The 421,844-nt window shown below is 38.7% G+C and overlaps 1 protein-coding gene across 9 annotated transcripts; it reads right to left on the bottom strand.

The window, feature by feature from the left end:
* Positions 1 to 4,360: 4,360 nt before the first annotated feature.
* DLC1 (DLC1 Rho GTPase activating protein) lies at positions 4,361 to 407,152 on the bottom strand. Of its 9 annotated transcripts, none has more exons than XM_033848777.2 (18): positions 406,865 to 407,152; positions 393,938 to 395,080; positions 307,644 to 307,793; positions 300,240 to 300,380; positions 212,837 to 212,870; positions 32,904 to 32,975; positions 27,670 to 27,751; positions 21,805 to 21,868; positions 18,672 to 20,092; positions 18,031 to 18,207; positions 15,430 to 15,589; positions 15,123 to 15,321; positions 13,248 to 13,461; positions 11,367 to 11,481; positions 9,572 to 9,790; positions 8,552 to 8,769; positions 7,657 to 7,830; positions 4,361 to 6,918 (listed from the first exon to the last, which is right to left on the bottom strand). In XM_033848777.2, exons 2-18 carry the CDS (start codon positions 394,958 to 394,960, stop codon positions 6,798 to 6,800), a joined length of 4,584 nt encoding a protein of 1,527 aa, XP_033704668.1. In that variant the 5' UTR covers positions 394,961 to 395,080; positions 406,865 to 407,152; the 3' UTR covers positions 4,361 to 6,797. The 9 variants fall into 9 exon arrangements, 8 of the variants coding, with proteins under 8 accessions (XP_033704668.1, XP_033704667.1, XP_073654741.1 ...); XM_033848776.1 differs by lacking the exon at positions 406,865 to 407,152 and adding an exon at positions 406,145 to 406,430; XM_073798640.1 differs by lacking the exons at positions 212,837 to 212,870; positions 300,240 to 300,380; positions 307,644 to 307,793; positions 393,938 to 395,080; positions 406,865 to 407,152 and adding an exon at positions 181,271 to 181,424.
* Positions 407,153 to 421,844: the final 14,692 nt, after the last annotated feature.

Below are 421,844 nucleotides of genomic sequence, written 5' to 3'. Positions count from 1 at the left end.
TCTTCTTGCTTTAATAATCTTTACAGTCTGTGTGAACTCTTCATTTCCTGCTTTCCTGGAATGATATTAATGACCTATTCATATATTTACATTTTAAAATACTGCAACAAAATAGAGCTTGCCTTATGTTTGTTGTTGAAAAAAATACATCCTATCGGCCAGCCTTGGAAGTCAAGAAAACTAGTTTCTCTGGAGCATGACATTAAATCCCCCTTTTCCTTGATTAATTATCTGAGTATCAGGGCTAGGAACCATCACTCAGCTACAGACTGGTGATTGGGAGGAGTCTATGGCCTTTGGATGGTCTTCAGCTTAAAAGCCTTCATAAGCTATTTTTCATTAAGAAAACTCTCAAATCATGTGCCAATAAAAGTTAGTTCACACTTATTTCTAAGATGCCTCTAGACTTGATCAGCAGTTTTAAATAATACGTATCTATATTGAAAATTTTAAAAAACACATTACTTTTTTTTTTTTTTTTTTTTTTGAGGTACATGGGACTCTCACTGTTGTGGCCTCTCCCGTTGCGGAGCACAGGCTCCGGACGCGCAGGCTCAGCGGCCATGGCTCACGGGCCCAGCCGCTCCGCGGCATGTGGGGTCTTCCCGGACCGGGGCACGAACCTGTGTCCCCTGCATCGGCAGGTGGACTCTCAACCACTGCGCCACCAGGGAAGCCCAAAAAACACATTACTTCTTAGTAAGCTCTACTGTTTAATACCACAAATATTTGACAACTTTGAAAAAGACTGGAAGGTGTTAAGAAGTATAGTGAAGAGTCCTTGGAAGCAAAAAGCTAGGACCCCGTGTGGAATATGTACCTTTACCTTAGAGCTGTTACCACTGACTTTTAAGTTCAGACACCTCACCAAGAACTCTTATCAGTGAAGGATACCTTGGGCTCTGACAGCTGCTGCCGGGTAGCTGGTCTCACCAGCCTGCAAGAAGGCCTGGACACCAGCGACAAGGAAACCGAGGGCACAGGAGCCGACCATGAAGGGACCGCTGTGGTTGCTGGGACCGCAGCATCTGTGAGGATGCCGTGGCTTGCAGCAAGCCGAGGAGAATATTTTGAATTACAGAACGTTCTTTCAGATCAGCTACAGCATTATCTGTGGTTTGGTGATGTACAAATACTCTAGCAGCAAAGAAAAGAGATCATCCAACTCAAGCTTGTGAAGTGCGGGAGCTGGCCACAGGCTGGGGGAGACACAGTTTTAGTCTTGTGGCTGGTGGAATGTTGAGTGGGTATTATCTGAACCGAAATACGGATTTTTACAACTATTTACTATATTTCTTTTTCCTTCCTTCCTCCCTCCCCCGTCTTTCTTTCCTTCCTTCCTTCCTCTCTTTCTTTTCTTCCTTCCTTCCTTTCTTTCCTTTCTTTTTCTTTCTTTTTCTTCCTTTCCTTTCCTTTTCTCTCTCTCTTTTCCTCCCTCCCTCCTTTCTTTCTTTCCTCTTCCTTCCTTCCTTCCTTGGAGGATTATTATAGGTGGAAGAGAGAGAGAAGAATTGGATTGCTTGGAATTATCCTCAGATCTTTGGAACAAAATTTATACTGTCCAGCCCAGTAGCCACTAGCTACCTAGAACTGTTTAAATCTAACTTAATAAAAATTAAATAGAATGAAACATCCAGATCCTTTGTCTCATTTGCCACATTTCAACAAGAGCCGCGTGCACTAGAGCAGGGTGCTCTGCCATGCAGTGCTGTTCTCAAATTTCTTGAGTCCCTTTGCAAATACTACATAGCTACTTTATGTCTTTAAGCGTTCCTGCCTCTTTAAACTTTTTCATTTATAAAACGAGGCTAATAAGTTCTCCTTCAAAGGAATGCTATGGGATTTAAATGTAATATTAATTGAATAAGGCATATATTTCAGTACCTAGCACATTATTAGGCTTAATAAATGGTAGCTCAACAGCAAGTCCTCTCAGATGTGAGCCAAACACGTTTGTATTTGTCAAGTACCTGTAACCTACAGAGCTTTTAACAACAATTTTCCTCAGGAATCAGACTATTTTTATGGGAACAAGTCACTATTTTTGTGGGAACAACATCACCAAATCATGGCTGATGATGAGTCATAAAAAGAGTAAGGCTCTTGCTTTCCACAGTGCTTTGTATCTTGATAGGAAAAGAGAAAGAAATGAAAATCCCCTATGAGGAACAACATTTCTTGCCCTCATTTTTTTTTTTTTTTTAAGTCTAATGAGATGAAAAATCTCTGCAAAGAGGTGTTTATACTACAGTTGTCAACACAGCCTTGGGTCCAGACAGGCAAACCGGCTGCTCTAATGGGAACTGTGTATACACAGAGAGGGTAATTACTTTGGGCTACAGCTGCCAACATGATTTAGCAAACTCCCAGCCTGAAAAAAACTGATCATTCCCTGCAGAATGGGCCCAATTTCACTGCAACTGCACAGACCTACCTGAGCTTTCCCTGCCACAGGCTCTTTGAGGTTTTTTGTAATTTGCATTCCTTAGGCAAATGGAATTTAAATTCCGTAGGCAAATTTCATCCTGATGGAACACCAAGATGACATGCATTGCCATGATCTCATGGTTTAGGATTTCTGCTTTATAATCACTTATGTATGCTTCAACAGGCAGGTGGGGAAAAGCATTTGGGCTAAATTCCACTTTGCTTTCATGAAGGCTCCTTTACCTTTCAATAGCTCTTGGTTTTCAAAGCACCTTCACAGATATGTCAGTTGCACGTCATGATATTCTTGTGTGGTGGGCAGCACGACGAATTGCAGAAAGGCACAGGACCGGCCTTCTGGTCCTGGGCTGCAGATTAAGAAGCCTGTAAGTAGTTATGCCCCTTGTATCCATGAAGCAATGCAAGCTCAGAGGGGTTGGGTGGGTTGCAATCTGACCACACGTCAGATCGTTCTGCGCTTGCAGGTGGGGAGGAGCAGGTCCTATGCCTCACAGGGAGGCATCCCTGGAGTCTCGGTACACTGCAAATCACGTATTCAATTTGCAAACAGAACTACAAATTCTTTCAACCTGAAACAACACTTTGGCCTCACCTTTATCTTGACCTCCTTAATTTCTCCTTAAGCATCTCAGTAATCGGGTGACAGAATAATTTCTTGGCAACCTTGACTAATGTGGTTATTTTGCCATGGATCCTCCTTTTCCTTGCATTCTTCCCAATTCTGATGCAACGTGAGTGAATCGGCCCTTACTGTGAGTTTGCCTCCGGATTAGAGAAAGATCGGCAGATGGGAGACGGTCTGGGGTAGAGGTACTGAGCTGGAATTTCAGCTCCTCTTTCTGGCTCTGGGCACCTTAATTCGTCACTAAGTCAAGGCCATAGTCCTTAGAAGGATGATACCTATGCTTTGTGGGGTGCGTATGAAAAGTGGACAAAGGTGGCATAAAGACCCGTGAGCGTAACGATAACATCCCACACACCTCTCTACTGCCTTTGTTTTCCCCTGGACACACACACACCCCTAACCAGGGGTGTTGGAAAAGCACCGATATGGATTACCTTCCCTAGTTTTTCCTCAGTTTTTACTTACCCAAAATCTCAGCTGTTCCCCTTAGCCCTGGGAGGGGGAAAAAAAAAACAAACAAACCCTCTTAAGAATCCATTTAATTTTGTTAGAATCTTCCAAGTTATGCCGTCTGTAAATTGGTAGGCAGGATGCGATAGGGCGTTATCATTTCTATCTTAGTATCTCTGAGGGCAGATTTTCAGGACTTTGGAATCTTCAGGTCTGAGCACTGTGTGAGCTAAATATAAATAGGTGTTGGAATAACTGACTAAATGAGGTAAATAGGAAAATGGGTCGTGACCAAAGCAATCTGAATCTACCTGGGTGCCCGTGAGAGCATCTCTTCCATCCTGGTAAACACATGTAGCCTATTACTAACTCATGACTCCAGAGCTGTGCAAACAACTGAATTATTAGGTATTTCAGACATTTTGATTTTCCATTTTATATGGCTCTGAGGAAACCAGGACTGGAGGCAGAAGTAAATAAAAAGGCTTCGGTCCGTGTGTGTCTTTTAAAAAATTATATTGAGATTGGTTTTTCTCCTTTACTACGCCCAGAGTGAGTATTTGTCAAAATCAAATCTAAGATGCATATCACATTGTATCGGAGGAATGAGACTGGTTGAAATTCCAGCACAAAGAACTCTCTAATTTAGAATCCAGAGCAACTCTGTAGAATATCTATGTCATCTTCGCCAGTTTTTGAACTTTAAGATTTCACTAGGTTTAACAAGTTCCAGTCTCTGCCATCTCAAAATGGCATTGATGAACCAAAGTGAGGACTTAAGACAGACAGCATCCTAGCTTCTCTTCCTTTTCAAATAACAGACGCTGATTCAATCAATTCCATTTGGCAAATAATAAATTTATTAGGTGCCTACAAGTACAAAACACTGAAAGCTGCTGTAGGGGATTATAAAGATGTGTAGAAGAGCCCTGCTCTCAGAGAGCTTACAACCTAGGCAATTAGTCACAATTAGTAAGTTGTGGCAATACCACTTTAGGTGGCTTAAAGCAGAGTTCTTGAAAATGTTCACATCCTTCACATTCTCCTCTGGTCAAATATGTAAGGAATCCTTTCAACAGGAAAGCCAAACAGTGGGAAAGAGACCTTTTGTGGAATGAATCGGTGACCTTGGCTTTGCTCATGAGCATCTTTCGGTTGCTGTTGCTTATTCTTGTAACTTTCTCAGTATCGTTTCCTCGAGACCTTTGTTTGGAGAGCATCTCTGTGCTTCCTGAACCTTCACCAGGGTTTCCTGTTTGTTAGTGAGTGGCTCAGTTGCAGTTTGGCCTTGGAATGATTTGCAGTCCGATTTTTCCTGTAGCAAATCTGTATTTTCATTTTAGTTGATGCTAGGATGGTATGCCTTGCCGTCTGTGGCTTTACGGGTGGGAGTGAGATGTGATACAGTGGAAAGCAGGCCAGACGTTTCCCTTACTTTAAACATTTAATAGTGCACTTATTGATTATATTCTGTACAGATATAGAGCAAGTTATAAACCTCTTATTTACTTTTTTTTCACTTAGACTGTATTCATGTAAAGTGTATTTACATTAGCAAAAAACAAACGAAAAAAAAAACAAACCAAAAAAGCCTTGAGGTACAAAATCCAAAAGAATATCTGAGGTATAAATACAAGTATATTTTAAATAATAATCTTTATCATGCTTTATCTGTGTTGGAAAGCACAGTGGACAGGTAGGCGTACATGTTTCTTAATAGAATGGTATATACAACATATACTCTTACAAATCTCAAAGCCATTAAAGTTGAATATACAAGTATATCTTCATGAGGCACGCTAATATCCAAAATACTCAAATTAAACTCTGATCTGTCCCCTGCCCCCTAATTCTTCAAAGAACCTTTGAAATAACACTGACAATGGTAACTAAATTATAACAAAATAAAAGTCCTTCTTACAACTCTCATTCATACATTATTCACTTTTGATCCATATAAAATAAATTCACTAATACTGTCTTTTGAGCCAACCTTTACCGTTACAGTAAAACCTGTATAAAGACCACCCTTCCAAAGCCCTGCACTAGTGTGTTTTTGATTGTTTGTTTTTTACTGTGATTACTACTTTCCATTACTACTAAAATATATTTCCAGGGGCTTCATAAAGGAGAAGAAAAAGAAATGTAGGAAAAACAAAATTTTAAAAAACCCCTATTTGCTGAGAAGGACAAATCCAATTAACATGTGCAGCTTTCAAAAATGCTGTTAATAACCATAACAACAAGCAACTTTTGTGGTTGGGTTAAATTTACAAGGGTTTCCTTGGGACACAGTTTCCTGTGTTCCCATACATAGTGCCTTAAAGAGTTTCTCCTAACATGGAAATGCAAAGAATCTGCGGACACGTAAAAGGTGTTGATATTTGATTCAGGAGTAGATGTTAAGAGTGCTCAGTTTTCACATCTCAACTTAAAAACCAAAAAACAGAACTGTGCTTTGGAGCTAGCAAGGGGGAATTTCCATCCCTGAATTCACCTGTACTGGATAAAAACAACTTTGCTATCTGCAATCAGGTCTAGAGACAAACTGTGTTTAAAATGGGCCATCCAAGCAAATTTATTACAATCACTTTTAAGGTAAAGAAGAGGTTGGTGGGGACGGAAAGTGTTTACTAACTCAGGAAAAAAAAAAAAACCAGACAAGGGTGGGTTGTCTGACACCCCAAAATAAATGGGTTCACTTTCTGGATAATTCCATGGGTATTAACCTGATGCATCAAGATCCTTCTTGGAGGTGTCTCAGTGTGCCAGACACTGTAGCCCAACTTACACATCTACGCCATTCGACCAGCAACAAACACACATACACACACCCCTCTGTGCAAACCTTTCTTTGCTCTTCTCAGCGAGAAAATATGTCAAAGAGGACCAACTATTCCAGTGGATACACCAGTTCCTCCACACACTGCAAAGAAAATGACATAGGTACACGTACACAGACACCGACGTCGCAAGAGAATGACGTCTCTTCATTATCTTCCCTAATGTATTTATAGTTTTGCTTCTCAGAAGCAATTCGAATAGGAATACTTTTTTTTTTTTTTTTTTTTGCACAGTCATATATTCCAGTCAAGGTCCATAATACAGACCTTAAACGAATAGAAAGCAGCTTTAAAAATGTATCAAATCACTATAGTCAATTCCCACACTCCATCTTGTAGTTTTGTTTCAGGATCAGACACTGAACCCAATCTTCCAAGGACTGGCAAGGGTTCTAGAAACAAAGGCCCAGATAATGGACATGCTTCGGGAATCACCTAGATTTGGTGTCTTTGGTTTCAGTGCTCTGATTACTGAAGGAGTCTCGGATCTTGACAACTTCAGCTGCACACAAATGTCCAAAAGATTTCGTGTACCACTCTGGCATGTGGCCCCTACGACAGACAGGAAAGGAAACGCAAATAAATTATTCGAGTTGGAAAACCCTGAATCAGTTGAAGGGAGTTCTGAACATACTTCTATTTCTTGATCAGCAAAATGTGCGAGCAAAGATCCCTATTATTATTCCAAAGTAATCTGCTGGCATCTCCATTACACTTTTGGAACCAGAAGCTTCTCAAGGAACAACATATTGAGTGCAGATACTGAGTGAAACTGTTCAGGAAAGAAAGCTCTGGCGTGTAGAACAAAAACAGACCATACAGATACTTGCAGTACGGAGCTGTAAAGACTTCAAATGAGGACTTATTTAACAGGAGAGCCACTTTGGAAAGTTTTTAGAGGTTTGTTTTTTTCTTGTTGGTATTGCTGCATTTCGTTCATTTTCTGATAAGAATTCGCACTGATCTATGGCACAAAGTATAGGTCTAATTAATTACTAAAAGGGCACGTCACATTATTCAAACGTCTTTGAATATACAATGAGAAACATCTGACTGCTAATTCGAACTCTCATTTCCTGTGGCTTTGAGTTCGTGGCAGAACCACCACATCCACATTGCTTTAGTACCATATTCTCTAAGGGGTGGAAATTAGTAAGTGGTACCCAGAGGACCAAGAAACATGAAGGAGTTACTTTATAAGCACCGCTCTTCACAGAGCATCCAAGATGCAGGGATGTATTCACTCAAGATGTCAAAAAAAAAAAAAAAAAAATCAGCACTAGAACATACCTTAAGTCAGCTCTGCACATGTAGGTGAGTTTGGATTTCCCTGACCCGCAGGGTTCGATTAGATACCTGGCCAGGAGCACATTGACCCTCACTCCCACCACAGGGGCCCGGTCGTGGTCCACGGAGGTGAGTAAAAGGGCACAAGCTCCCTTGGGTAAATTAGTCCTCCATGTTCTGTAGGGACAAAACGAGAGGGGAAAAAAATGGAGTTTCCTGGAAGCCGAGTTTAAAACGGGGCCTCACTCTTAGAGAAGGCAGCTGAAGGGCAGGATGGGGGCCACGCCGTGCATCCATCCTTGTGCAAGGACTCCTGAACGACTAACTTCAACAGAGCCCCTTCTGCAGCGGTATTTAAGCTCACACAGTCAGTTCTTGGAAAGAGGACCAATCTGAAGTGGGTCTGAAAACCCTTTTTATATTTCACAAATGTAGTAGAACATGGACATCCAAATGTTAGTCCGTTGGAGAAGTTCTGGACTAATGATGTGACATTTCCTCAAAGATTTTTGGAATTCTTCTTTCAATGATATCTTCAGAGAATTTATGAATCACATATGAATCAGCCTTAACCACAGCTCACTTGGGACCCAAATGTTACTTCCTGGCTTCTGCTGTTTCTAACGAGAAAATCTATCCTAAAGGGGGCAAAAATCAGCTACCACTGAACACGTTCAATGGAATGTGCCTCTCTTTCTGAGTTCGGTTCCAAAAGAGCTCAAACCATTTTCAGGGACGGACACACTGTTGGAATAAACGAGGATATATTTTTCATAGTTGGAAGGGTTCAACGCTTTTCTGGAAGCAAACGTTCTATTTTAAATAATGCTGGCATCTTATAACATTCAGTGCCACAGAGGCTCACCCTTGCCGCAGCAATCAACCCGGAAGCTCTCACCTCAGAACAACGTAGTCCCGAGCAGGGTGGGGCGCCATACTGTTTTGCACATACTGGTAAATTTCAGTTCGGCTGTCCAGGATCTCAATCACTTTTGAATCCAACAAGTCCACGTCCCAGAGGTGCTGCTCTTTAAGTAGGCGCTTTAAGATTTCCTCAGGCGATGCAGGGACTTCAATGGTTGCCCTCCAAAGCCTTAGAGGTGGTCCTTCACTCACCTGAAAAGAGGATGTACTCGTCAGTGCTGAGACCATTCCCACACACCTAGTCTCTGAAGGCAAACTACTAGCTGGGTACGTCGTCCTAATGTTTATTTCTGGCTTTAATAGGCTGCTGACTGCAAGTACATTCACGATCAGGCCAGAAAGCAAATAGTACTGCTGGCGTCACCTCCTGTTATATCTGTTTTCCTGGGACCCATATTAGGGTCAATGTAATAAAACTAACATTTATCTGCACTCCCAAGCCTGCATGGCCATTCGACTGCTCTCATTGTTTCTACTCAAGGTGGTAGAGACAAATCAACAAATACCTCCAAGCACCTATCATGCAAAGCAATACAGGATGCCTCTGCCCTTAAGGGGCTTTCAGGTTAACCACCCACCCACCCAGCACTCCCTGCTCATTAAAGGGCCAAGAGAAGAGTGACTGAGAACAGGAGAGAGCCCAAGGGGATTCCAATCAAATGATGGAAATATCTAGGCACGTCACAAAATGCCCAAAGGCCCCATACCATTAGTAAAACATTCCAGGGAATTCTAGTGTGTTTCTGTGGAACCAAAGGATTTCACTAGATATTTTGATTCCCCTGACACGTGTTCAATGAGCGCTATTCCTCACTGAACTGGTTTCCACTCTTACCCGGGGAATATGGATCACCTGGCTGCCTAGCTCTAGAAGGAAGGGAATGGGTGACAGATCCCCATGGAGAACTGTGTTGGCAAAAGGGTATCTCGTCTCTGATGAACCCAAGTCCTGACCACTAGAATTCAAATGGCTAACAAGGGGGAGATGACATACCTTCTTATAGGATAGCTCAGCCTGCTCAGATGTAGAGTAGCTGACCCAGCCTTTGAATTTCTCTTTGACCTCTTTAAACAGGCTGTCCACACAGTCCTGGAGGAAGTGTTGGTAGCTGGCTGACTCATCATTACAAAGGCGTCCTAACGCTTCTAGGGTAAGTGGCTTCAGCTCTTGTTCGGTGTAGGAATTTCGACATCGGCTCATTTCCTCAGGAACCTGGGAGGGACACGAGAGACATAAAGGAGGTTTGTTGCCCATCAGAGGAAGCGGCAAGATTCTCAAGGCAGTGCAAGCAGTCCAGTCCCCCTGCTTCCAACAGATGGAGGAGTGTCCCTGCCGACCTCATGTGGTATCATGACGACGCAAGCAGATCACCTTCATAAAGGTACCTAGAAAGCTTATTTTTGTCTGAGGTCCTCTTCTTTAGAAAGTTACAGTAGGAGAGTAAGTGATTAAAATAGGGTGTACGTTGACGAAGACAGATTGTTTTTTAATTGAAGTACAGTTAGTTGATTTACAATAGTTTCAAGTGTACAACATAGTGATCCAAAAACTTTATAGATTATGCTCCATTTAAAGTTATTGTAAAATATGGGCTATATTCCCTATGCTGTACAATATATCCTGTCGCTTATTTATTTTATACACAGTAGTCTGTACCTCTTACTCCCCTTGCCCCCCACACCCCTCTTACCTTTCAAGCCACTAGTTTGTTCTCTATTCCTGTGAGTCTGTTTCTGTTTTGTTATATTCATTCTTTGTCTTATTTTTTTAGATTCCACATGAATGCAATAACATACAATACTTGTTTTCCCCTGCCCGACTTATTTCACTAAGCATAATACCCTCCAGGTCCGTCCCTATTGTTGCAAATTCAAAATTTCATTCTTTTATTTTTTTTAAATTAAATTAATTAATTAATTAATTTATTTTTGCGATATGCGGGCACTGTTGTGGCCTCTCCCGTTGCGGAGCACAGGCTCCGGACGCGCAGGCTCAGTGGCCATGGCTCATGGGCCCAGCCGCTCCACGGCATGTGGGATCTTCCCGGACCGGGGCACGAACCCATGTCCCCTGCATCGGCAGGCAGACTCTCAACCACTGCGCCACCAGGGGAGCCCCTCATTCTTTTATTTTAATGGCTGAGTAGTATTTCATTTTATACACACACACCCCCTCCCCACCACATCTTCTTTATCCATTAATCTGTTGATGGATACTTAGGTTGCTTCCACTGGCTACTGTAAATAATGCTATGACCATTGGGGTGCATGTATCTTTTTGAATTAGTGCTTTTGTATTCTTTGGATATACTCAGGAATGGAATTGCTGGATCCTAAGGTAGTTCTATTTTTAATTTTTTAAGGAATGGTCATACTGTTTTCCATAGCGGCTGCATCTCAGATACAGAATTTATTTCAGATAATTTGTTACTTCTGCTTTCTAAGTAAAGGGGTATGGAGGTAGGCAAGTTCATTAACATATTAGCTCTAATGAGCTTATACATTATAAAATATATAAATAAGACATTCTCAGACTACATATATAACCTTCAGCTGTGGAAAAGACCTTTTGGTTAAGATGTGAACAAGTTGGGACTTCCCTGGCAGTCCAGTGGTTAAGACTCCACTCTCTCAATGCAGGTGGCACAGGTTCAGTCCTTGGTTGGGGAACTAAGATTCCGCATGCCGCACAGTGCGGCCAAAAAAAAGATGTGAACAAGTATGGTGCCCAAGATTTTGTCCTCATTTACATCATCCTTGACAAATAACAAAACTTCCCATCTCCTTACCTGGAAAAGCTTCTTGCACTCAGCAATCATATGGGCTAGCCCTTGAGTGGCAGCAAGATTTTCATTCAAATCTTTCTGATCTGGTTTTCCCAAGCTTTGTTTTCTTTGCATTACCCTAGAGAGAGAAATAAGGGAAGGGAAAGATTCAAATATATATATATATATATATATATATATATATATTTTTTTTTTTTTTTTTTTGCGGTCCGCGGGCCTCTCACTGCTGTGGCCTCTCCCATTGGGGAGCACAGGCTCCGGACGCACAGGCCCAGCGGCCATGGCTCATGGGCCCAGCCGCTCCGTGACATGTGGGATCCTCCTGGACCGGGGCACGAACCCATGTCCCCTGCATCGGCAGGCAGACTCTCAACCACTGCGCCACCAGGGAAGCCCCGAAGTATTTATATATTTTTAATCAATGTGTTATTCGAGGAAACCTAAAGGAGAGAAAAAGACTTTCACTGGAGGCTACTTGTCATTAAGTGGTTAAGGAGAGCTTTACTTTGGTGCACAGAAAACATGGACGGGACTGTCTCCGATGAAATCTAGGTTATTTAAAACCATCACGTTAAATAGGTTCCTATTTAAACAGGGCAGCTTGTAAGGTCTATACGGTGTGGGGTGGCAGGAAGGAGAGGCAGCTTCGAGGAGTATGTGGGCGGCAGGCACTTGTCAAGGGGCTAAACAGGATCATTCTTTCCAGTGTAAATAAACAGAAGCCCCTCCTGTCAGTGAGAGAAAAGTCTATTGTTTCCTAGAGCTTTTGTCTTAATCTTATCTAATCTCTCTCTTCTGCTCACCTCTAGCTCTCTATCCCATTAAACACAGAACTAGTTAATTAAGCATTGTATGGCTTTCAGAAGCAAAGCTAACTTCACTAGCACAACCAGGCCTCACCCTACAGCTGAGAAATATTTGTCAAGTTCCTTCACAGCTGAGGAAAAGGATCAGCAGGATGAATTTAGTAGAAAGGGGTTAGCGACACTTCACCATGAGGCCTGTATACGAAATATTCATATAAGTAAGATGATCCAACTGGTTCTGCCATTTTTTCCTATCAGCATAGGCGAGTTATTCAATACTTACTCAAGTGACCTGCCCTGCAGTCTTGCCTCATGTGTAAAATAGATACTAACAGGAGCTTCACCTCCTACGATTGTTATGAGGATTAAAGAAGATAATCAATGTCCAGGGTGTAGCCCCATGCTGCGGACAGAGTAAGTGCTGAGCAAAAGAGCCTTTGTTATGTTCCAGATTCCTGGACCTCCACAGTCACTTCGATCTTGTCTACATCTAAGGAGAAACTTTGCAACAATGGGCTCAGCTGACTCTTAACTTTGAGGCTCAACGTCATCCTTAGTCATTTCAGATCCAGCTCCTTTCAACTTTCCCACACAGGCCGGCAGCTTGGTTCTACTGAAGAAGCCAAGGCAGCTTGGTTTTATTTATGCAGAAGCCAAGGCAGCAGGGCTCTCCTTCCCCACCCAGTTTTTGAGGTCTGTAAACTCTCTTGTCTGTTTGCCGGCAGAAAGTATGATGACAATGTTACAGAGAGCACTGGGGGGAGGATCAGGGGACACACCTGCCACGGCCAAGCAGTAATGCACATCGCTCTCAAAACCTGGTTGAAACTAGATTGTCTAGGAAGTCACGCCCCCAGGGCCGAGAAGAAAGAATGGAAGCAGCACAAGGGAGAAACTCCTTTTTTCTGGATTCGGGTATGAACCCAACAAAAACACAGGGACAGCCCTCCAAGGAAACGGAGGCTTCTTCTGTCTAAAGAACGGAGCATGCGCGTGCGTGTCTCACCATGCACGTGTGCGTCTCAACACCACGCGTGCGCGTCTCACCGTGCACGTGCGCACCTCACTGGACCCGTACCTTGGAGAGGAATTCTCTCTCTTGAGGGTGTTGAGGTGGAAGAGGGAAGGCGCCAAGCACACGGCTAAGTTGGTGGGAGTCATCTGGTTCTCCTTCACAGCTGCTGTGACATCGCTCAGGAAGTAGAGGAGCGTCTGCAGGACCTCCCTGTTCTCGTCAGGCAGGAGCATGATGGCGGCCTTGATCGCCTGGAGGCGCTGGTCCTTGGGCACATCTGCACGACACCCGCATTTACCCCAGTGATTTTCCATGTACGCTCGCAAGGAAACGTCCCAAAGCAAATAGCGGCATCAAAGACCTCAGCCCAGCACTGAACAAGCACTTGCAAAAAGTGTACTTGAGGTTAATACGGAAGAAATTAGGGATGGCCACCAGCGTCACTACCCTCAAGTGCTTCCTGCCTGTGGAGGAGTTACAAGTTTTAAAAACCCACAACGCCAATATACTCCTGAATCCACCTCAGAGTGCAGCTCCAGATGATGCCTGCTCTTCTCTTTTACTTTACAGTTCTTTACGGTTCTTTCTTTTCTAAGTACTTTTTTGAAACTCCTAGTTTACCATTCTTAATTACTGAACATTATAGGCTATACTTTAGTTTCAACGAGAAATCCTATCAAAGACATACAAGAGGATGAGAACCGAGATTTCTTCACCTTGACTACAAAATGTTCAGCATCTCAGCGGACTCTCCCAATTTCAACTGATCTGTTCATTCTTTAAATGGGGAAAGGAAGCTGCTAATATATTCCATTTAAACAACAGATATGTTTACCTAGTAATTTCTTTAAGTTTTAGAAAGCCCTACTGAGAGGCTACTATAAAAATACACGCTTGAGAAATAAACCCATAAAAATATATAACAATATAATGTAATGTATTATAACATTATATAATATATATGTATAATACAATTATAATGTATTATATATAAATGAATAAAATAATACACGTAGAAAATGTGGAACACAACTTTCAGGTCTCCTTTACTAGGCAAATTTTTCTTTTAAAAGGCGTGCGGTGGAAAACTGAAGTCACTCAAATGCAGCTCCATAGGACAAACTGATTAAACAGCTCCATGGTTACAATACATAACAAATACCTTGGTGGGGGAAATGTGACCTGTGTTTTCATAAAATCTGAAAGGACGAAGCAAATAATGAAATAATCCAGACCAACTCCATTTCTCATAAAATAAAGTCCCACGTGCCAGTTCTAAAGACAATTCAAGCACTGAGAGAAGCTGCTTTTAAATTACATTGCTGTAATAACACACTGAGCCAAGAAAAACACAAGGCTGTAGGAGCTATAATCCTGATCTTGATCATTAATTCAGACCACTGTTTGCTTTAAGCTTTACTTAAAAGTGAGATGGGCATGGGTATTGTTTTCCCAAGTATTTCTGGTAGAAGCTGAGATGAATAGCAGAAAAAGATTATTTATTCGTTTTACAGCAAGATAAAACACACAGACACCTGTGAAACTTTAAACACAACAGGCCCTGCTAGAGAAATGTGAAGCAACTGAAATGCCTACAGACAAGGCGGAGAGAGAGATCTCGGAATCTGCTCTTTTAAGTATCTTAGATAACACTGTTCTGGAAACGAATGAAAAAAACGAGCTCCTGGATCAGAATGTAAAAATGCATAGTTGCTTCGGTAATTAGAGAATGATGACGAGGGCAATTTATTTTTGCATTATTCAACAGGTACACAGAAACCTGTTCCACAAACAAGAAGGCAAGGAAGAAAGAAATCGATGACGTATTTCTAAGAGATCATCATGTAGGTCCAAGAGAATGACATCAAAGGAGGTACAGGTTTCAGCTGACCCCACTTTTCCCCACTGCCAACAACGTCAAGATCAAAGAACACTTACATTGGTAGATCTGCAGAAAGGTTTCCGAGAGTTTGTTCGTCATTAGTGGCTCAGGAAGATCTCGAAAATACTGCTTCAACATGTCTGCCACATCATAAGCAGACTGCCCCTCATAGTTGACACAATCTATGGTGCTTTCATTCATCTGGCGCAGAGCCTGAATCCGGGATTTGACACCTGATTTTCTGAAGAGTCCAACCTATTGTAAAAAAAAAAACATTAAGCGTTTTTTCACTGCAAAACTAGAAGAAGATGCATGCATCTGGACTCCCATGATTAAGCGGGACCTGCAGGCAGCGGCTCTCACCTGATCCAGACAGTGGTTGCGGAGGTAGCGCATGGCCTGCTGAATGCTCTGGGGGAGGGGCTGTCCTGTGCGCTGCACGTTGACCGTCAGAGGGACCCCGAATACATGCCGGTCCTTGTAGTCTGGAACCTTGATCCTTTTCATAAACTTGGGCACAGCCCTATTGAAACAATATTGGGGGTTGGAGGGATATGTTTACTTGTCTATGTTCCCGTCCATCTGTGCAGTTAAACCCTGTGGGCTCTAGATCTGTGCTAGTAAGGTAGCTATTTAAATTTAAATCAAACAGAACTACAAATTCAGTTCCTCAGTTGTATCAGCCACATTTTAAGCACTCGCTAGCCATTTGTGGCCAGTAGTTACCATACTGGACTGGGCAAATATAGAACATTGCTACCACCACAGAGAGTTCCATTGGACAGTGATGTTCTACATCCTCTAAGGGTTGGGGCTGTGAGGCCCAGTAACAGCTCCTCAGTTGGGGATTCTCCTTCCACTGGTAACTCTGAGAACTGGGTTTGTGTTCCTAAGGGAGGTGATGGGCTTCCTTACAGAACGGCGGCACAGGAAGGAACAGAAGGAGAAAAGAACAGTCAAGACCCTACGTAGGAGCTTCAGGACAGAGTTGAAAAACAAGTTCCTATTTGTCCTGAAAATGGACAAGAATCATTTCTAGGTTCTCGATGAGATCCAAAGTATTTAGGGTAAAAAAAAGATCAGGATGAGAAAACAGCAGATGCATGATGTTGGTCTGACATAATGAGAACCAACTCCGGAGCTCAACAGTGGGGGCCAAGCTAATGACCCGGAGTCAAAATAAATTCTCCTGCTGATGACCCCAGAGAATATGACATCTTTAGCTTTCTAAAGGAAGCCGGAGAAGAACAATGAGGGTTTTGTGAGCCTACGCCAGGCTCCCTGGAGTCCTGACACCAGGTCCAGCCGGAGCAGTATATGCAGCAGCAGGAAACCAATGTCATGCATTTAATGCTGTGAAGCAGAAATTTCAGCTCTACAAATGACCTCTCTAAATGGGACAAGAAAGGGCAAGGCCGAACAGGAAGAGAACTTTGTGTAGAATTTCTCCTCACTCCGTGGATTCCCACAGTGCGAGGCTTTAACATTTGGTTTGGACTCACTGGAAAAACTGCCCAGAACCCAGGAGGTATTATGGACTTTCAGATTCTTGAGGGTTCGGTGGTGCTGGTGGGGGCAACCCAGAAATGAGAGCGTAAAGTATGCAGTTTTAAATAGCCAGCCGGGAAACCCTGACTCGAAGCACAGAGGAACACGGCGCGAGGCAGACTGCCTTGACTTTCGAGTGCTTACACCACAGCCATGGCGCGTTACTGTTTATAGCTCTAGGAAAGGTGAAACTGAAGCACACAGCCAAATTTGTGTTTCCATACAGTTAAGTGTATGGTATCACGGCTATAAGTGTGCATAATACTCGCTTTGTCGGGGGAGAAAAGCCCAGCGGCGGAATGTGCAAGGAACACATTACGATCTCCACCGAGAATCTGAAGCATGTGGGGATAAACCAGTCAATACTTATTTCTGTCATTCAGAACAAACAACTTCTGTATTTAGCAGGGCTCCCATAATAACAGCCTTTGAACAGGAGATGCTTTGATGCCCAAGTTAACCTCACTATGAGTCCCAAGGAGGGGAGGAGCTGGAGAGAGAAGGGTTACATTGCTCCGCTGACTCTCTGGTTTGCTACCGAGCGCTACTCATGAATTGGGCCACTTCTCCATTTTTATAAAGAGCGGTAATTGTGCAACTGGATAATGAACACTTGGACTGGTGAAAAGACTTCAGGATACGCAGCTGACAGTGCAGAATGCGCTGGGATGTCAATGTAGAGACATTTCTCTGCTTTGCACTCAGTAGGAAAATTAAAATATGCACATAATGGGTCCTATCCATGACCCATCCAGCCCGACAGTCTGCATCTCACACCATACACACCAAGGGCCATACTTCTGAAAGTATGGGCAGCTCAGTGAATTTTATCTTCGTATATTATTTTAGTCTATGATATCTTAGAGTGGTGAATTCCTTAAAATGATTATCCACTGCTTAAGAGTCTGTTGGAAAAAACAAAACTAAACTCTTTAGTTCAGGTAGATTCTTGTGATGCTGCGAATACTCACATCAAAAATGATTTCTAAAAATGTGCACAAAGAGGGGTACAAAACCAGGTACTGTACATGGAGCATTTCAAAGTTGGTCTCATAACACCTTCTGACCTAAACAGTTTTCTTCCCTTCCTTCCCAGTTATGATCTGATCCTGTACGTGTATTTGCCTGTGGTGGGCTATTCCCACCACTGGGAAGGAAGCGCCTGGACAATGAGATGGAAGAGTCGAGCATGCTCATCCCATCAACTGGCACTGAGAACTCAACCAGCCCTGATGGAAACTCCCTAAAGCTAGATTGGCTTAAGCAGGGTCAAAGGTAGCCTCAAGAGTGCAGAAACTGATGGCATTAGGATGATGGACTAAAGATCCAGGATGCAACTGTCACATCCTCAGTGTTGGGAGAGCACTGGTTGAGAACATTTCCAAATACAGTTCACTGGACAGTTTAAACCCTTACCAGCTAAAACCGTGCTTATTAGAAGGCGTGTATTTCTCCAGCAGGGCGGTCAACTTCAGGAGGGAGTATTTCTGCAGCAGGTTCATCTGGGCCACAGACTGGCAGTTAATCTGCAGCGATACAGAGTTTAAGCTCGGCCGATGAGAGCTCTGGAAACTGTGCCATCTCAGCCTGTGCCTGCGAGAGGAGGCGGGGAATGTGAGTGAGTACGAAAGCTTTTTACTGTGTTGATGCAGAGTCAGCAGTGGGCCGCTCACCGGCCTCTTATCTTAGGAACTGAGAAGACTCAACTTCCATTCCAGTCTTTTTTCCCCCCTGTGGTAAAATATATATAACATAAAATTTACTGTCAACCACTTGGAGTGCACAGTTAAATACATTAAGTACTAAGTACATCCACAGTGTGGTACAACCATCCGTACCATCCATCCACAGAACCTACTTCATTCGTCTTCCCAAACTGAAGCTCTGGTACCCACTGAACAGTGCTCACTCTTTTAGGGTGGTAGGATTTCCCCATCTGTCACTTTCCTTAGCAACTTTCGTGGCTGTGAATGTCGGACTTATTCCCACCTCCCTACGCAACAAGCAGAAGCAGCCTCCTCCTCAAACTGGGTGGAGAAGGGAAGAAAAGCTCTTACCTGCTGGACCTAGTCAGGGAGGCCCCGACCCCAGAATCCCTCCTTTCCGGGATGTCTGAGGGCTCCTCGGGTTCGTTCAGTGAGTTGCCCGTGCTGTCCAGGTCGCTGGGAGTGGCTCGGTCATTGTCGACGTCCAGGTGTATCTGCTTGGGTGAGGACGGGCATGGAGAGACCGAGTCCAGGGCCGAGTCTGAGTCTCCCTCGTCTGAAAATTTCTCCGACCACTGGTTGACTATCCTCTGCATCCCCTTCACGTGGTAGAGGATGTCGTCCAGCTCCGGGAAGATGTCCTCGTTCTCCAGGTCGGCCAGGTCACCGGAACTGGAATAGAGGATGGAGCCGGGCACGTTGTCATAGATACTCAGGCGGCTGGTCATGGAGCTTGAGGAATTGCGTCTCTTAAGCTCCTTGGGGCTGTCGCTGCTGTTTTCCCTCCTCAGGCTGATATGGCCAGGGCCGTGGAAGCTTCCAGTCCTCCAGTTCACAGAGCTGCTATTCCCTGAGGGAGAGAAGTTGCCGTTGGAGAGGGCTTTGGGGAAAGTGCCAGGCTTGTGATCTTCTGGGATGTAAAACACCGCGTCCTCTGGGTAGCTCTCGCAGTTTTTAAAGTTCTGTTCCATAACGTTGTTGAATGTGGACTGATTGAACGGATCGAAGCCCTCTAGGTACATGCCTCCTCGCTTGTTGCAGGCACTGAGGCTCCGGGTCCTGGTGACGGGACTGGGCGTGCTGACGTTGCTGCTGGTCTCGGACTGGCTGCTGCTGCTGCTCGTCTGTGTGGAGTTGGAGACGCTCCTCTTCCGCACCGCGGGGACGTTGATGCGGTTGCCGTTGAGGGCGGAGATCTCCACGCAGTTCAGCTGCTTGAGCTTCTCCTCGTCCACGCCCTCCTGCAGGATGGGCCCGCTGATGATCAGCCCCAGCTTGGACGGCACCTTGTGCTTGCTGTGGTGGGAGCCCCTGAGCTTCAGGCTCTCCATGCGTTTCAGCAGGCTGTGCGTCTTGGACTTGGTGTTCTTCTCTTGGCCTTTCACGCTGAAGCTGAAGCTGGACAGTTCCTTAGAGGGCAGGCTGCAGAAAGAGTCATCGTTGCCTACGAAGGTGCCGGAGGAGCAGACGCTGGTGACGGAGTTAGTCCGGGCCGTCGCCGCGCCCCCGAGGTGGGTCGCTTGCGTGGCGAGGCTGCTGGTGCTGCTGAGGCTGCGGACAGAAGCCACCTCCTGGCGCTCGCTGAGGTCCGTCAGCACGCTTTCACGGCTGGGGGCGCTCTTCAGGTGGGGATCGTCTGGGGACCCAGGGATGGGGTCCTGCTTTGGAGAAAAGACATCGAACTCTTCAAGCCGGGACCACCTCTTGCTGTCCCTCTGGAAAGTCCATTTGGCACTTATCGCGCAAGGCTCATCCTCGTCCGAATCCTCACTCTGCAGACACAGAACAGAACCGCTCATGCCCTGGGACTGGCAGGCCGCAGGGGGAAGTATGTGCGCCAAGGGCCAGGGGCCAGGAGACTGATCATAACGCCAGCCGTGTCACTTCCCCCTTGCATCTTTATTTTATTATTTTTTAAAAATAACCAAGATGTATGTAAAGAATGTAACAGGAAGAAGCCTGACCATGTGTTTCAAGCGAAATAGGAGTTATTTAATGGAGACACTGGGATCTATAGGCTGCTCTTTAATTGCTCACAGAGGAAACCTCTGAGATCTGTGAAAATTCCAGGCATGTAAAATATTTTGAACTGGAGTTAGCAATGGGTAGGACTCCCTCTGGTCTGCCTTTAATTTTGCTGTCTGTTGATAGTATGTGTTTATATTCCCTTTTGCAATTAAAATGGTGGTTTTCAAACACTTTAAGAAGAGGGGTCACCGAAATCTCTAGCTACCCTAAAAGTACACAAGATCTCCTCTAACAGATTAACGGAGACACAAAGCAAGGTGAGCCATCCCATCTCTTCAGTGGGTCAGTGGGTACTTCTCAGCCTCTTACCTGTTCCTTTTCGTTCCCTCCCCCACCAACACGGGAACCAGAGTTAATGCCACAAGTGTCTTGTGATGTTTCAACCTCAGACATGCTCCAGCCTTTTAACAAGGCTTCACAAGTACCCAGTCCTGACAGCACGTAACATTCACAAACACGAAGTAACATCCCCGCTGCTGATGCCTGATTTACCGGTGGGACTCAGGGTTACCGTGTGACAGACTACTGCGTCAAAGCCCTTGAGGCGGGATATCAAAAGGCACAGTTCAGCGTGAAGCATGTCCTTCCCACTGGTGTGGAGAATCTCCTGTGACCAGAGTTTCCCAGGACAGTGAGTGGAGAGCATTAAACGCTGACTCGCAGGCTCCCCTCCACAGCTCAGCGGGTGTGAGGTTCCAGCTCATTTGTTTAAAAGGTTTAACTCCCCCAAGAAGGCAGCTTGCTGTAGGTTAGATAATTAAAATGGGTACTCTGAACAGTCAGAAATATGTTCTTTGACCAAACTTACTCCTGTTTACTCTAATTTGTGACACTCACTCCCACTACTACACCCACCTCTTCTCCTAAGATCTCGTAAGACGTCCTCACATTTCATACGCAGAAGAAAATACCATCTGAATCAGTTACGTGCCACCATTTCACTAGAATGTGTGGGATTTCCTGTCCTCCGTCTTCCTCCTCTCATTCCTTTTCTCCCTCCAAATCTCTATTATTCTTCCATATCCTACCAGCCAGCCTTCACTGCCATCCCTACGGCTTCAAAACACAGTTACTGTTACATATGGGAAGACAGAGTTCCCAAGAACTTCCGCTTTCATTTCTGGAAGGAGGCAATGCAAAAGCCACCGGAATTCCTTAAGCCTCATCCGTTTAATATGTCATAGGCATTGAGCTAATGGGGCAAAAATCACAGATGATCTTTTCAGATCAAAAACAGCAGGCAAGACACAATTTACTGGCTGGCCGCAGCTCTTGGTTTCCACTACATAAGGCCACACAGCTTTTGGTAAACCTGACTGGATTATAACATTTAAAATGTCGATAGTTTTGGACCACGGAAGTAAGAGTTTGAGAGACAAAATCTATCACAAAATTCAGAACCCAGTTGTTGATCTGCCCCTTTCCTCCCACCACGCTATCCATGTTATACACTCACTCTCTTCCGATGAGGACTAATTTCCAGCTTCATCACCGCGCATTTGTTTAAAGTATTCAGACGCCTACAGAGCAAAGAAATAACATTAGCAGAGACAGGAAACCACTGATGGGTGGATAAATATTTTTTCCAAACAGCTGACGTGTTTAATCGAGCTTCTTTGAATCCATTAATATCTATAATATAGAAGAGTACTTGAAACTTCTTTAAAAAGTGAATAGTTTAAAAATATTTATGTTTCACAAGTTTTCTCATTTAAATTTAATATTACTATTTTATAGTAAAATGGTACACTGTGGTGGTTCTGTCCGGTGCCTCTTATTCCTCACAGAACAAGCGACCCTCAATGAGGACAGTTATTCTTTCAACAACCCCTAGGTTGAGTCATTAGGTATCTCCACCCAGTGCCAAGAAATAAAAGGCAGTGATGTCTTCTTTCACAGAAAAAGAAACATGAACAAGGAACCAAGCAGAGTTGCTCGTAAATAAAGTGTATTCTATCTCAAATCAAAATTCAAATATAAAAATAATCTCTGACAAATAATAACCTTAGACAGCCTGTTAAAAAATGCAGTAAGTTCTGTATAGAAGTGTGAGCCCTCTTTAACACCCAATTCTTTTTTACAACTTCCCACACAGGACAGGATAATGCGTGGTACAGCCGCAGCAACAGCACAAATGACTGATTTAAAAACCTGTATACTTCAGCTTCAAGGGTCAACATCTTTAAGAGTTCAAACATAAGCACTTGAATCAGATTCTTCTTTGGAAAAGGAGTCACATTTTTACTCTGAATATTTTTTACCCCTGCCAAAGAGTAATAATTTAAAATGAGGAAAGTAATTTAGCTTCACTGAAAATGAAGTACTTAAACAAAACAAAACAAAACCCACCTCAATGGTAAGTAATGAAATAGCTGAAAAAAAGAAGCCCTTTACACGTGCAGGAATAAATGGCACGTAAAAGTCTGCAGGACAGCTTTTCAAGCCCCAGTTCTTTCTAACATCTTCCAGATGATCATCGCTTAGTCTTCCTCAAACGGACCTTTAACCTATCTGCCGTCTGGTACCATCAGTTTTCCAATTTTTCCTAAGACTGCAATTCTTCCACTTCCACAGGACAAGCGCATTTAATTCACACAAACTCAAACTGACCATGAGTCCTCTTCAAGGCTCTATCTTTCTGATCCTGTTCTTGCAGCCTGTCTAACAACTTGGATGCAGGAGGGTAGAAAGTATTTTTGCCTGCTGATAAGACTGCCTTTGATTTCACAGATTATGTGGTAGCCTGCTTATAGGATAAACAAAGATAACCCAGAGCACCTATGTTCAGGAAAATTCTCTCTCATGATGGAAAGGGAAAGAAAACAAAATAACTAAAAAAAAATCCACAGACATTAAAACGAGTGGATATAAAGTCCCTCTCTAAGGGGCATCCATTACTTAAATGACTTCTACCCACAGTGTTTTAGTTCTCCAATGTTTTTAAGATTTAAAGAATCGGGAGGGTCACAGCTAGTCTTAGGTCTGGGTTTCATTAATCAGACCTGTTAATCAAATACCCACTTGACATCATTTGGGTTGTAATGGTTGAGGGGTGTTTATAACCCAGTTTACTAGGCGTGGATGCCTGTAGGGGTGGGGGAGGGACTTGCTTCACAAGCTCCAGACTTGAGTCAAACGGAAAGGGCCAAGGGGGTCATTTTTGTAAAGGTCAGTGTTACCTTTTTCTCTCCGTAGCGCCCAGCTAATGGCGCTTCGAGACTGAAGCCCAGAAGTTATTCCCCGAGGTCTCCGTGGGATTCATTTGACCCCTAGGAACCTCCAAAGTGGTGGGGTGTTACCGATTTAGAGACGTTACGGACACGAGGTAGTAGTTCTGGCTTGCCGAATCGGGGCCGCGTTCTAGGTCAGGCATTGCGCCTGAAGCCTCATGTGTGTTATTTCGCCTTGATCCTCACAACAACCCTATGGTAGAGATATTACTATTTATCTTCATTTTATAGATGAGGAAATGGGGGCTTGGAGTGGACACAAACCTTGTCCAAGGCCACATGACTAAAACATGGTGACTCTGGCCCTCAAAAACAATACCTTCTGCATTCCTTTCTAAAATAAATGTTAATCATGATGATACATGGGAGCAGCTTCTATCCTAAGTACGGCTCCCTCCAGTGAGTGGCAGAGCACTGGTATCTCCCACTGTCTGTCCAGAAGCCCTGGCCTTTCCCACCCCACAGGGCCCTCACTGGCTCAGCTCCTCAGGAATGTGTCAGTCTTATCTGCTGGGCAACTTGTACTCTGCTCTGAGCGGGGAGGGAGTACAGGGTGAGCCATCAAAGGTTCAAGAGCTCTTTGCTGGAGGGAGCCGCAAGCGCCCTGATAAAAGCATGGCAGGCAGGGATCTGGGCCTCAAGTATTCCAAGTGAAAACAGGGAAAGCAGAAGAGAAGTGAGAAAGGAAAAAGGAATGATTTCCCAAGTAGACCTGACAAATAAAAATCGTTCCAATCCTCTCTTGGCAATAATGCAATTGCTTTTCTTTTAATAGGACCAAAACAGTAACGTAGTTGAAATCTACTACGCGGCCAGCTGTTTCACAGAGCTTAGGCACTTCAAGGGCTGTTTTACAATAAAGTGCAGACTGGAGATGATACTACGGATATCTATTTGTCATTACATGATTATCACCTTATTTGCATAATTCTTTGCTGTACTCATAGGAGTCAGTTGTAATCCCAAAGGAAGATAGCGAGATGGGATATTTTTCAGAAGCTATAAAGAGAAAGAATATTTCATAAAAGGTATTGTAAGAGTAGGTCACAGTTTGCATTATCACCTGTATACGCGTCAAGACAAGCGAATTACTCCTCCAGTATTGATACTGAATGTGATACTCTCAGAATCTGGGCCTTATCATCAGGGTTGGATTATACAGCAAAGCTAGCAAGATTGGGACAAAAGGCAATCTCTCCAAGGAAACAAGTACGTTTATCCCTTACAAGTGTGTGTGTAAGAATGCTGGTTAGCAATCTATACCCCAAAAATCTAGTGGTTGCATACTTACAACTTTTGGTCATTACAAACTATTGAAGACAGTATCATTAACATTCTCAAGAAAACATTAAGCTACAAGTTTTCTGCTCTAAGTAGACTATTTTAAGAGATCAGCTCCTACCAGATTTTTGACCAAAAGAGCTTTAAGATCTGCAAAAGTTATAAGTACATGAATGTTTATAATAATCATTAAGCAGAACATGGGAGTGTATACTAGTGTGTACATGGGAGTACTCCATCCGTGTGTGTGGGGGGGGGGCTGGGGTAGGGGGGCGGCAGGAAAGAGAAACCATGTAACAATTATTTCGTTCAAAACAAATCTAAAAATGTTTTACTTAAAGTAAAAATATTAAATATTTAATAATATTTTATTAAGGTAAAACTTTTCAGCTGCGTTTTTGTAACTAATTACCGTATATATTTAAAATCAACTGCTCAAAATATTTCAACAAGGCAAAAGATGGAGGTCTACAAAAAAGTCCGTCCGTCTAGAAAAAAACTTGACAAATGACAAGGCAAAATTTCAAACAACACTGTAGATTCAAGATTTGCTGGCCCTTTGAATTTCACGGGCTGAGAGAGTACATGGAAGAGGCCAGTCTAGCAGATGAGATGAATATCACATCATCAGTTAAACAAGTATCCTCAACTACTCTGCTGACAGCTCAGGACCTGTAGTGCATTTTCAAGGAAGATGCCTGTCCCCACCTTTTTCTTCAGAACATTTGTTTAGCCCTCTCGAAGGAAAATCATTTGCCATGAGAAGTCTATTTATGCGAACACGTGGACAAGAGACCTTGGGTTTTCCATTACAAACAAGCTGATGACTGTTCCTGTGAATTCTGACCCCAACCTCAAGCCTTTCTCCACATACTCAACTCTGGGTGTCGGTTTTAGGCCTAATAATTTTTAAAGCACTTGACATCCATCACTGCATTTCCTTCTTACATTTAACCTATGAGATATTAATTCTACACATGAGAGAAACTGAAGCCGAATCAGAATACACTTGCAGAATCCAAAGAGATCAAGGTCTAGTTGTTTTCAGGCTCTTCTTTTCGCAAAAGATCTAAGAGTATAGATTTACTCCTTTTAAAGGGAGGCAGCTTCTCTGATGGCGTTAAGAGCCAGTGTAGCCAGTGTGAATCACAAAGTACGGAGGATGCCCTTATCCCCAGAAGAGGGTAACTACGTTTCAAACTGATATTTAAAAAAAAGAAAAAGAAATTCAAGAATCTAATCACGATCCTTTGGGCTGCAATGCTGCAGTGATATTTTTATGACCCAGGAATTCCTAAGCTGTGGCTGCTGTTCAGAGGGCACGCTCACTAAGTAGCCTGAAATGTGTGAAATGCATGATCTGACGCAGTAACCTAGTAAATATTTCCTAGGTTACATCTTAGGAGTGATGTCATCTCTATGCATTATCACCCATGATGAACTGAAAAGAAATTAATTCTGCTCCACAGCTAAGCATTCAAACATTTCAAAAATGTCTGGAGTAGTTTATATTCCAGATGCAGACTCTTTCTCTCCTAAACTGTGTTGGTGAAATTTTTTCATTCCAGATGACATAGCTATGATATTACACTCTAGGGAGTGGGGTGGGGAGTTGGAATTAAGTTTCTTCCAGAAAAAGTGTACAAACCCTGGACATTTCTAAGCAATCATTCCATTGGATTTGAAAAGTGACAGTATTTCTGTGGTTAATGTGACATTTTTTTCTTTCTTAAGCCAGGAGAACTAGTCTATTACTCCATTTTAAACATCCTACCTATCTTCCCCTAAAACCCTGCTTAACTTAAGTGCTTCAGAAAACACTGTATTACATAAGAGAGGCAAAAATAGTACTTTCACAAAGCTACAACTGCATTCTTTGCCTATAAAGGGGAAATAAATCCCGGGTGCCATTCAACCTTAATGATGTTTTTCCAAGTTAAAATTAATATTGAAATTAAAAGAAAATTGTTTTAATTTTACGATCAAATCGACAAGTGAATTTTGTCCGTGTATAATTTTTTTTCTCCAGAGTTCAGCTTTGATGGTTTATAGGCTTTGAGAAAAATTCAAAGGATGATTAACTTAAAATGAATAATATGTCACGAAGAGTCAGAGAGGAGTATCAGTGTCCTGTCATTTTCTGCTGCGTGTTTTATTACTTCCATTTCGTTAAACCCTGCGAGCTGCTCCTCCGCCTGAAGATCCACCAGCACCACGAACATGGGTTTCTGAACAGTTTTGTTCACATTTCCCATCAATGCTCCTTTGCTGCCTGTCTACTTTATGTTAAAGGCTGTGCTGAGTTACTTTACAGCCTTAGTTAACCCTACTGTTAGGACGGTGTGCCTGGGGAAGCTGAGGAGTTGCGGAAATGCTTTCCTGGAATTCAAGCAACGGCCCTCCTGCCTCTAGTCTGCCACAGCCCCTACTTCCATCTGTCCCTCTGAGCGTCATTTCCATTCAATACAACAGCGGCTCTGAGTTGGCGAGGGTACCTGGCTGGGACTGCACAGTCAACTGCACTGCCTTAACCCCCCTATTCCAAGTTTCCAAACTTCCTGGACATTGTCTGCTCTAGCAGTCGTATGAGCACATTCCAGGACAGTGCTATTTGAATGGCAATACTAAACGACAGGAAGTTATTTATTCTAATCAAAAGGCCTATGATTTATAATGAAGTAAATCACTATATCCATTTACGGATCAAAACCTTGACATATTTAGAACAAAAGCAGTCTCATCAGTGATAAGTACTATGTTCTTTAAAAAGAAGAAAAGAGAAAGAAAACACTCAAAGTATTTCCTTTTACCTGCACAAAGCCTCAATAGCATCTCTGTCCAAAAAATCATGCTCTCTCTTGACCAAGGAAATATCAATGGGGAACAGGAGATCTATAAGAAAAATAAAAACAAATACGTTTATTGAGCACCCAAGCTCTTGCCAATCCAGCCCAGTTTAGCAGAGGGAAGAAAACAAGGTAATTTATTGAATACTTACTGTTTGCAGGACACTTCACTCCCTATCAAGTGCTGTGGGTATGTAAAGCAGCTTAAGACAATTTCATCAGTGTCCTAAAGGAGCTTGGAATACAGTGGTCTGCAGACTCAGACTGTCTGTTGTCAAAGATAAGTGGTTCCAAACACTGTTCCACCTTTAAACACATCAGCAGGCAACAGACCTCTGCCATGAAAATTATAATTTAAACCAGAATGAATACCAGAAGGATGTTCACGGTAATGTGGCTGTTTTTTCCCTCCCATGTGTGTCTTTGCTCACATTTGATCAGGGAAGAGGCCACAGAGAACCGGGCCAAGGAAAGATCTAGAGAACTATGGTAGTTGTCAATGGAATCCAACCATTTGCATGACATCAAAAGCTAATGAGAATTAAGGATGTGCTATTTTTAAACAAATACTAGCACTTCCATATGGCTTTCCAGGAGTTTATATAACTCCCACTAAAACAAAAGGCCAGCTCTAAAGCAGCTGTAGAACAATAGAATCCCAAATCCTTTCATCCTTGGAAGAGTTCACTACTCTAAGAACACGTAAGTTCTATTAAAATCGAAAAGCAAAAAGGGGGGAAAAGTCAACTCCATGAAAGAATTCCCTTCTCTGTCCCTTGTTGATAAATACACTCCAGGAAGAGCAGGGAGGAAGAAGACCAGCAGCCCCTCTGCGGAAATTTGCAACAGCTCTGGAATTGCCACTAGATAAAAGCAAGTTATCCCTCTTTGGTGTTCCAAGCACTTACGGTAAATAATGGGCCTTCCTAGTAAAACGCTTATAAAATATCATGAGGGAGAGTCCTGCTATGCAACTCTGTGGGTCAGGAATAGGCAAAATAAGAGCACTGCAGGACACCAGGATTAACAGAACCCAAAACTCGCTTTGGCCCCCCAAATGGCTAATGCTGCATACTGAAACAGACATGGCTGTTGGTAGTTTGGGAGATGCAAGTAGCTAACAATGTTCTACTTCTGGGGTTGACTAGGGAGCACATCACTGTTCCTTACGTTTTTATGGTTCTAACTTAGGATCATTGGTTTTACAGGATGGTATGGAGCTCCTTATTCTTGGTCATCTATATTCCAGAGACTACACTTATGAGTACCTTTTTTTTTTTTTTTTTAAATAATGTTGGAAACTAACATAATGAGTATTTGGTCTATTCTTTTTTCTGAAGGCTAGCATTAGATTAGTGATCCTGTTCTCTGAATGGTAAGACAGGCAGACCAATGAAGTAGCTAGAGCCTAAAGATTTATGAAGAAATTCATAAAATTCAGTATCACAGGATTTATCTCTTCATTACCTTATAGACCGAGTCTCTCAGGCAAATGATTAGTGGCACCACTATAGTGGCAATAGAAGAGAAGACTTAAAGTGAACGTGAACTATTAGTAAATACAAGCAAGCCAGACTGTAAAGCTGTTTGAAGGTTCTGGCAACTGTATTTCACTTTGAACAGATAACCTGCACTCTAAGTATTAAAGAACAGAGCTGATATTAAAAAATATATTTTTAATCCTTAATAAATGTAAATCGTAAAGTTCACATGCCTGTTACATGCATCTGAGAAAGCAACTCTGTTATTTTAGCAATTCCTAACTCAGTGTACCCAGAGCTGTATTTCACTTTCCTGATCCAAATTAACTTTAAAATTCTGTTTAAAAAAAAAAAAATTCTAGGATAGGTAGGGACTAAATTCAAGAGAAGAGTGAAATAATTACATCTTTTTTTTTTTTCAGTATTTCTCAGAGTTCTTCAGGTTAGGATTTAATCTTTCAGCTTGGGTTTAAGGGCAGGATGTTTATATTGTCAAGGACCGAAATAAAGGTAAACAGGAATCAAGGAATGAGTGGGATGGCCTGTGGTGTGTGTGTACCCACCCTGCACACAGGGGTAGGATGAAGGGGAGAGATTATAAATGCTCAGAACAATGTACAGTATAACTTCAAAAGTAGGTTTATGCTTCAAAAGACTTATAATGTCAAGGGACCCCAAAATGTAACTTGTGAAAATACAGTCTGCATTTTAGGATTTGGAAAGATGTAAGACACAGACCGGAACTGGATCTTAGCAAACATACACATCACAAGAAAGGGCTTCTTGGCAGCAAATCAACACCAAAACTTGACATAATTGAAGGAAATTTAATTTCAAAACACAAGAACAAAAGGACAGCATGTTACTACCACTGCAAATGTAATTATCCTTCCTTATCTCCAGTAGAGCTGTGAACTGAAAATCCAATAGAATGCTGATCCGCACCCCACCGCCACCAAAGCTCTACTGAGAGACAGAGATGCTGTAAACGGCAACAGGTCAAAACTTCTCCCAAAGGAAGGATAAGCAACTCCACCATAATAAACATGCAGGTTAACCAAACACCTTAAAAAAAAAAAGAAAGACGAAAGAAAAAAATAAAAAGGAATTGGAGATATTCTCTGAAATGGAGGAAGAGTAAGATATTCTACATAGTCTAACTATAAAATAATTTTAAACCCATCTTCATGGAGAAATATCTTACGTTCAGTCTGGGCTACAATGAGGAAGGGCAGGCATTATAAACGAGGTAAGGAATTAAACAAGCCGAGTGAGCCAGGGAAGTAAAACGACCTCTGTGGTCTCGCCCCAGTTTGCTTCCGGGGAGCACCCCCACCCCCTCTATATCCCTGCCGACCACGCTAGCATTTCCAAGCTGAAAACCTGTGTCCGTTCTTAGTACGGGTTCATGGCGTTTTGCTCGTGTGTTAAAGAAGGATGCTGGTGACCACCAGCTCCAATTGAGAGCCCACTGCCATTGCTACAGGAAGCAGCCTGCTTGTTGTCATCCTAGAAGGACGGAAGAGCAAAAGACACGTTTTAAAATCACTATTTATCGTGAGAAGAGCTGAACATCCCTGGTGAAAAGACTGAAGAGACATCATTTAACCTGGATCTTTCAGCAGTTTTGTCACATCATGGCTAAATGTCTCCCAGCATCTCCTTCCTCTTAAGTGATAATAAAAAAGATGTATTCTTTAAATGTAAATTAACCAATATTACGCTTGCTTTTTGAGATTTTTGGCAATTTCTTTGAGGTATGAACTGTTTTATTTCTATAAAATATGAAGCGTCTACCACAGTGGTGGGTATCCCTGTTGGTGCAGAATTAATACTGGCTTGTTGATTAGCTGAATGGATGGCTGGATGGCTGGAGGGATGAATGGATGAATGGATAGATGGAGGGATGGATGAATGAGAGACACCAGGTGCTGTCGTCTCGGTAGAGTTAAGGAAACAAAGAATGCTCAAGTTGGAAGAGGCCTTAGAAGTCATTTATTCTCAAGGTAGGAGTCACTTCACTATCCACCCAACCTTGGCTTGCAAATCACCCATAAAATAGAGCTCACGAGTTCACAACTGTAGCTTTTTTTTTAATGATTTCATATAGAAAACAATAAGCCTCCCTTTTAAATAAACAGCCTCTTCCCCTCACCTTGCACCCTGGGCAGCCTGAGGCTCAGGGCATGAGCGAGACTCAACACGCGCATCGTCCTCAGCCTCAGCATCTGAGCGATGCCCAGAGCGCTAACGAGAAAACGAAGAACTAGTGAAAAGTCAGCCTAGGTCTTGATTTAAAAAAAAAGTCCATTTTTCTTAATTAAAAAATCGAATAACATAGGAGAAATAATAATCATCAAATGGAAATCTATGGAAAGTGAAAAGCCTAATGACAAAGCGGAGAAAGATATCTATGACACATGACCAACAAAGCCTTAGTATTTAGAATAAAGAGCTCTTATAAATCATCAAAAAAAGCACAATCAACTCAGGGGAAAAATGGGCAACAGATATTTCACAGAAGAGCAAACATGTATGGCCAAATGACACAAAGAAATGTGCCTTATCATTAAAAATCAGGAAAATGGCAGTCAAAATCCGTAAGATATCATTTTATATCCATTTGATTGGCAAAAATTAAAGTCTGACAATATCAAGGGTTGAGAGCATGTGGATAGACAGGATCTTTATATATTACAGGGAGGAGTGAAAGTTGGTACAGGAACTTTTGAAAAACTTGCATTATAAAGTTGAACATACATCTCTATCACCCAGTAATGCTACTCTTAGGCATACATGCAAGATAAATTATTTCACGTGTACTGAAAGAGTGCAAGAATATTCCCAACAGTACAGTTTATAAAAGCAAAACAAAAAACCCCCAAAATGCCCACCAATCAGTGTGGATGTGATAAACTGTGGCATATCCACACAATGGAGTATTACACAGCAGTCAAAGGTGATGAACTATGAGGACACACAGTATGGAAGAACCTTAACAATAATAAATGAAAAAATTAAATCGTACAAGATTACATAGAGCATGATACCCTTTTTATAAAGATAAACAACTTTATAAAAATATTTATTTTAGGGAAATGCAATAAAGCTATATAAAAGGAAAGCAAGGAAATGATAAACCAAGGTTTCAGAATGATGGTTACTGTGGCTAGGGGGTGGCAGAGGGATGGGAGACAGGTGGGTGTGTTATTATCAAGGTCCTAGCTGTTTTGGGTGGTTGCCACACCGTTCCTTAATGAAATATTTAAGTAAATAATAAAATGTCTGAAAATAAATCATAGATCAATAATAATCATGAGGGACTTCCCTGGTGGCACAGCGGTTAAAAATCCGCCTGCCAACGCAGGGAACACGGGTCTGAGCCCTGGTCCAAGAAGATTCCACATGCCGCGGAGCAACTAAGCCCGTGTGTCATAACTACTGAGCCCACGTGCTGCAACTACTGAAGCCCACTCGCCTAGAGCCTGTGCTCCACAACAAGAGAAGCCACCGCAATGAGAAGCCTGTGCACCGCAATGAAGAGTAGTCCCCGCTCGCCACAACTAGAGAAAGCCTGCGCACAGCAACGAAGACCCAGTGCAGCCAAAAATTTAAAAATAAAACTTTTAAAAAAAGTGCAAAGCTTATAAAAAAATTATAATCATGAACCAAGGATATGATTTTGCCCATTAAAAAAGAATGGCATTCCCGGCTCACCTTCATACAACTGGGCGTACTGGGGGAATCCTGCCGCCCGTAGCCAATCACAAGCTTCTTTGGCTTCAATTTCTAGAATAGAACAGAGGACAGACAAACATGTTAGTCATGTGTAACTCAGCGTACTTCTTCTTCCTTAATAAACTCTGGTTTTGTTATATAAGCAAAAGACGACATCTGTTGAAAAAGGATAAGCAAAAAGCGAAAAAGAAAATCCATTTATTCAAATGGTTTCGATTTTTGTGCATCTTTTCAGACTTTAAAAAATATATGTAATTATCCATCTTCCCTTTAAAAACAAAAAACAAAAATGGAGTCCCAGCAGTAAGTTACTCTGTGCTGCTTCTGTGTTCTGGTTATAAATGATTAAAAAAATAGGGCTTAATGAGAAAGTTGAAGAAGGGTTAAATAATTATTAATTTTAGGCCTAGATGGACTAACTTGCTTTACTTTTCACATCAATAAAAGGCCACCAAGTACATCTGACACCCTGGAAGAGCACTAAGTTGACCAAAGGGACTGAGCTTCTGCCACCCAGTGGGATGCGTGTAACTGCCCAGGGGCTGTGAAGGTGTGCCTTCGGGTGCATCAGGCAGTAAGGGAGGCCTGGGCAGTCAGGGGCCCTGGAGGGCACTAAGTCAATAAACCCCACAATCTTGGCAGGCTGAGATGCCTAATAAAGCTTCTACTTCCCCGTGGTTAACATCTTGTAGATACTATTGATAAACAGAAAGGCCAAGAGCAACTAACACACCTGCGTTCAAATTCACTCAAGCACTTATTCACAATCCCGTTAGCACAGAGGAGGTCGGCACAGTCATTAGTTTCTCAGTTTGCACAAAGAATATTCTTTCAACCCTCTTCCCACCTTCCTCAGACCATTAGAGTACTTAAGGTATGTAAGGCTATTCACTCATTTATAAATGTCTCAACATTGCTTAATTTATTCCAGATTCAAATCTTCATTATGCATCTCTCCTCTGAGGCAGATAGGAGGTTGACAGTCCATCACGGAGAAGTATGTATATACCACTTTTGTCTAGTAACTTTATAGTTTCAGAGCATTTTTTAAACTATTATTTTATGAGTTCCTTGGGTCTTTAAAGAAAAAAGAATTAAGAACACTCAAATTCATTAAAGCAAGTAGGAATGTCCTGATTGAACCGACATGCCAAAGATAAAAGCCTGCTGCTACCTTCTGATGAGCTAGTTAATACCCAAACAGAAACAATTACGGCAGCAGAGAAGCAATAGATGACACGGCAAGGTTTGTTACTTTCATGAATCTTTTCAGTGTGGCGATGAAAGTAGCATCATAAAACACAAGATTCAGGACTGAATTCGGGGAAGAAGGATAGAGTGACATGAATGTGTAAGAATCTCGATGTTTGTACTAAATCATAGCATTGTCCAATGTGAATTACCTGCGCTAACATTTTTTCATGTATTTATAACCATACCTTGTTTCAGAAAGGAATTAATGAAGATTTATATGAAATCATAAAATAAACATTTTCCAGAGAACTATATTGCTGGAAAAACATATAAAAGCTCAACATTTTATTTTAAAGGATGTGGAAACTACTTTTTTCTCTATTCCCGTGGCCCTCGCTCAAAGATAGATATGGAAAGGAAAAAAAGCTAAGTGTTTTGTTTTTTAAAAATATTTTAAATATCTCACTTCTTCTGACTATCTGTAGGTTATTTCCACCGAATACATTGTTAGACATCGAACAACAGATTGCTAAAAAGTAAATGTATTCGCTTTCTAAATATTTTACTTAATAAGTGGTGAGTAGCCAGAAATTCTCAACGTCCACCCTTTCTGTGGACACCCTTTCTGTGTGTCATACTCAGATATGACAACAGATCAGTGCACATGCGCATGTGCACACACACACACACACACACACACACACAGACACACAGACACACAGACACACACACACACCTTAACTGGACACAATTCTCCAGCCAGTATCAGCACCTACTTAGAGAACGTTCCTGATTTCTTATTAAAATGGCTTCATGCCAAGAGGCACGAAAGATATAAGGTATTATTTTTCTAAAAAACCTTTAAATTTATATAATACTTTACAAATCACAAAGTGTTTTCACATATATTACTCACTTAAGGCCCCACGTAACTTCAGGAACACATAAATGCCTACTGCTGTGTTGTCATCCTTATTCATTTTCCACCACTACAAAAAGAAATGCCCCCAAATGACCAAAATCGATCAAAAAAGCTGTGTTCAAACAGCCACTCTTCTTAGGGCCACTTGGTTAGAAAGAAATGATGTGAACAGGCCAAGGTTTGCTTCTTCAGCAGATAATTTAATGAAAGGTCTACAATGGCTAAAAAGCAGCACTTCCAAGAACTACAGAGACTAGTAATTTTACCTGCCTTTTCCTTTCCCTAAAATAGATGAGAATGTCTTTCTTTTAGATATGAAACCATGGGAAACAGACAAGCCTGTACATTTAACAAAGTCCATTCATGAAAACTTAGGCTGCATAATAATAAATGAGAACTTAAACCCACTGTTTCTATAGAAATCAGAATTAGAAAATTGTAAAAATTGTAAAAAGCTGTCACTGATTTTTTTTTTTTTTTTTTTTTTGTGGTACGCGGGCCTCTCACTGTTGTGGTCTCCCCCGTTGCGCAGCACAGGCTCCGGACGCGCAGGCTCAGCAGCCATGGCTCACGGGCCCAGCCACTCCATGCCACGTGGGATCCTCCCGGACCGGGGCACGAACCCATGTCCCCTGCGTCGGCAGGCGGACTCTCAACCACTGCGCCACCAGGGAAGCCCAACTGTCACTGATTTTTTAATAAATGAGACAGTTACTGACTTCACTCCCACCCCTTTCCAGTTACCAAGTGAAAATGATAACGATCTAAGTACTGATTTTTAAAAAAATCAGTATTTCCATTTTATTTAACATGAAATGAACCTATGTCTACATCCAGGTCAGGTAGGGATTTACCCCTTCTAGTTCCCTGGATCCAGGCCACAACTTTGACTCTTATCCTAACTGAAACTCCAAGTTTCCAATTCTCTCCTCTCTGAGACTCCAGCCACCAACCCTGCCTCATCAAACTTCCTGCATTACAGTTTTGATCTTGTCTCTCCTGCAGAAACTTCCCTGGAGCTCCACTGCTTAGAAAATCAGTCTAAATATCTCCCTAGGTTTCCAAGGTTCTCCATGTGGCATCCAAATGAATCGTTCAGCTCCCTGTACTCCCTCCATACCCCAGCCAAAGTAAACCTGGCCCTTCCTCATCTCCCCACACATCCCTGGCTGGAAGTTCTCTCCTATCCCCTCATTATCCTTCAAGGCCTAGTCCAAGCGCCACCTCCTCTAGGAAGTCTTCCCAGATGCCTCCTGACAATTCTGTCAATGGCTAACTTTTCTTGAGCGCTGACTGTGCACAAGGCCCAGTTTAAGTACTTAAGGCATATGAATTCCTTGACTCCTCATACTGATCCTAACACGTGGGTTGCAAATATCATCCCACATGGGTTGGGAATATCATCCCTAAGATATGCAGATGGAGAAACAAGTGGAGAAACAACCAGCTCTCCTCGAAAACAAGCTTCCTTTCCATTCAAATGCCCTAGTGAACAGGAGAGCTAAGGCTTGCAGACATGAGCAACACCGGATTTTCCTGAAAACATATGCAACAGTGAACAACATGTAAAATATTAAACAAAACCAGGTAAACATCGCATTACTGCTGTCACTTTAACTCCCCATGCCTGTTTTTGGAGGCCTCTAACCAGTTCTCAGGGTGTGACTTTTCCTTCAGTGGTCGAATGAAAAACTATCAGCACGATTTTTAAAAAACATTCCCCACCAGGCAGAGGCGCCATCAGAAACTGGAAACACAGTGGAAACACAAGGACACTTTTAGACTTGGGTTTTCTCTTAGCAAACAACAGACAAATGTGTGAAGGAGGAAACAGGAAATTTTTATTGGCGCCACCTTTAATAATTAGTTGTATTAGATGAATGAGGTTCAGGACACCTTTGGTGTAAGGCTTGGGAACCATTAGGCCATATTTGCATGCTTCCTGGCATGATGGGATGACCCTATCTTCCCCTTACCTCTCAACAGTAAGTTAAACAGAAATTCCCCAACACCGTCATCATTCCGCTGAACTCGCTGATCTTAGCGGCTGAGCAATGGTAATCGGGTCGAAGCAGGATGTGATTACTTCCATCTTCCCTTTCCTCTACCTTCACAGTGCGAACCCGCGTGCTTGCTTCCTGCCTTCTTTGCAATGTGCTCCTGAAATCAGGGCTCAAGGCAAATGCTCCGTGGACTTTACCTCTTAAATAAAATTCTAAGGAATTGGAGGAATGTAAGAAAATTCAAACATTTTCTAGATTCCTTGGATTCCCCCAACTATGGCAGACTTGCAGGCAAAGATCCATGGAAATGTTGATGTTCTTACAGCCATGGAGAAGCACATCAGCTGTGTTAAGGCAGGCAGTGCTTTCTGATCTAAACCAAGATGCCTGCCCTGGTCACAAAAATTCCTTCAAATGGAGGAGTAATTACTTCAAATGATCAGTTCTCTCGCCTCCGTTAAGGTGGCCAATTTTACAGGACTGCCGTACAGCTGGGCACCAACAGCTTAACCTCCCCGGGCACAGGGTTTCACAGGGCAGAGAAGCAAACCACAGCCTCAGACACTTGATCTCAGTGGCTCTGAGCCTTGGATCCTAGTAGGCATCACCTTGGGGAGCTTTCTAAAACCACCCACCACTATCCACTCCCAGGTATTCTGATTTTCTCCATCTAGGGAGGGCCCAAACAACATCTTTTTTAAACAGCTCCTAAGTAAATGTAAAGGTAGCCAGGATTGGGAACCACTGAACCAGACAACATTTCTTTGCATGCCTTTATCCCAGACTCTTTCTTCCCCAATTATCCTAACAGCCTTCCAACTGAACTCTCTGATAACCCCTGCCCCCAAGAAATGTATCCTAGTCCAAAGGGTTCCTGAGCCCTGGATTGATTTGTATGAAATACATAATTCATCACGTCACTCCTCTGCTTAGAATTCTTCCATGACTCTCCACTGCCTTTCACATACAATACAGTCCCGACTCCTCAGCAGACCCACAGCCGTCTTAACTCGGCCTCTGCCCAGCCATTCCGCTCCTGGAAGGTCTCCAAATGCAAGCTCTGCTCCCGTCTTCCTGAATTCCTTGGGGTTCGCAGGATGCATATGCTCTCTTAACACTTCAAGTTCTTATCTCTTCTCTCTCCTGCCGCAAACAAATTCCCCCTCTGCACCCCATCAACCCCTCTCCCCCACCCTCCTCGTATGGTGAGGTGCAAATACCAGAAGCTTCTTAATTCATTTGTATATCCTGAAAGACTACTTTTTCCACATTGGAAGCACACATACATTTGTTTGAAGGAAAAGAACCCATTAAAATTTCCCTTTCTTCAAAGACAGACTTAGAAGACTACAACTTAAACCCCTGTCTCTTTGCAATAAATAAAAATAAATGTTCAACACATACACTGTCCAAGACTGGTTATCGGGAGTTACCTACGTAAAGTGAATTCCTGGTTGGGCTAAGTCAGATAGCACAACATATATATTAATATTTATTAAACTCTTCTGTTATCTAATCACAGCAAAGATTATGACTAGCCACTAGCAACATTCCTACCCTCAGAAGCCTAAAAAAATTCTAAACATTTGCTGTGCCTATTCTGAAAGAAACCAGTTAGGAAGCTTTTGGAAGACCGGTCAATACTAATTCAGTTTCTAGGCCATTTGGCCTCACAGGAGCTGACCCCAATCCACCTTCGGATACATTCTAGTACAGCCACACATTTACGTGAAGCCAATCACCCTTCATTTCCCCCCTTAACTCAATATTTATTTATTGAACATCCACCGTCTGTGCTGCCAGCTGTGCTCAGGGACAATCAAAGGCACAGGTTCCTGCCCCGAAGCTGGAAGCCAAAGGGAAAGGTAATTCACAGTTGAGGGCATGATGTCAGATGATCCTCTACTTAGGAATGAACTGGTTTCCTAAGGGCTCTTCTGAGATCCCTGTATTTAAGTCCCAAGGGACCCTGTCTGGGCAGCACCAAAGAGTCCCCACTTCACAGGTGAGAGCCAGAGGTCTAACGACGGCCCACCCATCCCAGCTCCTTCCTCTACCCCTTCTGTCACCCCATCTACCTCCGGCTAACTGATCCAGCCTTACTGATCTCACACACCCCATGCCCCCTTTCCTGCTTTATTTTTTCTTCTTCCAAAACGTTTATTGTGTTTATTTTGTCTCACCCCTCTGCAAACTCGCAAGAGGCCAGTTTCTTTGCCTGTTTTACTCTTTGTTATACCCCAAGCACTGCCAACAGTGTAGCGCACATAGTAGTTACTCGACAAATAAGTATTACATAAATAAATAAACTGCAATGTGATTTTCTTCCAGTGAAGTTGTCTTAATTTCTCAGACCAGGATCCACCATAAGAAACACGTTTTACATTGTAACCTGGCACACACATATATGCATATGTGTATACATGCACCCATTCATGTACACAAACACACGTGTGTGTATAAGCATATACAAAACTGAAACAAGTTTCCCCAAATAACACTTACAATAAGTAATGCAGTCTTACATTTTCCCACTCTATTTTAAAAAATACTATTTGTTACCTCCCAAAGCAACCCATTTGAAATACACTATTCTCACACAGTTTTTTCTTAATGAGAAAGGAAGGAAGGAAGGAAGGAAGGAGGAAGGAGGAAGGAAGGAAGGAAGGAAGGGAGGGAGGGAGGGAAGGAAGAAAGGAGAGGAGAAAAAAAAGAAAGAAAAAGAAAACATCAAACTAAAACACTTCTGTATAGTACAGAGGAGATTGTGATGTGACAAAGACACGTATGAATTCAGAGGTGGGAGGGGGAGAGAGGGAGGGGGCTGCTTGGGCACTCACTTTAATGCTCAGCCTCTATTTAAGGAGGCCTTATGATATTTTATATAAGATTGGATTGCAGGAGAGGAGATTTGGAATAAAAGAAAATAAGCTAAGCGGAGAGCTGGCAAAGCACAGGTGTGTGTGAAGGAATGGTACGTAGTCTCAATTTACTGTAACAGAGAACAAAGGAAGGGGAGGCATGCAGTGGAAAGCGGGTTATGCCACAGAGCAGATATAAGCGTCTGCTTAGCCTGGTTACCCAATGAGCAACCAACACTATTTCCTCAGATGTAAAAGAGCTTTGCATCTGAGTTTCCCAAGTTCCTTCTAATAATCCATCACAGAAAGGGGGCAAAGTATGACCTGTAACAGCTCAGGAAAATAGGTCCAGGAAAGAATCCATTGCTTAGTTAAGCAGCCTTAAGAAAATAATCTCTCTGGACCGGTTTCCTCATCTGTAAAATGTGGGATTGCTATAGGCTTCGTAAATTCCCTGTTTCTGACTCTAAGAATTCCTTTATGCCCATTTCCCTTGCTCTCTAAGACAACCTTTAGACTAGGTTCCATTTCTGTTAATTTTCCAGATTTATCATCAATTACATGGAGACATCCTTCTTCCTTCAAAAAGTTAGATCAATAGTAACTACTTTGAGTTCCCCAATTTTGAAAATTTACTGGTTTATTGCTGAAGTATCTAATTTGCTTCTTAATAGATCAATTTCTTTATTTGTCCTATGAAGCCAATGTTCATATTACAGAGAATTCAAAACCCTAGGTGTTTTTGCTTATGTATATCTACAACCCTCAAACTAAAATTAGTTTTTATAGGAAGAAAACACTTCAATCCATAGAAAACTTTGAGTTTTACTTTGTTTATTGATCCTGTACATTTGTGTTTCAGTTAATAGCACCATCCTGGCATCTACCTAACCAGTGAATTGGGGGCTGGAAAGCATCTTGGAACTTTTCATGTTTTCTCTTTACAAATGAGGCAGCTGGTCCAAAGTTTAGGTAATTTGCTTAAGGTCCAGAGCCACCCAGGCCTCACTCCTGTTTAGAGAACTTCCTGCACACTGCAGTCTTGCCTACAAAGACCACCCTCACTTTTAAATCACTAGACTGTTTTCCAGTACAAGTAAGAACTGGGAGTTTTGAGGGAGTTCTCTTCTTAAGTTTTTTTCCCCTCTCCTGCTTGAGATCTGGAGGCAGATATGTCGCTATCTAGTGAAGAACATTCCTAGAAATAACATAAAGGGGGAAAAAAGGACCTATTTCCCCCAATGATATGATGACAACTTAATAAATGGCTCTGCATCGAAAAACGGAAATCTTGGGACACACAAGGCAAACCTACACCTGAGATTCTGCGCAGGAGGCCACACTCTAGCAATGCAGAGTTAAGTGAATTGAAATCCCCTTTGGGGATGATTTAGGTCAAGTGTTTGCAAAACACAGTTTTTAACACACAAACCGGGAAAAAGCAAGTAGCTCATATCAAAAAATATATGCCCTTCCCTTGCAAAGGCAAACAGCTCTGTATTCGTTTAAGCCCAGGCATGACCAGGCACCTTCAGGCACTCCAGGCTTGAGTTGATCTAGTTATTTCCAGGAACAGAAAACATCTCCCAATGAATCAAACATTGGCACTTACTACCCAACACAAAATAGTCAAACTGAAATGAAAATAAACGATTAAGGAAATGGATACTGCGTCATCACATCTTTCTACTTCATTTCAATCTGGGGTGGGGCAAAAAAACCTTCCATTTACACACACATACACACACACACACTTCTAGTATTTTGCATCAAATATTTATGCATTTCAAACCATGCATTACTAAGAAAAGTGATTTGAAATAGCTCTTTAAATACCAAGTCCTTTAAAGATGATAATTGTGTAGATTAAGAAAATAATTTCAAGAAAGGAAACCATCTTAAACCAACTTTAAGGGCCTTATTTTTCTGAGCCTCATTTTTTTCATTAAGTGAAGTACATGGTTTACGATTATATAATCCACTTCCTTTTAAACTTATTTTTCAAGGCAAAAATACCTGGTCACAAACCTAAAATAACAACTACCTCCCTATCTTCACCATTAAAGACTGACAGGCTCATCAAGTCTTTCTTTTACCTATGTTAGCAAAGCTTATTCTACTAAACAACCCCTCCCCAATCTTTGGCCTTTTCCCTAAGTTCTACAGCGTTATAGCACAGGAGAGAGAAAATATTGTGCAAATTGTAGTGTTACAAAAACCTTAAGTTAGAAATAAAGAGAATAGTGAGAGATTCTAAAGAAACTGTTCACTCATATTTCAGTGCATCCTGACAGAGAAAAAAGATCTAGAATTGAATGAAACATCAAGTTGCCTTATCAAAGACCAATGAAAATAAAAACATGGCAGATACTGGTTAATACAAGCAGCTTTTAGCCACTCCTACGTCTAACCTCAAACAGGAAACACTACAGGCAGATCTCATGTTACTGTACTTTGTAGATACTGCAGTTTTTACAAATGGAAGGTTTGTGGCAACCCTGTGTTGATCAAATCTATTATTGGGGCCACTTTTCCAACAGCATTAAAAAATGCTGTTGGAAAAATGCTAAACAGCATTATGTTTAGACATAATCTTTTAGACATCACTTTTTTTTTTGCGGTATGCGGGCCTCTCACTGTTGTGGCCTCTCCTGTTGCGGAGCACAGGCTCCGGACGTGCAGGCCCAGCGGCCATGGCTCACGGGCCCAGCTGCTCCGCGGCACGTGGGATCTTCCCGGACCAGGGCACGAACCCGTGTCCCCTGCATCGGCAGGCGGACTCTCAACCACTGCGCCACCAGGGAAGCCCCAAACATCACTTTTATACGCAATGGGAAACCGAAAAAGTTCATGTGACTTGCTTTACTCTTGTGGTCTGGAACCGAACCTGCAATACCTCCAAGGTATGCCTGTGTTCAATGTGACTTTCTCAGTTTGGTGCGAAAGGTGTAAGAAAAATAAGTATTACTGTTTTCTAGGTGAGCTAAAGAATCATTTTCATCAAAATCGCTCGTGACACCCAGCCCCCCAAACACACAAAATCTACTGGTCAAAATGTGACTCAGGTCCATCTGTTTAGTTTAAGAACATTACTGGTTTTATAACATACATTTTTCCTCAAACACATTAAGATCCTTATTTTGTTGTTTCCCCGTTTTGTTTACAAATGGGGGCAGGAAGGGGTCTGAAGTTCCATTCAACTCACATATGACCTTGGACTAGTCACTGAACGTCCAGGCAACTCAGCAGCCCCCAGTAGGGAAGAGGCAATGTTTTTCCAGGCTGCCTTTGCAAAGTTCTGTAATTTCACATGGAATGACTTTTACAAATGCATAAGCACAATACAAGATCCCTTTTTGGTGCCACACAGTTTGAAAAGGGGAGTTGTGAGGAGATGTCCTTTTATGAGTTGATGACTTCTCCAAACTCAGGAGGGCAGGTGAAGATGATTTCAGAATTTCTGCATCTTCTATCTACTTCGTCACCTGAGTGTGACAACGGGCATAGCAAGGCTGGACTGCACCTCCCAGGTCCCTTCCTCTCTGGCTTCCTAAGTGCTGCAGCCTGGGAAATGCTACAAACTCAGGGTGTGGAAAACTTTTGTCCCTCAGACATCCTCTAGAGACTCCTACAAGGAGGAGGAAGGCGCCTTTCTGTCGAGCTGCAGGAAGCAGCCTCCAGCCCTCTCCACAGGACACTCAGAGGTGGGGCAGGGAAGAGAACAAAATGTGGATGGGAGGTGTCAAAGGCATCTGAGGACTCCATGCACTGACCTCAGCCTTCAGTTCGCCTTTGATTTTTCTCCTGGAGGTGGGAGGGGGTAAGACGTGAGAAGGCCATCAAGTTGAGGTATGTGTGGACAGAAAAGGAGCTTACTTTCCACTATGAAACTCACTCTAGTAGCAGCATTTTAAAAAACAAGGATGAAGGATTAGAGAGAATGATTCCCATTGTGTGTTGGCTTGACTTTAGTGAGGAATAATATTTTACCTTTTGGTGCCCAAGAACACTATTTCCTGGTAGGTAAGCCTTTTCAAGGTGCCATTCAAAATGTTTTCAGTGACGGCTGGGAGAAAACTTTCCCTTAGAAATATTATTTTGGAATACTTTCACTGAATTTCACTGAAGAAGGCTCTGTTCAGTACAGTCAATAGGGGCTAGAAAATGGTGTCCCAACCCCCTTCCCCAAATATTAAAGACAGAGGCTCGAGTTCTCCATTCATGAGGCCCCTGAGACAGGACGCAGAAACCACTCATTTGTCAACCTGGGACCCTAACATTTCAGCTCTCTACCTACCAGCACAAGCCCCCTAGGAAACTGCAAAGTAATTGCAAGGTTCTATTTGGCCACCAAATATTGTTTCCTCAATTGAATCAACTCCTGCCAAATATATGTCCATAATTGGAATCTACGGCCACACACACCTGGATGAAATCCTAGCTATCATGTACAGTAGGTGATCTCAGGCAAGGTATTGAACTCCCCCAAGCCTCAGATTCCTCATCTGTAAAATGGGAATAATTATATCTACTTTGTGAGGTTGCCGTGAAGATTACATGTGACAATGAAAGCAAACTTCACAATAAATTTTAGCTTCTATAATGTTATTACTATTCTGTCAAAAGTCTGTGGATTTTTAATAAAAATTAAAAAGGAGTATCCACACTAGAGAAGGATGACTATTGTTTATGTGTGTATCTATCTATCTATCTATCTACATACATATGGGCTAAAAACTCAAGACTTTCTTCCTACCCATTGTTAATTATGATGGCAAGAAGGGAATAGCTAGTGAAAAAAATGTTAAGACACAGTAGACCTAATTAAAGAAGCTCCAGCAGGACTACACCCTACTTATCATTGATCATGATAATCCTTAACAACAACACAGGCTCCCACAAGGAAAAGTACAAACAGACAGGAAGAGCCTTTCTCATCTGGGAATCTTACCCCTTTTACATTAATGAGATTTCTGACTAATTTGAGGCGACAAGAAAACACCACTGATTGTACTCACTCCAGCCATCCATTCTTATAAAACATATTTTAACCCTATAGCACTGTCCTTCTTAAAAGAGTAAGAATTACCGTCAAGTCCTGGAACTCCTCCCTACACAATGGCCACACGGTCAGATACACAGACAATTGTGAAAATCCACTGCAGAAGAGCATTTTCCTCCTAATTTCACAGCCACGGAAAAGAGGCACTTGGGACTGTGCTTTTTAGGACACAGTGCTGGATATTTATACTTTATGGTTGAGTATAAGTTCCCCCTGACCACCAGCAAAGAGGACAATTTTTGATGTCTTGAACGCTGTATAGATTACTCCTTTGTGTTGTAGCCCCCAATGCCAAAGTAAGCATCTTAGAGGTAAACCCAGCTAAAATGAACACTCAGAGAAACTCAAGAGAAATGACTAAGTTTAGAAATTAAATTCTCTCTCCTCCACTGGATTCTAACTCATATAATTCTAAGCATTAGACTAACCCAACTTTAAAAATGAAAATCACCCTTCTCCCCGGGTCTGCTTTATAATGTCAACAGGCTTGGCATGACGTGAGCCTCCCTGACAGTTGTACCATGGGCCAGCTTGTGCTATAATGTTCTAAAGCACTGAGAATTCGGTCTGTAGCGATTTGGCAATGTCCAGGGAGGAAGGGGAAACATCTGAAGTTATTTTTACTTTTGCAAGTCCTCTGGTTGTACAGGGTGAATGCTAGGGTGGGTCAAGTATTGTCTGGAACCTTCAGGGTCTTTTTTTTTTTTTTTTTTTTGCATGGCCTCATTTCCGTCTTCCTGTTGCTAGGAAGGAGAGCTAAGCATGAGAAACGCGTGTTTACAATACTGAACCATCCTGTCCAGCACAAGGCTCTCTTCAGAAAAGTACGATTCACTTCACCCACTGTACTTTGGATGCCCCCATTCTTCTGAACCAAATCACCCTCCCCTGAATATTTTCAAATTGCATATTTACCCACCTAAGTCATAAAAATACCACTCTCATTTGAACGTTGCATCATGGCTTAAAATCTCCATGGGGACACCAAGGGAAACCCAAGTACTTATTTTTCTATTTAAAACCACCTCTTGGAATCCCACCAAGCTTCTCATTGCAAGGCATCTCACTGGGGCCTCCCATACCCTCTTTAAAGCCCCACACCAGTTTTACAAGGAAGAGTTTAAGTACTATCTACATTTTTCACCGACTTCACAGGGATAAATTGTTTAATCATAACAAGCTTTTCTATTAATATGGTATATTTTCCAGAAGCAATCAAACATCCCCCTTTAATGTAAAAACACCCTTAAACTTTGCTTGGTCTTTGGTTTTTGAACTACAATATAGAACAATAACAAAATAAAGAAAAAAAGGCTTTAGTTTTAAAGGGGCATCCGGTCTCTCAGAACCTTTGCTCCAAAACTATAGGAAAATCCTTTGATTAGTCCAGTGTATTAAAACTTGGAACACCGCCTTCACTTAGCCATAGTTAATTGCTTAACAGTGTAACATTTTCATTCTTTAAGGAGGTAAATGGTGTTTCTCATAAGATCCACAATTAGGAAGTTAATACATAAGTAAGTCACTGAAATGACGTTTCTCATCCACTCTTGGGAAAGATCAAGTTGGAAGCTACTTAATCTCATTCTGTGGAGTAGGGAAACCATGTCAGCCCCCTTTCTTGAGCTTCCAGCAAGTTTGGTGTAAGGCGGGGGTCCCCAACCTTTTTGGCACCACGACCGGTTTCGTGGAAGGCAATTTTTCCACAGACCGGGGTGGGGGGATGGTTCCGGCAGTAACGCGAGTGATGAAGAGCGATGGGCGGCAGCAGACGCAGCTTCGCTCGCTCCCCAACCACTCACCTCCTGCTGTGCGGCCAGGTTCCTAACAGGCCACGGACCGGTATGGGTCCGCGGGCCCGGGGTTGCGGCCCCCTGGTGTAAGGTGGCTTGAAATAAAATAAAATCTGGTTTTGTCAAAAGCAAACTTTTAAAAACAGCTGGGAGAGAAAGTCTGCTGTGCTTCATTTTAAACTCTGAACAGTAGTGCTAATGAAAAAAATATGCACCTAGGATTGGACCACGCTGTAAATCTGGCAGGCCACAATAAAAATTAATACACACAATCGCCAACATTTTCTCAGAAAACGTCTCGAAATAACGTCTGAATGCACATCTGCTAACTATTTGACACTCATTTCCCAGGACTTTAGTTCTATTAGGGGGGCTGTTGACTTACAGGGCACCCCTCGGACCATCTGCTGCAGGCTGCAAGCCAAGATGGCACTGGGTGCCTGCATTAATTCCACACTTATGCTCGGCAAATTATCTCTGCGGAGGACCAGCCTGCAGTCCAGATGGATGCTGAATTAGTCAACCTCTTGGAGCTGCTGATAGATTTACATCCAGAGTTCTGCTGGGCTATTATTTTCCCTCATCCCTTCAGCAAACAGAGTTTTGCAAAAAAAAAAAAAAAAAATGTAATTTGAGACTCAGTATTCTGCCTTCTCCATAGCTGTGATTTTTTTCCATCCAAATGCGTCATATATTCCGCCCTCACGCATCTTTGCATAACGGATGGCTCTGCCTGGACTGCATTCCTCCATCTCACCGGCAATCACTGAGGCAGCTTCTGAATCCTAAGAATGTACCCATTTGCTAACCAAGTTGAGTGTAACATGACTCAGTCAACGCAAGCATGAGGAAAGGTTTTCTTCTCCACAGTACAGATTAATGACTATATGCAGGGGCTTACTTCTACACTAATTAGCATAAATTGGGTACTGAACATCAGTCCCAGACACTGGGCTAAGCCCTTGTATTAGCTCGTTTGATCCTCAACACCTCCCCACGCAGTAAACACAGTTATTACCCCCATGTTGCAGATGAAGGAGGTACAGAGAGGTCCTGTCAATTCCCAGATTCGCCCAGCAAGCAGGCTGCAGACCCAGGATTCCCTCCCCGCCGGCCTCACTCCGGGCTCGCTCTGACTCCCCTCGAGACAGGGGCTGTGCGCTGGGGAAGTGGCGCAGAGACAGTAAGTTACACGTGGCGGCGTCGGTTTGCCGTGGCCAGAGGTGTAACTCCTCTCGAAGGATCAAAGGCTCGGCCCGCGACGCTGGAGGTGGGGACAGGGACACAGAGGGGGGTAGGGGTCCAAAAGGCCGTCGCCTCGCTACGGAAAAAGCCGGATCGCGCAGTGCGCTTCCTTCCTTTCGCCGGCCCCGGGACTCTCGGCGCGCGGGCGCCTCCTCCGGAGCCAAGGGCGTGGGCGTCTCCATGGGGCATTTTAGGAAACCCAATCCAACGCCCCAGCACGTGAAGGCATAGCCTTCCAGCAGGCGCCCCACATGTTGGACTGGCTAAACACCTCCAACATTCTCCAGAGGCCGGCAGCCACCAAAGCGAGACTTTCCTGGCTAAGCCTGAGTTATTTTCCAGCGTCTAAAATACTTGAACAAAGACGTCTGGAAATTAAAACAATTTTTTGGTGAATTTACTTTAAAGTAGTTAAAAAAAAAAACTTTCCAAGGGTCACTACGGTCTAAACATCCCTAAATAAGATTCTCAAGAGAGTCAACGTTGATTTTGGACTTGTATGGTGAAGGACAGCAAGTACGGAGCCCGGAACGGTCCTCGAAGGGAAGAGAGTAGAAAGAAGATCGCGCCGCGACCCTCAGAGCCAGAGGCCACCGCCTGGGATTTAGAAAAGAATAGAAGGGCCGCCAGCGCAGCTGGGCAGGAAGCCAACGGGTCCTGCGATCCCGGACCGGCCCTGCGCCCCCAGCCCGGGCGGGAAGTTATTGTGGGTTTCACTTCATCAGTCACGGTCTGCTTCCAGCCCGCAGCCCTTCCCGGAGCCCACCGGGCGTGCCGGCCCGCGGCCCCCAGGGGTCATTACCCGAGATTAAGACCTCCCTCCCCGAACTACGACCCTTGTTTTCCCCACACTCCACCTCCTCCACTCCAAGAAACTCGGGCGACTCGGTTCCGAGCCTCCTCGGAAAGCGCTTCAAAAGCACAGAACGTCAGGCACCGACTTGACAAGGCAGGGTGACATTTCCTCCGCGGCGGGTCCCCTCCGCAGCTGGCTCTTGCGGCCGGCCTGACGGCAAGGCACAAGTCTAGCTTACGTGTTAGGATCATGGTGTCCGGCTTCTCTCTGCACATCAAGTGCGGCGGGGGACGGCGGGCGCGCAGTGGGGAAATCGAGGCAGCCCCACGCAGCTCGGCTCCGGCGCCCGGACCCACGGCGGCACCCGAGACGCGCGACCCAGCGGTCCTCAGCGCATCCTTACTCGCCACTCCGGAAAGAACTTGGTGTCTGCCCGAGATCGAAAAGGGAGAGCGCTCAGGGAGCTGGGCGAGAAGCCTGGGAGCGCTGGCTTCCCGGGAGTACGGCCATGGCCAGGACCAGAGCGAAGCGCCCTCGCACTAGCCGCTTGAGCGCTCTGCCTCCCGCGTAGCCAGCCGGCCGCGCCCTCCCGCACCGCCCACCCCTGAGTGGAGGGACCAGGCCCTGCGCGTCGCCTCCCCGCTGCCAGGGTAGCCAGCAGCAGCCTCTAGCAGGCCTCAGGCCCCACCCCGCTCTCCCGGCCCCGCCCCACCTCGAGCTCAGACACCTCCCCTCCCCTCCTCCCTGCGGCCCGACTTGCCCACCGCCGCCTCAGGCAGTTCCCTGGCCCCGCCCCTCCTAGCTCCGCTCCGCCCGGCTCCTCCTCCGCCAGGGTCTGGAATGCTTTCCTCCGGCCCGCGAGTCTGCAGGGGGAAGCCCCTAAAATTCTCCCAACTATTGGCAAGACAAAGGCTGGACCCAGGAGGCATTTACTTGCTGGGGAGGTCTGGGCTCCACGCTGGGACACCACGCACTTTCCCCCTCATCTTTTTCTTGGTAGCTTTGCACACTTTTTTTTTTTTTTTAACCTCTGTTATTCTGCCTCTCTTCCTGATGGGAACCGCATAAATTCCTGGGAACGGAGGCGAAGTGGGGAGGTAGGGGTGAGTCAGTGTTTCGCCATGTGTAAAATGGGGAGAAGAGGACCTGTCCCTGGGACATTCATCATTCATTGCTAAGGTGCACAGGGGTACAGAGCAAAAGTAAATAACTGACACTGTGGTAGAGAGGGACAACTTATACTCAGCACGTGCTGACTCTGCAGTGTGCAGTCAGAACCAGTGTTTTCCAAACCAAGGCCCTTGGGCCACAACCCAGTGCGGCTCCTGGAACTGGTAGAGTGGACTCTAGGCTGCAGAATTAGAATCTCTGATGTTGAGAACCTGCATTTTTTACAAGCCCTCAGGTGATTCTGGTGCACTTTAATTTGAGGACCCCTGATATAAAAGGAAGCCTCATTTTAAAAGATCACAATTGACTATAATCTTTGTAAGATTTTTAAAAACTCAGACCAGGATTGCATGAAAATTTCCTTTGGGGCTAATTGATGCTTTCTGCCTATTACCGCTGCGCAAAGAAAACTACTAACCTAAACTCATTCATTCAACAAATATATCCAGAGCATTTATTTACCATGTGCCAAACACTGTTCTAGGCTCTGGAGATATAGCAGGGAACAAAAAATATAAACATCCCTTCCCTTCTGGAGTTTACTTCCTAGTGGGGAAGATGCACAGTAAACAAAATAAATAAGTGAAATATATATAGTGTCTTAGATGGAGATACATAAAGGGTAGGGGATATGGAAGCTTGGAGCAGAGTCTTTTTAAGTGGGGTTAAATACAAATGGGAGAATTTAGTCTCTTGATTATAGTTTAAAATGTATTGATTTCATAGCTGTGTCTTAGTTGACATATGCAAGACTCTTTTTCACCCCATTTTTTCAAAAACAAAATAAAAACACTCATTTCACCACCGACTTCCTTAGTTACCCAAACCAGAATTGGGCTCTGAAGAGTGGCATCTCTGGAGGGCGAGGGGTTCCTTTACTTCACAGGTATTTCCAGGGCTTTTACCTACTTAGAACTGCTGGGGACACCAAAATAAGCAAGGGCAGGCCCACCTCTGCCTGCTCAGAGTTTAATCTGCTGAGGAAGCAACAGGGGCTTATGAAAAAGAGGTGCTGTGAGGGCCCCAGGAAGTGGGGACCTGACCTGGCCCAGAAAGACAAGAAGAGGGAGCTTCCCTCTGAAATTCGTAAGCTGCAGGAACTGTCAAAACACCCACAGTGGGCTTCCCTGGTGGCGCAGTGGTTGAGAGTCCGCCTGCCGATGCAGGGGACATGGGTTCGTGCCCTGGTCTGGGAGGATCCCACATGCCGTGGAGCGGCTGGGCCCGTGAGCCATGGCCGCTGAGCCTGCGCGTCCGGAGCCTGTGATCCGCAACCGGAGAGGCCACAACAGTGAGAGGCCCGCGTACCGCAAAAACAAAACAAAACAAACAAAAAAAACCACCCACAGTTGCCAGCAAGGGGGAATGTGATTCAGGGGATACTGGAAAAGTAAAGGCAAGAACTTTCAATTCCCTGCATGACTGTGTTGAGGAGTTTTAAAAATCCTTAACAGCAATAAACAGTGAGAAGCCATTGTAAAGGAAGAAGGCATCCCAGGATCAGATTTGCATTTTGAAATCTTCGTTCAGGCTGCAGTGCGTACTTCGAACTTAGGAAATAGGAGTATACCACCTAAACTTCTCTTATACACTAACTTCCCTTATTTATTAACAATCCAAACCTCAAAGTTACAGATATTCTAAGCATCTCCTCCAAAGCATATCAATTCTCAGAATAAATTCTTAATATGTATTATTAGCTGGGTGAAGTTGTGGGGTTTTTTTTTTGCGGTACGCGGGCCTCTCACTGCTGTGGCCTCTCCCGTTGTGGAGCACAGGCTCCGGACGCGCAGGCTCAGCGGCCATGGCTCACAGGCCCAGCTGCTCCGTGGCATGTGGGATCTTCCCGGACCAGGGCACGAACCCGTGTTCCCTGCATCGGCAGGCGGACTCTCAACCACTGCGCCACCAGGGAAGCCCTGAAGTTGTGTTTTAAGTGAATTGGGTTTCTAGGGTCTGTGCAATCTTGATGTACCACCTGCCACTAAGTATTCATCTTCCCAGAATAGAACCTGCTAATCTTTTTGTCTCTTCTTGTTCAAACCTCATTCCTTTTTCCTTGATCACTGATGTTGTCTCCTCTGGATCTTCTCTCATTTCATTCCCTCTCTCTGGAGGTTTGTGAGATATGGATTGCTCATCACCTAGTAGTATTAATAATTCCCGACACATTTTCCTTGGTGATGCATTGGTCTGCATTTGACCTTCCCTGAATCTCATCATTTTCTTCCATTCTTTGGTTTATTGACACAGCCTGTGACCTGGGCCAAATCCCAAATTTTATTTTTTAAATTCTTACTCCTGTTAGAAATGGACATGCTACATTTTGAAAACTGCTACACTTGTAGAATATGGTTGAAAGCAGGACTCTTGGAAAAGGCCACTTATCAGCTGTGTGATGAGTATATTATTTAGCCTCCCAAACTTCGGTTTCTTCATCCTTGAAAAAAGAGGTTTAAACAATGCATATCTCATGAGGTTTTTAATGAGGATTGAAAAAGCTCAGGAACATTAGTGCTTGGCACATAATAAGCACTCGACAAGGCTAGACATTATTATTATATATTACTAAGTGTTCACATCAAACTAAGCCATGCAATTAGTATTTAAATAATCATCTAGGAGAAGATGAAAACAAAACAAGACCTTGACTTCAACCTTTGGGAATCTGAGGAGCCTTTACAAACTGGGGGAAGGAAGAAGTGAAAAGTCATTAAGAGTTAAACAAACAGTGGTCCTTTCCAGATGAAAGAGGGTCCCCAGGACAGAGCAGAGTCCTTCCTCTCCATGTAACCTTCAACTCATCACCCATGGTGTCATTTGTCTGTCATTGGAAGATGCCATTAGACTGGGTTTGTTAGCTGACGAATGACATGAGATTTGGGTATTGAAACACTGGACTGTAAGAGGCAGAGATTAATGTAGCACATTTCCCAGCCCGCAGTATATATGGTCTTCTGGTACCCCTTCAATACATGAGAATAAAAAGCCGTCACAAATTACACCAAGTTTTTTTGCTACCGTTGTTGCTGCTGTTAAGTATTTGCTCTCAATGGAGGTTAAAACAAACAACAGCAAAAGCTTTGACATGAGGACCTGCGCTGCTGCTGTTCACTTCCTGCCACGCTGTTCTCAGTTGGAGCATCAGTTTCAGGAAGCTATTCACAGGGATAGCTGTGCCCTGTCATCTACATGGATGTTTCCACATTCAAGTGTTGTATTACCAAGGCCACAAAAATCACAGAGCGAACTCCTAAGCTGCATGACAGAAGGCTGAGTGGCTAAGTGGGCTACTCTCTGGTTCCTACTCTATTTTAATGATTACTATTAGATATCATTGATATTGTCCAAGGGCATTTGTCCTCTTGCATTTTTTCCCACATTTTTTCCATTAAAGAAAAAAGAATAAAACTTAGGTGTCTACAGGCACTCAGGCAGGTAATGCTGGTGAGGGAAGCAAGTCACAGTGGGATGGTGAAAAGTGAGGAACCCAGAAGCCCTCCAAGAAGCACTGCCACTCAGGCTCACTTGGTTGTTGGCTGTGTTAACACAGCAACCCATTGTTCTGGGTTTAGAGATTGTTTTTCAAGAGCCCATAGATTTCTAAATTTTTATACCACACGTCCCAGTTTTTAGATGCTGGCACTAATTAAAAAAAAATTGAAACACATGCCAAGTAATTTCAACTTTGGGCTTCATTTAGCCCTGGGGCAACTAGTTTAAACCTCTGCTCTAGTGATAGGAGCCAAGCAATCTCTTTGGAAATTTATTTCTCTCCCACAGGAACTAAAAGACTGATGCTTGGAAAATGTAATATAATTTGTGTTCAATGGAGCATTGTGAAATGAGTGCGGAAAATAGTTTTTTATTTGTAATGTTCGAAGGAAATATGACAAATAGTAGAAAGTTGTTAAAATAATTTGTAAACAGTATCCAATTCAGAGAAATAATTAAATTTGAAATTTAATGGTTGTCCTTAAAACATTCATTTATGGTTAAGCTTCCATGAACCAAGTCTGGGTTCTTTCCCCACCATCTACCCTGGTATTTAGCCTTTTCAAAAATATCTGAAACCCAGATGCCAGGGGTGTAGGATGGTGAAAGAGGAGAAAAAGCAAGCGTTTAGGAGGTGAGATAAATTAGCCTTCTTTTAATTCTACCTAGAATAGCTCTCTTATTCAGTCAGACCTTTTTTTGACTACATCTTTTGAACAAGTGAAGTTAAAAATATGGGAAAGGTTAACTTAATCTGTCAGTGATAGTTTTAGTTCAGAGCGGGGAGACCCTTGTTCCTGCATAAGTGTGATATAAATCTACTTTCTGAATAATCACTTAAGCCCCAAATACGATCTAGCCTGGCACAGAACTTTTATCATTCAACAACAATTTATTAAATCCTAGAAAGGCAGTGTGCTGATGAAACAAAATTGAACAGGAATAAATAAATCCTGAGATGTCATGTAGAGCATAGTAACTATAGTTAATAACACCGTGTTGCATATTTGAAAGTTGCTAAGAGGGTAGATCTTAAAAGCTCTAACCATAAGAAAGAAAATTTTTTGCAATGATGTGTGGTGATGGATGTTAATTAGACTTATTCTAGACTTACTGTGGTGATCATTTTGCAATATATACATATATTGAATCGTTACGTTTTACACCTGAAACGGATGTAATGTTATATGTCAATTATACCTCAGTTAAAAAAAAAACTTCGGCAAATGACCAAAAAAAGAATATAAAAAGAGGGCTTGGAGAAGAAAGCTCTTAGGTAGAAAGTAGAAATAGATACAGTTCTGTCATAGTTCACTGGTGGGTTGGACATAATCCTGATTTGGTAAATCAGTGGGCATGCTTTCCTGAGATAATTACAATATTTACAGTAGAATCTCCTTTGAAAGGCTATTTCATTTAATAGCTTAGATAGCTGATCAGCCCAAGGCTTCACAGCTCAAAATGAAAGAGAAGGGACCCCGGGACACCTAGTCAGTGCCTCTGCCACCTCCAACTGCCATCTGAGCTTCACCAAGGACTGCTCTGAGTCTTTCAAGTGGCTTCTGACAACACAAATGTCAGGCCAGAGAAAAGTAAAAATCGCGATCCTTTTTGAATCCACAAAAGAAACTGGGCTACTTTCCCACTGAATTAGTCAATTTTAATGGCATGCTTTTGATTCTTTGTTTATTCTGACATTATCCTCAATAGTACAGTTTTTTTTTTAGTCTGTAGCACATAATTTATTGAAAGCTGAACAACATTATTTTATAAGAACTAATAATATTTAATATTTTGCTTTCTTATTATTTAACTTTTATGATTATAAAGTATTTATTGTTAAAAAGTTTAGGAAATAGGGAAAGTATAAAGAAAGAAACAAAACTCATAATCACACTACCAGAGACAACTGCAGATGATTTACATTTTTATGTCTCTCTTCTCAGTCTTTTTTTAAAAAATAAATAAGTAAATAAATTTATTTATTTATTTATTTTTGGCTGCGTTGGGTCTTCGTTGCTGCACACGGGCTTTCTCTAGTTGTGGCGAGCGGGGGCTACTCTTTGTTGCGGTGCGTGGGCTTCTCATTGCAGTGGCTTTTTTCTCGTTGTGGAGCACGGTCTCTAGGCAGGCGGGCTTTAGTAGTTGCGGCACGCAGGCTCAGTAGTTGTGGCTCGCCGGCTCTAGAACGCAGGCTCAGTAGCTGTGGCGCACGGGCTTAGTTGCTCCAGCAGCATGTGGGATCTTACCAGACCAGGGCTCGAACCTGTGTCCCCTGCATTGGTAGGAGGATTCTTAACCACTGCATCACCAGGGAAGCCCTCAGTCCGTTTTTTAGGACAGATACTTTTATTGTACAGCATTGGGATCATAGAATATATTGTTTGTAATATTTTATTGCACTTAAAATATTGCTGTATTGAAGAATAGAGGTTTTTATAGTTGCTTCGTATACCTTCTTATGGATACGCAACAAATAAGTTAAATGTTGAACTTTAAATTTTTCACCATTTTTCCTTTAGTGAACATCCTTGTATAATAAATTTTAAAGAGCAAGAATGGTAATTTCCGGGACTTCCCAGGTGGCACAGTGGTTAAGAATCCGCCTGCCAATGCAGGGGACACGGGTTCAAGCCCTGTTCCAGGAAGATCCCGCATGCCGCAGAGCAACTAAGCATGTGCGCCACAACTACTGAGCCTGCACGCCACAACTACTGAAGCCCATGTGCCACAACTACTGAAGCCTGCGTGCCTAGAGCCCGTGCTCTGCAGCAAGAGAAGCCACCACAATGAGAAGCCTGTGCAACGCAACAAAGAGTAGCACCCGCTCACTGCAACTAGAGAAAGCCCGCGCGCAGCAGCGAAGACCAAACAGCCAAAAATAAATACATTTTAAAAAGAAATTAAAAAAAAAGAATGATAATTTCTTTAGGCAAATTCACTTACTTTGACTTAAGAGGTCAAAGGGTATTAGGACGTTTGATATATGTTTCTGAACTAGAAAGTAATTACCTATTTTACATTTTTACCAGTGTTTGAATGTACCTATTTCTCTTCATGTTAAGTATTGCCAGCATTATAATTTCCATTTCTTTTGCTAATTTAATAAGCAAAAATATATTATCTCATTATTGTTTAAGTCTATGTTTGAATACTAAATGGGATAAATTTTTTATTGTAGTAAAACATACATAACAAAATTTATTTTAACCATTTTTATGTGTACATTTCAATGGCATTAAGTACATTTATATCATCGTGTAGCTATCACCACTATCCATCTCCAAAACTTTTTCATCTTCCCCAGCTGAAGCTCTGTTTCTATTTAATAATAATTCCCCATTCTTCTCTTCCCCAGTCCCTGGTAACCACTGTTCTTCTTGCTGTCTCTAGGAATTTAACTATTCTATGTACCTCATATAACTGGAATCATACAGTATTTGTCCTTTTGTGTCCATTCCTTTTGTTATACTGGTTGAGTATTTTCATATTTATTAACCAGTGGTAATTTTAGGATTTGCCTATTTAATCTCATAGCATTTTTTTGATGCAGCATTTTGTCTTTTCTTAGCAATATTAACCATTTGTCATTTATTATAAAAATATTTTTACTAGTTTGTTATCTGCCTTTTAAGATTGTTTATTTATGATACTAAAAAATTAACAAGATTCAAACAAAATTCAAAGATCTTATTTGTTTTTTTTAATGATTAACTCGGTAGTTTTCTCTATGTGGTTTGAAGCCAAAAATGCTAAGACACAAAATCAATTTGCAAAACAAGGTCACTTAACAGGTAGGATTTTTTGCTTTAGTTATAGGTTTCATTATTTACTCAAAGAAATATTCTAGGTGTCTTATTTGATTTTTCTATCTACTCTAGCATCACATACAGGTGCCGTATATAGAGTAAGCCCTCCGTAAAGATTGCAAAAGGCTGGCAGGGTCAGTCTAAAAGTTGGAGACCTAGGGGCATTGAGTTTCCATAGTTTTGAAAATCTGTGTGAAATCACTCATGAGTTTGTTTTTACTAAGGAGATGTTTTGTGTTCACTTGAGTTGTAATGTGTTGCTTTTCTTCATAGCAGATTGGGTCCTAAAATAAAAATACTATGGCATGGGTTTGGGCGACTGCCTGAAAAATAATAAACAATTCTCTTTCTCAGCTGCTAATACAGCATGTTGGCCATTATAGTGTTATTTCTGGAAACCCCTACACAGCTCCAGATCATCAACTTACTTTAATGGCCAACAGGAGAATGAAGCCGCAGTAAGTTGTCAAGCTTGGCTTTTCATGAATAACTAATTCAGTCAATTATCTCTCATGGATTCAGCTGAATTAAGCTGTACAGGGGGGAACTGCAAGGCACCAACTTAGACATTTTAAAAATAGCCCCGGCAAGAAGAATCATGAATTGTGAAAGACTGGCGATTGAAGATTTATCAGAAGACAGAGTAGATTGGCTCTCTCCTATACAAATATTCTACTGTTGGACTCACAGCTACTTCTGTACTGATTATTGTTATCTTTTTGATGGGTTGACAAAACAAACATATAATAAAGGTAAATTTCATAACTGGGTTTTCCGGGTCTGAGTTAGAAAAATGAATCTTTGAGGGTCTGTAAGTCTATGCATGTGTAGAAGAAAGAATGCTGATATAAATCATGTTCCTGACCTGGTCACACATATTATCAGTGACCTTGAGTTGCTCACATAATAATATCGCTTGTTTCTTGGTTTATATTTAAAATTATATATATTAGATATATATGATATATCAGTATTATACTTTATTACATATAAATAAAAATAGATATAATTTATATGACAAAACAAGGATACTGGATCATTTAGCTAAGGATTTTAGGTTGAAGACATAATATAATTTGGAGGTAAACATTATCACAGGTAAGGTATTTAACTCAGAGAGGTTACTTAGTAGCTTGCTTGATTTCACACTGCTAATAACTGAGGAAGCAAGGACTTGAATCTGGGTCTCTCTGCAATGATAATCATGACCAGGGCTTTAAAGTCAAACTATGTGAGCTTGGAGCAGGATTTCAGGTCTCGCCTTTACTAGAATGTAAAATGAGGGGATTGGACCAGATGTTCTCTCCGGTCCCCTCAGCCATCTATAGGTTCTCGTTTGTCCGGATTTACAGTGTAAACCTGAACTTATATTCACATTCACTTCCTTGTATAGGGCTCTAACATATCCAACCTTCAAAAACTCTACTAATTAAAAAAAATGGTGGAAAGAAAGAAGCATCCACTCTGTCGGCCACCATGCCTCATACCAATTCAAAACAGAACATGGTGGGCTTCCCTGGTGGCGCAGTGGTCGGGAGTCCGCCTGCCGATGCAGGGGACATGGGTTCGTGCCCCGGTCTGGGAGGATCCCACAGCCGCAGAGCGGCTGGCCCCGTGAGCCATGGCCACTAAGCCTGCGCGTCCGGAGCCTGTGCTCTGCAACGGGAGAGGCCACGGCAGTGAGAGGCCCGCGTACCACAAAAATAAAATAAAATAATAATAATAACAAAACAGAACATGGTGCCCCACTGAGCATGCTGCTGCAAAACCCAGGGCTGCATCTGCTGTGTTAGAACTCTTTTCCCATGAGAGCTGGTTTCTCTAATTAAAAAAAATTAGAATGATAATTTCCGGGACTTCCCCGGTGGAGCAATGGTTAAGAATCCGCCTGCTTGTTCTCGGAAATCCAGAAGTAAAGCTTTTCTCCTTCTTGGACAACTCTCTTGACTATCACTGAGGCCTCACGAGGTATGTGGTGTGGTCCCTATACTTGCTCATGAAATTCAGGCCATGCAGTTTAGTTTGGTAGACTTTCAAGGCGCTGCACACAAATGACCTTCTTAAAAACCTCTTCCTTTTCCGTTTCTTCTGTGTCATTCCTCTAATTTGCCAATCATATTTTGATTTTAATCTTCCCATCCAGATTTTTATTTTTTTTAAGATTTATTATTTATTTATTTTACTTTAGTTTTATTTTTGGCTGCGTCGGGTCTTAGTTGCAGCAATCAGGATCTTCGTTGAGGTATGTGGGATCTTATGTTGCGGCACATGGGCTCCAGGGTGCGTGGGCTCTGTAGTTTGTGGCACACACAGGCTCTCTAGTTGAGGAACGAGAAATCAGTAGTTGTGATGCGTGGGCTTAATTGCCCCATGGTATGTGGGATCTTAGTTCCCTGACCAGGGATCAAACATGCGTCCCCTGCGCTGTAAGGTGGATTCTTTACCACTGGACCACCAGGGAAGTCCCCCACCCGGAGTTTTAAATGGAATGTTTCTATTTGTGTGATTTCTTTCACACTTTTCACTAAGAGTAATTTTCCACTTTTCATACACTTAGTCACTCTTCTAAAGTTATTCTCCCTTCCAAGAAACCTATTGTGATTATTATAAAAGAATACAAAACCACCATCCCAAACTATTACTGATAGAATATTTTGGACCCATGCCTTTCCTCACAGTGACACAAACAGTTTTAAAACAACTACCAAACAAATAAAAAGATGACAATGCGTGTGCTGGCTGTCTTGTTTTTATGCACTACAACCTGCTACATCTGAGCCGTTATCTAATCTGTTTGGTATGTAACAATACTCTTCATTTGCCTAGTACTCTTAAATATAAATTTCATTTCCCATAACATTCAGTAACTGAGCAAGATATTTTGTTGTATTTTCTTCTTATCTTTTTCTTCTCTCACCTTCCTTCTCCCACCTCCCAAACATGTTTTTTCCCTTTTATAGCCCAACTATTTTACATTCTGGAAAAGGCAAAACTATGAAAACAGTAAAAAGATCAGTAGTTGCCAGGGGATAGAAGGGAAGGAGGAATGAACAGGTGAAGTATAGAAGACTTTTAGGGCAATAAAACTACTCTGTTTGATACTATAATGGTGGATACAGTTGTCTAAACCCATGGTATGTACAACACCGAGAGTGAACCCCAATGTTAACTATGGACACTGGGTGATAATGATGTGTCAATGTAGGTTCATCAGTTGCTATAAATGTACCACTCTGGTGAGGGGTGTGGATAAAGGGGGAGGCTATACATGTGGGGAGGGGTTGGAGTTATATGAGAAATCTCTTCCCCTTCCTCTCAATTTTATTGTGACCCTACATCTGCTGGAAAATATGAAGCCTATTAAAAAATATAAAAGAGGCTTTAGGTGAACATGGAATATGAAATGATAAGGTCACACATAAGTGTTTTGGTGTCCCAGAAGAAGTGAATATAGAGAATGGAGCACAGAGGCAATGTCTGAGTTCATAGTGACTGAGGATTTTTCAGGACTGATGAAAGACATGAATTCATAAGCACAGGAGGCACACAGTATACCAAGCAGAATAAATAGAAAGAAATCCACACCCAGACACCATTTAGTGAACCTACAGAATAGTATAAGAAGAAGCAATCTTAAAAGCACTTGAGAGAAAAGAGAGGTCACCTACAGAAAATGGCAATTAGTTTGATGGCATACTTCACGACAGCAAAAATGCAAGTCAGAGAACACTGGAATATGTTCAAGTTGAGAAACACATAGCGAGAAAGAGAGAGAGAGAGAAGTTAACTATGAAGTATGTGCCCAGAAAAACAATCTTTTAAGAATGAAGATAAAAAACGTTTTCAGATAAATAAGAATAGAGGCAGTTAACAACGAATACAACTTTACTAATGGAGATTTGGAAAGATATACTTAAAGAAAAGGGGGGGCTTCCCTGGTGGCGCAGTGGTTGAGAGTCAGCCTGCCGATGCAGGGGACACGGGTTCGTGCCCTGGTCCAGGAAGATCCCACATGCTGTGGAGCGGCTGGGCCCGTGAGCCATGGCCGCTGAGCCTGCGCGTCCAGAGCCTGTTGTTCCGCAACGGGAGAGGCCACAACAGTGAGAGGCCCGCGTACCGCAAAAAAAAAAAAAAAAGGGAAAATGACCTTAAAATCTGAGATTCAAGAAAGAATGGAGAGCAAAGAAAATGGTAAAATGCAGGTAAACTGGGAAAAAAAACCCTTCTATGGAAAATAAAAATATTATTATTAATAATAACAAGTTTAATTTGTGGATCTTAAAGAAAGACAATTCTAGAGACAACAATAAGTCAGGAAGGAATAACTGGAGTAGAGTATTCTAAGGTCCTTGTGTGTATTTACTGAGTATGCATAGCAAAATTTCAAGAACAATCTCTAGATTAGAAATGGTCCATTACTTCTAAATTAGTATAGGGAAAAACTAGAATATGAAAACAAAGATTTTTAAATGTTTTGAGGCAAAAAAGGCAGAGCATAAAGACATAGGAGAGAGCAGGTCAAATGAAAAACACAAAATAAGGGGGCATATGTGTTCAAATATGTCAGTATTTATCAGTAATAATAATAATAAATATAAACGGTCTCAAGTTGCCACTTAAAAGCTGAAACTTACAGATTACACTGGTCTCCTAAAAATAAAAATCCAGCTATATATTGTTTATTTGAGCTACATTAAAAATTTTGGGACATGGAAAGGCTTAAAGTAAAAGCATAGAAAAGAATATACCAACCAAATACTAAGCAAAAAAAAAATTAGGGTAGCTACATAAATAGAAATAAAAGGCTTTAATCCAAAAAGGACTCTAAAAGGTGAAGAGTTACTGCATAGCACTAAAAAGCTCATTTAATGAGGAAAATAAAGCGATTCTGAAGTTGTGTGCCTCTAGTAAAATAACCTCAAAATTTACAAAGCAAATATTGGTAGAATTAGAGGGAGAAACTGACAAATATCACATTGGTGAGAGATTTCAACAGACTTGAAACCTATTCCGGATAGGTTGAGCAGACAAAAAAAAAAAAAAAAGTAAAATAAGAAAGTTTTAATGACCACATATAGATATATCTGTACCCATCAATAAGAACATATACATTCTCAACATTGCAATATTAAGACCAAACAAGCAAAACAAAACCACTGACCATATAAATACTAAGCCATAATGCAAATCTCACATTTTAAAGAAGTGGTATCATATCAACTCCTGTGGTGGTTTTAAAACATGCCACAAAACCTTTTGCAATCCTCTCATCAGATGATGGAATCAGTGTCTCCTCTCCTGGAACCCAGGCAGTCCTTGTGACCTTCAATGACTAGAATGTGGCACAAGGGCTTCTCCTTTACTTCCAAGGTGGGTTAGAGAAGGTCATATAGCTTCAGCAAGTTTTTCTTGGACAGTTGCTCCCTCTGGAGTCTTCCACATAAGAAGTTTGGCTACCCTGAGTCCCTAGAGCCTCCAAATGGAAAGGCCAGAGAGTGAGAGATGCCAGAGGAAATCCAGCTGTTTCAGCCCACAGCTGTTTTGAGTTTTCCCAGCCCAGGCACCAGTCATGTGAATGGAGATCCTAATTCCAGCTACCATCTGACTACAACTGCCCGACAGACCCTGAGGAATGCCTAGGAATGCCTAGCTGAGTCCAGTCAACTCCCAGATCCATGAGGAAAATGCATAAGTGATTGTCATTATTCTATGCCCCTGTCTTGGGATAGTTTGTTATACAGAAATAGATAACCAGGACAGCCACATTCTCTGGCCAAAATGCAATTAAGTTAGAAATCAGTAATGTCAATACATATTTTAAATATTTTTACTTATAATTTAAAAAACTACTAAATATCTCATGATTCAAGAAGAAATTATACTAAAAAAATTTAATACTGAATGATAGTGAAAGTAATGCATATTTAAAAATGTGAAATATAATGGAAACCAGTATTTGATGAAATATATAGCTAAATTATTTATATTAGCAAAGAAGAAAGGCTAAATATTAATTAAGCACCCAGTTTATTTTTTTATTTAATAAATTTATTTATTTTATTTTATTTTTGGCTGCGTTGGGTGTTTGTTGTTGCGCATAGGCTTTCTCTAGTTGCAGCGAGCAGGGGGCTACTCTTTGTTGCGGTTCACAGGCTTCTCATTGTGGTGGCTTCTCTTGTTGCAGAGCACGGGCTCTAGGTGCGCGGGTTTCAGTAGTTGCGGCACGCAGGCTCAGTAGTTGTGGCTTGCGGGCTCAGTAGTTGCCATGCGAGGGCTCTAGAGAGCAGGCTCAGTAGTTGTGTTGCACAGGGCTTAGTTGCTCTGTGGCATGTGGGTTCTTCCCGGACCAGGGCTCGAACCCGTGTCCCCTTTATTGGCAGGCGGATTCTTAACCACTGCACCACCAGGGAAGTCCCAAGCACCCAGTTTATAAAAAGAACAAAAGAATGAACTCAAAGAAGGCAAAACAAAGGAATTAATAAAGAAAAGAGCACAAATTAATCAAATTAGAAGATATGAAAGGCACGGAAAACAAATAGTGAATAAACACATGACAAAATGCTTAAAGTAGTTAGCAATAAAAAAATGCAAGTCAAGACCATAATTAGCTACCACTTTACATGTACTAGATTTACAATGGAAAAGTCTGGCAATGCCAAGTGTTGGAAAGATGAGAACCCATATATATTGCTGGTTCAATCTCCTAGGAAAGCAATTTTACATTCATTTTAAAGCTGAATACTGACTATGCTATGATCCAGTAATTCTTCTGCTCTGAGATTTGTTCCCTAGAGAAACTCTTGCATCTGTGCATCTAGAAAACTCAAGAATGCTTACAGTAACATTGTATTAGGAAAAGCTGGGAATAACCTAAATGTCCATCAACTGGAGAAGAGATCTTTTAAAATGGCGTATTTATACAGTGGAATATTACACAGCAGTGAAAACGAGTGAGCCGTAGCTACATGCAACAACACGGACAAATCTTTGAAACAATGTTGGGTAAAATATCAACATTAAAAATAAAGTGCTTACATGGTAAAAAAATTTCATAAAATATGAAGGGAATAATAAATTCAGCATTCGGGACTGTGATAGCCTCTGGGGTAAGGCAAGGAGATGAGCTAGGGAAGAGTGTATGGGTAGCTTTAACAGGAAAGGTAATTCTAGTTATTCAGTTGGGTTTTGGGTTAGTGGCTGCTATCTTATTATACTTCATAATTTATATTCACATATATTTTCTTGTTGGTATTAAATATTATGTAACTAAGATTTTAAAAGTGAAATAATCCTGGAGAAAGTTTGCTTATTATAACGATAAGAAAATCAACTTTAGAGTCAAGGTCCAGATTTGAATCCTGAAGGTGCCATTTATTTGCTGCTTTACCTTTTGGAAAAGTTACTTTATTTTCAAATCTTATTTTCCTTGTCCATGACATGGCAATAATAATACCTCCTTCGGTAGTTGCGAGGATTGAAATAGATTATGTTTATAAAGGGCTCAATATTTACTTATATATGAACTTATTAAGAAATAGGAACTGAAACCTTAACTCAAAATCTGTTTTGGGGGTATCTGTGTGTGTGTGTTTTATCTGTTCAAGCTTCTCAACCTACTATGATATTATTGTACTAGTTATCCTCTGTTGTAGTGTTATTATCGAAAAGTTCCAGAACTAGTGAATTAGTGATACTGAAAATAAAAACCATTAACTTTATAATATCTGAATTTATGTCATTCAAAGCAATCCCCTACACCTATTTCCTCCTTTTACCTTCATTTGCATTATGAAAAGGTAAATAATATTAATAATAACGATAATGATAATAGTACTAACAGTAATTTGACTCTGTAAAGGAACATCTACTTTCCAACGTTAAAATTTATTCCTATTACACAGCGTCTAAGACATGGGACTTGCATGCATGTTTATTTCAGTTCTATGTTTTTTTTAAAAAAATGTGTCATATTTCTATTGCTCATACTATTAGAATGTTTAAAGTTGGGAGGATAAAGTCCAAGATAGGGTTATGGAAAGGTTTCTAATACTCCTTAGCCCAGAGGTCCAGAGGGAAAAGCAAACCAGGAAATTGAATCTGGAAGTGACAGGACATTCCTGGTTAGTTTTGACTTAACCTGGTCCTAATCTATCCCTGCTCCGAAATGACACTTTGAAATCTGAATTGAATTTAGAAAGAATGAAAGAACACGATCAATGTGGTATAAATTTTAAATCTCTCTGGGATGATCAGTCTCATGCTAGGCGAAATGAGGGCAAGAGCTTTTATTAGCATCCTCTAAACAGTGTTAAATATGAATCTACCAGCTCGCAATTTATATATTTTTTCTTTATTTGTCTCTTAGGGTGGGTTTGCGTGTCTGTGTCTAGGAGCTACACTTCAGTCAAAAAAATGTTTTTCCTCATGAGGTTATAATAGAAACTGAACACATCAGTCGAATCTCTGGGATTCTTGCTCAGAACTGAGCTTTTAAATAACAGTCTCAGTCTCCTGGGGGAGTGAGAGATCTAACCAAAAACCCTGACCTAAATAAATCTCCAGGGCAGAACTGAAGAATGGCAAACTTAGGGAAGCTAAATTAGTATGCATGGATTTTCTTTTCCCCTTTTCAAAATGAATGTAGTGCTTCTTGGTACTAACAGCTTTGTGACCCAAATTGTTCTATCCACACAGCTTTTATTCCATCACCAACCTCAAATCTTGGAATCAGAAACGGAAGTTCTTTCATGCTGATTTTCAGATCTTGTGGCTCATGCTGACAATGTTTCATCTGGATATTCCACAACTAGGAAGAGGCAGGAGCCTTTACCTGAAAATTGCATGTGCGAAGGAGCAGATCTACTGCAACTGAGGCTAACGTTTAAATGGCGTTTGCTGGGATCCTCTGTGACTGAGAAAAGGAGGGTGTCAGGGATGCAGCACATCCACCTTAGGTTTCTAGGCCACTAACAGCCAAGCAGGGACTATAAGGAGAAACTTCAACTAAACCCTGAGTGTGTGTGTTTGTGTGCAGGTGACATGATACATAAATGGGGCACACACACGCTGGCATTTCTTCATAAAGGACTTAAGAGGGCTTTTCCTAAAGACTTAACCTTAAGCTTTTAGCCCTGATGCTCTCATTTCTCACTCTTCCAGGCATTTCCTGGAGAGCAAACACCCAGTTTGATCAGTAATAATGCGAATAATATTTTTTTATGATGCTGATTGGAAATCTCTCAGCAGAAACAAAGTACAGAAGGCACAGTCTTAATTCCTAGTCTCCTGACAAAGCTTAACTCAAACAAACTTTCAAAGCCCCTCCATTTGCACTTCCTCATTCATATCCCACCCAGGAATCAAGCTCTTTTTTCCCTAGCTTCTTGCTCATATATGAACCCTATTCTTTTCCTTTAATTGCCCTGAAATTCCAAAACAGTGCGACTAAGCTGACCCATTACAGTCTAAGCATTAATAATCGCCTCATTTCCTACTCCCAGAACTCGCTCTGAAACAACCTCTTTCTTTCCTAGGGACAAACTATCTGACTCAACTTCTTCTCTTGCCTCCTAGCCCTTTATTGAGGCAAAGACCAGATGACCGTTAGTTCGTAAAAATATTCATATTTGTCCTCTCTCCGTCTACTCCTCACCTCGTTCTACACAATCTGATCTGTGTCCTGCTTCCTGGCTCTATGCAGACCCAACTACAACTTCACTCTCCCCAGACAAACACAGACAACAGTAATGTTACTCTAGTGCTCTTTGATGGTGGATGACTTTTTCCTGCATCTTCAGAAAGGCAAAGAGATATGTAAACTCGGTCAGCCTTCCCACCAGCTGGAAGAACATCTGTAAGTAGGAAGGAATGAGATATAAACAAACTTACATTCCGACTGGCTGGGGCTGGAATAAAACAGGTGACTGTGAGGCCAAAGGCTCCATTAACAGTCACCAGGGTCATCGGGCCTCTTGTTTGCACTTGGTTTGGGAAGGCTTGCCTAAGTGAATTACTCGAAAAGTCTGAAATTGAGACTCCATGCTGGTGGTAACCACAACGCTTGTTTATAGAACTCTTCCAAAGGATGTAACAGGCATTTCCCAAGATCTGTCAGCACTGGGCCAGGATTAGATCAGCCATTTGTCTCTGAAGGGTGTAGTATTGGCCATGAGACCAACACCACCTAAATGTCTTTTGCAGTCTGGGGTGTATACATGTATGTACAGTAAGTCCCCTACATATGAACCTTCAAGTTGTGAACTTTCAAAGATGCGAGAGTGCGTTTGCATGTCCAATCACGTAAGTTAGTTCACGTGTCTGGCGTACACTGTCACGTGCGTGCATCCTCTACAAGTGGTTGTGCTTTTGTGTACTGTACTGTACAGTACTGTATAGAGTACAGTAGTACAGTATCCTTATAAACAGTACTGAATCCAGCAAGGAACCAGAACCTGTGCCATCCGCGTCAGGCGTGAGGGAAATGGCAGCTCGCCCTCCGTCTCCTGTTGCTGATGATCCTTCAGCTCTACCATCCCCCACCTCCTCTCCCTCCTCCAGTCAGTAACTCTTCTTGCCTGTTCACTCGATGCCAGCCCCTGTATGCCAGCTGCTGTACTGTACTACTGTACTTTTCGAGGTACTGTACTGTAAGATTAAAAACGTTTTCTTTATTTTTTGTGTGTTTGTTTTTTATGTATTATTTGGGTGAATAGAATTATAAACCTATTACATTACAGTACTATATAGCCGAATGTGTTAGTTGGGTACTTAGGCTGACTTTGTTGGACTTACGAACAAACTGGACTTACAAATGTGCTCTTGGAACAGAGCTCGTTTGTATGTAGGGGACTTTGTGTGTGTGTGTGTGTGTGTGTGTGTGTGTATGTGTGTGAATATATATCCCCCCAACCCTCTTAGCAGCTTAAGAGAAACATATAGGAAAGACAGGACTATGGGTTGGGTCTGGGGAGGATCTTCTTTTATTACATACCATCTATTTTCAACAAACATTTTTTTTTAATTAGAAAAAGTTTAATTAATGAGTGTTTTCTTTTAAAATTCATCTCACCCTACATGTAATCAAGGAGTCATAACCAAGGAGAACTGACAGAGAATAATAATTGTAATGGCTTGTCCAGCAGGCCCAATTATTCCTTTAAAGGTATGTTTCTTTCTTCTAATTACATTAGACAGTGATTGGAAGGATGGTAACTAATAATAAGGGTTTCATTGTCTCTCTTTTTTTCTTGGTCGCCCCTACTAATGACTTACTATATGGTCCTTTACAAGGAGCTCTGGAGGAACCCTGGTGTGGAACCCTGGTCATGTGGCTCACTGGGACAGACATGAGATTGTCAGACACAGGACTGGCTGTAAACGAAAGGAGCCTGGGATGGCTTTAATATCCTGTGAGACAGAAGCATGACAGATTAGTGGGGAGCTCCTTCCTTCTCAGGAAACCAGGCCTCTGGCTATAGCTTTGTCTTAGCTCAGTCTTAGATCTTTATAAACACTTTCCCCTGAACTTTAAAGGACCCATGCTTTTCAGTAACAGTTTAATGCCCATGAAACAAAAACTCAGATAAAGGGTTCAAGCATAAAATCATATTGAAAGGTCTGATTTCTCAAGATACTTTCTATAAACTCAGACTTCACATCCAGAAAAAGATTTCAATAGCGAACTTTTTCACTAGAGAAAACGCCAGTCTTAAAAATGCTTGAGCCTTGGTGCATGATTTTGAATCTCAATCGTTTTAAAGAAATACAAAAACTTGCTCCACTAGGGACTGGTAGTCAAGGCCCTCTGTTAAGAGTCCTGGATAAGGGATGTTTAAAGATGGAGCAAGGCGGTTGTGAGGTAATAACTAGAATTCCAGGGGTTGGAATCATATGATGATGAAATATCCAGGGAAGATGAATTGTAGAGAGGGGAATGTGAATCCTTATAAAACACGGATAAAGATCTGTGGGTATATGTCTGACACAAAAGAAGACTTGAATATATAAAAACAAGCACATGATATTTACTTGGGGAGACTCAATATTTACATGTCAGTTCTCCCTTAATTAATCCATCAATTTAATGAAGTACCAATAAAAACAACAACAGTATGTTTTAAGAGTAATGATCACTAATATGTATTACATGTTATGTCAAGTACTTTGTACTTTCTGAGTGTTACATTTCTTAAATAGTTCAATCCCTCAATAATCTTATGATTATTCGTTTCCTTATTTTATAAATGAAGAATTTAGGCAGAGTTTAAGCAACTTGCCTAAGGTCACACAGCCAGTAAGCAGTAGAACCGAGATTCTTAACCCAAGGGTTCAGGCTCTAGAACTTAACTGTCATCCATACTTTCAAGTCAATGGAACTGAATAGTGAGTCTAGAAATTGACTCAAATACAGGAATTTAGATGGTATTAAATGTAGCACTTCATAACAGGGGAGGAAACGATGGATGATCATTCAATACCTAAAGTTGAGGTAAGTAGTCATCTGGAAACAAATAAAGTTGAAACCTAGCCCACTCTTTACTCCAAAGTATTTTTCAAATGTATCGAAGATTTTAAAATGTAAAATGAAAAGAAAACCATCTGAAGAAAATCCGGGTGACTGAATGACAGGAGTCGGGGGAAGACGCTTAAATTTTATACTATTGGCATTTATTGTCCGTTAAAATTAATTACTTTAAAAGAGAAAGAAAAGAAAGTGGTAGGGCTGCCTAACTGTGTGTGTTTGTGTGTGTGTGTGTGTGTGTGTGTGTGTGTGTGTGTGTGTGTGTGTGTGTGTGGTGTGTATTAATGCTAGTGCTATTCAGACCTGCTCCTGAAGGAATAGATCTCTGGAGGTTTACCCAGAAAAAGCTGACTGTGTAATAATAAGTAATATTACTTAGTGTAATAATAAGTAATAGTCTTGTGTCTATTCCTATGGGATGTTATAGATGGCTCACTTTTTATACTTTCTTATTAATTGAACAGGATGAACTTTTCCTCCAGGTTACTGAATACAGTGTGTGAGTTGCTTTGACTGAGAGACAGTGCTAGAATTTGAGGCATGCTTTGGAGAAGTGCGGTGCCTATAAAAAGTGGCAATTATGCCAGATTTTCTGCAGTATACATCCTGGTCCCCAAGACGTACTCTCAAAAGGCAGATAGTAGTCAGTCATTGCTAATCATAGTTGACAAGTTTGTGTGCTTTTCCTGACAGGCACTAATCATTCTTTTGGGTTCATTTGCAAGTTTTTCGGATAGAACACAACAATTCTGAGTTTATAAATATATATCCAAAAGAAATGACTCAGTAAATTCGATGGGTTTTAATGATGTCTCAAATAAACCTTAATTAAAGAATCTTCATTTAATGAAGTTACAGGTTGTTCTCGGTAAAGGAAGCAACGGTTTTAATTTGCATGGGATACGGAGGCAGCAGTGGGAAACAAGCTGAACTGTTCCCAGTCAAATATCAGTTTTTTAAAAATCGGATTGATTGTAAGCTCTGATATGAAATGAAATGAATGTTGTATCTTTATTATGCGTAAGAAATGGCTGTATGCAACCACTTGGGGCCTCTTCATCAATTATCTGAAAAGCTTCTGCCATTTTTGCTGTGGGGAATTAGCTGGTAAGAGGAATTTGCTTTAAGCTTATGACCTAATCATAAGGCTTGGAACTATGGGGCACTACACACTCAGGAATTTTCCTTCCCACTCTGTTGCCTTTGTACATTTTCCCTCTGCTGGGAATGTTCTGTTCTCTGCTTTAGCATTTTTAAAATTAATTCTTTATTACACAGTTACACGTACAGAGTGTGGAAAAAATAAACAATACAAATGATCAACAAAGAAAAATATAGAGAAGTAAGCACTATTAATATTTTAATACGTAGATAAGGGAACCCTATTACATTGTATCAATCTCTTTTCTGCAAATTGAAAAAAGGTGCATATACTATATGCTCCCATTTAGAAAATCAAATACAGAATCAAGTGAACTCAAAAGTGAAACTCCCCCATTATTGAGGTAGCTAATATGGTTATTCAAATAATTTTCTATGCAATTACTAGTATGTTTTATATATTCTCTCTATATTTACATAAACACATTATTTTTTGTTCACAAATTTCTATGTGAACTGTTCCACAACTTGCTTAAAAATATACATATACATATATATAATGTACATGTCTTCATGTCAATGGATATAGATGTACCCAATTTCTTTTAAAGTTTGTATAGAATTCTGTTATATGGCTATATCCTAATCATTTAACTAGCCCTTTTTAACTTATTTGGCTGCAGCGGGTCTTAGTTGCAGCACGCTGGATCTTTCATTGCAGCACCCGGCTCAGTAGTTGCAGCACAGGCTTAGTTGCTCTGTGGCATGTGGAATCTTAGTTCCTGGACCAGGGATCGAACCCGTGTCCCCTGCATTGGAAGGTGGATTTTTAACCACCTTCCAAAAAGGGAAGTCCCCCAAAATGAAACATTTTTGAGTAGATGAAATGGAGACTAATCCTGTTTAATTTTTCATTCTGAATTCTAATTTTTAAGATTTAAAAAAAAGTAATATGCGCTCTAGATTTATTCTGAATATGGCATCCCTCCATTTTTGACTTTTCAAATTTGAGAAATGTAATAATTTATTCTCCTGTTGCTTTGCTTAATCAGCAAGGAGAATCAACTCAGCAATCTAGCAAAGACGTGGCTACACTATTTAAGATGAATAATCTCTAAAATACAGTACTATTCTTTTCTACTGGAAAGTTAGTTTCAATGAACATATTGTTAAGCTCATTGGTGACCAACCACTCCAACCCTTACCTCAAGCTGTGTCTGAGAGCAAGTTCCTACCATCAATATGATGCCCCAAAGGCCATCCCGAAGGATCCAAGTTACAGTCACACAAAGGATACTGAGTGCATAGTTTTGTTCTGAATGTCTTCCCACTGTGCCCAATGATTACAAGGTTAGGAGGTTAAAGTGTGCTGGATGCACCAGAGGCTTTTTATATATTAGGTCTAACTTTGCCTTACATTGTTCTGCCTTGTGAGACGCCCTGAGGAAAACTCTTCTCTTCCTTCCCACCACAGCCTAGAAAAACCCATCAGATATTTTCTCTCGGAAATTCTGACTCTTGAGTCATTGGTGGGCTATGTACTCACACACTTCCCATCCCTTCCTTCCAGGGTTTAATCATAGTTGTTGGTTTGAAGGAGGAAAGGGTGGGTTCCCACATTTATAAACTCTAGAATGAGAGGTTATGAAAAGTCCAAATGTCGGTGTATCTGCTCTGGCTAAAGAGAATGTTTGCAACTCCAAAGTCAGGGATTTTAGGTGAAACGCTTGCTGAGAGAGCATCCCTGGGCAGGATGCTGCCAGCATGTAATAACTATTACAAGATCTACTCAGGAGCAACCTGATGCTTCTCTCCCTTTGAAAGTGAAAACCTGGCTGAAGTCAATGTGTATTTTCAGAGAATACATTAGAGAGAGAAAGAATAGTTTCCTCCTATTGCCTTTCTGAGGGAATAACGAAAATGTCAGGATTCACTGCAGTGACTGGAATTTGATTCCGAGACAGGAAGTGTAAACAATTGTGTGAATGTTGTTCACGCAGAACCTTCAGACTGATTTACTGGGAGCTCTTTGGGACTTCTCAGGCATGTCACACTGACCTTACAAGCTCAATTCCTAAGTCAGAAGAGGCAGGGTGCTTCTCCACACTGTTACTTGCAAATTAAGTGCAGCTGCCCACTGCAACTACTTTCCCGGTTTTGGTAGAAACCATCCAGTAAGTTTGCAACACTTTGACACATTAAGAACTCAGAGACTTAAGACTCTTTGGAGGTAAAAGAAAAAATGAAAACTTACATGCAACTTGAGGATGTGGGGTTAGGGAAAGTGCATGAGTGGAAAGTGAAATTGAGCCTGGAGGAGTGCGGGAAAAGAAAATTCACCACTGAGAAGAAGGACATGTGTTTTTGCAGGACAGCCTGCTAGTAGTTAGCTCCAGAGGGAACAATAGGAATAAGTAGAGCTATGAAAAAAAAAGTAAAAAAAAAGTAAAAAAAAAAAGAGGAGGCCTTGATTAAAGGTAATTTAGCATTTGAAAAATAACAAAGCATCGGTAGGTAATCACCACATAGCTATTTATTGGCTTCCAAATCATAGGCTAAAGGAGCTTAATCTAGGCAGGCTGAGTGAGGAAAGGTCAGACCGTCTGTCCCTTCACAAAAATAATATATTACAGGGGCTGCGATCTAAAGACGGAACTTCAAAAATGATGTTCTGAGCTCTAGAATCTAAACGTCTAAATGTCTAAATCTATATTTAAAGTCGATCTAAATGTAAAACCTTGGAGATTCTCTGGTATACTTTTCACTGAGAGTGGGAACCTAGCTTTTATAATTTTTACTACATTTGGATCACGATGATATTCTTTTTCCTTTCCCACCAGAGCAATTCACATTCTTCCTCTCAACTTTTACTTGTCACACATACTACTTTATATCAAAAATAAAGCAAATTTTTAAAAAAGAAAAATCTCTTACCAGTTTAGTTTGTCCACTAGTTTACAGCAGTAGCATTCTTTGAAACTAGATACCATGGGAATATTTCAGGGTTTAGAACTTGTGCATATAAACCAGCTGGGCTTTGTTGAAAATTTTAAAGCCTTCAAATATTTCACTGAAAGAAACCCAAGATATCTTTTTTTATGGATGTCAAGAGGTCACATTTTTATTGGTTCATCTGTGTGTCATATAAAAAGTCCTCAATATTTTTAACCATAGTAGGTCTCTAGGTTCTCTGCCCAATCACTCCATATCATCAAGACGGGTTAATTGTGAGTCTAATTTTTGCTAAAATACAGTACTAATTTGTGGAAGCCACATTTAGCCAGACTTGTTCATCTTTCTATTATTAAAAGGAATGGAAGAGGGCTTCCCTGGTGGCGCAGTGGTTAAGAAGCCTCCTGCCAATGCAGGGGACACGGGCTCAAGCCCTGGTCAGAGAAGATCCCACATGCCGTGGAGCAACTAAGCCCATGTGCCCCAACTACTGAGCCCACGTTCTAGAGCCCGCGAGCCACAACTACTGAGCCCACATGCCACAACTACTGAAGCCCGCGCGCCTAGAGCCCGTGCTCCGCAACGAGAGAAGCCACCGCAATGAGAAGCCCGTGCACCGCAACAAAGAGTAGCCCCCTCTCGCCGCAACTAGAGAAAGCCCACGTGCAGCAACGGAGACCCAATACAGCCAACAATAAATAAATAAAATAAATAAATTTATTTTAGAAAAGAAAGGAATGCAAGAAACAAAAGAAGCAAAATTTTACAGAGCACTTGCTCTTCGTGGGGGTAACCAGGTTACACTTCAATTTAGAAACAGTTGTGCGGAAATAATTTGCATATTTTGGGGAAAGTCATGGTTATTCAGCTAAATCTTTCCCCTAACTTCTTTGTTCTCCATGAGATCTAAGATGGACATTGTTGTCAGATAGGCAGGTGAGGTTCTGGGTCAGATAAGAGAGGGGGAAATGCATCCCATAATAACAGGTTGTTCTTCCCCAGGTCAAACAGTTTATAAGGGGGGGGATATCTGTGAAGCTTGATGATCCTTCCCATAGTGAAATCTGGAACATTCTAAAAGAAGCTGCATATATACTTATTTTCAGCTATAGCCCTATTTCTCTTCCAATGCCCTCTGTAAGGGTTCTGCACTTAACCTTTATTGCTAGTTCCTATTCACAACCAATACACACACACACATACCACACACCTTTCTGTCTGTCTCATTCTTCTTTGATACCTCTGTATCATAGGGCAGTGATTAGCTTCATTTTATGAAAGCATGAAATGAATCCAGGGTCGCCTAGCATCGTCAACAGAAATAAGACCAGTACTTAAGAGTCTGAGTTCCAGACCAGGCATGAGTGCCCTGTGCCCCTTGATGAGAGGTGCTACTTCTGGGAACCAGATCTGTATTCATAGAAACAGCTGCAGAATCTAGCAAGGAAATTTATGTAATTAGCGAAGCAGGCAGAGATAGGATTTTTGGCTTCAGATTCAAATTCCACTTCATGATTCCAAGGTGGAGAGTGTTTTGTTATCTACCCACGTGGGACTGATTTCCCTCTTAGGCCTCTAACTCAAATACCAGGACTGTGGCAGGAGCCCAAGAAACTGTAAGAGATCGAGGCAGAAAATTCTCGTGCGTCCAGTCCACGAATCTTTGGATTCGCAGTTGCAAGTGAAATTCAAGCAAGGGAAGCAAGGCTGAGCATTTCACACTATTCCCCTTGTTAGGCAGTGGTGTTAGCGCCCCCAGAGGCCCAGGACTGGGTCACTCAGGATGACTCCAGAGCAGTGTCCTTTATCACGGGATCGGGACTCAGCTGCACATTCTTGCTTTGAGGTCGTTCTAGGAGTGGGGAAGGGACTTGATTGGCTCTCCTTGTTCTGTGCCCAGACATGAAGCCTGAGAACCCTCTCCCTTGCTTGAGGCACCATGGCATTCAACATTCCCTCTGTAACCTATAGGCGTATCGCCTCAAATATAAACCCAGACAGGGGCTATCCCCTCCCCACGCCCCCATCCCCTGTCGCCTAAATAGTTCTCCTTGGGTGAGCGGGCACAGGTCCTGTGGAACAGATCCCACACATGTCCACCGTCTTTCCAGGTGGCATCCAGGGCAATGTCTGCCTCCATCCTGGAGCCCTTAGTGGGTTAGCTGATGCATGGTCCTCGGAATTGTGAATCTGAAGGGCAAACAGCAAAGAGGAAGAAAGGAGGGGACACGGGGGAGGAGTGGAAACCTGGCAAGAAAAGGGTAACGGGAAGGACCACAAGCACTGTAGTGCCAGCTTTAAGTCATGAACATTTGAGTCATAAAGAATGACTGATGAGTGGATCAAACGCTGTTTGACTCAGAGAGTATTCCAGTACCTGTCCCAGCTTGATTTAAAACCTTGACGTGAGGGACTTCCCTGGTGGAGCAGTAGTTAAGAATCCACCTGCCAATGCAGGGGACATAGGTTCGAGCCCTGGTCCAGGAAGATCCCACATGCCACAGAGCAACTAAGCCCGTGCGCCACAACTACTGAGCCCGCATGCTACAACTATTGAAGCCTGAACGCCTAGAGCCCGTGCTCTGCAACAAGAGAAGCCACAGCAATGAGAAACCTGCGCACTGCAACAAAGAGTAGCCCCCCTTCGCTGCAACTAGAGAAAGCCCACGCGCAGCAACGAAGACCCAACATAGCCAAAAATAAATAAATAAATAAAATCTATTAAAAAAAACAAAAAAAGACGTGTTTCTCATCATCTGCACATGGCTTTCGGGGGTGCTGCCCTCCTGGACTTGGTGGCTAGGCGGTCCCATCTCCATTTCACCTCACTCAGAGGGCGAGGGCCCTGGACCCATCTCCCTACTTTCTACCTCTTTTCCTCTCTCTCTCTCTCTTACTTGGCATCGCCTAAACCTCCAGAATGATTTGGCTTTGAAACCACACAAAGCTTACTGCATACTCTAACTCTCTGTCAAAAGAGAGGACTTTTACCAGGGAGGAGAGGGGAGAGGTAATGATTGTCAACGCCCCTCACTGTTTTGGGGAAACACTATGTGAAGGAGGAGGGGTGTTGGCAGTGGGGGAGATAAGCCTATAAGAGACTATTCTCTATCTAACCTAACCTAATCTAGTTTCTCCTCACCTCAAAGGTACCACCTATGTGTACATGAAACAGGACTGAAACCTCGATGAATACATTCATTCACAATACTAACATAAATAGCTACAACAACAACAAAGCTAGACATTGTAAGAGCAGTCTTCAATGGAGCACAGAGGGGTGGGGGTCTTTTAGGATAACCTGTGCGGGTTTCTTTCAAAGAAAAGTCCTCATCCTGATCCTAAATTATCCCACACTCCCCATCTCTGCTCCTTCTGGAGTGAGACTGACTGGTTTGTGTGCCTCTGTCACTTATGGAAATGTAACACATCCCTTAGAGAGAACAGCCCCTGGCCGGTATCCCTTCTGAGATACAGAACATATAGAACACATCAAACAATAGAACGGAATGGGGACCCACACTAGGAGCCTCACACTTCATGTAAAAGGTCCATAAATCAATATCTGTAGTATTTACAGACTGAAGGGACAAACTATTTCATTCTGATATGTACCTTGTTATTAAAATACACGTAGAGGCTTTCGTGATGAATAAAACACAAATTCATTTCAAAGTGTACTAAATTTATAGCAGCTTTTTTTTTTGGTACCACATTCCAATCAACAGGAAATAAAAAGAAAGATAAAATTATGCAGGTATTTGCAAAAGTTTTTTCCTTTAATAAAGAATGTATATCTGAAAGGTTAGGAAGCAAGACTAAAGAGTGCCTACCTAGATAAGGGAGACTTCTGATAAAAGAAACACTGTCATTACTGTTACTGGAATAGCTTTACTGCTTAATAGAAACATCATAAGAAGGACTTCAGGAAAAGATAAACAAGTGTAGGGCCCTGGCAGAGGAACTGAAACAATTCTGGAGATTGAAAAGTATCAACGTTAAAGCAATTATTATCTTGGCAACTAAATGTTGGTAGATTATAGTTTTACATAACTGGGTTTGGGGATGCTTAAATGATTATCAAATTGGCAGAAGATCTCCCTCAGAGCCATTGTCTGCACTGGTGTGTGAGGTTGACACCACATAGCCTCCACAAGTAAGACTGAGCCTCCCTAAGTCATCACCAGATATTATTAGTAGTACAGGCATACTCATTACGTGCATACACAAACAGCTGACGGACAGCCAGGTAGCATATGATCTTAGACCCAACCCTATATGTGTGTTACCTGGCTAGTTGTCCATCCTTTTTTACCACACTTCCTTAATATAACTTAAAACTGCAATATAGCACAAATATTAATTCATACCTTTATAGCACATTTTACCTGCATTCTATTAGTATTGGATTGTTTGATTGGTGAATTGCATGATTAGCTGATCAACTTTGGGAGAAAGGAACATAATTCACTTTGTGTTCAGCACCACCTGCGAGACCTCCCAGAAAGTACCCAGGACCAAGAAATGATTCTGAAAATGAATGGCAAGCTCCTTAGTCTAGGGTTGGCAGACATTAAGGTGGAGGAAAAGTGGCTCCTCCAATCTCACGTAAGGGATTAATTCAGCCAGATGAACAAGGTGCCTGTGGCAGCACCAACTGGGATGGTTCTGCCCCTTGTGTGTGTGGAGCGGGGTAGGGAGGTCATGGGTGGTGGTGCATTGTGGTGGGTGAAATAGTGGGAGGCAGAGGAAAGGTTCTTACTGCTTCTAGAACAAGGTGGCTAAAAGTATTCAGTAAGGCAGTCTGGGGAGAAGGAGCTAGCAAGATCAGGATGGTATTCATCATCTCAATGTGGTGAGATAATATTCATCCAATCAAAGCAACTGGGCTGGTCTTTGGGCATTATGGCCTCACCTCTTCCCTTGGTTTCTTAGCATCTTCCTGTAACATCTCACCTCCTGATGTTCCCTTTGAAGACTTTCTGTGGCATTGACTTCAACCCAATCTTATCTCTATGAAAATGTTAACTGGGGACCATAGGTATGGGACACAGGGTGCGGCTTGGTCTAAAAACTTCACCCCTCTGGAGCTAGCAAGGCATACCTGGAGCAGACCCTCATACACCAGGAGAAAACTCTTTTCATAATTATGTTCCATTCCAGAGACTTCTCCTTCAAAGATTTTGCAAATGTTCTACAAAGAAACTTGACTGTGTTGGACCAGGACTAAAATTGTTTGTCAGCTTGGATAATTCAGTAGAATAACTTGTAAAACTATGTTAGTGAAGAGGGAGCTACGATGACTGTGAAATTAAATCCAAATCTGAAGAGACTGTGAGCTGGGATTTTCCACTTCCTGGTGGGTTTTGCTGTGTTTTTGAGCACAAGTTTACACGCATGTGATAGCCCTGGAGATCAGTAAGGACACTATCAGAACAGGTAAGTTGCAGAATGGAGACAGAGCTGGTTCTGGGATTGGTTCTCAAGTTGTTTTCTCTTTATAGTTGAGCTGCAAGATAAAATGCAGGATGCCTAGTGGCACTGGAATTTCAGATATATATCAAGTAATTTTTTAGCATAAGTATGTTCCATGTGATATTTGGGATATACTTATACTAACCCTCCCCCCCCCCCCCAAACTTCATTGTTTATCTGAAATCCAAATTTCACTGGGTGTTTGGTATCTTTATTTGCTAGATCTAGCAACATTACTTTATACTGTGGTCTTAATGGATTCTCAACGTTAAGTTAAAAAAAGTAGACGAAAGAAAGATAAGTGGCCTCATTCAGAGGGCAAAGAACTTGAAGTGGTTTGGGCATGATGCACTGAAAAGGCAGCTGCTAGATAGACGGCATATGGACTGAGAAGCAGTATTTCCATATTTCCAGAGAGATTCTACCTTGTCACAAAGTACTCCAGTTCTGAGCGCTCAGTTTCAACTGCCAGCGAGTGGTCTCTCCCTCAATGTTCTGTTGGCACTTCTAACACAGCACTGTTAGTTGTGAAGGTGGAAGCAAGGCCAGGATTTCTGTTTGCCGTGGCTCTTTTGGAAGGAAAGACTTGGCCCGGATCCCTGAAACTTAAACAGCTGCTACTTCAGCTACATTTTCCTGAAGAGTATAGCCAAAGCAGTGGAAGCTCCAGTGAAAACATTAGCCTCCATACCTCCGTGGATTCCCCTACCCTGGCGAAATGGGCTGACCACACATGGGTGGCAGCGATTCTCTTTCCACTCAGTGTTGTGGCCTTGACTAGAAGTAGGGTGAATGGCCTCCTTGGGTCCATTTCCTTAAGGACACATCGTTATATTGGCTCATCTGGGTCACTCAGATGGTTAGGTGAGTTCAGAGAGCAAACCCAGGAAAAAATGTTTAATCCAGGTCCGTTGCTATTACTCCCCCTAGTGGTATAGACAGATACTATATCACTAATTATGCCACTGAGTCGGGCAGTTTCCTTAGAGGTGGGAAGGGTGCTATGGAGACTGTGAAGACGTTGTACCTCTGCATCTTAAAATGTATGGCCAAATAACATTTTTTTTTTTTTTTCGATACGCGGGGCTCTCGCTGTTGTGGCCTCTCCCGCTGTGGAGCACAGGCTCCGGATGGGCAGGCTCAGCGGCCATGGCTCACGGGCCCAGCCGCTCCGCGGCATGTGAGATCTTCCCGGACCGGGGCACGAACCCGTGTTCCCTGCATCGGCAGGCGGACTCGCAACCACGGCGCCACCAGGGAAGCCCCCAAACAACATCTTCTTAACTAAACTTAACCATCTTTCCTCTCAGTCTTTCCTTAATGGCATGATATCATACAAGTCACACAGGCTCAGGGCCCTGGCAACTTTTTTGACCACCTACCCCTGCATGTTATTCTCTTCCCGCACAGCTGACGAGTTATTAACCCCAACACATTTTATCTCTGCAGTGCATCTCCCATTGTTATTGCTACTACCCTCATTCAGGCCATCATTACTTTTCACCAGGACCATTGACCATTAACTAGTCTCCTTGTATCTTATTTCTCTCTCTTTTAAGTCATCATATTTGAACTGATTAAATAAGCCAACTTTAGACTGCTGACTAATTTTTCTCAAACACACCTCTGATTATGAGCTTGGCTATTTAAAATCCTCCAAAGACTTCCCATCTCATACTAAGTCCCCCTATGGAAGAGGAAGCAGGTGGGGGATGACAGGTGAGTTCAGGGGCTACTGGGAATTTGCTGCCCTGTGGCCCTTGAGAGAATTCCTTATTTGTCAGAACTGGCAGGAAAGCAGGCAGCCTTCCTGAGCCATGAACCCACTTCCATATGATGAAAATGAAGAGAGTTAGGGAAATTTTGTCCAGTTCATCTCCTTTCAAAGGAAACAAAACCCCGAAAATGGATTGAATTCTGAATGAACAATCAGAAGGCTCCACGTGAGCTGAACTACACAACTAGGAGGAAATGAACAGAAGACCTTTTCTAGTGGAAGGAATCTGTGTACATTCTAGGGTAAACACTCAGCAAGAAGATAATTTGGAAAATGGTTACAAAGGGAGTTAAGGGGGTAAAAGGTACAAAAGCTAACAGAAGCAGACTTTGCTAAACCGCCCTTTGTCTTAACATTTCCTATGTTCTTAAGTCTAATTGGTCAAGACTTTTTCTGAAGGTTGCAAGGGAATTTAATCTTTATGTTAGGGATTTGGGGACCCTTTAGTAAGCGACTCTGATTACACAGAATTACATATATCATGTGTGTGACCTGGACCACAGCTCCCCTTGGGTTTACCTGGAGTTCTTACACTCATTTCCCTGAGGATTACGGATTAAAACTGAATGGCTTCTCAGTGGGGAAAGTTGGGTATTTTATTTAATGGGTCTTGGCTCTGTTATTTGTGGCCTGATTGACGATGCCTGAAATCAGAGTCCAGCTCCCGAGGAGAGCACAGCTTTTCACGTGAGCCTTGCTATGTGAGAACTCACCATGGCAGCTACGAAAATCATTTTCTAATAACAACTGCCATTGGATCAGTGACTTAACTACAGAGGAACCCCACTAAACAGTATTTCTTGGGTCCAGCAGTCCTGCCTACGGCATCACCTGCATGGATTATTTTAGCTGTTAAATCTCCAGCTGGGCATTTCATAAAACCATGATTTAAAACAAAAGCAAAAACTAAACTTATTTTTAGACCACTCAATCCAACAAACTGGTCTTCTAGGACTCACAATATCACTGAGTACCATTTACTTAGTCCATGCAGAATCTTATTTTGTTTTCTAAAAAAAAATATAACAAATCCAACTTTTCTCTTCATTTTTTCTGGTTTAAGGGAAATTAAGCTTCTGAAAATGAGGATCAGGCTAGAAGTTGTCACAGATAAGGCCTCTCTATGCCACAGTGACAACATTTCTAGTATTGCTGCCACACTGGACTCAATCTCCATTTCTTATTTCTTAGAGCTCACATCTAAGACAAAAACTGTGTCATTAAGGCTTTTCTTAAAAAAGCAAAGCAGCACAAATAGTTTTTAGTTTAGAGTTGCTCCTCTATAAGAAAATTTACTCATATGAATATTAGATGGCTTGCCGAAATTCCAATAGTTGGCCAAGCTAATATTACTTCCCAGGTGAAACTCTTCTTCTCAGAGGTCTAATCTGCATGTAGATATTGTCCCAGATACACTTCAATTCACTGTATCATCAGGTACCAGATAGGAAAATCTAACAGGGTTTTAAAAAAACCTCTTTTGGGCTTCCCTGGTGGCGCAGTGGTTGGGAGTCCGCCTGCCGATGCAGGGGACGCGGGTTCGTGCCCCGGTCCGGGAAAATGCCACGTGCCGCGGAGCGGCTGGGCCCGTGAGCCACGCCGCTGAGCCTGCGCTTCCGGAGCCTGTGCTCCGCAATGGGAGGGGCCACAACAGTGAGAGGCCCGCGTACAGAAAAAAAAAAAAAAAAAAAAAAAAACCTCTTTTACCCCCAACAGCAGCATGATACCATTCCTATTGTCCGTGTCATGAAAATAAATGAGACAAGTCTTCGAAATTGATTTTTATGCTAAAAATACATAGATTAACGGTCAGGATATTATTGCCAATCAGGAAGGGGAGGGGAGAGGAACAGAGGAACCTCAAAGGAAAGGAAAAGACACGGTATCTTTTGTCTTTTGTTCTGAGATGGAAATAAACCTCTCCAGTCTTGATAAGCCTCCTTTTGATCTTCCTCTCGGAATAAGGAGAGGTAAACAACTGGATGCTTTACAGTTGCTCTTATAATTCAAAGTGAAGTCCACACCAAACCAACTGCTGGTGGGCATTATTTACACCAGTGACCTTCTCGTTGTTCTATCTATCTGCTTTCCTAAGGACCCTCCCCGAACCTCCACAGCAGTCAGGAAATGGACTTGATGATTAGAGGGCTGCTTTTCCTGATAGCGACCCTGCAGTTACGACTGCTGGATGGAAGACTCTAATTTATGGTCATAATGTTAGGGGGAGCTCATACCCCTCTTCGCATTGCAGCAAAGGTCATGGGTATAGGAAATAGGATTTAGAATTTTCTGTGAAGTTTATTATTAGTCCAGAAATAGTACATAGGCAAATATCTTTTTTTTAAAGTCTTTATTGAAGCTGTTACAATATTGCTTCTGTTTTATGTTTATTTTTTGTTGTTGTTGCAAGGCATGTGGGATCTTAGCTCCCCAACTAGGACTGAACCTGCACCCCCTGCATTGGAAGGCAAAGTCTTAACCACTGGACCCCCGGGGAAGTCCCGGCATATATCCTTATCTTCATCATTTTATGGGTCAGAAGGAAATGTGACGTGTAGTACTTGGACATTTGGGGGCTTTACTTCTAGATAGCTCAAGGTTAGAACCTAACAACACTGCTCATTTTTAAGTTTTGATGTGTTTGTTTCTCATAGATCAACGACATCCAATGAGACACTGTTTTCAGAATATTTAGGTTTTAATATCTAAGAACTAGAAAGAAAAGCACTGGAATGCAATACTTTTTTTTTTTTTTTTTGCTTTGCAGTTTGAATATACAGGGATTTAAACCTTGGCTCTGTTGTTGAAATACTTATGAGAACTTTGGCAAATTACTTAATCCCCCAGACTTGAGTGTTTTTGTAAAATGGGGAAATAATCACTACCTTGTAGGGGTTTATTGCTTTTAAATTGAGAGCTAATATGTGTAAAATACCTTGGAATATTGCCTGGATTTTAGTAGAAATGCAGTAATGAATAGCTCTTCTTACTTATAAAAATCACAACTGGTCAGGTGTCAGAGTACCTAGGTTTCAGTCCCTACTTGGGTCCTAGAACTTGCTTGTGGCTTTGGTCAAGTCTTCACCTATGGAACCTCAGCTGCCTTCCCCAAAAAAAGAAAGAGGTGGTCTAAATCAGGATTTTTTTTAAAAGCCTGTTGTTATTATTGCCTTTCACCAAATTCTCCAAGAGATTAAGAACATGGAAGAACATTTTATGATTTAGATAACTTAAGCACTGAAATCCTGTGATTTATACAACAAAGGTGATTTCAGTAAGTTGAAATCTGATTTCAATAAAGCTTATTTAGCATAAAATTTTAATTTTTGCTCATTGTTGTTAGGCCATGCCATGCTAGACAAGGCTATTGATGTATATAAAATTCTTTAGAGATAAAAGATATGATAGATGCATTTCTGCATGTTCCCTAATATTTGAAGAGCCAACGGTTCTCAGATGATGAGTCAAACATAGTAGAATGTCTCATTTAAAATGTAGTCATAGTCACTGGGAAGAAATTTTATTGAACAGTCTTTCACAGTTAGAAATCAATAGAAGTCTTATGACTTGAGAGTTACTTAAGATGTAAATGGGCATGTACTATTGATTCCAGAAGACCGATGTGAAAATATTTCTACATCTTACAGAACGCATGGGCTAACTATTTTGCAGACATCTAATGCTAGAGGAAACCATCATTTAGAGTCTGTGAAAAAAAATGTAGCCTAGGGGTTTTAGCCTATGGGCCCAACCTTTTATATACCGGCTCAAGAGGTGTGAGATCCACAGGAGACCACATTGTGGCTGAGGGTCCCCTACAGCTCCCAAATTCTGTGAGGTACAAAATACAACTCAGTGTTTAACAGAGCATGTTAATTTCACTGTTCTTTACTGGTTATTAGAACATGCTGTGGGTAGCTATCTCAGGAGCTGCTGAAACAATGGGAGAAAGTAAATTGCTAAGCTTATCAAAGATTTAGAAATCCTTCAATGGTGTAGGGTGAAAAAGAGAACACCCTTCCCCCCTCTAGTTACAATTGAGGATGAAGGCAAGAAAGGAAGAAATAAGGAGCTGCTATGAAACTATCATCTCTTCCCAATAGGGTTTTTTATGAAGGACTAAGTGAAAATTTCCAGAATGGTATGATTTATGCCATTTAATTATTTAATTATTCTCAATTCATGTGATTTTTAGATTTTTTGTTTGTTTTTTTGCGGTACGCAGGCCTCTCACTGCTGTGGCCTCTCCCGTTGCGGAGCACAGGCTCCGGACGCACAGGCTCAGCGGCCATGGCTCACGGGCCCAGCCGCTCCGCGGCATGTGGGATCTTCCCGGACCGGGGCACGAACCCGTGTCCCCTGCATCGGCAGGCAGACTCTCAACCGCTGCGCCACCAGGGAAGCCCCATGTGGCTTTTAAAAAGTTTCTAATAGATGTGAAGTCCGTGGGGACGGAGCATTCACTGAGCTTTCACACGTGCTCCATTTCCTCTTCAAACATCGTCACGTACCGGAGAAAGCGGGTTCCTATGTAAGGTCTAGCACAGAGCATCTAATTAAGTCCTTCCAAAGGGCACTGCTCAAGATTACTTTCAGGCTCAGATCCCTTGAGGGAAGTCAGTGTTTCCAGCGAAGGTGATGGTCCAGATGAGGACTTTTTGTGGACGAGAGAAAGGAAGAAGTTTGGGTCCAAAGTGAATTCCTAATGAATCCTACTGCTGCAGCTAGAGGGATGGCTGACCTTAGGAGCCAGCTTACATCCATCATAGAGCAGAACTCAGAATTAGTTTACGGGCTCAGGAGTAAGTCTGAGATCAGAAAGTCTAGATGCAATCACCCCCATAAAACAGCTGATCCTAATACCATCAACCCAATAGGAACAATAGTTATGCTTCCTCTATATGGCGCCACGCTTCTGAGAAAAATGTATTTTGTATAGACACTATTCGGGTGCTATTTTTATATCTAATTTATAGAGTCTGGGGAGTTAAAGATGTAATTATTTAAGAGTTAAGTTCTTAGCCTTGTAAGACACTTACACAAATATTTCAGTAATACACTTTCAACCTCACTAACAGACCCAGACAGACTGTGGCCAGCGGATCCTTAAACCAAAATCCCTGCTAGGAAAGTATTTGAATCAGAGAAACTGAAGGAAGGAAATCAACAGTTACTTAGTACCTAGTATGTTCCAAACACAAAGGGTTGCGTTTCTTTTTAACATTTTGTAGCTCAGTTATTCCTCACATTTAATCATTTAAATGATTAAATGTGAGATAAGTAGTAGTATTTTAGTATTATTGTTATAGTAGGATTAAATGAGGCCATATGTATAAAGAATTTAGATCTGACTTGGAAAATAGCAGTTCCTCAATAAATGTCAACCATTATTATGATTCTCTTTTATAGATGATGCAATTTAGACTCAGTTTGTTTTAGAGATTTCCCCAACTCACATAGTTAGCAAGTGACAAAACAGGGATTTGAACCTGCCTCACTTCAGCTGGTCAGGAATAGGTACTATTTCGAGCAAACTTCTGATATAGATTTATTTATATTTATTTTTGGCTGAGTTGGGTCTCGCTGGTGAGCAGGGGCTACTCTTCATTGTGGTGTGTGGCCTTCTCAATGCGGTGGCTTCTCTTGTTGTGGAGCACGGGCTCTAGGTGCGCAGGCTTCAATAGTTGCGGCATGCGGGCTCAGTAGTTGTGGCTCACAGGCTTAGTTGCTCGGCGGCATGAGGGTTCTTCCTGGACCAGGGCTCGAACCCACGTCCCCCGCATTGGCCAGGGGACACTTAACCACTGTGCCACCAGGGAAGTCCTGATATAGATCTGTATGATTGTTCAAAAATCAGAAAATGTAAGTTCTATTCTTTGGTAGCTTAACTGATCTAACAGGAGTTTCCTAATCCCCTATTAAAAGGAACACAGGAATCAGCTACCAGAATCATCCAGAGACAGCAAGATTCAATTTAACAAACCTCAGATTACTTTCATCCTGAGTTCAGTTTCTCTTGTTAATTTCTTCTACTTCTCTAACTTTGTCAAATTGATGTTGCTGCTTCTCTGATTTCAGACCCTCACCAGGTCACCCAAAAACCAATATACAACATTTCCTTTTCTCTGTATGTTTAGTGATCATTGATACTAAACATTTCTTCCCAGCACAGCTAGGATGATTGTTTTGAAATGTTCTGAACTTTGAATAAACACACACATTTGAAAAATCAACATATTTTTGAAAGATGCATTCTGGAATTGTCTTGAATATATCAAAGCGAACAAGATTGGAGCCATATTTTTAAAGGTCCCCATCAGAGGTCTGGCTTCTTGCAAACCGGTGGGGGAACCTCTTTCTGGACACACTCCATTATTCCCTCAGAGCTCATGTGGGACGGGAATTTAAGCACTCCACGTCGTCTCCTTTTTCAGACCACTCTGATTAGTTAACTTTTGGTGCTTCTAAAGAAACCAAATAACATTTCTTTTTCTTTCTTCTGTCTCTCTCTCTCTCTCTTTTTTATTTTAAGCTACTGGATTAAGGATAGAACTATTTAGTATATTGAATTTAAAGTACATATGAGACTAGAGATTTGGAATGATTTGAGAATTAGAATGCATTTTGGAACCTGTATTCATTTAGCTGGTCCATGTCTCCACCAAATGTTAAACCATAAATAAAGTCCACTTTTTCTAATTTAAACATTGCAGACAGATGTTTAAGTGCTTATCTTCAACCTTTAACCATCTGCCCACACTCTCACTTCTGTTTTATAAACATGCATTTTAAAAAGGTCAACATATGTGTGAAATAATTATAGACTCACAAGAAGTTGCAAAAATAGTTACAAACATCACTCAGCTTTTCACAATGTGCATTATCAAAACCAGGAAATTGACTGGCCTAATAAAATTAACTAGACTACAGACTTTAGTCAAATTTCACAATTTTTGCATACCTTCATTTTAAAAAAAGTCTTTGTGTGTAATTCTATGACCCTTCATCACATATATGTATAGATTCCTATAACCATCACCACAATCAAGATACACCACTGTTTTGTCACAAGGGAATTCTCTCCAGCTGCTCCTTGAAAGCCACACCCTCTCTCCTCTTTCCTAACCCCTGCAAGCACTTATCTAGTCCCCATTTCTATAATTTTGTCTTTCCACAGAATGTTATATACATGGAGTCATACAGTTTGTATTGCTTTTTCATTATGAATAGAGAATAAACTTAGCCACTTTTTAGACATGAATCTGTAAAACTCAAACTTCCCTTGGTCTTATTTTGTTAAATTATATTTCTAGCTTTCTGCTTTGTTTTTCTGGATACAGACTTTCTTATTGTATTTCATAAAAAGTAAAATGTATTACAGTCAGGTTAGGACCTGGTTTGGTTATGGCTTCTGAAGCAAGATGTTAATATGCTTTCCATTCGTTCTCCATTTCCTCTAGGGGAAAAAAAATGGAACAAGAAGTTTTAAATTGCCAAGAGAAGGATGAAAATTGCCTACAAATAAGAACTTTCTTTGTTGTAGAAAAGACGGCTGTGGTAGGAAGATTAATGCCTCCCTCCTCCCCTGCCTCCAATTCCATGTCCTAATCCTAGGAACCTATGAAGATGTTATGTTACTTGGCAACAGAGAATTAAACTACAGATAGAAGTAAGTTTGCTAATCTGTTGCTCTTCAAAGGGGGACATTATCCTGGATTATCCAGGTGGGCCCAGTGTAATCACCAGGGTCCTTACATTCAAGGGACATAGAAGGTTGGAAAGATGCAATTTGAGAAGAGCTCGCTGGCTGTTGCTGGCTTTGAAGATGAAGAAAGGGGCTGTGAGCTAACGAATGTGGGGCAGCCTCTAGAAGGTGGGAAATGCAAGGAGTCTTCCCTGGAGCCTCCAGGAAGGAATGCAGCACTGCCAACACCTTGAATGGGGCCCAGTGAGACCCCTTTTGGACTTCTGCTTTCTAGAACTATAAGATGATAAATTTGTGGTTTTGAAAGTTTGTGGTAATTTTTTATACAAATAATAAATTCATTTTGGTTTGAGTCCTAGAAATATTAAGTAATATGAAGTTAGAAAACTAACACAATGGTCAACCTTAAAACAATTAGAGGAGACATTTTGTACAAATATTTCTCCATGATCTTTAAGAACAGAATAAAGTTTTGCCTGTTTAGACTGGTGGTGAGTTGGCATAGGGAGTTAGATCAATTATTGTTCAATAACCTAAATGGAATGTAGGCTGCAAAAATACTGAATCACTATGCTATACACCTGAAGCTAACACAATATTGTAAATCAACTATACTTCAATAAAAAAATCTATTTCCTGCAAAAATGAATTCCTAGTTGAACCACTAAAACAATAAACATTTCTATTGTGTCAGTGCACCTTTGCTGTGTCTGTGCATTTATACACATATATAAATAAATGGATGTATGATTTCATATGTGAAGTATGCATACATATGCATGCAATGTTGTTATTTTTATTTTTAAATTAGATAGAACAACTTTCCAAAGTGAAACAGCATACCCCTGTGCCAATTTTCAGAAGACAGGTATGTATGTAAGAGACACTGGTAGAACCCAGGAAAAGCATTAAATAGTAGTTCAAGTAAAAATACCAAAAATGGGGAAGAGTTACTGCCTCAGCATATTAATGAGTATCAGAAATAAAATATTTTGAAACTGATTATGGAAAAATTCAAACATAAACAAAAACAGAGAAAAATAATATAATCAATTTCTATGTACCAAACAGTCAGCTTTAACAATGATCAGTCAATTCACTGTCAGTCTTGTTTTGTCCAAATCCCGCTCACTCCATCCCAACTTGAATGGCTTATTGTGAAGTAAACTCCAAACTTCACATCATTTCATCCATAAGTATTTCAGAATGTATCTCTGAAAGCTAAATTTAAGTTTTAAAAAACTTAACAATAAACACACCTAAAAAATTTAATGATAGTTTATCATAATATCTATTAAACGTTCAAATTTCTTAACTCTCCCACAATTTTTAAATTTTATTTTTTACAGTTGAGTATCAGAGGGGAACAAAATATTTTTATGTGACAATAATGTATTAGACATTGAGTCTACTGACTCTGAGGGTTTCAAGTCTAAATTTTGTTTTAGGTACAAATTTTGTTGGATACTTGGGTTGTATGAAACTTCATAATATATTTCCCACCTTTCCTGTTATTCTCTGAAAGTCTTTTTATAAGAAGAGCTGGATAGTGGATGATATTGCCATCAAATCTTCTATGTATCATCTGTTTACTTTGAGAAGTAAAAATTTTCATTGTCTTCATAATTAAAAGAACTATAAAGAACTAAAATGCACATATAAGTTATTTAAATATAGCAGCTCTCAGCAAACTGAGTGTATTGCTTATAGAATTTAATAAGTGCAGTAGTCTCTAACCATACTTCCCTCAAATTCCTGCATGAGAGATGTGGTAACACACTTGAGGTTTAGAGGCTTATTGGTATATAAATTACAAAGCAATCACTCTTTCAAATGGAATTTGAAGGAAATAATGCACAGTGATAGCAAGGGCTGCAAATGAAATTGTGGTGGTCTAGAGCAGAAGTGCCAACATTCCTGTCCACTTTGCTATTTTATATTTCAGATGTTTTTCCAATCATTAGTGTAACCAGGAGAAATTCTGGTTCTTGGACTGAGGAGCACATAAAAACCACGTGCTATTTCTGGACAGAATGGAAAATGCAGAATCACAGTGGAACTACTCCAATTTAATATCTGTAAGATAGATTTATAGTAGTGAAATTAACTTATTCCTTCTCTAATTTCCTCCCTACTATTTGCTGGAAATTTGAGTTAGTCAAACACACACACACACAAATGCCCCTGACACTTAAACTAAGATTTCAGATGACAGAAAACATTTAAGATGATAGCATATAATTGATTCTTACTCATTTCAGTGGATATAAAACAACTTAACTGAATTTAAATAATTGCCTATTTTAATAAAATGGTTCTGAGTCATCTGGATATCCATACAGGATAAAAACTTATCTCAACCCTGATCTTATAGCAATTAAAAAAAAAAATCAATTCCATGAACTGCAGATCTAGGCCTGAAAAGTAAACAATATGGCTTTTGGAGAAAAAGTAGAACTTCCTCCTGACCTGGAAGTAGGCAGACTTCATAGATAACCCCAAAACTGCCCACTAATGATAGAAGAAAAGTGATAGATGTTTTATATTAAAATTAAGATCTGTTCATCAGAAGACAGCATTAAGAGAATGAGAGAAGATTTTTCACTATATGCACATCCAACAATGGTTTTTATACCCAGGATGTATAAAGAATCCTAAAAATCAGTAAGAAAGAGACAGACAATGCTCTACACATCCACCAGGATGGCTAAAATGAAACGGATGGGAAATATCAAGTGTTGGATGTGTAGCAAATGAAACTCTCATAAACTGCTGGTAGGAGGATAAAGTGGTACAGTTTGGAAAACTATTTGGTAGTATTAATCAGCTGTGATACAGCAATTCTACCAAATATATACCAAATAGAAATGTACACATTTGTTCACCAAAACGCAAGCATTAGAACATTTATAGCAGCATTGTCTGTAATAGCCCCAAACTGGAAACCACCTAAATGCACATGAATAGTAGAATAGATAAACAAATTGTTCACCTTTGGACAACATGGGGGTTAGTGGCGCCAAACCTTCACACACAGTCAAAAATTCACATATAATTTATAGTCAGTCCTGCATATCCCGGGTTCCTCATCAGAGGATTCAGCTAACCTAGGATAGTGTAGTACTCTAGTATTTACTACCGAAAAAAATCCTGCGCAGTTCAAACCCAAGTTGTTCAAGGGTCAACTGTACATCTACACAACGGAATGCCACAGAGCAATGAGAACTAATTACAATGACGCACAGCAGTACTGGACGAATCTTAGAAGCATGGCTCTGAGTGAGGGAAGCCAGACGCAAAATAGTGCAGACTGTGTGACTATGTTACATGAAAGCAATCTAAGCTCTACTGTTAGAAACCAGGAACCTTGGTAGTGGGTAGTGGTGGTGACTGGAAGCGGGTGTGAGGTGTCTCCTGCAAAGCTGGGGATGTTTCGTCTTCTTGGAGTGGCTTCTCAATAAACAGGTGTGTTCAGTTTTTAAGAGTTACCAAGCGCAACACTAACACATGCATTTTTCTGCGTCTATATTATCGTTTAATAAAAAGCTAAAAAGGCAATAATTACTTTGCATGCGTGCTTGGTGTGCCTATTTGGATTGATTCTCTTTACATAAACACGTCCTTTGTGATACTGGATTTGCTGTGGATTACTGGATATCAGTGGCAGCCCCAGATGTAAACCGTGAGTTTGCAGTGAGTTCATATAGACTATTAGTAATCCAGGTACTTATCAAATGCAGATTCTGTTTGCAAACATTCCTATACCTCCTAAACTCACATTTCAAAGTATCCACTAAAGGCTGTCTCTTTCCTGAAGCTGCCCTATTGCCTTCAGCCCAGTAAAACTCATTGTCCTTTGCTCTGGCTTCCATTGTTCTTGGTTTGTACTTCTGTTATAGCACCTACTCTGTTGCCTATGAAGTTGAACTTAGTTGTTTATGCATCTAAGCTTACCCACTAGATTGTTAGCCTCCCCGAGGGGAAGTACCTTTTCTGAGTCACAGAGCACAGTGGCTTATACATACCAGATATGAAATAGATGTTAGATTGTCTTTAGGACTCCAGAGTTGTAGTCTTTTGAAGCCAGGCATTGCTAAAAAGCAAACCTAAGTTTAACCTTCAGAATTGCTGCACTGTATTTTTTTATGAGATCCATAACAAAATGTCAGCAAAATACATATCATATAAGCAAATAAGGAGCTACAGATTCTGTGCAGAAGGAAGGACAGGAGGAGGGTTTGCTTTGCTTGTTCTGGTTGTGTTCCTGATGCTCGTCTTAAGAAATGTACAGACCAATGTCATAAGCCAATAAATAATTCAGATAAAGGACCCCTGCTGAAACTGACATTTGCTTTAGGCATAACCAGATTGTGCATTTTATTGACACAATCACATCAACAATTTATGACTTATTTATGAATATTAGAATCTATTGAAGCAGGGAATGTGGTAGACTGACAAATCTGTAGATACAGGGGTCAGAACACAAATTCTGAACACAGATTGAAATGCTTCTCAACTATGTTTTTCAGTGCCTCATCTTGCATGAAAGATCATGCTTCCACATGGCAAAAGTCTAAAGTTTTAAACAGCTTTGGAATAAGGAATTGATCTGAAAAAGATTTTAGCAGAATGCACTTAAACTGAGCACTTTCTCGAAGTTTTTCACTCATTCAAATGATATTAAGACATATTTACATAAATATCTATGAATCATCCATCCATCCATCCATCCATCCATGACCCCGCTTTATTCCTAAATAATGACCTTGTTAAAAAAAGTCCATTTAATTATTTTGGATAAAAGGAACCAAAAGAAGCATTTTGATAATCTTCAACGGATAATTCTTACTTTTTCCTTTTCTCTTTCGCACAATCTCTCCCTACAGAATTCTTTAATGATAAATTATTGTTAGATGTAAGAGGTTAAATTGTAACACCTAAAGGAAAATAACCTTCATACACTTTGCTTAACTTTACAGAGGAAATGTAATTTAAACTAAATTTGAAAATTCTTCAATAGCTGCTGAAGATTAACTAACCAAATAAATGCTTTGCTGTTTTCCAAGTGTACAATGAGGTAAGCCCGCCTTTTAAATTGTTCTCCATCATGACTAGACTCCAAAAGCCTTACGTGGCTTTCAGAATTCAAACTGAAGTTACCTTTGGTTTTCAAGACTTTCTGTTTTGTGGCCATAGCATGTGTTCTATAGAAGAGGGTCCTAAGATTTCCACAAGGGTATAAACTTAGGCTAATTATTTAAACTCAGGGAGTTTCACTTTAAAATGATAAAAACAATCTTCCTACAGAAATGTTGTGAGGCCAACTACCTCAGGAAAGGGTAACTATTATAGTTATGAACTCCAAACTAAGCACTTTGGGGGCCATTGTTCAACAGACCATGAATAGAAAGAGTGCAATTTTGGCAATTCAAGTTAAATTAAGATGTTCCTAAAGTGAATTATGTGGGACTGGTCACTAAATCAAGTCAATCATATATAGATACCTGCTATACCTTCTATATTCATTGTACAGTTTACTTCAGTTCTTAGGCTTATATAATGCTATATTGACCAATTTCTCATTAAGAATCCTGTTAAAACCAAACAATCACATGAAATTAACTTTCTGAAATTAGAACATTTGCTGCATTTAAACCCTGAAAATGGTCAGTTGCCCCATGTGGGTAAATCCAAACTTTTACTATCAGATATAAAATGTAGATAAAGAATCAATTTTATTTTCTCATTCAGAATTTCTACATATTATTAATTGATAATTTTTTGCTGTTGAAGATATGTATCTCTTTTATATGTGTACATACGTATACACATATAAAATTTATCAGCAGTAAGGTCCCATTTTAGCTGAAATATATTATTATTATCAATGTCTAGTATGGGATTCCTTAGCGGTACAAATAATCAATGGGAACAACACGAAGTTTTAAAAGGTAAGATGTAAGTCCAAATGTCTTTTTTGTGCGAAGTGGAGCTGAGAGAGGGAAACACTTCAGTCTGATAATTTCCTACTGTCTTCATCTCTTTCATCTGTGCTTATTTGCCAGGTTGTCATTAATCTCATCTCTACATTCATCTAAGAGTAAGCATAGACTGGCCCCCCCCTTCTCTTGCCCACTCAAGGGCTCCAGAGATCCTCCCTCTTTCTTTTCTCCTGCATCACCACATTCTCTCTTTCTTCTAAGTCATTCCCATCAGCATAAAAACCCTCTCTTGAATTTGCTTCCCACTTCAGGGAATCAATTCATCTGCTTGTTGCCTTTACTGTAAAACTCTGGAGAGTCTTCTACACTCAACTGTCGATTCCCTCCTTCCTGTCTCTTGTGAACCCACTCTACATCTCCACCAGAACCGCTCATCTGGAGGTCACCACTGACTCTCATGTTACCGGATCCAATGGTTAATTCTCAAGTCTGCATCTTCTTGACCTACCACCATTATTTGATAAGTTAATCACTTTCAGTCATCCTTGAAAAACTTGTTTCCCTTGGATTCCAGAGCACTACCCTCTCCTAGTTTTCTTCTTACCTCACTGGCCGTGCCTTTTCAGTCTCTTGCTGGGTTTTACTTTCCCAGACTTTTCATGCTGGAGTGCCTGAAGCTCAGACAACTTTGGCATCTTCTCTAGTTAAACTCTCTCTTTGGTGAGCTCATCCAGTCCCATGGCCTTAATACCATCTACACGCTAATAACTCCTAAATACATATCTTTACTCCAAACATCTCCCCTGAATTCTACTGAACGGCACAAACACTTGGATGTCAAATAGGCACGTAAAACTTAATTACTGAACCAATAATGAACTCCTGATCTCCCCCTCAAAACCTGCTTCTCCCTCAGTCTTGTCCATCTTGGTTCCTGATAACTCCATTTTCTTTTTAAAATGTCTTCTAATTATTCTCACCTCCTCTCTTTCTCTTATCCCCACCCTCATCCATCAGTAAATCTTATTGGCTCAACCTTTAGCCACGGCTAAACCCTTCTCACCATCTCCACTGCTGTCAACTTGGTCTAGGCCAGTATCATCACTTGCCCCGACTGTTCCAATAGCTTCTTAGTTTCCTTCCTTCTACTCTTGTCCCCTTTGAGTCTATTACAGTATAACAGGGTGATTCTATTAGAATTTAAGTTAACTAACATCACTCCTCTTATAATCCTCCACTGGCTTCTTATCTTAGAGTAAAAACCAAAGTCCTTCCAATATCCTACCAGGTCCTTCCTTCTGTTACCTCTCTGACCTTTTCTTCTACACCCTTTCCTTCGCCACTCTAATTCCCATACTGGCCTCCTTGATGTTTCTTAAGAAAAAACCTTGGGGAGAAAAAGGGACCTGAGGCTTGCTCTCACTTCAAGAACTTTGCACTTACTCTTTTCTCTGCTTGGAAAGCTTTCCCCCAAGACCCACAAGGCTGCTGCCCCACCCTTCGTGTCTTCACTTAAATGTCACTTTCTCAGAGGGTCCTTCTCTGACCACCTTGTTTCAAATGCCACTCACATTCTCCTTACCCTCACCAGCTCTGTACTCTTACTTTTTCTCTGTTTTATTTTTTTCCCCATAGCACTTTTTACCTACCAACATAATAATATATACACAATATATAATTTACTTATTTATTCTCTCCTTGATTTGCCTCTCACCAGTAGAATGTAAGCTCCATGACAACAGAAATATTGTTTCAGTCATTGATGTGTCCCCAGAGCCTAAGGGCATTTGACACATAATAGGGGCTCAATAAATATTTGTTGAATGAAAGAGTCTCTTTAACCTCTCTGCTTTTCTCACTAGAATAAACATAAATTGCTTTCGGGCAGGGATCATGTCATGTTCATCCTTCTGTCTTCAGAGTTTAATATGGTATCTGGCAAAGGGTAGGTGGCCATTAGTATTGAAGTGAACTGTTGAAGAAAAAACACACTCTATGATTCTTTGAGTACTGCGTTCCAAGATGGACAGAAGGACTGGATACATGATAGAGAGGAGAGACAGAGAAAGTCTCAGTTAACCAACAAATACACAGATATTAAGTTTTACATTACATAAAAATGTAGACAGAATTTGGGAAATAAATTGAGGCTAGGGAGATTCCGGACTTTTACTATCAGGAGAGTAGGGAGTGAGGATATTAATCATAATTACCTGGGAATATTTGAGGGATTTAACATCACTACCTCTTCGGGAGAGCCACTAACATTTATGGAATATTTATTATGTGCCAGACTTTTGGATGCGATTTCCAGTGGCTGCCCACTGGTGTTTTCTTGGCCCTCACCCCTCTAGCCCCAGCCTGAATAATTGCATTTCTCTATGTGGTGACACTTCCTTATACAAGAAGTAAGATCATAAAAGTTAGTAATATTTTTTCTCTTGCCCCCTTTCCTCCTCCTCCTTCTCCTTAATGGAAAAGTATTCATAAAAATAGAATAGTTGCTTTTGGAGTTTAAGTTGCCATATAGAATCCAGTATAATTATTTTAAGCAGGTCCATACAACAGAGGCAGCTTTTAAATGGCTAAACCAGCTTTTAAAGCAGCTCCATTGGCAGTAAAATTTTTACTAAAAGGGAAGTAATGATAAACATGAAATTTAGACTAGTGGTTACTTCTGGAAGGTGAGAGGAACGTTCTAAGGCATTGGAGACACTTAGTTTCTTAAGCTGGATAGTGAGTATATGCTATTACTTTTTAATATATTTCTAGGAGACATATTTTATGAAATATTAAAAAAAGGAACTGCTCCTCTGGACCACGACTTTTCTCGAACAATCATTTAAAGATCCTTAATGCATATTAGAATTAAACTCACCAAAGTCACTTCAATAGCATAAAAAGTTTCCACAGTAAAATAATTGTAAGCATTTCAGCTCTCCCTGTGGAAAGCTTTTATGAAACAGTCTTTCAACAATAGAATCTAAAATAGCCTCTTCTGGGCTTCCCTGGTGGCGCAGTGGTTGGGAGTCCGCCTGCCGATGCAGGGGACACGGGTTCGTGCCCCGGTCCGGGAAGATCCCACATGCCGCGGAGCGGCTGGGCCCGTGAGCACTGGCTGCTGAGCCTGCGCGTCCGGAGTCTGTGCTCTGCAACGGGAGAGGCCACAACAGTGAGAGGCCCGCGTATGGTAAAAATAAAATAAAATAAAATAAAATAAAATAGCCTCTTCCTGTGAAGCTTGTATACAGATTCCTTTTGTTTGTTTGTTTATAAGTCATTTGTTTTAAACTCTAAGTATTCTTCTCTTAGTGCCAATATAATTGGAATTGCAGCCAAGAGAGAAAAAGCCTATTTAACTCAAAGAACTCTAGTGATGGGCTTCCCTGGTGGCGCAATGGTTAAGAATCCGCCTGTCAATGCAGGGGACACGGGTTCAAGCCCCGGTCGGGGAAGATCCCACATGCTGCGGAGCAACTGAGCCCGTGCACCACAGCTGCTGAGCCTGCGCTCTAGAGCCCACGAGCCACAACTACTGATCCCGCGCGCCATGACTACTGAAGCCCCCGTGCCTGGAGCCCATACTCCGCAACAAGAGAAGCCACCACAATGAGAGGCCCATGCACCACAACAAAGAGTAGCCCCCGCTCGCTGCAACTAGAGAAAGCCAGTGCGCAGCAACGAAGACCCAACACAGCCAAAAATAAATTAAAAAAAAAAAAAAAAAAGAACTCTAGTGATGATCCTCAGGCTCTAACTACTAAATGTAACTATAATTAAATAAAAATGCATTCAGATCCAAGCTGGGAACACAACTAGCACAGGGGCAAAGGAATACGGGACTCTTGGGCTTTGCTTCCCTACAAACTCCAGGCTTTAGCAGGGCAGGAGAGAAGCATGTGGCCTGACATAGGTGTGTTACAAGAACCTGGAGCATTAGGAATATGAGGTAGCTACCTTTGTCATTTAAAATTTTCTAGGAAACACTTTAAGAAAAGAAACAGGTGAAATTAATCTTAATAATACATAGTTTATTTAACCCAATATATCCAAAATATCATCATTTCCACAAGCGATCAATATAAAGATTATTAATGAGGGATTTTACATTCTTTATCTCACAGTAAGTCTTTGAAATCTGGTGTGTATTTTACATGTCAAAGAGTGGATCCATTTGTGAGACCTACTGCTTTGCAGTTTTGGATGACGCCCTGTTTAACAAGAGGATGACCACATTACTAATACAAAATTAGATATGAAAGTGAATATCAATTTAGAATGAAAAAAGATATCACAAGGAGTTACTGGAGATTTGAAGTTTCAGGCCCTTTTCTTTTGATATCTCTCTTGGCAATTTACCAGACACACTTACACAGAACTGTTTCCTGATTCCAACCTGGCTTCCCCTCCCCAACTTGACCAGTACAACTCCTAGCACTCACAGGGGCCCATCTAAGTCAGGGTGTCTGAAGTGTTTAAGTTTCATTAGTGTAATGGGCGAAATTATGTCTTTGCAAATTCACATGTTGAAGTCTTCATCCCTAGTACCTTAAAATGTAACTGCATTTGGAGATAAGGTCTTTAAAGAGGTGACTGAGTTAAAACGAGGTCATCAGGGTGGGCCCTAATCCAATATGACTGGTGTCCTTATAAGAAGAGGAAGAGACACGGAGAGGACAGGGCACAGAGGTACGACTGTGTGAGGACAAAGCAGTGAGAAGGTGACTGCAAGCCAGGGAGGGAGACCGCAGGAGAAACCAACCCTGCCGGCACCTTGATCTTGGACTTTCCACCTCCAGAACCATGAGAAAATAAATTTCTGTTGTTTAAGCCACCCAGTCTGGGGTACTTTGTTACGGCAGCCAGAGCAAACTAATACAATTAGCTTCTTTTTTTTTTTTTAACATCTTTATTAGACTATAATTGCTTTAGAATGTTGTGTTGGTTCCACCGTAAAACTAAGTGAATCAGTATTTGTTATACCTATATCTCCTCCCTCTTGGGCCTTCCTTCCACCCTCCCCATCCCACCCCTCTAGGTGGTCACAAAGCACCGAGCTGATCTCCCTGTGCTATGCAGCAGCTTCCCACTAGCTATCGATTTTACACATGGTAGTGTACATACGTCAATGCTACTCTCTCAATTCATCCCACCCTCCCCTTCCCCCTCTGTGTCCACAAGTCCGTTCTCTACGTCTGTGTCTCTATTCCTGCCCTGCCACTAGGTTCATCAGTACCATTTTTCTAGATTCCATATATATGTGTTAATATACGGTATTTGTTTTTTGCTTTCTGACTTCTCTCTGTATGACAGACTCTAGGTCCATCCACATCACTATAAATGACTCAATTTCATTCCTTTTTATGCCTGAGTAATATTCCATTGTGTATATGTACCACATCCCTCCTGCACTGTTGGTGGGAATGTAAATTGATACAGCCGCTACAGAGAACCGTATGGAGGGTCCTTAAAAAACTAAAAATAGAACTACCATATGACCCAGCAATCCCACTACTGGGCATATACCCTGAGAAAACCATAATTCAAAAAGAGTAATGTACCCCAATGTTCATTGCAGCACTATTTACAATAGCCAGGACATGGAAGCAACCTAAATGTCCATTGACAGATGAATGGATAAAGAAGATGTGGTGCAATTAGCTTCTTGATAAGCTTCCTCTGCTTATGGACTTTGCTCTTTCCTGCCTCATCCCCTTGCTAACCAGCACCCTCCTCCTCTCGGTCTGTTCCGATCCAACACAACCTGAGCCTTCTCTCCTTCAAGTCTTCCTAACGGAGAGACCTCACGGGCTCAGAGTGCACTCGCACTTACTGGCCCTCATCATTTGCCTGGGGAATGTGAATTTCCATGTGACTGCTCCTATATTAGTCCCATGCAGTGTTACTTTGACTTTTCAATACATCTCTTTTCTCCCTTATGAGATGAGCCTTTTGAAGACTATCAGGGACAATGTCTTATATCAAATCGGAACATTAGAAACATTTCTTTTTTTTTTTTTGGCCTCGCCGCGTGACCTGTGGGACCTCAGTTTCTTGACCAGGGACTGAACCTGGGCCATGGCAGTGAAAGTGACAAATCCTAACCACTACACCACCAGGGAACTCCCTCAAACATTTCTTGAATAATCTTTTTTGAATTAGGAGGGAGGAGGCCCATCTAATGCTGTGGATGATACAACAAAAAAAAAGGGGGCTTTTAAAAAATGTTACTTTCAAAGTTAAAGGAGAATGGAATCTACCATATTTGCTGATAGTTTAGTGCTATATCTGCACTAAACAGATAGAAACAGCATAACAACTGTTATGGCTGAAGTCCCCTAATCCCTCCCACTGCTTCCTACTAATGCAGTGGGTCAGGGGCATTTATCTTTGTTTCTGCTGCAGCCACCCAATCCTGGTTGTTGCCTTCTGTTTTTCCACTGCTTACAACAGTAACGGAAGCTCACAAGAATATCTTCCAAAGGGCTTTGGCCAGAACCAAAGGAAGTGAGTACATTCAAGGGTGAAAGGATGATTCAACCTCTTTGAGTGCTTAATTCTTGGTTTGGTATCCCTTCTGAAATTGCTGAAAAGAATGCCAACAAGTTGTAATTACCATGGTGCTCCCTGGGATGTGGAAATCTGCCAATATTCATTGGATTTCAACCAACAAATCCATTTTAAGTAAGTCTTCAAAGGAAATGAGTATCTATTTTGGTTATTTATAGGGAATACTTGTGGCCCTTCCGAAGTTCACAAGCATGCTTGATTTATGCTTCTTATCAGCACTGTTCTGGGTGCAGGTTTAAATGTGCACTAAATATAATATAGTAGTTCATTAAAGGGTTGATAAAAGAGAGTGGCCAGTACTTAGTCCCAGAATAACAGCACCCCCAAATCTGCATTAGCTACTCATAGAGAAACTGCACACTTACTCTCCTAGTAAGAAAACATATCTGGGTTCAAAATATTTATCAAATGCCATATTTTTCCAGTGAACCAAGGTCCTCTAGGGGAGACATCCATCACCAACCTCAGGAAAGTGAAAGGCCTGCTTTTGCAATCAGAACAGCTTTCCAAGGCCCTCGTGCCAATTGCTGCGTGGAATGATTCCACCTCAGCTTTGGAAACTTCCAGGGGAGCTGAGTGGGCAGCCATGAATCATCTCTCACCCTTTACACTTATCATTACTGATTTCCTTGGAATATTATATGAAAATAATACTTTGCATTTTTGTAAAGAATGCTTTTCCTGATGGCATTAGACAGTCCCAGAGTAAAAAAAGCAGGCCCTGGTGAGCTGTGTACCCTGAAATTGGATATATTCCAAAAATGTTTGCAAATGCTATTCTGAGTCTGAGTCAACACACCTGATCTGGAGGGCTGCCTGTCACAGGCAGAGGCTGGTGGTGCTGGCAAAAGCCCAAGGACTCCGTTTTGGGAATGAAAAACAAAAATCAAAACAAAACGAAAACTAATTTTAACCCCTTCATAGGCAACTTGAAAGAGCACTGTGATCTTGAATTGTCTCATTTTGTTATGGATAAGAAAGTAGACCTAAGAAAACAACCTCTCCTTTAAAAAATGCTATGCATACACTGAGAAAAATACTGAGAGTGGTTTTTCTAGCTACTTCTCATTTATTTGGCCAAAGCTGATGTCATAATATCCTATGATGTGGGAAGGAATAGCTGGAACCTCGAAATCTTTGGGTGCTAATGCCAAACTCATCACCAGTTTGCCTTGTTGTTTTGGAGTTGCACAGACTCCCTGGGATACCTGACGAAGTTGACTAATATAGTTTGTAGCAATTGGAGATGGCAGTCATTCTGTTGCAAGATCAAAAGCAGATGAGTCTTCTCATCAAAATGTTCTTACAAGTAGCAACAGCTGCAATGGCGTTTCTGAACCTTCATAGATAAATAAAGAGCTCCTGTCAGTGGTGAACATCAAGCTGAAGGGATTGTGAATGCAGCTTGTTGCTACTGAAACCATGTCCCATGAAGAACAGTTGATGGAAATGAGGATACTTAATTTGTAAAAAAGAAGAGTCAGAGAAAATCTAGTAGTTTCTCTGTGTGATTGAAGGACTTCTGTGAAGAAGGAGAATTAAATCTCAAAATATAGAACATGGCCAACAGCAGAAGCCATGTGGAAACAGATTCTAGACCAACTCAAGGATTATTTTGTAACACAGCTCCTTAAAGATGATGCCACAGTACCAAATGACATGCCCTTTCCTGGAGGTGTCCAAGTAAGATGTTACGGGAAAAAATCTGAACGAACCCTTTGGCCAGCCCAGTAGCTGCTTGATGGTCATGTGGCAGAAACACTGTGATTTAACTACAGAAGTATTCCCCTTTTCCTAGATTTCAAGGAGCATCTAAAAATAAGCAAAGGGTCATTATAGAAATATAGGCTGCAGCTTTTTAATTTTGCCACTTAAGGATATTTTAATTGCTATTTATTACTACCACCGTTTAACAGGATAAAGGATAAAGCCAAGAAGAATAGGAAAGAAATAATCTAAGAACAAAGAATAGTTTTTGAGTAGTAAATAAATTCAGCTCTATGAAAGATGTACCATCTATGTAACTGTAAACACACAACAACCAATACTGTACATTCTATGTTGACACACACACACACACACATACACACACATACACACACACACAAATGGGGATGGAAGAAGAAATGTCAACTCATGAGAGTGGAAGAGGGGAGAAAATGGGACTAGAGTGGTGTTTAAAAAGGACGTCAACTTTATCTACACTATCTTACTTCTTTATGTAAAAAATAACACAAATATGATAAAATGTCCACATTTGTCAATTCTGGGTGCAAGAAGCAAGAACGTTTGTTATCTTTTTCTTTTGTATTTTTCTGTATTAAAATAATCACCCTCTCTTCCCAAACAAAACAGAACACCAAGCTTTACTGCATTGTCTGCATTTTTTCTCATTTCAACATGCACTAACGTAAATGAAATTCTCTATTACTACTGATCCACAGGTCATTATTTGGGAGATAGGAGTCTTCATTTATCAACTGTATCTTACAGCCTACTGCAGGCCAGGCACTGTGTCTGTGCATCCTCTAGTCCCGTGAGTCTGCGGTTCTACGATTCTTAATTTTCAGCAGATACACCTTTTACAGTTTCTTTCAGATCTTACATTTCCTCTGAAATCAGGAAAAAACTGCAATTATATCAACGTAGTTTGTTAACAGCAGCTATCCTATGCTGATCAGACTCCCTAATTGTAGCTATTTAAGCCCTTGATTTATTTTAAAAAGAGGGAGTGAGATTGAAGAAAAAAGGTTTTCAAGAAAAAAAAAGATTGAAGAAATCTCCTAGACGCTAAGGTCAGTCTTAGAAGAAACTCACAATCAGGAATAATAATTATTATTAATTATATAACATATAATATATTAGTAATTATATAAAAGTATATGATGATATATAATAATTATAGCTATATTAATTTTAAAAAGAGTGTTGGGAGAGGACAAAGAAAAAAATGTTCACTCCTCAAATTAACGTCAGGAAGTCTCGATATCATAGCTCTGCCATTTGCTTTGAATCGGTACCGTTTATAAGGCAGCGTAGAGATGGTGCACCTGGTTTTAGATGTTACTTCGTCCCAACTGATCAACACCTCAGATAAAGCCGCAACTCCTCGGCATGGCATTGGCATCATGAAGCTCAACCAACCTATACAACTAATAGCAGTTTACAGCTTATAATGAACTTTTACACATAAACTCATCCCTAGCCACTCATCACCAAACGTGACTTTTTTTTTATGCCACTGAATACACTGACTAGCAAATTTCTCCTCGTTCCTTAGAATACCACTGAAACATCACCTCCCCGGGAGCTTTTCTTCCTGCTCCGCTAGTCCACGCTTGGTGCTCTCTTCTTTTCGTTCTCACTGTTTTGTACATACTTTTATTAAATAGTTCTCACTTTATATTAAAAAGCATTCTTTTTTTATTAAAAATAGTTCTTATTTTATATTAAAATTATATTTTATAAAAGTCTTCCACACAAGACAGTGAGGAGAGGATGTCATTTCTATGGATTTATGGATGATGACATAGAGGTTAGGGAAATGAGTAAAACCACAGAGCTGGTCAGTTTAAGAGCCTGAGTTTGAAACTAGGTCTTCTGTCTCCAACTCATGCTCTTTCTACTCTGCAGCACTACTCTTTTTTTTTTTTTTTTTGCTGTACGCGGGCCTCTCACTGTTGTGGCCTCTCCTGTTGCGGAGCACAGGCTCCGGACGCGCAGGCTCAGCGGCCATGGCTCACGGGCCCAGCCGCTCTGCGGCATGTGGGATCCTCCCTGACCGGGGCACGAATGCGTGTCCCCTGCATCGGCAGGCGGACTCTCAACCACTGCGCCACCAGGGAAGCCCAGCACTACTCTTTATAGCATGGTAGGATGCTCAATTTCGCTAAGTATTACAAGTATCACCATTGTTTTTGTTTCTTAAAATTGTAGTAATTAAAAATTTTAAGATAAGTAACAATGATTCTAACAGTCTACATTTATTGAGGGTTTATAATATGCCCACAATGGTCTAAGAGATTTAGATTATTAATTCATTTAATCCTCATAAAGATCCTATAAGTACTATTAATATCTTTATTTTACAGGTCAGGAATTTGAGATGCTGAATGGTGAGATAACTTGCTTGAAGTCACCCAGCTAAAGAGTGGCAGAATTGAAATTCACACCCAGGTGGTCTGGCTTGGGCACCCATATTCTTAACGGAAGTAGACTTAACTACTGGTGTTTTCTCTCCTCAATGGAATTTTGGCCATGAACACTGTCTACAAGATTGGTTTCAATTTTGATTCTATACTTACTATGGAACCAAGATTTGGCTCTGGTTTTCCATTTATAGCCTCAACTATAATTATATAGCACAAAAGAGAGATGGAGTTGATTCAGATGATTGAGTACATTGCGTTTCATGTGGATAGTTATTATGAAACAAGTTGGTTTTTTATTTTTGAATTTTTCCCCCTCCTACCCTACAAATAATAAAGGAAACTGGCAATTGAGGGAGAAAAAGAAAAAAGAGAAAACAAAGCAGACAGTCTATTTCTGATTTGTTTGGGACTCCATTCAAGGTTGTAGGAATCATTCAGAATTGCATTTCGAGTGTCCAAAGCAACTGTTCTCCTTTGAAATATCTTTGAGATGAAAAATAAAATTGTAAAACATGTTGTGACAAGCTGCCATATGAAAGACTCTTTACATGTAGAACAATAAAGAGTGGAGTAAACATCTTCATTACAGTTTACCTTGTAAAGACTACCCGAGTATAAAACCTAAATAACAACAAACTAAAAGCACAAATAAGAACAAATCTTCATAAATATTTTGTGCCATTTGATAGTAATCAGAACTTACTTTATTAAGAAAGTAAATTTAATAAGGCAATATTGAACAACAATGAGAACCATAAAATATAGCTGAGAATGTGTCCAGGAAGAAAAACTTCTCATTTCTAACATATTAAAATAAAATTCACAATCACTATTACAGTTATTTAAATACTACTGTAGTTCAGTAATTAAGAAGGAAAAACAATTTATGCTGCTGAGATTTTTGGAGTCTCCAAAATCCCTGACATATATTCTGGACATTCTCATCTATACTTTAACAATACTGAATATACATACATCTCTCATTGTTTCCCTAAAACACATCTTGAATGTTATACATAAAGTTTTATTCCTAGACATTTAGGCCAAATGACCTCGTTCTTTATTCTCCAAACTTTCTTAAATTACTTTTCTGTCCCTACATTTTTATTAACTTGCCTATCTCCTTCACTTCTCCATCTTTTCCCCCCTTATTAATTCACCCATTCATTCAATATTTATTTCACTTCCTACACCATGACTTTGTATTTATCAAAATCAAAGCTTCCCCCTTTTAACACGTTACATTCGTTATCTTTTTCTAGGACAGCTTGAGATTTCAGTTACAGAGTCAGTCTTTTCTGAGAAATGAATAGTGGAAAAGTAGGATCCACTCCTATGCCTCTCCTGAACACTCATCTCACTCACTTTACCTTTGACCTTCCTTAAACCTAAGATCATGTGGACCTCATAGTTAGTTAGGTGATGTTCACGTACATACTGTCCTATTACTAATTTCTGTGTTTTCTGTTTCAGGTTGTAAGATACTAGAGGAACTCAGCATGAAGTGTCAATACTCATCATGCTTACTTCTTTTAAAATTTTTATTGGGTGATTTTTTTAAAAAAACAATACCCGGGCTCTACTCAGCCAAGATAACGAGTAGGGAATTTCACTCAGAAATGAGAAACAAGGAAGATAAGTAAGAGGTGAGAAGAAGTGTCTAGATTGCTTCTGTTGGCTTTGGAATTATGCTGGGATGAGTATTTGTAACTTTGGACAATTCCCAAAAGGGACATGAAGAATGAATTTTCTATGAAAAGGAAGAAAGTGAACAAACCTGAAGTTGTGTATAACCCTGTCTAAACGAGTCAGCTGTCTGTGTGGCCTGATAGAGTGAACTGGTGTCCCATCCGTTTTTTTGGCTGGTTTTACGCTAAGAATATCTTTTCTCTCCTGCTGTACTTAGTTGTAAACACAGGGCCCTGCTTTTTAAGGTTAGTGTTCCTCAGGGTTATGGACAGAAGAGGAAATTCCTTTTAAAAGAGCTTTGTGATAGGACTTTTGTCCTTTACACGAAATAAACCTTTTGGGAAACAAAAGAGAATGGATGGGAAATAACATGATAAGAAAAGAGCTCTGTAGTTTTGTGTTAATTTTAAATCCAACCTCTTCACCAGAGGAGTTGTTAAAAGCCTGTTGCTGACTCATTTCCCTGCCTGGGCTGTTACCCTGCGGGGAGACACCATTATAAGTCTCGCACATACTCATAAGCATTAGTAAATTCTTGGGTCTTTGATGTGTTTTGGGTCAACAGAATCATTGCAGCGCACCTATCATGGGAGTGGCTTTGAAGAGAGTCTTGAGGCTTGTAGAGGCAAAAACACTCAGGGAGAAAAACTCCTGTTAAGAAACATATTTCTGTAAAGCCAGAAATATTTCTGAAGCCTTCATTCAGTCTGGGGAACTCCAAGGACAAATGGACCCATGGACTAATAAACTCTGCTGGGTGTGGGCTAGGGGGTTGGAAAACAGAGGGCCTGTGGGCAGTGCTGAACTCTGACAGTAGTAAATGTCGCGTTACAAAGTTCACTTTCAGATATTTGAAGGTCAAGGTAATGAGAACCCCCAGCACAAGTTAAGGTTAAATACACTATTTCCCTCAGACTTCAAAGATAGCTTTAGTATTCTGTTGATAAGTATTGATATGGGTAAAGCTCAAATTCCAGATTTAAAAAAACATTTCTATGTAGAAATAAATAATTACTGTAGATCTAGAAAATCTCAGGGTAATTTATATATATACATATATATGCACATATATATACACACACATATACTCACAGGTTTTAGAAGCAATAAAATATTTTATTAAGCTAAAGTCATGGCTATTTCATTTTATTATGAGTAGGATACTTTACAAATAAAATAAATCATCAGCAAATAAAATGCTGCACTTTAATGATCTTAAAACAACATCTTTTTAAATGGTCACTAGATATTTTGCCGATTTCGCCAATTACTTGTCACACTCTGGCCGGAAATTCTCAACCATTCCATTCATTTATTAACTCAGCCAGGGAACTGTTTTTAAAATTTATGAGAATGCTTGTGGTCAAATTCCTCCATTGCCTTTACCTATGACTCAGTGAAGAGAATGCTTTTCAATTGGTTACTGGTACAAGCACCTGTCTTGCATTTTGGACCGTAACTGTAACTATGACACTAATTGGTTTGCTCCTTAGCACCTTCTTGATCATACTGCCTGAATCGGGCCAGTCTTGTAATGGAGCATTCTGTGATCACATGTTAAAATGAAACTATTATAGACCAGATGGCATTACTGAGAGGTCACACTAGGAAAAACAAAACGGCACTGCAAGTTTTAATTTTCTATAGGAAAACAGAGTTCCTTTCAGTCTGCAATGCAGTCTAGTATACATCATTTGCACCTCTAAGAATAGCTAGTACTTATTGTAAGGCAGGGGTCCTGAAAGGCAGGGGCCCAGTGAGTGTGCAAGATGATTCTTTGGGGTCTGGGAAGAAAACACGATTAACTTCTACTTCTATTTTATTAATTTTTTTGATTAACGGAGAATGACATTAGGCTTTGCTAATATTTAATACATAGATTGATGTTGATTCCCACCTTCATCCACCTGTCATGTGTCACTTACAATACTCAGAGTCTACTCTGGGAAGACTGTGAATTTCATGTCTTGGATGGGTTATCAGTCTCCGTTACTCATCGGCTTTCATCATATACATATACATTTCAATTTACCTATGAATAAACATAGGTAATCTTAAGAGATTTAAAAGATATCTTATCTCACCTGAGAAGAAATTTGACTGAAAATAATGCTAATCAGTCAATACCTAATGAAAAACAAGATGAAGTTGATATTTCTTCTACTCCTAATATAAACTCTTGATATGTTGGCAATCTGATCAGATTTGGCAAAATGTCGGCCTCCACCTGCCTCCACCATGAAATTATCAAGAAGACTACCAACATATTGATATTCATGATTTTTCAGAATGAAGCCTGACCTGGGAGAAAACTGTGCCTTGAGATATCAGATAAGGATAGAATAAAGCTATAATAATTAGCATGATGTATCCATCCTATGCATCCAAAGTATACTCTTTTGATTACTTCCATGATGATTGGTTATGTGATACTCAATTTAATGTTTAATTTTAAATGTTTAGAAGCCACACTTGAAAATTTTCACTTAATAGCCAATAACCTAAAGACACATTAAGGAAACACTTGCTCTTCTTGCCATGATAAAAATGCTTAAAATAATCCTAGAAAAATAATATGATGTCAAGTTAGATTACATTCCTTTGATAGTAAAAACTAATAAAAATGCACAGTAAATATTATTAAAATTTGAAGAAACAAGTTTTATAGCAAATTATGTAGTGTAAGAGATGTGGTATCGTTAAATGAAAGTACAGATGTTTCTAATAGGTCTCAGCTTATATAGTATTTGCTAAATTTTATTGCAATGATGGAATATGAACGATTACCTTTTCACTTTTATTATGAGTCACTAAAGGAAAGAAAAACCAATGAGGTGATATTCTCAATAATAAATGGCTCTTTCAGTAAAAATAATATTTTTCAAAAAAGCTGTTAATTTAACCACAGAAAGTATTCTAGGCTAAGTTTACAGAGATAACATTGCAAAATTAATAGATGAACTATTTTAGCAAAGAAGTAAAAGCCAAAAGTGTACAAAATGCTACAGGATGATAGTGACATTCTAGTATTTTAATTTAAAAATCTAATAAAGTGTAGTGAATTCTTTACAATATTTGAAATGAGGTAGGCAGTGACCACAAAAATCATTCTTTACCATACAGTGGTTCATTGGTTATTTCATAGGAAAGAACTTGAACCTGAAGATGAGTTATTCATCTTTCTTTTAAAAAAAAGTATACATTTCAAATTTGCTAACATTTCTGTGATGGGAGAAGTTGCTGTTATTATTATGTTACCTGAGCATACATTTAAAAAAAATCCTATATGATTTGTTCTCAAAGATAAAGGTGACATTTGAACAATGAGGGAGGAAGTAACTGCTTTTAAAAGCAGGCAAACAACAACTTGTGTTATCTACAAAGCATTCTGAAAATATTTTGGTGTGCATTGGTATGTGAATTTATTATTGAAAATGGTGTGTATGTGTCACCTATTAAAACTCCCATAGCAAACTTAAAAAAAAACAACAACCTGAATACAGTTTTGTAACCAGCTAAAATTTTTTTCTAAATGAACAGTTGCAGTAATTTCAAACATACATGTTAAAAATATAAAAATGCAATTTCTTATTTAATCTTAAAACATCAACACAAAGATGTTTTATTAATAAAATTTCAGCAAAATCCTTTTGTTAGACTGAATGGACAATTTTGTATCATGATAGAGTTAAAAAGTTGCATTTCGTCCAACTGAAGTTACCTATCTTTTTCTACCTTTATGGCCTTTAAATTCAAGTACTGAAATAAACTGAAGTTTGAATCAGGATGCCACCTCTTGTGAAATTAAGATTTAAAAAACAAGTTGAAGCACTTTCTGTCACATTTCTTTCCCTAAAAATTATTAATGATAACATTTATATAGAAAGCAAAAAAAAAAGATGTTTAGCACTACTAAAAAGTAAAACTCAACCTTAAAACCAGATATTTTTCATGTTCGCTTTACATAATATATTAGTATTATTGCCTATAGAATTACATGTAGGTGATTTAGAGTAGCGGTTCTCAATTGGGGCAGTTTTGCTCCCCAGAAAACATTTGGCAGTGTCCAGAGATGGTTTTTGGCTGTCATAACTGAGGAAGGTGCTTTGACGTCTAGTCAGTAGAGCCCAGGGATGCTGCTAAATATCCTAACGATGCACGGGACAACCTGCCATGACGAGAATTATCTGGTCCAAAATGCCAATAGTGCACAGGCTAAGAAACCCTACTTTAGAGATCTAGAAATATATATAATACATAGTATGTACTCAAAAATATTTTACTCATGTGTGTACTCAATTTAAAAAGTTTGCAGACCACTGTGAGTTATGACTTCTCAGAGGCTGAATTATGAGTTGAGATGCTGTTTGGTTTAAAGTGCAAAATATCTCGTATTTGCTTCAATTCACCGTAATATTTTTCTTCAAAATTCACCTAATTTTTACCCCTGTGAATTATAAATCGTGGGTTGACAAGAGAAGGACTTCTCAGTAAGCAAGGTCACATCTGTATGATATCTTCAGAGCTGTTTTGTTTTTGTTTTTCTAAGTACCAAAATGTTTAAAACAAAGTTAGATTTTCATGAGGTTATATATACATTTGCATACAGAATTCAAGAAACGTAATCTCAAGGTAGGGGCACTACAATGAATTTCATAAAACTTATTCATCTTATCACCTATGAGTTTCCAGGCAGAGAATAACTGAATTTAGAAACGCAGCTGAAGAATTTTGCTATCAGGATCTTTGTCTCTATTTTGGTCAGTCTTCACAAGAAAATTGTGCGGATAAACATGATTGTTAGCAGTTACCAATCACTTTTTTTTTCCAGTAAAAGTGTATTAAATCTTACAAAAAAGTTGCAGATTCACAATTTCAGTTTTAAAGTCTAGTATATTAGTTTTCCTGTCTTTGGTGTAGGGGTTGGGGATTAAAAATTGACCAGAGGTATGAGAATCACTCTCCAATTTTAAATTTCTCTTCTCTGATGGTTTATCAAACTTCTGTTTCCTTTCTGCAATGCCCAGAGTTTCAGATCAATCATGAGTCATGATTTTGGACCAGAGATTTAGGGACTAAGTTATAAAATTAAAAAGGCAATGGACTTTTGAATATAGGACCAGACAGATGGAGACAGACAGACAGACACACACACACACACACAGACACTCACACACCCCTTTTTAATATGCCTGACAAATGCAACGAAGGAAGATAGTTTTACAAGTATTTCCTTAGAACCTGGAGGAGTTGATGATGGAGGAAGGAGATCATAAAAACCTTCTATCAAAAAAGAAAAATTAATTGTGTAATATTCATTATTTGGGGTTGGGGGGAATGAGTTATTTTAGCTTCAGTAGCTTTGAATGTCTGTGGGGCATGGTTACATTCCTGTGAGAATCTGGAGGAAGGTAGAAGGAAACCGACTTTGAACACCACCAACTTAAGTTGTGAAAATGTTATTTATAATTAATTGTCTGTATTGATTAAATTCCATATATTATTTTGTTTGAGTTGATGTTAAAAAATATAAAGAATGTTAAAGAATATGGAAAGAAAGAGAATGCTGAGTCACTGACGGCTTTGTTTTTTTCTACTTATTTTTCCTAAAGCCTGTACATTCTAGAAAAATCAATATTCCCTTTGAAAAAAAATTTTTAGGTGGTAGTGGGGAGGGGGGAACTGCCTGTTTAGGAAGGGCCTACAGTTTAGTAGATATATACTGATATGCAGGAGTACATCTGTGAATATCATTCTATCTTTCTTTCTAGATATATATGTAGACATATCTATAAAGATTATCTCAAGATTTTTGAGAATCTATATAGTCTTAATTTCCACAATTGTATATAATTTTCCTCATTAAAAAGCATAGGTTTTTAGGAAAGTTACTGAATATGAAACTTTAACCAGAGAACAATAAAGTTACAAAATATAGATGTTGAGAAGTTGGTTAAATTCACTCACAAGCTAGATGACTTCTGCCCATAATCTTTCTGACAAGAAATTGAAAGTTATTTGAGATTATGGCATTGCTCACAGAAATATCATAGAAGAAAATAGAAAAAGTATCTGTAACAAAATCATGTAAATGTTCAATATGAGAATGGCAAGTCTAGGCAATAAGCTAAAATTGATTATGAGCTCTCCAACGCAAGGATTACAGTTGATACATTTTAGTATTTTGGGGAGGATGGTGAGTAGAATATAAGTGTTTTTATCTTCTTTTCAAGTTTCCATAGTTAAATGCTACAGCAAAGGTAGGAAAGTATGACAAACTTGTCACCCATCTGTCATTATTGATTGCCTGCTAATAATTTCTTGCCTTTATTTTCTTTTTTAAATCGTTAAAACACACCATATTCCCACACTTCTCTCCTGTTCTTCTGTGCTAAGCAAATGGTTTCTTCCCCCCCAATTGTGGCTATTTTTAAATAGTGTTTTAGTAATACCAAAATATCCACTAAAGGAGAATATCAAAGGTTACAGCACTGAAATATATCAACACAGCTTACAGTATTTATTGGGAGCAAAAAACTTCAGAAGAAGAAATAAATCAAAATACACTGAGGCTGCTAATAAATTGTAAAATTGGAACATGAAGTGAACAGAAACAATGGATCTGATCTTCGACAGAGATCCATATTTCAAAAACATTTTTGCAAATTCATTTACCATGTTAAATCAGTTTTGGAAATGCTCTTTCTCAGACTTTTGGAAAGAAGGAAATTGATACTTTGGTATCGCAAGGCAGATGGTCCTTATTTGTTATTTGGTACCTGGTGATTCAATAGAACCACTTTAAATTTTCCATCCTTTAGTGACTTGATAGTTAAACACGTACTTTGACATCTTTTGGAGAAATTGTTTTATGCCTTCATTATCTTCAAAATGAAAGCTACATAAAGCATCTGTCATTCTTGCTGTTTTTAAATCTCTTTCTCTGGTTTGAAGTTCTTTATATAAGCCTTAAATAATCTATTAATCTAGGTCATTTCATCTGTAAGAATAGAAATATGAAACGAATAGAATTTTAGTTTTCTCATTCTTCCAGACTGAAAACTACCAAACAAATAATAGGGTAAAAGGTGGGGTAAAAGGAAAGAGAAGGAGAGCGATATCTTCTGCAGGGAACTTTTACGATGCATATCAACCTGTTACTAAAACTCATCGGAAGCCACTGTATTAGTTAACAACAAATACAAGTCATGTTTCCTCTGTCTACTAGACAAAATAATACCATACCATGATTGGTAAGGGAAATGCCAAATTTTTTTCTAGCTCCTTATCATTGAAACTATTTGTTATTACATGATAGCTATAAAATAGAAATGAAAACTAGACTGGCATTGATGAGAACAGAAGAGGAGAGGAGAGGAGAGGAGGGGAGGGGAGGGGAGAGAAAAGAAACCCCCAAACTGAGGAGTGGGGGCCTTTTTCTAAATCTACACGGAGTCCTGTCAGGTAAAATAATCCTATGTGTTGTATATGTTAGTGTTCTAGAATGAAAATTGAACAGAACTCACACATTGTATGTTGGCAAACTGAAGCTGATCAAGACTGAGGTTAAATAAATCATAACCACAGAAAGGTTCTCCTACAAACAGTTGGCACCTTGCCTGATGCATAAGAAATAATCAGTGCCTTCCGTTTAAACAAACAGTGGTATAAATATGTAAACACTCTAGGGAGAATTTAAGTTAATATTACAAAGACTTCCACCTCGGTTGAACAACAAAATAAATGGCATTCTTTTTATTTTGGTCATATAAGACGACCAGCCATGTTGGCCTTCCAAGCTTCCAGAGTTGCCTCTACCCTCTCTGTATCCCTTATTCTCTCCTGGAATAAGTTAGGTCACTCTGTTAAGACACAATTCAATAGCACTCTGCTTTTCTTTGGAACACTCGGTAATTACTGTTTTTTCTGTTGAATTGTAAGTCCCATGAGGGCAGTGGTTGTGATGGCACTGTTTATTGATACGTCTCTAGCACCTAGGACAATGCTTGACATATATGAATGAGTGAATGGATGAACAATGAACCCATGTTTGTTCATTTCCTAAGACCATATTTTCTGCTTATCTTGCTTCATCTGAGGGTTTGGTTTTGGTATTGCTTTTGGCACTCATTTTACCAAAGAAGACTGATTTAGAAAATGTTCATTATGATGTGATATTTTAATGTCATAAATTTGAGAGAAAGATGAAATGGATGAAAAATGATTGTCTGGTTTTAATGACAGGCTGCCTGGTATCATTGACAGCGCTTGTGTTTTCTCAAGTAGCTTTCTCAGAATAGTTTCAAGAACTTCAAACATGCCTTTCATCCTTGTATTATCTCTGAGATACGTGAAGTATTTTCGATATCACCATATAACAGCTGGGAGGCAGGCAGGTCTGAAAGGCAGAAGTCCAGAAATGTTTTCCATTTGACCAAATGTTTGTTTCTACTTCTGGATTTCACTCATTTTCGTTTGACCTAATCAAAATTTGCTTTATTCCAGGTACTGGATTCATTTTTGTTTGTATAGCTTTCTATTTGCTATAGTAGAGATTTTAAAAATGGCTTATGCTTTCCTTTTGAATCTTTAAGTTTCCAGAAGAGATGTTTAATGTGGTGGGAGCTTAAATATAATTTATTTGTAATTTCACAATTACAAGAAACATTTATTCACATTAATTTTACTAATTTATTGCCCTTCTTTATAGTCTCAGAGACAAGGTGAAAGACTTCTAATAAAAATTCTGCAGGATAATATCAACATTAAAAATGCCCTAATAATGAACTTAAAAACACTGAGGAAACAGACTTTTCCTCAGGAGTAATTACTGGCTATAGGTAGTTTAGGAAAGCAAAGTGACCATACATACCTCATGAATGTACACGCATACCCACTGTGTACAGGCTCACAGTTGTGTACCACACACCCTCAAGGACACTGTTCCAATCTATGACACTGTATTCTTGAAATACATAGACCTAACAACATATACTTCTATATTTCTATATAAAGATTGAAAAAGAAGCCCTGGGACGTCCCTGGTGGCGCAGTGGTTAAGAATCTGCCTGCCAATGCAGGGGACACGGGTTCGAGCCCTGGTCTGGGAAGATCCCACATGCCACGGAGCAACTAAGCCCGTGCGCCACAACTACTGAGCCTGTGCCCTAGAGCCTGTGCTCCACAAGAGAAGCCACCAAAAGGAGAAGCCCTCACACCGCAACAAAGAGTAGCCCCTGCTTGCCACAACTAGAGAAAGCCCGTGCACAACGACTAAGGTCCAACGCAGTCCAAAATAGATAAATAAATAGATTAAAAAAAAAAAAGCTCTCACTGAATTTATCAGAAATCTTCATATTTTCAGAAAACATATAACTGGGAAGATGTTGGAAAGTTATTGGTTTTTAACCCAAGGATATACTATTTTAAAAGACAGCACATTAAGAAAGAAAACTAATAAAGCTGGCTTCTCCCATGAATCAAATCTGAAATAGAGGGCTCCCGTTTCCAGTGAAGAAATTCCCCTCCTTGACGCCTCCTCAGTAATAAAACTGTATCTTTTAGGAGCCTTGGTTATGTCTGCAGTAAGGTTCCAACAACGCAGTAACATCTCAGACTAATGTTTCATGAGAATTTGGTACTTTAATGCATGTTAGAGTAAGTACCTTTTTTGTTTGTTTTCCTTTATAAGAAGATATATCCTTGAACTTCCCCCCACACCACACGAAGAGTTCAGGTATCATAAAGAACATCTTGCAAGCTGATGCAGAAAGTGAGGAAACATTATTCATGGCTAGGAAATACTCAAAATGGCTAAAGAGAATGGAAACTATGCAAATGTGGGTCATTTGAACCATGGAGAGCATCCTTAAATGACTGAGTCAGTGTTCTTACATTGTTTCAGTAGTTCTTTAGGAAAGCCACGTTTTACATTTTCAGAACTCTGATGACAAGCTGTCGAGATAACTCTCTTCTTTGCTTTGTTTGGTGGCCTTGCAGCCCTACCTTGGGAAGTACAGCCTGTGGCCTGTGGTGACTGTTGGTGTTCCAGGCTCCTCTTATCATTGTAGAACTGACATATTGTCAAGTCTTACTGAAGAGCCCTTATTTCTGTAGCCGCCGAGGAGATTGGAGTGCAACGGTCCTGCCAGGCGTGCACCCACCCGGGCGATGTTTTCTTCCTCGGGAACATGGAAAGGCCACTTTTGGGGAAAGGTGTAAGAAGACAAACCAATTGCCACTTCCGAGGGGGAAAATTTGATCCCTTTGTGCTCATATCTTCATCCACTTCCAATGTTACTGATTTACCTCTGCTGGGTTCCAGAGGAGGTAAAAAGGGGAGGGGAAAACGCTTGATTTGAGTGCCCGTGGCAATGAACCAGTGAAAGAGATGGGTCTCAGTGGACAGCTTTGATAACAGCCTTGGTTCACGATGGCGGTCAGATACTGTCATGCCCAGCCCCACAGATGCACACAGCATTTGATCAATCACGCAACCTAGGAAGAATGCACAGACAGCACACGCTTCTTGTTCATTTGTACATTCATTCATTCATTTGACAAATAACTTATTGAGTGCTACTGTGGGCCGGCACTGTCCTAAGCACTAGAGTTATAGCAGTGAACAAAGCAGCCCCAAATCCCTGCCCTTTCAAAGCTTATATCCCAATGGAGCCTACATTCAACAGTCTCAACAGTCTTATGCCATGATGAAACCACTAGGCTGTTTCTCAAATGTCATTAAATAAATTATTTTAATTAAAAATAATTAACGTGTGAAATTTTCTGCCTCAGTGCCAGGCTGGGGAAACTTGAATTTAAGGACTGAATGTGGGAAAATTAAACCTCAAAGAGCTATAAACACACATTCCATTATCTATATATGCTTCAAAAAATATTACCATTGTAGTGCTCTGGAAGGTGGGACAAATTCAAGGAAAATTTAGAATCTACCTTTTCTTAGAATTCTATGTTGATTATGAAATATTAAATACTCCGCCTTAGAAACCACATGTATTGTTTTCACTTGTTCAATTCCACCTTATTATATAGGACTGGTGCACAAGCTGGTGGAGTAATCTGCCTGTGCTTCTGTCCATCTCCGCAAAGGGCCACGACTCACTCCCCAATGTATCCCCAGAAGAACCTCTGGAGTCAGTTTACTGCCGACAGGTCTCTGAGGTGCACCCACAGGGCAGCAGCTGCCTGACATGGTGGGGTGGGGCCTTCTCCCAGCTGCCTCCACTCTGGCCCCTCCTGTGCTCATGCTGTTTACCCGGAAAGGTGTCCTAGATGGTTGTCCTCACCACACCCTCTCCCTGCTCCCTTCTTTCCTGCACACTGTGACAAAACAAACCGCCCGTAGCATCATTCTCCTCTAACGCCTTTCCTGCTCCAGATGGTCCCGTCAGACCCAACCTTGTCTCCTTGCCAGGTTTTCAAGGCCCTGACACTCTGCAACCAACTTAATTTGGTAACAACCACAATCATAAAGTTACCAGCAATATTTTGTATTTTTTCTTATAAATCGATTGTACACAGAAGATCTCATTTGATTAAAATGATCCCCATTGAAAGAGGGTTACACTGAATTTCAGAAAGGTCAAGTGATTTGCTCCAAGCTGCCCAGCTGGCAAGTGGAAGAACCAGGGTTAGAGCCCAATGCTTCTGAATTCCAAACCAATTCTCTGGCCGCTGCTTCTCCTTTTCATGACGTACACTTTGCTCCAGTTAGCTCCAGTCCATTGCCAGTTCCCACCACCAGCCACACTCCTCCTGGCTGGTAATACTCTCTTGCTCAATTTGCCCCAAGCCTGTCCCAGCTGGACCTGCCAACACTCTTAGGGTCTCTTCCTCGCCGTAGTCTTCCCACACAGTTGCCTCTTCTTTCTCTGAAACATTTCTCTAGTGAAGGTTTATTCGCCTAGGGTTTCTCAACCTCAGAATTATTGACATATTGAGACAAATAACTTTTGTTGTGCAGGGGCTGTCCTGTGCATTGTAGGATGTGTATCAGCACCTCTGGCCTCTACCCATTAGACGCTAGTGGTACCTCCAGGTGTTGACAACTAAAAACGTTTCCAGATATTGCCAAATGTCTCCCGGGGGCCAAAATCACCCCTGGTTGAGAGTCACCAGCTTAGCCTGTAGTAATTCTCTAGTTGAATGATGTGGGTCTGGTATGTCTCCTCATGAGTTCTGAAGTGTGGGCAGAATGTATTTCCTTTGTATTCTCTGAAGATGTTCTGCACTCAATATATGTTATGGACCCTTGCCTCCCCTTCTTGTTTCAAATGGGAGCCACTGACCATATCTTCACATTTCTGATTGATTTTAAGCTCTATGGCATAGTAATTAAGAGCCTAGGCTACGAAATTTTAAGAAATGGGCATTAATATCACCTCTCTCAGTTATTAGTTTGTAGCTGTGAGGTACGTGCTTGGTTTTCTGTTTGTCTATGCTTAGTGTTGACCAATGGAAACATGAGCAAATCACATTGAAAGAGTAAGAAGAAACAAGCGAAATTAATTTCATAATACATTTTATTTAATCTAATACACCAAAATATTACCATTTCGAAATGTAATTAATATAAAATTTATTAATAAGAGCTTTGACCTTCTTTTTGTGTTAAGACTTTGAAATGCAGTGTGTATTTTACTCTTACAGCAAACCTCAAGGACTGTTAGCCACGTTGCAAGTACTCAATGACCACGTGTGTCTAGTGGCTACCAGATATGCTAGTTTCCCTCATTAGACTGTGAGCATCTTGAGGGCAGAGACTGTCTTATTAATTTTATATGTAAAAGCATTAAAAATTGTCTTTTAAATAAATTACTGATTTTTCTGGGTCAAAAGCTTAAAAGCACTTGGGTTCCTTTTTTCCTTCTCTGGAAACCATTTTAGCCCTTAGATAAAATACTGGACATAAAAGAAGTTAAGTTTCCTCTCTTGAATGGGTTCCTGTAGACTAAGAGAAAGAAGACCTACATGTATGAACAACTTAATAAAAACAATGTATAATTATTAAGTAAAATGCTTTCAACTAGAAGCTTTCAAAATTGAACGACTGAGAGAAAGAATAATCTCTTCAACAAATCACGCTGGAGGCCTACATGCAAAAGAAAGAAGCTGGACCCTTTATACAATATACAAAAACTAACTAAAAATGGATCATAGACCTACATTTAAGAGCTAAAACTACAAAACTGTTAGAAGAAAACATATGTGTAAAGGTCCATGATCTTGTCAATGGATTCTTAGATATGACATGAAAAGCAGGAGCAACAAAAAAGAAGTGAGATTAATTGGACTTAATCAAAATTAAAACTTCTGTGCACTATTGAGAAAGTAAGAAGACAACCCACAGAATGGGAGAAAATATTTGCAAGTCAAAAGACGTTTCTCCAAAGAAGATAATGGCAACAAGTACATGAAAAGAAGCTCCAGGTCACCAGCCATCAGGGAGAAGTAAATCAAAACCACAATAAGATACCACTTCACACCCACTAGGAGAGCTATAATTTAAGAAATGGAAAATAACAAATGTCAGTGCGAATGTAGAGAAACTGGAACCCTCATACATTGCTGGTGGATGTAAAATGGTTCATCCTCTGAAAAATAGTTTGGCAGTTCCTTAAAAAGTTCAAAATAAATAACTATATGACCCAGCAATTCTACTAGGTATAGATACAAAAGAATTGGAAATTGGTGTTCAAACAGCAACTTGTATAAGAATGTCCACAACAGGGGGACTTCCCCGGGGGTGCAGTGGATAAGATTCTGCGCTCCCAATGCAGGGGGCCAGGGTTCGATCCTGGTCAGGGAACTAGATCCCATATGCATGCCGCAACTAAGAGTCCGCATGCCACAAGTAAGGATCCTGCCTGCCACAACTAAGACCCAGCACAACCAAATAAATAAATAAATATATTAAAAAAAAAAAAAAGAATGTTCACAACAGCTGAACGATAGCTAGTTAAATATTGGCTTGGCCAAGAAGTTCGTTTGGGGTTTTCCATAAGATGTTATGGAAAACCCCAAACGAACTTCTTGGCCCAGCCAACATATTTCACAAAAAATATATTTTCACAATAGCTAAAAAGTGTAAACAATCCAAATGTCCACCACTGTATGGAGAGATAAATAAAATGCAGTATAATCATACAATGGAATACTACTCAGCCATAAAAGGAATGAAATACTGGTACATGCTGCAACATGGATGAAAATTTAAATATTATGCTAAGTGAAAGAAGCCAGACACCGAAGGTCACATATTGTACAATTGCAGTTACATGAGATATGCAGAATAGGCAAATAGAGAAAGCAGATTAGTGGTTTCTAGGTGTCGGGAGCAATGAAAATGGACAGTGACTGCTTACTGCGTTTGGGGGTTTCCTTCTGGGGTGATTAAAATGTTTTGGAACTGTATAATGTGATGGTGCATAGCACTGTGAATACACTAAATACTCCTGAATTGTACATTTTTAAATGGTTAAAATGGTGAATTTTGTGTTTTGTGTATTCTGCCACAATAAACAAAATTGAATGGCTGATAATGGTTCGGCGGCAGGGGTGTCAGTAAGGACATTTTTGAACAAGGTAGGTTTCTGAGCACAGAGGAGATGTAAAATTTGAATTTTCAGCAAAGAAAGATAAGGGTGATGCAGATAAAGGTGGAGGCCTGGGTAGAATGGCCGGTAGGACACGTGGGGTTCGTGTAGAAATGCTAAGGAAAGTCCCTTTATATTCTACAATTTTGATCCAAGCAAGAATTGCTTCAAAACACAAGGTGTATATTAATCAGATACCAAATGCTCCCACACTGTTAAATACAACCATCAATAAGTGAACACATAAAATAGGATGTTATATTCTTTGGATTTTGCAATCAGATATTGTCTTATTACCCTTAAGAAAAGGAGCAAATACCCTCAGGATCACTCACAGTTCATCAATTTTTATAACATTTGTTTTATAAACACTGTGCTCCTGTGAAGGAGAGAGGTGTGGACACACATAGCATATTTATTTTTTCTACATCAGAGTGCATCCATACATCACTGCTTTGGGAACTAAATACAGTCTTTGATTTACTGTTGCATTAAAGTGCCCCCTGAAATATACAGTTTAAATAGGGACTGTTAACTGTTCATGTGGAGATCAATAGCCTCGGGAGGCGTGACTGTGTCCTGTAGGTGAAGCTCGGTGACAGCCACACAGTCACAGCCCAGGATGTCGGCAAGAAGGGCTGTGGGCTGAGTGATGAAAGGCAGCCCCACATAAGCAGGTGTTAGGTGATTGCATTTTAAACCTAATGGCGTAGACTTGGGCCAAGGGGGTACTGGAGGTGACTCCCGTGCACAAGGAGGTGAAGGGACTAGCTTTCAAGTCTTCAATTCTTAGCCACTTTAAACTCATTGGGTTTTCTCAGCCCTGAACTAAGGTCATCACCTTTCATGAGTTTTCCCTACAAACTAAACAAACGCTGTTGTGTCGCCACCGCTTTCTCTCCATGGGAGATGTTAGACACCACTGACCCCGATGATTGCTGCTGGCAGCACACCCAAATAGAGACATCTAGATTGGAAAGAGACCTCAAAAACTGGCTGGCAACCAGAATCCTTACTCAGGGACCCATTCCGCACAATGGGAAAAATTGCTTCCAAAGGCTTCCATTTCTTAACGCCAAGGAAAGCATTGCCAAGTACAAGTTAGGCTTAGTTCTTCTTTTAAGAGACAACAAAGAAGATTGAAATTCTGATGTCTAAGAGGGCCTTTTTATTTTATTTTTAAATTTTATTTTAATTTAAAAATTTTTTTGCTGTGGACAATTTTTCAAGTCTTTACTGAATTTGTTACAATATTGCTTCTGTTTCATGTTTTGGCTTTTTGGCTGTGAGGCATGTGGGATCTGAGCTCTCCGACCAGGGATCGAGCCCCGCACCCCCTGCATTGGTAGGCGAAGTCTTAACCACTGGACCGTCAGGGAAGCCCCAAGAGGGGCTTTTTATTATTTTCATCAATTAATATTTATTTGGTAACCTTTGGCATTCACGGTACTGTGTGGCAGAAGATATCACGGACATATTACATGAGGAAATTTAGGACCACCCTCAAAAACATATATTTTTATTAGATCACTTAATCACCCACCCTTGCTATTGTAAATAAGAGGGGGGTAGAAGAAGCACCATATCTTCAAACCCTTCAGATTATGGTAAGAAAATTAAACCAAAAAAGGTAGTTAGTATAGATTATCCTATGTTGGATTTTGAGCCATTGTGCTAAAAGTGTTTTGAGAGAGGAAATTTACATTCCACATCAGTATTTTGTTGAGTATACTGATAATGTTTTATGTAGGTTAGATACATCTTTTAAAAAGGCAAGTTAAGATATTACTTTTAAAAATTTTCCCCTAAGACCTTGCCATCCGATTGCTCCTTCATCAGAAGCTCCCAAAATATACTTGCTAAAACTTCAAAAGTATTTCTAAAATCCAAACACCACGTGGTGATTCCAGAACTCTTTGCTTCCTACCATAGCTTCCCTCCTGCTTCTGCCGCTTGTTTTTCTGTGATACTGTCCTTCCACATGATTCTGCTGTCTAGGAACTGCATCTTCTTTCTCCGTTATAATGAGAGGAGCTTAGGATTTGGAATCAAACAAACCTCGTTGAAATCCTAGTTCTATCAGTTACGAGTTGTGTGACCTTCTTCAATCTTCCTAAATATTTGTGCCTTAACGCCTTCATTTGCAGAATGGGGAGACTGGGGAGAGTAACACTATAGGTTTGTTAAAGGATAGCGTGAAAGACTATATTTAAATCACTTAGTACAGAGTACTGCACACAGTAGGAACTCAATAAAAATCATTCCCCTGGCCCATCAGACAAGAACTATACCTCCCCCCTCCAGGCCCCGCCCCACAAGCCTCTCAGTTGGTGCCTAATATCTTGTGTGGTATCTCTGCACATAAGGCAGTTGTGCTTTTTTGAAAGAACAATAAATGTTCATTTAAACTAACATTGTAATCTGTTTATGTCTGTGAAGCTTATTTTTTGTGTTATGTCTATTTTTCATCATTCCCTTGCTACTTTTCTGCAATGCCACAAGGATTAAAAAGTCTAGAAGAAGAAACTGACCACCAAGGATATTCATTAAACATGGTAAAAAGAGAATACATAAAACTAACTTTAGTTTAACTTAATGTTCCAAACCAAACTATCAACATTAATTGGTATAGAAACATTTCTTTGTACACATTTTTGAGCAGGAAACTTTAAAAAAGAATTACTTGGTTGGTTAACACCATTGGAATGTCAATTTCCATTAACCAACAAGCACTCCATTTTATTGGTCTGCTAGGAATACATATATATATGAAAGTAGAGCATTATAATTTGAAAAATTTATTTTAGCCTTAAAGTCTTTAAAACTGGCTTCAACTGTTCCTACTTTTATATTGCTTTTAATTTTTCAGTAGTTAATACATTTCAGTAAAAGGTGGACGGTTTTAGATTACACAGTAAAACAGAAACAAATCAACAGATTTCCTAAAAATGTGAAGAATGTCTGAAACCACTCAAATAAAAAGGAAAATGTACAGAGTATGTTTAAGAAGCTCTTTCTTCCTGCATTTATTTTACCCTGAATTGCCATGACCAGATTATTTAGTTTTTGGAATAACTATAGGCTCTGAGGGCATATAAAATACCTGACAACAAAACTTTTTCTTTCTGATTAAAAATATTTGGGATCTTTTGATTATAAGAAGTTACTTAGTATTTCACAGCCACTGTTTCTGTTTAATATCTGATGATGTTAGAGTTTGGTGGTCATTAGGGATGCCCATCAGAACTTCAGTTCTCCTTTTACTGGGCGTATGTCAGGTTTGTCTTTCACTACCTCCTTGAAGACAAATGTGTCCACATGGCTAGCTTTGGCTAACAGAACATTTCTAAGTCGAAGTCTTTAAGAGCTAGTGGGCAATTCACCCATTCCTTGGCTCTACCACTGTGGAAAAATTGCAGGAAAAAATGATGCCTGCTCATCATATATGTTTATGCCAGGGTGAAGGAATGCAGAGTATAAGAAATGAGAGGAAACCTGGAGAAGCAGTGGTCAAGGTTATGGAGACATTCAGGGCCAAGTAAAGTGTTTGAACTCTATATCAAAAGCAATGGAGGAACTTCTGAAGGTGTGTGAGCTGGGGAATGAAGTGACCAGAGCTGGGCTACAGTAGAAGCTGGAAAAGTTTTCAGGTGCACGCTAGAAAAAGCCTAAGCAAAAAGGCCACTGTCACCAATGGACTGTTCAGGCCAATTCTGATGAGAGCTCGGAAAGAAAAGAGAAGTGAGCTCACAGAAGAGACTGAATCTGCCGGCACTTTGATCTTGGACTTCCTGGGCTTCAGAATAAAATAAATTAAATATGTTTGCTCCTAAAGCAACCATAAAGCTTTTATGAAAATAGTGAATCTTCTGTAAAAACAATGACTATCTACTAGTTTTCTGAGACATGTACACTAAACCAGAGCTTATTTTCTAGAGGATCTCATTGCCTATGAGCAGATGGCAGTCCTGCTGGCCAGAAGAGCTTATTCATGAACTAAGGGGCCACTAAATCTCATTAATGTTTTTTGCTTCTTGGCTGTTATTGGAGGAATGTAAAATTCTCTGCGAAGTGTGAACAAATGGTGTAGACTCATCTAGTTATTAAGGACTTGAGAGCCTAAGTAGTATCTGAGAGCTACAAATGCCAGTGAAGTTGATTTTGGAACATTTGTGATTGTTTATGGGCAGGGCAGGCTTGGACAGGTTTTGACATGTGTATCCCTGTCCAACAGGACTCGGATACGGGTTGGGGAGTTTTAAGTGGTGGTCAAAGGTGAATTCTATTCTGGGAAGGCTCTGATTTGTTTTTCCTGCACTGCCCACTTCCTTCCTTAAGGAGCTACTTCTTCCTAAACAACATTTCCTTGATGCAAATTAGCACAGGGCAGTGTGTACACTAAGAGTGAGATACGGCAGTATCCACAGGGGTGTGTACTTACAGATTATCTCTCTTCCTACTATGTCTACTGTAGCTGCTCCTCCAGGGCCAAAGGTCAAGTTACTCATCTCACAAATAGTATAATGCATGAAGTAAGTTAACCACCAAAGACAAAACCAAAAAATGGAAGCTTCTTTAGGAATTTTCTAGGTAATTACAGAACATGGGCTCTTGGATTAGGGACTCAGCCATTCATTTCTTTGCTAGGTTTTCAATGAGTTTTCCTATCTATATCAGGAAATGAAAGGCCAATCTGAAGAATTCTTGGAGAGCTCAGCCACTTAATCTCAACTAATTAAAGTCTGTTGCATAGGCAGCAATGTCTGTCTCTTCAACACTTCTGTGCGATTTTAAATAGAAAGCTGATATTCTTTTGTAAAGGTGGGGGTTCTGCCGGGAAGAAAACCATACTTCTTTGTCAAAGTGGCTCTTGACTGAGAGCATGTTTCCCCTGGACTGTTGAAATAGTCCCAGGATGCTTTCAAAGGCTTCATTCTCCAGGCACTCCAATCAATGTAATCATCACATCTACATCTGAAGATTTCCCAAATAGGGTTAAGTCAAGAGACTGGTCCAACAGAGTTCAGGAAGGAATGTGAACAGCCTGGCTGGCATCTACAACTAGAGAGGGCAGATAGCTCATTCACTCCCTTGCCCCTGCACAGGTATTGCTGAACTCACCGCTGGTTAGAAGGGAGCTAAGGACTCTAAACGGCATGTACAGCACATAGAAGGGGAGGTGCCCATGTCCAAGAGTCCACTTTGGGGGGAAAAAATAGAGATTGCCTTTTTTCCTGCAGTTGGAGAATTATTTTTTTCCAAAAATTGATTACTTGATTTGAATGTAACACTCTTGGTTAATATTATTTCTGACTTACATTTTGAGTTTTTTCTAGGGAATTAGAGGTACTTTCACATATGCTTTCATATTTTGGTAGAGATATAGAGAAATCAGTGTTGTTTACATGGTAGTGAATAGCACATTTACACTACACTTTATGAGATATATATCCTATACATCATTCTATACATTATAGAGATCTGCCCCATTGTTTCATTTAATATTAATAAATGCTGATAGATGGATTCAAATAGACTTAGAAGTTACCCTTTTCCACAGTTGACAACATGGTTAGCCTGTATGGTCAAGTCTCAGAACTTAAATTCTGGGAGTGTGGACTTCTCTTTCCTGGCTCCGAGTCTGTCCTTTGGGGGACATGCCAATGGCAGGCTCAAGAACATGGCAATCATAGGTCCTAGATTTTCCAGGGTGGTCTGTATATACAGTACTCTCTATTGTAAGACTATGTGAACTATTTTGTTTCAGAAAATATTTTTCTTTATATCAGGATAGAAGCTACTCGGATTTTCTGTCACGAATTTGAGTCTCCCTGACTCTTCATAGCTTTGGGAAATGCTTGGACTTTGGTCTGAAGGAAGATTCTAGTGCACTTTAGTAGATTGTCCTGGGTATAGACTTGATTCTTTCTGAGCTTTCCTCAAGTGGTTCAAATCAAAGTCTTGAGTACAAACCAGATTGGAACCCCAAGGACTAATACTATGAGGTAGTAACTGCCACTATCAACCATGGCAAATAATTGGGCACAAGTGAGAAACAGTTCATTAGTCTTCTGTGTAGACTACAGGGAACGGGGACAGGACTGATTACTGAGCTTAATCTGAATTTCCTGCTTGCTTCAGTGAAAATATTAACACACACAACTCATCCTAGTTCTCCATGTAGTCTCACATGCTGCTTAGTCAACAAGACCTGTATCACCATATCATTACTGCTACTTCTCTCCTATGCAGCTACCAGGAGGCCACGTCTTCTCTTATGCTCCTTCCCCTTTTATTTAAGCCCTAATCCACATCATTTCAGAGCTCACGGGGCAGAAACCCAGAGGCCTGAGGGTCTAGGGACAGGAATCTCAGTGGATTTCCTAGATGATGAATCTGAGGCTGGGAGAAGTTTGTGGTTTGCCCAGTTTCACACAGTAAGTTAATGGCAGAGTAGAGTGTGTGCACTACTTTCTCAAGTCCATGCATTACTATTAGATAAAAACTCAAGATACAGCCTCCATGGTCATGTTGAGTCCCTTAACAGCAATCAATGCACACTCTCAGGGGGATAGACCTATGTGTTGCAAGACATGATAAAAGATAAATTAAGTTTTTTGGATATTCAATATCTGTAGTTATACCATGGCTAATTTATTGTGACACTGGCTACTGTTTTAAGACTCATCTCACATTTAGGCATCACATACAAAGAGATAAATTATTTAAAAAATCATCTTACACAACTAGTTTGATGGCTTTTGTATTTCATTGAATGGACTTTGGCCTGTATATTCTGGCATTTATGTAGCGGGTGTTTAGGCTGGACTTAATCTTAGGCGTGAGAAGGTACTTTACTGAATGTCTCTACCCCGTTCCCTTCCCTTCGTTTTTTTCATTAGTAAATGGGATAATTGTAATATTTCAGAGAGCTGTTAGGAAGCCTACAACAGAGTATGTATATCAGGGTACTTTGTAAACTCTAAATCTATAAACAGACATGAGTAACTCTTGTTGCAACAAAACTGAAGGGGCTATGGTAACGACTTACTAATTTCTTGTTCTAATATTATTATTAGAGATTTCTTCTCTTTGAATCTGTATATTTGGCAAAAGGGTGCTCTGAAACATGTTTTATTTCCTCTATTGTGACTCATGGTTCCTTTTTAAGGAGTTTCCTGTTCATATTAACAGGAAACACACAATTACCATAGAACATGTAAACAAAATTAAAAAGAGAAAAAATTTGCAAATTATGTATTCGAGGATTCATATCTAGAATATCCATGAAGCACTCATAACTCAATAATAAAAAGACAACCCCGTTAAAAATTAGGCAAAGGATCTGGATGGACATTTCTTCAGGGAAGGCATACAAATGGCCAATACGCATAAAAAGATGATCAGCAGTATTAGCCATGAATATAGAATGGGAAATGTAAATCAAAACCACAAGAAGATATCATGCCACACCTGCTAGGATGGCTATAATCAAAAAGACAGACAGTAACATTTGTTGGTGAGGATGTGGACGACTTGGAATTCTCATACGCTGCTGATGAGAATGTAAAATGCTGCTGCTGCTTTGGAAAATAGCCTGGTAGATCCTCACAAGGTTAAACACAGAGTTATCATATGATAGAGCAATTTCACTCTTAGGTATATACCCAAGAGAAGTGAAAATATAGGTACACACAACAACTTGTATAAGAATGTTCATAGTAGTATTACTTATAATAGCCCAAAGCAGAAACAACCCAAATGTCTATCTACTGATAGATGGATAAATAAAATGTATATACATATAATGGAATATATGGTAGTAAAAAGAAATAAAGTACTGACACATGCTACATATTATGAACCTTGAAAACTTTAAGTGAAAGAAGCCAGTCGTAAAGAACCATATTTTGCATAATTCTTTTTATATGAAATATTCAGCACAGGCAAATCCATAGAAACCAAAAGTAGATGAGTAGTTGCCTAGGACGAGGGGGCAGGGAGAGGTTTGGGGGAAGAAAGGAGAGTGACTGCTAATAGGCACAGGGTTTCTTTCCTTTCATTTATTCCCTCTATCTTTGTTTCCCAACTTTATTTAGATAAAATTGATTTATAACATTGTATAAATTTAAGGTATACAACGTGTTGGTTCGATCTAGGGTTTCTTTATGAGGTGACGAAATGCTCTAAAATTGCACAACTCTGTGACTATACTAAAAACTATTTGGATTATACACTTTAAAAAGGTGAATTGTATAGTATGTGAATTATATCTCAATAAAGCTTTTGAGAGATGGTGGGGAGGGGAAATATCCTTCTTTTTCCTGGATTCTAAATTGCATTTTTCCTTAGGAATAATGGATGACTTCACAAGATGCAGGAACCAAGAAGCTCTCTACCTCCAGACTGATGAAGAGAACCCGGGCCCTAGAAACTAATGATAAATTCAGGAAGTGTTCATTTCCTTCACATTGGTGACTTGCAGTTATCGGGAACATTTCTATCTTAGACCAGATGGATTAGTAAAATGAATTTGGTGCCGTGCAGACCAAAGAAACTAATGGTCAAAAGCTTTGATGCTGTCAAATAACTAAGCAAATAACACGTTAGATGAAAAGAAAACAGATGCACAGACACCACCAAGGGAGGCTTTGATCTCCTCTGCGGTGACTGCAAGCTCCTAAAGGACACTGAAGGCTGTTGCTTTTCCTAATGAGCCTCCCCTGCCTTATTAGGGTCACTGACTTCATGCGCACCAAACAGGCGGGAAACTGCATGGCCTTCTAAGAGGGGACTTTGAAGTTTTACTGATACTAACCAATAAACCATTTCTTGCACTGTCAGCCAGTAAATAGTGATTATAGGATATCTTCAGAAATACTATATTTAGCCTCTGCTGGTGTTGCAGCCAAAAGTCAAGAACACCTCGGAAGTCCTAATCAGACTCATGCAACAGTTTGCTTTTTCTAGTTTATTGCCTTTTTTTTTTTTTTTTAAAGCTTAAAAGTCATTGTTTGTCTCATGATCCTGGTAATTTCAACAGTAAATCGTAAAGCAAGGTTAGGTTGTGATGCATCTAGGAGAGCACACGTCACTCCTCTTTTAGGTTTTGACACTTGGGGAGTTGAGGGGAGACAGGCTGCTTACGTGGAGTGTATGGAGTATGTATAGAGGTGGCTTCGATCCAGATAGACAGCGTTTTTAGGATTACATCACAAAGAAACACCACACCAGAGGGTTGTAGGTTTGCCACTTTGTGGTTGAAGAAGGGGCTGGTGGGTCACTGTGTCACATGCACATGTGACTAACAGGGGAGATACACTGGGGCCAGGATACCCAGCACAGGAGAAAGCGGGGCTCGCCTATCACAGGACTTGTGTACTACACCAATAAGTGCCTGACCTTCAAGTTCTTTAAACTCTTGGTTTTACTGCTAAGTGTCGATGTCTTTTAAATCCTGACAGGAAGACAAAAAAAAAAAAAAAAAATCAGGAGAGGGTTTTTATTTTTGTTAACTGTTGGAGACGATTGCCATTTTCTGTCTAATGTATCACCAAAGAGCAACAGCCTTGGGGTCAAATGAATTTGGTCAGAATCCTAGATTCACCATCGACTGCTGTATATACATTTGGGCAAATTATTTAACCTTCTTACTCTTCCATAACCTCATTTATTAAATGAGATGGTCTCTAGTGCTTCTATTCTTCTAAATATTTTAAATTAAAATAGATACAGATAAGTTATTAATTCCTAATTTACAAAAGGAATATGTGTTCTTTGCAGAAAATTTAGAAAGCACAGAGAATCAAAGAGTTGGAAATTTCTTTCCCTTTTCTTGGTCACTGATTCTTTATAATCTTGTACGCTTCAAGTCAAAGATTATTAGAGCAGGGAGGTACGGCAGCAGTTATCTTGTCCAACCCTCTCACTTAACAGATGAGGAGACTGAGATATGACTTCTCCAAGGTCGCACAGCATACTTGATTGAGCACATCACTGTGCTCAAATTAGTTTAAAATGTCTTGTCCCCTAATTGTCTGCAAATGGCATTTTTTGATATTCCCCTTGAATGTTCTCTACAAAAGTGGGAAATTTGAAACATCATTTCTTCTATATAGGTATGCTTGGTTGCATTTTCTTCACAAAGGGAATCTTTGTAGCTTTAAAAAAAACTATATATCTGTGTCCAGCTGCTGGCGTCTCCAGAAAACACAAATAACCCAAGAATCCCTGCATATCTGGCATATCCGGTTTAGCCCACTGTGTGTACGTTGGTTCACTCTAAGTTTGTCACAGTGGCCCTTCTTCTTGAGTTCTTATTTCTTTAATCAGTGTGGTGGCAGCTATTCTCCTAAATACAGAGGTGACCCTATCTCACTTGGCCACTGGTGTCTGCAGCAGACACAGTACGGGGTCAGGGGTAAAGCAATATCAGGAGAGGAAAGAGCCAAGCTTACAGGATGGGGGATAATGACAGTTCTGGAGCAATGAATGTTGAAGCTGGGCTGGGGGATGATGTGTGGGGACAGATTAAGATTCTCGTTCTCTGCAGTCAGCCACACACACTAACTATGTACCCAGTGTTGTTGTTTTTTTTTGGCTGTGCTGTGCAGCATGTGGGATCTTAGTTCCCAGACCAGGGATCGAACCCATGCCCTCTGCAGTGGAAGCGTGGAATCTTAACCACTGGACCACCAGGGAAGCTCCTGTGTAGCCTTTCTTACTTATTGATTTCCCATTCTTAACCTGACGATTCAATTAAAGTCACAGGGTGTAAAGACAGCCATGGCTGAAAGGCCACCCGCCCATTACCCACCTTCATTTCAAGTGACATAAAGGTTGCCTTGGCGATTGTAAAAGACTCGTTTGCCTCATCGTTTTCTGGAATTTTAAAGTCAAGTACAAGTTAGAGCTGTACATTCATAAAATACCACATTGTATTAGGGTTCTTAAAAATAGCTATTTATTTCATTTTACTGTCTTCTTCTGTAATAGGTGAAAATTCTTTTTAACATGAAAGAAATAAAGGTCTTCCATTATTGGTTCTGTTTGTTTGTTTTCTCTGAAGGAGCAATAATACTTTGGGAGAAATAATGGAATATTTAGCAAAATAAAGTATTAAAAGTACAGTATTTATTCACATTTTTGACTACTGCTAAATAGGTATTTTACAACTCTGGTTTATATTTGTTTACAGCCCTTGGCCATTGTTATCCCCACTTCAGACAGATACTCCTATTTTCAACTGAGAGAAATTTCAATACATTTTTAGTATGTTATCTTTCTTCCTAACAGTTAACAATTTTTTCTCAAAAAATAAGGTATTTTAAAGACTATTATTTTTAATATTTTATTCAGATCATGGAGTATATTCCATAGAAGGAAATTTGCATAGGATAAGAATGTACTCGGTAGGAATTTCAAATAAATGTCCTATAATCCCACTATCAATATGTACCTCATCTTCTATCACAGTGCTTCAGTTTCAATAAAATATTTAAACACATTAATGAAAGTGTAATAATTTGTCCTGTCATCTGGATATTTCATCAATGCAATGTTTTGATACTTTGATATGCCTGAATTGTTCATTTTCATGAAGCTGTTTGATATTAAATAAACATGATCTTCATATGCCATAAATACTTAGAGCAAGGGAGTCTGGGATTGGGGATCTGGTTGCAGGGAGATGAATTCTATTGGTTTACTGTCTCTCTCTGAGGCTAACATCATAACACTGAATGCCACAAAGTCTCAACCACTCACAAGCTATAACAATTTAATGTTTTCTTTGTCTCTGTTTTTCTTTCTTATTATTAAAATAATGGGGTATATTCAAGGCAATGTAAAACCTTGAATCACACTGTAGTTATTTTTCACACAACTTATTTGTGTGTATTCAAAAAAACTGATAACAGCATGCAATTCACTCTAAGCTAGGACCTCCATTAGTTGAAGAGAAACACAGGTTTCAATAAAACATTTAGTAAGCAGCTGGGTAATTCAGGACAGGTCTATTTCAAGCCTATTTCCTGTTTACATAGGTATCCTAGTCTAATTTTAATTAGCATCCTGAGATCAGCCTTAATTAGTACTTATATTTTGGCTATGTAGTTGTTAATTTAAGATGACACAGACTATGAAGAAAAGATCTGTATATATGGAGATCTGAAGACAATATTACAAATGAAGAAAACTGTTTCTAAGCACTACGATCTCAGAGCAAAGAAGGCTATCCAGGAGAACATCTGTTAAGTGGTAGAAATACCTTTGCTTGGTTCCTTTTTTTAAACATCTATCTTAGGTTGAACTTAAAACAATGGTGCATGTACATTGCATTTGTCAAATGAACATTGGAGAGTTGCATGGATTAAATTTTGAAGCCACACTCAACCAGAAAAGGCACACAAATGCTGAAAAGTTGAATTTTCTGGGGTCGGTTTGTCATGGAATCCTGGCAAAGAAAAGAGTTATGTATTAAGAAAAAAGAAGTCCAAATTACTGACTTATAAATAATGTTGTTTTAAAAGAAGAGAAACCAAGGGCTTCCCTGGTGGCACAGTGGTTGAGAGTCTGCCTGCCAATGCAGGGGACACGGGTTTGAGCCCTGGTCTGGGAAGATCCCACATGCCACGGAGCAACTGGGCCCGTGAGTCACAATTACTGAGTCTGCGCGTCTGGAGCCTGTGCTCCACAACAAGAGAGGCCGTGATAGTGAGAGGCCCGCACACCGCAATGAAGAGTGGCCCCCGCTTGCCACAACTAGAGAAAGCCCTCGCACAGAAATGAAGACCCAACACAGCCATAAATAAATAAATAAACCAAACTGTCAACTAGTAAAAATAAATAAACACCATAAAAAAAGAAGGAGACAAACCAGAAATTATTTTGAGACCTTTAGTTAAAAGTATGGATGGTCAAGACTGAATTCTGGGGCCTGTAGTCTTGACCAGCCTTATCTGTTAAGTGCTGCTCTTATTCTGCTTCTTTCAGGAAAGGAAAGAGAAGGAAAACCTCACCTCCCAAGTGTTGGCTGTGTTCCAGACACTACAGTCAGAGGATGACCTGAGGAGTTGTCTCATTTAAACACTATCACCATTCTATAAATTAGACATTATTGTGCCTATTTTTGAGGTGAATCACAGAACTAAGATTCAGAAAAGTTAAGTATCTTGCCCAGGCCATTCAGCTATTAAACTACTGAGACAAAATTTGAACCTAACTCTTATTTATTCCAAAGCCCATGTTCTTTGCTGCTTACACATTTGGCAGCCTCTAAAAGTTGGTCTGAATTGATAAGGCAGAGGCTGAATTCTGAGTGGACTCAGGAGCCCATGAGACAATGAGGCCAGGCTACCTGGGACGGGCCTTGCTGTGGGGACAGAGAAGTGGGTGGGAAGTGGTGCTCCTCTGCATCCCTGTGGTGGAGAAGATGTCACGCTCCTGCTGCTGACCTGTGAGCACTCTGTATTATCTACAGGAGTCACCTGTACTATGCAGGTAGGACAATCTTCATTACTGTGCACGTCACACTCAAAGCACCAATTACCATGGTATGTTAATATTAAAAGGTAAGGTAGGAGATTGGTTTAAGATGGTGGAGTAGAAGGACGTGCTCTCACTCCCTCTTGTGAGAGCACTGGGATCACAACTAGCTGAACAATCATCAACAGGAAGACACTGGAACTCACCAAACAAGGTACCCCACATGCAAAGACAAAGGAGAAGCCACAGTGAGATGGTAGGAGGGGCACAATCACAATAAAATCAAATCCCATAACTGCTAGGTGGGTGACTCACAAACTGGAGAACACTTATACCACAGAAGTCCACCAACTGGAGTGAAGGTTCTGAGCCCCACATCAGGCTTCCCAACCTGGGGGTCCGGCAACAGGAGGAGGAATTCCTAGGGAATCAGACTTTGAAAGCTAGTGGGATTTGACTGCAAGACTTCGACAGGCCTGGGGGAAACAGAGACTCCACTCCTGGAGGGCACACACAAAGTAGTGTGCACATCGGGACACAGGGGAAGGAGCAGTGACCCCATAGGAGACTGAACCAGACCTACCTGCCAGTGTTTGAGGGTCTCCAGCAGAGGCGGGGGGTGGCTGTGTCTCACTGTGAGGACAAGGACACTGGCAGCAGAAGTTCTGGGAAGTACTCCTTGGTGTGAACCCTCCCAGAGTCTGTCATTAGCCCCACCAAAGAGCCCAGGTAGGCTCCAGTGTTGGGTCGCCTCAGGCCAAACAACCAACAAGGAGGGAACCCAGCCCAACCTATGAGCAGACAAGCGGATTAAGTTTTACTGAGCTCTGCCCAGCAGAGCAACAGCCAGCTCTACCCACCACTACCCACCATTACTGAGCTCTACCCACCAGTTTCCCTCCCATCCGGAGACTTGAACAAGCCTCGTACGTAGCCTCATCCACCAGAGGGCAGACAGCAGAAGCAAGAAGAACTACAATCCTGCAGCCTGTGGAACAGAAACCATATTCACAGAAAGACAGACAACATGAAAAGGCAGAGGGGTAAGTACCAGATGAAGGAACAAGATAAAACCCCAGAAAAACAACTAAATGAAGTGGAGATAGGCAACCTTCCAGAAAAAGAATTCAGAATAATGACAGTGAAGATGATCCAGGACCTCGGAAAAAGAATGGAGACAAAGATTGAGAAGATGCAAGAAATGTTTAACAAACACCTAGAAGAATTAAAGAACAAACAAACAGAGATGAACAATACAATAACTGAAATGAAAAATACAATAGAAGGAATCAATACCAGAATAACTGAGGCAGAAGAACGGATAAGTGACCTGGAAGACAGAATGGCGGAATTCACTTATGTGGAAGAGAATAAAGAAAAAAGAAGGAAAAGAAATGAAGACAGCCTAAGAGACCCCTGGGACAACATTAAACACAACAACATCTGCATTATAGGGGTCACAAAAGAGAAAAGAGAGAGAAAGGACCTGAGAAAATATTTGAAGAGATTATAGTCAAAACTTCCCTAACATGGGAAAGGAAATAGCCACCCAAGTCCAGGAAGTGCAGAGAGTCCCAGGCAGGATAAACCCAAGGAGAAACACGTCGAGACACATAGTAATCAAATTGGCAAAAATTAAAGACAAAGAAAAATTATTGAAAGCAACAAAGGAAAAACGACAAATAACATACAAGAGAACGCCCATAAGGTTAACAGCTGATTTCTCAGCAGAAACTCTACAAGCCAGAAGGGAGTGGCATGACATATTTAAAGTGATGAAAGGGAAGAACCTACAACCAAGATTATTCTAACAGGCAAGGATCTCATTCAGATTCGACGGAGAAATTAAAATCTTTACAGACAAGCAAAAGCTAAGAGAATTCAGCACCACCAAACCAGCTCTACAACAAACGCTGAAGGAACTTCTCTAAGTGGGAAACACAAGAGAAGAAAAGGACCTATAAAAACAAATCCATAACAATTAAGAAAATGGTCATAGGAACATACATATCGATAATTACCTTAAACGTGAATGGATTAAATGCTTCAATCAAAAGGCACAGGCTTACTGAATGGATAGAAAAAAAGACCCATATATATGCTGTCTACAAGAGACCCACTTCAGACCTAGGGACACATACAGACTGAAAGTGAGGGGATGGAAAAAGATATTCCATGCAAATGGAAATCAAAAGAAAGCTGGAGTAGCAATACTCATATCAGATAAAATAGACTTTAAAATAAAGATTGTTACAAGAGACAAGGAAGGATGCTACATAATGATCAAGGGATTAATCCAAGAGGAAGATATAACAATTACAAATATATATGTACCCAAAATAGGAGTACCTCAAAACATAAGGCAACTGCAAACACCTATAAAAGAGGAAATCGACAGTAACACAATAATAGTGGGGGACTTTAACACCTCACTTACACCAATGGACAGATCATCCAAACAGAAAATTAATAAAGAGAAGCTTTAAATGACACAATAGACCAGATAGATATAATTGATGTTTATAGGACATTCCATCCAAAAAAAGCAGATTACACTTTCTTCTCAAGTGTGCATGGAACATTCTCCATGAGAGATCACATCTTGGGTCACAAATCAAGCCTTGGTAAATTTAAGAAAACTGAAATTATATCAAGCATCTCTTCTGACCACAACGCTATGCGATTAGAAATCAATTACAGGTAAAAAAATGAAAAAACCACAAACACATGGAGGCTAAACAACACATTACTAAATAACCAAGAGATCACTGATGAAATCAAAGAGGAAATCAAAAAATACCTAGAGACAAATGACAATGAAAACACGGTGATCCAAAACCTATGGGATGCAGCAAAAGCAGTTTTAAGAGGGAAGTTTACAGCAATACAAGCCTACCTCAAGAAACAAGAAAAATCTCAAATAAACAATCTAACCTTACACCTACAGGAACTAGAGAAAGAAGAACAAACAAAATCCAGTTAGTAAAGGAAAGAAATCATGAAGATCAGAGCAGAAATAAATGAAATAGAAACAAAGAAAACAATAGCAAAGATCAATAAAACTAAAAGCTGCGTTCTTCAAGAAGATAAACAAAATTGATAAACCATTAGCCAGACTTATCAAGAAAAAGAGGGAAAGGACTCAAATCAATAAAATTAGAAATGAAAAAGGAGAAGTTACAACAGACACCACAGAAATACAAAGCACCCTAAGAGGCTACTACAAGCAACTCTATTGCAATGAAATGGACAACCTGGAAGAAATGGACAAATTCTTAGAAAGGTATAACCTTTCAAGACTGAACCAGGAAGAAATAGAAAATATGAACAGACCAATTACAAGTAATGAAATTGAAACTGTGATTAAAAATCTTCCAACAAACAAAAGTCCAGGACCAGATGGCTTCACAGGTGAATTCTATCCAACATTTAGAGATGAGCTAACACCCATCCTTCTCAAACTCTTCCAAAAAATTGCAGAGGAAGGAACACTCCCAAACTCATTCTATGAGGCCACCATCACCCATTCAACACCCATTTTTTGATACCAAAACCGGGCCAAGATGCTACAAAAAAAGAAAATTAGAGACCAATATCACTGATGAATATAGATGCAAAACTCCTCAACAAAATACTAGCAAACAGAATCCAACAACACATTAAAAGGATCACAGACCATGATCAAGTGGGATTTATCCCAGGGATTCAAGAATTCTTCAATTCTTCATTGATTGATGCAAATCAATCAATGTGATACACCATATTAACAAATTGAAGAATGAAAACCATACAATCATATCAATAGATGTAGAAAAAGCTTTTGACAAAATTCAACACCCATTTATGATAAAAACTCTCCAGAAAGTGGACATAGAGGGAACCTATGTTAACATAATAAAGGCCATATATGACAAACCCACAGCAAACAACGTTCTCAATGGTGAAAAACTGAAAGCATTGCCTCTAAGATCAGGAACAAGACAAGGATGTTCACTCTCACCACTATTATTCAACATAGTTTTGGAAGTCCTAGCCACGGCAATCAGAAAAGAAAAAGAAATAAAAGGAACACAAATTGGAAAAGGAGAGCTAAAGCTGTCACTGTTTGCATATGATATGATACTATACATAGAGAATCCTAAAGATGCTACCAGAAAACTATTAGAGCTAGTCAATGAATCTGGTAAAGTAGCAGGATACAAAATTAATGCACAGAAATCTCTTGCATTCCTATACACTAATGATGAAAAGTCTGAAAGAGAAATTAAGGAAAAATTCCCATTTACCACTGCAACAAAAAGAATAAAATACCTAGGGATAAACCCACCGAGGGAGACAAAAGACATTTATGTAGAAAACTATAAGACACTGATGAAAGAAATTAAAGATGATACAAACAGATGGAGAGATATACCATATTCTTGGATTGGAAGAATCAATATTGTGAAAATGGAAAGGACCCAAAGGAATCTACAGATTCAATGCAATCTCTATCAAATTACCAATGGCATTTTTTACAGAACTAGAATAAAAAATCTTAAAATTTGTATGGAGACACAAAAGACCCTGAATAGCCAAAGCAGTCTTGAGGGAAAAAAACAGAACTGGAGGAATCAGACTCCCTGTCTTCAGACTATACTACAAAGCTACAGTAATCAAGACAATATGGTACTGGTACAAAAACAGAAATATACATCAATGGCACAGGATAGAAAGCCCAGAGATAAACCCACGCACCTATGGTCAACTAATTTATGACAAAGGAGGCAAGGATATACAATGGAGAAAAGTCAGTCTCTTCAATAAGTGGTGCTGGGAAAACTGGACAGCTACATGTAAAAGAATGAAATTAGAACACTCCTTAACACCATAAACAAAAAGAAACTCAAATTGGCTTAGAGAACTAAACATAAGACTGGACACTGTAAAACTCTTAGAGGAAAACATAGGAAGAACACTCTTTGACATAAATCACAGCAAGATCTTTTTTGATCCACCTCCCAGAGTAATGGAAATAAAAACAAAAATAAACAAATGGAACCTGATGAAACTTCAAAGCTTTTGCACAGCAAAGGAAACCATAAATAAGAGAAAAAGACAACCCTCAGAATGGGAGAAAATATTTGCAAATGAATCAACGGACAAAGGATTCATCTCCAAAATATATAAACAGCTCATGCAGCTCAATATTAAAAAAACAAACAATCCAATCCAAAAATGGGCAGAAGACCTAAATAGACATTTCTCCAAAGAAGACATACAGATGGCCAAGAAGCACATGAAAAGCTGCTCAACATCACTAATTATTAGAGAAATGCAAATCAAAACTACAATGAGGTATCACCTCACACCAGTTAGAATGGGCATCATCAGAAAATCTACAAACAACAAATGCTGGAGAGGGTGTGGAGAAAAGGGAACCCTCTTGCACTGTTGGTGGGAATGTAAATTGATACAGCCACTCTGGAGAACAGTATGGAGGTTCTTAAAAAACTAAAAATAGAATTACCATATGACCCAGCAATCCCACCACTGGGCATATACCCAGAGAAAACCATAATTGAAAAAGACACATGCACCCCAATGCAGCACTATTTACAGCTGCATTGCAGCTGTATTGCAGCACTATTTACAATAGCCAGGTCATGGAAGTAACCTAAATGCCCATCGACAGACAAATGGATAAAGAAGATGTGGTACATATATACAATGGAATATTACTCAGCCATAAAAAGGAACAAAATTGGGTCATTTGTAGAGACATGGATGGATCTAGAGACTGTCATACAGAGTGAAGTAAGTCAGAAAGAGAAAAACAAATATCGTATATTAACGCATATATGTGGAACCTGGAAAAATGGTACAGATGAGCCAGTTTGCAGGGCAGAAATTCAGACACAGATGTAGAGAACAAAGGTATGGACACCAAGGGGTGATAGCAGTGGTGGGTGGGCGTGGTGGTGTGATGAACTGAGAGATTGGTATTGACATGTATACACTAATACGTATAAAATGGATAACTAATAAGAACCTGCTGTATAAAATAATCAGTAAAATAAAATTCAAAAATTCAAAAAATAAGTTGCTATTATGTATTACTGATTCACTTTGCTGTACACCTGAAATTAATACAACATTGTAAACAGTTATATCCCAATAAAAATTTTTAAAAAGAAAGAAAGAAAAAGGTAAGGTAAAGTTTAGCAGATTTAAAGCAATAAAAAATAGTTTAATTTGTGTACTTTTAACATTTGCTGCATTATATCAGCCATAGTTTTCCCCAAAGGAAAGTCAAGGTGTTTCGAGCATATAAATAAGCTGTACAGGGGTATATAACACATTTGATTAACAGGAAATCTACTCATGATAGCTGATATCTTCTGATCATTTTTATTGTGATAGGATCGTATACAGCATTTAATAATAAAAGCATGTTTGAGGTTGCTTGCATTTTTATAAGCATATCCATTTAGTAATGAAAAGCTTGGAGTGAGGCAATAAAAGGAACAGGTATAGTTTATCTTTTACTCTAATTTTACAGATGAAGATGCAGTATCTAATGTCTCTTCGACTATGGAGTGACATTCGATGGGCCAAAGACAATGGTGCCCTTATTTACATTTATAAAATGAGGTAATAACAGCTAAATGCTGGTCTAAAGCTGGTACCTCTTTTCTCTGGTAGCTATAAGGAAAATGTGGGGAGAATGTATTGCATTTCCCTCAAAGCTTAAGGCCAAAAGGAAATTTGTATGTTCAACTAACTTATCATTTTCATCTTTGCAGAATGATAAATTTCTTCAATGAGTGATATTCTGAGACTGTGTATAAAAATATCAATCTGGGGCTAATTTGTGTTAATTTTCTTGTGCAGTAGAAATAGATGAGATGTTGAAGGACAGATCCTCCTAAACAGAAATTTAACAATAATTAATCCATAGGTTTAACCCAGAGGATAACTAGAGTCTTTTTTTAGCTGAAAGATAATTAAACCTTCTCCCAGCAATCACTCTCTTGGAGGATATTTCCTAAGAAATGGAGCCAGATGGCTCATCATTACCCACCAGGCCACAGTAATAAGTCAATTTGGACAAATTGCCATGTACACATGGCGGCCTTTAATTTCTAACAGGTTTAAAAGCATCCATTAAAGCAAAAGAGAGGAGAAAGGACTATAAATAGCTGACAGTTTTTAGAAGGACTGTTTGAAGACTAGAACCTTGAATACTTATCATACAAAACGCTAATAGTAGGAAGCAGGAAGAAGCAGTAAAAGGTAAGGTGAACTTTAAAAGCCTACAAGTAAGGTAGTACCCATTTTCTGACGTTAAAATGGAACCCATTTTTGAAATTTTGAATAATTTATTTATAGTAAATCTAAAATATACTCTGCTAACACAAAACATTTTAAACCATGTAAAATAGAAGAAATCATTCATTTACTTAAAGATTAAAAGAATGCAGAAGGCAGGCTCTACTGTGCTGTTCCAGCAGTGGAAAATACTGCAAAATCCAGGTGTGTAAGTCTTTCTTTGGATATAATCTCTTCAAGTCTCATTCACTTTTTTAAAATTGTTGCAGATTCTTGATTTTCTGTAAACTTCAAGGATTATATTTATTACTTCAGTTCTTTGTAACAACCTTAGTTCCAGTCGATTGCCATCAGTGAATGACATTATTATACCTTAACTAACGAGAAATGTGATTATAAGATTCTGTCTGCTCCTCTTTGTAAACTGATGTTAAAAACAGAATGAAAACTTAAAATCCCCAACCCCCTAATTAGGCTGTCAACCTTGTCATAGAGTTGCTTTGCCCACATCCATAGGAAATTACCTATATAATGTCCCCAGTGGGGAAAAAAACAGTAATTCATTTGAGTGTATTAAACCACAGATTCTTGGATTCTTTTTAAAAATTTATTAATCTCTGACAATATTCCTTTTACAACTCTGAGCCAGGTAAGTCTTGTTGTATGTGTTTTGGAGATGGATTCAAAAGAATAAATTAGAGATATTTAGGATACATTTTGTGCAGGGCAATGACTATTACTTTTTATTATGAGTTTATTGAAATAAATACAACCTGAGGTTGATATTACAACCTCATCTCTCTCTAAAAGAATTTACTACTTGCCCAGGTGAACTGTTAGGTTCTGGAAAAACAAAGCTATAGCTAGATGTTCCTGGTTTCTAGGAGTCAGGGGGATAAAGGAGACGTGGTTGGCTCTGAAAATAATTTGACCTTTCTAAAATAAGAAATAAAATACAAAGCATTGAGCCTTTTCAGATATCAAGTTTTTTCTCTGTGAAATGAAGAGACTGATGGCTTAGACGGCTTCAAGGTCCCTTCCAACCTAATCTTCCGTGATTACATACCAATTATCCTCATACGGAAACCCTTACATCCTTTCAGGTGTTTTGATTGTTCAAAGAGCCTGCAGTACAGTGGACAGAACCAGGCACAATGATCCGGGGTGGAGGCACTCACATTGTACAAGGGGATGACAAAGCTTTCTATTGCTCAGATTTCTCAAATTGTCTTGGAGTTTCTGACCACACAGGAGAAATATTTATAGTATTTCTAGAGTAGAGCAGTCAGAGTCACACATCTCTTCCTGGGTTATAACTGATCAATTTTAAACAGTATGCACCTAATACATATGCTGGAAGAATGAATGAATGAATAAACAGGTAAAAGTATCATTCTGACATCCTCTGGAATAAGTTAATAAATATCGGGTAGCTCTATGCTCTTAAACATTCAGGTTTGCATGTATTTTCATTTTTACCCCAAATCAAGTTCTTCTTGTGTGTGTGTGTGTGTGTGTGTGTGTGTGTGTGTGTGTGTGTGTATGTATAAATATGCATATGTTAACACATGTATTTATATTGGTATACAGAAGCAATTTATGTTTTTTTTATTATTTATTTATTTTTTGGGCTGCGTTGGGTCTTTGTTGCTGTGTGTGGGCTTTCTCTAGTTGGCCGTGAGCAGGGGCTACTCTTTGTTGCGGTGCACGGGCTTCTCATTGTGGTGGCTTCTCTTGTTGAGGAGCACAGGCTCTAGGTGTGCAGGCTTCAGTAGTTGTGGCATGCGGGCTCTAGAGCTCAGGCTCAGCAGTTGTGGTGCACAGGCTTAGTTGCTCTGCAGCATGTGGGATCTTCCCGGACCAGGGCTCGAACCCGTGTCCCCTGCATTGGCAGGCAGATTCTTAACCACTGCGCCACCAGGGAAGTCCGTAATTTATGTTTTTAAAGGAAATCTAAAAAAAAAAAAAATCTATATATACTCTGTGATAATATAAAACTAAAACCTATCAGCTCACTAAACTAATTGTGATCATCTTTCCTCCTCCTGTGTTAGACTTGAACCTCTGCTAACCCACACAAAACCATTGAGGAAATTAGAAAATGTGCCCTCTCAGGAGCCACTGCCCCATAAGTATGTGGCTTAGTGAGGTATTAGTACCCTTTAACAAACTAGAAAAAAGCTTCCCTTCCTCTGGTGGAGCTGCTCCCCTCCAAGGCTTGGAGATCTGAGGACAGGCTGGACTTCAGCTCCCAAGGGTCCTCTTGGCTGGGAGCCCTTGAGCAGGGCCACTGCTGCCCCACCGTGGCCCTGGGTTATACAGTTAGCAACTGGAGTCAGCCTAATTTCCTGGAAGCTCATAAAAACTGTTCCTCTCCGGAACCCTCAGAAGCTGAGCAGGCATTTGCTGAGCCTACTGTGTGCCTTGCACTCTGCTGGGAGGTATGGGACTGTATAAGTGAAGGGAAGACAGGTCCCTGCCTTCAGAGCACAGTCTGGCTGGAAAGTCAAAACAAAACTAGGCAACGTGGTGTGATTGGAAGTCGGGTTCTGAATACACAACCACTCGGTTTTTCTCTTTCTTCTTTATATAAAAAGGAGATTGGGCAGGAGGATTTTGAGTGTATCGACCTAGAGCAATAGATTTCTTATCTCTGATCTACAAAGAACAATTTCCACACGTCATATCTAGTGTTCGTGGTGAAGATACAACTACAAGAGTAGCGGTGATGTGCAGATGGCTGGGGAGGCTTCCGAGATTAAGGACTTAATGTTCAATCCTTGGAGAAGACTGGGGTGAATATTCCAGTATTGGGACGCTGTGGAGCAAAGGCACAAAGATAGGAATTGCTGTGCGTGTGAAACATTGAAAAGCCCAAGGTAACCGAAGCAGGTGTCAAGGTTGGGTTATACAGCGGGAGGCAGGTAGGGCAAGACCAGACTGGGGTCTGCCATTCCATCCCCTCCAACGGATCCCAGGCACATAATTGCCAAATGATTTGATATTGTTTGGGGACATAAGTTGGATCTGTCGCCATAGAGCAGCCTTCCTCAGTGTGAAATGTTCCAGGACTGAATTCAGGATCCTGGCCAACATTATACCATATTCTAAGCACCCAATGAAACAATTACCCAGCTCAGACACAGAAACACACACACACACACACACACACACACACACACACACACACACACACACACCCCCCTCAACAGGGAAACAATCCTGATCTGTAATCTCAGGCCTGTGCCATGTTCTCTACTTCAAAGAAGAATCCAATGAGGGGAAGTATTAGAAATGGGAAGTTTCCCAGAAGCAGAGTGTTAAAATATTGGCTCCTGCAGAATTGTAACCCAGAGAGAAATGTTCTCCTCAAACAACAAAACAATTTACAAAGTGGCTTGAAGTCAGTCAGAGAGAAAGCAGAGCTTGGGAGGTGAGCCAAGGAGCGTGCATTTCTATAACGCTTGTTCTGGTGCCAGTGATAAACATGAGTGCATCCCTCCAGCCCTGCGGCCACTGCAAGCTATCTAAGCGGCTGCAATGCTCTCTAAACATAAATAATCTTAATCTTCAAATGAACAGTAGACACATGGGAACAAGATTCGGGAGACTTTTTTCCTTAGCCCTTTATGGAAACTTCCAGAGGAATAAACTTCAGCCTACTATGGAAATTTCACTGGAAGTAGATGTTTCTGGAGACCCGGGTGTATCTCTGTGCAGTTTACCAGACTGGACTTGCTCTTTTCCCATAATAGTGACCTCTAAGCCACAGAAGCTTTAAAAGAAGTAAAGGGCTTAACCAGATTCAAAGGTGCAGAAAGGGCTGGTTGTTCAAAGCAACAGGAAAGTGACCTTTGCCTGAGTCATGTGATGGTTCATCTAGTCTTCCTTAAGACGTTTTTAATTTTGGTGGAGGAAAAGGATACAATAATCACTTGGTAATTTTTTTTTAGCAGCTTTGGATAACCAAGTTATTCATGACCGATTTTTATTCAAATTGAAATATAGGCATTCTCTTTAATTTCGTAGTATCTTTGCTTTGGTGGGGAAAACCCCCGGATGTGTAAGATCTGAACCTTGCCTGAAGATGCACATTACCAGCATAGATCAGGCTGTTTGCTTCCCACTGTCACACTGGCAGCAGGTAAGGGTGGCTCGGCATGCAATCTATTCAATTATGAAGAGCTTGGGATAGTATTAGGCTCTCTCTTCTAAACGGATTCAGGAGGCTGAGAAAGACAGGGTAAGAAAGGCCGAAGAAGGGACTGAAGAGAAAAGGGATAAATAAATCTATGAGGAGAGAGAGAAGCAGACAGCTGGGAAGGAAAGGAGAAAAGCACTGGGGCTTTTTACATCTACGTTATTCTTGCACAGACTCAAAGTCTAGTTGTGAAAAACTGCACTTCCACAAGGGGGCTTTGGGAGGTCCAATTGCGGATTTCTATTGTCCCTGTATGCACACTTTGAACTTCTCTTCACCTGAAATAAAAGCAGATGTTCAGATAATATCCCAAGAGGTGAGAAGGGCTTTCAGTTAAGACTTAAGGTCACTTAGGAAGGTATCATTATGCACATTTCCATGGTAAACACCTTTCGTGCAAACAAGCAGGAGACACTATCCCACGTGCATACAAGTTTTCCCAGGCTAAAGTTCCCAGCCTGATTTGGGGTACATTTTTCTTTTTCCTTTGGTTTCTTTTTCCTCAGTTCCTGGTCTTCAAACTCATTATACCCTTTCGTATGTTTTTATATTCTAGCTCAGTTTCAACTGTAGACTATAAAAGGAAGAGATCTGGAAAATGAATATTTTGGTAAGAGGCTCTATGGATGTAGCAGAGAAAACAGAAGAAAAGCTTTTCCCCTTTCCTTCTTCATCCCCCCCCCCCCGCCACCCCCATGTTCTCTAAAGGGCAAAGGAACACTGTGAAGAGCAGCTCTCAGTCTTTTCAACAGGGACAAAGGCTGCTGGTGGAGAATCTCCCTCTTGGTGACCACACCCCCCCAGTTGGTGAGGTCTCCTTCTTAGGGGACCCTGCTGAGCTGTTAGGAAACAAGAGGCATTAGCACACCACTCACTATTTTTCGGGGCCAATTAGCCGGTTTGGACTCTCCAGGCTGTTGGTCCCTTTCCTTCCCCCTTTAGCAGCTTGCCTTCTGCTCATCTCCCATGCTTCATTAGCAGGGGGAAAGTTCAGATCTGCCCCTGTGTCTCCCTTAGGGCCGCTGATGGGAGTGTTCTTGGGGAAGGCAATTGAAGCCACTGAACGGATATGTGTGGATTACCTATGGATTTGGATTATCTAAACCAGTGGCTTTCAACCCTTTTAACTAGGAGTCCTTTTACAGATTAAAAAGCAAAAACAAAAACAAAAACTTGTGCACCCTGACAGGACAGTAATTATACTGTTTGTGTCTGTTGAGGAAGGTGAGCATGTGCTCAGACAAAAGAAAGGCTTGTTCATCTTGTCTTCTTGGTCTTCAAACACATTCTGTTCCCCTGCCAACTCCTCTTGGAAAGAGATCTTTCCTAGGGCATCAATACTCTGAATTCCTTGTGGTTCAGATTCAAGCAAAGCAATGAAGATTTACAGGAGAAGCCTGGTATCTATCATCTGTTGGAAACTCTTACTGACACACAAATACAGATTGTTGAGATATTTTGGAATAATGAAAACTAAATACCAAGGGAAAAGGAAAGAAAAATCTTTTTCCATTTCATGATAGGTGTTTCCATGTGTGAAGGCTTAAATTTGAAGATGGTAAATGATTTTCTTGCTCAGTGATGATTCAATATATGTGTGAGTCCAAAGAAACTGAAATCAACTGTAGAGTGCTGATATGACGGAGAGTATGACCCTAACGTGTTTTTAGCAATGTTGTTGCCTAGGCAGTGACGGGCCTCAGGCTGAGAATTTCAGGGTACAAGTAGAAGGCATGCTAACATCAGGAACAGTTGCAAAAACATGCATGGTACTAAAAGAGCGAACTTTTTTTCCTGTGCTGTGATCCATATTTGTTTTCTCTTTGTTCACTGCTTTACAAATTTTTCTCAGTATTTGGACTCCATCTTCTCTCAACAGATAACTTTGTCTTCATCATCAAGAAAACAGAGATGATCAGGTGTGAACTACTTCAAGTTATTAGCGAATCTGCATTCTTGGAACCAAAAAAGCTGCTCTTGTCTTTCCATGGATTATTTTACTCCCTCATTTTTTCCTATCTGCTGATCACTCCCAAATCAGTATCTCCTGCCCCATCTTCTCTTTCCAGTTTGGACTCAGATATGCACCTGACCACTGGCCATATGCACTGGGATGGTCACAGGCACCTCATACTCACGTCTTCCTCCTTAACCTGCTTCTCCTCCAAAATTCCTCATCTCACTGGGACCACCATTCCTTCAAGCATCCAGGGTAGGAACCTGGTGGTTAATTTAGACTTCTCTCTTTCCTTCACTCCACACTCTCGAGTATTGTTAATATTCCAGGTATTATTTTACTTTCTAAATATTTATCAAATCCATCCCCTACTGAGGAGCCCAGCTAAACTTCCTTCATGCAGGCTCTTGTAGTCTTTGCCCTGGATGCTTACAGGGACACTTAATGACTCTCCACTGCCTAAAAATAAGGTCCCTGCCTGTTCTTGTGACATTCAAGACTTTTCATGACTTTCCGTTTCCACTTTCATCTGCCACTTTCCCTGGTCCACTTCACCAAACTGCACATACCAAGTGATTACTTTTCTTCTTCTACTTGAAATCTCCTCCCTACCTTTCCTCATCTGATTGACTGTAACCCACCTTCTCTGACTCTTATAACCAAGCTAAGTGCCAGTCCTCTGCAACCCTATGATACCTTGTACATACCTGTCTTTTATCCCCTGCATGTTACATTATATTCTAATTATCTGTTAATTCATATTCCCTCCCACACCCCCTCCCTTTGATGCTTTCAGTCAAGAAGACAGATGGTTGCCTACACTGTGATGCAATTTTTTGATTTTAGAAAAAATGCTGGATGCTGGAAGTTTTTGACATACTTTAATTGAGAGCTGAGCTCCAGTCTCCCTACCCCCTTGAATTGGGGCAAGATTACCACTTGCTTATGACCCACAGAATGTGGCTGCATGACTTCTAAGGTTTGGTCAGAAGAGGTGATGCTGCTTGGCCTTGTTCTCTGGGCCACTCGTTTTGGGGCCCTGTTCTACCTGGTAAGGAGTCTGACTGCCCTGAGGTCAGCCCGCTGGGAGGAAGCCCAGGTCATATATGAAGAGGCCACGTGTAGGTGCTCTGTTGAGCCCCAGCCGAGGTGCCAGCTGACCGCAAGTATCAAAACCACCAGCCTTTGAAACTTTCCACCTGAGGCCCCAGATCTTGTAAAGCCGAGGCCCCTGTGTTCATCCTCACTCCTGACCCACACACTCTGGGAACATCGTTAATGACTGTTTTACACCGCTGCGTTTGGGGCGGCTTTGCAGCGACGGTAACCGAAACACACACCCACAGCAGTAATCTGCTCATTAACTCTGTATTGGTTCCTCACTGATCTCTCCTCCTCATTCTTTCATTGTGCTCCTGGAATCACATCCTAAATAAGCTAATGGATTCACATCATTGTCTCAGGGACTTTTTTTTTTTGCGGTCCGCGGGCCTCTCACTGCTGTGGCCTCTCCCGTTGCGGAGCACAGGCTCCAGACGCGCAGGCTCAGCGGCCATGGCTCACGGGCCCAGCCGCTCTGCGGCATGTGGGATCTTCCCGGACCCGGGCACGAACCCGTGGCCCCTGCATCGGCAGGCGGACTCTCAACCACTGCGCCACCAGGGAAGCCCCTCAGGGACTTTTTTAAAAAGGGAAATATAGGTTAATGTAAATCCCAGCCCCCACCTTCAGAAGTTATTCAGGTGGATGTAAAACATTTAAAAATGCTTTAAGTAACACTTTAAACAAGCTCTAGTGGTCCTAAGAAAGCACAATTACTAGAGAAGGCAAAGTAGCCTGCTTTACTTCCAAGGCTAAATACCAAACGCTAAAGGCTTAAGGAGTCCAGTAACAACTTTTGCCCAGAACTGAGATTTTTAGAGGCCGTTTGCAAAGATGGCAAATTAAAAGAAAGAATTGAGGTTAATGATATGTTTTCATTTGGAGAAAAAAATAACTTTCTTTCCAAAAGTCTGAAAGCATGCCTTTAAAATATCTTAGATTTTCTTTTTCTATAGGATTCTTAGGTAACTATTTAGAAAAGACTGATTTGACCAAGAGAGAATTAGGAATTAAGATGGCAATAACTTTACTCAACCCTTAGTGTTGAGTGAAGTTATTGATAATTCAACATATACAGTGTTCTTCCTTTTACTGGGTAGATTCAGTCATATGGCAGCATTATGGATTGTGTGTTTGTGCGTGTGTGTGTGTGTGTGTGTGTGTGTGTGTGTGTGTATCTCGTCTAAAATAGAAGAATTTGATGCTTCAAAAGCATTAGAAAATGAAGACCACTCAGAAATCTTATTGAATGAAGAGTCCAGAGACAGAGGTTGACCTCAATCTAGTATTCATAATAAAGATACCTAGGAAACTATGACTGTTTTACATGACCACATTCCATCATCCAACATTCCCCTGCAGACCACTGCCTCACTCATTTCTTTACCACGTTTACCTGAGTTCCTGTCTGAATATCTGGAGATAGTCTGGGGAGAAGGGCTATGTCCCAGGGTCTAGCACAGCCCCTGACACATATTTATATTATTTGCTGAATGAATAAAGCAGTGCATAAGGTGATGCATCCCATCATTTAGATCATAAATACTGTTCATTCCTGTTTTGTTGTCAGTACAGTGCCCCACCTAGAAGTGACCTTGATTGCAAAACTATAACGAACAAAACCCAGACTGAGTGTCTCTCATCAACACAGGCCGAAACAGCCTCCTCTGTTAACGAGCATACCATCCTGATATCCCGTGCCCTTAACCACGTTGCAAGGAGTTTCACCTACTGCCCAGAAAGGAGCAAGCAAGTCGCTTTTTTAAGGTAAGTATTGAATGCAAGACCACTGCAAGTAGAGAGAAAAAGAGGTAAAAATGTGGCTGAAATGATGGCAAGGATTCATGACTTGGTTGAATGCCAAGTAAAAGTCAGTTCCAGTTGTTCCATTAACAGTCCAAACTTCAGGCACTGCCAGACGTTACTATCTGCTTGTGCAATTTGGCACAGTTGCTACTAGGTCAGGATTATAATTGCAAAGCTAGTACAGCCGATACTTGGCCCTGCAGGATCCACTATAGAAGATACAACACCTTTTAAAAGAGCGACACACTGTATGCAATTACAATAACTGTTAACACTTACAGAACACTGAGAATATGCCAGGAAGCTTTCTAAGTGCTTTGATTAAAGTGACTCCTTTCACCCTCACAACAACCTTATGCAGTAAGATGTGTTAATATCATGCCCATTTCACAGATGAGGACGCTAAGGCACAGAGAGGTTAAGTAACCTGTTCATACTTACCCACGTTGTAAGTGGCAGAATGGGGATTCAAGCCCCGTAAGTCTGCCTCCAAGATCCATGCTTTTAATTGCCACCCGCTACTGCTTCTGACAACCACAGCGGCACCTGCCCCGATGCAGCGCAAAGGCCTGACTGTGAAGACATGTTACGAGTACACTCAAACAGGTGCAAAAAACAGATCTGCTTTACCTCCAAGGCTAAATACCAAATGCTGAAGGCTAACAATGGTGCTAAAATAATTTTCTAACCCAACTAGGCAATATTTTGTTAGTATTGTAACTAGCCCCATGGTCCTACCTGAAACTGCTCAAAGTTAAATGTTCTTTCTGGTCTGCAATTCATCTTAGTGGGATATTGTTTATGGCAAGTCTAGTAAATAACATGTAAATACTCAGATGTAGTTTTGCAGTCACATGAGACCACGCCTCTGTTCTCTATCACCTCTAGTTATGAAGCAAAAGGCAAACCATTTGATAATGAAGCTCCAGGAAGGCAGGGACCTGGTCAGTCTTGGTTATCAGCTGTATCTGCGCAGAGCGGGGGGCTCAATAGGTAACTGAAGCACCTCTTACATTGTGTTGCCCAGCATTTCCTCACACCTGCCTCCTTGCTCTCATCCGCCTCCCAGTTCTTGTTCCTGTATCATCAGCATCCTCACTTAATTGTTAACATCCTCCCTTGCATCCCCGTTTGCTGCAGTTTCTGCTCCGACTAGAGACCTGGATCTCCCCGAAGCACACCTCTTCTCTTGCAGCTTTCTCTTGCTTCCATATCCCATAAAGTTATCTGCAGGAAGAGCTGTTCTCTCTGAACTGCTGTTTCCTAATCCTTAGGCTCCCACTTCTTTTGAAGTTGAGGCCACCAACTCTATGTCAATCTACTCTCTTGCTGCTCCTCCTTCTTCATGGAAGACTTTAGCCCTTAGTTCATACACTTCCCTTTCACTCCAACTCTGACAGACTCACCAGGAGGCAAAGTCCCTGTAGACACTGCAACCTTACAATTCCATCTGTGCTGTAACCTTGCAATTCCAAGACCATCACTGGACATAGTCTGGGTCGTTTAATCCCTAGAGGGCTTCCTTCAGAAGTTCTCAGCTCCAATACCTCAGTCTGATATCAACCTCCCATCTTATCTCTCTCCTTCCACGGCTGGGCTCTGGGTAAGCCACTCACTCCTTCCTCTCTGACACTCACCCTCAATTCCCTGGAATCCTGGCTTCTTACTGCCTTCAACCAGAAAAACCTCCACATTGAATTAAAGTTGCAATTCACCCCTTCTTTTTCCTCCCTGAGATAGTGAATTACTGCTGGAGAAGATCCCATAGCTTTGCAGACAAGGAGCCATTACCACTCCAAGCTCTCTAACCTCAGTGGGGCTCTTGACTTATTCCTGGACCTTTCCCTCTCCACTCCTTAGTGATTCCTCCAAACCTTCCCCACTCATCTCAAGCTCTGAACCATTTTTAGCAGATTGCATTGCCCGAACTGCATTAAGAAAGTTGAGACTATCAGTTACACTCTATGTCAGCTCCCCAGACACTCCTTGCCAAGTAATCTCTTACCCCAATGATCTCCACCCCATTTCCACTAGTCTCAGGGTAGGGGTGCCCTTCTCCTAGGCAACACTCTTCTCCCCTGTGCTTTTCATCGTCTTCAGAATTCTTGCTTTCACCATTTTCTTATCCCTTTCTCAGAGTTTCAACTTCTATTTCTCCCTTCCTCCCTCCCTCCCTTCCTTCCTCCCTCCCTCTCTCCCGTTCTTCCTTCCTTCCTCTTCCTCCTTCCCCATCTTCATCCTCTTTAACTGGCAACTTCCCCTTCAGCTTAAGTCTCTCTCATCCTGATTAAAAACAAACAGTCCAAACCAAAATAACAAAAGCAACAATTAACAGAAAACCAAAACATATCTGGAACCAATTCTCTCCTATCCCAAACAATCCCCGTCTATCACTCTTTTTCCATATCAGACAAATGTCTCCAGATGACAAGCCTCCACTAATGTCATCCCTTCCTTGACACACCTGGCTGTTTCTTGTCTTTCTACGTGTCATCCACTCTCCCTGAAATATCTTTGCCTGCCAGGATCCTCTAGGCTGTGTTGGGGTTTCTCCCTGGAATTGCTTTGGGACATTGTGCCCACTTCTACTACTTCTACCATTTCTATCTTCACTCTACTTGAGTAGTAGGGAGTAAGACCCTTTTGCACATGGAACATGCCATGTTCATTGTTGTATCTCCATTGTCCAGCACAATGCTTGGCACGTGGGAGAGCATCAGTAAGTGTCTGTTGAATAAATGTTTCCATATAAAGTTCTACCAAACGGCTCTGTTCCATTCATTTTACCTCTTTATTGCTTTAATATGATTTGATCATTTCTGACCCAAGTAATCACTGCTCCCTGACAGAACAATATTGCTCCCATGTGCTTCATTAAGCTTCTGCAAATATCTTAGATAGTTCTTTGTAGTTCAGAGTTCTGGTTGAAGTCAGCTGGCCAACAGAACATCATTTCTTCACTCATGTGTTCTCCTCCGATGACTTCTGCACTTAGGGAAGTCACAGACTAATAAAATTTCCAAACTATGTGGGCACAGGATTTGATTGCTAATTTTTATTACCTTAAGTAAGTGCATTAATCCACATAATCCAAAACCAACTTCTAGATCACTATAATTTCATAAAAGGATATTCTAATACAACAGAAAAGTAAGAAGGAATAAATAAAGACAGAATAAAGGACAAGACTCTAAATTGAATGCTTAAAAAAATAATACTGATTTAGTATTAACTTAATAAAGTATTAGTGCATTCAATACTTTCAAAAATTCAGTATGTTGCTGTATTAGTCTGCTCAGGCTGCCATAACAGCATACCAGAGACTCGGTGGCTTAAACAACAGAAATTTATTTCCTCACAGTTCTGGAGGCTGGAAATCTAAAGTCAAGGTGCTGGCAGGGCTGGTGTCTGGTGAGGACTGTCTTTCTGGACTGTAGACAGCCACCTTCCAGCTGTGTCCTCACACGGCCTTTTCTGTCTGCGTGCGCTCTCCTGGTGCCTCTTGCTCTTCTTCTAAACGCTAGCCTTTCTAGATTAGGACCCTGCCCTTTAGACCTCATTTCATCTCAGTTACCTCTTTATAGGCCCTATCTCCAAATACAGTCACTGAATTCTGAGGTCCTGGGGGTTAGGACTTCAAAATATAAATTTGGAGGGGCCACAATTCAGTCCATAATAATTGCTCATTTCTCATTTTGTTGTAGGTCACTGGAAATTTCATCTTGGATTGGCACGAATCTGCAGGCCAGGATTTGGGAAACATGGTTCTAAACATTGCAAATATCACTATACTGCCTCTAAAAAATTACTTATTTTATTTCTGTATAGGTTTAGACCTTTTTGCCGTACCTCTTGGTAGTATATAGTATTTAATTTTTGTTCTTTGTGAAATTTTCCATTTCTTTTAAATGCAAAATGCTTCGAGGCAAAGTCCTAGGATGCAAGGATTTCTTGGACAAATTTATCTATCCTATCAAAAATATTCACTGAGCACCTACCATGTAAATAGAATGCAATTGAATCCTGTCAGCTGTGGTGTCACGGAAAGAAAACTATGCTTAAAATAATAAGATCTGGATTCTAGCCACCTCTCTGAGACTAAGCTTCTTCATTTTTAAAATAGAGATAATAACATATGTTTCCTTAATATCTTTGAAGGGATTCCATGAGGGGGATTTATGTTGAAGTTTTTTTTTAATGTGTAAAGCACTATACAAATAAAGGTACAATAATAATTATTAGAGATAACATAGTTGGGTTAAAAATATTTTGAAACATGGAAGAATTAGGTGAAAAAGCAATTGTGTAATAATACACAATCCACTTTATAAAGTTATTAGACTACTTGATCAGGGAAATGGCCTGCCTCCTGATTTCAGCAAAGCATCTTACAAAGTTTTAACGATGTTCTTTCAGACTGGATGGGTGCTGGGAACAACTAGATAGAGTCGTATTTTGGCCAAGCAGCTGACTTTTAAGAGTATTGATAACTGGATGAATATGGAGACAAATCTTTATTTTGTCATTGATCTTGTCCTAAGTAACATTTTGGTTAAATAAAATAAAAAAATCCTTGATTATCAGTTCCAAGTGGCATGCTTACAAAATCTATGGATGTCACAAAGCTAAAATAAAGAGCTGGTATATGAAGAGATAAAGACCCAAAATTATCTCAGTAGGCTGGAATGATGGGTAAGGGGAGGTGTATGTAAAGTAAGCAAGATAAGATTTAACTGGGACATATGCCAACCCTATATTTAGATTAAGAAAAAAGCAAAACAAAACAAAACCCTGCTGCACAAGAGAAAAGGCTTGAGGATTCTATGTCCTGTTAAAAAGACCTCTTGCTTATAGGTGATCAAAGCTTATTATGAACCATCAATATGATGTAAGTGATAAAAAGACAAAGAATAAATATATAGCAATTATAGACTACATTAATACTGTCACAGGCCTAGACTAAGGAAGGAAAGAATCCTACCACGTCCTACCTTGCTCAGAGCAGATGGAGAGTATCTTATTCACTACACAGGGCTTCTAGCAAGCTAGGAAGCATCTAGAAGAGACTGTTTAAAGATCCTGAAACCCTTCCCAGTAAGAAAATGCTGACATAATTAAGGAGATACACCCTGGAAATAAGAGATGGTATCTTTCTTTTCTTGCTTTCAAATATTTGATGGTTCATCATGTAGAAAAGTGAGCAAACATTTTATGTGATGCTCCAAAGAATGGCCCCATTATAACTGTCCTGCTAAGGTGTCTGACCAAACGGTAATAGCACAATACTGTGAGTAAGAAGAGTGTCTTGACCCTAAAGGCACACTTCTATTGAGGCTCAGGATTTACACAAAGAAAAAGTAAGTTTGATGAAGAGCTGTAAAATAGTTAGCTGGTTGGAAGCAGCAGCAGAGCCCAGGGAGATCACCTCGGTGCTTTGCGACGACCTAGAGGGGTGGGATAGGGAGGGTGGGAGGGAGGCTCAAGAGGGAGGGGATATGGGGATGTATGTATGCATATGGCTGATTCACTTTGTTGTGCAGCAGAAACCAACACAGTATTGTGAAGCAATTATACTCCAATAAAGATCTATTAAAAGAAAAAAAAAGAACTGAAACCAGAAAGGTAATCTCACCATGGATAGACCACATAGGTTCACTCTTAAACTGCCACGTATATCTTAAAGTCCATTATCATTAAGCTATAAAATGTTCACACAAAGTCATCTGAGGGACTGAGGGAAATGGGAAGCTCTCATATGATCCCCTCCTCAAACCTTGCAATAGCAGAGCAGAACTTGGGGTAACTCCCAGAAAACAGTCGGAATAGTTTCAGGTTAAACCAAAGCTGAGCTATTAACACCAGTCTGAAAGCATTCGGAATGCATGTGGAATTCATTAGCATGAGAGGTGAAATCAGTTAAAATTATGAATAGCCACGCAAATATTATAGATAAATTAATGGATACAGAGCTAAAATGAGTTTTGAAGGAATACATTGTTATTGGGGATTTTCTGAACTTCTGGGCATGCATGTCGGAGAGTAACAGTAACAATGCTTTTTCCAACTGTTCTGGGATGTTCATTGTAACGTGGATTTGCTCCAATGTGGTTGCTCTTGTGTGAGTTCTCCTGTAGAACAATAAATATTGCGTGCGTGCGTGCGTGTGTGTGTTGTGTTTATATACTTACAGATGTACAGGTATGTGTATACATACAACTAACATCAGATTAAAAGAAAACAACTACCAAAAATTTCGAATATTTATTATTGATTTTATTCTTTTTCCTGTTTCCTTACTACATGATATTGAACCTAAGAAGAGTTAACAAACCACATAGCCTGTTTTAACTGAAAATAGCAACTGACTAGAAATATCCTTATCTGAGCAGGTCCTGGGGCTGGTCTTCCCACTGCACATCCTGTGATGGCCTGAAAGTGTGCTTAAAAAGAGGAGGAATTGTTACTCTAGGCCTCTGCCATATGCTAATTTCATTTCCCCTCTTCTCTAATACCATCATGTATTAAGAAGTTAGAGTCTGAAAAACAACTACAAAAAAAAAAAAAGACAAAGGCAGCAGATGCTTAGGAGTAACAAAAACATGGCTAAGTTATAACATCTGGACTTCATCACTGCAACCCTGACGTCAGGACACAGCCCAGATGTTAACTATAGTAACCATCTAAAGTTTGGGTGAATGTGGTCTTTCCTTTAATTTGCAAAATCCTTTTTGCAAAAATCCTTGAAAACAGAACAGCTTAGGGATATAAGTAGTCTACCAAATATTTAGGAGACCAACTTTGGGATCACACAAATACACTGGCTTTCTACGTGCATTCATCTCCTTGGCATGCTGTGGTCACCTACCTGGAATCCCACTCCCCCAGCCCGCCGGCCCCCAGGAAAAGAATAATGAAAAAAAAGAAGTACTTGGAAAGAATAGCAAGAAGGGAAATTGTGAATGTAAAAATGAGAAGTGACTAGTCCTGAGCCTTAACAGACATGTGGATATAAATCAGGACACTCTTCCTACACACTCAAGGGCAGGCTGTCTTGTCCAGTTGTAGCCTGCTGGGATGAGCATCCAGATTTCCATGTTTTATGTATAGTCTCCACATTTTCTAGGCAGTTGAAGAACAAGGGAAGACTTATTAGAATGCAGATGGAAAAGAAAACAATGAACTATATCTTAAATTTCTTTCCGCTTTTGATTACTATATTGAATTGATGGGTAATTGACGCCTTATATACTTTTCACAGTTGTACAGTTAATGAAGCTATGCTACATGGGCTTGTCTTTGGGCTGATATTGAAATAAAATGGAACAAAATTTCATTCCCTATCTCCTAACCCACCCACACTCCCAACTGTCAAATATCACTGGAGAAACTGATTAGAAAAAGACCAAACTATGGTCTTTTTAGTTAAAAAAGGTCTTTATGGTTAAAAATCTGACTTACTCATAGATGGAAGTTCTGAATATAATACATATACCTTTCTGTGATTTCATATCCTGGGGCTGTGACATGACTAAAAGTCACTTTGCATTTAACAAAATATTTAGAGTTCATTTAACAAATACTTAGAAGGCAGAATAGTGCTGGTTAAGGGCACAGACCCTGGAGACAGATTATCTGGATTCAAATCCTGACTCACTTACTATATGATCTTAGAAGAGTTACAGCCTTCTGGGAGGAGTTTAGAATATCGCTGAGTGTCGATTTATGTATTATAAAATGGGGAAAGTGATACTTAACTTACTGTATTTTTGTGAAAATTAGTGATAAATGTATGAAAAGCCTACAGTAGTACGTCATAAAACAGTTCAATACATAGCATCATTCATCATATTAAAGGCAGAGATAAGTCCTGTCCATCTTTGTATCCCGATATACAGTGACTTGATAAGTGTTCAGCAAATAGTTTTTTTTTTTTTTTGTGGTACGCGGGCCTCTCACCGCTGCGGCCTCTCCCCTTGCGGAGCACAGGCTCCGGACGCGCAGGCTCAGCGGCCATGGCTCACGGGCCCAGCACCTCCGCGGCATGTGGGATCTTCCCGGTCCGGGGCACGAACCTGTGTCCCTTGCATCGGCAGGCGGACGCTCAACCACTGCGCCACCAGGGAAGCCCAGCAAATAGTTTTTGAATACATAAATGAAAGAGCAAAGAGTAAATGAACAGATTCAGGGGTTGAAACCACAGCCTTCCACTGTAGCCAAGTGAGTTTACCCCAGGTTTCCTGAACTGACCAGGCTATTGTTTTCACTGTCTCTGTGCCCTTTGCCAGGGTTCACAATGTTTCCTCTTTCTGCATCTTGCCCACTTTTGCCTGAATTTACTAGCCTAGTCCCATCCTGTCATGATCACTTTGCAGATGACTTCAGGGACACCTTCCTTGTAATACCCACAGCGCTGGGCATTAATGTCGTCCAAAGTCATCTCTGCAGTGCATGGCAGAATGCCTAACCTACAGGAAGTTATTAATATTTGTTAAATAAAAGAATATTGCCTTTTTTGTTGTTTAATGTCTAATGTACCTGTCTTGAGAGTAGGGCCTCTGCTCTACTTTTCACCGCAACACAGCATCATGATGCACAAATACTTAGGCACATAGCATATTTGGATTTGAAGGACATTTGGCAATAACGTAATTGAACCCCATCTCTACAGATGAAGAACATGAGGATTCTACAGGTTAACGACTTGCTCAAGTCTCACAGAACTGGTCTAGTTTCAGAGTGGGGAATACAAATCAGACCTCTTGACTAATCATGTTTGATTGAACAGATGGAAAAAAAATGTCCTAAAGGAGGTTTGTAGTGATCACATGTATTTATTACTAAGTAACTCAAATTTTCAAAATTCCTGAGAACTCAAACAAGGTCTTACTTAGATTAAGTTATTGCAAGAACAACAGCTTTTTTGGTCACAGATTTCTAAAATAGTTTAACTAGTCAACAGGCAAGGGCAGCCTCCTTGGAGATGGCCATAGGTGACTTGGAATAAAAACCAGTAACATATTGATTAACATGCAGAATGAAGGATACTCTTAAAATACATTTTGCAGGCTCTGACCCTTCTATTATCTGCAGTCTGTGCACTGTCTTGTTTGTATTGGAAGGTATTATCAGGGACCAAGTTCTCCCCTGAACCTCTTTCTGCAGCACTGCAGTCAGGATGGTTGTCCATGGTGGTCATGACTTGTGTTGCAAGACCAAGTTTTCTGACGAGAATTTTCTATCTAATCTTCACAGGCAGTTCCCAAGAATGCAAATGCTTATCTTAAAAAAGAAAAGCCAAAAGTCTGACATGCCCATTGAGCAAGTGAATAGCACTACAGCTATTGGTAGGGATGGATGATCTTGTGTGATAATCTATATGTTTTAGTCATCGTGTGAATGGATGCTCTGGTTAAAATGCAGATTCATGAATAAGAAATTGTTTGCTGAATTCAGCATTAAAATCTTTTTAGGGGGATATCCTGATTATATCAAACATGTTAGCTGCATACAGGATATGATGCTGACTTTGTTTATGTCAGCTACAGAAAAATTTTTAAAAGAGGAATAGAAGCTGTGGGAAAGCAGTACGCTGAAGGTAGAATGTTCTCTTAATCCTAAACAGCTGTCCTTGTTTGAATGCATGGGAATTTAATAGCAATCTCTCTCTTTCTCTGACTCTTATAATGTGCTTGGTGAGTAGCATGCTCTGTATGCATTTTACCATAGCAATGGCAAAGCTGTTTTCTAGCTACCAAAGTGTCTAAGGCAATGTAAGAGGGAAATATTGAAATGTCAACTTGAAACAAAATATATGTAAGTACCAACAACAGACTTCTCTAAGGATGTTAAATGCCAAGGAGCCACAATTAAGTATTTACTGAAACACAGCAAGTTTCAATTCACTTAGACTGCTTTTAGAGTGGTTGCTATCTCAACTTGAATCGCCCCAGCAAATCACAAGTGCAAGGGTGATAGAAACACAACATTCCAGTACCTGAAGATAAATAGTCTAAGTGTCACACTCCAAACTCTTCAGCTCTTTCAACTACTACTCCTTCACATTTTTCTTTAGGGACTGACAAATTATAAATCCTTGACTTCACAGAGGAAACTGTAGCTTTACTCTGGATCTCTTGAAGTAACAGGTCAAGAGGACAACCAGAAGTAAGGAAAGAAATAACATTTTTACTTTTGGTTTACAAAACTATGCTATGGAAAACAATATGTAAAGAGGAAGTGATTTCGACTTTTGTTAGTTTCTAAAAATGGTTACCCACATATGTCCCCATTTATTTATAATATCTGCTTCCTGAGTTTTGTTTCATTCCTATAAGGTTATAGGAACATCATGGACTTGGGATTCAAGAGAACTGAGCTCACATCCATATTTAAACTCTTACTAGTTATGTGACTTTTGACAAGTTGCTTAACAGCTTGGGCTTGAGTTTGCTCACTCGTCAATGAGGAAAGGCTATCTGCCTTAAATGGCTGTAGCAGCGCTCAGAGAGATGCATGTCCCATGTAAACTGCTGGGCTACAGCAGGTCCTCAATGAAAACTGGTTTCTCTCTCTTCTGATATTTCATTCCTGTGATTTCTCCAATGGACAGGAGACTGTCTAGAGCTAGCCTTTAGAACACTCAATTTCATTTTGCAACTAGGGAAACAATGACAAAATAAAAAAGTTTAAAAATTATAATTACAAAATGCCCACTCAGTTACACCAGTGGTACTTGGCATGAAAATTACGACTATAAAGAAAGATCTTGGCCACCCCAATACTATCCAATACAAGAAATTATGAATGTCAAATGCCCACAGACAAACCAGTGCCGTGAATCATAATGAACTGTAATGATCCGAGTTGAGTGAAGTTAGAAATACCTTAATTTAACAAATTTTACCAAAACATTTAAACACAGTGCTAGGATTCCCTTACGACCTCAGAGGGATGTGGGCAAGTGAGGGACTCTGAAGGTCATTAGCCTCATGTAAATCTGCCTCGGACTGTGGGGTGTAGGCAATCAGTGCTTTTTATTATTACTATTATTTTTAAAATAAAGATACTACAATCTTCAAAAACTTTACAACTCTCCAAACCCATCATATTTCCTTTGTTTTTTTCCCACCTGCCCTACTTGAATTGGCATGTAAACTTGTTTCTTCTAAGTAAGTGATGGGGATGTTGACTTGTTTGAACTGGTGTGTGTGTGTGTGTGTGTGTGTGTGTGTGTGTGTGTGTGTATGCTGCCTGAAGAAAAAGTACTGGTATGCTAGGCGGGTGCATACCAGCTCTATATACAAGCACCAGAGATGTTTTTTTCTGTTCAAGTAGATTCCCATCTAGCTGGGTGGAGAAGACTAACATATGAAATAGGAACAAAGAGACAAAATAAATAAAAAGAAGTATATAATTGATTACAGACATTTAAAAATTCTGTGTTACAAGACTGCAAATAAAATGAACATCAGTGAAGGCTGACATTGTTCTAAATGTTATAAAAGCAAGAGAATTGAAAGGTGGAGATGACTTGGATTAGGGCATCCTGCTCCGTTTGTTGGAGGAGAAATGAACACAGTGCTTTAGTGGAACCTAAGGAGAAAAGGATGACTAGATAACAGAGGACCTTCACAAACACATAGAGGTGTTTTGGTTGTGAGTCTGAAAATTGCACAACACAAGGTTTCTGAGCAAAAACAGTAACAAAGTGAAGATGGCAGTGTCATGCAAGATGGATTGAAGTGGTAGATGCTGGAGTCATAGGGACAAGCTTAGAAGAATAGTTAGACTTTATCTATGTAGAAACAATGGCAGTCTGTGCCCTCATGGTAGATGTGGAACTAGAAAGGAAGGGGCAGACACTGAGATACACAGAAGGCAGATTTGACAGGATTTGGTCACTGATGTGGTATGAGGGATGAAGGGTGGGGGAGGCAACCTATAGAAGGCTATGAGGTTAACCTTGCAATTGTTGAGTTTAATCTGATGTTGCAAGACCTCCAACATTTACTGGACATGTCCAGTAGACAGTTGGAGATAGAGGATTAGAGTTTAAAGGTGAGGATAGGACAGATAAAGCTGGCTAGCTAGCTGGCTAGCTAGATGTGTAGATCGATAGATAGACAGATAGATAAAGGAGAAAGACTCAACTGATGTTGGATGGATACAAGTGTAACTATCATATCATTTATATATATATGGTACTTTGAGCTTTAGGAATTATCAACATAGAAGCAAGAATATAATCCAAAAATAATTCACAAAAAAACAATATATGTGATGTACAAGGGGGAGGGTACTGATTCAAATAGCTTCTGAGTGTGTAGTTGATTGAGAAAGAATGTGAGGTAGACGTTTTGCCTCAACTCCCTGATACTTATTTTTTTCTTTTAGTTGGTCCTATACAAAATGTACTTGTATATTTTGATATATTATATTCATATATGCATTTCTGCATTTGGCAATATGTGTATGTGCATTTGGTTTTGGCTTCAAAGAAGAATGTAGATTCTAGAAGGAGAGAAAGAGAGACAATAAACACACATACAACATACTGGGATAAATGGATTGCAATTGGTTGATAGGAGAATGGGATTTTAATAGAATGAGCCAGAATGGCCTCTCAGTCGAGGTACCATTTATCAGAGACCTGAATGAAGTGAGGGCGAGAGCCACGTGACTATCTGAAAAAAGAGGTTTTCCGAATGAGGGAACAGCAACTGCCAAGGAAGAGCAGAGGTCAGAGTGCATGGAAAGGAGTGAACTGGGGGAAGAATATAAGAAGGAGACGTAGGAGAGGTAGGCAGGCCCCAGGTCAGGTAAAGGCTTCTTGGCCACAGGATGGATTTTATTCTAAGTGTGAGAGAAAGACACTGGAGGGTTTTGAGCTGAGGAGTCACGAGACATAATTTATATTTAAAAACATCCCTCAGGCTGCCACGTTTGGAATACCTTACTGGAGGGGGGCAGGGGTACCAGTAGGGAGGCCAGTTAAGAGGCGATGGTAAGAATACAGGTTGGAGATGATGGCGGCTTGGCCCAGGGCGGTAGCACTGAGGATGGTGGTCGGATTCCACATGCATTTTGCAGGGAGAGCTGACGTGATTGGCGGATGGAAGGAACTTGAGGTACGAAGGAAGAGAGAAGTTACCGATGAACTGAGATGAAAAGACAAGTTTTATGAGAAAGTGAAGAACTTGTCGATTTTGGACATGTTACATGATTTTTGGCAAGTTACTTAACCTCTCTGGACATGTTTCCTCATTTGTAAAACAAGGATAAAACAGGGCTAATAAATCTACTTCAGAATCTACTTCATCATCTTATGTAAGCATTAAATAACAATGCAAGAGAAGCTCTGAGCAGAGCCCTGCACTGCATGTCAGGGGCCCAGCTAAAATTAAATATCAGGAAGTTGAGGAAAACACTTCAGTCTTACCTTCTTTCTGAGTTTTAAAATAAAAGCTTAAAAACCTTTGCTACAATTTCTTCCATGACCCTTCTTTTGGGGTATGGGTGTTACTGTTGTGGGAGAGAGTGTTAGTTCTAAATGTCAAGTATGCCATGTGTGCTAAAAATATAATAATTTTGATGGTGATTGTCATTGAATAAGAAAATTTAGTATAAAAATGATGGTTATTAGAGAGACGTTCTAACTGCAATTAGGAGACTTCAAAGAAGAGATGGAGTTTATATTTTGAAGAAAAGAACAGAGAGAATTTACAGAATTGCTTGAGGGGAACATATTCCATGAGAAATGATAAAAGTCATTAAAATAAGGAGAAACATCGATAATCATGTGATTATGAAGAAAATCAACACATGTTTTACAAGCATGGCTTGTTTCCATCTGCATTTCACGTTCTCAAAGAAATGACTTGTGGTCAACTTAGTAACATGAAAAGAGATCATTTAACTAAGAAAGCTGTAAATTCACCAATATTGTCAGGCAACTTTGAAGAGCCTATTTTCACAATGACATTTGAGATCTTCACAATACCATGCAGTGCACTGCTCCCAACTTGTCGATACGATAAGAAGAAAGATTGCTAGGTGGATGGATAAATGCATGCACAGTGGTCACCTTGCCCTTACTCAGCAGTCTCAACTTTAAAAGTGAATAACGCTCTTTAGTTATGTATCTCTGAGAAAATGTCGAGGGAGAGACACTGATTTTTAACATGCATATCATTCTAAAGCATGATGCTTTGCCTACAAAAGACATCTTAGAAATAAAGTATTGCTACTTTACTCATTTAACAGAGAAGAATGAAAAAATAAAATCAAAACTTATTTTTGCAAATTAATGCTTCCTCCACTTGAGGATAATTATCCACTGTTTGAGGAAAGACTTGCTCTTCAGTGACATTTAAATAGTTGGTCCCCTAGGCCAGATTTTCCCACTTAATTCCACAGAACCCTTGGTCTTCATGGAAGCCTTCAACGGATTCTTTTTTTTTTTTTGGTGAAGAGGAGGTATTCCCTTGGGTGTTCTTTTTTTTTTTTTTGGTATGCGGGCCTCTCACCGTTGTGGCCTCTCCCTTTGCGGAGCACAGGCTCCGGTCGCGCAGGCTCAGTGGCCATGGCTCACGGGCCTAGCTGCTCCGCGGCATGTGGGGTGTTCCCGGACCAGGGCACGAACCCGTGTCCCCTGCATCGGCAGGCGGACTCTCAACCACTGTGCCACCAGGGAAGCCCCTAAGCATTTCTTAATATAGGTTATTGTGAAAATATTATTTCTGAATATTTCTTTTTTGCTTCCTCTAATTCTCAGACAGACTCTCCTTCCATTTTTTATCCTCATCACCTACCTAAGCGGCATCTGTACCCAATACAGGCCCAGAACAGGCATAAATGAACTTGACATTTATTGTCACCTTTAAACAGATACTTAATTACATTTAGCTCAAAAAGCAATGCTAAAATGAAATATTATTTATTATTTACAAGCTTCATTCCAACCCTTATTTATCTAGTCTTTGCGTAATTCTATTAATAATTTTAAAACTCTTCATGACGTACTTATATATGAAATATACAAATTTATATATGTATATGACCATGTATATATATATGGACACATATATTTATGTGTATCTATATATGCATATTTATATATATATAAATTTGACTTTGTTAATATCTATACTATTTACATTTGTGTTTTTTTAAAGTAAATATTTTATGACTTTTATAGTACTTGAAAAATTCTCTTCTATATTGGGTATTCTTATATACTATTGGTGGGTGTGTAATACATGTTGAACAGTTTGGCCACATAAGATGTGCATATCTTACTATGAAATTCCATCCTTAGATGAATTACTGTGTCATAGAGAAACTTCTATACATATGTACACAGAGGTGTAAACAATAGTATTCATTCCTAATAGCAAGTGCTTGTAATAGTGCATAACTGGAAACAACCTAAATGCCTTCCAACAGGAGGATGAATAAGTAAATTACGGCACATTCATATAATAGTAGTAAGAATAAATGATCTTTCTGTTTCAACATGAATAATATAATTCAGAGGAAAACATAGGCAGAACGCTCTTTGCCATAAATCTTGGCAATATTTTTTTTTGATGTGTCTCCAAAAGCAAAGGAAATAAAAGCAAAAATAAACAAATGGGACCTAATTAAACTTAAAAGCTTTTGCATAGCTTTTAAGCTATGCATCAACAAAACAAAAAGACAACATAATGAAAGGGAGAAAATATTTGCAAATGATATGACTGATAAGGGGTTAACACTCAACATATATAAACAGCTCATACAGCTCAACATCAAAACAAAAACAAAACCAAGCAACCTGATTAAAAAATGGGCAGAAGACCTGAATAGACATTTTGCCAAAGAGGAAATGTAGATGGCCAATAGGCACATGAAAAGATGTTCAACATTGCTAGTCATCAGGGAAATGCAAATCAAAACCACAAGATATCACCTTACACCTTCGGAACGGCTATCATCAAAAAGAACATAAAAAACAAATGTTGGCAACGATGTGGAGAAAAGGAAACCCCTATACACAGTGTTGGTGGGAATGTAAATTGATGCAGCCACTGTGGAAAACAGCATGGAGAGTTCTCAAAAAACTGAAAATGGGGGACTTCCCTGGTGGCGCAGTGGTTAAGAATCCACCTGCCAATGCAGGTTCAAGCCCTGATCCAGGAAGATCCCACATGCCGTGGAGCAACTAAACCCATGCGCCACAACTACTGAGCCTGCACTCTAGGGCCCGTGAGCCACAACTACTGAGCTCACGTGCCACAACTACTGAAACTCGTGCGCCTAGAGCCCGTGCTCCACAACAAGAGAAGCCACCGCAATAAGAAGCCCGAGCACTGCAACAAAGAGTAGCCCCCGCTCTCTGCAAATAGAGAAAGCTGGCACACAGAACGAAGACCCAACGCAGCCAAAAATAAAAAACAAAAACAAAAACAAAAAACTGAAAATGGAAATAACATATGACCCAACAATTCCACTCCTGAGTATATATCCAGAAAAAAACAAAAACAGTAATTAAAAAAGATACATGCACCCCAGTGTTCATAGCAGCATTACTTACAATTGTCAAGATGTGGAAGCAACCTAAGTGTCCATCAACAAATGAACGGATAAAGAAGCTGTGGTATATATATACAGTAGAATGCTACTCAGCCATAAGAAAGAATAAAATTTTGCCATTTGCAACAACATGGATGGACTTGGATGGTATTATGCTAAGTGAAATAAGTCAGACAGAGAATGACAAATACTGTATGATATCACTTATATGTGGAATCAAAAAAAAACCCACAACAAACTAGTGAATATAACAAAAAAGAAACAGACTCACAGATATAGAGAACAAACTAGTGGTTACCAGGGGGGACATACAAACTATTAAGTATAAAATAAGCTACAAGGATATATTGTAAAACATAGGGAATATAGACACCATTTTATAATAACTATAAATGAAGTATAACCTTTGAAAATTGTGAATCACTACACTGCACACCTGTATATAATATTGTACATCAACTGTATTTCAATAAAAATTTAATTGATAAAAAATATAATCAAAAATATAATTCTGAGGGCTTCCCTGGTGGTGCAGTGGTTGAGAGTGTGCCTGCCGATGCAGGGGACATGGGTTCGTGCCCCGGTCCGGGAAGATTCCACATGCTGCGGAGCAGCTGGACCCATGAGCCATGGCCACTGAGCCTGCGCATCTGGAGCCTGTGCTCCGCAACAGGAGAGGCCACAACAGTGAGAGGCCCACGTACCACAAAAAAAAAAAAATATATATATATATATATATATAAAATTCTGAGCAAAATGTGTTGCAGAAGGATATTTGCAGTATGGTCCCACTTAAAACTTCTAAATGTGCAAAACAATAATTACTATTGTTTTGGGTTACTTACATACGTAGTAAGAGTACAAAACCAGCATGGGAATGATTAAATCCTAAATTCAGGATTGGAATTTCAGGGGGAGTTGGGAAGGAAGTGGAGGGAGGGAATGGGATCCAGGAGGGGCATGCAGTAATTTTAAATTAAAAATGTTAAAACAGTAGCTTTAATGTTTTATTACTTTAGTTAGTGGTTGATACATGGGTTTCTTGTATGTCTAAAATATTTAATAATGATAATCTTGCTATTAGTTAATTGATAACATATCTAAAGATGTTTTTGGACAAAAGAGTTTTGGAAAGCAAAGGTACTGATTTCAAATGTTACCTGAACTCTTTCTAATAAAAAAAACGACTATGTTATGAAAACAGCAACTTAAAGCCACATGAGACACTGTGATCAAATGTCCCAGGGTAGGACTGCATGGACCATTAGCTAAAGCAACCTCACCTTCATTTTACAAAAGCAATTAGTACATGCTTCAGTCTTCAAAGTGAGCAAGGATTACCTACTCTTAAAAAGTTAATAAAAGCACTTGGCTTTTGACCCTTTGAGCTCAGCTGGTCCAAGATCTGGGTCAGCTTTTTTCCACTGTAATAAAAGTTGCAAAATGTCATTTTCCTAGACTCCTTTTAAAAGCAGAGACGTTACATAAGTTATTGTGATTCAAAAGCATGCACTTTTATGTAGAGACAAGTGGATAGCTCATGTCATGGTGTTTTATTAATCAGTTAAAATACTTTAAGTCTGAGTAGGGAGAAGAATATGGAACAAGGACAAGAAAGCAGGCACACACAGGACAAATTATGCATTCTGAGCTGACTCAACTCAGTAGCTCACTTTCAGTGCAAATTGGGTAAAGAAAAAGAGCAGACAGTCACAAAATCAGCTGGAGTCGGGGTCTGTGTGGGTCGGTGGTGGGATTAATGAGCACGGAAGGCCACGGAAGGTTCACTCCGGGAATACTTCACGGGCAAAGTGGGAGTTGTGCTCTGGGTCACAGAAATCAAAACATTTTCTGCGAACTGACCTCACAAGAATGGGAACTCGGAATGTGTGTGGCGGTGGCTGAGAAGGTGGGTGCGCTGTTTTGACCCATCCATCCTGGTGGCATCAGCGGGCGGGGGTTTACCCTCACCTCCCCGTTAGGGCCCTTCCCAGACTCCATTTTCTTATTTTCCTTTCTTTCTTTTTTTTAAAAAAATTAAATGTTTATTTTTTCCCCTTTTCCAGCTTATTAACACTTGGCTCTGATGTGGCAGCTAATCCTTGGGGTATGAGCAGAGTGGCCAGTCACAGACTGTTGTTACTGTCTTAAATGGGGCAAAAGGGCATTTACGATAGATTTTCAGGCTCCGCTTTGAAATCATTTTTCTGAGGTTTACCCTCCATGTTTACCTTCAGTTGTGCAATGATTATCCTGTGCCAAAGAGCTTTGGCTGGAAACACAGCCTGGGTTTTAAGTCATCAATTTATATGTATCACTGAAGGAAACTTTCCCTGTTCTTACCCTAGCCAAAAAAGAAGAAGAAAGAATCAATATTATGCACAAGATGTCGTACGTAAGTTGGAATTCATTACTGAACGTACATTTTATAAATTTACAATATCCTATGTGTAACATTTCCAGTGTTGTTCTCATAGTATTGCTATCAGTGCCATCTGCATACAAAGGACACAAGGCAAACACTTTGGGTTGTCTTGTCACCCCTCTACATTTTCCACCCTGGTGCTCCTGGCTGCAGGCAAGTTTTGTTGGTGTTTGGTTGCATGTGGTCTATAGCCCCAGCATAAAAGAAAGGGCCTCAGTCTTTCCCTATAACTCAGTGGCACAATATTCCACTCTGTTGGGTTCTGGCTCTTAAATAAGCCCTCTGCATAGTTCCAATAAATCAATAACTCTTAGAATACGAAAATCTACCCACATAAAATAAGACTTGAGAAGGCCTGGTATCATACTCATACCCACATTGCTCTGGGTTTGGTTCCATCACTCCCTTCTCACCCCCATTGGTTTGTCATCTCATTTGTCCACCCAGGAGCTACACATGAGTCAACATGCGCGTGCTAATTTCATTTGGCTGGAATTCACTAAATGAAATTCTAGCTTCTTGTAATAGCACAAAGGAAAGATGTTTCTATTGCAGTCTGAAAGTTACATGTTCTAACTTGTTTCCATCAGTGAAAACTTATAGTCCAAAGTCTGCCTTATCTGAGTTGAAAAGCAATACATTTGATGGCATCCTTTTCAACCTGAGATGGGGTTCGTTTTCAAAAGTTTTACTTTAAATATAGCATATTGTAAAGGTATATTAGGAATGTCCTTACTCATCTGGTTTAGTTCTCTTTTTTTTTGCCAGATGTTTATGTTGGTGAGAAACCAATAACACTGTCTAGACCTCTAGGATATAGTAATCAAGCACGAATGGAAAACATTCAGAGGTCACACTTCAATCTGGACCTACAACATCCTGCTATTCAAAACCAGATTAGAGATGATGGCTCATGATAAACGGAACCACACTGAATGCTGAGTCAGTGATTTGAGAGTTGTCTGCAAAAAACTAAATATGTCACAAAAAATCTGAAAGATAAAACAAAGTCTAGACATCATTAAACGAGTTGAACCCCTGCCCCCACTCCAAGTTGTCAACAACCAGATGCTACATTGTGACTTTTACATCAGCATCCTGTAAATCAGGATTCCTTAATCTTTTATGAAGAGAGGTTCCCTGAAGTCATGGCTTCCTGAGGGGGTGTGTGTGTGTGTGTGTGTGTGTGTGCACAACTGCCTAGATGTGTTCATACTAATAATAAATCCTCTAAAGAGACAGAGAGGGAAGAGAGAGAAAAGTGATTTGTGGTGTTAGGATGTTCAGAGATCACCAGGCGAGATTTTCAGCAAGCAATAATATGCCATGGGTTTTTTGGCTATGTCCTGCTGATTTCCATTGTCTAGAAGTTGTTAATTTGTTTTTTATTAATAGTGTTTCAGTTCTTGACTGAAATAGTTTACTGATTGGAGATTCCTGCAGGAGAGGATCAAAACTGACACCCCTCTGTCAGGATACTGAGTTCAACCCAAAGATATTTTTACTGTCAAATAATGAGGAGACTGGGTCAGTATCTCAGCAAGTCATAAAAATGGCCTTCTGCTCTCTCCATTTCCTGGCTGCCACTCTCAAGCTCTTATTGAACTTTCGACCTGGAACACATCTGTGTTATACTGAATGCAAGATGTGGGTCAATAACTGTCTCAAAAAATGGCAAACCTTACTGCTTCCCAGCCTATACTGGAGTAAAATCATGGTGGAGTCCTTTATGCTTTTATTTTTATTCACTGGAGGAAGCAACCAGGTGAAATCAGTCCAGTTACTAGCATGAGAATTGTTTCAAATGTTGAGAAACATCCAAATAACTTACCTGGCTGAACATACCAACGCTAATGTGAAAAACATTTTCAATATGTAATCCCTGTATTTACCACCCTCCTGGCATACACACATACACACACACCCTACTACCGTCACATCCTCATAGTGACACAGAGGCTCTTCTCTGCAATGATTCAAATGTTTTCATTTCCATGTGAAATAATGAGAAAGTGATAATTATGACTTGAAAAGTTAGTTACGTCAAGGAAATTTTCACTTATAAATAATGTTCATTGGGATACAAATGAGCATGAATACCAAAGTACAGAAAAACCAGTAATGATGAAATAGTGTGGATATCCTTTGTTACAATGAACTTGGGTCAGCAGTCAGTTCCTGCTGAAGAGAGGAGAGAGGGAGAAAGGTAAAGAGGGAGGGAGGGAAGGAAGGAGGGGGGGACAGACACTGGCTCAGCAAGTACCTTAGGGTATCTGTCACACCATGCCTTAGAGGCTAGTTTTCTCTGTAGGTTACTTCTTTCCTGCCAAATAGACTCTAGACTACTGAAGTTCGGAGACAGTTTTGAATTTCTCTCTATCTTTTCTACCACATAGCATTATACTCAGTGCACAATCAATATTAGCTAATTTGTAGTTAGTACAAGGTTATGCCCATCCAATATAAAAACCCTCTGTTACTCTTTGCTTCAGTGGATGCTGTCTGCCTTCTTGATTGTACAGTGTCTGAGCCACGTCTCACGTTTTCTCTGTTTCTAAGGACCCTTATTTGAAAATGAAACGTTCAACCTTAAAAACTTTCCTGCTTTCTTTCATCCTTTGGCCTCTCTATCTGGGAACAGTAAGATGCCACAATTAACTATATTCTTTGGAATACATTAGTGAAGTCACTTCTAAGAAAAACAAGGCCATGATATATGAACATATTGTCAGTATTCAAAACATGCTTTAATTAAAATGTGGAAGCTGATAAAAGAAGTACTAATACAAATCATATTTTCTTTGGTGATTTTCTCATTGATTTAATTAACCTTTGCATTCAGTAGATAATTGATTTTCAAACTACTGAAAGCAATCTAGAATGTCACTGATCTGAAATGAACTAGAATTTTTCGAGATCATTTTATATATATGAAAATATAGAATTGCTTCACTATGATTGAATACTTAATCCTCAAATTCTATTATCTCAAGTATTTTTCTGCTCAGAGTGTGACAGAACCTTGGTGACTGGTAAACATTTAAGAATATAATAATTATGTCATAGTTTTAATAACTCATCTATCATTTTTCTTTTTTAAAAAAGATCCAAAATAGGAATATCTCTCAAAGTTATTATGGGCAGAAAAGATGTCCTTACTTCCAGATTGGTTCCATAAGAAATTCTGTGAAATAACAAAAGACTTAGGACAATCTATTTCAGGTCTATAGCCCATGTATATTGAGATCTGAGACCTATCTTGGCAATAAACTTTAGTTCATTCTGATTTCTGAATCAGTCAAAAAAAGCACCCTGTTTTAGATAGTAATATATTTTAAACTTTAGTACACTTCAGCTCTGTAAAAAGGTCAGTATCTCCTCTTAAAACAATGATTAAAGATATGACCTCATAGCACTTTGGAAGTAACAAGTTTTTGTCCCATAAAAAGAATGGCCAGTTCTTTAGGAAAGATGCACTCATCTGTCTGATCCTTCTTTGCAGAGAGGGTCTCCCTGGCTCCACGGGGGCACCCACCGATGGTTTGATTTACTGATTTATGTTTACAGGTTAATCTGCGCATGAGAGGAGCTGGGCCCACAGGGATGCGCAGAGCAGTTTAAACGTGTTTCTCAACCTTTATGCTCATGTCCCGTCCCTCCCACCCACCCACGATTTCTCTATCTTCAGCATTTTGTAAGATGCAGTTTGCACTATGAAAACAATAAATCAATCGTGTATATTTTTAAAAGCTACAAGTGCTCTTCCCATCACTGCCCCTTCCAAGTGTGTCTTTTCTCATCCCCCCCGAGAGTCACTGGTTTAAAGATCAAATCAGTGATGAGCTTCAGACTCCCCTCAGTGTCCAAGAGACACTGTATAGTTCTTCCTTAATAACATGGGGCTCACACTGCCCAAGCTGGGCCCCTCTTAAATTCAAAGGTAGAATTCAGATGTCATCTTCGTGGCTGGCAGATAAGGACTGTGTCTGTCTTGTTTGTCCTTTGGTGCCTAGCACAGTGTTTTGTGTACGATAGGTTCTCAGTAAATATTTGTGAGATTAATTAATAATTATGGGCAGATTTGGATGTTACTGAGTTTTGTCCGTGGACACCCACGAATGGATTTTTAAGGTATTGTCAAAAAATACCCTAGCTTAAATGGGGATAAAAATGGCAGTCTATACCTCTCAGGATTATTTTGAAGATTAAATGGGAAAATGCCTTTAGAGCTCTCAGCACAGATTCTGGCACTTAGTAGGCAATCAAATGACAACTTAATTATTGTTATGATATTATTTGTCATAAAGAATGCATCCAATGATAATAACCACCTACGGCTGGGTGTCATGTTTAGTTCATATTACAAAACAATTTAGTTCGTATTAGCTGCTTAGTCTTTGGCTGTGACTGAGAAAAGCAACAGTAGCACTATAGTTGTGAGTTTGATTATTAAAGGGATGTGTAACTTTGGTTTTCTTCCATGGTTAGGTCTTCATCAATAATTCCAACCAAATGCTTCAAAAATATCAGTGGTTGTTCACAAGCAATGCAGGAAGAGCAGAGAAGGATCAATGCAAACCCATCATCATCACAAATAAACGGCTCCAGCACATGCCTTCTGGACAGCACATCCTCTTTCTTCAAGAATGGCAGATTATTATTAAGTGACGGGAACCAGAAATTGAAAAACACATACAATGGCAAGCTTAACTTCAATCTACTCCTTAATCATTTCTCTGGAATAGAGACCTTCCAGTGGAATGTTCTTTTAAATCCAGTTTCGGCTTCATGATATAGCTTCTGATGCTTAGGCAGACCTGTGACTAATATATCCGTTCTATTAAGCCTTTGACTTTGCACACATCCCATTTGTGTAATTATAGTGACCTTTGGCAAACTATGCAGACTGTTCCTACATACGATTTTAAGTGAAGAAAGTGACAGAAGTTTTGCTCCAGAAACAGAGGCGTGCGACATATCCTTTCAAGTGGCAGCCTTGGTGTTGAACACACTCCTTCCCATCCCAGAGCTGGGCCACGTGCTTGAAATCTCACCTGCTGGTACCGCTGCTCTGTCCCATGTTTGCCTTCATCTACAGAGCAATTTTCAAAGCAGGTTCCAACTCGCTTGGGAAGACTCTCAGATATCGTATACCTAGCCTGACAAAGTCATATGCGAGGACTGATTCCCTCATCAATGTGCGAAAACAGTTATTCTCTAGTCACTTCATTTTGGATTTCAACACGGTCTGCACAAAAGTCACCTTCATTAGATTCTTCTTTGTTTTGCCCCGCAGGTACAGAAGTAAATCCCATTTCCATTGAAATGTTACCTTTCTTTTCATTTTTTTGGACTTGTTGAACTACTTTTGCCCAAAAGGCTTAGGCAAGTTATAGGAGTGTCACACTATAGTGGTGAAGCTTCCTTGCAAGCAGGGCGTAAGGAAAAGAGAAGTCAGACCAACCAAAACTGATGGAGGGTTTACTTTCGCCAATGACTTTTCTGAGTACTTTGCATAGTAGCTCATATGGTCCTTAAAATAATTTCATGACACAGGTACTATTTTCATCCTTTTTATATTGGTGAGGAACAGACCTGCCCAAAGTTACCCAGTACAAGAACCAGGATTCAAACCCAGGCAGTCTGATGTCACAGCCAGCTCTCTCAGCCACTATAGTATATTTCCTCTCATCAAAGCTGGCCTCAACAACAACATGCTTCTCTTTTTATTGAAACAGTCACAGCTAATTTAATACATGCTCATGTCCACCCTCCAGAAATGTGACCGTGTCTCATGAAGCATCATTAATGGCTGTCTCTCAGGCCCTTCGAAATGTTCTATCGTGTTGCATTCTTCTAGAGAAGTCTTTGTTTACTGGAGGAGCCTGCATATTTTGAGGCATACATCACTCTTGGTTAAAAGGCATTCTATTTGCCCTTACTTGCTTTTCATGGTGAACCAATGAGCAGAAAACAGTTCACAGGAGTCAGTGTTTGTGGTTGCCTGTCATGGGAAATGGCCCAGAATTCTTGATGCCCTACTGAATTCGGAGCCAATATACTGCACAGTATGTTAAGCATTCTTTTTGCTGGTGAATTGGAGACCTGGTCAGCTGAAATGGAAAAATCTATTTCACAAAAGACAGAAGATGCTGAACATCCAACAAAATACCCCCAGGAGCAGGGGTGGGAGGAGGGTACAATCTAACGTATATACTTGAAGCATTTATTTTATGTCCATTGAATATCATCTGGATTGAGACTGGTCTAAATTTTCCTAACTTCTTCATAGGCAATTCAGTTTCTCTTCCTTCTCTTCAACGTTTAGCAATGGAACTAGTGACATGTGTTCATAACATGTTGAGGTGTTTAGATTTTTTTCTCCTTATGTTTCCCTAATAGAGAGAATAGATTGAATACTTTTTTAAAAATCAGTGTTTTAAAAAACAACACTATAGAAGTTGTTCTTACCTTATTAGGTGTTTTTAAATAAGAACTAATAATTTCTTTTTGGTTTATTTATTCATTCCACTTTCCAAATTGATGAAAGCGACATATGTCTTCTGGCTTTTGCCTTACTTTCAGTCTCTCTCTGTCTTTCTCATCTGAATTTTAGTTTCTTTTCTTTTTCCTTAGAGGCAGTCCTATTGGTGCGTCAGTCCAAACCTGTTTGTGGAGCTTTGTCAAATATACACCAAAGAATTCCAGCCATCTCATGTAAGACAGCCCAGCATCTCAGGCTATAAGAATTTTTGACTATAAGTATTTGAAAGCCACAGTAAGTATTAAGCAGGGATTTTTAATTTAGGGTCTATGGATAGATTTCAAGGTGTCCATGAACTTGGAGGAGGAAAAATTACATTTTTATTGTCACTAAACTTTAATTGAAAGGTAGCATTTCTTCCAATTATGAATGCTGACAAACTGCCGTCCCTGCACACACAATGGTACTAGCTGTCCTGTGACTTTGTTACCAATAGAAATTCGACTTTTCCAAATCACATTACACTTGTTGCAGATATCACAAAATCTCATTTACATTCATCTCTCCTCCACAGTTATGGTAGCTGTCAAACCCATTCCAGAACATACATGACTGCAGTTTTTCTCTCCACAGATGTTCATGGGATGCTGCCGGCCCCATTCAGCCGCTAAACAGGAAAGCTGAAGATTTGCATGTTGGTCCCCTAGATATGGATGTTGTTCCCGAGGATTTCCTCTCTACTATAATGGTTGGTGACAAGGAGATGAATCAAAGATGACTTTCAGTTTAATGCTATTAATTATAGCTGCAGTAACAATCTTCACGCTGCTATCTTTAAAAAACATCAAATTTACATTTACTTCCCTATATTTTGAACACATTATCCTGTTACAGAATTCATTCATCTTATATCGCCATATCAGAAAATTTTGGTTTGAACACCTTGATCACTATATTTCATTCTAATTGGTTTCTGCTATAACTCTATATCTTTTATTTATATATTAAAAATACTTTTCTGAGAAGTGGTTCATATGCTTCACCAGAATCCTAAAGAGATCCATTGGCACAAAAAAGGTGAAGAAGTCCTATATGAAAGGATTAAGGGGTGACAGGTTTTCAGGAATAAAATGCTCCCTGGAGCCAAGATGTCCTTGTGCCCAAGGGAAGGAGTGGCAAGGACACAGCAGACATGTAAGAAAGACGCACAGTTTGCCCAGAGGATGGTTGTCGGCCCCATCTGTCACCCACTGTTAACCTCAAAGTTCTTATTGCCTGAAAACACAGTGCCATCCTATGCTTTTAGGAATAATGGTTGCAGAGGGAACAGGAGTAAGAGAACCCCTGTGGGCTGTGGGTAGGCAGAACATAACAATTACATATAAAGGAAGATGCAATTAAGACAGTCTGTTCCATCACTCCTCATGACTAGAAGGCCTTTCCCTAGCAGCAATTCTGTATTTTGTTTATATAAGGCTGTGAATCCTTAAAAATAACAGACGGAATCCTTGTTTTATACATAAGGAAGTTTAAGGCAGGCAGAGGTAAATGATGGTTTGCGTACATAACACAATTTGGGGTAGAAGAACTGGGAACTTCTAAGTTATGTAGGGGGTGTGTGTGTGTGTGTGTGTGTGTGTGTGTGTGTGTGTGAAAGAGAGAGAGACAGAGAAAAATAGAGAGGTAAACTGATTGAGAGAGAAAATACCTAACAAGGAAACAAAACTTTGTCCCATGGCCAAACAGTCCAGTCAGGTAAAACCTCTGAAAGAAACTGAAATCTCAGGTTAGTTTTTGAGAAACTTGGTGAAAGTCATCAAGGTAACAATCATCATGGAAACAACATTCCAGGTACTATTAACAGAAGTATTTCCCTCCAGAGGCTTCCAAACATGTTTTACCTGTCATCTCATTAATTTCACAACATAAGAGCAGCAGGAGGTTTGGACTTTCTACTGCTCTCCATTCTGCAAGAGAGGGCAAAGTGGTGGGATGTAAAATAAAGATTGGATCTGATGTTTAGAGAAGTGGCTTTTTGTGGATAATTAACAGCTAATACTTAGCCTTTGTCCAGTGAGAGGGTGGGGTGCAGAGGAGAAGTTTGAGGGAAAGGATAGAAGTAAGTTGTCTTGAGGTCTGGATGTGTACCAGATGGGTCTCCACTTGATTGAGCTATGAGCCTAGGATAAGAGAGAACACAGAAAGAGTCCAAGTCCCCAGTAATCAGAGGCACTTGTGGTAGCCAAAGTCCTTTCTTTTCAAGTATCATGTCTGGATATTCTACTGTGTGAATCACCAAAAAGGTCATATTTGTCTTAGAGAAACCTGGAAATACAAAGAATTTCTTCCTTCAGTGGACCTGAAGCAAAAGTCCTACTTGCTGTTAGAGCTGGGGAAATGTTTAATTTTTCATCACATGTAAAAAGTAACTATTTTTCTCTAAGTGCTCTTCATTCAGTGCTATATTTTGGACTCCATACAGATCCTCAATATATAACAGATAACTGACTAGGCAGAGACAGCAACTTTCCAGGGATAGTATCTTTTTTTTTTAAAGAGGTCAACAGCTGTCAAAAGCTCTTCATTTATGAAAATTTAAGAGGAGGTCTGGGAAGCAAGATTGAATCAACCTTAGTCTCAAATCAAAACACCAAGCTACAATAAGATATTTTTGTGTTATCTTTAATAAGGCATTATTTGTGGATTCTTTCCATTTGGGACGATGGATTTATCAAGAAAAACAACAATGAAGCAACAATTTTTATTTTTTGTCCAAGGCTCAACCAATTACAGTCATGAATTTTATACTCTCATATCTTATGTCTTAAACTTCCTCTGGCCAACTGGAAATTGCTATCCCTTAAATCTACCTTAAAACCCACTTATTGTAAAGTTGGATTTCTTTAAGGTATCACATTTTACTCTAAAGCTATAATAAAATGATTAAATTTAAAATAGTTTACTCTCTCCCCTACCTTATGGTAGGCTTGACATTGTTTACTCTCTCCCAGTCCTGGGCAACGGGGTTTAGTTTAAGAAAGAGAAAGATATTCATGAGCATTTGGGACAAATTTATAGCCTACAAAGATATGTTATCTTCCTAACCTGCTTTATCACAATCACAAACCTTAACTTTCACCTCTTCAAGTAATGTCAGGACAATTAGGTCTAAGTCAAATGGCCTTTTATCAAGAACACACAGCACGGAAATCTGGACTGACACTTGGAGGCCACATCTAATACTTTTAACCATTCAGAACTTCATTCAATATATGGAAAAACAACTGGATTAACCAAGAAGGTTAAGAAAACACAATCTTTGACCCATCTATGCAAATGACGTAAGTATACAGACTTAGCAAACAAGGAGCCATTAAACACTACTGGGGTACCTTCCCTGGATTCGGAGAGGTTTTTTTTTTTATTGCGGGATGCTATTCTTTTAATCAATTTATGAATATTCTTAATACCAGAATCAAGCAGAAGTTCCCTTTTCCTTAATGTACCCTTTCAAACAGTCTGCCATTTGGTGGCTGTCACATGAGCCCTAGAATGTTTGAACTGTATTTATGTTTTATTATATTTCAAACGCCTGCCTCTAGCATACCTGACACCCTCTCGGACCTCAGAGCAGGCCCGGGCTGCCAGAGGAAATACCAGCAGGCTTTCACCAGGCAGGGCACATTACTCCCCTGCCACTCAGCCTCCCAGGCCCCTCTCCTGCTCGCGCCAGGCCACCTCCGCCAGACAAGCTCCACAGCCGACCCTCACCAGCCGAACAGACCTCGGTGCTTTTGCCTGGTGGTGTTCATCACCACTGATTTCCTGACATTTCAAAGGACCTTGCTTTTCTTTTCAAGGTTAAAAAAAAAAACAAAACCCCACAAAACCTCTCATAAAACCTTATCTAGAAATAACAAGACCAGAAATCAGAGAGGCATTGGAGTTAAAAAACGAAAACAAAAACAAAAAACAAACCCACTCCAGAAACGTTAAGCCCCAGAACAAGGGAGATTGAAATCATTGCCATGACAGTGATGAACTTTATCCAGCTGATGAGATCATGAATTATCCGAGTTAATAACTGTGCCTGTGTATTTCACTGTTTTGCTTTTCAAACCTCTCGTCCTCACCCTCCACCCTTCACCCCTCACCTGCCAGCCGTCTGTCTCGGGTGTTTTTCCAAATGACATCCAGGGCTCTGGCCGTGGAGTCTCGGATGTGATCACTGAAGGACCTCCGGAGAGGGGCTCTCAGGCGCCGCGCCATCACGTTGGCCTCGGGGTCCCCCATCCGCCGCAGCTGCAGAGGACTTCAGCGCAGCCTTGGCGCAGCGACCATCCCTCGGGGCCGCTCCTGCGGAGATCCCTCCCCGGCTGCGGGCTGTCGCCGTGCCAGGCGGCCGGGCTGCGTGCGCGCCGGGCCCGGGGGCGAGCGAGCCGCGCGCGAGCCCTGCGCCCTCAGGAGCCCGGCATTGCGGCTGGGCTCGCGCAGCTGCCCAGGGAACGCCGACTGCAGGCGGTCGCCTGGCCGGCCGCCAGGCCCGCGCGGCAGCCACATCTGGAAAGGCTTACAAATGAGCCCACGACACCCTCGCGCAGCTCTCGAGCTGCCTTCGTGGCTGTCTAGATGTTTCTCGCTTCCTGTGTAATCCAGTTACTTGACTTGGTAGAGCTCGGCTGATGCTCTGGTCAATAACGTGTCCCCCTGCCCTGGCAAGCCAGGTCCCCTTGCAGTTTTGAAGGAAAGGCCGGGCAGGAGGCAGAAAAGGGAGGGAGGTGGAGGAGGGGTGGCAGGTAGGGTTCTCTTCCATTCTCAAGGATAAGTCTCACTCACATTTATGTTTTATCAACTCACTTGTGTTTTCAGATTGGGCTGTTTACGGGACAAAGTCCAACCTTTAGTCGTGTTTGTGGGAAGGAGATAGGCTGTAATGAACGTTCTTCACATCGGTCTGGATTCCGGCTAGGAAGCAGACACCTGAGTTTTAAACTTAATATTGATCAGCTCCTCGTAATTCCCCTCTAACTATGCTTCTACTTACATTCAGTGGTTTCATCAGATAATTCTAAATAAGGATCAAATGTCCCCTGATTTTGTGAATCTTTTGGTTCCCAGTAAGCAAACTTCATCGTTATAATTGCACATCAAAAATTCTGCCCAAAAGAATTTAAAAACTAAGTAGTGCCAAGCACCATGAAATCAAAATATTGGCCTACTGCTTCTTTTACAAGATATGTTCTTGAGTTTCCAAAATGCCAAATGAATCAATTTCTCTGCCAATGAATTTGGCTGATTTTTTACCTTTCAATGCATTAATAATCCTCTCTTTTTTTTTATTGTCCCCTAAATCCAATATTATAATTTTCAGTGTTTGGCATGGAGGCTTAATTATGGCATCAGATAGTATCTAAGGGCTAGTTCGTCACCTTTGCGAAATTACATAATGCTGTAAAAGCACTTCATAAGCATTGCGGCACCACACAAATGCTAATGATTATCATAATTATTTTTATACATGAAATCATCTTTCAGTCTCCAAATTTTCACAGCGTGCATCCTCTTTCCCATCAACTTTGACAGCTGAATTATTCAAAGGATGATGATTAAATTAGTGCAATTGTGCTCATGAGTTACAACTAACACTAGTACCACTGCTTATTAGTAACCCATGTGTCCTAAACTGTATTGTTTCCAGATTGTTCATGCTCTACCAACATGCTTCTGGTAGATACTTACTTCTCTGCCTTATTATTGGGCTGGACATAGATTAGGAGGCAATAAGTACCAGCTGCTGAGGCGTGTAGACCTCTGTGCCTGTGGAAGCCAATCCCAAGGGAAAATTCTCCATAAAATCTCAAAAAATCTGACTGCCTAATACCTGGGTCCATTTTAAAGCGAAGTACCCAAAGTCTGTGTGTGTGTGTGTGTGTGTGTGTGTGTGTGTGTGTTTCTCCTTCAAAGAAGTCTGGGTACCTTGAAGCAGGTTGACTCATTTCCTGGTCACATGGACCAGGACAGGTCTATGTGGACCCCTTTTGCAGAGGAGCAGCATGAGGCAACCATAGCACTAGCAGCGAACCACACACTGTGTTAGGCATGGGGATGTTGAGGATGAATAAGACACTGGCTCTGTCTCTGAGGAGGAAGAATCACATTGGCCACAAATAATTTCAAAATAGTGTGATTTGTTCTATGATCGAAGCATGTGCAAAGGAGCACAAAGAAGGAAAAGGTAGCCCGGATTCCTAAATCGTCTTAGGCACTGACTTCACCTGAATTTCTAGAACTATGACAGAGTCAGGGGCATACAGTCATTCCGAGCACCGATATCAACAACTGATTGTCTGAGTCATGCAAAGTGACTGACTGTAATGGCACAAAGATTTTCTATACCCAAACGCAGAAAGGAAGGGAGAGCAATAAAGGGGAAATAGCATTTACTGAGCACCTATGATGTACCACAAACTTCTAGCACTGGCTATAGACTCATGTATATAGACCACTATTGTTGTTATACAGACCACTATCGGTGTTGTTATCTCCACTTTAGAGACGAGGAAACTGAAGCACAGAGAGAAAAGGTCAGATAGTAATTGGCAGATCCAGGATTCATACCCAGAACTGTCTGCATCCAAAGCTCATTAGCCCCCCAATCAATTTGAATGGTCAGAAATGAATGATAGTGATGGTAATGACTCATTAAAACTATCCAGGCTCAGTTGATACTAAGCTATGGGCCAAAGCTCCATAATCTTACCCAAATAAAATCACCGCTGGACCCATGGTGTAGAGGAAGAAGCCTGAGCTTCAGATGAGCTTTAGGTGATGCTAGCTATGGAAACTCAAGGGCAATGAGTCAAGAGAACCAAGACAATCAAGTCAACACATACTGTCTAAGGATGGAGCATTCAAGTCTGAGCTCCAAAGTGTTCCCAAATGACCCTCCTTCTCCTCTGCAGCACTCGCTTTCCAGGACAATACTCCTAGTACTTTGCTTCTTGGAAAAAAATCTACTTATCCTAAGTACAAGTTCCATTAGGTAGAATGACCTAAGCTATCTGAAAGGTTTTTATGTCTTTTAAAAAAGGAAACTTACCAACATAAATGTAACATTTATCGATCGATGATTGGAGAGGAGGAACACAGCTAAATGTTTTCCAGCAAGGTGGGCTTTCATTATTGATTTAACCATAGCCCAAAGTGGGGCTGGCAACTTGGTCCCTCATTTCTAAAAACTCATTAAATCCAAATTTCATTGTGAGGCTATTTCAAGTCCTTATGGATGAATCTTGGCCACATATCATGGGTATAGTGTAAAAACCATTCTAATAGACAGCCAATTTTAAATTATTTTTATTTCTGTTTTCTGTCTGCATTTATTGGCTGTTAGAAATGTTCCACACAGAAAAAGTGCTTTTCAGAATTCACTGTTTATAGAATAACTCCCCAAGTTTTATTTCTACAAATTTGAGATAATCCAAATCTCCTGTAACTGTGAGAAGTGAAGATAGTATGTGATAATTAGTGTCGGTCTCAGCTTGGCAGATGGGAGGAGTGGGAATATGAGAAGTCATTTGGTGTTTTTCAAGATCCCACTGGGAATTTTAAGAGCAGTCAGAATAGCAACATTATGCTCTGATTGCTTTTCAGAGCCTTCTTTTTGTGATAAAGGGCTAGTTTCAGCCATTGGTGGAGCTGCCCTCTGACCTGGGGAAGCTTTGCAAACTCTTCTAGATCCCTGGAGAGCAGAGATTCTTGTCAGTATACTAAGCTAGAGATTCTGGCTTAAGTACATCTCTAGTATTGTCCATCTAAGAAGATCATCCCACTTTGGTAATGTGTTACAGATTTTATCTAATTTTGTCTAATTTATAAATTTCATCTTCTTACTGCAAACAAAACTTTTAATTTTATAGTGTTTCTAGGCACCGTGTGCTTCGATCTAATGACAGGGACATCTTCTTTTCCAAGCCCGTATAACATAAATCCACTTGGGCCTTATGACCACTCTCATTTGCTGATGTAACTTATTTATGCCTTCTTTGGAGCAGTTACAACATTTAGGATTACCTGAAGTTCTGGTAGGTTCCTTCAAAACAATGTGAATAATGAAGGGAAATGGAATGTTTATTTAGAGTCACTGCCATGCATGGATCTAGGTCTTTGGTGCAGGAAGGAAATTACTAAAACTCCATTTGGTTAAGTCCTGTGAGTGATCCAGCCCCTGCAACAGGACAGCTGGTTTAGTGAATGACAGTGTCTACCCTGGCCCTACAGGTTGGCCTCAAGGGCTGTAACTCCACAAAGGGAGTTCTCTTCCATTAGGTAGGTATCCAGAAGCCCATGACAAGGAGAATTCATAATATGAAGCTTCTGAAATTCTGGGGAAGGTGTAAATGGTTTCTGTTTGCCCCAGTGAACAACATCTAGCATGTAGATTACATGCTGCCAATGACTGTTTCACTTTGAAATTTGTTTAGTTAGCATGACCATCATTAGTACACTTGCTCTGGCAACTTTATTTCTTAATTGCTTCTGCATTTGGGACCCTAAGGGTTACACTGAATTCGTTGAGAATCTCTTTTGTGACAAACTCAAATGTTCTCAAAGGGCTCAAGTCAAGGTTGTGTACACTATTAGGTATCTATTTATGCTTGATAGACCAATAGACCACAATGACAATTTTCTTCAAATTGGTGATCTCTGACCTGGGGGCAGACAAAATCCTCCTTAGAAGGCAGGAAGAAAATCTTAGAATCTGTATCTATGTATATAGTTATTTAAATATTTCTATTTTTGTAAAATGTGCAAAGGATATAAGTATAGTGATTTATGATCTAATTTATAAATAAGTGTATATGCTCAGAAAGTTTTACTGACGGGAGTTAGTGATCAAAGAAGTTCAGAGACTGTTTCTCTGCAACTACTGATATATACCATATCACACTATCTTTCAGAGTAAAATCAACTTGTTTGGGGCATAGTGTTGAATAAATGTAGAAGAGGAAAGGGTGTAATAGAACAGGAAGTGAATATAAGGAAAGAGAGAAAGACTTCCTTTTCTTCTTGACTGATGCAACAATACTTTATTTCCTTTTCAACTATGGAATCTCATTACTATCTATACTTTCTGAAACAAAGTTCACCTGGGCTGAGAAAATTCACCTTGCTTGTGAGAAAGGAAACTGCTATTGACTAAATGTTTGTGTCCCCCCTCACAAATCCATATGTTGAAACCTAATCCCCAATATGATGGCATTAGACGGTAGAGCTTTTAGAAGGTGATGGGGTCATGAGGGTGGAGTCCTCATTAATGGGATTAGTGCCCTTATACAAGAGACCCCAGAGAGCTCTCTTATCCTTTCTGCCATGTGAGGGCTCGGCAAGAAGATGGTGTCTATGAACCAGGCAGTCAGCCCTCACCAGACACTGAATCTGTTTGCACCTTGATCTTGGACTTCCCAGCCTCCAGACTGAGAAATAAATTTCTGTTGTTTATAAGCCACTCAGTCTATGGCATTCTGTTAAATCAGCCAAAACAGACTAAGATAGAAACAGGCTTCATTTCAGTCCTGCCCCTTGACGGCTTTGTGATCTTGAGACAGCATTTTCACAACTGCTAAAGAGGGGATTGACTAGTTTGCTGATTCTGGCCCAGAGCAGAAGATGGAACTGGAGAATATCAGAATCACACAGGATAAGGCCTCTCCTATTGAAGTGGAACAAAAAGGTTAAATAATTCTACTGGGCTAGATGGTCTCATTCCACTTCTAAAAATTACCTCAACAGAATCTTAACTATTAGTAAATTAATTGCCCATTTTTATCCTTTCCTCAAGCTATTTTCAAGTGGCTTTGAATATATTTCTTTGGAATTGTTCATTTGTTTATTTTGGTTTACTCCTTTCTCAATTATTTCTTTTTTATTTTCTGTAGTTGACTCATTTTCTATACTGGAATTTTTGGCAAAGAGACAGGAAATAAAAGATACTAGAGAATAGGAAGAGGAAGTAATGATGTTCCCAGAATTTTTTTAATGTAATAATTTCAGATTTTCTTCTATGTTATGATTTCAGAAGGTTAAAATATTTTTAATTTCTATAGAAAAAACAAGGATGCCTCACCAATACTAAGACTAAAGAAATAATACATCTATAATTTATATTTCCTTATAAAGGAATAGGAATAATGGTACCATAAATTTTAGGTACAGTAAAAACCTCAGAGAAAATGATTTCCTTTTTCTTATTCTTCATTTTCTTTTAATTTAAAATTCTTCCTTTTATCCTTTTAGTTTCCTATCCTTCATTCTTCAGTGTAAAATTCCAGTATGTTATTAATTAAAGGAGTCTAGCATTATGACATAGAATTACAGTGATTTCTCTGCTTACTCAGAAGTATATTATGACTACTTGAATTGCTTTTAAATTGTATTAATTTCAATTCATACTAGCTATTTTATGTATATTTTTATTGAGATTGGGACAAAAAAAATAACCTCTTGCTGATTCTGAATTATAAGACTTCCTTCTGAGAAATAAATAAAATATTCAAATGTTTTATTTTACCTTTATGTAAGTCCACTGTCACAAATCTCGGTAAAGAATGCCAGATAGGATTATCCTCTGGATTATAACAATCAACAATAACCTCAAATTACATGCTACACTAATAATAAAATCAAAAGCAATTTTGGATGATGGCTGAATGGTATATCAAGCATATACATTCAGGCATAATTTCAAAGTCAGATGAAATAGGAATCCAAATATTTGTCTATGTTAATATAACCTATTGATTACACCCTTCCAATAAATGTCATATATTGTGACAAGACCCAAAACACTGCCAATACTAACAGGCTTGAATGTTTTTGTAAAAAAACTCTTTTACAGTTTGACTTAGCTTTTGTCCATGAAGGGATCCTGCTCATAAACACAACACACACACACACACACACACACACACACACACACAAATACAAAACACTGTTTTTCAGAAAATGTAAAATAGGTAATGCAGGACTGTAATCTCTGAAAGAAGGTTAAAAAAAACAAATAGATGAGCTATACTGCCCCAACCTACTGCCTGGGAGAAGTTTCTGGGCCACAGAGTAGAAACAGGAAAACCAAACATAACCTGGCAGTCTTGAGGTGAAAAAGATCAGAGTTCATGGAGACTGAGGCAGCTAGAATTTGCAGGTCAAAGGGAGCGGCATAGAGAGTGAGCTCTGCAGATCTGCAGGGGGATCTCCCCAAAGCTTTGACTGAATACTGATCGGCACAGGTGTAAGAAGGAATTCTCCCAAGCCGAGGAAAGAGGTATTGGAAGTCAGTAGGCAGATAACTTCCTGGTCACACAAGGCTAGGATTAGTTTCTGTTCCCACCAGCTGGCATGAAGAGACCTTGTGTAATCTGGGGCACTGGGTGAAATCCCCAAAAGAGTCATGCCTCAGTAGTGGGGCTAAGTTAGTGGCAGAAAAATGGCTCCTCTGGATCTGCCAGCAGAAGAAAGGAAATAATAAAGATAAAAGCAGAAATCATGGAAATGGAAAATGGATAAACAATGGGGAAGATCAAATCTGTTTCTTTGAAAAGATCAATAAAATGGATTACTCTCTAGTTGGATTAACTAGAAATAAAAGGTAAGTTTAACAAGGTCACAAGAGTCAAGGTCAATATACAATAATCAATTGTATTTCCATATACTAGCAATGAACAATTGTAATTAAAATAAATATCATTTATGATATTAAAAAATATGAAATACTTAGAGGTAGATTTAACAAATATGTATACAAAAACTTGTACACTAAATGCTATAAAACATTGCTGAGAGAAACTAAAGACCTAAATAAATAGAGAGATATACCATGTTCATGAATTTGAAGATTCAACATTGTTAGGGTATCATTTCTCTCTGTAATCATCTATAGATTCAACACAGAATCAACCAAAGTTCCATAAGGTTCTTTTTTTTTAACTTGAGAAGTTGATTCTAAAATTTATTTGGAAATACAAAGGGCCTAAATGAACCAAAAAGATTTTGAAAAAGAAGAGCAATTTTGGAGGATTTACACTACTTGATTTCAAGACTTACTATAAATTGACAGTAATCAAGGAAGGGTGATACTGATTTAAGGACAGACATATAGACCAATGGAACAAAATAAAGATTCCAGAAATAGGTCCATACTACATGTTCAGTTGATTTTTTATAAAAAAGCCAAGGAAGACAATGGGGTAGGATAATCTCTTTCAATAATGTTGTTGGGACAACTGGGTAACCATATGGGAAAAAATAAACCTCCACCTTTACCTCACACCTTAAACATTAACTCTAAATGGACCATGAGCCAGAGATCTAAATATGAAGAGTAAAACTCTAAGACTTGTAGAAGAAATTTTGTGACTTTAAGTTAGACAAAGCTTTCTTAGGCCTCAATAAGTATGAATCATTAAAAAAAAAAGAGAGAGAGAGAGAGAGAGAGAGAGAACAAAATGGAACAAAAACCTCTGTTCTTTTAAAAACACTGCAAAGAAGAGAAAAAGTCAAGCCACTGGCTGGGAGGAAATATTTGCAAAACACATCTAATAAAGAATTTGTTTTCGGAATATATAAAGAACGCTTATGATTCAATAACAAAATGGCAAATAACCAGACTTTAACAAAGGGGCAAAAGTTTTGAAATGACACTTTATAAAAGCAGATATATGAATAGCCAATAAGTACATGAAAAGATGACTGACTTCATTAGTCATTAGGGGAATGAAAATTAAAATCATATTGAAATACCACTACACACTAAAATTAAAAAGACTAACCATACCAAGTACAGTATTGGAGAGGATATGGGGCGGCTGGAATTTTTCTTCATTGCTGGTGGGAATATAAAATGGTTTAACCAATTTGGAAATAGTTTGGAAGTATTTTATAAAGTTAAATATGCCCTTACCAACTAACTCCCCTTCTGGGTATAACACAAGAGAAATAGTAATATGTGTTTACACAATACTTGTATGAGAATATATATAGCACCTTTTTCCATTTATAGGTAATTCTACAAAAGGCATGACTATAGTGACAGAGATGGGCTTGCCAGAGTTTAGGAATGGGGGTGAAGGCGGGGTGAGATATGCTATAAAGTACCTGAGGGATTTTTTGAGGGTAATGAAAAAAACCAAATTGGAAAACAGGAAAATAGTTGCAACATAAGTAACCAATAGAGTGTTACTATCTATAATAAATAAAGCGCTTCTACAAATCAAAAAGAGCAAAAAAGAAACTATCCAACTGAAAAAAAATCAGTGGATTTTGTGAACAAGCATTTTGCAGAACATATGGAGGTGATAGAATTGGGAAATAGAAACTCAGTATTCAAATTTTGATCTTGCTGAAAATTCTCTGACAAAAGCAAATCATCAGAACTCTGAATTCTCTGAAAATCAGATACACGCCTTCACAGAGAGGTGGGTAGGGAATTGCTGCTTAGAGAATGATCACTGTCTTGGAGTATGTACATACAGAAATGACATTCCCAGTGCTGTGTTATTAGATCAAATTATATAAGAGAATTATAATAAGGCACTTCAGATGTGATCAATAATAAAATGGATTTGAATAGTATCATGAAAGACTTACTCTATGAATAGTTATTAGTATCATTTCATGCAGTGTTATTAGTATGGCATGTTAGTAACCAAAACAATAAAAACATTTCAACTCAATAATGATAGTTTATTATTGAATTGCACTATTATATTAGGATATAATATATCCTAATTGTGTGGCCATATACTCCTTTTCAGCGTACCTAATGGAATTTTTAAAAATGCTTATTTAAGTGAACAGGCATTTTTCTAACAATGTCAGCAAAAGAACATATGGTTTCTTCCTGATAAAAAATAAGCCAAAAATCTCTTCTTGAACATATTAAATAAGAAGAGAGAAAAAAGGAAAAAAGTGAAACTCTTACTCTTCTGACTGGCTTACAAAAAGCTAAAGAAAGACAAGTCAGAAGAAGAAAGTAAAAAAGAAAAGCCTTGAGAAAAAAAATGGTAGAATTAGGGGAGATGAACATTAGCAATCATTTGCATAAATTAAGCTGTACAGGAAATGACAGTGTGCAAACTTCACTGAAAAGGGGCATCTGAAGTGAAGGTTGAGCTGGTCCCCACTAAAGGAAAAAAAGAAGATGGTGAAGGGCAGTGGAGTTTTTAGCAAGTTCTTCTTTTGGACAAATTCCTTTTCTTTTGTTTGTTCCTGCACTGCTTCCCTAAACATGAATTGGAGACTTGGGAAGTTCTGACCCTAACTTTCCCTCACACTCATTGTTGCCTTGGGCTTCTTGGTCTCTGAGACTATTCAATGTGTGGCCAGTGGCCACAATGTGTGGCCATCTCTGACCATCTGTCCAGATGGTCAGGGTCTGGACAGATGGTCAGAGATGAGCACAGAAATAAAGAGGAAGCATTTAGAAACAGCTGTAGTAGTTTGACAGAGTAATTCTATGTCTGTTGAATCTAATGATAACATACTTTGGCTTCTATTTTTTTCTATTTTGTGTTTTTCCCCCAATTTTATTTTTCTAGCACTCTTTTTTTCATTATATTTTGAAATGATATGTGTCCATGAGAGATTGAAAAACAGTTGGTCACCATAAATAGTTTAGGAAACCCTGCTCTAAATGTATGTATAATACATCTAAAGAAAATGATTGCTTGAGTATTTCAAGGGGGTGATACTTCAGCTATCTTGTATCTACATAGAGAGAAAAAGTAAAACACTGTTTTGTGAAGTGTTTAATCAGCCGCTGAATTAAACAATTGTCAGTATTTGCACATTTCTTGCTATTTGTTGCTTACAAATAAAGCAACATGGGAAGAATTGTTAATATCTCAAATTGGAAATTGAAAAAAAACATTAAAGGAAATGGAAGTATTTTTTGCCTTTGGAAATTTCACGCAGAGTAAGTGGTTCATGTCTACCACCAAGACTATAGATCATCGGTGATGCAAGAACATCCAAAACTGAAATATTTGAAGAAAAACAGAGGATGGATGATGGTAGGAAACAGATCAGGCGATTTTGTCAGTTAGTGTAAAATATGATTGTTTTAAAGTAAGCCTCCTTTTAATCTAGCTAGTTTTTAGGAAATGGTTAGCGTTTCTTAGGAGGATGATTTGCTCTAAAATCTTTAGAAGCAGCTCTCTTCTTTAGTTCTCTAAATTCATATGTTATCTCTTTTTTATCTTAATGGTGTCACTTGTTATTTATTATCATGAGCAATGGTCGAATTATAATAAAGCAGAATCCAAGTTTCAAAAGTGTATCATCAAAACAAAAACATAATTCAAAATCTTCTGACTTTTTTCTAACCTCTTCACTAAATCCACTGTGATGTAGACATATTAAAAGTCCTCTTCAATAGTGACTACAGTTGCTATCTAATGGGTTTCTGGTATTGTAGCTCATCATTGAAAACCATTTCTGTCTCTTTTTCTAAACTGCTTAATAAAGAGTTAAGAATAAGGATGTCTAGATCTTTGCAGCTGGGTTAATACCACTGATTAATTTTAAAAGATTGACTATTCTTAGTGAAAATTATAATTACTCTCTGAGGTCTGTTGGAGTCTGGACTCATCCCATTTTTCCAATCTTCTCTCCTTCCAAACACAAACTCCGTGCTCCTGCTGGCTGGGCTGCACCATTGCATCATGGTGCCTTGTGCATTCCCACTAGCCTAACTTTGCCAATACCATTTTCCTTGCCTAGGAATGGCTCAGATCGTCCTTTCCAGTTTTTCACAGCTTTCTGTTCCCCCAGATCCTTTCTGGATCACTCCAGCCCAGGTGACCTCTCTCAGCTGAATGTCTAGAATCTCCTGACTTTCTTACCACTTAGCTGTTGCTACTCATCTTGCCCAGCAGCCTGGAGGCATTCTCAAGGGATGTGTCCTCAAGGTCTAGAACAAGGAAATCCTGAGCCAACTAAACAGAAGAGGCAGGAAAAGCAAGATATATCGACATCACCTGTTCCCAGTCCTTCCCCTCCTTTAACCCTGGCCCTCAGCTTTTTGGTGGAAGGAAGAGAGAGAAAGAGGGTAAGAATGGGCTGACATTTGCCTGGACTTGGATTAACCTGGAGTAGGGATAATAGGGTTCACTGAGGGGAAGCTGAAGACTGTAGACTTACTAAATAATTATAATATTTACATCAGTTGTCAGCAATATAGGGTAGTGATTTTTCAGTGTCACTTGGGCTGTTTCTAGGATTCCAAAATTGCAAATAAGGTATGTTTGTTTGTGTCATTCTTCCATTTCCCTCTCTGAACATCTTCACTCCTGAAATCTCTTCCTTTTCCTTAAGTCATCCAGGCCTTCTGTCATCTGACTGTTCAGAGTCACCACTGCACAGTTTATTTCTTCACCTCCAAATACCCCCCCATCTCACAGTGGTTGGAATTCCTGTTATGGAGTGCTTGTTAATACTTGCTGGGAGATTCCAAGATGAAGGTCAGCTCTGTGAGAGGAGGAGAGGGGTGTAGGGCTGTAGAGAAATTTATATCTAAAACAAGAACCTGGTCCAGATAAACATCTCCTTATCAAATGTGAGTGAGGGAACAACCAGGACCTCTAGCTCCTCATTGCAGTCATTGTTCTTTTTATCTCCTCCTATCATGTCTGCATCTGGAATTATTTCCACTGCTTTAAAATGCTGTTATTTTTGTTTGATTAGGCAATGAGTAGGCTGGCTAGTGGCAAATATGTGAAACTATATGACACAATAGGGCATCTCTGATTACTTTGCTTGTTCAATCAACTTCTCATATGTGTGTATCTTTTCTCTCACCTTTACCATAAGCTCTCTGACGCTAGTGTCTTAAACAGTTTTATAAGCCCTGCACACTATTTGGTAAAAATAGACATTCAGAAATATTTCTGATTATATTTATAAAATATGACATTTCTCTAGTCTTTCAGTGTCATGATAATTTTTCTTAAGCCTTAGGATTTTGTTATGCAGTACAAACTCTGAAGTGCATAATGAAATTTATATGCATGTGGAAGAAGAATAAATGGGAAGCTTTCATTGACATTAAGCAATGATCCTTAAACTTCAGTGTGGATAAGAATTCCCTGGAGAGTAGATTACATTGAAGATTCTTGGGCCTAAGAGACTCTGATTCAGGAAGCGTGGAGGAATCCAGGTATCTGCATTTTAAAACAAATATTCTAGAAAAATTTGAGGCACATTTTAACAAATCTTACATTAAGAGAGTATGCTTTTACTTTCAATTAAAAACTCCATTTTTCTTTCAAGCAGAAAATTTATAAATGTTCTTTATGTATAAGACATTCAAAGATAAATCAGACATGGATTTTATTATATAATATGAAAAAATAAGCCCTAATAATCATAACAAAAGGCATAAAAGGCACTTCAAATATAGTATTGAGAGTTCCGGGAAAAAGGGCTCATTTCAGAGTAGTGGAAATCTTGGAAGCTTTCAAAGAGGAGGTATATACAGAAATTTGAGATAGTATAAAAGGAAATTTTAGGAAAAGGTAACAGTATTAGCAAAGACACTGAAGTAGAAAGTGCAGGATGTGGAGAGTGTGGGCATTCCTGTGATGGAGTCTCAGGGGCGGTTGGAAATGAGGTGGGTAGTTTGGCTGAGTAACTAGGGCTGGAGAGTGTGCAGACATATCTTTATTTGGATGAGACTCCTAAGAGAAAGTGTAAGGACAGACAAGAAAAGAAAATCCAAACATCTAAGCCATGTAACATTTTTAAGGCTTAGGAGGGGATTCAGTGAGATTCAATCATAACTATTATTGTTAATTATATTAAATATGGTATAAATGAGTTCTATGATACGAATATGTAACTTTATTTCTTTGTGCTCTATGATATTAACATCTATTATTTGAGGCAAACAAAATAAGACTCCCAAATTGTAAGATTAACACCAGTATTCAATCTATTAAAATAAAAATCAAAGCACTGTCTACCTAAGGTATTTCTAAAATATAATTCCATAGAATTGACCAGACACATATATATTTTTTAACGTCTATATCACTTATGCAGACACTTAAACAAATATAAACCAGGCTAAATTCTAGAGAATCACAAAAACATTATGAGGTATTCCTTTGCTCTCCTTCCTCTTAAAGACAAAACAAAACAAAAACCTGAAACCCCTAAGGGTTAAATAATTTCACTAAAGAAAACAGAAAGGAGATAAGCTGAAGTCATGGGAAATGGTAAAGAAAGAGCAAGAGGCTGGAAACCTACCACAGATGCAGCAAAGATTTTCCAGATGTGGAATTCTTCCTATGGATCTGTGCTGTCAGCCTGGCTCACTTAAGTTCTACCAGGAAAAAAAAAGGCTTCCTTCTAATTTCTATATGTAATCTAACTAAACCTCCTTTGCTGAAATTTTATATTTTGTTTCCTCTAGGAAAAAGTCTTGCTATCTGTGATCTGCAGTTATTTTTTAAAAACTAGCTTCCATTCCAGATGGGAGCGCCTTTGGAACGCCTGAAGGTATTTGTCTGTGTGTCGGATATCTCCATTGCGAAAGACATTTCTAACGTCTCTTTGTCACAGTCCTTGTGTCCACATCACAGAAGGCCAGGGCGCTGCCTGCATGTGAGGATGGCAGGGTCACTGCTCTGTTTATGTTCTGCTGTCAGGGACCATCTGGAAGCATGGCTCCTGATTAGCTGCAGAGCGATGACTGCCGTCTCAGAGTCAGGGCCACACATCAGACTTTTTTTAAAAGGCCCCCAGATTTGGTGCTCAAAAATATTACAAAACAATGACGGTTTCATGATATAATAAATAAGCTGGCACCTCGATTCACCAAAGTCACAAAATAAGAAAATCCTTATATCCCCCCTTCCAGTCACCTGGCTGAACTTTGTTTTGCACAGAGGAAAGCTACTGTTTCCCTCATTGCAGCTGGAATGCAGTCATTGGTGGTCTTAGGGGAAAAAAAGTCATAGAAATGCCCCCACATCCCACAAACGTAGGTGACTTTTTAAAATAAAAAAGTGCTAAGTCATAAAATACAAGTAAGTCTAGTAGAATTCAGACTTTTTTCTTTTAAAGGCAGCTTATTTTAAAAAATGTATCAACTGTCTCACTCCCTGATCATTTGTTTGTTGTATTCTTTCCTCTTTTGGTTTTACATTGTTAACTCTTATTATTTAATATCTTACTAATTACATTTGGTGGAATGAGAGAATGTGAAGCTAGTCTACTGAAAATATGAAATTGTTGAGGGAAACAGCACTTGACTCAAACAACTTACAATGCACATTAAAAACCAAATGGCATGGTCAGGATGACGTTAAGTGATTTCAAAAGGTAAATACAAGATATGATGGTGTTGACGTGGTTGAGGGTGGCTGAAAGAGGGGAGACATGTTCTATGGGCTGAAAGGTAATTACAAAGTAGTGATATAGTTCTGTGGCCTAAAAAGGCAGTATAACTGTGAAAAATTATAATTTTATTGAACATCCACTATATATGTAGTTCTTGTTAGATCTTTTAGAGTAAACTATAAACAGGAGACCAAAATATGCCATGGTTCTTCACTGTGGCTGATTATAACATACTTTGAAGGCTTCATATATATATGAAGCAGAAAATAATGTAAGACAGGTAAAATTAAATGACAGACTATTTTTGATACTAATTATATTCAATAGGAATTTGGAGAAGGATGTCTAATCATCTGAGTGCAAGGAACTCTTTCATGTTAGGTCTAACTAAAAGCCTGAGGCGTGAGGATACAGAGATACCCTGCAGGTGTGGGGTAGGGACCTCCTGAGAGTTGCAGCTGACACCTAGGGAGTCACTGGGACAGATGCAGCTAAATTTTCCATCTCTTTCTCTAGTTTGCATTGTCTCTAACTTTACTTTATTGGCTCAGTTGTCCCATTATCCCACTCCTCTTTGCAGAATGGTTTTCTCTATGACTCCACCTAACACTATATGTGAACTTTCAGCCAAAGCACTTGTTGCAGGTTGATTGAGTCTGTCTGGATTATAATATGCAGGAGAGGGAGAGGGAGAGAGGAGGAAGAGGACGAGGAGGAGGGAAAGAGAGAGAGAAGGAGACTGTCCACCTGTCAGGTCACTCAGTTTTTCTCTGACCTTGAGTCACATGTGCCCCTCACCCCACCCGCCTGCCCCCAGTCCAGTGGACTCTGGTCATGGGTTAGGATAGGGGGGTCACAGTGCACATAGGCTGCCCCTTTCCAGGGCAGAAGATAAAATGAGCAGTGAAATCTGTCTGACTCAAAGGAAGGGTTCATCCAAGAGAAGAGCAATTGAGGAGGCCTTGGGCAAAAAGAGGCCCTCAAGCGAATCCTTGAAGGAAGCGTGTGATTTGGAGAAAAAAATAATAGAAGAGTATTTGGGGGACATTAAACTTCAGGAGCAAAGGCATAAGGGCAGAAATATGTAGATCATATAAACTATATGAATTATTACAGTTTTATTAATTTTGGTCATACTTTTATTAGAATCAATGGTGCTGTTAGGTAGGAAGAGGTAGAAAAAGCATCAGCTTTGGAGCAAGAGAGAGTCATGTACTGTGGAGCTTAGTGTGTACTAAAGATAATGCAGAGGAAGCATCTCAGAGATGGCAAGGTAGGTACACAGCAAATAACAGCTGTTGATAACATATTTAGTAGTAGTATTTTTCTTTTAAAAACTTGGAGAATTCCGAAGGAGAGAAATGAAGAAATCATGATCAACGGTTAAGAGAAGAGAGTTACTTTTGCCTAAAGAAGAAAGGATAAAAGTTAACAAAAGTGGACTGTGTAATATATTTTATGATCAATGAGTTTAAAAAGTTTTTACACTAAAAATGTGTTAAATAAGCACCTTTAACTGTGGTATACTCAGACAAAGCAATGTTAATTCAGTACTTAAAAGAAACAAGCTATTACATCATGAAAAGACATGGAGGAACCTGAAATGCATATGTGTAAGTGAAAGAAGCCAGTTTGAAAAGCCTACATGCTGTACCATTAAAGCATCACAGAGTAGATTCCCTGCCCTAAAAATCCTGTGTTCCATCGATTCATGCCTCACTTTCCCTAACCCCTGGCAACTCCTGATCTTTTTACTATGTCCGTAGTTCACTTTAAAAGAAGGTCATATAATTTGAACTGTACTTCCCATTCAGTTTTTCTGTGAATCGAAAACTGCTCTAAAAAATAAAGTCTATTAATTCAATAATCTCCTCTTTTGTGCACACCAAGTGTTTTTACATTTTTTTTTAATGATTGCTTTTATTTATTTATTTATTTATTTTTGGCTGTGTTGGGTCTTTGTTGCTGCATGTGGGCTTCCTCTAGTTGCATCGAGCAGGGGTTACTCTTTGTTGCAGTGCATGGGCTTCTCATGGCAGTGGCTTCTCTTGTTGCACAGCATGGGCTCTAGGCATGTGGGCTTCAGTAGTTGTGGCACGTGGGCTCAGTAGTTGTGGCTTGCCAGCTCTAGAGCGCAGGCTCAGTAGCTGTGGCACACGGGCTTAGTTGCTCCGTGGCATGTGGGATCTTCCCAGACCAGGGCTCGAATCCGTGTCCCCTGCATTGGCAGGTGGATTCTTAACCACTGCATCACCAGGGAAGTCCCAGTGCTTTTTAAAAGGATGCTGACAAGACTGTTGGGAGGCAAGGCTGAGACAAATAACACACTCAATGGACAATGACAATCCACATGTGATTAAGAATGAAAACGACCAGTATAGACTATATATGCTATAGATGTATCATTTCAAAAAATATGAAATTATCATGAGCAGGAGTTGTCATAGGAGACTTCAGGGTGAAGGTGGGACCCAAATGAGACCTTCGGGGATGGGGGAGTTAATTTCTAGAAGGGAAACAGTTGGAACAAAGGTCAAGTTATGCAGAAGCAAATTCAGGAGAAAAGCGAGGCTGCTACCATGGTTACAGCGGAAGGTGCAAGTTAGGGGAGGATGGGAGATAAGGTTGGAAAGGAAGGGAAAGGTCTGATTAAGGAAAAATTTGTTCATCAGCCTGAGGAGTCTTGGCACTTAAACCACTATGTACAGCACAGTGGTTAAGAGCAAGCACTCTAGCCTGTGTTGCTTGCTTTGAATCTTGCCTTGGCCATAGGGTGACTTTGGTTATTTTAGGAAGCCTGAGTCTCAGCTTCCTCATCTCTATAACGTGGAAAACATTATGTCTCCCTTATATGGTTGCTAGAGGATTATATGAGGTCATATCTATAAAGTGCTCAGAAAAGTGCAGGCACAGAGTAAATGTTTGATATTATTATTCATTCCACCATTCATTTGACAAACACTACGTCAAAAATCTCCTAAGAGGCTGGCACTACATAGGTGCAGGGAAAATGTCTGCCTTTCAGGACATCACAGCACAGCAGGGAAAACGTCTGGATAAATATATAGAAGACCATAGACTTAAAAAGGTAGATAAAGAAATGATGAAGTGTACTGTGTTGTCCTCCATTTATCTACTTCCTTAAATCCATAGGAAAGACTGATTTAACATTTGTTTTAAGAAGAAGTTTATCACCAGGATTAACAAAGTGTTGTAGGTAAATATACTTCAAAAACAAACAAACAAGCAAACAAACAAACTCATAGAAAAAGAGATCAGGTTTGTGTTACCAAGGGCAGGGAGGGGGAATCAGATGGACGTGGTCAAAAGGTGCAAACTGCCAGGTATAAAATAAATCAATACTAGGGATGTAATGTACGACGTGATTAATATAATTAACACTGCTGTACGTTATATATGAAAGTTTTTAAGAAAGTAAATCCTAAGAGTTCTCATCACAAGAAAACTTTTTTTTCCTATTTATTTTGTATCTTTATGAGATAATGGATATTCACTGAACTTATTGTGGGGATCATTTCATGATGTATCTCTGTCAAGTCGTTATGCTGTGCACCTTAAACATACACAGTGTTGTATGTCAATTATATCTCAAAATTGGAAGAAAAAAGAAACAGTTTACAAAATTAGCAGTTGGGAGTCACTGGAATGTGTTTTCTGGGGAAGCTCAATGGTTAGAAAAATTACAAAACAAAAAGCAAACCCCAATTTTGTGGGCGAGTGTGGGCTTTTGGTGACCATTTTGTTTAAACATCACTTGTAGAATTCTATAAGATCATTTCTACCTAATTACAGTAGTCAGGACAAAATAGCTTCTTGTATTCATAATCCATTCTCCTGAAATGGCCAGATTGGTGCTCTGGACAGCCTGCATACAACAATATGGGTACCAGCCTTTTCTTGGGCATTGGTTAATTTGTTATGGTTGTTAATTACTGTCTTAGATTTCCCGCTTAGATAAATCATATCTCAAAATCATATATTAATTCTAAAACACAAATGTTTATGGATCAGTCTGGAAGAGATGTTGAGCTCAAACTTTTGCCTACAGAAACACAAATCAAAGCCCTTCAAACCAATGGAAGGTCAATAAGAGAAAGAAAGTACAGTCACACCAGCAGAATTTTAGGTCATTTCATACTCAGACAGGTCAAAGTAATACCTAGTTATAGGTACTTTTCCAAAGTAAGTGTACCTCTCTGAAGAAATTAGAATTAATGTACAATTAACTTGTGGGTACATATTTGTGTATATATTCAAACTATAATAAAAATAACTGAACTGCAAACTGGGCAGTCTATAAAGGTAAATATTTGAAGGCATCAGATGATCTGATATGATGAGATATGATTTCAAACTAAATGAAAGTTGCATCGCTTTGTAAATAAAACTGATAGAAAGAGGCCTTTTCCTAAATTGTATTTCTTCAGGGGAGATTGAAAATGACAAATAAATATTTCTACTAATAAGGTCAGTGTCACAGTTCTAAGAGGGAAGTTTATGGCAATGCAATCCTACCTCAAGAAACAACAAACATCTCAAATAAACAAACTAACCTTACATCTAAAGCAATTAGAGAAAGAAGAACAAAAAAGTCCCAAAGTTAGCAGAAGGAAAGAAATCATAAAGATCAGATCAGAAATAAATGAAAAAGAAATGAAGGAAACAATAGCAAAGATCAATAAAACTAAAAGCTGGTTCTTTGAGAAGATAAACAAAATTGAAAAACCACTAGCCAGACTCATCAAGAAAAAAGGTGAGAAGACTCAAATCAATAGAATGAGAAATGAAAAAGGAGAAGTAACAACTGACACTGAAGAAACACACGGATCATGAGAGGTTACTACAAGCAGCTATATGCTAATAAAATGGATAACCTGGAAGAAATACACAAATTTGTAGAAAAGCACAACCTTCTGAGACTGAACCAGGAAGAAATAGAAAATATGAACAGACCAATCACAAGCACTGAAATTGAAACTGTGATTAAAAATCTTCCAACAAACAAAAGCCCAGGACCAGATGGCTTCACAGGCGAACTCTATCAAACATTTAGAGAAGAGCTAACACCTATCCTTCTCAAACTCTTCCAAAATATAGCAGAGGGAGGAACACTCCCAAACTCATTCTACGAGGCCACCATCACCCTGATACCAAAACTAGACAAAGATGTTACAAAGAAAGAAAACTACAGGCCAATATCACTGATGAACATAGACGCAAAAATTCTCAACAAAATACTAGCACACAGAATCCAACAGCACATTAAAAGGATCATACACCATGATCAAGTGGGGTTTATCCCAGGAATAAAAGGATTTTTCAATATACGCAAGTCAATCAATGTGATAAAACATATTAACAAAGTGAAGGAGAAAATCGATATGATCAACTCAATAGATGCAGAAAAAGCTTTTGACAAAATTCAAACACACATTTATGATAAAAACCCTCCAGAAACTAGGCATAGAGGGATGAATGAATCAATGAATTTGGTAAAGTAGCAGGATACAAAATTAATGCACAGAAATCTCTTGCATTCCTATACACTAATGATGAAAAATCTGAAAGAGAAATTAAGGAAACACTCCCATTTACCACTGCAACAAAAAGAATAAAATACCTAGGAATAAACCTACATAAGAATACAAACGACCTGTATGCAGAAAATTATAAGACACTGATGAAAGAAATTAAAGATGAAACAAACAGATGGAGAGATATACCATGTTCTTGGATTGGAAGAATCAACATTGTGAAAATGACTATACTATCCAAAGCAATCTACAGATTCAATGCAATCCCTATCAAACTACCAATGGCATATTTCACAGAACTAGAACAAAACATTTCACAATTTGTATGGAAACACAAAAGACCCCAAACAGCCAAAGCAATCTTGAGAAAGAGAAACGGAGCTGGAGGAATCAGCCTCCCAGACTTCAGACTATACAACAAAGCTATAGTAATCAAGACAGTACGGTACTGGCACAAAAACAGAAATATAGATCAATGGAACAGGATAGAAAGCCCAGAGATAAACCAACACACATATGGTAACCTTATTTTTGATAAAAGAGGCAAGAATATACAATGGAGAAAAGACAGCCTCTTCTATAAGTGGTGCTGGGAAGACTGGACAGCTACATGTAAAAGAATGAAATTAGAACACTCCCTAACACCATACACAAAAATAAACTCAAAATGGTTTAAAGGCCTAAATGTAAGACCAGACACTATAAAACTCTTAGAGGAAAACATAGGGAGAACACTCTGTGACATAAATCACAGCAAGATCCTTTTTCACCCACCTCCTAGAGAAATGGAAATAAAAACAAATATAAACACATGGGACCTAATGAAACTTAAAATCTTTTGCACAGCAAAGGAAAACATAAACAAGACGAAAAGACAGCCCTCAGAATGGGAGAAAATATTTGTAAATGAAGCAACTGACAAAGGATTAATCTCCAAAATTAACAAGCAGCTCATGCAGCTCAATATCAAAAAAACAAACAATCCAATCCAAAAATGGGCAGAAGACCTAAATAAACATTTCTCCAAAGAAGATATACAGATTGCCAACAAACACATGAAAGGATGCTCAACATCACTAATCATTAGAGAAATGCAAATCAAAACTACAATGAGGTACCACCTCACACTGGTCAAAATGGCCATCCTCAAAAAATCTACAACAATAAATGGTGGAGAGGGTGTGGAGAAACAGAACCCTCTTGCACTGTTGGTGGGAATGTAAATTGATACAGCCACTCTGGAGAACAGTATGGAGGTTCCTTAAAAAACTAAAAATAGAACTACCATATGACCCAGCATTCCCACTACTGGGCATACCCTGAGAAAACCATAATTCAAAAAGAGTCATGTACCACAATGTTCACTGCAGCTCTATTTACAATAGCCAGGACATGGAAGTAACCTAAGTGTCCATCGACAGATGAACGGATAAAGAAGATGTGGCACATATATACAATGGCATATTACTCAGCCATAAAAAGAAACAAAACTGAGTTATTTGTAGGGAGGTGGATGGACCTAGAGTCTGTTATACAGAGTGAAGTAAGTCAGAAAGAGAAAAACAAATACCGTATGCTATATATATGTATGGAATCTAAAAAAAAAAAATAGTTCTGAAGAACCTAGGGGCAGGACAGGAATAAAGATGCAGACATAGAGAATAGACTTGAGGACATGGGGAGGGGGAAGGGTAAGTTGGGACGAAGTGGGAGAGTGGCATGTACAAATATTCAGTACCAAATGTAAAATAGCTAGCTAGTGGGAAGCAGCCGCATAGCATAGGGAGATCAGCTCGGTGCTTTGTGACCACCTAGAGGGGTGGGATAGGGAGGATGGGAGGGAGATGCAAGAGGGAGGAGATATGGGATTCACTTTGTTATAAAGCAGATTCACTTTGTTATAAAGCAGAAACTAACACACCATTGTAAAGCAACTATACTCCAATAAAGATATTAAAAAAAAAAAGGTCAATGTGAGTTAAAATATGGAAATGCAGAACTGCCTTATTAGCCTGTTCTGGTAGTTCATAGCCACCTCTTCAAAGCTGACAAGCCATTCTTTCAAGGGATCAATGGGGGAGCAAAATGTGCAGAAGACTTTTTCGAGGAAGAAGTTTCAAGGTTGTCAAATACTGTGAAAAGTTATGGTCATTGACAGACCAGAGATTAACAAAGTGCCTGCATGAGTTGTTTGGTATGTCACATAAATGGATTAATTTAGAACTATTTCTTGAGCATCTGCTCTGTGCAAGATCATACACTGGGTGAGGGGCTGACAAAGATGAAATGTGGGGTTTATGCCTTTAAGGCAGTCACAGACTGACAGGGAAGAGACTACATTAATCAAATTTAGGAATCACTAAATGCTGTAGAAAGATACAGCCGCCTTTGGATAACCACTCTAAGTGCAGGAGGTAGGATATATATGTGTGTTTGTGTGTGTGTGTGTGTGTGTGTGTGTGTGTGTGTGTGTATATATATACACACACACATATATATACATATATATTTTTTAATTTTAAACAGTTCTTTTTAAAGGAATTTTTTTCTTTTTAAAAAAATTTAATTAATTAAATTATTTATTTATTTATTTTTGGCTCTGTTGGGTCTTCGTTGCTGTGCGCAGGCTTTCTCTAGTTTTAGCGAGCAGGGCTACTCTTCGTTGTGGTGCACGGGGTTCTTATTGCAGTGGCTTCTCTTGTTGCAGAGCATGGGCTCTATGTGTGTGGGCTGAGTAGTTGTGGCTCGCGGGCTCTAGAGTGCAGGCTCAGTAGTTGTGGCGCACGGGCTTAGATGCTCCGTGGCATGTGGGATCTTCCTGGACCAGGGCTCGAACCCGTGTCCCCTGCATTGGCAGGTGTATTCTTAACCCTTGCACCACCAGGGAAGCCCGGTAATATCTGAATTGCAACTTGCTAAAAGAGAAATTATCGTGTACTCATGTTGCTTGCAATGTAATTGAGAAGAAAAGGAAATATGTTTGATTGGTTCTGGTGATACAGTAGCTTTGTTTTACCTACTTGGTAATAAAAGAAATATCAATAGAACGTTAAGAAATAGATTTTAAAAATTATCTGTATTGAAAAATATCCTATGAATTCGAAATCTCTGGCATTTAAGAATAGCTTACTTGTATTTTTCATGAATTCCTTGATACCTAAAAGCTAATGTGTTTCCTCTCAACAGCCCGCTCAGCACAGCCAACTTTTCATGGATTAGTTTACATTAAGTTTCAGAAAAACTGAGAGGTTATGTGTGGGCATACCCTAAATTCCTTTCTCATAAAAAAGCAGGCAAGCAGAGACCATAATACTAAGAAAAATGAAATAAGTGAGTGTTCATAAGCCATTAGTAAAGAAATAATGAATTTCATTTTCTGAGGGTGAAAGGGAATAAAGAATTTGGAATGCTGGCCAAAGTCCAGCCTGGCCTGATAAAGACAATTTTCAGATCCTGTCCAACCCTGTAAAACAGCTGGGGGTCTTTGCAGTTATAGAAAGTGCTTCACCTACAATAGAATGATAGGATTCTACATTTAGCTTTGGGAGTATTGTGCATATAAAGTATTTGCCGATTTATTTATTTAAAAATTATTTATTTATTTAATTTAAAAAATTATTTATTTATTTAATTTTAGCTGCGTTGGGTCTTTGTTGCTGTGCATGGGCTTTCTCTAGTTGTGGTGATTGGGGTTACTCTTCGTTGCAGTGCATGGGCTTCTCATGGCAGTGGCTTCTCTTGTTGTGGAGCATGGGCTCTAAGTGCTCAGGCTTCAGTAGTTGTGGCTTGTGGGCTCAGCAGTTGTGGTACACGGGCTTAGTTGCTCCGCGGCATGTGGGATCTTCCCGGACCATGGCTCAAACCCGTGTCCCCTGCATTGGCAGGCGGATTCTTAACCACTGTGCTACCAGGGAAGTCCCCTTTGCCGATTTTTTTAATATGTCATTTGTTCTTTCATTTCCCAAACATCAAGCAACTACAATAATGCCAGTCACTGGAAACAGAATTGAATGAAACAAAATTCCATCTTTCAAGGTGCTTACGGGCTAGTGAGTGAGACAGCACTAAAAACGACCTGATCTGTACTAAAATAGAGACATAAAATAAGGCAGTCTTTCAAAGAACAACGCTGCAATCTAGCAGTTCTAGTTTTGTCTTTTCATCAAATCCCTTTGGATCTATTGATACTGGAACATGACAGAGTTGAATAGATCACACTGGTAATTCTCTGAATCAAAGAAATGATGATCAGACTAGAAAACGAGGAATGTCTTTGCATTTCAGTTTTTTGTGGGTTTTTTTGGTTGTTTGTTTTTGGTCCTCTGCATTTCCCTTCTCCGTGGTCAAAAGCAGCCAAGAAAATTAATACCAAAAGGCGCCAAGTCTGGGCTTTGTTATTTAGTATGTTTACAAGGAGCTTGGAATGAAATTATGAAAATCCTATTTTTCCCCCTCACACGGGTCACAAAGAAGTGCTTGATTTCTATGTTCTGCCTTACTAGCCACAACACAAAGTTTGGAGAGACTATGAACCTGTCATAGGCTTCTGAAAGCTATCTTTCACAAGTGTTTCAGGCTATAATTATTCATTATCTTGATTTTTAACATTTTTCTGGCCAACAAAATAACCTAGAGGCAGGAGAACAAACATTCTAGGAAAAATGACCAAGGAACGTAACCAAAGTTGGATTCTGAGTCACCTTTCTCAATGGTGCCCTTCACACACTTGTATGTGATAGATCCCCAAATAACATCATTAAATAGTTGCCCAGCTGAGATATTTGGCAGTTGTGGGGGCAATAGGCATAAAGGGGGGGCAGTTTTAGAACCATGTTAATTCTAAATGATTAAGATGGGAGCCAAAGCATCTTTGTGATAATTATAATTAATTGGTTAATGTGTATTTACAGAACACCCACTATGTGCTAATAGCTGTTTTAATTACGGACCATGCAAAGACCACATTCCTGATCTAGAAAAGCTCACAACCCAGAGAAGAGAACATACAGCAAAGCAAGATGATAAGACTGTAATTGAAAACACAGAGTGTTCTAGGAACACCAAAAAATCAAGGACTAGCCCTGCCTGGGAAATAATTCATTAAGGAGGTGTTATTGTTGGACAAGTAGAATTTTCAAGACAGAAAAGGCAAAAAGAAATTTGCCATTTTTGGCTCATGATTGTGGTCTGTTTTCTATGGGCTGCCATGTAGTCTGACAAAATTTGTGTTCTATGATTTAATTTTAGAATGAGAGATTTCGTATTACTCCTTAATACTACTTCTCAAATACGCTCAGAGAGTCACATTTTGGTGACTAAAATGCAACTCTAATTTTCTAATTTACATGCTTCTAGGCAATAGGGAACACATTCTAAATCATAAGGGTAGATATTTTTCTCCTTCATGTGATTGAATGAAACTATATTCATTTAGGATGAAGAAAAACACAGTCCGTATCTTCTCTTTTTCTTGGATAAGTCATTTCTCTCTTTCTCCCTCTATCTTTACCTATCATCTGTATTTTTAAAAAGGCAGGGCACGATCTACGTAGAAGTAGAAAGATCCAAAGTTAGAAGGGGTTCTGTGGCTGTATGTTGTGGCTGAAGTTGGACAAACCAACCAACCAATGAACACAAAGGAATAGAAAGAAGAGTAAACATTGGTAGGTCTATCAGTGAGACTCCTAGCAGGAAACAGATGGCACCCTGGGTAAACTGAGGGGAGTTTAGTAACAGAACTATTGATAAAGGTGTAGGGGAACCACAAGGCAAGAGGAGAGAATGGTTGTCAGAACCTGGTAACCTGGGTGGAAAAGGCCAGCAGTGACTCCTCGGGAAGCCAAGCGGGGAATAAACTACCCAACCTCACAGCCGTACTGTCCTCCCAACCGTCAGTCTCTTGCTGGGCCTCCTCACTGGTGCGACAGGAAAACTGAAAGGAGGGCAGCCCATTGATTTTGCCCACACTGGTCTGCCTGCAGGTCACAGAGCTGGGGAGAAGCAGGGTGGAGGGTGGGTCTGAGGGGTGAACTGGGCATATCCAATACCATATACCACACCTAGATTACAAATGGCCCGCTACGTCAAGCAGGAAAGTTTGATCTTATCCTGTCATTAGTAAGGAGGCCCAACAAAAGTTGAAGTAGAAAACGATATGATCAGGTGATGCTTTTCAAAGATAACTTCGGTGACAGCGTAGAGAGTGAACAGGTGTAATGATCAGTTAAGGCAGGGAAACAGCTCTGGATGCCATCTCAAAGTCCAGTGCAAAGTGAAGGCTGCTTTAAAACAATGGCAGAAAGAATGGACACGGGATGATTAGGTGGCAGTGTTGACAGGACTGTGTGCAGGAGGTCAGGGAGGGAGGATGGGAGCTGGGTAGACAGGATCCAATTACCCCAGGGTCTAGGGATGCTGGGGAGTCCTAGGAAAATGGGACTCAGGGTGTACATTTCTTAGGGACTAACCATTTGTGAAAATCAGATTATCTGTTCACTAGAGAGAATTTCACCTTAATTGAGCTAGGAATTTCTAAAGAGATGTTACAATATGGCCAAGTCTGCCTATGCTATGATGACCTCTGTCTGAATTAACTTACTCAGAGGCTTTTGGAGAAAGTGATCTCTTTCTTCCACATGGACAGCTGGCTCAGCTGTTAATTGGTGCCCCAAGGAAGCATTTAAGAACTCTTGGAGCATGGGAGGGAGGGAGGGAGACGCAAGAGGGAAGAGATATGGGGATATATGTATATGTATAACTGATTCACTTTGTTATAAAGCAGAAACTAACACACCATTGTAAAGCAATTATACTCCAATAAAGATGTAAAAAAAAGAACTCTTGGAGCAGACCAGAGCAGCAGTAACACAGCTAGCTTCCATTTGGCTTGCACACATACTGGTTATAAGCACAACTCATTACCATAAGAAACAGCTACCATGTTTTAGAGCCTACTTTGTGCCAAGCATTGTTGCCTTACAATAACAACATGGCAACTTCTTTATTTATGCTTTAGAAATGGGACAATGAAGAGGTTAAGTAACTTGCTCAAGGCCACATGGATAGGAAGCAGATGTGCTGGAAAATATATCAGTGGCACTGGGCCCATTCTTTACAGATTCTGGTGGCATAAGGGAAGTTAAATGAAATTATTCTGTGTTGGATACAATTACACATATTGATGCTTGTGTGATTAATTCTGATTTTTAAAAACAAATTTATTGGACTCTATTTCAGATCTGGAGAATACACATTCCGATATAGAATTTCTTGAGAACAATATTTTTATTTGATTCTTTTCCTGGGAAGCTTTCTGAATAACCTGGGTTAAGAATTTTTCAATTGAGAAGAGGAAAAGGGGGACGCTGGCCCAATGAAATATGCTCAGCTAGAGTTTGAGTTCCTTCCAGGCAAGGACCATGCCTTGTTCATAACTGCTTCCTTGATAAAACCTAATATGATGCCTACTATATGTGGCTGTTCAGTAAGTATTTGTGGAATAAATGAACCAATGGGATGCTGTTTCAAAACAGTCTCCCCTTGGAGGGTTTTGTCACAAGCAGCAGAATGATTCCACTAGGCTGAATTTACACAGCAGCACGGATCAGAAGAGAAGATGGTTACTTAAAGCACACACTGGGGCTTCCCTGGTACCACAGTGGTTAAGAATCCGCCTGCCAATGCAGGGGACATGGATTCGAGCCCTGGTCCGGGAAGATCCCACATGCCGCGGGGCAGCTAAGCCCGTGTGCCACAACTACTGAGCCCATGTGCCACAACTACTGAAGCCCGTGTGCCTAGAGCCTGTGCTCTGCAACAAGAGAAGCCACCACAATAAGAAGCCCACGCACTGCAATGAAGAGTAGCCCCCGCTCGCAACAACTAGAGAGGGCCCTGTGCAGCAACAAAGACCCAATGCAGCCAAAAAATAAATAAATAAAGCACACACTGGAGCAACCACACAACTGCAACTCAAGAATTATTAATGGAATGTTCCCAAAATGATTTTGTTTAGAGCTTCACAAAGCCTGGTGGAGTTGGTTCCAGTTGGCGTGGATGAGAGGTCACATAGATTAAAATAGATTTTCTTAATAAGAAACAATAGGCTACATTCATCTAGCAAAACAGAGGGGAAAAAAAAAATGACAGGCCTTATGGGTGGGAATGAAGCTTAACCCTATTTAGAGGCTCAATTAACCCCCCAGAAGATTCAGTGGGTCCTCTGCCTTCCTTGCCATTCCTCTGTCTAGCAGAGCTTAAAAATAGAGATTCATAAAGAGGAATAAAGAGATTCACATTTGTGTATAAAACACTCAAAATATTTTAAATATGGCATAATAAATTTTAGAAATAGAAGAAATTGATTGGACTTTCATGGTCCTTTAAAACTTTCTGAAATAAATCATACTGTCTTTTGAATTGGCAAATCCGTTACCAACTGAATAAAATATTCAAACATAACCCTTTATCTTGACATATAAATTCATTGATTAAAAAATCATTTCTTTCTTATATTTATATTGTCAAACAAAATTGTATTTCCTCTTAAAATAATCAGTACATTCTCAAGAAATCTAAATTAAAATCCATTGTGGAGTAAATTTCCATCATTCTAATATTTTAATACACAGAAGCCAGGTTCTGCAGAAATCAGCCCATCCTGGGTTAAACATCAGAGATGGGACATCCAGGGGCCTGGTTAGGTCATACATATCCATTGGTGGATCCTACCTTTCACAGATCGTCTTGCAGAACCTCTGTGAAAGGAAGTTATCAACTTTTAAAACTTGTGCCCCAGCAGTATAGAAATGACCAAAAGATATCATTAAATAGTGACAATTAATTTCATGTTTTTGTTTTTGTTGGGGAGGAAAATATCCAGGATTATGACAAAAAGTGGTGGTTGCATTATATTTATGCTCTGTTTAATTAGCTCTTTGTTTTAATAAAATTATCTTTAAGAGAAGCTTGATAACTGAAATGCTTCTCCCTATCAGATTGACATCATTTTAGTGGCAGAGGGAGAAGTCTTTGCTTCTCCAGTCCCTCAAGCAATGGCATTTCCATCCCTCCTCACTCTTTTCCTCCAGCCAAGAATTCCTATTCTAATTTTCTCCTTGGGGTATGAAAGAATTTGCTGATTTTCTGGAATAAGATGACAACTTTGCTCTGTTACACACTTTGTTTAAATTGCAGCCACTTTTGCGAATTACAGAGAATGTCACAACTCAAGATAAAGCACAACTTTGGCTAAGTTTCTTTTTCTTTGTGATGCAAATGCTCTCTTAACCATTTATGTCTTGTCCGAATGAGATAGCTGATACATCTATTATTGAAGGTATTAGAGCTCTGGAATGGTAATTTGAATTCGTTTAGTATATATTATTAATCCAAGTAATACCAATGCATAGATAAACTAAGCAGTTTTTCTCTTGAACTGACACATGATGCCAGTTCAATATTTTCCTTCTATTCTGAAGGCTTACCTTTCAACGTATTAGAGAGAAGAGGCCAGACACAGCCTAAACAGAGGAGAACACTTTAGCTCATGGAAGAACACAAACTATGAAAACTTGTGTGTGAAAACTATCTGGCAGCAAAAATCAAATCACTGAACTTGACAGAGAACATTCCCCATATAACAATCCTATCAGATCAACTCAAATGCGTTAGTGTAAAGTCACTTGAAGTCGTGACACCTTTTAGATGATACTCTAAACTTTTAAATTGGCTCAAAAATTACACACGTCTAAGAGCTAAGTGATATGCTTCAAGTTTGGTAAAGCACCTTTAATCAGTTTTTTAAAAAGATGATTATTATTACACAGAAAACATAAGACAATATTGAGGAGGATCAAAAGATTTTTAAAAAGCACATAATTCCATCAATTCAAGTCTAATTTTTCATATTTCTGTATTTCTCATTAGTCCTTATCCATTTCCCATAATACTGTTAAGTAGTTATTGTCATAGCACAAAGCATAGAAAATATTATAATTTTTCTCTAGTACAACTATTCATATTGCTTCACAATTATATTTTTGATGGTATCAGCTTTAAACAAGTACAACTTTTTCTAGGACTACTAAATAAGCTACTAAGATTTTTAAAAATCTTGATAATTATAGTCTTCCTTCAGTATCCGCAGGGGATTGGTTCCAGGACTCCCTGATGGACACCAAGATCCACAGATGCTCAAGTCCCTTATATAAAATGGCCCAGTGCTTGCATACCACCTACACACATCCTCCTGTATACTTTAACTTCATCTCTACATTACCTGTAATACCTAATACAAAGTAAATGCTATGTAAATAGTTGCCTTTATGGCAAATTCCAGTTTTGCTTTTTGGAACTTTCTGGAATTTTTTGTTTTTACAAATATTTTCAACCCAGGTTTGTTGAGTCTGTGGATGCAGAACCCATGGATACGAAGGGCCAACTGTATTAACAACAGATGTCCAAAGACCATTCCTCAGTACACTGAATGACATCTAATTATTTTCCTCAAGAAAAAAGTTGTGGTTGCAGTTACAGTTAATGCTACAAGAAGTACACACCTTATTCTAACAAAATGTAATCCTATGCTAGAAAACCATATTTTTTCCTACATTTTGAGCAAAACTTATTTTTCAGGAATTCAACCATAACTTTTGCCCAGAGACTGACAAGATGTATACATTTTAGATATTTAATAAAATATCTATACGAAGATGGAATTTTATTCTAAAATAGGTAGGAGTGAAAACACAACCAATGTCAACTTACCAGCCTTTTCCTTCTCTGAAGTACCTGGAATAGCCTGAAAGAGAAAAAAAGCCACAAAATTGTGGTATTACTAGAAGGAAACAGCAAATAACTTTATTAGGAACAAAATGATGTCCCATAAATGAAGCAAAAATTAAATAGAACCTGACACTAGAAATATGAGAGAAGAGGAACTGAATAAATATTTTTTTTCCAAAGAAGGCATACAAATGGCACATGAAAAGGTGCTCAACATCACTAATCATCAGGAAAATGCAAATCAGAGCCATAATGAGACATCACCTCATACCTGTAGAGTGGCTATCATCAAAAAGACAAGAGATGACTAGTATAGGCAAGGATGTGGAGAAAAGGGAACCCTTGTGCACTGTTGGTGGGGATGTAATTTGGTGCAGCCAGTATGGAAAACAGTATGGAGCACAACTACTGAGCCTGCGCTCTAGAGCCTCGAGCCACAACTACTGAGCCCGTGCCATAACTACTAAAGCCCTCGTGCCCAGAGCCCGTGCTCCACCACAAGAGAAGTCACTGCAATAAGAAGCCCATGCACAACGAAGAGTAGCTCCCACTCGCCGCAACTAGAGAAAGCCTACGTGCAGCAACAGACCGAAGGCAACCAAAAATAAATAAATGAATTAATTTATTAGAAAATGAAAAGAGGATATCAAAGAGGTATCTGCACTCCCATATTCATTGCAACATTATTCAGAATGGCCAAGATATGGTAACAGCCTCAGTGTCCATCAATGGATAAATGGGTAAAGAAGATGTGGGGTGTGTGTGTGTGTGTGTGTGTGTGTGTGTGTGTGTGTGTGTGTGTGTGTGTAACGGTATATTATTCAAAAATGAATAAGAAGGAAATCGTACCATTTGCAATAACATGTACCTTGAAGGCATTATGCTAAGTGAAATGAGCCTGACAGAGAAAGACAAATACAACATGGTATTTTTAATATGTGGATTCTTTAAAAAAAAAAAAGTGTGCAACTGATAGTATGAGAGAGTAGAAAAGTGGTTGCCAGGGGCTGGTGGAAATAGGGAAGAATTAGTAGAAGGGTATAAACTTTCAGCTGCGTGATGAATAAGATCTGATGAACTAATGAAAGCATTGTGATTACAGTTGATAACATTGTACTATATAACTGATATTTGTTAAGAGAGAAGAACTTAAATATTCCCACCCCCACAAAAAGTATATGAGGTGATGGATGTGTTAGTTAACTAAAGGGGGAATCCTTTCACGATGTATACATATATCAAATCACTACAATGTACACTTTAAATATCTTACAATTTTATTTGACAACTACACCTCAATAAAGCTGAAAAGAAAAAAAAAAAAGAGTTGTGGAACTATTGGTAAAGTCACTACAGCCAGTTATGCTAATGCTAAATCAGTCATGTAATTGTTTTCCTCTCTGAAGACAGACCCATCTTACCCTTAAAAGATACTGGCAGTAAATGAGACTAAAACCACGTTCGAATTGGGGTTGAATTTTTGTGGTTCGATTTCTTTGTCCTATTTGGGGAGGCAGAAAAAGTAAATTGTTTGGTTAGTGTCTGGGCTTTCAAGTCTCTGCTCTGTCCCCTCGAGGTTCAGATTCCTCCCTTATAAAAGGGGGATAAACACCTCTACTTCACAGGGCTGCTGAAAGACTAAACGTAGTAGCTTCTGTAAAGCACATGAGGTCCCTGGGAAAAGGGAGCTGCTCTTACTATTTGTTACTATGGGCACTGGGCCAATAGACCAAATTACCGATATGAGAGGTTTAGAAGTTCAATTCCCAGTATCTATTATCTATCCCTATTATTTAGAAAATAGAGTTCAGAATGAGAGGTCTTTAACAGACTTTAAAGTAGAACAGTATAGTTCTACTCCTTGTCAATATCCTAAAACAAACTAAGGAAGTGAGCTTTTGGTTGCCATTCACCTCAGTTACTTATGTATAAAATACAGCTAACATGAGTGTATTAACTGTTATTGGAAGCCTTTTATAAATCCACTGGGATTTGACGCCTTCTACTCCACAGCCACTGACCACATAAGATGTCTACAAGCATGTCTCTCTCCCCTTATTTAGGGGACAAAGTCTTCAGAGTTGAAGTAAGAAAACTAGGCTCAAATGGGTAATTAATTTTGTTGCAAATGTGTGTGTGTGCACACACGTGTGTGTGTGTGTGTGTGTGTGTGTGTGTGTGTGTGAGAGAGAGAGAGAGAGAGAGAGAGAGAGAGAGAGAGAGAGAGGAAGGCTCAGGTGCACCTCTGTTGTAGATCAGCCTAAGGAAATGATAATATCAATCTTCATTTCTGGAAATATCAAAGATCAAGACACCTATATCTTTGTGAGATATTGATTATTTTTGAGATCCTCACCTTTGGAATTTACAGGATTTGGAGATTGAAGTAATTTTTCAAATAAGGGAAAAAATCTTTCTACAGATAAAAAAATAGAGGGTTTTTTTTTTTGGCAAGATTGATCTATAGTGAAAGCATATTTTGACTTAATCTTGATCTACATTTAGTTGTTCACTTTTTGTTCTCTGGGTGTGAACACTGACTCTGTGTCCTGGCAAAGATGCAGCCATGAAGAGAATATTAGGTTATTAAATGGCAGAGTGGAGAACCATGTCCAGAGACCAGGGCATCAGAGGGACTGTATAGGCTGTAAGCATCTTCCTCAGCATCCTTTCATTTATAGCAGGATCATCGGATTTTTCCTTTGTTTCAAGAACTTCTCTGATTCTATACTCCCTTGACAAGAAAGTCTTCCTACAGTTTTAGTGATGTTTGATTACTTTTTATGTCTATATTTGGGGAAAAGTCTAAAAATGGAATTAAATCCATACTATATATTATATTTTAAGCCTAACCCCTAGATTTGCCCCCTGACTGGAGATCAGGGCTTTTAAATTAAATTTTCTCTTTTGTTTTAAGCAAATAAACAACAAAACAGAAACCCTTTCATTGACTAGACTGTAAAGGTTGGTGATAGGTAATTAAAGGACGTTCATGGAGAAAGTCCCTCAGTGTATGAAGAGCTAACACTTACTAGGGTCTCAGAATGTACAAAGTACAGTTTTAAGCTCTTACCTGCATAAACTCACTCAATCCTTAGACCAACTCTGTGAAGTCTTAAAAAATAGAGTAACTTTTGCAAGGTCACAGTAATGGAATGGAAGCCAAGACACAACAACTGGCATGCTGACCTCTGAGATCACTAACACTAATTTCAAAATACTAATCAGAATATTTTGAAATGAAGGAGGAGAAAGGTTTGGAGAGGTCCTATGAGAAGACATTGACTTAGATTACAAAATATTTGTGCAGGAGTATCTGTATGAGACATTTAGAAATTCTCTAAGTAAGCTCTCTCTTCTTATAGCTAAGGCATTTTAGGCAAATTGAATGTCTTACACCAAATCACAAGTTGACCAGTGACAGGCCTTTTCCATATTTTATTCTACTTGATTACAAAATGTGTAACCAAGCATGGATAAGTAAATATTTAATAAAGATGTTAATCAATGAGCTACCCTACAAACAAAAATATTTTAGCCTCCATATAGCCAAAACCAATACGTCATGTAGACAATGCCAGTTACTTTAGAAGCTTACCCCATGTTCTGCATGAATCTTTAAGCTACCAAAGCTCACTTCCATTAAATAACTTCAATGGCCATATTATTATGTGGAGAAAGAAAAGTCAAAGTTTAATGTACCCAAGATTTAATAACTTCTCTTTTAAAGTAAAACCACATAGTATTAACAGCTGGATATCCCTCAGCTGATTTATCTTTGAATTTGAGGGAGAATTGTCTCTTTAGAAAATGGTTTATGAATACATTGATTAGATTTGTGAAATTTCCCAGTGTTGAAAGGCATTAACTTAAAAAAATGCTGACACTAGGTTTTCAATTAATTAAAGCTATTGGTTGATTCTTAATTAGATGCCTCACGTTATTCTATGTACAAAAGCTGTAAGCAAAGTTTTCTTCTTTGTGGAATTCATAATCCAATTGACGAAGATACATGAGAATAGTTCCATGCAGAAGTTGCTGAATGACAGTGATTAGCACCCTCATTGGTGTGACATTAATAGGTATAGGAAGATAGTAGGTAATTAGGACTACCTGGGTGGAAATGGAATGGTTTTCCTGGACATTGAACCCATGGGGAGGAAGTGCTAGTGAGGAGATTTCTTTTTGTCTTTGACTCCTGAGAAGTGGCATGGCTAGATCTGAGATCATGTCCTGAGGTTTCATTGTCTAATATCTGTTCCTGGGTTTGGGGAAAAAACATTTCATGCAAGTTGCCTGTGTCATCTGGTACAGAGTAGGTGTTCATCAAACCTTTGTGGGATTAAAATGCCAAGTGTGTATTTGTATATATAGTTTAAATAAAATGTATGACTTGCTTATGAGAAAGCTCCCATAAAAAGCATATTTTTGAATTCATTAGGGGTTTTTGTTAATAGCTGCCATATGTTTCATTTGAACTGTATCCTCAGGAAGTGATTTAACATTTCTGGCAATAAAGCAATTAAAGAGGATTTTCCTGCTGGCCATATGGGTTCGCTGTAACTTCATATTTTCTTCTCTCATTTCTCAATGGAACAAAGGGAAGTCTACTAATAACTTCCAAATGAGAGAAGAAAATTATTCATGGTCTTTTGTTATTTTTCTCTGTGATATTCAAATGATAGGATAACAACTTTTCCTATGGCTGTACTGACCCTCCTGTAGTTCTCCACATGCAAAGATTTTCATTTATGTTGATTTGTTAAGGTATTTTACAATTGAATTTTTAAAAAGCCATTAAAGAGAAACTTTTTAGTAAAAGGGGAGGAAACAATTTGCTTTCTCTAAATGAGGTCTTTTAAAGCTGTGTGTGGGAGCCTGGACTGTGTGTGTGTCTGTTTATGTTTTTAGACATGAAATGTGGCTGGGGAAATGCTCATTTTGACGTGCCCTGCGGAAATGTTGTAGACATATGTTGATTCATTTGGTCTGTTGCTAGAATGGCTTTCTGCACTTACAGAAGGACCTCAGCTGGATACCTTTTAGGAATTTACACCAACTACACAGAAGCTGCTAACATAAATGGTAACATAAGTAATGGGTGTCGTATCTGAATCCATTTTCGTATAATGACAATTGAAACATTCTAATTGATTCAATTTCATCTTCATGATTTCAGGTGAAAATAGAGTAGGATTTTTCCTCTTTAACATGTTAGTTTTATTAATATGTTATGTCATATAAATTATTTAATATAAATTAATATATATAATATATATTATATAAATGTGTTTATATATCACCTATATAAATTATTTTCTTCTTAGTGTTTTATAATCGGGATGATAGACTACTACCATTAAGAAGGCCCTTTGAGGGAATTCCCCAGCGGTCCAGTGGTTAAGACTCTGTGCTTCCACTGCAGGGGGCACGGGATTCTATCTGGCTGGTCCCACAAACCACGCAGCACGTCCAAAAAAAAGGCCCTTTGAAAGTCAACCCCTTCAAATAATGGACAGGCTGAAAGATTCTACTTGTAGTTTCCATGTAGGGAAAAAATGCTACCACTTATTTTGTGCTTTCTCTCTTTATAGGTAGTGCTTGTTCTGCATGTTTTCAAATATTAGAGATGCTCATGCAGAAGTGTCTGGAATATTCTGTTTTGTTCTATAGGAATTTCCTCTATTTGCCTTTTTAAAAATGGGAAGAATCAGTGACAGTAAATTATTCCTTTCCCTTGGAAACATTCACTTTTATTCCCACAAAAATATTTTACAGTAAATTTCAAAATGGTTAATTACATCCTTAGAAATTGCAGGCAAATGCCCCTCAGTGATGGAACGGCCTCGGTCTCAGATGAGAGCACAAGAGCCCATTGGGGCACAATGAATGTCCCTCAGTGATGGAATGGCCTCGGTCTCAGATGAGAGCACAAGAGCCCATTGGGGCACAATGAATGTCCCTCAGTGATGGAATGGCCTCGGTCTCAGATGAGAGCACAAGAGCCCATTGGGGCACAATGGACAACAGGAAGAGGTTGGGGAGTCACATTTTTGGGGAACACATGAAAGACATTAAAGAAAAGAAGGTACACTGGAAAATGGGTTTGTTTCCATGTCTATTTAAAGACTCTTTTGAAATCACTCCAGTCTGTGATATTGTTAACCAGTCAATGATTTCTGTTTGCTTTTATCTGAACAAAGAAGTTCATTGAGAAGCTGTGTCTGATTGGCAATCTGATATCATCTGTTTTGGTTTACGAAGTCTTTCTCCAGCTTTGACAGTCATCGTTCTTTCACTGAAAACATAGACTTTATTTTTAGAGCAGTTTTAGGTTTACAACAAAACTGAGAGGAAGGTACAGAGTTTTCACTTAAATCCTCTGCCCCACACATGCAGCGCCTCGCTATTAGCAACAGCCCCCAGCAGAGTGGTACATCTGTTACAACTGATGAATCTACACCATCACATTATTAGCACTCCAAGTCCATAGTTTATATTCGGGGTTCACTTTTGGTGTGGTCTACTCTACAGGTTTGGACAAATGTATAAGGACACGTACCTACCATTATAGTATCATACAGAACAGTTTCATCGCTCTAAAAATCCGCTGTGCTCTATTCATCCCTCTCTCCTCCCTAACTCTTGGTGACCACAGGTGTTTTTACTGTCCCCATAGTTTTGCCTTTTCCAGAATGTCATATGTTAGGAATCATATGGAATGTAGCCTTTTCAGATTGGCTTTTCTCACTTAGTAATACGCAGTTAAAGGTTCCTCCATGTCTTTTCACGGCTTGGTAGCTCATTTGTTCTTGGCACTGGATGATATTTCAATGTGTGCTGAAGGACATCTTGGTTGCTTCTAGGTTCTGGCAATTAATTATGAATAAAGCTCCTATAAACATCTATGTGCAAGTTTTTGTATGAACATAAGCTTTCAACTTCATTGTATAAATACCAAAGAGTACAACTGCTGTAAGAGTATGTTTAGTTTTGGAATGTTCATTTTTTTTGTTTGTTTGTTTTTTGCGGAACGCGGGCCTCTCACTGCTGTGGCCTCTCCTATTGCGGAGCACAGGCTCCGGACGCGCAGGCTCAGCGGCCGTGGCTCACGGGCCCAGCTGCTCCGCAGCATGTGGGATCCTCCCGGATCGGGGCACGAACCCGCGTCCCCTGCATCAGCAGGCGGACTCTCAACCACTGCGCCACCAGGGAAGCCCTGGAATGTTCATTTTTTGATGACATAAAATTATGAATAATTGTTTTAATGTACGTCAGAGTGGGTTTGTCCTTATGACTTCTACGGTCTCGTCTGTGACAGTGTGTGAGATTCATGCGCAGAGAACAAAGTTCTTACTTTAATATATGGTTATATTCTAAAGACAACTAGGGATAAACTGACTCTTTCCCTGACCCTTCCCAGATATAATCTAACAAACAACTCCCTTTCAAGAACAGCACATAGGTTGCTCACTGGTTTAACAAAATGCACTCAGACCCAAGTGGCTTGGGACAGCTGACTCCTGATTTCAGATGCCCTACCCATCCTTGGTGCACCAGCTAGCTGTGCTCTGGTGCCATCTGCAGCCTGCAGGATACACAGAGTCTGATGGGGTAGGAGGGAATTGTGGGTTAGGTATATGTGACACATGCATATATTAAATATGCAGGGAGGCAGAGGTGGAGCAGTTTCGTCACAGAATGTATAGAGTAGTAGAGGCTTTCCTGCTACAGCTGTATTCGTCATTTATTGAATGGTATAAAAATCTACAACAGTTATGTAATTGTTGGGTAGCAACTTTCTTTTTTTTTGCAGTAGTTACAATTTTAACAACTCCTTTAACTCTCAAAAGTGTCCCAGTTTGGATGATAAATTATATGGGAACACTTTGCATGGACTCCATCAACAGCATCCCATGTCTCTGGCTTCAGGGTAGGTTGGCCTATGGGGAGCCCCAGTAGGGGATATAAGGCTGTGATATTGTCATTTATAATAAGAAATACATCTTTTTTTTTTTTTTCCCTGTACGCGGGCCTCTCACTGCCGTGGCCTCTCCCGTTGCGGAGCACAGGCTCTGGACGCGCAGGCTCAGCGGCCATGGCTCACGGGCCCAGCCGCTCCGCAGCATGTGGGATCTTCTAGGACCAGGGCACGAACCCGCGTCCCCTGCATCGGCAGGCAGACTCCCAACCACTGCGCCACTAGGGAAGCCCAGAAATACATCTTTTTGATCTTCCATCTCATTCCTAGCACAGAGCTCTTAAAACCCTTGGAATATCCTCAGTTAGGAGAGTGATAAAAGTGTCTTTTGTTACGTTAATGAGGTGGCTCTTTGACCCCACCCAGGATAGGGGCTGGCTGCCAGCGAAGCCAACCAGCCTCTTGGGAGGGGAGGGGGCTGGGGATTGAGTTCAATCGCCAGTGGTCAATGATTTAATCAATCATGGCTATGTAAGGAACCTCCATGAAAACCCAAATGGACAGTGCTTGGAGAGCTTCTGGGTTGATGGACACTTGGAGATTTGGGGAGACTGGTGCACTTGGAGAGGGCATAGAAGCTCCTCGTCCTTTCCCCATACCTAGCCGTTTGCAACTCTTCCATCTGGCTGTCCCTGAGTTACATCCTTTTACAACAAACAAAGTAAGTAAAATGTTTCTCTGAGTTCTGTAAGCCACTCTATCAGTTTAATTCAACCCAAGGAGGGGGTCATAGGAGCCTCTGATCTATAGCCTGTTGGTCTGAAGCACAGGTGATAACCTGGGCTTGCAACTGGCAACTGAAATGGGGAGGGGGGTGTAGTCTGTGTGACTGAGCCCTTAACATGAGGGATCTGATGCGATCTCCAGGTGGATAGTGTCAGGATTGAGTTGAATGGTAGGACACCCAGGAGGTGTCTGGAGAATTGCCTGGTGGTGTGGAGGAAACCCTCTCCCTCATTGGGAATTGGTTCCAGAACCTCTTCAAAGGGGGAAGGAGTATTTATTCCCCTGGATCCTACATGGCATAGTTGCCTTGAACTCGTTGTGTCCTTTTACCCAAGGTCATTGCTCTTCTCAAGCAGCTGACTTTGCAGACTTTTTCCCTCTGGGTTCTGTTAACTGTTTACTTCTCTTTGGGGCCTTGAGGTGGTGACGGCTCAGCTAGGACAAAGCCCCACAGGTTACAGCACTAACCCTTGTGTTTCTCCTTCTGCACACCTTTGTAAATAGTTCCTTTGTAACTAATCCTTCCCCATATAATCCTATTTTAAGTGTTCCTTCTATTTCTTATTGGAGCCCTGACTGGTACACTTCTATTCCTTTCTTTCTTCTATGAATGTGCATGAAAATTCCATTTCTCTTCCTGTCTCCCTCTCTCTGTGTGGGGCATTATGTAGGGCACAGATTGTAATAAATGAAAAAGTCTTAAGAACCACTGATGTGTCTTTAATGTCTAACTTAGTCCCAGAAAATTGCATTTCAAAATGGTCAGTGAATTCTGAGCCTTCTGTGAGATGAAATTTGTGACACTGACACATTTTCCACTTATGCTAATGTTGACAAGGTTAGAATCATTGAGTATAATATTTGGGGAGAGTAATGCACTCAGAGAGGCCATGAAAGCTTATAAGATATAAGATTAAGTAATAATATTACAATTAGCCACATTTTTGTTTATAAACTTAGATGCAAGAATAATTATCCATAGCAAGCATGAAATCATTAGTGTCCCGGTTGAATTGCTTCAATACTAATTTTCTGTAGAAAACTTGTTAAGTGTATCTTGCACATTAGCCATAAAAGTGAAGACTTTGTAGACACAGCACGGCTAACTGAAATTTACACATAACTTTAGAAGTTAGATAAAAATTTGACATCATCATTAACTAAATGTTTTACCAAATATGTTTCCAACAAATATTTATCAAAGGCTGAGTAGGAGATAGGAGATGGTGGGAGAAGGCAATGATTTAGAGTTCTAGGGAAAAGACACGGATGAAATGACGACATGCAGCACTTTTTTAACCAATATCACTAAGGAATGAGTGCTCACATCTTTTGGGGGCTGTGTATAGAGGCGGGGAAAAAAAAGGCAGGGTGGGGAGGGCCTGGATTAAAGGCACTAGGCAAGGCCAAATAGGAAGGGAGAGTACAGAAGGGGAGATGTTTGAATCTGGACTATTAAGAGACCTGCATTTACAAGGGCAGACAGAAGCCGAAGAGAAGGGAAAGAGGTTGAGAAAAGAAAGGCAGAGAGAGAAGCTGGTCAAGAAGAGGCACGTGAAAGTAGGCATCAGAGGGTCAGCATTTCATGAATAGTTAGACAAAATGATAGTAAAATGCCTCAATGCCACAGGGAATAGGCAACACATAGTAAGAGGTGACCCTTATCCAGCACATCCTCTGTGCCAGGCACTTTTCTAAGCACTTGGCACATTTTAACTCATATAATATTAATAACTAATCCTACAAAGGGAGAACTGTCACTATTCCACTTTATATATGAGGAAACCAAGTCATATAGAGACAAGGCGACTTACTTGCCCAAGGTCTCACCACTTGTAAACGGTCAAGCCAAGAACTGAATGCACTACTTTAGCCCAGATTGTCTGTGTTCTTAACCTCTATACTACACAGCTGCTTTTGGACTTTTCTGTAAATATTTTCCACCATAGGTAGCAACAGGGAAAAAAAAAAGGAAGTTAGAAACCAAAGATATTGGTATTCTTTTTAATTACTGGGGAAGAAAAAAACCTAACTGGAATGTGGGCTTAAAGGAGTAATTGACCATTCATCGTCCTCGAGATGCCTAAACAGGTAGGTGCTGTGGATCTGAAAGGAGCAGGGAACTTTAACACAAAGTGAGCCCTGGCACATTTTCCTTTTCTACATGTCAGTCCTGGGCAGGCTGCCCCTTCCCCCTCTTCCTTTGCAATCAGACATTGCTGGCTAAGAGCTTATGTCCTGGAATAAAAGGAGAAATCACTTAATTTTTATGACCACATTACAAAATGTTTATACAATTTCACGAGACAGTTGAATGCTCTGTAGTTTAGCCTCATGTAATGTCTCTCTTCCAAAGAATCACAACTAAGTGAAGCTCTATCCAAAGCCGGTGCTGACAAAGGAGCACTTCAAATGGTGCTAGTTTTTACAGATCTGGAATATTTCATCAATCAGCAGGGATGCCTAAGGGTTGATTTATACTTAGAACAGGTATACCTTTCATCAAGGTCAAAAGTAACTGGTTTAGTGGTTGTTTAGTTTATAAACATGTTTGTGATTATGAGTACATCAACAAAATAAAAACATCCCACAAAAATGAAAGCAATATAGGAAGCATAGTATAGACACTTGACCCTAGAAAGTAACTGCGTGATAACTGAGATCCCATTCTCCCCCGTGGCAAAAAATGCTTGCGAAACATCGTGCCGTCAACACCACCCCATTACTGTCTGCTTTCCCCAGCCCACTCCTTTCAGGATCCTCCTCCAAACATTGTTCAATTCTGTGACTTGCTATTAAGGCTGACAAAAAGTTGGTTTGGGTTTTAAATGATCAAATTGGCACTAAGTCAAATGATTTCTATTCTAAACATCAACAAAATGCTGCTTTATTATCTTAAACCTCTTCCTGATCTCTCCATTTGGAATATTTGGCTTCTTGGTGACTTCTGCTCTCTATGAAATGGGTTAAAAACTTGTTCTATCAATTCTTCACTTTGAGAACTCAGGCTCCTGTTGGGGTAACTCTAAACCTTTGTATTGAGTGCCCAACTTCATCCAATGATCTATTTTCTGTACTTAACAAACAAACATATTTGGTAACATGTTTTAAAATTAAAATATGAAAACAATGTCATATTTTCCATTTTTAAGGATTACAATGCAGTGAAATCGCCAAACCACAAAACTGATATCATCCCAATTACTTAAAATGCAAAATCTAGTACTAGGAAAGAATAACACATCTTTGAATATTTATTAATCTATGCACTCAACAGGGAAACAGTCAATAAAGGGACTGGAGATGGTAAAGTGATTCCAAAGTGAAGCAGTTCAGTGCATTTGGGTAACAAAGAGAACAGTTCCCTCTGTAATGAGGCCTTTTTTCTCTTTCCTATGAGCCACTGTCTTTTCTATAGGAAGTTACCATTATATGAGCCCTGACTCAGGAGCATAATTCATCCAGTTCTCAGGGTTTTCTGAAATTTCTATCTTTATTTAGGTAAGAAACAAATATACTCTTTAAAGTGTCTGTTATTTGCAGGCTCTCCTGATAATGATTCACATCAAATCCACATGGCCCAGATGAAAGAGTGACCTATTTTTAAGTGTCTTTTGTAGGAATTCAGTTAAATGTACTACATTTTCTGGTAGGCCTACTTTTAATTCCCACAACTGTTTTCCTTACTATTTGGGTCAAAATTCAGTTAACGAACAGTACTTTTCCATATATTCTCCACGCTGAGAACCTTGAGTACTGGAAAATGAAAGATTTATTGAAGTAGGCCTGAAAAATATTTCTATTCAAATGCCTTATTTCCATTAGTGTTTTGAACATGTATTTTTTTCAAGAACTATAGTAAATTTTCTTATTATGGGCAAAATTCAGAATAAAAATAAATAAAAATTGCTTTTATTATGCTTTAATTTGTTAATCAAGATATTTAAGATAATATCTACTGGCTCTTCTAGCTGGTACCTACTGCTATACAATACCCTTGATCATTTTGCCTTTGAAAAACAGCCATATGTCAGTTGCTAAATTAAACAAATACTATAGTCTTAGTTGTTATACTTAAATGTTTGGAAGCATTTTGCTCTACGTAGGCAAGGACCGTAGTATTTTTATCTATTTTTACCCCCTGTAAAACTTTCGTACTCTGATGGGCACAAACTGTTACACTGAATTTAGATTATTACCTTGGATTTCATATAGAGCTAACATTCTACCATATAATTAACCCCCAAAAGACTTAAATTGGGTATATAGAAAACTCAGAGCTAGTTCTGTAGCCTCAAGAAAATTAAACACTTTAGATCACAGTTTTTTTAGTTATAAAGTTTTAGCATATCTTTAAAGTTCCAAACATTAAATAATTCTTAATTTGTGCTGAAACGTCAGAGTTTCTCTTGAAAATGTCTGTCAGCAAGAAACTTAGCCAAACTGAAACCATATGAGTTCTAGGAAGTAATATTTCTTTACTGCATAGAGATGGTATCACCCATAGAGTTTACTGTGATGGTTTTTATATATGTTCACAAATCTTTGACTCTCCTTCCTTTAAAAGGTGGAGACTCATTCCTTTCTCTAATAAAGTATGGTGAAGTGTGACTTCTGACATGATGTTATACAAAGCATTGCAGCTTCCCCCTTGCGCTCTCTTTTGTGTGGCCTGCACTGGGATAAGCTAGTTGCCATATCATGAGGACACTTAAGTCCCCCTATGTGGTTCACGTGGCAAGGAACCAAAGTCTCCAGCCAACAGCCAAGTGAGTAAGCCATATTGGAAACAGATCCTCAGATCCTAGTCATGCCTTCAAAAATCTTGACAGCAACCTCAGGACAGATGCTAAAGCAGAACCATCCAACTAAGCTGCTCCTGAATTTGTGACCCACAGCAACTGTGTGGGATTATTCATTGTTATTTTAAGTTGCTAAATTTTGGGGTAATTTGATACGCAGCAATAAATAACAAAGCCATTTACCTATATATTTAAATAAGGAGTTTATGAATATCTTTTGTACACATCTGCAAAACTATAACTAAACTAAAATTCACCTTATTTCCTTGAGATCTAGATTTTGTCATGCTCCTTTAAAAGACTGTTTCATGCTCAAAGACAGTAATTTACCCCTAATGTTCAAAATCACAAATTTCCCCTGCTACAATTAAATAGCATGTTCTTCGTGGCAGACCTGGTGGAAACAGGAAGAACAACTGGCCTCTATTCTTCATTATTTTTCTCTTTCATCATTCTTTGCAACTAAGTGTTCTGCTTGGGTTGATGGCCATCATTTATTAACTTATATTTAGTGAATTCCTCTGCACATTTTAAGCAAAAATAAGAACTATATACAGCATAATACAATAAAAACTTAGTTCTACCATTAAGGAACTTAGATTTTTCAATCTAAGAGTGATGTGAGTGTAAGAGTGATGTGAGCATACACAGGCATATGGTGTTCATACCATACTGACATATACACAGAGATAAGGTAACGCAGCAAAGTGAATACCTTATTGTCATTATATATATATATATATATATATATATATATATATATATAGTATCTTAAGTAATCCTTACAGTAATCCTATGAGGCATCCAAAAAGCGTTTCACTCGTTGGTGGTATTATTTCTTTTGAAAATAGATTTTCTTCTGATCATTCTTCTGATTTTAAGTATATCTTAGAGACTTAAAAAATACGGAAATATACTCTAATGCAGTGTTAGTGTAAATCAACCCAGCAAGCTGGCTTCTGAATCATGTGAAATAGCTACTGTATCTCAATGCATCCCATTCCGTGGCTTCATTAGAGCCTGTCAGCAGGTGCCACTGAGCACAGTAGGGACAATCTGTTACTTGAAAACACTCCCTACAGAGTCTGACAAATCAGACTGAATTTTGAGTCTTACATCAGACAGAGATCTGGCCATGTTTTTTTACATTTTTTGTTGTTGCTGCTGTTCTCTCTCAAATGTGTTCATAAGGAAACTCTCTAAAATGCAACTGAAAGCAAACAGAAGATTTTTAGTAGCTCATATTATTCAGGAACATGTAGGAGACATGTCTCTAGGGAAATTCCTTAAAGGTGACTTTAAAATAAGTTCCAACTTGATCAATAGGATACAGCATCCTTCTTCGTTTTCTTTTCTGTGTTAATCTGAGTAAGCCTTAGCTTCCAAACCAAATTCAAACCAAGTACTTGTGAAAAATGGAAGATTGCTTTTATAGATTAGAATCTTATTGCACATCAAGCATTTGTAGAGACTTTACTAAACTAAAATATTTGGAATTTAAAGCAACCAAAATGCAATTATAATTGTATTTTCCTTGATAAATATCAAAAGTGTTATGTTTGCGTGTAGCATGTTTGTATTTAAATATATACACATGTATGCATTTTAAGGCAATCATTAGAGTATCAGATAGTCTTTTGACGATACCTTGGTGATGCTATGTAATGATTATTTACCATAAGATAATCTAACTGATTGTTCGATTTGTTTAAACACTAAGTGCTAAAAGCAGTTCTGCTTTTCTTGAAATTACATGGGCATGTATATGACTACACAGGAAACAGACACAACTGGGAATGAGGATCATAACAGAGAATTTTTTTAAGAACCTTGTAACTGATGGCAATTATTTTACAAAACAATTGGAAAAAATAAACAAGAAAAGGGAAATCTCAGAAGTTGGTCAGTCTTTGCCTGTGTAGCTTGTTTAGAGCCCTGATAGCTTGGAAAGGAAGTAAAAGTGAGGCTAATGAGCTTCTGGTTTTTGGACCAGAGCCGGTCCCTTGAGGACACTGTTGGATTATTTCAAGTATGGTGAGTAAGGATAATATGATACATAGAAAAAAATTTTGTCTTGCTTCCAGTAGTCCTACTAAATTGTACAATCCTTCAACAACACTTTTCAAACATTTAAACATATTCTGGAACAATAATTTTATACACACACAAAGAAAATCTCAAAAGGCCATAAATGTTTTCCTGCTACATGAAAGGCTGACAAGTGGGTGGTTTCTAAGGACCAATCATAAGGTAGAGACATAAATGAAGCAGGCTGAGTAAACAATTTTCAGTAAATAATTGGTCTTTCATGTGAAGATAAACAGCTGCTAGAACTTTTTGGAAAATTCTATAGAGATTTAAGAATTCATTGAAAAAGAACTTTGGCACTATAACAGATGTAAGTTAGGACTGAATGATCTCTGGGAAAAGACTGCCTTCTTGCATCACATTTTAAAACATCCGGTGGTTTATATTTATTCCAAATTAAACTAAGAAAATGGCTCTATCAACCACTCACTCAATATATACCAAAACTTAGTATTACAAGGCAATGAGGAGGATATTAAAAATTATGAAGTATAATTCCTAGTGTCAGGAAACTTGAGATTTAAGAGAGAGAAAAAGACATCCACATGCCAATTTCACTAACAATGCAATAAACTAAGGTGATATTTGACAGTAAGAGGGGCTAGCTCTTTATTTAAGGAAGCCTTGCACTCAGATTATTCTATGAGTATCAGCTGACCTCTACTTAGAGTTTGGAATGTGGTACAGTAGAACACCTAAAGGCTCACAAAAAAGTACACATAAGTGTATATATATCTTGTCACTTGAACTCAAAAGTCACCCACTGCTTTCCCCAGTCAACTTATTAAGTTGGACAAGCAACGCTGGGCCCCAATCTCTTTCTTCCACAAAGCTCCCCAAAAAAGCCTGACTAATCGGTATATCTAGGTAATAAAACAGGTAAAACTGGGACTTCCAGGCATTCCCATCTCAAATTAACTGGATCAGTGGTTCTCAAACTCAAGTGTACATCAGAATCACCTGCTGGGCCCTGCTCCCAGAGTTTTCTCATTCAGTCAGTAGGTCTAGGGTGGGGCTCAAAAATTTACATTTTCTTTAAGTGATGTCACTGCTGCTGTTCCAGCGACTGTACCTGGAGAACTGCTGAGCTAGGAGACCACAGTGGTTTGGTTCTAGTTCTGAAAACAGAATCTGTGGCTGGAGTCTGGTAAGTTGATGGAAAGGATGGCATGAGATGATGCTACAGAATTAGGTGACGACTAGGTTATACAGACCTTGTAGCTTATGTTAAGCCCTGACAATCTCTCCGTGGGTTTTAAGTAGATGAGTGATGTGATCTGATGTGCAGTTTTCAAAGACTACACTGGCTGCTTTGAGGAGAACGTATTGGGAAGAAGAGGATCAGACCCATATACTGACAGGTAAGAGGTGACAGTTCAGGAAAGAGAAATGACTGCTGCTTAGGCTGCAGGGCTGGTGATGATGGTGGGAAAAAGTGGTCAGACATCACTTACATTTTGGAGGGAGAGTCAACAGCAGACACTTGGCAATGGGTTGACTGTGGGAGCATGGGAGAGGCAGATGCCAAAGAAGACGGTCAGCCTCCTGTCTTAGGGATCTAAGAAGGTGGAGTACTGGAGGCAGAGCAAACTGCAGGGTGGGTGGGCTGGGTGGTAGCAGTAGCCAATTTCCATTTTGGACAAGCTCAATTAGACTGTTTTAAGCCACTGGTTACAGGAGTGTGGAGATCAGAAGAGAGGTCTGGGCTGAAATATGAGTTTGGTGGGACCTGAAGCTGGGGAGATGAGGCTTTAGAGTATGGGGGTGCGATGTGGGAAGGGAGTAGGCCTGGACGCTGTATTTAAGGGCCAAGTCAAGAAGGAGCCAGCATGGAGAACTGACTAGGACTGGAAGAGAAGAAAGTGAAAACCCAGAAGTGTATGATGGCGTGGAAGCTGAAAGAAGCAACGTTTTTGAAATGAGAGGGAGCAGTCTGGAGATGGGAGTGATGCTGAGGTCAAGGAAGAGAATGCAAATGTGATCACTTCATCCAGCAACAAGGAAGTAGGGGAAGGCTGGAAAAATCAGCAGAGGCGAAGTGGATACCTGGTGGGGAAGAGAAGCTGGACTGAGAGAGAGCTGAAGAGTGAGAGGGAAGGGAGGAATCAAAGACGTTTATTCACTGAGTCATTGATTCAGCCATGGATTCATCCAATTCAGTTTTAAACAAATATTACGTGAGCTCAGACCTGGGGAAAACAGGAAGAATTGGGTTCCTGCCTTGGAGTGGCTCATTACAATCTACAAGTGGAGACAAAACAGCAAACACCTCTCCTTTCCCCCTCTCCCCAGACTTTCCTCAAAGAGTATTACTTTCTGGAGTCATGACTATCTGCTGATCTCACAGAGCTTCCCAATGTTTTCATGTTGTGTCCTAAACAAACACACCCCTATCCTTGGCTCAAGCCTGTGGGATAAGCAGAATCCTTGTCATCCCAGACTGGTTCAGTCTGCTGTCACCTCAACCCAGGTATGGTCTGTTCTATTCACATCTAGGCTCCAGCCATCAACACTATGGTTCAAGAGCCCTAGTGGAAAGAAAACTTTTCCAGAAATAAAGAATTTTCTACTGAATTTTGGGGTGGCCTGGCTTTTGGGTATTTTCTTGACCTCTCCTCTGTTCTATGAGTAGGAAATGTTATCACTACTAACGTAGTATTTATCTGATATATATTATTATTTAAAAATCTTTTTACATATTCCTATTATATATTTATTATTTCTCCATGGAAACTCTAAGATCCTCAAGGACAGGCGCTATGGATACATTTTCTTTCTTTTTGCCCTGCAGTGTAGTGTCTTGCACACAGTAGGTAATGCTTATTGATTGATACACACACAGGTATGTGAAATCCACATTCCATGTTCAGGCTTTGTTTGTAGTAGAAGAGAAAGCATTGCTTTCTTATCCAATGTTTAAAATCAACACTGATTTTTGCCTTTGGTTGGTGGACTCATCTGAAACTAAAAAAACCCAGCAAAAATCTGGCTGAGGTGAAGCATTAGCAGACTGTGGGCACACAGTCTATTTTTAGAAAACTGATTATAGATATTTAACTCAATACTTGTGAACTTTTGACTGAACACGAACGTCTACCTCACTAAAGTAGGGGTGGGGTCTGCGCCTCTTTCTCTGTGCCACATTTTTTGAGTAGGATGTTGAATATTCCGTGAGCTCTGAGAAAATGTTAGTTATAGTTAATAGTTTTGAGGCCAACACATTCAAACCAGTAACTAGTTACCTTTCTCCAAGTCTTCTTGGCCAACAGGGACCTTCCTATTGTGTGGCTGTGATACTTCTCATCACATTCCCAGGCCCCCATGTCCCAGGTGTGTGACAACACTCAAGGAGAGGTTATGAGGTGACCATCTAGTCAGGGGCTACGATCACATACATCTGTCTTTCCTCAATACTCACCTTTTAAATTTTACTTTTGTTTGCTTGTTTAACTTTTCTCCAGACTCTCTGTGCAACAACCGGCTAAAAACAGCTATTCCAAAATACTTTCCTCACAGCAGGGTGTCCTGAGCCTATGAACAGGTCAGCCTTACAGGTGGGGTTTCCTCTCTCTGAAAAATGCTTGCACACTTGAAATTAGGTTGAAAATAACATAAAGAACAGATACGAAAAGGAAAAAAGATAAAGCAAAGAATATGCCCCCCAAAGCTTAAAATAAAGACCATCTAGTTTGAAGAATTCTGAGGATAAGGTATTGTTCTGTTAAAATAGCTATTGTCGTGGAGGGTTAAGAAAGAGAAAGAAATCAACATGCCTGGTTTTGTCATTTAGCTGTATTCACTCTAGAATGTCTTCAAACGTAAAATGTCTATGTTCTAATTTAGAAATGATGCAGATAGAAACATCAAAAAAGAAATAAATCCCCAAACCAAAAAAAAAACCAAAACCAAAAAACCCAAAATGCTAAAACTCAGGATATTCCACTTTTTCTTGAAAAATACAATCTATTTTTTTTGAAATTTCTAAGATTTTAGAAGCATAAATATTTTTACATACCAAAAAGAGTAAAATATTGATATTGGCATCAAGTCAGGCCTTGCTCCTTGTTTTAAGTGGCTTTAATATTATCCTTTCCTTGACTTATTGCTTTTTGCTAGTCTATTCCTTGACATAACGCATTGAGAATGTGACCACCGGACAATGTGTGTAACTACTGAAGATGAAGACTCAAACCATGTTAGGTTGAGTTCAGCTTCCATAAAATACAACAGAATTTTTTTAAACTTAAGAATTAGCAGACTTTCCTGGTGGTGCAGTGGTTAAGAATCTGCCTGCCAATGAAGGGGACACGGGTTCAAGCCCTGGTTTGGGAAGATTCCACATGCCCCGGAGCAACTAAGCCCGTGTGCCACAACTACTGAGCCTGCGCTCTAGAGCCTGCACGCCAAAACTACTGAGCCCATGTACCACAACTACTGAAGCCCGCAAGCCTAGAGCCCATGCTCCACAACAAGAGAAGCCACCACAATGAGAAGCCCACTCATCACAACAAAGAGTAGCCCCCACTCGCCGCAACTAGAGAAAGCCCGCATGCAGCAACGAAGACCCAACACAGCCAATAAATAAATTAATTAATTTAAAAAAAAAAAGGATTAGCTTCAGCATTTTTAATGACCTTTCAGTTGCACATAATAAAATCTTGATTGGCCAGACTATTTTGGAAATGGAACATAAATTGCATTTTTTCCTTAATGTAGCTTTAAATTTAAAAAAGGAAAAGTTTATTTCAACCATTGTTGAAAATCACTGGAAAGTGGATCAGGATATTTTCTTGCCCTAGCAAATAAAGCATAATGAACACAATGCAATCTTTCTTTGAAGACTTTCGTTCTTGCAGTGTGTTCAGCTCCTTATCATCTGAGCTGCACACCCCACCCTCTATTTTCAGGAAGTAGCTGTGAGGGTCAGAGAATGAGCAGAGTACACACAGCATACCCTGGAAGCTGTTGTAATAGTAAATATACACTGTAGGTGATCTTCTTGGGTTTGCCTTTTGTCTGAGAGGTAAATTATAGGTAACTTGATTAACCCAGGTTAACTGACACTTTCGAGAATTAAGATAGTTTATGTACAACAATATATTTAAATGTGATGTTTTCTGAATTATACTGAGTCTCTACTAAAATGGATGCATAAGGGTGATTCTGTGATTCTGGAATCTCCTGTCCAGAAGTTAACAACAATGGGATCTCTATCCTCCCTGAAGACAGAGAAATGGATTAAATCACCTCTCTGGAATTTCTACAGCACTGTGGGTCTAGAATTACTTAAGTAAAATTTAAGTAAAAGTTATTTAAGTAAAATAACTAATTAAATTTATTTTTTTTAAAAGATGATAGTATTTTCATATAGGACTTATTACTTCTTCATATATAATTTAAAAAAAAATTTTTGTTGTCTTTATTATTATTAAAATGCATGAAAAATTCTTGCAAAATATCTTTTCCTTACCAATATTATATGAGTTTTTCTTTGAGATGCAGAATAAGAATTTTGTGACTCAAACTGCTCAAAGGGAGAATTTATTTATTTTTTCCCATTTATTTAATTTTTTCTAATTTAATTTTTACATTATAGTTGACTTATAATGTTGTGTTTGTTTCAGGTGTACAGCAAAATGATTCAGATATATATATCTCCATTCTTTTTCAGATTCTTTTCCTATATAGGTTATTATAGAATATTGAGTAGAGTTCCCTGTGCTATACAATAGGTCCTTGTTGATTATCTGTTTTATATATTTTATTATCTATTTTATAAATAAATATATATATATATATATATAGTAGTGTGTATATGTTAATCCCAAGCTCCTAATTTATCCTTCCCCCCACCTTTACTCAAAGGAAGAATTAAAGCTGCGGTGGGAAATGGCTCTCCAATTTCTTACAAGATTGTCCTTCATTTCTTCCCATTTAAAATAGGACTTTATTTAGAATATATAAAACAAAAAGCACAGCAACCCAAACTCAATGCGAGTTCCTAACAGGTTCAGAATGCCTCCTTCTCCTTCATTACCTAACATCCACTTGTCAGATATCTACAAACACGGTCACTTTCTTAGGCTCTACATCAGCGTAGGAAACTCACTATAAGATGTTAGCAAGCCCAGAGTTAGTCAGACACAAAGCATTTTTCGAGCATCTTCTCTGTGTGCCAGGCACTGTTATAGTACTGGGAAAACCATGACAAACAGAACCAGAAAAGCCCCTTCTCTCAGGAAGCTAACTTTGCAGGAAGGGAGATTGACTAGAAACATCAAAACAAATAAGTTAATGTCATATTCAGATAAATATGAGGAAGAAAATAAAATAAGGCCACGTGGTTTTGAGTGACCTAGGCTGGGACAGTGAATGGGAGGTGGCTTTAGCCAAGGCAGTCAGGGAAGTCCACTCTCTGGAGGTGGCATTAGAGCTGCAAGCTGAGCAATGAGATACAGGGAAGCACCAGCAGGTGCAAAACCTTTGGGATCGAAAGGAGTCTGGTGTGCTCTTAGTACAGAAACTAGGTTAGAGTCGGTGTAGCAGAGTGCAAGATGGGGGAGAAGAGAGGAAGAGGTCAGGGAGTCTGTGAGCCCTTGTAGGAATTTTATGCTGGCTGCAGGGGAAAGCGACTGGGAGGGTTTAAGCAGGAAGAGTAGCTTGATCTGATTAGTGCTTAGAAAGATTACCCTGTGCCCAGGATCCACTGAGGGTGGGAGGGAAGGCAGGGGACCAGCTGGGACACTGGGAAACAATGGAAACTTGAACTGGGACTGTGGGAGACAAACATCACTTGTCTCTGGCCAAGGATAAGGAAAGGGGAAAATAGCGGAATTTTTTTGTTGCGGAAGTGGGCGGAACTTCCTGAGGCATGGATTAGATGGGTCATTTGAAGGAAAGTGAAGAATCAGAGATGGCTTCCGGGTATTTGGCTTGGATATTGGCTGGAAACCTGGGTGTGTGGAGGAGAAGAAACCAAATGTCCTGCTTTGGGCATGTTAAGCACGAAATGCTTGGTAGATATCCAAATGGAGAGAGGTCATAATTTTGGCTATGCTTTCTCCATGTCTGCTATGCACCAGACACTGTCCTAAGCCCTTTCAGGCACAATAGCTAATTTAGTCCTCTCAGTGATAGCTGCACGTAGGGGCTACTATTATGACTGCTAAGTTTATAATAAGTGGCATAGTCTGAATTAGTCCCCAGAAAACCTGGCTCAGGACCCGAGCTGGTCATCACTGTGCTGAGCTGAAGGAAGAGAGAAGAGTCTGGGCTTACAGGAGAGATCTAAATTTCACACATACATTTTAGAGTCAACAGCCTTCAAGGTGTCTTTAAAACCATGGGGCAGGATGGGATCTCCCATAGAAAAGGTGTAGATGGAGAGGAAAACATGGCTGAAGACAGCATCTTGGGGCCTTCAGCAGTTTAGAGGTCTCCCGAAGAAGGAAGAGCGAAGGAAGGTGAGAAATAGCAGCTAGTGTGATTGGAGGAAATTAGGCAAATGGATATAGAATCTGTCCAAAGTTCACTGGCATTCAAGTATAAAACTTAAAAAAAAATTATGTTCAGAAGTTATGGAAACCAAGGACATGTGTGTCCAACATTTTTCTCTATGAGATTTTAATATTTTTAGAGAAAGCAATGTGAGCACACAAGAATTTCTTTTCCAGATAACTTCATGTTTCCTATCAAGTCACGAGGCTTTCTGAGGTTAGGGTAGAAGACGATTAAGGGAGGGTTATCTGAACCCTGACTGAATTTCTCAAAGTATATTTGAAACTAACATCCTATTTTCCCTCATGGTAAAGTCAACCCTTGGTCAAGCTGATGAAAAATCCCTATTTTTCATAAGAATAGACTTGAAGGAGTATAGGATAATATATATCACATATTCTGCCTTAGAGAAAACACTGTTAACAAAATGTTCAAGCCAAATCTAGATCTATTGTTCCATAAAACCACAGCACCAGTTCACTCATCCACACGACATAATGTCTGTCATGGTGCATGACAATATGAAGAAGAAAAATTAATCAGCCATTGTTCACTGGACCTATACTGAGACATGTATAATTATAACTTTATTAATTTCAAAACAACCTGACCTTTTGACAAGAGATAGGTTTTCATAAACAATTGCTTTGCAATTTATGAAAAAAAATTTTACTTTATATTTTTGTTTATGAAGGTACATTTTAGCACTTATTGTACTTGAGTTATAGCTGGGAGAGGAAAAGATATGATATGCAGAATCCTTCCAAAAATTGAAAAGAATGCATATTTCCAAAGGCTCATCTTTCTTGTGAAAATATAATTGAGAGAGTTTTTTCTTCTAAACCTTCCAATAGGAGCTAGAGCTCATTCATCTAAATCTATGAAGCATATTTCATTTCTGCTAAAATTCAGGGAAACAGAACCTTTAATAAAGTTTATTTTTCTAACAAATATACAGTCCTAAGGTGAAGTTGCTTGATTATGAGATAATATGATTTATTATCGGGACTAGAGGTTGAATTACAATGTAGAAATTATAATGTATCAAGATGAGTTATGATATTTGCTAAATTATTTTAATATTTCAGACTAGGAAATTTAACAATTCCAAGGGAAGTTTTTTAACCTTCAAAAAGTGAAGTCCTATTTTTCTCAGCGTAAGAGATTAGCTTTTGCTTTGAAGTTAAGTATACAGCTATTGAGACCTTAGAGAGAGAAAGCAGTCAAGATTAAGCAATTGTATTAGCGCACACAGGTAAGCCATGTGTTCTACTGTGGGGAGCTGCTGTGTGGTTAAAAAGAATTGGACTTATCAGAAGGCTGAGTTTGAATACGAGCTCTGTCACTTACTAGCCACATGTTCTTGGCTTTAACCTCATCTTCTTTATCTATGAAATAAGAATAACACAGTATTTGCAGGGTTGTTGTGATAATTAATAAATAATTTTGAAAACACTATGTAATATGCACCCAAACATAAACTGATATTACTACTATGTGACATTAATGGTACCTCGAGAAGACAAAACCAAAACATTAAGACTGGAGTCAGGCTTGTCATTTTTTTCTAATACACTATAGATAAATAAGTCATTGAATAGAAATGAATGATTTACTAAATAACCAGCTAAAAGAGATAAAATAGAAAATATAAACAAAGTATAAAAAGAACCAATTGTTTCTGGCCAAAGGCAGAAGGGAAAGTATAACCTCCTTCCTCGATGAAAACATACAAATAGAATGGAGACTTGTTCAAATACTTGCTTGATGATACCTTGCTGTAGAACTGAATTCCAGAATATTATAAGAGCATTTAATTTCTTTATATTTTTTCTATCCTAAAATCTTGATTATACAGCACTTAAAAGGTCTATATGAAAGAATATAGTAAATGGATATTATTTCCATAACAAGCATTGGATATGTGCAGTATGGTTTTTGAGTTCAAGTAAAGATACTTCTGATTCAATTAGAATTATTTTTAAATTAAATTACTCATTATCTGCCTCATTTCAGAAAAATGAATTACCTCATTTGTAATTAAGAATGAATTCACTCATAATTACATAAAATAATTGGTCCAATATTTTCAAAGGTCATGATGCAGGGTAGTAACATATTCTAGGAAATTTGTATTTTGTAATTAATTTTAATGCCTTGTTTTGGTTTGATAACCATATTAGCATCACCAATTGTAAACAGAAAAATAGTGGGTGGATTCTGGTGTCTTGTCATGTTGTTCAACTTTACTGCATATACATGAGAGAATTTAGGAGGATAAGACAAAATAAAGAAAACTGAATTTCCAAGGTAATATATATATTACAATATGTATATACATAATTGTACCTACAAAGCACTTTTCCCATAAATTTGGTAAAATGAGACTAGGAAGTGTAACATTACTGATGTTTAACAGAGATAGATTTGCAGCAGTAAAGAAAAACTTAATACAGTATTAACTAAATTATTGAATCAAGCAAGAGTCCCTTAGTGTCAAGAAGTAAGTCCCATTCTTTTGCTCACCTCCTTCTATAACATGCTGTGGCTCTATGCCCACATCACAGGTGAGTTACTAGTCTGACCAGCAAATGGTAAGCCTCTGCTTACTCAATTCTTGAGACAGTGGAGTAATAATAAATAGCTTTTATTGTTGGTTTGCAGAAATCAAACCATTCTATAGAATCAGCAATAGTTATGGACATCTAGAATTCTACTTTCGTATACTTTGTTTGATTTTTGTTTTTCCACATAAAATGTCTGTAGGTTAATCAAGTGATTAAATCAAACACATTTACGGATTTGGATTTTTTTTTTTTTTTTTTTTTAACCAGAAGCACTTCATATATAACTATACATGTGTTTGGTAACAAGAGAGGGAAATTTCCATAAGAGCAGGAGATCAGTAAATATTTTTGGAATGACTGATAATGAATTAATTAACTCAGCAGTCCCCAACCTTTTTGGCACCAGGGACTGGTTTCGTGGAAGACAATTTTTCCACGGACAGGATGGGGTGGGGGGGGATTGTTCAGGCGGTAATGCGAGCGATGGGGAGCAATGGGGGGGCGACTCTAAATATAGATGAAGCTTCGCTCGCTAGCCTGCCACTCACCTCCTGCTGTATGGCCTGGTTCCTAACAGGCCTCGGACTGGTACTGGTCCATGGCCTGGGGGTTGGGGACCCCTGAATTAACTGAATCATCCTCTTGCTCGTCAGATAGGAATTTTACAGACTAAACTACCTTTATTATAGAGTTGCTGTGAAGTTAAAAGACAATGAAATGATGCACATAAGAACAAGTTTCAAAGTGAAAACGGCTATAACAAAGGGATGAACATAGCTCAAATGATACAGTAATTGACCTCTAAGTCAGAGAGGACAAGGTGTGACTTTTAATTTATTTATTAATTATTTATTTTTGGCTGTGTTGGGTCTTCGTTGCTGCGCATGGGCTTTCTCTAGTTGTGACGAGCGGGGGCCACTCTTCGTTGCAGTGCACGGGCTTTTCATTGTCGCAGAGCATGGGCTCTAGGCACTCAGGCCTCAGCAGTTGTGGCATGCAGCCTCAATAGTTGTGAATCACAGGCTCTAGAGTACAGGCTCAGTAGTTGTGGCACATGGGCTTAGTTGCTCCACGGCTTGTGGGATCTTCCCAGACCAGGGATCGAACCCGTGTCCCCTGCATTGGCAGGCGGATTCTTAATGACTGTGCCACCAGGGAAGCCCAAGGTGTGATTTTTCAGGCCTCTGGTAACAATCTTTCTAGAGTATTTATAAAAATGAGATGATGCATGTGAAGCAGTCAGCAGGGCACCAGGCAAAAAACAAGTGCCCAAGAAATAAAGTATTATCTTTTCAATTCTCTAGCCTCAGTTTACAGCTTGTTCCTTTTATAGGGTACATCAGGCAACAGACCACAATTTATTTTAGAGCTTTTGTTGACATTTGTGTGTGCTTTAAAATCACCCTTCATTTCTGACTTGATACAGGGTAGATATGTCCTGTCGTTACTTCATTGTTCTTAAATAAAAAGAGTAGATGGCTCTCATTGCCAGAAAATTTTATTAAGAATTACAGATTATTGCTGATTTAAGTTAAAAAGTTTATTTTTACAAAAGTAAATCTGTAAGCACATAAAGCAGGGTTTTTTAACCTGGGCCCCTCATTTTCGAACCCCTAAAATTGCATGCCAAATCTATTCCTGCATGTGTACGTTTACTTCTTCAGAAAACAATCCCTCAGCTTTCATTAAATACACACAGGGATTATGATTCTCTCCAAATTCAGAATTATTGGTATAGAAAGTCTATAACAATGAAATAGTTTATGATATGTTTCATTCGTGGCTCAAGGGTTCACATTCATTTCTTCCTTCTTTCCTTTTCTATTTGTTTAACAAATATTGATCGAATGTCTACTATGCGCTTAAAGCAGTGGGAACACAGCAGTGAATAAAGCATATAAAATATCTGCTGTTCTCATTGGACTTATATTCTAGAGGGGGGAGACAGACAAAAAGTAAATAAAATACAATATAAAATCATGTAGCAACAAGCGTTATGAAAAAAAGCAGAGCCAGGAGCAGAGCATGATTGGTATGGCGTGGGAAACCAGGGGTTCAGGGAAACCTCTCTGGTAATGTGTCGTCAGAGCAAAGACTTCAAAGAAAGGCAGGAGAAAGCCATTCACATTAAGTGGTGAGGACCATTCCAGGCACTCTTTTAAGCTAGAAATCATCTTCAATTTTTTACGCTCACTTTTCTCTTGTCTGCGGTCCTGTTTACTTTTTGTTGCTCCTTTTTTTGGCTGTTTTTTTTCACAGGCCCAATGCATGTGAATTTTGGCTCTCCATTTCCTCTCCTGTAAGACGAGGGTGTTTGACAAGCTCGTTCCTTAACATGTTAACATATTGTGCTACCTGTTGTTGTTTTATTATTTTTATAAACTTCACATGTTTCAGAGTTCTCCCAAATTCGGTGATAATTTGGCCTAAGCCATACATTCCATAATTAATTCATCCACCAAAGATTCACAAAGAAGTAAAATGTATGTCCTTGCCTCTGAAGAGCTTAAAATCTGACAGCAATAAACTTCCTGGGGACTTCCCTGGTGGCGCAGTGGTTAAGAATCCGCCTGACAATGCAGGGGACATGCGTTTGATCCCTGGTCCGGGAAGATCCCACATGCTGCGGAGCAACTAAGCCCGTGCACCTCAACTACTGAGCCTGTGCTCTAGAGCCTGCGAGCCACAACTACTGAGCCCACGTGCCACAACTACTGAAGCCCGTGTGCCTACATTCCGTGCTCCACAACAAGAGAAGCCACTGCAATGAGAAGCCCCTGCACTGCAGTGAAGAGTAGCCCCCGCTCCCTGCAACTAGAGAAAGCCTGCGTGCAGAAAGGAAGACCCAACGCAGCCAAAAAAAACCAAAAACAACTTCCTGGAACGTTCAACTGTGCTCTATGCCTGTATCCAATTGTAAAGAATTGTTCTCTTATTCCTCGGGGTGGTTTTGCCAGCACCAGTGTCTGTCTGAGATTCCCTACATTGTGGCACCAAAAAAAGGCATACCCTCCTCAAGCTACAGGGATGTCCAGAATCAATATTGCTCCTTTGAGACTCATGCTGGGGGAAACAGGTGTTTGGTAGGACTGGAATAAAAATAATGGATGGAGGGTCACATTTCAGCAAAACTACTGTTTTTCCTGTTGAACCAATTTCTCTAACTTAGAATCACAACATCATACAAAAGGAACTAGTGACAAAGAAAAAAAACAGAAAAGAAAAGAAAGGAAAGTGAAAGAAAGCCCTTAAGATATTGGAGAGCTTGACGCATGCCACCACAGAGAACAGAATCACTGGGAATTGTCCATTGTCTACTGTCTTCCGCAAAACTGAGACCAGCCTGCAGACAGGAATGAAATCAGCGACCTGTAATGCAGCCGTGAGTGTCACTCACACTTTGGGTGTGGGCACACGCTGTGCCTTTAGCTTAGAGCAGGTATTGAAACTTTTGAGGGTCCCTGAACTCCAGTGTGCATGGGGATCCCCTGGACGGCTTCTTGAAACACAGGTTACTGGGCCCCAGGCATAGTCTCTGAGGCCCAAAAGTTTTTACTTCTAACAGTTCTAGATGACGCTGATGCTACTAGACCACATTTTGAGAACTGTTGGCTTAGAGAATTCCCAGATAGTTCCTGATTGGAGAACTGCCACTGGGCTGCTGAGGGTGTCGCAGCAGTTGGAATGTCATAAGGAATCCTTGCAGAAGGCCTTAAAAACAGGGCAGCCAAGGTGGTGACTCCAGTAAGTGGAACAGGCAGGCTCATCTTCTTGGTATGCAGTTGCTGAGATGCAAGACGCTTTTCAGACACTGTGCAGCTCTTAGGTTTGTGCCCCAGGGAAGAATAGGTCCCGTCAAGGCCAGTCAAGAGCAGACTGATTACATCTATACCCAAAGTGTGAAGGTCCAAAAGTCATCCATCAGATTCTCTAATCACACATGAACACAAGAGCAGCTGAACAATCTTTCAATAAGTAAAATAATAAAATACCTAAACTGTTTGCCACTGTATAAGCCAGGCAGTAATTATCCTAGCAATAAAGAGACTTTTGAAATTGTAATGTATCACATCAAGAGGGTACATTTAGCCGGTGTGAAATAAAAGTTTATTTGCTTTCAATCTGTGAATTCCAAACTAAAAATCATTTCTGATCTTGAAGAATCTAAATATGATTGATGAGCTCTGACAAAATGAAAGCAAAGCCCTACCTTTTCTTATCTGTAAGAAAGGTGAAGTAATCCACAACAGGTGATAGGAACTACCCTATTTACACACTATTTAATGCTTCTATTAAGAAACTATTACTTCATATGTCAGGGAAAAGTGTTTAAAAGTACATAGGAAATTTGGAGGAAACTCCAGAAAATTCTATATGATTAAAATAGCAAGCCAACAAGGGAACTATACTCAATATTTTATAATAACCTACAAGGGAAAAAATCTGGAAAAAATAGACATATATGTATGTACACCTGAAACAAACACAACATTGTAAATCAACTATACTTCAATTTAAAAAAACAAGATTAAAAAAATAAAATAGCAAGAAAAGTAAACAGTTTGTCGAGCAAGGGATACGTGAGAGTTACTTTCATGTGTCAACTTGGCTAGTCTATGGTGCCAGTTGTTCAGTCAAACTGAAGTCTAGATATTTCATAAAGGCATTTTTCAGATGTGATTAACATGAAATCAGTTGACTGAGCAAAGCAGATTACCCTTCATAATGTGGGTAGGCCTCATCCAATCAGTTGAAGGCCTTTAGAGCAAAGACAGATTTTCCAAAGAAGGAATTCTGCCTCAACATAGAGACCTTGCCTAACTTTCCAAGCTGCTTCCCTGTGGAATTTGGACTTAAGACTGTAACATCAACTTTTTCCTGAATTTCCAGCCTGCTAGCCTGCTTTATAGATTTCAGACTTGCCAGCCTCCAGAATCACATGAGTCAATTCTTTAAACAAATCTCTCTCTGTCTCTGTCTCTGCCTGTGTCTGTCTCAGTGTCTGTGTCTATCTCTCTCTCTCTCTCATATTACATCCATCTATCTATCTATCTATCTATCTATCTATCTAATCTCCTATTGATTCTATTTCTCTGGAGAACACTGACTAACACAGTATATAACAAAGACAAAACAAGACCAATCAGGCTAGAATTACTGGACTTCAGACTGTTTTTAATGTGACTATGGTGAATGCCACAATAATCTTTGACTACTTGAAGGTGATTTAATTTTCCTCTTAATCTCCATTGTCTCCACCCTTTACCCATCAAAAAGCAGAGACACGTATTGTCTATGTATTGATGATACTTCTGTGAAACAGGTTCACCTGTGCTTTCTATAATTTCATTTGCTTGGAAGATGTCAAGAGCGGTAGATTTATGATTCTTCAGTGATTTGATCAATTTGAGAGATTGGATCATCCTCTGCTGTGCTTTCTCCAGGTATTTCATGTCCTTTGCAGCCTTAAGTGTAGCTACACCAAGTCATTATTCTGGCCAGAAATTAATGGCTCATTGCCTGAGACAGGGACATTATGTATAAGGCCATCTTCCACAACTTCTGGGACTGTGCGATGTGGTAACCCAAATCAATTATGGTCACTGAGAGGAAGAAAGCATTAAAGCTACATGTCTCTGTACATTTAGAGTTAAAATGTGCTCCAATAAAAGTTATAAGATGGGGAATATTGTCTATTCTGTGCAAGGCACTATGCAAAGTAATTAGATGAATAATCTTATTTGATTTTTTAACATGTCTATGAAGCAAATGATGGTGATGACGATGACGATGATGAGTCTTATTTTCTGGGTAAGAAAAAGAAGGTCAGAGATATTAAGGGACCTCTGAAAGTCAAACTGTTAGTAAATGAAGGGACATGAATTTAAGTCATATCTGATCCCAAAGCCTGTACTCCTTTCCTACCCTAGGAAAGTTAGACTTTTACATAGTTTTAATGCCTTTAGTTCAATTTATAGATATGCCATTCTGATTTTTCTCAGAGAGGCACCCTTCCTAGACATTGGCCTGAAAATAAGGCTATAGCAGGTGAATCTAAGTTAACACTGCATATCATTCTGAATTACCTAGCGACCCAGATCTGAAATAGCTGATGTTTATGTTTCCAGGATGGCAGCACAAAATGGTCCAAGCCATCAAGATGTTTGGTTAATACCATTTTCTCTGGGAATGTGGTGAGTGTTTCTCAGAATCTTGGGATTTATTTTGCTTTGATGTTTTCTGAATCTATGTATCCTCTAAGCCACACATTCATTTACTCATTTATTTTTTCATTCAATACTCACTGAGTACTTATTATATGCAAATTCTGTATTTTATACTTAGGAAGGTATGAAGATGAATTAGCTATAGGTTCTCCTTTTACAGTACTTTCAACCTGAGGAGAAGTTCTAGTAAATAAGTGGAGGACAGAGCACAGAGTGACAAGTGGCTTTTGATGTCTGCCACAAAGCATTACCAGCAAAACAGTTCTTGGAAAACAGAGGCAGAAGTGGTTATGCAAAAGGTTAGCCACTGTTCCTCTAAATCCATCACGATGAAGACCATGATCATAATAATACAAGCTAGATTGATCTGTTAGGACAGCAAGTATAGATAAAAATTGTTTGGGTAGATTTTTTTTCCTTGTGGCTAGAAATAGAGAGAGAAAGTAATAACCATAAAAGTGAATTTCACTTTGTAATTAGACATAGTTTGCATGTGGTGTGAAAGGAAAGATGTCTAATTGTGTGCACACATTTAACCTAGTAAGTCTAGTCAACTTCTAATTATTTAATTACTTCACCAAATTGGATGATAGGTGGATAATGAGAAATGATGAAAAAGTGACTCTGGTATACTGAAAATGCAAACAGTATCTATAATTCCAGTACAGTGAAGTAGGACAGGAATTTAGAGCCCTCCCTCCCCACTAACTTTGCACACGAGGAGAGTAATCCTCAGAGGGGAAGCACACTTGCCCATGTGTGACAGACAAATTAGGGTAAGAACTTGGGATAGGACTTGAGGGGCAAGGAAAAAGTGGGGATGGAGCTTGTAAACTTGTCCCCCTATCCCCCCACCCCATGACAATATCCAACTGTCATGTATTGTGCCAAACATGTCAGCAGTTGCTGTAATTACAAGCAAATCGAGAATTAAAAAGACAGTTGATTTCAGTTCCCCTAGAGTGAAAACAAAGTAATGATTGCAGAGAAAGTAAAGGAAATGAATCTCCTTGAGGCACTGGTTAAAGCCTATCTTGGGAATGAGAGTGAGGGAGGGAAGGAGTCGGCAGACGGTTCAGAGGGTGGGACCTCTTGGAAGAGATAATAGGCTTATGTGGTTGATCAAACGTTAGCTGAAGTACATTTCTCATTCGCACTTTAGAACTCAGCAACGAATTAGGGTAAAAAGATAAAGTTTTCATTTTAACTTAGAAAAGGATGACTTCATAAACCTTTTGTGATGTTGTTTAAGATGCTTATAAACACTATAAAGCCATTCACATCTGTTATTGGGAAGTTGTGGTCTGTGCGTCTGCCATATCATGTTACATAGGGTAGGTACCTTCTACCATATTATGAAACAATTTCACAAGAATCTGACACATGAGAAAATATTCTGAAAGTATGTCCTGAGTGGTACTTTGGGACTATACAGTGCTATGCTTGGAGAATATATGTTACCTGTCCCTAAAACTTTGTTAAATATTGAGTGTACTTTTTTTTTAATGTAAAGAGGTTCATAACAGTATTAAAATAGGCTCTTTCACTTCAGCTGGAGTTCTGAACCATATTTCAATTCTACTGGGTTTGAGAGAAGTAAAATTGTTTACAATCATAGTCTAAGATTTTTCAATTAGCAGGAGGAATGAAATGTAGGCTAATTTGAATTTGCAAACAAGTTGTGATCTAAATGTCCACTTTCAAGTCTGCTATTTGGAATTCTGAAATCATCTTCTTATAGAAAAACAAAACTAAACACCTGACCTGGTAGCCCAGATTGCCAAGTCTGCTCACTAAATCCCTTTAGACAATAATGTACCTAAAATTTAACTGCTTTTCTTGTTCTTTGTAACATAAGCCACAAGTACAAGAACCTAATGGCAAAGTGCATAGTTCCTCTAATGTATGGACTTACTGACCCTCCCTTTGTACAGAGTGGGGTGTGTCTAGGAGGGAGGTGACAGAAGGAATGAACAGTCTTGCCAGTGTAACCCCCCAGCACACACTCCCCTTCTTATTTCACAGCCCCTGTGATTGGTTCTCCTGATTCCCTTTCCAGGCACAGCAGATATTGCTGACTAGGTTTTATCTCTTCTTGGGTCCAGAGCAAGAGGAAACATACTTAAACCAGAATCCAGAGGGATCTTCAAGATGGCAGAGGAGTGAGACACGGAGATCACCTTCCTCCCCACAAATACATCAGAAATACATCTACACGTGGAACAACTCCTACAGAACACCTACTGAACGCTGGCAGAAGACCTCAGACTTCCCAAAAGGCAAGAAACTCCCCACGTACCTGGGTAGGGCAAAAGAAAAAAGAAAAAACAGAGACAAAAGAATAGGGATGGGACCTGCACCAGTGGGAGGGAGCTGTGAAGGAGGAAAAGTTTCCACACACCAGGAGCCCCTTCGCGGGCGGAGATTGCAGTGGAGGAGGGGGAGCTTCGGAGCTGCGGAGGAGAGCACAGCAACAGGAGTGCGGAGGGCAAAGCAGAGAGATTCCCACACAGAGGATTGGTGCCGACCAGCACTCACCAGCCTGAGAGGCTTGTCTGCTTACCCGCCCGCGGCGGGCGGGGTCTGGGAGCTGAGGCTCGGGCTTCGGTCAGAGCACAGGGAGAGGACTGGGGCTGGCTGCATGAACACAGCCTGAAGGGGGCTAGTGCACCAGAGCTAGCTGGGAGGGATTCCAGGAAAAAGTCTGAATCTGCCTAAGAGGCAAGAGACCATTGTTTCGGTGTGTGCGAGGAGAGGGGATTCAGAACACCACCTAAATGAGCTCCAGAGACAGGCGTGAGCCGCGGCTATCAGCGTGGACCCCAGAGACAGGCATGAAACAGGCTGCTGCTGCAGCCACCAAGAAGCCTGTGTGCAAGCACAGGTCACTCTCCACACCTCCCCTCCCAGGAGCCTGTGCAGCCCGCCACTGCCAGGGTCCCGTGATCCAGGGACAACTTCCCCAGGAGAACGCACGGCGCACCTCAGGCTGGTGCAACGTCACGCCACCCTCTGCCACCACTGTCTCACCCCACACTCCGTACCCCTCCATCCCTCCGGCCTGAGTGAGCCAGAGCCCCCTAATCAGCTGCTCCTTTAGCCCCATCCTGTCTGAGCGAAGAGCAGACGCCCTCAGGCGACCTACACACAGAGGCAGGTCCAAATCCAAAGCTGAACTCCAGGAGCTGTGCGAACAAAGAAGAGAAAGGGAAATCTCTCCCAGCAGCCTCAGGAGCAGCAGATAAAATTTCCAGAATCAACTTGATGTACCCTGCATCTATGGAATACCTGAATAGAAAACGAATCATCCCAAAATTGAGGTGGTAGACTTTGGGAGCAACTGTAGACTTGAGGTTTGCTTTCTGCATCTAATTTGTTTCTGGTTTTATGTTTAACTTAGTTTAGTATTTAGAGCTTATTATCATTGGTAGATTTGTTTACTGACTTGGTTGCTCTCTTCCTTTATATATATATATATATATATATATATATAATTTCCTTTTTCTGTTTTTGTGAGTGTGTATATGTATGCTTTTTGTGTGATTTTGTCTGTATAGCTTTGCTTTTACCATTTGTCCTAGAGTTCTGTCTGTTTTGTTTGTTTGTTTGTTTTGTTTTTTGGTATAGATTTTAGTGCTTGTTATCATTGGTGGATTGGCTTTTGGTTTGGTTGCTCCTTTCTCTTTCATTTTTCTTATTACATTTTTTTAATAATTTTTATTTTAACAACTTTATGTTATTTTATTTTCCCTCCCTCGCTCCCTTTCTTTCTTTTGTTTCTTTCCTTCTTTCTTTCATTCTCTCCCCCTCCCCTCCCCTCCCCCTCCCCTCCCCTTACCCCTCCCTCTCCCCTTCCCCCTCCCCCCCCCTTTCCTTCTGACCCATGTGGCTGACAGGGTCTTGGTGCTCCGGCCGGTTTCAGGCCAGAGCCTCTAAGGTGGGAGAGCCGAGTTCAGGACACTGGACCACCAGAGACCTCCTGGCCCCATGTAATATCAAATGGCAAAAGCTCTCCCAGAGATCTCCAGCTCAATGCTAAGACCCAGCTCCACTCAACAACCAGCAAGCTACAGTGCTGGACACCCTAGGCCAAACAACTAGCAAGACAGGAACACAACCCCACCCATTAGCAGAGAGGTTGCCTAAAATCATAATAAGTTCACAGACACCCCAAAACACACAACCAGACACGATCCTGCCCACCAGAAAGACAAGATCCAGCCTCATCCACCAGAACACAGGAACCAGTCCCCTCCATCAGGAAGCTTACACAACGCACTTACCCACTTTACCCAGCGGGGGAGACACCAAGCAACGGGAACTACAAACCTGCAGCCTGTGAAAAGGAGACCCCAAACACAGTAAGTTAAGCAAAATGAGAAGACAGAGAAATACACAGCAGATGAAGCAGCAAGGTAAAAACCCACCAGAACAAACAAATGAAGAGGAAATAGGCAGTCTACCTAAAAAAGAATCCAGAGTAATGATAGTAAAGATGATCCAAAATATTGGAAATAGAATGGAGAAAATACAAGAAATGTTTAACAAGGACCTAGAAGAACTAAAGAGCAAACAAACAATGTTGAAAACACAAAAATGAAATTAAAAATACTCTAGAAGGAATCAATAGCAGAATAATTGAGGCAGAAGAACGGATAAGTGACCTAGAAGATAAAATAGTGGAAATAACTACCAAGAGCAGAATAAAGAAAAAGGAATGAAAACAACTGAGAAGTCTCAGAGGTCTCTTGGACAACATTAAACGCACCAACATTTGAATTACAGGGGTGCCAGAAGAAGGAGAGAAAAAAAAAGGGAAGGAGAAAATACTGGAAGAGATTACAGTTGAAAACGTCACTAATATGGCACAGGAAATAGTTAATCAAGTCCAGGAAGCCCAGAGGGTCCCATAGAGGATAAATCCAAGGAGAAACATGCCAAGACACATATTAATCAAACTATCAAAAATTAAGTACAAAGAAAAAGTATTAAAAGCAGCAAGGGAAAAGCAACAAATAACATACAAGGGAATCCCCATAAGGTTAACAGCTGATCTTTCAGCAGAAACTCTGCAAGCCAGAAGGGAGTGGCAGGACATATTTAAAGTGATGAAAGGGAAAAACCTACAACCAAGATTATTCTACTCAGCAAGGATCTAATTCAGATTCAACAGAGAAATTAAAACCTTTACAGACAAGCAAAAACTAAGTGAATTCAGCACCACCAAACCAGCTTTACAACAAATGCTAAAGGAACTTCTCTAGGCAGGAAACACAAGAGAAGGAAAAAACCTACAATAACAAACCCAACAATTAAGAAAATGGGAATAGGAACATACATATCGATAATTACCTTAAATGTAAATGGATTAAATGCTCCAACCAAAAGACATAGACTGGCTGAATGGATACAAAAACAAGACCCTTATATATGCTGTCTACAAAAGACCCACTTCAGACCTAGGGACACATACAAGACTGAAAGTGAGGGGATGGAAAAAGATATTCTATGCAAATGGAAATCAAAAGAAAGCTGGACTAGCAATTCTCTTATCAGACAAAATAGACTTTAAAACAAAGACTATTACAAGAGACAAAGAAGGACACTACATAATGATCAAGGGATCAATCCAAGAAGAAGATATAACAACTGTAAATATTTATGCACCCAACATAGGAGCACCTCAATACATAAGGCAAATGCTAACAGCCATAAAAGGGGAAATTGACAGTAACACAATCATAGTAGGAGAGTTTAACACCCCACTTTCACCAATGGACAGATCATCCAAAATGAAAATAAATAAGGAAACACAAGCTTTAAATGATACATTAGGGGCTTCCCTGGTGGCGCAGTGGTTGAGAGTCTGCCTGCTAATGCAGGGGACAAGGGTTCGAGCCCTGGTCTGGGAAGATCCCACATGCCGTGGAGCAACTAGGCCCGTGAGCCACAACTACTGAGCCTGCGCGTCTGGAGCCTGTGCTCCACAATAAGAGAGGCCACGATAGTGAGAGGCCCGCGCAGCGCGATGAAGAGTGGCCCCCGCTTGCCACAACTAGAGAAGGCCCTCGCACAGAAATGAAGACCCAACACAGCCATAAATAAATAAATTAATAAACTCCTACCCCCAACATCTTCTTAAAAAAAAAAAAGATACATTAAACAAGATGGACTAAATTGATATTTAGAGGACATTCCATCCAAAAACAACAGAATACACTTTCTTCTCAAGTGCTCATGGAATATTCTCCAGGATAGATCGTATCTTGGGTCACAAATCAAGCCTTGGTAAATTTAAGAAAATTGAAATCGTATCAAGTATCATTTCCAACCAGAGAGCTATGAGACTAGATATTAATTACAGGAAAAAATCTGTTAAAAATACAAACCCATGGAGGCTAAACAATACACTATTAAATAACCAAGAGATCGCTGAAGAAATCAAGGAGGAAATCAAAAAATACCTAGAGACAAATGACAATGAAAACACGACAACCCAAAACCTATGGGAGGCAGCAAAAGCAGGTCTAAGAGGGAAGCTTATAGCAATACAATCCTACCTCAAGAAATAAGAAACATCTCAAATAAACAACCTAACCTTACATCTAAAACAATTAGAGAAAGAAGAACAAAAAACCCTAAGGCAGCAGAAGGAAAGAAATCATAAAGTTCTGATCAGAAATAAATGAAAAAGAAATGAAGGAAACAATAGCAAAGACCAATAAAACTAAAAGCTGGTTCTTTGAGAATATAAACAAAATTGATAAACCATTAGCCAGATGCATCAAGAAAAAAAGAGAGAAGACTCAAACCAATAGAAATAGAAATGAAAAAGGAGAAGTAACAACTGACACTGAAGAAACACAAAGGATCATGAGAGATTACTACAAGCAGCCATATGCCAATAAAATGGACAGCCTGAAAGAAATGGACAAATTCTTAGCAAAGCACAAGCTTCTGAGACTGAACCAGGAAGAAATAGAAAATATAAACAGACCAATCACAAGCACTGAAATTGAAACTGTGATTAAAAATTTTATAACAAACAAAAGCCCAGGACCAGATGGCTTCACAGGCAAATTCTAACAGACATTTAGAGAAGAGCTACCACCTGTCCTTCTCAAACTCTTCCAAAATATAGCAGAGGGAGGAACACTCCCTAACTCATTCTACAAGGCCACCATCACCCTGATACCAAAACCAGGCAAAGATATCACAAAAAAAGAAAACTAGAGGCCAATATCACTGATGAACATAGATACAAAAATCCTCAACAAAATACTAGCAAACAGAATCCAACAGCACATTAAAAGGATCATACACCATGATCAAGTGGGGTTTACCCCAGGAATGCAAGGATTCTTCAATATATGTAAATCAATAAATGTGATACACCATATTAACAAAGTGAAGGAGAAAATCGATATGATCAACTCAATAGATGCAGAAAAAGCTTTCGACAAAATTCAACACCCATTTATGATAAAAACTCTCCAGAAAATAGGCTCAGAGGGAACTTACCTCAATATAATAAAGGCCATATATGACAAACCCACAGCCAACATTGTTCTTAATGGTGAAAAACTGAAACCATTTCCACTAAGATCAGGAACAAGACAAGGTTGCCCACTCTCACAACTATTATTCAACATAGTTTTGGAAGTTTTAGCCACAGCAATCAGAGACTAAAAAGAAATAAAAGGAATCCAAATCAGAAAAGAAGTAAAACTGTCACTGCTTGCAGATAACATGATACTATACATAGAGAATCCTAAAGATGCTACTAGAAAACTACTAGAGCTAATCAATGAATTTGGTAAAGTAGGAGGATACAAAATTAATGCACAGAAATCTCTTACATTGCTATACACTAATGATGAAAAATCTGAAAGAGAAATTAAGGAAACACTCCCATTTACCACTGCAACAAAAAGAATAAAATACCTAGGAATAAACCTACCTGAGGAGACAAAAGACCTGTATGTAGAAAACTATAAGACACTGATGAAAGAAATTAAAGATGATACAAACAGATGGAGAGATATATCATGTTCTTGGATTGGAAGAATCAACATTGTGAAAATGACTATACTACCTAAAGCAATCTAAAGATTCAGTGCAATCCCTATCAAACTACCAATGGCATATTTCACAGAAGTAGAACAAAACATTTCACAATTTGTATGGAAACAGAAAAGACCCCAAACAGCCAAAGCAATATTGAGAAAGAAAAACAGAGCTGGAGGAATCAGGATCCTGGTCTTCAGACTATATTACAAAGCTACAGTAATCAACACAGTATGTACTGGCACCAAAACGAAATATAGTTCAATGGAAGAGGATAGAAAGCCCAGAGATAAACCCACACACATATGGTCACCTTATCTTTGATAAAGGAGGCAGGAATATAAAATGGAGAAAAGACAGCCTTTTCAATAAGTGGTGCTGGGAAAACTGGACAGCTAGATGCAAAAGAATGAAATTAGAACATTCCCTAACACCGTACACAATAATAAACTCAAAATGTATTAAAGGCCTAAATGTAAGGCCAGACACTACAAAACTCTTAGAGGAAAACAAAGGCAGAACACTCTATGACATTAATCACAGCAAGATCCTTTTTCACCCACCTCCTAGAGAAATGGAAATAAAAACAAATATAAACACATGGGACCTAATGAAACTTAAAATCTTTTGCACAGCAAAGGAAAACATAAACAAGACCAAAAGACAACCCTCAAAATGGTAGAAAATATTTGCAAATGAAGCAACTGACAAAGGATTAATCTCCAAAATTTACAAGCAGCTCATGCTGCTCAGTATCAAAGAAAAAAACAACCCAATCCAAAAATGGGCAGAAGACCTAAATAGACATTTCTCCAAAGAGGATATACAGATTGCCAACAAGCACATGAAAGGATGCTCAACAACACTAATCATTAGAGAAATGCAAATCAAAACTACAATGAGGTATCACCTCACACCAGTCAGAATGGCCATCACCAACATATCTACGAACAATAAATGGTGGAGAGGGTGTGGAGAAAAGGGAACCCTCCTGCACTGTTGGTGGGAATATAAATTGATACAGCCACTCTGGAGAACAGTATGGAGGTTCCTTAAAAAACTAAAAATTGAACTACCATACGACCCAGCAATCCCACTACTGGGCATATACCCTGAGAAAACTATAATTTAAAAAGAGTCATGTACCACAATGTTCACTGCAGCACTATTTACAATAGCCAGGACATGGAAGAAACCTAAGTGTCCATCGACAGATGAATGGATAAACCAGATGTGGCACATATATGCAATGGAATCTTATTCAGCCATAAAAAGAAATGAAATTGAGTTACTTGTATTGAGGTGGATGGACCTAGAGTCTGTCATACAGAGTGAAGTAAGTCAGAAAGAGAAAAAGAAATACTGTATGCTAACACATATATATGGTATCTAAAAAAAAAAAAAAGGTTCTGAAGAACCTAGGGGCAGGACAGGAATAATGATGCAGATGTAGAGAATGGACTTGAGGACACAGGGAGGGGGAAGGGTAAGCTGGGACGAAGTGAGAGAGTGGCATGGACATATATACACTACCAAACGTAAAATAGATAGCTAGTGAGAAGCAGGTGCACAGCACAGGGAGATCAGCTCGGTGCTTTGTGACCACCTAGAGGGGTGGGATAGGGATGGTGGGAGGGAGGGAATATGGGGCTATTTGTATACGTATAGCTGATTCACTTCGTTAAACAGCAGCAACTAACACAACATTGTAAAGCAATTATACTCCAATAAATATGTTTAAAAAATATAACAGAATACACTGGTTTTGGTATTTTATGAATGTTTTAGAAAACAAAGGGAGAAACAACTATTAAATGAATCTCTATATGCAAAAACATTACATTTTCATAATAATGGTTATAAAGAAAGCTTTACCTAACTTGTCAGGAAAATCAGATACAGACAGTCCCAAGTGTGTCCTCATGGGAGCCTGAGGATGTGCAGGTGCTCTGAGGCTGAGAGTTTCAGCGCTGGGGGTGGGGACACAAGCAGGTGCAGATCTGGGAATTTAATCTCTCTTTTGCAATATACACCCATTCTGGACCACCCTTGGTGTGCAGATTTAACCCTTAGTTAAATCAGTTAGAAGGTTAGAGATGGCAGAGAGAGGAGGGAAGAGAGAAGAGAAGTGGCTGCTATTTCCATGGCTACCTCCAGGAGGTCTTGGTCACCAGTAAATCAGGAAAGACGAATAAGCAACAGTCCCTTTCCCACAGGCACAGAAGCATGAGAAGCTCATTTCAGTATATGAAGCATGCATGCATGGAAAAGGCACTTTCTATAAGAACATAGAATAGAGGCTCCAAATCCTTAAGGGATGGGGGAGTATTAAAAAAGACTTCCTGGAGATCTCACTTGCAGCAATATTGTGTAAATGTGGAGGGAGAGAAAAAAAGGTGTGTATGAAGGGAAAGAGGTGGGAAAGAGTGCGGCCTTCATGGGGGTGGCATGTATATGCCTGATGGTTGAGCACAAGTTGTTCCTTGTTGCTGGAGCTTAAGGTCCACTATGTGGCAAGCGGTGCAAAACAAGCTAGAGAGATAGGCTCACTCAGGGCTGAGTGCCAGGCTAAGGAAGTTGGATATTGTTCTCTATAGCATAGGGAGCTACCAAAGCTTAGCAGAAGTGACAATGAGAGATTTGCATTTTGGATGGATGACAGTGTGTGTTGGATTTAAGGATGACAGACTGGAAAGGATACCGGTTAGGACTGTTGCCATAAGAAAGATGATGAAGACTGTATGAAAACCATTGTTGGAGTGTTGCTAGTAGGAATGGAGGGAATGGTTTCTGATTCCAAAAATATTTGGATACTTTGGTTAAATATGACTGAATAAACACATTCACTTAGATCAGATCCCTCCCCCAGACAAATTGTAATAGGAGAGAGAGAGAGAGAGAGAGAGAGAGAGAGAGAGAGAGAGAAAATGGAAACAAAGGAGGACACAGAGATAATGCAAGCCATATCAATAATACTTTTACTGTGTAAAGTATTGATAGATGGACTGTTGGTAGCTACATAGAGCTACAGAGAGCTGTATTCTCAGCCTTCCTGGGGGAAGTCAGCAAGAAGGAAGCAGATTCCTTGAGCTTAAAGAAACCTGAACTTGCTCAAAGAATGGAGGCACCAGTTATTAGGGATGGGAATGTGGGGATGAAAAGAGGAGGAATGACTTTACATGTAGCACTTAGATTCCCAGATCCACCGGCCCATGATGCATAGCCAGTTAACTGCCTGTCTGCCACTTCAACAGGGCACAAGAAGTTTATTCTCTCCAGAGACTAATCACACAGGTTCTGGACCCAAAGAAACTGGGCAGAGCTGAGGGCAGGATAAGATGCAGGAGTGGAAATAGAGAGTAAGTGAAAGGCTGACACTCCCTTCTCCTGCTCACCCCTTTGGATTTTGACAACCAGAAATCACCTAGCATTTGTAAAACTTCCCAAAGAGAGCTGCAGTTCAACCAGATCATTAGTCATCACTAGTAAACAAGTCTTAGAGTGGCCCCCTCCATCTTCGTCGTTCCAGCATAGAGCATCCAATCAACTTTTAGTGACTTATCTTTATATATAAAAATACAGCTAATGCTCACCAGATATATAAGGAAGGCTGCTAATATCAAAGGCAGAACAAAAAAGAATACATACAAAAAAATGAAATTTGGAGAAAACAGAGATAATGCAAGGAGGAAAAGAAAACTGCAGAGAAAGCCATAATTAGAATCAATGGAGAAATGATTTAAAAATACCATAATCAGAACAGGATGCCATAGAAAAGGACTATCTAGAGAACATGAATGGTCATATATTTTTTAAACAAAAATTTAAAAATTCAATAGAATTTTGGAAAATAAATTAGCAAAAATTTTCTCAGAAAGAAGATAAAAATGAAAAGGGCACAGAATATGGAAGACAAAGGTTTAAAAAAGTAGAGGATAAGTCCAAGAGGTCTAATATCTAAATCATAGGAGATACAGAAAGACAACACAGAAAACCAAGAGGAAGAACTTATATTTCAAAATACAAGGATATCACCAGAAATGAAGGAATGAGTTTTCAGATGTAAAGGGACAAACAGATAACTAGAAAAGAAAAAAGAGAGAGAGAAAAGAAAAAAAAAAGAAACAGACTAACATTAAGGTATATCACTGTAAATTCTCACTCCACTAGAGATAAATAGAGAATCTAAATTTTTGATAGAGAAGATGAAAACAGTTCACATATAGGACTGGGAATAAGAGTGTCATTGGACTTCTCAAGAGCAAAACTGCAAGCTAGAAGGCAATGCTTAGACATTTTAAAGGAAAATTATTTCCAACCAAGAATTCTATACCTATCTAAACTATCAATCAACTGTCAGGGCAGATTAAAAGCATTTTCAGACATGGAAATTAATTTTAAAAATGATACATTCCATAAACTATTTCTTAGGAAGCCATTAGAAAATCTATTCCATCATAACAAGGAAGTAAACTGAAAAAGGGGAATATAAATGAATTCCAGGAAGCAGGGGATCCATCCCAGGATGAGTCAAAGAAAACCCCCTGGATAATGATGACAGGCTGACAGCTGGGAAGAGGGATAAATAACAGATAATCCACAGGGAAGCAGAAAAATAGAAATCTTCATGAGAAATACCGTCAAGAAAAAAATAAAACAAGACAAAACCAACCAGATGGATTACCAGATCAATCATGTCAACATATTGAAAAAAGTTTTACAATTCTGGCAAAGAGTTTGGAGATGAATAAGAGAAGAATATAGAGAATAAGCCCTGTTCCCCTCAAAGGAGGCAACTAAGGGGGAAAAATTGTTTCCAATAAAGGAACATAATCATATTATAATATTACGAGGTGTGTGTGTGTGTGTGTGTGTGTGTGTGTGTGTGTGTGTGTGTGTGTGTGTGTGTGTGTGTGTGTGTGTGTGTGGTGTAGGAGATAAATCCTTATCTTTTACAGCTAAATAACTAAAAGGGGAAATCACAAAATTCAGTTAAGCATGTTATTTAGAAACATAGAAGCAAATATCAATAGAAACAGCAAGACATTTAAAATGATTGCTCTGGGGAGCAGAAATTAGGAGGGGGAGAGATGGGGTAGGGAGTTGCTAATTTTCATTATACATGTAGTTATACTACTTTGACCATTAAAACATGAGCATGTTTTTTGTTGATACAAATAAAAAATAAATATCACAAAAGGAAACAAAGGGAAAATCATCTGGATTTGAAGTTGGCTGGGTAGGTGAGGTGACAAAGGTAGAGTATTCTATGTGAATGATTAGATTAGGCAATGTGAAGCTGATTTTAGGAAAGGAGCAGGTATCTGGTGGCAAGAGCTATGAGGAAGAAAAAGAGAGAAGTTGCATTTTAGATATCCTGAGTTTGAAGGTGCATGTGGCCTCAGGATGATTTGATCAAACTGTATCAGGATTCTATCTTTCCTCTTTGCTTATCTTTTGTTTGCTGACCTTAATCTCTGAGAAGAGCTTCTCCATGCAGCAGACAATCTGGCTGTAAGCATGTTGAGAATTACATAGTTTAGTTTGTGACCAGAAACTAAAGTATGCAGTCTTGTTTGACAGGTCTGAAAATTTCTGGAGATATTATGCAATCTAAGCTGGATGATGACATCCTCCCCTTCATGGCCAGAGGCTGAATGTGTTACCAGAAGAAGGTGTCTTAAGAGAAAAGTAATATACATCACATCCATAACTTTTCTTAAAAATTGTATTCCCTTCTTTCAAGGCCCACCTCAAAATATACCCTAATGATAGACGTTGTGACTACTTCAACTGGAATTCATTTAACGTTCCTTCATGACACCCATTGCTTTATTACCTAGTATGTCCTTTAACATTTGTTGCATTTAGTTGAATTTTTTTATGTGTGTATATTATATCTCCTCTCTGAGATTTTAAGCTCCTTATGTGAAAGTGTAAAATGTAACTATAAAGAAAAACACTGGAAGGTTTCTACCTAAATAAGAATGTCCAATAGTAAACTGGGAAGTCTGCAGATTTTAATGATTCCACTACTCACAGCTTACCTAGAAGGCCCTCTTGGTAATTGTTTTTGAACTTACTACTCATTCTTTTCTTAAAAAATATTTTTAATAAAATTTTTTTAAATTTGCAATTTTTAAAGATTATTTTCCATTTACAGTCATTACAAAATATTGGCTCTATTCCCCATGTTGTACAATACATCCTGGAGCCTATCTTACATCCAACAGTTTGCACCTCCCACTCCCCCTCTCTCCCCACAGGTAACCACTAGATTGTTCTCTATTCTTCTATATCTTCTTTTGAAATATTTGTCCTTTTCAAGATAATTACATTTTTAAACAGTCAAATCTAGTGACAGGTTTCATGAAGCAGAATTTTTGAAGTAAATTTTTGGTAAAGATGTTTGATTTAGATTTAGATTTTTGAAATGGACAAATTCAAGAACAGTTTTCATGAATAAAGTAATGGTAATATAATGATGTTTTTTTCCATGGTTTGTACTGTAAGTTACAGTTTTTGACGTCTGAAAACAACAAAAGAGAATATATTGTGGCACATGAAAATTATATGAAATTGAAATTTTAGTATCCAGAAGTAAAATGTTATTGGAACACAACCACGTACATTGCTTTATGTACTGTCCACGCTGCTTTTGCAATATAACAGCAGAATTGAGTAGTTGTGGCAGAGACCAAATGGCCTGCAAAACCTAAAATATTTGCTATTTGACACTTTATAGAAAAAGTTTGCTGACCCCTGACTTAGAAAAATAATATTTTTGTGGATGTCTATGTTCTGACATATTTCTCAAAAGAAATTCCAAAAGAAACTGGTTTTAGTAGTTTATATTATAGTGATTTGATTTGACATTTCTTATTTTAAATTAAATTCATTTTCATGGCATATAACATATATCCATTCATTTAAGAAATGTTCAATTCATATATGCCAGACACTGCTTGTAGAAAACAAAGGAAAGTATAAAGAGTAAAATAAAAATTTTAGTATCATTATTTTACTGTCAGTTCTCATGCTCTCAAAAACATCTATAGAGTGCTTTCCACACTGTTAAGAGATCAATAAATCTTTATTAGTAATTAATTTTGTTGCATTTTACACATAGAGTGTGTTTCCCATTATGTGCTGAATGGCTCCATATGCTTATAAAGAGATAAAAGGAAGTTATGCAGAGAGCTTTATGATTTAAAAAATGTAAAACATTAATGGAACTAGAAAGAGGCAATGGAGCACTGCAGCTGAAGGCAGGTCTTGGAGCCAGACTGTCTGCCTTCCAATCCTGCTATGCTACTAAGTTCCTACTCAAGTTACACATGGAAGCCCTAGGGTGGGAGATCACCCCCTCTCCTGGCTTCAGTTTCCTCGTCTGTAGACTTCTGTGCTTGAGATGAAAGGATCTGTAAGGTCTCAAGGATTTTATGAACAGATACGCTGGCTTTTGATTTTTAACATTTCCATTAAGAGACATTGTTTGGTGTGATGTGGGATAACAAGGAGATAAGAACGAGGTCAAATAAATATTTACCATTGGCTAAGCATTAACCATTGCTTTGTAATATTAGATGAATTATTTTGTCCTCCTTTAAAAAGCAGAATCCTCACTCATGCGTGGATAAGCATATTGGTCCTTTCATTTTTCAAAGTGAAGTGAAAAATATATAACAGTAGAGATGAGTTTGATTCCTAAACAAATTGTCCAGAACTATAGTTAAAGCTGAGTAATTTTTTGTCAAATCTAAACAGTTGGAAAGTCCTCCTTTATTCTCCAATCCAAAACATGATTCATTTAGAGATGGGTAATAGCTCTTCTTGGGGACATATTTTGCACGTAGACTTTTAACTTTTATTATATCGATAGGACAGTAATATGAAAATACTTATTTTAATAAAGACATACATTTGAAATATCGATAGTCTTTTAAGAGACTATCAACAAGACATTGCATGAGAAAATACTCACGAGTCTTCATTTAAAATAAAGTCTATGTCCTGTTAAACAATGATTTATTTTTAAGTTTTAGCTTCTTGGGGCAGTTGCGTTAAGAAAATTGTTTAAAAACACTTTTCAATTAAAAGGCAGGTCACTGTTACCTGTGATGTGTGTGTGTGTGTGTGTGCACTCACATGACACACGTGTGCTGTGAACATAGGCTTATATTCACATATGCATACCTAGAAAGCCATCAGATGGAAAAGGAAATATAGGGGGATCCTTTTGTCTAGGAAGCTCCCTATGTGAATTTACTTTAAATAAATAAAATAATAATCTGTTAGCCCAGTCATTATTTTGTCATTAATATGTATATGGTACATTGTCTTTTGGGGAAGAAGAATCATTAGCCAATTGTGATAACTATGATTTTGGAAAAAATAAATTAAATTTGTGGCCTGAACATTTACAACACTGACTCCACACCTATCAGTGATACCAGTATTCTAACTCACCCAAGTAATCTGCTCGTTCTGTAGAGAGGATAAACAGAAGCCAAAATGCACAGACATCTACTTAAAGAAAAATCTATCTTAGCAAAACAACAAAGCCCCACAGTAAATTCGTTTTATTAGAAAATTAAGCCCTTTTTTTCCCAAAGATACTATATAATTTTCATGTCCCAGATGATATTCTGCCTTCTAAGTTGTCCTTGCTAACATAGATCACTTTGCCCTGAATGGTGGCCAGGGTGGCTTTGCTCTTTGAGGCTACAAACCAGACAGGCTACAAGAGTTAAGTCAAGGGGAGGCTTGCCCTGTCCAGTTCTTGGAAGAGGAACTCCCAGGGAGAGGATGGGCATCTCCAGATGGGCATTCTGGTCAGGGGTTTCAGACCATCTAAAGAATTCTTTTCCTCAACTACATATGTGGCATTTCTTCTGAGTCAGATGGAAAAAATATGTTTGAACTCATATATAAAACCTGTGAAAGGTTTCACAACCTTTTACTGCTTGTTTACTTAAAACAACAAAAGCTTGTTTTCCTAAAGCCCTTGCAATGCTGATGTTCTACAGTGCTTAGTCAGAGGCACGGTTCTCGATTTACTCAGTGAAGGTCAAGGGTAAAACAGGCTAATGGATCCCTGTTTCTCTGTGTTTCAGCCTCTTGGGATTCTGCCCTCCAGCCACACTGAACTTCCTTTTGTTATTGTAATTGGCAATGCTCTTCCACCTCAGACCTTTGAACATGATGTTTACTCTGCCTAAAAGCTCATACTCTGCTTCTTTGCTTGGCTAATTCCTGCTGATTCAATGTTCTTCATTTGACATAGTTACTGCTACCTTATATATGCCAACCTCCTTCCAGGCTTTGCTTAAATAAAACTTTTTCTAGGAAGCCTTTACTGGCTCTTCTAACTAGTTAGATGATCTTGCTACAGGCTCCCACAGCAACTTGCACTTCTATCATAGCCCTTAACATATTTTATTGTCCATCACTTCCAGTTTCATTGTCATATGGGCTTGACTTGTGAGCTTAGCGAGAACGCGGAATGGGTCTATCATCTTCACCTTTGTCTATTCCCAGGGCCCAATGCAGTATCTGGCACTAAGCAGTTGTGAAAAGATTCTTACTGAGTGATCACCAAAAATAATTACCAGAGCTTTTAGTATAGGTATGAATATAAACAGAACTCCTTTAGAAGTAGAAAAAAGAAAACTGAAAATTGAACACGTTTGGTTTGAAATTCATTTATGCACTGAGTTCATTAGCCACATAGCATGTTTAATATTTAGCTCATTGAAAAAGTTCAGACATGTAGAAAATTAGAAAATCAATGGTTTTGATAAATCATTGATAAAATCAGTGACTGTTCTCATTTCAAATGAAATAAGACATCATTGGGAGGGTTGTTACTTATAATCATCATATTGTTGCATATCAGTTAAAATATATTATTTTCTAGAGCTTGACCATTACCATAAAGACTAATTCAAATATTCTAAATATTGCAATCACATTTTAAAAACACTTTGCTATGTGAAATGAAACTTAAAAAAATATCTATCCCACAGCACATAATCATTTATTGGTTACCTGTATTAGTCAGCATGGGCTGCATAACAAAATACCATAGGCTGGGTGGCTTAAACAACTGAAATTTACTTCTCACTGTTCTGGAGGCTAGTAGTTCAAGATCAAGGTCCAGCAGGTTTGACTCCTGGTACCGACTCTCTTCCTGGCTTAACAGATGGCCACCTTGCTGCACCCTCACATGGGCTTTCCTCTGAATACATGAGGGAAGACAGCAAGCTCTCTTGTCTCCTCCAATAGAGACACTAATCCTATCGAATCAGGGCCCCACCCTTATGACTTCATTTAACCTAAATTACTTCAATATTCTAAATACAGTCACATTGAGGGTTAGGGCTTCAAGATATGAATTTTGGGGCACCCAATGCAGTTCGTAGCTTTATCATTCTAGAATAACATTTTAAGTAATACAACTTGAAGCCCTGGAAAGAATTCTTTTGGTGTGTATTACACAAAGTAGTACTGATTCATTAAAAAAAGAAATCTTTTTTTTTTTTTTTTTCAATTAAGCACTGTTACTATGATGCAAGGGAAGTTATTTTTCTGGAGTTTGGAGTAATAGTTACTGACTTGGCATTATCTTTACAGGAATTGATATCATTTGGCCAGATATCACACAAGGCATTTCCTCTTGAACTTTTTAATGTCATCTTATTTAGACTTTTAGACCTGGTCATGAACTCAGAAGTCACTCAGTCCAATTCCTTTATTTAAAGATGAGGAAATTTAGGTCAAAGAGCTTGAGTTGCCCAAATACCTAGCAAGTTAGTCAAAGTGTTTCATAATTTGTTTCAATTTACATTTTATCTAAATTGTCCTTCCTTCTCCTGCACTGTATATTTTCACCATACCAGATTACTTGGCAACTACTTTTCAAAGTCCTGATTGAAATCTCTCCAAGACAATTCTGTCTGCACCACCCAAACAGAATTGATTATTCATTTCTCTCTGTCTCTTTAGAATTCTTCCAAATGCTTGCATATCACTTCTTGAATTATGTAAAAGTAATCTGTGTTAATTTACATTCTTCATTAAATTATGAGCTTAGTATAGGACCTTAATAAATGATTTCCAAACTTCCCTTCTGAAGGTCATGTGGCTCATAAATGATATGTCAATAATGGAAATCTGGGTCTCCTGACTTCCTGATTAATGTTCTTCTTATTCCTAGATAACACTTCACTCTTCAGATACTTATTTTAGCGTTCTGGAAGGTCGTCGAGGGCACAGCATTTCATAAAGGTAAGTCAGAGAAGCCTCACAAAAGTCCTTCCCTGCGTTAGACACGACATCCTAATTCACTGTCTGACGCCTACATAGTTCAAATACACCACAACAAAGAAAACTGTTATATTTCTCAGGGGGCAAATTTACCCCAAGAATTCAGTACCAAAAGTCAAGTCTGAATTTTACTGTTATGACTCTGGCTTGTGGAAGAACTGGAAGAATAGTGCAGGAACTGAGCGTGGTCACGTTGTAGGATGCCTCAAACAGATTAAAGGTCATGAAGTTAAGCCTGGGGCAATTGTTCTCTGAACTCTGGCACATTCTTACCGGGTTTCTGCTGTTTTATTGCTTTTGGCCCTTCCCTTAGGGCTTAGCAAGGATTGTGAAATTCTGAATAAAGTTACAAGAAGACAGGTTGATTCTCCTTTCATGATTCAAATTCCAATTCTTTTCATCTTCAAATTTTTTTTTGTCCTGGGAATTATAATAGTTGGGATATTTTGCAACAGATGTGCTGTAGTCTTATGAAAATCGAGATGGACAAAAAAACACCTATTTTTTAATGTTGTATGAAGATTCAGAAGTAATAAGATATTAGAAATTTTAATAAGAAATTAAAATTCTTATTTTAATAAGATATAGAAATTAATAAGATATTAGAAATTTTACATCCTCTGAAGATGTAAAAATGTCCAGAAGAAATTAGAAGAGGGCTACTTGATAATAAAAAATATAAATTCCACTTAGGGTACACATTTTATAAAAATACCTGTGTATATATTCTCATAAACTAGGTATTATCTTAAAAGAGATAAGGACTTTCTTAAAATCCCCAGTTAAATCTTTAAAGCTAATCGAGCTAACATTTTGTTCTATAAAAAACATTCTCCTATCCACCTTAAGTTTTTCTGGAACTAATAGCTGTAAGTCAGAAGATTCTAACTTACTAATTAACTGAAATCAATGTTATCAGAACAAGTCTCTTTTCCAATATGCAAGTCGAAGATAGAGGGATGACCTTTGATTTGCATTTACTCCAAAAAGTGCTTGATTTCTCTGGGTTTCTTGTGGGTTTGCTTAGCAGCATAGACTATTATTATTATTATTATTATTATTTTTGCGTTATGTGGGCCTCTCACTGTCGTGGCCTCTCTCGTTGCGGAGCACAGGCTCCGGACATGCTGGCTCAGCGGCCATGGCTTATGGGCCTAGCCGCTCTGCGGCATGTGGGATCTTCCTGGACCAGGGCACGAACCCGTGTCCCCTGCATCGGCAGGTGGACTCTCAACCACTGATCATAGACTATTATTAATTTACCTCCTTCGTTTTCTTCTGGTCTACAATAGGTGAAAGAAATATAATAAGACTTTTTTTTTCTTTTAAGAAACAAACATTGAATATTTTTCCATTTTATCCATTATACTTTCATTTCCCAAATAATCACAGAACACAGGGTTACAATATCCTTGAAAGTACAACATAAAATTCCTGCTAAGGAAGGAGTCAGATGAAAACGCTAACAGAGAAAAGAAATAAAAGAGAGGTGGTGAGTAGAAAAGATTCCCTTTGATCTGAACCCAAGCACACAAGATGGCCATTACTTTCAGATTTTCTTTCTTTTCCCTTTTTGTATATACTCACTGACAAAGTTACTCAGAAGAAGACTATGTTACATTGCAAGCTTGTGGAAGATATTTGTTTCCAAATTATTTGAAAGATGATGCCTATTTTATTATGCAAAAGCAAAACAGTTACAAATTGTCTCTTTAAACAGTATTTGTTCTCTGTCCTCTCTGCTGTCTCACAAAACCTGGCCCATTAGCTGATCTGGAATTCCTGGCAACTGAAGTGGCTTATTTTGTATCCTTAACCCATCAATTTGGCTTTATTGGGTAATGTTATGCTCAGGTAATGCTATGTAAATCTGGGCAAATGAGTTTTACTTCAAGACCTCGGACTCAGATTATAAATGAAAAGGGCCCAGTTCTGCTGTCCATGTGCACCTGCAGCTCTGCTTGAGGTCAGGGGTAATTGCTACTATTGGAAGAGGTGAAGTTTACTTTCAACCGGTTTAGCAAAACACAACTTATTCTAAATACAACATCAGAGAGGAAATCTCAGCAAATCCAGTGATGTTGAAATTTGTGTGGAACAGCCATCCAAAAACTGGTTTTGTGACATCCAAGAGTGCTTTCAATTGTCTAAGGAGTTTTGCAAAATTCTTAAAGGAATTCTAGAAATATTCTTAACTGTTTATTACCAAAAGAAGGATAAAAAATAAAATAAAAATATCAACCATGCCACGATTTCGGGAGAGACGATGGACAGTGACATAAAGTTAAGCAATGAGATGCTGTTATAACTTTTAACAAGTAGGAAGTTTAAGTTCTAAAGCATTACAATATGTACCAAAACATAAATGAAATTAAACTAATACTATTTAGGCATCATGGAAAGAATAAACAGAAATGCGTAGCAAACTGCAGATGTGTTTACACTTGATGAAGTTTGACAGGAATGGGACAACTGCTAAAGGCAAAACTTATGAAGAGCTACTGTATCAACATTTTAAAAGTGGGTAAACTGGGTTCTCCATTAGGGTACTTAGAAAGCATCCTCCCAGAACTGGAGAGAATATATTCTTTGCCTATCTCCACAGGAGACAGAACAACCCGGGTTCAAATGAGCTGTGTTGGCTTGAACAATTTATTGTATGTCTCTTGAGTCCTAGCTTCTTCTGTAAAATGAGGATAATAAAGCTCACTTCATTGGATTATTTTGAGAATTAAATGAACATAAGACCCTCAGCACAGGGCCTTGCCCAGGGTGAATACGCAATGCGTGTTAATTTACCTAAGGGGGTGTGTGTACATCAGAATCACTTGGGAAATTTTAAAACATACTATTTCCAGGGCCCCACTACAAACCAATTAAAATCAGAACCTGGGGTTAGGGACCATACATACATTGGTATTATAAAAGCTCCCCTGGAGATTCTAATTGCAGTCAGGATTGCAAACCACTGATCTAAGCTATCTAATTAGTCTAACAGTGGTTTTAAACCCTGGCTGCACTTTGAAATCACCTGGAAACTTAAACAATACTGATGCCTGGCTTTCTGTTTCTGATTTAATTTATACAAGGTTCAGCTTGGGAACTGGAAGTGTTAAACGTTCTTCAGTTAATTATTTTTTAAAAATCTCACTTTACTGAAGTATGACATACACAGAGCTGTACATAGTTAATGTTTATAACTGATGACTTTGGAGACAAGTATACAACCCTGAAGCCATCACCACCATCAAGGTCACACACATATCCATCACCTCCAAAAGTTTCCTCCAGCCCCCTTTGTTGATTTTTATTTATTTTTTCCCCAGTTAATTCTAACGTGCCCCAGGTTGAGGACCACAAAGAATTAGGAGGATGACACTTATCCTGTGTGTTCTGGTTGCATAATGTGTTTTCTTTTGTAAATAGTGTAATTTTTCTGATTATACAAGTAATCCGTGTCTTTAAAAATTATTGAATGCAGAGAACTGTGAAGAAGATAGTAATTTAAAACAATCCATAATCTCACCGCCCAGGTAGAAACGTCGTCAACAGTTTGGTTTGTTTTGTCTTTGTACGCTGATTGTTTTACATGGTTGAGCTTATGCTGCGTACACAGTATTATATTCCTTCTCTTTTTTATTTTACATTACAACACAATATTTTTCAATGTCATTTAATATACATTTCAGGTATCATTTTAAAGAAGTAACCTACCTTAAAAAAAACTCCATTACATATTATTATTTTGCATATTTCAAAGAAAATTCCAGACAAATTATCTAGGAACTTTTTGGCAAACTTCCCCTACCAAAATCAAGTTTCCCTGAGGAAGGAGTAGCCTCAAGCTTCTTGCTCAAGGCAGAACTCAAGAAGCTGACATTGGTATTGCTGCCCAAGTCCTCCTCATCAATCCCATTTATCAGTAATCTTCTAAAGGGAAGTCATGGCCTTGGATGCTGGGCAATGGGCCAGGTAATGATTTGAATGCCAAGCTAAGACAGACCTCCAACAGTCAAGGCAGGAAGAAGATGGATGAATGGAAAATGTCCTAAAACCAAAGAAATAAATCCAAACTCAGAGTCAGAGTCTCTGGACACAGTAGATTGTCAACTACTAAGCATTTGAGAAAATCAGCAGAACTTGCCCGTTTCTTGCCCGTACGGAAGAAAGTATTGAGCAGTGGCTTAAACTGAAGCTGCTTACAAGGCAAAGATGAATTAGCACAAACTAAGTTCATCTAGTCTGCGGAATCAATCTAGAAGCTGAGGATAAAATTTGCAGGGAAGATGAACTCAGTGACACTAAAGGATGTAGAAGCTGAGCAGTGAAGATTCAACGACTTGCTGGAAGTTAACCAGTAAAACTGGAGAAACAGTCTGTGTTCGGGGGCATTGTAAATAGTCTGGCTTGGAAAAATTTCCTCAACATCCTCCAGAGTGGAGGCACCAAAGTGTGAAATTAGAACACTTGTCTTGGTGCAGTCAGATTTCTGGGTACTCTCTAAAGTGGGAACCAAGCACCTGATAATGCAATCATCTCAAGGCTAAGCCTTAGGTGAGAGGTAAACTCGGATATAGGTTCACCTTTCCTGGAATGCATTACCTCACAACTCTTCCATTTTTGAACAGGCACCTCTGTTTCTCATAATCCATGATTAATTATCTGTCCTCTAGTATTGTTGCCTATTTTTTAAATGTATGTTAATCTTCTTACTACAACAAAACTATAAACAAGGGAAGGTGTGGAAGAGGGAAAGGAATTTACATTACGTTTAGAATAAAACTCAAAATTACCGTAGTCTGCGGGCCCTGTGTGAACTCACTGCCGGCCCCTTCCCATTCCCCAAGCATTCCACACACTTTCCTGTCTCAGGGCCTTTGCTCTGGATATTTCCTACCTAGAACTCTCCTCTTCTGGCTCTTTTCATCCACGTGGATGGCTTCTTCTCATCATTCAAGTAGTACAGCATCCTAGAGAGGCCTTTCTAGACTATCCTACCAAAAGATTTACTCCCTCTTACCTCTATTTTTTTTTTCAACTTTTTCCCCTTATCACAATGCAGTCATTCCTTTTTTTCTGGGATTATGCATATCTGCCTATTCTGTACATGCTAATGGCATACAATAGTTGGTCTCTACCACCAGGAGCCTACACTTTAGTAGGGGATAGAAACATGACTCATACACTCTCATAAGTCATTGCAAAATCCTAATTCTGTTAAGATCTATGAATGACAGCCCATGGAACTAACCTGTAAGTATCCGACTTTGGATTTCTTTGTAGTTCGTTATCTGTCTTGCACTTGAATATGTGTTTCCTAAGGGCAGAGTCTTTGCTTTGTCTGGTTCTGCACTGTAGACCCATAGCACGCACATTGTGAGGACCTAATAGGTGTCATTGGATAAATGAATGCTAAGCATTTACATCTACACTTTCCGTTAAACTTCATGGTAACCATGAGAACTACATACAACTATCCCTATTTTATGGATAAATAGGCTTGAAGCTCAGATAAGAAATTAGTTCAAGATCATGAAGCTGGTGACAGAACCAGAAGTTGAACCTAGTTCTTATCACAAGTCATTGCCCTTTGTATTCCACAAAAGGCATGGGAGAGGCAAAGAATAAATTACTGTGAATTGCTTTACAATGGTGTAGAAACTAAGCACATTAGTTATTTTCGTATGTCCTCATAAGATCAAAAGCAAAAACCAAAACAAACAAACCTACGACCATGCAAAAGAATCCTACAACTTTATTTTCCAATAGCATTGCAGTACCAACAAGATCTAACTTCACCAAGCAACCTCAAATATTTCTAGGGTTTGGTGATTGCAAAATTGTATTTCGTTTGGATCTCTTTGTATCTGGCACCAAAACAACAACTTGAACAATTAAGAACAAAGCTGTATGCTTGTGTGGCATTTGCTTGAGTCGCCTAAAGGAAACCAGGTACAAAGGTACATACTCTCTTAACTCTTTCTACACTCTAAGAAGTTCTCTGAAATTTGGAAGAAATTCCTACAGTGGCTTCTTCGTTAATTACGACGTGAGCGTTAGCAAGGAGAGGCGTGCATGTGCGTGTGTATGTGTATGCATGTGCAGGTGTCTATTTTGCTCACATATTTGCTTTTATATCCTCCTTTAATTCCTCCAAGATCTCTCCTTCCAGATCCTGGATAATATAGGGCTAGCCTCCAGCTTTAGAGAAAAGGCAAGAGCTCAGGGGAAGCCAGAGAACACTAATAAAGTGGTTTCTGACTCAGATTCTCAGATGACACTCTGAACTCTGCATGGAATGCCAGCCCATCAGCTTTTTCTTCAGATTTGCCCCACCCAGTTTGCTTCCCTCCTCGCAAGTCAAGCATTGGTTTTAAGTTTCCAGGTCTCTGGGTTATGCCACTACTAGCTCCCCTTGTGCCTGGTGGCCCTAAGTACTGGCATAAAAATCTCTAAGCTTACATAGATTGCCTTTTTGGCATAGGGTTAGGTGATTTTTAAATTTATCACATACTAAAGACTTCTTTCCAAACCTTTCAAAAATCAGTCAAAACTAAACACCTTTTCTCTAATTAAATAAAACCATGTATATTTTAAGAAAAATCGTCTCATATTTCTAATTCATTTACCTGTAAACCATCAAAACAATAAGAACTAATTGTTGTCTACGAATCTCTTTTGAGCTTGTTAAAAGGTAATTGAAAAGTTTTCCCCTCATGCTTAATTAACCTCATATTTTGCCGAGGATTAAATTTGGTATGTTTGAGACTGATGAAAAATCAGTGCCCAAAGACTTTCAACACTTTCTTCAACTGGGACAAATGTCCTCCTGTTCTGATACTTAATTTACATTTAATCCAATCTGCATTCCATTAGTATAATCCTTTGCCATCCAATTCCATTTTTAATTTCCATTTCACAACCTCTATCCTATTAATAGCTTTCACATAGGTCAAGAGAGTACCCTGCAGGAATACATTCGTTGACATAAATTGAGGAAAATTACTTTGAGTTAAACTGATTACCTCTATCCTTTGGAATTAGGGGCACACAGGGCCATAGAATCCAATCAGTCAAGTCCCACGTGGCTTGCTGATACCCAAGGTTATGTAGGAGGAGCTGACCCATCCCCTTTGGTGGTGTATTATCCTCCCTTGTAGGAGGACTAACTGGTCTCAGTTCACCTGAAGACACTAAGATATTTCCAGGATCCTCTGGAAGGTCAGTGCCTTCATCCTGCTATAGGTGTGATCAGCCCTCAAACAAAAGGCGCCTTGGAGTACATCGGATTCAAATGCATAAGGTGCCACACATGTCGCTTTGAGAGTCCGGGAGTCTGCCTTCCTCAATTAACCTCCTACAGCACCTTCATTGTATAGCACCGAGCAAGCAGCCTCGAGACGGTGTTGCTGCTGGGTTTCCAGACATGTGTCATTTCCATTGCATATTTAGTAGCACATAACTGCCTGAAGTGGGGAGACGGGAATGTGAGGCATGTCTCACCGAGGAGGAGGGTTTTTATTTAAAAAAAATATCACTCAACTGCTAATGGAAACGTCAACCTCCCAGCCCTATTCTTAAAAATAAATAAATACTAGAAGTTCCTCGTGTGAGAGGCACATTAGGGACACAAGATATTCATTTCCATGAAGTCACTCACAGCAGGCCTGTCTGGAAAAATGCTTTCATCTTCTGCGAAGGAGGGGGGAATGGTACCAGCAAGAAGGTTTAAAGACCAAGACTTTGAAGTAGAGGGTGAAGTGGGAAAAGTGATCTTCCAGTCAGGTGAATGTGGGCCAAACCAGATTAATTTCTACACTTCAACGTGTGCTGCATGAGGACCATAGAGTTATGCTTTGTAGAGGAGAAGGCTCTATGTCCAGTCCAGTGGTGTTCGCAGGGCGTTTCCTGCAGTCCTGGCGTTCTCCCCCGGGACCCCAGGGTGCAGAGGGCAGCTGAAGTAGGAGGTGCCATGTTGCTGCAGCCAGGACAGCTCTGCTTTTAGCTGCTTCATGGATTGTGGTGGTGACGAATTTAATTCATTTAACACACACTCACTGAGCATTTACTATGATGCTGACACTTTCCAAGTGTGGTCTATGCGATGGTGATCAAGGCTAGACGTGGCCTCGGCCTCAAGGAGGCTGTGGCCTCTGCAAGGTTCTTTGTGGGCTGTTGGGAGGTGTGTGAGTGTTAACACCATGATGGTGTGAGTGCTAACACCTCATTTTGAGGATTTATAAACTGAGGCCCAGACAACATCCCCCCAAATAATTAACTGAAGAGCTGCGGATAGAATCTAGATGCCATGACTTATATTTCAGTGTTCCTCCTCCTAAGCTCAGAGCACACACTGGAAGAGAATGAATAAAAAAGTGTAGAAATGGCTCAACTGCAGAGGATGTGAATTTTGGTCCATGACTGGGTCTTGTATCTCTTTCTATTCATTCAAGTGCTCTCTCAAGATGCCAGTGAAACTGTATACCCATTCTTGGGCTTGGGGAAAATCAGTTGCATGGGCCTCACTCCTTCCAGACCACTGTCTCTGATTCACCACCGATCAGAGGTCATTTGGCTGCCCTTCGTTCCAAGAGCCTCCCCATCAGTCCCGTTGTGTTCATGCGGCCCCTTCTGCACAGGTTTCTGTGGAAATCGCTGGGGCTCTCTTGCATTCTTCGCTGCCCTGCATCACTTCCTTCCTTCCCTTCTTGCATGCACCGGAATACTTTCTCCCCAACCCCCATTCCTGCTGCTCATTCTCCCAGCCACGACCTTTGCCATTTTTCCTTTCCTTTCTCTATTCTCCCTGGGGCTCTGTTACTGTACTTTTATAATGCTGAAAACCAGGATGGGGGGGGGATACAATTCAGTGTGCTTTCTTTTTGACTCTGCACTCCTGCCTTGTTCTCTCACTGTCTGTTTAAATGCCCTCACTCTTTTTAACTTTTTTAATAAATTTATTTTATTTTACTTATTTTATTTTTGGCTGCATTGGGTCTTCGTTGCTGCACACGGGCTTTCTCTAGTTGTAGAGAGTGGGGGCTACTCTTTGTTGCAGTGTGCAGGCTTCTCACTGCGGTGGCTTCTCTTGTTGCAGAGCATGGGCTCTAGGTGTGTGGGCTTCAGTAGTTGTGGCAGATGGGCTCAGTAGTTGTGGCGCATGGGCTTACTTGTTCCGTGGCACGTGGGATCTTCCCGGACCAGGACTCGAACCCGTGTCCTTTGCATTGGCAGGCGGATTCTTAACCACTGCACCACCAGGGAAGCCCCCTCACTCTTTTTAAAATGTTGGGTATCAATTTAGTCCTGGTCGCTCGTCCTGCCTGCTGTGCCTCTCTCCCCTTCACATCTGCAACCACCTGCAGTCCTGTCTCCAGCAAGGTTAGATTTGATCAGACTTTTACATGTGGAAGGGCAACCTGCAATGTGTATGACTCAGGATATGGAATATTCCTTACTCAGTCCGTCCAATCCAGACCTTGACCTGCTGAGATGTGTGACACAGAGAGTTGCTGGCAGTGCTCTTACGCTGTCCTTAAAGATCCTGTAATACATTCAGCATCCTGTTTTGGGGAGCTGCTTACATGTTAGCCCACATCACCCAATCCTCATTAGGGGGCATGATGGAAGGAAAGGAAAAAGCAGCCTCCACCTACCAAAGAGCTTCTCATGAACTGTTTCTTTGTACAATATTCTTTCTTTATTAGAGCACAAAACAAAACAGTGCTTATTTGTTTTTGAGAAGAAGAGTTTGTTTTCTTTACAGTCCGACACACTGAATCTCTCCTGTATCCTTTGAAATCCTAAAATCAGATTCTCCATAATCTTTAGTTAACATTGTTTGTAGAAGTGAAACATTCTATGGTTTATTCTTCCCTTCTGTGTGTTTTCCTTCATCAAATTGGACTGTTTGAGGATGAATTTGGTGCTTCGCCTACCCGCCAGCACGAGTACAAAGCAGGCACGATAGAAATGAGTTTCGAGAGATTCTTTTGAGTTAAATTGGCAAATGAAGACGACATGATATAATTAGGAAAGGAGCTTTGGGGAGGTTTTCAATTGAGAGAGCAATTTTACAGAAATAAGCATACTCTTGTCTTCTGGCTCCGATTATCAATCATGTTGTGGAATTTGAATGTGGCTTTTGGACAGTTTTCTGTGCGTAAGCTGATCAGTCCAGTCAAGGACCAAATCTTTGACCCTGGCCTCAAGTGACCACTGTGTTCCAAACAGCTGAATTTTTTTTTTCCAGTAATGTCTAACTCAGAGTGGAAAAGAAAATCAGAGCTGTTTTGTTGGAATAAGTGATAGGGAGTTTTCAGATAAGGTTCTGATCCCCACTTCAGAGCTGAGAGATGAATGTCCCACAGTGATAAAGGGCCTTAAACACCACGTCGTCTGTCTCCTCGGGAAGTGTATTTTCCATGACACCAAATCCAAGTTCACGTGGTGTTCTTCTCTTCCTTCCCTTCTCCACCTCCCATCTTTCTTTCCACAGAGCCCTGGCCCCTTCTCCTTCAAGGTCAGGGCATCTTTGGCTGATTGAAGCGTTGGCTTTACCCTTCGTGCAGCAAAACAATAATAAGGTCAAGTTCTTATTTGCTGCAGGGAAGTCACGAAAGACCTGAGGTTGATACAGAGGGACCCTACCCAACTGAAAAATGCAACGCAGTTCTTCCTGACATGGAAAAAAAATTACTACAAAATATTAATGTTTTATAGCTGTGGGGGGGCACCTTCCATGTTAGCCATTCTTATGTGTGCACTGAGTTGATTCCTGGGAGGTGAATCTAGGTGGTCTGGATTCACCTCCAGAACACATATGTTCTGAGCTTTCAGGCTAAACAGCCCTTGCAGAGGGCAGGTGAGGGTTGAAATAAATGGTTCACAGTTTCTAGAACAAAGAGAAGTTTTTTTTTGAGGAAAGAGAAGTGGTACTGATGTTAGCAATGCTCTTTCTGCTCGGCCCTTCTCCAACAATGCTTACTGTGTATGACGGCGTGTTCATATTCATATATGTAGCCTGTGGTCCCTAAACACCTAGAGAGCGGGCATCATGTCTTCAACTTCTCCCCATCTCCCAGCGTGCTGTGCACAGAGTAGATTTGTTGCATTTGGTTGAGCTTCAAATAGGTTCATTCTTTCTATTCAATCTGTAGACACATCTTTTTTCATAGTCTAGTAAGTTTGGTATCATTGACTTCGGCAAAAAAAAAAGTGATTTTTCTCACCAAAGTCATCAAAGATCTGCTTTTTTGTTGTTGTTATAAATCAAATAGGCAATTTTTACCCTTTATTTTATTTGCTTGGTTTTTCTTAGGCATCTAAAATCATTCATGCCCTCCTTCTCAAAACTATCTTTTGTGTTCTGCGACAATGCTCTCTGATAACTTTTTGGATACTCCAATTCACTTTCTTCTGGGGTCTTCTCTGATTCTTCCAGTAGCTCAGGCAGAAACTCTGAAGACATCCTTGACTTCTTTCTTTCTCTTACAGATGACATTCAATCCATCAGAGTATGTTTTCTCCCCCTTGAACATATATCTGGAATATGAACATCTTTGCCACCACCATTGCTACTACCGTGGCCCAGCTCCGTCTCCTGTCTGGACTGTTACACTTGCCTTCTAACCGGCCTCCCTGATTCCTCCCTTGTGCAAACAGGCTATTCTCAGCACAGCAGCCAGAGTGGTCCATTTTAAGCCCAAGTCAGATCCGGAGACATCTCTACACAGAACCTTCTCCAGGCTTCCCATCTCGTTCAGAATCAAAGCCTAAGTCCTCACTATGGCCCACGAGGCTTCCGATGCCCTGGTTCCTCTCCCTGCTCACTCAGCACTAGCTCACTGACTCACTTGCTGGTTTCTCAGCATACCTGGTGTCCTCCTGCCTGCAACCTTCAGCCCTTGCTGGTCCCCCACCTGAGATGTTCTTCCTCAGGAACCTGTATGGTCTGCTTTCTCACTTCCTTCCAATCTTTGCTCAAAAAAAAACAATGTTAACTTCTTAGTGAGGCCCACCCTGATCACCAAAAGTCCACATCTCACCCATTCTGCCTATCTCTCTTTTTCCTGAGAACATATCATTATTAAACATACTAATATACTTTACCTTTTTGTTGCTTTTTTTCCTCCTGTGTACTATCAGCTCAAAAAGGGAAGGGACTTATAATAATTATTATTATTTTTGTCACTTTTGTTCACTGATGTAGAGTTTGCCATGTGCTCAATAAATGTTTGTTGAGTGACTGATTGACCTAATGTTGGTGTTCCCCATGGTTTTCTCTCAGTCCTTTCTCACATCACTTGGGTGATTATCTCACCTTTAAAATCATCTATCTGCAGATAACATTCTATGGCAGATCTCTCCTTCTTGGAGCTCCAGACATGTATATTTAAATTCCTTCCCAGGAATTGGCCTTGGCATTTGTATTCAATAGGACTCCTTCTCCTGCAAATGACTTAAGCACATTGATATGCATAACTGAGAAGTCCAGTTGTAGGGCTGGCTTCAGGTGTGGCTGAGAACAGGGCTCAATGTCAACAAAACCTGCCTGTTCTGGCCCCCTCACTCAGCTCTCCTTCTCTATTTTGGCTACCTTCTTAGTTTCTCCTTCAGGGGTGGCAAGATGGCTACAGCAGCCCTAGCCTCATCTTCTTGTGACTCTAAATCCAGTGCAAAGGAGAGAGCCTCTTTTCTAGTAGGTCCCACAAAATTCATGATATTCAACCTCTAATGGGATTGGCTTAGGACAGGTGGAGCCCAGCCCCCCTCACTCAGCCACCAGCAACACAGACACACACACTCACCCACACCTCGGGCCAGGAGAACTGCAGGATGTTTAGTGACTCTGGTCTGGCTTACATGCTGCACTCTTGGGGGTAGCCTTGCCATACCACATGAACTGGATGTTGCAGAAGGATCCTCAGATGAAAACTGAGGGTGGTTTTCAGAAGGAGAAATGGATGTCAAAACATTCCCTGCTCGGGTATCATCGTCTTTCTGGTTGCTCAGTCATTAAGAGGTGTTGCTTCCTCCCTCTTTGCTCCTTACTTCTGATACATTACTTTACTATACGGATTACAATTCTTCAGTATATCTTGGCCCCACCCATGCCTCCTCCTCCACATTCCTATGACCTCATTCATGTTTCAGTTATTTTTTGTGTGCCCGGATCACCGCAAAAGCCTTTAAAATAACATCCCTTCCTAGAATTATTCCAATGTGTTCTATCTCCATGCAAAAGAGATTTTTTCCAAAATGCACACGTGGTCTCCAGCGCAACCCTTCCTCCCAGTGTCCTCTGATGGAGCCCCCTCATCGTTGTTATGCTGTAGGAGACACTTTCGGATCTGACTGTAACCGTCCTCTGCAGCTTCCACTCTGAGCTCAAAGCCCTGCACTTAGGCCAGACCGAATCACCTGCTTTCTCACCTCCATGCCATGGTTCCCACTGACCATTTTGCCTGAAAAGTTCTTCCCTTGGCTCTTGACACCTCCACCAGGGTAGCTCCGTCAGTCCTTAAATACTTAAGAAATACTTTTGAGCACTCACTTACATATCGTTTTTCCCTGATTCCCTCAAAACTAGTTTAGGTATCCCGCCCCTAAGTTAGAATTGGTTGTTTATTAGTGTGTTTCCCTATTTAACTGTGAGCTCCTTGATGAAGTCTGTTTTATCTTAGTATCTAGCACATGCTTGGCACGTAGTAGGCACTCAATAAATGATTACTGAATAAGGAAATAAACTGTAAATAACCAAAAGGTAAATTTGGTATTTAAAAGCATCTTCACTACTGAGCAAATACATCATAAACAGGTCAAATAAAAGCTGTGGTTCTATAATGATTCATTCTCAAGGGCCAAATCCTCTTGTAAACATTCACTGGGGAGTGATGGAGGCAGGTAACAGATGCATTAAGATAGACTGAGAGATGATTCATTTGACCTGCGATTTGAGATTGCGCTTATTGGGAAATAGTTATAGCTCCTTACTATTTACATTCCATTTATTACTTCCTTCTAACATGTGTGTATGTGTGATTTTGATAATGGGAAATAGGATACTAAATGTCTGAAAAAAAATGGGGCTAAAGGGAACTGACCTGTATCATCCATTATTTTAAAAGCTCCAGAAAATTCCAAGTCAAAGGTTCAAACTCATGCTTTCCTTAATAATTGCCAATAAAGACTAAACATTTATAGAGAGAACTGCAATCAGTATAAGTCATTGTTTACATGGGTAGCTTGTTACAACCATTTTGTACACAAACAGCAGTATTGTTCTAAGATTCGTAGTCAGTTCACTACCATTCCAAGGAAATGTCCAAACAAACTCTTCTATGATGGTGTGACAAGAACATCATTTCTTCAGAGGTGCCAACACAGGCGCTAACACAGAAATCCCTTTTTTAAGTGTCTCTATTCATCATTGATAAAATGGATGCTTACTTGCTGGCATCTGAATTATTACAAATATGAGATAAATACGGTTCGTGAACTTTCTGTCATATTTTGACCAAAGGGTAAAGTATTTCCTCATCTTCTCAACCACAAAGGAACACACCACTGATAGAAACAGGCAAGTAATAGAGGTACACAATATGCTTCATTTTAAAAGACACAGAACTCTTAATATTCTGTTCAGCACAAGATTTTTGCTCATATAGAAAGAAGCCTATGTGTTAAGCCATTAAGAAGCCAGATAAACAAATTTTCCAGGAACATATGCATTTCAAATTTATAATATATATACTTTAGAATATTCCCAATGAGGTAAGATGGTTGGGATGCCCCCAATACCAGCAGCCACCATGGTATGGCTCAGAGAACAGCAACGAAGAAGCATAGCTACAGAAAGCAGCAAAGATGGCTATAACTGAAACCCAAATGGCAATTATTAAGATGGATGCAGAGAGGGGTGACTGGATTATTAATCTTTTTCATCATCCTCAGCTTCCCAGATAATGACCACATTCATTAGTGTCATTCTGAATACAAAAGTGCGCAGTGGGGTTTCCCCGATGATGAAAGGGTTCCTTCCTCTTTCACTTTTCCCTGTAGTGGAATATCCCAATCTTTCTGGGAACTTGACGCTATAAAGCGCTCCTCATCTTATGACAGGACATGTAGGACAAGCAGGTCCTTTATGGACTGTTGGTTTGCTTACTTGTTCCCTTTCTAAATCACACATGTGAGTCGCCTTAATTCACCCTAGTACAGAAAATACCAGAATTTGATTCAGCTCACAGAAAAATCTTCCATAGAATTTAGGCAAAATGCTAACATGCTATTTAAAATAGTTGTAAATTTGCCAAAATAATTTTATGTTCTCCTTTTAAAGAGCACATCTGTTGTATAAACTGAAGTATAATAACAGCTATCATTGATAGAGGGCTTACTATGCATCAAGCACTCTGATGAGAAATTTACTTTATAAATCACTGAATCTTCATGAATAACCTTTTGAAGCGGCTAGTTAAATTATTTAATTAAAATAAAAGTATTTTAAAACTAGCTTATTATAAATAATAAAAAAGGTAAAATGCGTAAATGTACATTCATATAAAAGGAAATTTTATAATTACCGTAATTATTATACTATAACAGTATACATTATCATTACAGAACATATATAAATCTGTATTGCTCTGGTTCATGAAAATATTTACTATAATTTCCAGGTTTGGAGTGCTTTATTGAATTTTAACCTAAATCTAATAATTTTCCAAAAGAATTCAAAAAAATAGAAAAAGCATTAAAGAAGGATAAATTATACGTACCTATAACGTGACATTATCTGCTCAAGAGGTTTGTGTGGAAATGCTATAAATGAAAGAACTATATCTTCTTTTAAGTTGTGATTTTTAATATTTAAAATTTGCCTCTTAAAACAGGACTCAATCCTAAATAGACATTTCTCCAAAGAAGATATACAGATTGCCAACAAACACATGAAAGGATGCTCAACATCACTAATCATTAGAGAAATGCAAATCAAAACTACAATGAGGTATCACCTCACACCAGTCAGAATGGCCATCATCAAAAAAATCTACAAACAATAAATGCTGGAGAGGGTGTGCAGAGAAGGGAACCCTCTTGCACTGTTGGTGGGAATGTAAATTGATAGAGTCACTATGGAGAACAGTATGGAGTTTCCTTAAAAAACTAAAAATAGAACTACCGTTTGACCCAGCAATCCCACTACTGGGCATATACCCTGAGAAAACCATAATTCAAAGAGTCATGTACCACAATGTTCACTGCAGCACTATTTACAATAGCCAGGACATGGAAGCAACATAAGCGTCCATCAACGGATGAATGGATAAAGAAGATGTGGCACATATATACAACGGAATATTGCTCAGCCATAAAAAGAAACGAAATTGAGTTATCTGTAGTGAGGTGGATGGACCTAGAGTCTGTCATATAGAGTGAAGTAAGAAAGAGAAAAACAAATACCATATGGTAACACGTATATATGGAATCTAAAAAAAAAAAAAAAAAAGGTTCTGAAGAACCTAGGGGAAGGACAGGAATAAAGATGCAAATATAGAGAATGGACCTGAGGACACGGGGAGGGGGAAGGGTAAGCTGGGACGAAGTGAGAGAATGGCACTGACATATATACACTACCAAATGTAAAACAGATAGCTGGTGGGAAGCAGCAGCATAGCACAGGGAGATCAGCTTGGTGCTTTGTGACCACCTAGAGGGGTGGGATAGGGAGGGTGGGAGGGAGGGAGACGCAAGAGGGAGGAGATACGGGGATATATGTATACATATAGCTGATTCACTTTGTTATACAGCAGAAAGTGACACATCACTGTAAAGCAATTATACTCCAATAAAGATGTTTTAAAAAAATAAATAAAAAAATAAAATAGGTCTCAGTGGAATAGAAATGCTCTGTTAATTGTCATGTAGTTGTTATGGATTTAGATCCCCCACAGTGAGCATTTCAAATCCAAGCTTCAACTTAACCTCTGACCCAAGAGGCCAAAGGGCAAGCTGGCTCAATCCTTAATTCTTTAAATCTACTATCTAAATTGGAAATTTCAACAGCTATTTTTTTAGGCATATGAGTAAAATTAAAAAAATCATTTATATACTTCGAAGCTTGGCTACCATTCTAATTCAAAGAAGAGCATAATGTACATGTAACTATGAGTCATTTATTAAACTTGGGTTAAAAAAGCCCTGGAGATTATACATATATAATATTTTATATATTATCATTATAATATATATTATGTGTTATATGTATATTGTCAACTTAAAAAATATCAGGAAATATTGATATCTAGGATTCTTGTTAGAGTGTCTTGCAGATTTTCTAATTTTCTCCTGATTTTTTCACCAGCATGAAATCTGAAAAAGTTTAAATTGTATTCTAGTTACTACTCCAAGAAAAAGTATCCAAAAGAAGAAAGATGTGCCCCTGTAGTCTTAGTTCTGTCTTCTGAATGAAGAGATGGTCTGACTGTGAGGAACTAACTGATCCCGTGAACTATTACACTGACTGTCTGTGCAGTGGCTCCTACCTTCTGTTATAGAGAATATGGGGAGGATTTTCACACCACCCAGTAAACACCATTCAACAACGCATGTGATCAGTTCCCTGCTTTCTTTTAATAAGGCAGAGAACAGTGAGGTGCTGCCAGTGCGGCTGGGAGGATTAGTAAGGATGTGTGCTCCTCCTGCCTCTAAGTCCCCCTTAAGGGGGCAGCCCTCCCTGGGACCTGGCACTGAGAGGGCACAGGGGGACCCTCTGGTCACGCCCTGACCTGAAGCCCAGCACCCTTTCCTTTCCCTTCTCCCCACCCACGACCACCCTACTCATCAGGCAATTTATGAATATAGGAGAGACAATATAGTTAGAATAGAAAGTGTGATTTGGGGATAATAGAGTTAGAAATGTTAAGAAATAAAGCAGGTAGGTGTGGGGGAGGGGGAGGAGTGCTTTGTTTTATGGATTCATAACTAGCACAGGGAGAGTGGAAATTTAGAGTTGTCAGTACACTTTTCATCTTTCTTGAGGATTCTGTCTCATGATATCATTCCAAAACTCTGACAAAGTAACTGCCTGCTTTTACCTACAAAAGTCTTCCGTGTGACGGAAGTAAGACAAGACTGCTCTTTTTAGCCACTATTAATCCTAGCTCTTGTCAAGTGACTCAGATCAGTGGGTCTGTGTCAGTGTTCTCCACCTGTTAAATACTGATGACCATGGCTGATTTCATGGCTATTCAGCATGGATTATGTGTGTCAGCAGATTGTAAATATCATGGAAGAAAAAAAAGAAAATCTGGTAGAAACCATCAGTGACAAAAAGCAATAGCTAATGAGTCTTTTAGTTGTTCCGGACTCTTGCACTGTGATTTACTAGTTTTTGGTTTTGGTAGATGAAGATGTTTTTGGTAGATAAGTTAAGGACAGTGTGGTAGAATGAGATTTTTAGGACTTGGCTAAAAAGAATCTACCAAATTGCATGCTTTTAAGTCCAGGGACGGCATCTTATTTCTCCTTCAATTTTCAGTGCCTATAGAGATCGGCACATGGTAAGAACCCCACTTTCTGTTCAATGAATCAATGAAAAGGAATAAAAACTAGTGGAAATAAGAAGTAATCAAAAAGTAATTTATCAAATCTAGCCCTTTAAATTATGTATCATTTAATGAATCATTCTAAAAGAAGTTATAAATATGAACAACTCTATGACAAGAAGACAGATGTCTGCCACAAGAATCCTCTTTGTTGTAAGAAGGCTATTAAGGGTGTTTATAAAATATTATAACAAGATTCCTTCAAGGGGAACCACTTTGAAAATTAAAAGTTTGTAGAGAGGAAATGGCAAATATATGTCAAAATTCCCTAATCATACTAAGCCATAGATGCTTACAGAAATACTGCAAAACCAAATATCCCCTAGAGCAGGAGCCCCCGACCCTTGGGCGGTGGACTGGTACCTGTCAGGAACTGTGCTGCACAGCAGGAGATGAGCGGCGGGTGAGCTAGCAAAGCTTTATCTGCCACTCCCATTGCTATCCATAGTTCACATTACCGCCTGAACCATATCCCCCCCACCCGCCCACCATCCCCCCATTCAATGGAAAAATTGTCTGGCACGAAACCGGTCCCAGGTGCCAAAAAGGTTGGGGACTGCTGCCCTACAGATACTCTGCCTTACCTGTACTTCCATTGGCATTTACTGTGCAATATACATTTTTTGATAGCACTGAAAGTCCTCAAATATCCTCTGTGAATTTAACTTCTTAAAGTTCCTGAAAAGTCACCTAAAGTTCTCCAGTTTTGGAACATTGGAGGCACAATTCTTAAATAGGTGACTCCTAATGATGAAAGGTGAATTTATAGAACCTAAATTGCCTCATAGTGTGGATCTATTTTGTTTATGAAGTGATATGTAATTTGACCAGAAGATGGCAGCATTCTGAAAGAAAAAAAGAGAACCAAAACAAAGCAAACATGAAAACAAAAAGCAAGATACAGCAATTACCATGCTTTTTATTGTTCAAGGTCTTAATGAGGACACTATTTTAATTAGGGTTAATTTTTTTGTATATTATTCTTTTCAAGGTTTAAGATTTCCTCATTCCAAGAAAAATAACGAGTAATTGTAAGAGCCTACCTGTACTATTTTCTCATCAAAGTCCTTTGAAAGATACAATAATTGTCTCTAGATAGAATTTTTTTAATGAATTTATTTATTTTATTTATTTATTTTTGGCTGTGTTGGATCTTTGTTGTGGTGCGTAGGCTTCTCATTGTAGTGGCTACTCTTGTGTAGAGCATGGGCTCTAGGAGAACGGGCTTCAGTAGTTTGTGACTCGTGGGCTCTAGAGCACAGGCTCAGTAGTTGTGGTGCGCGGGCTTAGTTGCTCCGCGGCATGTGGGATCTTCCCGGACCAGGGCTCGAACCCATGCCCCCTGCATTGGCAGGCGGATTCGTAACCACTGTGCCACCATGGAAGTCCCTCTAGATAGAACTTTAAGTTAGCACTGTAGTTTTACTTCTCTTGGAGTAAAAATAATATCTTAAAATAATACATATGGAACTCAAACTTATGTTCCAGAAAGATACTAAATGTGTTAAAATTTTTCTCCAAAATATCTGTTTGGGTTGAAGGAATGTTCTTGTATGCTGTAAATGCATTATATAGAAACATAATTTAAAAAACATGAAAACATTCTTCCATGGAGAAATATCTATCTATCTATATATCTACGTGTAAATTTATTTAGTTAGAAATATTTAAAAGAAGAAAAAAGCCCTACATCAGCCTGAAAGAGTAACAGAACTTCCCTTATATGTGTAACTTACTAACAACTTGAATTGAATTGAAAAGATGCACAGGGAAGCATATAGCTCATGTCCTTGTAATGTCCCTTGCAATTTATACAGCAAATGGAATTATGGACAATTCACTATGACAATATTCTTCAAGCCAGTTAAGTGAGTAATGTTGTTTATTCTATGTAACTCAGAAATATGCTAGCATAATTGTAAAAAAAATAATAAATACATGATGTAACTAATGAAAAACACTGAAATGATTTAAATTTTGTGCCTCCTGCTTTTAAATGGCATCGTATAGTTTTTGCCACATAATTATTTTCTGGTTTGATGGCAATATTTTAATGAAAGTTTTCAGGCATTTCGTAAGAAAAAATTACATCTAGTACCCTATTACTTCAAAAAGCTTAAAAAATAGTCTATCAGCTTGAGTCTGAACATAAGCAGGTATCCCTGGGGCCTATTCCTGCTGCCCAGGCATCTCCCTAGTCAGAATATATTCCTTTACTCCCCTGAATCAGCCTGACCTAATTCCCTCCATCCATGCTTTATCTGACCATTTGAGACTCAACAGGTGTACTTATCACTGAAACCCATCCTTCTTTATCCCAAGAAGCTACTGAAGTTTCTAGAGCTCAGCCCCAAACTGAACGTCCAGTACTCCTGGCCAGGCAGGGTCCATCCCTGGTCATTGCATTGGACCTCTTTCCCAACACAATTCCCAAGAAATGGACTCTTACGGGAAGGATGTTTCTTCAGTACTTAGAGCAGAAGAAGAAATCAAGCCCCATAATAGACAAAAAATTATGTCACGTAGACCCCAAAGCAGAAAAAAGGGAAAGTCTAGGCAAACTGCTGAACACAGTTTATTCTCTCCGCAAGAATACAAGTATTCATTTTAAACCTGTCATCATCAGTTTTTTTTTTGTTGTGTTCAAATATGTTAATCTACAGCTCAATTGTTGGTCAACATACAAACTATTTTGTAATATTTTAACATGTTACCTGATCAGCCTGTGTTCTGACTTAATGTTTTTAAAGAAAACACATATTTAAATATTTTTCCCTCCTTTGAGGGTTATAAGCTCTGCCTTTAGCTGGGCCTATCGAGGAACTGAAGAGTGGTACTCATTCAATTTTGGGTTGTGTGTACCTATCTTTAGTCCTGTCTGAATACAGTTTCAGTGACTGACAAAAAAGTACCACCATAACCTTGAATTTGTGGTTTCATCTTGTTCAGTGTTCTTATCTCTCAGACAGCAGCAGAGCGGAAATGTGTTCCCTGGCAGTCATAATCACAGCTCAGGACACAGATCCCTGTGATAGGATGATAAAATTGAAGTTGTGATTTAAACCCTAAGGTGACAGATTCGATATCAAAGTGAGTTGGGAGACAGAAAAAAAGAGCAGATCTTGCAAAAAGTATTTGGAGGAGAAAGCATTAGAGCAGGGGTCCCCAACCCCTGGGCCACAGACTGATAGCGGTCTGCAGCCTGTTAGGAACTGGGCCACACAGCAGGAGGTGAGCGGCGGGCTAGTGAGCAAAGCTACATCTTACGCTCCCCATCCCCCCATCACTCGCGTTACTGCTATCCCCGCCACCACCCCCAACCCATCCCGGGTCTGCTGAAAAATTTTCTTCCACAAAACCGGTCCCCGGTGCCAAAAAGGTTGGGAACCACTGCATTGGAGAACTCTCAAAATTTCCCCCGAAGAACCTAATAGCATCAGGAATCAGAAGATATTTGGGATAAAGTGATTTTGGAGAGAGATTTGGGGGTGCTATGAGTTCTCTCCCACATCTTTCCCTATAAGGAAAGCTGAGTAGGGAGCCTGCTCTAATTTCAAGGCTGGTTAAAGGGACTTCAATGGGATCATTCAGACATGGAGAGGATATGTGTCGCTACAGCACGGGGTCCACGGGAGCCTGACAAGACCTGCTTGGGCTGCCTAGCTGGGGATGAGCCAAAGGAAAAGTGGCTGTCCTAGTATCAGGTGAATTCCTAGACTGCTCAGGGAAAAGGCAGTGTTAGTGTTTCTTATGGATCTCAGATGTACCACATGGCATCATTTAAGGACCTGCTCAGAGGGCTGACTAGAGGTGTAAACTGGCCTTAGCAGGGAGAAGGTAAAAATGTCCTTACATTCCTAGGGGCTGCAGGAGAAATAAGGGACCTGCAAAAATAGAAAAGAGAGTTTACATTAAGAGAATTGGAGATACAGTAGCTAATGTCCAGGATGGCTCCCAATGATCGTTTTCTCCTGGTCCACGTGCACTGGTTAGTCCCCTCCCACGTTGATCAGTATTGTACAACCAATAGAATATAACAGACATTATGGTGTGGGACTTTCAAAACTAGTTCATAAAAGGCATTGGAGCTTCTGTCTTGGTCTTTTAGGTTGCTCACTCTGGGAGAAGCCAGCTGCTATGGTGTGAGGACACTAAGGCTGTCTCATGGAGAGACTCATGCAAAGAAAAAGCAATTTGCCAGCTAAGTGAGTAAACCATTTTGGAGGTGGATCTTCCATCCTTAGCCAACACATGACTGCAACCTCATGAGAGGCCCTACAGTACTAGAAAGAACTGCGTGAACAGGCTGCTCCTGAATTCCTGGTCCATGGAAACCATGAGACACGACAGATGATCACTGTGGTTTTAAGCCACTAAATTAGGGTTGATTTGTTATGCAGCAATGGATAACCAATCCAGATTTCGACACTAGGAATGGGGTGCTCCTATAACAAAAAAACCTAAAAACTGACAAAATGTGGGTGTGGCTTTGGGTTCGGGTGGCAGGTGAATGCTAGATGGACCATGAGGGGAGTGATATTGAAAGACTAAAGGACGTCAAAGATACTGTTGCATAAGCATAAGCTGGATGACCTTTGAGGAAGCTTTCAGTTATAGTTTAAAGAATAGCAAGGGAAATGTTATTAGGAGAAAAGGGATCTTTTTTATCTAGTGGCAGAAAGTTTAGCAGTACTGTTGTGTAGTAATGTGGAAAGTAGAAAATGTACCTCGGGTACTTAGTAATCTAGCTAAGGAGATTTCCAAGTTGGGTTAAAGGTGCTGCCTGACTTCTTATTATACTAAAATGCAAAAGGGGAGAGACAGTTTCTTCCCAGTCTCTGTTTCTTCCTAGTCTCTCCAGACAATAAATGTTGCTAAAATTAAGTGGTTTCTGGGTAAGATCAAATCCAGGTTACAGCCAAGACAGTATGGTCTAAAGGTAAAGTCCTCAGATATATCTAAGCTAATACTTCAGAGAACTGTTCAGACAAAAAGCTCTCCAAGGGTTTTTGGGGTATATGTCACAGATCCTTTACATTAAATAATAGAGTTTTTAAGAATCACCAGGGCATTGTCTCTCAGAAGCCTCAACAGGGGTGTCTAAGGTAGAGAAAGGTTTATCTTGAAGAGATTTGTAAGTGTGGCTTTTGTCTAATGGAGTGAGCCCTGATAAGACAAACAGGAAATGTACAAAGTTTTAAAGAGATTGCACTAGTAGAAACATCTCCATCTTGGATCAAAAGATTCAGAGACAGTGCAAAAGCAATAGAAGGTCATGAACCTCCCAACCCTCTACAGGCAGAAACCAAGATGAAAACTGCTCAGCTGCAAAAACGTTGGTCATTTCATAAGAAAAAGGAACGAGTCAAAAGGCAGAACTAAAGGCATCTCAGAAGGCTGAACCAGAAACCACGTAATAGTAGAAATGATTCCCAGCCAAGAACCTTCACGCATATGCCCTGCTGTTTTTTAGACCTTCTATAGACAAGTGGCTTCTAAGTGCCTCACATTTTCCCTTTTTTTGAATGGGGGAGTTTATAGTGGTTCTGCTGTGTCTGTCAAACCGTTGTATGTTGGGTGTGTTCACATGTCTTCAGGTCAAGAGGAACTATACTTGAGGGGCTGTACTTGACGAACTGTACCTGAAGAGTCTCATCTGAACCTGGATCTGATTTATACGACAAGACCTCAGACTTTGCAAAGATGTCATGAGATGAGTCTTAAGGGGGCCTCTGGAGGAGGTGAATGTCTTTGCATGTGGGAGAGACATGACAAATTGTGGTACCCAGTTTTCAAAATGTCCCTCAATAATTTTCACTTTTGTAAACATGCATTTGTTTAGTCCCTTTTCACAATGAACCAGAGCTGGTCTGTGTGACCAACAGAATATGGCAAGCATGCCAGTTTGACTTCCTTGGTTTCTTTTACTCACTCTGGGGGAAGCCAGGTGCCATGTCATGAGGACACTCAAGTAGCCACACTGAGAGACCCACATAGAGAAGAACCAATTTTCTAGCACTCATCTGCCAGTCACATAAGTCAATTTACAAGTGGATCTTGAAGCCCCTGTAAAGCTATTATATGACAGCATCCCAGCAGGCACCTGTCTGCAACCTTATAAAAGACCCTAAGTTAAACCAGAATTTCTCTCAAATTCTGAACTTACTAAAAACCATGAGAAGTAATAAATTATGTTTCAAGCCACAAAGTTTAAATATGATATTTCACACAGCAAAAGATACTGATACAGCAGGTGAGAGATCCTTGAATATCTCCTGGACCCACAGAGCACTCATGCTCTTCCAGTGAGGATTTCTCTGTGCTCCTCTCCCTTTCACCTCCCCGACACAGCTGCTGGCAAGTGACGTACGTGGTGAGCTAGAAAAGGAAGCCAACCCTCCACCCCCAATCTTCCCTGGCTGCAAGCAGACACCTGCCTTAGCAGAACAAAACTAGCAGAACAAAACTAGAAGAGAGGGAGAGCCTTACAGAAAAGGAAGACTGAAATGTTGATTATTATAGGGACAGAACTTTTTCATTTCTGATTCAAGAAAGCAGTACTCCAAAAATTCCATATTTTGGAATTTAAAATGATTGTGTTACTTAACAATATCTGGAAAGAGCCATGAGAGTCCCTAAGTTTTTGTCTAAGCAGGGAGGGAGGAAAGTAGCTGCCATGGGTGTTTGTTGTGGAAAAATTAATCTGTTTTGTGATTTCTTCCATTAGGTGGTACATGTTTAACAAGACTACATTCCTAAAAAAATTAAACAGTGCAAGAAAAGATGATAAATCTTCCCTCAGTAAAACTTCCTCTGCTAGCCTCCCTCTTTCCTTCTTTCCATTATTATCAAAAACATCCTGGAAGCATGTATACTTAAAATGGGTACATTTTATTGTATGTAAATTTTATCTTAATAAGGTTGATTTAAAGAAAAAACACTGCTTTTCCTCCTCATACCTACTTCTGCTTCTTTATTCCTTATCTTAGACAACGACCCTATCATTGTATTACTTTTCCAAGACACAAATTTTGAATCCACACTTAATCCTTCCTTTCTCTCGTCTTTTTTGCAAAAGCTCGGTTTTTAAAGCCTATCAGTTCTACCTCCAATAGTGTATCTTCCCTGTTCCTTATTGTTGTTCCCTTCAGGTCATCACTCTCCCTGGCCTAAATCATTGTCACAAAAGTTTATCTGCTCTTCCTAGCTCTTTTCGATGTCTCCTAGACGCCCTACACTCTGATTCCATTTTTTCCTGCATTTGTGGAGTTCTAGTTCTTTAAAATATAAATCAAATCATTTTGTTTTCTTATTTAAAAGCCATCCTCGCATTTCCCTTAAAGTAGATTTTTTGGACAGGGTATGGAAAGTTATCCACAAACTTGCCCAAAGGCTATTCTAGATACGTTTTCTGCCAGGTAGAGTTATGTACCCCATTCTTTACTCAATTACCAATAAGCCGTGAGGAGACTGCTTTTTTGTTTTCTGATGTTTTTTACACTCTATTCCTTTTCTCCTTTCCTCACCTGGGAAACTCCTAGTTATTATTAAAGACCACATTCCATTGTCATTTCCTCTGGAAGTCTTACCTAAGGGTTCCCGTCTTCTCTAACAGAACTAATACATTTCTTAAACATTTAATCCTTAGATTCGGTATAACTTTATACTTATGTATACTTATTAAGTATGTATACTTATTACATAAGATGTATACTTATTACATCTTTTCATAACCACGTGTTTGCTTACATCACAGAGTGCTCCTCATGAAGGTGAAGGCCATGACATGTGTGGTGGAGACTGCAGAGCTACTCCCAGATTCCCCCTCCAGGGCCGATTCCCCTGCTCCTGGGAATAGTGGCTGCCAATGGTTACATCTGTTTCCCTCTTTGGGAAATGCCCTTGACAGCCAGGAACTGCCTCATTCAAGACTACATCAGTTTCTAGGGGCAGCCTAAGAGTGCAGGGATACAGAGATCCAGCCTCCCTGTCTCAATTTGGGACAACTCTGAAGGGCCATCCAAGCTCCAGAGAGCTGCAGAGAGTTAGCCGAGGTTGCAACTGTTACTGCATTGCAGCTCAGCCAACTCTGCTGTCTGACCAGTTCTGCCTTCCTCACTTCTATGCATGTCTGTCTCCCAAGAACACTCACCAATAAAGCTTCTCCGGCCAATTCCTGGTCCCGGAGTCTGATTCCAAAGATTCCAATCATGTCATTTCCCCCCTCTGTTTTTTCTTAAATTCTATCCCAGTGTCCAGCACAGCTGCTTACACATAGCCATAGTGGGTTCTTATAGTTTTTTGGGGAAAAAAAAGAATTGAGTTTTATAACACTAATGTTCACAACATTAATAGTATTAGAGTTCAGCTACATTATTAATTAGAAAGGTTTTTGTTTAATAAAAAGTAGAATAATTTCATAAGAACATGACTACATCACTTAGATATATTACACATGGATAATAATATTTTTCTTTACATTCTGATTAAATTAAGGGGTTCTAATAAATATTTTAAAAGTTCAATATTATTAGAAACAAAAAAATTGCTCTTTAACAAATATACAAGTCCTTTTTAGTCTATGTAACTACATGAGAGGATATTAGAAATTCAGATAAAAATATTTGTAGAACTATCATCATAGTGTTATATAATATTGTATTTAATACAGAAAAAAACTACAGATGTGCTATAAGTAGGGAAATAATTGCACGATTTTGATATATTCACAAAATTCAAACTGTAAAATTTAACACTTAGTTAATATTTGCTTAGGAAATACATTTAAGTGGAAATTCTACTAGTTCTGAATTCTAAATGTTTTTATCTATTAAAAGTTATTTAAAATTCTGACTTTACTCCCCAATAGACAGTAAAAAATAATGTAAAACTATCTATCTACAGCTCAGTGTCTGCAATATAGAATTTAATAATCTGCTTCAGCAGAATTCCAGACCCAGGCTAAGTCGAGTTGCTCTGATCCAGAGTCTGCTCTCTCTCCCACTTTTTTTGTTTCTTATTGGCACCCAGAGGTTGTTGCCCTGACAACAGAGAAGTTCTGGAGGCAACTTCGCCAGGATGCTCTTGGAAATCAGAGGCTATCTGGACCCAAGAAAAAATTCTCCAATGTTTTCCTCACCCGTATAATTCGTTTAGTCTGGGATTTAAACAAAATTAATGCTATGGATGGATCAAAGAGGATTTTATTCAGAAGGCCAATATATAAAAGGGATAAAAGTAAATAAGTCTGGCTGGGGCAGGGAGAGGAAGGCAGCTCTGGGGGTGCCCAGAGTGCACAATCTGAACAGCACTGATTTATTGTTATTATTGCCTATTTGTATGATTCTCTGCATTTCACAGAATGACTAATGTGGTAAATTCCCATTCAGGAAATTACTATAGTACTTATACAAAGGTAGGGCCTTCAACATGAATCAGCAGAACAACAACAAAATAAAATGGATAAAGCAATCTACAGTAAAAAGGACACAACTGTTTTCATGAGTGTCAATTGATATTCCTTTGAAGCAGTTTACTAATTCAGAAGTTGCCTGGATTACACCAAGTTGTCACAGTGGAAAGAACAGAGAATCACTAAAAAGTGAGAGTGGCAACAATAATCTAAGGCATATGAACCATTCATTCATTCAAAAAAAGAAACTAGCATATAAAATTCTCATTAAATAAGCAGAATATCAAGAATATTGATATTTTTCAAGTGATTGTGCCTTGAAAAAGATAAAGAGTGAAGATAAAGAGTAAATGACACTTCATATTTTTGTTACAACACCAACTGTTTAGATGTGTGATATTCAGAATACTCAAATGCTTGGTTGCTGTTTTTACTTTTTCATTTAGAAACCTGGTATGTGGTAGACAGCTCAAAACTATAGTCACAAAAGCCCTCTGTATAAACTTTGTACAACGTCTACTGAATATTCACACGGAATCCCCAGTTAAACATTTCAACTGACTTTAACTGTCTTTAAGAAGTGAGGGTAGAGGCCACCAAATGCCAGGGGCAGCATTAATTATCAGTCAAAGAATCAAAGTAGGGAATCAGGAAAAGAATGGTAACACTAAATATATAATTAGAACTTGGGGACAACTCTGTTTGAGATGAAGAGAGCTCTGTGAAAATGGCTTATGGGTTATTATTATTGCTCAATGCTATGAATTATATTCTTGGTTGCTGTGATGTGGCGTGCCGTTGGCTTGCCATTTTACATTGCCCAGAAATAACTGGAAGTTGTTATTTCTCTTGGATGAAAATATGAGCTGGATTCGAGAAATAACATCAGCACATGGAAAAACTAAATTTTCCTCATTGTAATGATGATAACATACAAAAGTACTATTCATATGACCAAATCTTCGGTTGCAGAGATTATCACTTTTTTTACTGTTTCTTGCCCTAACGGAATCTGTTCCATTCTTACTGTCCTCTCAGTTTTAGGTTCCATTTTCCCCATCATTCTTTTGGTTGCAGGAGTTCTGCTCCAGACGTCTAATTAGCCAGGTTATTATAAATGAAGCACAAACAAAATAGAAAATCAATTTTTCCAACTCAAAAAATTACTTAAACATCATGTGCTCAGACTTTAGTATTAAGGATCAGTATATCTGGATGCAAGTTGTACTTATTCTTGGCACAGTGAAACTCCTAGATTCTGAGTGAAAAGTCTTAAGTGAGGAGGTTATTGTGGAGATCAAATAATCCATCCCTGGGCTTCTCTGGTGGCGCAGTGGTTGAGAGTCCGCTTGCTGATGTAGGGGACACGGGTTCGTGCCCTGGTCGGGGAGGATCACACGTGCTGCGGAGCTGCTGGGCCTGTGAGCCATGGCCGCTGAGCCTGCGCATCCGGAGCCTGTGCTCCGCAGCGGGAGAGGCCACAACAGTGAGAGGCCCGCGTACCACAAAATAAATAATAATAAAAAAAAATCCATCCCAAACAAGACTATCATGAATTAACATGTAAATAGATTGGAAACAGATATCACTATCTTCAAACACAAGAAATGAGAGAATTTTGAATAATTTTAAATAGAAAAGCAAATGGTTATGAAAAATGTTTCTATTTTTCAAAGCCCAAAGTTAATGAATTACATATTTATTATTTCAAAATCCAGAATATGTGAATGGAATCCTCTACACTTTAGAATCAGAATTCTAAGAAATATCTCATTATAATAATCACAGAATGATTTCCTTTTTAGAAACATTTTTTCCCCAGCTCTCTGGTGGCTCAATTTTCCCTAAAAAAGCTATAAGATTTGGCTTATTTTTCTTTCTCATAAACAATGAGGATCTTAGTGAATAAATACTTCTTTAAAAATCCACATACTTTAATGTTATTGCTTGGCTATGTCAAAATTAAATTGCCACGTTCAAAAGCATTACAATCAAAGGCATTTTTCTAAGACCATTACATTTTTATTTGCAAAGTGGTAAATTGTACTAATTCAAATTTTTTGATGTTTCAGACTAAACTTTAAGAATTCTATGTGTGTCATTTTTCCTTTTACTATGCTATTTTCTTTACTTATCATATGTGACATTATGAAATACTCTTTAAATTCTAGTCAATTTTACATGTTACCTAACATTTTTCCCCCAAGAGTTCAGTAAAAAGGAGTATTTGCAGTTCCCATTTGTAAAAAAGACAATGTTTTATCCCTTTATTTTGTTTTAAATAGTGAGCAGCATTAGAGAAAATCACTAGCTTTGTTAAAAAAATCTGATAATCACTTAAGCAAAAATATAGAATATCCTGGTAAAACAAAATAGGGACCTACTAAAATTCTGCATATGAATTGCGTTTTAAATGATACTTGAGAGTAATGTGATTTGGACTCCTGAATCTACACGCTATTTTTCAATTTTAGTGCCTACCATTTAATATGTCACAAGCATAATGACTTTAGCTAAATGATCACATGTATGAGATATGTGATTGCATTTAGATATAAAACCTGGTTTACATTGAAAGTAATTATGAGGAACCTCTGATGGTTTTTCTCTTCTTTCTTGAATCAGCCTTAATTTCCTTAATATGCTGTATAATTGGGACTAATGCCAACAACATTTTATAGTTTCATAGCAGATTAGACCATATCTCATTGGGTGAAAAAAGGAAAAAAATAAGATCCTGTTTTTAAATGACTTAAACATTAACAGCATTCATTAAAAATAACGTAATGTCAAAATTCATACACAACGTCATCACCCTCCTTTTTACCTCCACTTCAAAATATTTATGCTTTTTAGGGAGGACAATACTATTGACAAGTGAATGTCAGACCCAAAAATTATTGTTTGCTTCCATCATGCCAGAGGGGAGAAAGATAATAGACTGTATGTAAGTGTCTCACTAAGTTGACTATAGCATAAACAGTTGTGTTTCAGAGTCACATTGAGAGATTTTTTTTTTCTTCAACAATAGGTTACACTGACCATGCAATTTGAGAAATTGTTGGCAAAAGAGGCTAAAATATCAGGTTTACTGTGGCATTGGAGTACCACCTTTTTTAAAGTCATCTAGAAACGATCATGAACTTGCAGTCAGGACATACTCCTGAAGCTTTATTTCGGTCACACTCCAGCAGCATTTAGGCAGGATTTACTCTGAACCATTCTTGGGAGGAGTTGGCAGTCTCTGGCATTCAGCCTGCCCTCAGCTCCCACCCCCTCCATGAGCTGCTGTCTCCACCCTCATCTATCTCATGGATATTTTGGTGGTAATGATGAAAAGATTAGGGGTGTATTCGGTCTGTGGAATTAGAGCTACTGTTGCCAGCTTGAGCTGGAATAAGATATATTTGTCTTTTTTCATCTTGTAGCAATTACAATAATGAAGGTTAATAATTTCTGCTGTTTTTTAACATCTTAAAAGGAGGGTTATTTTGTAATTCCAACATTCAATACATTCTGATATGAATGCTGGTATCTTCTAACATTCCTTTAGATAGTTTAGGATACACTCAAAACTATCTAGCTGGGGTTCCCAAATGCCCAAATGATTGAGGTTCTCATTCTGGTCGTTAGAATTCTATCACATGGCAACTAGTGGGGTTGTCTTCTCTATGAAGCTGATGTTACTATACACAGCAGAACACCTTCTCTGTTCCTCCAGTACTTATTTTACAAATAAAATATGTTGTTTTTCTTATCTCAGCCTTGGTCTCTTTCTTCAGAAATGTATGATTAATACTAATTTAATGACCACCTACACTAATCAGTATCTTTAAGAAAAACAACAACCACAACAAAACCTGTGGGGTTTTAGTGCCCAGCTTTAAAATCTTTCATGTAACAATCCTATATTAATTAATGCAGGAACAACTCAAGCAACTGAATACCGGTTAGAGGGATGTCATAATATTGTTCTGCAGTGAATGAAAGCACTGTATAAAAAATGATATGACTACACATGCGTTGTTCGCAGAAGTGTCTAGTGTGAAAGGCATGAGACTGCCTCGAAGGAACAAAACCAAGAATTTAAGAAAGAAATTGATGATATTTTTGGCATTAAGCACCAGACCTTGTTTTTACTAATGTGTTTTTTGGTAGTGGATATCCTACCTTTTAACTTTTAAATTTTTTTGTGTCAAATACATTTCAGAAATCTACTTTAATGCTCAATTTTCAGCATGATATATACACAGTATTTATGAAAAATCTGAAGATTACTCATTGGTCCCCTTCTAATAATAAATATAAAAGTAGAAATCTCATTGAAAAATTGGCACTTAGAAATCCAAAGACCTTACACACAAAAGGAAAGCCAAATATTTGTGGTAGTCAGTCACCATTATAAATAGGTTCATAGCAGCAAATCAAATGTAACTTTAAATAATTCTGAAATGAAAGTAAGCATTCTGTAAAAATGTGACACTATGGAGCAGAAGGCTGGTTCATTTTAGGTGGATGTTAGAAGTAGGTGTTCTTTGAATTTAATGTTTCTACTTAATATTAAAATTGAAATTTTAGTTCATAGTGAAAAGAACAGCTTTGTAGGATACTAGAGTTTTCTTTCTTTTCACAAAGTAGCCAGGCTGCCATTATTCCCAAAGCTCCAAATTGAGGGGAAAAGTGTCTGTTTAATATCTAATAAAATAGGTAAAATTCTTCATTCTAATATTTTAACCCAGGAAAAACTAAAAACATAAAATTGATCCATGGCTCAAGACTTACTTTCTAACTTTAGTAAAAAGGAAATACTCAAAATAGTAATAACACCAAAACCAGCATAAAATAAAACACACACATGCTCATATTAAAGCAGCCCTTCCACCAACACAGAAGCCTGTTTTTCAAGCTTACTTTTTTTTTTTAATCTTTATTGGAGTACAGTTGTTTTAAAATGTTGTGTTAGTTTCTATTGTACAGCAAAGTGAATCAGCTATATGTATACACATATCCCCTTTTTGGATTTCCTTCCCACTTAGACCATAGAGCACTGAATAGAGTTCCCTGTGCTATACAGTAGGTTCTCATTAGTTATCTATTTTATACATAGTATCAATAGTGTATATATGTCAATCCCAGTCTCCCAAGCTACTTTTTAAATTGGTCATTTTCTTTACGAAATTTCCTAAAAGTCAGTTGCCTTTGATAGCAGAGTGTTTTCTTCCCCTCTGGGTACTTCTTGTGGCCAGTTAGAGAATTTGACTAAACTAGAGTTCAGTAGCTGAACAGAGTTGCATTTCCAGTTGTCTAACTCCACCTGCAGTATTGATCAAGATGTGTTAAATAGGTTTTGGGTGTCTTGAAGTGGAATATTGTATTTCAAGGCTGAGTCAATTGCATAATGATTCTCATCACTCACTGACTAGTGAGTTGTGGCATCACTACGAAGTTGTGATCGTGTGCCCAGGTCACACCTGAACAGCTGGATACATCTTCACTTCTGATTTTATTCCAAGTTGCCAACTTTTCAGTTAATATTTGATTTGCAGTGCATGAAAAAATACGCTTCTGTTCAACAACTGATTTTAATTATTTCTTAATTTTGCCTGTGGGGTGAATAGTTTGGTCAACTGATACGGCAAAACATGAACAATTTGAAAAAGGACCCATTATAAAGTACTCTAAGGGATTAAAGCCCTAGGAAAACTGATGGTTTTATGTTTCTCATTCTAAAACTTTACTGAAGATGGTTACCATAAAAATATGTACATTGCTCAATGGAAATATATTGACCACATTTATAAGCATGGGAGCATTGAAAAAAGACTAAGGAACTGCACACAGAGTTGTAGCAATGGTTACAAACTATAAGGTGACTACACTCTAAAATATGTACGTTTCAAGGGAGAAATAGTGGATACCAACAGTAATTATTCTAAAGTAAAAGATGAACACAGAAAAAATGTTAGAGTGAAAAGAACACTCTTAGGGACAAAGAAGGCACTTTAAAAAGCTAATTTAAGCATAAATACCTTTAAAAAAGGGAATTCACCTTCCTTTCTACTTCTTTTTTTAAAAAAATACATTTATTTCTTTATTTTATTTTTGTTTGCATTGGGCCTTCGTTGCTGTGCGTGGGCTTTCTCTAGTTGCAGCGAGCGGGGGCTACTCTTCGTTGCAGAGCTCAGGCTTCTCATTGCAGTGGCTACTCTTGTTGCAGAGCACGGACTCTAGGCACGCGGGGTTCAGTAACTGTGGCACGTGGGCTCAGTAGTTGTGGCTCGCGGGATCTAGAGCGCAGCCTCAGTAGTTGCGGCACACGGGCTTAGTTGCTCTGTGGCATGTGGGATCTTCCCAGACCAGGGCTCGAACCTGTGTCCCCTGCACTGGCAGGCGGATTCTTAATCAGTGCTCCACCAGGGAAGTCCCTCTACTTACTTCTTATATGTCAGCCCCACACCTGTCCCCAGTGTTCAAAAAGCCAACGCTCCAATTGTTCCCAAACCTTCAAGCTAAAACTTTTTTTTTTTTTTTTTTTTTGCGGTACGCGGGCCTCTCACCACTGTGGCCTCTCCCGCTGCGGAGCACAGGCTCCGGACGCGCAGGCTCAGCGGCCAAGGCTCACGGGCCCAGCCGCTCTGCGGCATGTGGGACCTTCCCGGACCGGGGCATGAACCCATGTCCCCTGCATCGGCAGGTGGACTCTCAACCACTGGGCCACCAGGGAAGCCCCAAGCTAAAACTCTTAAGAGGCTTTTATCTTTTCCCTTAATAAGAACGTGGTAAAATGAGATTGTTGAGTTTCATATTTGAATTTTGCATTTCAACCTTCTCTAGCGATTGTGGAAGAGAAGAGCAACACGTCACTGCAGTCTGCCCATTGGCACACATTATTTTTCACCCTATTTTTTCAGTGTACCGCAAAATAGCATTGGGTAGTATGTCATTGGTTCCTCCTATTTCCTGTATATACAGCACTACCATACAGCATGTCATTGCATTTCATTGTTTACATGCCTCCCTCCCTTGCTAGACTGTGAGATATTTAAAGACAGAGAATATATTTTTATTGCTCTCCAAGTCTTTTTTATCTTGCATAACACACGGCACATCGTAGGTGTTCAATAAATATTTATTCCATCAAAAATACTCTAGATATTCTTGCAGTTGAACATACATACTACATTTTAAATTCAAGTTTTCTCTTTTTAGTTTTATTTCAGATTTGCCTTTTATTTTAAAGGCAGGCAGAAAAGCAATCCAAACTTGTTTCTCTGTGTTAAGCTAACATGGGCATTTAAAAAATAATACGACACTATGATTTTCACTAAACTAGGAAAGGTTATTTTGGAGCTACTGGGACTTTAGATATTTGAAGTAGTAATTACTTCCTCCATAAATGTTACCTTTAGAGTCAAATACTGCTTTCCCGTTGCAGTTCAACTTTTTACTTAAAGGAAAATGTCTTCTATTCACAAGTCACTGTGCTATACTATTACATGTAGTGATTCTCCTTTTCATTTGTTTTGGTAGCATTGTAAAGTCTATGAAGCATCATAATAATAACAATAGTAGTTTACATTTTTTCAGTATTTTTTCTGTGCCAAGCATTTCACTAAGCACTTGACATGTGCTATGTCATTTAATGCCCACATAAAACTTATCATGTGTGTGACCTTATATATCTCTACTTTTTAATCTATCTATCTATCCATCCATCCATCCATCCATCCATTAATTTTCCCATTGGTAAGCCATTTAGTCAGAATAATAATACAGGGAGAATCATCTTTACATTTTGCATTCTTGGTTCTTTCAAGTTTTCAGTATCCAGTAATAAAATTTAACACCATATTTTGCATAATTCTGGAACAATGACCTATGTTAGTAAAGTACTTGTGTAAACATTTATAAAACAAAAAAAACAGCATATGTTGGGCTGTATTTAATTAAGTACTATCAAGTCACTGCAACTAAGAATCCAAGAGTATTTCTTCTAAACTGAATGGATGAGATATCAACTCTTACCTGAAGGTAATCAACACTTCATGTGGAAACTGACTGTTATAATTAACAACTTACCATAGACTTGGGTTTGGTTCCAGAACTGGCCACTGAGGTGGAAGATGGTAGGTCAGTGGACTCGGTGTTAGAAGACAGATTTATTTGTGTCTGATTTACCGAAGTGTTATCTGCTCCACTCTCAGATCCTGATTCCAGATCCTATGAAAAAAATGCATTGATATGAAGGGCATGTCCACACTCTCTACATGCCTTTCTCCCATCTCCAACACCTTTCCACCTCCTCCTTCTCCCAACACACATGGATACACCACAGAGTTATGACAACAGACAGTGACACGTCACCCATAACCATGCATTATTTTGTATTAACAATTGTACTCTTCAGAGGGTCTGATTTTGGAATGCAAATACTGGAAAAGAGGTAGCAAACTACTTTGATAATTTAACAGCTGATTGTGCATTGGAAAGGGCAGTAGGGGCAGCTAGCCGGGACACTGCAATAAGTCAGGAGGAAGAAGCCCATAGACAGCCCTTGCTCGTTGTGTGACTTTGAGTAACTCACTCTACATCCCTCTTGCAACAGGGTTATGAGTGTCAAATGAAAAGACAGTTCTCAGTTCTTCTCACCTCACTCTCTTCTATGTTCCCATCAGATCTCCATGGTGACACCTACCATAATAGCCTGGAATCATTTAGCTCAAGTGTATGTCTATCTAACGAACTATAAGTTATTTGAGGGCAGGAATTACGCTTTGTCATGTGTGATTCAATTCCCTCATTTGAAAATGAGTGTAATGATAGCATGCACTCATACAGGTTTATGAAGATTAAGCAAGATATATGCAAAGTGCATGTAACAGGCACATAATCATTTTCATTAAATGCTGGGCATTACTGTAAATATTGTTATTATTAACATCATATGCCTTCTGAGCAACTAGTGTACAGTATGTGGATAAGACATGTCTGTTGAATAAGTGCAATTACACTGTAATCCCTCCAAAGGCTGTGCATTTAATTTACCAAATGATATCTTTGTGTTATACATGAGAACACAGAGGAAAGGCAAGGGTGAAGAGAATGCAAAGCGGAGGGAGTGAAGGCACACATCACTCTATAATGTTAACCTGAGAAAATTATGATTTGATAATCTTTATGTCCACTCTTTCTACACCTCAACTTCACCATGGCCCATATGGTTAAATATCATCTACCCTGCACCCCGACTCTCTGGCCTTATGCTCTATCATTCTATTGTCTCTGTATGCTCTGCCATGCTTGCTGTTTGTCAGTCCTCCTAGTACACCAAGGTGGTGTTTACGGCAGGGACTATGCCCTTTCTTGTCCCTTGTCCAAGTATTTCCCTTTGCTGTCCCTTTCTTGTCACTCAGCTCTCATTTTGAATATCACTGCCTCAGAGAAGCATCCTTTGACAGTTCAAACTAAAATATTTTCCTCTCTTCAACCTCCACAGTGTATCATTTTCTATTTTACGATCTTATTACCTTGTTTATCTACCACGTATCAACAATATCCATCCATCATCTCTACCTATGTATGTACGTATGTATTTATCTCTCTATCTGACCATCTATCTACCTTTCATTCATTTCTATTTCAAATCTTTTTTGTCTCCCTTTATTGGAATCTATGCATCACAAGAGCAGGGGCTTCACCTGTCTTGTTCACTGATACATTCCCCAGGCTTAGAATACTGCCTGGCACCTAGAATATGCTCATAAATATTGTTTTATGAAAGAATAACCAAACTGACAAATATTAATATGTAACCAAGGAGGCACAAGATCTGTACACTAGAAACTACAGGACACTGATGAAAGAAATTGAAGAAGACACAAATAAATGGAAAGATAGCTCATGTTCCTGAATTAGAAAAATTAAAATTGTGAAAAATGTCCATGCTACCCAAAGTGATCTATAGATTTAGTGCAACCCCTGTCAGAATTTCAATGGTATTTTTCGTAGAAATAGGAAAAAGCAATCCTAAAATTTGTATGGAACCACAAAAGACCCTGGATAGCCAAAGCAATCTGAGAAATAATAACAAAGCTGGAGCCATCGCATTCCCTTATTTCAAATTATAGTACTGTAGTAATCAAAACAGTATGGTACTGGCATAAAAACAGACACACAGACCAATGGAATAGAACAGAGAGCACAGAAATAAAAGCATGCATATACAGTCAACTAACATTTGACAAGGGGGCCAAGAATATTCAATAGGGAAAAAATAGTCCTTTCAGTAAATGGTGTTGGGAAAATTGGATATTCACGTGCAAATTAATGAAACTGGACCCCTATCTTACACCACTCACAAACCTTAACTTGAAGTGAATTAAAGACGTAAATGTAATATCTGAAACTGTAAAACTCCTAGAAGAAAGCATAGAGCAAAATCTTCTTGACATTGGTCTTGGCAACAATTTTTTGGGTATGACACCGAAAGCACAAGTAATAAAAGAAAAATAAACAAATGGGACTATATCAAACTAAATGGCGTCTGCACAGCAAAGGAAACAATCAACAGAATGAAGGATGCAGCCTATAGAATTACAAGAAAATGTTTGCAAACCTTAGATAAGGGGTTAATATCCAAAATGTATAAGGAACTCATTCAACTCAATAGCAAAAAACAAATAATCTGATTTAAAAATGAGCAAAATACCTGAGTAGACATTTTTTCCAAAGACACAAATGGCCAACAGGTACATGAAAAGGTGCTCAAATCACTAATTATCAGGGAAATGCAAATTAAAACTACAATGAGATATCACCTCACACTTGTCAGAACAGCTATCATAAAAGGGAATCCTAGTGCATTGTTGGTGGGAATGTAAATGAGTATAGTCGCTATGGAAAACAGTATGGAGGTTCCTCAAAAAATAAAAATAGGGCTTCCCTGGTGGCGCAGTGGTTGGGAGTCCGTCTGTCAATGCAGGGGATACGGGTTCGTGCCCCAGTCCGGAAAGATCCCACATGCCACGGAGCGGCTGGGCCTGTGAGCCATGGCTGCTGAGCCTGCGCGTCCGGAGCCTGTGCTCCGCAACGGGAGAGGCCACAACAGTGAGAGGTCCGCGTACCGCAAAAAAAAAAAAAAAAAAAAAAATTGAACTGCCATATAATCCAGTAAGTCCACATCTGCATATACATCCAAAGGAAATGAAATCACTGTCTTAAAGAGACATCTGCACCCCTATATTCATGGCTGCATTATATTCACAATAGCCAAGACACAGAAATAACTGAAGTGTCTATAGATGGATGAATGGATAAAGAAAATGTGGTATATATATACAATGGAATATTATTTACCATAGAAAAGAAGGAAATTCTGCCTTTTGTGACAATATGGAAGGACCTGGAGAGCATTATGCTAAGTGAAATGAGTCAGACAGAGAAACACAAATACTGTATGATCTCATTTATATGTGGAATCTAAAAAAAAGGCCAAAATAGAAACAGAGTGAAGTGGTGGTTGCTAGGGGCTGGAATGTGGGGAAAATGGGGACATGCTGGTCAGAAGGTACAAGCTTCCAGTTATAAGAGGCATAAGTTATGAGGATCTAATCTTCATTTTGGCGACTACAGTTAACAACACTGTATTATATATTTGAAAGTTGTAAGAGAGTAGATATTAAATGTTCTCACCACACACATACACACACACGCACACAATTGTAATTATACCAGTTTATGGATGTGTTAACTAACCTTACTGTGGTAATTATTTTGCATAAAAAAACTGTATCAAATCATCACATTGTATACGTTAAACTTATACAATGTTATATGTCAATTCTATCTCAATAAAGCTACAAAACAAAAGAAAAAAAAGTGGAAAACAAACATAAAAAAGTAAGGGTATAAAAGACATACATAACAATAATAAATATGAAACATAATACTAAATTCTTTAAGTGTGTGTGTGTGTGTGTGTGTGTGTGTGTAAAACATATAACCATAACCAAATTTCTCATGCCCTGAGTGCTTTCAGATTAAGGGTCATCTATTCTTTTTTTTTGCACGGAAAAGACATTTTACATTTTACCGTAAGAGAAAAATGGTTCATTAAGATTTCAAATTGAATCAACATCAAATGGATAGTCATAAATAGCAGGTAATTTATAAACATCAAATGCATAATCATAAGTAGCAGGTAGTTTATAAGCCATTTATATTTTACATTTATGTTTATCAGAAATCATTTGCACTAATTTTGCCTTCCTATTTATGATTTGATTAGGCAAATAACAGGGTAACCTTGCATCCTTCTAACAATATAATAATTCTGAGGTAAAATAATAAATATTAAATTTTTTTTTTACCATTTAAAGACAATACTGTACAGCCATTCTCTGTTTCCATGTTCACAAACTCTATGTGGAAGATATTATTATCACTACCTGATGGATGATGAAGCCAAAGCTTAAGGCAAGTAACTTGACCAAATTCATGTTCTGTGGCAGGGCTGACATTAAAGCTCAGATCTGCCTGACCCTCACTTGTCAGGCTCTATCAAGGCAGCCTTCTATACATTTTTACATCTACCCTTATTTTAATATGTTTTTCTCTTTGAAGCTATTCTTAAAGACTCCAGCCCATATTATTCTTTACCCCCTTTATTATATGTAGAACTCACTCCAGCATTTTCTTACAAATAATCTCAAACTGAGGTCACTGTTTCATTGTATGTCTTGCCCTCCTTGCTAAACTGTACGTTCACAGTGGAGTATGAGGGTGTGGCAGAGGGGGTTTCTCCTCTGAATCTGGGACAGTACTCCTTGGTGGACAATCAAGGTCATAATTACTTGTTATAATCCACTTATTCCATGGTACAATTATCAAAAGGAATGAAAATCGCATGTGGAAAAAATTCTGATGACGAGAGAATGTTAAAATTAGCTTTAAATACCAAGGAACAGAAATAAAGAAAAAGGGATAACCTAGAAAAACACAGACACAAAAAGAAGTTTCTAGGGATGCAGGCTATGTCTTATTTACCTTTAACCCAGTGTCTGGTGTGAGTGAGCACATGAGAGAAGGCAATGGCATTAACAAATACTAAATATGTACTCTGTGCCAGATCTTTGCAATGCATCTCACACGTGTTCCTTCATTTACCCCTCCCAACAAGCCATTAAGTAGGAAACAATGTCTCCTCTTTTTACATGAACCTGAAGTTGAGAAATTAAATACTTTTCTTATGTTCTCAGATATTCAGTTGTAGAGCTGGCATGTGAACTCAGGCCTGCAGACTCCAAAGTTTATGTTTCTACTGTATTATTTGGCCTATTTCAAGTATCTGTTGAACTAAAAACTCAGAAATACATCTTTATTTACAGAATTAACCCTTGTTCAGCAAGGGTGGTGATGGTCCATGAGATAGTGCATGCAATATAAAATCCAGTTTACACTTTAAATGGAGGCAGAGATGTAGATGCAGACAAATCCTAATCATCACCCACCTTAGCTCTTGTTTTGCATTGTCTTTACCACTCAACACAGAACCATATCTAGCAGGTAAGAGCTGTTTTGCTCTCTGAGATGGAGACAACAATATGGAGTTGTATTTAGCAGAAATCTGGGCTGTGCTTTTTTCCCTAAATACATGGGATTGAGGAAAGGTCAATATAGAGGGAAAAGGGGAGCAAGTAAAGAGATAGGGAGAGATAGCAATTCACACCAGAAAACTTTCAAGAGAAAATGTATTCCACACCTACATTAATGGCAAAAGTACTGAGAAGCACCTCCTATTGAAAAATTGGGCTTTAAAGTGTTGATGAAAATGAGTTTGAAGCTTCTACACCCTTCATATGTAAACGAGAAAACATCCTTTCTTTTTGGCCTCAGGAGATCACTTTCACTGCGTTTCCTCCATCTGGGTGCCTGTCCTACTAAAGTATATGCAAGACGCTATGGCGGCACCAGGGAAGGAGTAAGCGATTCTGTCTGGGAAGACAGAAGGAGATTTAGGGAAGACTTCACTGTAAAGAAAACATTTGAGATGAATCCTGAAGGATGAAGAAAAATTATTAAAAGAAAAATGTCATTCCTACCAGCTTTCTAGGTCAAAGCATTTAATTTCATATTTATTCATTTTTTAATCAAAAATGTTTTTTGCTCAAGCTATCAGATTTCCATTATAGCCAGCTAGGAAAGGCAGTATGGGATAGTGGTTGAGTGACATGGCTCTGGATCAAGACTGGCTGGGCTTCTGTGCCAGCTCTGGCACATACAATTACTGTCTCTATTCTTTTTACTCATCTGAACAATGTTGTAAGGAATGATTGTGTTAACATACATAACGCATTTAGAATAGTATTAATACTTCGTTTATACTTAGGTTAGCTATTATTTTAACTTGTTTATTGACTTTAAATATTCTGCACCACAGTCAGAATGAGTTTTGAATAACTTCAGAATCAACAGTAGAACTATACAAATTAAAGAATTTGATACAGAATAGTTCTATTTTGAAAGGTGCTTATATATATATATATATATATATAACACTTTCCACCCCTTTGATCTTAGGTAATTACAAAATTTCTTGAATTAACGTGTTGATTACTGATATCAAAAGTGATAGATTAATTGAAAAGGAATGCATGGCTTAATTATAAGTAAATTCTACCATCACATTTGCTAGATCTGCAAAAACTAAGCCATTTAATTGAAGCTAATATTAAATATGTAAAGTGTATAGACATTTTGGAATCTATGTCTTCTAAATTTTATTTTGTGTTAGAATCTGATAGGAGTGTCTATCTTATTTGAAACTAATGCACAGTAGAATAAAATTTTCACCTCTGTCCTATTCATTGTGTTTCACTAAGTGAATTTTAGAGTGTTCTCAAGTTGATTTCATCTAAATTCTTTTTTGTAATATGCTTGGTTAGTTCAACCAGCATCCATCCATCCATCCCTCCGTCCATCCATCCACTTACTCACCCACCCATCTATACATCCATTCATCGACCCACACATTCATCCAATGAACCATTCATCCAGCCAACCATTCATCCATCTGTCCAGCAAATATTTATTAACCATCTTCTATATGCAATGTAAATTTGTGGGACACTGGAAATAAGACACTAAACAAGATCAACAGAGCACTGCTAATGGCGTTTATAGCATATCAAGGAAGACCAACAATTAGGGAAACAATGACAATGAAGAGAATCTGATCAGTAGGAAGCAAAATAATTTCCCAAAATGACCCTCTTTCCTGTCTAGTAATAACCATTTTCTTTTGAATCACACACTTCTCTTATGGACTCTGCATGAAGCCTAGAATGATTTGAGTGACATTTATGGAAGACTATCAGGGTCCCATGTGGGTAGTGGGGCCATCCAACATGTTTCATTTGCAAGAGGGGCTATACAAAGTAGAGACATCACGTTCACATGCAAAGAAGTGGGAAGTGGGAAGCTCACAGGGACTTGCCGCCGAAGGTTGGTTGGTGTGCTGGACGGAGAGGAGCTGGTGCTGAGAGCGTTCTCAATGTCCTGATCAAGCTGGTCCAGTTTCATGATCAGCAACAACATCGAGTCTAGCCGCACCCTATCTCGATCTTCTCTTATTTCCTGAGGAACAGAACATGTTGTTACTGAATCTGAAAGGCCATTTCTTGGAAAAAATAAAAAGTTCTCTGTTCTTCAATGTGACAAAAAGGACACTGAATAATAGGCAGTCTTCTACTTCAGGGGGGAAGGGAAGTTCTATTCTGTACCATCAATGTGCTCTTCATTGGAAAGATACTGACCACCTGCCAAGAAAGCATTTTACATGCATATTAAATATATATTTTCTAGAGCAAGGCACAATGAAAAGGAAGTATAACATCATATCAGTACTGATACTTACTTACAATTTCCGATTAATTATTCTTGAGAAAAGTTGTATGTTTACTCTTCTTTTGTCATAGTACAAATCAATTATAACATACTAATAATTGTTTGCGGGTTAGACATTTAAGGATGCATACAAGATGATATTTTTGGATGAATATTTCTGATTATAGTAAAATATAGGAAAAGAATCAAACAAGGCAGGATTGTTTAGTTTAGTTTTGTTTTTTTGCATGGGGCCATTTACTCACTGCTGCTTCAAGCTATGTCATTGCCAGTATTTATTTTCAAGCTTCTTTTCTTTCACACACTTTTGAAAAAAGCCTCCACAATCATATGAATAATGGTTACTTATTCTGAGCTCTCTATAATATAGACATATTTATGGATATAGTTTTGTTTATAAAAGTAACTAAAGCTTCTTATTGACCATATAGAGTTATTTGGGCATGACTGTTTACTATTCTTGGGTGTTCAAATCAATTCAGTTAGTATTAGAAAACTTTCAGACTTTCTGTAATGTGCAAGATATCAGGGTTGGGCAGAGTACTGGGTAAAAGAACAAAACAAAACAAAACATGGAAAGCGCTGTAAGTTTCCTTAGAAGCATAATCTATTGAGGGATGTCACAGGCTCAGGACCAGCCCTTTTGAGGCAAGTCATCATTTGTGACTCATGTTGCCCTTGCCATCTTCTCATCTGTCTGAGATATTTACCTGGGTGAAATCAGCTTTAAAAGGACCTCAAAGGGAAACTATATCATGATGGAAGCCTGAGGGGTGCAGGCACAAGGGAGTAATTTGGAGGCTTTGCTGAGGTGATGGGATTAGTAGTGGTATGAATGAGGTGACTGTCTGAATCAGATCTTTTGTTTTGGGCCTTTTACTTTTAATCACCCTAAATTCCCTAGTCACCATTAGGGGGGACCCCAAAGAACAAGGACTCGGGTAATTTCATGGATTCATCTAATGCTATAGATGAAATTAGATTAGCTAATATTAATAATAACTATCTGTTAATATTAATAGCAGACTGTTAATAATAATAATCTTTCACATGTCAAATAATTGGTTAATTAGATTAAGTTGGTCAAAAAATCATTAATTCAGCTAACATGGACAAGTTATTTGTGTAATCTGAACTTGTGCTTGGTTTAAAGATTAATGTCAAATTGAAAGACCTAGTCCTGTTTCCACAAAGTCATTAATTTTGAGAATAAATTAAGAATTTTTTTGAGTTATGTTAATTCCTTTAGGGTACTATGTTATGATTATTTCTTCAATTTCCTTCCATCGTCCTTGCTGTCTAAAACATTTAATGAGGCTCTGACAGAGAATTACAGAACTTTTGTCATAATAAAGTTTTATTGTGCCTAAGAAGGGCCAGGATATTTGCAAACAGACCTGAACCTTACTATACATCATATTCCTCAATGCTACAGAACTTTGTTATATTTAAAAGAATGTTATTTATAGTAAAACCCTGCTTATACCTTAAAATAGAGTCCCAGACATATTAGAGATTACTCAGTTTGATTCTCTTCTAAATAATCCAGTAAATGGAAGAATCTGCCTGAATAGAAGACTCAAAGTCCCCTTAATTACTCCCCCAATGTGTTTACTTATATAATTTCCTTCTCTTTTAAACCAAAGTTGTGTTTGGCAAGATAATGTTCTTTGCATCTCTACACATATCCACGTATGTTTTTGTGTGATTGTCTTTCATTCCCCAGTAATAACATCCTCAAGCACAAAGATGAAGTTTTTCTACCTGGCAGTCACAGAGTCAAGTTCTACACTGCATACGCAATACATTTTCAGGAATAATAATAACAATGAAATCAACAGAAGCAAGTGAAATAACACTTCCCAAAGCCTTAGAAAATATATCTTGATATTTTTCCAGCTACTAAGTTAATGTTGGAAAAAACACTATACCCTGCAGCTATCCTAGACCTATCAGTAGTAGCCTCAGAAATAATTTGTTTTTGAATTAACTAGATGCTGAGTTTGTGCTTTAAAAACTTTTTGAAATCCATTGGCTGAGCATCAAATTATTTTAAATTATCTGCCAAAAGAATAAAACAAAACAGCCTTGGTCTAAGATATTTCTTTGGAGAAATAAGCCTATTGATTTTCCCTTTTCTTCATGGATGCTTCCTTATTCACCATCTATTACAACATTCAGCCTGAAGTGTCAAGTACACAGACTCATATAGTATGTTACACATTAGTTAAACGTCACAAAATTGAGTTGGCTACAAATCAGATGCTTTGGATAAATTTTTTGTCCTTGTTGTTAAAGCCCAAGTATGAATATTTCGCAAAGTTCTAACCTTTCATATGTCCATGGCTAAACTCCAGCGAACAGCTCATGCCTGAAAACAGAGTTGTGCATTTGCAGATTCTGGCGAGGTTGAACCCTACAGTGGAGCTTCCATTTCATGCTGTTACTATAGGCCAAGAAGAGGAACTTCTTAATAAGCGAAGCTGCCTTAGTTCTAGGTATTTCAGTAACTTAACTTAACCCCCTTAAATCAAAGCCAAGATGTGAAATTCTCTCCCTTCCCATCTTTCTTTCCTTCTTTCCTGCAGTCACAGCTATTCTGGGCCAAGCACTATGAAAGGGACAAAATGTTCATCAATGAACAAGAGATAGAAAATCTCTGCTGTCCTGAATATTATAGTCAACATGAGAAGACAAATAATTAAAGTTAACAAATTCATAAATAAGATCGTTTCCAATAGGAACAAGTGTAAGAAGAAAATAAATAGGGTAATGAGGTAAACAGTAACTGCAGGTGGAGTGTCCCACCTTGTAGAGGGTGGTCAGAGAAGAAGTGGGAGTAAATCATGATAGGGTGAAAAAAATGAGGTAGAGGAGAGAAAGATGGAGATAGAGATGGAGAGAGAGAAAAGGAGAGAGAGAGAGAAAGAGAAAGGGAAGGAAGGAAAGAAGGGAGGGAGGGAGGGAGTGAGGAGTAGTAGAACTGGGAAAGCAGTGTCCCACGCAGGGTGAAGAGTGATACGAGGACACTGAGGTAAGAATGAGTTTGGTGAATAAGAGGATTTGAAAAAAGGTTAGAGAAGCCAGGAGAGGGAAAGTGAGTGAGGGAGTGAGTGGGTGCTAGGACAAAATGAGGTTGAATATAAATAGGAGTCAAATTATATTCTGTCATGAAGGTCACCATAAAGAGGTCAATTTTATTCTTTGTGTGCTATGGGGCTATGGGCAGGATGTAAGCAAATGAGTGATTTACTGTGCTTTTTTAATCTTTTAGAGTTCTCACCACATATTGACAACCAAACATTTTTGGAACCTCACCATATTGTATGTCCAGCAATGCCACACGACTAATACACCCTGGTTTCCATTCTTTCCAGCATACAGAAACTATGTTTTGGAAGAACACCAATGACCACAATTTATTGCAAGACACCTTTGAAGCATGTGGTCCAATTCTTTACACTTTTATTTAACAATCGTTCAAGATATGTTTATTGACCATCTACTACGTGCTATACATCATTTCATAGGAAGCAACTGATTTCATATTTGTACAGTTATAATTTTTAGAAATGTTATGGAGGCAAATTTTGCCTTCCTCTAACTTCCCAGTTTCTCCCCCCAGAACCAGACAGCATAAGTAGTGCCTATTCCATGAAACAGCCTTTCAAATATTTGAAAAACTATGTTGTGCCCATTTTCTTCCTTTTCTAGGTAAATCCTCCTCAGTTCCTTTACTTCTTATATGACATGTTTTCAAATCCTTATTAGTTCTGTTTACTCTTCTCTGGATATAACTGTCAATGACCCAATTAATGGTTGGTACCAGGATTAAATATATTACTCTACATGTTCTCTGACCATGAAGACAGAGAAGGCAGGTATTTCCCCATGTTCAGTACACCCTCTTTAATGTGGCCTAAGAATTAAGTGCCTGTTTAGAATATGAACAGGCTATTCTTAATGGGATAGCCACAATCTGTTCTTTTAATGAGGAAAAGTATTTCGTTGGCTGTGAGCTGACCTTGAGTCAATGATATGATATATGTCTCTTTTTCCCAGTATGTGTCTGTGTCCTGCTAAGAACAGAAACATCCTGTTGTCTTGAGACTATAACCAGCTGATGTCAAGGCATAGATAATATATGTAGCTACTGTGGAAGAAATCTCCAGTTGTATCTTTTTCAAACACAAGTCAGTGGATACTTAGGAAAATTACACAAGAAACTTCTTTTCAATTTGATTTGTTGTCAAAACCTAAAATGGCCAAGGCACATGGTGTTCATTGGGCAATCCGAAAGATCTCCTTCTTTACTTCCAAGAGCTACTTAGTCCTGGGCAGTGAAGTCACTTTGATCACATGGTATCTGGGGGAGATAAACAGAGTTTTTAGGGGGCTATTCTCTACAGGGACATAAACTGAAATCCTTTGAACCAGAGCCTCTATGCTCCTTCTTTCCTTCCATCTGAAGAATATAATTCTGACCCTCCTCTTTCTCCAGATGCTCTTTATTGAACAACATAGAACAGAGCACACACAGGGAGTGGGGAGGAACTGTATGTTACTGGACATTTCACAGACGGGGCAAACATGAGGTCCAGAGAAAAGGGTGACTCCCTCAGAGACGCACAGGCTCTGTTTTTCTTATGCCAAGCATTTGGAAGAAAACCAAAAAATTCGGTGAAATACCCGGATGCTTCCAAATAGTAGATATTTGGCTCAGCAAACACAGCACTGCCTGAATGTTCTGCTTGTCAATGAGTTGTGGCATCACATAGACAGGCATAATAAATTAAAGACTAGGCCAGGAATAGAACTAAGATTTCCTGATTCCTAATCCAAGGTTCTGGTCCGTACACTGCCTTTGATTCCATACACATCTTACTGCTATTCTGGGCTACTAATGCTCCTTGCTCACCCGTAAAAGAAAGGGACCTTTTAGCAAAAAGCTTGGCTCAATTTCATTCTGAAATTATTTGATCTACAGCCAGCTGGACTAGTATGAAATCTCATATCAGTGTTATAAATTTCATTTGACAATAAATTCCTCATTCTAGACTTTCCTTTCTTAACATAATATCCTGCTTAAAGAATCAGAAAGTTACTAAATCTGTGTTTCTTTAGAAGCAGTGAAGATTTTCATCTGAGGTGACCCACAGAAGCTAAAAATAATGTAATTATTTTATGTCAGAATTTCTAGGCAAGGTAAATAAGTCAGTCTTAATTTTTATTTGGGTGCATTTTAAGATGAAATTGATGTAGACTGGTAATAAAGGTAATAAAAAAAAAAACCCAGCTACTATCTCCCACTTGCCAGATATAGTCTGTTCAAACACAAAAATCTTTGTATATTATCGTTAATGAATAATAACATATGCAATATCTTTTTAATATTAGATGGTGGAGAGAGATAAATATTATCCTCACTTAAAGTTACTACAAGGAATCTTTTAACTGATAGGTAAATTGTGGCTTTACATTAAGCGTTTATGTTCACTCCCTATTTAACTCCTTTCATTTAAAAGGCATGGTGAAGAAAATTGGTCTCCCCTTTGTTCACTTTTTAAACTCCAATGAGGCTTCAAATGGAGCATTTCTTAGCTGGGACTTTGTAAATTGCCTAAGTCTCCTGAACGATTTAGAAGGACATTTATGCAACTGGTCCTAAGGAGCGCCTAGAAGTGGCAGGTGTGAACCGGGAGAGAGCTATGTGGGCAGCAGTTCCTTTCTGTCCAGTGGAACCTGAGGATGACTTCCTCCACTGGCTTTAAAGTCCCATTTTTGGCTGGGATATAATTTCTACCTAAGTAATTTGGTAAGCATTCTGAAACCAGTCTTCACTCTAAGTACTAATATATTAAGTGACCTTGGATGTCAATCTACCTTGGATGCAGACTTAATACATTTATAGACACAAAGTCAGCCTTTCTGGGTTGGTTATTTCTCCTGTGTCATCATGCCTACATGATATCTGCAAATCCCTGCAGTTTTTTTTCTTTTCATTTCTTTTTTCCTCCCTCCCTCCCTCCCTCCCTCCCTCCCTCCCTTCCTCCCTCCCTCCCTCCCTTCCTCCCTCCCTCCCTTCTTCCCTTCCTTCCTTCCTTCCTTTAGCATTTCTCAGTAGTTCTTTGCTTGGGCTCATGTATTAAAGGAGACAGGACTTTTTCTGGTTAGAAAACATATGAAAAACATCTATTTAACATTAAAATTCCATAAGCTATTTTCAGGAATGTGATGGTCTTTCCTTAGGTGTGGATAATAAAGAAAGGCATAAGTAAAAATTTATTCCTTTTCCATAAAAATACATGACTTCATTTAGAAAAAGAGTCCTGTATTGACCTGGCTTCTGTCTACTTTTCTAGTTTTACCCCTCATCATTCTCCTTGATCCTGCCCAGTGTTCCTCAAATTCAATCATTCTGAGGACAACTATATATTTCTTAATGTTTTTCTTTAATTAGACAATTTTTACAGCCAAAAATGCATTTTTAGGATCTGAGTATGGACATTTTTCCAAATAAGATGTACAGATGGCCAACAGGTATATGAAAAGATGCTCTATATCACTAATTATCAGAGAAATGAAAATCAAAACAGCAATCAGATACCTCTTCACACCTGTGAGAATGGCTATTACAAAAAAGACAGGAAATAACAAGTGTTGGTGAGGATGTGGAGAAAAGGAAACCCTTGTGCACTGTTGGTGGGAATGTCAATTGGTTGCAGCCACTGTGGAAAAGAGTATGTAGGTTCCTCAAAACATAAAGAAATTGAACTACCATATGATCCAGCCATCCCAGTTCTAGGTATTTATCTGAAGAAAACAAAAACCCTAGCTGAAAAAGATAAATGTATCCCCATATTCACTGCATCATTATTTACAATAACCAAGACATGGAAGCAAGGTAAGCATCCAATAATGGATGAATGAATAAAGAAAATAAAGAAAATGAACAACAGAATATTATTCAGGCATAAAAAAGAATGAAATCTTGCCATTTGTGACAACATGAATGGACCCTGATGGTATGACGCTAAGTGAACTAAATCATAGAGAGAAAGAAAAATACTATATGATCTCACTTAAATGTGGAATCTAAAAAACAACAAAAAAAAGTTGAACTCATAGATACAGAGGACAGATTGGTGCTTGCCAGAGTCAGGTTGGTTGGAGGGTGGTGGGAAAAATGTGTGAAGGGGGTCAAAAGGTACAAACTTTCAGTTATAAAATAAATAAGTCATGGGATGTAATGTAAAACATGGTGACTATAGTTAATAATACTGTATTGTGTATTTGAAAGTTGCTAAGAGAATAGATCTTAAAAGTTCTCATCACAAAAAACCGTAACTATCTGTAGTGCTGAATGTTAACTGGAGTCAATGTGGCGATCATTTTGCAATATGTACAAATAGCGAATCATTACTGTGTACACCTGAAACTAATATGCTATATGTCAATTATATCTCAATTGAAACAATGAATTTTTAATATATAAGTGCTGTATAAAATATAAGTGAAAATCTTATATTTTTCGAATGTGTATCATATGCCAAAATTATCAAAATAAAAAATCCTTATACTATCTGATGTAATCTCACATAAACCACACTATATTTTAGGAAATACTGTACTAGAAGTACAGAACTTTTGGTTTCTCAAATATGCCATGTTCTCTCTCATTTGCAACTAGGATTACAAGATTTAGCAAACAAAAATTATATTTGAATTTCAGATAAATGCAAAATATATTTTTTAGTATGTGTCCCAAATATTCCATGGGATAATATTGCATGGGATATACTTATACTAAAGATGTTTTGTTGTTTATTTGAAATTCAAATGTAACTGGGAATCCTGTATTTTATCTGGCAACTCTATTTTTGACTCATGTAATAATGCTTCTTCTGCTTAACACGCCTCTCCCTTGCCTGGGTATATCAGAGGAAACTCCTTGGTTTCAAATTCCAATGCAGAGGTCTTTCACAAGGTTGTTTCCTTGAATGAATGAACATCAACTGCCTCTAAAGTTTCATTATACAACTTCAAAGAATGTAAAATTTTTTTCTCAGTATCTTATTCAGTGTTATAATAACCCCAAGTAAATCTAAGACTTGTCACTTTTTCTTTTTAGTAGCAAAATTAAATGTGAAAAATGCATAAGGCTGCTCTTGTGATATTTTTAGGATTACGGATTTACTTAAATTGTTAATGTTTGGTACTCAATCTTCCATGAGTGAGCAAAGTCAGAGTAAATTTTTTGCCACTGAATATTTTCTAACTACTAATTATGTGATGTGTGTTTGTGGCTTTTTTGACATTAATGAAGAGTCCTCACACTGAAGAAGTATGGGAACTATTTATCTAGCCCAATCCTCTCATTTTTTTCCGATGTGATAATAACCTTGGCAAATTAAGACAGTTAATGGCAGAACTGGAAAATCTGAGTCTCCTGATTCAATTCAGCTTTGCTTCCTGTTAAACAGGTAGCCACTAACACTTTTAGTCCTATAAGGCACTTTCTTCAACTCTACAGGTGACCCCAAAGGTTATATTTCCCAAATTCACATGCATTGAGAGATCTGGGCTGAATACACGTAGATTAAAAAATAGACTTAGTCACACATGAGCGGTATCTTCTTATAGTTATCAATCTATACATTTAGAAGATACATCATCCTATTAATGATTTGTTCCTTTCTTCCCCCTTCCTTCCCTTTCTCCCTCTGTCCCTCCTTTCTTTTTCTTTCTCTCTCCCTTTCCTTCCTTCCTTCCTTCTCTCCCTCCCTCCCTCTCTCCCTTCCCTCCTCCTTTTCCTTCTTTTTGTCTTTCTGTCAACAACAAACTCTACCAGTGGTTCTCAAATATTAGTGAGCATCAAAATCATCTGAAGACCTTGTTAAACACAGAGAGCTGCTGACTTAGTAGGTCTGGGAAGGAGATGGAGCATTACATTTTTAGCAAGTTCCCAGGTAATGCTGCTGTCGCTGCTGCTGCTGGGAGCCACACTTGGAGAACCTCTGACCGCACACGGGAGAGCAAAAGTCCTCAATAGTGGCTGATTATAAGTACTCTTGTGTAGCTTTGAAAACTTCCACATGCTAAGGCTCCACCCACCAAATTCACATTCAGTTGGTGTAGCACAGGACCAAGCTAGTGTGTTTTTTAAAAGTTCCACAGATGTATTCAAAGCATAGTGGGGGTTGAGGAACATGGAAATATATCACAGAGAAAGCCATTCCATGGCTTCAGACAAAAATTAGGACAATAAAAATTAGATTCTCCCCCAGAGTAATTCCACAATAAGAAATCCATTAATTCCCTACGGTAACAGATTAATAGAAAACATACAACAAAAAATGTCAAAAAGACACTTATAACATTGAAAACCTATTTCAGACCACTTATTAGTGATTTGATAAATAGAACAACAACAATAAAAACTCTCTCAGGTAGCAAGTATTTGGAAGGCAACATTCTTAACTTGATTAGGAGTATCAGACAATAGAGTAAATATTAAGGATAATGGTGGAACATTAGAAACACTCCTACAATATTAAGAAAAAGTAAGAATGCTTGTTATCACATATTCTATTCAACATTGTACTTGAGGTTCTGGCTGATACAGCAAAAACAATAGCAGCAACAACAAAACAGTGATTATATTACAAACGAAGAGGATTTGTGCCTTGAAAATCTCAGAGAATAATCTGATAATCTATTAGAACAACAACAACAAAAGGATTTGGCTCAACAAAGAAAAACACAGGAGCATTCTTGTGTCACCATTTAAAAAACGGAATAGAAAAAACAATCATAGTAACGACAAAGACTATACAATATCTAGAAGTAACTGAATGAGAAATAATCAAGATCTTTTATGGAGAAAACCAAAAATGTCACCAAAAGACCTAAAAGAATACTGAAAAAATGAGGAGCTATATGATTGTTCTGGATAGGAAAATTCTTTCTAATATGCTTCACAGCTAATTTGTTGTGTATATTGTCTGTTTCCCCACTAGAATGTAGCAATCGTTGCTTGTTGTTCACTGATGTAACCCAAGAATCTAGAGCAGTGGTTGCATATTGCCACGTAATAAGGGTTTATTGAATGAATGAATGAATGAAATGTTGTCCTTCAATTAATTTATAAACCCATAGTAGGCTAACCCAAAACTCCCATGGGATTTTTTTTTTTTTTTTTTTTTTTTTGCGGTACGCGGGCCTTTCACTGCTGTGGCCTCTCCCGTTGCGGAGCACAGGCTCCGGACGCGCAGGCTCAGCGGCCACGGCTCACAGGCCTAGCCGCTCCGCGGCATGTGGGATCTTCCCGGACCGGGGCACGAACCCATGTCCCCTGCATTGGCAGGCGGACTCTCAACCACTGAGCCACCAGGGAAGCCCTCCCATGAGATTTTTAATGGAACTTGGAAAGCTGATTCTTAAAGAGCAAAAATAAAGATAAGGAAAAAATCCCAAAAGAAGCAGACAAAAAATCTTGTTTAATATGAATATCTTTAAACATATACAAAAACAGAGAAAGATAATATAATAAACCCTGTGTACCTATCAGCTTAAAGGCTGTCATTATTTTGTCAATTTTACTTTATTTATCTATCCCTACTTTAAAAAACATATTTTACTCACAAATGCTTACATACGATAAATTGGTTTTAAAATTCTCTTGCAAGAGGAAAGGAGTATTAATCATAAATATCTTAAAAACAAAACAAAATAAAACAGAACAATCAAAATATTCTATGAGACACGACAATGTATAATAACCTACAAATGAAAAGACTGATAAAAGTTAAAATACAACTGACAAACTAAGCAAAAATATTTGGATCATATATAATGAAGAATTAAGAAGTTATAAAAAGGCAACCTAGTAAAAATGGTCAAAGCATACAAAAAGGCTATTCAGAGAAAAATTATAATGATTTAAAACCCTAAACTGCACTGGTAATCATAACAATGCAAGTTAAGTAAAGAATGAGAATTACTGTTTTTCACCTATCAGATTGTCAAAAAAGAAAAAAATATCTTGACCATGTCTTCAGAAATGTAAATTTCTGCCTTATTTGGAGGGCAGTTTAGCAGTATCTATTAAAATTAAAGTAGGAGTATCCTTCAACCTGGCAATCTAATTTTAGATACCTAGCCTAGAGAATTACTTGCATACATGCAAAAAATTAGTATGCCCAATACTATTCATTAAAGAATTTTTTCCTAGTGGTCTAAGAACTGGAAATATCCTATGTGGCCATCAACAGAAAACTGTTTAATGTAATGGTACCATAATCCCTTAGATCACTACCCAGTAGCTACAAATATGAGGTAGATTCACATGCACTGACAGAGCCACAATAACTTATCCACCACTTCAATTTGAGTTAGAAAACTGTTTCCCTTGGGAGGGATGCAGCCCCTGCCAAGGTTCATGGCTTAATGAATAAAACTCAGATTACCCATCAGCCCCCACTAAGTGCTTTAGTCTGGTGTCCTTGTGTAGGGCACAGCCTATACAAATGAACTTAGGGCCCTGCTACTTATAGGGAAAGTGCTTCAAGAGGGTTTGTTAAGTGGAGAAAGAAAGGTAAAGAACAACACCCTATAGCATGAAACCCTTTATGTACTGAATGAACACGCACACACGAACACACACACACACACACACACACACACACACACACACACACACCCCAAAGTAAAATTCTGTATTTCTATATGCATACATATAGATGTGAAAAAAAAGATCTGGAAGGATACCCATACTGGAAAATGGGGTGTAGCTGGGAGGGGGCAAAGGGTAAATAAAAAAAAGTTTTGAGACAGATGAAAATGGAAACACAACATACTAAAATTTATGGAATGCAGCAACAGTAATTCCAAGAGGGAAGATTATAGCAATAAATGCCTACATTAAGAAAAAAAGAAAGACCACAGAAAACAATCTAAACTTATATTTCAAGGAAAAATAAAAAGAACAAATTAAGCCCAAAGTTAGCAGAAGGAAAGAACTAATAAAGATTAGAGCAGAAATAAATGAAATAGATACCAGAAAGACAATAGAAAAGTTCAACAAAAGTAAGAGTTGTTTTTTTGAAAACATAAACAAAAGTGACAAACTTTTAGCTAGAGGACTCGAATTAATAAAATTACAAATACAAAGGGTTATAAGAGACTATGGACAATTCTATATTAACAAATTAGATAGCTTAGAAAAAATGGTAAATTCCTATAAACATACAACTTACCAAGACAAAATCATGAAGTAATAGAAAATATGAACAGACCAAGGAGCAAGGAGATTGCATCAGTAATCAAAATTCTCCCAACAAATAAAAGCCCAGGCGAGATTGTTCCACTGGTAAATTCTACGAAATATTTGAAACCAATCCTTCTCAAATACTTCCAAAGAGTGAAAAGGAACAAACACTTCCAAAGACATCTTACAAGGCCAGCATTTGGTTGATACCAACGTCAAAAAAGGACACTCCAAGGAAAGAAAATTGCAGGCCAATGTCTCTAATGAACATAGATGCAAAAATCCTCAACCAAATATTAGTAAACTGAATTCAAGCACACATTAAAAGTGTTCTATACCATGATTAAGTGGGATTTACCCCTGTGATGCAAGGATAGTTTAACATATGCAAATCAATAAATGTGATACACTACATTAACAGAATGAAGGATAAAAATCATATCATTTCAATAGAGGCAGAAAAGGCATTTGACAAAATTCAACACTCTTTCATGATAAAACCTCTCAACAAATCATGTTTAGAAGGAATGTACCTCAAAATAATAAAGGCCATATATGACAAGCCCACAGCTAACGTCATATTTTATGGTCAAAAGTTAAAAGCTTTTCCTCTAAGATTAGGAATAAGACAAGGGTGCCCACTCTTGCCACTTCTATTTAATATAGTACTGTAAGTCCTGGCCACAAAAATTAGGCAAGAAAAAGAAATAAAAGAAATGCATCCAAATCAGAAAGGAAGAAGTAAAATTATCTCTATTTGCAAGTGATATAACCTTATTTACAGAAAACCCTAAAGACTCCACCAAAAAAACTGTTAGAACTAATACATGAATTCAGTAAAGTTGCAGGATAAAAAATCAACATACAAAATCAGTTGTGTTTCTATATATTGACAACGAATTATCTGAAAGAGAAATTAAGAAAATTATCTCATTTACAATAGCATCAAAAACAATGAAATACTTAGAAATAAATTTAACCAAGGAGATGAAAAACCTGTTCACTGAAAAATATAAGACATTGATAAAAGTAATTGAAGAAGATATAAATAAATGCAAAGATATCCCATGCTCTTGGATTGGAAGAATTAATATTATAAAAATATCCATGCTACCCAAAGTGATCTACAAATTAAGTGCAATTCCTGTCAAAATTCCAGTGGCATTTCTCACAGAAATAGAACAATCCTAAAATTCATATGGAATCACAAAAGACTCTGAATAGCTAAAGCAATGTTGAGAAAGAAAAACAAAACTGGAGGTGTCATATGGCCTGATTTCAAACTATATACCAAAGCTGTGGTAATCAAAACAGTATGGTACTGACATAAAAATAGGCACAGAAACCAGCACAACACAATAGAGCCCCAAAATAATCCAATGAATATATGGTCAACTAATATTTGACAAGGCCACCAGGAACACACAATGGGGAAAGGACAGTCTTTTCAGTATAGCTGATTTCACAGAAATAGAGAATATAACGGTGGTTGCCAGGGGCTGTGGGGAGGGGAAAATGGGGAAATGTAGATCAAAGTACATACATACAAAGTACATACATTTTCATTTATAAGAATAGTAATTTCTGAGACTCTAGTACAGCATGGTGACTATAGTTAATAATACGGTCCTGTATACTTGAAAGTTGCTGAGAGTACATCTTAAGAATTCTCACCACACACACACACACACACACACACACACACACACACACACACACACACACACATACACAAAAGAGTTAACTATGTGAGGTGATGGATGTATTAATTATCTTGATCTTGGTAATCATTCCACAATGTATATGAATATCAAATCATTGCATTGTATACTTTAAGTATATACAAATATATTTATCAATTGTTCCTCAGTAAAGTTAAAAAAAATCATGGATTTAGATCATTTACTTATAGCATAAGTATTTCATTGATCTCTTTTTGATGATTACTAATTTGAAAAGGAATAGCTAGTGAGTAGTAGCTCCCTTATATTATCAAGTATTTCATGCACATACAGCCTCCTCAATTAATTTTTAAAACCCACATCAGAAGAGATGGGGCCTCATGCTTCTCTGTAACCTTACCAAAGGACCTAGCAGAGAAATTGCCCATAGTAGGACTCAAAAGTATCTTTTGATTTATTAACAATTAGTTATCTACTAAGTCCCAATCTTTAGTGAGCATCCACATAATATTGTCAATCGCTAAAAATTAAAGATTCTACAGAGAGAAAGCATAAACAGCTACTATGGGAAATTTCCTTTTTAATTGAAGAGAACTTTTCAGATGCACTGATTAGAACATGTGTTGGCAGTAGAGTGGTTCATTGTTTGTGTCCTTACAAGACTTAGTGAAAACTCAAAAACGTCTTTGTGGTATAATATTTCTGAGGGAAAGGGACATTTGAAAAGTAGCCTTTTGCTTCCAAAATATTGAGGTTACTCATCCTCCAATTCCCTGAGATCATTAAGACCTGTTTGTTTGCTTTTCTCTTGTGCATAAGGAAACCAAACAATGCCTTCTTCTTTCCCAATATGGCCATAACTCTTAACCCAAATTTCTGCCTAGGGAATCTCTCCAGCACACTGAAGAGGATTTTTGTCTTGCTTGTTCTCCATATAAACCATGGGCCCGTGAAAGGAACCCATAAGTTTCTATGGTTTTTAATTCAAATGGTCATGTTCAATAACATGAGTCACCTGTGGAGTTGTCTTGCACCTACTTCCTATAATGAGCAGTAATTATTTAGCTACTTATTGTATAAACACAAATAAGCACAAAGTAGAATGTGACCGATAAAGCTTGTGAGTTAAAGAATAATATTAAATAGCATTTGAAAATGGGATTTAGGTTTGCTTAAAATATTATAATTTGAGGTATATATATATATATATATATATATATATATATAGTGTACATATTTAATGAGGGTTGAACAAACGAATAAAAGTAACTTTCTGTGTTTTCAAAAGGTGGGGTTTAAGACAATATAGTATCACTCTTCTCAGAAGCCCAAGGGAGATGGACTAGTACTTAGTGATAAAAATCTGTTATTTTCATGGTAGAATTATGAAAGAGACCACAGAGTTGTAATTTAGAGCTGGAAAGGACTTCAGATGTTTGTAGCTTTTTTACCAATGAAAAAATTGTCTAAGATTAGTAAATCAAGAAACAATTGGCTTGTTAGGTTTTGACTGCAAGAGAGGGTAGTTGGAGAGAAGGTTAAAATATATACCCTAGAAAACTACACACGATTAATGTACACATTAGTTGACAAATGGGTATGTCAGACAATGTGAATCTCTTCTTTTTGAGTGTTTAAGTAACTCTTGGAGAAAGTTTGGCCCATCTCTCCTCTAGTCTGGGTTTCAGGGAGGGGGATGTATTAAAATTTTCCCCATATTGAGCAACTATTAGATCAACAACACTGTGTTGCATACAAGAGATAGAACAAATCTTCTCTTCATTTAAGAAGTTTATATTACACCTAGCAGACTGCCATGCAAACAAGCAGCCAAAACAAAATGGGATGAGTATGAGTTTAGTGCTAGAGCAAAGTGCTATTAAAGCAAAAAAAAAAAAAATAAAGAAGAGATTCTGTTTGGGTGATATGGGGTCAGCTTCATAGAGAAAGCAACAATTAAACAGCCTTGAAACTGAATAAGACTCGGAGGGATGGAGGGCATGGAAGTGCAAGGAGTGCTGGGAATATCATAGGACATGAAACATGTTTGAAAAATAGATTTGCATTGATTGAGTTGAGGCATGAGAGACTAGCTCTGGTTAAAGGCTTGTGCAAAACACAGTGAAAGATAAACTAAATGCACAGAGAGCAGTTGACTTGAACTCCACAGGTCTGGCCTGTCCCTCAAGCTTACCATGAATGTACCTTTCTATTTTTTCTCTTCGCCCACCAACTTCCCTTTTCCAGGTCTTCGTTATGATATTTTTACAAGGTAAATAATTGTAAAGTACAAAAAGCAAATGATCTCTTTCTACTCTCTCTGAAATCCCCGTTGCCTCATGGTGTCATCTCTGTCTGGGGTTTCTAGGGGCACAATATATTTCCCCTATTTGTTTCAAGATGAACCTAAATTTACCAGTGAAGTGATGTGCAGAAGTAGATCTGTTTTATAAGCAGGTGAGGAGGGGCCCCTTCTAGGTCGGTAAAGTTTCACCTCACTGTTCTTTTGGTAACAGTTGAGTCCTAGGATAAAGCATTAAAATATTTTTTACATTTACCAAATTTCCAGGCATTTCTTAAACATTTTGTGGTTATTTAATCAGAAATGGCATTTCCAGAGAATTTCTGCTTTGGTGTATGTCATTATTCAATTTGATAAAATTCTATTCAAATTTTATTTAACCACAGATGTTTGCTGATGAATAAATGGTCAAACACATGAGAAAGCATAGATCTTTTAGTAGAACCTGGCACCATTACTGATAAAATAATTTGAAGTACATATTTTTCTACTGCGAGCAAGTTAAAGAAAGGACTGGATGTTTTTATTCTAAACGTCTCCTTCTGAATTTGAAAGCGTTGATCCATTACAGACTTAGAAAGTCCAACCAAGGGGAAAATAAGAATTATGATCTCATTTTTAAGACTGTTATTTGCTGATCAAAATATAACCCAAATGTGAATTTTAGTATATCTATAAAAATAAGAAGCAAATAATCTTAAGAAATGTCTTTATTCCATATAATAGGATTTTAAGGTGGGTATTTCCTTATGTTATTGAAAATAGAAACACATCAATACTCCTCTGGCTGACGGTTCTCACAAGTTTTGCAAATTAAAACAACTCATTGTCCTATCTGGAAAAGATAACAGTAATGGTAAAAAAAAAAAAAATCAGATCTCCATTATGTGCCTTAAGATATTTCTTGTGCTCTTGGTCAGAAATTAGTTATTTAATAGAACTGACATCCTTGAGCAAGTATTTATAACAGCCTCTGCATTTAGTAACAAGGCGTGCCAATGCATATTGAATATAAATGGCTGTAAATATGATAATATTTACATATTATCATAATATTAATTGCTAAATTTTGTGAGGAAGTGAGTAGTAAGAATTCTATGAACTTTCTCACATGCCATGTCGCTAAGAATATTGTCTTAAAAGCCCTCCAAGCATTTAGATGGCTCTTTCTGAGTTCCTAGGACACAACGTGCAGTAAAAGAAGAACGGTTAGGAAGAAAGAGCCACTATCTCTAAGGGAAATATGCAAGCACCACAGATGCACACATCAAGCTGCTGTTTCCCACACACCCCACGACTCCTCTTGAGCACAGGAAGGGAAAGAAAAATCCTCTAAAAAATTAACCACATGTTAGTATTGAAACGTTGCCAGGAATGCAGACGACCCTAGAGGGTTTGTTTCAAATCAATATTGATGGAGCCATGTGGGGGGTCAAGAGAGTGGCACATCTTGCTCTCAGAGTTCACAGGACAGAGTATTTTTATTCAGCCAAAGAGGAAAACTCAGAAAACAAACAAACAGTGGTGGGAATGACACAAGCAGCACTAACAGTCTGTCTGACATCTTTAGATTAATGTACAGTGAGAAGGTGGGTCACTATCTCAATCCATCTCTGATTTATACAATCCCTGGGGGGCAGAGGGTTCTTTTTCAGCAGAAGGTCACTTGGGGTATTACAAAGCCCTCCTGGTGATTAAGAAATTGGATTTTGCTGGAATTTCTGAGGTATCAGATCAATATCATTATTATACTGGATTGTAGCAAAAATATGTCACGGTCAAACTAATTGTAGTTTAATACATGTAAAGCAAAAACAACCTACCCCACACCCCCCAAAACACCTAAAAACTATTTCTCCCCCCTTTTTTGAATGGACCAATCTGTATACAATCTGTATACAGATGTCTATGCTTAATATTCCAAGTAATTGTGAAGTAACAGTCATTTTTTCCACATAAAGTAATTGCAGACATTATGTACAGACTTCTAACATAAAGCTGGCAAGCAGTAGACACTCAAAAAATTTCTTTTCCCTTCTTTTCTGAGCCTCAATAGCATTTTCTAAATTACACATGGCGATACAGATGTGAAGGGTTTTCACTAGTAGTATTAGCAACAATTGCAGTAGTAAGTACATACTAATATTTTTCAGTCATTTGAATACTTCTGTATTGTAATAAATACCTTCTTTTTATATCTCAGATGTAATTCTTCTGACTCACTCTCTACATGCAAGTAAACCTTGTGCTTAAGCCTCTTTGCTTCATTTTCTCACCCTGCACCATCTTTGTTCTGAGGATCACAGAATTTAAAGCTTGAAGGAGAACTTGAGACCATTTAGATTACCTTTATCTTTAAACAGGTATGACAATTGAGGCCAAGGAGAGGGTTAGTCAGGACAAGTCTGATCCAGAAATCAGTCCTTACTCCTCCCAGATGTGTTCCACCACTTTCCTATGTACTTCATATCTCAGAGTGACTCCTGACTTTATAGTGCCATTGCCTTATTTTACATATATTTTTTCCTTCTTTTTAAAAATTGCCTACATTTATCTCTCATCCTAGGATTTCCTCCAATTCTCCTTGTCATTATTAGAACGTCTCAAGATTACTTACAATGAGACCTTACTGAAAAGTTTCTTGTTACGTGGGCTTTTCTTAATGTTGTCCAGTGTTAGCCTATAACTTGCCACCTCTAAGGCCTTTGTCCGATGCAGATGTGGCCCAAACTTTAATCTGTATTTTGGGACTTCCTGCTCTTTGCTTTGATTCCACACTCTTGCACTGTCCTGACACTGGACTGTTCTGTTCTGTGCTCTGGTTTCCCATACAAGGACAGCCAGTTCCGCTCCCAAGAATCACTCTACTTTTCACTCATTTCTTCTTTCCTTGAATTTGTATCACTAGTCTAGTTAGTGCAATATGATTTCACACCAGTTCTTTCTAATCGTACAGAATGAGATTTTTTTTTTTTAACATGTGAAGATGAGAAAAATCTTAATCTGTTTCTCTGTCAGCTTGAAATTGATGCTACTCTTCAGCTCAGAATTGACCTCGTTTCCTACTTTGTGTGGAAAATCCTATTCGTTCTCCAGGGCATAATTTATTAGTTGTCCTCTCTATGACTCCTTTCCTATTCCCTTTGCCCCCAGAATTAATCAACCCTTTTGCCTTGCACTCATAGGTCCCTTGTTCTCTTATAGTCATTTTTGTCTATTTTCTTGAAAAAATTGTGAGCTCCTAGGGTCAAGAAAAAAAAATCTTGTTCCTTTAAATTGTATGATTCTCTTTAGGGCCTTTTACAATTTCTAACCTTTCTAGAAAACAAACTCTTAATCCTTTATTAGACTAAAGCTCTCAGATGCAGGAATAATGTCTTCTTATTCCTTTGCACCCCTCACTGTACCTAATAAAAAGTTGAGCACACGGTGGTCACCAGATATACTGACTGCTTGACCATTTGGCCAGAAATCTGGTATCAGAGTTCTCAGTTTGGTCTTAGAGAGACAAAACCTTCTGTACAAATGGATTTGGGAACGAGGGAAGGGCCTGGTTAAAATTTAGGGCTCAGGAAGAAAGGAATTTAGTTTTTCTTATTAGTCTTTTAATCTCAGCATTCCTAGGTCTTTGTGTGGATGTGTGCTGGTGTAGAAAGATAATGTAGCAAAAGAGAACAAAGGAATGGAAGTTAGAAACACATTCACTGGGTCCACTGGAGTCTTGGGATAAGAAAACATGTCATTGGCAAGAGATGCTGTGTGCTCTACTTTAATCATAACTGGGTTTCAAGTACATACGTGGACCTAGCTTAATGCTCCCCAAACTGATATTTGAGGATTTTAGCAGGGACTTTTCATTTGAGATGTAAATAGTTCTGACTTGAGAAAAATGTTTGAATAAACAAATAAATTTGTGAAATTCTCTTTTCTGTGATATTTATTTCCTATAATTGTTTACTGAAGCATTATAATGTTCATTAGCATATTGAAAGCTTTGAGAATTCCTGAAGTAAATAAAATTATTTAGCTTTATTTCTCAAATATATCTGAGCACGGCATCCATTTATCCATTCATTTGTTTTTCACAGAACACTAGTTTGAGGAATGCTGGCCCAACTACTCCAGGGTGACTTGAGTTCGGAAGAAAAGATACTCCCTGGGAGATTGTAGGTCACCCCTTCTCCATCTGCTGGGTCTCTGAGAGGTAAGAATTAAGTTGTCCAAGACAAGAGCTCTCTGGAGACTGGCTACAGCTAATGTTGAAGTAAATCAATTTTAATAAAGCGCTGTTTCTCAAACTTTAATGGACATACACATAACCTGGAGATTTTGTTAAAATGCAGATTCTGATTTAGTAGGCCTGGGTTGGGGCCTGAGATTCTGAATTTCTAATAAACTCCAAGATGATACTGATGATGTTAGTCCTGAAAAGGCCCTTTGAGTAGCAAGGCAGTAGAGTGTTGAGATGGTAGATAAGGTCTGGGAGCCACTGTGCTATCATGGACCCCAGCCCCATTAGGATTCCAGAGAAAGGGTTGGTGCCCCCCAAGCAAGGAATGCTGGAATGGCAGAACAGGGATCAAGGCCAAGGTTCTGCAATGGCATACGGTATTTCGTTCCAGTTCTGACTTTCTCAGAATCTGATGTCTGTTCCAAGGTATTGTTCTTGAGTGTGATGGGCAGTGGTGCCACTCCTGTCTGTTTGTTCCCCAGTATCTGCCATTCTAGAAAGTCTATGAGTGTTCTGCCTGGCTTCTGTTTGACAGTCTTTGCGTACAAATTTTCTGAGTAGAGACAAAGAGGAATTGGGAAGTTTAAGAAATTAGGAAATAAGTTAGGAAGGAATTATTCATGTTGTTCTTCAAAAGGTCCTCCATATAATCATCCTAAACCATCAATTCAAACTCATTTTCTCCTTTTCCTCAATCCAGAGCTTTTAGACCCATTTAGTCTAGTCTCTTCCTTAGCCTACTCACATGCCGTACTAAGTTCCTCCTTCATGCAAGGACACAGTCTGTCCATCCCTGTTTTCCTTTTCTTTCTAATTCTCACTCAAATGAGAGCCTAGCTCAAGTTCTGCTTCCTTCATAAAGCCTCTCCTGATCATCCCACAGCACACTCTACAGAACAGAGCTGGCACTACTGCTCTTCATTTGCTATTTTAACGTTCTTGGCTCACAGTTACACTTGGGGTTCTTTCAGAACAGGGTACATCTTATTATTTTGTAAATTTTAATTTTATTTTCTTGTTTTCTGCTTTTCTAGCCTCTTGCGTTTTCTACTTTCAAAGCAAAAAAGAGAAAGTTTTATTTTATGTATCTTTTTGCCATGCTCATTGCAGTGCAGAGCATAAAGTAATGCTCAATAAGTATATTTTTATTTATTGGAAGAACTCTTGCATTTCTTTTTTGGTGCCTCTTATTGTGGTGGTAAGACCTATAGATTTAAAAAAATTATTCTACTTGCTCAAAAAGGCACATGAAAATATTGTCAGCTAAGTATAACTCTAAGAATACCAAAATATTTGTTTGAAAAATATGCTGATAATTAATAATGCCTAAATACTTTTATTAATTATTGGGGAAGACAAAATCCAAAGGTTAAATCCCCATTTGTTTTTGATAGCTTTCATTTTTACTTATACATGCCATACTTAAATGCTACCTGATGTCTACATGAGCATCTAAGTGGTTCTCAACCTGGACTAAATATTTTTTTTTAAAGCCTAATGATACCCAGGCCACACTCCTGAATAATTATATCAGGATCTCTGAGGGTGGGACCTACCTCCAGTATTTTATACAGCTCTCTCAGGAATTCCAATGTGAAGCCAAGGTTCCAGCTTTAATCAATAGTTCTCATATTAGAGAATGCATAAAAGTTACCTGGAGGGTTTATTGGAAATGCAAATTCCCCTCTCTCCTACAACTGAGATTCTGATCCAGTAGGTTTATCTGAAAATTTAGATGTGATTGTGCTGCAAGTGGTATTTGAGAAACCAAAGCCCATGAAAAAAAATCAAACAAATTCTAAAAAGAAATCTAAAAGTAAATGCTGGCATAGGAAGTAAAAATGTGCTCTATCCTTCCAATGCTGTTTAGTTACCCTTTACCAGTGGACATGATTGGAGACCTCTAATCTGTGATAGATGCTAGGCCACAATTACACATTTGAGTCCTGGAGGCTTTTCACTTACCAACTAACTGTGCGGCAGGAGACACACTTAAAGACAACAGACCACTGAGACACCTTAAGTCAATCTTCTGAAGAATGATTCTTAGTTATATTTTGAAGTGCTGATCACTGTTTTTTTCTCTGCTGAACTTTGGAAGGTAAAAAGTAGAGGTTCAACTTGGAAATGCACCTTCTTGATTAAATAAAAACTTTGGAAAATTACCTGAAATATTTTGACTTACGAAATTTGGCAATTGATTTAAAAAACTCTATTCAATGGGAAGGCTGAGAAGAATCAATATTATATTGCTTAATATATAAATTCTCTATGTAAATTCTCAATCTTAAAACTAAATGTTATTAAACAGAATTTTATAAACCACTAGATTTTTTGTGAAATGTATTTTATGGCCATTAAATTACCAACAATTGGTTATATTATGGATAAATAGTTATTGAGATAGAAAAATTCACAATATATTTTGATACTTAAAAGCATTAAAACATGGCATGTGCAGTTAACTGCCAGCATATCTAGCTGCATGAAGGACACTGATAAATTAAAAAAATAAGAGAGAATGAATAGACAACAAATGAGGATAAGCTATAAAATCCTCAACAATGTGAGGATAAACTCTAAGATCCACAATTGTTTCTTGCATGTCAGTCAAGCGAGGGTTGATTAGGTTATGGCATTAGTTTGAGTCCCTCACAGAAATACTATTCAAACTAGTTGAAGTAAAAAGGAAGTGTTTTGGGGATATCAGTAAGAGGTCCAGGAGGTGGATGCAGGCACAGATGCATTTAGGAATCTACCAAAGTTTGTGGGTTTTTTTTTAATCTTTGTACACTGAGTTTTTTAAAAACATAGTTTTTATTTTATATTAGAGGATAGTTGATTTACAATGTTGTGTTAGTTTCAGGTGTAGAGCAAAGTGATTCAGTCATACATATACACACATCCATTCTCCCTCAGATTCCCTTCCCATACAGGTTATTACAGAATAGTGAGTAGAGTTCCCTGTGCTATACAGTAGGTCCTTGTTGATTATCTATTTTATATATAGTAGTGTATATTTGTTAATCCCAAACTCCTAATTTATCCCTCTCCCAACCTTTCCCCTTTGGTAATCATAAGTTTGTTTTCGAAGTCTGTGAGACAGTTTCTGCTTTGTAAATAAGTTCATTTGTATCATTTTTTTAGGGAATACCAAAGTTATCACAACTCTGTCTCCCTTGTCTCTGTGATGGCTTCATTTCCAGGTAAGTTTTCTCAATGTGATACCAAACATGGCCACCTGGGGCTCAAGACTTTATTTGAGCTCAAGATACTTTGAAGATAACCTTTCTTAGAAAAAGTACTCTCAGAAAACAAAACAAAGCAAAACAAAACGGGATAACTGCGGCCAGGGGGATAATTTATGGCTGGCCAGAATGGGTGACATGCTTACTCATGTCTAGGGCTTGGGATAGAGAGTTGCGGGTGGGAAAACAGGGGGTGCAGAGTGGAGGGAAGGGGGTCATGTGATTGACAGTCTCCTAAGGCCAAGTAGAGCAGATATAGAAATAAAAATATTCTGGGCAAATAAAATTTAATGGCTTCCCACAATAGTTAGTATAGAAAATGAGTCCAAAGAAAGGAATATTTTTTGACCAGATCTTAGAAATTCATATGTAACATTTTATCACAGCTCTTGTATCTGTCTATTTCAGTTAGTGGCTTTCTGCCTCCCTATTATATTTTCTTTTCAAAAGTAACAAAATATGTATTTATTGGAAAGCATTCTTAGGTTGACATTTTAAAATGATGGAGCAAATTTAACAATATCAACAGGCTACTAAATTTGACCAAAATAAATCCACTTTGTCACAAATTGTAATCAACTCAACAACGCATTATGTTGAAAATGAAACCTAATTAACTATAGTCAGCTTCATAACGGATATTTATTGCATTTCTTCAGCTAAAAGCAAATGTGGATGGATGACAGCTTAAAAAATGGTGTACATGGTAATCATGATCTAGTTTGAGAGCAAAACATACACCCAAGAAAAATTAGTGTGAACAATTATAAAACAATTTATCACCAATCACTAAATGATATAATACATCCTATATACACTCATGCTAAAAAGAACATTAGAATTCTCATTTTAATCCTACAGTTTTATAAATCCTATATACATAACAGGTTTATTTACATTCTATTAAACATTACTGGAGAAGTGTTCAAAAGTGTTCTCTTTTCACTAAGAAAGGCAATACTCTAAATCAGTTTTAAGGCTGATCTTTGCTTTACACCATTCAGGGCTGGAAAATCTCTTTTACCTACAGGAAGATGTATTGACAATGTAGAGTATGAACTGCCTCAGTGAAAACGCAAGAAAAAGATTCAAATGTTTTGAAATTTTGGCAACTAGGAGATGGTTAGTGACATCTGTAAGAGTAGTTCGAGTGGAGTAATGAAGCTGTGAGACAGTGCAGGAAGTATAAATAGGAAGTGAAAACATGAAGACAATGGTATTAGACCGGCCTTACAAAAAGCTGGGCTGAGAAGAAAAAACATGTTCAAAAGTAGCTGCTAGCTGGTTATGTTCAGTTGCTGCAGGTTCCTTTCCTTTTCTTGCCTCATCCTGCCTCTCCTTTTTTTTCTCTCTCTCTTTTCCTCTTTCAAAGATTGGGGAGACTATATCTAATTTGCAAGTTGAAGACAAAGAGCCAGCAGAGGAAAAAGTTGTCGATAGCATAGAAATGTAGGAAAAGTGATGGAGCTAAGCCACTGAGGAGGTAAAGGGGATGCGATGCAGAGCACAGGGGAAGGTGTTGGCTGTGGAAGGGAAGACGAATGCATATTCCATTAAGGCTGAAAGGAAGAATTCATGAAAAGGCATGTACATGTGTGGGGACAGGACAGGGACTTTAAGGAATTAGCTGACCCATGACTCTAATTTCTCTTTGAACAAAGAGGCAAGTTTCACTGCTGAAAGTGTGTGAGGGTGTTCTGGGGCAAGGGTGCCCAGTAAGGCTTGAGGGATGTGGGGAAAGAAATCTTTGGCATAGTCATTCTGGGGCTGGGGAGTGTCATATTTCCACAAAGGAAACTTCTATTAAGGTAGCTGCAGGTCAGGAAAAGTCATGGATTAAGAGCTATTCTTACACAAATCAATCACAAATACCTGTCCCAAGTGGGAAGAGTTAACAACCAAGTCTGGTTTTCTGATTAACTGTCAAATATCCAAATGATAAATCCAAGTATAAGTTGTAAGACTATTAAGCTTTCTTCCTTCAAAATGGCAAGTAACTGACTTTTGTTTTATCTTTAAAACTGACAGGCTAAAGTGAGATTATGCAATAATATGCAGGCTGTTATCTTCAATTATGTATGATGTCAGGGTACTCTGGTCGTATAAATTTTGCAAGACATGCTCTGTTGACTCAAAAAAAAAAAAAAACAACTCTCTTTTTTTGGGAACAAATACAAAAAAAATGACAAAGTTTCCTCCAATTACAATGTTTTGATTGGAGGTAGAAAGAAAAGTGGATGTTCATATAGAACCATGGATTTGATGAGAAACTCTAATTTAATTCTGTAGTATTACAAATGAGGATGCTATTTCAGATAGAGCTCCCATAACTAGCTAACAATAGAGTTGAGATAGAATAATAACTTCTAAGCCACTGCTCTTTTTACAAAATAGAAGAGGGACATTTGGACACGGACACAGACACACAGGGGAGAAGACTATGTAAGGACAAAGGGAGAGAATGGAACAATGCACCTTCAAGACAAGGAACGCCGAGGATTGCTGTCAACCACCAGAAGCTAGGAAGAGGCAAGGGGGGATTCTTCCCTAGAGCCTTCAAAGGTAACATAGCTTTTCTGACACCTTGATTTTAGACTTCTAGCCTCCAGAACTGTAAGAAAATTAATTTCAGTTGTTTTAAGCCACCCGATTTGTGATACTTTGTTATGCCCTAGGAAACTAATACACACATTTTCTGATAACCCACCAAAGGGATACGAATGTGAAGTTTACCAAGAATAAGATATAGATAAGGAATTTTAGAGCTTTAATACAACTTTCTCACTTGTAAATGAGGAAATTCAGGACTACTGACATAATAATTACTTTCCCCAAACTGATTATTGGGAAGCAGGGACCAGAATCCAGGTATCTTACTTCCTCGCATCCTAACTTCTTTTTCCCATATTGTCCAAATGTACATAGGAAACATGTTGTGCTCTGTAGAGCTACCCTGGAAAAAGAGACTACTTCTATTCCTGATTTTGCCTTATTGACTTGTTCATCAGGTTTTGTGGCTTTCTTGAAAATAACGTATCAAATTTTACTGTCCACTATTCGATTACCAATCAAGACTAATCCTTGAAATGACTGTGTTGGTACTGCAAAAGGACTGACTGTATTTCAATACTCAGTATTTTCACTTTTCCAGACTCTCCCATAAAAACAGATTCTGAGATTTAAAAAAAATATATCATTGTCTTTTCAATGTAATCCCTATCAAATTACCAATGGCATATTTTACGGAACTAGAACAAATCATCTTAAAATTTGTATGGAAACACAAAAGACCCTGAATAGCCAAAGCAGTCTTGAGGGAAAAAAATGGAGCTGGAGGAATCAGACTCCCTGTCTTAAGACTACAGTACAAAGCTACAGTAATCAAGACAATACGGTACTGGCAGAAAAACAGAAACATAGATCAATGGAACAAGATAGAAAGCCCAGAGATAAACCCACGCACCTATGGTCAACTAATCTATGATAAAGGAGGCAATGACATACAATGGAGAAAAGACAGTCTCCTCAATAAGTGGTGCTGGGAAAACTGGACAGCTACATGTAAAAGAATGAAATTAGAACACTCCCTAACATCATACACAAAAACAAACTCAAAATGGATGAAAGACCTAAATGTAAGACCAGACACTATAAAACTCTTAGAGGAAAACACAGGAAGAACGCTCTTTGACATAAATCACAGCAAGATCTTTTTTGATCCACCTCCTAGAGTAATGGAAATAAAAACAAAAATAAACAAATGGGACCTAATGAAACTTCAAAGCTTTTGCACAGCAAGGAAACCATAAACAAGAGAAAAAGACAACCCTCAGAATGGGAGAAAATATTCTCAAACGAATCAATGGACAAAGGATTAATTTCCAAAATATATAAACAGCTCATGCAGCTCAATATTAAAGAAACAAACAACCCAATCCAAAAATGGGCAGAAGACCTAAACAGACATTTCTCCAAAGAAGACATACAGATGGCCAAGAAGCACATGAAAAGCTGCTCAACATCACTAATTATTAGAGAAATGCAAATCAAAACTAGGAGGTGTCACCTCACACCAGTCAGAATGGGCATTATCAGAAAATCTACAAACAACAAATGCTGGAGAGGGTGTGGAGAAAAGGGAACCCTCTTGCAATGTTGGTGGGAATGTAACTTGATACAGCCACTATGGAGAACAGTATGGAGGTTCCTTTAAAAACTACAAATAGAATTACCATATGATCCAGCAATCCCACTACTGGGCATATGCCCAGAGAAAACCATAATTCAAAAAGACACAGGCACCCCAATGTTCACTGCAGCACTATTTACCATAGCCAGGTCATGGAAGCAACCTAAATGCCCATTGACAGACGACTGGATAAAGAAGATGTGGTACATATATACAATGGAATATCACTCAGCCATAAAAAGGAACAAAATTGAGTCATTTGTTGAGATGTGGATGGATCTAGAGACTGTCATACAGAGTGAAGTAAGTCAGAAAGCGAAAAATGAAAATCGTATATTAACGCATGTATGTGGAACCTAGAAAAATGGTACAGATGAACCGGTTTGCAGGGCAGAAGTTGAGACACAGAAGTAGGGAACAAACGTATGGACACCAAGTGGGGAAAGCCGCGGGGGGGTGGGGATGGTGGTGTGCTGAATTGGGCGATTGGGATTGACATGTATACACTGATATGTATAAAATTGATGACTAATAAGAACCTGCAGTATAAAAAAACAAACAAACAAAAAAACAACGAATACTAAAATATATATATATCAATATCATTGTCTGGACAATTGGGGCTTTACAAATTTAAAAGCTCCTTTAGGAGTAAACAAAAAACTTTTATTTTTTAAGCAGCTTTTTAACACACAGCAACTGGAAAATGCAGATAACATACAAGCTAAGGAGGAAACTGTATCTTCCCAGAACTCTGCTTCATTGCTCTATCTTGTAAGATCTAGTACCATGTGAAAGATGCTTGATGCTATAATGGCCTATTTATTTGACCCCTTGCCAAAATGCATAGAATATTAAAAAATTCACATACTACCAGAAATGTGAAAATGTATTTGGTCACTGTACTCACAGATTTGAGGTTTAAAAAAGGAACTTTCCTATATCTTTGTGCTTTTGGCAGGGCCGGGGTGGGAGGGTAGTGGAGGGTGGACCGGGGTTAGTGACTCAGCTCTGTGTTAAAAAATGATTGAGGGTTTCTTGTATAAAATATTCTATAAAATCTGCATTTCTAAAAATCTATATATTAAAAGGTGAACTTTGAGAGAATATGTTTGAATTTACAGTCACATAGTTTTTGAGTTGATCATCTTGAGGCATCTTCATGTAATCTAAGACATTAAAATAGTTTTCAGTCATCTCTCAGAGATTTTCCAAAAGCTCTGATGGCCCACGGAACTTCGACTTTGTCCTCAAAATTTACACAGCTCCCACCTCTTTTAGCCCTCCTTCTCTTCTCTGTGCCATTCCTACTGCTTCTCAAGTTGACAAGTTGAGAAATGAAGGCTTTAGCAAACAGACTCAGTTTTCCCTTGAATGAAAACATTAATCAAGGTGAAGAAAAAACAGGGGCAGGAGACGAAGGTGAGAGAGTGTATTTTAAGGCCTGATGCCTGATTTTCATTAGACATGCTGCTGGCTTTCTTTTTGGTTCATGTTGATTTCTTATATTTCTAGGACATGCTGGTGGATATTTTAGTCCATTGAATATCTTTTGAACATTGAAATATGTCTTTTATTTTCTTACAGTCAAAACAGAATTCTATCTTACACATGATCTAAGCCAAGTGAATCATTTTCACATTAAGTAATAAGGTTTCCTTTCTGGTGATTAATTCTATGTTTATTTCTTTCAACAAATCACATCAGCACACATGACCTCATGTAATGGCTATGCCTGAGGCTTAGAAGGTCCACATGCTTACGTATAGCAAATAATATTGTTGTATTACTCTGGTAACTAGCTCCTAGGGACCACTGTGTACGTGGACCTGCAGGGGCCTCTTTGCTGTCTTTTAGGGGATGGTCTGGGAGCAGATGATGGTGTTTAAAACTCCAAAACTATGACATTTCCTGCCAGCAAACACCATCATGTCATAAATGTAGTACAAATTGATTCAAATAACAGAATCAGAAGGCTGCCTGGGACCTCTAAAGGCCATCTGATCCTGACACAGCTCCTAAGCAGAGTTATATCTGCTTCAGATAAATGGGTCCCCAGTCTGATTTTAAAACTGTTCAGAACAGTTTGTTTGTTTGTTTGTTTTAATTGGGAATTGTCCTGCTTCCTTCTTAGTTGTCTCTCTGGAGTCAGTTTTCAACAAAACAGCCAGAATGACTGTTTTAAAACAAATCAGTTCATGTTATTTCCCTAACTCAAAAGTCATAGCCTTCTTATCACTCGACATCCAAATTTACTGTGGCTAAAAAGATGTGATCTGGCCCATCCCTAAGACCACATCTCCTAAGATTCATGCATCTCTCACATCACTCGCCTCCCACTGCATTTCCAGCCGGTTTTCAAACACGCCAAGTGCAATGCCGTTGCCAAGAAAACTCTTCCCCAGATTTTCGTAGGCTGACCTGCTCACTTTTTCAGGTCTTTCTACGCTCAGATGCCATCGCCATACAGAGACGTTTTCTGTCCAAAACAGCCACCTCCCCTCCATGATTGCTCTTCATCCACTAACCCTCATTCATTGCACTTATCAATACACACAACAATACCCTTTGGGCTTCCCTGGTGGCGCAGTGGTTGAGGGTCCGCCTGCCGATGCAGGGGAAGCGGGTTTGTGCCCCTGTCTGGGAGGACCGCATGCCGCGGAGCGGCTGGGCCCATGAGCCGTAGCCGCTAGGCCTGCGCGTCCGGAGCCTGTGCTCCGCGGCGGGGGAGGCCACAGGGGTGAGAGGCCCGCGTACCGCAAAAAAAAACCCCAAAACAATACCCTTTAAAACCAGGGGACAGCAAATTTTTCTGTAAGGGACCAGAAAGTAAATAAATTAGGTTTCACATGTCATATGGTCTCTGTCACAACTACTCAACTTAGCTGTTATCAGTGTGCCTGTTTGGTGAAATCTATGAATGTAATCAAGGACAACCATGCATGTCAATTACTAAACATTTAAAATATATTTCTAAACAGAATGGGCTGACTCTGTCGCAGTAACTGCTGATCTCCATAGACGAGCAACCCACAAAGACATAGCACTGACTTTTTTTTCCCCATCATCAGGGGTGAAAAATATATAACTTATTTCTGAACCAAAACCACAATTTCCACAGTTAAAAATGTTTCACTGCTAGTATGGCTCTGGTAGAAATTATGTAGTTTCATTTCCTTAAAAAAAAAAAAGTTAAAATTTTTCCTAAGTCACTAAAAAAAAACAAACAAAAAAAACCCTAATGCATTTGTCTCTACTTTTCCTTGTACTTTTCCTGTTTGTAATTTGTGTCATGTACCCTTATGATCACTATGTATTTTGTAAATAATAAAATAGTATTTGTTAAAAAAAAAAGAAGGGAATTCCCTGGCAGTCCAGTGGTTAGGACTCCATGCTTTCACTGCTGAGGGGCCTGGGTGCGATGCTTGGTCAGGGAACTAAGATGCCACAAGCGGCCAAAAAAAAATGAATAGATGGATACAAAGTTATGGAAATGCAAAACTTGTTTATTTAATGGTTTTCTTATATTTTGGGTGTAATAGTCCTTTTTTGGCTTTTGTTTTGTTTTTAAGGCAGGTCTGTCATTTTTAATACTGTAAAACTGAGATAAACAAACTTTATATTGAAGTTGTTTTTTAATATGACCACTTTGAATCCTTACATGAAAATGTTCTGGGAGTTGTTATAAACACATCCCAAAGAAGCAATATTTAATAAAACTAGGTTAGGACTTCCCTGGTGGCGCAGTGGTTGGGAATCTGCCTGCCAATGCAGGGGACACAGGTTTGAGCCCTGGTCTGGGAAGATCCCACATCCTGCAGAGCAACTAAGCCCGTGCGCCACAACTACTGAGCCTGCATGCCACAACTGCTGAGGCTGCATGCCACAACTACTGAAGCCTGGGAACCTAGAGCCTGTGCTCCACAACAAGAGAAGCCACCTCAATGAGAAGCCCGCGCACCACAACTAAGAGTAGCCCCCGCTCGCAGCAACTAGAGAAAGCCCACGCACAGCAATGAAGACCCAACATAGCCAAAAAAAACCCCAAAAACCTAGGTGAAAAAAAAGCAGCTGCAGACAATACGTAAACAAATGAATGTGACTATGTTCCAATAAACTTTTACAACAGATAAGTCCCGCTCTTATCTGTGGGAAATACTTCCAAGACCCCACAGTGGATGCCTGAAACCACAATAGTACCGAACCCTTTATATACTATGTTTTTTCCTATATATACATACCCGTAATGAAGTTTACTTCATAAATTAGGTACAGTAAGAGATTAACAAAAATAACTAATAATAAAATAGAACTATAACAGTATACTGTAATCAAAGTTAGGTGAATATGGCCTCTTTCTCTCTCCCTCAGAATATCTTTTATACAAATTTAACGCTTTTTTCCATCTTAACTAAAGCACTTATCACGCACTGTGGCCATAATTTTTGGAGTCTGAAGTGCAACAGCAAAACCGCATGAATTTCTTTTTCCATCTTCACTATTTAAGGGACAGAAGATTCTTTCTTACCATAGCTCTTAGCAACCTCAGCATACGACGTTTTTCCTTATTAAGTCGAGAACTTTCTTTTCACTTACAAGAAGCACTTCACAACTTCTCTTTGGCATATCTGAAATGCCAGCGTCACTACTCTTGAGCTTTGGTGTCATTATTAAGTAAAACAAGAGTCACATAAACACAAGTGCTGTAATACCACAACAGTTGATCTCATAACTGAGGCGGCTACGAAGCGACTAAAGGTCGGGCCGCTGGGTGGGACGGAGCTGGACCTCGAGAGATTTCATCACGATACTTCGAATGAAGCACAGTTTAAAATTTAAGCGTTGTTTACTTCTGGAATTTTCCATTTAATATTTTCAGACCACAGTTTACCACAGGTAACTGAAACTGGGGTTTAGGTACTGCATTTTCTGTTGCTGATACACCCCTCTCCATTTAAAAAAAATCCAAATTAATGAACCAAGTGTAAATTAGCAAACTTCAAATGTAATTAGTATTTGAACCAATCCCGGCATTCTTTCCACTTCTAATGGAAACATATATCTTGTATGCTCTTTTTGAGTTAAAAATCCTTTGAGGGATAAAACCCGAACTAGCTATTTGTTCTCCAGTATTTTGGGGATTCATAGCAGATCTGACATCAAAAGACTACAGCTAGTTGTTTGTGATTTCACAGAAAGAAGACTTACATCACCTTGTGAGTACTACTAACCAACTGCTGGAACATCCCTTGGTGTCTCTGTTTTTCCTAAACCTGCTTAGTATAAGAAAGCATGTCCTTCCCTTCACAATACATCTTTGATGAGGATGATTATGATAAACACAATCACCTAGTAGACGTTTTTTCTGAACCATCAGCTTTTTGAATTTACTCTAAGAATATCCTTCCCAGAAGGAAGATGAAATGTCCATAAATATAGTTTAGTGTTCCTCAAAGTGTATTCCACTGAACATTGGATTTGTGAGATAACAGGATTTAGGGTGGAAAAACTCTTTGGTCACATAAATTTGGGAAATACTAGTTTCTTTACTGCAGGGTTTTCAGAATACTGTGGATTAAAATTTCAATGGATACTTTTATCCATTATGAATTTTCAAGACGGAACTAGAGCATGTACAGGTTTCTCATTCTTTTTTGATCATAGAAACTTATGGTATATCTTTCAGAAATAGGGTATCACAGAATCTACCTTAAGAAAAACAATTAAATCTTGTGCCCATTAAAAGTTATTTAATAACCTCTGGAAATGCTACTGATACAAACTGCTTTGATTAGTATTATTATTTGAAAACATGTTAATAAATATAAATAGATATGTGAAGTGGTTTGCCCATAAGAATCTCAAATATCCTATCTTAGCTCTTGTTGAATAGCTACATATATCACATATATCAATGTAATGCCCAGACATAGTGATACTGCTTTTACATGTTTAAAATTTCAATAAAAACATTAAAGGAACCCTGATCATTTTTTTCTGAGATGATGCATTTAGTTCTATTTCCATGTAATACAGAAATATTTCAAAGTAGGTCGTCGTAGTGATTCCTCAAAAATTGAAGCTCAGTAAGAGAGTAATGTTCATGGAACTTTAGGTGAAAAAGTAAACCAAAGGAACAATGCTGACTAGTAGAAGGAAGTCAGTCAGTTTTAAAAGGCAGAAAGAGCCAAAAACTACTTCTCTTCAGCAGTAATTTCCTTTTCACTTTCCTACCTAGCATTTTGTGTTGAACTGCTTTTACTTCCTACTTACTATCTACATATATGCTTAGAAATATTTTGCAAGAACACTGCCTTATTCAACTTCCTCACAAAGTGAATTCTAATTATGATAAGTGATATTAACTGTCAAACAGTTCAAATTTGAAATATATCCTGGGATAATTCTACCAAACTACCATTATGGAGAATTTCATTCATCTTCAATATATTTAAAACTCCCAGATGGACAAATGTGTCTGATTTGGGAGCCAGAAGAAACATGGTATTCTCTATATATTTCCTTCATCCCCATTTTGTTTTATTACCCAATTTGAGTTGAAACCAAAGGAGAACATGAGGGAAATATTAGGAGCACAGAGATCAGCTTTGCTTTCCTCTTAACATTTATTATCCACAGTCCTTTTAGTATTAAAAAAATAAACTAGAGAAATAATATATAAAAATGTTGTAATTCCAATGTCTTGAATTTGTCTATTAGACACATTGGTCCCCATGATCTGTTAAATTATGCTGACCTAATATGAAATCACCCCTCATGGCCATTGGAAGCTTCAAGGGCAGCTGAAGTTCTAGACTACTTAGTATTTTATCAAAGTGTTCCATCGAATGTTAATTTCAAAAAAAAAATATATATATATATATATATAAAGGTCTTTCATGAAAAAAAGGATTCTGGGGGCTATTTAATTAGGGAACCACTATGTTAAATACAGGCAAACAGATCTCAGAGAAGCTGTAATATTTCTCACAGCCTTTGTGTGATCATGAGCTTTATGAAGTTCCAAAAGGCAGCTGTAGTATCACAATTCTATAACACGTCTTCGCTAAGGAGTACCTCTGCTTCTTAATGTCAAATGTTTGGAACTTTTGTCTATCCCTTTTACCCAGGATTTACTGTTCTCATTTAAGGTCGAAGTTTAGTCTGCAGTATACTATAGTTATCCAGAATCTGCAAAGCATCATTATCAGTCATATCCCTGATGTAAATACATCAATATATTGTTTAAACTCTAGAGTAAATACAAAATGCACAAATTCTTCTTACAGAACAAAGCAAAAATAGTTCAGAATCATAAGCTCAGAGGATAGGTTTAGAATTCCCAGTCTTAAGATCGTTTCAAATGAGTGACAGAAGATTTCAATGATTGATGTGTTAAGTTTAGGTGCATTCTAATGAATGAAGAAAATTACTATGTTAAAAACTTTAATGGATTATTCTTAAGACCAAAATAATATTGAGTTTTTGATTAATACAAGCTCCAATATTTCTCTTCTCATACATTTGTTATGATCCAGTTATTTTTTAGTATAAAATATTATTCCACTGTATTGATTTGTAAAATTACAAGAATACAAGCAAATATCATTCAGTGTTAGAAGAGATTCAGGGTGATTATCTACAGTAATCTATCTCTAATTACACTTCTTATTAGTCTGTACAGTTCAATTTTCTTCTTCTCTAACTGGAGGCTGTATAAGATCTAGTCCCACTTTCTTCATTAATATGTCATTTATAAACCAATAGTTATAACACTCACACATAGTTCTAGCCTTTTTCCTTATTTCTCCCCAAAAGTATGCTCCATGATATCTGACTAATAAAATGCAGGAATCTGCATGTTTATTCATTGTTGAGACTTTTGTTCCTTTAGGTCTTATTGTTGCCTTTTAAATGTATGGCTGTTTTTCTCTACTTAATTTTAAACAGTAATGGCTGGTTTTCTCTATGTATTTTTTTAATATGTATATAAATATGTAAATATATATACATATATATATATATATTCTTTTTTTACATTCTCTTCCATTATAGGTTATTACAAAATACTGAGTATAGTTCCCTATGCTATATAGTAGGTCCTTGTTGGTTATCTATTTTATATACAGCAGTGTGTATCCGTTAATCCCAAACTTCTAATTTATCCTTACCCCTCAACCTTTCCTCTTTGGGAACCATAAGTTTGTGTTCTATGTCTGTGAGTCTATTTCTGTTTTATACATAAATTCATATGTATCATTCTTTTAGATTCGACACAAAGAGAGATTATATGATATTTGTCTTTGTCTGGCTTACTTCATGTTTTTCTCTACTTTTTAAGATTATCTTTTTGACTGCTTTTTTAAATGATGACTTGCTTAAAAGTGGATATCATTGAAATTATTTTTACTTGTATTTGTAGCAGTTCTTGAAGTTGTCTTTCACCTGCTTTGGAAAATTCTTGGCCATTTTCTCTTCAACTTTTGTTTCTGTCCTTTTTTCTCAAACTACTCACCTTCTGGAAATCAAATTACATGTATGTTGATATTTTCTCTGTGCTGATATCACATTAAAAATGTCCATTGTTTAATCTGTGTATAAGTCTGGCTACTTCTGATTTTCCAGGTCACTAAGTATTTCTTCTGTTGGTTAAACCTTTTGTATAACTCATATAGTGAAACCTTAATTTTAGTCATTGTAGTTTTTTTTTTTTTTTTTTTTTTTTCGGTATGCGGTCCTCTCACTGCTGTGGCCTCTCCCGTTGTGGAGCACAGGCTCAGGACGCGCAGGCTCAGCAGCCATGGCTCACGGGCCCAGCCGCTCCGTGGCATGTGGGATCTTCCCGGACCGGGGCATGAACCCGTGTCCCCTGCATCAACCACTGCGCCACCAGGGAAGCCCATCATTGTAGTTTTTATATCTAGAATTTTCATTTGATTGTTTTTAACAGATGCCTCTGGTAAATTTTATGGATATGTCTGTTAAAATTCTCTATTTTACTGTTTGTTTTCTTGAATGTTATAGTTTTTAAAAGTCCATAACCAATAACCCTAGTAACTAGATCACTTGTGGGTCTACTTCTAGTATCTGTTTTTCTTTGCTCCTGTTCCTTGGTATGCCTGGATATTTTTGATCATCTATTAGGAATTTTGCATGAAATATTGTAGAGACTCTGGATAATATGTTTTCCCTTCAGAGAGAGTTCAGCCTATTTCCTGGTAAGCAGCTATAGTGGGGGCCAATCACAACTCAATTGGGAACTGAGTTACCTTTTGGCTGGGTTGAAGTCTTGATAAGATTTTCTCTCTTTGTTCACTCCCATTCCAGGTGTCTTGCCCTCAGGGGTCCCGACTGAGGACCTGAGAGGTTTAATAATTTCTTCTTAGTTAGACCTAAACTTCAGTTTTTCTCTCAGCTCCATGTGACTGCTAAAAGCTCTTCTTGGTTTCTCACTCTTTGGTCCTGTGCGGCCTTAGAATTCATTAATGCCTTAAACGCAAAACCTCTGAATATCAGACCTGTTTCCCTGGTCCTCTTTCTCCATGGGTCATATCCCCTCATGTCCTGGATGTGATGATAGCTCTCAATGCCAATATTTTTCTTTCTCTAACTATGCGACTGCTGAAAGTTATGCTGCCTTCTTACCTCTTAGCAGTGGCTCTCTGCCTTTGTCTCTTTTCCCTTGCCACATGCTTGAGAGGATGAGGAAATATTCTGAGAAGAACAGCACCTCACAGTATGTGGAGTTATCTCTCCACATACTGTGGAGTTCCCTTCTTTCTGATATCTTGGACACTAATTCCTATTTGCCTCAATAGCTCTCTGATGCCTTCACATACAGAGTTAAAAAAAATTATTTTTTAGCCTTACTATTATTTTTGGTGGGAGCATTGGTTTGCTATGAGCTATTCCATTATAGCGAGAAGTTAAAATCCCTATTTGATTTTGAATTGACAGATTCTCAGAGACTATGAAAATTTGAGAAAGCAAACTCTCTGTCATAGTTCTGGAAAAAGTTGGAATGAACCTCTTGACCACTATATTCAAAGATGTATCAATCTGACATTTTGAAAAAACATATACAAACTGAATCATAAAGTGTGGTAAAAGTGACTTAAAACATAAATAAATAAATATATTCTTTCGGGGAAAAATTTACTAAGAAATTATGGATGTAAGGAGGACAAAAGCAAGATATGAAAAATATATGGAAATACAATTAGATAAAATTATTTGCTTGATGTTTTCCAAGATAATATTCATGTAATTGATGATTTTTCAATACCTTTATTTTGGATTGGATTTTATGGGGTGTCAGTTGGATCAATATCAGCAAAGTGGGGGAAAAAGGCAGAAGCTACGGTATTTAAACTAAGTGGAAGTCAAAGCCTGTCTCCAAGATGGTCATGTGACAAGGGACGCAATTGACTTAAAAAAGCACTGGGATCTGACAAATGAAAATGCAGTACAAAACATCTTACTTGTGTGCAACATAGAGCAACCGTGGAAAGGAAATTCCATTTAAGGGTATTATTTGTGTAGGTAATTACAAAATTTTCAAATGTAAAACACTCCCTGCATTAAAGAAGTCACTCAGTTCACAAATTCCACCAAAAAGGGAAAAGGCCAGGACATTCATGTTTAAGGTCATGTATTCTCCAAACTTCATATTTAAAAGATAGAAGAAGGAAGGCAGAAAGGCAGGAAGGAAGGGAGGGAGAAAAGCAGGGAGGGAGGGAGGAAGAGAGGAGTAAAGAAGAGAAGAGGAAGGAAAGTGGGAGAGATTGAAGAAAGAAAGAAGGGAGGAAGGGGAGAAAGAGAGAGAGAGCGAGTTGGCTAACAGCTTCATAGTTTGATCTTAGTGCATGCTATTGGTGTCTTTCCACTTTTGTCCAAAAGTCAGTAGGCAGTTAGCCACAGATCGCTATACTCATTACGTCTTTAACCAGGAACAGAAAGCAGAATCATTTTGGAGAGGAGAGAGGCAGGAGGGTAAATGAGTGATCTGAAGAAAGAAGGAGGAAGTTCTAGGCACTAACAAACGAAAGCCTGTACTTCAGAGACAAGCACAAATACACAGCCTAGATCTTCACAGAGCCTGTAAACCAGGAAATGGAACAACAGCTGCAGGGCTTCTAGTATGACTTTCCACCCTAAGCCCAAAGATATAAATATAGGCACAGAGTAAGGAACCACCAATTATTAAAGATATCACCTAGAACAACCCAAAGAAACGGAACATCCGGTTAATTCCACAAAAGCCACAGTAATGAGTAGGGACGGAATTAGTATCTATGACACGCCGGTGACTACAGACTTACTAACATTACTGTAGGAAGGCCTCTTTTTGTTTTTTGAATGATATCATCCTACCCTGAGGTGCAACAGCTATAAAAGAAAGGAAAAAAAAAGCAAGAATAACCCAGACATCTCTCTTTTTCTAGGTTAAAAACCTGAGGAATCTGCATACTCAGCACCTAAGAGTTTTCCAAGGAGCCAAACCGAATTCAGCATATCTACATGCAACTGAGAGATACAAAGAAATACATTTCAAACCCTTGTACCCATATTCAGTATACTTCATCTCTAAGGAAGACTTAGAAAATCCTAAGAAAAGAGTTAGGAGACGGTGTAAGTCATTACTGAATCATAGCGTTGTCAACTGAAATAGTGATCAGCCCATTGGTAAAATCGCTTATATCCATGTTCACGACCTGAAAAGATTTAGTAGTATGTCGATTACAAAGCAGAATATCACAAAAGACTTTTAATTTGTTTTCTAGAAGTTAAACAAACAACCCCCCCATGGCTAATTAGCCCTGGATTAGCTTTATAACACTCAGTGAAAGAATTGTAAAATTCCCTCCAAAAAGAATAAAAAATGATGAGAAATGTTCCACAACTGAGAAAAAAGAAACATGACAAATGAGGATAGAAATTAACAATATCAATGAACCTTCTACCTTGCTCATCTCATTGTCGTGAAGCTACTCAAGCAACAATCTTCAGGGATATAAAATATATGATATAACATATTTCAGCAACACTATAACAGAATTTAATTTCATGCATAATATAATACTTCTGGGCATTTTAAAATAAGCTTATTTGTTTCCTTACTCTATTACTTTCAAATTGCAAGGAATGAAAAAATAACATTCATTTTTTGTTTACATTTCTTTTGTTCCACAAACCCTTCCCAATGGGAAAAATTGTTATTGGAAACCATGGCCTGGGCTTGTTCATTTAGTCATGACCAAGTTTTAAATCATCATATACTCGAGGCAGAAACTTCTGGCTCTATGTAAATTAAAACTAAACAAAAACCAGAAAAGAGAAAAAAAACAACTAGGTCTCAGTTCTAATGTCTCTTGTGATTTTAAAAAAGTTCCCCAAACTTTTACTGTGTTCAGGGCTCCAGCCTCCACTGCACTGAGTAACATGTATTCTATGAGTCTCAATTTATTAGCAACCTATTTTCCAAATGTTCATTTTTAGAATCAGAATGCAACTCATTTTCCCTAGAAATAAAAAATGTCCCTGGAAGTTGACTCATCTCCAACACTGAGATTAAAATATACGCTGTTTTTTACTAAATATTTTTTTTGCATTCATGTAATTCTTATATTTTCTTATTAAGTATACAATTTATGCTACTAACTCTTTTCGTGACATTGAGTAATATCAACTTGGCATATGTTAGATTTGGTTCAGGTGAATGTGTGTTTGTGAAGAATTGGTCTACCATATATTTTCAAATATTTTTTCTTTATTGACCAGATTCACTCAACTAGTAAGTAGTGGAGATGGGATTTTTGTCCATGTAATCTAACTCCAGAGCCTTTGCTCTTTACTGCTTCTCAGTACTATATTAGAAAAGAAAAAAGTTGCTTGCTAGATACTATCTCTATTCTAGGTGATAAATATTACAATAAATCTTCTTTTTAGAGTTAGTCAATTTTGGTTTACGCAGAGGATAGGCTAAGATTTAAGGTACAAGTCATATAAGAAAACTTTTGTCTAATATTTGCTGCCATTCTGGAGTGGAAGATGTGGTTACAGTTCCTTGTCTTTTATTTTTATTTTTTGAATTTTATTGTTTTTTTTTTTCAGTTAGACCAATCAAATTGGTTTTCCTGATCCTTTGAGAATACTTTTGAATATTTTTGAATGGTATATGGGTAAATCCTCCTAAACTGTGTCCCTAGTATAGTGACATATGTGAAAGATTCAAGGTCCAGGATATTGGCAGTATGGATAACTAAATGTTAATATATTTTTTACTCTGAAGAGCCCAATTTTTGAAATAAAACTCAACTTGGAAACTACCTCCAGTCAACTTGGTCAACATCAGCGATTATGGCTGGGCAGGCCTCTTACCAGGTGACTCACCCCCATTCGCAATTGCTCCGTCTATGGTATATCACTGTGGGTATCCACTGACACTTACATGGAAAAAAGCTCGGTAATGAATCATGAAGTCCTGGAATAGAAGCGTATTTTCAAGCAATGTTCATGGGATTTCCCAGGGTTGAAAGAATAGTTTCTCTCCTGTATCTCCTAAAATTTCTTTTAGGAGTAGTGTCCACATTATCCTTAACATGAATCCCACCCCTCTCTTTTCTCCACAGTGTTCAGCGTTTAATTTTTCATTTTGATTTCAGAAATAATACACCACCTTGGTTTAGAAAATTTTTGGGTGTAGGTGATGCAGTTTCTAATATACTGCCACAAATACACAGTAGCCGATTTGGCAACAGGGAAACACCATTGTTTTTGATCATTTTCTGGGACTTAAAGGGGTTTTGGGGCATTTGTGCTTTTCTACTAAGATCCCTTTAGCCATTCTGTTTTGAGACCAAGATGAACTCAGGCAACTCAGGCCAGTTTGCTGGCACTTCATGGATTACTGAAAAAACCAATTTAAGGAACATCTTGTACCTTATAAGCCACAATCATTCCAGAGGTTAACCTTACGAAGCAATTAAGAAAAATCATCCCAGGATTGTGAAATGACCTAGAATCAGAGATCACTGGGCTTAACAAAGACTCTTTTTATGTAGAAAGCTAAGTATACAGTTGGACTTGAGTAATAATAGTCTTTGGCGAGGTGGAGATTGGCAGATAGCTCAGCTCCGATGGAGTTGATATAATAGAGAGAAACAGAGGTAACCTTTAGCCTTTGCAAGAGAAAGAACAAGGGAAGGTCATTTTGGATTTCATGAGACAACATTTCCAGTGTCAAATGAGAGATAACTGTCTCTTTCACAGAGAAGAATATATTGGTGTTTGTTTTAATTAACTCAAGAAGTAAAATTTTCAGGACTTCCCTGGTGGCACAGTGGTTAAGAATCTGCCTGCCAATGCAGGGGACACGGGTTCGATCCCTGGTCTGTGAAGATCCCACATGCCGCAGAGCAACTAAGCTCGTGCACCGCAACTACTGAGCCTGCGCTCTACAGCCTGCGAGCCACAACTACTGAGCCCGCGTGCTACAACTACTGAAGCCCACGCACCTAGAGCTCATGCTCTGCGAAAAGAGAAGCCACTGCAGTGAGAAGCCAGCACACCGCAACGGAGAGTAGCCCCCCACTCGCCACAACTAGAGAAAGCCTGCACGCAGCAACGAAGACCCAACGCAGCCAAAAAATAAATATATATATTTTTTAAAGTACAATTTTCAAACTTTACCTGTTATTTACTGGATATTGTATGCATCACTGGCAAACATCGACAGGATTTAGGAATCTGACACAGGAGACATGAATGCCATGTTGTAACTTTGCATGCTAATAATGGTAGGTTGTGATGTGATGTGAAGAAAAATCAAAATCTTGATCAAGAATGCAGTGAGGTATTATCTAACTGAGGAAAAGTTTTTAATTTGGTGGTGGCTAAAACTTGGTAATATCAGATTATAAATTTCCCCAAATCTGAATTATTGTGAAAGTCTCAGTAATTATATGTGCCATTGGGATTCTCAGGGTTTAGTCCCTGAACCTAATTATAATTCACAACTCTTTTGATATCATTTTCTTACAAACTTAGGAAAACATGTTTTTAAAGAATCAAGGAGGGCTTCCCTGGTGGTGCAGTGGTTGAGAGTCCGCCTGCCGATGCAGGGGATGCGGGTTCATGCCCCGGTCCGGGAGGATCCCACATGCCGCAGAGAGGCTGGGCCCGTGAGCCATGGGCACTGAGCCTGCGTGTCTGGAGCCTGTGCTCCGCAACGGGAGAGGCCACAGCAGTGAGAGGCCCGCGTACCAAAAAAAAAAAAAGAATCAAGGAGAAATTCTATAATAAAACATATTAAAATTAGAGATAATGAAAGTTAGAAGGTTTAGTATAAAAATAAAATTAGAATGAGAATATGAAAAGTGATTTAGTTTTAACTGAAATTGTACTCTTATTTTCTGAAAATTTTTTCTTTTTCTAGCATATAATTTAATAATATTTTGATGAATTCACAAATTCAAAATAATATTTATTATTATATATATTATATATATAATTATATATATTGTAATATATCAAATATTATTTGATAATATATTATCAAAATAATATTTTGATGAAAAGTTTTCCTGAAAAATCTTGCAAAATTAATGGCCATGAGCAAATTTTTCCAAAGAACATTATCATCACAATAAAAATAAAAGCCTATACATATATATGTCAAATTTCCTTAAGATAACTGTAAGATAAAGGAAAATAGTAAATATATTTGAGAAAAGAAAGGTATATAATTATCTTTTGCCTGGTTTAGGTTACACTGAATTCATTTACTGGCTATTGCTTAATCAGACTTACTGCCATTAAGCCCGACTTGCTTTTCAGCAGCATCTAGCATCAAATTTTGTTTGAGAGATAGTCTTTAGAAACCTTACATAAAAATGCAATAAGACCACTGCAACATTTGAAGAGTTATCTAATGAGAAAAGGTAAAGTAAATTTAATATTTTAAATAATATTTTTCCTTCATAAATATAATTGTTTATAAATATATTAAACATTAGCTAATTTAAAAAATTGTACCAGATCATAATTATATCTGTATCTGTCTATAATTTGACTGACCTCAGTAGTTATATCTGTTCTAGAAATTAAACATCATAAAGTGAGAGTAAAAGGGTTACTCAACTCCTGTTATCCTATGTATGGTTGGTGGAGATACTGAAATATTTTCTACTTAATATCAAAATATCCAGATATCCTCATGCCAAATTGGTGACGTGATTGCTATATCTCACAAGGATTTTTACTTTTCAACCATTAACTGAAGCATTAGATACAAATAACTATCATATAATCGCTGGAAGAAAATAAAGTGGTTAATTGAAATTATTGCTCTGTTCTCCAACTTGAACTGCTTCAGTATAAGACACTGATCTCAACTGATCTTAGAATGAAAACAGTATAGACCAACAGTGGTAACCTAGATCTAAGAATGCTGCCTTGGCTATACATCTGATCTGTCCAAACTATTTTGCTCACTGGGCCAAATCTGGAGTCTCAGGGTTAGGGTTAGCCCACAATCATACATGCTTGGTGGTTCTGGGACTGCTGGGTTTCCTCACTGGGATATTCTAACGTCAAGATAGTCTCCCATTGCTGTGTTTGCTCAGCTACCTCCATAGCTGAGCTGACTCCAGCTTACAGGGGAGAATGGGTATGGTATGAATAATAATGATGAAGTAATAACTGTGGCTCACAGTTTTTTGCTTTGTTCTTATCAGAAAGAGTTCACAGTCATTACCTTACTTGCTCTTCACAATAACCCTACCAGGCAATTTAATTCTTACTTTACAGAAGAACTGGGAAACAGGTAAGTGACTAGCCCACTTCACAACGAGTGTCTTCAGTATTTTCACCAAAATCAAAAGATTAAATATTTTAAATATATATAATTAGTTCTAAAAATAAAGAGAAATGGAATATAATTAGGTATACATAATAAGTAATACATTTGCTTTATAAAAAAAGATTAATAAATCATTGTCATTTATAGATATTCCTGTTTTTGTTATAATTATGAAAATAGAGAGAAATTCCCTACATATTTATCAACAGAATACACAGCCTAGGATATTTTAGTTTTGGGTTTTTTCAGATAGATATGCTTACTGAGTCTAAATTGAGCAGCCAATTCATCTGACTGGTTTAAGAAAGCACACTTCACTGGAAATATCATGACTACCCTCAAAAGAATTTATAGAAATGCCACTAGCCTGGCTAGATTTTTTTATTCGACTTCCTGTATTTTAAAACTCAACAGTACTCAATTACCACTTTGGAAATGTTATTATTTTACAGTTAAACTTAATTACAAATGTGCCTTCTTTGTCTGCTAAAATGTTTTAGAATGTAAAAGATACTGATTTCTGCTAATTGTTTAAGCAAATAAATACATTCTGAATTTGCAAAACATGGCTGCCTTGTTTTTAATTCATGTCCACTCAGATGACAACCAAAAATTGAGAACACACTGCAAAACCTTTCTGAGAATATTAAATTATTTTATTATATGTGCTGTTTTAAAATCCTCTTCATGATTAAATGGTAAAATGTTTCAATTGCCACTATACTAGAAGTTCTTGAATATGGCATTAGAAAAGAATGCGGTGAAAAAGGCAGAATTATTTTTTGGACTACGTGCAGTTCGGCTTGTTCATGTAGTTACAAAAAACAAATGTTTGTCCAAGAAAATGCTGAGAGTCATGTCTCCTGGGAAACTTATACAAGGTCATAGTTTCGTGAGCATAAAAATATCTTGTAAAAGCGCACTAGCCTGTAATATGAGAAAGTAAAGAGGTGGTTGGGGAAAAAATGTGATTCTGTTGGTTGAAACATCTATTAAGGAAAAAAATAAGTTACTGTCTTCTTAAAATAATAGTTCATATGCAAAACGCATTCACAAAGTACATTATTTTCTTAAAAGATCATTTCTAACATTCCTGAGAAGGCAAAGAGTAATGATCAAATTCCAGCATTTTTACAGAGAAGGGAGGAGTTAGACTGGGAACAAAACTGCCTGATGGCTGCCCATGGAGAAGCGGGTATGAAAGAGCTTCATAACATTTGTAGAATGGGCAGTACTGGGACAGGGTGGTGGAGGTATGTAGGTGGGAAAGATTATGCAGCACAGACAAGCATGGCTGTGACTCCTATCAGGTCTGGGATCCTGTTGGTTTCATTCACCACTGAATGCTTGACACATGGGAGACTCTCAACAAATTTTTGTTGAATGACTGAATTAGTAAATAGCAAACAATTTAGGTAAACAAAAGTGTGAGAATTGATTTGATATCAGAACCTATGGACAGGTCATCACAAATGAGGTGAAATGACTCCTTTGTTTACAAAAACAAATATTATAAACAAATATAAACAAGCATGAAAATATTTTCCTTTGGTAAAGAAAAGTCAGGAGATGGAATGTTGTAATACCAGAATCATATATGTTCAGATGTATACATTGTACATGTGTTGCCCACAGAGAAAACTACTTGTCTGGCCCGTTAAAATGTGTGCATCAGATCATGTTACTCCTCTCCTAGGAAACCCTCCAAAGCATCACATGACATTCAGGGTAAGGGCCAAAAGTCCTCAAAGATCCTCACTTCCTGGACCTCTTCTCCTCCAGATTGCATCTATCTCACTCTGCTCCAGCCACACCTGCCTGCCTAGCTCCTATTTCAAGCCCTTCCTGCTGGCTGTAACTGTGGGCACTACAGCTCCCTGACCCTCACCCCCACCTGCAAAGCTGGCTCACCCCCTCATCTGCTTTAGGTCTTTACTCCAATGTCACCTTCTCAACAGGGCATTCTCTTGCCACCCTGTCTAAAATTGCATCTCCTACCTTTTTTCATGCTTTATTATCACATATCACTATATATCTTCCTCTGTATTTTACTTATATATTGATACCTTTTATATTATATCTCTCTCGCTGCAATGTAAGCTTCTTGAGGGTATGGATTCTTGTCTGTTTTGTAGCTATTGTGTCTATTTTTTGTATCCTAACCCTTTAGAACATTGTTTGAAAGACAGCACTTACTGAATTAATGAATGAGCAAATGAATAAATTAACCAAATTAACAGAAACTTTGAAGCTTTCTGGTTGAATTTCATCATCTATTTTCCTTCATTTCCAAAAGTTTTAAAGATGCAAATTGATTGAAATGACAATTAAGGTGAAATGACAACTATTTTTTTCTTGGCCGTTTAAAAGTGTACATTTTAATGACTTTTAATACAGTCACAGAGGTGTGCATCCTTCCCCATAATATGTCAATGTTACTCTCTCACTTCATCCCAGCTTCCCCTTCCCCCACCCCATGCCCTCAAGTCCGTTCTCTACATCTGCGTCTTTATTCCTGTCTTGCCACTAGGTTCATCAGTACCGCTTTTTAAAATCCCATATATATGCATTAGGATACGGTATTTGTTTTTCTCTTCCCAACTTACTTCACTCTGTATGACGGATTCTAGGTCCATCCACCTCTCTACAAAAATCCCAGTTTTGTTTCTGTTTACGGCTAAGTAATATTCCATTGTATACATGTGCCACATCTTCTTTATCCATTCATCTGTCGATGGACACTTAGGTTGCTCCCATGTCCTGGCTATTGTAAATAGTGCTGCAATGAACATTGTGGTACATATATCTTTTTGAATTATGGTTTTCTCAGGGTATATGCCCAGTAGTGGGATTGCTAGGTCATATGGCAGTTCTATTTTTAGTTTTTTAAGGAAACTCCATACTGTTCTCCACAGTGGCTGTATCAATTTACATTCCCACCAACAGTGTATGAGGGTTCCCTTTTCTCCACACCCTCTCCAGCATGAAATGGCAACAACTAAAAAGAGAAAAAGAGCTCTGTGTCCAAAAAAGGAAAAATATCAATTCTTCCACAGATTTCATGCAACACAGTTTTCTGTAAAAGTAAAATTTTAAATTAGAGGTTCTTAATCTGGGGTTCATGGATCTCTTAACAATTTCAGAAGGAGTCTCTCAACCTTTATATTTTTAGGCTAATTTGTATTATGTATAGTACTTGTTTTTCTGGTAAGATAAACTATAGCCTTTGCCACATACTCAAAGACAGTGTTTACAAAAGTATGGTCTCCTTACCATCCACAGGGCTATAACCAAGGTTGGGGGGTGGTGCTTATAAAAACTGTATATTCCTGGGCCCTCTACAGACATACTGAAGCCATAATCTCTGGGGGATGGGCCTGGGATAACATATTTTGCAGCAATTTTTCTAGTTGATTTTTAATCAAAATTTTATTTCAAGATTCACTGCTTCCAGTGGGTTGTGACCCCCTGAAATGTGATAACCAGTTCACCTGTCTTCAAGGTTACATAGTGTCACTTAACATCTCAGCAGGCCAGTGAGGCCTATAAGGGTAGGTAGCTTCTCCTTTGTGCCCTGGTAAGGAAACTGATGCTGCAGAGAAGTGATCTGACCTAATTCTTAAAGTTAAGTCCAGGGTTCTTTTACTCGATGTGTATACTTTCTGACGAGCTTCTTCCATATAGAATTCAGAGATATTCCTAATGTAGCAGCCATAACATTTCCAGTAACACTCAAGACATTTATTGAATCTTTCAATGCTATCAAGTAAATATGTAGAGCAATTAAACAGTAAATAGCTCAAGCAAAATGAAGTTTTAGAAGCATTTTGTGACATCGCTATGTGGTTTATAAAATTTTTGGCTTTTCCATCTACAGGTGGTTCCTTTATGTTGCATTCCTCTACTATTTCTGTTCACATTGCCCCCTCTCTTCTCAATTATTTTTGCTTTCAAATCCAGAATTGTACAGTCTAGTACTTGTAGGCCAATAGTTTCACATGTGAAAGTCGTCTTGCCTATGTTGCCCTCGAAAGCAGGAATTATGTGCTTCCTTTTCTTTTATATGGGACTCGACAGGTAGTAGATCCCCCAGATAAGATGGCCTTTGTGGCCCTCAAGTTTGAAAGCTGGAATCAGCTCCAAATAGATTCTACTAACGTTGATTGAGCTCGTATTACAGCACTGTTCTGAGCGCTTGCACAGACTATTCTGGCTGTACATCAAGCTGCAGAAAATCAACTCATAATGACATAATTAAATCTGCTATGCTATCAATGGATTTCAATGGCGGCATTGTTTATTTTGTAGTTGTCATAATTGAAAACACTGTCCATTTTAGAATACAACCTTAATTGTGGACTAGGTTATCTGTATTCAACTCAAAAATTGGATTTAAAGTCTTTGTTCTTGATACATTTCTATTTCTGTGCATGACTCTGTTTGTATTTAGCATTTTTAAATGAGTTTCTCTGCAAAATAAATGAGTTATGAGTATGAATGTATAGAGTGGGGGATATAGTCAATAACTATGTAATATCTTTGTATGATGACATATCATAACTAGACTTACTGTGGTGATAAGTTTGAAATGTACAGAAATATAAAATCACTATGTTGTGTAACAGTAACTAATATAGTGTGGTAGGTCAATTATACTTCAAAAACAAACAGACAAACAAACCAACCTATGGAGAAAGAAATCAGATTTGTAGTTACCTGAAGTGGGAGGTTAGAGGAGGGGGAATTGGATGAAGGTGGTCAAAGGTACAAACTACCAGTTATAAGATAAATAAGTACTAGGGGTATAATGTTAAACCTGATAAATAATTAACACTACTTTATGTTATATATGAATGTTGTTAAAAGCCTAAATCCTAGAAGTTCTCATCGCAAGGAAAAAACCACTTTTTTTCTATTTCTTTAATTTTGTGACTATATGAGATGATGGATGATCACTAAACTTGTGAAAATCGCTTCATGATGTATGTAAATCAAATCATTTTGCTGTACAACTTAAACTTACAGTGCTGTGTGTCAATTATAGCTCAATAAAACTGGAAGAAAATAATAAAAATGTGTCTCTCTTTCTCAGAGTATTGTGAACTCCTTTCCTGAATCTACCACTGGGCTCATGTTGTTTGACAAATGTTTAGTAAATAAAAGAATGAAAACAAAATATTTTAAAAACCACCATTTCTATGTCTATTTTGTTGAATTATTTAAAATACTCTCCTGTCAAACAAAAATTACGGTATATTAGAAAATATACTCCTGTCCTATTATATTATTATAATAATGACTGGAAGTTTCTTAGACATTAAATCAGGAGAAATGAGGCTAGAAGTAAAATGTGTCTTACAAATTGTATAAAATGAAGTAGAAAATTATTTAATAAGTATATCAGTCATGAGGGAAAAAACAGAAAACTTGCGTTATAGTTAGTTATTTTTAAGAGTGCAAGGCAAGAACAAGGGATTTAATTAAATAACTTGATGTTATAGGATATTCTAAGGATACTAAGAATGAAATATGAGCAGTTTTCTAGAGGAAACCAATGTAGAAACAAATAATGCTAAGTGAGACTATGAAAGTAAAAGCAAAGTTCACACAAACTCTCCCTGGGAATCTGGTGGTTTAGTTTAATGATGAGATTTAGTCACACTCATGCTTTTACCCTGCCAAGAAGTAATTAAACCTTTACTTTTTACCTCTGTATTATGGTAGAGTATGAGAATAGTTGAAAAGAGGAATTATTTGTCATTTCTCCAAATTATCATTATTTATCATCCTCTCCAAAATACTTTACTAAAATATAGAATAGGTTCAAGAAGAACCAACACAGACCACAACATTGGATAGTAAAGAGAATTTTGAGCCTCAGTGCAAATCTCAAGGTATCAGTGGGCACTAGAAAAAACCTCTAAATGCTGGGAAAGGGCTAGTGCAAAGTCTTCTTCCTTTCAAAAAGAAAATAGGAAGCTTCTAGAAACTACAGAATACAAAGTTTAAGTCATATATGAATATAAAACAATCAAATATTAACAGAGTTAAAAAATTAATTTTATTCAAAATTTGAGTGCTATAAGTTTATTATCATTAGATGCACAACTTCAATGGAGGCATTTTGGCAAGATCCATAATTTTGGAGTTGGAAGAAACCTTAACCATCATCTAGTCTCACTCCTTTGCATTTCTGATAAGGGACAGGAGGTTCAGAAAGATAAAGTGACTTTCCCAGGGTCAAACTGGGTAAGAAGTAAAACACAGAACTCCTAACTCTCAGCCCACTGCTTTTTCTACTAATTGAAGTTTTGATATTCTTGGAGCCTTGATAAGATATAGTCAATAAAATATTCTAACATGGGGTGAACCAGTTAAAGAATTCCCTTGCTATTTGAAATGCTAAGTTGACATTTGAGAAAACTCCGAAATAATACTTTGTTCTCTGTTACTACAGAGCTCGCACTGTACAGCATACGAAAACAGTGATCTGATATTAAGTCACTATTACAATTTTGAAATCACAGATGTTGCTGACACATCGTAAGTCAGTAGTTGAAAGTACTTCAAATGACCTTTTGAAATATGGGTTCAATCTATAATTGCAATTTTTTCCCCCTCAAACCAGATTTGGTGACATTTCCACCACTCTCCTACCCCTGTCATTTATGATGAACACAAAAAAAACAAGCCCATAGTTTTCCTTCACTTAGAAAAAAATATTTGCTTATTACTTTTGGTAAAGCCCCCCCATTTACATATTATTAAGTTTGTAACCAATTTCGTAAACTAGGATATTAAAGATAAATCCTCATATTACATAAGAATATATTCTTTTATAGAATAAAATCCAACTAACTCACTAACCACCTAAAAATGTAATGCCTTCAATGCAGTTCCTATAGCACAGATCAATATATTTCTTGTGTCCAGCTAGTGAATAAGAATTCTTTCCTAATAAAATATAATTTTTAAACCAACCGAACTGTAGTTTGATTTTCTAAATGTAGCACATCTTCTAAAAGTTCTTTAAAGCAGTTCTCTTGAAAGTTCTTTTTTTTCCTTGATCTCTGGAGGATTTCTAAGTTCTGTGAAGCTGTATGTTTTTCAGATTTCTTTCTTTCCCTCCTCTTTCATTCTGTTTCTTTTTCTTTTTTTTTTAACTCTTTCCCCCGGACAGGAAGTTGAGGGTGGTGATCTCATCTGGATCTTTCCCAATCTCAGAAAGTGGTCTTTTCAAAAGGATTCCTGATCGTAGACTTGTTCCTGATTTTATTTTTCAGATAATTGTGTCAATAAATGAGTTCTAAATTTTTTTTCCTCCTCCTTCCCCATAGCTGTAAAATCACCAAGCAACTCCATTGAGACTAATTACTAGGCTCTTAGAGAAACAAGTATTATCTCTTTGTTCACTGAAACTGCACTGTGTCTTCCTGACAGGGGCGGGGGCTGGAGCTGGGGGTGCACAGGGACAAGCCCTCTGGTCCACAGGCCCTGGACTCCCTGGCATCAGTGTGCCCTATGCTAGTACTGTTGGACCCACTTTTGCAGCACAGAGAAGTTTCTGAAAGCTTGCTGTTATGATTTCCCTTTCCCATCCGGTCTAAAGAGTGGCTTCTTTGATTTTCAGAAAAGGGAAATGTTATGAAAAAACTGCTTCCTGTGAATAAGCATAATAAAGGTAGAAAGATACAAATGCCACAGAACATCCTCTATAAAAAGATTTTTATGCACAGCTCTTTTTATAAGTTTATGAGTAGGAGGACTGCCTGGGGAACACCCCCTCCACTCACCCAACATGTGCCTGGAATGCCATCCTGATTCCATTCTGCCTATTCCTGAACCGACCCATTTTTCCATGAAACTGAAATGACTTCCCCCCTCTGAAATTTCCCCAGATGATTCTGCTCACTGCTGAAGGATTAGCACCTAGGGCAGTGCTTGGAAGGTATTGAGCACTTAATAAAGATTGTCAAGCACATGAACAAATGAATCCCAATAGCCAGTGAGGTTGCCCTACCCTGAGAAGTACTGTCTGTGTCCTTTGCAGATTTTAAAGGTATGTTGCTTTGTATTCATTTACATATGAACAGGTCTATCTGTCTAATTGCCTCACAGCATTTAAAGGGTTGTTTCTTCTCTTCTTAGCAAATTTTTAACTCTCATAGCTCCTTGTGAAGTGCCTTGTGAAGCTCCTTGTGAAGTTCATGATAAAAGCTCAGCTAATGTTGGTTGTCTAATTAATAGATTTCCATAATGATTTTCCTCAGGCTCACGGTAAATGTTCTATGCATCTATTCATTTAGTCATCATGACAGTTATTTAGACCTCATTATGGGCTGGAGTTACAAAGGCAAACAAAAAATGGTCTTTACCTTGAGGATCTAATCTCCTAGGGTAGGGACAAAGTTAATAAACATTGACAGTTCAAGGTCACAAGTGTCAGTCTAATGGTAAGAGAGTACAGCTGTGGGAGTGTAAGGTTCTGAGATGGAACACAGTATGGGTTAGGAGACACTTGGGGAGGTGGTGATGTGGATCAAATTTAGGGGGACAAGGAGACACTTTCCTCCTGTGTTTCCTGCTGGTACATTTCTGCTATTCAAAGGGTAAAAATGATCACTACTAGTAAGGAGTAAATGTCTGAGACTAAGGCCAGGCATACCTCGGAATCATAACGATACAGCAAACACTACTGCTGTGAGGGCTAATACTAAAGACAGATTCCTTTCTTCTGCGGAACTATGGTGGTTCATGCTTCACAGTGTGAGGGAAAAACAGGTTCCTACGGCTATAAAAATATGTGTAGAAACAACGCGATGATGGAAACTACCATGCCAGTGAATTAGTTTCCCATGTCAGTGTGTCTCGGGATGGTTTCACCACCTCTTTATGTGAAGATCCAGCACTTGGGTCCACACAGTATTTCTCAACATTTAAATACATGTACAGTCATCTCCCTCTACCTCTTTAACAAACATTCACATCTTCAGCCTCTCCCTGCCCTTCCCCTTCAACCCCTGCCCTGCCCAGGGCATGCCTCTGCCTTCGGGTGGTAAACGCTATGTATCCTGTCACTCTCCATCAGGCCAGATTTTTGTAGCGTTTATCTCCTATAGTTTTTAATAATAATAAATGAAAAAACAATAGTTGTTTGTCCCTTATTCAAATATAAAATTATATTTAGTACTGATTTCAAACTACACATGGTCCTTTAAAGAGGGCATTTCCCCCAACCCTGCTTAACACCTTGCAAAATGTTATATTCAGTCTCCTTTTTTCTGCAGTTTAAGGAGCAAGTTCACTGACTTACCCAAGATCACAGAGCTAGTTAGTGGTAGAGCTGGGACGAGCCTCACCTCTTCCCTCTGACACAAGTGCTCTTTTGTCACCCCATGGTATCTTCTGATTTATATACAAGTCAATAGGCATGGTGTGCAAGGCTGTTGCCTGAGACATACTGGGTGACGCTTCTGCATGTCTGGCAGCAACAACTGTAGTGGGGCATTTATCTCTGCTAACATTTAGCTCTTTTTACCTTAGCAATAGTGCAGAGAAAGTCCTGTTGTAGCATTGTTCTTCTTTTACCACCCTGCTCCATATCTGCACTACCAGGGGGAAAGGGGAAAGCCATATCATAGGGTCAGATGGGGCAGAATGAGATTCTTAGTGTCCTTCCACTCCAGCCCTTTCATAGGAGGGCACAGATCTACAACTGCAAAGCCATGGGCTACACAGGCCTTATCATTCAGCAAATATATTTTCAACTTAGAAATATACAAATATACAAATTCTATCCAAATCTATTCAAGATCATTTTAATTAAAGATCTACCAATTCTTCAGCTGTCATTTCATCCTGTAGTCTATAGTAACATATACCACATATGCCAAGAATAATTGAGAAACCCTGAGTCCACCTGGGAACCTTTCTTTTATAACTCAGTTGGCAATCCATCCTGAACAAGACGAATAAAATACCTTTGGCGTTCTTGTTCTTATTGCAGATGTATGTGTTCTTTACATCTTGATATAATACCCCTTTAAAGCAGAAGAAATGAACAGGGCTGTAATCAAAGAACTTTACAAGGTGTTGAAGCTCATGCTCTACCCAGAGTCTTTAGAGAAGAGCATTGAACATGTTTTATTAGCTGCTTCTGGAGCTCCCATAACCCTACGGTTTTATTGTTGATCATTATGATGCATAGGTATCATTCGTGCAAAGAATAAAAATAAACCAGAAGTTACTGGCCTCCTTCTTTGTCATTACAGATAACATACAGTTCTAGCAGTTCTGAATTGAAATATCTCAACTATCCAAGATAACCTCTTATACATTCTTAGAAAAGCAAGCAAAGGAGTTCGGGTGATGTTTTTTATCTGGTTGCCAACATTCAAGGAACTTCACAAAAGACTTATCTAGCATGATAACTTGGTGTGACTGAACATATATTAGGTTTGCCATTCTGTGGGAAAATGATCACTGGAATTTGGGCCTTGATTAGAACCACAGTTTCAGATTCTATTAGTTGCAAAGAAGAATAACTGCTTGGGGGTGATTCTGACCTCTTAGCTATAAGGTAAGAGAGAGGAATCATGGAAAGAGAATGTTTAAAAATAAGACCTGATAGGACATGAATTACTTTCTTCAGATCTATTCAAGAAATAAAAGACTGGGCTTCCCTGGTGGCACAGTGGTTGAGAGTCCGCCTGCCGATGCAGGGAACACGGGTTCGTGCCCCGGTCCGGGAAGATCCCACATGCCCGCGGAGTGGCTGGGCCCGTGAGCCATGGCCACTGAGCCTGCGCGTCTGGAGCCTGTGCTCCGCAACGGGAGAGGCCATAACAGTGAGAGGCCCACGTAACGCAAAAAAAAAAAAAAAAAAAGAAAGAAAAAAATAAAAGACTAATTTGATACATTTTCAGAGTACTTGGATATTCACTATTTTGCTTTTCCTATTGATTACTTACAGATATTTGTTTATAAAAAAGCCTTAATTGTGTTTATTTTTGGAGTAGGCCTATTGAAGCTAGTGAATTTGGTAAAGATTTCATGTAGATTAGATAAATTATCTTGATTTCGTGCCTAATTGTCTCCAAATTGGGACTAGTCGTTTCTGGTCTTGAAAAAGAAACATTGCTCTAAAAGCTGTTTAGAGCTATTATTTTTGGTTTATTAGTCTCTGATGAGGAAACAGAAATCTGACATTTTGCTGGATTCCCAGGACCTATGTCTTTAAAGACTGGGATTATCACCCTTCCCCAGAGAGATGTCTGTTAGGGAAAGAGGGCCATCTGGGACTAGAGTGGCAGTTCTATTTGTGGGGACATGAAAGAGCTCAGAAGAGCTAGAAGGAGAAAATGACAGCCAAAATGCTTCCTTCTCTGCAGTCCAAGGGATGAAATAAATCAGAGAGACAAACTACAATAAAGGAGAAAAAAGATGAAATTTGAACACAGTGAAAAGTTTTTCTCCAGAGTCAAGAAAGACTCAAGCTGAAGGCTGAAAGTGAGCAAAAACTCAGCTTCATTGATGTGGGCTGAGGCCTTGGGGCAACTTATAGTGTTGGTGCCAGAGGACACAGAGAATAAAGCTTCCTTAAAGCCCTGAGCACCTTAGGAAGAGAGACCTTTATCATGTCAGTCTGGAGAGCTAGGTGTGTTGTGACCAAGCGCATGGGGTCCAATATCATCTAGACTCACACAAGCGAAAAAGCAACACAGACAAACCAAAGGCAATGGTAGACATTCTTTCTTCTTCACCAACTTAAGGCACTCATGCATCACATTTACCAAATGTTACTTAGAATTAAAGTCATAATCTTTGCCTTTGGGAAGTTTACAACTCAACTAGGGAAAATAGATCTCAAATACAAGGATATAAAACGTGGCAATAAAAATCCCTCTAAATCTGTATGGTTAAAGCACATTCACATTTGCTATCACATTTAAGCATTTCTCCATATTGTACATTAATATATAAATTGATATATGAAACATATCCCATATATGTAAATTATAAAGCATGATATTACAACAATTCCCTCTGAATCCACCATCTCACTCTAGAACTAGAACATTACCAATGATTTAAATCCACTTATATGCTCCTCTTCTATCTTTTCCTTGCCTCCCTCCACTCTTAAGTTTTTTTCATTCCCTTGCTTTTTAAACAATATGTTTTAACTTGCATGTATATGTATGCCTAAATAAGATATTACTTAGCTTTTTTTTGAGCTCTATAAATGTATTGAACTTTACGTAGTTTTCTGAAACTTGCCTTCCTCACTCTGTACATTATTTTACAGACACCCAGTGTTGTGGGTTGAGGTGGTTAATTTACTTTACATCTGCATAATATGCCATTGTGATGATATACCACAATGTATTTATTTTCTTATCAATGAATATTTGAATTTTTCTAGCTTTTTGCTATTACGAGCATTAATGCAATGCACATTCTTGTGCACATTTCTTGGAGGACAAATTCAATATTGATCTAAGGATATATATCTAGGAGTAATATTGGTTATTTCTAGAGTATGTGAATATTTAACTTTAAGATATAATGCCAAATTTTTCTCTAAATTTATTATATCAATTATATTGATACCCAGAATGTATAGGGGTTTCCATTGAGCCTAGTTGACTCTTGACACTTGGTATGTTAGACTTTGTAATTAATGCCAATCTAGAGATGGTAAAGTGGTACATCATTGTGATTTTAATTGTCATTTATCTGACTTGAAAGCACTTTAAGATGCTTCCTTTATACTTTGTTTTGGTAAACAGAATTTCTAAATTTTAATATATTAAATATAGCCATCTTTTCTTATGTACTTAGTGTTCGCTCTATATCATTTATTAACTACTTACTATAGTACCTCAAAGTCACAAGTTTATCTATTTATGCTTTTTAAATATTTCAGGTTTTCTTTTCACATTTAAATCACTAATCCATCCATAATTGTGTGTGTGTGTGTGTGTGTGTGTGTGTGTGTGTGTCTGTATGAGAGAGAGAGATGGATTTAATTTTACCTTCTATATATAGATAATCAATTTTCCAGGTATCATCCCCCTTACTTTCAAAAACACCTCTACCTTATAATAAATTTCTATCTACATGGGGTTCTTCTGGGCTTTCTCTTCAGTTCCACTAGTTAATTTGTCTATTCCTTCATAAGTATTACATTATGTTAATTCAATACCTTTAAAATTTTTTGACATTTGGTGGGTCAGTTCTCTCACCTTGGGCTGCTTCTTCAGTAATCTCTTGGCTATACTCTGTCCAGTGCTTTTCCATATACATTTTGGAATCAGTTTGTAGAGCTTCTTGAAAAACTCTTGAAACTTTGACTTTAATTTCATAGAAACAATGGACCAATTTTGGAAACATTGGTATCTTTACAATATTGAGTCTTTCTATTTGTGAGTATGATGCATCCCTCTACTTATTTAGATCATCTTTAAAATATTTCAATCAAGTTTTATAATTTCCTGTATAAAGCATAACATAAAAAGGTACAACACTTAAAGATTTACTTCTTTGTAACATACTTCTTGTTGCTCTCATAAATGGGAAATTTTAAAATACACATTTTCTAAATTTTTGTGGGTTTCCTAAACTCTTATTCTTTTTAATAATCTGATTGTTTTTGAGGGGATTTCTGAGTAGGCAATGATATCATCTGCAAAAACTCTGATTCTTCCCTCATTGGTACTTATCTCCAGCATAAAATTGAAGACAGGCCATGAAAGTATGTCTGCATTAGAAATACTGTTTGCTGTAGGCTTTTTAAAAGAAACAGATAACACCTTGTTAGTTTAAGACAGTTCTAGGGTGTAATTATCTTCTTAATTAAAGAAACCAAACCATAAATGGATGTTGGATTTTGCCAAATACTTTCTCTGCATCTCTTGAGATGATCATACATTTTTTTCCTCCTTTAACCCATAAAGAAATATTTAAAATGACATACAGAGATTTTCTAATGTTAAAACACCCTTTATTTCTGGGATGAACCCAATTTGGTTAAGATGTTTTATTTTGTTTTATACTGTTGTAGTCTGTGTGCTAATATTTTGTTCAGGTTTTGCATCTGCGTTCCTGAGTGAGATTCATTCTTTCCTATTCCTTGGAAGAGTTTACAAGAGGTTGAAATGATTTGTTTTTTCAGAGCTGACTAGAAATTGCTTGTAAAACCATCTGGGTCTGGTGTTTCCTTTGTAGAAGAATTTTAAAGATGTTTTATTTTTTAAAGTGTTATAAGATTATATTTTTTCTTGGTTAAGTTTAGTTGTTATATTTTCTAGTAATTTGTCTATTTTATCTAATTTTTCAAGTTTATTGACCTAAAGTATTGTATTCTCTAATTAATCTTTATCAATCATTATATTCTACTTTCTAATATTATTTGTGAATTCTCTCTTTCTTTCTTGATTTGATAGAAGTTTTGGTATATTTATTTTTCAGTTTTCCAAATAATCAACTTTTTGTTGTCGATGCTTCCAATTTTATATTTGCTTTTTTCCTTAATTTTTGTTTTTGTCTTAATTATTTCTTTTCTTTACTTTTATTGAGTTTATATTATTCTTTTTTTACTCCTTAATACACCTGCCTCAGTATCTTTCAGCTTTTCTTCTTTTATGACTCTTGATTTTGCTTTTTAATTCAATTCCGTACTCTTTTTTATCCTAAAACTATTAAAACATACAAAAATAATTGTGCAAAGCAGTAACACACTAATACTGAGGGGAGGCAGAACCAGGATGTGATCAGGGGTTTTGTTCTTGTAGAAGCAACTGTTGTTTTTAAAGAATATGTGGAATTCAGTCACATGTGTACTACTTCTCATATTTTCCTAGTACCACCAACCCTTGCCAATATCAGTTCCCAGGAGTCAGATCATTATCATCAAGTTACTCTAAACAGTATGAAATTAATGCATACTCTTGCATAGGAATTCATTTATTTGTCTCCTTTGTGACAGATTTTGTGATAATAATTTTCCATACTTAGGTCTCATTGTTACTTCAACCCTACAGATAGATACAACTAACAGATTAAATAACTTCCTCAGCATCACCATCTAATATGTGGTGAGATCCAAGAATCAAGCTGGATATTTGAATTTTTCCAGAATCGAGTCTCTTATACTTTCTACCTTTTATTAATTTTGTGCAGCAACAATGCTTTCTAGGAGTGTGAGAATACTGGACAGTGATTATAGTCTGAAGAATAGCACTGACTTTTAGATTTCCATAGGCCCATTTTCCAATGAATAGGTCAAAGAGTAAAACTTCCTTTCTTTTCGATTTTGTAAATAAACAAGTCTTGGAAGTTCTGGGAGTCATTTATATTTTAAATAAAGCCTTAAAAAATAAGATTAATATTGCTTTTCTAAAAAAATCCTATGTATTCCATTAGAATTGGGTTTTCACATTAATGCCTGGTCCTAGAGCCCATACCATGGCTAGAATAATGGGCTTTGGAGCCCTAACTCACTGAGTTCTGAATAATAGCTCTGATACCTAATTGCTCTGTGACCCAGAAGTATGTTCCTTATTTGTCAACTCCTCAGTTTTTTTTATTTATTTTTTTTTTTGCGGTACGCGGGCCTCTCACTGTTGTGGCCTCTCCCGTTGCGGAGCACAGGCTCCGGACGCGCAGGCTCAGCGGCCATGGCTCACGGGCCCAGCCGCTCCGCGGCACGTGGGATCCTCCCGGACTGGGGCACGAACCCGCGTCCCCTGCATCGGCAGGCGGACCCTCAACCACTGCACCACCAGGGAAGCCCAACTCCTCAGTTTTTTCATCTACCACTTTGTACCTAATTTGTAAGTTGTTGTGATGATTAAATGAGGTAATGCACATAAAGAGTGGATCTGGTGCTAGCACATAGTTAATGCTCAAATTATAGGAATTACAGGTATTTGCAAAGGTAAAGTATATATAGGCAGTGTAATTTTCCATATCCTGAAAGTTTTATTGAAATTTGTATTTGGAGGCTAAGATTAACATGAACTATTTCAATAAGAAATGATTGATAGATATTACTGAAATATGTAACCTATCTAATTTGGCATGATTTTGACCTTCTAAACAACTTTAGTTGTTGAAGTTGCATGTCTAGAGAAGTGATATTGCTTTGCTAAGATCTATACAGACATCTAAACAGTCTAAAGCTCTTGAGTTTTCCTGAAGGAAAAGTATAATTTTTGAAGAAAATTAAATATATAAGCAACTCTAGTTTCTATTCACCAGAATAGTGGTATAATAGCTCAATATTGTAGAACATCCAGACAGGGCAGCTTATTTTGTATAAAAAGTGGCAACTGGATTTCCCTTGATTGTTGTTTATATAAAGCACTGCCTAACAATAAATCCACTTGTGTTCAGCCACCCATCCAACCTCATTTTTTTTCCCTTAGTGAACAAAGTTACTTCCTCTTGTGGAAGAATTTAATATGACATTTGAATAAAATAATCCTTTGATACAGCTGAAAAAGAGGAAAGCACATTTGTCTTATCTGACTACATCACTTAAAAGTGATTCAGAAAAAAAGTAATTTATTGCGCAAGGGACTTTTATTTTTATTTTATTTTATTATTTGAGCATAAAGTGCTAGGTGACTATTCCAATGGCCATTTAGTATAAAGAATGCCTTTCAGTAAAGTCCCTGGAATGCTCCTGGCGGATTCCCTTACCACTTCCACTCTCACCCACTTCTCTGGGTGACATCAGCTTGGGGCCGCTTGGGGCCTTTCCCCAGAAGATCTCAGGGCTGAGGGGCAGTCATGGGACTCTCTCACTCTGGGACCATAAAAGTCCCAAAAGTTTCTTAGCTGACACCCTTTAAAAAATTGAGGCCTGGGGGCTTCCCTGGTGGCGCAGTGGTTGAGAGTCCGCCTGCCGATGCAGGGGACACGGGTTCATGCCCCGGTCCGGGAAGATCCCACATGCCGCGGAGCGGCTGGGCCCGTGAGCCATGGCCGCTGAGCCTGCGCGTCCGGAGCCTGTGCTCCGCAACGGGAGAGGCCACAACAGTGAGAGGCCTGCGTACCGGAAAAAAAAAAAAAAAAAAAAAATTGAGGCCTGTGGAAAACCTATGCGCGGAAAGTCTGTTTCTATTTCAGTTGTGTATCAGTTAAGATGGAAAAATTTTAAAGTCCACACAGATGGTAAATAAATTTCTGCTACATGAGACAGTTCCTGGAATAAGGCAATTTTCTCAAATAACACGTGCCAACTTATTTTTTCAGTGGGACTTATTTTTAACTTTCCCAGGGAAAGGTTGAGAGGCTGGGAGCAGTGTCCTTCACCTTAGGAATCCTAGTCTTCTTCCAGAAGAAACTAAGGCTGTTCGCACTACAGACTTACATGTACGTAAGACAGACACATATATTAAGTGAAGGGAGTGGTTGTTCATTTTCTTGGGAGAGGGAAATGAGAGAGGTAATGAGAAGATGGAAATTTTGCAGAAATATTTACGTTTTCATTCAATGTTTAGTTTTCTATAACTTTCTCCAAACAGTATTAAATTAATTCATATTCCTGCATAGGAATTCCTTAACTGTCTTGAACGAATGGCCATTAATCCTTAGGAATGCTTTACCCGCTGTTAGACTTGGCCTGTCCCCAGAAATCTTCAGCATTCGTCTCCTAGGACACAGTTGTACTCCCCTAATGGTTTGCTGGGTCAGGCTTCACTGGGAAAAGCATCCCTGAGCTGCAACTGGCAGGGAAGGCGTGTGTCTTAAACAAAACTACGCCATTTGCTAAAGGGTTCCCTATTCAGAAAAAACACAAAGATTGACTATTGAAAAATTACATTGTGTTGTAAACATACTGATGGTTTTAATGGGTATTACAGCAGAGTGCTAAGTACACAGCCTTTACAAATTCAAATGTATTAACTTTACTTTTTTCCTTTCGGTAAAACCTTTCACTCAGCACTACAAAGGGTCTATCAATCAATCAATCAATCAGTATTTACTGAATGCCTGAATACTAGTCACTATAGGAGTAAGGAAAAAAGAAAAACCTGTCTCTACCTTAAAGAGGTTATAATTGAAGAGATAAATACAGGCGTACCTCATTTTACTGCGCGTCGCCTTATTGTGCTTTGCAGATATAGCATCGTTTTTTTAACAAACTGAATATCTGTGGTAACGCTGCGCGGAGCAGTCTCTCGGCACCATTTTCCCAACAGCACCCGCTCACTTCGCGCCTCTGTCGCGTTTTGGTAATTCTCGCGATATTTCACGTTTACATTACTATTATATCTGTTACGGTCATCTCTGATATTTTATATTGCTATGGTAATAGTTTTGGCATTTTTTTAGCTATAAAATATTTTTAAATGAAGGTATGTACTTTTTTTTTTAGACATAGTGCTATTGCACGCTTAAAAGACTACACTATAGTGTAAACATAACCTTTTTTTTTTTTTCTTTTTGTGGTACGCGGGCCTCTCACTGTTGCGGAGCACAGGCTCCGGATGCGCGGGCTCAGCGGCCATGGCTCACGGGCCCAGCCGCTCCCGGCATGTGGGATCCTCCCGGACCGGGGCAGGAACCCGTGTGCCCTGCATTGGCAGGCGGACTCCCAACCACTGCGCCACCAGGGAAGCCCTAAACATAACTTTTATAGGCACTGGGAAACCAACAAAGTCATGTGATTAGCTTCATTGCAATATTTGCTTTATTGCAGTGGTCTGGAACCGAACCTGCAGTATCTCTGAGGAACCACCAAGGGCCAGACTATGTGATGCTGAACACTGGAGTGTGGAGCACAGGATAATATGCTGACCTGGTATGTGAAAAGAGATACTGCTAGGGACCGAATATTTGTGCGCCCACCCCCAATTCATACACTGAAGTCCTGATCCCTAGTATGATGACATTAGGGGTGTGGGAGGCTATGGGAAGTATAGGTATCCATGGCTTTTCAAAAGTTTGATTTGCAGAACTTCGCTTTTAAGAAAGGCGTATATTAGTACCTGTTTTCACTAACTGAAAGAAATCGGAAGAAGATTTTTGCTTTTATGAAAAAAGGCAAAAAGTGAAGATAGTTTTCAGTATTGGTTTTGCAACCATTATAGAGGCTCCCAGAGCAGTGGAATGGCACTGCCAAGCTCCTTCCCCAGGAACTACACTCAGCATCTCAGCATCACACCCCATAGCTCTGAATTGTGCCTGTGAGCATCTGTGTTTTATCTCGATTTATTTTGTGCATCCATTAGCAAGATGTGCCCTAAGGTAATCGCTTCTTTGCTTTATGCCATTTTGGTTTAGGAAAGGTTTCATAGAAATGCTCTACTTTCCTATAGTGGGGAAACCTATAATTAGGTTTAAATCAGGGATCCTCAACCCCAGGGCTGTCCCTGGCCTCTTAGGAACTGGGCTGCACAGCAGGAGGTGAGTGGCGGGCGAGTGAGTACAGCTTCATCTGCCTCTCCCCATAGCTTGCATTACTGCCTGAACCATCCCCTTGCCGCCGGCCTCGGTCTGTGGAAAAATTGTCTTCCACGAAACCGGTCCCTGGTGCCAAAAATGTTGGGGACCGCTGGTTTAAATAACATCATGAGTTTGGAGCCCCCATGATGGTACTAGCATCCTCATAAAAAAAGAAAGAGACACCAGAGCTGAGCTTCCTCTCTGCACCATGTAAGGACACAGTGAGAGGGTGGCCATCTGAAAGCCAGGAGGAAACACTTCACCAGAATCCAGTCATGTTGGCACCCTGATCTCAGACGTCTTGCCTCCAGAATTGTGAGAAAACAAATGTCTATTGTTTAAGCCACCCAGCCTATGGTATTTCGGTCAGCAACCTGAGCAGACTAAGACAGACACCCAGTGCTCAGGTGACATCTCTGAGTAAAGCATCCACATGTAATAGGAAGATGGATTTTTGAAAGATAATTTAAAAAAAAATAAATTTATTTATTTTTGGCTGCATTGGGTCTTCGTTGCTGTGCGTGGGCTTTCTCTAGTTGCAGCGAGCGGGGCCTCCTCTTTGTTGTGGTGCATGGGCTTCTCATTGCAGTGGCTTCTCTTGAAGTGGAGCACGGGTTCTAGGTGTGTGGGCTTCAGCAGTTGTGGCATGTGGGCTCAGTAGTTGTGGCACGTGGGCTGTAGAGCGCAGGCTCAGTAGTTGTGGTACATGGCCTTAGTTGCTCTGTGGCATGTGGGATATTCCCTGACCAGGGCTTGAACCTGTGTCCCCTGCATTGGCAGGATTCTTAACCACTGAGCCACCAGGGAAGTCCCTGAAAGAGAATTTTTAAGTTCTTTTTTTGTGACAATGAAACTTCTCAGTTTCAATGACAACTTTGTGTGCTTGTGAGAGATAAATTTAATGCTTGAAAGTAAACACTGACAAATAAGCAATCATTACATTGAGACACAAACACAATTTACTAACAAACAAGTATGTTGGGGATTAGAGAAGTGAGGAGCTGGGAGGAATGTGCAGGTTTCTAATTCAACGCCCTCCCTTGAATAATGAGGACGCAAGCCTGAGGAGGGGACAGATTTGCTCAGAGGTGCTTTCAGAGGTGTTGTCAACATTCTTCCTCGAGCTAACTCTGTGTCCCCTCCATTATAACATAAGAAGCAACAACAGATTCATTGTTGCTGTTTGTAGTATGTATGTGAAAATATGTGAATCTGGCTTCCTGAGAATAAAATACCTCTGAGATTCATTCCCCGATTTTTTTTCTCTGTTTTCTTTCATTTGGTCACTAAGTTTCCTGTGATTTTACACTAAATCAAAGGGCAATTGAATAAGAACGTATTTTGTGAGTGATATAATTATAATGGCCTTTTTAATACACAAAGAAGACCACACTATAATTTCAGTTTTAAATTTCTTAGTATTTGTAGCTAGTTTTCTTTTTTTGACTTACGTTGTATCAGGGTTGAATTCATTTAAAACTGCCTTTAAAAGGTGTTTTTGACAGTACAGTACAGATATCTTAATAATTAAAGTTTGTTTCTGAAAATCTTTACTCTGGAAAAAAACCTTGATTTTCCATTTTTGTTCAAAAAGACTTGAGTCTTCTGACTTTGGAGGGCCCAGCAAAAGGCCATCTTTCCTATCAGGTCTTTGGTTAAAAAATAGTGGTTCAAATAATGAATTTCCTGTTATTGTTAGCATGTGCCCAGAAGCCATGGAGACTTTTGGACATACTTAGTGAATTAAAGAATGAAAGTGAATGAAAGACTCTATTATGAATAGCAACCATAGAAAATAAAGATTATAAACAGTACTAGTTTCATGATGAAAAGAAAGACATAAGTGTAACCACAGAATCCCTTCCAGGGATGGGGAGACTCCTGGGTGTATTTCAGCCCTGAGGGTAAATTGGAAGAAATAACAAACCCTGAGGCTTCTTCTTAGAAGAACATACTAAGGACTGAGGTCAGTGATCAACAAGTGTTGGGTACCTGGGGTTAAGAATTGAGTTTGTGATGTGAAAGAGACAAGGATGTCATCTTGGAAAACTAATTAGCAAGAGTGAAATGATGTGGACTCTAAAAAGAGAATGAACTTACACTCTCATCATTTCCTTCAACCCCATATTTTCTGTCATTGCCACATGCTTGGGTCTTTATTTCATAATCAGCTCTCCACTGAATTACAAATGGGTGACACAGAAACTTCTACAAGAATCAGTTCTCAGTACATTTATTATTTCCCAGGGAATCAGAAAAGTGAGTAGGTTGCCTCTTGGAACAAAAGAAGCTGTAGGAGTGAATTGTGATGTGAAAACGTATCCATTTAAAAGCAGTAAGCATTTATACTTTTTGAACTTTAAATAGAATGAATGAGAAATTATTTTAATATTACTTCAGCAACCTAATTGCTTTGCAAATCATTTACTGCTTTGTGAATGTTGGTTCTTCCATGGCTTTCTGTGAACATACAGTTTTAAGAGCTTTATTTTTATGATGGTTTTAAAACATTATACCAGTTATCCACAGCTGAATCTCTGTCCAAGCAATTGGATTGAGGTTTCAAAATATTAGCAAAATTAAATACATAAGCAAATATAGTCTAATAATTTCAACAGAATTTTCTTATGCCTCGAAGAAGTTTAAATTTAGAGGAGACAAAGAATATTTTCATTTTTACATACACATCCATGCCACGGTTTTTTTTAGGATGGCTCGTTCATAAGTCAAATAAGTAATCTGTCACCTAAATGGGACACTTCAGAGTGAAAGTGGGAGCTAAGCAGGCAGGATGTGGGGACAACGGCATAACCAGAGCAGCCGGACCAACCAGGATGAACAGTCACTGTGTTAACGGAGAATGTACCATGAGAGCTGCAGTTATAAATGTTTTTCCTTCAAGTTTTTTTAATTTCTTGAAGATAATGACAGTAACTTATTCATCTTTGGTTATCTGGCAACTAATAAAAATGCTCAAATGTTATATGGTAAAAAAATGCTAAATGAATAAATTAATGATTGAGTAAATTAACAAAATTATATGTTCATGCAATTATAATTTTATTGTGGAATACACGCCTTCGTGTATGTGAAATCAAAGAGTAAAACATCAGAGTCAAGGACATGAGAAGACAGCATAGTGAGTATTTCTTTTCCCCTTCTTCCATAGTAAGGGAAGCTGTGTTTTTCTCCTACATCAACCTTACTGAAATTGGAGACAGTTCTGTAGTCAGTTGTGGATGGGGGAGTACAGACTCATTCGTTTGTCCACCAGCTCATCTATCCATCTATCCATACATTCACTAGACAATTTCCTGTTTTTCACTATCCCACATTGGTCACTGAGGCTACACCGGGGAAACACATATTCTCTGCCCTCAGTGAGCATATATATACCACCAAATGAGGGCATTTGTTAGGTTCGTCCGCAAACAAGATGAAAAAAAAATATTAATCTTCATTCATTTTACTTCTTTCCTCAATGAAGACATTTTCAGGATGGAGGGAGGAAGATAATAGCTTTGGGAACTTAAAGAAAGTGGAATGAGTGTGGAACATTTAAGTGGTAAATGCTGGAGTGAGGCAAGTTAAGTGTATAGAGTAACTGCTAAGAGACTCTAAGAGCCCATGGTGGCCAAAGAGCATGGATCTGTAGTGTTTCTATAGGACTCATTAGAGTAGTGAGAATAGGCTTAACCTTTTAACAAGGACTAAATACAGAGGACTTTAAAATACAAGCTGGGGGATATGATCTTTTCTGATAAAAACCAAGATTGGATTAGGTTTGTTTGTTTTAATGAAGGGAAATCACCTGGTGATGATGTTTTCTTAGGAAGGTTAAATCTGATTATACTATGTAGAATGTGCTAGTATAAGAGAAAAAAATGGATCCAGGGAGATAGCAAGGAATTTATTATAGTACCTTTTCATGCTGATATGCATGTGGATAAGGTAGACCCACGAGAACTGGTCACACATAAGTGATATATTCCTACAAGAATCACAGAGAGATCAAACCGGCCACCTAGTCTAACCAATTTTCCTTCGCCACACTAGGAAAGGCTAACCAAAATCACTGTATCTTTAAGAAAAATCAGTAGCAGGGAAACAGACCACTGCACAAAAGGAAATAATTCAGGAAATACCACCAACACATTAACAACCTCAAAACCTCACATGAAATTGTTTCCATAATTGGTATTCTCAGAGAGATTTGAGAGAATGTCGCATCTATAAAACATGAACATGTTACCAGCAAAGAGAACATGTTACAGTTCAAGGACATCACTCCTAGAGCGGCCTCCTCTCCTGTATCAATGATGTTTCCTCTACTGGGTCATTTCTATCAACTTCCAAATATGATGCCCAAATATCTCCCATTAAAATTTTTAAAAAAATCTCTCTTGACACTACATCCTCCTCTTTCTTCATGTTCTTTTACAGCAAATATTGAATCATTACTTAATAGTTGGCTTTGCTCACTTTCTTCAATTACCATCCTCCCTTTTGCTCTCAACCTCACTGAAAGCAAGCATCTGTTCCTACCCAGACTGCTACAAACAAGCTGGCCAATGGACTTTACGTTGTTCAATGCCAAATTTCTCCTTGATCAACCCATAGCATTTTAAAAGTTTGATTTCCCTCTTCTTTTAGAGTCAGCTTCTTTACATGGCTTCTAGGCTCCTACTCTTCGATTCTTTTCCTTCATTTGTTCAGCTCACTCCTTAGTTGGTTTATTTTATGCTTCCTTACACTAGAAACTAAGTCCTTGTGAGAGAAGATATTATTTTGTATCCCTCACATCCAGAAGAGTGCTTTGTACATAGTAAGTGCTCAATAACTGTTTATGGACTAGGTGATTGAGTTAAAACAGAAAAAGAGCTATGTAAGTTAAAAATATAACCTAAACAATAAATAGTTTAATGGATAGTGAATAATAAAATGGATACATCTGAAGACCAAGCTGCTGATCTGGTAAATAAAGCAAAACATAAATAAAGCAAAAAATACAAATAAATGTCAAATAAGAGATGGAAGTTAAGAGGCTTAGATACAGGTTATTCAAAAACATCTAATAGGAATTCTGGGCAGAAACAACAGAAACAATGGGAGATTACATCCTGATAAATTTTTATATCTTCAAGGATAAAGAAGATATCTTTAAAACATTCAGAGACTTGAAAGCAAAAACAAAAAACAAGTTAACACTGTGATGTAGATCTTCACAGTTTAAATACAGGGTCACAGGAAAGTTGAGGAATGCCATCAACTAAGCCTAGAATTCTAAACCTGTTTACTCATTAAAATGTGGGCAAAATAATGATTCTTATGGATGTAAAAGAACTTAAAAAATATGTACCCTATGTGATGAAGTTTTTCAAAGAGATATGTCAACCATAAAGTAAATAAGAAAAATAAAGAACATAGATAGAAGACAGTTGTGTGACACAGAAAATGGAAACAAAGTAGGAGAAATTTAAAAGAAAATCTATTAGACCTTGGTGTCTGAGTGATCCCCCTTTTATAATATAGGCTATATCTGCTTCTCTGTGGGTCCAATTTCACTGTTTTTTTCTTGAGTGAATATTTACATATAATACAGCCTTTTATGGATTTTGAGTTTTTATAATTAAGCTATAGATGAAGCATGGAACAATTAATTACAGTCACAAGAGAGAAGATATATGTTAAAGTCTTGAAACTCTAGAAATAATATTATTAACAAAAATTAAAAGACAGAGTAGGGGAGAACAGACAGACCAATGGATATGCACTAATTTTCTAAACTTTTGAAATGGTAATACAATAAGTATTATTTAAAATGGATAAATCAACAAATAGAGGAAATAAGCATTTTATTTAGCAGGCATATTCATGAAGGCAGATACTAGAACATAAATAATGAAATAAAAATGATATAAATAAATAAATAGCATAAATAATAAAACTCAGTTGGTGCCGGGGAGAAGCTTTGAGCTAGTATGAAAATGCTAAATTCTATTGAAATGTATGTTTTTGGTGATAGAAAATGTGTCAGCCCACAGTTCTAGTCCATTACATCAACAGTCCTTGGCATAACATCAGCAGTTGTTATAGGGTGGACTGTGGCTCCCTTCACCCTACAAATTCATATGCTGAAAATCTATGACGTTATACTGGAGGAGGGTGAGCCTCCACTCCAATACAAGTTTCCTTATAAAAAGAGGAAATATGGACACACACACACACACACACACACACACACACACAGCACCATTAGAACATAAAGGCAGAGATCAGGTGTTTATACAAATCAAGCAGCACTAAAGATGACCAGCAAACCACCAGAAGCTAGGAGAGAGGCATGCAACAGGCTCCCCATAGCAGTCACCTGAAGGAACTAACTCTGCAGACACCTTGAGCTCAGACTTCTAGTCTTCAGAACCGTGACAATAAATTTCTGTTGTTTGAGCGCATAGTTTAAGGTCCTTTGTTATAACGGCAAAAGAATATTTGTTAAATATACAAATAAAATACCTCATCTTTCACAAATGGACATCATAAACTCTGTGTCATGTCATTAATTAATAACTATAACTAATAGCTTGTATTTATAGTCATATAGGTAATGAACCAGAATTGGAAACAGTTAATGATTGTAGCCTTTGAAAAAATGAGACTAAATCAGGAAATGTAATTTTTCATTTTATACTTTATTTTGGCCATGTGCATGTATCACTTACATAATAAAAGGATAGTTGATTAATAAACCAATGTTATCTTACTGAAAGCATCCTTTTTGTGAGTTAAACGGTGAGGCAGTTTAAATCTTGGAATTAATTCAGGAATTTTGACTTCATATAATTACTTGTGGAAAGCATGCTATTTCTCAAACAAAATTAGGCATATTTTATGTAGAAAAGTCCTCATATTATTCACTATAGTTTACAGTTATTTTTAATTACAATTTCCTAAGAGCTATCAGGTAGTATTAAAGATAAGGAAATATAGTGTGAGGTGATTAAGTGATTTAATTGGAACAAGAAGACAGTGAAAAGAGCAGTTTTAACTATTACTGTGCGCTAAGATAATGCTTGAAATACCGTGCTCGTCTCCACTCAATCACTCATTCTACAGAAGTCTAATAAGTGCACACTATTTTAGACAGGCATATGCTAGGCGTGATGAGAGAATAATGAATAAATTGTGAGTATCCTAGTCTCTGCCTTCGAGGAATTTAGTTTGAAGTGTACATATGTGTTCTGGTTTCCTGAGGATGCTGTAACAAATTACCAAAAACTCAGTGCCTTAAAACTACAGACATTTTTTCTCCCGTAGTTCCTGGGGCCAGCAGTCAAAGTGTGTTGGCAGAGCCATGCTCTTTCAGAAGGCTCTAGGGAGAGGGGCCTTCCTTGCCTTTTCAAGCTTCTTGGTGGCTCCAGGTGTTCCTTGCCTGTTGGCCTGCATCACTCCAATCTCTGCCTCCATCTCCAAATGGCTTCTCCTTTGGGTCTGTGTCTCCTCTTCTGTCTCTTATAAAGACACAGGGCATTGGATTTTGGGTTCATCCAGATAATCCAGGATGATCTTATCTTGAGATCCTTAACTTAATCACATCCGCAAAGACCATTTTTCCAAATAAGTTCACATTCACAGGTTCCAGGGTGTAGGACACACACATGCCTTCTGGGGGCCACAACTCAACTAACGCAGTATGAAGAAGGGAATAGATAATAGATAACGCAGCGAGGTAAGCATGATAGAAGGGTACGTGGGGGTTACAGTACACAGAGAACACCTGGAAGGAGGTCCCAGTTCAGTCTGAGGGGTTCAGGGAAGACTATTTGGGTGAAGTGACATGTAAGAGAAAATCTGAAGAATGGTAAGGACAGGAAGGTGGGCTGGGGAGAACTTTCTGGGTGAGAGAGAGAGAGAGAGTACGGTGAGCTTAGGTAACTAGGGGAAGTTGAATGTGGCTATAAAATATAAGGTGAGCAGAAGCACAGCAGAATGAGACTATGTAGGCAAACAGGGCCCAGAGTGTGATTGTCCTTGAAAAACCTCGTCTAGCGTATTGGAATTTTAAAGCTATGAGCAGGAGTGTGACAGAACTGCATTGTATACGGATAATTTGAACTGCAGTATAGATAATGGACTGATAGAGATTAGAACTGGAGACAAAGAAACCAGTTAGGATGATGTAGCAGTAATTTGAGCAAGAGACTGTGGGAAGATTAAGAGGAACGGCATGAGAAATATTGAGGATGTAGAATTATCATTTCCATAACAACTATTCATTACAGCTAAACTCACTGGTGCTTGTGTGCCCAAAGTAAAGATGGATTCCAAATCTCTAAATTTTCACCTGAACTTTCTAGAACTATGATTAGTCCACAGGTATATAGGCATGGAACAACATGCATCTAACAGCAGTTTTTAATAAACATTTTGCATTTCTGAAACATGTCTTTGATGCATGGATCCATTTCCAGTAATTCTTAGAGCTTTATTCGCATTGCTTCAAAGTAAATTTAAACTCCTTCCTAAGTGAAAGGATGGGACTGTACGTTTGAGTGGTGAGTACTGCTTGTGACTCACTCTTAACTGTCTGTACCTGTTTAACTGTTTTGGTTTCAAAAAGTTGCATGAGCAGAAGGTGAGGAATGCAGAAGGGTGTTCTCAAAGTGGCAATGGAATTCTGTGCTGCAAGAACCAAGGCAGCAGCAGGGGGTGAAGGTAAATATGTCACTTTGAACATAAGCAGTTCTGTCTGCTTCCTCTCACCTGGGTGCCCACTGACCATGACCGGGGCTTGTATAATAGTTGACCTGCAGGAGAGAGATTCCCAGGCATCTAAAAATGGCCAGCAACCTCAGGGGGGGAAATATTTGCTAATTTGCTAATAATTCTTCCAGAATCGAGTTTTATTGGTAAGTGGTTGAAATGGTAACACTAACTTCAAAACACTGTGCCATGTGTAACTCCCATGGATTTGAAATGCACAACAACAACATCAAACATCCCTACACACGGTTATGATTCACCTTAAGTGTGTTGGCTACACCTCTTTGGTATTTTAAGCATGACTTTGTACTGCTTTATACTCTCTTCCAGTAGCGGGGGGTCCTGGCTTCCACTAACACGCATCTACTATTTCCTCCTTAGGAGAGACTGACTTTTACTTTTTGTGCCACAAGCCCCCATATTGTGTAGGAAACTATGGTGTGGCCATTTTGATTATTCACAATACTCTGTTTTGGTCTTTCAGCATAAACTATAGATTTGAAATGACTTCAATGTAGATTGATAACAAAGAGGAGCCTAAACATGTTCCTTCCCCCTTAGAGCCTGTACTCTCCCAGTTCTCGTATACCGCCCCCACCCATCCTTCCCTGCTTCAAACAACTTTATGTGCACCAGTTTTTGTTGTGATGATCGGCAGAACAACCAGAGCGCCAGCTGAGCAGAGCACAGTCCTGTGATTTTAGAAGGGAATGCTGGGAGCACACACACTGAGCAGCACCTCAAACGCATCACTCACTCACTCACTCACTTATGTATCAATACATCTCCCGAGTAAACGCGGTCCCCTTAAAAATGAAAAGATTTATGTGAAAGTTAGAAATTAAATTTCCTAATCAACTGGCTTCATGTAAGCAATACAACTATTGCCCATTCACTCTCTATCAAGAACATACATTTTCTCAGTGGTCAGGGTTGGAAATTCAGGATTACAGTAACTATAGGGTATTGCATGGGAAAAATGGATTTATTTCCATTGTAAGTTGCCCAGGACGGGCCAAAGTACAACTTTGCACGCTTTTTGTTTCTAGTCTAGAAAGAATTTTAAGCATAAAAATTTAGTGCTTTACATGATTACTAATATATTTTAAAGAAAAATTTGCATGAAGATGATGCTGAAATGGCTGGCTAGCTTCTTTTCTCCTCTGGCCTCCTTAAGGATTGCTCACAGTATGGAAATTGTTTGAAATACTTTTCAGCTTGTTTAAAATTTATCATGCCCCAACCCAAACACAGTGGACATCTGAGAGAAAGCACTTTGTAACTTCTAAGTGGAGAGAGATAATATTTATGATAAAAGTCTAGGTTGATCAAGGGAAAGAGTACAGAATAATTGAATTAAATGAAAATTCATGCCTCAGGAAAGAGCCATTTTTTTATTATAAAACTAGAAAGCAAGAGAAGCTGAGAAAAACTTCACTTCAGACTCTATTTTCAGCTTCTAAAAATTTATTTTATATTTTTGTCAGCATATACCTGAAATGGTAGTTAAATTCTCAAAGATGTGTTGTTTTTTTTTTCCTGCACACAAAGTGGATGAATGTCTGAAATAGGAGGGTAAAACATTTCCTTTCATCGTTCAAAAAAACCTTAATATTAGGTTTGTGTTACATTTCGATGTTGGCCAATTCTTTCTGATTACTTTTAAATTATAGCTTTTCCATGATAATATGCAAGTCAGCATCTTCCCCGTGGGGCAGCAACTTTGCATTGGTAACAGGACATACCACTATTAACACTCTAAATTACAGCTCCTTGGCCTTGTCAAGACACACACATTATTCCAGTTTAAGTGAAATGCAAGAATGTTTTAAGTCTCTTCCTGCTGGAACATTCCATAAACCTATGAAAAGCAAATTCTCCATCTCTCATCCCTTATCTGTCTGTAGGATGCTGCCTACAACAGACGAGTCGACTGAGCAACATCTTGCTTGTTGGGTAAATGAACACATGACAGGACATTCAACATCATGTGACCATCTTACAGCAAAATGGAGACAAAATGCAAGGGAGTTTATTGAGGGATGGATTGAAAATTAAAGTCCCATGTACGCAATGGCAAATACACACTGTAAGAAATTCCTCTGCACCAAGAATTCAGCTGTTTGTTTCTTAATGTAGGCTCTAGTCGGCTGCGTTGGCTCAAACTCCATTTCCCTGTGCCTTTGAGGGGTGAGGGTGTGAGAAAATGGTCCACAGGCCTCAAAGGTGATATTAACCACAGAGGCGGAGCCTGCTTCTGGTTTCCTTTGCACTCATGGGAGCAGAGCACCATCAGCTGACTTACTAACCTCCCTGCAATACAGACCACTTAGTTCCTGTGTGATTTGTCCTCTATTCCAAGTCTCAGTAGAGACTGTACTTACTGCAGGTAGCCAAATATCGCATCTCAGATTGTGCTTGATTACTGCAGATATTGAAACTTAATTTATATGCATATACATGTATTCTTTATTAATTTTGTATATTTATAGAATATTTTTGTTAAGTGAACTTATTTTATCCTTAGATTTCCTGCTATAGGTTTGGGCTTTATATATTTCCTAATTCTCTTAAGAAAAAGGTTAAGTCATTCAGAAGTTCATAAATGTATTTTGTAGTATACACAGACATTTAATCTAAATAATATTTAAATTATAATGTCAGAAACGAAGGCTGTTACCCAGCACACTGAACGTGAGCACTAGTCTTTTTCACTCAGAGTCTGTCGTGTAACAACACTGTGAGCTACATCGTGGTTGAATGCTGTCCTCTGAGCTTGTCATCCATCAGAGAATTCCCATTACTCATAGAACCTATGGGCTCGTGTTATTAAAGAACTGCTTGATTTATACTCAAGTAAAATGAAAATGGAAGCTTTACCTTTTATGAGATATTTATAAAGCACATTTCTCATCTGTTACATTTTGACTGAATCAACTTTGGGTACCTCGTTGAAGCACTCTAAAGAAAATTTCCAATTTCCAAAGGCCAGTATGTGAGTGGAATACAAAACATCACAACTGCAATTTAATTTTTAGCAAAAAATGAATTATCCTCTTGCTTTTACTTTTCATGATTTTAGGCAGTTATGCTTTTAAATAACTTTGTGACAGTCGTCCTTAATTATAAAAAAATTGATAGCATTCCCTACATGATCCTTACATATCTATGAGGGTGTGAAAGTTAGTGGGAATCACTGTCTCTTCTCATCATTAATTTATAGTCGAACCATTTTGTTGATGCTTTAGTCATCAAGCAAATTTCCGTAATTCATTTCAATTTTCTGCTAACTAATCAAACACTAGCTGGGGAGCAAATGAACATGGCTAGCATTTTTTTCAAAACCCATTAGTATATTGAAACCTAGATTATGTATTTATTTATTTAAGATAAAGTGAACCCAGAAATTACTTAGCTAAAATCTAAGTTTGGAAACAGAAAGCTGTTTTGCCAAAGCTGAAGTCTGGCATATGAAGTACCATCCATCCTCTTTTGATTTTCACATCACCATGAAATATTCTGTAAAAAGAAGACCTTAGCATTTAAAAGTGTCCGTTTACAAAAGGGCCTTTTGGAAGTATTTGCTTATTTCACTTATTCCCTAAGATTTAAGTCTGTGTATTTAAAAACAAAATTGTATTTCCCAAGAACAGTTAAAGTAAGCACAGAGAGATCCCTCTCTCTCATTCTCACAAATGCAAAGTCATTTCATCCTTCAAAGCTCAGCTCCGACACCCCTTGGTGAAGCCTTCCCTGACCTCATCTGGATGGGGTCCCTACCCTAGCTTTTAAAGCTCTAGCTCCACAGATCTTAATACTTTCTACCTTGGATTAGGTTGAGCCAGGATGTTTCTGTACTTGTGGTTCAAAACCTAATATTACATTAGGTTCTAATAGTAATAGCTATTAAAGTTAGTTTAACTGATTATTTTGTTATTTGTTATTTTGGTTACATTGCCCCTACTAATGTGTAAGCTCCTTCAGCTAAGGATGCATATATGATTCTTATTCAAATTCTACACCATACATGGCAAAGTGCATGGGGGGAACAGAAGGTACTTAATATTTATTTAGTTAATGAATGCATATTCCAGACTCTATTCTATAATGATAATTAGATAGCAAAGATGTACATGTGGGTTGACTTACTTTCTAAATTCTCTCTCAAATGTTGTCAGTCTTTTTCCACAATTATTCCCAGACAGTTCAGCTTATTCTTAGATCTGTAACTAGAGCAATTTAGTAAAAGAAACAAACAAACAGAAAACAACAACTCCTACTACTAATAGCTGAAGTCACATGGTGTTTACTATGTGTCAGGCACTGTTCTAACTACTTTATACTTATGAACTTATTTAATCTTCCCAAGAACAAAATGAAGCATCCCATTATACAAGTGAAAAAACCAAGGCACAGAGACAGTAAGTAACCTACGTGATTACAAAGCTGTGAGTGAGGGAAGCAGTTTGCTTTTAGAGTCCATTCGCTTAATTACTTCGTTCTATGTATAGCACCACAGTGTAGAAGCTGTGGAGATTTACCATGCGCTGTGAAGCATTGGAGGAATCTCCAACTAAAGTAGCTACTATACCCTGGTTGACTGTATATACTGTGACTATAGATTCCACTAGCACTTAACCTATTCCCAGATCTAATTCTGCAATTCTTCAGTTATTTATCTGTCAAACCTTCACCTCAAATTTTGGTTAAGTAATGGATTGTTCTAGTGGTTGTGTTACGTAGCGCTGAACAATATTTTCCATCTCATTTAATAACCCTAATGACCTTGTGATATAGGGACTGTTGTCTCCATTTTTCAGGGACGTATAAAGTGCCCACAAATTAAATAACACCCCTCAATTTAGATGATACTCCTCATCACAGCTTAATTTCTTGGTTAGAAAATTAAGCTCAGACCAAAGCTATTCATTTCCTAGACTAAATAATGATGCTATTTCAAACTTAAAAAAAAAACCCTCTGGGTTAGCTTTCAATGTATATGAAAAACAGTATATCCTTTTGAAGTTTTACTGGCTCAAAAAACAGAACCCAAAATGGAAGAGGTTCATTAATCACTAGTTTTATTCCTATGCCAATGTAGAATAAAAGTGGACTTTCCTATTTGCTTGTATTTCCTTTGAAAATTGTGAGGTTATCTCTAAAGTACCACTATAATTTTCTTGACAGAAAATTATTTGTGGGATAGAGATCTTGTTGGCAGCAGGGATAAGTACTTTATTTCTAAGAACACGAGCCAGAAAATGAACAGATTCCACTGGCACCATTGTGCTTAGTGCCCAGATAACAGAGGCAGGGCTCTGTGTTGTAGGTTTTGCTAGTTATCCCCACTTTTGTGGATACTGGCATTTCTTCGAGAGAGGCAGCCAAAACCTATGCTAGTTTTGTTGGTATTAAAAGATTAATTAGTTGGTCCTGGTTTATAGTAACAGAAATCCATCAGGAAGAAACTAAATCAGTTTCACTATTACGATAGCCTCTAATGTGCAGTTGGCTCTGAAATACCCATTAATTATTTAAAATAACATCATAAAAGTGTATTAATTCTTGCTCCAACAAAAGCTGATGCTGGGTTAATGTGAACTTATTAATGATCTTGTTACTAATAATGTAAATTTGCAGTTTTGGTCCAAGTCACTGCTTGGATCAGAGGCCCATCACACATCATAACTACTTTTTTTTCAAAAATATCTGGAACAAGAAACATTTCAAATCTAATTGTTCTCATTCACAGTATATTTTTCTGCCTTAAAGGCATCTAGCATCAAATCTCCCTACTTGATGTGGTTTTCACAACAGAAATTAAAAATAAATTTACTATTGTCTGGCACTCTCTGAACAGGAGCCCCTCTCTCTCCCTTATTCATTTGTCTTTTAATTTCTTACTCTGTTATTCCTGTCATCTCTCTTCTACTCCCAATGTCCTCACAATGACATTAACCAGAAAAACTAGAGATTTTCTAAACCAGTGGCCTCCCAACATTTTTGATTATGTACTTTTCAGGGAGGACGTGTATGCTATTTACTTATAAATTATAACATATGCTTTCATTTAATATATCATAGGTCTTATAAAATATATACAAAGTGAAAGGATAAATTACAAATAAATGTGAACGGATATTCTAATATTTTCCTCCTTACACTCACCCTTGCCCACTCCTTTCAGGAGACAACTGAGTAGTTTCTAAATAACGTTTACCACTCAGATTGCTATATAACTATTTAGTGACAATTAATTGTTTTGTGGCAAAGGGTAATAATCATCTCAAATTTGAAGAGACCAGAGCAACTAGAGATCAGAGACCCAGATTTTACATAATTCTTCCCTCCCTCTTGTCCCCTCATGCCCTGTTTTAGCATGGAAATAACAGGGAGAACAGAGAGGAGGTTATGGATAACTGATCACTGATTTTGGTTGTATGACTTCATTTCTTCTGTATCCTTATGACTCGGGTTCTTGACTCCTGATATAGTCTTCTGAAAGTAAATTCTTTACCATGACATGGCTATTCATTCATTTAAACACTTATGAACAGGGTTCTAAGCTCTGAGATGGATGCTATAGACACAAAATTAAATTGCTACAGACATAAAACTCTCCCCAAATGAGCTGACATTTTCGTTAGCAACGGTGGGATCAGATGTATTTGCAGTAAACATTCTAATAGGAATAAGTCCTCTGTGGGTGAAGAGAATCAAGCAACTAACTTGGCTGAGGAAACTGGGGAAAGTCCCTCCAAGGTGAAGACATTTGAGGATCCTGAAATATGAGCTTATCCGGTCTTCACCTTCAGCCTGGTGGAGACACAGCCCACGAGGGCTGGCTCTAGTCGGCAGAGTTCCTCCTGTGAAATGGCAGGAAATATTATTTGTCTCCACCTGCTCTGTAATGGCGGAAGTCAAAATCATGTTACTTGTCTCCTTGTTAAACCTGTGCTGGTGATAACCATAACTGCATCCTGTTGAGATAGGATCTGATTCTAGCCTCCTACAAATCCACTTTTTGTCAAGGAATTGTGTCATTGCTTTTTCTTGCAATTGACCGGTGCTTCCCTTGGTACCCTACTTTAGCCCATCCTTCTCTCTCTCTGTCCCTCTCTGTCTCTCTCTCTTTCTTCCTGTTTTCCTTCTTCTCCCCGGCCCTACTCCTCCTGTGCCCTCACTCCCCTTCTCTCGCACTAATGCTTCCTGCCTCAGTGCTGGCCTTATGTGTTAGTCAAACAAAACCCTTATTTGGGGACTTCAGCAGTGTTTCAGGGATTATATGCTTCACAATGTAAGGAACTCTACCATCTGGCTCATGGTGGTGTACCACGTCCACAGAACAGGACCTGGGATATTGAAGATGCTCAATATTAATTACTGATTAATTTTACCAGACAGTATATCTAGTGTTATCCTGTATCATATAATTAAATGTTTTTGCATTTCTGGTTGGATTTAGGGGAATTATGTTTGCTATGAGGCAAAATATTTGAGCCCCAAATACCTGCAGATATATTTTTGGCTTTCTAGTTGTTTATGAGCCAAAAACCTAGTTTAAATAGCATGAAAAAAATCTGAATGGTTTTCTGTGGCTTAACACACAAAATGAGCTACTCACAAAGGTGCCAGTTTTACCTGGGACGCAAATCCAGTTAAAAATATGGCTGAGAAGACCTGATGTTATCCATCTACACATTGACTTTCCACCTGGTAACAACTTTTCTCTGCCAGCCCTAATGTTAGAACTAGGGAAAAAGGTTTAACAACAATACAATCTGCTCAATAAGCCTGTGTCTTTAAAACCAGTGTGACCTTCATGTAAAATCATACTGTTATTATGAATCTATCTGCAGAGCTGTGTATACTTTACTCTGTTTCCCATCCCTTCCCTCTTTGTCAACTGATACTAGGCTTATTAACAAACTCTAATTCTTCCACTAGTCCTTGCTTTCATTCAATGTTGGGGCCACAGCTTAACCATCTTTTAGGTTTTTATTTCTTAGACAATTTTTCCCTTCCCTTTAATATTTTTCTAGCTGACCTCCTATCTTGGTCCATTCCATCTTCTGCATAATTTACTATGTACTTTATGTCACCCATTGGTCAATGTTAGCTTTCTCATGCTACAAAGCCCCCATATAGGCATTCAGGACATAGAAAGGATCAGGAAGGTTATAGCAAGAAATGAGAAAGTCTTTTCAGGTATAGGTGTGCTTTTATCAAATACGTACATATTTTAAAGATAGGGTAAGGAGATAATATTTGATTTTTTTCAGTCATTGCTAATCAATGTATTACATTTATCCACAGATAAAGTACAGTATATACAGTATAATATTTTGGTCCTGAGCAATTTTTCCATAAGAAAGAGTATAGCATTTGATCCACATCACTTCCACACATAAAATAGTTTCCTAACGTGGAAAGGTATTCTGCAGTGTGAAGTTAAAGCGTCAAGTATTTATACAGATACCAATTGACACTCCTAGTAAGTATGTGTGGCTATCCTTAATGGCCACAGAACACATACACAGCCTGTTTATTTCACTCACAACATGCCATGATATACTGGAATATATTTATGTTAGGTGTTGTCCCTCAACATATTCATGTTATGAGTTATCCTTCGATAAATATTTTCTCTTTCTTCTTTGATAATAGAATTTTCAGCAGACACCTTGCCCAGGATGCAGACTCCATTTCTCAGCCCTTATTGCTAGGTGTCGCCATACAACTTAAGTTCTAGCACATGAAATATGAGGGAAAAAAAAGAAGTGTACTCTTTCTGGGTCTTGCCTTTACCCAGGGGTGTGGCCATTCCTGCACCCTTTCCTCGTCTTACTGATTTGAATATGGATAAAGGCTCAGGGTGGCAGGGCAGTTGGATAAGAGGGTCTAAGGTATTGAAAACATAAGGCCTACATATTGTTCCAGAACTACCTATACCCAATTATATATGTGTGAGAGAAAGATGTTAGCCAAGCAACTTTTTTTTTTTTTTTTTTTTTTTTTGCGGTACGCGGGCCTCTCACTGTTGTGGCCTCTCCCGTTGCGGAGCACAGGCTCCGGACATGCAGGCTCAGCGGCCATGGCTCACGGGCCCAGCCGCTCCGCGGCATGTGGGATCTTCCCGGACCGGGCACGAACCCGCGTCCCCTGAATCGGCAGGCGGACTCTCAACCACTGCGTCACCAGGGAAGCCCTTAAGCCACTTTTCTACTGGTTTTCTGTGACAGCAGTCAAATCAATAGCATAAATGATACAGTTTCATTGGCTGCTGGAATGTGAGGTTTTGTTCAAATGTGGAATTAGGTGTCTTTTCAAAGTTCAAATCATTTTTATACTATCTTTTGTGTTTATTTTGCTTGGTAATATGGAATATGCTTTATGAAAGCCAATAAAAATATTTTATATATTTATACAACTATTATGGCTATTCAAAAGTTTGGGAACTATTTAAATAGTCCCTAGGGAAGACTGAATTTTGGACTCTCTTTAATTAGTAAACCACCATCAAGAACAAATACACTAGTTCTTTAAAAAAAAGTCTAACCTCAAGTCTTTCCCTACATATTTTCCATCTTCACATCTCATTTGGTTTGAAGAGACCACTTCTTAGACTGTCTCCCTCCTCCACATTTCTTTGGAATTTGTCTCTGAGAATTGCTCTTAACCAGCTGCCTTACCCCAAAGACCCACCCACGCCCTATAAGCGCTGGTCATATGCCACACGATCTTCCTGGCTCATTTACTGATGTCTGCTCATGATTTATTGGTTTCCCTTTGATTTCAGTGGCTCCAATTTAATGATATATTTCATCATATTTAAGGAAATTATTAGCTTAAAGGTCAATATTTACACATACTACAAACGCAGTCATCTTCAATTGACACTCCTAATAAGTATGTGTGGCTATCCTTAATGGCCAGAAATATCATTGGAAAACAAGAAAAAATACGTCATGCTGAGCAACAAACGCCTGCCAATATTTATAGGTTTGAAGGAATGATAATTTGTATCTAAAGTACAATGATATCTCTAGAGTAGTAGTTCAGTGCATTCTGAGTATTACCCTTATAAACTCTGTTTTTGCTTTCTTTTTTCAAGTTTTAGAACCTGATTTTATCCTGAATCCCTCCCACAAAAAATTCATGTTCATAAATTCTATGAAGGATTTGGTTCACTCATATCAGATAATGAGCTGATTAAAGTTCCGTAACTAAAATTTTATTAGCTTATATTATATTTCACCTTTTCTAAGCTCTTAATCTCAAAGCTGTCACAGTGGTTGACAAATAGTTTAAAAGATACAACTAAGCCAACCCTTTTCAGAATCAGTCCCCTAACACTTTAGACATGAAAATGGGGTCCATGTGTCTCTCCAAAAGGTTTATCTGTTTTAAACTAGTTGCACTGGCATTAGAATTAGAGTAGTTGATTGAAACTTTTGTTGATATTTTGAAAAACTTCATATTTGTTTTCATTTCATAAGAGTAATAATAATCATAATAACTATATAGATAAAGGGTTGTTTTGTGCCATGCAGAAAATGCTTCAAATAGTTTATATATCGAATATTATTTTGTTTTTGTACTTCTGTTCATTGTATGCATTTCACCCAGAATACTATCACCTTTTATAAAAATTATATAGGCTAAAAATTGAAAATCCCCTGCTTCTATCCTTTTACTTCCATTCTCTCAAAGTAATTGCTGTCAACAATTTTGTGCCTATTTATCTAGAATTTTGCATATTCGTATTTAGTCATCTAGAGAGGTTTATAACCCATCTATATTTCTATCTGTATCTGTATCCACACATTTCATCAGATAAGGTTGGGATGTGCTACAAATATTGGTCTGCCACTGTCTTCTTCTATGTATACTATATCATGAGCACCGTTCAGTTAGAGCACATGGATCTCACTCCATCTTTTTCATGGCCACATAGCATTCCAAACTATAGATTAAACAATCATTATACATTCTTTATTGATGGAAATTTGGATTGTATCTTTTTTTTCAGTAACACATAATACAATGATGAACATCTCTGTACAGATATTTTTATGAATTTATTTTGTTTTTTCTTTTGGTAAAGTTCTAAAATGGTTAGTGCACAACTTGAAGGTATTCCAGTGCTCATTCAACATCAGATAGAACAAAAATTCCTACACATTTTGCTTCTAGAGGCTTCTCCCATAATCATACTTCCCCAGAGTAAATTCCAAACCTGAAACTTTGCATTTAATCTGTTCATTACAAAGCATCCCAAATGAGTTGTAGAGTCAAAACAAATTCTCCACCAGACAATACCACAACACTTTAGAATGATGAAATGCTTAAAATAGAATATTTAAGTTAGAACTTGTAAATGAGATATAATTATGGCTCTTGTAATGCAACTATGCTATAGTGACATGTCCAAGAGCAAATTCTTTCCAGCATTCTTAGTATTGATATAAATGTCCAAGTGGTGAGCATATGTTTCTGGAATGTTTAATGTTTCTGTCGGCAGTTGGGCAGGGTCTGTCTTATTTTAGGGAAGCTATGTCATAGGTCAGTTAATACTTTCTTACGTCATTATTACATTCCCTCCAACAGATTTGGTAGACTATATGGACATTTCTGAAAAAGCGACCTGAGCAGTCCAATCATAACAACATTATGCAGCATTAACTTTTTAATACAATTTATGTAAGGAAGGAAGAGCTCGCCAGAAGCACAGAAAGCTCTGTTGGCATGTAGTTTGAGCACATTGATCTTTGCTGTAAAGTCTTTGACTTCACTTTAACTTATGACATGTTACTGATCTAGTTTGTTAGCAAAACTAGTTTATGGAAACCAGATTTCTTCACCAAAAGAGAGTTGAAGATTTTTTTTTTCTCATTGTAGATAGCCCCAGTTGAACAGAACTAAGAACCTTAGTTTTGCCTTAGGAGAATAGGAATTATGGATTAGTATTATATCAAGAGAAGGGCAAGAATGTTGCACCAAAGTGTCCAATCTGCAGGGTTTTTTTGATGCCAATGGGCATGTTGGATTTACAGAAGAAATTTTACTTGTATTTACATCAGGATTATAGAGTACTACAATGTGGGAAGAATGCTGGGGAAATCCTAAAGGTATGACAAACTTTGGTCAAGAGTTCTCTAACTAAATCATGATCCATGTGGTTCCTTCCAATCCTTTTGTCTCTCACTTGGAAACTTCTTGGGGGATCATGGCATCTACAGGATTAGTCAAAGGTGCCTCAGCATAAAAATTTACTTCAGTTAGTCATCCTTTATGGTCAAGAGTTTAAAAAAAATGTTCATGTAGCTATGGATAGCAAATGTGCCAGGGTATCATTTAAAATAGCATTAGCATATTTTGGGGGAGGGGGTACTGTTGCCTTGGTATATGCAAAGGGCTCATTTAAAATATGTGATTTATACCACTTTTATTATAATAAAATATACTTTTTAAAGGGAAGAGAAGCAAGCTGAAATAAACAATTTTAATTAAAAATTACCATGACATTCTTTCTAAAAATCAGAGATCACTCTTTAGATAGGCTTTGAACTATCTGGTGGCTATTTAATTCCAGCCAAAGAAAGTGAAACCAGTTCTGTCTTCAACACAATTCCAAAATAGAATGTTCATGAGCCATTATAAATATTATTAGTGAAGTGGATAGGTTATCCTGTTTTAATTTTTACGTATTTTGATGATTTCCCCAAGAAGATGCTCTTTGAGTCATACAGCTACACTACTGAGCAAACGAAATGTCCACATATCTTTTTAACTCTAGCAAAATAATAAGTGACAGAAACAAGGATATTTACAGAATTCCAAAAGCCAGATAATAGGTGCATGTGTCTTACCTTTCTTTTACGAAGTCTGACTTGGTTATCTGTGGGTTCATGGGTGGCCAGAGTCTCCTTTATGTGTAAACACTGCATGCCATCTCCTGAGTTGACCTTTGGAAGACTTCTGTTTTGATGTTCTGAGAAACCACTCTTCTCCAGGCCATTTTCAGCTGACATTCCACTAGGGCAGGAAGGAGGCTGCAGAAGGCAGCTTCCAGAATCTGTTTTTAATAATGGCAGTCCTCTGTCTGCACAAGGAATAGCCAGGAACTCATCTTGTACTGCACTGCAGGTGTTTCTTTCATGTTCATCTTTAGGGAAGTCGGGTTTCCTTCGATGCTGAGCAATTACAGCAGAATTAAGCAATTGCTTTTCCGGCACAATATCTTTCACATTCAAAGAGTCACATGCATTCATTTTGGATGCATCTTTTATTTCACTTAGGCTTATATCCTTACAAAGCTCCAGGCTTTTACTCATCATGTCAACAACTTTTCTGTCCCCCTTTTCCTCTACCAGCACTAAATCAGCTCCACCAGCCATTCCCCAGGAGTCATAAGAACCTTGGTTACTTTCCATGATGGGCAGCGTCTTTACTAAGGAGCCTGCTCCTTTGATGCTATGTTGGTCTGACGTTTTAGGCCCTTGAGTAGTTAAAATCTGTTTGTCATCTGTAAGATATAGATCAGAATCAGTATCCTCGTCAGAAACATGCACTAGTGTTTCCGTGCTGGCCTCCAGAGAAAGAAACTGATCTTCACCTTCATGGCTGTCATCTTCATCCACCTCCTTTGAAATGTGACCCATTGGCCTCCCAGGAATATCTCTCAGCTCTGAGCCATGACAGCAGTCTGGTAGTGAAACACACCTTTCTTTGCGGTCCACATTTAGGGTTGCATCTTTTTCCATACTTGCCTGCAAGCTGTCAGCTACTAGTCCATGATGACATGCTGTGTTACAATCATCAGAATTAAAAGGCTGTCCCATCCATTGGGTCACATGTTCTTCCCAGCTTCTCTTTCTGATAGCTACAGACATGTCATCGTAGTTTAACAACAGATAGAGGGATACGTTCCATATGAGACTAAAGATGAAACGATGAAAGATTACTTCAAATTCACTGATTGAAGAAGAGAGTAAGTTTTGTCATTGCACCACCTATTAAAAAATTAAAGAAATATACATAGTTCAGGATATAGTTCTAAAGTCAAAATATATCTTGGAAAAGAGAGCACTTAAGCTGTGCTATGAAAGATTAAGAGATTGTATAAAGCTTCTATTTAATAGCCTCAATAAGGTTATTTCTTTAAGAAGCAGCCTAATAGTAGAAGACAATTTCACATTCAATATTTCTGGTCAAAAATCATTAACAATACTTTTAAATGCAGCTGGATTGATTGATCTATTAACGAATAAAGATATACATATTGAATATTTAAAATTCCATTAGGAAAATATTTGGATCGCTATACTAATAAAATTCACTGGAAGAAACTAGTTGCTCTAGCTTAGATGCTTTCCTGATTTACTTTTGTGGACACAAATCGTTACAGAAATCTATTGGCTGTTTGGTTTGAATTGCACTGAAGGCCACCAGGGAACTGTTCATGCAAAACTTGAGCTATAGAGACAGCATGTGTAATGTATTAGTGTGTGAAAGAGCTAATACAGATCCCAAACTACCAGAATGCATTTACTCCAGGGAGTGACTAAGAAACATGGAGTAATCCAGTTTAGCTCATATTAACACATAATTCATGCATAAGAAAGCATAACACACACCACTTAAAATGTCTTAGGATAAATACATTTACATGCATCTCATTGCTGCTACGACCCGCTAGCAAGCTAGTACTGTTGAAGCTTACCGAAATTAAATAAATTGCCCAAGGTCATACATCTAGGAGGTAAGCCTGGATTCAAAGTAGGCCCCGGTTCTAAGACCCAGGCTTAGAGAGCCAACAAACTTCATCCATGGAATGCGATTCTACTGCCACCTCTTCCCTCCACACATCTTTAGTAGATATAAAGTCTAAACTCTTCAGGCAGGAATTCGGGTGACCCAAAAAGAAGATGTGAGCCTGATAAGACAACTGAAATAATTCTTCAGAAATTTCAGTCTCATTCTCTTTGGCTTCTAAGGAGTTTAGTTTGTATACTTCTGTTAGCATTTGGCCATAAAATTTTAAGTAAACAAGAAAACCAGACATAAGATAAGGTCAGAATATAAACACATTCCAGGTATCCATCCTTTTTGCCTTAAATTATTCAAAGCCTTAGTTAAAGGCAACAAATTATACCAATGTAAACTCAACCTTATAAAAATGGCTAGTCCAAATGTTGTCCCATAATGAAACCTAATGACTGGACTGTAAAAGAAAAATCTTATTCAAGAGCAGACACTTCCAGTTTTTACACCACACGAGAACTGTCCGCACATGACATGGATTGGCTTATTGATTTCAATCATAAACAAGATTAACTGAAGTGCTGGTTTGGGGTCACTTCAGTCTATTGAAAAGGACTCTGACTCCCCACCAAAGATCGCAAGCTATTCTGACTAAGCACATGCCAGAAAGGTAAATATTCCCATCTTGTAAAGACCAGGAATGTACTAGAATTTTGGTATCCCAGACTGACCAAATATCATTCTGGATACTATTCCGTTTCTTTAAGGGTCTGTGAGTATCTTTGAAAATGGTCAGCATTCACATTTTCTATGTTGGCATTCATAAGAAAATATAAAGTCCCGGAATTCCGTGCATAAGTCATTATAGTGTGGGAGGCTACCGAAAAGTGGAAAAAACGCATAGATGCAGGCCAGAAAATTTCTGCTTTCATGGGCAAATTTGGGTTGTAATAGGGCGGTTCTGTTTTAGATGCTTTCTTTTCTTTATTTTTATCCAGTGTAGAAGGAGCAGGCTAACTTAAGAAATGCCAAGTGGTATTAGTGTCATTCCTAAGCCACATTTACATTTAAGTTGAGACAATTCTGGTTTTCTTTCTATGATGAAGAAGGAGAAAGAGTTTTATTAACCCCTTGGGGAACAGATTACATAAAATTTTTGCCTTTGAGTCCTGACCATAATATTAATTAGTTTACTGCACTCAACCTTGGCAAGTAGGTAAGTATTTTTATAACATCAAAGGAAGACAGTTCAGCAAGTTCTGAGACAATCTAGCTGCAAAGAGAGATTATAAATTAGATAGATTTGACACAACATTAACTCCTTCTGTCCTAATTTCTAATCTACGTTCTTTGGACATTTCCAGATCATTCCTGTGAATTTATAGTGTCTTTATTTTGAAGACATAAAATTTCCTAACTCTCATTATGACCATCATCACTACAGTTTGAATGTTCATTCCATATCCTGTGGTCTGATAGATTGTTTTAAAAACTTTATCTCAACAGGCTTTCTTATTCATACTTCCTATTTTAATTCTGATTTGTAAGATTTATAGTTAAAACCTGCCTTCAGGATCTAAAGGCTGAACAACGTATTAATTAAAATATATTGTCCATCACATCGGAGTATATCGGCCCCATTTTCTAAGTCATCTGAATTGACTAGAATCTGTCCTGTAAGATTTAGAAGTCTTTGTAAAAGACTTCACTTTCCCTTTGAGCCTTCTCACCATTTCTAATTACCGGCTACTTATTTTGCAAACTTCTACTACTTTTTCTTGTAATCACTTTTATGCAGTTTCATTCAGAATGAGCTCAGCTGCTGAGGATTTGGATGAAGGATCTGGAAAAGTGTAAGTCATTCCAGGGTGTTGATTTTATGAAGTGAATTTCCATGGGGATTTTTCACTTCTTAAATGCATGTGTTCAAACACCACTGTATTAATATTACAAGAAACTCTGTGTACCTCTAATTATGTAATGATTCTGGAAAATATTTGTGAAATGCCCACATTTGCTTTTTGTGATATTAGTGCATAGGCTGTTTAGACACAGAGTGATTTAAAATTTATTGTTTGGGTTAATTTCATAACACCACTCTTTAATATAAGCATACAGTGGCATGCAGTGTATATTTTAAAATTAATCAAAATTGAATGTTACTGTACTAAAAAACAATTGAAGATATTCTAGTTTGAGAATCCCTGACCTGTGTCTGACATCAAATGATCATGCTCTCTTTTGCACTTGCTCCTGAAATAAACACATACCTTGTATTTTGACTTGGCAAGTGTTCCTAGGGAAGAAGAGCCTGATGGGAATCACTACTGCCGATACTATAGCCTGGGAAAACACGGTGCAAATGAAGTACTTGTGGCTGAAATCAAGTGGGCAGTACCTTAGAACTGAGAGCAACATTGCCTGATCATAATCATTTATTCAACAAGTGTTTATTTAGTGCCGAATGGGCTGCAGACAGTCTACTAAACATTGGGAATATAAGCCTAAGTATATATTATCTGTTTTATCCTTTCAGAAAACAGATGACATATATAGGTATATGTATACATACACATATACAAATAAATATGCACACACACACACACACACATGCACATGATTGACTCCTGGGTTGTTTTTAAACACCTTCACACAGCTGCTGCATATTTAATAGAAGGCATAATAGTACTGCCAGTTTCTCTGTATTTTCCTACTTTCTCCTTAGATGGCTGGAGTTACTTCTGGTTTCCCATCAGGTCTTTCTTCTTAATTACCCATCCCATGTTAAATTTCTCCTACTACTCTCTTCTCCTACTCTTCTCTCTTCTCCTACTACTGCTTTAGTGCATATCTATATGTAATAGCTACCACATAGCGTGTACTCAGTCACTGGGAGAAAGAAGAGAAGACATGAGGGAAATAACCTCCTTTTAATTAAAGGTAGGTTAAATTCTCTAACATGCACTCTTGCAAGAATAGAGAATGCATCTGAACCAAGAAGGTAGCATTTCTACAATGGCCCACATTGTTGCTAATATAAGAGTCAAGTTGGTGAGGTGGAGAGATGGGGAATCTGGACATCCTACAGGGATGTGACATCTTAGTGTATCTTGGCCTACGCTCAGGGAGTCACCTTTGCATGTAATAAGTGCCACCCAAACACTTATTGAATTAGACGATTACAGCAGAATCAACATATAAACAGACATGATCACAGCTTACTGTAGTTCTTCAAATGTGTGCTCACTGATGGCCAAGTAAATCTGCCTGACAGTGAGCATTTGCGGAGGTCAAAATGAAATTCATTTTCTTGATGGAGCTGTCAAAGAACAAATTATCTAGCAAACTAAATTGTGGAACATTTGGGCACCTTCCACTGCCCCCAACTCAATGATAACACGAGAGGAATGCTTTTCAACGCAAAACTGTCAAATATTCAAGAGGCTTAGGATCAGCGAGAACGCCTAGAACAGATATGATTATTCTTAATCTCTTTATGTAAATGAATGAACAAATAGCAAAAAACAAAATGATAACACATTTAAAGAAAGCATTTCTAAGAGTCTAATCAGGGTAGCCAACTTTTAGTAAAAGACAAATAGTGCTTTTTCTTTAAAATATTCATGCTAACTAATTGAAATTAGACAGGGCTAGAATTAGGCTTAGGAGAGAGAAACCTTTAATAACGATGCAAAAACCTATCTCTGTATGACTACAGGCAGATTTCCTTTCTTTAGTGGCAATCTTTGTCTTAATCCTTCACAAAATCATTATCCATCTACTTTTACATACTTTGTCAAATGTTGGAATTTACTCATTATGCCTCATTAGCTGTCTGTGGAAAAAACAAACTCCTGTTAAAATTCTTTACTGGTAAATTACTTAACGAAGCTTAAAATATTATATATGAAAAAGCTTCCATGTCTTTAGGTTGTCTGGAAATCATCAAAAGTCTTAGTAAATTACAGAATAAACCATCTATAATGAGCTAAGTCAGTGGATTGAGTAGTACATCACTTTTTCCGAGAGACACATCCAACCTTCCATCATTTTTGGTCTTTAGAAGAAGAATGAATAAATAGGTACCCAATTGAAATATTTTTTTAAATGTTTACCTATTTTTATGTATATATTAGTTTTACTAAGCTTGGTAAGTTTTTTCTCCTTCTTAGCTCTCAAATATGTTCCAGGAATCAAGTAAATTTGAAATTAACTCTGTCAATCCACTAGAATTCTGTCAGCTCATCAGAAAAGAACAGGCTGTTACAAAGTTGCAAGTTAATATTTCTGAGGTGCCCTATTTTTACCTCTGGCTTCCTACTATTTAATGTAGCCCCAGTAGTTTCTAATTCCCTTGCAGGGAGGAGCGCAGATACTGGCAGTGTTTGACTTATCACCACTTTGCCGCTCAGGTCAGCCAGGTTTGAGGATTCTCAGAACGTTTTTTTAAATAACCACGTGTAATTTGAGTAAATCTTTAAAAATGTCCTATTTGTCTGATACCACTAAGACTTTTCTGGGGATAATTGATTTCTAAGAGATCCCAGAATTAACACAGTCTTGGGGGACAATATTGCATCATGGATGCAGTAAGTTATAGACACCTGTATTTCCTTCAGGATTCCATGTTTTATTTTTTTAGAAAGTACACAGTCTTCTCAATAACAGTGTTCCATCTGGTACAGAACTCTTTGAGCACCTAGAACTACATTGTATTTTAGCTATTTCTGCAAATAAATTCATTAATGAATAATTAATCATTTGTTTTTTTGATTCATATCTCTTTTCTGCAGAGTCCCTTATAACCAAAGAAAAGTATTGCCTTTGCTCCTAACTTATTTCACTTGGAATTTTTCATGCAACAGGAAATAGCTTAGAGTTAAATTTGATATCAAAAGTTTGGTTGTTTTTTTTTTTAATGGCAAAGCAATATGATTGAAATGTGGTTTTGCCTTATTATAAAAAAGATACTTCTATTCCACAATGGACATGAATTATAATGCTTTATCATCAGCATGGTGAGATGTGGCTTTGCTTTAAGTGGTCACTTTCTATTTTTAACTTTGCTATCATTTCTAAGAACACTCTAAGGGTAGACACAGTAATCACCAAATATAAACAAGAGGGCTACAGCAACACAGGTGCTCAGACAGTTAGGTGACAACAGAATACTGAGATTTCACTCATTTGGTAAGTACAACTTTCACTGCAATCAGGAACATGAAATCACTGAGAACTTAGCTACTTCTGTTAGGTTGGTATCCTATCAGGGATTGATGCCTCTGATATCAACTTTTTTCTTCTGTATTTAATATCTATAATTCTTATCTTATTTTGTCATCTTCCTATGTACATTTGAGCTTGTTTTTACTACCAAGTGTCCCATATACCCAAGGAATAGTAGGTGCATTAGAAACTTTTGATGATCGTGATAATAGTAATAGTAAAAGAGCTTCCATGTATTAAGCATTTACTGTGGATCAGGCCCTGTATTTGGTGTTGCACTTACACTATCTCCTTTAGTAATAATACTCACAAATACTCTATGAAGTAGGTACTAACATTGTCCTGATTTTACAGGGAGAAATTTTGGCAGGACTAGGTAACTAGCTCAATCTCTAACACCTATTGATGGGTAGTGATTATTACCTCTGTTTTTTGTGAAGGCAAGATGTCTGTTAAAGAAACTTTTTTTTTTTCTGGTGATTTGCATTAGTTACTTAGGTTTTGTCTTCCCCAGTTTTCTCACTTCTATAATGGGAATAATGAAAATTGTTGAGAGAGAATAATATTGAACTATAATAATAATGAGCGGATAATATATGTAACACACTTAATCCATGGCATATTGCAAGAACTCACTAGATACTAAATGATGATGACGATAATGATGATGATGATGACAAAGATGGTGATGGCAATGATTACTTTAGTTTTTGACGGATCTTAGCTGCAGAAACCATGGCTGAGTAGGAGCTGGAACTATCCCTTGCATGCCCATGTTATTTCAATAGAGATGAGTGATTTGACCACAAGGTGAAACACCATGATTCTTTCTTTCTTGATTCATTTGACCTCTGCTTTTTAAAACAAAATTTTGTTTGTTATACTGTATGCGACCCAGTTTGTACGTACAAAGTCTCATCTAATGCTCAAAATGACCTAGTGATATAAATATTTGCATTATCTTCCAGACTTTACCAATAAAAAACAGAAGCTCAAAGTAGGATGGGGCATGCTTGAAATCACAGAGCAAGGATTTCAAATGGCAAAGATGCAAATCTGAGCCAGTTTTCTGTCTCTTCCCACGAGCTTTCCAGTACACCACCCCCATTTAAATTGTGGAAAGTTCACTAGTGCTCTGCTCTCACTGGCCTCGTGTAACTTAACTTTGAACTATTTTTGGATACTCATGCTTTCTCCTGGCTCTTAATGAACTTGTAATGTCATCTTATGAGAGTGCTATTAACCTCTGGCCTCAGGCTCTGATGACTTTTGCCAACCTCTTATTTTCCTTCCTCTTTAAAAATTATTATTCTATCATTACAGGATGTCTGGAAAATTTAAAAAAAGTCTCAGAGCACCAACTCTTCAATGCTGGTTTTCCTTTCCTTTCTTTCTTCTTTCCCTCCTATTTATTCCACAAACATTTATTAACAAACATGTATTGACAATACCTGACATGCTAGGTATTTTGCCAACTGCTGGGAATAAAAAGAAACACTGGTTGAATTTCTAAGCTTGCTTTCTGATCTTCCTACTTCCTTTGGATCTCATTTCTATTAAAGGATGGATTTTCTCTGGATTATCTGAACTGTATTGCTAAACCATGTTGTGATTTCAGTCTAATAGGAAAACCTTTTCACACATACAAGCAGCTACAACTGCTTTTTTCAGTCCTCTATCTTAATTCATGAGCAAGTTTATACACATGCTGTTTACATTGCCTTTCAGCTTTTTTTACATCGGAATTCCTATTTAATCTTTTCAAGTTCACTTATATACGCTATAATCCACTGAATCAAAATCAATAATCTCTTTTAAACTAGGTCTCAAGATCCACACTTCACCTTTATTCTGTTTACCTTCTTCAAAAACTAAGCGCATCTATTTCTCAAAACTCTATGAGCTGACCGGCAGTTTAATGCCAAACTAGAAGTAGTATGCTGTATCTCTATATCCACCCCAGAGTCAATCTGTATCTGGGCTTCTCTGTAAACCTGTTTGATTTGTGCAACTAAGGGGCTTATCATTCACCTGGGAGAAGAAGGTATAATACTTATGCTATTTCCTTCAAATCTGGAGGAATTTTCCCTCATCCTCTTTAAATTCTCATGTACAATTCTTAACATTTATTCAGATAATAAAATTTTCTGATCCAGATCTAAATCATCTCTCTTTTGGAACTTCGTTGTACTATAATGATTTCTACAGAGAGAATTCTCATCGTAAGATGATATTGACACCAATTCATTCCTTCTCCGAGAGGAAACAAATGAAGTAAAAACAAAAGACACATCTTAAATGTCCCAGTTTAGACTTGTTTTAATCCTCTAACACCCATCCTCTATAAGTAAGATTAAACCATGCCTAAAGTATTTGTAGTGAGGTGTATGGTATGAGCAGGTTTGGATAGGGCCAGAAAAATTCTCTTTTTTATTATAACGTCCTCTAGAAAAAATTAGATAAAATGGTGTACTAGGCCCTCTAGTAATCATGCCATCAGTTATATAGGCTCTTGCTTTACTGCATTTATTCCTCACTCCAATCATGCAGAGTGTGGAGACACTGGAAGTGCTGAATAGCCTATTTTCAAGTGGTAATAACATCAGGAAATCCAATCTGGTTCAGAAAAATGGGGAGAAAAAGCATCATGACTCACATTTTCTCTAAAGAAATGGGATGTACTAGAAACGACACATATTAGCTTTATTAGAAGGGCTCTTGCCACGGAAAGTGCAATGTTTCGGCGTGCAAAGCAACATATACTGTCATATATGAAGAATGTACAGATGAAGCAGCCACCTCCTCCATTTGACACTGCACTGGTCAGCCATTTATATACTATAACAAACTCTGGATTCTACAACTAAAGGACTTTGTAGAAGGCTCAGAGGAGATATATGAACCAATTAAAAGACTGTAAATAAGCTGTAGAAGGGAAGATGAAAGGAAGTGGGTTTATTTGGCCTAGAAATGTACACTTATGTTTTCACACGTCCATTTAGGCTTTTCACATTTCCACTGAGGTAGAAACCCACAGAACTGGAAACAGGCTGCAGCAATAGAGATTTAGGTTAGATAAATAAAAGGATGTCCGGGTACGTGAGATTCTTAAACCGATTCCAGTGGGGGGCAGTAAAATCTTTTCCGAATGCCACTGGTTAAGTTGATTTATAAGGATACCATTTGGAGGCAAGGATATGAATCAGACAACCTCCTTTCTAGCTCTATGTTTTTAAGAAACATCAGTTTAAAATTAATATAATTATTAGCATATGGATTGATTTTCTTGGCATAAACATGAAATGTAACAAAACAGTCGCAAACAAGTTACTCCTTTAAAATGTTTGTTGAAGGTGTAAGAAAACTTTTGCATTTGAGGAAATTTCATTACTTAGTAAATTTGATTCTTTTTTAAAGCCATTATTATTTTTTTTCTACACTGTAATACTGGTGGCAGCTGTAAACCTTTTTTTAAAAAATATGCATTACAATTTTCTGTTTAAGGTAGCCTTCTACCGGATACGAATATATTCATACTTTATTATGAGCAGTTATTATTTGAGAACAAGGTGATGTCATATTAAGTTACCTGAATTATGATACAGGGTACTATGGTTCCACTGTCATCTCTTCTACTAACTAGCGGTGTGACCTTGGACAGGTCATTTTTGAATGTCATGCTTCACCTCCCTTTTTGGCACCTTTAAGACAGTGTTAGAAGAGGTGACCTCTTATATTCTTTCCTTCCTTAAAATTCTATTGAGGAATTTTATTAAATCATAATTTAGACAAGTCAATATTTTATTTTTAACACACTTAAAAAACAGATTCTTTTTATCACTTTTAGAAGTCTTAACACAACAAATTGTTAGTGAGTAGTTAAAATTTGTCAATATAACTTATTCTAGCATAAAATTTAAGCATAATTAGCTAATACAGCAAATGGTCACCTTATACTATGTAAAAGTTTATGATGAAAACACTTGATTTCTTATGATCCAACTGTCAAATAGTTTTCATATTTCATTTGGGATATTTTGTGTTCATCTAATAGATTTGGAAATATGCACGGGTATTTGTTCCCTTCACGTACCATTCCATATGATTTCTATAAAATAATGATTTTCATTCTAAATATTCAGAAATATAACAGTATGTTATGCATTAAAACTCTCTGTTATGTCAGTCGTTACTAAATTTCTTTTCTCATATATTGCACATGTAAACATAACTTAAATATACTATAGCCCAGTGGAAATGTAATTTTATGATTACATGAATTATGAATACAGATCAGCTTTTCATATGATTGTAGTGATTTCCAACTGCCTTAAAATAGTAACAACGAATGTCATTGTCATTGAGATTTACTTTATTCAAAAATATTCACATAGAATATGATCCGAGCAGTGAATAGTGAATTCAAGAAAGTTAATATAAATTAAATCCAATTCTGATCTTTAAATTTTTAAAAATCAGATTAAATACTGTTTAGGATAGAAATATTTGTAAAATTTCATGTGTTTACTCTTTTTAAAAATAAACCATTTAAGCTGTGCATTAGCAGTTTGACCTGTGGTTGAAACTGGGTGGGGAAATATTGAGGAATCCAATCTTCATATTTTAAATGAGACTCAAAATTTTCTTTGGAGATGCATTATTAAGAAAAGTCACTCTATAGCGGGATCTACTTTTCCTGTTGGCAAACAACGGGGAAAGAAAAAAAATCATTTACACCTCACAATGTGTGAGAATATGTATCTGTTTCATAGAAACCATATAATAGGAAAACTGGTCTGTCTTCTGACTCCAGTCATAAATAAGTTAAGGATTGAAAAGGGATGAAAATAAGATCTTAGTTTACGGAGAAAAATCTCCATGGAGCCTATTTTAGAGTTGACATTTTGCTAAAACAATTTGACTCACAGTTTTTTACTTACTAAACTTTTTCCACTTCTGATTTCGTGGCTCAGCTCTAAAACCTAGGAAATCACCACTCCGTGCAAGATGCTAACATTTCTCTCAATCTTTCTGCCTCTTCAAAGATTGCCTCAAAGCGTAAAGATAGATAGTCCACAGCGTCTTACCTAGACGAGGAGGAGCTGAAACGCCGAGGCAAGACATGCTTCAACACTCAGCCTAGGAAAGGAGTCCGTCCCCGTTAGTTTCTCCAAAATATAAGTTCACATTTCGTGGTTGAGATCATGGCTCTATTCTAAGCAGTTCTGCGCAGTGTGTGATTCTAACAAAAACAGCCTCCGCAGCTGGAGGGAGCCTTAGCTGAAGCCGGAGTCTGTCAAGGCGTTCCTAGTGACTTCTGTCTAGTAAATTCAGACTGATGTTTTGCAAAAGGGGCCTCCACAACCAGGCCCAGATTGCCTGGGAAGCATTTCCTGCCTCTGAGTGGTGTGCATGTGAGAAAGACTGAACTGAGAGGAGGGGAGGGGGGCAGAGCAGAGGCCCGCCCAGGCGATTTAGGAGTTCTGATTTTACACAGAACTTAAGTGAGTTTGTCAGAACCCTTGAGGTGATTAGCTGGAGAGTCACAAAGCCGTAGAGCTTTTTCTATCCCAGGCTGCTTATGAAAGAAAAAGAAAGAAAGAAAACATCGTTCTCTCCTTCCTCTACAACTTTTCCACTTTATTCAATGTATACACACAATGTAAGCAAAATACCTTTGCAGTGCTCCTTTCAAAAGATCTTTTAAGGGAGCAAGATGCAGTTAGTTTTAATACCGTAATTCTTCTAAATTTGAAAGCCTTTTTAACGCTCCTTCATTTAAAATGCTGCAGCCTGATATACCGTACCTGAGAAGGTCTGTAAGTAAAATCCTAGGAATCCAGCGAATAGAACGTTTTCTCCCAGATCTCTCCGACCCCAAGAATCCTTCCCGGAATTAAAGTAGTTTGTGTCATGGCATAGGCAGCATTGCCTCTGGTCAGAATCTTCCAGTTACACACATCTAGTGCTGGAAAAGCAGAAGACAGACTCCATCTTGATCCTATTACAATCTTGCTGACATTAACCACTTGCAACTGCTTCCATCCAGCAGGACAGAGTGCCCAAATCACTCTAAATCAGCTCACAATATCTGCATCCTTCCTCCAACACAAATGTTGTGAACTATCGTCTGTTTATCTTTTCTGCTTTCTTGTGCCTCCACTGGATGACTTCCTCCTAGCTGCTCAGGGCTGGGAACTTGGACTACCATTTGGTTTTGATTAAAACCAGACAGCCAACTCTGGAGAATTTAGGGAATAAGCTAATGGAAACTGCAAGTATGGCTTTAATTAGTACATCAATTAATAATAGATGTTCGCTCGTCTTATAATAAGATGACACAAATATAAACGCAGAGGAAGCTCAAGTCGTTTCAGGAAAGAAGTTGCACCAATTCTCCTTCCTTTATGACCCAGAATTCTCTTTAGGGAAAGTGGAAGGAAAGAAGAGAGATGTGGCTTTGGGACATCCAGGTTGTGGAGAGGCCAGTGGAGCAGCCTGGTTGTTTATACCAGAGAAACAGGAAACAGCATCTCTGAGTGTAACTATCTTGCTTGGTTGAAACTGCTCAGTAATGTCTCCCTTTACAATCAATGGATTCTCTTGCTGTTTATGACTTAGGCATTTCTTTCAGTGATTAGTGACCAGATTAATCTGATTATTGGGTCTACATGGGGCTTGCAAATATCCAGAGATTTCCAATAATGGGAGGCACAAGAACAATGCCAATTTCAATATGATAAATGAGTAACATATAAAGAGGTACAAGAAATAGTAAACCTGTTAGCCCTAAGATCTATGCTGTACATCTCTGAAATTGTAATCAGCTTTCATTATTCATGTTTATTCTCAGTTGGCTCTAATTTTTATAAAGGCTGACAGACACCTAGATATTGCAATGATCATCTTTCGAGTACTTCCTGAGAATACTGAGTAGGTGATAACTCAGAGAAGTACTATGTTATAGCCATTATTTCTTTTCTTATTGGAGAAGAAAATCTCTCGAAATTAGTGCAAAGCATGGACTACTAGAAATATTAAACTTAATGTTTAATATGTGGTTTATATGTTAAATTTGGTTAAATGGCAAGAATGACATATTACACATTGATTTTTCAGATGAGAAGCATTCAAATAAAGACATGGAGGCAGAAACAATTTTTAGAAGTTTATGTCAAAAAACCGTTACTGATTAAAAAATGAGCATTTAGATTCCTTTAAGTTAACCTTCAACCACATGGCAAGAAGGAAGTCCATAATTTCATAAATTCTTTAAAGAGTTATTTATGTTCATACTCGGAATAATTCCACTGAAACTACTGCTCATTTAATCTTCCCAACTATCGTTGTATCTATTCTTATTTTTATTTTACAGATAAAGTATTAGAAATTTATGGAAGTAATTTTCTCACAATCAAATGATGGAGTGGCCAAGTCTACACTGGAACCCAAATTTTCTGATTCTAACTCCCTGAGTCCAACTGTCTCTCTTGACTCTCACTTAATTGCTGTGTGAAATTGGGAAGACTTCTTAAACTCTCTGAGTTTCAGATTCCTCCTTATAAATAGGGACAATTCCACATAACTCCCAGATTGGAAAACAGGATTAACTTTATATACAGATATATTTATAAATTATATTTCTTTCCCTTAGGAAAACACTGGAGCAGAATGGAATGAGAATTGATGTAAGTTCTTTCCTAAAATAACTTGTATATCTCTATCCCTATCTGCCTCTAGCCCTGCCTCTGGTATATAGAGGGCTAGAACATTCGCACTCTGCTAATTCTTCTTAGCTAGATTCTTCTCATGAGTACTATAATCCCCACCCCCCTTGTATAATTTAGCCTTGTTTCTGTTTATATTGGCCTGAGGAAACAACAAAACCCTATTCACATAGATTTATAAATGCTTTTTTAGATATCTAGACACTCTTATTAGTAATTTTCTCCTTAACGTTCTCTTCTCTAAACAAATAAGACTTCATGATTTATTCTATTATTAGAAGGAATACTTCCCAAATCTTCAATCACTCATTTATTTTTCATCCTTCAGTTGCCTGACTCCAAACAAATCCCAGAACTTATATTCTCATAAAGGCTTTACCAAATATGAGTATAAAGATAACTAATGAGATCGTTTCCTAAATATTTAACATAGTGTCAGGCACATAGAAGGGGTCCAAAATATTTGTCCTCTTCTCCTTTCCGCTTGTAAATCTCAATACATAACTCCCTTAAATGTTTGCCTATTACTCTATACTTGATCAGCTAATAAAATATGGTATAGAGGCAGTTAAAAAGTTGAAAACAAAGTATCGGGAAAGGAGTCTGGCTCCAAAACCAACAATCATGATGACCCCATGCAAATTCCTTTGCCTGCATAAACCTCAGTTTTAGCCTCTGGATCTAAGGGTTTTTCAAAATTAGAGATAATAGTCCATGTCAAGTCATTAGACTTCATGGCTGGTTCAGTATTCATTGTTAACTAGAATTATTTTTACCATTTAAATTATTGCCCTTTTCATGTTTACATCTCTTTTCTATGATTGTTTTCCTGAAGAATCTGTCTAGCTATTGAGCTCAGTTAAATATATGCATTTGGAACAATTTTATTGGTGGAACGATTAGGTACTTTATTTTTTTTTAAAGAAAAAGGAATTGTAGAATGAGGATTAGAAGCTATTGTGAAGATCAACTTTCTTCCCCTGTACTGGGATCTAAATAGTAAACACTGGCTATGATTGATAGTAAACACTATCTAATCCCCAGCCACCTTTAGGAAGTTTGAATCTGCACTTTTACAGAATTGTTCGATGACTCTAAAATAGTCCAACAACATTTTGACTGTGCAAAGTGGGACGTATCCTTTGAAAGAAATATCTTATTCTTTATGAATTGAGTAGCAAGCATCATTAATTCAGCACTCACATTTAACATTTGTGATATTGTGGGTGTAAGTAGGCTTTTATTCTTTCTGTTTTAATGAAAAAATACTGTCTTAATAGTAATTAATTTAAAATTAATATATAGAGAGATGGAATGCCTTTAAAGCACTTTAGAAGTGTCCATGCAAGTACAGTTAGTGTAATACACGCAGGAACACTTTGTCTACGAAAACTGATCCTTCAAAAATCTGTTTAAAAACTTTGCTTGCAGTTTATTAGAGTTACCACATGTGTGTCAAAGCAATAAAAATAGAATGTATTTGACAGATTTCTAATTATTTTTTCAGTAATATTTATGTGTACTTTCTTCCAACAGTTTCATTTTGATAGACATATACCCACATAGGAAAAAATACAATTTTGCAGTTTTTATTTAATAATCTGCATATGCATACTAGTTTTTTGATCAAATTTGCAATCTTTTGACACCCCACTTTTGCTAAACATTTAGTATTCATCCAGAAGAATTTATTAAAGGAACACAATTAAGTTGGATGTTAAACTAACAAAAGGATCAAAATCATATAAATTCTCCCAAACCGGTTACACCTACTTCTTGGATTTTTATGTACGTTGCTCCCCTTCATTGAAAATTATTACAACTCAAGAATAGCTATGAAAAAAGTATCTTGATAAATTTCAAATAGAAATGAAAACATAAACTTAGCAAGTAGTTAAAAAAAAGTTACATTGGTACAGACACTAGACTGTATATGATCTCAGAAACTGAAGAATCTCCCTGCCTATTCAAAAGGGCCAGGATATTCTCAGAAGCATGAAGATTCCAAGCCATGAAGGATGTTTTAGAGAAGGCTAGGTGTGCCCAGCTAGTGGAAGTGGAGGTTCGTTCTATATCACACAAAGATTTGTTCTATATGAAAATGTACGCTAACATCGCCATGCAGTACTCTTCAGCATCCTTGTTAATGTTACCATATTGTTCTCTGAAATTCTCGTTTCCCTGTATCTTCAGTCTATCCAAAAAATGTTTCCTCTTCACTTTAGGCTGACAGCTCATGCTCACTCTAGCTTCTCCTATTGTCCTTTCAAATGTTCTTATTGTTCTTACACATTATCGCTTACACCCTCTGTTCGCCTGGAAAAAGAGGTGAAACTATCTGTGTCCAGATTCCTTCATCTCATAAAATTTTTGCTCCAGTTAAAGGTCTACCCTTTGAGAGTCATTCCACCTGACTCCTTATCCTATACTCTACTACGGAATACAGGGCAGCATTCTCAGTCTACCACTGGGGGGTGGGGTGGGAGGGAAGGGACAAGGGTCATGAACTTGTTACGAGGGCTTGTAGCCTTGAAGGAATATCTGTTCAATTTCTGTTAAAATACAAGTATACTTTTCATCTTTGTCCCTTTAAAATGGAACCATTGGAAAGCCTCAGTATACATACCAAATGAACATACCTAATATCCATCCACACATTCAAGTAATATTTACTGAGTATTTACTATACATAGTACTATTCTATGCACTTGGGATACATCATTAAACACCACCAGACAGAGAAACGAAAGAGCTTTGCCCTCATGGAGCTTAAATGGAGGGTAGAGGATGGGTAATCCACAAGAAACATAATAAATATGTAAATTATCTTGTATACGGATAATTACTAGGGAAAACAGAAAAGTGCATAGCATAATAAAGGATATGGGGAGTGAGGGGCAATCGTGTTACAGAATTAAATAAGAGATATCAAGGGAGGTCTCTCTGAGGGACTTTTTAGTAAAAAGTTTTAAAAGGGGAGGGAGATGGCCATATAGATATCTGGGGGTCACAGAGTTCCAAGCAGAGTAAACAAGGTCCTAAAAAAGGGGTGTGCCTGGCAGTTTCCAAAAGTAGCACGGGAATCAATGAGGCTGGGATAGAAGGAGAAAAGGGTAAAGAAAAAGAAGATGTGCTCAGGGTGGTGAGGAGAAGCATGTTAGGTGGTGTCCTGGAAGGACTTTGACTTTGACTCTGAGTTAAAAGTGGAGCCCTGGCAAGGCTGAGTGGCAAGGTCTGCTTTACATTCTAATGGGGTTACTGTGGCTGCTGTGTTAAGGATAAGGTAAAAGGAGTTAAGGGCCAAAGCAGGGAGACCAGTTAGGAGGTTACTATGGAAATCCAGGTGAAAGAAGTGGATGGCTCAGATGGAGGTGATGAGAAAGGTATCCTTTTTTTGGGTCTTTCCTGAAGAGTTAGATTTGCTACATAAGAAGAAAAGAAGCAGTTGAAAAAGCTTCTTGAGTAACTCAAGGATGGGGTTACCATCAGCTGAAAAAGAGAAGCCTGGAGATGAAGCTAGTTTTGCATGGTAGAGACCAGAATTTTAGTTTTGAACATATGACATTTGAGATCTGTTAAACATTTCTAATAGGCGTGTCAAGGAGGCAGTTGGATACACGAATTCAAGTTTGGAAAGGAGTTTGGAGCTGGAGAAATAAGTTTGGGAGTCTTAAACATATAGTTGGAATTTAAAGCAAAAGACAATGAGATCGCCATGAGACTAACTGTACTGTAAATGGAGAAAGCAAGAGTAGAAAGAACTAACTGGACATTGGATTTAATGATGTAGAAGTCACTGTTGATAATGACAGGAACAAGTTCAGAGAATCATATGGACAACAGGCCTAATTAGCATGCTTTAAAAGAGAATTTGAGGAAAGGAATTGAAGACACAAGTCAACCCTTGAAATTTTACTGCAAAGGAAAGCACGGAAATGGCATGATAACTGTCTGGGATATGAGAAATTTCTATTAGGATGGGAGAATGACAGTAGTTTTGCAAATTTTTTGTTTTGCTTTTTAAAATCAGCATGACATCTTCCCAAAGGGAGAGGAAAGATGTTGTAGACAAGAGAGGGGAGAAATGTTGGAGTGAAATTTTGAGGAGGAGAAGAGTACTAAGAATGTGGAGTACAGAGACTGATTTTGGATAGGAGTATGATACATGTGAAAACTTTAGTGGATATTCAATATCATGATTCAGTTAGTCACTCAGCAAATCTCAGATAGCCACTATTATGGTTTTCATTGCTATTCAATTTACAATTACTTTTTGTTTTTCTTAGTCATATAAAAATTATATACATAATAGGGACTTCCCTGGTGGTCCAGTGGTTAAGACTCTGAGCTTCCACTGCAGGGGGCACAGGTTCCATTCCTGGTCTCAGAACTAAGATCCCATATGCTAAGCGGTGCGGCTGGAAAAAAAAAATTATACCCGTAATAAATAATTGGTTGAATAGATGATATCTAAGGAATAAAACCACAAACATTTTGCAGATATGCTTGTCCTTGTGGTTCTTTGTATTTCCCTACCTCCTGTTTTTTCTCTGATGACACCTGGTACAGCAGGTGCAGAAGGGCTTTCTCCCGTGGCACTGTGCATTCGCTTTTCTATCATTTTATTGCTTTTGTATTTCATCTTCAGATAGTATATTTTTGCTATTGTTTTCTGGTTCTGAGTCCTTCTGCTAATTTCTTCACTTTTATTTTTCAATTCATCTCTCAATTCTTCTAGATTTCAGTTGCTTTTGGCATTTCTCAAGTGTATTTTTAATATTTTTACTGAGATATAATTGACACAATAAACAGCATGCATTTAAAGTACACAGTTTGGTTGCTTTTGACAAATGCGTATTCCTGTGATACCATCACTGTAATCAAAATAATGAACATATCCCTTACCTCCAAGTTGTCTCTTCGTCATCTTTCTCTTTTGCTCTTTTCTCCCTCTCCACCCCCAAACAAATACTGATCTGCTTTCTGTTACTGCAGATGAGTTTAAATTTTCTAGACATTTATTTACATGAAATCACATGTATGCAGTTTCTTCTGGCTTCTTTCATTTAGCATAATTATTTGAGATCCGTCCATGCTCTTGCATGTATCAATGGTCCATTTTCTATTGCTGAGTTTTCTATTGCTGTCCCATTGTACGGATATACCACAATCTTTTTAATCCGTTGACCTATTAATGGGCATTTGGGACAATAACATTGGGACAGTTATTTGACCATTACAAATAAAGCTGCTATAAACATTCATGAACAAGCCTTTGTATGCACATATTCTTTCATTTCCTCGGATAAATACTTAGGAATGAATGGCAGGGTCATTTGATAGGCATATTTTACACTTTTTCAGGAACTGTCAAACTGTTTGCTAAAGTAGGTCTTCCATTTTATATTTCCACCAGAAGTTCCTGAAATTTTTATTGTCCCATATGCGTGCCAACACAATATGATCAGTTTCTTTAATTTTAGCCCTTCTGATAGATGTGTAGTCATATCTCATTTGCATTTTCCTAATAATTAATAATTTGGGGGCATCTTCTTTTCCTGTGCTTATTATCAGTATGTCTTTGAGGGAATGCCTGTCCAAATGTTTTATCCATTTAAAAATTAGGTTGTGGTTTCCTTATTATTGAGTTGGAGAGAACTTTGTATATTCTGCATACGTCTTTTTTTTTTAAAATAAATTTATTTATTTATTTATTTTTGTCTGCTTTGGGTCTTCATTGCTGCGCACGGGCTTTCTTTAGTTGCAGCCAGACGGGGCTTCTCACTGAGGTGGCTCTTCTTGTTGTGGAGCACCGGCTCTAGGCACGCAGGCTTCAGTAGTTGTGGCACACAGGCTCAGTAGCTGTGGCTCACGGACTCTAGAGTGCAGGTTCAGTAGTTGTGGTGCACGGGCTTAGTTGGTCCACGGCATGTGGGATCTTCCTGGACCAGGGCTCAAACCCGTGTCCCCTGCATTGGCAGGTGGATTCTCAACTACTCTGCTACCAGGGAAGCCCTCTGCATACGTCTTTATCAGGTGATTTGCAAATGTTTTTTCCCAGTTTCACTTTTCATTTTTTTTTAACAGTGCCTTTTGTAAAGTTAGTTCTTAATTTTGATAAGTGAAAAAAAATTAACGACCTTTTTCTTTTATGAATTGTGTTTCTTGTCTCAAGGCAAAGAAATTAGGTTTCATTGCCTTATCTAAGATCACAAAGATTTTCTCTTATATTTTATACTAGAAATTTTTGGTTTTAGAGTTTATGTTTAGGTTCTTTGATACATTTAGAGTTAATTTTTTATATGCCATAGTGAGAGTATGGATTGAAGTTTGTTTTCTGTTGTTGTTTTTTGAATGAGGATACCCAATTGCTGCAGCACCACTGTAACAGTCTTCCTCCACAGAATTGTCTTTGTCTCTTTAACAAGAATCAATTGACCAAATATGTGTGGTTCTATTACTAGACTCTCTATTCTGTTCCACTGACCTATTTGTTTATCTCTTATGTAATACCACATCATACTGATTATTGTAGCTTTACAGTAAGTTTTGAAATCAAGTAGTGTAAATATTCTAACTGTTCTTTTTCAGAGTTGTTTGGATAATCTAGGACCATTGCACTTCTATATGAATTTTAGAAGCAGCTCATCCATTTCTACAAAAATGCCTCTTGGAGGACTTCCCTGACAGTCCAGCAATTAAGACTCTGAGCTTCCACTGCAGGGGGCACAGGTTCGATCCCTGGTCAGGGAGCTAAGATCCCATATGCCACACGGCTCGGCCAAAAAGTTTAAAAAAAAAAAAATGCCTGTTGGGATTTTGATCAGTTTGGAAGAGAATTAACATCTTAATAATATTGTCTTCTGTTTCATGAACACTGTCTCTTCTTTTATTTAGGTTTTTAATTTCTCTTACCAGTGTTTTCTACTTTTCACTGTAATAGTCTTGCACATTTTTTGTCACATTTATCTCTAAGTATTTCATATCTTTGAGACTATTGTAAATGGTATTTTCTAAAAATTCCATTTCTAATTGTTTATTGCTATTACATAGAACACAATTCATTTTTGTACATGGATTTGCATCCTGCAAACTTGCAAAACTCACTAACACCAGTAGCTTTTTTTTTTTGAGATTTCTACAAAATTTTAATTAGTATTTTCAGATAATGAGAGGTTATTGTATCTACACAGAAGAAATAGAAGGCTATGAAATAAATAGCATACATATTTCTGGTAGTGGTATTCCTTTCTCTAATTTTAAAGTTTTCCTGATTATAGTACCACAATTAATAGCATTATTTCTATGAATTCACTCTACACTGGAAGTGTAGAATGTCATTATTAAACTAACTCAGGCAGATCTGACATTGACTTCTTTGCTTTTTTTTTTTTTTTACATCTTTATTGGAGTATAATTGCTTTACAATGGTGGGTTAGCTTCTGCTTTATAACAAAGTGAATCAGTTATACATGTGTCCCCATATCTCTTCCCTCGTGCGTCTCCCTCCCTCCCACCCTCCCTATCCCACCCCTCCAGGCAGTCACAAAGCACCGAGCTGATCTCCCTGTGCTATGCGGCTGCTTCCCACTAGCTATCTACCTTACGTTTGGTAGTGTATATATGTCCATGCCTCTCTCTCGCTTTGTCACAGCTTACCCTTCCCCCTCCCCATATCCTCAAGTCCATTCTCTAGTAGGTCTGTGTCTTACCCCTAGGTTCTTCATGACATTTTTTTTTCTTAAATTCCATATATATGTGTTAGTATACAGTATTTGTCTTTCTCTTTTCCAGTAGCTTTTTTAAAAAAATAATTTTCTTTTTAAAAATTTTTGGCCGCACCTCGGGGTATGTGGCATCTTAATTCCCCGATCAGGGATCAAACCCACACCCCCCTGCAGTGGAAGTGCAGAGTCTTAACTGCTGGACCACCAGGGAAATCCCTCCAGTAGCTTTTTGATGATCCCTAAGATTTCCTACATAGATAATGTTGTATGTGAATAAGACAGTTTTGCTTCTTCTTTTTCAGTTTGAACACTTTTGATTTCTCTTTGTTTTTGTTTTATTCCACCGGCTAGAATCTGCATTACAATGCTGAATAACATTAGTGAAAGTGGACAGTCTCATGTTGTCTTGGATCTAAGGAAAAAAGCATGTGTTTTTTTACTATTAATTATGATATAAACTGCAAGGATTTTTTATAAATAGATGTCCTTTATCAGGTGAAGGAATTTCCCTCCATTCCAAACCATTCCACTGGGAGTGGTTTTGTTTAATAGGAACGTTTGGAGATGTTTGGAGATATTTTTGGTCGTCACAACTGGGGCAGAGTGGTGCTTCTGGCTGCAAAACATACTGCAATGTACAACACAGCTTCCCACAACAAATGATTATCTGACCCAAAATGTCAGCTTCCCACAGGAAATAATTATCTGACCAAAATGTCGACAATGTTGAGGTTGAGAAACCCTTCCCTGCTTTATTACTAGTTTGCTGAGAGTTTTTTCTTTTTAAAATCAGGAAAGGATAGTGTAATCCCAAAATATTTTTCTGAATAAGATTTTTCTTTTTTAGTCTGTATGAAGTTTTTCTTTTTTCAGTCTGTTAATAGTGGTGCATTTCATCAGTTGATTTTCCTTTTTTTAATTTAATTATTGTATTTTTAATTTATTTTTGGCTGCAATGGGTCTTTGTTGCTGTGCACAGGCTTTCTCTAGTTGTGCCGGGCAGGGGCTGCTCTTTGTTGTGGTGCATGGGCCTCTCATCGCGGTGGCTTCTCTTGTTGCGGAGCATGGGCTCTAGGCGCACGGGCTTCAGTAGTTGTGGCTCGCGAGCTCTAAACCTCAGGCTCAGTAGTTGTGGTGCACAGGCTTAGTTGCTCTGCGTGACATGTGGGATCTTCCGGGACCAGGGCTCGAACCTGTGTCCCCTGCATTGGCAGGCGGATTCTTAACCACTGCGCCACCAGGGAAGCCCCTCATCAATTGATTTTCAAACGTTAAACAAATCTTACGTTCCTGGAATAAATCATACTTTGTCATGATGTATTATTATCTCATATATTATTGAATTTAACTTGCTAAAATGTTTTTTAAGAATTTTTGCATCTATGATCAAAAGGGTTAATGATTTGCTGTTTTTTTGTTATCTTTCTTATTGACTTCTAATTTAATTTCATTATGATTGGAGAACATACTATGGATAATTTGAGTTTTGATTTATTGAGACTTGTTTTATGGCCAAACATATGGTCCATTTTGGTAGGCGCATTTGAAAAGAATGTGTGGGGTTTTATTTTTTTGTTTTTTTGGTAATGTTTTTATAGATGAAGTATCTGATCAAAATCCAGAGAACTGGAAAATTTTCACCACTATTCTGTCAAACAGGAATGAAGTAGCGTCCATTATATATAAACTAAAGATATATCTTTACAGAGCCCTTAGTTTCAATGGATTCCCACTGAGCAGCCTAATATTTTCTTGGAATAGAGGTCACCCTGCTCCTGGAATATTTAAGCATTATCCAGTTTAAACTCTACATACCAGTAGGATAATCACTTATATTTGCAATCAGTATTAGCTAGGTATTCGCTAAAGCTCTGACAATTGAATCCAGCCAATTTTAAAGTGTAAACATATCTGTGCATGTGCCTGTTTCAGTATCCAATAGAAGTCACTATTTCACTTATGCTTATCAGCCTTGATAGAAGTGATATGTATGCCATTAGAAGTAAAGAACACAATTAGAACCGAAAAGATGTATTTCTTTCTCAAACTCTAGAAAAATGTTGATATTCTATTCAGTATCCAATAGGACACGTTCACATTTATATAGTATCACTTCTACAGCCTGGTCTTAATTATTTTCTTGGATAAAGCAACACTCAAGAGTGTTTTCTTTCGTGAATTTCACTGAACAGTTTTCCATTTTGTATGAGAAAAGAAAAAAAATTTTTAACTTTAAAATTAATGTTTTCATGAAATTATATATCTCATTTTAAGTTGGAGGAAAGTATGTTGGGCAGAATAGAGCAAAAGCTTTGCCAAAATTCAAATGTTAGAAAAATAATTTGAAAGAGTTTGTAAAACATCTGTCATAATAGGTTTCTTCTATTCCTTATGTTGGAAGGCTGAATTTCACTGCGAAAATAATCCTATTGTGGAGTAAAATATAATAGAGTTTCCTCTCTTTATATTAGTTATTTGTGGGTCAAAATGGAGTGTCAATTACAGTTGCCAAGTTCTTGTGTAGACAAATGAATCAGAAAAACACAGTAGCTATTTTATTTGGGACCTTGCTGAGCTGCAAGATTTTTAATGAGTTAAAATAATATTTTGGGTTTTGAGAAGAAAGTGTGAACTATCAAAAACACAGACATTTGACTTTAAAGTTAGGACAAAAACATGCAAAGTCATCTTGAGCAACAGACACATTGAACTTGGAGATAGAATCCCCTGAGTGATGGACCCCAGGACTGTTTTCTTTGGGCTATGCATCAAGGAAACCAGTCTGATGATACTGAAGCTCTTGAGAGAAGAGTCTTCTGTCACTAGCATGTATGCTCAAAAATTTGCATGTAAGAAAAATTATTTTACCACATGTCTGTATAGCCATGCCAAGATGATTATTTGATTTTCTTCTAGATGGGAACAAATAATAATCATAGTTACTACTAAAAACCAACTGGATAGAAACCACAGAATGTACAAGATATATAAGCAAATAGAATAAGTGAATTAGAAGAAATTTTTTAAAAATTAAATGGATTAACAAGTGGGGTTTATTCCAGGAATGCAAGGATTCTTCAATATACACAAATCAATCAACGTGATACACCATATTAACAAACTGAAGGAGAAAAACCATATGATCATCTCAATAGATGCAGAAAAAGCTTCTGACAAAATTCAACATTTATGATAAAAACCCTCCAGAAAGTAGGCATAGAGGGAACTTACCTCAACATAATAGGCCACATATGACAAACCAGCAGCCAACGTTGTTCTCAATGGTGAAAAACTGAAACCATTTCCACTAAGATCAGGAATAAGACAATGTTATCAACTCTCACTACTACTATTCAACATAGTTTTGGAAGTTTTAGCCACAGCAATCAGAGCAGAAAAAGAAATAAAAGGAATCCAAACCAGAAAAGAAGAAGTAAAACTGTCACTGTTTGCAGGTGACATGATACTATACATAGAGAATCCTAAAGATGCTACCAGAAAACTACTAGAGCTAATCAATGAATTTGGTAAAGTAGCAGGATACAAATTAATGCACAGAAATCTCTTGCATTCCTATATACTAATGATGAAAAATCTGAAAGAGAAATTAAGGAAACACTCCCATTTACCACTGCAACAAAAAGAATAAAATACCTAGGAATAAACCTACTCAAGGAGACAAAAGACCTATATGCAGAAAACTATAAGATACTGATGAAAGAAATTAAAGATGATACAAAGAGATGGAGAGATATACCATGTTCTTGGATTGGAAGAATCAACATTGTGAAAATGACTATACTACCCAAAGCAATCTACAGATTCAATGCAATCCCTACCAAACTACCAGTGGCATTTTTCACAGAACTAGAACAAAAAATTTCACGATTTGTGTGAAAACACAGAAGACCCCGAATAGCCAAAGCAATCTTGAGAAAGAAAAATGGAGCTGGAGGAATCAGGCTCCCAGACTTCAGACTATACGACAAAGCTACAGTAATCAAGACAGTATGGTACTGGCACAAAAACAGAAATATAGATCAATGGAACAGGATAGAAAGCCCAGAGATAAATGCACGCACATATGGTCACTTTATCTTTGATAAATGAGACAAGAATATACAATGGAGAAAATACAGCTTCTTCAATAAGTGGTGCTGGGAAAACTGGACAGCTACATGTAAAAGAATGAAATTAGAACACTCCCTAACACCATACACAAATATAAACTCAAAATGGATTAGTGACCTAAATGTAAGACCAGACACTAAAACTCTTAGAGGAAAATATAGGAAGAACACTTTATGACATAAATCACAGCAAGATCCTTTTTGACCCACCTCCTAGGGAAATGGAAATAAAAACAAAAATAAACAAATGGGACCTAATGAAACTTCAAAGCTTTTGCACAGCAAAGGAAACCATAAACAAGATGAAAAGACAACCCTCAGAATGGGAGAAAATATTGAGCTCAAGCAGCTCAATATCAAAAAAACAAATAGCCCAATCCAAAAATGGGCAGAAGACCTAAGTAGACATTTCTCCAAAGCAGTTATACAGATTGTCAACAAACACATGAAAAGATGCTCAACATCACTAATCATTAGAGGAATGCAAATCAAAACTAAAATGAGGCATCACCTCACACCGGTCAGAATGACCATCATCAAAAAATCTACAAACAATAAATGCTGGAGAGGGTGTGGAGAAAAGGGAACCCTCTTGCACTGTTGGTGGGAATGTAAATTGATACAGCCACTATGGAGAACAGTATGGAGGTTCCTCAAAGAACTAAAAATAGAACTACCATATGACCCAGCAATCCCACTACTGGGCATATACCCTGAGAAAACCATAATGCAAAAAGAGTCATGTACCACAATGTTCATTGCAGCTCTATTTTCAATAGCCAGGACATGGAAGCAACCTAAGTGTCAATCAACAGATGAATGGATAAAGAAGATGTGGCACATATATACAATGGAATATTACTCAGCCATAAAAAGAAATGAAAGTGAGTTATTTGGGGTGAGGTGGATGGACCTAGAGACTCGTACAGAGTGAAGTAAGTCAGAAAGAGTAAAGGAAATACTGTATGCTAACTCCTATATATGGAATCTAAAAAAAAAAAAAAAAGCCTAGGGGCAGGACAGGAATAAAGATGCAGACATAGAGAATAGACTTGAGGACACAGGGAGGGGGAAGGGTAAGCTGGGATGAAGTGAGAGAGTAGCATTGACAAATATACACTACCCAATGTAAAATAGATAGCTTGTGGGGAACATCTGCATAGCACAGGGAGATCAACTCGGTGCTTTGTGTCCACCTAGAGG

Source organism: Tursiops truncatus, chromosome 21 (assembly GCF_011762595.2).
Source record: "Tursiops truncatus isolate mTurTru1 chromosome 21, mTurTru1.mat.Y, whole genome shotgun sequence".
Lineage (NCBI taxonomy): Eukaryota > Metazoa > Chordata > Mammalia > Artiodactyla > Delphinidae > Tursiops > Tursiops truncatus.
Note: the sequence above shows the minus strand (reverse complement) of the source record. Positions and strands in the feature narration are given on the sequence as shown.

Bases quoted from the DNA above. Each gene is read 5' to 3' on its own strand.
- DLC1 (XM_033848777.2), bottom strand. From the start codon at position 394,960: ATGTCTGTAGCTATCAGAAAGAGAAGCTGGGAAGAACATGTGACCCAA. The intron at 300,381-307,643 runs GTGAGCTTCCCA...TTTTTTTCATAG, and splicing joins ACCTTCGGCGGCAAGTCCCT to GATCTGGAATCAGGATCTGA. The intron at 13,462-15,122 runs GTAAGTGTTCTT...GGTGTCGTGCAG, and splicing joins CTTTCTGCAGATCTACCAAT to ATGTGCCCAAGGACCAGCGC.